Source organism: Prionailurus viverrinus, chromosome E3 (genome assembly GCF_022837055.1).
Source record: "Prionailurus viverrinus isolate Anna chromosome E3, UM_Priviv_1.0, whole genome shotgun sequence".
Taxonomy (NCBI): Eukaryota; Metazoa; Chordata; class Mammalia; order Carnivora; family Felidae; genus Prionailurus; species Prionailurus viverrinus.
The window spans coordinates 27732134-28308849 of NC_062576.1; the positions used below are offsets into that span (position 1 = coordinate 27732134).

At 46.9% G+C, this 576716-nt stretch overlaps 1 protein-coding gene across 2 annotated transcripts; it reads right to left on the bottom strand.

The window, feature by feature from the left end:
* Positions 1–100929: 100929 nt before the first annotated feature.
* Positions 100930–412133, bottom strand: XYLT1 (xylosyltransferase 1). Of its 2 annotated transcripts, none has more exons than XM_047837663.1 (12): positions 411737–412133; positions 322979–323017; positions 242568–243075; positions 185210–185382; positions 183988–184190; positions 148932–149012; positions 134019–134235; positions 130844–131020; positions 125765–126027; positions 118842–119037; positions 112658–112991; positions 100930–106430 (listed from the first exon to the last, which is right to left on the bottom strand). In XM_047837663.1, exons 1-12 carry the CDS (start codon positions 412079–412081, stop codon positions 106108–106110), a joined length of 2859 nt encoding a protein of 952 aa, XP_047693619.1. In that variant the 5' UTR covers positions 412082–412133; the 3' UTR covers positions 100930–106107. The 2 variants fall into 2 exon arrangements, with proteins under 2 accessions (XP_047693619.1, XP_047693620.1); XM_047837664.1 differs by lacking the exon at positions 411737–412133 and adding an exon at positions 327804–327845.
* Positions 412134–576716: the final 164583 nt, after the last annotated feature.

Here is a 576716-nt window from a genome sequence, read left to right on the forward strand (position 1 = left end):
AACAACTCTGTCCCCCATGATCTTCCCCACGGAAGGCTCCGCACCTACCCTTTTTCCTCTCCCTACACCAATCCCTCTCTCCCTGCCTTATCCCCTCTGCTTCATTCCTCTTTGAGGGAATGGAATGCTGATTGGATCCATCAGGGCTCGAGATCTTGTTTGCTGACACGGGGTTACTGTCATAGAGGCTCAGACCCAAACTAGGTCAGACCCAACTCTTTCTTGCAGCCCTGGGTGGGGGGGTATGGGGGCTCCAAGCCCCTGCTTTGAGCTCCAGCTCAGCTTTATCAGGACTTGGGTTGAGGTTATGAGTTCTGGCCATTGATAAAATGGTGCTTTTGCTCATCTGCCAACCTTCTATTTCTAGTCCCTCTGGAACATTCTGGAGGGTGAAGCTCCATGCTCAGATGGCCAAGATTAAAATCTCACTTTGATTTTTGTGTGTTCTGCATATTCTTACCACACTGCCTCCCTCTGCCTCCCCCCCCCCCCCTTCCCTTCTCTTATTGTCCCTTCCTCCTTGGGGTTGTTACTCTCTCTTCTGGTTGGGTGGAAATCCAATCTAGCCTTCAAGGTTCAGCCCATTTCTTCTTTTTTTGGTTCCCTCTATTAAAAAAAATTAGAAAGTCGCCCCCACTTTTTTTTAAGTAGGCTCCACGCTCAGCATGGAGCCCAATGTAGGGCTTGAACTCACAACCCTGAGATCAAGACCTGAGCTGAGATCAAGAGTCAGGTGCGTAACCGACCGAGCCACCCAGGCACCCCAGGAGGTCCTTTCTTATGTGTATGTTTTAATGGCACTCTCCTGTAGTTTTCTGTATTCCTTTTATCTCCTCTACTGGTCCATGGGTTTCTTGAGACTAGACTGTGTGTATGTGATTAACGTAAGTGTGTCCAGTGTTTATCGAACTACTGGATAGTAAGTGATTAGATAAATAAAAATCTGGGGGATGCCTCTTGTGTTCAGATGCTGTGTTAGATTCTGGGACTACATTGACAAGATTCCTAACCTAAGAAACGTACAGTCTAGTGGGCGAGGCGGACATAGGTGAAAGAATCACACAAATAAATCTAAACCAACAATGGAGGTACAGACGCTTTTAAGAGCATGTAAGAGGGGAGCTGATCTCCCTTGAAAGGTCAGTGAAGGTTCAGGATGGAGTGATGTTATAATTCTGAGGTCTGCAGGGAGAGTGGCCCTAATCAGGTGAACATTGCAAGGAGAGCGGCACTTAGTACAACCTGTTGGGGGGAGTGAAAAATAAAAGGTCACTGTTTCCAGAGCAGAGTTATTAGGGCCAGAGGGAGGCGGGGGAGGCTGACAGGTTGGTAGGGCATTGAATTTGTGGTCTCTCTAGCAGAGAGTTGGTCTTTATCTCATGATCATGTGCTAGACACAACCTAAGGGGCTCTCTGAGTAAACGTCCATAGATTCCTGAGCGAGGAGAGAATGGTCCTCCATGTAGGCAGACTGGTGCTTGTCGCCCTTACAGTGTGTGCGCTGGGGAAGAGGGCGGATTCCTTTTTGCACAAGTCAGGGGTCTCTCTGTGATGCTGAGGAAGATACGGTAAGGAGAGAAAGCTCAACAATGATGGTTTTTGGATTTTTTTTTTTTTTTTTAGCCTGCTTTGAGGGAGATAAAGGAAATGCTGTCTAGACCTCGATTATCTTTTAATTTCCATAAACAAATGGAAAGGAACTTAATTGGGCCAGGACATCTTTGCTGTGGTGCCCAATTTTAGGATAACACAGACTTTCTTGGCCAACTGGGTGCCTGCCCATGAGCACAGGGTGTTCTGTCTGGCAGAGAAGGGAACTCACATATGGAGCCTGTCTTGGGCCAAGCTCTGTAGCAAACTCTTCAAACTTCCCATCTGGATAGCGTAGGAAGAACTCTGAATCTCAATTCCAATCTAATATCTGTGGGGGAGAATGGGGCAAGAGGAGGCTGAAGAAAGAAGGGTAGAATCAAGAATGACTTCTTTGATTAGTGCTGGGTGATTTAGGTGAATGTTAATGTCACAAACGCAGGAGGGGACATTTTGGGGGAGAAGCTGACTGACTCCAGTTTTGGGTTGTTTGGTTTGAGAATCTGAAGGACATCTGGTTAAACACCTAGCAAGTAGCAGGAGATACAGCCTTAGCTTAAGAAAGGTGAAGACTCAGAATACCGAGGCATCACATCACCTTCTGGGCAGCCTTCTTCCTCTTCTTCTTCTTTCTTTCTTCTTCTTCATATATATGTTATTTTATTTTATCTTTTATTTTATTTTTTTTTCAACGTTTTTAATTTTTTTTTTATTTTTGGGACAGAGAGAGACAGAGCATGAACGGGGTAGGGGCAGAGAGAGAGGGAGACACAGAATCGGAAACAGGCTCCAGGCTCTGAGCCATCAGCCCAGAGCCCGACGCGGGGCTCGAACTCACGGACCGCGAGATTGTGACCTGGCTGAAGTCGGACGCTTAACCGACTGCGCCACCCAGGCGCCCCTATTTTATCTTTTAAAACTTACATCCAAGTTAGCATATAGTGCAACAATGATTTCAGGAGTAGATTCCTTAGTGCCCCTTACCCATTTAGCCCATCCCCCCTCCCACAACCCCTCCAGTAGCCCTGTTTGTTCTCCACATTTAAGAGTCTCTTATGTTTTGTCTCCCTCTATGTTTTTATATTATTTTTGCTTCCTTTCCCTTGTGTTCATCTGTTCTGTGTCTTTGAGTCTTCATATGAGTAAAGTCATATGATATTTGTCTTTCTCTGACTAATTTCGCTTAGCATAATACCTTCCAGTTCCATCCACGTAGTTGCCAATGACATGGGCAGCCTTCTTCTTTTGGAAATTGTGCCCTTTCCCCCTCTCCTCCAGCCTCTCCCAACTCCACCTGTCCAATGGCTTCAAGTCACATTTTTAAGCATTGTTTCCCTATCATCCTAAAGAAAAAGTAATCAAGCAGACCAGACAAAGGTAATCTTAGTTGTACCCGCACAACCTCTTCTGCCTTTCCAGGCTGTGTCATCACGCAAAGCATTGAATGATTTTTTTTCCCCCTGAAAGAGTTCTGGTCACCAATCAGGTGTGTGTGTGTGTGTGTGTGTGTGAGAGAGAGAGAGATTGATCCACACCAACAAAGAATTTGCAACAAAGAATTCACAGACACCAGCTGGATGTCCTACAATTCAGCTTAATTCTGACACTGTCTATATCAGATCCCACAGGGTAAGGGCTCAGTCCTACAAGACTGTCCTCCTCCGCCCCTTCTGCCCACTTCGGATGCCGGTTGCAAACCCAGGTTGTTACCTGTACTTCTAACCAACTGGCTATAGGTCAGAGGTTCCATTGACCGTCTTCTGGGGTTTGTTAAATTTGCTAGAGCAGCTCACAGAACTCAGAGAAACATTTTGCTTAGTAGATCGTAAGTTCATCGGAAAGGGATATGGCCAAATGGAAGAGATACATAGGGCAAGGTGTGGGGAAAGGGTGCAGAGCTTCCAAGTGCTCTCTGGGCACAAGTGCACATGTTCACCAACCCAGCTCTCCACACCTGTCCTTTTGAGGTTTTATGGAAGCTTCTTTACAGAGGCATGACTGATTAACTCTTTGATCTTTGGTGATTGAACTCAATCTTGAGCCCCTCTCCCTTTCCTGGATTGGGTTGGGGGGGTGTGGGAAGTGGGGACTGACAGTTTCAAACCTCTGATCACAGGGCTGGTCTACTGGCACCCAGCCCCCATCCTTAGACACACCCAACAACTACCTCGTTAACATAACAAAAGACACCCGATCACTCTTAACACTAAAAATTATAAAGGTATTAGGAGCTCTATGCCAGAAATGGGGACAAAGACCAAATATATATTTCCTATTATAAATCACGATATCACACTCCATGTATCATCATCCATTTCAATTTTCATAACTTCTTAAAAGTTTCTAATTGTTCACGGTTCATGAGGCCTCCAAATGTTTCATTTCCTCGTTCATTTAGTACTGTGTGCCAGTCACTGATAAACAGGGCACAGTCTCAACTGCCTTAGATCTTAGAGTTGAGTGGGAGAGAGGAACAGACATTAAACTCATAATAACCAAATAACCATTTTTTTTACTTAATTTTTTTTTAAAGTTTATATATTTGAGAGAGAGAGAAGGGGAGGATAGGAGGGAGGGAGGGGGAGGAGCAGAGAGAGAGGGAGACAAAGAACCTGAAGCAGGCTCCAGGCTCTGAGTTGTCAACACAGAGACTGACGCAGGGCTCAAAATCACAAACCGTGAGATTCTGACCTGAGCTGAAGTCAGACACCTAACCGACTGAGTCCCCCAGGTGCCCCCCAAATAACCATTTAAAATTGGATTTGTCATAAATAATGTAAGAAAGAGAGCACTGTGGGATGTAGTCTAGTCTGGTGTTGGTGCCTGGATGGAGGGTGGTGCCATGTTCTGAGATGAATCCCAAAAGGAGATTCAAGTTTGGGTGTGGCTTTCAGGGGTTAAATAAGACACAAATGCATATGGAGCTCACTGTCTACTAAGCGTCATTCTTGGACAGGTTACAATCATTCAGCAACCCAGGAGTGGAGCGAACGTCATGATGCTCACTTTCCGAATGGAGGCCTAAGGTACAGGGGTTAAGTGGCTTCCCAAGATCACACAGTTAGTAAGTGGCAGAGATGAGATTTCAAATCTAGACTGTCTGGTCCCAGAATCCACATGTTGCAGACTCTGTCATGAGGCCTGATTTAGATACATTCAGCTGAAGATTATTGTGGGGCATCTAAGTGACAATTTGATCAAATGATAATTTCTTATCATTCTTAGGGTATTCAAGAGTGATTTGCTTCTAATGGATCCTCAGTAAATGTTTGTGGAAAAAGAGACTGTGCCTCTTGACTTTTTTTTTTTTATCTAATAATTTATTTTTTTATAATTTGTATCCAAGTTAGCACATGGTGCAACGATTTCAGGAGTAGATTCCTTAAACCCCTTACCCATTTAGCTCATCACTCCTCCCACAATCCCTTCAGTAACACTCTTGGTTGTTCTCCATATTAAAGAGTCTTTTATGTTTTGTTCCCCCTCCCTGTTTTTATATTATTTTTTGTTTCCCATCCCTTATGTTCATCTGTTTTATCTCTTAAAGTCCTCATATGAGTGAAGTCATATGATATTTGTCTTTCTCTGACTGACTAATTTCACTTAGCATAATACCCTCCAGTTCCATCCACATAGTTGCAAATGGCAAGATTTCATTTTTTTTGATTGCCGAGTAATACTCCATTGTATATATATACCACATCTTTATCCACTTATCTATTAATGGACATTTGGGCTCTTTCCATACTTCGGCTATTATCAATAGCACTGCTATAAACATGGGGGTGCATGTGCCCCTTCAAAACAGCACACCTGTATCCCTTTGATAAATACCTAGTAGTGCTGGGTCATAGGGTAGTTCTATTTTTAATTTTTTGAGGAACCTCCATACTGTTTTCCAGAGTGGCTCCACCAGTTTGCATTCCCAGCTGCAGTGCAAAAGAGATCCTGTTTCTCTGCATCCTTGCCAACATCTGTTGTTGCGTGAGTTAATGTTAGCCATTCTGACAGGTGTAAGGTGGTATCTCATTGTTTTGATTTGTGTTTCCTGGATGATGAGTGATGTTGAGCATTTTTTCATGTGCCAGTTGGCCATCTGGATGTCTTCTTTGGAGAAATGTCTATTCATGTCTTTTGCCCATTTCTTCACTGGATTATTTGTTTTTTGGGTGTTGAGTTTGAAAAGTTCTCTATAGATTTTGGATACTAACCCATTCTGTTGGTTGCCTTTTAGTTTTGCTGAGTGTTTCCTTCACTGTGCAGAAGCTTTTTATTCTGATGAGGTCCCAATAGTTCATTTTTGCGTGTTGAATAAGAAGTTCCTGTGGCCAAGGTCAAAGAGGTTTTTGCCTGCTTTCTCCTCGAGGATTTTGATGGCTTCCTGTCTTACATTGAGGTTTTTCATCCATGTTGAGATTATTTTTGTGTGTGGTGTAAGAAAGTGGTCTGCATGTTGCTGCCCAGTTTTCCCAGCACCATTTGCTAAAGAGACTGTCTTTATTCCACTGGATATTCTTTTCTGCTTTGTCAAAGATTAGTTGGCCATACGTTTGTGGGTCCATTTCTGGGTTCTCTATTCTGTTCCATTGATCTGAATGTCTGTTTTTGTGCCAGTACCATACTGTCTTGATGATTATAGCTTTGTAATACATCTTGAAGTCTGAGATTGTGATCCCTCCTGCTTTTGGTTTACTTTTTCAAGATTGCTTTGGCTCTTCGGGGTTGTGTCTCTTGATCTTTGGGAAAAGTTTTGGTCCCATGAAACTCGAAAGGAGCTCCAAGGAACTGTATAAAATGGAAGGCTTTCATAAGCAAAAGGGGAAAGAAAAAAGGAAGTTTCTGGCAAAGAGTAGATTGCTTGAGGCAGTGTCACCTTCCTTTGGGGAAAGGCAGGTGTCAGGCAGATTACCTCACTCGTGCTGACCAGATAATTTTAATTTGACTGGTTAAAGGTTATATTCCTGGAGGAGGCTGAAACTGCATGTGGGTCACATGTTAAATCTTAGTTTGCTGATGTGGGGCTTAGCACAAGTGACTCCATTTTGCGACTGTCCTTTCCTTTAAAATGTCATTTAAACCAGTCTGAGTTGGGATGTGTGTCATTGCTGGCAAAAGCATTCTAACAGGTACAGATGTGAATGGGTGTTTGACATTGTAACATTCAGGAGAGAGAGCTGGGCTGGACAGTCGATCAGGGTGATAATTTAATGTTCCACTTTCTGCAATGCATCGCGGGCTCTCCCTCCACTCAGGGGTCTCTAATTCTTACAGAATTTTCATGGACTGTAGCATCGTTTGGGAGACCAAGACACGTAAGGGATGATTCTTCTTTTTACAGTTAAATCCAGAGAGAGTGTCTGCCTGCTTTGTGGGTAATACCACCTATTCCTGGTTTCTGCCTTCCTGTCCTTGCCTGTACACATACACACATGCCTCTAGACCCCCCGGAATGACTTTGTTATGTGTAAGCGGAGTTGGACATGGTGATGGATGTGAAAACTGGCAAGCTGGAACAGCAGAAAAAGCAAGTGGAGCGGAAACCGCTCTCAGCAACGGATGCAGGACTCTCAGGCTGCCTGTCTCGGGCTCTCACATCTCACTTGTCTCGTTGCAGAGCCTGTACCTCTACCTTGTTCGACATTGACTAAGACTGATGAAAATCCTTTAAATTGTTCTTGTTGACAAGATTTGCTATAGAGCATTTTAATGACTAAACAAAATTATGGTGCAGTTTCCCCTCATTAAAGACAAAACCAAGCCTGTGCGGTTTCCAGTGTGTATGTTAAGCAAGTGACTTAAGAACATCTTTAAGGAATTTGGTGCCTGGATTCTGCTGGAGAGAAGCAGGACAATGGGTGTGGTGGCGTTGTTCCTGGACTTCCTTCCCTTTTTACCAAGACCTCCTGCCTGGCTTTTGTTTTCTTTGTCCCCCACTTGCTCTGTCTGCTCTTTCCCGATTGTTTAGGTGGCTTGGAGGTGGCTATGAAAAACCAGATGCCATTTACAAGTAGTGTTCCCTTTCTAGGTGTTCTCTGGACTTCATTCTGTGTCAGACTTGTTACACCTGTTTGTCATTTCCCTGTTCACCTTCCCTCCATGGCTCCGGTCTGAAGCTCTCCCTTAATATCACAAACACAACCTGTTGATGAGAGAGAGAGGGGTGGACCGCCTGTGGCGGTAAGCAAAAGCACCCCGCCCTGCCAAATGGTGGCAGGGTCTCAGATGGAGCAGGGAAGGGAAGGTCAGAATTTAATGAGACTTGGAAGTTTAAGATGGGGTATTTCAAAGTGGGGGCTTGGTTAAGACTCGGTAAGGACAATAATGCAAGAGTTCAGGGTTGGTGCATATACTGAGGGGTGGATTTGAGGGAAGGGATTAAACGTGAGTATAAACTTGGTATTTCCCACTGAAGAGTTGATGAGTCTTTCTCTAGTTCTTATAATGGATATCAGATCATTTGCCCAGGCAGGAGCCTCCTGGCAGGGGCGGAGGGGTAGGGGAGGGGGTCAGCCATGCTAACGAAGTCAGAGGAGTAGCACAAATTCATGTTCAGGTAGACAGTAAAACGTAGTTTTGGTTCTCAGTGTCCAGGCTGAGGGCAGATGGTTTCTTTTCTCAGACCCCACGGATAAAGTTCAGGATGCTTAACGTGCTCAAAGCATCCTGTAAGACTTAGCCTTTGCCTACCTGTCCATCTCCATCACATCTCACTCAGACCTTGCCGTCTGCAATTCAGTGCCATTGGTCTGCTGTTAGCTCCTTCCCACCTCGGGGCCTTTGCACTTTATGCTCTGCCTGGATTGCCCCCTCTCCTTTCCATTTTTTTTTTTTTTTTTTTAGTCAGCTCATTTTTAGAGTACTCAAATGTTATGTCTGCAGGGAACCTCCACCGATTCTCAGTTGGGGTTGGGTCCTAAATCTAAGTTGGGTTACCCTTTCCAGCTATTTGGTATTCGTAGGGTTTGCAAGAGTGATTTGCTGCTAATGAATACTCAGTAAATATTTGTGGAAAAAGAGACTGTGTCTCTTGGTCTTTGGGAAGAACTTTGGTCCCATGAAACTAGAGTGTGTATGCAGTGCTGATGGAAACCTTCTGTGCTACATCTACTCCCGCGGTTATGGGATGATGTGTGACCCAGCTCCTCCACGTTCAAGTTCTACCCTCCTGCTTCTCTCTGTCCTAGCATGCACTTCTCTAAAGTGTAATTGGCTCCCGTCCAGCCCTGAGCTGTAGGACAGGTGGAACTCATGCACCTCTTCCTTCCTGGGACCTAGCACAGTGCCTGGCACTTAGTGGGTGTCCTGTATGTGTTTGTAAAACGAATGAATGGCTGAATTTAGGAACAAAACTGGGATTCTGGATCTTAGCAGCAGTTAAGTATTGCCTGGCAGGAATTCGTTAATTCATTTGTTAGTTATGTATTGTACCCATATTGTATACCAGGCCCGAATCTAATGCAGTGCACAAAGTAGATTAAAAACAGCCTCATCCTCAGGGAGCTTACATTGTGCTGGAGGTGGACACACAATAAGCAAGATAAATAAGTCAATGTATGTAATAGTGCCAGGACTAGGGTGAGACAAATGAGGCACATGCTTTGCAAAATTTAGGAGAGGATGGCAAAAAAATCAGTGATCGTGATAAATAATATTGCAATGCAGTATTTTTTAAAAGATAAAATGAATGCAAAAACATCAAGATGTTGAGTAAAGACCGGTGCTTATATAACCTCTTAGAGAAATGCTAATGACAAAAAATAAAATTGGGAATGAGGATAGGGAATTTTGTGTGGGGAGAAGTGTTGAAATTGTAGGTAGAATGGCCACAAAGAAAGTGATGCTTGGATGAAGACGTGAAGGAAGCAAGGAGCAGGCAAAAGCTCATATCTGGGGAAAAGCTGTCTAGGTAGTAGTAATAGCAAGTGCAAAGGCCCTGAGGCAGGAGCACATCTCTAAAGGAAATTGTGTGAGTGGAGGAGAGTGAGTAGAGAGGAGGAATTGGTGGGGGGCAGAAGGACAGGAGGTGGGGTTAGAGGGGTAATGGAGGCCAAGATGTAGAGGGAAAGGAAAGGGGCTGGATCCAGTGCTGCTAACTCATTTGAACGTCTCCTAGAGAGACCAGAAGTTAAAATTTAAAGCGGTAGTCCTTAATTTTGAAAGAGAGTCCACTCATTTGAAAAAATAAATGCTGCACAGGCTAAAACCTGTGGTTCATTACTAGGAGTGATTTTGCCTCCCAGGGGACCTTGGTGGCAATGTCCACCAAGGTATTTGTGGTTTCATATCTGGGCAGGGGGCTACTACCAGTAGACAGCACACAGGTGGAGACGGAGGCTAAGAATGAAGCTACAGTTCCACGATGTGCAGAACACCCCCCAACGACAGAGCGTGATCCAGCCCCAAATGTCACTAATTGCTGAGGTTGGGAAATCTGTGCTAAACAGAACATGCCCGTGGACGGAATCTGTTGGTGAGGTCAGCAAGTTTCTGAAAATGAGCAGATGGGCCAGAAGCTCAGGGATGGCCCTCTCCCGTCCAGACATCGAAAAGCGCCGACCTGTTTCCTTTATGCTTCTGCAGAAGTGATTTTCCACTGCATGCCCACCACTCTTCCTTATTAAGTAATCACCACCCACAGCCCCTCATTTCCATGTCTGTAACCACCCCAGGTACAAAGGATGCCCTGTTCACGAGAGGCAGATGGAGATCAGCCAATTACAAGCCTATTAGACTAGAGTGCGGGCGCCTGCCTTATCTCGTCTCTGTGGGCTGCGCGTTTGAGATTGGTAGCTTTGTGCCTGTTCGTTCCTTCAGTCCCATGACTGCCCAGCCTGGTTCTCTAATTCTTGCTGGTGGAGCACAGCTTCCTGTTCCAAACCAGAATCACCCCCTTAGTATATCCTAAGCAGCAGCAACATCCAGCCTTCTGCATACTGTATTCATAGCTGATTATATGACTCACGTTTCAGTAGTCTTCATTAAAATGAGGTGAAAGATCAACATTTTGGATAGACCTTTGTTATGCAGGAGTATGTCTAGAGCATCTGTTTTTGGTCAAAAAAACTAGAACAGTTGTTATGAAGTCAAAAATGCCTACAGAGGCCAGGCAGGTAATTGGAAGGCAGACAGCAGGCCATTTGAAGTATGGAGTCATGGGAACTGGGAGACACTGGGTGGGGGCTCACCCAGGCTGGAAATATCTGTCCCTCACGTCTAGCCAATGCTGCAGAATGGCATTTGGACCCAGTGTGAGTATGGCAAGACCTTTTGACATTTCAGTAGAAATCTGAAGTCTTAAATACATTCATTTATTTTAACATGCAGGATGTCTAAAACCATATATGTTCCCTCCATGTGGTCTGTGAGTCATCAGAGGGCGATCTCTACTTCGGTACTTGGGAGCCATCTGCTCTCTGCATATGAAAGTAAACTGGGCCAGAAGGTTAGAAATGGACCAGGTTAAGGAGGAGGGGGGATGAACTGAAGACCTGTCCAATTCAGGAGAAATGGCATTCCCACCCATCCCCAAAGCAAAGGCTCATCAACCCCATTGGCTCACAGGGGCCATTTGTGTGTTAGGCGTCCAACCAAGGTAAGGGCCTGAGCAAGGTTGCTTGTTTCCCACAGCACCCTGGGAAATGCTGCCTCCTTTTGTAGATGAGAAACCCAAGTGTCTCGGTAGTAGCTGCTCACTATCACGTGACAAATAATAATTGCTCACAATTCCATGGGAGGATTTGAGCCTGGAAGTGTACAAGCTTTTATCTGTACCTTTTTTTGACCAATAAATGTGGCTTGGGGCTGAGGATGAGTGTTTCTGAGCTTTAGAAAGGCTTTTTGTAGTTTTCGACCATATCCGTGTACGTGAAGTGGAACAAAGCCCATCGGATGGCCAAATGAGAATCCTAAATGCCTCAAGTGCATGAGGACAGCAGGGACAAAGTTAGCCCATGTGTCGTTTTCCTGAGCAGCTCGCATCCTGTGCCTGAGGGAAGTCGGCGGTAAATACAGCCACCCCCTACCGCTCCCCGCCACACCATTCCCTAGGGCTCCCCAGCGGGCCTGAACCTCAGTTGTCTGTAGGAGTATCTCACTCGATACCCTGAATTGGTGTCCTTGCCTCCATTCCCACTGCGTTCCCCTCTCACATCAACTATGCGTGTATGAATCCTTGTCTCGGGGGTCTGCTGCTGGGAGAACCCAAACCAAGACCCAAGGGAATCTCAGGTTCTTTGGTTATTGCCGAAACTGGATTATCTTTGCTTCTCTTGAAGCTAGTCAGGTCACCCAGCCTTAGCCATCTGCATTTATTATGCAAAGGCTTACGTTGTCCTAGGGGGTAGGTTATAACCGAATAGAACACCAGTCTTAACTCAGACTTACTAGGAGGACAGTTCAACAATCAGAAGAGGGGGATGATATAAATCAGAAGGATTTAGTTGGTCACAGAGGAGACACTTGATTGCTGTGACCCCTGCCACGTTCCCATGGGTTAAAGCACGACTGATTGTCCACAGTGCAGCCCTGCCAGGCGATAAGAGGTGACTTTCTTTCATCTTTTTGTTTAATTTCCTAACAACTCGAGAGAAGAACTCCCTGGCCCTGCAAATTACTTTGGATTGTAACAAAAAAGATCCAGAACCCTTTTTCTATTTCTTTTAATAGTCATTCAGGGACACGGTGTAATTGAATTAAGACACTTCCAAGAGGTGAATTATAGGATAATAATTCAGACCTTTCCATTTAATAGGAGCCAGCCTGTGGCCTTGGGTCCACTAGTTCTGAAGGGGTGAATTACTGCTCCATAACTCACAAGGTCCCATTTAAAGAGACCCTGGTTAAAGGGAATTAGCATCAACAACCAAGTCAGCAAAGGCGATCCAAGATCTAAGGGGGGACGCGGAAATGAATTTGGAATCTTGGCTCCCCACTTCAAAGAAGTCCGATGTGAGAGACTAATGTGTCAGCTCCTCAGTGAAGAATGAATGGCCTCTCAGCCAAGCAGGGCTCTGGGTGTTTTTCCCCAGCACCCCGACACGTGTGTGAAAGTCTTGGGCACTCCATCCTTTCAGATCTGGCAAAATAACTAATTAGGCTTTCACTTAGCCAGGACACAGGTGAGGTGTTCAGCAGGTTCCTGCATCCTGGAGGAAGAATGGACAGTGACATCCTAGGACCCCCCAGTGTCCTTCTTCCTGTCCTCCTCATGCACATTTTTCTCACGGATGCCTGAAATTGTAACATTTGCAATTCATTTAATTGGGTTCAACGTTAACATTCTTTCTATTTCTTCTTTTTAAAAAGCAGTCAACGTTATACATAAGTAACTGTATTGCCCTTAACTCCTAGACAGATATGAGTTCAAATCTAAACTCCACAATTGACAGTCTGTGAAATGGCTTACCTCCTTTGAGGTTCAAGTTTCTTGTCTGTGACGTGGGGATTATAATAATTAACTGCTTAGGGCTGTCATGAAGAGTAGAGAGAAGCATGGATTGAATACTTAGCAAAGTGCCAGGTAAGAGTAAGGCTTTGATAAAGAATAAATATTATTGTTGAAAACTGTCCTTCAGAGAGTGTTCCCTGTGCCAGGAATCCCATAGCTGTACTCTCTTTCAAATTCCAGAATGTGAATATCACTCCACGTAAGAAATAAAGGATGATTAATTCAATATAGTTCATAGATACCTTTCTCTAGTATGGCACCAATGGGTAGGTGGCCACCTCTGAGGTCAGTCTGACTATTTGAAATTTCTAGAAACCTAGAGAAAACTACCTCAACTCCAAAGGTTCCCATGCAGTTTTAGGAGCTCGGTAGCCAGCCTGTGGGACCTGCCCCATTTTCATTCCCTCTCAGAACTTCTGCCTGTCATCTGCCAACCTTCAGCTATCTGTCCCAAACTTTTACCCAGAGATAAAAGGAAAAAGCTTATAATTCATTACAGTTCATTAAAATGAAAATAAAATTTATTTTGCATCAAAATGAAGAAAATACATTTATTATTAGCATATAAATGGTATTTTTTAATGTCACTCTGCCTCAAAATCACTTACATTTTCAATGATCACAGCACACAAAATTAATTTTTGATAGCCTTTTGTGATTTGGCTGAAAATTCTTATTTCTTTTTGTGCTTTAAACAGCAAACTGTATCCAGTGCTATTCATAGCAAATTTTAGATAATGAAGCAATTAAAAATACATGGATTTAAGATCTTATCTCATTTTTCCTTTGGCCTATTTCTGCTTCATTATTCATGAAGGGATATGTTTAATTCAGAGTTAGTAATTGCAGATATATCTAGTATAAATTGTGCCTCATATTCTTTACCCATTTCAATTTATTTTAGCAAATAGATCTCTGTTTGAAAAAAGTAGTTGAGAGAAGGGAGAGTATGATAAAAATGCAGAAATCTGTGTGCATGCATGTGTGTATGTGTGTGCGTGTATGCGTGTGTTGATTGGCATATCCAAACAAGATCTCACAGATGTGAATAATTACCAAAAATTTACCAAGAGCTGGGCACCATGTTGAACAATTACACATGGCATTTCATTCAGTCCTAAGAGTAACAATCTTACACGGGAGGCACAATTACTACTATTTCTTTGCTATGAGACCGAAGCTCAGAGAGGTTACAAAACTACCTGGAAGTCACCCAGTTAGAAATGACAGAGAACTGAGATCAGAGCCTGGCTTGTCTGCCTCCAGGGCCTATATGTCCAGCCACCCATTACACTGTTCCTTGTGTCCCGGGGCTACGTGCATCTGAATCTTGAAGCGGTTGGTCAGAGGCCTTTGAGGTCACTCTGCTGCTTTGTCTCATAGTATCCCCGGTTCATAAAGTTGCTGGTCCAAGGAGCATGTCACTAAGTTGGTTTTCCCGTGAGCCCTAAATATATCTTAGAAGTTTATCCTAGGGAAGTAACGGAACAAGTCCATAAGTAATGCGACTTGTCACGGAGCATTATGTCCCAATAAAAAAGAGAAAAAGAGAAGAGAAAAAAGGGAAGAGAAGAAAAGGAAAAAAAAAATAGCCTCGAAAATTTCTGTTATAGGTGAAATAAATTCTGGGGTGCTGGCTCAGTGTTATACTTTGGAGCTGTTAACACTAACGATGAGACTCTAATTTTCCTGGCGTGTGGAAATGTTCCTGGTAAGTTGTTAAGTAATGACAGCAGGTGTGTAAAACAGTAGTGTAACGTGCTCTTATTTGAACAAACAACATATAGGCACACATATGTCTACGTAAGAGGAGCAAGAGAATCTAGAACAGTGCTGTCCAATAGAAACACAATACAAGTCACATACGTATTTAAAGTTTTCTAATAGTCGCGTTAAACAGTAAACCGAACAGGTGAAATTAATTTAATAACACATTTTATTTATCCTCAGATAGCCAACATATGATCGTTTCAACCTCCAGCCGATCTAAAATTATTAGTATTTTTACTTTGGTTTTTTTTGGCAGAAGTCTTTGGATTCTAGCCCAGATCATGAGTTCTTCTCCAGTGTAACATTGCCCATGGGTTGCTTTCTCTGTAATATCAAAATTTCACCCTAATTACTTAATTATACTTCGAGGTGATCATGTTGACACTGCTCCTGAAAAGAAAACTTTAATTAAATGGAAAGTGTCTTCGCTGATTGCTTTACTCCATCAACACGTTGCATTGGCCCCCCACTATGTGCTTCTCTGTTCTAGGTGCTGGGGATCCAGGAGACGATACAATAGGCAAAATCACCACCCTTATGGCACATGAGTTCTGCCAAGGGAGGCAGATAGAAAAAATGCAAGCAAAAAAAAAAAAAATACACAGTATGGCAGGTGTTGATGAGAGCTACAGAGGGAACAAGACCAAGGTGTGCTTATGAAGAATGATCAGGAAGGTGTCTCTGATACAGTGACATTGTACACAGACATGATGGAAGTAACAGAACAATCTTGAGGCTATTTGAGGGACCATCAACTGGCAAGTGCAAAGGCCCTGAGGCAGAAGTAAATTTGGCATGACTGAGGAACCATGAGGGGCCCCAGAGGCTGGAATAGAACTTATTCTGCCAGTTCTGGAAATAGGTAGAGCTTGAGTTAGGGGTCAAGTAGACTTGAGATATCTAATGGCCAATTTTTAAGGTGTTGGCATTACTGTGATAGAAACTCTCTTGGTCATTTCAAAGTGTTGACAGTGACGGACATATTAAAGAATGCCAGAAAAGGAAGCTGTGACTCTGTGGGTCCACACAGTGCAGAGAGGAGAGAACAGGCTTGAGAGATAAAATGTAAAAATGTTAAGTGACAAGGAGAGGAACAGGGGCGGCAGGGGGGCAGGGGAATCAGGAATTTATAGGCAGATGTAATCAAGAGGAATATAAACCCGGAGGATTCCACGGAAATCCTGGGATGTTAGACTCACAGGACTTGGGATGGCAGCTTAGGCCAAATCTATTTAAGACTCAAAGAAAGGGGTAACTCCAGCTTACGTCTGTCTGGGTCAGACTTACTTAGGACACCAAATATTTGGAGAGTCTTGTATCACTAAAATTTTTTTTTCTAAGTTTATCTCTTTATTTTTGAGAAAGAGACAGAGAGTGAGCAGGGGAGGGGCAGAGAGAGAGGAAGAGAGAGAATCCCAATCAGGCTTCTCACTGTTAACACAGAGCCTGGTGCAGACCTTAAAATCACGAACCGTAAGATCATGACCCGAGTCGAAACACAGTGTTGGACGCTTAACAGACTGAGCCATCCAGGTGCCCTGAGAGTCCTATCATTTTAATTTGGTTTATTCTTAGTGGATGTGGCCTGTGGTTTAAACCTGATTTTCCAGCTGTTTTTTTTTAAAGTTTATTTTATTTATTTATTTATTTTAAGAGAGACAGAGACAGCATGAGTGGGGGAGGGGAAGAGAGAGAGGGAGTCAGAGAATCCCAAGCAGGCCCTGTGCTGCCAGTACAGAGCCCGATGCAGGGATCAAACTCACGAAACCATGAGATCGTGATCTGAGCCAAAACCAAGAGTCGGATGCTTAACCGACTGAGCCACCCAGGCGTCCCTCAAACTGGTTTTTTAAAATCTACACTTAGTAACAGATTTGTGGGTGAAGAATGTGAATAGGCAAATAGGCTTTTTCAAATAGTGCATCTCCTTGGCATACATAAAGTGTCATTTGGTATGGAAGAGAGCCTGATTACGGAAATCCTCCCTGATCCCATAGAGACGCGGAATCAAGGGATGTGGGTTCTGCCGCCCCGGCATGCAAATGACCATGCCTGGCAATTGTTTACAGCACACGTTTCTCGACTGCAGAGAAGATGGTGTTCCAAAAAATAGGTGGGATTCAGTGTGCATGCCAGTTGTTCATCCTGCCAGGAAGCCAAGCCATCTAGATGTCCTCCTAATATGCGCTCACCTTCACCCCAAGTAAATCTCTGTCATCACGTATAAGTGCTGTAACATAATGTCTGTGTTCTGTCTTGGCTGGTCACTGACGGTCTTGGGAAGGTTACCATAAATCTCCCGAGCCTCAGTTTCCCCTCTTGGAAAGAAAGAATAATTATTAAAACGAGGAGGATAAATGTGTTTGTCCTGAGGATCAAAAAGGGAAAAATCTTAGCTGAAACTCTGGCCAGTGGCAAACTCTTCATGAAAGCTAGTAACACATAAATGAAAACATCTAGACCATCGGCAGAGAGCTACCTGAATTTTGTTTTATCTCTTTTCCTTTTTTTTCCCCCCAGAGAAAAATGACAGGGACTCACTTTCCAAGAAATTACACTATGTTCAATGACTTCCCATCAAGAGTAAGCAGTGTTCCGTATCCTGCCATTGGTAAGTATCAAATGGGCCCATGTCAGACAAGGCATGGCTTTTAATCTCCCTTTATTTGCCATGTCACCTGTCAGTGACCTTGACTGTTGCCGGCTGCCTCGTGTTCTGCAGTTTACTGATAAGTGTGTTTACGGCTTTTGAAGTCATGTCTGCCGGAAACCACATCTGGTTCACCACCGCCTCGACAGACACACAATGAAATACAAAGGCTAATTCTGTGGTGTGCACAATCCGTGTCTGTTTTCCCAGAGGATTCCAGATGGAGTGAGCTCAGCAGAGGCACTTCTGTGATGGCTGGCGATCCTGGGGGAGGAGTGAGCACCGGGTGTGTGACCTGAAGCCTTGGCCCCACCGATCGGGGTGCCGTGATCTCAGACAAGGGAGGGGAGGGCGAGCTCTCTTCCAGGGAGGGCTGCGGTGCTCTGCGGCACCCCCTCCCTCCCCGTTTAGTCCACCAGGAACTTCTGGGCAGAGCCAGGCTGAGATTTCTCAAATGGAATAACCTTTCCTGCCCTAGCCGTTTCACTCGGTGAACGTAACGTGGGCGTCAAGGTCGGGTGGGAGTTCAGGGCTGTAGGAGTAGTGGGAGAGGCATGTTGTGCTTTATTGGGGCACGGACGATGGTGTCTATATTTAGGAGGCCAATGAAAATATCAGCTGTCGTTTATGGAGTACGTCCTGCATGCCAGGTGCTAGTCTTGAGTGCTTTCCATGCCCGGACATGGTTCTGTGAGGCAACTCTAGGCGTTGTCACGTCCACTTGACAGATGTGGAGAGTAGAGCTCACAGAGGTCAAGCGACTGGCCCAAGGTCGGACCATCCTCAGAACTTGAATTAAAAATTTTTCTTTGACATTTTTATTTATTTTTGAGAGACAGAGCACAAGTGGGGGAGGGGCAGAGAGAGAATGAGACACAGAATCTGAAGCAGGCTCCAGGCTCTGAGCTGTCAGCACAGAGCCCGATGCAGGGCTTGAACTCACAAGCTGTGAGATCATGACCTGAGCTGAAGTCAGACGCTTAACCGACTGAGCCACCCAGGCGCTCCTCCCCTGCCTTAGAACTTGAGTTGTTGCAAATTTTTGACCGTTTGTGTAGCTCATTCATGTTGAGTGTATGTCTCACAGGTTAACTGCAGGGTCCTGGGCTGTACCCACATCATTGCTAGAACCTGCCAGTCCCTTTTCCAAAGTCATTTGATCAATTTAAGCAGCATGGACAGATTTGACGGGGAGTCTGGCTGATGCCTGCTCTGATGTTTTTTACTGCTGAAATACACCCCACCAAAGTGCCAGGTGTAAGTAGTGCAGACTTGCTGGGAAACCTTTGCTCCTGGCAAATAGAGGGTTTTGTTGTGGAGGTTGTTTTGTTTTGTAAACATTTTTTAGTGACATATAACACACATAAAGCGTGCATAAACCTCCAGTGAGCAGCTCATTGAAACTTACAAAGTGATTACTCCCACGAGACCACTTCCTGATCAAGGCACAGAACGTGACTAACACCCCTGACAGCTTTCTTCCGACTTTGTTCTTGTTCAAGATTATCTCTACTCTGTTGACCCTTCGCATTTGCATTTCCATATGTATTTTAGAATCATGTGGTCACTTTCTACACCGGAAAACCTGCTGGGATTTTGAATAAGATTGTTTTCAAGTGATACATTAATTTAAGAATTTTGTTAGATTGGTGGTTTTTTTTCTTCCTCACCTCAAAAGAATTCACTAATGAAGTCATTTGCGCTGGGTGTGTGTGTGTGTCTGTGTGTGTGTGTGTGTGGGCAGGAGGGATGGATTATGATTACAACTGTAGGTACAATTTCTTTATTAGCTAAAGGAGCATTCAGATTTTCTGATATTTCTTCTGTCAGTTTTGCTAAGTTGTTTTTAAAGAAATATTTGCATTTTATCTCCATTTTTCAAATCTGTTGGCTTTAGACTGTTTCAGAGTGCATGAAGGAATTACTTTATGTGATGGAAATACTTTGTGTCTTGATTGTGGTGGTATTTACATGGGGATGTGCACTGGTTGAGACTTCTTTAACTGTACACTTAAAATGGGTAGACTTTATTATTTCACCTATAATTTTGGAAAAAATTAAAACGTCCAATAAAATCAAATGTTGGTAGTAAAGTGGGAGACATTGCAGGAGAGGGTTTACATGGAAAACAATTTGGAAATATCTTTAAAAGTGGAAAATGTATATATGCTGGCACTTGGACATTCTTCCTGGAAGTGCACACTTTAGGGAAATTCTCCCATCCATGTGCCAGGAGATGGTATGACATTAGTACAGCAAGGTTTGTAAGAGAAGAAACATGAAAAAAGTGTCACCGTATCTAGAATATTAGTGGTGGTAAATCAGCATGGTAGACTGGTATTTCGCTCTTAAATATAGTGATTTAGAACTCCGCATTTCAACCTGGATAAAGCTTTCAAACAAGTTTTTTTTTTTTTTTTTAAGTTGCAAAAGGAACACCATAGTTGATGCCATGGATGTAACTTTTTAGAAAAAACCATTCTTCCATTTTGCCCCCATTGTGTTTTTTTTTTTTAAATTTTTTTTCAACGTTTTTTATTTATTTTTGGGACAGAGAGAGACAGAGCATGAATGGGGGAGGGGCAGAGAGAGAGGGAGACACAGAATCGGAGACAGGCTCCAGGCTCCGAGCCATCAGCCCAGAGCCTGACGCGGGGCTCGAACTCACGGACCGTGAGATCGTGACCTGGCTGAAGTCAGACGCTTAACCGACTGCGCCACCCAGGCGCCCCCATTTTGCCCCCATTGTAAGAACCATTTGAGTTGGGCACAGAGAATCCGGAAGGAAGGTGTCCTTGCAGGGAGCTGTGACCCTGTCTCTATACTTTCAGTGGGATATGAGCTCTACAATTTGGCAGCTTCCCAGAACCTTCCTTCAGGGTAGCTGGTCAGCTCTCAGCTCTCCTGTTCCCCTTCCTCTTCCTTGTCTTGGGATGGGCTTCCTGTATCTGGTTTCCTAGAGCCGCCGTAACAAAGTAGCATAAACTGGAGTGGCTTTAAACAACAGAAATGTATATTCCCTTATAGCTCTGGAGGCAGGAAGGCCTACCAGCAAGGCCATGCTCTCTTGTTGGCTCCAGGGGAGAATCTGTCTCATGCTTTCCCCCTAGCTTTGGGTGTTGCTGGCAACACCTTGGCATTCCTTGGCTTCTAGACACGTCATTCCAATATCTGCCTTTGTCTTCACATGACGTTCTTCCCTGTGTGTCTAAATCTGTGTCTCTCCTCTTCTCATGAGGACCCACGTTACTTCATCTTAACTCGATTACATTTAAACCCATTTCCAAATAAGGTCTCATTGATAGATACTGGGGGTTAGGATTTCAACACATCTTTTTGGTAGACACCCACAACACCTTCCTCTCTTCCTTCTTCTATTTCTTCTCTACCCCTTCTATACTTTCTGTTGACTGAAGTAAGGATGTGATAGCAGGGGCTGGAACAGCCATCTTGGACCAAGAAATAAATTTTAGAATGGAATCCATGCATGGAGGAGCTATAAGATAGGGAAGGAGGCTGGGTTCTTGATATCATAAAGAAGCCACATCAGGTCTGGACTCTCTATCAAGACTTTAATATGACAGGGAAATAAATATTTCTCTTTAAAGACCCCTCTTCCCTTTACTTCTGGGTTTACTTCAGGTTTGTGGCCAAACCTAATCTTAACACACACACACACACACACACACACAAAGTCATCTGTATAACTTTACGTTTCCCTATGTTCCATACGTATGTTTATGGAACCTAAGTGGTAACATATCAAATATATGAACACAGGAAGAAAGAGTAGAATGGGAAATGATAATCCATAGGACCCTAACTTCTATCATGTTTTATTTCTTCTCTTAACAGAAGATAAAGCAAACATAGCAAATGTTTAAATAGTTATGAATTCTAGAAGGTGGGAACGAGTGTCACAACCCATGATAACGTTAATTCTTGGAGTCTGAATTTTAAAAATGTATCCTCCTCAAAATTCCCTCAAAAATCGAGAGGACGCTATCCATACCTTTTACTTGAATCGCATGGATTGACCTGAAATTTCCAGAACCGACTGGCTATTTTCTTACCTCTGACCACACTGCTTCCCCTCACTGTCATGTCCTTCTGGCCTTTTTCACCACGTCTTCCGGATCTCAGCCCAGAGTCAAATAACGGGTGTTGGGGCCTCTGAGGAGCCATGTAGAGAACCCACAAAAGTGAGATTCCTACCTATCAGATTCCAGAATAAAAGCCTAGGTGGTGATACATTTTTCATAATAATTCAAGTGACAGAAGTTGTGCTTGTTCACTTTACAGCGTCCAGAGACCAGTGTTACAAAAGTATATAAAAGTAAAAATTGAAACCAGCCGTTGATCATCTCTACTGTATCCTAGAGGCAACTCATTTGAATAAAGATTTAAATATTTTAAAACCAAACTGTAAAGTGTTAGGTTAAATAACAAGAGAGTCTTTTTAAAATCGTGTGGTAAGGAAGGACTTTCTTACGTGGGACAAAGGCAGCAACTTTAAATAACCAGACTCATTTTTCTGTGAGAAAAACAGTTTTAAAACTGCTTTGTGAATGAAAAGCTGGGAAAATATTTGTAACATACACGATGGACCAGAATGACAATATTCTTCGTATGTAAAGAGATATTTCAAATTAATATAGAAAGAAAAGACACAGAAAGGAAACGTTTTTACATTGAAGCATTATTATGACATACGATATTAACAAATTGGCAATTTTGAAAGGCCAAACTAAGTGCAACTTACATATGTGACAATAAATCTGTAACAATATATGATAATACCTACCGATGGGGAGAATGTGGGAGAAATTGACATACTCGTGTTGCACTGATGGAATCGAAAATCAGCAAAACCTTCAGGAGAAAATCTGGCCCTGTGTATCAACGCCTTAAAAAGATATGTGATTTTAACTCCATGATTTCACTGCTAGGAATTCATTCTGACAAAATAAAGGAGGGTATGTGCAAGAAATCAGCTATGAACGTTTACCACACGGTTGTGTATGGCGGTGAGGAAAATTGTACACAACCCCAATGTCCACATTTAGAGTCTTCATTAAACAAATTATGTTGCATTCATTTAACAGAATAGTGTGAGTAGGATTTTAAGATGTTTTAATTTCTAATTAAGATGAAAATGATTTAATTTCACATGAAGTGAAAAATGAATGGATTAAAAATAGTGTGGATTGCAGGGGCGCCTGGGTAGCTCAGTACGTTGGGCGTCCAACTTCGGCTCGGGTCATGATCTCACCATCAGTGGGTTCGAGCCCTGCATCGGGCTCTGTGCTGATGGCTCAGTGCCTGGAGCCTGCTTCCGATTCTGTGTCTGCCTCTCTCTCTGCCCCTCCCCCGCTCAAGCTCTGTCTCTGTCTCTCTGAAAAATAAATAAATAGCAGACACCATTGTGTGGTTGTTCCTCACAAGGAGGTAACATCTTGGAGCAAAAGAGGCATGTCTTGCTCTGTCACTGTCATCTCATTTTGTGACTTAAAAAATGGCGAATGGTGAATTAAGAATATCCTCACTCAGTTTTTTAAGTCATGGTTTCATTGACCAGTTTCCCACTTCTTCGTTAACAATTTTTTTTAATTTTTATTTATTTTTGAGAGAGAGAGAGACAGAGCCCGAGAGGGGAAGGGGCAGAGAGAGAGGGAGACACAGAATGTGAAGCAGGCTCCAGGCTCCAAGCTGTCAGCACAGAGTCCGACACGGGGCTCGAACTCATGAACCGTGACATCATGACCTGAGCCAAAGTCGGACGCTCAACCGACTGAGCCACCCAGGCACCCCCCATTAACAATTTTTTTAAGTCGAAAATCGCAAATTACCTGAGCTGGAATGATTCATTTCTCCAAACCGGGGTTATGTAGCTAGACAGACTGAAGTCTAGAGAGATGAGGTGACTTGTGTCACATGGCAGGTTAGGGGCAGGCCAGGACCAGACCCAGGCTGACAACCGTCCTTCTGGGGCTTGCTCCCACACCAGTTTGCTTAGCAGCCCTTCAGATTTCCTTTTGTTGTCTGAAGAGATCTGACACAACAGTGAGTTTCCAAAGGGGATGAATGAAAGTTTCTGCATAGGCCGCCCTGGGGCAGTGAGAAAGGAAGAAATCTGGGTGTCCATGTGAAACAAGATTCAAAGCTAGATTTTTAGAATGTCCCATCCTTGTCTCCAAACGCTGACATTCAATGTGTGTGTGTGTGTGTGTGTGTGTGTGTGTGTGTGCGCGCGCGCGCGCACACGCGCGCGCGCACGTCTTTATTCTGTGGGAAAAAGATGGAAGAAAGCTTCACTGCAGGCAGCATGGCGGACTCAACCTCTCCAACCACCGTCCTCAGAAACAGGCCCCAAGCCTGTTGATTTCTTTTCTCTAGTGTGCCTTGATGCTTTCCTTCCTGGCTCTAGAATTTGCTGGGTCGTTGCGTCTCTATTTCCACCTCGCTTCATCTGAATAGCCACAGTGTCAATGAGTGAATTCAGGCTCCCAGCTGGGGGCCCCGGAGAGTTTATTTCTGAAAATGGACCTGTCTTCACCCTTAATGCAGTCTCTGTATACACAACCTCTGCGCAAACAGCTGGAAAGTGAGTTGAGTCAACCGGGCAGTTGGCCTGTATGTGGCTTTCTGTATTACACACTTTCTCATTTTAAATCCTCACAACTCTGTGAGGGCGTAGGAGCTACCATCCCCATTTTGTGGATGAGAACACTGAGTCTTGGGGAGGAAAAGTGACTTGCCTGGGGTTATAGAACAGCAAGGGCTCAGACTGGCCGGGAAGCCAAGTGTTCCAGTTATAAGAAAGTTAAATTTGCTTTCTCTTTTTTTGGTGGGAAATTAAATCTGCTTTCCCCTTTCTGACAGCTACCATTCACTGTGAACTTCAGGGTGGCTGTCTGAAAAAAGTGACCTCAGTGTTTCCATGACACTTAGGAATGAGTTACTAAAACTGACTTGGCTCTCAGCCTTAGCCCACAAGATTTAAAAATTTTTTTATAATGTTTATTTTTATAAATTTTTTTTTAACGTTTATTTATTTTTGGGACAGAGAGAGACAGAGCATGAACGGGGGAGGGGCAGAGAGAGAGGGAGACACAGAATCGGAAACAGGCTCCAGGCTCCGAGCCATCAGCCCAGAGCCTGACGCGGGGCTCGAACTCACAGACCACGAGATCGTGACCTGGCTGAAGTCAGACGCCCAACCGACTGCGCCACCCAGGCGCCCCTCTAATGTTTATTTTTGAGAGAGAGAGAGAACACTAGTATACAAGTGGGGGAGGGGCAGAGAGAGGGGCACAGAGGATCGAAAGCGAGCTCTTTGCTCACAGCAGAGAGCCTGATACTCTGTCATACTCTCACACTCAGGAACTGCGAGATCATCCCTTGAGCCGAAGTCAGATGCTGAACCTACAAAGCCACCCATGTGCTCCCAAATGTGCAAATCTTATAAGTGTACTGCTTATGCATAGGTGTATGCCTTGTATAGCCACCATCCAGATCTAGTGATGAACATGTTCATCATCTCAGAAAAATTCCTCCTGACCTTTTCTGGTTAGTACCCCCACCCTTGGATGTAGCCACTGCCTGACTTCAAGCACTGTAGATTAGCATTGTCTGTGTTTGTTGTTGACATAAACTCATATCCTACAGTGGATACTCTTCTGGGTCTGCCGCCTTTCTCTCAACATCATGTTTCTGAAAATCATCTGTGTGATGTTTTCCCATACTTCATTCTGTTTTATTGATGATTAGTATTACAGTGTATGAATATACCTCAGTTATCTGTTTTCCTATTCATAGACATATCTGCATTGTTTCTAGCTTGGGGTTAAGCTAGAGTGAATTAAGCTTCTGTGAACATTCTTGTACAAATCTTTTCGCGGACAAATGTCTTTGTTTCTCTTGAGTATCAGCCTAGGACTGGAACGGCAGGATCGTCGGGGTAGGGTAGGGGTATATTTAATTGTATTACAAACTGCCAGATTCTTTTCCAGAGTGAGTAAAGTGTTTTGCACTCCCACCGGCAGTGTGTGGGAGTTCCAGTGGCTCCACATTTTTGCCAAGACTTCTGTCATTCGTTTTTATCCGATCTCCATTTTATCCGATCTCCACTTACAGGAAAGCAGGACGCTTTTCATCTCTCCATGAGTTACCCCCAGGTTTAAAGTAATGATTTATCATTTCTATTCTGGATTTCTTCCAACTGTCAGCTCTCCCTCCTTGGGCTCTATCCCAAACCTTACTTACTTTAGGACTGCTTACAAAGGAATGTAAATCAAACAGCTATCTCCTGTGAAATCCAGAGTAAACTGTGTGGTTGAGAAGTAGGTACAAGAAGGGCTCAATTTGGGGGTAGTCCGGCTGCCTAGGATTCTGGACTCGGATGCTCCTGTCTTTTACTGACTATGTGGTCTGAGATCCTTTAATATCATAGCTTCGGATTCATTGACTATAATATACAGACGGTGAAGATTAAATCCATAAAGGATGTGAAAGGGAATTTCACGGACTGGAGACTTGTTGAATACGTTGCACATTTCTGTTTGTATCAGTCAGGATGGGCTGGGTTGTGCTGTGGTAACAGGCAGCCTCGAAATCTCCGTGGCTCAGCACAACATACATTCCTTCTTATCCCTGCTGTCTGTCTGGCACTGCTTGTTGGAGTCCTCTCATCAGTCACTCAGGAACATGGGCCAGCGGGGCTTCTGCCTGGACGCCTGGTTCCAAATGATAGCAGTGTATGCTCGCTGGGATAAATTTAGGATCTGAGTCATTTTGTCAACGTGTGAACAGAGGAGAGTATTCTGTGATAAACACTGGAGATACAGAAACCAAAGATACTGTGCCTGCTTTCAGGAGATGATAGCGTAATAATAATGACCCAACAACAATAAAAGTTAGCAGTAATAGTAAAAGCTACGGCCACTAAGAGTTATTAAGCCAGAGACGGTATTAACAGCTTATTTTATGCAGCAGGCATTTGCATGGTTAGAAAACTCAGATGGGTGAAAATGGAACTTTATTTTCCTGTAACTGAATTTAATTTCACTCTCAAACATCCACTTCCATCATGCGCTGCAGATTGCATTAGAGGAAATGAAGTCACTGCAGGCTTCAGATTCAGTCTCTTGGAAATTACTCAGTTGACCCAAGCTTCTCTGTCCCTCGCGTTCCCTTCTTTCCTTCTCAGCAGGTGTGCCTGGAGTTCCTGGTGTGAAGTGAAGCCTCAGTATTGGGACATGCCAGCCGGTGGGGAGACGGGTCACCATCTGTTGTCCCCACTCAGCGTGGCTTTGTGTCCCCTTTGCTTCCACTGCTGCTGGCTGTGGGTCTGCAGGCACTTCAGTGCGTCCACATCCTCAGCCTCCAACCATGTGGACAGCTTCGGTCTCCTGGTTCTCGTGGATGCTTGTCTGCCCTTCATGGGAGCTGAGAGCTTCCACCTGCTTTCTGCCACAGTCGGGAGCCAAAAGGTTCCCCTCACTCCCACCACAGGCCCCTTAGCCTCTGCTACTCTATGGCCTGGGCACCATGTTGGACAGAGAGCTGTTCTATAAATCATATGGCCTCCTGGGACACAAAGCAGTGACTCTTTCGGTCTGGGATAAACACATCTGTGGTTTCTTTCATCATCTTAGGCCATATTTATTTGGTTTATGTAGAGTCAGCATGTATAATCCTAATGGTTTCAAATGACCTTCAAAAAACAAAATCTGTCCTCAAAAGATAGGCCAATTGGTGTTCCAGATGAAGATGGAAAACAATCAATACTGCTTTGTAATATGGATAATAACTGTGCAAGTTCAGGCCTGAAATAGTAGCAGAGGCCCGAGGCTGGAATCAATATGAATTAGGATTCTGTGTCCATTCGTCATTAAGGCTAATCAGTTGTTGGCTTTGAACAGAAGACTCATACCTTGATTGGAGCTGTCAGTGGTAGGGAGAAAATTAAAATGTGTTTGTGTTCCACTAGTGTGTTTGAATTTTGAGGCACCTGAAATCCTGCTGTGGCCTACAGTGGAGATGTCCTCATGTATGTTAGGAGGGAGTTGGAATACATAGTTAAGTGTTAAGTTCCCCTCTAGCTATGAAGTATTCTCTTTGATAATAGGAAAGTAAACAGAATCTTAATTCATTCCTTTATGACTTAATTTTTTCTGCATCAGGGAGGAACAGCAGCCAGTGTTTGGTATTTAAGGAAAACATACATTTAGAATTCATCTATATGCAGTCATATATGTTATGAATGTGAGTCCAAAAGATACCTCCCTTAATAAGCAAGTGAGAATTTATGAGCCTGTTCTCACCCACCTCACTGCCATTATTTATCTTATATTAATGGCCTCTCTACCCAGTAGACTGCTCTAGGTCTATTAAATTTTTTTTTAATGGCATCTTTTGGATTTGGGGCAAGCCATTGGGCTCTCAGCTCATTTGCAATTTCTCCATTGTTTATGAATCACCTGATTTATGTCAAAGGGATGTAGTGGCTCATTTTGAGCCTACTTTTGGCTCCCAATTGGATTCAAAGCATTTGAGCATGTCTTATGGGCCGTTTCATCAGGCCTCTATTTGAATGAGTTGATTTCCACGGTGGGGATAGAGTTGTAAGGGGCAGTCGAGATGGTGGTTAACACATAAGGTACCTCAGGAGAACAACATAATCATAAAGACTGCTGGCTTTGAGGGTAGACATTCTTGGTCTCACTTCTTATCTCTATGGTCTTGGGCCAGTTACTTAAATTGGGGGGCTTTGTTTGTACATCTAAAAAGTAAGGGGACACCTGCGTGGCTCAGTTGGTTATGCGTATGACTTGATTTCAGCTCAGATCATGATCTCATGGTTCGTGGGATTGAGCCCCGCATGGAGCTTGTTGGGATTCTCTTTCTCTGTCTCTGTCTGTCCCTCCCCGACTCATGCTGTGCTCATGCGCTCAGTCTCTCTCTCTCCTTCAAAATAAATGCACTTAAAAAAATGAGAACAATTACTACCAACCTCCTGTGATTGTTTAGAGGGTTCAGTAGGGTTCAGCATGTGAGGGGCTCAGCATACAGCCCAGCACAGAGTAAGAGCTCAGTACACCTTGGCTGTGGTTGTCCTGTCTGCCCTTACCTGCCCAATGGACTTTTTTTCTGATCTTCCATCGTGGAGAGCTGTAGGAAGAAGGCAAAAGAGCTGTTCGCACAACGGACCATGTGAAATGTTAAGGTGGGTCCAAAGGTCCTGGATTTTACATTTGAAATCAAGAGCCAGGGAAATACGAATTCTCATCGGTCATGACCTCATTTTCCCTTGGGCTGATGAGGCTTAGGGGAAATCAGGGGGCATTTATATTTGTCTTTCCATACCTATACTTCGTCTTTTCCGTTTTTCATATTAACAGAGCCAAAAACTGGCTGGAATGTTACTTCATGGAAAACTATTTCTCTACTCGCAGAACACTCCTGACACCACGTGTGTGGGCGTTTTCCCCACACCAACAAATTGTCTAGCCCTCCAGATACCAACTGGGTACCCTATAATTAAGTTCTTTTGTTGTTGTTGTTTTGTTTTGAAAATAGGTCATACTTTCATTTATTTATTTATTTATTTTTAAGTAAGTTCTGTGCCCAACATGGGGCTTGAACTCATGACCCTGAGATCAAGATTCACATGCTCTACTGACTGAGCCAGGAAGGCACCCCTTCTACACTTCATTTCTTTAAAAAAAAATTTTTTTTTTAACATTTATTCATCTTTGAGAGACAGAGAGAGAGAGAGTGTGAGTGGGGGAGGAGCAGAGAGAGAGGGAGACACAGAATGCGAAGCAGGCTCCAGGCTCTGAGCTGTCAGCACAGAGCCCGACGCGGGGCTCAAACTCACGAACCGTGAGATCATGACCTGAGCCGAAGTCGGACGCTCGACCGACTGAGCCACCCAGGCGCCCCTACACTTCATTTCTGACACTAACCCAGAGTGAAAGCAGATTCCAAGGTTAAAGACTCAGTCCCACACACTGCCCACCCCCACCCTCGCTTGGATGCCAGTTGCTAGTCCCAGATTGTCATCTGTACTTCCGACCACTTGGCTATGGTTCAGAGGTTCCTCTAACCCTCTCCTTCATATAATAACTCACAGAGCTCAGGGGAATGCCAACGCTCTGCTTCTGTTTACTCGCTTATTCTCACGGATATTCTAAAGGATACAGATGGACAGTCAGATGAAGAGTTACATAGGATGAGGTCTGAAAAAGTCCCGAGCATAAGAGCTTCTGTCTCTGTAGAGGAGATGTGCTTCCCCCTCCTGGCTCATGGATGTGTTCGCCACCCAGAAGCTCTCCAAACCCGATCGGTTAGGCATTTTTGTGGAGGTCTTACCACACAGGCATGATCGATTATGAATTCAGTCTCTCTGGATGAGTGGGGGATGGGGTTGAAAGGTCCAAGCTTCGACTTTCCAAGCCTTCATCTAGGAGCCTGCTGAGAGTTACCTGATTAGCATGAAAGACGCCCCTGTCACCCAGGAAATCCTAAGGGATTTAGGAGCTCTATGTCAGGAACTGAAGGCAGAGACCAAATATCTGTTTCTCATTATATCACACACCCCTGCACACTCTTCGGGGAGAATAATAGCTAATATTTGTGAGCATTTACTGTATGTGAGGCACAGTGCCATGTGCTTTGACATGAATCTCATTGGATCGTCAAATAATGTTCGGAGAGAGGTTATCATTTTATAGGTGAAGGTATGCAGGTTCAGGGAAGTGAACTCATTACCTAAGGTCACACACCAATAAATGAGATATCGTGAGGACTCAAATCTTGCCTGCCCAGAGCACCCAAATGGAACCCCCCCTTTATCAACAACCCTGGAAGCCTGTAACTCTTCACCCAACTAGCTCTGTTTCTTCTATGAATTGAATCCCTACATGGTTGTTGTCTCCACAGAGACCGGGGGCTGCTTAGATCATTTGCACAAACACATCCAGCTAGAAAGTGCCAGAGAAACCATGACCTGCAGCTCTGTCCCTTCCCTTCCTTGACTCCACGTGAGCGAGGATTTGCAAATGATGTTCACGTACACCTGCTGACACCCCTCATTTTAAATCAAGACATCCTCTTCTGCCAACCAGCTTTGACGTTGCGCCTACGCAGACGACAACCCTTTTCTCTGTTAGCCAATTATCCTTCACTGAAGGTTCCAGTATCCTCAGAAAAGGTAGCTGGGGAAAGACACACTTCTCCCAGAGTGCAGACGGTGGTGGATTGCTGCCATGATGCTGTGTGCTCACCTATGCTGGGTGGATTTTCCTTTCCTGCTGGAAGAAGGGATCTCATTCTGCAAATGCACTAATGATGTGTAATTATCATCGCCACAAGCCTTCTACACATCTGGGCTAATGGCTCCAGCTTCCATGATGATTCTCATATTTTACCCAGTTCTGTCCTTGAATGGTTCTGTGCTGCCCCTGGTAGCAGTAACAGTTGGCTTCTAGGTAAATTTAAGTATCCTGGTTGATACACCTGGCTTATAACGTGGGATGATAATAGCAATCACCACACAGGCTTCAATCAAATCTTTACTCACAGGAGGGAGATACTCTTGGTTGAATATTTAATTCAGTTTTGTTAAAACTTGAAGTCCTCTTCAAACAGCCCTGCCTGACAGAAATACTAACGTCAAGAATTCATGAGCATTTGGACCCGGAGGTCAAGAAAAGGGAATGTGTGGTCCAAGTCAGCCTTATTTGTCACAGCAGAGTGAGGCTTCAGGAATTATTCAGCAGGCACCTCGAAAAGCAAAGGAGATCATGTTCTTTCTTTTTTTTCCAACATTTTTTTTTTAAATTTATTTTTGGGACAGAGAGAGACAGAGCATGAACGGGAGAGGGGCAGAGAGAGAGGGAGACACAGAATCGGAAACAGGCTCCAGGCTCTGAGCCATCAGCCCAGAGCCCGACGCGGGGCTCGAACTCACGCACGGCGAGATCGTGACCTGAGCTGAAGTCAGACGCTCAACCGACTGCGCCACCCAGGCGCCCCGAGATCATGTTCTTTCTATGCAAGAGATTTTTCTCAATGCAAAATGCTCTTTGGAGTCCATATGGGTAGTTTCCACTCATTTCTTAGGTGGGAGATAGGCATCTAAATCCTCTAAATCCCCAGGCTTAAGTGTGAAAGAAATACCACTCCTTATTTTCCTTACTTCCATTCAGCACTCCCCACCCCAAACCCTCAAACTGCTAGATTGGTGAACAAAACAAAACAAAACATCCTCGCCCCCCCACCCCCAAACTTTTCTGTCAATATTGAGTTTCCTCACCTCTTGAGTGTATTTACTATTTGTTGAGGTGCATATGTGTGGGGGACTCAGAGCTGGGATTCATGTGGTCTGTGGACCTTCTCCTCTTTTTCAAGCTTTAGGGCCGAGGGCCTCTGAGCCTGGGGCCCACCTTCCAGAGGTGTTTCTTATCCTTTGTCTTCCTGAGTTCGAATTTTCCTGCCTGCTTGTACTACGTAGGGACCCTCACCCTCCTTCCTGTGTCTGGAGGGACTTCCTCATTCTCTCTGCCAGTTTCTCCCTCCCCCGAATCTCGTGAATCCAGCCCTTTGCTTTCTCCAGGCGAAACTTGAACAGAATATGAAAAGATTCTGCAAAGCCTGCACCATTCTGCTTGGCAAAAAATCCTGAAATCTCTCCGGGATGGAAGTCCAAACGTACAGCAAAGAAATCACACATTAATAATTGCAAAAATTATTGCCATAGGTAGAAGAAGACAGAATCAAACCATTACTTCTTTTCCCCCTACACTTTCTCTTGCTGCGGTGAGTATATCACAGGGCTCGGAAACTGATAATTGGAGCAAGGATCACAGAGCTGCATTCCAGGTTTTAATTGGATCATTAGCACTTCTTCAACTATCTTATCTCATGGGTATGCACCCTGCCTTTTATGGTTGGGGTGGTTTTCTTCCCTCCTCTCCCCTCCTTCCCCCCCCCCCCATCTTAATTTCGCAAATAAGGACTGAGAAGTGGCATTAAGATCAGCCTCCTTATCACATGTCAGTTTGGTACTCTCTTCTCTCAACTCTTTATTACCAGAGTCTCTGATTCTTTAAGCTCGTTTGCATAATTCCTAACATCCTGGGTTTATCCGGAGGCCTTTTGATGAAGGAATGAAGATCCTCTCTCTACTAGAGGGCTCTTCTGTAAGACACAGTGTCACACACAGAGCACCTGGGAATGCAGACTCTGTAGCCCGCTGGACCACTTGGATTTGAGTTCTGATCAGCCACTTGCTGTGTGACCCTCAGAAAGTTGCTTAACTGCTCTGGGCCTTGCTTTCCCCACTTGTAAAAATGAAGGGTGTGTGGCAGGGGCAGCTACCTGATTGTGCGTATTTCCTGATTTGCCAACCTCATTTAATCCATGGAAAGCACTGAAAACACCAGTGCCTGGAACATACGCTTTGATCATGTGAACGTTTTATTGAAAAGTGACACATACAGAAGAGTGCCTGAATCGTTAAGGTAGAGCTCATTGAGTTTTCAAAATGTGATGCATATATGTAAGCACCACCCAGATCAGCAAAACCTTAGCAGGACTCCAGAAGCATTTTCGTGTTTACTTCTCACCACTAACCACTTTTCCCTTAAAGGCTAACCACTAACCTTCTAACAACCATAGGTTCATTTTTGCTTGTTTTTGAACTTTATGTAAATAGATGCATACCAAATGCACTATCTTTGTCCGATTTATTTTGCTTAATATTTGTGAGATTCACTCTCTGTTTTAGTGGGTAGAAATAATTCATTTTTTCATTGCCCTGTAGTGTTCCATTTGGGGAATATGCCACATCAGATCTGAGTTTCTATTTATGTATGTATGTATGTATGTTTATTTTTGAGAGAGACAGAGCATGAGCCAGGAAGGGGCAGAGAGAGAGAGAGAAACAGAACTTGAAACAGGCTCCAGGCTCTGAGCTGTCAGCCCAGAGCTTGATGTGGGGCTCGAACCCATGAACCGCGAGATCATGACCTGAGCCAAAGTTGGATGCTTAACCGACTGAGCTATCCAGGCACCCAAGTTTCCATTTTTTGGCTAGGAAGTATAGCCACGGCTATAGTACATTCTAGTGCACGTTTTTTTAAAGATGGACTTTCCATATCTGTGAGGTCTATCATTTAGCATGAAATTGATCCTAGCATGAGAAGATCTGCTCAACTTTAGCAGACGCTGCCAAGTAGTTTTGTGAAGTGACTGTGTAACAGTTTACACCCCTCCAGTAGTGGGGGTAAGTTCCAGCTGCTCCACATCCTTAACCACCTCTAGTATTATCTAGCTGTTTCATTGTTGCCAGTCTGGTGGAAGGATAGTCCTATCACATTGTATTTTATCCACCAGATACCTGATACTTTATTTTTCCAGCTTTTCATTCCGAAACAATTTCAAACTTACAAGTTGCAAGATTAGTACAAATTTTGTATACTATTCAACCATATTCACAGCTGGTTCCCCGCCCCACTGCCCCCCCCCCCCAGTTACATTGAGAATTAATCGACATACAACACTGTAAAAGTTGAAGGCCTACAACATGATGTTTTGGTTTACATAGATTGTGAAGTGGTTACCACAGTAGGTCCCACTGACATCCATCTTCTCATACAGATACAACAAAAAGAAAAGACAGAATAAAAGAAAAAAAAAAGTGTGTTTGCCTTGTGATAAGAGCTCTTACAATTTACTGTGAATGACTTTTCTATATGTCCTACAGCGTTATTAGCTCTACTCATCATGTTGGCCATCACAGCCCCGGTAGGTATTATAACTGGAAGTTGTACCTTTTGACCCCCCTTCCTGACCCCCTTCCTTCCCCCACCTTCGGTAACCACAAGTTTGATCTCTTAGGTTCTAAGAATTTGGTTTGTTTTTATTTTATTATTATTTATCTATTTTTTTAAAGTTTACTTATGTTTGAGAAAGAGAGTGTGAGCAGGGGGAAAGGGAGAGGGAGAGAGAGAGAGAGAGAGGAAATCCCGAGCAGGCTCCACACTGTCAGCACAGAGCCCAACGCAGGGCTGTAACTCACAAACCGTGAGATTGTGACCTGAGTCAAAACCAAGAGTTGGACACTTAAGTGACCAAGCCATCCAGGTGCCCCTATTTTTGTATTTTTTTAATTAGAGAGAGAGAGAGAGAACATGAACAAGGGAGAGGGGCAGAGGGAGAGAGAGAGAATCTTAAGCAGGCTCCATACTCTCCACAGAGCTGGATGCAGGGCTCGATCCCACGACCCTGGGATCATGGCCTGAGCCAAAATGAAGAGTTGGATGCTCAACTGACTGAGCCACCGAGGCGCCCCTGTTTTTGTTTCTGTTTTAGATTCCACATATAAATGAGATCATCCAGTATTTGTCTCACCAACTGTTCATACTTTCCCACATTTGCTTTAGTATTTTTTTAACAATAGGAGATAAATGTCACGATCATGCCCCATTTACCATGATGTGCTTCAGACTGTGTTTGCCAAGAGCCATCTCTTAAATAACCACAGTATAGTAAACAAAAATTCAACATTCATCAATATAATTATCTATAGATAATTTATTAAAAATTTTACAAATGTTGGGGTGCCTGGGTGGCTCAGTCGGTTGAGCACCCGACTTCGGCTCAGGTCATGATCTCGTGGTTTGTGAGTTCAAGCCCTGGGTCAGGCTCTGTGCTGACAGCTCAGATTCTGTGTCTCCCTCTGCCCCTCCCCCACTCACACTCTGTCTCTCTCTCCTTCAAAAATAAACATTAAAAAAATTTTTTTTTAAATAAAAAAAAATTTTTACAAATGTTGTGCAGCCCCTTGGTGGCTCAGTCAGTGAAACATCTAACTCTTGGTTTCAGCTCAGGTCATGATCTCACGGTGTGTGGGATCGAGCCCCGTTGTTGGGCTCTGTCTGCGTTGACAACACGAAGCCTGCCTGGGATTCCCTCTCTTCCTCTCTCTCTGCCTCTTGCCTGCTCATGCTCTCTCTCTCTCTCTCTCCCTCTCAAAATAGATAAAGATACATTTAAAAAATTTACAAATGTTCTAAGAACACCCTTTGGAGCATAGTTTTTAGGCTCAGGATCCAATACAGCATCATGCATTGGATTTGGTTTTCTTGGATCTACTCTTCTGGAGTGCTTCCTCAGTCTTTCAGGACATTGACATATTTGGAGAAGTGTAAGAAGGTCCATAAATTTTGGTTTATCGGATGCCTCCTGATTACATTCTGGTTTCATCACACTAGTGATGTTGTGTCCGTCTCCCTGATTATTCAGTACGTGTACCAGGTTGGTTTGTTCTATCACTTCGGGTGTTAACTTTGATCGCTTGATTAAAGTGATGTATGCCAGGGTTCTCCATTATAAAATTGCTTTCATGCCTTTGTAATTGATAAATAATTTTAGGGCGTACACTCAGAGGCGGTGCAAGTCTTCTGTACCTCATCAAACTTTCACCCTCTCCTTTGAGCATCTACTGATGTTTCGTGCCTGGGTCCGTTATCCCTATGATGGTTGCAGATGGTAATTTCCTAGTTCCATTATTCCTTCTTCATTAATTAGCTTGCATTCTACAGTAAATGCTTTCCTTTCCTCCCATTAATTAATGAATCATCACGATGGAGAAGTGAGGTCATTAGACTCGCAGGAGCAATACTGTGATATGTGCTGGAAGTATGGACTTGGCAAAGGGAGAGGCTTCCCCAAAGCAGCAATGTTTGAGACCTCAGAGTTGGCCAGACGAGGACCAGAGAGCAGGTGCAGAGGCTGGAGTTGAAAGAGAGCCTGAGAGGGCTTCAGTGTGGTTGGAGTGTGGCAGATGAGCAGGAGTGGGTTGAGAGGCTGGGAGATCGGCCTGGGGGAACCATTAGGATTGACTCATTTATTCAGTTGCATTTCCCTGTTTGGAAGGCCTTTCTCACCTATGTTAGGCCTGCCTGTATTCGAATTACCACCTGTTGATCTTATCTAGTGCTTTTAAACACATAATCTCCAACTTCAGCGGTTTAAGCCAGTGATCATTTACTATTTTTCGTGCCTCTGTGGGTTCAGAATTGGGCCGGGGCTCAGCACGGTGATTCTTTGGCGCCGTGTGGCATCGGCTGACGTCTCTCCCTCTGCTGCTTTCTCAAGGGCTGGGCGGGGATTGAAAGTTCAGGAAGCTTCCCTCACATTTCCGGGGCCTCAGTGCTCCTTTACATGACCTCTTTCCTTCCAGGTGATAGCTCGTTTTTCAGCAGTCTAGTCTGCCCATCTGTCCGTCAGGGCGGCTGCTTCTAAGAGCAAAAGTACAAGCTGCCGGGCCTCCTAAGGGCTCGTTCCAGAAGTGACACGGGATTGCTTCTGCTTTCGTTCTGTTGCTGAGTCAGCAGGCCAGCCTAGATGTCCCTGGGAGAAGAAGTGGATTCCATCCCTTGATGGGTGGGGCAGCACTTACATACAAGGAGGGAAGGAATTGGCGGTGGCCATCTTTGGAGACCATCATGCCACCTCTTCCAGGAAGTCTTTCCTGACTTCTTCAGACCGCTCGTCTACCAATAGACAACGACTATTGTTTTGGGCCTTACTGAGGCTCAGTTTACACAGTGCTTCATTCTATTTCCAAATCGTTCCAAGTGTCAATATTTGAGCTTCCCTCATCTCCAAAGTAGACCCCAGTTTTCTTGAGTATAGCCATTAATAAATTTGGGTAATAATAATGGCATACCAGTTATTGAGTGCTAATCATGTGCAGGCCTATGCTAGATACTTTACATCAATCATCTCATTATATCCATTGAGGAAGATATAACCATCTCTATTTCTTTTTTTTCCTCTCTGATGTATTTTTCTTAGTTTTTATTTCCATTCCAATCAGTTTACGTACAGCGTTATGTTAGTTTCAGGTGTACAATGTGGATTGGACACTCGGATGCAGCACCTGGTGCTCCTCACAGGTGCTCTCCTTAGTCTCCATCACCTGTTTCCCCCATCCTCCCACCCCCACCCCTCTGGTAACAACCATCAGTGTGTTCTCTGTAGGTAACAATCTTTCCTTTGGCTTGTCTCTCTCTTTGTCTTTTTTCCCCTTTGCTCATTTGTTTTGTTTCTTAGCTCCCACATATGAGTGAAATCACACAGTATTTGTCTTTCTCTGACCGACTTACTTCACTTCGCATAATACTCTCCAGATCCATCCATATCAGTTCAAATGGGAAGATTTTATTCTTTTTTAATGGCTGAATAAGATTGAATTATATATATGTGTGTGTGTGTGTATGTGTGTGTGTGTATGTGTATATATATATATATATATATATGTGTATATATATATGTATATACACCACATCTTCTGTATCCATTCATCAGTCGTTGGACACTGGGGCTGCTTCCCTATCTTGGCTATTGTAAATAGTGCTCCTATAAGCGTAGGGGTGCGTGTATCCCTTTGAATGAATGTTCTTGTGTCCTTTGGGTAATACCTAGTAGTGCGATTGCTGGATCATAAGGGAACTGTATTTTTAACTTTTTGAGGAACTTCAATACTGTTTTCCACAATGGCTGCAGCATTTCGCATTCCTACCAACAGTACCGGAGGGTTCCTTTTTCTCCACATCCTCGCCAACACCTGTTGTTTCTTGTGTTGTTGTTGATTTTAGCCATTCTGACAGTTTATTGTGGTTTTAATTTGCATTTCCCTGATGGTGAGTGATGTTGAGCTTTTTTTCATGTATGTGTTGGCCATCTGGATGTCGTCTTTGGACAGATGTCTGTTCATGTCTTCTGCCCATTTTTAATTGGATTATTTGGTTTTGGGTGTTGAATTTTATAAATTCTTTGTATATTTTGGTTACTCATCCTTTATCAGATGTATCGTTTGCAAATATCTTCTCCCATTCTGCAGGTTGCCTTTTGGTTTTGTTGACTGTTTCCTTCACTGTGCAGAAGCTTTTAATTTTGATGAGGTCCCAGTAGTTTATTTTTGCTCTTGTTTCTCTGGCCTCAGGAGACATATCCAGAAAAATGTTTCTATGGCCGATGTCAAAGGGGTTACTGCTTGTGTTCTCTTCTAGGATTTTTATGGTTTCAGGTCTCATTTTAGGACTTTAATCCATTTTGACCTTATTTTTGTGCATGGTGTAAGCAAATGGTGGTTTCATTCTTTTGCATGTTGCTCTCCAGTTTTGCCAACACTATTTGTTGAAGAGACTTTTTCTTATGGGATATTTTTTCCTGCTTTGTTGAGGATTAATTGACCATATAATTGTGGGTCCATTTCTGGGTTTTCTAGTTTGTTCTGTTGATCTATGTGTCTGTTTTTGTGCCAGTACCATATTGTTTTGACTACTACAGCTTTGTAATATAACTTGAAGCCCAGAATTGTGATGCTTCAGCTTTGCTTTTCTTTTTCAAGGTTGCTTTGGCTATTTGGGGGTCTCTTGTGGTTACATACAAATTTTAGGATTGTTTGTTCTAGTTCTGTGGAAAATGCTATTGGTATTTTGATAGGAATTGCATTAAATGTGTAGATTGTTTTGGGTCGTATCGACATTCTAAAAATATTTGTTCTTCCTATCTAGGAGCATGGAACGTCTTTCCATTTCTTTGTGTCATCTGCAATTTCTTGTGTCAGTGTTTAGAGTTTTCAGAGTACAGGTCTTTCATATGTTTGGTTGGGTTTATTCCTAGGTATCTTTTTTTGGTGCAATTGTAAATGGGATTGTTTTCTTAATTTTTGTTTCTGTTATTTCTGTATTGGTGTATAGAAATGCAATGGATTTCTGTACATTGATTTTGTATCCTGCAACTTTACTGAATTCATTCATCAGTTCTAGCAGTTACTTGATGGAGTCTTTTGGGTTTTCTCCATATAGTATCATGTCATCTGCAAATAGTGAAAGTTTTCCTTCTGCCTTAATGATTTGGATGCCTTCTGTTTCTTTTTGTTGTCTGACTGCTGTGGCTAGGACTTCCAGTACTATGTTGAATACAAGTGGGGAGAGTAGACATTCTTGTTTTGTTCCTGACCATAAAGGATGATGTTTACTGTGGGTTTTTCATATGTGGCCTTTATTGTGTTGAAGTATGTTCCCTCTAAACCTACTTTGTTGGGGGTTTTTATCACGAATGGATGTTGTGCTTTGTCACATGCTTTTTTCTGTGTCTATTGAAATGATCATGTGGTTTTCATCCTTTCTCTTATTGTTGTGATGTATCATATTGATTGATTTGCAAATATGGAACCACCTTTGCAAACAGGAAGAAATCCCACTTGATCAAGGTGAATGAATTTTTTAATGTATTGTTGGATTCAGTTTGCTAGTATTTTGTTAGTAGTTTTGCATCTATGTGCATCAGAGATATTGGCCTGTAGTTCTCTTTTTTAGTGTTGTCTTTATCTGCTTTTGGTGTCAGGTTGATGCTGGCCTCATATAATGAATTTGGAAGTTTTTCTTCCTTTCCTATTTTTTGGAGTAGTTTTAGAAGAATAGGTATTAATTCTTCTTTAGGTGTTTGATAAAATTTGCCTGGGAAGTCATCTGGCCTTGGACTTTGGCTTGTTGGGTGATATTTTATTACTTATTCAATTTCTTTGCTGGTTAACAGTCTATTCCAATTTTCTACTTCCTGTTTCCATTTTGATAGTTTATATGTTTCCAGGAACTTATGTATTTCTTCCAGGTTGTTCAGTTTGGCATAGTGTTTTTCACAATATTCTCTTATGATTGTGTGTATTTCTGTTGTATTGGTTGTTACTTCCCCTCTTTCATTTGTGAGTTTGAGTCCTTTCTCTTTTTCTTGATAAGTCTGGATCAAGGTTTATCAGTTTTGTTGATTTTTTTCAAAGAACCAGCTCCTGGTTTCATTAATCTGTTCTGGGGTGTGTGTGTGTGTGTGTGTGTGTGTGTGTGTGTGTGTGTGTGTGTGTGTTTTAGTTTCTATTTCATTTGTTTCTGCTTTAATCTTTATTATTTCTTTCTACTGGCTTGGGACTTTGTTCTTTTTCTGGCTCCTTTAGGTAGGTGTAAGACAAGGTTGTTTGAGATTTTTCTTCTTGAGGTAGTCCTGGATTGCTATAAACTTCCCTCTTAGGACCACTTTTGCTGCATGCCAAAGATTTTAGGCCGTCAAGTTTTCATTTTCTTTTGTTTCCATCTACTTTTGGCTCTCTTCTTTGATTTCTAGGTTGACCCATTCAATCTTCATTGGCATGCTATTTATTTATTTATTTATTTATTTATTTATATATTTTTTCAACTTTTTTTTAATTTATTTTTGGGACAGAGAGAGACAGAGCATGAATGGGGGAGGGGCAGAGAGAGAGGGAGACACAGAATCGGAAACAGGCTCCAGGCTCCGAGCCATCAGCCCAGAGCCTGACGCGGGGCTCTAACTCACGGACTGCGAGATCGTGACCTGGCTGAAGTCGGACGCCTAACCGACTGCGCCACCCAGGCGCCCCCGTTGGCATGTTATTTAACCTTCATGTGTTTGTGGTCTTTCCAGATTCTTTTCTTGTGGTTGACTTTTAGTTTTATGGGGTTGTGACTGTGTCTGTTTCTTAAGAGAGAAAGAAAACCAAGGTCCAGAAAAGAAATACAAATTGTGCAGCAAATTTGGGGCAGAGTCACCATCGACGCCAGTTTTTTTGTGTGATTCTAGAATTGTGTTGCAATCTCCCTACTTCTAAAATAGTAATGTCTTGAGCGCAAACTATGTGCTTATCCACTCTTAGTACTAGCGATCCAGAAATATGTATATCCTTGCCCTTAGTCTAATGGAGGAGGATAGGTAAACAAATAATAACACAGTGTTGGAAGGCACGACATGTTAAATGCTGGAGTAGAGGTCTGAGAGCCCAGAGCAGGGGCCATCAACTCTGCCAGAGAAAGTAGGGGGAGACTGGACAGTGACAGAGGCATTTGAACTGCAATTTGAAGGATAATTAGGGGGTTCTCTAGGTAGAGGGAGGTGGTTTGGGACACTGATGGGAGATGACACTGAGGAAGCAGGTTGGGTTCAGATTGTGAAGAAAGGGCAGGAAAGGAAATCAACACTGTTGAGCATCCATTATAAGCTACCACAAGCCTTTCCCCCATCGAATCCTAAAAACCTCTCTGAAAAGGTTATTTTCAGATGTCTGTTGTTATAGACAGGGAACCGAAGCTCAGGGAGATTGAGTCACACACCCAAGCACACATTAAATAGTTCGGACTTGATCTTGCCGGCATCAGGAAGTCAAGAGACATTTTCAGAGCCAGAGCGTGACCTGAGCTGATGGAGAAGTGAACACAGTGCCATATGGAAATGGCAGAGAGGGCAGAGGCTGGCGGTGGAGAGACCAGATTTAGGAAGCTGTTCCTAGAGCCAGGTGTGAATTGAGGAGGCCCTTGAATCCAAAGGCAACAAGGTGGGGAGGAGAGGCTGAAATTAGGTAGCGTTTGTGAGGTCCAGTTAAGGGGATTTGAAGGACTGATAGGGCCCGGAGGAAGGAGGAAGAAGAGTCTAGAACAATGAAGAGCTTATAGTTTGGAAGATTGTGTGATTGGTGTTTTCATCTATGGTGATTTGGAGGCATTGTAGTCCAGCAGTGAAATAAACTCAAGGGTTGTATCCTGACTCTGTCCTTTGCTTGCTTCCTGACCTCATCTCTCTGAATCTCACTTTTCCATCCGGGAAGATGGGGATAATAGCATTATCTACCTCATTAGCTGCATTAAATGAGCTGACACACGAACATTGCTTGGCACAGAGTCTGGCTCATGATCAGCATTTAATGAATATCAGCTCTTCCTCACTCATTCAATGAATATTTACTATTTATTGAATGTCTTCTGGGTTCTGGGGATAAAACTATGAGTAAGAGACAGTCACAATTCTTGCGCTCACAGAGATTACATTCTTGAGGGCAACATGACAACACGTAGTAACACGAAAATTAACTGCAGAGAATGCTAAGTGTGAGGGCTAAGAGATACAGCACAGCAGTTGGGAGAAATTTTGAATGGGAAATAGTTCTTAAGGGTAGGTGACTCACCCACTCCATCCCCTCCCCAGGGGACATTCAGCAGTGCCTTGAGACCCTGTTGGTGGTCACAACTTCAAGGGATGTGCTAAGGGCCTATGGTGGGCGGAGAGGCCAGGGATGCTGGCAAACATCCTGCCATGCACAGGACAGCTCCACCACAAAGAATGATCTGGCCTCAAATGTCAGTAGTCTGAGGTTGAGAAACTCTGAGATACAATCACGAGTGAAAACTTTTTCGAAGAAGAGTGTGTATTTGAGCTGAGAGCTCAGGGACGAGAAGAAACCAGTCCCGAGCCTGCCTGACCCCAAAGCATTGTGGGCGGAGGGAACAGCATCTGCAAAGCCCAGAGGAGGGAAAGGGCTTCATGCGCTGAAGGATCAGAAAAGAGACCTGGTGGAGGGAAGGCTATGAGGAGGGGAGATAATCCCTGCAGAAGCAGAGATTAGAGAGAAGTTAGCAGCCGGGTCACACAGATTTTAAATTGCCTTTTATTCTCAGGATCCTGGGAAACCATTGAACACATTGGGAGAAGGGGACACCTGTTCAGGTTCACACTTCATGTTTTAAGCAGCTCAGACTGGCTGTCGGGTGGATGGGAGAGGGGCAAGGAAAAGCAGCTGTATGTAGTACCTCATGCATGAGGTGGGGACACCTAGACTTTAAAAAAATTTTTTTAATGTTTTTTTTTTTTATATTTGAGAGAGAGGCAGAGTGTGAGCAGGGGAGAGACAGAGAGACAGAGACAAAATCTGAAGCAGGCTCCAGGTTCCAGGCTCTGAGCTGTCAGCACAGAGCCCGACTTGGGGCTCGAACTCACGAGCCGAGAGATCATGACCCGAGCTGAAGTTGGACTCTTACCTGGCTGAGCCACCCAGGCGCCCCAAGGGACAGACTTTTATCAGTAGGGGTGGGGCTAAAGGGATGATCAATGTTCCAGAAGCGGAGCAGGTGGCACTTCAGAGACCCCGGATTGGAGGGGCAAGGGAAAGACAGAAGTCAAGGATGACTGCTGGGTCTCTTGCTTGAGGCGTTGAGCAGGTGGTGGCTGTGCTCACTGAGTTGGAAAGACATCGGAAGGAACAGGTTGGGGTGGTGGGATTTGGGGGCTTGTTTTGGGATTTGGAGGTTTGAAATGCCGATTCTCTGTTCAAGTGGAGCTGCAGGTGCCCAGCTCCAGAGCTGAGCCCAGAGCTCGGGGCGGTGGTCAGGGCTGGATAAAATGTTTGCAACCATTATACGTTATGACCTATTTGCTGGTAAAATTCCTTCTTGCCCGTCTCCCTGTGTATCATCCTGCATGCAGATGCCTGACGTCTCGGGGAGGCATTTTCTCAGAATCATTGCCAAGCCCCACACTGTGGTATTTTAAAAGTGTCACATCCTCTCTGCCCCTCTTTGAGTCGAGTCACACTTTTAATTAAGTTTCCACTTACAACCTCAAGTAAAGGGGAAAAAATACCCTAAGGAATTGATCCCTGCCTGCACAGCACTGGAATTTTCAGTGGCTACCCTCACTCTGCTTCTCTCTCTCTCTGTGTCTTTCTTTTTTGGTCTCAGATCTGCCAGGAACATTTTCATTCTCAACTCCTGATTGGCTTTGGAAATGGGGGTCTTGTGGTTAGAGTACATTTGGGAAGCCCTCTTCTCGAGAAGTGGAGCCTTCGCAGACAGTAGAACCTGTCAGTCGAAATGCAGCAGAAGGCTCATCAGATTAGGGAACACATCCTAAGGGACTGATTCAGGATAGCCGTGTCCTCAGCTTGGTCTGACCACAGATTCACCGTGTGACCTTGGGCAGGCACTCAGCTTCCTGTTACTCTGTACAAACGGGAGGTGATAATCCCTGCCTCAGGTGAGTGTCCGTGAAAAGTGGACAGGACGATGCACGTCAGGTCTGGAGAGTGCTGTGCACATTTTACACCTGCTACCTACGTGAATACCACCCTGGCCGCAGCCCCCAGTGTATGTTACTCTCATTGTTGCGTGGCCTCCTGACTAAAATCCCTCCTCCTGCTCTTGCCCCCATGCAATCTGCTCTTTTTTTTAATAATTTTTTTAAAAATGTTGGTTTATTTTTGAGAGAGAGAGAGAGAGAGAGAGAGAGAGAGAGCACAAGCAGGGGAGGGGCACAGAGAGAGGGGGACAGAGGATCCAAAGCAGGTTCAGTACTGACAGCAGCGAGCCCTATGCGGGGCTCAAACTCACAACTACGAGATCATGACCTGAGCTGGAGTCGGACGCTCAAGTAACTGAGCCACCCAGGTGGCCCACCCATGCAATCTGTTAACAGCCAGAATGATGTTATAAAAATAAAAGTCACATCACATCACTTCTCTGCTCCAAACCCTCTTTACAGCTCCACATCCCACACATGGTGAAACCCAGAGCCTCCAATCTGCCACTTTCTGTCTTCCCTGTCTGATTTCATCTCCTGTTTACACCCTCTGCTCAATCCACTTCAGCCACACAGCCTTCCTGATATTCCTGGAACACGCCAGGCAGATTCCTGCCCCAGGCCCTTTGCACTTGCTGTTCTTGCTATCTGGAAAGCCCTTCTGTCAGATAGCCACATCCCTGGTGGATCTTTATTCAAATGCCTCCTTTCAGGGAGGTCTTTCTTAATCACCCAGACATGGATTGCCCCCCTGCCCCACATATTTCTTATCTCCCTTCCGTGCTTTCCTTTACAGGCTCCCACAGCAAACATTTTTCTTATTTTTTCTTGTGTACTGTCTGTCTTCATCCAGTGGAACGTAAGTTCAGTGAGATTGGAGATATTTGGGGGAGGGGGTCTGTTTTGCTCACTGTTGTATTCCTAGTACCTAGAATCAGGCTGGGCACTTGGGGCTCAATAGGTATTTGTTGGTAAAAGAATGGGCGGGTGAGGAAATGGAAATGCAGCACATTAAGAGAATTTGCCCCCAGTTACGGTTCTGTTGGTGGCAGAACAGAATTAGAAGCCAGGCTGTTTGTTCAACACAAGGGCGGACTGTGGCATCTAGACTCCTTTATTTTCTCAACTGAAAAATTTAGGTGATACTGTTGTCATCCAGGGGGTTGTGAGGAGGAAAAACCATATGCACACCTCTGAGTCCGCACAGGCTATTGTAACAAAACACCAGGGACTGGGGGCTCATCAAGGACGGACGCTTCTTCCTCCAAGTTCTGGAGGCTGGAAGTTAAAACTGTACCCTAGGTCACACTGCTGGCAACGAGGCTGTCCAGTGATGACCCACTTGCTTCCCAGATTGCCATCTTCGCAGTGTTGTCCTCACATGACAGAGGGGCGAGGGGGCTCTGTGGGGTCCCTGTCACCAGGACACCAGTCGCGTTCACGAGAGCTCCGCTCTTGTGACCTCACTTCCTCCCCAAAGCCTCACCCGCCACTGTCACATTGGGGGTGAGGTTTCAACATATGGGTTTTGAGGGCACGAGGATGCTCAGTCTGTGGCGGCCCCTCCCCCTCGGAAAGTGCAGCCTCCCGGTAGAGACCGTGTCTCCAAGGATCCGAAGAGGCTGAGTGAGAAGGGGCTGGTCACAGACGCTCTCGGCCTAGGGCTACCCCGTGTTGGCTCGCCTGCTGTCAGGAGCGGACAGCTGCTTGCAGGCCCGAGGTGTCTCTCTCTGCTTCTAGACCTGGGCTTGTCTCTGATCAGGTGGCTCAGCGCCTGCAGGGAAGTGACCCGACTTTGTGGGGAGGTCGTGTCCGGCACCTGCCCTCAACCAGTGGGCGTCGGTGGAGAAGTTGCCGGGTCCCATCCTTCCCGGGATGAATCCGAGGCACCGGCCGCAAGGTCCACGGAGTGGCTTCGCCGGGTTGCGCGCTGCTTGCTCGTCCTGACGACGGCTCCGTGGCCCGCTCGTGCCGGCCGGCCCTTCTCCATCTCTCTCTTTCCTCGTTCTCTTACTCCTGGCTCCTGAGTCGCGCCCAGACACATTCCCTGCGTGCGTGCCCATGTCTCAGGCTCCGCTCTCAGGGAAACCCGAACTGCAAGGCTGCCTGCACAGACGGGGGTGTGAAAGCGGACAGAACCGGGTTCTGCTGTTTGCCCCTGTGCCGCTGGCCTGGTCCTCACCTCGCAGCTCCCCAGCCAGCGGAGATACTCCTATGCGCCTGCCCCCTTGTCGGGCAGAGGAAGGCAGGGCTGCGTGCAGTTGCCCATCCTAGTGCCCGGAGCGTCGTAGGCTGTTACAAAGAGGAAGCTGATATTAAGATGTGGCCGAACATATTCTTATTACCCGTCTTTGGCATTCAAGGCAAGATAAGAGTGTGAGGAAGGGGCAGGGAGGAGGGGTGTCCTGGGGGAGGATGATGAGGGACCCCTGGACTCCTGCTCCTAAGCTGCCATGGTAGAGGGGAGTCCCCGTTTCTTGCTCTGGAGACTGCATTTCTCATGGATCCTTCAGTACCTGCACTTCTGATACACTCCATCAACCCCGTGTGTCATAGGTGTCCTGTTTATGACCAACACTCACACGGAGTTTCCAAGACGACAGAGACTGCTGTAAGTCCTTTACGCTGCTATAGGTTCTTGATCCCTGTTTCACAGATGACGAATGCGAAGCCCAGAGAGGTTGGCTAACCTTTCCAAGGTCACACAGCTGGGAAAGAACAAAGCTGGATTTGGACCTAGCTGGTTTGTTATATTGCCTCTTTGCACAAGCTCAGCAGAGCCTAAGACGCAATTGGCTGCTGTTCCAGCAGACTAGGGGAAAAGAGACATCACTGTTCCCTTAGGTGGTAACCTAATAAATGATGCATTTGTTGTAAAGCGGTGCCCCAGAACCCCCCGTCTTCTCTTCCCTCTGCGGATTCTCACAGCCTGGGTTGCCATTCCCCATTCCAGATCACCACCTCGGCTCAGATCCCGTGACTTCCAGCTTCTCCCCCCCCCCCCCCACCCCCACCAGCTGAATCTCCCTGGAAAGAATAAGACCAGGGTGCTGCTGTTGAGGAGAAGGCTGTGGTTTTATGAAGCTGAGTGGCAGGGAACCACAGAGCTTAAATTATGAGGCTGCGATGGCTCCTGCCTTCAGGCAGGTGGAGGGAGGATGCCAGACGGAAGAGGCCCACTGACAAAAGCTGTTCCCATCTCTTCTCCTTGTCAATGTGGATGCACGTGGTGGGTTTGAAGTGGAAAATGGGAATTCGAAAATTATAGACAAAGAATGGCAATTAGTTTAAAGCGAAAAGATGGGATTCAAAAAACCCAACATTTTGCTAAGTAAGTCAGTGCTGGGGAACAATTTTACCAGGAAGTAAAAATAAACTCTAGCTTGTATGCGTTATAGAGTACGTTATGTCTTTTTTCCTGCATGTTCATGGCTGTGTCAAGGTGAGTGCTGTGCCGGGCCCACTGGAGGCCCCGCGTGGGGATTAGGGATGCAGGATGTGGGGTCCAGCGGCCTGAGTTCAAATCCTGGCTCTTCCCGGCTGTGCAGTCTGGAGCAGGGTTTGAATCCTCTCGATTTCTGCATCTGATGATTAGCCTTTCCCACAGGATGATACTGAGGATTGATTAGATGAGGCGAACCACATATACTTAGCACAGCACTGGGCACGTGGTAAACACTCAGTGACAACCGAGTGACAGCTGTTATGATGATCAGTTAATAAAGCGGGCAAAATCTTATACCAGGTTTCAAAGATAGAGACACGCTGATGACACGAGGGGCACCTGGGTGGCTCAGTCGGTTAAGTGTCCAACTCTTGATTCAGCTCAGTTCATGGTCTCACAGGTTTGTGAGATCGAGCCCCGTAGGGGGCTCTGTGCTGACAGCACGGAGCCTGCTCGGGATTCTCTCTCTCCTTCTCTCTCTGCCCCTCCCCTTCTCTCTTTCTCTCAAAATAAATACATGGACATGAAAAGAAAAGCTGATGACATAACTTGTTTTTCCTGCCGAAGATTTCTGTCCACCGTAGCATAATTGTGAAGCACATCAGTCTTGAGGTCAGACAGACAAGGCTTTAAATTTTCATTCTGTTTACTGACCTAGGGCAGCCGCTTAATCTCTCTGCAACTTAGTTTTCTCATCTGCAAATTGGGGGTGGTAGTCCCAAACTCACGAGGTTGCTTGAGGATCATTTGAGGTGATGTAGTCAGAGCACTGCACACACCCATCACTAAACGTTAGTCGTGGTATCAGCCTGCATCTGTGCATGTGTTCATGAATGCTTAAAGCCTGTGAAAATGTTGCTTTTACCCAACAGGATCGATGTTTTTGCTGCTTTTGAATGTCTGGACGGCAGAAATCAATAAGCTAACTCGAGGTGATTGGCAGCAGGGAGAGGTTCTGAGCTCACGCTCAGGCTCAGTGGGAAAGGAGTGTGCCGATTGATGAGTGACGTCTGTTACTGGCACAGAAGTGGAGAATGGGGTTGTTTTAATCCCGTACTGGTTTTGTGGGCTCTAGATGGTGGCCCTTCTACTCATTTGCACTAAGGAAAATTGCACTGACTTTGAGGCTCTGATGCTGTTTTCTTTCAGCACCTCTCAGGAAGAATAAAACGATTCTTCCAACACCTACTGACTGCCAGCTCTGTGACAAAGCACATAGTAGGTGCCAGAGTTGCAGAATTGAGGAAGATACCACCCCGTGTCCTGAAGGAGCTCATGGTCCAATAGAGGAGACGTACAGGCAGGGAAGATCAGCGGACCCAGAGAGGAAGTGATAGGGGAATTGTAATGGTACATGCACCAGTTCGATCTACGAGGAGCCAATCGGGACAGGTGCTGGGATTGGGACCAGGAATGGGGAGCCGCCCCGGGGCAGGCAGGAAGGGCGGGCCGGGCTGTGGCATCATGCATGGAAGGCGTGGGGTGTGAGAGGGCAAGACGTGTTTGGGCAGGGCACCCGCTGGGTTGGGATGGTAGCCATTGCCAGAAATGAGGTGAAGACATCTTACAAAGTGAGCTAAGGTCCCAGCAAAGAGCCTTGCATTCTGGATCAGTGAGGCTTCTCCCTGTGTCCTTAAGTGATTGGCTTCAGACAGCCCAAGTAAGCAGGGCTGGTCCAACAAGGTCTCTTGGTGGTTTCCTTCTTCCTCTCCTTCTCTGTTGTTTCCTTTCTGACTCTGGTCTGTCTGCCGTCTGCCTCTGTCTCCATCTCCAGTCCTCCTCCCCTGTGACTACCTCTTCCTCCCTCCCCCAATGCCTGGCTCTCTCGTTCTCCCCTTCCGTCTCTTGGTCTCGCATGTGTGTGGTCTGGACCTCTTTCTCCCTTTGACAAGTTCTTCTTTGGCTCTGGGTTGTTTCCTGTCTCTTAGAAGGTAGGATTCTCTGGCATTTCTAAGTCTATTTTCATCACTTTGTAAGGCTTGATTTAAAGGAAAATCCGATTTTCACAGTTTGTGCTTTGGTGCCTCAGGGGACTCTTAGTTTGATTATGTCCTGGAAAGGTCATGACACAGCCCAGGCTCCGAGAGCCCTGAGAGGGTGGGCTGATGGGCTTTCAGCTGTTTCCTGCTGGATCACGGAGGGATCATAGGGGTCCGAGCATGTCTAGGCTCTTTATGTCATTGTAAAGTGCCATGCTTGTTATTTTTTCTTCTTCATATAACTCGGGGATCTTGTGAAAATGCAGAATCTGGTCCAGTAGCTCTGTGGTAGGACCTGATATTCTGCATTTCTGACAAGCTCCTAGGTGATGCCAGTGCTAGGGGTCCGGGGACCCTATGCTGAGTAGCCAGGATGCAGCACGTGTCACGTAAGGTACTCCTTCTGCCATAAAGTGCTCTCATTTCCACTTGGCAGATGGATGTGCTCCTCCTCTGTGCTCCCACAGAACTATAGTCTTCTGTAATATTTCTAATGGACTTCTTCCCATCATAGAGCCTTGTCGTTCTTCTATTAGCCTGAGCACCATTCAGGGAGAGTGAAAACACAAAAAAGAACATTCCGGGCCAGTTAAGTATAGTAAGCCTGTTGCGTGCCACCCACAATAACGGTCACCTTCCTCCGTTTAGCACCGCACGTTCATATAAGAAGCAGTGGCTGTTGCATCGACAGGCCCTACTCCTGGCCTTGCCTGGTAGGAATGTGCTGTCTGGGATCCTTTGAAGCCCTGGGCCAGCCCCCCACTGGCAGGAGATGTGGGATTTCCTCGCCAGACTTCAGATGCACACGGGATCTGTGTAACTTCCTCTGCTTTCTCCACTTTTTATCACCCATCCTGCTGTTCTCAAAGTTCCCACCCCCGGGATGGGCGTTGGCAGATACCTGGGACAGGAGTGCAAGAGATACTGGTTCTGCATCATTTTTTCAAGTGAACTCAGTCTTGGCAAAGAATCAGTCACCTGTCAAAGCCTTCTCTGTGTGGTTTATGTCCTCTGTCTGGAACCCTCTCCTCTACCTCCGGAAGGTGGTGTCTGTCTGGGCTCATAGAGAAGTTCAGATGTTTCAAAGCCAAGGAGAAGTGGTCTCTGTCCACGTGTTGTCCTCTGACCTTTTTGGCCTTCACCGTGGGAGCTCGGGTCTCATCTTGACCCTGAGTATTCTGTGCTGGTGTCCCTGCAGAGTGACCACTGTGCTGGTTAATTTTATGTGTCAACGTGACTGGGCGAAGGGAAGCCCAGACAGCTAGTGGAACATTATGTCTGGGTGTGTCTGTGAGGGTATTTCTGGAAGAGATTAGCATGTGAACTGGCACACACTGTGGAGAGGACCTTCCTCACCAGTGTGGTGGGACAGCATCCAATCTGTAGAGGACCTGAATAGACAGACAGAAAACTAGACCTCTCTGGAGAAATGAAACCAGTAGGGAGCTGTGTCCACAGATACAGATATATTTCCTATTTAGGATGTATACATAGGTTTTGTTTCCTTGGAGGACACAAATACGTGTGTATCTGTCTTTATCTAATATCTCTGTGTGTATCTATCTGTCTGTCTATCTGTCGAGAGGGGGACTATTGTCTCATGAAGGGTGCTGAGAGCTTATTCTTATTTGGGGAGTCAAAAGCTAGAAATGGCTCCCTTCTCTTTGTGCTTCTGCCGTAACTGCCCCAATCCTTCCCAAGGCAGGGGATGCTCTGGGTGAGGAGAGAGGGCACTCTTGTACTTCAGAACTGGTTGTAGTCACACCTGGGGCAGGGACCAGGTCAGAGCATCGGATCCCTTGCTATGACCTTTTCTGATCACTGCAGAGGATGCAAGAGAGGTTCAGCCTCTAGAAACTTTGATGGGATGTGAAACCCATCCAGATGGAACAAGCTTTTCTGAAGAGCCATCCTCGGTGGCAGGAAATGAGTTCTGTTCCAGAGTCTGAAGCCTGGGTCCTGAGAAACGGACCCAAAGCCACACGTTCCTGCAGGTGTGACCAAGCTGCTGTGGGCACTCCAGGGCAGTTCATTTCACCACGATGCATTGTAGGCTCCTGTTTCTAATTCTCGCTTCGTGGAAGCAGAGTCAGCAGGCTCCTCTCATGGCCTCTCAGTTCTCCAGCTGGAATTTCTGGAGGCCACTGGGAGGCCACTTCCATTTCCGCTGCCTTCCAACTGGTTGTCCACTCTGTTCATGGCTCATGAATGAACAAGCAGTGGCGTTTCCCTGCTGGCGTGGGCTCCCCGCTGCCACGGGGCACTCACCATGGGCAGAGGGGGGCAGGTGTTCTGAGAAGACTGGATGAGCTGTGGGTGGCAAGGTCGACGCTGGGCTTGGCTCTGGGAGCTCAGACTCCAAACACTGAGCTGAACCATCTGAGGCTCCTCCGGGAAACAGGTTGTGCAAATCTCCCTTCTCCCTCTCTGGGCTCATGCATATTCATCAGGAGAACAACTCCAGGCTGAAGATAATGATTCATGCAGGAAGCACCATTCTGAACATTATTATCTGGGAGTGACAAATGAATTTCTAATTTAACATGTGTATTGCACAAATAGATCACAAGAACTTTAAAGTCAAAAGCATCCTTTGGAGTCATGCAACTTCTGTTGTAATGTAGCGTAAAATGATAGAGGAAGAACGTCTCCCCACTGGTGGCTGCGCATAGCTGTTCCCTTCAAAGCAGAGGAGAAATGAAAGGGGGTGTGCTTTCAAAAGCTGCTTGAGTCTACAATAGAAGCCAATAACAATGGCCAAGAATGGAACAACAATGACAACAACAAAGAGCCAGCCACTGGCATGAGCAACATCATTGTTTCCAGTTATTACTTGGGGATGAGCAGAATGCTGGCCCCCATGACTCCCCCCCCCCCCCCCCCCCCCCCGCCACTGGCAGCAGGAACGAGTGACGGCCACTTGGGTTCATTGGCTGCTTGGTAAGAATCAGAGGGCAGCAACTTCAAGGCAAGACTGAGGAGGCAATGGTGGAATGGATTTGAGTTGCATTCCAATGCCAGTTTCGTGGTGAAATGTTAATTTATAGCATGATAATGTGATAGCTACACTGTCTGCCCTTCGGCAAAGATTGGCCGCTTCCAGCTTGTCAAAGCTGACAGTCGGGCATGAAATGGCTACTGTCAGGGAGTGGCAGCTCTTTGAAGACTAAGTCTTAAGCCATTTCTTTAGGTTCTGTATCCCTGTCATCGCTGCTGGCTCCTCGTCCCTTTTCCTTCTTAAACCGGCTTCCCATCCCTTCACCTACTGTAGCATTCCAGCAAAGCCCGAGGAAAACTTCTTCTTGGAACCTGGGTATCTGCTCTTGGGTTTTCTTTTCTGTGCTAATAATGACACGTTAGGATGTCCACGAGGTACAAGGTAGTGTGATATGGCACATCACCTTTATGATTTCAGTAAACTCTCACAACAATCACCGACAAAAATGTTAGTATCCCCAATGTACAGAGGAGGAAGCCGAGCTTCTGAGAGGTGAAGTCACATGCCCCAGTTCACATGAACAGCCTGTGACTGGCAGAGGCAGGAGTAGAGACTTGTCTGCTTGGCTTCAGACACCACCCTCTTTACTACTAAGCTCTAAGATGTGATGTCTTTTTAGGGATGATTGCACAAGTCTTGACCAGTGAAACCCTGGTGCAGGACCTCCCTTAGAGCTGGTCAGGTCCCCTGGCCTCCTGTATCTGCTTCCCACTCTGTGAGATGAAGTGCTGGTGGGGTCAAGGACATGTGCCCATCTGGGACCCATGTTCCCTCTCCACCGTCTCTGGGAGGACCAGGCTTTAGAACCTCACAGCTCAAGCTCCGCAGAAAAGCTTTTGCTTTTGTCTCGGTAGTCTCAGCTCTGATTGGGTCTCCTGGCCCAAATACAACCAGTCACTGAGGCCAGGGGGTCCGGTACTCTGATTGGCCAGGCCGAGTCACATGCTTACTGCTGGTGGTGTGGATGAAGCCCTTACCACCTGAATGGTGTAGTCTGAGAGGAAGAGAAAGGTGGTGGGGGTCCCTCTCCGCACGATCCAGGTGTTGTGGCTGGAAGAAGGGGAAAGAGGTGGCCACCAGACAAAACCAACAGGTATCCAGTCCTCTCGTCAGGCCTCTCTGCCTCCCAAATCCTCTGGGGTCTAAAGGTTCTAGGAGAGAGAGAGAGAGCAGTTTGAGGAGAGACACTGGAGGGAACAGAAAATAGGGAAAGATGGAAGGATCCTTTCAGAGAGGCTTGCTCAGAAGTGGAGGCACAGAATTCGCAAAGGACCAGAAAGATTTCCCTTCACCTCCTCAGGAGACACACAAGAGACAGAACACACAGGAGGAAATGCTTTGAGAGCCCAGCCTTGGCTGATTCCCGTTTCCCATACCGCATGGGCCAGTGATCTTTGGTTTTTGTTCTGCCGATACCTAAAGCTCTGGGACAGCTCCTCAGGCTCTTTTAGAGAGAATTGCGAAGTGGGGCTTGGAGGAAGCTCAGTGGGGGGAGCTCAGATACCCCCCACCCCCACCCGGCCAACGTTCTCATTTCTGTTGCTCTTTTCAGTGCGTTTCCACTTAAGACCTTGCTCGGGGCCGGCGGGGGGAGGCGGGGAAGGATTCCTCTGCTAGACATGGCTCTATACCAGGATAAGTTCAGGAAGAAAGTCCTTTTGCTTACCTCTGTCTCTCGGTGTTTAACCCAGTGCCCGGCACACAGTTCAGACTCACCAGCTGTCGAGCTGGGAGTGCTGAATTGACAACCGGCGGAAAGCAGTAGAGTAGAATTATGGCTGGAAAATCTTAAACCATGGAAAGGAAGCTGAGGGCTGTGGGGGCACCCGGAGAGCTGGCAATGCCCTTCATGATAGTGTGACCACAAAAGCTTGTGTACCAAGCCAGATGCCCATTTACTGCTCTCTTTTTGGCGATGACACAGCTCTAACTGAAGAGGTAAAATGTTTGCCTGCGATGGGCCACTGGTTAATAATGACATCGCTCTTCCCACATTTATCAAGAGCCAGGTTTTTGTGCATCATCTCATTTAATGCTCATAATGGCCCCACGAGGTGGATGCTGTAATTATTTTGCTCCCTTCACGGGCTGGAGAGATTAAGTAAGGCAGCCAAGGTCACGCCTCTGAGAGGGCAAGGCCAGGGTATAAATCCACCTATCTGATTGCGCGGTCGCAGTACTTAAGCACTCTGGTATTTGCTCACCACCTGAGGGTGCGTTTATGTTGGGCCCACAAAAACACCTATGGTTTAGAGTTCAGGCAACTAGCAAGAGGAGCACTGATGAGCTGAGGTACCTCAGCCGGCTAGGATGCCGGTGATGGATGAGCTGTTTAGGAACTGTGTCTTTATGGGGGAAAAAAGACCTTGGGGAATGAGCCTCCAGGTCCCTTGAGGGTCACTGGGAGGAGGCATTAGCTTTGTTTGGGGTAGTTTCAGGGGGAGAAGTAGAAACACCACATCTTCTTCAAGTAGACTTCTGTGCAGTACGAAGTACAAACTTTCTCGAATGGCGCTCCTTGGACGTTTGTGTGCACGAGAATCACTTTGAGAGCTTGGGAGAACACACATTCATGGGCCCCACACCCAGAGCTTTGATTCAGCAGGTCTGGGGTCGGTCCTGACCATTTGCATTTCTAATAAGCTCCTAGATGCTGCTCTTCCCCAGACCACATGTTGAGTAGTAATGCCCTCGACCAAGGGTCAGCAAACTTTCTCTGTAAAGGGCCGGAGAATGTATATTCTAGGCTTTGTGGGCCAGTCAAGGTCACAGCTATTCACCTCTGCCATTGCAGTGCAAGAGCAGTTATAGGTAAAATCTAAATAAATGAGCATGTGTTCCAGTAAAACTGTATTTACAAACACAGGCCAAGCCCTTGTGCATCAGTTAGCATCTGAGCTGACAGCAACAGAAATCGCTGTTTCGTTTAATGAGGCAAGGAGTTTATTACCTTCCCTTTGCAGGCTCCCACTGAGTGTATTGGTACCATGGGCCATTGCCTTGTCCAGTGTTACCGATGCTTTAAGAACAGCCCAAGTCTCCTTTCTGCCAAGTCGTCTCTGATGTCCGATCTGCATCTCTGATCTCAGCTGGAAGGAAACAAAAGGGATGTGTTCCATCTCTGCCTGTGTGGTGTCTGATGCACGTGAGCGGCCCTCCTCTGAAGCTGGAAGATGTCTACACACATGGAACTCCTAAGAGACCAAGAATGCTGGCAAGGCATTCACATCTGAGTGAGTGCCACCCTTCTGCATCACTCACATCAGCAATACCTGCCCTGTGCTAGGGTTGATAGATTCAGACAATACACAGAGCACCCGGGAGAGGTTCAGGCTCAGCCAGCCAAGTCAGCAAGTCTAGAACAAGGACCATATGATTCAGCCCAACTCAGGGCCAAACTCATGCTCCCCAGATGGCAGAAAATCCAGATCTCCAAGAAGTGAGACTTTGCCAAATTTGATGTAACTATTAGTTTGAGAGAACAGCGGCTGAGTGTCAAAAGTAATCCAAAATGTGGTCTCTTGGATGAGAGCTGGGACATGTTTCATGAGGGAACTGATGCACATTCTTTCTCCAAAGAATTCCTTGGGCCAACCTCCTTCTACTCCTAACCCCCAGTAAGCTCTATCAGACACACACAGGCATGCAGAAAGGTTTTGTTAAAGGATATTTCTCATGCACATTTCTGGAATCTCCAGAGAGCCTGACTGGAGGCCATGGAATCAGGAGCATCCCTGAAATTATACTGCAGCCTTGGGTGGGTGGAGTTGCCATGTTGGCTGCCCTGGGCCAGACACCGTGGTTTGACTGCAGGGCACGGGGCATGGGATGCTGTTGTTAAGAATCTCTGCCTTTCTTGCCTCTGAAAGCCGAGCATTCCTGTTGCCCCTCTCTTCAGAGTGGATTCCCGCAGCAACCAGCTCCCATTTCCAAGTCTTGCCCAGGCCCAGCTGATTGGTCGAGTTGACTTGTGTGCCATGTGCCTGTGCCCTTGCTGCAGAGGCTGCTGGGAAAGAGTCTGGAGGTTCTGTCCTAAAGTAGAGAAACCTCCCAACAAAGGAAGAATATGCAAAGGAGCAGAGTGGTCAAAAGGAATTTTAAAATGCCCACTGTACCTTCTAAGACAGCTTTTTGTGTGTCTAGGGCCCTGTCCACCATTTCTTCTCCTTTCCTCTCTTCGCAGATTAGTTTCAAGTGTTCACCCGCATTCTCTACATTCTTTAGCCCTCAAGTGCCACTCCTACATCTGGCTTTTCAGGAGCTTAGTTTCTCCTAAGAACAGAATTCAGATTACTAGTAGTGCAAAATCCGCCTTCCTGTTTCCTGAGGAGAAGGGAGACTTCAATTTCTAAAAACTCGTGGCAGGAAGCAAAAAAAAAAAGAAAGCGAGAATGTGAGTTGAGCAATTCATATTGTAACACAGGTTAACTTCAGCTCATCTAAAAATCAAAATTGAAAGCAAATTGGTTTAGATTGCAGCAAGACCGCTTTCTGGTTTTCAGGCTTGTGGCAACTTGGAATGTCTTTCCTGGAGGTCCTTCGGGAATTGGCTGGATCCACCAGGCTGGCCGGCATAATTATATGACCTAGTTGTGTGTGGAGATAAGAGGAGTAGATGAGATGGCTTTCGCGTGTCCCTGCTAGCCTTGCTGACGTACTGTTGCTGTGCACTACCAGCCTATGTGTGATGACAGTGCAAAGCGAGACATTCCAGTGAGCACAAGCACACAAGTGCATGCGTGTCCGGTGGGGGCGGCAGAGTCAGCTGGAGCCAGGAACAAAGGACCGATTCTCGGGATGGGTTAGCCACTGCCTGCTATCCCTTCTCCAACCCAAATAAGTTGGGTGATTGCTAAAGAAATGGAAATTGCCAAAGAGAAAAGTTGCAAGGGGCGGGGCGGGGGGGTGCTCTTAATATTTTCTCTGACTCTTACTTAAACATTGGCAACTTTCCTGAGACTATAAATACGATTGGGGCTCAGCCATTTCTCTCTTTGTAGTCTGTGAAAATTAACTCAGTCCACAGGCATTGCAATCACCGCCAAAAACCTCAAGTGTGGGCTCTTCCTCCACACTGACAAAAATAACAGTTAATTAGGCTGCAACACCCAAAGGAAAGTGAACTTACACCACCAATCGCAGGGCGGCATGCAGAATGTCGCCATGACAACCGGCATTTACAGCTCTTCAATTTTAATATATCAAAGGCTAGGGATAATTTCCCAGTGAGAATACACGAGGGTGGATTCCCCCCCCCCCCACTCATTCTTTCTGCCAGTCTTTTGCCAGCACAGGAGCTCTATTCCTGTGGCAACAGGTTTAAAAGGAAGAGAAGCCTTGTGAAAGCATCAAACACCTGGGGTGGTTCTGGAGATGCCATATGCCCCAGGAAGCCCAGGGAGGATGGGCACAGCATCCTTCCTAGAGTGTGGGCTGGGGGGAAAGAAGTCAGGCAAGTGAAGTGTGAGCTATGGACCTTCTCCCCCGATTCCAGGTGAACTTGCTGTTTTCATGAACTTCCTTCCCTCCTTCCCACACTGCCTGCCTTCCTTCCTTCCTTCCTCTCCCCTCCTTCCTTCCCACCCGTCTTGCTTTGTTGAGTGCTTACTCTGTTCCAGGCACCTGATGGGCATCACCTCAGTTATTCTAGATGACTACACTGTGACTTAAATATTCTTTTACACACAAGGGCACTGAGATTAAGAGAGGATGAATGCCCTAATCACACAGTCAGTTGCAGAACCTGAATTTGAACCAGGTCAGACCTCACAATTCAGAGCCCTTGTACTTTCAGTCTCCTCAGTATTATTAAAAGGAACTGTCTATAAAAAGAAGTGAATAAATTTGTTATTATCACCATTGCCCTCACTCACCATGTGTTAGTCAGCTGTTGCTGCATAACAAACACCTACAGAGTCTCGATGGCATACAATAAGAAGTGTCAATTTCATTTTGGTATAGAGTGGCTCTGATCCCCGTGTGTTTATTCTGGGGCCCAGGCTAAAGGGGAAGCCACTACCCAGGGACAGCTCTTCTTACAGTGATGATAGAGTCGTACAGGGGTATGCCTAACCACACGTGCACATTACACATTCCTCCTGTGTCATGTCTGCTGATAGTTCCATTGGCCAAAGCAGGTCACATGGTTGAGCCCAAAGTCAAAGAGTAGCAAAATACACCCTCCCTTTTGTGGGAGGAATTGCAGAGTTTCATAGCAAGAGTGTAGATACAGGGAAGGGAGAAGAACTGGGGCCCAGAAGATTGTTCTACACAGTTAGCCTCACCACTATCATCCTTCTCCTCATCAACTTCATTACCTTTGTGGGCCAGACTTATCTTTATCTTGATCTATGTTTAAGAAATAAGTGATTTCTTTACAAGCTCTTTAAGAATGTTAGTCATGACTGGAGCAACTAGTCATTCAATGAGATGAAGGCTTCCATAAACATTTTCTGAAGAACCTTATATATGGGTTTATCACAATTTTAAAAAGTATTGTGGTGATTGTGGTTCCATATACTGTTTCTTCTGAATACTATGTGTTTTGCTTTATGCATCTAAAAACCTGTGTTTTTATCTGAGATAGGGTCCACCAAACAGTTGAACATTTCCTTTGCACTAAACATTTAAGATCCCTTGGTCTTCATCATGTTTCCCCTGGCATGAGACCTCGACATGATTTGTGTTCACGGCCATGCACATTTATAGAAAGCTTTATAGTTTGCACAGCTTCCCCTGACCCAGATCTTTACATATCGTCTTCATTGCCATGGGGACCCACAGGTGTCATACCTACAGCTGAAGGTCAGGTTTCTAAAACCACTCCTAGTATTGAAAAGCTGTTCTGGTAAATGAGGCATTTGTCAGAAATTGTGATAACTGAAGCATCTGAGCCTGATAAGTGAGGAGCAGTCAATTTTACCTTGAGAATAGTCTGAAAGTATAAGAAAGTAGACTCTTCTCTTAAAGTTTATTTATTTATTTTGAGAGAGAGAGAGAATGAGCAGGGGAGGGGCAGAGAGAAGGGGAGAGAGAATCCCAAGCAGGCTCTGCACTGTCAGTGTGGAGCCCGATGTGGGGCTCAGTCTCACAACCGTGAGATCGTGAGCTGAGCCAATATCAAGAGTCAGATGCTTAACCAACTGAGCCACCCAGGCTCGGGTGCCCCATTAGACTCTTTTTTGTTGTTGTTGTTTTTTAAGAAATAAAAACTATTTAAATTTTGTATGCATCCTATAAATATCTACATTGTATTCTAAAAATACCTTACTTGTTCAGTAACAAATCTGAAAAAAAGCAAATCTTGACCTGTGTATATTGATATCTACGGAAAATGCAGGATGATTTCTTTTAAGTTCAAGCCGGTACACTAAGCTAACAGAAGTCTGCCTGCTAGAGATCTTTAAAGCACCCACTTTAATGCACAGGTCAAGATGGAGGCACTGAAATGGGCATATCCATTTTGTTGACAAGTGAACAATTACAAAGTACTCTCAGAAAGTTTGCTTAAACATCCCCTTGCAATTTGTGTACATATACCGTAACCTGGAGTAAAACATTTATTTGCCTTTTTTTTTTTGTAGTGTCTTATTCCCCACTGTATTCTCACATTTGGAGTGACACCTGCTACAGGTAGATGTTCAATAAATATTAGTTGCATGAATGAACGAGTGAATGGTTGGATGGATGGATGGATGGAAATGTTTGGAAGGGCACATCTCAGCTCTGGAATAGCCCAGATGGGTTCATTGGGTGTGAATCTGTGAGTCCCCCCTGTGTGTAGGTGGCTGGGCAGAGAGAGGAGGGTGGACCTGGAGTGAACAGAAAAGCAGATGAAAAGACCAGTCTTGCTGCAGAGACACACTGGCACCAAGCGATTATTTGTTTTCTCTAATACAATGTGAAGAGGGCTAATGGGATTAGCCTTTTGTGATGAATACTAATATGATATGAAAACAAATGCTAATATACAATGTGAGATTGCCAACAAAAGGAGAAAATTGCTAATAAAATTCAGTAGACCTCAGTGACAAATGCCTCGTACGTCCCTCTGGTCTGGCCGGGGCTGTCTCAGAGCCCAGGAGTGACAGACGGTAGGCTGGGGAGAAACCACAGCATGTGCTTTGCTCGGTGATGGGTGGGTTCCCGTGGCTTCCTCTGAGATTGCCTCTGCGTGGGTGGGGAGTTGAGAGAAGGCACACAGGATACACACCGGCATGTGCACACAGGCCCGTGGCACCTGGAGGACCCAGCTGGGAGGTCTCTGTAAGGAAGTTAGAATGTGCCCCCCTCTTGCACTTTTGTGACAGGTCTTTGAGCTTTTCCAGAGTTCTGTCCAGTCTGTTGTGCTGGTTGGCCTTACTCGTAACTGTATGCACTTGGTCAGGTAGCCATGCAAATGGAAATATAGACACCGAGAGAAGTGACTGCCTCTGGACATAGAAATAGCACCCTGGGGCAAGATTCTCCTTCTAGATTCTGCCATTTCTTCACCTCCACCTTCTCTTCCTCCACCTTTTCCTCCTCCGTCTCCTCCCTTTATCTCCTCTCCGTCTCTTTTCATTCTTCTGCAAAACTCATCTTCTATCCCTTTGCCTATGGCAGAAGATGGCTTAAATAGCTTAGCTTGGTTAACAAAAATTCGATCTGCACTATGCAGGAAGCAACTGGGTTCTAATCTCAGGTTCTGGGACCAACGATGGCCACACAGGGTGTTTTAACTCAGATGAACGATGCAGAGGACTCTTGCAAAGTGGAAACTAGATGCGGTTCTTCAAGTAAAGGAGCGATGGAGGGAACAGGAGGAAAAAGCGGAGAGAAGATGCTAAGATATTCTGATGACCATGATTCCCAGCACAATTGCCTTGACATGAGGGGAGTGGAGGGACCCCCCACATAGAAGTGGCCATGAGGAGCTCAGTACGGGAGAGGGGATCCACAGCAGGCAGAGGGGAGGATGGTGAGTTTTTGGCTGTCAAACCACCCCAGCAAATGTGTTCGAAAGGTAACGAGCATCACAGGAAAGAGGAAAAGAGAAATGCAGGGACTGCGGCCGTTTGGAAGGGGAAAGCATACTGGAGTGAAAGGAGAACAGGGACACAGAAACGACACTGAGGACAGGATAAAGTTGGCTGGCAATGGGAAAGCCAAAACAGGAGGGAGACGGCGAGAGAAGATTCCAGGAGAGAAAGGGACTGCCTTGAGCAGTTAGGAAGGAAGCAGGAGGAGGAGGCAGCAGAAGCAGTGGAAGGGGCGGAGCACAGTGAGTGCAGGACTTGGAGGGTTGTTACTGCACATCTCTGAACCTGCCAGAGAGGAGTGTGGCCCCGGAGCCAGAGTAAATACAGCCGCTGAGCTGGGAGAAGAGATACCTGCTGTCCCACCCACAGGATATCAGTGACAGTGGAAGGAAGACAGTTCAGCTGAGTCCTTGTCAATGGAATCTTCCACGTGGAAGAGGGGGAGGAGGATGAAGAGGGGGAGGAGGATGAAGAGGAGGAGGAGGGCCCTTCTGACACTCGTCTGAGCCCTGAGTGAAGAAGGAATGGGACGATGGACAGTGGCAGAATGGAAGCGTACCTCAGACTGGGGAGGGGGGGGCAGTGAGGAAGGGGAGGGGCGAGGGCACCCCTCAGACAGCCCTCTAACCCAAGAGGACTTGGTGCCGAGGCCTGAGCCTTGTCACCGCCTACGCACAGGAGCTGCTGCGGGGCCCCGGGTCACGCAGCTGCCCCAGAGGGAAGCGGGCAGGTGCAGGGTGACCAGAACCCAGAGGGAACAGACTCTGAAAGGGCTGGACGGGGAGGAGGAGAAGCGCTTATCGGTCTGGGCGCTGAGGGAGGCGGCCGCCCTGCTCGGCGCCCGGCACCCAACCTGGGCTCCGTGGGAGAGCGTCTAGTGCAGCGGCCCCGCGTGGTGAGGAGGACCGCGGTGCACGACCTCAGCGCGGGGGTGGGGGTGGGAGTGGGGCCGTTCCCTTCCGCGGAGGCCCCTCACGGCCCAGCTGAGGCACCGGGAGCACCTACCGCCGCTGGATCAAGCGCCGCAACCTGCGGGCGCCCAGCTTGCTGCCGAGCCAGCCAGCTGGAGTCCTCAAGGTGGGGGGGCTCTGGGTCGGCGCGTGTGTGCGGGCCCCCAGTGAAGCCGACACTCTGGTCACCGCGGTCTTGGGGTTCTGGGCCCCCGGCTGCTGCTTGGAGGCCAGAGTGCTCCACCCCCCTGGACAGGGCGTCGCGGGGAGGGTTGCTGCATCTCGGGCGGCTGCTGCCTCGGAAGCCACCCTTCCCTGGGAGGTTGGAAATATCTCAGGTCGACAAAGTGTTGAAGGAGCCGGGACCCCCAGGGAGAAAATCCGGCCCGGCTGTGATGACCTCCCCGCAGCCAAAAACCACGACGTTCATCAAGAGCCCCTGTACCAACCTCAGCGCTCAGACCCAGGCTTAACCTCATGAACGAGTTCACCATCTAATGTCTGGTGGAGGACCCCGGCTTGCCCGTGACCACCACGAACCAGGGGGCCTCAGCTGCGGGGCCCCCGGCTTCAGCCTCAAGCTCTGAGGTTCTGAGTGGACCCCGGAGCGACCCCAAGGAGCGATGGCTGTTGAGGTTCGGCCAGGACCAGGGGCCGCTGCTGCCTGTAGGAGCTGCCATGGATCATAAGGGTCAAGTCTTGGTCTGCTGGTCTCGTTTGTTTTTGTTTCCTTGTTTTATGTTGACTTGTAGAGTGAAATCAGATTTTCCTTCCTGTAGAAAAGCAACATCTGCCTTATTCACCTGCTCCCTTCCTTCTCTTTCTCTCTGTCCTCCTGTCTTTATCCCAACCCCCTGTCCCCCAGTCATCACATTCCCCTCCACAGTCTCCTCCACTTTCTACCCCTGTGCTACCCTTTCTACCCCGTACCTCCCCCTCCACCCCCCCCTCCTTCAAATGCTCATCCAAGGCTCATTTACACGAGTAAAAACTAACAATTATTATGAGAGCAGAATTTGGTGTGGGAACAGCCCATTTTGGAATCAAAATTAGAATGAAAACTTGGGTACTCAAATTCTTTGAAGATGGGTTACTTCTCTAAGCCTCAGTTTCCACCTCCATAAAATGGGTTTCCTTAATGGCAACTCTACACGTATATATCTCTGTGAACTATAATTGCAGCTATTCAAAAGTGGGCATGTGTGGGAAAGAAGGCTGAGAAGGGATATTGAGAAACTGAAAATGGCTTACTAGAGTGATTTTTTTTCTTTTTTCAAATAAAAAAATTTTTTTTCATTGTATTTCTGTGTTTCTCAGCCCTATCGGACCCATTGCCCTCTTTTTATAACTATTATTTTGTGACATACCCTTTAGTACCCAGAAATAAAAATCATAGATTCCATAGCTCTGTTGCACACCTAATTTCATAAAAACTCAATAAAATGACCTCGCTGTATTATAAAAGAGAATGGAAGGAAAGTAATTTACATAAAATAGTATGTATTTCAAAACGTAGCTGCTTGACTGTGAATACAGAAGACATACCAAAGTAGGCGGGTGCCTGCACTGATCTCTAGAATCGCCTCGAATGGGATGCCTACTGAAGCCATCTGATGCAGGCGTGCTTTGTTGAGGCCTCTGATACTTTGAGTGGCACTGCCACCAGTGCTGGGGGTTCCTGACACGGTGAACAATGGCTGGTAAACTTTTGGAATAAACAAAGTGAGATTTATCATTTAGTCCTGGATCTGGAAGCTTCAGTGTAAATTAAGACTGAAAAATACTTTTGTATTTATAGGGAAAATCGAGTTTATCAGTAAATCTTTTCATCAGCTTGAGGGTCCAGACAAGGAGACTTTGGGATGCCAGCTAGGATGTGGGGCAGTTCTGCGTGGGCTGAAGTTGTCCTTTCTATGGCATGGACCTGACCTCAGTATTCATAGTGCCCTTTCCCCACCATTGTGACAACCAAGAGCGATCCCACACATTTCCAAAATAGCTTGAGACCACCGCTGTATTTTAATTAAAAAATAAAAAGCAAACACTATGCTTTGGGAGGACTTTGACGACATCTGGGCTGGCATCACTGTCTCACTGAGGCTAAAAGCAAGTGAGGACAGTAGCACTGATCCCACATCCAGGAAATTGAAAGTGAATCAATTTTGTATCATCTAACCTGACAGGTTCGGCACGTCTCTCCTGTCACATTCCTGTCTGTCCTTGGAGTTGCTGTACAGAATCTGCACAGATCCGTGTTGTTGCTAATAGGATTTGTCTCACACTAAGCATTCAGTTTCCTGTTCTCTGAGACCAAGGTGTATGCTCTCCTCTCCTTCCTGAGAACAACGTTCATTGTATTTCAGCTAACAAAATAATTCCCTGCCAGATGGCTGGGGGGGGGGGGGGGGGTGGTGGAACATGGCCCCTGGGAGAGATGATGGTGCTGTCACCAAAGGCTGGACTGGTCAGTACCAGTTTGGATTAGAGCCAGGCATTGCTAAGGTGAGACTGTCAGTTGAGTTTGCAGCAGGCAGTCCCATGTGGGCAGAGCAGACTCTCCAGGACGCAGGAACTCCCCAGCAGCAAGCAGGCTTGAGTCCATGCATCGGGCCCACAGAAGCCTTTTTCTGACATCAGTGTTCTGTCTGCTTCAGAGTTGGGGGAACTTTAGTAGGGCTTGGGATTTCAGAAGGAAAAAGTGCCACTCACATTGCGAATTTAAAGTTCCTGATAGAAAGCTCTCTCTTCAGCCTTCTGATCCCAGCACGATCCTGGAGGCTGAATCCTTCGTTCCAGGCATCTTTCCTGAGCTGTATTACTATTAAAAACAAGGCAACAGGCCCCCAAAGAGTCACTAATGCTAACCGAGGCTTGATTACAATTTCAGCTCTCCCAGAAATGGAGTCTTAAGCTGGCCAATCAGAAATTGCCTGATCAGTACTAGCCAAGTCATCTGCCTGAGAGACCTGGCCATCCCCTAAAGGAAAGTGACCTTTCCACAACCAAACCACTTTTTTGGTCTAGTGTAACTTCTTTGTTCCCACTTCCTTCTGCCTACAAAAGTCTTTCATTTTCTATAGCTCCTCAGACTTCCTTTTTAGCTGCTAGATTGGATGCTGCCCAGTTCGTGAATCATTGAATAAAGCCAATAAGGTCTTTAAAATTTACTCGGTTGAGTTTTGTTTTCTAGCGTTATTTTTGGACTGTTGCCTGTTCTTTAGAATCTGAAAGAAAGGTACAGTCGTGGACACCCCCTTCCCTCAATTTCGTCCAAAGTATTGTCTTGTAACATTTTCCTATGATGAATTCCATCCGGTCGCTTAAATGTTCGCTAAAGGTAATCCATCATTTCAAAGCAAAGATCCTAGATCTGAGCAAAGTGGGGTTGGCATGTGTTTATGTGTGCTGACACACGCACACACACGCGCACACACACACACACACACACACACACACACACACAGTGGAAATTATGCCCTGTTTTCTCTAGGATTTGATGTCACATGAGCCCTGGTACATATCCTTGAACCTCAGCTTAGTCTCTTTAACAAATCATGTATCCTCTCCGAGGACTACTCCCTTTACTTGTGAAATAGAGGCAATTAGTGTAGTAGGGGAGGAAAATAATGTTGTGACAAGGGGTCTACCTCTAGAGATTCTACCCTTCTAGATTCTTGGCTGAGACCCCAACTCCCTGAAATAAAAGACAGACTAACAGGAGAAAGACAAATAGAAGTTTGATGACATATATACCTCCTGTACACATTGAGAGATACCAACGAAAACTACCCAAACTACCACCTCAGACACCCTCTTCAGCTAAAACCAGAAGATGTTGGGGTGGGTAGGGGGAGGCCAGTTATGGGAGTTTACCAGGAAAAGCAGGGTAAGGGTGTTGTGCAGATGCAAGTTGTTGCCTTATCCATTGGCAAGAGCTTCTAGAAATCTAGTCACCCACTTCCTAGGACAGAGGGGGAGACCCCCTTACAAATGGAGATTTCCCTTATAAGTGTAAATATCTCTTAGGAAAGGGTAATGCCTCTGTTTTCTGATATTTTCTCGTGTCTGCTGTCTCTCAAAAATAATCAGCCTAAAATAATCCTTGTGCCGCAGATGCAGATCTGGGGTGGCATATTGTGCTCCCCCGCTCAGTGTCTACCCTCTCAGGATTGTTGTGAGGATTCGGTGGGGTGCCGGTATGTAGTGCTTCCCACGGTGCCTGGCTCATAGCAATCCCTCACCAAATTGCTAGCGCTAGCTTTACATTTGGTCGGTGCCGGGAGTCTCCTCTCCACTCAGCACTTAGGCATCATGCTTCCCAGTCCAAAAGTCCCTCTCCTTAAAAAACTTGGGATTCTCCTCTTTCTGTCGTGTCCAGTATATGTAACACATTGGTAAGTCCTGTAAGCTTTACCTCGAAGACATGCCTGAGTCCATTCCCATTAATTTCTCTCTACTACCTCTCAGCCATGGCAGTAACGTCCTCGTTGAGCCTTCTTTTTGACTCGTAGCCTTTTAAAATCCATTCTCTATGTGGAAGCTGGAGCCATCTTTCAAAATTTTGACCCGCATCACCCCCTTGCTTAAAACTTGCAGTGGCTCCCCATGCCACTTGGAATGAAAGTTGAGATCCACACGCAGGTGTTCATGGTTCCATGTGATCTGACCCCTGTCCATCTCTGTGGTCTCATCTTGTACTTTCCCTTCTGCTCATCATGGCCCTGCTGCACTGACCTTCCCTCTATTCCAGTAAGATAAGCTCATGCTTGCCTACGGGCTTTGCACCTGTGGGTTTTTTCAGCCCAGGATGCCCTTGCTGGCATGACTTATTTTCACTGTTGGGGCCTTAGCAGAGTTGTCACCTCCTCAGAGAGGCCTTTCCTGACCACCTCGTCCAGTGTAGCCTATCACTGTATGGTCACTTATAAGGTGACCATATAATTTATTGCCCAGTCTAGACCACTTGCAGGGCTGAAAGGGGAATCTATACAAGGAAGCCAGGACAACAGGTTGAATCAAGATGGGTGATGAGCCCTCCCACTACTCACACCCTGTCTATATCATATACTGTGCTTTATTATCTTCACAGCCCTTGTCATTAACTGATGTCATTTGTTAACATATTGATTACCTCTCTGCTCTATTACAATGTAAACTCCGTGAGCGTGGAGATACCATCTTTCTGGTTCACTCTTAGAACCTCATCCCCTTGAATGCTGTCAAAAAAACAAAATTCAAGTGAGTAAATGACAACGATCTTATTGGCTTTATTAAATGATTCATGAATCAGGCAGCATCCAATTCAACGGATGGGAAGGAGCTCTAAGGAGGTGTACAAAATGATTTTTATAGCTATGTTAACCTTAACAATGAAAACTGCCAATTATTTTACCAGCGAAAATGGGTTTATTAGGGAATAGCAGAGAGTTGCAACCTGGGATAAGCAAGCTACCCCAAAATCAAAGGTAAGTCCGCAGAACAAGGGAGGAGGCTCTTTCGCACAAGAAAGGAGGAAGTGGGGAGGGGTGTTCTAAACAAGAAGCCCATTGGGCTAAACTGGGAACTTGAAGTATGGTGGCTTCTCATTGGCTGAGCCGTGACTGTCTCTTACTGGCTGGGCTGTTGCTGAGGCGGGAGGAAACCTTTCTTCCTGGGCTGGGAGAGTGAAGTAGTGTGTGCCCCTGCAAGGTGGTCTCTTCCTCTTGGATGTGCAAATGAGGTCGAGCGGTAGGGGATGAGAGCCTCTTCTGTTGATTCTCCCAACTCCATTTCGGTGAATTTCTCCCTTTATTTTCACAGGCCAGAGCGAGTGGGAACAGAAAGTTATACTTGGCCAAGAAGCAGGTTGGTTATTGCAAGGTCATTTTTCTTTAGGGGATGACGGGTCTGTCAGGCAGATTACCTGACTAGTGCTGATCAGACTATTTGATGGACCGGTTTAGGATTCCATTTCTGGGAATGCTAAAACTATAATTAAGTCTCAGTTTGGTGATGTGGGCTTCAGCAGAAGTGAGGCATTTTGAGCCTGTTGCTTTGTTTTTAACAATACGGTTTAGCACATAGTAGGTGCTCTGTAAGTATGTGGGGATTAAAATATGTTGACTGTAAGGCACCTTACAACGTCCATGGATTAGGTAGTTGGGTTACTTATGGGATTAGTTATGAGTTAGGTAGCTGGGATTATGGGTGAGTTATCCTGGCTCCACTTACCTTTTCATTTTGAACCGTGAATCAGAAAACCTGCCTTTCTGCGCTGATCAGGAACCATGTTTTTGTCCAAATCAGGAGCTGTAGCCAAAGCTGGCATGGATTGTACAGGGCTACCCAGAGGTTGCTTATTCTTAGTGGCCCCCTTTTTTGAATTAGGTTTGATAAGCACAGATCAGGACGTAGTTCCAGGAGTGAGAGGTACTTAGTCAACCTGATGAGAGAGTGCCATGGTTCTGCAACATCTGGAGCCATAAAATAAATGCTCTCCCTGCTTATTGATTGGAAGTGCCAGAAAAGCAATGCTGGAAATAACACACTGGGATCATTGAATTAATTAGTGTGGATACCGATTGTGTAAAATCCGGTTATTGTGTGGTGGGGATTGGATTGCCTGTTAATTAATATTTAAGTCCTTTGGAAGTGGCACGGAAGGAAGAACCCTCTCACCACCCTTTGGTTCCTCCACAGCCCATCCCCCATGAGATAGGATTTCTGGGGGCCCCACAGAAATCCCCTTATCACAGGCAGCACAGATTGCAGACAGGGCTTGGACTTGGATTATTTGCATTTCTATAAAGGAAGGGCCTGGTATTATGTAACGGCTCTGGGTTCCGAGGGCTTCTAATGGGCCTCCCTTTGTACAGTCTCTTAGCAACCAATTGAAGTTTGTAGCTGAAACAAAGAGACTCAAGACCATCATTCCTTGAGCACATTCGTCTGAGTCCCGCCTGCCTCGAAGAGAACTAACTTGGGGGCTACAAACCTTTTCTTCTTTGCCAAAGCTCAGCGATCCTTGTTCAATCACTGTTTCACCTGGGAAGGCAAAGGAATTGGGAGGTGGGGGAGACAGGTTAGAGACCAGCTGTGCTTTGTCTTTAGAACTTCCTGGGAAGCCAGGGAAAGTCTTGAAAGGAGTTGACTTGCATTCATTCTTTCTAAAGTGAGGTACTACTGAGTGACAATCAAGAGTGTCCTTTAGCGCCCGTGGGAACCTGGGCTCTGTCACTTGTTAGTTGTATGTCCTTGGATGACTTACATTTTGGGGCTTCAGTTGCTTCATCTGTCACACGAGAACAAAAATTGTGCCTTCCTCACTGGTTTGCTGAGAACATTACGGGACATCATAAATTTAATACATTGTTATCCAGGGTTAGGGTACCCTGTGTGTCAGGCACTTTGCTTGGTGCTGAAGGCACTGATGTAAATAGAACAGACAAAAATCCTTGCCCTCATGGAGATTACATATAATAGCAAGTGCGTGCACACGTGTGTGTGTGTGTGTGTGTGTGTGTGTATGTGTAGTATACAGAGATCATAAATATACACGTTAGCTATTTGTTCATTAACTTGTTAATTCAAGTTAGTCATTCATGTGTTCATTTATGCAGTGATTAATTCTTAATCACCTATCCGTCTGTCCATCCATCTGTCCGTCCGTCCATCTGACATTTGCTGAAGGAAGAGGACAAGAGTAACACGATCCTTATATTCAGTGTAACAAAAGCTATGGTAAAAGATGATATAGACAAGGTTTATGATAAAGTATCTTAACTTGGGTGCTACCGCTATTTTGGGCCATATAATCCTTTGTCGTGTGTGTGTGTGTGTGTGTGTGTGTGTGTGTGTGTGTGTGTGTGTGTGTATGTGTGTGTGTGGTGGGGGATGGGCTGTCATTTGAATTGTAGGCTATTGAACAACAACCCTGACTTCTACTCTCTAGATTTCTATAGCACCCTCATGTGACAACCACATGTCTCCAGGACATTGTCAAATGTCCCCTGGGGGGGAGGGCGGGGGAGGGGGGACAGAATTGCTCTCAGTTGAGAAACCCTGGTTTATAGGAACATTTGTCCTCAGGAAGGGAAATTAATCCATCACATTTCACCAGAAAGGAAATGAACCCAGGACTTTAATTTCTGCAGCAACGGTAGCATTTCCAGACATTTTGTTTCCTAGAGATCTGTTTTCTTGTGCTGAAAAGCAGGAGGTACTTGGGGAGTTTTTGAAATTAGAAATAGAATCTTACCCCACAGGAACCCTTTCCATCACCTCTGAGAAGTGTGGCTTATTTAAAAAACATCTCCAAGGCTTACTGAGGAAGTCATTCTGACAGAGAAGCCGTTGCTAACCTGGCATATGGGCTCAGGCTTAGTGCCTTTGGAATCTGTCCTGATTATATTGATGGCTCCATACTTACAAAGTTCAACCTGAGATTCCTCAGTGGGATAGGAGAGAGTGAGGCCTTCTCTCTAGGGAATTCTATTGAGTTCAGCCAAAGTGCTGGATCCCCCTGCTTGATGATAAGGAACATGCTTGATAGGGTATCAGGTTGAGACCAGAGCAAGCATTTTGGTCCACAAGCACCTTGCAAGGTCAGCTCCTGAATCCTAGCAAGGTGACTCACCTTGCCTCATTCCTCCCTGCCCTGGATGTGTCCATTCCCAGGGACATCTGAGTCACAGGAAGGTTGTCTGGGAAGCTTGTAGTGTCCTAAATAGCTCCTGAATCTTACGGTTTCTGTCCATTCCCCTGCATCCTCTCTGCTCCCCCCTTCCTGTTGAGGCTATCATCATATCCCATCCGGACTGTCACAGTAGCTTAGTAACTGTTGACCTCCCACCCGCTCTTCCTCCCTTCCACCTCTCCTCTGCACAGCAGAGACCAGAGTCTTCCCGGTGAACGTAGACCAGAATTCAACACTGGCCTGCAAAGCTGTGCATGATCTGCCCTCCTCCCCAACTTCATCACCAACCACTCTCCCTGTGCCCACTCTAGGCCCACTCCACCGGCCTTCCTAGCAGATCCACACCTCAATACACAAATATGATCATGTCACAGCCCCCCTTACAGGCCTCAGTTCCTACGGATCTTCTCTGGTCCCCATTGTTCTGAGGATAAGAATCCCAACAAGGCCCCCGAGTCTGCCATAGTCGGGCTTCTACCTGCCATTCTGACCTCTTGTCGCCTAACCCCCCATCTCTGTGGTCTGGCTGCCTCGTGCACGCCATGCATGTGGTCGTGCATGCAGAATTCCTTGTCACGGGCTTTGCTCCCCCTTGGCGGCTCTACCCTTCCCTTCCTTCGTGCCAGTTAAGCCTTCATCATACATCACATCTGAGCTCCAGCATCATCTTCTCACGAACAGCTCCTGCCCTCTTGTTATATGTGCTTATTCCATTATACACCCTCGCTCACTGCTTCCTAGTGGCCAGTTTTCATTTCTGTGCACACTTATTATATTAACAGCTGTCCTCCACAGCAGACCCTGAGCTCCAACGTGGCCATGTCTGTCTTATTACTGTTTTCACCCAGTGTTTTTGAATTGTGCCTGACTCATAGCACTCATAGGCGCTCAGTAAGTGTTAGCTGGAAGACTGAGTGAATAGTGCCTCAGTGACAAAGCCCCATGTTTGGGGGATTAGGGCCACATGAGCTTCTCTGTGGCCACGGCGGGGGGCGGGGGCAGGTTGAGGTTGGGGCTGACTAGGGAATTTGCAATCGGTGAGGCATGAGGGTCAGAGCAGCAGGAGGTTGTATCTTCTGACATTCTCTTACGCTTTCTGTGTGCACCTTCATCCTGTATTATCCTGTATCACAAGACCCTTGAAGGTAGGCGTAGAACTTGTTGTTTTTGTACCGTGAACACTTTGCCCAGGGCCTGGCATATAGGAGCTGCTCAAGAAAGCGGCCCTGAATGAGTAGATGTATGTGTTACTGATCCAGTGCAGATCTGATCATCTGAGCTGAGGTTTTTGTAGGGGTAACTGAGGGAAGGAATGGAAAGCGTGGGGTGTGACCGTCCAAGGCTTTTAATCAGTAGAACAGGGCGTGTTGGAGTTTTTAACACATGGTAGAAAGGGCCCGAGTGATTTCTTTTTCAGCTAAACCATTGATTTATTATTTATTATTTAAACATACTTTTATTTATTAAACAACATAACTTTTTGCCAGGCCCTGTGATAAATGCTTTATATGTATTACCTGGTTTAACACGAAGACGTTAATTTGCAGATGCTGCTTAGTTTGTAGATGGGTAAACTGAGGCTTGGAGACAGCTGATGAGCCTAAGATCATAGAGTAATTGGCAAAAGGCCAAATGAGTACTCAGATTTGGGTCTGACTCCAAAATTCACACGGCCAGTTTACTGCAAGGACTCCTTCACTAACTCTGGGTCCTTAAGAGAGGCGGCCAACACCTTTGCCTTCTTGTCCTCACCCATCGGATGGGAGATTCCATTCCTGCCCAGACCTCAAGGTTGAACAGGGGGATATGTGGGTGCAGACAGGCATCAGGAGTTATCTGGCCAGAAGGGGTGCCGTGACTCATTCATTGAGTTCCGGCTCCACGTAAGCATGAAAGGGCCTGTTAGTCTTACACAACCTCCCATTTCTCAATCCTCTGATGATGGTAAGACAGCCGTCTGCATGCAGGGTGACCCTGAACAACTACCTGCTTTCCAGTTCCCACTGGAGGGGCCCCTTAACATCTTAGCAGGCGAAGAAGCCAGAAGAGGTGTTTGAGTCTGGTTTCCAGTAATTCGCTCTGCTCTGTGAACTTCTGGGTTTGCTTGTCCAATTTCCTGAAAATTGGATTAATAAGTGTTAATTGGTGCTGACTCAACTGGTTTACAAGGGATGGGGTCAGATGGAAGAGGAGCACACTGGTGTGACGGAGGGATCCAAGGCCTCTGGGAATTCGTTTTCTGCATGGATGCCGATAGCATAGGCTACCTCTGGCACTTTCTTCCAAGCTGCTCTTACGGAAGACAGTATCATCCCCACAGACCTTTAAAAAGCAGAGGGACACTTCTTGCATTAGAGCAAGGAGAGGGTTTGCTTTGGATGCTGGTGAGGATTGGGTCAAGATGCTCATTCATTCATTCATTCATTTTATGTTATTATTTTATTTTTTAATATCATTTATTGACAAACTCGTTTCCATACAACACCCAGTGCTCATCCCAACAAGTGCCCTCCTCATTGTCCATCACCCACTTTCCCCTTTCCCCTTTCCCCTACCCCTCATCAACCGTCAGTTTGTTCTTAGTATCCAAGAGTCTCTTATGGTTTGCCTCCCTCCCTCTCTGTAACTTTTTTATTTTCCGCTGCCCCTCCCCCATGGTCTTCTGTTAAGTTTCTCAAGATCTACCTATCATTCATTTATTCATTGAATCTTTTTAAAGCACCTGCTATGTGTCAGGCCGTTCTGGGCTCTGGAGACCCAGTGATGAATAAAACAAAATTTCTGTCCTCACGAAGCTTACAGTCTATCTGAGGTAGGTAAACAATAACTGAATGAATACACGATAGTACTTCAGGTAGCATTTCTATCTCTCTTAAGTATGAGAAAAGATCATCTTAAAAAATTTTTTTTAATGTTTATTTAATTTTGAGAGAGAGAGACAGACAGACACAAGTGGAAGAGAGGCAGAGAGATAGGGAGACAGAATCCATAGCAGGCTCCAGGCTCTGAGCTGTCAGCACAGAGTCCGCCGCAGGGCTCGAACTCATGGACCATGAGATAATGACCTGAGCCAAAGTCAGGCGCTCAACTGACTGAGCCACCCAGGTGCACCCAGAAAAGATCATCTTTTTAAAAACTAGCTTTATTGAGATATAAGTCACATACTATAGAAATTAACCCCTGGAAATATACAGTTTGATGGGTTTTCGTATGTTCACACATATGTGCAGTCACCACCACAGACAATTTTACAACATTTCATCATCCCAGGGGTGCCTGAGTGGTGCAGTTGGTTGAGTGTCCGTCTTCAGTTCAGGCCATGATCTCATGGTTGGTGAGTTCGAGCCCCGCACTGGGCTCTCTGCTGTCAGCATGGAGCCCACTTTGGATCCTCTGTCCCCCTATCTCTCTGCCCCTCCCCTACTCCTGTGCATGTGCTCTGCTATCTCAAAAATAAATAAACATTAGGGGGGAAAAAAGAACATTTCATCACTCCAAAAAGAAACTATAAGCTTCAGCTAACACCATCCTATACCCCAACCTCCACCCCCAACCCTAGGCAAGCAGTAATCTACTTTATGTATGGATTTGACTGTCGTGGACAGAGAAACAGTCCTCTTGTGAGAGTGAGGGGCAAGGCAGGAGCCTTTATCATCCTCACCTCCCAAATGAGGCCTCTTGGACTCCATTTCCCTTGGAGCTGCCTCCAGGATCCAAATTTCCATTGCTTTACACGCTCGGTTTCTGGGGGTGCTGGCTGGTGTCCCGATACATAATCACTCCTTCGTGACCTTACCTTCTGCCTCTAACTAAGCCCTACCTCAGCTGCCATGCTTCCAGCCAGCAAACCCTGAGCATAAATGTGCATATGTGTGCACACAGAAGAGGCTCTGGTCCCCTGCTCAGGTGCATCTCCAAGCAGTAATCAGCACGTCCTGGTCACAGGAGCCTCACCTTAGGCCGAGCTGCTGTAATTCCCCACCTGGATGACGGCAGCAGCCTGCTCTCTGGTTTCCCCACCTCCCACCTTGCTTCCCTCCCAACCTGTTCTTCCTGCAATGTCAGGATAAACGCTATAAAGCATGAATCTGACTGCGTCACTCTTGCGCCGATGCGTGTCCCACATGGTCCTCAAGATAGCTGAGGCTCTGTCCATGGTGCACGAGGCCCTGCATAACCTGGCCCCTGCCGGCCACTCCAGCGTCCTCTAGCTCCGTCCCCCTCGGCCATATGAATCACCCGCAGTCCCTGCAGAGGTGCTGCCACTCCCTGGCAGGCCTTTGCACATGCTGCGGCCCTCTCTGGAACATTCTCCTGCCCATAGCACCTGACAAGCTCCTGCTCATCTTTCAGGCTTTGGCTTAGAGATTAATTAGAGATTATTTTGGGGGGCCTTCCCTGTCTCTTCAGAATGTGGTTAGGTGCCTATATTATTTCCCCATTGCTGCTTGACAAATTACCCCAATTTAGCATTCTCCGGGGGTGGCTAAGTTGGGTGGTTCTGGATCAAGATGTCATGACATTGGCCTGGGCTTCAGTCATCTAGGGCTTGACCAGGGCTGGGTGATCTCTTTTATTTTTTATTTATTTTTTAATGTTTATTTATTTATTTTTGAGAGAGAGAGGGAGACACAGAATCCAAAGCAGGCTCCAGGCTCTGAGCTGTCAGCACAGAGCCCAATGCGGGGCCCAAACCCACAGACCGTGAGATCACGACCTGAGTGGAAGTCAGATGCTTAACGACAGAGCCATGCAGGTACCCCAGGTGATCCCTTTTAAAATAGCTCAGCCACATAGCTGTTGGCAGGAGGCCTCAGTCCCTCACCCCATACAATATGGCAGCCAGCTTTCCCCAGACTGATGGGCTGAGAGAGAGCAGGGAGGAAGCTACGATGCCTTTTGCATGTTGGCAGTAGACTGTTTGTGTTCCCCTCCCCACTTTGTATGTTGAAATCCTATCCCCCAGTGTGACAGCATCAGGTGAGGCCTTCAGGAGGTGATTAGGTCCTAGAGGATGGAACCCTCATGAATGGGAGCCATGCTTTAAAAAAAAAAGGGGGGGGGGCCCGAGAGCTCTCTCTCCCTCATGTGGGGCTACAAGAGCATAATAGTCTACATTCTGGAAGAGGGTCCTCACCAGCCCCTGACTGTGCTGACACTCTGATCCTGGACTTTCAGGCTCTAGAACTGTGGGAGAAATAAGTTTTGTTGTTTATAGCCCCCCCCCCCCCCCCCCCGCCCAGTGGTATTCTGTTATAGCAGCCTGATAGGCTAAGATGATGTCCCAGGCCCTGAAGTCACATACTGTGGCTTCTATCATATTCTGTTGGTTACAAGTGACTCATTAAGTCCAGTACACCCTTAAGGGAAGGACAATTAAACTCTACCTCATGAAAGGAGTATCCAAGAATTTGTGGGAACATTTTAAACTACCATAGTGCACCTCGTCCACACCCCCACAGCATCCTGCACTTACCCCTGACTGAGCATTTGGCAGACTGCTGTCACTGTCTGTCCCCCACGGCTCCCCATGAGTGCCTTGAGGATCAGGGCTGCTTTCTGTTCCCAGTTAGATGCCTAGATTCTACCACAGTGCCTTGCACAGTGCTTGGTGACCAGTGAATGACTCAGTGACCTGTTCTGGACACATAAACAGTCTAGTACTCGTTAAACTTTGCATGCCTGCAAATCACCTGGGATTTTTTTTTTTTAAATGAGGATTCTGATTGAGTAGGTCTGGGGTGGAAGCCGAGATGCTGTTTTTTTTCCTAACAAGCTCCCAGGTGATGCTGATGCTGTGCTTCGTGGAGGTGGGTCTTAGAACACGTGATCCTATTCTCAGACAAGCCGAGTAACCTAGCTGGGAAGACACTGCAGCCGGTAGGACAGCCTGAGGCCCGCCACAGGCAGCGTTGGCCTAGTCCTGGGCTTACCTACTGTTGTGCTGGGCTCCCTCTCCCTTCATTGGCCCAGTATGATGGAGGAGATGCCAGGAAAAGACAGTCAAGAAGGCATCTGTGGGGTACACGAAGACTTCTAATCTCTTGTAAGTTCTCTTAGCTCTGGCTCTGGAATGTTGAGCCTGAGGTCCCTCATGTATAGGCAAAGGGGTTGTGTGGAATGAGGAATGGCCAGAGGGAAGCTGGCCAAGCTGCCTGGGGGGATCCAGCAGAAAGGTAGGGTTGGGTGGTTGTGGGTGATAGAGTCCCCATCCCCACCCCAGAGAACTCATGAAACCCAGCTGTGGCTGGAGGCCGGCCAATAGACTAGATGGTGTGTTTATACTGTTTTTCCCAGTTCTTGGGAGGATACACAATTCTAAGGGTCACATTTTCGGGAAAATTGAGTTGACATGGATCATTGAAATGCTTTCTCTTAATACCTTGGATCTTACTTTGATCCTGTGTCTCTGATTTTAGCAGCCTGGGGCACTGATGTATGTGTGTGACATCTCTGGTCTCAAGCCCGCTTTCTTCCTACCTGCTGGGGCTGATGAAAGTGCATAGGGCAATAATGAAAACCCCTCACATTTGGGGAAAGGTTTCACATCTACCTAATTCAGTGGTTCTCATCCTGGACCGCACATTAGAATCACCTGGGATCTTTAAAAATGATGCCTGGGTTTCGCCTCCAGAGATCTGACTTAATTGGTCTGGAGTGTGGTGTGGACACGAACACTTAAAAAACCTGCATTTAAGTGCATTGTGTGGCTGTGGTGGAGAGCCCCTGTTTTTATCTTGGGGGAACCCTTTACTAATAGGTAAGGTGGGTAAGACTCTCTCCTCCTTCTTGTGCTTTTAACACATGGAGACAGTGTATTACAAAGTTGAGTAGCTAGCTCAAAGTCACAAATCAGTAAATCAGAGGGTAGAACTTAAGCCCATGTTGGCTGGTTAGTTTTTTTTTCCATTTGCATCAGGATTGCCTCCATGTAGCTAGTATTATGCCAAAGGAAGGGAAACTGAGTCTGATGGTTAATTTTATTTGTACACTTGACTGTGCCCTGATAGTTGGTTTAGCAGTATTCTGGATATGTCTGTGAGGGTGTTTTGGAGTAAGCTTAATACTTGAATCCATAGACTGAGTAAAGCAGATTAACTTCCCTAATGTGGATGGGCCTGATCCAAACAGTTGAAGGTCTGAATAGACTAAAAATACTGACCCTCCTGCTGGCAAGGGGGAGTACCTCCTGCCTGACTGCCTTGACCTCGGTCTTTTCCTCTCTTCAGACGTGAAGTTAGACATTAGCTCTTCTTTGGGACTGGAACCACATCATTGGCTTTCCTGGTTTTCAGGCCTTTGGGCTTAGGCTCGAACTTCAGTCATCAAGTCTCCTGGGTCTCCAGCTGGCTGACTGAAGATTTTGAGCCTTGGCCTCCATAATCAGGGAAGCCATTCTTTATAACAATAAGTCTAATTTGTAATAACAACATGATAGTAATCTTATTTATGTTAATACATCTTATAAAGTTTATAATTTTCTGATTATGGATATATGTCTTGGATTGGTCTCTTTCTCCAGTAAATCCTGACTAATACACTGAGAGATGTAACAATTAGGTTTCTGTATAGAGGTCAGGCTTTTAAGTTAGGATACAGTTAGGGAGGGTTCTATGTCCTTTATTTCCTGTGATGTTCATTCTTTGTCCTGTTTCCAGTCTTGGAAGCTGAGTCTGGACCAGTACCTATCAGATGAGCAAATCCTAGATGTCTTGTGTTGGCCGATGCTCATTGTGAATAGGCAAGTTTGGAAAACAAAAGTTGTCAGGAAGGACTGTCCTAGAGCATGAGTGTTCTTTGTTTTGAATAGTTCTCCATTCTGGAGTTCATCCAAGTTCAAATTCGGACCCTTGCAACCTACCTGTCCACCATTCATCCCCAGTTAAATCACCAGATGCCCATGATGGAGGTTGGAGATGCCAAGATAATTCCTGTGGTGGTGTGGGAGACCCCAAAGGTTGTACAAAAAAAAAATAAAAGCATTATCCAAGGAATGAAGCCCAGTGCTTAGCCACCACTTAGCCAGGGAGTGTGTTCAATCAGAATAATTGGGGGCGGGTGGAGGGGAGCATTTTGTGGTAATTGTTACCTCAGCTGGCTCCAGAGCCCCTCTTAAGAGAGAAGGATAGAACTTAGGAAAGAACTTGCCTTTATAGTTTTCATTAGGTATGGAATGTGGGACCTGGAGGGACTGGTCTGCTCCCTCCCTTGGAGTAAGCTTAATACTTGAATCCATAGACTGAGTAAAGCAGATTAACTTTCCTAATGTGGATGGGCCTGATCCAAACAATTGAAGGTCTGAATAGACTAAAAAGACTAACCCTACTGCTGGTAAGGGGGAACTTGCAGCGGATGGCTGGACTGTGGAGGTGGAGGAGAGCAGGCAGAAGGAGAGAAAAGACTGGAAATGCAATGGGGAGCCTGAAGCATGCCTGGAATCTGGAGACTGCCCGAATGGTGGTGGAGGAGATATTTCTGGGGCTTTTGAGAACGGGGCTATCGAGTATTAAATTCCTGATTGTTGGAAATGCTGTCTTGCAGTCCCTTCTCTGAAAGCACTGGTCAAGTCTTTGGTTTGTGTATCTTGGCAGTAGTATGTTGGGGAGCGGTGGGTTTGGGTGCTTCTGGTGGGGGGGGGTGTGGTACAGAAAGGAGGAAGAACCCCTGAAGAATAGAAGGGTGACCTGTAAGATGAACCAGTTCAGTGGATGTGGAACCCAGGGCTGTAGCTGACCTTGAGTGTCTCCAAGAATCTCCAAAGAGATTGGGGGGGCAGTACTTTCTTTCCATCAGTTCAGGGTGTTGGAGAAAATCTCCCCTGGACATCAGAAGTTGAGGTGATAGTTGGCACCTTGTCATGAACAGGGGCTTAAGGAAGATACCAAGTTTCAAACAGAGAATGGTTGTGGAGACCAGATTAAATGGAGCACCCCCGAAGAAATGAGATTATGGACTCGTTCACTAAACACTGGCACACTGCCTTACGTGCCAAGCCTTTTAATCTGTGCTGAAAATTTAGACCTTAGCCCTGCCTTCCAGCTTTTTACCTCTGGGTGTGAAGGTGGTGGGGCAGACCTTTACTGACCTCCTCCCAATTGCAGACAGTGGGCTGTGTATTTCCTATGTGCTGTTCTTCTAAGATTCTCCCAGCACCTTTGTGAGGAACTATTATCCCCAACATACAGATGGGTAGGCTGAGGTCCTGAGAGGTTAAACTTGGCCCAAACCTGACTCAGCTGACCCATAATGAAACCAGTATTTGGCCACAGGATGATCTGACTCTGAAGTTGGAGGAGGTGCTGGAAAATTCATAGCAAAGGGTTCAGTCTTGGTAATTGTGATTTGAAAAAGTTCTTCCTATTCCTCCGGAGTCCCACCCAATCTGCAGTGACGGCTACCAGCCTATCTGCTGTCCATGCTTTCTAACCACGGGGCTCACCAGTGCTTTCCTCATCAGCTCTGTTTTTATTTATTTATTTATTTATTTATTTATTTATTTATTTATTTATTTATTTATTTTATTACGTTTATTTATTTTTGAGAGACAGGGCATGAGTGGGGGTGGGGCAGAAAGAGAAGAAGACAGAGAGTCTGAAGCAGGCTCCAGGCTCTGAGCTGTCAGCAAAGAGCCTGACTCGGGGCTCGAACCCATGAACCATGAGATCATGACCTGAAGAGCTCCGTTTTTAGATGCAAACACACGAACTCAGCAAGGCAAGGCCACCTCCTCACAGAGGAGTTTGCTGGCCAGAGGGCTCTGGGTGGTGCTGAGGGCACAGAGCAGCAGGAAGCTCTGAGGAGACTGGGATCCCAGGAGGAGGGTATCATGGAAACGTGGAAGATGCTGCTGCTGCAGGTGAGACTCATGCACCATAATTAGTGAAGGGCAGTTACAGGGACCTTTTTAATGAGCCCTGTGCCTAGTGACAAGGAGAAAAGGAGAAATCCATCATGTTGTCCCATGAGCACAAATACTCCACGAGTGAGAAAGTGAGGGTGAAATCAGCTGTGTTATCCATATGATATTTATTTCAAGTGATTTGCTGAAGACAGGTCCGGAACCCTTCTCCCTAAGGAATTATCTAGGAGCTGGGGGGAGGCAATTTGGGCACTTGAGGAGCAGAAATGAATCGGACTGGCAAGCCGAGAAGCCCCCTGAGCCTGGAGTTGGTGGTGGCAAGTGTATAGACATCTGTTGTTTTTGTCTCTTTCACATCATCCTCTCCCTTTGGGGAGCTGCTCCTCTTCCATTGGATCGTATGATGGAGATGGGGCTGCCAATCACAGCTTCTCACCCAATCCCCTGGCCACAGAGGTGGGCATATGACCCAGACTCAGCCAAATACAGCCCGTTGTGTGCCTGGCCCCTGTGATAGGTGGAGGGCTAGGCATGTGCTCCCAGCTTGCCTGTGAGATCCATTTCCTTGGCAATGAGGACCAAGGATGTTGATGTTTCTGTGTTAGAATTTGAAGGACAAAGCAGCTGGGACCTGTGGGGTCGTCTTTCTCTCACGTGGCATTTGCTGTCTGGTGGGGACCATAAAATCAAACCGGGGCCAGTGGAATTGGAGAAAAAGGGGACCATAAGTATGAAGTCTCCAGTTCTGGAGTCCCCGAGGGCACTGTCATTCTTGCGTCTTGTTTTTGTACTTGGTATCTAATGCACGTCTATGAACCAATAGATGGCTCTTCTGAATAAATGCCTTTGAGTTGGCCTACTATGGCTTTCCGGTGAGAACCCTGACTAACGCAGCTAGGATCGGTAAAAATTTATTTTGAGAGCAGCTTTTTGTAAACAGCTGGCACCTTACATGTTCTGTGCTGGGTGTTGAGTTGGAACTTGGGACTCTGTACCTACAATGTCTGAACTTGACCTCAGTGGTCAGTAAGGCTCTTTACCCATTTGGTGGGTGAGGAGACTGAGCTGACCCATGGGAAAGAGGCGCTGTGATCACGCTGCAAATTGGTGGCAGACCCAGGGCTGGAGAGCACCTGGGTCTTTTGGTTCTCATGCCAGCATTTGGCGTTGGAGGTCAGGTGACATGCAGCTTCCAGGCACAACAGTGGGGCACCCAACTAAATAGGAACACTCAGGGTCAAGAGTCTCCAAGCCTTCACCTCCAGCCAGTCGTACCTCCTTTTAGTCTCTGTTCTGTTTCTGCCTTCCAACTTTCAAGACCAGGTGAGGTGTGAATTACACTTGCTTGGATCTCATTCTCAGAGAGAATGGCCTAGAACTGGCCTACCTGGCCTAGAACTCAACTTTTGGCATCCTGGCAGCAAGGCCTTCAGCCAACCATGCAAAAGGCCTTGATGCCTCCTCCAGAGGCTTGGCTTTCAAAGGGACACATACCCTGGAGCCACTGCAGGGGTCACCTGGGGACTGGGAGTAGGGGCAGGGGCATTGCTAACACAGAGCTTCATTCCCATTTCAACTGGAGGAGCCTTCCCAACCCCCTTTTTTTTTTTGATAAAGGAGTTTGTATTTGTATTTTTAAAAATGTTTATTTATTTTCGAGAGTGATCTCGAATGGGAAAAGTACAGAGAAGGGGGGGACAGAGGATCCGAAGCAGCTCCAAGCTGACAGCAGTGGGATGCAGGTCTCGAACTGATGAATTGTGAGATCATGATGGGAGCCAAAGTTGGCCGCTCAACTGACTGAGACACCCACATCCCCAGTTTTTAATTCTCTTTTATATATTGGCGCTTAATGTGCAGTTCTGTTTGAAAAACGGTTCTGTTTAAAAGACAGGACAAAACCTCCTGAAAACCATTAATCCAATGAACTTGAACCAACCACTACTATTCTCTGAACAAAAGGTGACATGTGACAGGACAGATAAATCAAGAAAAACATTCCGGCCAACCTTTTCATGAAGAAGGCCCAGAAACGTCTTTAATGAAGGGAAAAAAGAATCAATGTTGACTTTACAGTGACCCATGTTTTGCAAAATTTTATTAAATATTGGCTCTCAAGACCGCATCTTGGACAAATGACCTCATCATGTCCATATATTAATTAAGACATACGGCCTCATTCTCTTGTTTATTCACTAAATACTCTGAGTACCCATGGCGTGGGCTTACTGTGTGAAGTGCTGCGAACACCATAGTGAGTAAGACTTCCATGATCCTTCCTCCTGTGGAGAGTGTAGAAGGTTTTCCTCCCCCTTGCAGGCAGACTCTCTTTTTGAGAATGTCTCTTTGGGCAAATGCAGATGGAAAAAGGGTTTTAGCAAATGGATCTGGACCATCCATCTTTCCAAAATCACTTATCTTCTCTAGCTGATTTCTATTTTTATTGAATTCCAGTATAATTAACGTGCAGTGTTATATCAGTTTCAGGTGTACAATGTAGTGACTTAACAGTTCTATACCTTACTCAGTGCTCATCATGATAAGTGCACTCTTAACCCCCTTCACCCTCCTCCCCTCTGGTAACCATCTATTTGTTCTCTGTAGTTAAGAATCGGGGTTTTTTTTTTTTTTTGGTTGTTTTCTTTTTGTCTCTTTTTTTCTTTGTTTTGTTTCTAAAATTCCATATAGGATTGAAATCATATGGTATTAGTCTTTCTCTGACTTAATTCACTTTGAATACCCTCCGGATTCATCCATGTTGTTGCGAATGGCAAGATTTCCCTTTTTAAGAAATTAATTTTTAGTTTTTAATGTTTTTAAGTAGGCTTCATGCACAGTGTGGAGCCCAATGTGGGGCTTGAAGTCATGACCCTGAGATCCAAGACCTGAGCTGAGATCAAGAGTTGAATGCTTAACCCATTAAACCACCCACATGCCCCAACATTTCATTTTTAATGACTGAGTAGTATTCCATTGTGTGTGTGTGTGTGTGTGTGTGTATGTGTGTATGTATGTATGTACATATACATATACACACCACATTTTCTTTCTCCATTCATTTATCATTGGATACGTGGGCTCCTTCCATATCTAGGCTATTGTAAATACTGCCACAATACACACAGAGGTGCATATATCCTTCTGAATTAATGCTTTTGTATTCTTTGGGTAAATACCCAATAGTATGATTACTGGATCATAGAGTAGTTCAATTTTTAATTTTCTGAGGAATCTCCTACTGTTTTTCACAGTGGTGGTGCCAGCTTGTATTCCCAATAGTAGTGCATGAGGGTTCCTCTTTCTCCACATCCTCACCAACATCTGTTGTTTCTTGTGTTTTTGACTTTAGCCATTCTGACAAGTGTGAAGTGACCTCTCATTGTAGTTTTGATTTTTCATTTCCCTGATTATGAGTATCTTTTCAAATGCCTGTTGGCTACCTGGATGTGTTCTCTGGAGAAATGTCTGTTCATGTCTTCCATACATTTTGGATTGCATTATTTGGGTTTTTGGGTGTTGTATAAGTTGTTCATATATTTTGAATACTAACCCTTTATTGGATATGTCATTTACAAATATCTTTTCCATTTTCTTTGCTGTGTAGAACTTTTTTTAATTTGATGTATTCCCAATAATTTTGCTTTTGTTTCCCTTGCTTCAGGAGACCTATCTAGAAAAATGTTCTTACAGCTAATGTCAGAGAAATTATTGCCTGTGCTCTCTTCTAGTATTTCTATGGTCTGTGGTCTCACATTTGGATTCTTAATTCATTGTGAGTTTGTGTCTGGTGTAAGAAAGTGGTCCAGTTTCATTCTTTTGCATGTAGCTGTCCAGTTTTCCCAACATCATTTGTTGAAGAGACCATCTTTTCCCTGTTGCATATTCTAGGTTCTCTTGTCGAGGATAAATTGACCATAACACTGTGGATTTATTTCTGGGATTTGTACTCTGTTCCGTTGACCTATGTGTCTGTTTTTATGCCAGTACCATACTATTTTGATTACTACAGCATGATAGGGTATCTTGCAATCGAGGATTGTGTTACTTCCAGATTTGTTCTTCATTTTCAAGATTACTTGGGCTACTTGGGGTCCTGTGTGGTTCTGGACAAATTTTAAGATTGGTGGCTCTAGATCTGTAAAAAATGCTATTGGAATTTTGATAGAGATTGCATTAAATCTGTAGATTGCTTTGGGTGGTGTAGACTTTTTAACAACAATTGTTCTTCCAAGGTATGGAGTGTCTTTCCCTTTCTTTGTGTCATTTTTTATTTTTTTCATTGGTGTTTTATAGCTTTCAGAGTACAGGTCTATCACCTCTTGGTTAAGTGTATTCCTACGTATCTGACAATTTGTTTTTTTTCAAGAGAACTCACATGTGCATGAGGGAGGAAGGAACAAAGGGAGAGAGGGAGAGAGAATCTTAAGCAGGCTCCATGCGCAGTGCTCCAAGTGCTCTAAGGGGCTCGATCTCATGACCGTGAGATCATGACCTGGGCCAAAATCAAAAGTTGTATGCTTAACCAACTGAACCACCCAGGTGCCCCGGTATCTTACTATTTTTGGTGCAACTGTAAATGGTAAAACTGTAATTTCTCTTTCTGCTGTTTCATTTTTAGTGTATAGAAATTCAGTGGATTTCTGCACTTTGATTTTATATCTTGTGGCCTTCCTGAATTCATTTATCAGCTGAAGTAGTTTTTTTGGTGGAGTCTTCAGGGTTTTCTGTATAGTATCATGTTATTTGCATGTAGTGAAAGTTTTACTTCTTCCTTACCAATTTGGATACCTTTTGTTAATTTTTTTTCTCTGATTTCTTTGGCTAGGACTTCCAGTACTGTGTTGAGTAAACGTGGTGAGAGTTGACATCCTTGTCTTATTTCTTACCTTAAGGGGTAGAGCTCTCAGTTTTCCCCATTATGGATGTTTGCTTGGGTTGTTTTGTATGTGGTCTTTATTATGTTGAGATATATTCTCTCTAAACTTACTTTGTTAAGGGTTTTTAGCATGAATAGTTGTTGTACTTTGTCAGATGCCTTTTTTGCATTTATTGAAATGATTATATGGTTTTTATACTTTGTTACTAATGTGATGTATCACATTGATTGATTTACAAATGTGGAACAACCCTTGAAAACCAGGAAGAAATCCCACCTGGTCAGGATGAATTATTTTTTTTTTTTCTGGGCTAAAGTTCAGTTTATTTTTATTTATTTATTCTTATTTAGTTTTTGATTTATATACAACTTAGCATATAGTGCTATAATGATTTCAGGAGTAGATTCCAGTGATTCATCCCCTGTGTATAATACCCAGTGCTCATCCCAACTGGGTATTCACTGGAGAATACCCAGTGTTCTCCCTAATGCCCCTTACCCATTTAGCCCATTCCCCCAACCACAACCCCTCCAGTAATCCTCAATTTGTTCTCTGTATTTAAGAGTCTCTTATGTTTTGTCCCCCTCCTTGTTTTTATATTATTTTTGCTTCCCTTCCCTTATGTTCATCTGTTTTGCATCTTAAAGTCCTCATATGAGGGAAGTCATATTTGTAGTTCTCTAATTTTGCTTAGCATAATACTCTCTAGTTCCATCCACATAGTTACATATGGCAAGATTTCATTCTTTTTGATTGCCGAGTAATACTCCATTGTATATATATACACCACATCTTTATCCATTCATCTGTTGATGGACATTTGGGCCCTTTCCATACCTTGGTTATTGTTGAAAGTGTCGCTATAAACATTGGGGTGCATGTGCCCCTTCGAAACAGCACACCCCTATCCCTTGGATAAATACCTAGTAGTGCAGTTACTGGGTCATAGCGAAGTTCTATTTTTAGTTTTTTGAGGAACCTCCATACTGTTTTCCAGAGGGGCTGCACCAGCTTGCATTCCTACCAGCAATGCAAAAGAGATCTCTTTCTCTGCATCCTCGCCAACATCTGTTGTTGCCTGAGTTGTTAATGTTAGCCATGCTGACAGGTGTGAGGTGGTATCTCATTGTGGTTTTGATTTGTATTTCCCTGATGATGAGTGATGTTGAGCATTTTTCATGTGTCAGTTGGCCATCTGGATGTTGTCTTTGGAGAAATGTCTATTCATGTCTTTTGTCCATTTCTTCATTGGATAATTCATTTTTTTGGGTGTTGAGTTTGATAAGTTCTTCATAGATTTTGGGTACTAACCCTTTATCTGATATGTCGTTTGCAAATATCTTCTCCCATTCTGTCGGTTGCCTTTTAGTTTTGCTGACCGTTTCCTTCACTGTGCAGAAGGCTTTTATCTTGGTAAGTTCCCAATAGTTGATTTTTCACTTTTGTTTCCCTTGCCTCCAGAGACATGTTGGGTAAAAAGTTGCCGAGGCCAAGATCAAACAGGTTTTTGCCTGCTTTCTCCTTGAGGATTTTGTAAGCTTCCTGTCTTATGTTTAGGTCTTTCATCCATTTTGAGTTTATTTTTGTGTCTGGTGTAAGAAAGTGGCCCAGGTTAATTTTTCTGCATGATGCTGTGCAGTTTTCCCAGCATCATTTGCTGAAGAGACTGTCTTTATTCTGTTGGATATTCTTTTTTCTTATGTCAAAGATTAGTTGGCCATACATTTGTGGGTCCATTTCTGGGTTCTCTATTCTGTTCCATTGGTCTGAGTGTCTGTTTTTATGCCTGTACCATACTGTCTTGATGATGACAGCTTTGTAATACATCCTGAAGTCCAGGATTGTGATGCTTCCAGCTTTGGCTATTCAGGGTCTTTTCTGGTTCCATACAAATTTTAAAATTGTTTGTTCTAGCTCTGGGAAGAATGCTGGTGTTATTTTGATAGGGATTGCATTGAATATGTAGATTGCTTTGGGTAGTATTGATATTTTAACAATATTTGTTCTTCCAATCCTGGAGTATGGAATATTTTTCCATTTTTTTTGTGTGTCTTCAATTTCTTTCATAAGCTTTCTATGGTTTTCTGTGTATAGATTCCTTACCTTTTTGTTAAGTTTATTCCTAGGTATTTTATAGTTTTTGGTGCAATTGTAAATGGGGTTGATTCCTTGATTTCTCTTTCTGTTGCTTCATTATTGGTGTATAAGAATGCAACCTATTTCTGTGCATTGATTTTATATCCTGCGACTTTGCTGAATTCACGGATCAGTTCTAGCAGTTTTTTGGTGGAATCTTTTGGGTTTTCCACATAGAGTATCATGTCATCTGTGAAGAGGAAAAGTTTGACTCCCTCCTTGCCAATTTGGATGCCTTTTATTCCTTTGGCTGTCTGACTGATGAGGCTAGGACTTCCGACACTGTTGAATAACAGTGGCGAGAGTGGACATCCCTGTTGTATTCCTGACCTTAGGGGGAAAGTTCTTAGTTTTTCCCCATTGAGGATGATATTAGCGGTGGGTCTTTTGTATATGGCTTTTACGATCTCGCAGTATGGTTCTTGAGGGTTTTTATCAAGAAAGGATGCTGTATTTTGTCACATGCTTCCTCTGAATCTATTGAGAGGATCATGTGGTTCTTGTCCTTTCTTTTATTGATTTGAAGTATCACATTGATTGTTTTGTGGATACTGAACCAGCCCTGCATCCCAGGTATAAATCCCACTTGGTTGGTGAATAATTCTTTTAGTGTTTTGTTGGATCCGGTTTGCTAGTAGTATCTTGTTGAGGGTTTTTGCATCCATGTTCATCAGGGACATTGGTCTGTAGTTCTCCTTTTTAGTGGGGTCTTTGTCTGGTTTTGGAATCAAGGTAATGCTGGCTTCATAGAATGAGTTTGGAAGTTTTATTTCCATTTCTATTTCTTGGAACAGCTTCAAAAGAATAGGTGTTAATTCTTCTTTAAATGTTTGATAGAATTCCCTTGGAAAGCCATCTGGCCCTGGACTCTTGTTTTCTGGGAGATTTTTGATTACTAATTCGATTTCTTTACTGGTTATGGATCTGTTCAAATTGTCTATTTCTTCGTGTTTCAGTTTTGGTAGTTCATATTTTCTAGGAATTTGTCCATTTCTTCTAGATTGCCCATTTTATTGGCATATAATTGCTCATAATACTATTGTTTTTATTTCTGCTGTGTTGGTTGTGATCTCTCCTCTTTCATTCTTGATTTTATTTATTTGGGTTCTTTTTCTTTTTATCAAACTGGCTAGAGGTTTATCAATTTTGTTAATTCTTTCAAAGGACCAGCTCCTGGTTTCATTGATCTGTTATATTGTGTGTGTGTGTGTGTGTGTGTGTGTGTGTGTGTGTGTGTGTGTTCCCCTGATAGCATTGATTTCTGCTTGAATCTTTATTATTTCCCATCTTCTGTTTTGTGGTTTTATTGGATGTTCTTTTTCCAGCTCTTTTAGGTGTAAGGTTAAGTTGTGTATCTCAGACCTTTCTTCCTTCTTTAGGAAGGCCTGGATTGCTATATACTTCCCTCTTAGGACTGCTTTTGCTGTGTCTCAGAGGTTTTGGACTGTGCTGTTACCATTTTCATTGGTTTTCATGTACTTTTTAATTTCCTTTTTAACTTCTTGGTTAGCCCATTCATTCTTAGTAGGGTATTCTTTAGTTTCCAAGTATTTGTTGTCTTTCCAAAATTTTTCTTGTGGTTGATTTGGAGTTTCATAGCATTGTGGTGTGAAAATATGCATGGTATGATCTCGATTGTTTTGTACTTGTTGAGGCCTGATTTGTGTGCCAGTATGTGATCTGTTCTGGAGATTATTCCATGTGCACTTGAGAAGAATGTGTATTCTGCTTTAGGATGAAATACTCTGAATCTATCTGCTAAATCCATCCGATCCAGTGTGTCATTCAAAGCCATTGTTTCCTTGTTGATTTTCTGTTTAGATGATCTGTCCCTTGCTGTACGTAGGTCGTGGAAGTCATCTATTATGGTGTTATTATCAATGAGCTTCTGTATGTTTGTGATTAATTTATTTATATATTTGGGTTCTTCCACTTTTGGAGCATAAGTGTTTACAATTGTTAGATTATCTTGGTGGATGGACCTCTTAATTAAGATACAATGCCCTTCTTCATCTCTTGTTACAGTCTTTATTTTGAAATCTAGATTGTCTGATGTTAAGTATCACTACTGTGGCTTTCTCTTGGAGACTACTTGCATAATAGTTGGTGCTCCATCCCCTTATTTTCGATCTGAAGGTGTCTTTAGGTCTAAAGTGGATCTCTTGTAAACAGTATACAGATAGATCTTGTTCTGTTATCCATTCTGTTACCCTATGTCTTTTTATTGGAGTGTTTAGTCCATTGACATTTAGAGTGAGTACTGAAAGATATGAATTTATTGCCATTATATTCCCTGTAGAGTTGGAGTTTCTGGTGGTGTTCTCTGGTTCTTTCTTTCTCCCCCCCCCCCCGTTTGTTTATTTTTGAAGGAGAGAGAGTATGAGTGGTGGAAGAGCAGAGAGGGAGACACAGAATCTGAAGCAGTCTCCAGGCTCTTGAGACAAAATTGGATGTTTAACTGACTCAGCCACCCAGGCTCCCCTGGTCCTTTCTAGTCTTTGTTGCTTTTGCTCTTTGTTTTTTGTTTTTGTCTTTTCTCCCCTCAGAGAGTCGCCCTTAAAATTTCTTTCAGGTCTGGTTTAGTGGTCATGAACTCCTTTAGTTTTAATTTATTTGGGAAAATTTTTCTCTCTCCTATTTTGAATGACCTCATTGCTGAATAAAGAATTCTTGGATGATGGGGTGCCTGGGTGGCGCAGTCGGTTAAGCGTCCGACTTCAGCCAGGTCATGATCTCGCGGTCCATGAGTTCGAGCCCCGCGTCAGGCTCTGGGCTGATGGCTCAGAGCCTGGAGCCTGTTTCCAATTCTGTGTCTCCCTCTCTCTCTGCCCCTCCCCTGTTCATGCTCTGTCTCTCTCTGTCCCAAAAATAAATAAACGTTGAAAAAAATTTTTTTAAATAAAAAAATTAAAAAAAAAAAAGAATTCTTGGATGCATATTTTCCCATTTCACCGCATTGAATATATCCTGCCACTCCTTTCTGGCATGCCAAGTTTCTGTGATTAGGTCTGCCTTGAACCTGATCTGTCTTCCCTTGTAGGTTAAGGATTTTTTTTTCCCTTGCTGCTTTAATGATTCTGTCCTTGCCTGAGTATTTTGTGAATTTGACTATGATATGCCTTGTCAATGGTCGGTTTTTGTTGAATCTAATGGGATTTTTTTGTGCTTCTTGGATTTTGATAGCTATGTCTTTCCCTAGGTTAGGAAAGTTTTCCACTATGATTTGCTCACCTAAACTTTCTACCCATTTTTCTCTCTGTTCATCTTATGGGACCCCTATAATTCAGATGTTATTCCTTTTTAATTAGTCACTGAGCTCTTTATTTCTTAAAGCGTGCTCTTTTGCCTTAGTTTCCCTCTTTTGTTTTTTCCTGCTTCATTATTCTCCATAAGTTTGTCCTCTGTATCACTGATTTGCTGCTCTGCTTCATCCATCCTTGCTGCGGTGGCATCCATTTAAGATTGCAGCTTAGGTATAGCATTTTTAATTTTGCCCTGACTGGATTTTACTTCTTTCATATCTATAGAAAGGGATTCTCTGCTTTTTTCAACTCCAGCTAGTATTCTTATTATCATGATTCTAAATTATGGTTCAGACATCTTGCTTCTATCTGTGTTAAGTCCCTGGTTGTCATTTCCTCCTGTTCTTTCTTTGGGGGTGAATTCCTTTGTTTTGTCATTTTGAGGGAAGAAAAAAAAATCAATAAAATAAATAAATAAAATAGAAACTAAAAAGTTAAAAACAACACAAACTTAATAAAGGATGCTAGCACCTACGTGTGTTTTTTTCTGGTTGTTGAAAGAAGCTTGATAGAGAAAAAAGGGAAGGAAAAGATAAGAAAAAGGAAAAAGAAAATGTTTGAAAAAACCCGAATAAGGTAGAATAAAATGAAATGATGAAAGTAAAATAGAATTTAAAAAACTTACAAAAATGTAAGAATTATAACAGAAAAAAATTCGTTCTTATAAAAACGGAAAATAAAAATAGTTTCTTCATTTTTTGTATTCAAGAATAAGAAAAGAAAAAAAATATTGAATAGATGGATCCGGGAACAGAATGAAATACGATTGAAATTCCATCCAGTTTCCCCTAGAAGTCAAGCCATGAAACATTTTATAGTCAGTAAACTAAGCAGGTGGAGAGATGTGTGGTGTTCCTCTAGAGCAAGTTGGTTCAGTTGGGTGGGGCTTGGTGTAGTGCCTTCATTCTCCACTATATGGTGTTACTTAGTTTACTAGGATGGATCATTGTGGTTCTAATGGCACGTGCGTGCATGTGTGGGAGGAAGAGGTGAGAATGGCATCACCCAGCTACCCTTTCTCTAGTATCAGAACTCTGTGCTCTTGCCTACCAGCAGTCAAACACCCCTCCTTTGTCTCCAGCTTCCATTCACTCCCCCATTCTACAATGTCCATGACCAAGCCATCGGCCTGCCAGGCAACACCTCCCTCCTGAATTTTATCTCAGATGGGTCTGTGTTTCCAAACACCCCCACCTCCTGGTATGTTCATGTGACTCTGCTGCTGCTGATGCCCAGAGACTGTGGCCAGGTGCCAGCTCACCCCAGAAAAAGTTGGTGCGATCATGTAGCAGCAGTGTTTCAGGGATTTTGGTAAATTAGAACACCTATCTGCACTAGGCTTCACCCTTAATGTCCTTGTTCCAACACCAGCAAATGTGTCTATTGTCTGGGGTCCCCTGGGACGTTTTTCTGTGTGGAGACCACACAGCCTCTGCCAGATGTTCTCTCAGGAGGGAACTGCCTCTCCCTGTGTGGCCTGAGGACCTTTTGGATCTTGCACTACTCATAGGGATTCACCCTTCCTACCAGAGCTTCACCAGGTATTGAGCTGCAGTTTAACTCTGTGCTCCACTGTTTATAGCATCTTAATAGAATTTAAACCCTCTTCTTTCTCCTTTCTCCCCCCTTTTTTTGTTCAGTCTCTTGGAGTCCCTTTCTCCCTTTTTTTGTTCAGTCCATTCTTTCTCTTTCTCTCCAGCTGCTTTCAGGCGGGTGGTGCTTTTCCCATACTCTCCCCCCTGTCTCTGTCCTCTCTTCATAAGCAGAAATAGCTCCCTACCCTCTGCAGCTTCTCTCTCCCCCACTTCACCTCTCTATGCTGTGTACCTGCTGAGTTCTGTGACTGAAGTTGTTTAGATTGTTGTGTTAATCATCAAATCAGTTTCCTAGGTGTGCAAGATGATTTGGTGTTGATCTAGCTGCATTTCAGTGATGAGAGAGAAAAAAAAAATCCCATACTGCTCCACCATCTTGGACCCACCTCAAATGATTTTTTTAATGTATTGTTGGATTTGGTTTGCTTATATTTTGTTGAGGATTTAAAAAAATATATATTTATTTTGGGCAGAGTGCAAATGGGGGAGGGGCAGAGAGAGATGGACAGAGGATCCTAAGTGGGCTCTACACTGACAGGCTGAGGCAGTGAGCCCGATGAGGGGCTCAGACTCATGAACTGCAAGATCATGACCTGAGCCTTGGTTGGATACTCAACCGACTGAGTCACCCAGTGCCCCAAGGATTTTTGCCTCTATGTTCATCAGAGAAATTGGCTTGTAGTTCTCTTTTTTAGTGGTATTGTTACTTGCTTTTGGTATCTGGATTATACTCACCTCATGGTATGAATTTGGCAGTTTTCCTTCTATATTTTTAGGAATTATTTGAGAAGGACTGGTATTAACTCTTCTTTAAATGTTTGATAGAATTCGCCTGTTGTGGACTTTTGTGTCTTGGCAGTTTTTGATAATTCATTCATTCTCCTTGCTGGTAACAGTCTCTTCAAATAGTCTATTTATTCCTCTTTCAGTTTTGGTAGGTTACATGTTTCTAGGAACTTATCCATTTTTTTCTAGATCGTCCAGTTTGTTGGCATATACTTTTTCATAATACTCTCTTACAGTTGTTTGTATTCTATTGTGTTGGTTGTTATTTCTCCTCTTTCATTTGTGATTGTTTGAGTCCTTTCTCTTGCTCTTTTTTTTTTCACTCCTTTTTTTCTTTTTCTTTTTCTTTTTTTTTATCTGGTTAGTGCATTATCACTTACATTGATCTTTTCAGAGAAGTAGCTCCTGGTTACATTGATCTGTTGTTTTTTAAAAATTTCTGTATTATTTATTTCTGCTCTAATCTTTATTTCCTTTCTTCTGGTGGTTTTGTATTTTGATTGTTCTTTTTTTTTAGCTCCTGTAGGTGTAAGGATATATGGTTTGAGATTTTTCTTCTTGAGCTAGGCCTGTATTGCTATAAACTTCCCTGTTAGAACTGCTTTTGCTATATCACAAAGGCTTTGTGTTTTTATTTTTGTTTCCATATACTTGTTGATTTCTTCTTTTGTTTCCTGGTTGACCCACTGATTGTTTAGTAATGTGTTATTTGACCTCCATGTATATGTTGTCTTCCCAGATTTTTTTTTCTTGATTGATTTCTAGTTTCATAATGTTGTGGTCAGAAAATATGCATGGTGTGATTGTGATTTTTTTGAATTTGTTGAGCTTTGTTTTGTGGTCTAAGTGTGATCTAGTCTGGATAATGTTCCGTGTGCACTTGAAAAGAATTTGTATTCTGTTTTAGAATGGAATGTTCTGAATATATCTGTTAAATCCATCTGGTTCAATTGGTTATTTAAAGCCACTGTTTCCTTGATTTTTTTTTTTGTTTGTTTGTTTGGATGATCTAGCCAGTGATATAAGTGGTGTGTTAAAATATGCTATTATTATTATGTTACTATTGATTAGTTGCTTTATTAACTGTTTTATGTATTTCGGTGCTTCAGTGTTGGGGACATAAATATGTAGAATTATTACATCTTTTTGTCAGATTGTCCCCTTTATGATTATATAGTTTCCTTTGTCTCTTCTTAGCTGCCTTGATTTTAAAGTCTCTTTTGTCCCATATAAATATTGTTACTCCAGCTTTGTTTGACATCCATTTGCATGATAAATATTTCTACATCCCTTCACTGTCAATCTGCAGTGTGTCTTTAGGTATGAAATGACTCTCTTCTAGGCTGCATGTAGATGAGTCTTGTTTATCTACTCTGACACTGTATGTCTTAATCAGTCACCACTATGTCTTTCAATTGGAGTGTTTAATCCACTTACATGCAAAGTAATTATTGATGTATACTTCTTGCTATTTTGTTAATTATTCTATGGTTTCTGTAGTTTTTCTCTGATCCTTTCTTCTCGTGTACTCTCCCATGGTTTGCTGGTTTTCTTTAGTGATCCACTTGAATATTTTTATCTTTATTATTTGGGTATGTATTATTGGCTTTTGATTTGTAGTTTCCGTTAGGTTTGTATATAACACCTGCGTACAGCAGTCTGTATTAAGTTGATGGTCACTTAAGTTTGAACCCATTCTTTACTCCTCTCCCCCCATGTTTAAAGTATATTGTGTTATACTTGACACCCGTTTGCGAATCCCTCAACTGATTTTTTTCTGTAGAAATACTTATCCTTTAATGCTTTTGTGTGTCTGTTTTTCATACTGTCACTTACAGTCTTTCCATTTGAGATTCCCCATTAATATTTCTTGCATGGCTGGTTTAGTTGTCATGAACTCCTTCAGTTTTTGTTAGAGAAACTTTCTCTTTCCTTCTATTCTGACTGACAGCCTTGTTTGATAGAGTATTCTTGGCTGTAGATTTTTCCCTTTTAGCACTTTTATTTATCATGTCACTCTTGTGGCCTGAAAGGTTTATGCTAAAAAATCTGCTGATAGCCTTATGGAGTTTCCCTTGTATGTAACTGTTTCTTTTCTCTTTCTGCTTTTAAAATGTTTCTGTATCATAATTTTTTGAGCCTTTTTCTTTTTTTTTCTTAATGTTTATTTTTGAGAGAGAGAGTGCACATGAGCATGCAAGTAGATGAGGGCAGAGAGAGAGGGAGACCCAAGAATCTCAAGAATATGCAATGACAGTGCAGAGCCTGAAATGGGGCACAAACTCACAAACCATGAGATTGTGACTTGAGCCAAATAAAGAGTCAGGGGCTTTAATCAACTGAGCCCCTTGCCATTTTCATTCTTGGTGTGGACCTCCTTTGGTTGATTTTGTTGGGGGAATCTCTGTGACTCTTGGACCCGAATCTGTTTCCTTTCCTAGATTTGGGGAGTTTTCAGCTATTATTTCTTCAAATAAATATTCTCCCATCGTTTCTGTCTCATCTTCTGGGATCCCTATAATGTGAATGTTATGCTTCATGGAGTTGCTGTGTTTCCTAAGCCTATTCTTGTTTTGCATAATTCTTTTTTCTCTTATTCAGCTTGAGTACTTTGCATTACTTTCTTCTAGTTCACTAATGCATTCCTCTGCTTCTTCCAGTCTGCTCTTGATCCATCAAGTGTATTTTTAATTTTATTTATTGTGTTGTTCATCTCTGAGGAGTTCCTTTTTACGTTTTTTCTTTGCTAAGGGTATCATTGATTTCCCCCTCTTAAGTCCAGTGAGTATTTTTATGATTACTTTAAATTCCCTATCAGGCATGTTACTTTGATCTTGTTCACTTAGGTCTCTTGCTGTGGTTTTGTTCTGTTCTTTCATTTGTGATGGATTTCTCTTTCTCCTCATTTTGCCTGACTCTCTGCTTCTCTGGGTTAGCAAAGTCAGCTACATCTCTTGCTGTTGAAAAGTTGTGGGTGGAAGTGCATTTTTAAATAGGTGGTGCTTGTCCTCCTCTACAGGGGATGTGCAGCCACCCTGGAGACCAGGTGTCTCACTGGTTCCTGAAGGTGGTTGTGTTTAGGATGAGAAGCAGGGGAGGTAAATAGGGCCTGCCAGCTTCTCTGTTCCTGGAGAAGTCCCTCAGGGAACTCTGTGATTAGTTAACCAACTATCCCTCCTGTAGGCCCCACGTGCCTTTCATGTTGCTGCTTCACTGCAGAGATAGCAGGCTATTTGTTGTGCTATCTCTCTAAGGGTGGGGACTAAGGTGCCTGTTGCCCTCTGGGCTCTCTCAGAGCAGAGCCAGCTGATTTTTGCTGTTTTTTTAGGTTTGTCTGGAAGCTTTATGTCCAGCTGGTTGTAAGAATTAAAAAAAAAAAAAATCGGCCCCTGTGATTTAAAGCCAAATGTTAGGGGATTTCTCTTTCTTTTGCAGGCTCCCTGTTGTGATAGACTGGTTCTCACCTGTGTCTGCTCCTATGGCTCCCTCTGGTAGTCAAATCCTTGGGGCTTAGGATCCTGCTGAGTCTTCACCCTTCCTCTTTGATGTGGCCTCTTGTCCACATTAGTTGTGGAGTTTGTTCAGCAAGTCTTTGGGTCCTTTTCTGGGTATTGGGTCCTATGTGAGTGTTACCTAGTTGTACCCATGGGATGAGATGAGTTTAGGGTTCTCTCACTCTTTCACCTTCCCTGAGAAGTCTCCCATCAAGCATCAAGTGTATTTTTAATTTCACTTACTGTATTCTTCATCTCTGATTGGTTCTTTTTTTTTTTTTTTATCTTTGTTAAGGGTCTCACTGAGGTCCCCCACTCTTTTCTCTAGTCCAGTGAGTATCTTTTTTTTTTCTTTCTTTAAAAAAAATTTTTTTTTTTAACGTTTATTTATTTTTGAGACAGGGAGAGACAGCATGAACGGGGGAGGGTCAGAGAGAGAGAGACAAGAATCTGAAACAGGCTCCAGGCTCTGAGCTGACAGCACAGAGCCTGATGCAGGGTTCGAACTCACAGACCGCGAGATCATGACCTGAGCAGAAGTCAGATGCTTAACCGACTGAGCCACCCAGGGGCCCCTCTAGTGAGTATCTTTATGAGCACTACTTTAAAGTCTTTATCAGGCAGATTACTTACCTCTGTTTCGTTTAGCTCTCTTGCTGTGATTTTTTTCTTTCATTTGGGACATCATCTTCTTTATCTTCATTTTGCCTAACTTTCTGTGTCTTTCTCTCTGTGTTAGCAAAGTCAGCTATGGACCTTGCTCTTGAAAGTGATGGCCTTAGGAAGAAGAGGTCCTGTCATGTGCTGCAGTGAGTCCAGTGTCCCCTGTTCATCAGAACCTGGTGTTTCAGGGGTATCTCCTGTGTGTGTTGCGAGTGCCCTGTAGTTGTGGCTAAGCCACATTTATTTGCCTTCAGTCCAGTCAGCTGCAGTGGCTTTTTGCCTGTTGTGGGCAGGGTTTGGTCCCTGTGGTGGCAGTGGGCCTGTCTGGGGCTGCCTTGGGCTTGAGTTGAGTCTGACCAGGCATTTGCCAGAGACTAAGTAGCACCTGAGAAGCTTCTGTTGGTGGATGGGACTATAGATAAGATTTCTTCCTCCTGCCCCCCTGTCTGGGTTAGTTGGACTGGTTTATGTGGTCATCTGTCCCTCTGCCTGGGGGAGGAGTCACCTTGGAGTGGTGGTGGCGGCCCCTGTTGGGGCTGCTTGCATACTGCCGGGCTTGTGGCCCCAGTTTGGATGGTCTGTGGCCAAGAGCATATGGCGGGGGGCAGACCCACCATGTGCAGGGGTGTGGGGGCAGATGGGTGGTGCTGGTTGCAAGGTTTGTGAGCAGCTGGTCCTCTGCAAGAGGGATTGAAGTGGGCCTGTGTGGAGGGGGCAGATCCACCAAAGCACAGCGCTGGGTGGTGGGGCATATGGTGCAGTCAAGTTAGGTGGTGGATGTTGGCACTGTGCTGGTTCTCACGGGTGGCCGTGTGTTTATGCTGGGGGCGGGGGTGGGAAATTGTGCCTCTGTTCCTGGAGGAGTCTTGCAGTGTTCTCTGTCCCTCTGGGACAAGCTCTTCGTAAATAACTCTTTTTGTATACCCCAAGCATTTTTTCAAACTGCTGCTTCTATTGACATATCTCCATGGGCTGTTTGTTGTTCCGTCTCTTTAAGGGTGGAGGCTCAGGTTCCTATCACCCTCCTGGCTCTCCCAGAGCTGAACCTGATTGTGAAAGTTAAGGATGTTAAGCCTGACTGATTATAAGACCTCTAGAAGTTGGGCCTCTGTGGTTTTCAAAGTCAAATGTTGGGATTCATCTTCCCAGTGCAGGTCCCCATGTCTTAGGTCTGACGTCTGCTCCTCTCTCTGTGCCTGTGGTGTCCCTGCCTCCTGCACACAGCCCCATGGATCAGTTTGCTCCCGACCATGTTTCCTGCCTTCCTATGGCCCCTTCTCTGCAATTAGCTCTGGAGAGTCTGTTCTGCCAGTGTTTGGGTTGTGCTCTGTTTGTTTTTTTTTTAAGTTTGTTTATTTGGAGAGAGAGTGTGAGAGCTTGTGTGCGAGTAGGGAAGGGCAGAGAGAGAGACGGTGAGAATCCCAAGTAGGCTCGGTGCTGCCCTCCAGAGCCCAACATGGGGCTCCATCTCACCAACCCGTGAGATTAGGACCTGAGCCGAAATCAAGAGTTGGATGTTCAGCTGACTGAGTCACCTAGGTGCTCCGTATTTTTGGGTTATTTATACTGAGCTGTTATCTAGGCTCCTCTTACTCTGCCATCTTCCCAGGAAGTTCCGAATGGGGCATCATTTAGTGTGGAGGTCAGTGCATGCCATCACCGTACCCCCCTACTTCCACCCTAAGGTCACGGTCTCTAGACTGTTTTATTCCAGCTGTGTAGTCCCATCTGGGTCTCAGTGGCACCCTCTGCCTTTAACGATCATGAAGGGCGAATGCACCACCTGGGTATTCTGTCTTTGTCCATGACCTTTGAGAACCACATACAGATGTGGTAGTGAGGTCAACCCAAGAAAACCAGTCCTCCTAATGACGTGAGGTCTCACTGGGACGACATAGGCAACCTTGGTTCTGGTTCTGACAATGATACTGGTATTGTGTATCTTGGTAGCTTCATGCAAATCACTTGACTCACTCGTGTTTCTATCCTTTACTTGTAGAATGAAGGGGCTGAAGGACTTTCCCAGATGATGTCAGTTGCCATTTCTCGATGAATTAGCAGTTAAGGTAAGGCTACCTGTGTATCACAGGTTCTCAGGGGTGTAACACATCACGTGTTGTGTTGTCATCACCAGTCAGAAACAGCTGGTCAGATGGCCTTCCATGTGATCATCAGGGGCCTAGCTCCTTACATATTCTAAGTCTGCCTGCCTTTAAACTGGGGGCTTTGTGAGGTTGCCAGGAATGAGCAGACTGACCAATGCATGCTCCAGATGTAGAAGATTCAAAATATGCCCCTTCCATCCACATTCCATTGGCCAGAATTTGGCCCCATGAGATCACACCTATGCACCAGGAAGTCTGCGACTTGTGGTCAAGCATGTGTGGTGAGGAAAGGGAAACGGCTTTGCTATACAACCAGCCATTTGGATAGAGAAGACCTCTGGCCACTTAAATGGCAGCTTCTCCTTAACAACATCTCCTGCAACCAGGGGACTCCTATACAGGAGGGCACTGTCCTAATCTTGTCAAGAGACAGAGCAGGATGATTAGGGAGTGTAGCCACACATCCAGGATTGCCCAGGAGGGGCCCAGCTCAGGCCTGTGGTCTTGGTAATTCCAGCCAGTTGGTACCCCTTTGGATAACTGATAGTATCACCCTCAGACTACAGGATGGACAGAGCAGAGGAGGGGAGAGAGGACCAGATTTGGCGAAGACCTGGGATATTGCTGAAGAGAAGCCATAAGCCGCTGTTCCGTAAAGACAGTATTTTTTTTTTAATTTTAAAATTCTGCATCTGAAAACACAGTATGACAGAAAGCATCTATGTACACCTGCAGTGTTTTTGGTATGATACAGTATTTAATACATCCACTGTTTTCTGCAAAAAATTTTGCTTTGTCAGACAGAAACAAACTCCCCTAGACAAAAAAATACAGCTAAGGCACAATTTCGTTGTTTTTCTGCTAAACGAAAAGACAGAAAAGGTGCAAAAATGGGCGGGTAGTGCAATCATTTCCAAGAATCACTGTCTACCTTGAGGAAAAGCATTCGTAGGATTGGAATTTTGATAACTCGTCAATTTCAGATAGTTCAATATCTCTTAAAATACTCCTTTAAATAAATAGCAAAATATCTACATCTTTCAGGTGTGTGCCATTGGAATTTTTTTAAACTTTATTTATAGATTTTTTTAAATCAATACATTACAAAATATTTCTGTACAGTTTTATGCATATCATGATCTATAACAAAATAGTTATTTTTAAAAACTATATCACCACATGTCTTTGAAAAAAATGAGGGGGACAGTAATAACTTATCGTGAGGCCTCTAAAAAAAAAAAATACCCAAACACACGCTATTGACAACATATTAGAAACAAAAAAAGACCGAGAACGGACTCGAAGGACGGTTGCGCTCAATTCCAGTAAATTTCCTATGAAACCCTAGGGTTGTCTTTGGCCTCCAACAGAGCCTGGAACAACAGAAGGCGCAAGTGTGATCCCTTTGAGAACACGACCCATCAGCTGGGAATATTTAATGCTCTCACTTTCCAGGCAGGAAGGAGGAAGAGAGAAACTGAGAAACTCTCCTGCTTTACCTTTGAACGAAGTACCTCCAAGTCACCACACCTGGGTGGGGGTGGGGGAAAGAGGGTACCTCGGCAGTGTGCGCGGAGGACGGGCTGACGTTCACGTGAGCACCCGAGCCTTCGTTTCACCCACAGGAACAACAGAAGAGTGCTTCTCTTAAAGACGGCGTTTAGAAGCCATGGGTATGGCATCTGCAAACTACAGACGGGCAGCCTCTCGCTTAGGAGGCTGCCGCGAAAGCTTCAGGTTGCTCCTTCTTCTCGGATGTTGGTGGAAGGTGGACGGAGAGGGCAGTCAGCTTTCCAAAAATAATTTTAAGGCCACATTTCAAAAAGGAGAAACCTAAGGCTTTTGGGGGTGAGGGAAGGAAAATGAAGGAGGAGATGGGAGAGGGGGATGGAGGTGCAAGGGGGCAGAACCTGCTTTTCCTGGGGACTCCGTGGGCAGAGGCAGTGGGGAGGCTTCCCAGCCGGAAGGAGGGGGGCTGCTTTCTCCCTGGGTGGGGCTTGGGGAGGACAGAACCAAAGACAACGTGAGGGGCAGACACAGGTGGCGCATGAAAGCCCTCAGTCTAGGGTCTATAAAGTATCTGATTTGCAATGTAAAAAAAAATACTTTTGAGAGACAGAGAAGGAAACAGAGGGAGAGAATTTGCATAGATTGTACATTCAGCTCGAGCAGATTTGGGACACCTAATTGTTTCTCCCCCAGGTAAACTTCTCAGCAGACACAATGAGGTAGCGCCTGTGGTAGACCCATGGGCAAAGTAAGGTAACTGAGGCAAAGAGGGCATCCCGCGAGCAAGCAGGGCTTCCGAAACGTGCGCCAGGACAGCTGCTCAAATGTAGGACTTGGAGAGAGCTGGGCTGCGACACAACCTCCCGGGCCCCCCAGCCAACCTGTCATCCATCACCTCTGCCTGGGCAGGCAGGAATTCTGGAAAGCGTGGGCCTCTTTAGGTTGAAGGGGCAGCAACTGAGGTCTCCAAATTCTTTTTTTTTTTTTAAGCACCATCTTGGGACCTAGGACAGCTGAACAAGCCATTCCTCCTGGGACCCTTCTCTGCAGGACGGTCTCTCCTGGTTGGAATGACTGGTAAGAGGTTTATGGTTTCTTCAGAGCGATTGGTGAGATTTCACCAAGGGTGGTGCTTTTCCTCCTCCACGTGGGCACTACCTACCTCATGGTAAACCACCTCTCCAGCCAGCAGGTGGGCCGGCAGTGCCCAGGACGAACTGTGGAATTTCCCTTTGCCCACTCTCTCCAACAAAACAAAGAAAAAGCCTTGCCGACACTTAAAAATCAGATTTCCAGTGACCATCTGGATCCCCTGGTCTCCCTGGCCCCACGGGAAGACTGCACTGTGCCTGCATACTCACGTGCAAAACCAGGCAGCAGCCACCATGCTGTCTTACCCCACGACGGAAGGGTCTGGGACCCCTGCCACACAGCGCAGCTCTGACCCGGCAGGTGTTGGCCAGCAGCCGTTGCCAGTACACCCTCCTACTCCATCCCCCCTTGGGTGCTGTAGGGGAGCTTGCGTCCTGAGTCCCCGGTAGACTGGGCTGTGTCAGGGGACAGGCTAAAGCCCTACACGTCTGTACTCTGCCCCTTCCTGGCAAAGAGATCAAGGTTCCAGCCGGTGTCCGTGCACCAGCCAGGGAACGATGAAGGCAGTGCATCCCCCTGCCCCCCGCCATCTGGGGTCTTGCTGGTTCTCTCTGAATGTGCTGGCCTTTTAAAAGTTAAACTGCCATGGGGAAATGAAGTCCAAATGATGCCTTGATCTGACTGGAAAGGTCTCTTTCCAAAGGGAGGAAAGGGCACCCTGTGACCCACGGGGTCTAGGCTATGCTTTCTGTCCTCCCTGGAGACCGTTTGGTGAGACTTGGGCAGGCTGGTGGGGAAATCGCACCGCATGCCCCAGCCTCTGGCATGAGTGACTTCAGACCTGGTCAGTGACTCAGTGCCCCAGGCACTGCCCTTCCAACTATGACAGGGTTTCCAGGGGCTTGTGATTCATCACTCTCAGATTAAAAGAGAGTTCAACTATTAGTGTGTCTCTTGTGCAAACATCTTTTCTCAAGTCATCCTAGGTTTTTGCTTATTTTATTCCCTGACCCAAAAGAAACACCTGGGCTGACTGCCTGGCATCTCGAATCCCTTGCAGGGAGGGGGCTGCGGATCGTGCCCAGAGTAAGCTGGCCCTTCCCCTCGTTCTGGGGGGAAAGCCAGCAATGGGGCTGAGCCCCACACAGGACGCTGTGGAAAACACACGCTCCTAGCCACTCTGCCAGGAGGGAGAAAAGGCAGGCTCCCTGGGTGGGCTGGGGTGGAAAGAGGTGGTGGCAGAGGCCTCTGAGCTCAAGTTCATGGACTAATGACCTGGGCTTGCAGAGCAAGACCCTCCACAGCCCCTGCAGCCCATTGACAGGGGCTAACTCCCAGCTCGGTCCGACGACTCCCCCTTTTTCTAAACTGGATCTTTCTTCTTCCCAGGCTTGCAAAGAGTCAGGTTCCCTCTGTCACCTGCTAAGGTCCCAGGCTCTGCCCTGGGTCCTCTCCCTCCACCTGAGTCGTTAGCCTGTTCAGTAGTGGAGGCCCAGCCCAAACTCCCACCCTGCCTGAGAAGGAGGAAGGCTTCATTGTCGTGAGGGGCACCCCACTATCAGCAGATGCTGAGGCACACACTCTCCTCATAGTGTCCAACACCCCTGCCTTTCTCTCAGGACGTGGAGAATACAGAGCAGACAGGAGACAGACAGACACTGGCCGCGGGGAGGGAGGGGAAGGGGGGGGGCCTTTCATGAATAAAGGCAGCTTCAGTTAGTAAGAGAACATAACTAACAAGCTGCAAACGCAGCACCTACTATTAGTCATGGACTAAAACATATAAATAATAAATACTGCAAGTGTCCCTCTTCCAGCCCCTCCCTGGCCCGCAGGACATCCGGCCCGGTGGGGCAGGGGCTTGGGGGTGAGAGGCATGGGCTCTGCTCCCTTCACACGCACACTGCACAGACACACAGGATAGACTCTGCAGCAGAACATGGTGCAGCCACGGGTGGGCCTGTGCCAAAGAAAGCCTGTCGTGGGGATGGGGTGGGGGCTGGAGGAGGAAGGGGCCTGGAGCCACGGCTCAGATGTCAGGTTTCTGCACCTCGAGCACTTGGAGTAACACTGCTGTTAAGGTAGTAACCAATCATATCCGCGAGCTTCCCCCTTTGACGTGGCACCTCACAGGAGGAAGGACATGGAGTTAGAAACCAAATCTGAAATGCTTTTGCAGGGATGTAGAAAGTCTGGTCCATTCCTACAGCACCAGGGATGGGGGTGGCAGGTATGATTCACAGAGGTCTGGAGTGCCCGGACCTCAGGGCGGAAGGGCTCACGCACGGGAGGGTATTGCTGTGCCGTCCAGCTCAGGAGTTGGCTCCCAACAATCTCTGAGTTTCATGGCCGTGGTCCCCAAAGTTCCCACTGGCCAGGATCCATGAGGTCATGGTCTCCTGGCCCACGAATGCCTAGGAGACTTGATGCTTATGAGCATCAGCCTGTCGGTGGCAGTCCGGAGGGAGGCTGGCCTGGAACCCTGGCCCTGTGGCAGTGACACCTTGGCCATGTTCCATCAAAAGGCTCTCCTGCTCATCTAGTGACTAAGGAGGACAACTCAACCCGACAAGGCTGGGGGAAGGCTCAGACAGTCTCCTTCTCCAGCCCAGGAGCAGGAAAATGAGCCCAAGCAGGGGGCTGGAGATCAATCAAGCCCACAGTCTGGGCCGTGCTTTTCCAGCTGGTTTTTGCAGAGCCTGTGGGTTCTGGACAGGTACCTTGGGAGGTGCCACTGACAAAGGGACGGCCTGGTGGGCTGTGCTTGGAGAAGAACCTTACACTCCCCAGCTTCAACCAGAGCAGCCTGGAGTTCAACTGCACCTTGAACTTCCCCCTTCCAACTGAGCTTAGTAAACTAAAGTCTGCTGCTCAAAATAAAAGTTTTGAGAATCACTTGTCGGGGGGACTGGGTCACTGGCAGGGACAACAAGGAACCTATAGGCGTTGAGGATCAACCAAAAGAGGTAAGACCACTGTGGCGCGGGGACCAAGCAGTCCTTGCCCCCAGTACCCAGCTTGTCAAATGCAGGTCGTCGGCAGAAACGGCTTTGACCTCTACACCTTCCTTCTCCATCATTCTGTAGCCATGAGAGCTCCTCTCACAAAAGACACCCCTCCCCATCCCCCCCCCCCCCGCGCCCCGGGGGTGGGAGGCCAGGGTCCAGGTGCCACCGGCCCCCCTGGCTGCTTTCCCTTTGAGATCTGCTGTGGCTCACGTGTGCCCAGTGCTACCTGAGCCGGCCGTCAGGTTTGACGGCCCCCAGCTCCGACTTGGGGTCGGGGCTGAAGGAGCTCCAGGCCGTCTGGCTGCAGGTCTGCATGACGGGGCAGGCAGTGGGGCCCGTGGTGCAGATGTCCATGGCGACCCACATCCCACCTACCAGCGAGTCCAGCCAGCGCTCGAGGCCCGCGCCAGCCGTGGCCGCGTTCCTGCGAGCCTGCTCCACCTGGGCAGGGTTGATGGGCAGGCTGAGGACGGGGTTCAGGCTCTGGAAGCTCTGTTCCATGTAGGCGCTGCGGAGGGGCCCGTTGTGCAGCCTCAGTGCCTCCTCTGAAACGCAAAGGGATTAGAGCGTCAGACGCACCACAGAGTGGGGGCCGGCTGCGGGCCTTGCACGGCGCGGGGCACCATCTGTCACCACGTCAGTCACGGGACAAGCTCGGGAAGTTGGTCAGTGGCCCCCACCGCACAGACGAGGAATCCGACCGCAGGGACGTTCCTTCCCCAGCCAGGGGCCTGCTTGGTGCAGGGCACTGTCCGCTCCTCCCTCCGGTCAGCACATGTTCCCAGAGCAGCGTCAGTTACTAGTCCACACATTCATGTGGCGCATTTAAAGCACCTCCTATGTGCAAGGCATTCACTCCTTCATTCATTCATTCATGTGATAAAGATATATTCAGTGCTGCCTGGATGGCTCTGCCAGTCGAGCACCCCACTCTTGGTTTCAGCTCCACTCCTGATCTCCCGGTTTGTGAGATGGAGTCCCACATCGGGCTCTGTGATGACAGGGCATAGCCTGCCTGTAACTCTCTCCTCCTCTCTCTCTCTGCTCCTCCCTGGCTTGCACACATACTCTCTCTCTTCAACATTAAATCTTTTTTCTTAAGTGCCAAGCTCCACTCAGTGGTGGAGTGAACCAGGTAGTCAAGAAGATTACGACCCAGGGGAGGAACACTGATGGCGATAAATAAGCAAGGTCGTTTCAATCAGCAATACGCAAAACGGGACTAAACTGGGTGTGGCGGTAGAGCAAGGGGTTGGCGAGCTACAGCCCTTGGGCCAAATCTGGCCCACCGTGTATTGTTGTAAATAAAGTTTCAGGGGAACACAGCTATGCCTGTGCGTACATCTTGTCTGCAGCTGCTTCTGTGCTACCACAGCACAGGTGAGTACAGACCGAGACCGTACGTGGCCCACAAGCTGAAAATATTTACTGTGTAGCCCTTTGCAGTTCAAGCTTGCAGCCCCGGGGTTAGAGAGTGACAAGCGTGTTTCTTTGGGATGAGAGGGGCGAGGCAGGCCTCTGTGAGGTGACAGCTGAGCTGAGTGCTGGTTAATGAGAAAGCAGCAGCCCCAGGTAGATGGCAGGAAAGAGCGTTCAGAGCAGAGGCAACAGTGAGCACAAAGCCTCATTAAGTGCCTTTCTGCAAATCACAGAGGTAACGAGAGGCGGAGCGGAGGTTTGAACCCACGTCTGTCGACCTCAGCTGTCTCTCAGGACAGCCCTGCTTTGCTGAACAGCAGCGCTTTATGCATGAGTGCGAAGACAGCAGTCAGGGTGTCTGGGTCTGAATCCCCACGGCCCACACGCTTGGGGTGTGGATTCTGATACCAGCACTGGGCACCTGGTTTCCTTGACCTAGTACCTTTTGTGATGGTTAGAAGGGTTGACTTCTTTTTAAGTGCTTAAAAAGGCACCTGGTGTTAGGATCCCAAATACAGAAAGAACTTGTACAACTCAACACCAAAAAACCCCCAAATAATCCAACTAGAAATCGGCAGAAGACATCCAGAGGGCCAACGGACACATGAAAAGATGCTCATCATCAGTCATTCTTGGAGAAATGCAAATCAAAACCACAATGAGGTATCACCTCACACCTGTCAGAATGAGGCCTATAACACACGCACGTGCTGCTGGGGACGTGGAGGAAAAGGAAGCCTCATGTGCTACTGGTGGGGATGCAAGCTAGTGCAGCCACTGTCACAAACAGTATGGAGGTTCCTCAAAAAGTTAAAAATAGAACTGTCCTCCAATCCAGCACTCACACTACTAGATATCTACCCAGAGAATATGAAAGCACTGACTTGAAAACACACATGCACCCCTATGTTTACTGCAGCATTATTTACAATAGCCACATTATGCAAGCAACCCAAGTACTGCTTTATCCATAAAGATAAAGAAGGTAACTTACGTACAGTGGTATTTATGCAGTGGAATATTAGTCACAGAGAAGAATGAAATCTTGCCATTGGCAACAACACGGATGGAATTAGAGGGTATAATGCTAACTGAAATAAGAGAAAGATAAACACCATACGATTTCCCTCCTGGGTGGAATTTAAGAGACAAGAAGGAAAAAAGAGAAACCAAAAAACCAGACTCAACTACAGAGAACATACTGGTGGTTACCAGAGGTGAGGTGGGTGGGGGATGGTAAACTAGGTGAGGATTAGGAGTTGCCTATCGAGATGAGCACTGGGTAATGTATAGATTTGTTGAATCACTACATGTGCACCTGAAACTATAGACTACCACATGTTAATTATAATGGACTTAAAATTAAACGAGACAAAATCTGGTGCACACACACACGCACACAAGCAATGCCAGGCCTGTACTAAGTGCTTGAAGAAGTTTAGCTAGGGTTACTGTGGCTGGTGTTTTTAGGACACAATCCTCCTGCACTCACACAGTCACAGGACGGGTGTTATCATCCCCATTTTACAGATGGGGACACAGGTGGCTATCGTGTGAGACAGATCAGGGGTTCAATCCAGGACTGGCTGGTTCCAAAGCTCGTCATCATGACACTCTATTTGCAGGCACATCCAACCAACTGGAAGCTTTAAGACTGGTTTTAAGTTTTTAAATTTTATTTTCATCTGGAAGCCAGTCTTTCAAAGACTTGGTTTCCCCATCTGTAAACTGGATACTCATTCCTGATACCAGATTGACCCCGAGGGCTGGCAAGAGGCTCAGGTAAAGGTTCATATGCTCTGTAAACAGTAAAGGAACACGCAGGAGGCTGTGTGGCTCCTTCCCAGGGTTTCAAGATGGGGGAAGCAGAAAGTGCACGTTTGGGCTGAAGGAAAGAAGCCAAGATACTTCTATTTTGGAGAGGTTCTCTCTTATTGCCTACTCTATTGCCAAATACAAGAACAGGTTTTTAAAACACATGGGCCAGTGATTCTGGTGAGTTGTGTTTTAGCAAATCAGCTCTTGCCCTGGCTGAGATAGCCAGGGTTCTAAGAAATGTCCTTATAGGACAGTGTGGCATTCAGAAAACGTTTTCTGTTCGCTTGGCAGTGGCTGTGACCCTCACTAGAAACCAGGAGAGCTCAGATAATCCACAGACTGTTTTCTAGTATGTGGTCCATGAGTGAGTTTCACAAAGGGGGAAGAAATACCATACACCTGCAAATAGTGGCATTCACAACATGCCTTGACTACAGACAAGAAAATCAATCCCTCCCTCCCTTCCCTCCATCCCCTCTCCGTCCCTCCCCTTTCCAGAAGCAGAGGGGCTGGGCTCCAAGGGTAACAGGTACAAGAAGGGGCATGAGCCTGCATGAACATATATCCCGGCTTGCTGTGATTTAGCTGACTTAGGTAGGACCTAACGTGTTTATAAATCTGGCAGACAGGGCGGGTAGCTCCTGAACCATCTGCCCAAGAACAAAACCTGTTCTCTCTCCAGCAGGTCCTGATCTGTCCACCAGAGCCTCTCCATGCCTCCACATCTGCAGAGCTGGTGGTGGGGAGATCCCTGAACTGACAAAAGGCAGGGCATGCAAAGTGAAAAGAGCAGCTAACAGACATCTGAACGCTGGGAACCCAGTATTATGGGTGATGCAGAAAACCCTGATGAAAAACGAGGTTAATGTGGGGAAATGCTATCACAGCATTAGCCCGTGATGCTTGCCTCTATAATTAAATTTTCCTCAATTCCACCTCATCAGATTTCTCGAGATTACCAGGGACGCATCAATAGCAAATTACTCCTGATGAATCATTTTACAAACTGCATTGCTCCCACCTTCGTGTTCCCTGCCACTGGAACACCATTAATAGACACAAATGCTGATGTGGGGGGGGGCAGCTCCCAGTGGGGTACAATGACCCCTGGCTATTCCTGGGCAGGGTTACAAGAGCCTTGCCATCCTCAGAAACTCTTAAGGAGGAAAAACTGGAAAAATCAGGACCCAGTTAAAGGCCCCAGGCTATTTTGCTGGGGTGAGGAGGTAGATTCAGGACCCCTCCTTTGTTATATCCGACAGGTGTATGTGGAGCAAAGAGGACAACGCTATTTCTACCCCTCTCTTCTGCATCTTTCTTTGGGAACTCTCAGGGTTGCTAAAGATGTGAACCTAATCAAGAGGGCACTTGAGGGCCCTCAGTGGGTGGGCTCTGGCCCAGCTAGTTCTGGATGTGTTCTTTTGCCTGCTTCCCAGGGGAGCTGGGAGGATCAGATTTCCTTCTCCAGAAAATACGAGGCCTGGATCTTTCTGCTTGCTCAGCACAGAAACTTAGCAGAGGCCCACACAAGTTCAACACCCCCTTGTTAGGATTCCAGGCAACCCCTCCCCATGTCTGTGTCCCCCTCTCCTTGTGTCACCAGCTAAATGGCACCCAGCCCAGAACTGAGAGTTTAGCTAACCAGAGGCTGGAGTGCGTTTTTGGCTTCTGGGTTTCTGATCTGTTAGATACAGCCCAACAATTTCAAATACAGAGAGATCCAGAAATCCTGTTTCTAAGAATCTATTTTATAGATATATCTGCATGGGCATAGACAATTTCAAGAATCTTTGCAGCATTACCTGTAACCCCACCACGACCGAAAGAAACTGTATGTCCACTCAGGGGATGAAAGATAGATTGTGGGTCTTTCTCCCAGTGGAATACGAGGCAGCTAGTAGCTTTATATATATTGACTCGTTAAGTCCAAAGACAAGTTTCACCCCAAAATGTATCACTCCATTTTAAAACACCAGCAGTGTGTGTGTGACTTATTTTGTGTGTTGATGCTTTAGAAGCCTTGAGAAACCTCTAGAAGGATGAACACCAAAGTGTTGGCAGTGGTTACTCTGGGAGGTAGGACTGAGCAGGGAGGAAGATGTTCCCAGTGATCAAAGGGGGAGGAGGAAAGGACAGAAAAATAAAAGTAAACTCTCTGGGTAAGAAAAGAAAAAGAAGGCGGCACGTTAAGAGTCTGACATCCCTCTCTGTGCTCAGCAGGAACCACTGTCCTGATTTCCTATTAACAACTCGTTTTCTCACAGCTTTTTATGGACAGAGAATCCTGAAATAACGTAGTGGTGGCTTGGCTTGCTTTTGAACTTTAAATGTATGCGCTCTAATTATGACTCTTCTGTGATATTTTCCTCTCAACATTATGTTGTAGAGACTCATCCAGATCAATGCATGGCACGGAGCTCCGCTGTCTGAACAGACCCCGCAGTGTTCATACATCTGAATGTGGGCATCTGGACTGCTTCCGGTTTGGTGCCATTATGAACAATTCTGCTCTACTTCTGCACACATCGGTAGGGCATACACCTTAGGCTGGGATTTCTGGGCAGTAGGAGGTGTGTGTTCAGCTTTGGTAGGAGATGCTATGCCATTTTCTAAACCCGTTTTATCACTTTGCCCCACCCCCCGCCCCATGCCAGCACTACATGGGAAGCCATTATTCTCCAACCCTCCATCATATGATATTGTCTAACCTTCGAACATTTCACAACATAGTGGCATGAAATCGGATCTCTTTTTGCTTTTAATTTGCATTGCTCTCATTATTCATGAGGCTGAGCATCTTTTCATATGTGTGTGGGCCATTTATGCCCTGTCCTTTTTTTTTTTTTCCCTTTCTTTCTCCTTTCTCCTTTGTAGCAAAGGCCAGCAATCCTTTTCTCTAAAGGGCCAGATAGTCGGTTGTTTTGGATTTGTGGGCCATGCAATCTATGTCAAAATTACTCAATGCTGCCACTGTAGTCCCAAGGAAACCATAAACAATATGTCAATAAATGGGTGTGGCTGTGTCCCAATAAAACTTTACTTAAAAAAGAGGGAGTGGGCCAGATTCGGCCCCTGGCTTGTAGTTTGATTTATGGGATTTCTTTATATATTGTGAATGTATTTTTTTTTATGTGTAGCAAATATTTTCTTACTAGTCTTTTCATCTAGTATATCATATTTTTGATGGAAAGAATTTCCTATTTTAATTACTATTTTTAAAACAGTAAGATTTGCCAAAACTCACTATCTGCCTGGGTTTATTTCCCATCTTGTTTTAAATATAATCAGGGCTCTCTGGAAGTCCAGTGGGAGAGCATCTAATAATTAGGTACCTAATACACAGAGGACATCATCTCAGTGTGCAGGTAGAAAATTAGAAGGCTCTCTTTGCAAACAAGCAGGGAAAAATGCTGAGCAGAGAGCACTGTTCTCTGAGGCAGCCCACATGCCCCCCACCTGCAATGCCTGAGGGAGAAGACCCGGGAGACGCCCAGGATGGGTTATTTCCACCCCCAGAGACACTAGGAGTACTCACCTGGTTTGATGGGCTGCCTATTTGAGAAGGTCAGAGGTGCAACGAGGAATTTGGTCTCTGCAACTGGCACCCAGTGGTGAAGAATTTTCACTGTCCAGACCCCAGGCCTCAGGGGCAAGTTCAAAGGGGGCTTGTAGTGAGTGAATTCGGCAGTGGATTCAATCAGGATGTCATAGGTGGCTGCGATGATGTTGACGGGATCCACCCAGATGACAGTCACGGTGACATTGGGGCCCTTCCCCCATTTCTGCATGCCTACCGGCTCATCCATGGGCCCCAGGAGCCCCCCAAAGTTGCGGAAGAGCCGCTCCTTGGCATCCCAGTCGGTGCCGACCTGAAAGAAGAGAACGAGTCTTGGAATCACTGAGCCGGATTTAGGATACAGGGTCCCAGAGAGGCCTACGGTCCTGCTTGTTGGGCTACATACACCCATTTTACAGATGAGGAAATGGAAGCTCTCAGGAGGTCACCTGCTCAAGACTGCAAAAGTGGTAGTAAGCAGAAGATTTGAGAATTGGACCCAGTCTGTGGTCTGTTCATTAAACCACTAGGCCTCCTGGGCCTCATAGAGCATTTGACACTTGGAAAGAAAACACACAACATGCACTGAATCAATCAATGCCTGCTGGCAGGCCATCCCGAGGACACATACCCCCACTGCTAGGCAGGTGCGGGCGGTTTCCACTTTGGTTCTCTGTCTTCTAGATCAGGCACCTCCACCTAGTATGACATTCTGAACATGAACGGAGCTCAGGTTTCTGAGCTGCTCTATCACAAGCTGGGAAAAAGGAGGGTCCCTCAGCCTCGCTTATTGCTGGCAGTTCACATGGCTCTCCTGGGAAGAGACCGCTGTGGCCTCCCTAACGCACTCAGAACTAGACCTTAGGGGTGGGAGGTGGCTGTGACACCCACCCTTCCTGCCAGCGAGCTGGTGTCTGTGTGGCTCTCACTGGCCAGGGGCCTGCTCTTGGCTTCCCTCCTAACACTTGAGTCACCTGCAGTTTGTTCTTCAGCCAGAGTGGCCAGAAAGAGCCTCTGAACTGTCCTCTCGCTGCTGCTCAGTGCCCCTGTGGCTTGCTTCACTGTGCCTTCCTGGTGCCTAGCACCATGCCTGGTGCACAGCAGGTGTGTCTGGTTAATATGTCACATCACTGAGTGAGTGACGTCACAAAGAAATGAATGGACTACACAGATCCCTGATACTGAGCTGTTACTATTTCAAACCAATTTAAACGAGGGGGTCTTCTGCTCCCCCAGGAGATTTAATGTCATGTTTTTGAGGATACAGCATGTGGGCAATGTTGTCAGCAGATAATGAGCACACTCTAAGGCTTGCCTGTTTCTGTGGTCTTTCCATGACCAGCATCTCCAAGGTGTGCGTGCGGGTTGGGGTACAGGTGCACGAGAAGGTGCACCAACACCCCGAGAAGATGCCTCATGTACAGGAGCTGGCTTACTTTCTTGTTCTTGCCACTGGTTGCTGCGTCTGGTCTGTCTCTCAGACCCAGAGCTCCGTGGCTCATGCTTCCCAAGAGCTTACCATGGGACTGGCTTAACGCTGAGCGCTCCAGTGCACCCACTTGTTTGACCCTCTCGGCTCTGTGAAGGGGAGACACCATCATTATCCTCGTTTTACAGATGAGAAAACCGAGGCTCAGGGCACTGGGGTCACTGGTTGTGGTCAGTGAGGGGCAGAGCCAACAAGGGGACCCGGGAAGTCCAACCCCAGAGGCTGTGTTCTAGTCCACTCTTGTGTTGCTGATCATTCATTCACTTGCTCGTTCACAAGTTCACTCACACAGACGTGCCAGACGCCTACTGTCTGCCAGGGATGCACGCTCCCACAGCTTGTTCCAGGTTTCCATGTTTACGCAAGAGCCTACGGACTGGGACCGAAGAGCTGTCCTAAGGGCAGTGGAGGTAGGGATGGCTGTGGCACTTCGGCAGGGGTGGCCGGCCCTCCCAGATCGATGATAATGTGGCATCCGTTGCCACCGTGTGGATCAGCTCCCCCTGAGGACCCTGGTGCTAGCACAGTGGCTGGAACACAGCAGGAAGCAAACAACTACCATTAACTGAAGAAATGAATGAATGAGCACGCAGGATTCCAGATAGCCTCCACGTCTCGGAGAGTTTTCTCAAGAAATGCAGTCCTGTTACGTCCCCTACATCCAACCCTTACTGGTCTCAAGTTCAGTCTCTCATCCCCATCCTGCGAGGTCTCGTCCCTTTCTGTCTGGCTTCATCTCCGCCCCCCCAGCCTCCCTCCCGCTCACCCCTGCTCCAGGACACCTGGATGTCTCGGCGCGTCTGTGAGGAGGGCTCTCTCTCGTCTCTGACCTTTTCTTTCTTCCTGGCCCTCCGGCTGGAACAGTCTTCCTTCCTTTCCCCACCGTCCTCCTGCCCAGACCGCACTCCCCACGGAGAGCTCAGCCAAGGCATCAGCTCTACTAAGAAGCCTTCCCAGTTAGAGGCACCACCCTGGTGCTTCTCTAGTCTCTTTTTAAAAAAGTGTTTATTTTTGAGAGAGAAAGAGCATGAGCAGAGGAAGGGGGAGGACACAGAGAGAGGGGATAGAGGATCTGAAGTGGGCTCTGTGCTGACAGGAGAGAGCTCAATGCAGCGCTTGAACTCAGGAGCCATGAGACCTTGACCTGAGGGGAAGTAGGATGCTTAACCAACTGAGCCACCCAGGCGCCCCGAGGTGGGTGCTTCTCTAAGTGTTTAGCCCCTCTCAGTTTTGGGGTTTTTTTTTTTTTTTTTGCACAGTTTTACAACTTTTAATTTATGTGTCTCCTTCCTGAGCTCCGGACTGCCAACTCCATGAGGAGAGTGGCTGTGTCTGGCCTGTTCACCAATGTATTGGTGAACAGTACTGCCTAAAGCAGTACTGAGCACATGGTGGTGGTCGTCTGACTTTCTCCATCCATCCATCCATCCATCCTCTATTCATGAATAATTAGGGGCCAAGCACACGGACATCCCTATGCACCAGGCCCTCCACACACTGGCTTTCCCACAGATACTAACAAATGGAGGATTGCTCACAAACTTATTGGGGTCCTACTTAAGGAAGGGCTTTGTGACCATTTAGGGCAGTGTGGGGACACTCCAGACCAGTGTCCTTGGATTCCCCAAAGAAAGGGGGATGACCAATTCTCTTAAGTCTGAGCTCTAAAACCAAGATAGTCCAGATAGAAGATCTGTGGAGCAGCTGTCAGTGGAGAAGTGGATCTCATTTCCAATCCTAGAAGAGTGGGCAGAAGCCTGGCTGCCTCCCCCAAGCACGAGCAGTCGCTGCCTGAGATGGAACCCTACTGCTGTCACAACCTCTGGGGCTTTAGGATCTTTTCACAGACTCACCGTGCAAGCCCATAAAGGCTTACTACACAGTGATTACTACTCAAATTTAAGTGCCTGTTCAAGTTCAACATATGGCTCCCCAACTTCAAACCCACTAAAAGCTTCTCACTGCATTTCAAATACAATCTGAGCTTTCCTTCCACAGCCTTCAAGCCCCCCTCATGATCTGTCCCATTCCCTCTGAGACCTCCCTTCTACCACTCTCCCTCTCACGGTGCTCTGGCCACACTGGCCTTGCTGCTCCTTGAGTGTGCCAAGCTCCTTCCTGGAGGCCCAGGGCCTTTGCACATGCTCTTCTCTCTGTTTGGAATGCTATAGGTCTCCCAGTGGATGGTTCTTTTTTACAGGATTCTGCTCTGCAGTAATCTCCTTAGAAAAGCTTTCCTGAATGAACCATCCCATTGGAAGTAGTCCCCATCAGCCTCTTCAGTCCTCAGCAAGGACAGGAATGAAGTTTTATGTTCTTTAGCTGAAATGTTTTTCTTCGTTTATTTGCTCACTCACAGGCTGCCTTACCACCTGACTATAATTCCATGACAAGAGCCTGTCTAGGTCACCGTGGTCTCTCGGCACCTAGTACACTGTAGCCACTTGGTGACTGTCTGTAAAGCAATGAGCATCTTTTCTGCCAGCCACCAGCATGGCACTCCCATGGGATGGAGAAGTCCCTCTGATGGCCCAACAATGGCCACCTGCTCTGAGCCAGGCCCTGCGCAGAGTCCTGGGGCTGTGCTGTCACAAGGTGGGGGGGGGGGCGGGGGGGGCATTCCCTACACTTCTTTCCTTTCTTTTTACCAATTTTATACTGTTTGCCTTATAAATTATTAGGAATTCAGAAAAAAATTCAAAATACAAAATCCAGGGCCCCCTGCATCACATGCTGTTGCTCTGCCAGAGGTCTTGGTGGTTCTCACATCAAAGTTACCAGCCCTATGGTAGGAAGCCTCACAAATCACTAGCCATTGAGTGGCCAACCTCATTTGTCACCGCCAGAAGTGCCCAGTTACCCACTGGCAGGCTGATAAAGAGGGGGAGCCCAGCCACCAGGCATCCGTCTCGTTAATGGGACGTTAATGTCTTTAGTTGGCCGCCTGGGGCCCCCAGCGCAGGATCCAACTGGGGCAGTGTCTAATGGCCCCCTGATGCTGGTAATTTATGGAGTCAACTTCCATGGCAGCTTGAATCCAGCCAATCCATTTGGATCCTTAATTGAGAATGGTGGCTTAACAAGAAACCCCATGCAGTAGGGCACAGCTCAGCCAGGTAGGCCACAGGCGGCTGGTGAGGGACCGGCAGGGACATATAAGCAGGTGGGATCCTTCCTGCCTATCCCCGCCCACTCCCAGCTTTTCAAGATACTCCCTGTTCTAAAACTAGACTCTTCGTAGTTAACCCAGCAGCCCAGCTCACTGGGACTGCTCAACTCCAGAGATGCATCACCTTCTCTGGCTCCTTGCTGATATGGGGAAGGCAGAAATTAGGTGCTGGAGTTTTGTGTGGGCGACCCTCACCACGCTGGATCATGCTTCCTTTTCTCTGGCATCCCCCACCCAAGTGGACATACTCCTTCATTCAGAAATCGTATTCAGCACCTACAGATGCTGAGGACAGGGAACACAGTCCCAGCTTTCTCGAGGATGATCAGCAAGTGATCAGAGAAACCAACAAGATGATGTTTAAATGGTAAGTGCTAAGAAAAGAAAACAATAAAATAGGTACATGTCAAGTGGAGAATTTGCTCTTGTGGCATATGTAGGTGGGAGGGAAGGCTTCTCTGATGGTTCACCATTGGGATGCAGATCAGAATGACCAAAAAAAAGCTATGTGAAAACCTGGGGGAAAGTATTCTAGGCCGGAAGATGAGAATCTGCCAAGCTGGAGGCAGGAACAAGCTTGGCATGTGTGACAACAACACAAGAAGTGTGAGTGGGGAGGAGAGTGGTAACAAATGAGGCTGGATACATAGAGGCCAGACTGGGTCTGCAGGTATGGCTGATGTCATAAGGGTGGTGCTGGGCAAAAACAACAACAACAACAAAATAAAAACTAAAAATGCATCCCATGGATTCATGTACCCACACACCTGTCTGTCTATCCAGTGGCCCACCTGCCCACCCATCCACCCACCCATCCATCCATCCACCCACTCACCCATCTATCCATCCATCCATCCATCCATCCATCCATGTATCAATTCATCTGTCCATCCATGTATCTATCCATGTATCCATCCATTCCTCCATCCATTCCTCCATCCATTCCTCCATCCATCCATCCATCCATCCACTCATTCAATGACTGATTTGAATAAAACCCTGTGCTAGGAATTGGGGAGACAGAAACACCATTAAGCATGAGATACGTAGGCAGAGCTACCTGGGCTCAGTTTGGAGCTCTACCACTTCCTAGCTAAGATCCAGAAAGTTCTTGGCCCTCCAGAGGCCTCAGTTTTCCAGTCTGTAAAAGGAGACTAATGCCATCACTTCATTACGATACTGGTTTGTTCCGTCTATTGCTAATACAGGTTTAGGAGGAGTCACTGGGTAGGATAAAAAATTAAGAGGATTCTACTGTTAAAAAAAACAGACCAAGGCTTCAGGTCAGTTTGGACCACTGAGAGCGGCCACACACTCTGTCTCTCTCCCTCCTCCCGTTTAAGATGCCAGTTCCCGTACACTGGAAGATCTGCAGGTATGGGGTTAGCTATCGTCTGGGCTCTCCAACTCCCCTTCTCTTCCATCTCCATCCTCAAATGTCAGACTGGGAAAGAGAAGCCGGCAGGGGGGCCACAAAATACGAAGAAGCACGAAAGGACTCCTACCTCAGAAAATTGGAGCCTCCCGAAGTCACTGGGGGGACTTGCAATCTTGAAGACTTTCTTTGGCATCACCCATGTCTCCAGGGTCTCAAGTTTGCTCACGGCCAGATTGGTAGCGTGATGCTTGATCAGAAAGCCCTGGAAGCGGTCCGCAAGGAAGTAGAGGTGGACGGATGCTGGGTGGCCCATCGGGTAGTACCTGTAACAGATGCAGTCTTACGTGGGCTCATGTGGTAGGGCCAGAGGTGTGTGGGCTCACAACGGAGCGTGCTACCCATCATACTGGGTCCGTTCCAAAAACAGGCCCCCTTTTACACAGTGCAGACGATGGTCCTTTGCACCCTCCTGAAAGCTGCTCCCTGTGTATCTCAGGTCCCAACAACTATAAATGACTTCTTGGCTGTTTATAAATGTAAAACGTGCTGACTGAACAAAAGCACAATAAAGAAAACAAACATTATTACTTTTGATGCTTCTTCCCATGGAGGATGTCAGTTCACAGTTATTTATTGATCCTCTGGTGCTAGGTACCAGAAAGTGACAACAGTATGCCAACGGTGCCATATTGATGTCTTTCCCTTCAGCCTTATTTTCTATGCATATATTTGCATATATCTTACATATTTGGGATCATAATATACCTTCTGCTTATATTCTGCTTTTGCTTCATAGTATTGCCCAAGCATTATCTCATGTCTTTGAAAAGTCTCTGAAAACATGATTTTTGTCTGAGTGTGTGCACACACACCACTCCACTGTAATGCCATAGGTCATAGAGCAAGTCCATCTTTGGATGTTTAATGTGTTTTTTGTGTGTGGGTTTTTTTTTTTTTTTTTTTTTTTTTGCAATTCTAAACAATGCTGCATTAAACATCTTTTAATAAAAAACCTTTTTTGGAACATCACTCTCTCTCATCTCCGAAAGGCTCTTTATGTCTGCTGTTCAACTTTATCAGAAAGGTTGTATGGATTTACATTCCCACTGTCCTTCTCACCCCACAGCATTGGTATTATCCTTAAAAACTATTGCCAATCCAAGAGATATACACACAAACAGGTAGCCCCTTAATACACATGCCTTTGATACTCAAGGTCTCTGGGCTGAAAGGGGCAGGGAAGCTAAGCAGAGGTACCCCAAGGAGGTGGGTGGGGGTGGGGGGGGAGGCACAGAGAGAGGGGAGTTGTGGACAGCTCAGCTCTTTGTCCTTCTTACGCATGAAATAAAAGCTGTCGGCCTCTGCAATGTGTTAATAGCATAGCACCCAGAAGGTGCTGGTGGCCCCTAGGAAACAGCATTCCACAAATCATTGCTCCAACCCTTGTCCTTCCTGCCCTCTGGCTCTAGTAAGGAGTTTAAGTCTTCATGTCCAATTATAATGGTCAGGGAAGCTGCCTTCCTGTGTTGACACATCTCCCGAAGTCACTGTCTTGTTGTTGGGATGCCTCCGGGGCTCTGAGAAAAAAAGCTTGTGCTGTCTTGGGATTGCCAGTCGAACATTCAGGGCTTATGCAAACCCGCTTTGGGTCTGGATGCTGGGAGCCACAAACCCCCCTCCCTGGACTGTGCTGCCAAACTTTCTGCCATGATGGGAATGCTTTTCCCCTCTGCTGTCCAGTACAGTAGCAACCAGCCACCTGTGACTCCTGAGCACTTGAAACGTGGCCAGTGTGCCTAAGGAGCTGACGTTTGAATTTTAGTTAATTTAAATGTGAATGCTCGCTTGTGGCTGGTAGCCACTGTGGAGAGCCTAGAGTTGTGGAGGGGTCTTGGGGCAGCCTGCATTCATGTCCCCAGTTCTTCACCTCTGCTGTCTCCACACTCTTTTCCATTTGACTCTGTACGTCTCCTTGCACCAATGAGACAGTCTAGTTCTCGGTCTTGAATCTGTTTTGGCTAGCAGAGTGTGGTACAAGGGGTGTCATGCCAGGTCTGAGCCAGAGCCTCCAGAGTCTTGTACATTTCTACTTGGCTCTTGCTCTTTTGTGCCTACCTTGAGAGCATGCCTGAGCTCGCCTGCCAGGGGAGGAGGCACGGAGAACAAGAACAGAGCCATCCTCACTGTCCCAGCCGAAGCCATCCTAGATCCGCTGACAAGTCTCAGCTACAGACAACAGAGCCCCACTTGTGACCTGCAGCTGGCTGTAGATGCGGAAGAGACACCAGCTGACACGAGGAAAACTGCTCAGCTGACCCACACACTTGAGCGCTGTGTCAATGGCGATCCTTTCAAAACACTGATTTGGGACTTGTTATGTGGCATCATTACAATAGATAGTCTGTCCACGTTTGTTCTGTAAGGTGGGTAGGGTCAGTGAGGGTGGACGAAACATAGGAGAGCCTGTCATGAGAGTCAAGAGAAAAAAGTGGTTCCAGAAGGGAGTGGTCAGTGGTACTAGGTGCTACTAAGGGATCAAGTAAATGAGCCATGGTCAAGCACTCTAGAAATCCAGGAGTTAGTCTTTGATTGCTTGCCTTCCCTCACCTTCTATCAAGAAATCCTGTTGTTCCCACCTGAATCCATCCTCTCTTCTCCTTATGCACTGCTAGCATCCTCATCCAAGCCACCATCACACCCTACCTGGCCCTTTCCAGGAGCTTCCTTGCTTGTCCCTTCCTACTTTGTCCACCGTAACCCATTGTTAGTAGCCATATCCACTGTCCACTGCTTACATACCATAAGTGGTTTGCATGATGTCTATGATAAAATCCAACCTCCCCATGTGGCCGACCAGGTCCTGCCTCTCCTTCTAGCCTCACTTTGTTTCCCTTTGTCCCAACCCCCTACCTTCTAGCCACATGGATTCTTTATTTTGGGTTGTTGAACATGCTAAGCTCATTTCTACCTTGGGACCTTTGCACAGGATAAACTTTTTGCTGGGGATGCTCTTCTCCTGTTATGTTGCATGTCTGGCTCTGTAGTCCCATTCTGCACAAATGTTACCACCTCAGAGAGATCTTGCTTGACCACTGAATCTTAAGTCACCAACTCATTGCTACCATGTGGCTTTTGTTAGGTATGCTGAGGTACTGTCTTTACACTAGAATGGAAAATCCTTGAATTCAGGGGCCTGGTTTGTCTGGGTCACAGCCGAGTGCCCAGTGCCTAACAGGGCCTGACACATGGGAGATGCTCAGTAAATGCATGTTGATTGAGTGAACATTCTAGAAGGGTTTTCTCTTGAACCTTTGGCTTCTAAGGTGCATCTAGGGTACATATAACCCTACATATAACTGAAAACAAAGTCCTGTGATACCTCCTCTTGACTGTATATGGTACTTGAGCAATTAAAACTAAAATGAGGGGTGTGCCTGGGTGGTTCAGTCCTTCAAGTGTCCAACCTCGGCTCAGGTCATGATCTCACGGCTTGTGAGTTCGAGCCCCGTGTAGGGTTCTTTGCTGACAGTTCAGAGCCTGGAGCCTGCATCAGATTCTGTCTCTGTCTCTCTGTGCCCCTCTCCCACTCACTCTCTCTCTTTCTCTCAAAAATAAACATCAAAAAATTTAAAAACAGTAAGACAGGTCGTTTTAATTAGGTGCAGTACAATATGCAAAATCCAACAGGATATGACCCAAAGGGTGCCACAGATGCATCCCATCTGGCCCAAAGGGGTTTTCCTTATTTAAAGAAGGTGGGCATAGGGGCGCCTGGGTGGCGCAGTCGGTTAAGCGTCCGACTTCAGCCAGGTCACGATCTCGCGGTCCGTGAGTTCGAGCCCCGCGTCGGGCTCTGGGCTGATGGCTCAGAGCCTGGAGCCTGTTTCCGATTCTGTGTCTCCCTCTCTCTCTGCCCCTCCCCCGTTCACGCTCTGTCTCTCTCTGTCCCAAAAATAAATAAACCTTGAAAAAAAAATTAAAAAAAAAAAAAGAAGGTGGGCATTGAAAAAACTTAGATTCACACAAAAATCTGGATTTCTAATTTCTCTTGAAAAATCAGGAGACTGGTTGGCAACTTCAAGTCTGCAATTCCCAGAAGGCAAGGATGTGCTGGAGCTCAGTACCAGGGCCCATGGGTACTCCACACTGGCATGGTCACCCCGCCCCGTGAGGACTGGCACTGGCTGACACCTGCTATTCTCTGGCCCTGGAGAGCATTTGGATTTAAGCGCCTGTATTAAAATACTGACATGGTTATCTCTGGATGGTGGCTCAAAAGCAAACTTGTATGTATGTATGTATTTGTTTATTTTGTATTCTCTCAATTTGCCATTTCAAAAATTTCTGCAATGAACATGTGTCATTTTATAATGAGAAAAAAATCAATAAACATTACTTTTATGAAAGGTTATACTATAGACTGGAAGGACAATTTGCATGAGACGCCCAGAGGAAATGAGACTCCTGAAATAAAGTTTTCACTTGCTATTTCCCCAGATACCCCACAGGCAGGAATTCACTCTCTTTTGCCTTTTGGGATAAGGGTCCTTTGTCCTGATTTATTTGCAGGCACATATCCATAAATATATCTGCTTTGCCCACAGCAAGGCACAATGGTTCTATTATAATAAAAAATGAGGCAGAAGCCAAAGGATTCTAGGCTTGAGGCAACTTGATGGCTTGTTTAATCCCCAAACAAATACCAGGAGAATATTTCAACAACCCTAAATAAATTGTGGGTGTCCTTTGGAATTTCGTATCAGTCATTTACCTTATCAATTCCATCAAGTCTTGGACTAAAACTATTCTTGAACAACATTTGCCTCCCCAGAGTCAGACACCGGGTTACCTACAGGCATGCATGTGGTGGCTCTGAAAGCCAGGATCCTGTCCCAAACTAGCAGGAGGGGAAAGACACTGGTGACGACCTTGACCCTGGGCACCGCACCTATCCGCAGTGGGCGTGTTGGAGGGAAGTCTGAGCTACTGGCCGCTTGGGAGAGGGAGGAGTGGAGCTCTTGGGGGAGCCCCAGATGAGCATCAGAGAGGCCTTGAAAGTGACCTTCAAAGACTGGGGAAGGGTGGGCCGCACAGGAAGCAGGGAGGCGCTGAGCACAGGGAAACAGCCAAGGAGGAAGCAGTTCATACCCGCTACGAAGCGTGCAGCTCCCACACCGGGCTCAGTGTTGACTGCTTTTGGCAGCTTCATGATAATGGCAACTGAGATACCAACAGTGACATGTGTCCTTACTGAGCACTTAGCGTGTAAAACACTTAAATGGGGATGATAATAGTAACAGTGATATGTAGCTCATGAGGCAGCGTTTGAAGATGATCTCCGTTAAAATTCACACCACCTTACTGACACTATGTGCATCTTATAGATGAGGAAGCTGAGGCAGAGAGATTAATGACTTGTCCAAGGTCAACAGGTATGGAGTGCAGTCCTGGGCTCCCAACCCAGGCTGGTCTCCCTTCAAACCCAATCAGAACTCGCACGGAGAGGAGAGGCGAAGTGTGAGGCCAGGAGGAGAGAACGGAAGTGTCTGCTGCAGCCCAGCTGGGTATGCACTAGGCACTGGGTGGATACTCCCATGTTTGCAGCTTGGAGGGAACAAGACAGTTCCTCTTTCTTCTCTTCTTCCACTCCCCAGATGAGGAAACAGAAGAGCAAGGAGGGACACCAGGGGAGGCCTCAGTGTGGACAGACCGTTGTTCCAAAAAAAAGAAGAAGAAGAAGAAGAAGAAGAAGAAGAAGAAGAAGAAGAAGAAGAAATGTTTTCTCTTTGTAGTTAAAGGAGGGAGGTGGGATGACGAAGAGAACGGAGACCAAGAAAGAGAGGGAGAGTGATTAGCACTTCTGGGAATGCATCCTAAGGAAATCATCAGAAAAGAGAAGGGGAAAAAAAAGAGGCTTTTTGCACAAAGATAGTCATCAGAACATTATTTACAATGGTCCATTACTGCCAAGGCAACGGGAAAGGGCAGAACCAGGCAAACTCTGGAATTTCTACTCAATGGAATCCTTGCAGGCATTAAAGAGGATCATTATCACTAGGGAGGCGGCAGAGCGGCATGGGGAAAAGGGGCGAATATTATAACGTCAAATGAAAAAAAAAAACAAAACCAGGGCTCCCAATTCTTGGTGCAATTATGTAAACATCTGCAATGCGCATTGCTGGTACGGAAGAAGAGGCAGGCAAAATAGACCAGGGCTGGAGGGCTTCGCGAAGAGGAAGGGGCCCAGGGTGAATGATCTTCTACCTTCCCCTCTTCTTTCCATATATTCTAGAACACTCTTTCTTCAAGTCTCAACTGGTACCTGCTAGTGGTGGGTGAGATGACGCTAAGCGGTACCTGAACATCTTAAATAACAGTTCTGCATGTTAATGACGCTTCTGGTTATATTTTTAGGTGTGTCAGTGACAGTATGGCTATGTATTAAAAAGGAGTCTTTATTTTCCAGAGATACATATTAAAATATGTATAGCTCAAATGAAAGGTCGCCTGGGATTTGCTGCAATCAAACTATCTGAGAGGAGGGTAAGTGGGCAAGGGCGAAGAGAGGAAATCGCCTTGGCCCTGAGCTAGAAAGAGATTGCTAGAACTGGGTGATGGGAGTGTGGGGTCGCACTCTGCTATTTCATATATACTTGAGATTTTCTGTAATAAAAAGTAAAAAAAAAATAAGTTCTGCATTTTCATGGTTACCTTCCACTTAAGACAAACACCACTATACAAATGGTGATCTAAAGCTTCCCTGTAAGATACACATACTTAGCATAAACATGAAAGCGCTGCGAGGGAATAAGTAGGTAAACAGTAGACTTGGTATTATGAAAAAGCGGAAGAGTGATCGTGGCTTAGAGTGGAAGAGTGCCGGCCCTTGGGACGGTTCAGATGCTTTTCAGGCCCTAGGAGACTGGGAGAGGTGAGGTGCGCGGCTACAGCCCCCAGAGAGGTGGAGGTCCCCACGCAGCGCCCCCTTTTGGTGCTGTGCCGCCCGCCCCTCCTGCACCCTGGGACGATTCTCCCCACCCAGGGGCTCACCGGCAGCTGTTCTCCCCCTCCACGTGCAGCGACGACTCAGCCCGTCGGAGGCCCAGGCGGGCAAAGGAGTGATACAAGGTGAGTGCCACGTCGCTCAGGCTGTGGGTGCCATCTGGCTCATCATACACGTTCTCCCAGTAGGAGCGGAGGCCCGGGGTGCCGGCGGGGTAGTTCCCGTACAGGTAATAGTCCAGCTGCCCGATGATTTCCTGATTCACCACGGCTTCGAATTTTCGGGCAAAGAAGGTGGGCCTGGCTGTCTGCTGTGCTCATGGGATAAAAAAAGCAGTGTCAGGGAGTGGGATGGGGGAGGGAGTGGGGGTTTGGGGAGCGGGGCTCGGCAAGCCACCCTGTTTGGATCCACATCCCAGCTCTGACACTTTCTAACCTCTCTGTCCTCAGTTTCCCTATCCGTAAAATGGAGATCCTCAGAAGTGTGTTAGGACTGAATGAGTTAATATTTGGAGAGCATTTAAAGCAATGATGGGCACAGAGTAAGCATCATTTAAATGTCTGTTAAATAAATGACGTCCTAGATGTTTATAGCTGAGATGGATCTCAGGAATCATTTAGCTGAAGGTCTGGGGCAAATATAGCCTACAGATATATTTTAGTCGTCCAGCAGAGTGTTTTAAAATTGAATTAGCTGGCAATATTTAAAAAGTACAAGAGTTCACAGAAACAACTTTTAGCTTTCCTTTAAACAGAAATACATCTGGCAACATCCAGGCCCCTGTTCCTACATGGGAATGACTGCTTAAAGCTGGAGAGCAAGGGGGTGCCTGGGGGGCCCAGTCAGTTAAGTGTCCGACTCTTGATTTCGGCTCAGGTCATGATCCCAGGGTCTTGGGATCGAGCCCTGCATCAGGCTGCACTGAGCGTGGAGCCTGCTTGGGATTCTCCCTCTCCCTCTGCCCCCTCTTCCCTGTGTGCCCACTCTAAAATAAAAAATAAAAAGGCTGAAAAGCAGCTGTCCCTTTAGATGGGCATATCCTCTTCAGCTCACTATAGTCTCCACTACTCCCTACTGCCTCCTGGGCACTGCAACTGATTTGCAGACTCACAAGGAACTCCGAGAGGTACTGATCAGAACAATCTGTGGGAGTGAGACTTAGGAATCTACATTCTTAACAGGTTTTTGGGGTGATACTTTTATAAGACTCCAGGGTAAGGTAAATGGTGCCTGACTGGGCTAAATACCACAGTCAATTGAACATTTTTTAAAAAATTCAGATTCTGGGGTCCATCCCCAGGCCTACAGACTCAACATCTCTGGAGATGAGGTTTAGGAATCTGGAGGCCAAGAAGCTTCCCAGGTGACCATGATGCAGTATTAAAAGACCACGTACGTAAACCAAGTTTTCAAGGAAACTGAGGTCCAGAGAGGGAAAGGGACTTATCTAAGGCCATACAGCAAGCTAATGGCAAAGCCAAGATGAAGATCCTGGGTTGAGGATAAAGAAGGAAAATTCTGAGCCCGCTGTGACCTACTGGGTCTTATACTAATATCTGGGCAGGGATCAACAAAGGGCCATAGTAACTATTTCCAGCTTTGCAACTACTCAACTCTTCTGTCATAGTGTGAAAGCAGCCACATAGTAAATGCAGCTGTGGTCAATGGGTGTGGCTGTTTTCCAAAAAAACTTTATTTACAAAAGCAGGCAGTGTGCTGGATTTAGCTCAGGGGGTGTAGTTTGGTGACCCCCGTCTAGGACTGTGGAAACAAAACCCAGCCCTCCCTTGGGGAGCTAATGGTCTAGTGTTATTACTGACCTTAAGCTGGGTCTAACACTGTTTTCACTGCAGTGGGTTAATAGCACCAATGACCATAAAAACCACCGAGCACATACTATATACACCGAATGCTGCGTTATATCACCACCTCGAATCCACAACTCTGCAAAGCAGGCATTATGAGTTTCATTTGACACAGAAGGAAACTGAGCTCATATACAAACTCACACGGCTGCAGGACTCTCAAGCCCAAGCTCTTTCCACTATGCCATCCTAGGACTGGGCTGCTGGGTAAGCTGGAAGCTCCCGAAAACAAACATCCTTGGTATTATCCTGAAGATCCCCTCACTTCTCGGCTTCATGAACCCTGTGGCGGTTCACGGACAGTATTTAATAGTATTCTCACTCTCCCTGGGGCGGGGGGGGGGGTTGGTGGTGGTGGGTGGGGAGTAAGTTCAGTTCAGTTACCTTACAGTAGTGCTGGAAGGAGACCACTTGGGGTCAAATCCTTACACTGCTACTTCCTAACTATGTCTTTAGGCAAATCACGCAGGGCTTTAGCTTTCTCATCCTTAAAATGGGTATAATAAAATATGTACTAAGCACAGAGTCTGGCACACGGTGTTAGCTATTGTTATGTGACTATTGTCACTACTCCCCAAAGCCTGCTACGAGGGGCTTCTAGACCTTCATGTTCTTGAGGCAGAGAATGGACTCAGAGGCCGGCAGCCTCCCTCATCTGCTTGTGATTCTTTATTCACAGCTGTATCTTCTAAAAGGGCACGTTTCTATATTTATCACTCTTCTTTGAACAAGAACTCTAAGTTCCTTACAGGCAGCAGTTTCTTAGACTCTAGATGTTGGGAGATATTCTTGATCTCTGTTTACTGTGAGAGGAATAGCTGTGAGCACGTGTGAGGTCTCTGTGTGAGCTCGTCTTTACCAGAGACCACGATGTTCCTGGGAGGCTGGGGCTGGAACGCAGATGCCGCCACCAGGGGCAGCGTCCCACCAACTGCCGTGGCCATTTGCTCTAAATGATGAAGGTCCTTGGCATTGAGGCAAACAGTTGGTGCTCTACAAAAGCGGGAATCTTTTTTTTTTTTCCTTTTGAATAGGTCAGCTATTTCCCCTGCAACCCTCTTTCTGCTCAGTAGATCCTTTCTCCATGGACAAAGGAGTTAAATGTCACCCAAGTTCATACCTAAATTAACATGGGTTTGAAGAGGTCCCTGGGTAGCTCTTAATCTGCCACCAAAAACAGGCCTAAAAGAATACTTATTGCAGCAACCGCTTACAGAGGTGCAAGATGTTAGGTGGGCACCTTGAGGAAATCCGAATAATGAGACGAAACCCTCTGTGTGTTCTGCACCCATGTGGACACAAAACCAGGGTGGCAGTGGGGTTTGATGGAAAAGAACCAGGTCTGCAGCTGGAGGCATCTGGGAGGGACCTCCAGCCCTGCCACTCCACTCTGTGTCCACGGACAAGGAAGTTAGCCCCTCTGTGCCTCAGTTTCCCCACGTGCACAATGGGGATGCTGCCTACCCCAGTGAGGCCAAGGCCCACAGAGGTCCTGGCACAGAGCCTGGTACGGGACAGATTCCGCCCCAGGCCAGCTGGAGCAGTGGAGACGGCAGCCTTCTAACAGCTCCCTGGTGATGTTTATGCCAGCTCCCTGGACCACACGCTGAGGAGCCTGCTAAGAGACTAGAAGCTCCACTCGGGTGGGGGTGGCCGTGTCCTCCCATGGATGGTTCTATTATGTGTCAGAGTGAGTCTGCGGGGGCGCCTCAGCTCGGGTTACCCACCTGCATTCCCTCTGTGTTAGTGGTTGGGGAAGAAGCATACCATCTCCACGTGGTGGCTCTGGTGACCTCAGAGTGATGTGTTTAACCACTCTGTAGCATTCTGCTTGCCCTCTCAGCAGCAGGTGCCAGGGCATGGTGAGGGGGGTGAGGCGGGAGCGGGATGGGCACTCACACAGGACAGAAGGAGGCTGCCATCCAGAAGAGGTCTGGGCGCCAAGCATCCTTGGGGCTCATGGAAGCAGATGGAGCATTTATGACCCCCTGCCTCTGCTCCCCCCAGGACCGTAAGTCGCTTGGCTGTGCCGAAACACTGTGACGGCAGTAACTTTTCTACCTCTTCTGACTTCTTCGGGTTCACAGAGCGCGGTGTTTTGCAAACCTGACTGCTCATCAGGATTCTCCAGAGTGTAACACATCAAAATAAAAATTCCTTGGGGCGCCTGGGTGGCGCAGTCGGTAAGCGTCCAACTTCAGCCAGGTCACGATCTTGCGGTCCGTGAGTTCGAGCCCCGCGTCAGGCTCTGGGCTGATGGCTCAGAGCCTGGAGCCTGTTTCCGATTTTGTGTCTCCCTCTCTCTGCCCCTCCCCCATTCATGCTCTGTCTCTCTCTGTCCCAAAAATAAATAAACGTTGAAAAAAATAAAATAAAATAAAATAAAAATTCCTGGACCTCAACAGAGATTAGAAATTCTCAAGTGGGGGTGAGTTTGCCCCCAGAGGACATTTGGCGATGTCCGAAGACATTTTTTTGTTTTCCTAACTGGACTGTGTGGCTAGATCTAGCGGCTAGAACCCAAGAATGCAGTCTCACAGCCAACAACGCACAGGACAGCGCCCCACAACAGAGAACTATCCAGCTACCATGTTCAGAGGGCTGAGGTTGAGAAACTCTGCCCTGGGTACACTCAACTTGGAACCCAGAAATGTATTTTTACTGAATATTTCAGGGGATTCTGACTGAAAAGCAGTAGAGAGAAACAGATTTGGAAACATACATAGCCCTGTGGGACCTCGAGTTTTTTTACCTTTCTATGCCTCACTTTCTCTATCTCTAAAATAGATTAATGATAATATTATCTTGGGATGCCTGGGTGGCTCAGTCAGTCAAGCGGCTGACTTCAGCTCAGGTCATGATCTTGCAGGTCATGGGTTTGAGTCCGCTGTCGGGCCAGAGCCTGGGGCCTGCTTCGGATTCTGGGTCTCCCTCTATCTCTCTCTCTGCCCCTCCCCTCCCCCCTCAAAAATAAACAAACATTAAATTTTTTTTTAAAAAACCAGTAATACACTCTCTATGTGTCACACAAGGTTGATGTGGGGTTCATGAGTCAATACAGGCCAAGTGGCTAAAACTGTTGTGGCCTGGGGGGTAAGTGATCAAAACCCGGTGGCCACAGTTGATGCTGTCACTGTTACTACAGACACCCAGGTCTGGAAATGGCAAGATGAGAAGACCCGCAGGCCCGGCCTCGGAGGCCTGTGGACGTGTGCCGGGAGGGCGTGGGCCAGGGGCTGGCAGGGGCCCCGGTGGGCTCACCTGGAAGCGGTGGAAATCCTGCGGCTTGAAATCGTTGGGGGAGCAGCCGCACCAGTCCACGATGTGCTTGTACTGGCACTTACAGCCCAGCTTGCGGTTCCAGTTGGTGATGCGCAGGTTGTTGTCCACCATGGTGTCGCAGTGGGGGCTGTTCTCCAGGACGGTGTGGAAGAAGGACTGCGGGGAGACAGGGACCAGCCTGAGACCTCCTCCAGCCTCCCTCGAGTGGGATGAGGTGGTGGTGGTGGGGCCTGCCTTCCTCCAGGACCACCTGACTGCGCAGGGACTCCCCTCTCCTGGACACTCATTGGGTCTCTGCAAATGGGGTCAGCTGCCAGCTTGGTCCAATTCAGGCTACACAGGATGTTTTGTCCAAGTGGCTTCATTCTGTTTGCAAGTCTAACGCTCTGAGTGTTGCTCTAAACTGTCTTTCCCCAGCAGTCTACAATCTGATTGCAAGACGTTTCCTATTGTTCACGACATCTCTGTCTGCCCGGCAGAGAGGAAAACTCCCTCAGGTTATGTCAACACATGGGTACCAGAGGAAACGTGGTGACAATTTTCCAGAAAACCTTGGGCCAAAAGGGCTCCTGCTTTGCAAATAGTCAGATCTGAAACCAAGGGGATTCCTGTCTGAAATATCTAGAGAACAAGGACTGATGGTCTAGAATTTCACCCCTTGGTAAAAGAAGCCAGATTCAGGGATGTTTCAGTCCCAGGCCCCCCTCCTCCTGCCTCAGCCACATGGGTGTGGCTACGACACAGGGAGGGGTGGGGCAGGGCTGCTCGCTGTCCATGGTGCTGAAACAGGCTCCATTAGTTTCTTGTAATCCAATAACTCTTGGCCAACCTCTCCTAGGTATCTGAGAAGGAAGCAATACTGAGAGTGAAGAAAGAGACCAGAGAGAGGAGAGAGAGGAGGGGGGAGGAAGGACAGGGAGGGAGAGAGAGAGACAGACAGACGGGCAGACTTCTGTTTGGACACTGTTTTATAACAACCCCAGATACCAGGCAGATACATTCTCCCTGCTCTCTGCTCCCTAGGGGGAAGATGTTGGGGTACACATATCTGCCTCTAATAAATTTATAGCTCAGCCTTTAGATTTACTCTAAACTGTTTTCCTAGAGGTGGTCTGGGAGAAGGGAGGGCAAGGTATGGATCCTGGAGTGTTAAGTGCCTGTGTGTGCTGGGGCGGGGTTGAGATAGACAGAGCCAGCATCATGAACGACATCTTGATTAAAACAACCAGAGCCTCCAAACAGTCCCTTCTCAAGCGGGGGATGAGCAAAATGAGGCTCCACCCACGAACTCCAGCTGCCCTGTGCTGCTAAATGACATATGCCCATGAACCTGGATTTTAAGCTTAAATTGTCTACAAGCCCACAGAGGCACATATTCTCCATCAAACAGTGGGGAGAAGTTCCCAATTACCAATTACCCTATGTCCTTTCATAATGATACAGAAATTCCCCGAAGATAATGGATGAGGAGGTTATCGACATTGAGAGAAAAGGTGATTTTCGCTGAAAAAGGATTAAAAACTGATTACCTAATGTGTGTGCAGAATAGTAAAACATGGCCCAGTGATGACAAGCCCATCATCCCTCTGGAGTGACGTGGGCAGTCAACCCTATCAGCTTGGCACTGCTCCAGATGTTGGTGAGGGATGTGGAAACCATCAAATGAGATACGTTGTCTTGTCTGACCTGGACACACAGCCTGAGCCTGAGGCACAGCCAGGAAGAAATGGTAGACCACTCACGAGAGGTGTCATGGGCTCAACAGAAGGGCAACCAGCTCTGGAGTTTCCTGAAGTCAGAAATTAGGAGGAAAGGGAACTGGAGGCCAGAGAGCTGGATCGAGAACCCCCCAGTCAGGTCTGATAAGAAGGCTGCTGGCAACATTTCAGAACTGTGTCCACGCCCACCCCCCCCCCCGCCCCCGCCATTTCCAGATGGAGCTGGTACTGTTTCAGAACAGGCTGCAATTGTACACAACCAGGCTTCTGAAATGGACTGCATGTTTGCGTCTCCTCCAAAATCCATAGGTTGAAATCCTAGCCCCACAATGTGATGGTGTTAGGAGGTAGGGGTCTTTGGGAGGTGATTAGGCCAGGAGGGTGGAGCCCTCATGAATGGTATTAGTGCCCTGATAAAAGGGACCCCAGAGAGCTCCCATGCCCCTTCTGGGATTGAGCACAATGAAAACTGTCAGTATGTAATCTGCAACCCAGAAGAGGGCCCTCGCTAGAACCTGACCATTTTGACACCCCAATCTCAGACTTCCAGCCTCCAGAACCGTGACAAGTACATTTTGTCGTTTAAAAGCCACCTAGTCTATTGTATTTTGTTATAGCAGTCTGAACGAAGACACCTTCCCCTCACTGAGGTCTGAAAAGTGGTGACAGGCTCCCTGGAGCTTTTCAAATGCTTCCGGAAGCCATCAGGAAATGTTGAGTCCCAATGGCTGTCAATGCAGGGGCTAGTACAGGTCCAGCAGAAGCCCTGGCTCTCTGTCTTTGAGATCACTGGAATTTCTATTGTGACCGATGAGGCCAACACTAATGTCTATCATGATACGATTAAAAAAAAAAAACCCTCAAAATTAGAAAAGGGATTCTTCATGTTGAAAAAGTGGTTATTACATGATTGATGACTGTAGAGGATCTGTCAAAAGTTGATGTGGGTGTGTCCTGAAAGAGCCGGCATACACAGTTGTGCGGGTTACACACTGCACAACCCTAGTGGGACACCATCAACACTGTAGGTCTGAGAGGTTTCAATTTTTTTTTTTTTTAAGTTTTCTGGAAAATGGCAGTGAAGGGTCTCGTTCTATCAAAATCAGTATATTGTGATGATTTTACGACCAATGGAAGCCAAGTGTCTTAAGGAAGAGCTGCCTTTTCTACTTTGCACACATATGCTGTGTGGACTGCTAGAGGCAGTGTTGTATGCCTGTCTATTCCATACCAGAGGCCGGCTATGACAGCACGGACCCTGGTGGCGGATGCAGTTCTCCAACTTCCTGGATGTTTGCAGTCCTGGATGTTTGCAGGACTATGTATTGGACCCAGCATTGCTTTGCAAAACCTTCGGCAAAAATTCAGCATCTGCTTTGTTCCAAAGGCTAGAGCTGGCTCTTACCTTGCTGAGGAACTTTTCCTTAGATACTCACCTCAGCAGGAAGCAGGGTATAGGAGTAAAATTGCTTCATTTTGGTCACCAGATCATCTGTGGAGAACGTCACATACTCCACAAACTTCCGGTTCAGCAAGAACCAATCCGAGCCTCCATCCACAGCAATGCCCTCTGGGATTCGCCGGTCCCCTAGGCGCCACATGTGGGCGTCACACTCCAGGAAGAGTCGGTCCAGACCCTGTTTTCGGATGAACCTGTGAAAGCCAAAGTAGCCCTTAGCCCAGAGGTGCACAGAATCCAAATGAAATAGCACAGTCATGTCAATAAAAGCATGTATTGACACTTACTGTGTGCCAAGTATTTTTTTTTTTTTGATGTTTATTTATTTGAGAGAGAGGGAGAGAACAAGTGGGGTAAGGGGCAGAGAGAGAGGGAGAGAGAGAATCTCAAGCAGGCTCCACGCTGTCAGTACAGAGCCTGATGTGGGGCTCGAACTCATGAACTGTGAGATCACAAACTGAGCTGAAACTAAGAGTCGGACACTTAACTGACCGAGCTACCCAGGCACTGCTACTGTGTGCCAAGTACTGAGCCAGGGGCTCTGTGTGTAGTTTGCCACTTTTTCTACACAAGTGAGACAGGTCCCTATGTCCCCATGAGGCAAGCACTGTCAATATGCCCATTTTATGGGTGAGGACGCTGATTAGAAGGTTTAGGGGGCTTGCCCAGTACAAGTAGATGGCAACAATCATCTGCTATATCCACTTCTTCCCTACGGAACTTTTGAAATCGCCTTTTCGTGCCATGAATGCTTTAGCACTTTGGTGAATACAGCCTATGGATGCTCATCTTTGAATAATGCTCTTAAAGGCATACCTCAAATATGTAGTATTAAAAAATATTACAAAAACCCCAGTTATGATGTAATTCATATGGTTTTAGATTCACACAAGAAAGACAGGATTACAAAATATTTTTCAAAACACCAAATTTGTGTGTGTTTCTTTTGTAACACATGAGATAGCAAGATGTTGTGGCAGGTCTAACAACTGGTGTAATTTTGCAGAAGAGGGGAGCAAAAATGATACTTAGAGGTATACGCATCAATCACAGTGATACGAAAATACGTGATTCCTTACAGTTACTGCGAATACTGTTGTGGTTTGTTACCTCCATTTAGCTGGATTTCAATTAGAGTTCAGTGAAAATAAAGATCGCTTTCTTCCCAGCCAAAGTTGTGGGCCCCTAGAATTCTATCGGAGAACCCCAGATTAAGAACTCCTGCTCTGGAGTGTATACATATTTGGGATTTGCAAGGTGGGCAGAGCAGAAATGGCCCTTCCTGTTTTGTAGATGCAGAAACCAAAGATCAAAGAGCTAGCAAAACGGATGCGTTGGGAAGGTGGGCCAAACTAGAACCAAGCCTTCTGACGTGAACCCTCAGTTCCTTTGCAGTAGGAGACCCACACCTGCTGTGTGCCAGGCACTGTGCTGGCCTGGTGCAGGGAAGGGAGAGGGAAGGATGTTGATGTTCCTCAGGGTGCTGTCTCACTAGGACCTATAATCTCCTAACTATAGTCTCCTAACCCAGGGGCTTTGCTGCTTCTCCAGCTCATACAACATAAAATCAACCATTTTAAAGCACGTAATTCAATGGCATTAATACATTGACCATGCTGTTCAATTGTCACCCACGTAGTCTCAAAATATTTAAGCACTCCCAAAGGACACCCTATACCCATAAGTAGTCACTCCACTGCCTTCCTTCTAACCCCTAGCAACTATCAGTCTGCTTTCTGTATCTATGGATTTACCAACTCTGGACATTTCATACACATTCACACATACAATATGTGGCCTCTTTGGGTCTGGCTTTCTCTACCAATAGTAATGTTTCCAAGGCTTCATCCTGTGTTTCTGTCTACCCAGCATCCACTCCTCATTCTTCTGAGCACCACACCTTGATTTTACTTTGGACAGCCACCTATCTTTAACTCTCACTTAACTTGGGTTTGCGCCCCACCCCCAGCACCAAGCGGTGGCGACACGACCCAGCCTGGTCAGAGTATTCCATCTGCCTGGCTGCCATAACTGATTCAGGGATGGGTGAGTAACTCAAGCTAACTCTGAGATTGGGCCCTGGATTTTTGCTGGATCTGCTGGGAAGGAGGGCTCTTCAAAGGCATTTTCAGCTGAGAGAATGTAAGCCTAGAGCAGCTGGCAGCCATCCTGTCACCATGAGTACAAAGGTTGTTTGAAAGTGGAGGTAACACAGAAAACAGAGAGAGGAAGGGAAAGAGAGAGGGGGAGAGGGGGAGGGAAGGAGGGAAAGAGAGAGGGAGGGACAGTCTTGATGACTATGCTTGAGACCCTGGATCCCACTGTGCCTGACTCACCCGGACTCCTCAGTAACGTGCTTAGGGCATTTTGAAATGGGATTCTGTCATTTGCCATTGAAAAAGTCCTATACATTCCTGAACAACTTAAACTTTTATCACTACCATGATGGATGTGAATCATCTCAGTCCCTAGAGAAAGCAGATAGCCATGGACGTGGCACATAAATACCTCTCTTCCACTATGCCAGTCTGCACCTCCATCATGTGTCTTAGAGGCCTTTGAACCTGCATGTCTTCAGATTAGAGTTACCAGTCCCCCACCAGGTAGATGCTATTATCATTAGAACTGACTCTGGATTCCTCCTTTCTCCTTTCCTCACAGTTCCTAGGACAGTGCAAGGCAGTGACTCGGGAAAGATCTACCGTGATCCCCAGACTTCAGGGTATAAAAGCTGTAGATAGTTCCATTGTGCTGGACATGCTGAATTCTACAAAGAATCCCTCCCAGTGTGTCCTTCCAAATCCACTAGCATCCACTGGAGGGAAGTGTGTGGAACCTCACTAATAAATCCATATCCCCAGTACTTTCCTCCTGCTTAAGGAGAGAACCTGCCCATAGATACTGGTCACTCACTGAGCATCATGATCAGTAATTCAGCATTCAGTAATCCACTGAATTCTTAGCAAAACTGATGACTGTATTAAAAATGTTGATGACTTCATTTTTTTAATATAATTTATTGCCAAGTTAGCTAACATACCATGTGTGCAATGTGCTCTTGGCCTAGGGTGTAGATTCCCATGATGCATCGTTTACATACAACACCCAGTGCTTGTCCCAACCAGTGCCCTCCACAATGCCCGTCACCCATTTCCCCCTCCCCCCCCCCCCCATCATCAACCCTCAGTTTGTTCTCTGTATTTAAGAGTCTCTTATGGTTTACCTCTGTCTCTGTTTGAAAGTATTTTTCCCCCCTTCTCTTCCCCCATGGTCTTCTGTTAAGTTTCTCAAATTCCACATATGAGCAAAAACATTATGATATCTGTCTTCTCTGACTTACTTCACTTAGCATAATACCCTCCAGTTCCATCCATGTTGTTGCAAATGGCAAGATTTAATTGTTTCTCATTGCTGAGTAGTACTCCATTGTATATATAAAGCACATCTTCTTATGTTGCTGACTTATTCTGGTGAAATGTGCTTTCCATCTACATGGTGGTGCAGCTCTACCGGTAACGAGTTGAGTGACTTTGGAAAGTGATGACCCTGAGTCTTAGTTTCCTTTTTGGTAACATGACTTTGGAAAGTGATGACCGGGGCGCCTGGGTGGCGCAGTCGGTTAAGCGTCCGACTTCAGCCAGGTCACGATCTCGCGGTCCGGGAGTTCGAGCCCCGCGTCAGGCTCTGGGCTGATGGCTCAGAGCCTGGAGCCTGTTTCCGATTCTGTGTCTCCCTCTCTCTCTGCCCCTCCCCGTTCATGCTCTGTCTCTCTCTGTCCCAAAAATAAATAAACGTTGAAAAAAAAAATTTTTAATGCCTACAGGAGTCAGACGGATAATGGAAGCATCTGAGGCAGGCTGGGTAGAAGACCACAGGGTTGGTGGAGTCAGCAAAGTAGAGAAGGCAGTTTTTGAAAAGTACTCAAATTCATTAAAAAAAAAAAAAAGGTGCTCTGATTAAATAAAACATATCCCTAGCCTTGAAGCCAGCACATGGGCCATCAGTCATAACAACCATGGGTTAGGTAATCGTAAGGTACTTCCCAGCTGTGACATTCTCTAAGTCACTCTGTTATATCCAGGAAGAGGGGGTGGGGCAGGCATTCCAGAGAGATACATGGGATCCCAGAGAAGGCTGACAAATTTTCCACAGACACACAGAGGATACAAGCCAACCAGAAGACCCAGGTATCCTTCCCAGGTATCCTTCCTAACATGTTTCCAAGTGCAAATCCACGCTGTCAGCAAAGCCACGTTCTCTCTGGGAGTCACTCGAAGGTTTTCCAATATACTTACCGTATCACTCCACTGACACAAAACTCAGCTCTAACTGGGTCCATTAAAGGAAGCCCCTGAGTTTAGGAAAATAAAATCCTACCTCAGCTCTGTCTGGTGCTAATTATATAATAATATTAAATTGCAGACACTTAACCCTGCTTAAACCTTTGAATTTTAGGTAACTTCTACGAGAACTTATGTGGTAGCCAAGACTAACTCACTCAGACAGAGAAAGAAACAAAATTCAGGTGTTGAGGACATGCAAAAGTTTTCTTTCCATAGGCCAGCCTTTTAATTTTGTGTTCCATTATGTGGGAGAATAGCATCGTCTTGCAATTTTAATGTGATGTCCCAGACCATAATATCCAAATACAATATTTATGCAGTAATCTCCAAAATGAAATATTCATGGGGTGGGAGATTGGTTGCTATATTTACTTGCATTTGAAAACTGATAAGCTGCAAATGCATGCTTTGGTTAATTATGAGTAAACAGAGACAAACAATCCCCCCAGGTCTCAGTTCCTGGGTTAAGAGGGGCGTCTGGACTGGGATAAAGCGGCAGAGGCCCAGAGTCTGGGTATTTAGCAGGGGAAAGGAATCAACTGCTTGGACAGTGATTTGCATTTTGTTTTCTACCCTATGCATTTGCCGTCTCTTGAACAAGGGAATGGCTGGAAATCAAGGTAAGTAGGCAAATACCTGGGTGTGCCTTTTCATAAATGTTGGTTCAGCAGTCAAGGGTGTGTGAATCTCTACCTGAGGGGTGGAGAGCAGATTTATTTAAGCACTGGGCCAAACACACAGAAGATGACCAAAGACACTCTCTTATATTTAGCTTCATTTCCAGATGATTTGATTATGTGAGGGCAACTGAGTCAACAGGTGGAATTCAGAGCAGACAAAAAAAGGATCTGGGTACTAATGATGACTCTGTCTTCGCAGATGGGGAGATATGGGGTTGGCTTGACTCTCTGGAATGCCAGTTTCCTCATCTGGAAGATGAGTTCCATGACACCTGTGCTGACACCCTCCTGAATCAGCTGTGAAAGGCTGACAGATGAGGTTTACAAAGGTCCTTGCTAAGTATTCAGTAAGCACTATTCATTCCAGCAATGGACTGAGCCAGTCATTACACAGTGAACCATTCTTACATAGCAATTATACCCTCCCAGAATCCCTCACATCTGTGACCACCATTTCATGCTTTATTTTTCTCCACAGAACTTAAAAATTTGTACTACTGTATACAAGGTATTTATTTAGTTTGCTGTCTCCTTACTAGATGTAAGTCCCAAGAAGGCAGAGAGTTTTTTGCCTGTTTTTGTTCAAAGCTGTATCCTTAGTGCCTAGACTAGTACCTAGCATACAGTTGGTGCTCAATAAGTATTTATTGAGCCAATGAATGAAGGGAGGAGTAAAAGCCATGAAATTGTTCAATAAGGAAGTAGCAGCCCTTAACCAGGTATCTGATTCTTCTAACAAACATTTGAGACACAAAGGAACTCAATCCAAGAAGGTTAAGGGCGTTCCCCAAAGTCACACAGCTAACAGTCCTGGACTCGAATCCAGGTCTGGATGAATCCATGCAAGCTCTTAACTGCTCTGTCCTGATTGCCAGGGTCCTTGTAAAAGGATCCAAAGGGAGGATCTGAGAATTTTCACTACCTCAAAAAGACACGGTGCTGAAATGAGAAAACTGACAGAAAAGGGCTCATTGTTGGTCTTGGAAGAGCTCCCTGCCAGACATCACAAAGACTTCTGTCTTCAGAACAGACTACCTGAGGGCAAACATGGAATCAACTGCATTTGGTTTTACCTCCTAGGATTTCAGGGAGGGGTGGTTTGCCTTCCAGGGACTTTCTCTACTGGCACAATATGGAACAAAGTCATAACTAAATAGGATTCTACTGAGATGTCATAGGGACCAAGTTCTACTCAGCTGAGCATCAAAGGAAATTGGATGGAAGGGGACAGGGGTCCTCATTCTCATCCGTGTGTGAAAAGGTCAGTTAAGAAACATTCTGTAGCCTTTGAACATGATCTCAAAAAAGGCAGACAATGAAGGTCTCTTAATTCAGTTAATTCCCTGGCTACAGTCTTGGCATATTCATTGAGTGTGGAATTATTCCAGAACTGTCTCGTCCTATAATGAGTTTGAAAAGGAAGAACTCTGCTCCTCAGATTTTACAGCGTGTCTGAGTAAGAAGGAATCTTAGCAATCAGTTAATATAATTAATTCTATAGATTGAAAAAAAAAAACCCAACACACTGAGAGGATTTATGATTCAAAGACATCCAAAGTCACATAGCCTAGGAAAAAAATCTCCCCTTCTTCTCTTTTCCTGTCCAGTGATCTGTCACTGAATCCAGATTACTCCTTTAGCCTAAGTACAACCTAAGCATTTTAGTTAAAAAATAAAGTCATGGAACAAAGCACGAAAGCCCGCAGTGTATGAAATCAGCCAGCTATGTGAATGTGCTGACACGTAACAGCCGTATAATGCAGGGGCCAAGCTTTGGACTACACAATTCACGTGCTGGGTAGGCCACCAACCTTGGACGACCTGAACACGTAACTTCACACGGAAAATGGTGATGATAATAACACTTACTTCAGAGGGCTAGTGCAAAAGTTTAAATGAGATTATACATAGAAACGGCTTAGAGTAGTGCTCAACACACTGTAAGTGCTCCATAAATATTCACCAAGATGCTTAATATTTTTCCTTCATCAAGCTACAAATTTAAAATTTCTATCTTTCCTCTTCTCTCTCCTGTGATTTGGTAGACAGGAATGGGCAGGACACCTCCAGAACTAATTACACACCTCTATGTCCAGAAAAAGCAATGATATTTCAGCACCAAGGACAGAAGCCCAGAGCACCACACAAACAGTGAACTTCATCTCCTGTGATTATTTTAATAAGCAATGCCCGTGGTTGTGGTAGTGGAGGTGACAAGGGTCATGGGCACCTTTCTAATTCTGTCCGAGCAGTATGAATACATCATCTTTTCATGCTACCAGTCAGCAAGGATTCAGCTCATTGGGACCTAGTCTGGCAGCTCCACAGGGACCCTACTGGCTGTTTCTTTCAGGCCCAGGCTGGATTGTCCCCTTTCCTGACCTAGGCTGGGGTCAACTGTTATGCCTCTACTCTGAAGTACCTGGAAGAACAGGGGGCTTGGAGCATTCACTCGTTCAGCAGCTCCAGATAGCATCTTCACTACCCCAGGTCTGTGTGCTGAGAATCTGGTTGTGAACAAGATGGACATCATCCCTACCCTTCTCCATCTTCCAGGGAGAGACATAAAAAATAGAATAACACCTACCATTTATTGAGCACCTGCTACTTTCCAGATCCCATTCCTCACACTAAATCCATATTCTCTCATTTAGTCTTTACTACAACCCTATGAAGGTTCATTTTACAAATGAAGGAACAGAGACACGGCTAAGTAATTTCCCCAGAGCCATACAGCTGGTTAGTGCCAAGGGTGCGATTCTAACCTTAGCCGTCAGGCTCTGGATCCCACACTTTTAGCCATTGAGCTATAATTCTGCGCTTAATAACTAAGTAAGTAGACACAAAGAGCCACAAAACACATTAATATGTAATTAGATGTTTGTGATAAGTGCTATATAGAAAAACTCAAGGGTGCAGTGACAGAAAATAAAGAGACAGAGACGTCATTCGTGAAGATTGTTGGGGAAGGGCTTCACTGACGAAGTGGCATTGAAGCTTCACGTCAAGGATGAGGAGGAATCAGTCATCTGAAGATCTGGGGGCAAGAGCTTTACTGGGGACCAAAACAGCATGTGCAAGAGCTCAAATGAATGGAAAGAAGTCAAGGTGGCTGGAGTGAGAGCCTTGCTGACACATCTGAGCAGGTCAACTGCGAGAGGGGCAGACCCTACTTGATTGGTGGGGGGAATGCATCATTTACCTGGATATGGCAGGAAGCCCCACAGTGAACATGCTGAGGGAATCAGCGTGATACAGAGGCTAGGAGTACAGACCCTGGGGCCAGATTTCCTGGGTTCTAGTCAGCCTCCCCACTTATAATCTGTGTGTTTAACTTAGCTAGCCTCTGGACTCCCATCTGAAAACTGAGCCTGATAGGACTGCATTTCCATCATGGGGTAGTTTTGAGACTTGCAAGAAGTAACCTCACTAAGGCATTTAGGACAGTCCCCGGCACACAGGAAACCCTTCACATGTGACTGTTACTACTGCCTTGTGCGAAGAAAGTGGACTTGTGTTTGATATCCAAGGGTGGGGGAAAAAAGAAGACTGAAAAGAGATGCCAAGTCAGGGGCCCAAATCCTGGGACCCAGAATCCCCTGACTTGGTAGCCATATGGTCTTCATGGTGCTTGGTGCCCAATCAGCTTCTACTTCCAAGAGGCTAAAGGTCCACTGAAGGCTAAGTGGTTTTCCACAATTTTTCACACATTTTAAAAAACAGTGTTTATTGCCTTTTGTTCTGTTTATAAATGTAATGCACATCCTTCACGGAAAACTTAGAACAGAAAGAGAAAGCAAAGAAAAAAAAATCAAAGTCCATCTCTCAGAGATGACACCCTGAACATACTTTTGTCCTAGTCTTTTGTCTAACTTTGATGTGTATTGTTTTGGAAAAAGAAAAGTTCCCAAGTTGACCTCAAAACGCATGTGGGGGCCAAGAAAGGAGATGCATACACAGCTTTGTGTGGGTGCTGGTGCAACGCAAAGCTTTATTTTGACATGCCTGCTATAATTGGATTAAATACAGTGAACATGCAAACAGTGATAAATGCACTGGTTGGGTTTAAGAAAAGCAAAGGGGAAATGCAATCTGCTTTCCCCATTGGAAATGAGATATTAATTATCTCCTCACATCAATCATGGTGCTATAAGACAGCTGGGGAGAGAGCCCATCTCTTGATAAGCAAGTTGGCACCAAAGGGCCTCCTGAGCACAGATTTGCTTGGAGGAGGTTCCTGGCCAGGCTCTCAATGGATTTGCCAACTATTGGCTAAACAGTTGCCTGTTTATACATCATGGGAGGTGTGGGTCTCAAGATGAGTTCAATGTCAGAGAGAAAGGGCTGCTGAAGCTGCTTGGCTGTCATTCTGGTGCCCAGTCGGGGGGAGTGCTGTTTAGAGCAGGTGGGGTCCAGACCTGACAGCTGGAAGAAACTTGCTGATGTCACTTCCAACCTCAGGGCTGGGACCCCTCCTGGTTTCCTACTGGTCTAGCCTTCTTACCCATCAAACGCTAGTTTCCATAAGAATTGGAGGAGTGCTTGCAAAATGTTAATCATATGTATGCCATTTTCAAGATTCTTCTCCATCATCACTGTCACTAAGTTGACACGCCCAACTAATTGTTCCAAGAGTTTATCCCTGTATGCTCCCATTGAATTCTTCTAACAACTCTGACACACAGGTGCTTGATGTTGATGTCACTCAGCCAAGGTCATACACCCAGAATCCAGAGTGTGGATTCCTACCTGCTGTGCCAAGTGCTTTATGTATAGCACTTACGGGAAAGCTCCCTTAATAATTTTCCCTAAATCAACTTTGAATAGCTTCAACGGTGTTTTTTTTTTTTTTTAAACTGAGTCTTACTCTCAGCATAACTTCTATGAAACCATGGGGCACACGGCTAATTCTATCAATTGTTGTTGATGTACTTGCGATCAGTACCTAGCTTTCCCAGCACTCCTGTCTGTGAAGTACCTGAATCCACCTCTCACGCTACAGGTGGATGGGGAACACTTTGGAAGACACCGACTCTAGAAAGGAGGGGCAGAACCTGATCTTTCCTCTCCTCATCATTTCAACAATACTTCTGCTTAAAGTTAGCAGGATTCTGCTCTTTCAGTTGTACGCCCCAAAGGCAAAACTGCAGGTCCTGTCAGATGTGGTCATGAATCACGGCGTGATAAAATCAGGCCTTAAAAGCCAGACCGAGCCATGTTCCAGTCCCAGCTCTGCGGTCTGCTCGCTGTGGAACCTTAAGCAAGTAAAATCAACTCTCTAAGCCTCAGCTGTACTCATCTCGAAGATCTCACTTGCCAAGTGAGCTGGGAATGAGACAACACACCAGAAAGTGCCTGGTTCAGGGCCTTCCCAGGGTCAGCAAGGACACTCCGTCCTCCTCCACAATGCCCATCTCCCTATTCACCTTTTATAAAGATGAGGAAACAGAGGCTTGGAGAGTCAAAGCCATCTCTTGAAGTCCTATGGCCATCACATGAGCAAGCCAGCATTTCAACACAGGTGCCAGGCCTCCAATGTTCATGTACCTGCCCCTGTACCACAATGTGTCCCTGGGCTCAGCGTGGGGGCCTGTGGACCTTGGATCAGCAAGAGAGCTCAGATGGACTGAGGCAGAGAAAGTGTCAGAGGAAACCCTATTCTGGCTGGTGGAAAGGATCTTCCCTTTCGAGCCCCTATCAGACCCCCCCCCCCCCCCCGCCGACCCCCGCAACAATCAGGTTGCAGACATTTGGGAAACTTCTCCAATGCTCCCTGAACAGAAGCCAGGAGTTCCAGGGTAACTGCAAGGACCTATTTAGTCTGCAAGGACATATTTAGTCCCTCAGTGAGCTTTAGGACACCTGCTTCTGCTCATCCTACAGAGGCTAACTGGGAAAACAGTAACTGTGCTGCGTGCCTTTCGTTGCATCGACTTTATTTTTGGAGGAAAGCAAGGAGAAATGGTGAACACAACACTCCCCTTCATTTAATTACAGGAACAGTCAGGACCAATTTGGCAACTATTAAAATATTAGTTTGCCTTTATGCCATCCCTGCAGAGCAGGAGCTGGGAATCCACACTGGCTGCCAAGGGCTGGAGATGGGGACAGAAGGTCAACACTGCTATTAGGAGCCACGTGGAACTAAAAACCGAGGCACCCTGTGGCCTATTTTGTATCTTACTGCTTGTTTTTGGTCCCTCCACATCGTTTGATCTTTTAAACTCTTTGCCTTTGTCACAATGTCTTTTACAAGGGCTGGTCCAGGAGCAGAGAGCATCAGAAGGAGAAGTGCCTTCGGAGACCATCTTATTCATCCACTTTTCTTTTTTCAAAGGGAGAAAGTGAAGCCCAGAGAAGCAGAGTCGCTGCCTGAAAGCCACCCAGCATCCTGGAGGAAAGCAGGCCCAGAATACAGACAGGCTGCATCATACAAGGGTTATGAGCTTGGGCTCTGGGGACACAGGCACCTGGGCCGGAGTCCTAGCACTGCTGTAATTATGTGGGCTTCACCAAATTACTTCACCTGAGTCTCAGTTTCCCCGTCTCTAAAACGAAGCTACTAAGTCACCATTGGAGCCAGAAAATCCAACCAACACAAAGGAAAATAGAACTAAACAAGGGAGTCAAAAAGTACACACTTCCAGGTGTGAAATAAATACGTGCTGGGGGGAGGTGATGTATAGCCAATAATACTGTACTGTGTATTTGGAAGTTGCTCAGAGAGTAGATCTTAGATGTTCTCATCAACAAGAAAAAAAAATGTAACCATGTGGGGTGACAGATGTCAACTAGACTTATTATGATCATTTTGCAATATATACAAATAACGAATCATTAGGTCATACACCTGAAACTAACATAATGTTGTATGTCAATTACATCTCAATTAAAAAAATAAAAAGATGCCCCTCAGTGAACTACTTGGCTATTTGATGTGTTTATTTTACTTTAACCCACTCCAGGAATAGTAAATAATTAAATGCCCTCCCCCCCAATAAAAAGGAAAAGAAAAGAACTAACGGAGTCTAGGTGTGATTAAAGCATTTGAACTGCTTGATTTAGCCATATCTGAAGTCAGAGATCAAGGTTTTCCTTCCATTAACTTCCTTTACCCACTTAGTCTAGTTTAAGCTGGGTTTCTGTCATCTGCCACCAAGGGTCCTTAATAACACATCACCCATGCAGGGTCTGCAGCCTAGCCATGCCCAGCTCTGTGCGATGGGGAGGGGACAACAGAAGACGCACAGTGGCTAGGGTTACTCATCAGCAGGTGAGGCCCCAGCTGACAGAGAGGAGAGGGTGGCAGGTAATGGCTCATTTTACTATGAAATTAATACTACATTACTGCCCTTCATTCATTCAAGTAAGAGAAAACCAGCCAAGGGCTCATTCCTGGGTAGTGGAATATGGGAGCTTTTCTGTTGGAGATCCTTGGGTTTTAGTTTTAGCAGGAAGTGCCAACAACATCTTAGCCGGAACCTTTATGTTGTTCTGTGTCATGTGGGTATTACCTGTCAGCTACTGATGCACATCCACCAGACAGGTATTCACACACCCAGCGGAGTAACTCTGGCCCAAACACCATCTATTTATTTCTCCCACCACAATATTTTCATCCTACACTTATCATAGCCATGACATCACCATCATCATCACCACCATCACATAGGGCATCTACTATATGGTGGATGCTTTATATGCAGCATCTCATTTAATCCTCTCAACCCCAAGAGTGTAGGTCTATTGTTATTTCCACTATAAAGGTAAGGGAACAGGCTCAGAGGGGTTAAGACACCTGTCCAATGCAACATAGCTAGGACATGGCAGAGCAGGACTCTGATCCAGGAAGTACAACCTCAAGGCCCACGCTTTTAACCTCTGTGCTACATACCCAGTCCCAAGCACTGGGCCTAGAAATAGTGGACAGAGAATAAATACCAACTAGGCAGGAATAATAATACCAGGGTGGATAATAATCCAGACACAAGTCTATCAAATTACAATGGGCTCCTTTCTGATGAAACAACTTTGCACAAAACACGTATTACTTGGTTACCTGGAGGTAACCTAAGGGCCTAGACACTAACATCTGGGCCAGTTTTGATAACTAACACCTGAATGGAATCTTGTTCAGCTCCACCTTGCTCCCATGGGCTTTGGGGTCAGAGAACTGGGTTCAAATTCTAACACTTACCAGTTGTGTAACCTTGGGAAAATCATTTAGACTCCCCAAAACCCCTTTCTTCTCCTGACAAATGGGGATAATGATTCTTATTTTGCATTGAGTGGCCCTAAGAATGAAATTGGATCCCACAGGGAAAAGGTCAGTGGAGCAAGGGCACTTATCAGGAACACATCACACAGTGGCTGTAATTCTTGATTTACCCAGGCCTCTCTCCCTTTAGCGGTGGGAACATGCTCACGCTAATCTGTAAATCATGCTGATTTACAGAGCATCCTCAAGTCTGGGGGCTCCTTCTAAATGTAAAAAATGCAGGCTGTCAGTAGGATGGGAACAAGCTATAAACAGCTGGATGAAATCAGAGTTAGAATTTAGGCAATGACACAACAAAGGATTCTGGGGTTACATCTGGAGAGCTCAGGAGATGGAGCTCAAGGCTACCTTCTGGTCCCCTCCCCCCCCCCCCTGCCGTAGGTAACTCGGTAAACTGAGTTACAGAGCCAGCCAGAGGGCAGGTCAGTCAGCAGTTGCACAGAACGCCTGAAGCAGACTACAAACTGAAACGCCAGTGGGGGCCAGGTAGGGAAGGGGCACAGGAGAGGACAGGAGAACACGGGCTTTGTCTATGACCCAGGTGATAGCCTCCAATGAGAAACCTGAGGCCCAGAGTCAGTGGACCTTTGGATCTTTTAAGATGAGCTGGATGTGCCTGGGAAACATTGCTATTTTTAAATGGGGCTATTCATTTTCAAATGGAGCACTTGAACTGAAACAAAACAAAACAAAACCAACACAAGAGCCAAACCAAACAAAACACATTAACGAGCTAAAATTATCCCATGTGCTGCCAGGTTATGGTCTGAGTTCAAAGCTAGAAAAAGCTGCCAGCATGTCAGTGATCTGGGCTGGTTTTTTTTTAATGGTGTTTGCCATCAGGACGGTGAGGCCTATCATGTGATCTCCCCTAAAGGGGGCGCTTGAGACTGAATCCCTCGTAGCTGATCTCTGGCCACAGAGATATTGACTCCGCTGAAAGTGGGACTGCAGCATGCTATTTGTGGATCCAGATTGGGCTTCTTGGTGCCTTGAATCCCTGCCAATGTCTTGGGCAGCAAGAGTGAGGCACTGGTGAGGGCAAAGGGTGGGAATCAGGATATATGAGCTCAACTCCATGCTGGAATGAGACTCTTTTTCACCAGGAAGTAAGTTCCATGAGAATGAGGATTTTGTCTTGTTCAGCTCTAGAAGGGTGCCTGGCACATGCTTGGCACTGGGTGAGTGTTTGCTGAATGGCTGACCCAATGAATGATCTGGAGCCATCACTTAAATTATGGGGCTCAGTCATCCCACCAATAAAGTGGGAATGAACAATGGCTGCCCTACTTACCTCAAAGGGTTGCCATAATGAGATAATGGACCCAGGAAAGTGCTCAGTGTGTGTTTGGGGGGGGGGGTGTGTAAAGGGCTATTACGAGAGGAGATGCATTTACTATTATCCCTATCCTTGGCTGACGGGAAAGACTGCTGCAGACCCGACATGGAAGGGGCAGGGGCCCACCCGAGCCATGCCTTCCTCCTGTCCTCTGCTTTCCTCTAGGCTAGCCTCAAAGGAAGCCCCAAAATGATCACTCCGGTTTTCATTTCCATTTTGCACATGGGTAGGGGGAGGATGTGCTTGCTACCTTGCATTGTCCCGGCCGTGTGACTTCAGGAAATTCATATCTCGGTATCGGGAGAGAAATGCCACCAGCTGGTCATTCGTCCTGTGGAAACAAACCAAGAGGAAGGTCAGGGTCCTCCAGAGACCATGGACACTTTCTGAGTCTTGGCTCCCTTCGTGGTCACAGAAATAAGGTCCATACAGGCTAATAAAGCATCTTCTTTCATGGGTCACCACTCTAGGCTTACCACACTACATTAAAAGGGGATATTAGCGTGTTTGTATCTTACCTATCCTATAGCCTGTACACTCTTTGAGTATAAGCATACTACCTTAGCTGTTCTGGAATCTCCAGTGCTCAGCACTGGGCGTGGCAAACAGTAAGTCATTAGTGTGTAGCTCAATGCGATACACAGCAATCTCAGGGTCTTTGCACGTGCTGTCCTTGGGAAATTCTGCCTTGTATCTTTCCAGGTCTGGCTTGCTGTTATCATCCAGGTCTCCTTTCAAATGTAACCTCTTCAGAGACGCCTTTTCTGGCCACCCAACCTAATGTGGCATCAGCCTCCCCCACCCCCATCTTTATCATATCCCTTTATTTCCATTACTATTTTATTGTCACCTGCAAGTGTTAAACTTGTTTACGTTATGATGTAAGCTCCATCAGGACAGAACCTAGTGGGACTTGCTCCTCACTAGCACATGGTAGGAGCTACATTAATGGTTGCTGGATGAATAAATACTAAGTCCTTGAATAACCAGTGGGCTACCAATTGAGAGAGCTTTAAAAAATATGAAGTGCGATTGAAACAGATGACGTCGTTCCCAGTATTGTTATCCCAAATTTATCGCCATCAATCTCGGTGCAGGCAGTGTAGTCACAGCTAATCAGCTTGTGCATACAGCTGTGACAGTATTTTAAAAGGCAGTCACACGGGTCTCCATCTGCCAGAAATGCAGTCGCCTCTTCTGCTGAATAAACCCAAACAGGTAAACGGTGCTGAAGTGACAGCTCCTTTATCATCTGCTCTGCTCAGGAATTTTTACTTAGAAGGAAAGGGTTAACCATTGTTTCAAAGTGGGAGACCAGATGGAGGCGGTGGAAAGGAAGGACACTCCTGGAACCGAATGGAGGCTCTCAGAACTTTGGGGGGCAGGTAGGTGCCTTAGAAAGCAATGCCTGGGCTCTAGAAGCAGAAGGGTCTAGAGGCAGATCCCAGCTCCACTCCTGACCCAAGGGTGAGTAATTTAACATCTGGGTGGTAGCCTTCTCTGAACCCCCCTGACTGCCCAGCAGACAGTAGGCTCTCAGTACGTATATAACGAATGGATAGCTGGAAATATTTAAAGGGCATATAGTAGGTGCGCAATAAATGCAAAGTGCTTTGCTCCTTCCACCTGCCACCATCTGGTCTAAGCAACCCCCACGCCTCACTCTTCATTTCCCTGCAACTCCCTGCAGCCGCACCACTGCAAGCCCCTATTCTGTGATTGGAAGATGCATGCTGACCAACTCATAATTCCAGCGGAGGGGGCACAAAGCAGTCAAGGGACGCTGCAGTGAAAACGAGCCCTGCCGGTGTCCCATCCTATTACTGAAATGAACACCAATACACAGCCGGCCATTCTGGCGGTAGCAGAGAGACCCCTGTCCACACTGAAGTAAATCCGATAGGAACACGCAAGCCAAGCCCTGCCGAGGCGCACAGAGGTAAATTCCAGGGATGCAGCCAAATGGCTAACCCCACGCATCTGCAAAACGGTGCATCTCGTGTGTGGACAATCCTGCCCACATGCTCCAAGGTAAAGCCCACGTGTGCCTCATACCAAGTTACAGACAGCCATGGGCAAAGGGCCTCCCGAAGTTGCGGGGAGAGGTGGGAACAAGATCAGCCCATAAAAAAAAAAAAAATGAAAGCAATCTCTCTTTCCAAACCCTCAAGAGGCCCATTCGATCTCTGTGTCTCAGCAGTTCCTGTTTACCAACCCCCTTGCCACTCTGGGACAGTTCATTATCGTCGTCCTGATGAATACGGGGACAAGTTAACCTCTGAATGGGTCCCTGGCAGCAGGAATAATAAATAGGGCCTCTCAGCGGCCTCAGAGGGAGGATTGAAGGGGCCGGGCCGGGGCTCCTGGGCCCCCGTGCGCGAAGCCTCAGGCCTCCCAGGGTCAGTGGCTGCAGCTCCATTTGGCAACCCCAGAAAGCGCCTTTCAGGGCCCTGAGCTGGGGCCATTTTCACATTTACCGCTTCACCGAGTCCCCATCTGACGGGGATGAATAGGCATTTAGCGAATTTACTTAGCGATGCTTCCACATGAAATCGTCTCAAAAGATGACATCTTGGGGGAGGGAGGGCGGCTGGGGAGGGGGCTGCGGATTCCAGGCCCAGAGCCCGGGGAGGGAGAATGCGGGGGTGGGGTGGGGGTGGGGTAAGGCTGCCTTTCAAAGCAAAGTGCTGTGTGCCTGGCTTGGCTGGACTGGCGGGGTCGAGGGGACCCCTAGCTCCCCCTCCCTGGGCTCCCTCCACCGGCCCCCTCACTCTCCCTCTCTCTCAGAGTAAAAAGCTTGCTCTGCACACTGAAACCAGTCTCCCAGCCCTTCTTCAAGGGGACACGCAATTCGGCTGGGGCCCAACTTTCCTATCACTGCTTTCCAACGTCTGTCTATAATTGCCTACATAATATTTAGTTCTCCTCAGATAATTAACAGCTTGCGATCTGTTGACATTTTACCCAGTTCCAGCCTCTCTCTCTCCCTCTTTCCCCACCACATACGTTTCTCACTCTTCCTCTTCTGGTGGAGTCATGTGCCAAGTGGCTCCCACCACTCATCACTTGTGCCTGTCCCTACCTCTTGTGAAAACCATTAGGAGACATGTTTCTTCGTCCACAGCCACTCCTCTATGACTGTGACTCTAGGCCCCTCACTGGCAGCCTTCGTGGCCACTGGGATGTCTTTGTGGAAATACGTAAATAAGTAAATGTTAAAATAAGTGATTTATTTTAATAAATAAGTCATTTATTTCAATTAATAAATTGGCTATAATATAAACAAACTTATTGGAACCATGTGAAAATCTTTGTTAAAATGAGGGAATAAGTGAATGATAAATAAGCTCCAAACATTAAAAAAAATTTAAAAAAAGGGGCTGCCTGGGTGGCTCAGTTGGGTAAGTGTCTGACTTTGGCTCAGGTCATGATCTCATGGCTCATGAGTTCGAGCCTCAGGTTGGGCTCTGTGCTGACAGCTCAAAGCTTGGAGCCTGCTTTGGATTCTGTGTCTCCCTCTCTCTCTGCCCCTCCTCTGCTCACGCTCTGTCTCTTTCTCTCAAATATAAACATTAAATTTTTTTTTGAAATAAGCTTTAAACCACGACCATTTATGAAATTGTCCACCATGCCCCAGACCCTGGAGCAGATGTTTGCCACATCTTATTGCATTTAATATTCACAAAAACTCTATAAAATGCGAGTTTCATTCCCAATTTACAGATGGGCAACTGAGACTCAAAAATTGCCGCTTAGTGAAGCACAGCGTCAGGATTAGAATCTGGATCCAGATGTCAGAGAGTGTCATGCCCTTTGCTACTAGACTGTTTGCATAAATGAATGAGTGAATGAATGAATGAAGCAAGGAAGGAATGAGTGAACAAATGAGTAAACGAATGAATAAATGAATGAACGAGTGAACGAATGAGTGAATGAATGAGTGAACAAATGAACAAGTGAATGAATGAGTTCCATGCCAGGTGTAGGTGCCCAAATGCCCCCCTATTCAGAGCCTGGTCTTTGGATGAATGCAGTAACTCAGGCTCCACCTCCGACCTACTGAGTCAAATTCTGCATTCTAACAGGATTCCCAGGGGATGCGTGTGCCCTTTAAAGTTTAAGAAGGGCTGCTTTAAGTGAAGCATGAATATGGTAGTTAATTCTCTTCCTCTTTTCCTTCTTCATCTTTTCCCTAAGGCCGGCTCCTGAAAGCCTGGACTTGCAGTGAGTTACTTTCGTCTCAGTAAGCCTCAGGTGTTGGGAGTATTAAATAAAATAATGCCTGAAGATCTGTGCTGTAGCACCGGGCATATAGTAAGCCCTTGATAAATGTTAGCTGTTATTTAATAGTATTATTATTGCCATCTTGAATATCAGAAGCTTAAGACATTTTGAACTGGAGACAGCAGTATAATGACCCAGCCAGATTTGAACTTGGAAAGCTTTCTGTGCTTAAGCCCCAGGGGATGCCCTGTGGAGCATGGTTTGGGAAATGCCCCATCGAACGGACCTGTCTCCTCTCCCGGCTGGTGTGAGAGTTAGGAGCTGGCTCCCGGGGGGCCACCTCGACACTGTGTGTGTCTAAGATGCATAATGGTTCTGGGCATGAGGACACACTCAGCTCTCAGGTCCCTCTAGTACCCGGGAGCCCAGTCACAGCCAAGCCTGCCTCCTGGCAGCCTGAGACATGGCGAGGAGGGAACGGGGACCTTCTCAGCCTCCACTTAGAAAGAGCACAACACTGAGCCAGCCCTCAACTGCTCTACGTTCCTCCTGCCTACCAGGCTGTGGCCCAGAACCCCCTTCTCTGATACAGGATGCTGAGAAGAATCTGCCAGAGGTACTCCCGACGACCGGCAAGGCAAAAGCTAAGCACAGAGTTTTTGTGAATGTCAGGACTCAAGACTTCCACCCGCTGATGCTGCCGGGTGTGTGCAGACCCCGGGGGCACCAGATCGAGGCCTCGTGGATGCGGCGGGTGGGCCATGTGAGGATCAGAAATGTGTGTGGGTGGCAGGGGGTGGAGGACCAGGGCACTGGGCAAGCTGATCGTGCTGAGGATGGAGGCACCTTCAATGTGAGCTCAGAATAAACACGCCGTATTTCCCCAGCTTCTTCCACTGCTCTATCATCTGCACGGTTCTTTCAGACGCATGTTCAATTTAACGTTCAATTCAATAGCGCTTCAGCTTTACCCTATGTGACAATATTTGCAGTATGTGATGTACTTTTTTTTTTTACAAATCTTAAATTCTGGTAAAATACACCTAACAGAAAATCTGCCATCGTAACCATTTTTACGTGTTAACAGTTCAGTCGTATTAAGTACCTTCGTACTGCTCTGCAACCATCAACCACCATACCTCTCCAGAACGCTTTCTATCTGGCAAAGCTGAAACCCTGTACCCATTAAAACAAGAACTCTCCATTTCCCCCTCCCCCAGCCGCTGGAAGCCCCTGTTCTGCTTCCTGTCTCCATGAACACATTCATAGAGGAGTCAAACTCCAGGAACCTCCTATAAGGGGGATCATACAGTAGTTGTCTTTTTGCGACTGGTTATTTTCCCCCTTAGCACAACGTTCTGAAGGTATATCCATGTCATAACGTGTATTTCTGTTTCGAGGCTGAGTAATTCCGATACACCATTTTTATGTCCCCCCGCCCCCCCCCCACCCCCCCCCCCCCCCGTTACACATGAAAAGCAATAATGACTACGTATCTGGGTACCTCCTAAAGCACCTGGGCCACCAGGGGCATATGGAGAGCAGTCAGCTGTCCCGGTTTGTCCAGCCCTGAGAGGGGATCCAGGACACAGATGTTTCAGTTTTAAAATCAGATGGTCCTGGGACACCTGAGTGGCTCAGTCACTTAAGCGTCCAATTATTGATTTCGTCTCAGGTCATGAACTCACGTTGGAGCCCTGCATTGGGCTCTGCGCTGGTCATGGAGCCTGCTTGGGACTCACTCACTCTCTCTCTCTCTCTCTCTCTCTCTCTCTCTTTCTTTGCCCCTTCCCTGCTCACGTGCCCATGCGCGCTCTCTCTCTCTCAAAAGATTAAATAAATAAATATCAGATGGTCCTGGCGAACCAACTTGAGCTGGTGGCATACACGTCTGCTGAAAGCCATGTGACCCCAGAAAAACGTCATACTCGTCCTTTTCTGAGGAGCCCAAGAGTGCAGAAAACCATGCTGGGGGAAGCACGTAACCCTTCCCTATGCTTCTGAAATTACCATCCTGCAGCTTAGCCCACAGCAAGACAGACCAATTAATGGCAAGAGCAACAGAAAGAACAGCATCTAACACTTGAGGGCCTGCAGTGGGGACCACTCTCCACAGCACTCTGCATCTGTTAACCCACTTAGTCCTCACGGCACCCCTATGAAGCAGGTGCTGGGACACTCACACCCCTTGTTATTACAAAAAGGGGAGCGTGTGTGTCCATGGCTTTTTTATGTAAGGATCTATCATGCTGATCTGTCTAATCGGCACATAAAGTAGACTTCATCCTTCTAAGGGTGACACAGAATCTCATGGAAGGGACACAGCCAGTCTCCTAGTGATGGACATTTATGTTGTTTGCTTCCCTTACAGATACCGCTCCTAGGAACCTCCTTGAGCGTTTCTCTTTCCCGTATGTGGGTCTGATAGCTTTCTGTAGGATTCAGTTCCCAGATGCGGCATTGTTCGTGCAAAGGGCACTTTTTAGTGTCTCTTTGCTTTTAGAAAGGCACACTACATAGACTGAGGCTACGCCCAGAGCCAGGACGGGGCTCACGCCACCACGCAGGAACCAAGCCAGTGGGCTCCCAGGAATATGGGGAGGGGGAAGGAAATGGCAAAGGTGATGAAAGGGGTGGGGGCGTTGTCCTGGGGAGGCTGGTGGGCTTCTTTGGCAGGCTAAGCAGGACTAGCAAGGGCCTTCTGGCTTCCCCATGGGACCAACAGCCAGTGGGACAGGAATGAGCCTCCGTCAGGCAGCGAGGTGTGTGTATGTGTGTGTGTGTGTGTGTGTGTGTGGTGTGGGGAGTGCAGAACTATTCAGTGCCCGGGGCAGCTGCTCCAGCTGGTGCCCATCTGTCTGTTAATAGCACAGGGATTTTCAACCAGGGCACCTTGGACAATACTTTTCAGGAGCCTGGCTATAGTTGTGAGATGGGTGGGCACTGGATCTAATTCCGGTCTGTTCTTCCTGGACTTGACACTAGATGTGCAACAAATAATTGCCGTCGTTCTTAATAAATGCCCCAGGGGAGCACTGGCGTGCAGGGCTCGTGGCCATCAAGGCAGAGAGCTCTGTCATTCACTTGTATGTATGTCCCTGCCTTTGACCACAATGTTTCCTCTACTGGACATGCTTTTCCCTGTGTCTTTGAACTGGAGGGGGGGAGGGGAACGTGAGGCAGTCAGAAAACACTTAGTAACGATTGCAGGAACCATGCCTGTGTTGCTGATTGTGTTAACTATGCCTCCCCCTTTCACCCACAATTCCCCCATCACACAGGAACTAGTTGATACATGAATAAAGTAGGACACAAAGAGATTTAATGACTTGGCTAAAGTCTTGCAGGAAGGTGGACTACAGACTTGGACCTTCGCACTCCAGGCCCAAAACATGACTCTTTGCAATCCTGATCTCCTCGTGCTGGATCAGCTTTAGGAGTGCCCTCCGTTTCTTTCCAAGGACAGCCAGGCAGGACACAGGCACCTGAAACTGCAGCCACCTTCTAAGGGGACCCATCGTCGAACACACACTGCATGTCAGAAGGTGACACAGATATGGCCTCCTAAGTGTGGGCCTTTCTGCTGCGCTGGTCTAAAATCAGAGCCCTAGCCACTGGGTTTCTCTTGCTGCATTCTGGCTCACAGATGGATTCAAACCCATTTTTCCATATGGCTTATTTCTTTTTGGGTGTTGGGGAGAGGGGGGAAGATCCTGTCGATGCTCTGTCCATGACCCTCCAGGCAGGTTTTGCTTGGACCTTACCAAGTCTTCTTGTCTACTAGCAAATCTCTCAGGAAGGCCAGAATTCCAGAACAACACAAAGAAAGGTCAAGTTCAGGGTTCTCCGCAGACGAGCCAAGAGCAAAAGCACTGGAGATAAGAGAAGGGCAATCACTGATTGATCTTATAGAGCCAAAACGAGGAGTGAGACCCACTTCTGCGAAGACACAGTGGGAAATGTATGGAAAGATCTAGGTACTGTATTTCTTCCTCGGCCCTGTGGGCGTACTTACAGCCACTGTTGGTACCCAAGGAAGAGTGAACTGGATAAAATGCTGCCCCAGCTTTCAGATTCCACTCTAATCCATCCTCCGGAAAGCAGCTGCAGGATTTTTCTAGAACCTAAGTCTGCTCGTATCCCCTCTCTACTTAATACCCTTCAGTGGTACTTTGTCCCCTGTAGGACAATGCTCTTAACTCCTTAGCAAGGTGTATAAAGTGGCTCGTGAGCTGGCCTGGCTGCTGAATCTCTGGCATTATTTGAAGTTTTCTAAATGTTCTGTGTTTCCTGTGACTTTGAAAACTCGCATAAAACTGTGCTCTCCTGGAAACATGATTTCTTACTCCCTGACAGGGCAGGTGCCAGATACCTGGAACAGCAGTAGATAAGGTGGTCATGGTCTCTGTCCTCCAGGAGCGCAGAGGACAGTGGAGAAGGCAGACAGACACGTAGATTCTTATGATATGGAGTGAACTGCCAGGTGAAATAAGGCACCGAGCATCCTGGAGACACCAGGGGAACAGCTCTTCCCCTCCACACAGGCGGGCAGCAAACTGGGGAGCCACCTGGCTAATAAAACTCAGTCACTTTTGATTGGATTTATCTTTCTGTTACCAGAGAAACCGATGCAGAATTAAAACATGCTCACTGCATTGGCAGGAACTGGCAAACCATTTCTCAAAGCCTCAACGCTTTCACAGAACACTTGTAAGACACACATTTTTCATTTTAAACATACATAAGCCATTCTAAGAGGCAGTTTATCTGACTTTCCATCAGTGGGAACTCTTAACATGTCAGCCCTTCCTGCAGACGGCTGTAATGGAAAGGTAACTGACAAGAATCAGCGCCCCGGAGGCCATGCCTGATCCTGGAACACTGCTGGAATCATGAATGCAGAACTAAATTGCCATTCAGCCTTGTGTGTGTGAGCGCGTGTGTGTGCATGTGAAGTCTGTTTGATTGTATTTTAATTTTCTGAAATCTGGTTGTCCTCATATGCCACGAGACATCTCAAATGAGCAGAACATTTGGTTAACCAAATTCTGCATCCCCTTACGATGACTGATTACAGCCAGTTACTTGATTTGCTTTTGGGCAAGAAGAGGCCTGCTTTGGAGGACACAGAAAGACTGAATCTTAAGAGTAAACGTGATCTACGGGAGACAACCAAAACTTGGCTACAACGGAAGCTGTGTCTGCAGAAATTTCTCCCTGATCTTTGCCACTTTGTTGCTATTTGATTTTGAGCAAATTCCTGAAGCTGGCTGAGCCTCAGTTTTCTAATCTGCAAAATGGGGATAAAAATGGTACCTGAGGCACCTGTGTGTTTTGGGTATGGCACCCATAGTCCCTGGCCCATGGCTGATGCTCAGTAAACAGAAACCCCCATATTCTTTGCTTCGAAATGCCAGAGGAAAGGCATGCCCACCACTTGCCAGACCTCCATCACGCTGTGTGACATTTCTAATCCTACCTGCCTGTGTGCCTAGCCCTAGAATAAATTACGTATGTTCAAGTCCCTTGACTGTAAGCTACCCGATGACAGGAACTTTCTCTGATTCATTTTTATTTTCTCAGTGTCCGGCATAGGCCTGAAACACACATTCTAGCAGCTTGATGTCTGTGAGGCCCCCTGCTCATTTCTGAGGGTCTCAGCCCGTCTGTACTGCATTCCAGAATGAGGACCTTTGTTCCCTATGCTGGGACCATCCTTCCCATATATTTGCCTGTTAACCCCCAACTGTCTTTCCAAGAACTGGCCCAGGGTCACATCAACGGGAACAGGCTGGAGTATAAATGAGAACTAAACTCAATGAAATTTTATTGATAAGCTCAACTCTCCATCTGCGTGTATGGCTGAGAACAGAGTTCTTTTCACCATTGCACATTCCCCTGGGTTTGCTCAAATGACAGCAGTGACCCATCATAATAATTTCTCTATTCCAGTTTCACCAGATGGACATCCCTAATGCACCAACAGTAAATATACTGATGTGTGGAGTGTTCACAATAATGAGCCTGAGACCAGAGAGATGTCGGTTCAAGTCCCGGTTCCACCACTTACCGGCTGCGTGTCCCTGGGCGTGTCATTTCTGCGATTTGAAGCTCAGTTCCCTCATCTTTAAAACTGAGGATGAGGATGTCTACCTCATAGGGTTGCTGTGACGATTAAGTCAAATACGACAATATTAACTGTTGCCTGCTACTGAAAGATCCAGGCTGATACAGATACACAGGCACTAGGAGTGCTGTAGGACAGGATACTGAATGGTGGGCAGGGGAAAGCCACAGACAGAGACTGGGTAACCTAGCCCGCAGAACGCTACAATGTAACTACTATTCTTAAGGCTGCTGTTACTCCTCTTACTTCTCCAGCACTAGGTTCTGTATTTTGCGGCTGACAGGATGTAACAAGCATCTCCATGCCCTGGAACTTCAGGGTCAGGTCAGTTCTGATTTCAGTCCCAGAGCAGGCCTGAGCTCAAAGGACAGCTGACTGTCATGGATCACCTTGGGCAGCCTGCCAGGTCCCCTAGCCTGTCCTTTCCGGAATAGGATCCGAATGCATTGGAACACAGAAGAGAAGCCACATACTCCTCCGTGGAAAAGCAAACGTCGTAGCCACCTCTGCAAACCTCAAGCGGACACAGATTCTTGGCTCAAGAGACTGATTCTAGGGAATGAGGGCATGCTGCATCCAGAATCTTCTTTCCTCGCAGATTCTAAGCCTGTTTATTTATTTTGGAGGGTTGATGAGAAGTTATACAAGAAATCAGGCTGTTTAAACAGAGGACACAGGCTCTGAGGTTGTAATTTGGCAGTTGCTAGAGGCAAAAGCTTCTGAAATGTTTTAAAAGAGAATTTATCACATAGATGAATGGTTCTCAAACTGCGTCTGGGACAGCGCTAGGTTCCACTTGGCCAGTGGGGCCTCAGGACAGCTCACTTGAGATTTCTCCAGAGAAATCTGTCACCTACTTTCCATACTGGGAGAAGTTTCAATTGGTAGTAAAAGATTTAGTAGAATAACAATGTAAGTTGAAACGTAATTAAAGAAGATGGCCAATTCAGATTCTAATTTGGGGGGGAGGGGAAGGGAGGGCAGAGTATAGTAGGTGACTAAGTCTGTGTAGCAGGACTGGCTGAACTCCACCCTCACTAGACTGTCTGACCTTGGGCGGGAACACTTTCCTGGAGCACGCTTGCATTCTGAGAAATGGGCATCATGATAGGACACATTTTGTATGGCTGTTTTGAAGATAAAGAGAATGATGCATGGAGGTTAAGCACTCACTTAGCATGGGTGCTTGGTATACAGCAAGCACTTAGTAGGTACTAAATGTGTTACTGTTGGGGCTGGGGAATAAATTTCTTTCTTCTGCCCTCCCTCCCTTCTTTCCTCCCCTCTCACACATTTTTGAGCATTGCCTAAGTGCCAAAAATTGTGTTGAGTTCTGATGTTAGATAGGAATTCAGCTTTTTAGACCACTGGTATCACTTTGAGTCGCACAGACCTATTTCAAGGAGGGGTAACTTTCCCAGGTTTTATTGGACTATGAACTCAGACTTCCTGCTCTTTGGGTAAAAGTCATTCATTTCCGGTTATTCCTGAGGTGTTTACTCAGAGGGAATACCTTACATCCACTCCCCTTGTGTTCCTGACTGATAGTGACTGACATAGTGTTTCTTAAAAAAATATTTAGGGGCGCCTGGGTGGCTCAGTCAGTTAAGTGTCCGACTTAGGCTCAGGTCATGATCTTGGGGTTCATGAGTTTGAGCCCCACATCCGGCTCTGTCCTGACAGCTCAGAGCCTGGAGCCCGCTTTGATTTCTAGGTCTCCCTCTCTCTGCCCCTCCCCTGCTCATGCTCTGTGTCTCTCACTCTAAAAACAAATAAACATTAAAAAATTTAAAAAAATATTTACTGTCATCTGGGACTATTCCGAAAACCTGTTCACATATAATAATGCTGAAAGGTGCTATTACAAGTTCATCGATCACTGATAAAATATTTTCTAGTGCTGGTCCTTGAATATTTAAATGGTTTGGATCATAAAAGAGGTTTATGTTGTAAACTGTAAAACACGATGTGTGCCAGATGGGAGCAGGTCTGTTTTGTTCATATCACTATATCCCACATTCATCCAGTCAGCAAACATTACCGTTACACCTACTACATTTCAAGATACTGTTCTGGATGTTGGAGTAACAGTGACGATTGAGACCCAGTCTCTGTGAGAATTGACCCCTAGTGTCTCGAGGCACCCACCGTATGCCTTGGATTAGCTTTTCTCCCATGTATTACAAACGGTACTAGTTATAGGCCATTCTTGCAAGAATCAAGAAAAGAGCCATTCTGATCATTTTCTGTGTTCTGAGGTTCCCATAAGGAACCCCCGTTAAGAAAGGTGCGGCTGGCACAATATAGTTGCTTAACACCTACAGGGACAAACGCTGAATGGAACCCCTAAGGCTCTGCCAGGTTCCTGAAATGGAATTCATAAACTCACATGGCATCCCTTTCATGCTAAGGCAGACAGATAAATGGGCAGGTGCAGCTGAGACGAGCCCCACTGAGTGACAGCCAGATGTGCCACTGGTCTGCAGGGACATTGCTCGGCATCAGGTGACCTGGTTCTAAAGCCTACTGTGTGAACTTGCAAGCTACTTTATCCTGAGTCTCAGTGTCCTGGCCTGAGGGGGGTAGAGAACTGAGGAGATCACGTGTGTGAAGGTTTATTGGCCTAGGGCCCAGCACACAGGAAGTGCCTGGTTATCCCAGAGCTGTTGTTACTCAGTCCCTCTGAGGGATGGACAAGGAGGCCTGGCTTCCCGAGGCACACCACACTGCAAGCTGCAGTCAGCAGGTGTTTCCCCGGGGAAGCCAAGCCCGTGAGGTGCTGACATGGCCCGAGAGCTTGAGAACAAAGCCGAGACTAATGTCTCTCTGCAGCTGGTGCCCTTGCTGCCCCCTAAAAGGCTGAGGTCGGCCAAAAAAGGAAACCCTCAGAAGCTGGAATCCCTTTTTTCCTACCTTATCTTCTTACTATTTCTTCCTTTTCTCTCCTAGGCAGTTGAACCACATACAGTAAAAAGTCACCATATACCCAGAAGAATTGAAAAGCCAGTGTTGAAACAAAAACTTCTATATAAATGTTCACAGCAGCACTGTGCACAACAGCAAAAGGCGGAAACGACTCAAACGTCCACGGAAGGGTGAACCGAGAAACCCAATGTGGTACATCCCTACAGCGGAGTATTATTCAGCCGTAAGACGGAATGAGGCACTGATATCTGCTACCACGTGGCTGGACTTTGCGAACATCATGCTAAATGACACCAGCCAGGCAAAAAGACCACATATCACTGGGTTCCATTTATATGAGGTATCCGGAATAGGTAAGCCCATGCACACTGGTGACTGCCGGGGCCCAGGGACAGGAAGGAACAAGGAGCAACCGCTTACTAACTTTTTGGGATGACTCAAATGTCCGGCACCGGGGTGATGGTGGTTGCACCACATCGTCAATGTACCACGTGTCACTCGTGGTGATTTCTATCGGCTGAACTCCAATATTCCAAAGCGAAAAAAACAAAGTTCATCATCACACAGCTCCGACGACAACCATGGTAGGCGTGTTGTAAACGTTTCGTGCACCCTACGTGTTTATCCTCACAACTCCCCTAGAAAGGAGGCAGCACTGGACTCCTTTCACAACGGACACACTGACTTCTCAAGCCGGCCTAGCTTCTCTAGTACCAGGGCTGTTGCGGCTAACTACGGGGGACAGAGGTCAAGTGCTCCAGGAACCGGGTCTGTGTCCACCCTCACTGTGCCTTCCCAAAGACCTCACGTGGTGGCTGCCATTATTATCACCCATTTTGCAGATGAGGAAGGACAAACAAGTTCCATGACCTCTTCTGGCTCAGACAGCCCATGTGTAACAGAAGCGGCCACCTGACCTCAGAGTCCCAGGGCTTTGGCACAGAGGCTTGGTCACGGAAACGGAGGGAAGGTGGACAGCACAGTGTCTACCTCCCAGCCCTGTTCGTGGAAGACGGGGACAGCTAGGTTCCCTGCCACACGACGTCAAGAGATCACTTGGGATCCGGACCCTCTCCCGGGCTGCAGGGAAGCCAGCAGTGTGATGTCCGCGGCCGGGCAAGTATGATGTGCCACCGTCCCCCCCTGCTGGGCTCCCACACGGGGCCCCCCTGGGTCTGTGCTGGCACCTCCAGTTAAGTGGAGAAGCAGCAGAGCCAACTTGAGGATTTATGAGAACCCATCACGGCTCATTGTTCTCCTGAAATCAAGTCTCTGGTGCGTTGGAATGTTTTCCATTTTCATGGTGGAAAAACCTGAAAATGCCTCTAGCTGAAAGAAATAAGTAAAGACAAAACCTTTCCACTGGTCTTCAATCCACGACGAAGCTCAGAGAAGCCATTTAATGGTTGTGGAAGCGAACAACATGGGACGAAGGATCAGCGAGTCTTCCTCCACGTAGGAATAAATGACAGCAGGGGCTGCCGCCTGCCGCCGTTGTAGGGGGTGGCCATCGACCGTCAGTCTGCTCCTACAGCCCTCGCTGAGCAGAGAACTCGCTGAGCTCCTGCGACATGCCAGGCACTGTGCCAGGCACTAGAGACACAGCCTCAGCAGAAGACCTGTCACTGCCATGCTTGTGGAACTGTCAACCTAGCGAACTGGCCCGTCTAGGTCACCCCACGGTCGTTGTGCATTGAGCACCTGCTCTGTGCCAGGCAAGGCCCTGCAAGTTCCACAGCTCCATCCCCACGGCGAAGGCTGCGGCGGGGCACTGTGACGCTGTCCATGTTACAGATGACAAAACTGAGGTGTGCCAAGGGTGAGCAACCTGCCCCAAGCTTTTGGGGCCAGTAAACGAGACGACTGGATTCAGACTCTGCGGACTCCCCACGCGCACACTTCTGATCCCTTTCCTACACTGCCCGAAGGCCCGAGCCCCAGAAAATTTCTGCCAAACAGAGAACGGAAAGAGGGTTTCTGGGTCCAGCTCCAGCTTATAGTATCTCCCCAGGAACCCCCCGGGGCACGGAGACGAAGAGCACTATGTGCCGCAGAGAGGCCCAAGAGAGAAGAAATAATAGCGGTGAAACAACAGGGGGGAATAGCCTGCTGGAAAGTAATTACCTGAGCTATCATGCACACATCCGCTCGCACAAAGTACCCGCTATCATATTTCCCCTTCTCTAGCAGCCTGGTAGACTTCTCTACTTTTTCTTCTTTCCTTCCTTTCCCCCCCCCACTGCCAAACAACTGAATAGGAGCTGAGGCAATCTCATCATGGCACGTTCCAACCTAAAACTTTCCCAAGATAACCTGCTGCTTTTAGGATAAACTCAGGCTCTCAGGGTCTCAGGCTGTCTGGGTCCCGCCTAACTCTCCAGCCTGGTTCTCTATGTGCTTATCCCTCTGCCCACACCAGCCGCTATTGACCTGATGCATGGCCCGTGTTGCCTCGTGTCTCAGGGCTTTGTAGACCGCTCTGCTTGGAACACTCATGCCCCATTGTTCACCCAGTTAATTCCTTCTGTCCTTTCAATTCTCAGCTCAGAGACACTTCTCCAGGGAAGCTCTGACTCCTGAGAAGAGAAACGGTTATATGCACAGTGGTTTCCTACGTTATATGCATGTAAACTTCCTTCCTGACAATGGCATAAAGATGTGATTATTTAATGGTCAAATCTGTGAAGGCAGAGATGTTAACTACCCTACTGGTAGCTATAACCCCAGATCCTAGCAAATGTCTGGCACGATGGATGTTTCTACAAGTGTGTATTGACTGACTGAATGTATGAATGAATCAATCAATCAATACTGAGGTCCTAAAGCTGATATTTCATTTGAATGCATTTCATGGTCATTGTCTTGGTTAAAAATTTCTCTCTCCATAAATCAACGTGGCAACCTATAGAGACTCGTGAGACAGATTACAGACAGGGACCCCAAACACATCTAGGTCGGGAACCGGACCCACAAGATCAACCAGAGATACAGAAGGTACAAGTACACGGGTCTGGTCACTCTGGGAACTCTTGGAGAATTAGCTGGCATCACGGCATTCATCAGCAACTTGCCAGGTCAGCCGAGGAAAGAGAAACGACTCTTGTGCTTTCAGGAGGAGCAGGAAGCTGGGTTAAGTGCTGAAATCAATGAGTCTTGGGATTCAACATCATTAACCTTTCTGATTCAGAATGAGGAAGGTGGCACAGGGTGAATTACAGTGCTAACGGGCACACGGTATTTCTGACGGGTTTGTACAGAGAAGGCTGGTGGGAACAACGTATGATCTTCTCTGGCTGAAGGATACTATGTGAGGCTGGACAGGCCTATAGTCATGGAGGACACTCTGTGAACAAACTCCCCATCCCCTCTCAGCTGGCATGGTCAGGAGACAGGGATGGGGGAGCTGTAGTTCACACACTGCTTTCCAGCTCGAGTTTAGGACTGGTAAGCGATGCAGGTTGGGGAAAATAAAGTAAAAGGAGACTATTGTTTAGTGTCAAGTTCGGCTACCCAGGGCTGAGTGGGAGTCCAGGCCAGGGTCTGGGGGAGGTTACCAGAAGCCCTTACCATTCTTCCTCTGTCCAGGGTCATAAAATCTGAAGCAAGGAGTGGATCGCACGCCGGTGCCTGGGTGGGCAGAACCATCTGTAAGGGCCACGCATGGGAAAATGGTGGGTGGGGAAGCGAATCTGCAGAGGCTGAAACCTGTGTGTTCTGGGCAAGGCCATGACCTGAAATGTGGGAGACCTGGCAGAATGGTATGGATCACGGGTCTGTGAACAATGGCCTGCCCTTGCTTTCGTAAATAAAGTTTGATGGGAACACAGCCTAGCCTGTCTGCTTATGTATGGTCTGCGGCTGCCTTATTGCTATAGCAGTAGAACTGTGTCATTGTGACCATCTGGCCCACAAAACTGATGTAATTACTATCTGGTCCTTTATAAAAAAAAAAGTTGATTGACCTCTGCCATTGTGCTTCTCTCTCTGTGACCCTTCACACACCTTCCTCTCAACTTGTTGCCTTAACCCCCTTTTTAAGTGTCTTCTTGGGCCCTCCCTCCTCCGTCCACACTGTATGTTCCCTTGGACACATTTCCACTGGATGTGCCATCCACCTGCTGATGTCTTGTCTCTTTCCCTCACCAGCATGGAAGAAGGCACGGCGGTAACATACTTTATTTACTGCTATACCCCAGCAGCCAGAAAACTTCCGGGCATATAGTAGGCACTCAATAAATACTTGTGGAATTGACTGAAGAGCCACTTACCCCTTGTATACTTGCTTTAACATTTTCTTATTTGGATCAACTGTATTTTTACTTTCTTAAGGTTATTTATTTTGGGAGAGAAAGAGAGCAAGTGTGGGGGAGGGGCAGAGAGAGGCAGAGGGAGAGAGAAAATCCCAAGTAGGCTCTGCTCTGTCAATGCAGAGCCCAACGTGGGGCTCGAACCAGAAATGTCAGACGGTAACCTGACCCAAAGTCAAGAGTCAGACACTTAACCAAACGAACTACCTGGTCGCCCCTCAACTGTATTTTTTTTTTTTTAATTTTTTTTTCAACGTTTATTTATTTTTGGGACAGAGAGAGACAGAGCATGAACGGGGGAGGGGCAGAGAGAGAGGGAGACACAGAATCGGAAACAGGCTCCAGGCTCTGAGCCATCAACCCAGAGCCCGACGCGGGGCTTGAACTCAGGGACCGCGAGATCGTGACCTGGCTGAAGTCGGACGCCTAACCGACTGCGCCACCCAGGCGCCCCTGTATTTTTAAATAAAATTTCAGCCTCAGAAATCTGGGGTATGTCAGGTCTTCCTCGTATGTGTTAATATAAATAAATATTGATGTTTTCAAAAATGTCTGCATACCACTTTAAATCATCTTGCACGCTGCAAGTGGCTTGTGAACTAGACTTGGGAAGCCCTGGCTTGTGGTTAAGGATGCGGGTGGGTTTAAGGCCGAGCTCCGTCTCACGGGAAGCGAGCAATGGTGGGCAAACTCATGTCCCTTCTCTCTAATGAGGATGCTGAAGGTCCCATCTCACCAGGCAGCTGACAGGTTAGGTGAGATTTGGGAAGCACTTGGCTCAGTCCCCCGCACATACTCAGGACTGGACGTACAGAGGTGGGGACGTTTGGCAGAGGGGTGTCTCCTGGTAAGTCAGTGTATGACCACGCAGCTGCTCTTGCCTCCCAGTCCTGCGGCCGTCGCTCCTAGTGAATGAAGCCGGGCAGAAGCCACCCCGGAGTGGACAAGGTTCCACCACATCCCTGGCAAAGCAATTTGGATTAATGGGACTATTTAGCTGTAGGTGCCTGGAGAATGCATTGTTTAAACTAACTTGTTAGAAACATCCCCAGGGCGGCAAACTTTTAAACAAAGATTGACTCTGTAATCAAAAACTGCTTGGCCTTAAACCACATTCAGCATCCCAAAGAGCGCAATTACGTTGAGAAAGGGGAGGTGATGTTTGCGCCTCTGGCTGGGTTTGCCAAGTAATATTGACTGATGGACACAATTAATTGCACGGGGGAGAATCCTCTGGAGGAGTAAAGGACACAGGAGGCAGGCGGTGACTCTGGGGGACACCATTTCCATTCTTCCTCCACAAGGGAGCACAACACTGATGTGGGATTCCACTGGGCCTCTCACCCTGGGAAAACTGGCCCGCACCACCAACTGACTTCCTCTTTCCCCAACCTCTACTTGATTATGTGGCATTATGGGCAATGGGCCAAGGCCAGAATCCGGGATCCAGATGATCCATCTGGACTGGGTGGGGCTTCTCACTTCAGAAGGACAGGGGCGATGGAGAAAGGCTTCTGTTTGTGACACTATCCCTCAGGCTGTGGACCCATCCAGATGTCTGAGCCACGTTCTGACCCTGCCCAGGGGCCTTGCAATGGCCACCGGGTTGGCCAGAGGCGTATCGCCTGAGCTTGGGGTGAGAGGTGGAGCGGCGAGGACGGTGAGTTGGTTTAGGAGAACTGTGAAGGCACATTCCACCTTGAAACCTGAAGGAGACTGTAGCAACATGGATTCAAGAGTAAGCCGAATGGACAAGGACAGTGGTGTTTCTGCCTACTGAGCTCAAGCAGGCTGATCGACAAGGAGGGTCTTTTCAAACAGCCTTACGGGGGGGGGGGGGGCAGGGAGGTGGGGGCCAGGGTTGCTCAACTACAGACACATCCCAACAGGGCTCCGCCCAAGACAATAGCCTTCAGGACTCCCTGTGACCACCGCATCTCCTCAAAGGTACGTGTGCGCGCTCTCTCTGGGTCTGCATTTCCATAGCAGTACAAGGATACAGAGAGATAAAATACAGGAAGGAATAAAGAAAACAACCACAAAAAAGGCCAGATCACACCTTTTTTTTTTTTTTTTTTTGTCTACAGTTAAGAACTGTGAAGGATTTTTAGCTTGCATGATAATAATAGGAGAACCACTTCGTGAGCGCCTGTAATAAACGCCCAGCTCTGGCTTAGGTCCTGTGTTTGAGTTTCTCCCAACGCCGTAATGCCACCCTAAGGAAATGGCTGTGGGGAAGGGGCTCTGGTTGGCTTTCTCATATTAGGGCCCCATCTGCTCATCTCCTTCCTAGACCCTCCCAAAAGGAGAAGGAACTGATGGTCCGATTATGCAGTGCCAGAGACATTTCTTGGACAGGGTCATCAGGGGCTGGGTTACCATCTGGTGAAAGCCCCCACCTGCACTCCACTACTTTTTCTCCCATTTCTTGCCTCAAACCTCGGCTGTGCCTGAGTCCTTGGGGCAAGGACCAGTCACACATTTCTCTTTTGCCTCTTCCTTTGTGCAACTGGGTAGATACAGTAGCGAAGGTCTCCCCGGCAGACCTGGCATCCCTCTCTCCTCTGTGCCTGTCAGCACGGCTGAGCATCCTGGTCCCGACATTCAGATGGCGGTAGGGATGAACATGAGCCCCCACGGAGGTGGGAGCCAGGCCTGAGCCATTGTGTTCTAACCCGTTTGTTTATCAGAGAGCTTGCGGAGCGGGACTTCAGGCAGGGCTCGGATCCCCACGTGGCTGCTGTTCCTCACGTGGCTTCCTGACAAGTAACATGATCACCTCCCTCTTCCAGGTGAGAAAACAGAAACCCAGGAAGCTTGGAGTCACCTGTCTCAAGATGATTCGGGCAGCAGGGGACAGATTCAAGCCCAGGTCAGGCCGACACACAGGGCCTCTCATGTGCCCTGGCGGAGCGAGGAATGGTGCAGAAAATGCCAGCGTCGGTTAGGTTTTGCTGGGGAACAACTGTGCATATCTGGAGGCACGGCAGCCATTCTTTCTGAATTAGCCTTGCTGGAGGCTAACATTTAAATGAGTGAGGGTTCCATCAGGCACCTCGGTCCAGCAGTTAGGGGAAGACTCTGAAGGGTGAAATCAGGAGGGGACAGGATTATAAAGGAACTTGAAAGCCAGGGCAGTCCCAGCTAATGCGGGACAGCTGGCTCCTCAGTCTATGCCTTGAGCAGGGACAACTGGTAGAGTCCCGATCTTTTACTGGCCAGAGAGGGAGAGCGCCCATCTGGAAATGGGGCCACTCTAGCCACGGCGGCCACGTGCTGGGGTTCAAGTTCTTGTCTGACTGGCTTCTTCCCTGGGGTCAAGGGCTTGTGCATCGCGCTGGCCGACCTCATGGAGCACAAAGCACACTGCACTTGGGAGTCACTGAGCCTTCGTGCCAATACCCGCTCGGCCACTGCCAAGCTGTGTAACCTTTGGCAGGTCATTCGGACTCACTAAGCCTCGTGCCCTTCTCTGCCCCACACCTCCTCCATCCAGCGGAGCTACAGCGGAAAGCGATGGGGGCTTGGCAGCTGTTGAACACGGACGACTCTGGGTTCAGGCTCCGGTGTGCACTGCTGCTCTCTTGGCTCCTGGACATGTCTGCCTCCTGGACTCTCATCCAGGTGGAGAGCACGTGGACTCACATGGGAGGACGCGTGGGAGAGCCGTGCTGCCCACTGGGTGCACGAGGACGTGCTGGTGAAGAACTCAGCTCTTGTCTCTCCTCCGGTGATAGAAGAAGTGTGGGTTCGGACTCTGGCTCTGATCCCCACCTGGGGTGAGACGTGGGGCAGATTCCTTAACTTTTCTTAGCCTCAGTTTCTTCATCTGCAAGATGGGATACTGCCACAGCACCTGCCTTCTGGGGTTGAGGACACACTGGCCGGGGATTCCCTGGATGGTTCAGTAGTGGCAAAATGCTAGCTGATGAGCATTACGATTAGCTACGGGAGTCTGGCAGATGCCTTTTCTTCTTTATTAAGTTTATTTATTTATTTTGAGAGACACAGAAAGTATAAGCAAGGGAGGGGTAGAGAGACAGAAGGAGAGAGAGAATCCCAAGCAGGCTCTGCACTGTCAGCGCAGAGCCCGATGTGGGGCTTGAACTCATGAACCAGGAGATCATGACCTGAGCCGAAACCAAGAGTCAGATGCTTCATCGGCTAGGCCACCCAGGCACCCCCAGAGTCTGGCAGACTCACCAGGCATCTACTTTGAAAGTCCACTACAGACCACTCTCTACAGTGGGCAATGACTCTGAGTGGCAGCAAGGGGGAGGGAGGAAATATATAAAAACAACAATAATAATAATACCACCACCACCCGCAAGTTTCCATCCCAATGGCTGGATCTTAACCCTGCCCCTTGGGCCCATCGCATGCAAACCTCTGCCATCATCAATAAAAAGGGAGCGGAAACATTCCTCCCTTATTCCACTTGACTTCTGAAGACATGCTGTCCCTCCAGACTGCCCTTGACACTAACCCCTACCGGCAGGGGGATGTGAGGGGGGAGGGTGTGGAAGAACAACGGGCTCTCCGGTGCAGATCACCCATGTTGTGGACCACCTGGGGCTCACAGCCAAACTCCCGGACTGTACTTGGATGCATCTGGAGCATCCCAGAATGCACACCACCCTGCTCTCGGCCACTGGCGGGCAAGCCACATAAATGAAGGCTTTGCTTTCCTGAGAAGCACACATGCAAAACGCACCAGGCAGGAAGATGCCCAGGGAGGGAAATGTCCCAACCCCAGGCACACAGACAGCCGCTGCCAAGGGGAAGCAGCACGCCCTGAGCTCTGGGGAGGGAAGAGTTAGGAAGAGCATACGCTGCGAAATTCAGTGGACAGTCACACCGGGATCCCACGAGACTGGCATCAGACTGGCACAGGACAGAGGCCACATGGGTTTCTGAACTGGCGGCATCCAGTCTCCCTTACCTTGTGGACAGGGTGCACTTCTCTCCAGCGGAAGTATTTCTGCCCCATGACACAAACGGAAGGGCCGTGAAGGCAGGAGTTTTTGGTTGCTTTTGTTCAGTACTCCACCTGATCACCTAGGCCTGTGCTGCTTGATATGCTATTGGTTTACATTCAAATTAAAACCAAATCACATTTAAAATTTAGCTCCTCAGCCCCACAGAGCACATTTCGAGCCCTTCTTCTTTTTGTTTTTAAGTTTCATTTCAAGCTCTTCATAGCCTCACGTGTCTAATGGCTGCTGCACAGTCATAGAACATTCTGATCACCGAAGTCCTATCGCACGGTGCTGCCTACAACACTTCCTGGTGTCCAGAAGGACCTTAGCATGTGTTGAATGAATGAATGAATGAATGACCAAAGTGCTCTACTTCTGCTGGCAAAGAATGGACATAGGGGGCAAGATCGAACCACCTTTCCCTGGGACTTGGAATTTTTTTTTTTTTTCCAGTAATGAAAGAATGGAAAAATGAACACAATGGTAAGCACAGAGACAATGTGGCTGGAACGTATTTAAGCCAAACAGCGGCATCCCTTGGGTGAAACAGTCGCATCATTCTGCCTTTCTTCCTGCAAACTTCTTATTCTTGCAAGAACATCCTTCCTTATCTGGTAGCCAAGACAGCGCTTTAAAGCGACATGACCGCCCGTGGCTTTCTCAAGAGCCTCAGTGCTTTTCCACCAAGTCCCATGAGAACTCCCCGAACCTGGGCTTCACTCCGCTTGTCCAGGGGATGCTCTGGGTCAGTCCTTGCCCTTCCCCCAGAGAGCCCGATGGGTTGTCCAACGGAAGATGCAGCTCAGGAAAGAAACCCAGACCAGCTGGCAAGAGGAAAGCCAACCACATTTCTGCTAAGGCAGGAGTGCGCTCTGTCAGGCTGAGAAATAACAGGGCTGAGCAAATGATTATTTTGCTACTAGATGCAAACAAAACTGCTAACGGCATAATTACCGGCATGTCTTTCCAGCTTCCTCATGAACAACAACAGCCTGAGAAGGTACACCCTTTCCAACTCGCACATTATCTGGGCGGAGTTTTCCTCAGAAGGCGTCACACCAGGGTCGGAGGGTCTCAGGAGAGAGGATGTGCAACTGTGAGCATCCGGAGAGTGAAAGTGGCTAAATGCCGAGAAAGTGGCCAACCAGAGATGGTCACACCTGCAGACCTGGGTGTTGGGCCCCCAAGTAGGACTTCCCACAAAGTACTAAGGCTACTACAGAATTTTCCATATAGCATTTACCTTACTGTTTATTACTGTAGTTAAGTGACCACGTCTTTCCGACATCTGTGGTTTTCAACTCTTGCTGTGTCTTCCAATCATGTGGGGAGCTTTAAAAAATACACAGATTCTTGCTTCTGGCAAGGAATTTATATTCAACTGGTCTGGGTGGAGTTGTGATGTTTTTAAAGAATCTGATATTTTAAAGGCATCTGTAGGAAAATGTCCAAACATCACGTGGAACCCTGACTTTCCCCTGTTGAGAACTATGTGACAGGAGACCGTACTCATTGTGAGGGGACCCTGTCTTGCTGCCTGCTGCACCCCCAGGACACGGTGCGTGGTAGGTAGATGCGTGGGGACATGGCTGTTGAATTTTGAGAGACACAGGGAGGGTCACACCGGGATCCCTTAAAAAGGAAGGAAATTCGGAAGTGGAAAATACCAGTTCCATCCCAACATGGCGCTGAGAGGAGGGAATCTACGTAAGAACTGCCTTCATAGTGGGGTCCAGATGCTGCTGGAGACCCAGGACAGCATCAGCCCATCTCACAGGGCAGCTGCCTCATGTGCTTGGCCCAGCAAGGGGTCACGGGAGGCCAAAGGGCATCCTTCCTCCCCAAATTTCCATCCACTTGGCACCTCAGAAGGTGACCTTATTTGCAAAGAGGGTCTCTGTAGATATAATTAGTTAAGATGAGGTCACAGTGGATTAAGGTGGGCCCTGAATCCAACCACTTATGTCCCCATAAGGTCATATGAAGATGGCGGCAAAGAATGGCATGATGCATCTACAAGGCAAGGAGCCCCAAGGGAGGCCTCTCCCCTAGAGCCTGCAGAGGGAGCACAGCCCTGCGACACCTTGATTTCAGACTCCCCGCCTCCAGAGCTGTAAGGTTCTGCAGGCTGTTTTGAGCCACCCAGTCAATGGGAATTTCTTTTAGCAGCCCCAAGACACTAGGACAGAGGCTAAGGGCAGGGAGAGAAAAGGTAAGTGGGCAGGAGAAGGAAGAGGGGCACAGGCCTGGTAAGTCTCCTTGTGTGTTTCTCCAGACTCTGCTTCTTTCCCTCCCCACTTCTGTTGCTCTGCTCCACCCTACTACTCTTCCCTCTCGTTCCTGAGCTCTGCTGGCTGTTCTCTGCCCCAGGGACTTTGCCTATGTTGTTCCCCTTTGCCTGACACCTCCACTCCTGTTTTTTCCATAGTGGGCCCCATTTCAGGACGTGGCTTAAACATACTCTTGACAGGCATTTTATCTACCTCGACCACTAAAGTAGGACCCCCTTTTATTCTCCATCACGGCACCCTGTCATTATTTAACTTCTACAATCTCCGTTTCTCCCAGAGATTGTAAGCTCTCGAGGTCTCGAAGCTCCAGCCCATTTTCAGGCTCTGGAGCACCTCCGTCCTCCTGGTGGACTCTGATGGCCCAGGTATGTGGCGAGGAGGGTCTGACGGGCCGAGATGGAGGGGATTGAGGGTGGGAATGTACATGAGAGAGATGGCTGGGGCGGAATTCTGCAGACCTGGATGGAGTGACGAGGTGGTGGGTGCACAGGTTTCCAGACACTGGTGAGCGGGTGGCCCTACTCAGCACAGTGTGAAATGAAGTGAACTGATGGAGGCTGGGAAGAAGTTCTAGAAGAATCATTTGAAAGCCGTGGCCTGTGGGGGAGACAGTTCCCTGCAGTTCTAGGGAGAGCTATGTCAGCTATTCAAAACTTCTAAGGGTGATAGGGCTCTCTGCTCCAGGAATCTATGCTCCTTAAAAAGATTAAGAAACACCTCACATCTATTAGTATGGCTACTATCAAAGAACCCAGAAATAAGAGATTTTGGCGAGGATGTAGAGAGACTGGAGCCTTGTGCTTGGCTGTGGAAAATGGTGTGCAATGGCTGTAAAAAAATAAAAAATAGATACATACAATCTAGTAATTCTACTTCTGGGTATATCCCCCAGAACGCCCTGAAAGCAGGGAGGTGAAGAAATATTTTTACAGCCATGTTCACAGCAGCATTATTGACGACAGAAAAGAGATGGAAACAACACAGATGTCCATCAGTGGGGGATGAATGGGTAAGCAGAGTGTGGTACAAATATAATGTGGTGAATTATTTCTCAGCCTTAAAGGGAAGGAAATTCGGACACCTGCTACAACACGGATGAACCTTGAGGATGTTATGCTACGTGAAACAAGCCAGTCACAGAAAGACAAACACTGTATGATCCCATTTACAGGATGGACCTAGAGGAGTCAAATTTGCAGAAACAGAAGACAGAGTGCTGGCTGCCAGGAGCCAGGGAGGGGACAATGTGAACCTGTCGTATCAGGAACACAGAGCTTCAGTTTTGCAAGATGAAAAGGGCTCTGTGGACTGGCTGCCTAGCAGTGTGAAGGAATGTACTCAACACTACCAAACTGGACACGTAAAAATGGCTAATATGGTAAATTTTATGCGACTGTACTTTGCCATAGTTAAAAACAAATGAACCAAGAGGGGTCTTGAGTCACATTCTTCCATGGTCCTCCCACTAATCACCAGGCTGTCCTGGCTGCCTCACGCTCAGTGCTGTCCTGACCGCTGGGCGTGCCGGCTTCTCTGCACCAGCCCCTGCTCTGTGAGTCTCCCCAGTGGGGCGGTTCCGTGCAAGGTGGGATCCTGGTCCCCAAAAGAAGGCGGCTGCCAGGCTCTGTGTGATGAGAAGACTAAATGGCTGTTTGCATTCAGGCAGCGCATGACGACTCCCAGGATGCCCACCTCCAGAGAGGACTGGCAAGCATCTGGGGGGTCTCTAGGCGTGCTTCTGGGGTCAGCAGAAGCAACCACCTCCTTCCCTGCTGGGCTCTCCACTCCCACCTGTGCTCCACGCCCCACCCCCCACCCCACCCCCCCACAACTGTCTGTCACAGCAGCCTAAGTGATCTCTTCATACTGTGAAGGTGACTTCCTCGTTAAGACCACACAGCTCATGGCTAAGAATTAAACCACCCACCAGGTGATCCAAAATCCCTGCAGGGACTGGCCTTGAGCTACCTCACTGGTAGAAAGGCACTCCCTTGCTCTTTGTGTTTCAGCCACATTAGCCTTCTTTCAGCTCTTCAAACAGGCCAAGGTCCCTCCTACCGCAGGGCCTTTGCTCATGCCACCCCTTTCTCAGAACACTCTCCCGGCACCCCTCCTGTGCACCCCAGGTAGTTCTCCTGGGGAACTACCACCCATCATGCCCATCTCAGCTCACACGCTGCCTCTTCAAAGGCTGTCCCAGGCCCCCAGCTCAGGGGAGCTACACTAGCTGGGTGCTTTTACACCCCTTCCTTCCCTTCAGAACACCTGCTTTACCTTGTAAGTGTAATTTACCATTGTCACATGGACAGCACTACTGTGTGCTAAGCACTTCACACACAGGAACTCATTTAACCATATGGGGTGGTGCTGTTATTATCCCCACTTTACAGATGAGGCGATTAAGGCACTGAGACATTAAGTGATTTTCTCAAGTCCAAATTCACCTGGCTAGTGAACAGAAGGGCTAGGATTTGAACCGAGGTGGTCTGGCTCGAGTCCACACCCTTGACTGACCTCTGATGAGGGCAGAGTCTAAAATGCTTCTCCTCACTGCTGAACACCTGCTGCCCAGCCCAGTGTCTGGCACACAGGAGCTCAGTACATATTTACTGAGGGACTGAGGAGGTCAGAAGGAGCCCCACCTCCTGAACTCATTGTGGGAGTAGAAGTCTGTTTTCAGCTGCCTTCAGAAGGGGTCTGGATGATGCAGGAAGTAAAGAGGCACGCTTAATGCTCAGATCCTAGGCCTTCATTTTTCTACCTTCAAACCCAAATCTGTTTCAGCCAACCAGAGACACTGAAAACTCAGTCAAGGAGGGCCAGGCTGGGTGGGAAAGGTCACTGGGCCTGTGTGGACAGGGATATGCCAGATCGTCATCGCCACCCAGCCCTGGCATCCCCATGACTCAGCCCTGAGTCCCTCAGTACCACGGCCGTGTATAGTCTCGGGCAATGGAGCCACAACTTCTTAAGCCAGACGAGGCCCTCCATTCATGGCACACAGCACAGTCCAAGCCAAGAGACAGGGCTTGTGGGCAGCCCTAAGAATTCTGGGTCCATCAACTGAGGAACAGATAGACTGTGATATATCCACATAGTTGAAGAGCAAAATCAGTCATAAAAAGGAACGAAGTACTGATACATGCTACGATGTGGATGAGCGAGAAAACACGCCAAATGAAAGAAGCCAATCGCAAAACGTCACACATCATATGATTCCACTCGTATGAAATATCCAGAAAAGGCAAATCCATAGAGGTAGATTAGTGGTTGATGGGAAATGGTTGGGGAAGGTGAATGGGGAGGGACTACTTAATAGACACAGGGTTTCCTCCTGGGATGATAAGAATGTTCTAGAAGCGGACAGCGGTGGTGAATGCACTCCGTGCCATGGGATCCAACTCCTCAAAATGGTTAATCACACGTTAAGTGAATTCTGCCCCCATTAAAAGAAAAAAAAAAAAAAAAAGGGAAGTTCTGCCACTTTACCGGCCGCATCCTCCTAGTCATATTTCTTAATTATCTTTGTGCCTCAGTTTTTTCATCTGAAAAATGGGGATACTGAAAGTGTGTACGTCATAGAGCTGCTGTCGGGACTATGTCAAACACTCAGAATTATGCCAGGGATATGCATTTGCTGTGGTTGCGATTTGCTATTAACAACAGTTCTTTGAGCACTGAAAGATCACTGAGCAACCAACGGGATGAAAAGCAGGGAAGCAATTGTACACAGATGCCTGGGCATCCGTACTGGTTAACGTAACTTCAAATCATAGGCTGACCAGGATCTGTGCTGTGAAGATTACCCAGGGTCTGACTTCCTGCAGAATTTACTCGAAGTTCTGTTTTATTACTAACCTCCTTAAATTTTCTTACACAGGAGAAGTTACATTTTGAGGAATGAGGATTGAGACAAAGTGTATGTTAAAAGCCTCAGCAGAGGGCCTAACACACAGTGGATGCACAGTAGGTATTTGTTGGATCTGGATGTGAGTTCGGCTCCATCGGTCCTATGTAAACATTGGTCTAGAACAGCAGAGAAGTCCCTGACACACCCAGTTCCTGTTGTCATGAGCTAGAGCTTCCTGCTGAGGCACCACAGATCTGCTCTTAATGCTCCTGGCCTGGGGCTCTGCTGTCTCATGACAGCAGTTTGGGTCTATGGTCAGGTGTAACTTCCGTGGCCACATGGTGGGCCCCACTGGGTTAGACCTTACTGCAGCGGATCCGCAAGAGGCAGAATTAGTAGATCCCAGATTTAGCTTGAAAAATTTCAGTACTGTTTCCCCTGCCACATACATGCATGCACACATGCACATCTCCTGCACGCCAGACAGAAAGTGAGCCCTGGGGGCGCCTGGGTGGCTCAGTTGGTTAAGCTTCTGACTCTTGGTTTCGCCTCAAGTGATGATCTCACGGTTTGTGAGTTCAAGCCCTGCATCATGTTCCGTGCCGTGGACGGTGCGGAGCCTGCTTGGCATTTTCTCTCTCTCCCTCTCTTTCTCTACCCCTCCTACTCTCTCTCTCAAAATAAATAAACTTAAAAAAAAAAAAAGAAAGAAAGCCTCAGAGGGGCCATGGACACACTCAACCCTCCTTCTGTTTGCATCTGCTTTGTCTGGGACACAGGGCCTAGTGTAGGATAGACAGTGTGGGGTCTCTCACGACTAGCTCAAACCAGCAACAGTGAGAAATATTTTTGGTTTTGTCTCTAAGGCCCATCTAACTAGAGGATACTAACTAGTGGAGCTTCCTGCCTTAGTAAGTTCAATATACTCAATAAAACCATCGTGTCCTTTGAAGACTCGACGCCTAGCAGGACCTCGGCGTTTGAAATATCTATTTTCATCCATGCCCTGCAGCCATAACCAACACCAACCAGAGCCTACACGGGCCAGGACGTCACGTCACATCACAGCACAGCAGGAGGGTCTGGATTCTTTAAACACACTTAGCTTGCATATTCCAAATACAGGGCTACAGTTCACGGCCACAAACAAGTTGGTTCTGTTCTGTTTTCTTTTTTTTTTTTTTTTTTTTTTTTTTTTTCAACGTTTATTTATTTTTGGGACAGAGAGAGACAGAGCATGAACGGGGGAGGGGCAGAGAGAGAGGGAGACACAGAATCAGAAACAGGCTCCAGGCTCTGAGCCATCAGCCCAGAGCCCGACGCGGGGCTCGAACTCACGGACCGCGAGATCGTGACCTGGCTGAAGTCGGACGCTCAACCGACTGCGCCACCCAGGCGCCCCTGTTCTGTTTTCTTGAGACATTTGGACTTCATTGTCTAACTTTGCTTTTCCCGCTTTTAAAAGAGATGGGAGTTCGAGTAATATTTTACCAGTCTTTTCTTCAGTAAAGGGAACAAAGGAAGCAACTCGGTTGATGATGAAGTCCCGCCTGTGAAGCCCTCATGATTCCACTGCTGGAATAAGAATAGCCTGTATTTATCCAGAACTTTCTAGTGTCAGGCACTGTGCTAAGCCCTTGATGTACTATTTCCTTGACCCCTCCTTACATTCCTATAAAATAGGTGCTAACATTGTGTCCCTTTCTTAGGTGGACAAACTGAGAAGCAAAAAGCAGAGGCAACGTGCACGGTCCCCAAGGCCAGGGCAGTGGCTCAGAATCTCCAACCAGGCTGTCTGTGTCCAGGGCCCAAACAAGGCTAGGAGCCCGTAAAGATCAGTGAGTCTTTATGACTTGAGAGGCCAAGAGTCTGGCCCTTCAGTTAGAGTTGGGCAGGGGACACAGGGAGGTGAGGTCAAATCACAGAATGGCTCAGACTAGCCATGTGGGGTGGACTCTGCCCTCGGAAATCCCCGAAGTTTTGAGAACCTCCTAGAAGCTTCTGACTTGGGCACTCGTGCCCCTTTGAGAAGGCTGCTAAGTGTGCTCACCCTTCCTGGGACGGGAGAAGTAGTGGTTTTGGAGGCTACAGATGGAGCGGCAGATGGGAAGTGAAAGCCTATCAGAGTTGCCCAGGATAAAACCATTCATCTGCAAAATTCATATGTTTTTGCGTGGGGCGACTTCCCAGAAACAATAGCAGGAGAAACTAGCAGTGCTTGATGCAGAAAGTACCTCTGACCATGAGGCTGGCAAAGTGAAGTGGGCAGAAGAAGGGGGTGGGGGTGGGGGGCGAAGGGTGCTGGAAATGACAACAGTGAGGGTAGAGGGGGAGAAAGACAGACTGACAGAGGCACAGAGAGACCTGGAGCATTAAAGCTAAAGCAGCTAAAAATACCAAGACTCCCTTCTCTGGAACCCAGAATAGGTTTGGCACATGGTCTAGCAAAGTATTTCTGGGCCCCTCAGAAATATAGGAGGTTCAGCCTTGGATTCAGGTCAAGAATTAACAGCTGACATTCACTGAGCCCTTTGTAAGTGCCCGACACTTTGTTAGGTTCTATTACCCTACCCTGATTTCACAAAGACCGAATTTACTTCCAGATGGTCACACAGCTAGTGAAGTTGGCGGAACATGGACTCAAACCCTAAGCCAAGTGATGGGACCCGGAGCACCCACCCTCGGGGATGTGTAAGTGCTAGAGATCCTGACACCCTGGCCCAGGTGACCTGGTTGTGTCTACGGTTGTGGCAAATCAACACTGGGCCCCTAGGGGGCAGCCTCGAGATCTGGCGGAAGTCTCCTGGGAAGGGCCCTGGGTGCAAGAATGCCCACTGGACCTAAAGAGGTCTCTGGCCGAGTGCCACAACTTCATCTAGGCTGAGATAACCTCAGCCTGCATTGGAGGTCCAGAGGAGGAATGATCAGACTCGGGACAAGAGGTGACCTTTCCACCTCCAAGGACCTTCTCTCAAGGCATTTCCCTGCAACCACTACCTTGCCCAGCTTGAGGGATGGGATTGTTTCCTGCTTTGTGGTCCAGGTAGCCTGGGTCCATCTTGCCACTCTGGGCCCGGCTGACTTCCCCAAGGAAGCAGAAAGAACACCAACCTTGGAATGGGACAGAACTGGTTCTCATTTCCAATCTACCATGTATTTCTCATATGACGTTGGGTCTCAGTTTGCCCTTGTGTAAAAGAGGTTTGCTTTGGGAGCTGAAGGAAGTGTTTACCTCATTAGACGTTATGCTCAACATATGAACTCAGTCCTTTCTTGGAAGACAGAGGGAGAAGGTCCTAACTCACCCCTGCCCAGTGCTTCTCTATACTCACATCTCCTCATTCTTTTATTATATTCCATCCATTTATAAATTTCTCAAATGCATCAAGTTCATCTCGGACCCATGTCTTGACCAGACTGTTTTCTCAAGAAGCATTTTCAACTGGAAGCATTTTTGCACCTTGGGGACATTGGGCAAAGTCTGGGGATATCGGTGGTTGTCCCAAATGAGTCGGGGGGGGGGGGGTGGGGAGGCAAGGCACTATTGGATCTAGTGGACTAAGGCCAGGGGCTGCTACTAAATGTCATGCTGTGCACAGAACAGTCCCCAAAACAAAGAGTCATCCAACTCAATATGTCATTAGTGCCCAGTCTAGAATGATCTAGGGCCTACTGTAGAATGATCTCTGTCTCATTTGCCTGACAATCTTTTAATCCTTCAGTTTTCAAGTTAAAACTGCAAGTTGAGATGTTCTGACCTCTGACCATGTCCACCCCCTAGTCATCCCCTTGCTTTCTAGCTCTTTCACACCTTGCATGGCGCCTCTAATTCCACCTTCACAGGCAGGGGACCTGCTCCACCAGGTAGGGCCTGGGGCGCTTTTGCTCACTAAATGCCCAATTAGTGCTTAGCATAGGAGTTGCTTAACGAACGTCTGTGGAATGGGCATCTGAACAAATGAGTAAGTAAATAAGTAAGAATCTGCCCGCCATGTTTCATAATCTGTTTGCCTTGCTATCCTATGAACAAAAGAAAATAGGTATGTTTCTAAGGATCATTTTTCTCAGGTGCAAGGGTGCCAGGTGAACCCTGCCTCAACTGGCCAAAGAGTGTGCCTTCCCTAGGTTCCCGCCAGGGCCCAGGGCTTCCCAGCCAACAATGAGATGCCACCAACCAAGGATGGAAGGAAGGCACCAGGAATCGCATCGTGAAGGAGATGGAGACCATTTCTAGCTTTAAATAGAGGACATCCCTCCACGCCTGTATCTTATTTGGTTCCTGATTAAAAACCCAAACTCCTGGGGATGTGTGCTTTCCATATTTGATGACATTAAGAATGATGGTTTAGGTGCAATCATCCTGTGGACGTTAGGTTAAAAGAACTTATCTTTCTGGGAGGTATATGAAAACACACACACAACTACATGGTGTCTCGGGAGTGCTTCAGTGGGGCCGCGGGAAGAGGGTGATAGCACAGACATGTCAGCACTGGCCACGACCTGATTCCAGCTGAAACCAGATGATGTGTACGTGAGGGTTCCCTATACTGTTCTCAGCACACATATGTGTGTTTGAAAACTGCCCTGATAACTTTTTTAAAAAAATTTTTCTAGGGGCACCTGGGTGGCGCAGTCGGTTAAGCATCCGACTTCAGCCAGGTCACGATCTCGCGGTCCGTGAGTTCGAGCCCCGCGTCAGGCTCTGGGCTGATGGCTCAGAGCCTGGAGTCTGTTTCCAATTCTGTGTCTCCCTCTCTCTCTGCCCCTCCCCCATTCATGCTCTGTCTCTCTCTGTCCCCAAAAATGAATAAAAAACGTTGAAAAAAATTTAAAAAAAAAATTTTTTTTTCTAATGTTTATTTTTGAGAAAGAGAGACAGAGACAGAACATGAGGAGGGCAGGGACAGAGAAAGGGAGATACAGCATCCGAAGCAGGTTCCAGGCTCTGAGCTGCCAGGACAGAGTCTGACACAGGGCTCAAACTCATCAGCCGCGAGATTATGACCGAGCCGAAGTCGGACGCTTAACCGACTGAACTACCCAGGTGCCCCAAAACGTTTCTTTTTCTTTTTTTAAAAGATGCCTTCATGTGGCTCTTGTGTGGAAAGTACTGTCCTCACCCAATACCCTCGCGCCACCAGAGGAAGTTAGGCCCCCGCCCTTCGCTCTCTGTCCTCTTCTCCTTTTTAGCCCCACCAATAAATCAGGCTGGAAGACACAACACAGCCAAGCAAAGAGCTGCCTTCCAGCAGGAAATACACTTCATTTTCTTGCCTTCTCTCCCCGTCCCCCCATCTAGAGGAGTTTCCTTTTTTACAGCCTATTTTATTTTTTTTTTTTTTTAATTTTTTTTTTCAATGTTTTTATTTATTTTTTGGGACAGAGAGAGACAGAGCATGAATGGGGGAGGGGCAGAGAGAGGGAGACACAGAATCGGAAACAGGCTCCAGGCTCTGAGCCATCAGCCCAGAGCCTGACGCGGGGCTCGAACTCACGGACCGCGAGATCATGACCTGGCTGAAGTCGGTCGCTTAACCGACTGCGCCACCCAGGTGCCCCTACAGCCTATTTTAAAGAGCAGATCAATGTTTGGGCCAAGGGACAGATGTTCCTGGTGGCATCTCAGTTTCTCAGTGCCTCAGGGCTGCTGGCCGCCCCACCAGCTCCACACAATCGTGGCTGGCAGCCTGCAGGCCCACAGCGCGCAGACATTGGAGAATAGCTTGCCATTTGATACTTTCATGTGAAACCTCCCAATTTTTAAATGTGCGCAAACCGTTGTTTTGTTAACAGTTGTTAGGGACCAAGCACAGAGACCTGTGGGCATCCAATAGCCCAAAAACACACGTCTGTGACTCTGCTGGGCCTATCACAACTGACCTCCCTTCCTCCACTCTGCTTCCCTTTCCAACACCTTATCCTGCCTCTAATCAAACATGCCAGTGACTCCCAGATTCTAGAACGAACATCATGTCACTGCAGGAATCTCTATGACCTCTTAGCACTCTATCCCTTGCATACTCTGTTCCAGCCGCACTGAGCCCCATTGTGCCCCCCCGCCCCCCCCCCCCCCCCCCCCCCCGAGTACACCAGGCGCATTCCCAGCAGCCGCAGTTCCCTCTGCATAGACCACTTTCCCAGTCAGAGCAACTCACCCCTCCTCCTGTTCTTCTCCATAAGGACTTCCCCAGCCACTCTCATTAAAATCACAACTCTCTCCTGCTGCTACGTTCTGCTTTGTTCTTCTCACATGCCACCGTACTATTTTGTTGTGGTCTCCCCCACCTGAATGGAAGATCCCCACAGGTAGGGGTTTTGTGGTCTCTTCTGTGTACCCTTGAATAGAGCTGGGGACACCGTGCCCTCAGTAAATAAACACTAGCTGAATGAGTGAACGAACGCACCAGTGATGCTCAGGTCCGTTGCGGATCCCAGGCCGGAAGACCCCAAGTGTAAGGTCTCCACGGCATCTCATGGAGGCACAATGCTTCTCCAGCCCAGCGGCCACGTGCCTCTGCCTCTGGTTTCACAGCTCGGACCAAGGAAAGCAAGAGGAAGCCAAGACCTTAGCACAGGCGGGCCTGGGGCCACAGGCCGCCTTACCTGATGGGGTAGTCGGCTGCGCTGAGGTTGATGAAGAAGTCCCAGGGCCAGTCGGTCATCTCCAGGAGGTCACGCATGCCCTGCAGGTATGTGGACAGGAGGCTGGCTCCTCCCCAGATGGTGGCCATCCGCCAGGGGGTGACGCGAACGTTGTCATACTGTCTGGCAAAGTGGAGCACTTGCCGATGTAGGTAATTAGAGCGCTTTTCCCAGGAGAGAAAAGGGGACAATTCAGCAGCCCAGAAAACACACAGACATGCCCCTTGGCTTCTCTCTGTCCCTTCCCTTCTAGTTGACAGGGCTTCTGAATATACTGGACTTTGCCAAGTAACTGGTTCAGGCCTGCAGGGTCTTTCTATGTGGCTGTGTGAAACTTTATTATTTTTAAAAACTTGTTTTAGGTACTTGAAATGCAGATTCCCTGGCCCCACCTCTAAGCTGATGGTTCACTCTGTGTGGGCTGGTGCCTGGGATGCTGCATTTTAATACAAGACCGAGGCATGTGGTCTGAGAATAATGAGCTAACAAGTACGACCGTGTCTAAACCTGGTGTGTATGTTGAGGGATGGAACTTCTCCATGACCTTCCCAAAGTCCTGCTGTGATCAAGCATCCCGTTTTTCCTCCTCGACTACTGACATAATCGTGTCAGGTCAGCAGACCAACAGAAACCTCTACCTCAGGCATAAGTCGGCTGCGGGGTTTTTATAAATAAAGTTTTATTGGAACACAGCCGCACATACTCATTTATACATTTCTTATGGCTGCTTTCACGCTACATTGCAGAGCGGAGTTGGTGCAGCAAAGAGTGTAGAGCCCACATAGCCTAAAATATTTACCATCTGGCCCTTTCTGGAACATGTGTGCCCACCCTGGGATAGCCCCGCTCACAAAGCGGCAGGCATTGTATCGGGCAGTGGAGCAGTGAGGAAAAAGAGGTAAGAAACACAACGTTTACAGATAAAGTCTAAAGTCACAACTGGGGACTTTGAAACACACACACACACATACATACACACACACACACACACACACACACACACACACACACACACACACACTCTGTGCCTCTCTTTTTCTCTCTCCCCCAGACCAAATGCTACAAGGAGAGGCAGCTGATTAGACTATCAGACTTGCCTGAGAGGCAGGGCAGCTTGGAGACGGGCAGACAGACGGGCCAAGAAAGGCAGCAAGGGGTGGCAAGCGGGGGAGGAGTTCCTCACCTTGTCCACGTGGATGTAGTAGAAATGGTCTTTGTGGTAAATGGCCTTGAACATGCGCTGCAGCTGCCGAGAGGCCCGGCCGTGGACCACCAGGACGAAGGCGATTCTGACTGGGTTGGCCAGCATGTACTCCACCGAATCCTCGTCCCACTGAACGTTCTTGTTGGCTTTGCCTGGGGACAACCCAAGAGACCACAGAGGTGGGTGAGGCCCAGAGGTTCTTTGGTGAGAGACAGGGAGTTTCTCTAATGCTTCAATTGGGGACTATTTGAAAGGCACGGTCATCACATCGGGCCCTGACACCTAATCCAGCTTAACTAAGCTTGTCGTGGACACTTACAACGTCCTGGTACAAATGTGGGGGACCATGAGGTCCACAAAGGCAGGGTTCCAAACCCCAAGAAGCTTTAAAAAAGCTGATGGAGACCTAAGCACATGTATTAACCTATAGAACAAGGCGGGAGGAAATGAGAGGTGTAAGAGCTGTGTCTCTGAGCTGCAGGGGAAGGAGGAGGTATTTCTGAGCTGGAAAACACAAGATACACGAGCTGGCTTTGCCTGTCCAGCACCCACTCTTCCTTCTCCTCCTAACAGCACCCTTTTTTTTGTAAAAATTGTGGTAAGAACAGAAAATATGGTATCTGCCCTCTTACACTTTTAAGATCACAGCTGAGTATTGTTGATTTTAAGCACAATGTCACACAGAACGTCTCTAGAACTAAGTCATCTCCCAAAATGAAAACTTTCTCATACAGGACGTTGGGGGGCATTGTCCCCCTCCTCCATCCTTAGTCTACATGGATGGGGAGGGTCTCCATTACCGATGACAGGGAAGGTCACAGAGCTTAAGGCCTGGCCAATCAGAACACTGTATCTCTCTGGCAATGAACAGTCCGTACGGTTCAGAGACGAATGTGTGACCCAAAGAAGCTAATTAGCCAAGAAGACAGTAGAATTCCAGACTTTTGTTGCAACAAGTAGATTAGAGAGGCTCCCCTTCTGCAATACATAGAACTGCAAGACTCTAAGAGCCCATTTATCCCCACCTGGACAAAGATTTTTTTCTGAGAGAAAAGCCAACACAGAGGAGGCACTGCTGAGTCATGGGATCCTAAAGAGCCCGCCTGAGTTAGCTCTATCAGTCCTGCTGGAGGTCCGCCACCATCATCTCTTGGTTTTCTTTGAAAGCCCAGATGCTAGACCAGAAGCACCTGCATCTACGTGGTTCCATATGTCTTTTACCCTAGAAGAGCCTTAAAGATTCCTTTTCTCCTCCTTTCCCTTGCAAACACTCCAAGGGCAGGGCTTCAAGGAGGAACACAGCCTGCTGGGTTAGTTCATTACAATTTTGACTAGAGATCTTCTGCCTGACTGCCTTTGGCTCAAATTTGATTTCTTCTGGCTTCTAGGTTTAGGAGACCCAGAACGTTGCAGGTGTCCCAGGATGTCAGCTTGGAAAACAGAGAACCAGGAGCGGTTAGTCTGGAGCTCTGGAGACTGGGAGCCTGCCGCTGTCACTGGAAAGCTGAGCGACTGCCAAATGAACACGGCTCCTTCTATGCTGTTCCAGAAGACAGGATGAAATTAACATGGATGATGTCCAGATCACGTGGCCCAGCCTTTACGGCCTACATGACCTACCTCCCGAGGCCCTCTGCGCCCTGCATGCCTTACCGTCTACCTTGCTACCTGGCCTTCTTTCTTTTCCTTGAGCCGTTTCATTTTTGCCTCAGGACCTTCTCACTGGCTATTCCTGTTACCTGGAACACCCTCTCCCTAGATCTTTGCATGGCTGTAGCTTGTCATTAGTTCACAGCTCAACAGAAGAACACCTGCCGCCACCAGCCACATCACTCTCTTTCACCTCACCGTATCTCAATTTCTGCATAGCGTTTAATACCATCTGAAATTGTTTATCTGTTTACTTATTAATTGTTTGAACACTCCACTAGGACATAAGCTCCAGGAGATGAGAGGCTATTTCGGTGTTGTTTATCAATGAACACTCAATGCTATAACAGGATCTGGCACACATCTGGTTCTCGCTGGAAAAAAAAAAGCGATAGGAGGATACATTTTGGTTTGGTCCATAATAATAACAATACGTTTCACTGAGCGCCGACCAGCCCTTGCCCTTCATTGTTTCACTCAATCCTCTTAACAACCCCTGCACGATAGTGCTATTATCCCCATTTTGCAAGTGAGGAAACCGTAGCTTAGAGAGGCCAAGGGATTTGTTTATTCAAGGTCACAATGCTTTAATTATTCAGCTGAGATTCAAACCTGGATCCATTTCCAGAGCCTATGTCCTTAAACACTAATATATACTACGGTACCACACCTAGACTTTGGAAAAGTTTATAACAATTCCGCTTGAGTTGAGGAGAGGACAGGAAACACCAGAGGGGCTCCTGGGTGGCTCAGTCGGGTAAGCGTCAAGCTTTTCATTTTGGCTCAGGTCACGATCCCAGGGTCATGGGATCAAGCCCTGTGTTAGGCTCTGTGCTGACCATGGAGGCTGCTTAAAATTCTCTCTCTCCCTCTGCACATTTTCCCTGTTCATGTACACTCTCTCTAAAAGAGAAAATAAAAAACAAAACAACCCCTACTCAATTCTGCTTTTTAATGAAATAGCCTGTAAATTAGTCATTGCAGCTAGGTAGACATGCATTCAAGGCCTATCATAGGCACTGCAGGAAGGATTCCTATGTTATGTGGGAGGCTGACTCTCGATGGCCAATAAGATCCCACCTTTTCATCCATCCATCCATCGAAATCCAACCACCCATCCAGCAAACCATTCGACAACCCATCCAGCACAGCACTCAACAGCTTATCATCCAGAAAACCAAGCATCCATTCATCCATGCACCCATCCATCCAGCATCCTCAAAGCAAATCACCCATGCCCCCACTCTTCCAACTATCAACTTGGTGATTCATGCCATATTAATTTAGCCTGTACCTCTTTGCCAAATACTGTGCTAGGTACCAGTAAAATAAAATTCAGGGAAAAAAATCCTTATCTTTGAGGGGCTCAGCCAGCTGGGGCAAACAGAAGACAACGGTCACTTGTTTTAGTATAGGAGTGTCTTCAGCTTGCCCTCGGAGTGGGGAAGGGGTGAGCAGTCTGCCTGCAGAGCTAGGGGGCACCTTAGGAAGTTCAGCTCAAAGCTTCTGAGCCCATCTTTTTAAGTACTCGTGGTGGATCCCAGCGTCTTTGGCTCCTTGGCTGTTCAGTCAGTAGCTGCGATCCTGGGGATAATTACCATCTTGGCTCTTGTTGCAGACAGACTGAGCAGCAACCAGAAAGGGTTATTCTAACCACCCTCTAATCTTCCCTCCAAACCAATCACAAATACTCTGGGCTTTCCCAGTGATTATATGAGAGGGGCATGCTTGGAGGAATCGTGTCCCTTTAGACACTCACGCAACTATCCATCCATCCACCCATCTACCCACCCAGCATCCTTAAACCCCCACATGCCAGCCCTGGACAACGCCTGAAGTGCTAAGACACGTAGGATGTGAGCCTGTTTTCACAAATGGATTATGAATGGACTAAGGAATGTGAGAATCCAAAGTAAAAAGATGATAACGTGTAAGAAAAGCTTATATTCTCCTTCCCATGACTGCAGCCTAAAGGCAACATACTGATTTTCACCATGCTAGTTGCGACCTGGTCTTTCCCTCCTTGGAGACTATTTAACAAACGGAGGAACGTTTAGAAACAACGGCTACCTGTGCCCCTTTTTACCACCTGGACTTCATCGGGTGGTTTTTCAAAGGCCTAAAGGTGGCCCACGACACCGTATTTTCTAGGAAGTTCACTCTGCAGGGGCTCCTGCTGGTCCTCAGGTAACACTGCTCATCCCTACCCCAAGGTGTCTGGGTAACACTGATCTGGAGCTCCCCACACCTGCAGCTTCCTGGGCCTCTAGGATCAGCCGGTGGTCTCTGGCCGTGGATATCTCTTGCCATGCTGCTGAATGGGTGAATGAATGAATGGAAGGAAGGAAGGAATGCATCTGGACACGAGCTGCTGCTCCGGTCCAGAGGAGCTGATGTCACTTGAGGGCCTGCTACCTATCAGCCTGTGCCGGACCGGGTTTGTGGGAGAGTTACTTGGCTCTGGGGGAATGCAGAGGCAGCCCTGTGAGGCTCAGAGAATCAGCATGTTTCCCCAGGGTCACACACAAGCCCAAATCCAGTCTGCTACCTTTACCTGCCTCCAGGGCATCAGAGGGTAGAGAGACAGAGAGGGTTGGCGTCAGACCCTGTGCAGATCTTTTTTAATTAAAAAAAATGTTTTTAGTGTTTATTTTTGAGAGAGAGAGAGAGAGAGAGAGAGAGAGAGAGAGAGAGGCAGAGAGAGAGGGAGACAGAATCCAAAGCAGGCTCCAGGCTGTGAGCTGTCAGCACAGAGCCTGATGTGGGGCTCGAACCCACAAACTGAAAGATCATGACCCGAGCCAAAGGTGGATGCTTAACTGACTGAACCACCCAGGAGCCCCCATGTGCTGGTCTTTAGAGAGATCTGTGCACTGATGTTCAAGAAAACCTTTTGTAACTTTCTTTAGGATTTTAGAAAGAAGAAGATTCACGGACAGACAGACACAGATGTGAATGCTTCCCTTCTGAAGAAAAGGAACTGAGCCCCAGGGAAATCAGGCACTATCACTCCAGCAACAGAGCAGCTATCACTCCAAAGCCATCCCCGGGTCAGACAGCTGGTGTAGGGAGCAACCAAGAGAAGAGGGAACAAAAAACCCCGGGTTCCTCTGGAGTCCGGCTATTTTGGGGATAGGGGTGGGCAGGAAAGAACTGAAATACCTGAAGAAAGGAGACACACACACACACAGGGGAGGATGAAGACAGGGCTGAGGGGCAGAGAGACAGACAGACAGAAATAGACAAAGACAGAGAGACAGAGGCAGAGAGGGAGCAGGGACACAGAGAGGCCACAATCCCATTGAGAGAAAAATGGAGGGAGAGCTGCAGGCAGAAAGACCGCCCCCTTCCTCCCACATATGGAGGGAGAAACACACACAGAAGCGCCGAGAAAGCCAGAGACCTACACAGGTATGAACGGAGACAAACCATGTAATCAGATACAGAGAGACAGGAAGAGACAAGGAAAGAGGGAGCCACGATGGAGAAGCCGGGTCCACCGAGCTTCCGCACCTATCGAGCATCCCTCAGAGCAAAGGCAAACGAACCCCCAGGACGTCAGAGTGCAAAAAGGCCCAGGTCTGGCCTGCTGCCCCCTCACCTGGTGGCTCTGCCTCTCTCAGGGGCCCGGTGAAGGAGGCAGGAGCTGAGGCCCAGAGCCCCACCCAAAGCGGCAGGATGGCTGGCTCTGGAAACACACCCATAATGGCCCCCCATTCCGGCACGTAGTAGGACCTCGATGAGTTTCACTGAATAACCAGAGAGAGCACGAGTGAGTTTTGTGCCCACAAGGCGGCCGGGGGGGGGGGGGGGGGTTCGGCTGAGGTTCACACGATGCCCTTTGCCAGCTGCCAGCCACCAGCTTCCCATTGTTGTCGCACGCCCCTGGCTCCTGTAATGACCTTTCCGGAAAGCAGCTCTGACACGGTGGGGGCTGGCGGGTGGGGGAGCTGGGGAGGACAAGAAGCCACACCGCAGACAGGGCGGAGACGGGCCCTGCGGTGGCTCCCTCCACACCTCGGCCACCACTGCGGGGGCCGCGGTCCTGAAAAGTCTTCTATGCAGTACGTCTTCAACGGACTGTGGTGACATTCCCGGCACGAGCCGGAAGTGGAGAAACCTTCTCTCCCATGCTGCTGGCGGGAGGTTGGGGGGCGGGGGATGGGAAGCTGCCACGGCTTGGCCAGCGCTGATGTGGCCGCAAGAATTATAATTTGAAACATAGCCCTTGACCCAGTAACTCCGCCCCCAGGAATCTATCTTAATTAAGGTTAGGAGAAGGCAAGCGTGTAAGTCTCTACATATAGAAGGTTCTTTTGTTCATTTATTCATTCACCTGGTGTCTTGAATGTGCCAGGCATAGTTCTTGTCATAGTAGTGGACGCAAGAGAGTCCTTCCCTGAATGCTGCTTAGTCTAGCAGGATGGAAAGCCAATAAAAAAAAGTAAGCAAATAGAAAATACAGTTGCAGATAGTGATAAAGGTTATGAAAAAGAGAACAAAGGCGTTGTTAAGGGAAGGGGTTTATTTAACCATGGTGGCCGGGGAAGGCTGATGTGGGGATATGCGAACAAACTCTGATTAAGATGAGGGAGTGAGCCATGTTATTATCAGGGATGAGGAGGATTGCTGGCAGCCAGTGTAGCAAGTGCAAAGGTCCTGGGGCCTTGACCTTAATAGTGTTTATAATGGTCCAAAACAGGAATCGCCTAAAAGGTCTTATTAATACATACTGATACAGACTGTTGTCTATAATTTATCAAGCAAAAGAGAAGTTCTAGCCTATAACCCCTAACGTTTTATAAGACATGCTCCCAAATATTAACAGAGGTTCATATGGTGACGTGACAGTTTTCCTCTCTTATTTATACTTTTCTGCATTACCTGCATTTGGTAAAATGGATTACATTTATCATGAAACATAACAAAGGTGAGGCCTAATCGATAATTCTAATACCAAACTGTTTATTGAGTGCTGCTACGTGTTAAGCAATTTCTATCCATGATTTTTTTTTTTCTTACTTCTACCCAAACCCCTATGAGGAGAGTCACTGTCCTTCCATTATATGACTGAGGAAGCTGGAGCTCAGACAAGTCCCACTTGGGACGTGGCTGTGCTGGGAATGAAGCAAGTCTGTGATGCCAGAGCCCTATCGTTGCCACTACGCTCGATCAAACTGTCGCCATTACAAAAAGAGGGAAGGCTGCTTCTAGAAGAAGCATGTCAGCTAGCTCTCAGCTGCAGGACAGATAATGACATGTGGCCGAAGCCGTGTGTGTCTCCACAGACTAAGACCCAAACACTGCCCGGCTCCTGAAAAAAAAAAAAAAAAATCAACAAAAAAACCCCCCGATGCATTTCACAATGTAATCAGGTTCCTGTGGCACAAGACAGGAAGTAAGTGGAAGGATCAGAGTGATTAGGGACAGCGGGAGAAGCTGACCTCAGACCAAAGTTAACAAGCCTTGTTTGCGGGGAAGAATATCAAACCTATTTTTGCGATGCAGGTGTGAAGGCCAAGCAAAGGGAATCACGGAGAGTCCTGCCGGTTTCTATCTGTGCTGCACTCGGCCTGTTGCCCAAACTCCGCGTTTCTCATCACGGTCATGGGTCAGACGAGGACTATGTGATGCTTAGGCTCCAGGGAGGTGGGGAAGATGAAGCGGCTTTTGCAAGGGTCGATGTGTTGGGCAAATATCGTGATGCTGGTAACAACCTTGCAGGAATACTGCCTGGGAGGAAGAAACAAGGTGCGGGGCCGAAGAGCATTGCCTCTGGTCAGGCAGACCTTGAACAAGTTACACAAGCTCTCCAAGCCCCAGCTTTCCCGTCTGTAAAACGGGCATGTGCTAATCACAGCATCTGCATCACGTGAATGTTCGCGTCCGGTACCCGGCACTGCGCCTGTTATACAGTAAATGCTCAGTAGACAAGAGCGTCCGCGTCGTCAGTGTGCACGTCATCATCTCTACTAGGGTGTTCATCCACAAGGATCAGCATCAAGCTTGGTTTAACTAATGGGCCCAGTTGCAGGCTCAACCCCGAAGCCTCTCAGGCTCCGAGAGCTGTGCACACGCAGCTTCCAAGCCAATGTCCACAGCTGGAGTCCTCTGCAGTGTGCACCTCACACCGCGATGAGTAAATGCGGCCAATGGGAGCGACTTATGGCCGCCATCCTTTCGCAGTGAATCCCACTACCAGGTAATGACAGTGTCCACCTGGAACGAATGCTATACGTTCACTCTATCTCCATTAAAAAAATAGTAAAAATAAATACAACTTCCAGGACACTGCTAAAATAAAAAAAAATCCCAAACCCAAACCAACCAAACAAAAACTAAATCCAAAAAAGCCACTTGATTAGAATAGTTGCTCCACCAACAAAGCCCTCAATGCTATTTATACTCTGAGAGGGCCTCTCGGGCCTGCGGCAAGAGAAGCAGCTTTCTGACTCGGTTCCAAATAAGAGGGTTGGTTGGGTCGGGAAGGGAGACACGCGGACACAAGGTTGTGCGCACGTGGCACTCGGGTCAGGAGGTTCCGAGATGGATCATGACCAGCTCCCTGCTGCCTGGGAGGCTGTGGGCTGCACTTCAGCACCGGTGGCCAGCTTTGTCACTTCCCGGTAGAGACTCTGGGAAGACAGAGTTCCTTTCTGATCCTCGGTTCTTCCTCTGTAAAATGGGTGGTTCCTCGTAGCTTTATTTTTTTATTTTTTGAGGAGCATCCGTACTGTTGTTCATTCCCATTGGGATGAACGTTGAGGGCATGACGCTCGGGGAAAGAAGCCCGTCGTGGAAAGGCAAATACGGCATGATTGCCCGTGTGTGAGGTGGTGAGAGTGGTCAACTGCAGAGAATCAGAGAGTGGGCTGGTGGCTGCCAGAGGCTGGGGTGGGGGGATTACTAGCAACGAGCACAAAGTTTCAGGCCAGCGAGACGAACAGGCTCTAGGGTCCAGCTGCATAACATTGTACCTTGAGTGACCAGTGCTGGGCACTTGAAGATGTGTTGACAGGATAGATCTCATGTTAAGTGTTCTTACCACAATAGGATAAAGCATGTACACGAAAAATAAAGAGGGATGAGCATTCTGTCCCCGACCCCACGGAGTTGTGCGGTGATTCGTGACTGCGGATGGGACACGGCTTCCAACTGGCAGCAGGCTCACCGCACAGAGGCAGGATTCACATCGCTCGGGGGACAGCCCCTGACGGTGGTAGATTCTTTGTCAGACCTGGGTGGGGGGTGCCTTTCCCCACTGGGAGACTTCAATGCGGAATTCTGGTGACCAGTACTTGGGAGATGCCCAGTGCCCAGAAAGAAGTCCTGCTCTCAGTGTGCCTAGAAAGCTGGCCAGGGTGTGAGGGCAAGTGCACCAAAGGCCTCAAGTCTGGGTCCCAATCCTGCTTCTGCTGTGATCCAGCCATGGGACCCTGGGCACGTCAATTCCCTTCCTTGACCTCTCTAACCCTTACAAAGCAGTAATGATATGTCTAGGTAGACTGACCACTTACTATGTCCTAAGCACTATCCACACATGGCGTCATTCTCCCAAGGTCTAAGGAAGCAGGTACCAAGGGGCGCCTGGGTGGCTCAGTCAGTTAAGCGTCTGACTTCGACTCAGGTCATAATCTATGGTTCGTGGGTTCGAGGCCCGCGTCGGGCTCTGTGCTGACAGCTCAGAGCCTGGAGCCTGCTTCGGATTCTGTGTCTGCCTCTCCCTCTCTGCCCCTCGTCTGCCTGTTCGTGCTTGGTCTCTCAAAAATAAACATTACAAAAAATTTTTTTTTAATTTTTGATAACCCCATCTTACCATGAAGGATTCTGAGGCCAAGGGGGCACTAACTGATGACAAGTCACCTTCTCTGTCGAGTGCCAGGACAAAGACAAACGCTCAGGCCTGCCGGGCTCCAAAACCTGTGTGTCAGTCTGCCAGATGAGGGAGACGAAATTTCCATAGTCTGGGATCCTACCCTTACGGAATTAGCACCAGTGCATAGAAAGCTTCCTTCTCTGAAAGTGGGGTTGGCTTCCCTGAGCTGACCTCCTGTCCCTTTCCTTCCTTTCTTCTTTCTTTCCTTTCCTTTCTCCTTCCCTCCCCTTCCCTTCCTTTTTCTCTCTTGCCCTCCCTCCTCTTGTCTCTCTTCAGCTTTATGGAGGTATAAGTGACATAAAATTTTGAAATACATAAAGTGTACATTGTAGTTCTTTGATATACACTGTAAATGGGTCCCCCATCCATCTAGTTAATTAACACATCCATCACCTCACATATTTATTATCTTCTGTGTGAATGTGTGTGTGTGTGTGTGTGTGTGTGTGTGTGTGTGTGTGAACATTTAAGGTCTACTCTCAGCAAATTTCAATTATACAATACGGTGTTATCAACTACAGCCACCATGTTTTACATCAGCCCCGCAGAGCTCATTCATCTTAAAACTCAGAGTTTTCACCCTTGTACCCACCTTTCCCTATTTCCCCCATTCCTCAGACCCTGCAGCCACTTTTCTACTATTTCTAGGAACTTGGCCTTTTCCTTTCCTTTCTTTTCCCTCCGTCCCTCCCTTCCTTCCTAGTTTCCACATGTCAGTGATACCAGGCAGTATCTGTCTTTCTCTGTCTAGCTTATCCCACTTGGCATGATGCCCTCGAGGTCCATCCATGCCATCCCCCACCGCAGGATTCCCTTCTCGGTCATGGTCGCATGACAGAACACTGCATAGAGACACCATGTCAGTTCGGTTTTTGATAGCTATCAGTTCCCCACGGGCCACGGCCAGGTTTCACCTTTCCTAGGACGCCATCACCACCCTTCTGCCCTGGCCCAGCACAGAGTGGAACCCAGCATGGAGTTCTCAGTGAATGAATGATTTCTGTCTGGTGGATTAAACCTGGCAGTTTCGCCCAGGTTTTGGGGCCGGGAGGCCGAAGTGGAGGATGCAGGCCTGTCTCCACTCATCGGGTGAACTGGCCGAGCGCTGGGTCTCCACTTTTCCTTGAGGCTTTTGGCAGTTTGGGGACCCTTGGTGAGCAACCAGGAAAATGCCCAGCTGCCCTCCAGCATGGGAGCTAATTCAATGCCATCAAATTACCACCAGTCGGACTTAGGGAGAATGAGGGGAGAGGGTCTCACAAGGGGACCATGGAGTCGGGAGTGGGGAGCTGGGAGAACGCCACTCCAAGGGTAAAGGTGGCCAGGCCAGCATCCTTCAGGGCTCAGGAGCAATGAACCTTTTTCGGCAAAGCCATCCTTGACCCTGCCCCTGTCCCTTCTTTTGAGTCCCCTAAAGGCCCTCCAAGCATCCTGAACTTCCTTTTGGGTCAAACTGTGCCCAAATGTGCATAACGTTTACCATCTTAACCATTCGTAAGCATACCATTCAGGAGTGTTAAGCCCATCCATTCTGTCGTGCAATTGTCACCAGCACTTTCCATCTTGCACATCTGGAATCCTCATTAAACCACAGCTCCTATTCCCTCTTCCCCCCAAGCCCCAGGCGACCACCACTCTCTCTCTCTCAATGAATGTGACCACTCCAGGAGATTTCGCCGAAGTGGAATCATAGAATAGGTGCTCTTTTGGGTCTGGTTTCTAGCCTAATGTGCCTAGAGGTCATACATGCTGTAGCGGATGGCAGGATTTCCTTTACTTCTCAAGTTGAGTCATCTTCCATTGTTAAGGACAGACCACATTCTGGTTTATCCTCTCATGGGCAGGTGAATAGCTGGTGTGCCTCCACCTTTTGGTTCTTGCGAGTAACGCTGCTGTGGAAATGGGTGTTGAGAGGCCTCTGAGACCTGCCTTCAGTTCTTTTGGGTCTACCCCCAGAAGCGGAATCGATGGATCACACGGACCGGCATCTTTGGCAAGCGAAGGGAGTACCGGACAGTGCTGAATGCCACTGAATGCCCTTGCGTGGTTCCTGCCTCTTTATGGCAAGCAATAGCAAGATTTCCACTTACGGCAGTGATGCAAAATTACTCTGAAAATAAAACTGACTTAAGTAAAAATGAGAGTGAGTCTCCTGCCATGAAAACATTATGAGAATAATAGGGCAGGTGGAATGTGGATATGGGAAAATGGTGAAGAGGGCTGAGGGGTGAAGGAAGCTTCAGGAATATTAATTAGGCTCCACAGGCCTGCTTCCCCACCTGGGACGTGCCGAGTTTGTTAAACAAATGAGGGGAGGTGAAGACCAGCTACAGGCTGATGCCCGAGCAGCCCCATCCATACTTCACAGAAGGACTCGCAGGTCCTTCCTACACTCCTGGCCTTCCCAGCCGGCTTCAGGGAACCAGGTTTTGTTCAGGACTTTTCTAGGGGAGGCTCTGAGGGACCATCTTCCCGCTAGGGAGACGGAGCCATGGCTGTGCTGACAAACACCATCCTTTCGATTTTCACTCCAATTTGTGGGGCACTTAACATTCATGAGGTTCTTTTACAGGCTTCTACCTCTCATAGAAATGCAGCGCATGGAAATTATCCCCATTCGTGGATAATTGTCCTGAGATCAGAGAGGAGAAGGAGCTTGCTCAAGGTCACAGAGCCAGGAGGTGGAAAAGAGATTAGGGTACAAGTGGATCTGACTTCAAATACCATGTTCCATGTGCAGACTTTGCCTGGCAAGAACCTCAGCATTCCCAGCTTTGCTCAGGATCCCACGGGGCCCAAAGGGGTTTCTCAACTTTGGCACAACTGACACTTGGGGCCAGATCCTCGGTTGTGGGAGGTGAGGGTCGTCCTGTGCACTGTAGGATGCACATCTTTGTCACATCTTTGGTCTGTACCCACTCGATGCCAGTAGCACCTTCCCCAAACATCTCCATTGATTGACAAATGTCCCCTGGGAAAATGGACACCATAGCTCTCCATGGAAAAGCACTGCTGTGGATCGGAAGGTCTTAAAATGTGGTCTTTGATCATCAGCATCAGCAATACCTGAGAACCTACTGGAAATGCAAATTTCAGTCCACCCAGAGCTTCCAACTCTGAAACTCTGGGCATGGGGCCCAGCACCTCTGCATTTTATTTGGCAAGCCTTCCAGGTGATTCTGGTGCAAGCTAACATTTGAAAAATCACTAGCCTAGGCTAGTGATTCTTTTTTTTTTTTTTTTGAGTCTGTCTATTTTGAGAGAGAGAGATTGCATGAGCGAGTGGGGGAGGGACAGAGAGAGGTAGAGAGAAAATCCCAAGCAGGCACAGTAGGCTAGTGATTTTTAACCCTGAGTGCACATTAGAATCACCTGAGCATCTTAAAAAACAAACCAAAACAAACTAAATCCATGCTTTGGCTCCACCCCAAGAAATTCTAATTTAATAACTTTGGTGGGTGACAGTGGTGGCAATTTTTTAAAGTTCCCGGGGGTCCGATGTGCAGTCAGGGTTGAGAACCACCTTTTGGATACCTTCTTTTCTTTTCAACCACCTTTACAAAACCACGTGTCTCAAGGTGTAGCTTTGCACCCAGATACATCTCCAGACTCCTCCTCAAATCCCCATGGCCTCCTGCTCCGCCAGAGACTGAAGCCTAGCTTACTGTTATTTTTCCTCCCACTCTGAGAAAATGCCTCCCTCCACCCCCGACCAAGCACTCAGGAAATGTTCCTGCTCACTGATTTTTTTTTCCCCTCCATTCAAGTCTGGAGTTATTAAACCACAGCCCATGGCTGAACCGTCTTATTGATTTTATTGTCGAGAGCCCAGGGATATTCTAATGATGTACTGCTCAATAAATGGAAACTGGTGGGATAGATATTGATGGCGTATGGTACATTTCGCCGCAATTCACTGGGTCCCAGTCACTTTGCCTGTTACACATCATCTGTGAAAATGCTGCTCTCGGTCCTGCAAGCTCGTGTCCATCCTGCTGATGTTACTTTTCCCTGGCATCCGGATGAAAGGGCCATTATGATAACAGCTACTGCTGTGTGCCAGGCCCCAGGCTGAGTGTTTCTCAACAGACATTATTTCATTTACTTCTTACAGCAGAACGTTGTGGGGAGATACCCTGCTTAGTCCTATTTTACGGATAAGGAAGTTGAGGCTCAGACCGGATGCTTGACCTGGCTAGCTCATAAGGTGCAAAACCAGCATTCAAATCTCTGTCAGCCACTAAAACGAGGACTTAAAATTTTTTTTTTTTTTTTTTTTTTATTTTTGAGACAGAGAGATAGAGAACAGGGGAGGGGCAGAGAGAGAGGGAGACACAGATCTGAAGCAGGCTCCAGGCTCTGAGCTGTCAGCACAAAACCCAACGCGGGGCTCTAACTCATGGACGGTGAGATCATGACCTGGGCTGAAGTCGGACACTTAACCGACTGAGCCATCCAGGCGCCCCTAAAATGAGGGTTTTTAACCTCTACTATGGTATCAAGGTTTGTGTCCCCAACTCCCAAACGCCTGTGTTGAAAACCTAATGCCCCAGGTGATGGTATTAGGAGGTGGGGCCTTTGGGAGGTGATTAGGTAAGTCATTAGGGCAGAGTCCTCACAAATGCGATGGGGCCTGTGCCCAAATAATAGAAATCTCAGGGGGCTCCCTCGCCCTTCTGCCAAGCGAGGACATAAAGGGAGGACAGCTGTGTAGGAAGTAGGTCCTCACCATATACCGGATCTACGGGCACCCTCTATCTTAGACTTCTCAGCCTCCAGAAGTATAAACAATGAATTTCTGTTCTTTTTTTTTTTCAACGTTTATTTATTTTTGGGACAGAGAGAGACAGAGCATGAACGGGGGAGGGGCAGAGAGAGAGGGAGACACAGAATCGGAAACAGGCTCCAGGCTCTGAGCCATCAGCCCAGAGCCTGACGCGGGGCTCGAACTCACGGACCGCAAGATCGTGACCTGGCTGAAGTCGGACGCTTAACCGACTGCGCCACCCAGGCGCCCCCAATTTCTGTTCTTTATAAGCCACTTACTCTGTGGTACTTTCTTAAAGCACAAAGGACCAAGACAACCCCTAAGCTAAACTGTACGAGGAAACTAACAGCTTCCAACTGTACTTGAGCAACCTTTCAGACGGTTTCAGTACCAATGAATAGGTCACCCATTCTCCCCTTCTTAAGTAGGGATTCTCAACAGAAACTACCGGCATTCGAGGAGAGACGACTTCTCCCTTGGGTAGGGTTGTCTCATGCACTCAAGGACATTTAACATCGTCCCACCCAATGCCCCGTCCCCTCAGCATTTCCCAACGTCCCATAGAGGGATCAGTATGACTGTGGCTTGAGAACCTCTCACCCCATGGGGAGGCAGGAGATTCTTGGCCACGATGGCCTACTTCCTTCTTGCCAACACGGACAGTCACTCTGGAAAGGCGGGATGGCCAAGTGGAAAGAAGTTTGGCTCTGAAATCCATGAGATCTGGGTTCAAACCTTAGCTCTTCACCCGCTGTGACTCTGTGAGGTTGGGCAAGTTCTATCACCTAACGCTCTAGCTCCTCATCAGTAAAACGAGTGGGGGAGTGCCTGGGTGGCTCAGTCGATTAAGCGTCTGACTTTGGCTCAGGTCATGATCTCACAGTTTGCGGGTTCAAGCCCCACATCAGGCTCTGTGCTGATAGCTTAGAGCCTGGAGCCCGCTTCAGATTCTGTGTCTCCCTCTCTCTCTGACCCTCTCCCGCTCACACTCTAGGTCTCTCTCTCAAAAAAAAAAAAAAAACATTAAAGAAAAAAAACAAAAACGAGGGCAAATACTGACTCCTGCCTTGTAGGGAGGAATCTCAGGAGTCACTCAGGGAAGTGCACACTACGGAGCAGGGGCTCTGAACCTGGGGCAATTTTGTCCCTCCAGTCACCTGTCTTCTTCTCTGTGCTTGCCTCAAATTCCTGATCTGCAGTCTCCATTGGAATAAAAAAGTGCAGTGTTCTACATGGGGTGGTTTGATACTCAGCAACCGTAACCAGGAGCAGTTATGGGAGCAGGTAACAGAGCGACGCCTGTGCCACAGAGAGCCTTGGCTCAGGAGCGGAAGACCCTCCCGAAGAGAAGACCGGCAATGAACACCTGAATATTCCCCAGACCGTTTCCACCACAGGAAGAAAACTGAATGGTGGCCCTATTACTATCACCTTAAATCATGACACTCAAGGGGCTGTATTCAAGTTCTTGCTTCTCCTTTCCAATTTTATTTCCCACCGTGCTCGCCCAGCGACCCTTTCCATGAGGCTGCAACCTAGTTGAATGTCATCGAACCCCTGCTTCTGCTCCTCACCGTGCTGGGCTGCCCTTCCCTTTTCCTCAGACACCAGCTCGCCATATGAACTGAATCGTGTCCCCAACCCAAATTCGTACGTCAAAGCCCTAACCCTCAGGTGACCGCATTGGAGATGGACGTTGAAGGGGGGGGTGGTGATTAAGTGGGGTCATTGGGGCAGAACCCTGGTCATACGGGATCAGAGCCCTTGTGAGAAGAGACAGGAAAGAGCTTGTATTCTGTCCGCCATGTGAAGATGCGGCAAGAACTAGTCATCTGCAAGTCAGGAACACGGCTCTCACCAGAACCCGACCAGCTGGCACCCCAGTCTTGGACTTCTGGCCTCCAGAAGCATGAGAAAATAACTTTCTGGTGTTGAAGGTGCCCAGAGCTGCTCAGTACACTACTCGAGGAGGGCAGGGGATGCATTTCTTGGGCTAAGATCTAAGATTTCCAGGTAGAGTGAGGAGTTAGTTAACTAAGTAAACAGGAAGGGGACAGTGTCCCCACGTAGAGGAATCAGCACGTGACAAGGCCTGTGAGGAAAGACAGTGCAGTAAATGACAGGACAGGGAGGAGGGCCAGGGTGGCTGCAACACCGAGGCCCAGCTAAAGCACGTGGTGAGACTGGCATGAAGAGACATCATCACACAGGGTCCTGGGCACCATCTTAGGGACTGCAGTGCAAGAGAGTGACAAGCCAGAGGCTTGTTATGGATGGCGGGGCGGTGGGGTGGGGGGTGGGGGGGCGGTGCGCACTGCAGGCAGGACCCATTTTGCGGTTCGCAGATGGGATGGTGCTCGGTGCACGGCTGCCTGATGCAGAGAGGAGGGGGAGTGGGGCCAAGACCCACGCGCTGCGGTCTGAGGTTTGGGGTGTCGAGAACGCTGCTTCATCCGTGCTCCCTGCCTTTTTGACCCTGAGGTTACCATTTCCCAAGTTCTCCTGTGAGCCTTCCTGTCGCTTGACATTTTCATCTCTGTCCTTCTCTCCTCTACTGAAGGCACTCGCGGGCTCAATAAATACTGCTGTGGAAAAACGCAGAGACTCATCTATTTTTATTACAAATGGAGCCACTGGAAGAGGGAACAGCTCTTATTTACTTCTCAGGGTAAGGGTTTTGACAACAGGTTTATTTTCTCTAACTCACCAAGGACTGGAAGAGTAACACTCTCAAGTAACAGTACATTAATTAATGCCGAATTGGTTGGAATTTTCCTAATAAAAATCCTCCTAGTAATCACATTATGGGCCATTAACGCTGTCTCCTGACCATAAACCATAAATATGTTCTGCAGGTGCCTTCTTTTTAAAATGGGACATTCCCCCAAATTGTTGCCCATTTGTCACGTTAATGCTGTCACATCACACAGTGCGGACAGGGGTAAACACACAGGCTCGTGTTGGTGCACGGGTCACTCGGCCAAGCTTGTTCATGGGTCGCTTCGTTTAGACCCTGCAGCGAACTTACAAGGGAAGCGCCACCACCACCCCCATTTTACAGATGGGGAAACTGAGGCACAGAGGGAGTGGGTCAACTGCTTGGGGCCAAACGGCTAGGGAGTTACGGGCCAGGATGTGGATACAGGCAGCCTGAATACAGAATACTCTGCCATCCTGCCTTCTTAGAAACAAGCACTGGGTGGATCCAGAAGCATAGCCAACCTCTTGGCCAACCAACCCACAGCTAATGGTTTCTCCTTTTCTTTTCTTTTCTTTTCTTTTTTCTTTCTTTCAACATTTATTTTCAGAGAGAGGGAGAGAGAGAATCCCAAGCAGGCTCTGTGTTGCCAACACAGAGCCCAGTGTGGGGCTTGAACTAACAAACCACAACATCATGACCTGGGGCGAAACCAAGAGTCGGACGCTCAACCGACTGAGCCACCCGGGCACCCCGCCAGTTCATTTCAACAGTAAGGCAAGCAACTGTCAACCCAGCACAGCATTAGGCTTTGCTCCTAGAAGGCAGGAATTACGCCTTCTTTACTTGTGCCTCTCCAAGGCCTAACCAGATGCCTGGGGACAAAGCCAGGAGCACCTGAGACACACTGAATACATTTCTGTTGAAAGAAGACATAACTAGTGAAACACACGGATCAGGGACGCCTGAGTGGCTCAGTCAGTGAAGCGTCCGATTCTTGATTTCAGTTCAGGTCACGATCTCATGATTTGAGAGTCTGAGCCACCACATAGGGCTCTGTGCTGACTGTAGAGCCTGCTTGGGATTCTCTGTCTCTCTCTCTCTCTCTGTCCTTTCCCTACTCATAACTCTCTCTCTCTCTCAAAAAAAAAATTACATACATACACACACACACACACAAATACACACACACACACACACATATGTATAATGGGGTTCCTGGGTGGCTCAGTTGGTTAAGCATCTGACTTTGGCTCAGGTCATGATCTCACGGTTCATGGGTTCGAGACCCACGTTGGGCTCTGTGCTGACAGCTTGGAGTCTGGAGCCTGCTTTGGACTCTTTCTCTCTCTCTGCCCCTCCTCTGCTCACGCTCTCTCTCTCTCAAAAATAAATACGAAAAGAATTTTAAAAAATTAAAAAAACCCACCACCATGTACTAGAGAGCTCATGGCAGTGGGGAACAGGGAGCCCCCCAAGTGCACTTGGGATCTCAATAGATCCATTTCCCTGCAAGGGTGAGTGACACCTGGGTGTGAGGCCATGCTCAGGAGCTGCACCTCGCTAGGGTTCGAGGAAGGAGCTCGTGTTTAACCCTGTCTAGAGTCATTCCTTTGCCTGGTCTGGGTGTTTCTTTGATTTCTTTGCAGATAATACATACTCACTGTTAGACAATTCAAGCATGCAGAGCAACATAAAGGGAGAAACCCCTCGCACATGAAAGCATCTAGAGATCACTACTGTTTACACGTTGGTGAAGATTTTCCAAGTATTTCTACGCACCCACACTACATATAATCATATACATCCTGCTCTGTCGTACACATTCTAGTTTCAATATACCCTTGACATCTCTTCTGTGTCAACGAATACAGATATTCTTCCATTCTTCCTTCCTTCCTTCCTTCCTTCCTTCCTTCCTCTACTTTCACAAATATTCAATGAATGTCTACTAGGATCAGTTACCCTGCCAGGTGCCAGGGATGCATAGAAGAACAAAACACATATTGAATTTATCTTCAAGGAGCTTATACTTAACTGGGGTGGGGGCGGGGGGGGGGGAGGGTGGAAAGGAGAGACAAACCTATTTTACAAAAGGTGTTGAATTCAATGAAGGAAATGCTTAATGCAAAGGAGGGAGGAGATGGGGCCAGGGGATCAAAGGCCAACCCGGTCTTTATACTTTTCTGAAGACGCAACAGTGAAGCCAACATCTTAAACATGAAGAAGAGGGAGCCAGGTAAAGAGGCTGTCATTCCAGGCAAAGGGAAGGCCATGTATCAAGGTCTTAAGAGGTAAAAAATATTACTATGAAGGATGAAAAAAACAGGGAGAAGGACTTCTGGGTTTTTTTGTTGTTGTTTGTCTTTTTACTTTACGTTTCCTTATTTTTCAAATTTCTCTAGTGGAATGACAAAAACATATTGAATACACGATGAAGGGCCATTCAGTTCTTTCTTGAATGCCTCCAAAGATGGGAACCTAAGTGCTTTAAGAAGCAGCCAGCCATACTTGTGGTCAGTGTTGATCAATAGCTGTTTTCTTTCAAAATACGCCCACCAGAAGGTTTTCTCTGTAGGTCGTAATTCTGCCTTTGAAGATTAGCACCACCGCTTCTGCTGTGGAGCAGCCTCTCCAGTATATGAAAATTGTTATTATACAATCACTCCACCCCATACCACCCTCCAAGCCCATGCCAAACGTGCTCCCCAGCTCATTTCGGTTTGCTCCTGCTACACTGAGGACACCTGTTCTGTTTGTCATTCTCCTTCCTGAGAGTGACTAAGAGCTATCAGCCTATGGTTAAACAGCGCTCTTGATTAGGACCCTGCACTAGCATACCCTACGATCACCATAGAAAAAAAGTTAAGCCTCCTGGGCATGCGACAGCACGGATTCATTCATTCGTTAAGTAATTGTGAGTGTCTGATGGCACTACACCCTGGGGGGAACAGCACTTAATAGAACAGATATACCACTTATTTGGGGAATAATTATCAAATACTTGCTGCTGGGGTGGCCGGCACTGGACCAGACGGACACACTTCCTCTCCCACCGAGTCTCTAACATGAGCATGGAATGGGATGAATGCTGTGTCTTGCCTTTCACCATATATAGCTTCGCGGTGGGGATAACCACCCTCTGCCATGGTATCTGTACGAATCAGGTCTCCCAACGTGCTGGTTTAGAGTTCTCGTTCCTGTGAACCTTCCGCCCCTCCTTGATTAGCCTGGAAGACCAAGGACACCTCGATTTCTCAACCATGGCTCAGAAGCTGCATCTAAGTTAGGGGGCTTCTGAGAATACCCTCTCCTAAACAAGAACTCCTATAAATGAAGTGGCATAAAAAACTCATCTTAAACATGCCCTAGACATCGGACAAGAGAGCTCCAGGGCAAAGGGCAGTCGGAGCTTTCGAGACAGGATGGGGTTAAGATAAGCCTTTGAGGAGAGGGGACCCACGCTATTACAGCTTTCGAAGGCCACCGACAGTGACAACAATTTAAATTAAATTAAATTCAGTCAGCTCCAAAAGGAAACACGTGTAATGTTAATTTCATGGGTGTACCAATGTGTAAACCTAACAGATGATACTTAAATGAGAGAGGCAGAGAAATGACATTTGGTTAAATAATGCATCAGTGGGTAGAATTTGTTGAAACTGCCATTTGGAAAAAAACAAAAAAAAAAAACAAAAAAACACAAGCGTAACTCAAAATTGAGCAAGCTGTCACCCGGGCCAGGTCACCCACGCGTACTTGGTGCACTGTGCTCGAGAGGAGAAGGGGCAGTAGGGCATGGACGAATTTAGGGGACTCGGGCCAGTGAGCCCTGCTGATTTTCGATGCCCTCCTGTGTGCCTGGGCAGACACGACCATCTGCTTGTCTTTCCGAACAAGTGAAACCTCACCCTGGGCAGGAAATGTGCCTGCTTGTTTATTTCCTTTTATTTCTTAAAAGCAACGGATGACTCAAGATTTAAGGCATGAGAAAATGGGCAAAGATGGCTTTCCTTTTTATTCCTGCGTCCTGGCACACAGTAGGCAGTCAGGCATTTAATGGGAACTACTTGAGGGGCCCCTGGGTGGCTCGGCTGGTTAAGCGTCCGACTTCCGCGCAGGTCATGATCTCACGGTTGGTGAGTTCGAGGCCCGCGTTGGGCTCACTGCTGTCAGAACAGATCCCACTTCAGATCCTCTCTCTCCCTCTCTCTCTGCTCCTCCCCTGCTCATGCTCGCTCTCAAAAACAAACATTAAAAAACGTGGGATTCACGAATAACATGGACATTCCTTCTGCAGTGTCTTCCATCATGACTCTAACGCTGTCGGCAACCATCACCTCCAATCCACATTCCTCTGACAGAGTGGTCTGGAGGTCCCTGTCCTTGTCCACTTGCTGTCATTCCTTTTCAATATCAACAGAAACTAGTCCTTTGGTCAATAAAGCTATGGGAACCCATCGATTGGAAAGAAATGGGACTTTGCTAAAGATGCTGATCCGAGAAACAATGTGTCTACTGAGCCTGGCAGAAACCTAACATTCATAAAGACTAACGTTTGGTTGAGCGCTTACGACATGCCAGGCACTGAGTCAAGTGTGTCTCTGGGTTTTTTTCTGTTGGTTCTGTTGCAGTGTTTTTCATTCCATTCTCATAAAACACGGGGAGGCAGGAGCCATCACCAACCTCATCTTACAGAGGAGACTGACAGAGGTCAGGCAAGATGATCGAGATCACACAGCTGGTGGCCAAGCTGGGCTGTGAACCGCGGCTCATGTGATTTCAGAGCTCCTACCCTGTTCTGCCTTAAACGCATCACGAGCCTGTATCAGATGACAGATGAAGAAGGGAAGGGAAGGTGACTGCTTCTCATGGGAAGCCTCAGCACCGGGACCTGTGTGACCCAGGGCCATGCAAGGCTCTGCAGCCCTAACATCTCCTTGTCACATTGCTGGCTGGTGCCAACGAGGGTTCATTTCTCCCTGTTGAGCTGCTGTCCTCTGACAGGTCACTTGAGGACCCAAGCTGTTTCTACTTCCCCCCCCACCAAGTCTTCTGACACCAAGCACACAGAGGAGAAGGGGACCTGTGTGAAGAATTCATACCCACGCGTAACTGCCTCAGCCAGGAAGTGAACCATCACTCCCAGTAATAGGGAGACCCGGTCACAGGACCTCGCCCAGAAGCGTAGGAGTGGATGACAGAGAAGGGAACATGGGTCCCTGAGGAACATTCAGTTTATGACACAGAAACATAGTGAGTAACGCTCTAATGAACCCAGAGGCAATTTGGGCCCCCAGGGAGCATTTAGCAACGTCTGAAGACGTTCTCGGTTATCACGACTGGGTGAGAAGGTGCTACTCATATGCAGGGGACAGAGGCCAGGGATGCTGCCTCACATCCCAGAGTGCGCAGGGCAGCCCCACCCCCAGCACGGGGTTCCTCTGATTCCCAATGTCAAGTGTCGGAGCGGAGGAACTGCTTGGAGCCAAGGATTCTCAAGAAGGTACCATTAAACACGCAGGTCCCTAGGGGGCGCCTGAGTGGCTCAGTCGGTTAAGCGTCTGACTCTTGGTTTCAGCTCAGGTCAGGATCTCACAGTTCCGTGAGTTCAAGCCCCGCGTGGGGCTCTGTGCTGACAGCGTGGAGCCTGCTTGGGACTCTTGCTCTCTGCCCCTCCCCTACTTGCTCTTTGTTTCTCTCAAAATAAATGCATTAGGAAAAAATGCAGCTCCCGGAGCTCCTGTGGTGATTGTGATGGCCACTATTTGCGGCCACACCCGGGGAAACCTCACGGGGCAGGAGAGGCAAGAATACCAAGGGGGGGGGGGGTGGGGGAGAGGCACCAATGGAATCGTGCTGAGACACTCTCGGAACGTGTCAGGGTCAGTGTGAGGCAGCTATGGGGGGGCGCGGGAAGCTGACATTTGTTAAGTGCCTCTCTCTTGCAAGCCTTGAATTGCGGGGAACATATTCTAAGACTAACCTGTCAGCCAATGACAACTAAATTACTAACCTTGCCTTCCCCCGTGCCCCATATCCCTGTCAGATACACAGCCACATTAACAGAGAAATGCTTCTTGGAGATGTGTTCCCTGCATCGTGGAAGGTGACCCTTTTATCAGAAAAGAGCCATGTGGTCACGTATGTGGTCACATGTCCTTCAAAAGGGCCAGCGGCCTCTGGGTCGCCTAGAAATAGCTGGAAAGTGAGGGAATCAAGACCAGAGCAGTAGAACAAGCAGACTGGTGGAGGCTCTCCATCAAACCCACTGCTGGTTTTCCCCTGGCATCCACTGGCACCTGCTTCCCAGCATCCTCTGCAGTTACATCTTGTCAAATGGCTGTGCTTTAGCTGAAAAAGCTAAGTATAAGTCACGAGCCTAAGTTCTAGGCTTAACCCGTGGATATTTCCCCCTCTCCCCCTCCGTGCTTTTTCTTCCTCCCCTGGGTGCCCAAGAGCATGGCCGCCTTGGGTGCCATGTGCTGGAGAAGGTGGAGCCACAAGATGGAAGGGGCCTGGGTCCGTCAATCACTACTTGGAGGGGGGCCAGTAAACCTCCTTCCTGTCTGACGCATTATACATTACTCTGCCTGTTTGGTCAATTAGCTAATGTTGCCCTAATACAGTGACTGTACATCTGGGCTGTGAAGGCAGAAAGGTCTGGGGCCAGTACCTGCTCGCTGCACGATCTGAAGAAGTTAGAAGAACCTCTGTGAGGTTCTAGTTTCCCTAAATGAAAAATGGAAATAAAATACGTGGGAGGATGAGCCCATATGCCCTACTTAGAGGGTGTGGCTGAAAGGAACCATCTCGTAGCTGTCAGCCATTCTAGATGTTCTCAGCCTTGCTCACATCCTGTTATCAGCCGGTCGGCAGGAGGGGAAGCAAGGCATGGAGGTTGGCAAAGGCACGATCGCCTAGTTACTGGACTCAACACTGTAGCTTTCTTGAATGAGCAAATGGGTGAACAAATCCCTTTAGCGGCACTGCCTTCCGCACAGAGCACGCACGCCCAAGTCTCATCTCCCCTGGAGGACAGGATCCACTTTTGACTTAGCTCGCTTCCCTCCTCAGTCTGAGCAGAGTGCCCTGGACCAAGGGTTGTACTGTGTGGCAACTCCTACTCAACCCCACCACTGAGTGACTGTACTGCTTGTGAGCTGATGCAGTGTAGAAAACACATACTTTATGTCACCAATTAACTAATTTTCTTATTTATTATACCTGGACAATTTATCCAATCTTACATCCCAAGCACCTAGCCCAGGGCACGCATAGCACATAGTGTAAACTGACTCGGGCTTTAGAGAATAAATTTATAGTATTTTTTTTTTTCGACACAAGTTGACTTCACCTAATATTCTATCTCACTCAAAAAACCATGATGTCAGATCCTGGAATAAGATTGACAAAAGGGAGAATGTACATATTTATTTTTTGAAGAGAGGAAAAGGATGCTGGGGGAAATGGGGAAATTGTCTGTCTGTATCAGCTCAAGAGATACAGGTGTCTGTCTGTATCAGCTCAAGAGAAAAAAAAAAAACAAAAAACCCAACCAGCAAGTACATTGTACTTTCAAGTCAGGCAGGCCTCTCTCTGTGGGCTGGCTGAGTCACTTACTGGCTCTGTGGCTGTGAGCAAGAGGTTTCATCTCCTGAAGCCTCCTCGGCCTCCAAATCTATAAAATGGGTGTAGCACACACAGCCTGTGATCCGTCAAAATCCATTCTCCCCTCTTGTGTATAGTTACAGGTGGCGAAGAGGCTGCCTGCCTGGGACCCCACTTCCTGGCCCCTCTTACAGAGAGGCACCCCCTAGGTGAAGACAGGAAGGAGTCAGCAAGCTTTTCTATAAGGGGCCAGATGGTAAACAGTTAGGGCTTTGCGGCCATACTGTTTTCTGTCATGACTACTACTCTGCCGTGCCATCGTCTGGGAGAACAGCCACAGACAACCCCTGCAGAGATGCACGTGGCTGCATTCCAATTAAACCTCACTTACAAAACCAGAGCGGGCTGGATTTAGTCTGTGTGCCACAGGCGACCAACTCCCGGTTTAAGAGCAGCTCAGCCTACCAAACGTGGTCACTAGCCTTCCAGAAAGGGCCGTCTGATCAGACAGTCTGCCCCGCATGACCTCACAAGGCACCGATTCTTATAACACGAACACACACGTATACGCATTTTTCTAATTTATAACCGGTCTGTGTCCTTGACGTTCTCACCATTTCCTTTTACACCAACTCTTGCCTGGTCTTCAGCCATACCCCCATGGGCTCTGTCACTTCCCTGGTCCTTCCCCTTTTGTAAGACTGCCCCCATAATTTGCATGGCCTAGTGCCAGAGAAAACGTGGGCAGCTTGTTCAAAAATTATTAAGAGTTTAAGCAGAACATTTTTTGTTACATTTTTTTTAATGTATGAAATTTATTGTCAAATTGGTTTCCATACAACACCCAGTGCTCATCCCAAAAGATGCCCTCTTCAATACCCATCACCTACCCTTCCCTCCCTCCCACCCCCACCAACCCTCAGTTGTTCTCAGTTTTTAAGAGTCTCTTATGCTTTGGCTCTCTCCCACTCTAACCTCATTTTCTTTCCTTCCCCTCCCCCATGGGTTTCTGTTAAGTTTCTCAGGATCCACATAAGAGTGAAAACATATGGTATCTGTCTTTCTCTGTATGGCTTATTTCACTTAGCATCACACTCTCCAGTTCCATCCACGTTGCTACAAAGGGCCATATTTCACTCTTTCTCATGAGTTTAAGCAGAACATTAAATCACACACAGGCCTTTCTGGGCATGGGCTCTCTGTGCATGTCTGTCCACAAATACTCATTTGTATTATCATCAGCCCGCCCAGAAAGTTTTCTAACTTTTTTGACAAGTCCAGGAACTTGCCACCTGCTTGCTGCCTGAAGGGTTGTGGGAATGGTTTTACACATCACAAGGAGGAGGAGGAGAAGGAGGAAAAAAAAAAGAAAGAAAGAAACCCAATTTTCTTTTAGTCTATTACTTGTCAGACAGTGAAATGGGATATAATTATGGTGTGACATTTCCAACAGCAAATATGTTCCAGTGTAAGCAATTAACACCGGTTCTTTTGGCAGGCTTAAGAAGATTACTCAGAGACTATGGTAACTTACAATGCCCCATGAATAATAAATAACATAGAATCATGGGTAAGTTGCATACGAGGACTAAAGTTCAACTTTCGTGATGACAATGGATAGGGTGCTGTTACCCCTCTGCCAATTTTATGTGGCTGAAGCAGATTCGGGTCACAGGCTCTTTGGATTTATCTAAATTACTTATTTACCTTGCTCCTGTGAGCATCTTCACCCCACCCTCTCCCCCCCACATCTGCATGTATTTATTTCAGCTGCTGGAAATCTGCATCAGGCAGTGGGTTTGGAGGTGACAGCTCAGGGACAGAGGGCTTGTGTTGAGACCTATCGTCTATGGGGGCCGTCACTGTCTAATGTCTTAACTGAATGAACCCCCAAGATTTAGGAAAAGGCACACCTGGATGTGTGTCTCCACTGGCTCGCCCAGTCTTGATGTAACCCAAGTAAGAGCAGCACCTCATGCCTGTATTTTTGCAGTTTGTGAGCCGCAGCAATCAAAATCAATAAAAACACTGAGAGTTTTAAGTTACACATCCTCGAGGGAGGCGTTCAAAGCCATGATTATGAGCAAAAGGCTTAGGGCAGGGTTTCTTACCCTTGCCACTATTGACATTGCTGCTGGATCATCTTCTGTTGGGAGTAGGGGGCTGCCCTGGGCATTGCATGATGTCCAGCAGAGTAAGTGAATTCCACCTCATCTGTGCTCCCACGTCAGGAGTACCCCCCACTCAGTGGTGACAACCCAAAACGTCTCCAAACATTGCCCTGGGAGAACACCAGTTGAGACAGACCTGGGTCCTCGGCTGTGTGGCCCTGAACAGATAAATGACTTCATCTCTCTGAGCCTCAGCTCCTCAAATAGAAAGTAGAAAAACCTATGCCTACCTTATAGCGACATTAAGAAGGAGCAGGAAGATTCATGCAGAGTGCCTCCATGTTGGGTACTACGTAAGTGTCCAGTAAAAATTGGATGCTGTTTAGTCAATCACTTATTTGATACAGAGGTACTGATCACAGCAAAGCCAAGATACGTGCTAGGGATGTTAACATGCATAGGCCACTCACTGTCCCTGCCCCTGGTGTGGGAGCGAAAAATACCAGTGGACAGGGCCCCTGGGTGGCTCAGCCGGATGAGCGTCCAAATTTGGCTCAGGTCATAATCTCGCAGTTCGTGGGTTCAAGCCCCACATTGGGCTCTGCTGTCAGCATGGAACCTGCTTTGGATCCTCTGTTCCTCTCTCTGCCCCTCACCCCCTACTCTCGGCATGTGTTCATGTGTTCTCTCTCTCTCTCGTGCATGCATGTGCAAAAATAAACATTAAAAAACAAACCAAAAAAAAATGGGGCACCTGGGTGGCTCAGTTGGTTAAGCATCTGACTTCAGCTCAGGTCATGATCTCACGGTCCGTGAGTTTGAGCCCTATGTCGAGCTCTGTACTGACAGCTCAGAGCCTGGAGCCTGCTTCACATTCTGTGTCTCCCTCTCTCTCTGCCCTTCCCCTGCTCGTGCTCTGTCTCTGTCATTCAAAACTAAATAAAAACATTAAAGAAACAAAAACAGTGGTCAGACATGTAAACCAACAGCTTCAGTGCAATGGGCGACTTGCTGCAACGGAGGCATAGGGCAATGGGGATTTAGAGAAAAATATCCAAATCTTGGAGATTCAGAGAGACGACACTTGAGAGGAGTGAGTTTTCCAGGAAGACATGTGTGATAAAGGGCATCCCAGGCAGAGGGAACTGTATGGACAAAGGCATGGTGGTAGGAGCCCCTCATAACTACCCAGAGCTCAGGACTGCTGGGGTGTGAGTTGCACAGTAAGGGCGGGGGAAGAGACGAGACAAGACAAGTAGGCAGAAGGCAGATGATGGAAAGCTCCGAGATATCAAAGCCAATGAATGCATGGCAAAGCTCAGTCCCAGTTATGCTCAGTAGGAAATGTACAGTGATTAATTAGCAATGTCTGCTTGAGCCCAGGGAGGAAGAAGAGACCCAACAGTGCAATGTATTTACTGGTTTTGTGATGGAAGGATTTTTATCGGGGGAGTGATAGGAAAAGGACATTTTTAAAAACTTACTCCAGAAATTGTTTTTTTTTTGTTGTTTTTTTTTTTAAAGGAGAGATTAAAGAGAGGCAGAAGTAGACGCAGGAGGAAGAGTAGGGGACTGGCTGCAATACCCTGAGAGATGATAAAGGCCTAACAGGGAGGACAGGATGGTTGGGGAGGAGGTGACGGACACAAGAGGTGTTGAGAAGTTAAAACTGAGAGTCACCTTATGGATTTAAGGGAGTAGCAGTAACATAGAGGTCCCTGGGTTTCTGGCTTGGGCAACTCGGAGGTTGGGGATGGTATTCCTTATGGAAAAATGTTGAGAATTTGGGGACAGAAAGATGGTGGGTGGGTTCTTTCTGGAACCCTGAGATGCCTGTGGGACCCCAGGGTAAAAATGTCCACTGACTGCTGGGTATGTGGAGCAGGAATTCAGATGAGTAACAAGGACCAGAGTCACTGGTTTACCCATGGCAGCTGGCACCACTGGCCAGTCAATCATCTGCAGCTACCTCCTTTCCCAAACCCCAGGGAGGCCCAGCTGTAAATGAGAAAGACAGCTACTACCAGTGGGGTTCTCTCCTAATCTAAAACTATTCCCGATTGGTAGGATTAGTGAAGGATGACAGAAGAAAGTCATTACTGAATAATCCCCTGCACATTTCATAGGCAACGTGGCATTCGTATGATCCTTGTAATCCAATTACACGATGCAGGAAGCTATATCTTAATTCCTGACTTCATTGTGACTTGCCAGGGCTGCAGGCAAGCTTGTTTAATAAGGTATCACCTAAACATTGGACGGTGCATACAAAATGAACACAGGACACGAGAGGATGTGGAGACTAAGGGACAGGTCACTGCTGCTTAGAAGACTTCCTGTTTCAAGCAGCCAATGGGAGACTCAGAACCTGGCCATCCTCCCTACTGAGGCTTATGATTGGGGGAGACTTTACCCTCCCCCCTCTCCATCCACCCTGTTCCTCCCTGGCCTGCGAACGCTGTGTGCCATCCGTCTGCTCGCTGGAAGTCATCTAACAATAGAATGGTAATCATTTTTACATGGTTGCAATTCCTGAGTGGCTATTTCATACCTGGCACCGTCTGAGGCCCTCCACATACATTATTTGTCACAAACACACAATCCTTGGGCTGAGTAGATGGTACCCTCATTCTAAGACCATACAACCAGTTAGGGCTGGAGCTAGGTTTCAAAGCCAGATCCCTGTGATTTTTGAAGGTGGTGTCCTTTCACCTTTGGCACCATGCCCTTACAGGGTGGGATTCCAGAACTGCCACAAAAAAACAATGGGGCAAAGGGCCTGAACTCTAGCCAGGCAAGGGAAACCCCAGGAGACCAGCCAGTCCTAGTACGGACTCCACAGGAGGGCCAACTTGGGAGGCCTACTTCTGTGAGCCCAGCTGAGGGCCAACTTGGGAGGCCTACTTCTGTGAGCCCAGCTGCGTGCTTTGACCTGGATGGTTGAATACAACAGTGGTTAAACCTAAGGTCAGAACACATCAGGGAGGGAGTGGCCTCTCTGATCTGCATCAGACCATCATGAACCTACAGAATGGTGGCCTGTGCTCCCAGGGCTGAGCTAGGCCCCAGGGAGGAAGGGCTTGTGATGGGTATCTCAAACTTCAGCCCAAACAAGGGCTGCCACGTAAGATCCACAAGAGAAACATGCTGGCCAGAGGCAGTAGCAAATCAGAGCCCACTCACCCTGCTAGACAGGAGAGATCACCTCTTAAGGGCTGGGTCTCTTAAGGGCTTCTTGCCATGGGGGATGCAGTCCAGTGTTGGTAAATCTTCTGGTTTTCCACAAGATTCCAGAAATGCTGAATCTTATGTTCAATATTCCAATTGTTAAAATGGTTACTAATTTACATTAAAAAAATCTGTATGGGGGCACCTGGGTGGCTCAGTCAGTTATGAGTGTCTGATTCTTGGTTTCAGCTCAGGCCGTGATCTCAGGTTTGTGAGACTTAACATGGAGCCTGTTTGGGATCCTCTCTCTCTCTCTGCCCCTCTACCTTGTCCCTAAAGAAAATATCATCTGTATGTGGGTGTACGGGTCACACAGGATCTCCCCAAAATTCACATCCCCTTGGAATCTCAGAATGTGACCTTGTTTGGGAATGGGGTCTCTGCAGATGTAATTAGGTAAATTAAGATGAGCTCATACTGTATTAGGGTGGTCCCTAAATCCAGTGACTGCTGTCCTCATAAGATCTCCACTTGAAGACACGGGGGGAAGAAGGCCAAGTGACAAGGGAGGCTAAGATTGGAACTGTGCATCTGTAGGCCAAGGATTGCCAGTAACTACCAGAAGGTAGGAGAGAGCCATGGATTCTCCTTCAGACACCCCAGAAGGAACCAGCATTGCCACCAACCTGGTTTCAGACTCTGACCTCTACAATGCTTATTCTCTAGAAAGAGAGAGTGAATTCATGGTGTTTAAAGCCACCAAGCTTGTGGTCATCTGTTATGGCAGCCCCAGGAAAGTGACACCCTGAGCCAAATGACATACATCCGTGAAAGGAAAGCGTCCACTGTCCTTCAGCTGGTCCTGGGATCATGGTCTCGATCCCTCCTCTGCTTCCTCCTCTCCTGGATCTTCATCAACTCACTCCCCCCTTGAAATGTTCCCTCTCCACCATGCCCTCCTTCCTTCTCTAGACCAAGTCAGATTTTCCTACCTTCACATTTCCTGCCATTGGCTTCTCTAGCCTCCCCCCCATGACCAGGGCGAGTCTTGTGTGCTGGCCCCTGGAGTCTGGCCGCTGCCTGTTAGTCATTTGGAGATGCTTGTTCAAGGGAAGCCAGTGGAAAAACCAGGGGCTAGTTTTCTCCAGGTGTCTTTCTTCTCCAAAGCTTTGGCACCTCTGGGGGCACACCTCCCCTTCCAGGGACCCCCTGCTCCTTTGGCAGCCCAAGTACTGCCTTTTCTAGATCATCCAAGCTCTTTTTACTACTTTCCTCAGCTCAGTAGTGGCCTTTTCTTCATCCTGCAGACCCTTAAATAGAAGAGTCTATCCTGTTATCTTTTCCATTTTAGCTCAAAATAAGCTAACCCAGGGGCCCTCAACTGGTAATGATTTTGTGTCCCAGAGGACACGGATCAACGTCTGGAGACTTTTTGGACTCTCATAACTGGGGCAGGGGTACTAGTGGCATCCACTGGGTTGGGGTTCAAGGACATTCAAAGTGCACAGGGTACCACTTGACAATGAAAAATGATTCAGTCCAAAATGTCAACAGTGCCACTATTAAGAAACCATGATGTAACTTAACCCCAAAATTTGATGCTCTTGACTATTTATCTCATGACCTGTTTCTCTCAAGGGACCAGAGCCTTGAATATGCTCAAAAAGAAAAGATTCCTGCACTGCTTCTTAGAGATTCCCAATGTGGGTTTATGCTTAAAAGGCTCTGACAATTTCTGCAGCCAAATAAAAACCTGTTTCACTTTGTTTAATCCTGTATTTCCTAAATGTATTTGAGTATAGAAACTCTTTGATTAGGCAACAGCCACTACATTCTTCTGAAAGAATCTAACACCTAACATTTACTGAGCATTTACTACATGCCAGCAGTGCCTTAAGCATTCACATGTACTGAAGCCTTTGTCCCCTACGGCACCGGCATATGGAGGCAGGGAAGGGCAGTGACTGAGTGCAGGCTCCGGAATCAGGCAGCTGGCTTTGAATCTGGGGCCACACTAATGATCAGTGTGACCTTGGTAAATCCCTGCATTTCTTGAAGCCTTGAGTTTCTCACCTCTAAATGAAATTCCATTTAGTATCCATGTTAAAGGGTTGTGAGGGTCAAATGAGATAGAACAAAGGTCTTTATCGTGATGTTGGCTAAAGATTCACTGATGACGACCATGGTGATGGTGGAGTTGATGGTGGCAATGACAGTGGTGGAGGTGGGGATAGAGGCAGTGATGATAAGGGTGGAGATGATGGTAATGGCAATGGAGACGATGGAGTAGTGATGGTGATGATACCAGTGGTTGGTGGGGTGATGGCGACGGTGGATGTGGTGGTGATGACGATAGTAATGGAGGTGATGACAGTCATATGGTGGTGATGGAGATAATGAGAGTTGTACGGTGGTGATGGCGATAGTGGTGGTTGATGATGTTGGATGGGGGTGGCACTGGTGATGGTGACAGCGTGCTCTCCATCTGGAATGACCTTCCTCTTCCCTCTCAGCTTGGTGAAATTATATCCACACCTAGCAATTTAGCTCAAGGACTACGACACTTTCACTGATTGCCTCCTCTGGGCAAAATTCTTCCTCATTTGTGTTTTGCAGCATTTTGTTAATGCCTCAACCATACTACCATCTGCCATATGCAATCAGGATTCCTGTACCTGTCTTGTCTCCTGTCCAGTACTCATCGCCCCTGCAGAGGGGCACTCCTCCCTCCTTCCCTGGCACAAGCAGACTGGCCATTTTATATACGCAGGCTGACATCGAATGGGGCGGATTACTGAGGCACCAGAACGTTCCAACTCGTCTCTCCCAATGAGAACAGAAACAATTCATGGGAGACTTCATCCCTGCCTTGAAACTGCCGAGGTTTCAAGGAAACCTCGGGGCAAGCTCTTCCCCAGCTTCAAATCACTGTGAGCACGGGGGGCAGCACCAGAAGACAAGCTTCATTACAGGGTGGGCCCTGACCATCCCGCTTGAAAGCAGCGAGCAAGGGGTGCCAGAACTGAGCACAGCAGAGAGGGGGCCTGGAAAAGCAGCCTGGCTCCCTGCCGTCAGCCTGTGCCAGAGACTTCTGACTGCACAAACAGGCAAGAGTCCTTCAAGCAGAAATCTATGTGGGAAGGTGCGGGGCAGAAGGCGTTCAGCACACCAAGCGGCCTGCTGAGACGCTGGCTTCAAAGTGGAGCCTGCGGGCTGCCAGCTCCTGGGCCTGCCTAGCCTCCAGACAGGTTTTGTTGGGCTTGCTCTCTGTTTTGCTTATTTGTTTTAAATACAGTTGTCAGTTAAACCAAAAGATTTCATACAAAAAATCAGATTTCTTACTTTTAAAAACAAGAGCCAGCCTGTGCCTGTCATTCACATGGCAAGATGGTTTGGGGCTTTCGACAGGACCCGTGTTATTCAGTCAGCCATGGCCCACACCTGCCTGCTCCAGGCTTTTGCGTCCTGGTGGCCCCTCAAGGTATTTCGTCCATGCATTGGACCCTTGCATTGAACGTCCATGTGTGAAAATTCCACCTTCATGCTGGTTAAGAGCATGTACTTGGGAGTAGACCTCAAGCAAGGTACCTCTCTTAAATCATAGCTTCAATATGGGTCAAACAAGGAGGTTGATGACAGTGGCTTCTCCCTGCTGAAGGACTCAAGACTATACACAGGACAGGCAGTATATCCTCATAACGGAATCTGTCTCAACAGTGGAGGAGAGTCCCGTGATCACCCCCACCTTGTAAAGGAGGCTCTTGGGATGAAAGAAAGAAAGTGATCTGCCTCTTAAGTGACAGAGTCTGGATTCAAATGCAAACGGCAGGGCTCCTGCATCCTTCTGGCCACTCCCCATTCCAGATGCTGCACTCCTGAGGCCAGTTGCACCCACTGGCAAAACCACGCCCCCACATTCGCTTTTTACAAATCTGTGCACACACCTCTCTCTGTGCATGTTGATAACGGTTTAGTTATGCCCTTGCCTCTCCTGCTAGACTGTGAGCAACTCGGGGTCTCGTGATACTGATCTCTCCATGGCTGGGGCTTGGCACACTGCCAGGCCCTATCACCTATTTGCCTAATGCATGATAAATAAATGCCCAATGAATAAATAAGCTTAATGAATAAATAAGCACACGAGAAATCAATCAACTCAGCTCTTGCGTATGGAGTAGATAAAAACAAAAAAAATTAGTAAACTCAGCTCATTGACTACTTTTTTGACATTTCTAAAATCTCTCCCGGATCATTATAGATTTCACAGCAGCCGACAGAGTGCCCTCCACTTGGGAGTGAAGCAGGCGAAGTCCTGCGATAAATGCAAAGAAAATAAACTGCTTTTCCCTCCTCCCCAACTCCAAGGCTCAATTCTACCGCGAGCAAAACGAACCGAGTGTTCTTTGGTGCAGATCCCCAGTAAATGATTACTTAGCCCACAGAGAAACGTCTGTCTGCAAGGCTGTGTTAGTTATTATCCTATCATAATAAAATAGATTATGCTACCATAATGAATATGACCATAATGGTTTGCTGGCAGTTTAATCAATGCATTTCTGAACTGCAATTGAGCAAAAATAGGTAACAGAGGATCATTTGATCTACATTTTTATTAATTTGGTACCATTTGTCTTCTGGTTATTTTAATGATCTTTCATTATGGGAAATGGGGAAACTCCCTGGGAAAAAAAAAAAAAAGGAGAGTCATCTTGCTCCATTTTCCTCCTTGCCTTGTTTGAGTGTGGAAAATAGCTCATTCCAACTCAATTTGGGAATGGAGATTCCTGACACCTAACTAAACGTAGTTCCGGATTCCAGAAAGAAAAACTCCCTTATCCCAGACAAATCTGACAACGCTATTCAAGTCACATATACTATTGAGTGTGTTGAAAGCAGCCTAGAGTTTGCAAAAGCAAATCCCCATCATAACTGTACTATGTGCTAAGCACAGCACTGAGTGCTTTGTAGACTTTTTTTCCCCCAGTACTCCCATTGACCCTGCAAAGGGAGGTACCAGTAGCTCATTTACAAATGGGGCTCTGAGAGCCCTCTGACCTGCTAGAAAGTGGTAGTAATGGGCTCTAAACTCTGAGGACCCCATCCCATTGCCTCTCAATACTCTTCACACACACAACAGGCATGATGCCTCACTTGTTCTCTGGTCCCCAAAGATGGACTGAATCACGGTAGAAATTGTGCATTCGGGATCCTGAGTGGGGAATTATGGCAAATGCTTTCTTCGGGGTTCCTTTATGCGTCTGTCTTGATCGTAGGGCTTTCAGGCTGAAAACATGTTTGCCTAGCGCATCCGTGTGTTTACAGAAAATCCAATGTGGCAGGGCACCCAGGTGGCTCAGTGGCGAGTGTCTGACTCTTGGTTTCAGCTCAGGTCATGATTTCACTGTTCCTGTGTTCGAGCCCAGTGTCGGGCTCTGTGCTGAGTGTGGAGCCTGCTTGGCATTCTCTCTCTCTGTCCCTATCCCTCCCTCCCTCCCTCCTCTCTCTCGCTCAAAATAAATAAATTAAAAAAAAAATCCACTGTGTCGGTAAAACTGCACCTTGAGTGTCCTCCAAGTAACAGTTTCTGTCCAAACCTAGTTCCTAGAGCCACCATCCCCGTATTTTTAACCATGTGCACCATTCTCCATCATTTTATGAGAGGTTATACTGATGGGGGGACTGAGGGGAAAGTCACGAAGGGAGGGGTGAGCTTCTGAGAAAAAAATGGCGGGCACGTTGGTTGATAGGGTGATTTCATTTCTCTTCATCCTGGAAATTCTGGAAGCTTGTCTCCACTTACCACTGAGCTGGAATTGGTTCCCTATCAACTTTTCAACTGCAGTAATCAGGGGTTGGAAACACCAAGATCACAGGGGCCAGGAGGTAACCTGACGAGTGAGGCGGGCACCAGCGAGAGACCTGATGGAGGAAGGAGAGGACCCGAATCCCATCAAAAGGAGGCTGCTTCTCTCAACGTCAGACAAACATTGCTACACGAGGCTCTGCCAGCTTGGGGTTGCCACATTTTCCCTTCATTTCCAAGAGAAGCCAGAAATCTGGAAGCTGAAATGAGGATCTCCAATCTTTAATCATTAGCAACGAATTCACCAAGTTTAAACCTCTAGCCCCAGCTTGCCCGTATGCCAGCTGTGGCCCTGAGAAGATGAGCCGAATCAGTGTGCAGGGCCCACACGCCTTGTTTTCATTTACTAGCCTAAATGGCTATCAAGAAGCAAAGGAGACACCAGGACTGTTCATTAGAACGACAGACTGGAGTGACCAGCTGAAACAGAGAAGACAAAAAGGCGGCTGGATTTGGTGGGGGGCAGACGGTTGCAAAGTCGATGTGGGTGTGGGACACTAGTGGGACATCTCTGAGTGGTGACGTCTGCTGTTAGTTTCCTGGAGCTGCTCCAACAATGGAGTGGCTTCAACACTAGAAATGTATTGTCTCATAGTTCTGGAGGTTGGAAGTCAAGATCAAAGTGTCAGGGAGGTTGATTCCCTCTGAGGGCTGTGAGAAAGAGTCTATTCCTTCACCCCTCTCAGCTTCCCATGGTGTCCTGGCTATTCCTGCTGTTCCTTGGCTTATGGACGCCTCACTCCCAACTCCATTTCACGTTCCATGACACGCTCCCTGTATGTGTCTATCTCTGTGCCCAAATCTGCCTTTAAAAAAATTTTTTTTTTAACGTTTATCTACCTTTGAGACAGAGAGAGAGGGAGAGAGAGAGCGAGCGAGCAAGCATGAGCAGGGGAGGGGCAGAGAGAGAGGGTGACGCAGAATCTGAAACAGGCTCCAGGCTCCAAGCTGTCAGCAGAGCCTGACGTGCGACTCGAACCCACGAACCATGGTTAACTGACTGAGCCACCCAGGCACCCTAAATTTGCTTTTTATAGGGACACCAGTCATGTTAGAATCGGAGCTCACCCTAATGACCTCAACTGAACTTCATCATCTGCAAAGACCATACACTTCCTAATGAGGTCACATTCACAGATACCGGGGGTTTGTACCACAACATCTTTTTGGGGAAACAGTGCAAGCCATAATATTTACCTAGCAATTGAGTTTAGGATTCTGAAACTCTGGGAAAAGACCTGATTTGAGACTCAGCAGGAGTTAAGTTACTGTTCAACACAGAACATAAAATAAAGAACCCCCTGGGGCACTTGGGTGGCTCAGAGGGTTGAATATCTGACTCTCGATTTCAGCTCAGGTCACAATCTCACGGATCACGCGACAGAGCCTCGTCTTAGGCTCTGTGCTGACAGCTTGGAGCCTGCTGGGGATTTTCTCTCTGCCCCTCCCCCTCTTGCTTGTGAGCATGCACACGCGTGCGCTTACTCTGTCTCAAAATAAATAAACTTAAAAAAAAAAAAAAAGGATGAGGAACCATATTCCAGTGAATGCAACTCTGGCATTTAAAAGATTATATACCCAAGCATTTGTAAAGATGCTGTTTGGTAATAAAGCTTGCTCCCTCTCAAAGCGTAATGTCCATCGGTGGAAATAATGTACTCAATAAATAATCACTTATTATTATTATTACTTAGATGGGCTCCACACTCAGATCTGTCTTTCAGTAGTTCTCCCCACCATTCTCAGTTGAGAAAGAAACTCAAATGTAGTAGAGAAAATATTCGTTTCTCCCCCCAGATGCAATGTTCTCACCCACAGCAGTTGGTGTGCCTTATAGCAGTTCCCGCCTCCCCTCCCCCTGGTCATGCACAGGGATGTGTCTTGGCTGAAGATGCCAGTGGAGTTTAAGGTTCAAGATCAATGCCCTTTGTCCTGACAGGCAGCGGATTAGTTTTTCAGGACCTTTGTCATGGCTTCAGGAAGTGCACATGTAATTAAACAGAGCCTGTGCTGGGTTTCACATTAGCTGTGAAGTGTGCCTATGGCAAAAAGGTCTCTTCCTTCCTGAGAGACGCAGAGGTGTAATTAGAAGCCGGAGACGGTAATCATCAGCATTTCTTACCAGCATTTAAAAATGATGATCCAATATTCACTTGGGCCCAGTTTCACTTCCTGTGAGACCACAGCAGTGTCAATGCTGTGTGCCGTGTGTTGGCAAAATTTGGGGGGGGCTCCTCTGGGGTCACTCAGGTGACAGTGAGTGTTTAGCCTGTTCTGAACAAGTTAGCTGATAGGTCCAATGAAAGGCAGCCATGAGCTGGAGAGGCTCTGTCCCGATTTCCAAGTCCGTGTTCTAACACTCCAGGTGGGAGGCCAGCTCCAAGCCCCTCTGAAGGTCACCGCTGATTCATCAGCCATTCAATAAACATTTTTTGCGCACCTGTTATAGGTCAGGCACCCCACCTTCACGCAGGTTCTCTCCAGGGAGTGTAGGCGCATCTAGGAACTAGGCTGGCGGGTTTTTATAATGATGTGAAATTGGAGAATTTTTCCTCTGACCTTTCCATCCAGCCAGCCCATCCCTGAAAGTCAACCAAAACCCCACTGAAACCAGTTTTAGTCATTCCTTGTTGTATCTGTAATTTATTCCCATTCATCAGTTTTGAAGGCAATGGAGAATTTCTCAAGTCTTGGAATCTACACTGGACATAGTAAGCCCAGGAGCTTTTGTCCCAGAACGGGGCTTGGCAAACTTTTTTCTGTAAAGGGACAGACTGTAAGTAGGTTAGGCTTTGGGTGCCACGTAGTCCACTGTGGTGTGACTACTCCACTCCACCCTTGAGCCTGGAAAACGGCACAGATGATACATACGTGAATGGGGGTGGCCATGGTCATATACGACGCCTGAGAAATCAGGTGACCCGTGTTGGAGAAATCAGGCATGCATTTTTGTGAGGCCATTGGACCCCACTAAAAAAAAAAAAAAAGAAAAGAAATTCCAAATTCCTTTTCATGGCCTACAACAGCCTGCATGACCAGATGCCTGCTGGTCTTCGTGGCCCATGGTGGCCCCCAAGGCTGACTGAGCTTCGGCCACCCCTTCCTCCCTTCTGTTCTTAGTGTGCGAGTGCTTGGCCACTTTGGGACGTGAGCACAGCGTTCTTCCGGTTTTAAAAGTTCCACCAGAACTGGGCTTTGATTCAGTTCACCAAGTAGGAAGTTTCTCTCACTTCCATCAGCTTTTGCAAAATAATAAATTATCTTATTTACCTTCACAGCACTGAGGTACAAACAGTCATCAGCTCCACTGTCCAGATGCAGTAAATTCTCCACTTCTACTGGTTATATCAACACCACTGAGTCTCTCTAACAAACAATCCAGGCATTTCCTTCAATTCCTCCCCAGCCTTCATCTCTACAGTCAACTGGCTGCCAAGTTCTGCCATATTTGCCTCCTGAATTATTCTCAAATCTCTCAATTGTTCTTCCTTAATTTCTCACCCAGATTATCCCAAAACCATGTTTCTTGGACTCTGCCTGCAGACTTCAACTTCTCTAGCCATCTCTCTGTCCATCCATCTGTCCATCTAATTGACTCATCTTTTCATCCATTTGTTCATCCATCCATCCATCCTGGGCATCTACCTTGTGCCAGGTGGGCTAAGTACTGAAAAATAAAAACATAACCTGCCTTCCTTGGAGATTTTAGTCTATTTAGGAAAAGAGATGCTAAACAAATAGCCACACAAAATTACTAACTAGAACAAATGCTATCAAAGACAACTTTCCCTTACGAAAGCATAACTGGATTTAAGCTCCCAAGAATGATATGAACTTGCCAGGAGAGACATGGGAACGAGGGTGTGGACAGGGAGACCAGAATGTGGGAAAGCCTCAGGCTGAAGCCTGCTTTCTCTAGGGGTGCAGGAGGCTGGGCGGCCCCGGCACAGTGAGCCATGGTGGCGAGAGGACCGTTGATAAAAACAGACAAGGCTGGAGAGAGAGGTGGGGCGGTTCCCACGAGATCCCAAAGGGAGTAGAGTCACCCTAGGTACAACGGGTAGACTTTGGTGGGCTTTTAGCAGATGACCAACACAGTTCAAAGTACATCTTAGGAAGAATGTCCTGGATGCACAGAGTCACTTGGCAGATGGCGTAGGGTGGGACAGAGGAGACGTGAGGAGATGAGCGAAGAACGTACTCTGCATCCCCACAAGAGATGTGGGCAACCTGGCCAGAGAGGCTGTGGAGGAGACGGAGAAAAAGGGACCAGTGAGTGACATTCTCACCGCTGGGTCAGATGCGAGAAGGGAGCAAAAAGAAGCCTGAGCCAGCCTCTGTCACCTAAGCTCCTCAGAAGGGAATACTAATCTGAATGATGGGGATAGTAAGAGATCACGGAACACTGAATGAGCACCCACTCTGTATGTACTAGGTACTTTGTTATGTCTTTTATATGCATCATCTCAAGACTTAGGAGACAGATACTATCACTAGTCCCATTTTACAGATGGGAAGAATGAGGCACAAAGAGGTTGAAACAGCACCCCTGAGGTTCCAGAGGTAGCACTTGGTAGCACCAGGATTCAACTCTAGAACCCCAAGGATTGGAACCCCATGTTAACTACCATTCTAGTGGTAGAATCTGTGATTCTCAATTTTACAAGTATCATCTGAGTCAGAAAATCCCAGTGTAGACACTCCCCCCCCCCACCTACCCAGAGAGGAACCTCACAGGATTCTAGCTGCATAAATAAAGTCTGGAGGCTGAGCTCCACTGATCTGTTGGAGTCTTTATTGCTCTACAAATGCATTATTAATCAGCCACTGGGGTCCTCCCCATAGAGCCTTTTAAATTACAGTCAAATTCCTTGATAATGTTCTGTGTACCTTAATAGTGCATTTCCTGTGTTCACAGCAATAAACAAGGGGAGGGCAGGAGGCCTGGATAACCAGGGTAAATTGCCCTTTGCGGTCTAGGCTGAGAAAGCAGTGGCAACAGCACCTCCAGATTCTCTGGGTCCCAGCTGCAATGCTAATAAAGTCTGGAAACAGACAACAGTGTCAAGCCAGCATCAGGAGCCCGGACCACGGCTCCTTCAAGCCTGGCCTGGCTGTGTGGTTTCTCTGGGCCTTCACGTCACCTTGTCAGGGGCCCCGTGCCTGGAGAGTTTTCAATACGAGTAGGGAGAGCAGAGGCTGCATGTAAGTTGGGACCCATAGGCCACCCAAGGGGGCTTGTTGCCTCCCGAGAGGCTCTTAGCAACTTCCGGGCTACTACACGGGGCAGGGGAAGGCAGGTATGTACCTTGCCTTCTGCAGTTCTCTTCCCAACCTACCACAGCTGAAAGGGCATAGCAGCCAGAGAGCTCACTCTGAAGCAGGGGTCAGCAAACTATGGCCCTCAGGTCAAATCCAGTCCGTGTGTAAATAATGTTGTATTAGAGCACAGCCATTCACATTTATCTACATATTATTTACACATCTAGCTGAGCAGTTAAGACAGAGACCTTAATATGCCCTGCAAAGCCCAAGATATTTACTATCTGGCCTTTTATGAAAAGGCTGCCAATCCCTACTGCAAACTATAAAACAGATCAAGCCACTGTTCCTGCTCAACAGCCATCACTGGCTCCCTACTACCCTACGATCAAGGCGAACTATCTTATCCAGGACTCAAGATCCTTTTCTGTGGGACCCTGCCTTAGGCACTGTCTCTGTGATTTGGTTATGTGTAGACATTGAACAAATCACCGAGCTACACTTTGATTTAGGATCCTCATCTGTAAAATGGGGCAAATGAAGAGCAACTCAGTGACTTAAGAGTGAGGTTCACATGATGTAATCCAGGTTTGTAGAAGAGCTAATTTTTTAAAAAATTGTAAAATATATAGAACATAAAATTTACCATCTTAACCATTCAAAAAAATTTTTTAATGCTTATTTTTGAAAGAGAGCGAGCGAGCACACAAGCAGGGGAGGGGCAGAGAGAGGGAGACACAGAATCGAAGCAGGCTCCATGTTTGTCAGCACAGAACCCGTGGCCGGGCTTGAACTCCTGAACCACGAGATCATGACCTGAGCCGAAGTCAGATGCTTCGCTGACTGAGCCACCCAGGCACCCCCCATCTTAACCATTTTAAGGATACAATTCGGTAGTGTTGAGGACATTCACACTGTGAGTTCAACCAACCTCTGTTTTTTTTTAATCGGAAAACTCAAACTGTATGCATTAAACAACAGCTCCCCATTCTCCCTTGTGCCTCTATGCATCTGACTATTCTAAGGACCTCATGTAAGTGGAATTATATGGTGTCTTTTTGCCACTGGCCTATTTCACTTAGCCTAATGTCCTCCAGGTTAATCCATATCATAGCATGTGCCAGAATTTCCTTTCTTTTTGGGGCGCCTGGATGGCTTAGCTGGCTAAGTTTCCACTCTTGATTTTGGCTCAGGTCATGATCTCACAGTTCGTGGGTTCAAGCCCTGTGTTGGCCTCCATGCTGACAGCACAGAGACTGCTTGGCATTCTCTCCACCCCCCCCAACTGCCCTCCCCTGCTTGTGTGTGTTCACGTTGTCTCTCTCTCCCTCTCTCAAAATCAACTTAAAAAACAATCTGCTTCCTTTTTAAGGCTGAATAATATTCCATTGTAATGTGGATGTACCACATTTGCTTATCTATTTTTCCATCAACAGACACTTGGCTTGCTTCTACTTTCTGGCTCTTGTGAATATGGCTGCTGTCAACATGGATACACAAACATCTTGAGATCTGCTTAGTCTTCTCCTGGATATTTACCCAGAACAGAAGGACTAACTTCCATCAAGGACCTCTACAGTACACCGCACACATGGTCATTCAGTCCTCACAAGAACCGTACAAAGGCAGAAGTGTGATTATCATGACAGTGCCCATAGAGTTAACTGCCCACACTGGGAGCTCCTACGAGGAAAAGCGGTGCTATTTGTAATTGTATCAGGGACCATAGAAATGGGGACATCCCGGGCAAAATGGGATGTCAATCATCAGAGGTAAAGTCACTTGCTCAGGTGGTGGTGAGTGGCCAGCCAAAATTCAAACCCAAGCGGACAGACTAAAACTGAGCACAATTCCACGTACATCACACACCACCCGGCAGCAGTCAGCGATCAGTAGGTGGTGTTTAATGGTTACTGACTCTTCAGGCTGGGAAAGGGGACTTTCAGGGGGTGAGGGATCAGCAGGGCTGAGAAAGACACGGCGGTAAGGTGGATGCGTTCCATGCCCAGGAATGAGACTGGGGATACGCACGTCCATGCTGAACAGGAACTGGCCACACAGAGGAGAAAAAAGCGCCCAAAGGAAAACACATGAGCCTGCCTCAGACACATCGCCCTGGCTCACAGGAGAGCAGGGTTTCTCAACCGAGACACTTACAGACATCCTGGACTGGAAAGTTCTTGCACGGCCCGTTCTATGCTTTGTGGGATGTTTGGCAGCATCCGTGGTCTGGACCCACTGGATGCCAGTAGCATCCCCTGCCGTTTATGATAACTTGTGTCTGCAGACATGACCCACTGTCCCCTGGGAAAGAGCACAATCACCCCCATTCAGAACCAATGACCTGGAGAAAGGGCAGAATTGGGAGGCACAGGGTATTCTCCAGGTCAGTGCTACTCAAGGTGTGGTTCTGGAGAAGCAACAGTTTTTAGACAGGCAACTTCCTGGGGCCCCCGTACACCCGGATTGGCGTCTCTGGGGGAGGGCCAGGGCATCTGTGTTTTAAGGAGCTCCACTCTGTGAGCCAGTATCCATGGTTGTGGAAATGACTTGCTGGGGTCTCAGAGGCTGAGGAAGTAGAGTTGTTACTAATCTGAAGTCTGACAAAAGCTCCTGGGAAGGAAGCCGACCCCTCTAGGAGGATGAAGATGTTCTGGAAACTCCTAACATTCTGTTCGTGACTAATACAGCATAGAACATCCTGCTGTAGCTGGTACAGCATTTGTGCAAAACTGTTTGGGGTACTTACCAAAATTTCAAGCAGACAAGCCTTCTAACCTACCAATTGCGTTTCTCAGGATGATTCTAACAGCCAGTCTCAACTCGAGGTGCCCAAGAGAATTGAAATTAAGCTCTAATGTCCTGGAGGCAGCCATCATAAGCAGCAAATTAACTTTTTTCCAATGCGTCTAGAATGGTACTAATTATGCACCATTTGGGGGAAAAACGAAAAAAGACCCATTCGGTATAGCAAAAATGTGGCAACAACGTATATGTCCACCGTGAGGGAATTGGCTAGTTCAACTAAGGCGTGGCTACACTCCAGAGTAACCACCAGCCATTACAAAGAATTATACAGACAGTAAGAGACAGGGGGAAAATAAACATTATATTTGGGGGGGGGCGGGAGGAATTACATAGGCCTCTATCTCCTGACAGGGATACAGGTCTCAGAACAAGACACTTGTCTAAATTAAAAAAACCAGCTCCAGAACTATGTATCCATTTCATATAGTTTCTGAGTTTTCCCGGCCCAAACCAGATTCTCTATTTTTGCAAGTTCCAGATCTCCACCTTCGTTCCTTACCACTGATACCCTCTTCTCAGCACAGAACAAACTCTACTTTTGCATCTGTTGAACTTAAAGATCTCAACGAACACAACGTGCTTGCACTCCCTTCTCAGAGGGGCCTGGTCAAGCTCAATTTTCCCTCGATCTGCCGTGCTGTTTTTTGAAATAATGAGAACATATATTCTCCCACTTGAGTAATTCAAGAAATTGCAACAAGCACGCTTTCTGTATTATTTGAGCAAGCTTTAAAAATTAAAAAAAAAAAAATCTGCTTTCCCTCTCATTGCCATGTCTTCTGACCATCTTTCTCTCCGGCTGCTGGAAACACCCCTAGGGACAGGCTCCTGGCAGCCTCCTGCTTACTCAGACAGGCTTCTTGCTCTCACCGCACCACGCTCGGAGGTGAGCTATTAATCTGCACTTTGTGGCTTATCCTTGCTTCTGATTTAGGGCAACATAAACCCTCCTTAAAATTTCGAGGAATAAATTAGTTTACTAATTTCACCATTAAGAGTTTATCAAAGCGAGCACCGTTCCCTAATCCATCACCATTTTCCATGTTTATCTCCTATCCAATTTTTACCACAGGGTTCTATACACATCAATTTGCCTGATGCTTTTCCTACATATGTTTTAAATTACTTTATCATTGTATAAATTTCACAGCCATTAAAAGGCTCTAATACCAGAATGGCTGACATGGTGTTAAAAATTGGATTCAATTCCACGGGGTAATAAATTGTGACCTAAATCCAATCTCTCATGGGTGACTGAAGGATACAATGAAAAATTATTGCTTTGTCATTTTTACACTAACACAAATATACCACGGCCACTAGAAGCCAGTCGAGAAATAGCAAGCAACCTCGGCTGGCTATTTTTCACCCCGGAAAGCTTTGCGGGCAAATCCTGCGGGTCTTGGATGGAATCAGCCACCACCAGAACCAGGTGAATTGCCCGACTGCATGGATCTCTTTGCAACAGACAGGTTGCAGCTCGGGGACGAAGTTAAACCGCACGAGGCTCCCTTCTAAGGGCAGGTGCTTAGACCAGCAGCGCAGCAGGGTGGTTACGCCTTTGCCTCTGGAGCTGAAGTCTCTGAGCTCAGAGACTGGCTCCGCCACTGAGGAGATGGTATGATTTTAAACAGATTTCCTCCCTCTCTGTGTGTCAATTTCCTGGACTACAGAGCTGTTCCAAGAACAAATGATTCAATATGGCTAAAATGGCTTTGGATAGTCCCTGGCATTTAGCAATCCCTAGGTAAAGGTTAGGCATCATTATTTAAGAACAGATTCTTGTACAGAGACCTCAGTGCCCTGTTCCTTTTGGCTGCAGAGAAGGAGAGTAATGAACAGCGAGAGAAAGGTGTTAACATTTCCTCTGCCTCTCCCTTTATCTCTGGAGGAATTGGATTAGTCATTCGACATATTCCAAATGCACATGTACTAAAGGTACCACATAGCAGAGAAGCTAAAACACGGGTTTTGAAGTCAGGCAGAATGGAGTTTGAACCCAGTGTTTGCCACTTGCAAGTGTCACACTGGGCAAGCCAGCTGACCTCACCAAGCCTCAGTTTCCCCAGGTATAAAAAGGGGAGAGGGAACGCACTCTTCTCCAGGGCTGTGGGGAAGGCTCTATGAGATGCATGGAAAGTGTTTTCCTGTGTGCCTGGCACTTAGCAAGTGGCTAGTTTGTTGGTTTTTTTTAAATTTTTTTTTAAGTTTATTTATTTTTCACAGAGAGAGATAGAGAGACAGAGCATGGGTGGGGGAGGGGCAGAGAGAGAGAGAGGGAGACACAGAATCGGAAGCAGGCTCCAGGCTCTGAGCTGTCAGCACAGAGCCCGATGCGGGGCTCGAACTCACGGATCATGAGATCATGACCTGAGCCGAAGTCGGACACTCCACCGACTGAGCCACCCAGGCGCTCCGTCAAGTGGCTAATTTTTTTTTTAAGTTTATTTATTTTGAGAGAGAGTGTGCAAGCAGAGTAGGGGCAGAGAGAGAGAGGAGAGAAAGAATCCCAAGCAAGGCTCTACACTGCCAGCACAGAGCCCAACATGGGGCTCGAACTCACGAACTGCGAGATCATGGCCTGAGCTGAAATCAAGAGTTGGGTGCTTAACTGACTGAGCCACCCAAGAGCTCCAATGGCACTCAGCAAGTGCCTAAGACATAAGCACTCACACATCCCAGGCTCTGCAAGGGCTGGCAACCCAACAGGACACACACACAGATGAGATTTGGCCTTCAGCTAAGTGAGGACCACAGAAGATTCCAGCGTAACATGTGTTCCAGTGGGGACCAGAAACATGATTGGGGGAACACAGTCTGGGCACCTCATGGAAACTTGGGGAGGGAATCACAGGAGACTTCCAGAAGAGAGCGATATTTGAAGGAACTCCTTACCCTTACCTGCCAAAAACTTTGAGAGAAGAGCAAAATCAACCTACTTGTGTTGGTTTGTGTAAAAGGGCGGGACCAGCTTGGATACAACTTTCATCCACAGGCATGGGCTCTCTCTTTCTGCACTAGGTCAGTGCTTTCTGGGCCCCAGCTGGCTGACACACAGCCAACTTCACCCAAGGGAAGAAACGGCGCAGAAGGCCAGAATGCTGCCCTCTCAACTGCTATTCTCTGGCTCATCCCGGGGCGGTTTCAGAGCAAGATACTCCCAGAAGCTGAGAAAAGGATCATAAACTGCCTTGCTGTGGAAGCAGGTCCACCCTGCCCACCCTGGAGGCTTCCAGAACACTCACCATCCGCTGCTGATTTCTAATGGGTGCTTGGTAAGCATCTGCTGGCTGAAGAGAGGGAACAACTAACCTGAAAGACAATACCTCATTCAGCAATCCAAGGAGGTGGTGGGGGCGGGGGGCATCTAACAACCCACCACATAGGTAAGGAGTGAGGCTTACGGAAGACAGATGTGCTGTCAGAGGCGGTTACCGCTGAGGCAGTGGGCGCAGGGGCCGCCTTTCAAATCTTTAAGGTCAGTCTGGTTCAGATCCTTTCCGTAACTGTGCCTTAGCTGCTGAGATCGAAGCAGCCCAGGGCACAGGGCCCGCGTGAATCTGTGTCCCATGCTGGGACGCTACTGCAGGGAGAAGTTCCCTCTGTGCCTTGCGTGTCATGAGAAACAATGGTGCCACAGGAGGTGAGGTCCCCCAGGAGCGGGCAGCCTGAGTCCAGGGCTAAGAGTGTGGGTCAGTCCCCAAAGGCAGAAGGAACACAGTTCTCTGGAGAGAGGATGCGGCACCTGTCCTCCGTCTCATCTTCCAGAACCTTGCCTGTCTTTGGGGCTGATCTTCCCCTGGCTGTTGCACGACTTCACTTTGCCCCTCAGAGACACGTTTCCGTTTCATTCTTCTTCACTTAAGGTAAAGACGGGAATCATCTAACCCAGACGTTTTGGGAATTAACACCTGGCTAGGAAGATGACAGACTGACCCTCCTGCTCAAACTCAGAGCTCCCTGGGGAGCAGCACTGTTAGTTCCTCAACCTCCCTACAGCCTCCTCCTGCCTCAGGGCCTTTGCACACAAGGCACCCTAGGCCCGGAATGTTCCCCCGCCCACCTTTCCCCTAGGTAACTCCTCCCACCCTTCAACTCTCAGCCCAACTGACCTGCCACCACATGACTCTGCAGAAATGATGGTCCCTGTTGCAATTCTTTATTCTTGTGATCTGATTCATGGATGTACCCTCCCACCTTTCACAGGCTACAAGCTCCATGAAGACAGGGATTCTGTCTCTTTTCCCTCCAAGTGAATCCCCCCAAATCTAGTGCCCAGCACAGTGGACGCTTGATGAACAGCTGTTGAATGAAAGGCCTCAGTATATCCCAAAACTAGAAAATTCCTTTTGGGGTTTGCTCCTAATCTCAGCATGTTCTTCCACAATGAGACCAAACCCATGTCTGACCACCTTTTGTCCACTGCTTTCTGGAAGTCATTCAGGGACAGCCTCTCTGGCTTCCTGGCTCTTTTCCCTCTCTCCACGCATATGGCAGTTTGCCGTTACCCTGTGTCTCTCCATTCCTTGTCTGCCCACCACCCCCACCCGAGGACTGTGAGCTCCGTAAGTTGGGATCTCCTCTCGTTTACTGCATCCCAGTACTTAGCACCATGCTGGGTGTGGGGTAGCTTCTTGAAACGAATTCGTTCACTAAGTGGACCAAAAGAAATATATTTAAGAATGCTAAGGGGAAGAACGCGGATTATCTTCAGGACTAATTTCCAAGGACATCTCTGGGGTTCTCCTAAATTCTCACTGAGCTACAAGAAAGCAAGAGGATGGAGTATCAGGGATTCATTCGCTCATCGAGCAGCAGGTAATTCCTGTATGTCCAGCATGGTGTCAGGTGCTAGGAGACTCCATGATTCTGCTCCAACATATCAAAAGGGGAACATGCCAAGTGTGGAACCTGAATTATTAGCAATCCCAAGTGGCCTGCAACATTCCTGGTAACAGAGACTGGCCCACCAGTGTCTCCACGTGCTATGTGCGGGAGGGAGGGGCAGTGCTAACAGGAGGGTGGTCTGAGGCATAGGCATCTCTGATCTCCATCCAGGGCTGGGCCAACATCCAGAAACTCAGGACAGTCACTGCGTTCCCAGCCTCCCTCTAGCCTCAAATGAAAGGGAAGCCGATTAGCTCTCCACCAAGCTGCTCCAAGCAGTGGTCCACAAATGTGGGTTATAAACACGCATCCAATACCGTCTATAGGTGTCATTGTGTGCACACAAGAATGGGGAAAAAAATATCCATCGAACCCTGATCCTCTGGTCTCAAATATGGTCTTTCCGAGGCTGCGGTTTGCAGCTTCTCTCTGCACCTAAACCTTCCAGCTTGGCTTTCAGGCATGGCAGTTAGGGAACAAACACACCCTAATGACAAGTTTTAAAGTGAGTGGCAAAACTGTACAGCTGGCAGAATGTTCCTGGGGGAAGAAGAGGAGGTGGGCGGGAGGTGAAGGGGCCATTTATGATATTTCCCGTAACTACATATTTAGCTTTCTAAAAAGCCTTGTGGGTGGCAGCTGGCTTTCTTTATGATTCCAAGACTGGGACAGTGGTGGGGAATTAACACCACAGTGCTTGAGAAGGACAAGGCATTGCGGGATTGGCCTATTGGAACTCACCTCCCAATGTGGGGGGTGGGGTGGGTCTTGAGGGACTGTGGGCCACCACTGCCTGGCACACAGTAGGAGTTCAATAAATTTCTTTGCTGAAAGATCAGGCTTGAGTGGTCATTGTGTTTTGAGGCCAGAGCACCAACTGACAGTCACCCCCAGCTGGTCCACTGGCCAATCCCAATAGCTCCTGCCTGCTAGCAAATCCTCTACTGACCCCAGGAAGAACCTCTCCACAACTGCTCTGTTTTGACTCCTTCCTTAAAAGAGAATCAGATCAGAAGTGAGATTACTTGCCAACTGGTGCAGCCACTCTACAGTATGGAGGCCCCTCAAACAGTTAAAAATAGAACTACCCTATGACCCAGCTGTTACACTACTAGGTATTTATCCAAAGGATACAAAAATTCTGATTCAAAGGGACACACGCACCTCTGTGTTTATAGCATCACTATTGACAATAGCCAAAGTATGGGAAGAGCCCAAATGTCCATCCACTGATGAATGGATAAAGAAGATACGGTATACATATATGTATATACATACATTATATATATATATATAATAATATATATATATATATATATAATGAAGTATTACTTGGCAATGAAAAAGAATGTAATCTTGCCATTTGCAACTACCTGGATGGAATTAGAGGACATTATGCTAATCGAAATAAGTCCATCAGAGAAAGACAAACACCTTATGACTTCACTCATATGTGGAATTTAAGAAACAGCACAGATGAACACAGGGGAAGGGAAGGAAAAAAAAGATAAAAACAGAGAGGAAGGAAAATTGTAAGAGACTCAAATACAGAGAACAAATTGAAGGTTGGTGGAGGGGAGGTGGGTGGGAGATGGGCATCACGGAGGACACTTGGTGGAATGAGCACTGGGCATTATACGTAAGTGACGAATCACTAAGATCTACTCCTGAAACCAATACTACACTCTATGTTAACATGAATTTAAATTTTTAAAAAAAGAAGTGACATTACTGAATCATAGGGTAGTTCTCTTTTTTTTAAGTTTATTTATTTTGAGAGACGCAGAGAGTAAGAGTGGGGGAGGGGCAGAGAGAACCCCAAGCCGGCTCTGCACTGTCATCGCAGGGCCCAGTGAGGGGCTCGAACTCATGAACCGCGAGATCATGATGTGAGCCAAAATCCAGAGTTGGATGCTTAACCGTCTATTTTAATTTCTTGAAAACCTCCATAGTACCTCCCATAGTGCCTGCACCATGTTGCATTGCCGCCAACAGTACACAAAGGTTCCAATTTCTCCACATCCTCGCCAACACTTAGTGTCTTCTGTTTTGTTTTGTTTTTGGTAATGGCCCTCCAAATGTGTGGAGGTGATATCTTACTGGGCGTTTATTCAGAGTTGAAATCAGGGTCTCAAAGAGATATGGGCGTGCCCACGTTCATTGCAGCAATATTCCCAACAGCCGGGATGCGGAAATAAACGAATGTCCACTGACGGAGGAAGGGATTAAAAACTGTGGCATATACTTAACAATGGAATACTGTTCAGCCTTCAAAAGGAAGGAAAAATCCTGCCATGTCCAACAGCACGGATGCACCCAGAGGCCACTATGCTGAGCAAACTATGCCAGTCACAGAAAACAAACATGGAACGATGGCACTTAAATGAGGCATCTAAAATAGTCAAACTCATAGAAACAGTGTAGAATGGAGGTCACCAGTGCTTGGGAGGGCAGGGAAGGGGCTTCAGTGGGTGTAAAGTTTCAGTTGAGTAAGATTAGGTCTAAGATCTTTCGTACAACATGGCACCCACGTGTACCGATATTGCATTGTACCCTTAATTTGTGAAGAGTGTGGATCTCACGTTAAGTATTCTTATCATGATCAAATAAAACAAAGTCCTTTAATAGCATAAAAATGGGGCGTCTGGGTGGCTCAGTTGGTTAAGCGTCCGATTTTGGCCCAGGTCATGATCTCGCATTTCATGGGTTCAAGTCCTGCGTGGGGTTTTGTGCTGACAGTTCAGAGCCTGGAGCCTGGTTGGGATTCTCTGTCTCCCTCTCTCTCTCTGCCCCTCCCCTGCTTGTGCTCTCTCAAAAATAAACAAACATTAAAAAAAAATTTAAGTAGCATAAAGTTAAAAAAAAAAAAAAAGTGAAGATCATGTTAGAACTGTTCAGTTCCACCATCGGCTCCCATGTCACTAAAAACGACATGTGAAAACTCCCTGCCATGGCCTGTCCTACCCCTGGGACCAACCCCTTGCCCCTCTGCCCTTGCCATCTGCCCTGCCTAGCCACACTGACCTGGCTGCTCCTACAGGCCAGGCCGTCTGCCAGGACTGTTCCTCTCCCCTGTGGCACTGCCCTCACTTGCTGCTCAGAGAGGCCTCTGTGATCAACTAACTCAAGTGTCCCCATCCTGTCCTCTCTGCATTGTCTTCACGGCTTCATTACACCAGACGGCAGGCCCTAGACCCACTGGCTCACTTGCCACCTATGGCCTCTCCTTTTAGGGTAGAAGCTCCGCAAAGGGGGTGCTATTGCCTGGCACACCTCTCAGAGTCACTGTCCATCTTAGGTCAGGGGACTCGGTGGCGCGAGCTGTGCCAGTCGAGACCCCGCAGGAACAACGCCTTCTCTGCATTTCCTCACCGCTGTGGGTCAGGTCCTGGAACAAAGGTCGGCTGACTACAGCCCCTGGCTGCCTATTTCGGTACAGCCTTCGAGCTAACAAGACTTTTTGGTACATTTTTAAATGGTTGAAAGATAATCAAAAGAATAACATTTTATGACACATGAAAATTTTATGAAATTCACATTTTGATGACCATCAGCGAAATTTTATTGGAATGCAGCCAGCTGGTCATTTATTGATCTATTGACTCTTCCACACAGAATCGAGTGGTTGTGACAGAGACCATATGGCCTGCAAAGCCTCATATTTACAATCTGGCCCTCAATAAACAACACTTGCAGAGGACTGGCTTTCAACACTGCCTACTGGGTGCCCCGTAAGTGAGTGCTGATGATGTTCTCTGGACTCTGCACGGTCTCTTTTCCTCCATGAGAAGCCCAAGAAGCACCTCTGGGACCCGTTTTTTCTGATCCCAGGGAACCACCCCTGAAATACCTCCTCTCTCCTGGGCTTTGTGCCTTCTTCAACAGGAGCCCCGGAAGGGTCTGACTGGGGCCTCTGCAAATCTGGCCTTTTGGAAACCAAATCAGCCCTGGCCACTTAGGCAGACTGCAGGAGGATCTATGCAGTCCTGGGATATGTGGTGCCTTTTAACCTTCCGCAGCTGTTCTCTCATTTCCTCATCATGACGGATACCGCAAAAATCCTGGGTGGGGGTGGGGGGGGGTGTCAGGGTCTCTGGCTGACAGGTGGGGAAACTGAGGCATGGGCCCCAGGGCACTCAGACTGGCCAAACTGACATCCACATCTCCGTCTTCCTCCCGTGCCAGTCTGCCAACCATGCTTTCTAGAAGCCAGCTATGCGTGCTGTGTAGTCATCCCACTGCCCCCGGGATGCAGAGAGATGGACAGCAGACAGCCCTCCCACAGCTGGCTATGCCATCTGCCACTCTCTGAAGCAGGCAGCCGGCTACCGCCGTCCAGAAGCCCATGCGTCCAGAGCCTCTGGCCTCCCGTAAAGGCTGATGGGTAAAGACCGTTGTCAGTTCCCTGAACGGTTGCCTTTCTATCAGAAACCCCCTTTCTGTCCATCTCTAGCCCTCACACTCGAGCCAGCTTCCCCCGTCAGGTGCAAATGCTCGCAGCCCTGCGGCTGGTCAGCTGACTGCAAAGGACTAGCCCACTGACTGTCACTCACCAGGGAACTGCCCTGTCACCCAGGGGCTCAGGCCCAAGTTCCTGGTCCGGTGGCAGCCCACTCTACCTCCCAGCTGAGAGCTTTCTCTGGAAACGTCTCACATCTTCCCCAGCTTATTCTCCACCCAAACGTGCAGGCTGCAGAAGGCAAAGGCCTTTGGAAGCACGGCTCCACTGGCTTTACCTAGCACTGCAGAGACTGCATGTGGGACAGACCTGGGTGACCGGGTGGGGGATGGCGGTCCTTCCTCGGGGCATTTTAACTCCAGATGGAGGGAGGCTAGAGGCCTATGAGGCCTTTGGAGGGGGCTTCCTGGTATTTAATTGTTCCAATTGTAATGAGGCATTAAAATCTGCATTACCTAGCACCTGGCACCAGAGTGCCAGCTACGGGTTGAAGAGTCTTTATCAAGGAAGCCATTTATTAGAAAAACTACCTCTGCCCTTCCCCAGGGTCAGTGTCTCTCCTGTGGTCAGGGCTTCCCGGGGAGATGTGGTCCAGGAAGACTTCCCTGAGGAGGTGGCATTTGGGCTGAGATCTGGATGTGGGGGGAGGGGTGGTAGCTAGACAAGGTGGGGTACCACAGGAAGTCAGCATTGAGGAGGCCTATTCGCTCCATTTCTCAATGCTCCCTTCATTTATACCACTGCCAACAGCCTATCCCCTGTCCGCACCAAGCATTTTACACGCATGCTCCCACTGCAGCCGGCAATCCTTATGAGGATAGGGTAGGAGTCTTTGTGCCCATCTTACAGATGAGGAAGTTGAGGCACCAAGAGGTTAGGGTCTCACACACCTAGTAAAGGCACAACCGCAATTCAAAACCCTGTGGCTGGAGAAAACCTCTTTTTCCAGCCCAGGACACCCTTGGCCTTCCATCTGACATGGTTTCATCTCCATGAAACAGTAGGAGGTCCAGCTGAAGGGACAGGGAGCCCAGCCAATCGTGGGGGCTGCCTGGCTGCAGAAGGGGTTCAGGCGGGTGGCCTGGCGGCTGCAGTGAGAGACCACCACGGGATGATCTCCCACCATCCATGCATCCCCCTCTTGGAGGCTGTGAGCGGACAGACCTCTCGGTGGCTGTGAGCAGATGGCATAGGGATCCCTCCTCTCCATGGGGACATGCGCTGCCATGCCAGGTGCTGCCTCCAGGAGGCGGAGCCAAGTGGTTAAGTCACAACGGCAAGGAACGGCCCCAAAGGTAGCAGACCCACTCCTGGGGTTCTAGACTCTTCCTTTTCCTTGAGTGCTGCTGGAGTCAAAGGGCCGGGATGGGGGCAGGGGGCGCGAGGAGCAGAAGCCATTTACAAAGTTGACATTCAAACCCCATTTCCTTTCCTCTGGGTTTTTCAGACTCCCCCCGCCAAAGAACTGCTTCCTTAATTATACCCAAATTCCGGCAGCATATCGGCTGAAGTCTGGGTGATGTGGAGTTCGGCAACATGACAAACCCCGTGCATACATCCGTGTGTGCGCATATGTGTATTTACACACATATTACATCTCCCTCCCCTCCCGCCTCCGTTTCCTCATGTAGCAGGAAATAAAAGGGCCATAGGCTGAAGCTCAAATCCCTCCTAAGCAGAGGGAAATCCGGGTGTCATGGTTTCCAGAAAGGGAATACGATCTCCGTATGGGGTGTAATTACATCTTAGCTTTCTGCAGAAGAATAGTTTATGGCTTAAATGCTATTAATTGTAAGCCGTTTTGTTCCACGGGAAGTTGTTCATTGATAACTACCCAATTAGGGTTATTTTGCAATTAGTCTATTCACAGTAAATTTATTGCAAAAGGGGAGGCTGTGGTGCAGCAAATTAATGCATTGCCGGGCTGGGTGTGCAATGGCTCTTAAATGCCAATCTTATTAACCAGCTCAGAGGTCCTGGGAGGGTGTGCCATGTTGGCTGACGCAGTGGAGTCCACGGGAAACCCCCGGCAAACACGCTGTCCAACCACCCTGGGGGTGTCTCAGCACAGGGTGGGAGCCCCTGGCCTCCACTGGCCACTTCGGCTCTCTTGTTTCCCCATTACCGCCCTCCCTTCTCCTTGTAAGGGCTACTGAGCATCAAGAAATACCGCCTCCAGGCTGCAGGCATCCTGAAGGTCCGACGGTGTGAGCTAAAGTGAAACCTTCTGCCTCCTGACGAGGGAAAGGCCCTTGGACCCGAGTTCCAATCCCAGCTCGACTAGCCACACACCTCTCACCACGTTCTAAACATCTTTCAGGAGCAATTTCCTCATCGATACAAAGGGCTGATAGCAGACCTGCCTCCCAGGGCTGTTGTGAGGAATCAATGACATAAGGCACAAACCAGGTGGAAAATACTACTATGTGAGATTAGGATCTAGCAGGGGTACGCATACTATGGCCCACAGGCCAAAGCCTGCCCACCGCCTGCTTTTGTACACGGAGTCTTCTTGGAACATAACTAAGTGCTCTGTGCACGTATCGCTCACGGCTCCTTTTGCGCCATAACAACAGAGTCGGGTAGTTGGCACAGAGACTGTATGGCCCACAAAGCCTCAACTGTTTTCTCTCTGGCCCTTTGCAGAAACAGAGGGTTGGCCCCTGGTAGAAGGAGTACCCGGTATTATTTTCACCGAAGGGCATTCAACTCAGGCCTCCGACACTTCTCTGCTGAGTCACGTGCCGGTAAACAAAAGATTCTGGAAACTTCTTCCTCCACTCATTCATCCCTACACCCTATCAGCCAAGTGCCATCAAGAATATAAATGCACACTGCATGGACAGCTCAGACTAGGGTTGAAATGCAAGGGAGAGATGAACCTTTTTTTTTACTTCTTTCCATTTAAAAGAGAGTAGAGTCCAGATACACGTTCACAACTGAAAACTCAAAAAAATACAGATAAAACATTGAGGACTAATCCAAGGTTGTCTGCACCCTGCACAAAGGGGAACCAACACTTAAGGGGTTTGCTGCATATCCCTTCACACCTCTTACACACATCGCTCCTGTCTATCTCACCTAAATCCTAAAAAGTGGAAAAAAAAATTAGGCTCACAACAGTGCTAACGTCACAGGATGGTAGATGAGATGAGCTAACATCAGCTAACAGAATGCTAAGTGCCTCGGGCAGTGCCTGGCACATAACGAGCACTCCCTAACTGCCTGTCCCTTGCAGGCACTGGAGGAAGTAATACACACCAAGAAACACATGAGATCCGGTCAAGGGCACGAGGTCAGGTGCAGAAATACAATGAGTAACACTTCACACCTTCTGAACCATCCCCCACACCCTGCTGTGCTTATGAACACCTGTTATAGCCCCAACCTCTCCCTGTATCACAGCAAGACATCTGATTTGTCACTGGCCATCAGCACATAGAAGAGTCCCCAGTACAGGGCGGGAAGTGGGGAGAGACAGATGGTGGGAAGGAGAGAGGAAGGAATTTTAGATAGAGAAAACAGGAAGGTTGTTTTTGCAGAGCTTCCAAAGTCAATGTAACCAATTAGAAACCTTTCAAATCATATTCAATTACAGTAATATTTGTGTCAATCTTAATCCCAATAGTCTGTGGAGAGAGAAAACGAACCTTATGAATGTGATCACCTCGGATTCCACATCAGCCCTGATTTTGTGTCTTTTACCCATTGCCATAATGACGATTGGCTAAAGCTATAACCAAAGGTAACTTGATTTTTCCAAAGCTTTTCTTATACAAAACTTCAGAATTCAGACACTCCCAGAAGAAAAAATCTTTTGTGTTGATCAGGGGTTTGGAAAATAGGGTGGTCCCGGGGAGCCAGGGAGGCTCAGTCGGTTAAGCATCCGACTTCAGTTCAGGTCATGATCTCGCGGTTTATGGGTTCAAGCCCCACATCAGACTCTGTGCTGTGACAGCTCAGAGTCTGGAGCCTGCTTCCGGTTCTGTGTCTCCCTCTCTTTCTGACCCTCCCCCACTCACGCTCTGTTTCCGTCTCTCTCTCAAAACTAAACAAACGTTAAAAAAAATTAAGAAACACAGGGCAAAATAGGGCACTCCTTCCCAGAAGGTCTGAGAAATGGGAGCAGAACGGCACTGAGCAGGAGGAGGAGTCGGAGCCAGGGCTCGAGCTTACCTTCCAGGGGGCAGAACCGAGTCACCTTCTTGGGCATCAGCAGCCCGAGCTTGTGGCGGCAGTAGGTTTCCCCGATCTCCTGGCGGCAGTGCTTGGACTTGGCACGGGACAGGGCAGAGATGGCCTCCTTGCCCGAGATGTCACACTTGGGGGGCTGGTCATACTTGATCTCAGGGGAGCTGCCCCCGCTTTTCCTGCTGTGGGGCTGTCTTGGGACATCCTTCCCACGGCTCCCGTTCACGGCGGCTTTCTCACCAGGAGGCAGCACCTCGTTGGTGCCCTTGCCCGGGAACGGATGCCCCTTCCCCTTCTCCTCCTCCAGCTTCCTCTTCAAGAGCTCCTTCTGTCTACTCGGGGCCTTCTTTGCCAGCTCAGGCTGGTGCTTTTGCTTTTGAGTCCTAGGTGCAAAGTTGCTGTTGTCCACATTCTCAAAATCTTTGGGGACGGAATTCTCATTGTTGCTGTCTGTTCGCACTTTCTCTTTCGGCCGGTGAGAAAAGTAGCCGTCCTGGAGAAGACGGGAGGAAACACAGAGGAGAAATGTCACTGAGCGGTCGTGCCAAGTAGGTTGGCCCCTGGAGAGTGGGGCACATAGGTTTGGAGGTCTGGGCCCCAGTTTCGTGTGATACCTTCGCTATGGGCTTAACTTAAGGTAGACTTTGCTCTCCGGACCTCATTTTCCTCATCTGGAAATAGAAGGATGTTCCAACTAGGGACCAAGACTCTGAAAAATCTAAATGCTATGTCCATGGACCCCAATGCTTTGTAACTAACCGCGCCTCCCTTTCAAGTAAGTTTCCTTAATTGTTTCTGCCCCTGGATCCTGGATATTCTGTTCTAGTTTCCTGTTTACATTCTAGCAGAGAGTGCTGTGATGGTTTATTTGAGGGCTGGGAATGTCATTAGAAAGTTATAAGGGGAGAAAATATAGGCAGGATATTATATATAATCTACTGCCTTTGGACATACTCAGAGGTCTACACCCATACGAGAAATGAGGTGGAGCCAGAGTGAACTCTGAGGGAGAGACGTCCTGGCTGTTTTGGAGGAGAAGCACCTGTTGCATTATGATCTTTACAATGAATCCCGGGCGGGGAGGCAAACCTGTAACACTCTTGTGTTTGGGCTCGACTCCTGATGTTTGTACCTGGAGCAGAACTGATTAAGTCACCCGGGTGTCAGGAGAAAGGCCAAGAGTCCTTCTGGAGACCATGCCTGCTAGGGATCTTTCCAGAAAGGCCCCCAACTCAGCTTCTCCGTGCCTAGGCGGGCCCTGGCCGTTTTGAGCTCATAGCAAATGTACCATTCAACAAACACCCTGCATCATTTCCAAAACAAGTTGCTTCTGGGTAGAGCCCATTACCGAGGCCTTAACCTGAAAAGAGTACCCACTGTTCCAAAGCTAGACCCAGAGGGGACCTCTAGAGCCAGAGACGACACTAGTTGGCTCCATAAATCTACCCCCGTTGCTATAGAAACACAATGGCCATCAGTAGCAATTCTGAGGGAAGAATCCCCTTCGGTTTTCCTAAATGTGCCTGTTAACAATTGCCGGGGAAGAAGACGGTCGAACGAAACGGCAGAGGCGGGGCTGGGGCCTGTGAGTGGGCTGAAGTGCTCCAAGCAGCATCTAGTCTAGCAGGTGGGCAAACTGTGGCCCCCGGGGGCCTAATCCTGAGTGCCATCCACTTCTGTAAATAAAGTTTTATTGAAAAACAGCCACCACTGTTGGCTTATGTACTGTCTATGACTGCTTTCCCGCTCCAACACCAGAAGTGATGGTTGCAATACGATCCCTTTGGCCTGCCTAAATATTTCTATCTGGCCTTTTAAGAAAAAGTAGGCAGACACCAGCTCTCCAGGAGTATGGGCTCAGGAGGTTCCTCTTCCCCTGGGCTTGGTTTACATCCCTGTGCCCACTGTCCCCACGTGGCCTAGTAATGGTCTGGAAAAGAAGTCACATATGGCTGCCTCCTTGTTGCCTTTGCCCCATCTCTCCAGGATCCAGCACCAATTTCTCCCGGACATCACTAGTCTTCTCATTTTGCATGTGAGGGAACTAACCGTTCGTGAGCTTGCCCAACATACCCCAGCTGGTTGGTGGTGAAGCTGGGATTCGGCTGCCAGGCCCCATGGCCTCGGTTATCAATTCCCCTACCCACTTGCAAGAAGCTATAGAGCCCCGTGGACCCTCATCACTCTGGCTCCTTGGGCACTGCAGGCTGGCCTCCGACCAGAGTCCCTTCCCATCCACTCCAGCCCAGCTATGTGGATCTGGAATAGGCATGCCACCTCCAAGGAGCCATCTCAAGTCTGGCCAGTGGCTCGTCAGGATGCAAGCAGTCACACAGAAAGAGGGACGGTAAGTAGGGCCACAAGGCAGCAAGAGCCAGGAGGTAAAGGCGTAGGAAGGAGGAAGCAGCCAGCAAGAAGGGAGAGTGGAGTCTGTACTGGGTCCCAGCACAGCTGCTGGTGATACACAAGTCTTCTATCCTGGTCCGTGAAGTGCAAAGCGTCAGCTCTGACCCCTGCTTCCAGCCTTTCTTCCCTCCCCACACTTCTTCCAAGAAATCACCCTTGCTGAGACGCCAGACCTCTGTTCTTATAACCTAAGTGAACCCCCCTGAGTTCGTCTTTTCCCTTCTTCCTGTCCAGAGGCCCTCACAGAAACCCAAGCAGCCTCTCAGCCACCTTCTTGAGCACTTTCCACAAGTCACGCACCACAGACTCAGTGGCTCACAGGTATCACTTCCTGGATGCAGTCACCCCATAAGGGTTACCGTCCTTGCCACTTGACACAAAGAGAAGCCGAGGCCTGTCGGTCTAACCTTCCTGAGCACATACCAGGTGCCAGGCACCAAACTAAGTCCTGACATGTGGGGTGCCACTCAACCTTTAAAAACAACTTCCAAGGCAGGTACTGCGCTTCTCCCATCTTACAAAAGATGGGGGGGAGAGCTCAAGGATGCTCAGTGGCCTGCCCAAAGTCATCTGGGGGAGGAAGCGAGATCGCACAGGTCTGCTTCTACAACTTGCTACGGCGCACCACCCCTTCCGTTTGGCTGGGAGGTAAACTGAGGAGGAGTGAGCTCCCCCTTGTCTACTGCGGGGAGTGGAGGGGCGGTTTCCCTCTTTGTTCATCTTAGCCCAGGCTGGAATGGAAATGGGTCTTAGGAGGCTGGTTTTCCAATAAGGCTCTTGACAAACACTTCAGTTCTTTTTCGTCTCAGCACGGTAGGGCTGTACTTCCCATACCCTGCAAATCAGGCACAGCCGAGCAACATGCTGCGGCCAAGACAAGCGGAAGGAACCAGGGCACGGTTTGCCACATTCCCCTTTCCTCCATAGCATCCCACCACACTCCTGATGGTGAAGGTCCGGCATCCCCGAGTGAGCCTAGTGTGGAGCGGGGACCAACTCTCATACCTCTTGCACTTTCTCCCTCACTGACTCGCGGGGATCTTTGTTACGGCAGCAGAGTAACTCATCCTGACTGATACAGGAGCCAAGCTGGGCTGCTTTCTTCCTCCGAGCAGTCCTCAGATTCAGGAGTCAGTTTTGGGGTGCCTTTTTTCGTTTGGTTTTGCCTCTGACAGAAAATCAGTTCAATGACTACTGCTGTCTGAAAACATGAATTTCAGTTCTGACCCCAAGCTCCTTTTCTAGGAGTTAACAAGAAGGTGGGAGTAAGTGGAAGAGTCTCTGTCTTTGCAGCAATGTGTATCCTCTCTCATCACACACAGCCGGAGTGTTATTCTGGGGTTGCTCCCTTTCCTCATTAAGGGAGGATCACAAGTCTGAGCAGAAAACCTCCATAAGCCACCGATTTCAAAAGCTCTCATTCTCTCTCACTTTCTGGAAGAACTTCTCCAGACAAAACCAGACACAGGAAACACTGCAATCAATGAAGCTAATCTGACCATCGGAGAACGTCTGATTCCTCCAGTTAATTTGTGATATCAGGGCCAGGCGCCACCATCAATTCTAATATAACTCCTGATTAATGCGTCATCTACTCAGAGAGGCCCCCACAATGGGAACGGTTGGCTCTGTGTCTCCCTGTGGCCTTCCGCCTGGCCCCAGACGCTCCACAGCTGCCAAAGGAAATCAAAAGATTCCAGGGGAAGAGGGAAGGGAACGATTTGTCTTCTGGAATGAAGAGTTCAAAGATACTAGACAGCTTCCAGAAAGGTCAGTGAGGGGCACATTCAATGACAACCAGGCGTCATTCAGAGGTCTGAGATCTCCTGGCTCATGGAGTCAACTCTGCTTTCTACAGTAGCTGATGAATTCTCCCTCGGCTTGTACCCACTCTGTTCTTTTTAAAATTTTATTGTGGTATCAATACTTAACATAGGATCTACTCTCTTAACCCATTTTTTTTTTTTTTTTTTTAAATTTTTTTTTCAACGTTTATTTATTTTTTGGGACAGAGAGAGACAGAGCATGAATGGGGGAGGGGCAGAAAGAGAGGGAGACACAGAATCGGAAACAGGCTCCAGGCTCTGAGGCATCAGCCCAGAGCCTGACGCGGGGCTTGAACTCACGGACCGCGAGATCGTGACCTGGCTGAAGTCGGACGCTTAACCGACTGCGCCACCCAGGCGCCCCTCTTAACCCATTTTTAAGCGCATGATGCTATATTGCTACCTATAGGTGTGATGTTGTACAGAACATCTCTAGAATGTATTCATCGTGCGTAATTGAGACTTTATGCCACTTGATTAGCAATTCCCCACTTCTGGCTCCCCCAGCTCCTGTCAACCACCATTTTATGGATTCGCTGAGTGTGACTATTTTAGCTGTCTCACCTAAGTGGGCTCATGCAGTATTTGTATTTCTGTGACTAGCTTTATTTCATCTTGCATTGTCTTCCAGGTCCATCCATGGTATTGCATATGGCAGGATTTCCTTCTCTTTAAAAAAAAAAAAATGAGAGGGGGAGGGGACATGCATGAGCGGGGGAGGGGCAGAGAGAGAGGGACAGAGAGAATCCTAAGCAGGCTTTGCACTGTCAGCGCAGATCCTGATGTGGGGCTCGATCCCAGGGACCATGAGATTGTGACCTGAGCTGAAATCAAGAGTTGGATGCTTAACCGACTGAGCCCTCCCAGGCACCCCAGGATTTCCTTCTTTCTTAAGGCCAAATAATATTCCACTGAATGTACACACCACATTTTCTCTATCCATCCCTCGATGGACGTGAGATACTGCCTGACCTTCCCAGTAACTCTTCACCTGCGCACCAAGGGTCAACAGCTCTCTGCTCTTCTCTTCTTTCCCCAGAGAATCAAGACCCAGACAACCAAATCCAGGTCCCCTTCCCTATGAAAACCAACAGTGGGAGGTTTCTAGGCAGATACAAGCAAGATAACCATCCTGTCCTCAGCACTCACATCCCCTTCTACCGTGGCCCTTCAAACACCTTGTGTCCGGAATCCTCTCAAATACCCACGGAAGCAGGCAGGCGTAGTCCTAATTGAGGAAAGGACATGAAGGCAGAGGGAGGTTAAACAACCTGACCAAGGTCATGCTGCTAGAAATGAGGTGACTCAAACTCCCTGTGCCTTAGTCACCTCATCTTGAAAACGGGAATGATGACAGTACTTACCTCATGGGAATTTTAGTGAGGATGAATGTATGTAAAACTTCCAGAATGTGCCTGCCACCCAAAGCAGGAAGAAGAATAACCACTGAATCCAGATTAGGTTTGCTACCAATGAGCACTGGGCCTCAACCATCTCACCCCTGACGATCTCTGCCTGCAGGACAGATTGGTTATTATTTTCTCATTAGGATCAACTAGCTGTGTCCCTTTTATTCTTAACCAGTTCAACACTCTCACCTTGAGTTATTTATGCAAATGCAACCCTTTGACTTATTTTATTTTAATGTACTTATTACAATGATTGTACATTCAAATGTTTGCTTGAGAGCTCCAAAACTCTAATTGCTCTGCTGATGCCTTACATCTAGGCTGCCGCTAGAATCCATTTTTATTCTAGAGAAATAATTAAATGCAATAATGTCCTCTATTCTTATTCAACCTTGGGCACGTGTGGAGCCAATTTCAATCAGGGAGAAATATGCTAAACCCAGTATGGCTCCGAGAGGCAGGCTATGTGACCCGGGCTGCTGTTCGGAGGTGAATTAAGGATCCATGTCTGTTTCTCCTTGGTTTTCCCATGTTCCGATTTCAGAGTGGGTCTCTCCTCACCCCATTGACTGAACCTGGGCCCCTTGTTTCTGCTTTAAGGAGGTGGAGGGGGGTGGCTGTGTTTGTTTTACAACTACCCGCTCACTGATACACCGTCGCTCTTATTTTTTGTATAGAAAGAACACTGGACAGGGCGGGAGAAGACCCGGGTGGCTGTCTTGCTTTGGAGATGGTCCAATTTTCTCATCTGTCAAATGACAGGTCCTGTATACGTGTTCCTCAGCGTTCTCTGAATCAGCCACTAATCAACACCACTGACTCACAAAGTTCTGCCATTCCAGCTCAATGAGAAGTCATTCGTGGACTGTATGAGATCAGGGACTGAGAAAGAGATGGATACTCCCAAGGGCATCATGTCTCCTTCCTGACTCATTCTTGATTATTGTGTCCAGGGGCCCTTGGACCTGGGAGACATCATTTCACCTCTCTGTGCCTCAGTTCCCTCATCCGACCCGGGGGGCTGAGGCTGGCACTGTCCTCCCAGGAACCAAATTGATGAAACATAGAACACAGGGCTCGACACATGCCAGGTGCCGAGGAAACATGCCATCTATTAGAAAATACACATATGGCACTTACATGTCCGAAGCTCTATCCCAAGCCCCTCTGCATGTACCAGTTCCCATAATCCTCGTGATGACCCTATCAAGAAGATGCTCCATTTCTCTCCCTGTGTTTCGGATGGGAGCACTAAGGTTCAGGGATGTTACGTGTCTGAATCTAGATCTAGGAAGGGGAAGAGCCAGGATTTGAACCCAGGTAGTCGGGGTCCAGTGGTCATGCCCGCCAAAACCACACTGCCTCTCAGCAGCTATTAGGAGTAGAGATGATGTCAAAGGGACAAGCTGTCCCACCCGCTTGCTCATCACGACCAGTTTATGGCTTCCTTTTGTGCCATGTAGACGCAGAGCCAGATGACTGGTGGTTTGCTGTTGAACCCAGTGTCTGAGGCTTCATTCACATCACCAGGGTGACCGAGGCCACTGGGAGGGCCACTGGGAGGGCCACTGGGGGAGAAGCCCACACCTGCTTCCAAAAGGACCTCAATGCCAGGGTAGATGAATGGTGGAGGGGCAGTGTGCGTGGTCGTACCCAATTCGAATATGCAATTACCCAGGCTGCCAATGCAAATAGACCTAACCCAGGCCTCTTGCCCAAGCTCATTGGCATGCACTGCACATGGCTTGGCTGGCCAGTACTGAGAAGCCCGTGGGCCATGATGGGCATGGGCAGGCCCTTCTTTAACAGAACCCTAAATAATAAGCCTGGTGCGAATTCAGTTCAGCGAATTGAGTTATGTTAACAGGAAACGCAGCATGGGATAAGGAAGGAGGGCACTGGATGGATGGAGCTGGCTTGGAATCCAGTCCTCACCCCTTAACCCCAGGAGAGGCCAAGATTTACCCCTCAGAGCCTTAATTTTCTGATTTACAAAAAAGGGGGTAAGAGGACCTACTTTGCAACGGTGAGACAGAGAATAAGTAATATGGCACACTGATATTTAATTCTATTTAACAAAAGAGTATTTAGCATGGTGCTTGATATATATTCAGCACTTAGTAAGTTGCAGCAGGAGGACATTTTTAGCTGGTACCTCGTTGTCATTTAATGAGCAAGCCCTAAGTCTTGGGTAAAGACAGGGACGTGAGGCATAGTGCATTCAGATTTGTTCAGCGGGTGGCTCTGGGCACAACACCATGTGACCTTTACTTTCCCTGCCTGTAAAATGGACCTAACTAGCACCTCCCTCATGCAGGCCTCTCTGAGAGTTAAGAGAGTTAATATACGTCATGCATTTAGCAGTAAGGCCAAGAGCTTAAGAAGTGTTACCTATAATTCGTTACAATGGAGTCAATGCTTACAATGGTGGTCTAACGTGGTAGTTCTCAAAGTGTGGTCTGGGGATTCCTGCGGGTCCCTGAGACCCTTCTGAGTCATCTCCAGGTCCTTATTTCCATCAAAATACAAAGACATCCTGTTCCCTTTTTCTCTCATTCTCTCACAAGCACCTAGTGGAATTTTCCAGAGGCCACACGAGGTGTGAAATCACAGCAGATTGAAAGCTGGAGCAAATGTGAGAATCCAGCAGACATCACAGAGATTTGCAAAAATGCAAAACAATGCCCCTTTTCACAAAATGTGTTTTTGTTGTGGAAAACATACCTATTTTTCAGACTTGTGCAGTCTGTATGTTTACTTGTGCAGACATGTTATGGGGGATCATTGGCATTTTAAGTAAACATTTTAAGAGTGCCTTAGTTTAAATTTCAATATACAGGGAATAATTGATAATCTATAAAATCTATGTAAACCAAAGCTCTCTGAGAGTCTACAACGTTTTCAAAATATATGGGGGTCCTCAGACCAACAAGTTTGAGAATGCTGGCGTAATACATACTTGCGATTCCAAATATCCTCTCATGACTGAAATTAAAGGTGTAGGACTTTTTTCAGTTCCGTTGTTTCCCTATATGCCAAGCCTTTGGATTTATACTTTACTTACACACACGATAAATACACATAAGACAGAAATCTAGGTCAAGTGGAAACAGGGTGCTGTTAAATACTTTTAGAGGGAGAGAGGCAGCAGGAATCCAGATCCCTGAAGCCCCAGAACTATCTTCTGGGAAGGAAAGCGACCTGCTGAGAAAGATTTCTCCTTGACCAAATTCTAGTCGGCTTCCTGTGAGCCCCTTCTCAACTAGGCCTCAACCTTGGCTTATAAAGCCTGGAACCAGCAGTGACACAGTTTCTGACAGCTCAAGGCCACATTCTGAGGATGATACCCTCTCCCTCCCCCTTTGTCGTGCCTACCTGAGAAAACTCAGGGCTGCCAGAAGCATTTAGTTGGTTCTAGCCAACCCCTGAAGACAGGGTTCCTGTGTCCTGGCCTCCTTGGGAGGGTAGGAGCAAACCTGGACACATGCCAGTTAGCAAACCCAGGTGGGTTTCATATAGACTGATTCCCTCTTCCTGCTCTTCGCCGTTTTTCTGTTCCCTGACTTCACTGAGCCCCTCCCCCCACCCCACCCCTGGCCGTGAACCCTCCCCCCTAGCATTCCTTCATTCTCCCCTTAAATTTTTTATAATGTTTATTTACTTTTGCGAAATAGAGAGAGAGAGAGCGCGCACCTGTGAGTGGCAGATGGGCTGAGAGAGAGGGAGACCAGAATCCAAAGCAGGGTCCAGGATCTGAGCTGTCAGCACAGAACCCAACGCAGGGCTCAAAATCACGAACTGTGACATAGTGACCTGAGCTGAAGTCAGATGCTTAAAAGACTGAGCCACCCAGGCTCCCCACATTCTCCTTTTAAAATGCCCAGTCACCTCTGTAGCATTCGAGGTGCAGTCCGGTTCACGCTCGACTCCTTACCCTACTGTCACAGTATTATTACCAATTAAAATCTGTCCTCATGGCTTTGTCTACCGCGGATACTGCCCAAGCCACACGGCCTGGACCTCAACCCTGTACGCAATACCTCATCCAGCGAGGACCGGACTCTCGTACGCGAGTCCAGCAGAAGCGTGCTCAGAGCCCAACACAAGCTGGGCCCACAAGCTTCTTCCAGTTCCACCAGGCATCGGAACGGGGCAGCGGTGGCTGGGGAAGATCTGAACCTACCTCTTCTGGCTGTTTGTGTGTCGGACAGTACGAGACCCAGACGTGTAGGCAGAAAGATGGAGGGGTAGGAAATGATGGCAGAGGTGGGGCAGAGGAAGAGGGAGGCAGTGCAGCAAACAGGGGAAGGCTAACAGGGACCACCTGTGATGACACACCAGGCACCTCGCTACGCACTCCCCTTGGGACGGCCTATCCCTTCCTCCAAACAGGCCCAGCAAGCATGTCAGGGGTCAGCCCCCTACAACGCACCGCCATCTCGGTCTCTGAAGCTCTACTGGGACCCAGCCACACCCACCAGAGGCAGAATGGCCCGCAAAAGCTGAAATCCAGCCTTTGTAGACAAAGTGGGCACTGCTTCAAATAAGGAAACCGAGGCCAGCCCAAGCTTGCTCACGGTAATTTGGAGACGCAGGGCGGGGCTGGATGCCAGAGATAAGGTGAGGGTAGCAAATCAGCTGCAAGGACAGAGGGGAAGGTGAGAAGAGCTTTCTAGGAATGACTACTACCACCACTAGTTTGAAACAAAACGCCCAACACACAGCAGGGGTCTCTGCAGGGAGGCCTCATACCTGTGAAAGCAAAGAAATGGTCTCTAAGGTTGGCCCCTTCCGGAATGTCATTTGAACCTGAGTTTGCCTGCAATTACAACTTTCCATCAATTCATACTGAAGGCCACAATACCCAAAGGTGGAAAGGCAAAGAAGGAAAGAAGATACGACAGAGAGAGAGAGAGAGAAGGAGAATGAGAGAGGGAAGGAGCAACCCAGTCTTGTGTCAATGATCAAGCCTTCTGGGCACCTCTACGACGGTTTCCCAGCGATGACAGTGCTGCCATGTGGGCCGGCTGACACTGCTGTGGGGGCGATCTTGTGCACCGTAGGATATTTAGCAGCAGCTGTGACCTACCCATTAGGTGCCACTGAGACCCCTTGTGAAAACCAAAAATGTCTCTAGACTTTGGCAAATGTCCCCCGGGAGGCAAAATCACCCCCTGTGGAAAAGCCCGGCTCTGGGGGCATGTTCTGTGGCAGCTGATGCTAGTGGGCCTCAGCTGCTCACACCCTGTCCCCGTCCAGGAACAGCAGCACCTCGTGACGAGACAGGTTGTCCGAACAGGAGAGCTAAGCCAGGAGGAAAGGGCCTGAGTTAACCAGGCAAAGGCACTCAAGGTCGGGGGGCGGGGGTGGGGGTGGGGGGCGGTGTGACAACCAGGCGGGAGGTGGTCAGGAGAAGTAACAGGTGCATGGCAGAGACTGGGATGAGGGTTAGGGTCCCCAGCTGGGCAAGGGATAGCCTTGAGGAGGGGAGGGGCAGTCATTCAGAGTGTGGATAGTCCCTGAGTGATGGCACATGCCTTCATTTAAGCCAGAGGTCACTACAGGGTGCCCACAGGTTCCATTAAATGCATAGATGCTTGGTTTGCTCTGTAAGGTCTTCATCAGTTTGGCTTTTAATGCCCACTAAAATTTCAAAATTTTTAAAATGTTTATTCATTTTTGAGAAAGAGAGGGAGAGAGAGAGAAAGAATATGTGTGTGAGCAGAGGAGGGGCATAGAGAGCAGGACACGCAGAATCGGAAGAAGGCTCCAGGCTGTGAGCTGTCAGCGCAGAGTCTGACGTGGGGCTCGAACTCACAAACTGCGAGATCATGACCTAAGCTGAAGTCAGACGCTTAATAGACTGAGTCACCCAAGTGCCCTCAGTCAACATTTCAAATGCTGGAGACTTCATCTACAAATCTGGACTTCCAACCTCTCTTGGAAACATCAGGGGAGCTGACATCACTGGACTTGGATTTCTATCTGTGACAGCTGTTGGAGGCTGAGCACTGGCCCAGTGGCACCAAGAAGGGACATCTATACTAAAGAGTATCAGTCTCCATCCACCCCAGCCCATGTCCCCTTAGTCCCTTGCATGCTGCAAGCCTATGAGGCATGACTGGTTAAAACCAAGGACCCAGGATCTTTAGATAACTATCTAGACTGAGCCTTGCCTCAAAGATCTTAGAACACTTAACCAAACCTGTTATTCCGGGGTCTTCAATGGAAATCAAACTGTCCCTCATGGAATGTTCTGAAAACATATGGTGGCATTTCTGGTTGCCACAATGACCGGGGGACGCTCCTGATAGTAGATAGATAGGCAGACACCGGACCCCTAGGAATGGATGGGGACACGCATTGCCAAGCAATAAAAAAATGTCCCACATCTTGTAGGACATCTGAATGTCTCTAAGATGTCCGGTAGGTCAACAACTCATTTTAAATCATTGGAGCCAGGAACCCAACTCAAATTTACATATGACACAGAGTAGGTTGGAATGATTTTAACCTAACTGAATTTTCCAGGAAAGTAAATACCATTTAATTCAAGGGGACATTTTACACCATTCATAGTTGGACCATAATTTTAAGAAAATAACATCATCCATACAAATGCAAGCTGTGGCCAGGCATCACCAACAAACACACCTGAATTTGTAACCATTGAATTCTCAGTGATTCCACATATGGCACCTGACCTCATCATGGGACTTCTAGCCCCCTGTCATTCAAAGTGCGGCCCCTCGGCTGGCAATGGCAGAAAGCTCTGGAAGGTTGTTAGAAAGGCAGGAACTCAGCTCCTGCCTGGGGCCAACAAGAATCAGAATCCGCATTTTAACAAGTGCACCTCGGTGACCCACCTGTACATGAAAGTTTGAGAAGTCCTAGTCCAGTGTTGTTGTGTGCCCCTGATCCTTTCTGGAATGAAATCTCTATTATTTTTTATTATAAATTACCTTTATATATCCTTGATATTATTACACGGGCAGGATATTGATCTGATTTAGAGCTGTTGAGTGTAAGTAGGTGATAAGTAATGGATTTCACTTCAAGACAGATAAAAGGAATATTCCAGAAGATGTGTTGCATTAAGAGAGTCTGGGTCTAACAGGGTTGAAAATCACTGGTTTATTCATTCTATGAACTTTAATTGGGTGCCTATTCCCTGCCAGGCAAGGCAGAGGCAAAGGAGAAGAAGGCGAATTAAGATGTGCTTCCTGCTGTCAGTGGAGTTCAGGCACAGAATCGGGAAGTGGCTGTGCACGTAAATTATTTCACCACAGGACAGGGAGTGAAGGGCAGTGGGGATGGACGTGTGCCATGGGTGGGTTTCGTCAAGGACTAGGTTCCAAGGAGAGGAGAGGAGGCTTTCACAGAGAAAGCACTTTCCAGCCCCAATCTAGAGAAGAAAGAGCATATGCTCATGAGGCAGACAAAGAAATCAATGGCAGGAGAGACCAGCAAACCGCAAACTTATTAATAATAACCATCGTTGCTGACATTTATTCCAAAGCCTGTGCTAAACACTCAACACAGATTATCTTTTAAAAATCCCAGAATGACGCGTTAACCAACTCCAATGGGGGGTGGGGGTGGTGGATACTTTCACAATGTACACTTAAATCATCACATTGTATACTTTAACCATCTCAAGTATGATTTTATTTCTCAATTAGACTTCAGTAAAGCTGGCGGGGGAATCCCAGAGAGCTATTTGGTAGGCGCCATTAAGTAACAAGGCCCACATCCCCACATCACCCAGTATGGTTTTAAAATCCACTCACTACTCCCAAGCGCCATTAACAGCTGGCCCTTAGACGAGTGCCCCACGATTTCCAAAATGACCCCTAGGGGGCGATATCACTCTCACCAAAGACCCTGGAAGAAAGCCATCAATCCCTATGTGGGCTGAAATCTCTGAGGAGGAGAGGGTCAGCAGGGAGACAGAGGGTTGCTTGAATAGTTTAGGTCCTTGGGTTCAAGTCCTTCTGCCTCACTGCTTCCATCTCCATGACTTGAGATGAACCCCAGCTCTGTACCCCCAAACCCTGACACGCTCTTTCCTTCTCCCATACACCTTCTTTACTTCTCTTGCCTTGACTCCCCAGAAGCCTTCCTGCTTCCAGCTGCCACCCTCTTAACATTCTCCGACCCAGGTCCTCTAGGAAAGGGGCACTTAAGGAGACAAATGGGCCTCCTGTTGATGAAAGACATCCAGCTTTCAAACCCATCCTTTGCATCTGCCGGGCCCCCTTTCCCCTCCCAAAACCCTGCCACAAGTGGGTAATGAATGACACACTTGTAAGCTCATTACTGCAGAATCTCTGAAGAAATGTAAATGCTCGCACAGCCAGCGATATAAATAAAGACGCCTGTACATAAATATATATGTGCAAACGTGCGCGCGCGCACACACACACACACACACACACACACACACACACACACAGCCAATTAATTTATTTCATCTGAAAGCCCTGAGCCATTTGGGGTGGGGAGAGAGAAGGGGAAAGGTACCTGATATCGCCATCCATGTGATTTCAGAACTGAGCTTCCCAGACGGCTGCCAATAAATTATTTTTACTATGCAGAGGTACAAATGAATATGCTGCTGCCACCCCCTAAATCTCCTTTATGAGCCTGTGTTTGCTTTGGCCCACCCTGCCAGGGACAGGGGCTTCCAACCAAGTTTTCGTTGACCATGTTCCTTAAGAAGGCTGCTGCCCCGCGGCCTTCCTCCCTGCAAAATGCAAGCGCCGTCCCCCTCCACACTTCCTGTTTACAGGTGGGCTTGGCGTGCCATAGCCAACGGCACCCCTACAGGAGGGCAATGGGGATTCAGTGACAGCAACGTCCATCCCTGAGCTGTTGAAAAATGATTGCCAGGGTGCCTGGGTGGCTCAGTCAGTTCAGCATCTGACTTGGGCTTATGTCATGATCTCGCAGTTTGGGGGTTCCAGCCCTGCTGTGCTGACAGCTCAGAGCCTGGAGCCTGCTTTGGATTCTCTGTCCCCACCTCCCTCTACCCCTCCCCCGCCCACACTCTGTCTTCTCTCTCAAAATAATAAATACATTGAAAGAATAAAAATGCTCACACTCTCTCTCTCAAAATAATAAAACATTAAAAGAATAAAAACAAAGTGATAGCTGCACTCTGGACTGAGGGTTGCTGTGGCCCATGGGAGGGGAGGCACCATTCTTGACCACACAATTCACGAGACCCTGCCCGAGTCTCTACCACGCTTCAGGGGGAGATGCAAAGCTTCATCACAACCAACTTTCGCAGGTACTGACACGCCTCCAAAGGAAAGATCTGGTCACCTTGTTCAGACGAAACGTGTCTGACGTCCATCTCTCCAATGGTGCTGAGCATTGACGTGCCAGTGGGCAACCACAGCCACTGTGACGCGCCGGAGGGCCCCCTGCAATGGCGTGCATACCAAGGGCATGCTGTGGAGTTGCTCTTCCAGATTAGAAACCTGGCTCGGCCACTTCCTACTGGTGTGACCTTGGGGAAGTTAACCTCTCTGAGCCTTGGTTCCTTCCTAGGGAACATGGGTATAATAATATCCAAACCTCCTAGGGCTGATGAAAAGCTATGTTGACTTAACCAGTGCACAAGCACAGCTCAGGGCCCAGACGAACAGTCGATAGGAGGTAGCTGTTATCATTCCATCCAAAATTCTATCTGCGGGTAACCTTTTGTGCCTGAATTCGTGCCTATTTACTGAGCACCAAGTGTGTGCAAGTCCCTGTTCTAAGCAGCAGGAACGTGTCTAAGAGTAAGACAGATGTCTGCTCTCAGGGCACTTGCATTTTAGTACCAGGGATACAGAAAACCAGCTCACCAACTCCATAAAAAGATAAAAACAGACTATAGAATGTGTTATGGATGCAATGCTGAGCATCGGTTACACGTCTTTATCCACCCATTTTAAATTTATTCTTTTATTTTTTTAAAGTCAGTGCAGAGCCAGATTGGGGCTCGAACAAACCGTGAGATCCTGAGCTCAGACAAAACCAAGAATTGGACGCTTAATGGACTGAGCCAGCCAGGTGGCCCTATCCACCTGTTTTAAAGACGAGGGGACCAAGGCAGGAAGAGCTTATCTCAGCCAGTTCAGGAACCAGGCCTACCCTGTCTCAGAGTTGAGAAAATGAGGAAAAGACGTGGAGAGGCCGGGTGCCTGGGCTACAGATCAAAGGGTTGTTTCTGCCTCCTCTTGCCCCTGTTCTGAGAAGTGACATGTGCCACCCCCATCAAGGCAGAAGATCTGCTGGCTCTTCTTTTTTTTTTTTTGTCTTTTAATGTTTATTAACCTTTGAGAGAGAGAGAGAGAGAGAGAGAGAAAGAGAGAGAGAGAGAGAGAGAGAGAGAGAGAGAGAGAGCGCGCGCGCAGGAGATGGGCAGAGAGAGAGAGGGAAACACAGTATCCGAAGCAGGCTCTAGGCTCTGTGCTGTTGGCAACAGCACAGAGCCTGATGCAGGACTTGAACCCACCAACCATGAGACCATGACCTGAACTGAAGTCGGACACCAAACCTACTGAGCCACCCAGGCACCAGTGGACAAGCTCCTTACTCAAGGGGCTGAGCAGGTGCACCTTTCCCAGCACCACCAGCCCTGCCTTGACTTTGCTCCCCTTTATCCTCAAACAGCTCACGGAACAAAGCCAGCAGATGGTGGTTCTGGGAAACCCGATGGACCGCAGCTGTTCAGACCACTAGATGGCTCTTTCTGTGAACTTTACAGTGGCGCAAGCTGCTTGCTGTAAGGCAGAGGCTGCTCTGTCTCTGTCCCTCTGTCTTTCTCTCTCGACAGGACCTATTTCTGAGTTCTTCTGAGTCCTCAGCTTCTGGGGGCCTTCCAGGATCTCACCCTGACTCCTGGCGAGCTTCCTGCCCCAGGGTAGGTCACCTTTTCCCTTAAGGCAGTATTCCCCTTAGGACTTCTCACTTAAGAGGTGAGTCAGCACCACGGGACTCCCAAGCTGACTTCAAAATACAGGCCAGACGTCCAAGTCCCCACAGGCTCCCCCAACATATGAGCGCTGCCTATTTTTTGAGCTTCGTGATCCTTTCCATCACCTGGAACTCTGAGCGTCTTCTCCACGCCATCCCATCAGCCCCAAGTTACACGGGAGAGCACCTACTGTTTACTCCCTCGGTTAACCCTCGCATTTATCATGGGGAATGTTATTATCCTCACTTGATGTAAGAGGAAGTGGAGCCTCAGAGAGGAGGTTATGTGTCACACAGGTGGGAAGGGGCAGGGCTAGGAACAAGGCCAGGTCTGATTCCAAAGCTTGTGTTCTCAACTTCCCAGCCTCATCTCTCAGGGGAGGTTTGGCAGTGTCTGAACTCGGAACCAGGGGTTTCTGAGAGTGGTGGGGGGCAGGCCATGAAATCTCCCCTCCTGGTTGGCCTTAGGAAGTAGACAGAAATTCATCTGTCATATCCACACACTTAACGTCAAGACCCGGAGAATCCTAGTAGACACCAGGTGTTCAGGATTTTTTTTTAAAAAACTTTTTAAATATTTGAGAGAGAACGAGAGGGAGAGAGAGAGAGAGAGCATAAACAGGGGAAGGACAGGGAGGGGGAGACACAGAATCTGAAGCAGGCTCTAGCTTCTGAGCTGTCAGCACAGAGCCCGATGTGGGGCTCGAACTCATGAACCACAAGATCATGACTCTTAACTCACTCAGCCACCCCCAGGATTTTATGATACAGTCCCCTGCTCCCTAACACACCTTTCAAACCGTTGTGATATATTCTCCTACTTGACTCTCCTAACAGCCCTACGAAGAAGCAGTGTGGACCAGTGGTCAGAGGAATGGGCACTGAAACGGGCTAACCCGTGTCCTTTTAAAAGGTGCCTTTTAAAAGCTCTGTGACCTCCCAGCTATAACCAACTCATAGGATTGATAAGAGAAGCTAATCAGTCATTGCTGGCGGAGCACTTAGGACAGTGTCTGGAACACAAATCAGACCCGTTGACAGTATTCCTGTTAGTAGTGGGCTATCTTTTCTGACAGATGAGTAAACTGAGGCTCAGAGAGCTAAAGACACCTGCTCAAGGCCAGGGAGAATGGGGGTTTAAACCACAGCGTGTGACTCTGGAGCTCAAATTCATACCCACTTCCCAAACAAAACAGCTCCCTCAAATCCAAGACTAACAATGAGCTGCCTCTGGTTAGGGGTGAAACACCCAACAAGGGGGCTTGCAGTTTCTCTGAGGGCATAAAAGCCTCCAATTTCAGATCCTGTGCAGAGGGGGGTCCAGCTTCCTGACGGTGTCTGTCGGGTTTCATCCACCTCCAGGCCACTCAGAGTGTTCGTAGGAGCGCCAAAGAAGATCTTGAGGGTCAGGCGGGGCCTCCCCCACTTCTCCCGTCCTAGATTATCACTTGAGGCCAAGGTCTGCGTGTCCGTGGCGGCACTTACTAGACACTAAAGCCCTGCAAGGCCTGAAAGAAGTCGTGCAGATGGCACCCCACCTGTGCTGGGCAGAGCCATCCCTATTGTTGAAGGCTTTGGCTTCATTCAGACCCCAGGGGTCAGCGTGTCTCCACCCCTGGGTCTCTGTCCTCCCGCTGTCCCCCTGGGTCTTGCCTCCCTCTCACCCCACGGTCCTGCATCGTTCGGCGATCAAAAGGCTGCCCGTGGCCTAGGACATTTACAAAAGTTGTTACGTTTCTCAAGAACAGAGGTGGTAAATTTTAGTGGTTTTTCTTCTCTTGTTTTCTAAAATGGATCGAAATATATTCCTAATATAAATGCTAATCAAACAAGTATAAAAACTAATATCCTCTTGACTTAGGACACTTCAAAACCTACCAAAAATAAAGAAAAATGATATAACACCACTAGAGACCAATTCTGCCACGCTTTATTCAATGCTCTAAAGAAATAAACCTTTATAGGTAGGGTTGACATAGTCTCCACTGCTCAGCTCCCATTTCTCAACAACCCAGAGGTCACTTCTGTCCTTCACAGCTATGCGTTTATATCTCTAGTAAATAGGTATGTGTCCACAGACAATATATAGTATTGCTTTGTGTGTTTATAAGGTTGACAAAATGGCACCATGCCGTAAATATCCCCTTTGCAACATGCTGGTTTCGTTCAATATTTTATTAGCATTTCTGCTCCTCCTCCTCTCCCCTTAGCTCTGCTCGATGCTTCTTTCCACAGATGGCACGATGCAGTGAGAATGGGCAGCATTTAGTCCACCGGGTTCCCAACTTTGCCGGCCCAACTAGAATCACCTGGAGGCTTTAAAAATGCTGATGCCCGGCTGCAACCAGGGAGGTACTAGTGGGCTGGGGCGCGGGAATTGGGACTTGTGCAGCTCCCCAGGTGATTCCCAGGTGTAGCCAGAGATGCAAGCTGCCAGTGCTCTTACAGTCTCAGGTTGTGCTGTGACCCAGGGTCAGCTGGGCCCAGACAGCGCAGGAAAGGAAGGCGGGACAGTGAACATGAGGGTAGAACAGGAGGAGGGCATGGGGGCTGAAGCTTCTGGAACTGCACCCTAGCAGTGACTCTGCTATACCTCCGTGGCACTCCCTCGACCCTGTTCAAGCATTCGCAAACCAGTCGTGCGGGGGTGGGACAACATTTTATAACGCTTTTGCCATATTGCCCCTCGTAATTTTAATTGGCCACCATGTAAATGTACTTATAATGCGAAAAGAAAAGTTGCTGGCCGTGGGTTCTAAAACGTTGAACCCAAGGAACAAGAGGTGGTATTATTCCACCCCAGCTAGATCAAACTGCCGTCCTAAGGCTCTAAGCCCAGGGCACACTGCTTGTGTTACAAAGGGAGATGTGTAAGTGTCAGGTGTGAAAGACACACGAGCACCAAGCTGAGACAGTCTCCCCGGTATAATCGAAGACAGTGAGGAAGGTGAGAAGGCATGAATGTTCTCCCTGGATCGTTCAAGGTTATTTAATATGCAGGGAGCACCCCTAAATCCTGTTGGGACGCCACAGTGGGCCACACAGTGCTCTTGCAGAAACACAGGACTAGTCCGGCCCTCTGGTTCCCTGTCACTTGGGTGCTCTAGGATCCCACAAGTCTGTGGGCCATGCCTGAGATTACGGAGCAAGAAAGGGAAGTGAAACCCCTACCCCTCCTCCCAGTCTCCCAAGACAGGGGTGACCAAGACAGGGAGACCCAGGACTGGCTATGCTGACTCCTCCCCCCCGTCAGGCTGCCTTCACACCCAGAGCCCTCTGTGTGACTTCACCTGCCACTTCCCCACACTGCGTACCAGGAACTGTCCTAAGCACCGTGCATGGGTTAACTCACTCAAACCTCATGGCAAGCCCATGGAGACACACACTGCCAACACTCCCATGTGAAAGGTGGGGAAACTGAGGCACAAGGAGGTACAGAGACTTGCCTAAGGCCCGCACCCCAACCGTGCACCCCAGCCAGTAAGCACCCAATGACCACTGCACCGCAGCCCGATCTCCAACGGCCAGCGGCTGCCAGCTGCCCTGTCCTAACAGCTCCACAGAGGTGGCTGCTTCGGGGAGCAAGGGGGGGAGGGCAGACAAAGAGGGAAAACGCTTTCAGAAATTATTTCCGACAGGCTACCAGATACTAAAATAACAACATTTGGTTTGTCTTGCTAGCTGGAGGCAAAAATCAGCTCAGGTGGGAGGAGGAGGCTGCCGGCGAAACGCACAAGCAGCCGGCCGGCCCTGAGCTGGCCCAATTCTGTGACCCCAGCGGGAAATGATGTGCTGGGAGCTGCTCGCTTGGTCCTCGCCAAGGTCGGCGGTGCGGGAGAAGGGGCTGCATCTTTGAGGTGCGAATTGGTAACTTCCACAAGGCTGGAAGACCCCGCTGCCTGCGGTGTCCAATGAGAATTTCAAATCCAGGGCGCAAGGCTCTAGAAAACCGGATGAGTAACACACACCAGGTGGGGGTGGTGGTGAGTATTTCTGCGGAAAGCCACAATTACTATCTGGTGCACATGTACATTATATACGCCACTGTTGCGAGAGATGTACCTGCATTCTCACATTTCTAACGCTCACACTGATCCTTAGATGCAGTTACTGCCATTGCTAACCCCATTTACCAGACCAGCATGCTGAGGCACGGAAATGCTCAGCCACCCACCCAACGCCACACAGTCAGTCAGGAGCCAAGCCAGAGTGTGAGCTCCAGAGCCCATCACCTCCCGACTTCCTGCATTTCACACATTTCTCTGCATTTCCACAACACCTAAGAAGTGCCGGTCTTGCATGAGTGGCTCGAAATGGACGGGCACATCCTGTCCTCGCTTGGAAGGAAGGAGAAGCTGGCCCTGGAAAATTGACAGGCTGGCACGTCTGGAGGCAAAGCCAAGCCAACGGGAGCAGATGGAGACCAGGCAGCAGATGTTAATGCAGTTTGCTTTTTCCATATGCTTTTCTGTTTAGCTGTAATAAGTGAATTGTTCTTTAATATCTGTCAGGAGCTTAAACTCTGTTGAAGGCCGGTGGCAGTCACAGCCACTCACAAAGACACAAAGCGAAAATGGCCGGGCCGTCCCATCGCATCACGGAAGAAGTGCGCAGAGTGTCAAGAAAGATGCCAAGTACAGCACGGTCCAGGATAAATGTATGTGTGCACACATGCGCACACGCACGCCCATTCTCTCTCTCCTGGCTTGCCTGGACAGCCAGATTCTCACTTGACATTCTAGAGCCTTTGAAAGCCCATGTCTGCATTCTTCCTACTCCATAAGTAGTAAGTGGAGTTTTACATTTGGCCTTTGGGGGAAAAAAAAGCTCCAGTTTGAAAATATACAAATGGCTCAAACTTTTTTGCTACTCGCAAAGAAACCATAGCTCAACTTCTTGATGAAATGCACCAAGAGCACTCTGGAATCCCGTCATCGGCCCGTTTCTGGATCCTTCACGTGTCTTGGGCTGGCAAAGAATCCCACCGCCGTCACTGCATAGGGTGATGGTGCTCTCTGTCGACAGCATCTTTTCCATCAGTATTGCCATTTAAAAATATTTTTTTTAACGTTTATTTTTGAGGCAGAGTGTGAGCAGGGAAGGGCAGAGAGAGAGGGAGACAGAGAATCTGAAGCAGGCTCCAGGCTCCGAGCTGTCGGCACAGAGCCCGACACAAGCCTCGAACTCACAAACCGCAAGATGATGACCTGAGCCCGAGTCGGATGCTCAACTGACTGAGCCACTCAGGTGCCCCCATCAATATTTCCATTTGACAATGACTATGACTCTCAGGGTCTCACCAACTTCCCCTTCTTCCTCAGGACCCAGCTGTGACCTGTGGACAGAAGTAAGGCCTTCCTGTGACAGTAAGTCAGGCAGGGAGCAGAGAGAGAATGGCCCCTTGTCCTCACTGTTCCACCTGAACACAGAGGACACGTAAGAGCTGAACTCAGTCACAGAATTACCTTTTACTAGCTGGGTGGCCTTGGGCAAGTTACTCCTAGCATTTGTGAGCCTCAGGCTCCTCTTCTGTAAAATGGGACGAACTAGCACCTGCCTCAATAGGCTTGTTGTGAAGATCACACGAGAAAAAGTAGGGCAGGTGCTCGGCACAGTGACAGGCACCCAGCAGGAACTCAGACAGCAGGAGCGATTATTTTTCATCATCACTACTGTTCTACTTTGAGTACTTCTTATCATTCACTCATCTCATCAATATTCAAGCACCTTCTAGGCAACATCCAATGTTCTAGATGCAAGGTAGTAAACTAAGTAAGCTCACGGAACTTATACCGTACAAGCAAAAACAGAGCCACAAATGGTCGTAAATTATGACATCGTGTGGGGCCGAGTCCTTTAAAGAAGCCATGGGAGGCTTTCTGAGCCAGGAGCGCGCCACGATCAGACTTAGGCTTCAGAAAGGTCCCTGGGGCTGGGGCATGGAGGTGGCCTCACGCTCACCACTTGCAGGGGCAGGGAGAGAGAGGAGGGGCGGGGGGACAGAGGTGCAGGCAGCCCTCACCAAGCCCAGGAGGATGAGAACCCCTTTCCCAGGTACTGCTCTGGCCTCTTCCCCTGAAGCATTGCCCAGGATGGGCTGGGGACCGGCGCAAGTGAAACAGGAAGTGACAGGAAATTTATTTAATAGTCTTTGGCTGCAAGCTTGGGTGACCATAATCACCCAGCACCCCATTGTGATCTCACACCAGTAAATGGGCCTAAATCACAATTCTAATGAGTCTCAAGTACCGGGTAGAGCTGATTAATTTGAAGCGCCCCAGAAGCCTTAGGTACCTGTGCTGGAGGGGCTGCTTCTAATCTGCTCTCAGGAGGTCCCTGGCCGCATCCTTCGGTTGACTCAGTGCCAGAATTAATGACCTTGGCATTTCCCACCAGATCTGGGGCTCCGATCCTTTCTGATGTGGGGCAGCTGCTGTCACACGACAGTCTCAGAGTGGGAGGCCCCTGCCGGAATGGGAGCTGGGTGTCCGTGCCCAGAACTGAGAAGCAGCATTCAGGCCTGGCTGCGAATTTCACGTGAGTGGCTGCAAGTTCAGATTTCTGCTGTGGCCTCGGCCTTGAAGCTGTTCACCTGCAAGCCAGCATTCATGTGGCTCTTGCCTTCTGCCTCCTTCTGTCTTACAGCTGTGTTCCTAGAGAAGTCTGTTCCTCCCCTTGCTACAGAACTTTCCACACTGTGCTCAGCTCACTGGGTAGCACGGTATAACCTCCACCCAAACATGCCCCTCTGAAAACCCATTCAGGTTTATGACCCCCAAGGGTCTAGCCCCAAACCTGGTGTGTGTGTGTGTGTGTGCATGCCTGTGCAAATCTGGACCCATACGTGGGTTATGCCAACACCACCACCACCAGCAGCAGCTAATGGTGTGGCGCTGAACCAGCATCCCCCCCCCCCCCCACCGACGTGTGCTAAACACCTAACCTGCATCATCTGCCGTAAACCTCACAATAAGGCTGTGACACGGGCTCTCTTAGTATTCCCATTTTACAGATGAAGAAACCGAGGCTTCAAGTGGCTAAGAAATTGGTAGGGCTGGGGATCTGAGCCAGAAATGTTTCAACCCCTAAGTCACACCCCTTCACCACAACACATCCTTGAACGGTTACAGGTGGGCAGCAGTGGGTGGGAGGTAGGTACGTATTGGCCAGACCATCAGGGAAGAGGATGGCAGACACGGAGTTAGAGGAAATGAGTAAAGGCAGAGAATCTCCTCAGGGTCTTGGTCAAGCAGTGCAAATGCCCATCAGCTCGATACAAGCTGCTTTTCCTTGGCATCCCAGACCACCCACCCTCGAGGATCCATGGGTGCTTATTCATGGCAGATTCTCTAACCCAGATGGACTGGCCAGCCACTTGGATCCCTGGTCATCACAGCTCTAGAACTGGCTGACATAAAGGCTAATATTAAGTGGTATCTAAATCAGCACCTTATATGCATTAACTCATTTAATCCTCACAATGACTCTACGGGGAGGTGTCGTCATCGCCGTCATTATCCCTGGGTTTAATGATGAATAAACTGAGGCAGAGAGAGTTTAAGTAAGTTGTCCAAGGTTTTACAGCTAGGAATTGGCCGAGTGGGATTTGAACCCAGGCCATCTGCCGTCCTAACCACTAGGCGTGACCATTTATTAGACCTTTATACTACTCTAAGCATTTCACAGATATCTTATGTTACAAACTTATGACTCTGGTGCTATCTTTGTCTCTGTCTTATAGATGAGACAACTGAGGTTCACAGAGGTTGAATTCTCCCAATGCCACCCACCCAGTAATGCTCACGCTGTGAAAATTAAAAAAAAGAATTGACCCTTACTCTGGGCAATTTCAGTCCTGAGTTTAAGTGCATGTCTTGATAATTAGGGTACAAGTTGAGTTTTAGTCCTTGCTTACTCCTTCGTGCAGTGCACATCCCGGATAACCATACACAGAAGCATTATTCCCAGCTGATAAATGGCAGAAATGAGATCCCAATCCAGGTCTGATGTGGATCTGGTTTTAAATTTTTACAGATGTCCCATCACCCACCTCAGGTACCATTTCCCTCTTTTTTGACTCAGTTCTAGATTCAACTGCATCCAAGGCTGCTCAGAAAATGCCCCATCCGATATCCCTGAGGGGGCAACAGCTCTGTCAAGTGTGGTGGCCGGGAGCAGATCCTTCCAGAACAGAATGGACCTCTTCCATCCCCAGGAACCGTGACCACTTCATCACAGCCTCAGAAAGACTCTGCGCTCACAGAAAGCAACTCTCCACTGTGACACAGATGTCCAATCCTTACAGCAGGTACCGTGGGGGCTCAGTCTCCCCGCCCCAATCAGGCAGGCACTTTGCACAGTGACCCTTCCTGATCTACACTGTCAGGCTGCAATTTAGCCATTCTGAGGATTCTGCTCGAGGCTTCTGCAGCCAAGAGCTTGCTGCTGGGGACGCTCCCAGGGCCCTAGATGCCGAGCCGATGTAGCTTTGTCTTAAAGGCCCACTGCGCTGGACTCCAGGATCTCTGCTAAATGTTCCCAAGAGAGAAGTCAAATAAGGAAGAGGGGAAGGGTAATGGGGAGAGAGAGAAAGAGGGAGAGAGGGAAAGAGAGAGGGAAGCATGGAGGGAAGGAGAAAAGAGAAGAGGGGAGAGAAAGAGACTGGGTGCCTGCAGGAAAAAACCAGGGACACGAACTGCAAGTCTGTCTGGAATGGAGACACTGGTCCTGCTCACTGGCAAGGAAAACACTAAGAGTTTACTTTTACCGATCACTTAGTTACAAAGACTAAGAGTGAGGGAGGGTAATGTGTGCCAGGTTCTATATTACGCACACTTCTTCAGCAGGGAACCTGTAACAGTTACCGGTCCTTCCCAGGTACAGCAATAGCGCCCGGCCCAAGCAGGAAGGCCACGAGATGATCGCCGGCTGAACCCTGGGAGCACAGCCTCACTCATACAGCAGCGGGGATTTCTTCTGTGCCTCCTCCATGTCAAGTACTGGGCATGATTCTTTGTTCCTACTGGAGCTTGGCTTATTAGGAGTATAGGAGACTGACTTCCTGAAGGCCCCAAGCAATGGTCTGTCATATCCATTCCCTTCACAATGTGACTTGGCATCTCCTCCCATCAAGAGATGAAGTGTGTTCCCCCACACCTGGAACATGGCCGGCCCAGGGGGAACTCGCCTTGGCCCAAAGAATATGACCACGCTTCCGTCTAAGTTTGGCTTCAAGACGCCTTGCACACTTCCCCTCTGTCCCTCTATTGCTGTCCTTCTTGGAACCCTGTTACTGCCACGTGGACAAGTCTGGGCTCATCTACTGGGGGTGGACAGAACATGTGGAGGGAAGTCCACACGTCCCAGTCGAGACAATTCTAGAGCAGCCCAGAGGAGTCATGTCAACCCCAGCCAGGAGAGCCAGCCAAGATCAGAGGAGCTACCACTGAGACCCCTGAAGAACCTCCAGCTGACCCAAAGACCTGGAAGCAACAATGAAGATCAAAACCGCTTACAGTTTTATACCACTAGGTTCTGGGGTGATTCGTTTAATCACCCGAGTGATACAATGAGCATCATCCAGATAAACAGTTGCAGAGACATGAAGTTACTATCTAAGGTCACTTAGCTAGTAAGTGGCAGAGCAGGGTTTCTGTACCATTAATAGGGATTTATCCATGATAATCCACAGCAGGGGACAAAAAACAAACTAAAATAAACAAACCAAAACAAAACAAACCAACAACAAAAGCTGGCCTGTAAAGGACCAGCTAATAAATATTTTGGGCTTTGTAGGTCCTGTACTCTTTGTTGTAACCACTCAATTCTGCCATTGCAGAGTGAAAACAGTCATAAACTGCATATAAACAAGTGGGGGGGTGGCTGTGTTCCAATAAAACTTTGTTTACAAAAATAAGAGGAGGGCCAGATTTGGCCCGTGAGCTACAAACTGCCACATCCTGCTCTAGACCACTTCCCTACACCGTTACCCGTCTTTCTTTCCTTGCTGTCTCATTTTTTTCCTTTCTCTAGGATTTCCATGTAAAACCCCTCAATTATCTTCTGCCATTTTTCTACTCTACTCCACGACATGTGACAACTAACTCTACACCCAGCGGCTTTGTTTCCCCAGTGTGTGTGTGACTCGACTCCCTAATTTTGCAAATCTCTGTCATTTCCAAAAATCAGTTTGACTGATGTGTTTTCCCAATGTTAGGTTGATAGCTCTCTAGATTCCCTAGGTATGGGAACTGTAAAAAGTTATGATTGTATTCTAAATCTAAGACCCAACATCATCACTCTGACAGTTGGCAGTGCAAATTACTCCTGTTCAGAACAATTTTTTCAAAGTTTCAGTTCTGTTGCTACAGATTATTTGACTCGCTCTATAAAACTTTATCCCCCCCTCCCCCAAAAAAAGATCCAGGGTGATGCAGAAGTAACTCGGATAGCTATTTTATCACCCCACACACCCAGTCCCTGGGGCACCCTCTCTCTAAGAAGCAGGAAAGGCACGTGGTGACTTCTCGCAGAGAATAAAACTTAGGCTTGGAGCAAATGAAATCCCAGAGGTTTTCAGGGTTAAGGAAACTTATCCACCTCATCCCCAAAATAAAGCGTTACAGAAGATTTCACTTTCTCCACCTCTTACTTGCCCTTTCCACTTCTCTGTTGCCCTACTTAGAATACAGAACCTTGCTGGCAATCAAAGTAGACTCTGAGCTCTGTTATTTTTCTCCCAACTGAAAAAAAGAAAAAAAAAAAAAAGATCTGGGAGTTTAGCAAAGGAACTCATCCAATTTAGAGGCTGAGAGCCACGTCTTGAAAATTTCATCCAAGGTAAGTCAGGGATCGTGTCAAACTTTCCGTAATTTCAACAACCTCCTAAGTGAAAATAAAAATGTCTATCTGGACTGACTTTAGGTTTTAAAGTTCCAAATCTAGGAAGGTAGAGGGAGGCCCATCTCGTTTTTCATTATGGTTAAATTCCATTTCCAAGAAGGGCCGGCCTCAGTCTCGGCATCTGGCATTGAGTGAACTGTGTCTGGAGGTCGCCATTACCACCAAGGCCAAGAACAAAGCGAAAAGAGATGCCTTATAGAACAGGGTCCCTTGATTGCACGGAGGTACGAGTGCATTCCACGTCCAGAATGCACTTCCCTGGGGTGCCCCAGACAGTCCAACCCAGCCAAGTAAGAGCCCAAAGCGTGCCGCAGAACGTGCATTGGTCAACCTCCTCGAATGACACACACTCGCTCTGTGCCAGAGGTGGTGTTAATCACTTCTAACATCATTACCTCCATGATACAAAGAAACGAAGACCAAGGTCAAAGGTCCAAATGAGTGAAGGCAGAGCTGAAGTTCACAGCCCCTTCATCTGAGTTCAGAGGCTTCTCTTAAGACAAAATAACTGACTTAGTGAATGATCCTATTTGCGGGATCATCTATGACCAGGTACAGATAAGTTCCTGGTGTCGGTCAACACCCCCAGCTCTGTCACCATAACCCAATCACCCTCAGGCCTTCTGAAAAACTTGTTTTAAGAGGACTTTCATTTGATGAGTAGCATCAGCTAAGATATGGGGCCTTTGAGGTCGGCAGGCAGGGGATTATTATTTCCCATTACACAGATGTGGAGACTGGGGCCCAGGGAAAGTAAACAGCCTGCCCACCAGCCTATCAGTGGCACAGCCAAGAATGGACCATGGGTCCTGGCCTCCAGCCCGGAGCCAACAAAGGGGTGAGGATTAGGCTGGGGTGGAACACGCTCAGCTTGATTTTGCAGTCTTTACACGTTCCAGGGCCAGGAACCCCGTGAGCCCGTTGAGCTGCGTCTTCCTAAGGCTACCAAGGCCAAAATATACCTCACATTTGGAGTATGCTGAAATGATGGGATGTAGGGGTGAAAGACGCTTAAGTAAAAGACATATACAAACACAGATACAGCTGGAAATTGCGCTTTTATCTCCACAGATATGCATCCTTGTCTTATAAAAAGTCTTAAGCAAAACACACAGTTCCACTGACCCAAAACTAAAGAGACAAAACACAGCAGGTTGGGGGGCGGGGAGTAAGGAAGGGAATCAGGAGACAAGCTCCAATACAGTATTTAATTTGCTACCAGGAGCATGGGAAGCATGCAGAAAATTACCATACGTACTAGGCACTTGTGAGAAGCAGAACTCTATCTCGGAGCTCCCTGGCAGGCAATGCAAAGAGGGAAACACAATTAGCTTTGTGATTCTGTGTCACAGATGGGATTCCTCACTTTACTGTAAAGACTCTTTATCACCCTTCATTTTTCAGTACCATTAACTGTGTTCCGTTTCCCAGGTATTAGTTCTGTCTCTGTATCTGCTGAGCTGATCTGAAATGACCTGCAGCAAAGTCTCTGCAGAAAAGCTTCTGGAATCAGAAGAGCTGGCTGCTGTCTTGCCTCCCTGCGATTGCCAAGTGTTTATTTACCGAGCATCGCCTGCACAGACTGCCGATGAAGAAGTTTAAAACGGCTCCGGTAGGAGACTGAACCGTCAGAATAGCAATTGGAAACAAAGCAGAGACAGCTCTTTCAAGTGGAAGTAAATGATGAAACGCACATTTGGGTTCATGTCCTCTCCGTGGGGCCACAGTTTTTCTGAAGCCCTTTCCTGTACGAAGCGAGGCATGCGGGAGTAAGGTGACCCCTCCCCACTTCTCTCTCTGCCCTACCTAGTCCTGCTGGCAAAGGATGGCAGGCGGAGCCAGGGGACCTCAGCCCCAAGCACTGAATGGCCCGCGTGACTAATGGGTGGGGAAGGAGACTCAGGCCCTGGCTGCAGAGTAGGCTTTGTGCAACAGGGCTGTAAACTGAGTCAGGCTCCCTGAAGACATGCAAGTCTTCCATGGCCCAACTTCAGCCCCTCGACCTCTACCCCCACCCCCACCATCCTCAAGCTCTGGGCTCCAGAGCAGACTTTTACCAGAACCATGTGCTCGGGGCATCAGGAATATGATTCCCCATCTGCTACTCTAGCTGATGTGCAGAGACCCTAGAAAACCAGGAGGGAAGAGGGGTGATCAGCAGGACAGGATATCCTGCCATCCCTGAGTTTAATACCATTGGACAACCCCAGAAACCTTTGTTTAACACCCAGCAACTAGTATTTCAGCTTTCATTTCACTGACCTGCAACCATCTCCCTAATGCAACCACCACTTAGTAGAGCCACTGTAGCTCCCTTAGGATAGTTGTACCAATTAAATAATGTGACACTTCCGAGGTGTAAAGCCATGTATTTACTCCCAAACCAGACGCTTGAGGGTTCTTAAAGATTTTAAGCAGGGGGAAAAAAATCTCCCTCTTTGGAGTCAACGTGAGCGAACATTGTCGCTGTTCAGAAAGGCCAGTCACAAAGCAGCTGGAGGTATGAAACCTTGGAAACGTATGAAAACGCATCCAGGTTGCTGTGAAGGGCAGAGAGCAGGTGGGATGGGGCTGTGCTCCTAGTGCAGACTCAGACAGAAACGGGGTTAGATCCAGCTTACACGCTGTGGGATTTTGAGCGAGTTACTTGACCTCTCTGCACCCCATTATCCTAATCTGCAAAATGGGGCAAAGCCAGCTATTACCTGGCGGAGGAGACTAAAAGAGATAAAGTGTTCAGGCCAGAATAATTAGGAGTCCCCAGGGCACCCCTGCCATTGAATGCAGAGCAGCTACCCAGAATCCGAGGCTGTGCTCTCTGCAGGGGATCTTCTGCTCAGCACAGCCTCCGAATCCATTCTTCAGGGGTTTCTAACACAGGTTGGGGAGGGAAGGAAAGGTTTCTGGAAAACCCGGTTGCTGGGGCTGGGCTCAACTTGGCTGGTGTCACAGCTAAAGACGCCTGTCTGAGGACAGGGAACCTCAGAGGCTGTCTTGAGGCTGCTCCATGCAAGGTGGCGCTGGGGGTGGGGGGGATGAGGGGCTTGCTGGCCAGCCTGACACGTCTGAAGACGTGTTACTGCTCCAAAGTACAAAATAAGCAGAGTGCGGGTAACTCAACACTATTTTTATCACTGCTCTGACACTCCCAGACCACAGGCAAAAGCTATTGCTGGAGGGAGGGTGGCAGGGCACTGTTTATTCAGAGCAAGGGGTGGCCTGAATACCAATGGGGCCAGCGGGAGACTGAGCTGCTAGGGCTTCCAGGGGACAGGGCCCAAGAGAGGCGGGGAGGGGCACAGCTATGCGGGGACCCAGAGCAGGGCTGACCTGATGGAGAGAAATGTCCTTCGCCAAACTCAGCGCTGTGACCGGCTGCCCCGGGGCAGCGCCCTGTCTCATCTCCATCCTGCCCAGGAATCTCCAAGTTCCTTTTCCCCCTGAGAGGGGGACAAAACTTGTCCTCCAGGTATAAGCAGCTCAGATCTCAATTGTGACAGCTCTGAGCTCCTTCAGGGCAGAAACCTGATCTGCCACGTTCACCATTATATTCCCAGTGACCAGACAATGCCTGGCACATACAGAGAGCAGGCACTGGATAAACACATCCCCAAAGCAGTGTTATCCAAGGGCTTGGGGGGGCATTCGTGATCAGGGCAGAGAAAACGCTTGCCCTTTTGTCTACTACAGAGAGATAATAAATAATAATACACACAAATAACGTGCATAGTAGGGTACAAGAGAGCAAGAAGGGGGTTAGGAAGCTCGGAGGGAAGGGTGCAATCTTTCAAAGTGAGAGGAGAGGGTGTGATGTGAACAAAGACCTGATGTGGGGGAGTGAACAGGTTGTGTGGATATCTGGGGGAAGAGCTTTTCAGGAAGTGGGAAGGGCAGTGCAAAGGCCATGAGGTGACAGCATGCCCTGTGGGGTTCCCCTCACCAGTGGGGAGGAGCAAGGAAGCAGGAATGGAAAAAGTAAAAGGATGAAAAGGAGGAGATTAGGTCAGAGAAGGAACGGGGCCCAGATCATATAAAGCCTTCTAGAACCGTGGTTCTCAATGGGAATCATTTTATCCTCCATGGGACATCCTTGCATGTCTGGAGACATTTTTGGTCATCCCAATCGGGGATGGAGGACGCTGGTATGGATGGGTAGAGGCCAGGGGTGCTGCTAAATGTCAATGATGCACGGGACATCCCCACAAAGCATTACCTGGCCCGAGATATCCCCTGGTGCAAGTCTAGACCATCGTAAGGACCTTTTGGCTCTTGCCCTGAGTGAGTGGAGATTACGTTCTGAATGAATGAACAGTAATACAAATGGTAAGTCAGGAGGTGTTTCATCTTCTTCCGAACCCTTTGTCCTATTAATAGAGTTGGGAAAAAGAGAAGAATAGGAAAACAGAGAAAAGAGGCCTTTCTTCCTGCCAAAAGCACACAGTCAAACTCCGGGTTTTGAAACGTCCTACTTTATGTGCAACCTAAAAGGATGCCAACTGCCGTCTGGCCTGGTGACAACGGAAGAAACTTCTTGGAAAGCTGGCTGCGGTAACAAGGGGGTGGCCAGGATCCGCCCAAGGGGAAAACCCTGAAATCAACAGGAAAAACCAGGTTTATCGGGCACTGGGATATAACAGGGCCTCAGAGGAGGTCAGCTCAACATCCTTTTCTCCCCAGGTGAAGACAGGAGGGCAGGGTGATGGCCATGTTGGTGGCTGCTTGAGAGCTTTCTCTCCCAGTCGCCAGGTCCTGGCCTAGCTACTCCTAGACACCTATGGCCCTGCCTCATTTCATGTGGGTGATTAAAGCAAGGAGGACTTCATTCGCTGTTCCTGCCTCTGAGTTTGTGAATAATCAAAGGCTAATTAGCCAAGGCCCCATGGGAGGAGGACTTAGCCATGCAAGACATCTACGAAGCTCCGAAAATAAACTGAGAGGCGGATCTGACTTGAGCGCCCACAGGGATCACTGGGGATGAGGTCAGCTGGGGCCCAAGAGGGGAAGATTTCTCCAGGGCCAAGCTGACCCTTAGGCTCAAAGACACAGAAGGACGAGTCGCTGAGGATCTGGCTTTCCTCAGCCAGCTCACAGATCAATCAAATCAAAGCATCAAAAATCCAGAGCGAGATTCGAGACTGGGAAGGGCAGAGGAAGGCTCTCCTGGCCGGAGTCAAACCATCAGGGTTCGGTCCCTGGCTCCTTCCCTTCCTGGCTGTTTTAAAACATCTAAGCCCTTTGAGTCCCAGTTTCTTCATCTGTGAAATGGAATCAAATGCCAATATCAGGAATAGCCCTGGGAAAGGATTTGGAGGGGTGGGTGGGAAGGCATACCGAAGACAGCAGAAGTCCTATTTACTGATTCTTGCGCCCTAGACACTGTGCTAAATGTATAGACTTATTAGCTCACTCAATTCTCAAACCCCAAGGTGGCACTGGGTACCCCGCTCTAACAGAAGGATGCTGTGATTCAGAGGCATCACGCCACTTGCTTGGGCCAAGGAGTGGGACCCTCCTTTCTCCAAGTTGTATCAGTCATACCGCCACGCACAGAACACTTTGAACTTCGCACACGTACTGTCGGGCTGGGTCCTTATAACACGCAGGAAAGCCAGCTATCAAAGTCATCACTGCTCCGTTTTTGCGGGAGAGAAAACCAAAGCATGTCCCTCCGTGTCCCACCGCCAGAAATCTCTACTGGGCAAACACAGCCTCCTCCCCCCCCCAAAAGAGTCCCTACCCCTAAAAATGTGGTTTGGGTCAGGTGACAACCTCGTGAGGAAGGAGAGGTGGCACATCCGCGGTTGGGAAGCGAGCATGTGCCATGCTCTTCAGCGCTCAGAAGCCTGGGCCCCCAGCAGCTGCACACCACGCAGAGCGCCCACGTGTTCTGCATCCATCCTCACAGAGCCTCCGGGTCACTGCTCTAGGTGCTCCCATTTTACAGTTGATGGTCAAGCTCAGGACAGCAAAATAACTTCAGCCACACGGCTGGCAAACAGAGGTACTGGGACTTGAACCAGATTGGTTGACACGTTACCAGCCACTGTGGGGCCCCTCAAAGTCTTTGTTAACTATGACAATGGGAGTCAGGAATCTGAAAAACTGTTTCACAAGCACCCACGGGACCCTGGGATACTTAGTTTCCCCATCTCTGGCCTTAATCTTTTTCTTACAGGGAAGGGGGCTCAGTGAGATATCCCTCAGCTCTGACCTCACGTGTTGCTCTACGTTGATCTTAAACCAGTGTTTCCCAAGGGAAATGTTGTAACCTACCTCAGGACCTTTGCACTTTCTATGTCTGAAAAAGATCACCCCGACTTATCTTCATGGTTCACTCCTCAGCCAACTGTTCAGAAGACACTCTGAGAGCCACCCCTCACCCCTCAAATAGGCATTCCCTAACCCTCTTACTAGGGCTGTTTCCCGTGTCACTTGTAACTAGGACATGCTATATTTACTTATCATGTGTATCCTCCAACTAGAATGTAAGCTACTTTGTTCCATCCCTTATGCACCCGTAAACCCCAGCTACTACATGACAGAAATCAGGTAAATATTTGTTGAGCAGATGTGTGAATACATTAAATCCATTTCAGTGCCCCTACTATTTTCCAGGCAGAAAGCCTGGGTAACCCCACCACCGTGATGGAACCTAGCCACGTGCAATTATCAACCTGGCTGCCATGTTTAATAAGCAAACCTGAGTTGGACGAAACAGCTTACAGGATGGGAGTAAACTTCATAACCAGACAAAGTAGGCTGGCCGATTCCACTTGCAGAAAATACCTCTCAGCCCTCTCCATCCCGTTAACCTGCTTTTCTTTCCTCAAGGAGATTACAAAACAAACCATCACCCATTACCATTGGGTTTAATTACTCAGATGATTTTAACAGTGCAGCAGGCTTTAATTACAGGCATGTCTGCTGCCAAGGGACTAAAGGTACCCACCACGAGTGTCCATGGTTTTCTAGGAGGGGTCATAGAGTATGGGGGCTGATTTAGTGTTGGCTCAGCCATAGAGATTCTGCCAGGAGAGTTGCTTTTAATTTAACCCCTGCAGATACTGAACCGGGACCACTCATGCTGGATTTCCTCGATTGCCAAAGGACAGCCATCCTTCATAAGTGAATGCCAGAAGGAACGTCTGCAGAATGAGATCCTGCTCTTTGAGGAAGCTTCAAAAAGACTAGCGACACGGGAAGGATTTTTCTCCCCGCACCGCCCTCCCAAACCTGGTGGGTGTCAAGCCCTGGGAGAAGCCTCACCACTGCTTTATTCCAGACCCATTTCAAAGCACGCACCCAGGCAGCACACCGAAATGAAAGCCGGCTGCCTAGGCTTTCATTTAATGAGATGAGAATTGAGGTTCAAAAATAAACTGTGCAAAGCCTCGTAGGGAAATACCAGATGACAGAAGAAGAACTGGGCGACCGAGTGCATAAAAGGTGGCAGTGTGGGGAGCCCATGTCTAAGTCAATAACCGGGTCAGGCGGAATCTGGGGGTCAAAACAGTAGCTTAGTTGTTAATCAAGTGGTAGAACTGACCTTGGATGGCTGGGTAAGAGTTGCAGCTCTATGGAGATGCTTCCAAGCTCCCAACAAACGTTGCCTTTTAGCAAGCACACAGTGATGCCATTTCTAGGAATTTAACCTTCAAGGTTGCTTGTGCTTAAGTCAAACAACACGCAGGCAAGGGAGGATTGCTCCCGCAGAGTTTTTAGATGCGAACGACTGGAATCCACCCCAGCCTTCCTTGGTTGGGGCCCCAGTTAAATAACTGATGCTCTGTTGATACAAATGGAAAACGATGCGGTAATTAAAAAGAACAAGGGAACTCTATATGCACTGAGACAGAACAATCAACAGGGTATGTGGATAAGCAAACAAAAACAAAAACAAAACCCCACGATTTGTGACAGGGGACGTGGCCCGTCCCTATGAGTTAAAAAGAGCAGCACAAAAGCACAGTCCAAAGCCAGACCACCTTAAGATAGGATTCCAACTCCCAGTCACTAGTTAATGGGACTTCGGGCAAGTTACTTTGTCTCTATGGACCTCAGTTTCTTCATCCATCCAATGAGCTATTAAGAAGAGTTAATGTATCTGAACATACATTCTCAACAAGGCTTATGTGTCTCCCGCCTGAAAGGGCAAACATTAGCTCACACCAAGAGGTGGTGAAAAGAATCTTAAGCTATTACAGTGGTCTGGGATCTTCCAAAGCTTGACCCTACCAGATCAATCTTAACCCTTAGTGTTTAATTTTAAACGATGTTTTTCTTCTTAGGAGAGTGATCTTGAAAAAAAGGTTGACAGACACTGGTCTGAAGTCCTCAAAAGCTGCAGAGAGCAGATGGGGATGACACTGACCTGTGACACTGCTGTCAGGCTGAAATGAGAGGCCACGAGGCCCCATCTCTTTATCCACCCCACCCCCCAACGCCCCACCATGCCAGGCCGTGAACTTGAGTAACAAGCCTCATTTCTCAGATGAGGAGCCTGAGGTCCAAAGAAGCCAAGGGATTAGCACAGCCAGGCTTTTCACCTGGTCTCCACGACTGGGCGCCCCCACTCGACACACTAACGGTGCTTCAAGACCACATGCTTCATGGAGCTGCCCTACAATCCATTCCGGGTCGTGATAGGTCAACCCAAATACGCCCTCATCCATTTGAGCGCCAGTACAGGATGGCAAGTCTAGCCCAGAGACTGCTATAGCACACGGCCTGGAGCTCCCGTCAGGTCCACTTGAGCCACTGGTCCTTTGCTCTGACAGTGTCTTTTTGGGAGGCTCCCCAGAGACATGTCCAAAGCCCTGAGCACTAAGAACAACCCTACCTGCTGTGAACAATGGTCTCTGTCACTTATGTGGACACAGGGTGATGGAAGGCAGTGAACCTGTTTTTCCTGCTGGCTGCCAGAAAGCTGTGAGCTCAGTCTCTGGTTCCCCCATCACGAGGCCTTCGTATTATCAATCCTGACTCTAAGTTAAGGCCCCACCACTGTGTTTCCTTCCTTTGGCCTCATTTTCACTTACGCCATCTTGTTTTGTAGACTGTGATACAACCGTCCTAGAATAGGACGTAAATAGGAGGAGTGTAAAGAAATATTTCAAGACAAACTCAAGGAACTAACTCCAAGAGGTTCCAGAAAAAGCCACCACTGACAGAACTCATTGGGCTAGATCACCCAATTTCCCGGGCGCTTTTGAGGGAAGCTGGGAGGGCAGACACTGGTGTTTGGGCTGGAAAATATAAGATGGAGAGGTCTCATAAGGTAGGGAAGTACGTATATGGAGGCGGAAAAGAGCAAGCAGGGGCTTAGTCATGAGGGTCTTAGCAGGCACATCAAGTGATTCCCTGGTTCCTTCACTCAGTCAGTCAGTCAGTCAGTCGGGACCTGCCACTTACAGAGCACCGGGCTCCATGCAAAACTAAGTGGTGGTGACAGAGGCCAAAGGGTCCACACGGCTTCAGATATTTACCGTCAGACCCTTTACAGCAAGTCTGTCAACCCCACATTTTATTTGTCAGTATACAAACATTTTTTAAACCAACAGAAAAATTCTGACACCCTCTTGAGACCCCGGGTTTCTCATCTATTACATGTGGCACGATAAGTGTGCTAGTGTGAAGATTAAATGACAGAAGGCACAGGAGGCTTTGAGAAGGAAGCCTAGGCACAGACACTGCCATGCTTTTTTATGCCCATTACTACTGATCTCCCAACGGCTGGGAGGACAGGGAAGGAAGATCGCCAATGTGTCTTTACAACACGGGCAGCCTTTTTCATTCCAGTTCTAGGAAGGGGTACAATTATGATTGGAGTAATCCAGGCCCTTTACAGGCTATTTTCCTATGCTCTCTAGATGTTCAGATGAGTACGGGTTTTTTCACAACTTCAACAGTTCTGAAATGGAGGCTTATTGTAGCGTCAATGTGGACACCTGACTTGTTCATTCATATTTGCTGAGAACCAACTATGTGGCAGGCACTGAAGATCTGTGAAAATATGGGAGCACTAAGTGTGTGTGTGTGTGTGTGTGTGTGTGTGTGTGTGTGTGTGTGTGTGTAGAGTTCACAAGACAAAGCTACGCTCACTCTGAGTTCATGCTGGAACAAGGGAGGCACACGGTAACTGTATATTGGCTGTCGGCTGGTAATAACAGGTATGAGGAAAAACAAATCCGCACAGATGGGACAGACAACAGTGATAGTTTACCATTTTAAGAGTGGTGGTCAGGAAGGCCTCTCCAGAGGAGGAGCTTTGAACCAGGACCCGAGACAGGTGAGGGAGAAAGCGTGCTGCCATTTGGAAGCACAGGGCTCTAAGCAGAGGGAAGCAAAGGTGTGAGATCGGGGGCAAAGACACGCATCTTTGGCAGTAGTCTCCCCCCATCCCCCACCTTTCCCCTCTCGATGCCAGAGCTGTTCCTATTGCAATGCTACCCACGGATTACAGAAATGCTATATTTGCACAGTACTGGCGTGGCGTGAAATAATGGCGCAGGGATTTGGACGGGGAAGGGGAGAGCGGTGACTATAACATTTTATTTCAGCTTACTCAAGCTCAGCTCCTTTGAAATAGCTGACGTGTTTTCTTGGCCATAAACCTGAGGTAAGCCTATGTACAAAAGCCTCACCTGTCAACAACCTAGTAAATCCACAGGTAAGATTTTTTTCTCCCTTCCAAAAAGTCATGGGAACGGAATGGGTTGTAATCAAAGTTGTAGGACCAGTTAAGGCAGCCCTGCTTCCTGCTTTGCACTTGATGAGTAAAGCTGAATGAGAAGGTGTCTATTTCTGCAGAATGTTAGCATAGCATTCAAGATAAAAAAACGTATTTGTGCATACATCCCCAAACTTTGCAAAGACAGAGAAGACAACGGGATAATGAGGTAGTGGCTGTGACATTTCTCTGCCAGGGTTGTCACAAACTCACCAAGAACAAAGCCATATTCTGAGACAAGAAAGGGCACCTGCTTCTGGGTAACAAAGAAGACCTGACCCTTAAAGCCACATGCACACTTCCAGCTATGCTCACTGCTGCATCCGAGTGCCTCCTGTGGCCACTAACAACTTGATGTGAGCCTACACATTGTCCCTATCGTATGAGGAGGGGGGAGGTCAGGGATGTGCGGACTCTGAAGCACATCCCAATCCCCATGGCAGGGTGCCACGAGGCTTCACTACCTGGGACAGGAGAGGAGTCATTCCGAGACTTGGGTTCAAGTTCACGTGTCCAACCTGAGTATAAGTCTACAGTCACTGATCTAACTACCTTCTCTGATTTCCAAAAATATGCCCTTCTGGATTCTAGCGGATGGCAGATTAGAATGTGTATGTGCATTGGAGTGAGAGACAGGAAAGGAAGGGTCTGAGACAGGAGACAGGAGGGTACACTTTGAAACCTCCTTCGGGTATCACAAACTCACAGCACAACACCTAATCCCTGATCATGGTGATGGTGCCGTGGGCATCATTTTGTTCTCCAGATCCTGTTTACAAGGCACCGAAGGGGTCACACATCTTCAGGAAGACAGGTTAACCAAACTGTGCAGGGGGCACTTTCAGGGTCAGGTTCAGTTATGTGTAACATTCACGTGTAATACAGAATACCTTCTTTCTTAACAAGACCCAAGAGACCAAGTGTTAGTCTATTAAGCATTAAGAACTCTTGAGGCCCCAGAGACCCCACACTCTGGCTTCATGAGGATTTTTGTTTGTTTAGTGTTTATTTTTCAGAGAGTGAAAGAGAAAGAGAGAGTGCGCACGAGCGAGTGGGGGAGGGGCAGAGAGAGAGGGAGACACAGAACCCGGAGCAGGCTCCAGGCTCTGAGCTGTCAGCACAGAGCCCGATGTGGGGCTCAAACTCAGAAACCACAAGATCATGACCTGAGCCAGAGTGGAAAGGTGAACCGACCATGCCACCCAGGTGCGCCGGGAGAACTTTTATTTCCAGATGAAAAGAGCTGGGTCTCAAGCCCACATGTGTGAGAAACCGTCAGTCCCGTGTGCTGAACCACTTCCCCAGGTGAGCTGGCAGCCACGGGGGGCCTGGTGGGGGTGTGACTCCCCACTATTCTTATGGCCTCAGGCCAAGGCTAGCCAGGGAGACAGGGTGCCCTCTCTGGCTGAGAACTGCGGTTCTGTCCCTTCCCCAACACACACGGACACAAATACACCTGACACGGGGAAACAACTATACAGTCAACCTGGAGAGCCTGTGAGTAACCAGGGGACAGCTGAAGACTTTACTCTCCCTTGGCACACGGGAGTCATTTTCAGGGTAAGTAACCAAGTGCGTTCTTGTATTAGGAGATTAGCTGCAGAGGTGTTATGGACCAAATGTTTGTGTCTCCCAAGAATTCCTGTTGAGACCCTAACCCCTGATGTGATGGTGTTAGGAGGTGGGGTTTCAGGAGGTTGACCAGATCACAAGGGTGGATTCATCATGAACAGAATCAGCCAGCGCCCTGGCCCTCTTTCTGCCCTGTGAAGACGCCACAAGAGGTGGGCGACCAGCGCCTAGGAAGGAAGAGGACCAAGCCGGCAGCAGACTCGGGAACTCTGAGCAATCAAGGTCTGTTATCTCTAAGCCACTGCTCTACAGGGCTTGGTCACAGCAGCCAGAGCAAAGTCAGAGAGGTGGACGCACACCACGTGGGTACTCAAGGAGAATTCAAGTGCAGGTGGTTGGGAGGGCAAAAGTGAGCGAACTGGAGACAATATACAAGAGAGAACAACAACAGACGACACAGGATTTTTGCCCTTTCAAAACTCAACTCCAGATAAGATGCAATGTCTCTGTACACGGAGGTTTCACTTTAGAGTAGACAGACTTCAGAAAAATTGGATACGAACAGGAATTTTTTAAAAATCCTTTTTGGGGGCGCCTGGGCGGCTCAGTCCGTTGAGCGTCTGACTTTGGCTCAGGTAACGATCTGGCAGTTTGTGAGTTCGAGCCCCGCACCAGGCTCTGTGCTGACAGCTCAGAGCCTGGAGCCAGCCTCAGATTCTGTGTCTCCCTCTCTCTCTCTGCCCCTCCCCGACTTGTAGACTCGCTCACTCTCAAAAATAAACATTAGTAAAAAAAGTATCCTTTGGCAAGTTTGAGTTTCCAAGTGTTCTGAACGTCCCTCTACTCATGAAGCCAAACCTGTATGATAGGGGTGTATTCCGGCCCCCCTCCTTAGAGGAAGGGTCTGAGGCCCAAAAGGCCAAGTGACTGACCTAAGGTCACACAGCTGGAGTCAGAGCTGAGCCTTGAACTGGAGGGTCTGCTCTTCTTGGCAGTAGAAGCTCTAGCAGTTACTCGTTTGGGACGCTTGAAACAAGTGGGCCAGAGCCTGGGGCCCAGGAATCTGTTAGTCTTATGAGCCTGTAGTTTTAATGCCCTATTTTTCTGGAAGTCCAAACTACACCACCAGGGTGTTTCTCTTATTCATTATGGAGTCCTCTTGATTTTATTTATATTTTGCAGCAAAATGATTTAAAGCCAATGTGCTCGGGCACAGAGGAAATCTGACCTGAAAGACTGTCTTTGTGGCAAAAGGAGAACCAGCAGATACTTATTTCCTGCCTTTGCGAGGCCAGTAACATCCTGGTACAAGGAGATCCATCAATACATCTTTCATAAGGGCTTCTCTGCACAGTGAGGTGGAAAATCTTTCCAATGACTCCGGCCCATTTGTAACTCTGCCCTGAATAAAAGAAGGGATTGATCGGGGCTTGGACTGCTTCCATGCCCAGGGGCCGTCCTGCGCCCTAGGAGACGCGGTCTACGATGGGATAAAATTCAATGGGGCAATTGCTCTTGGAGAGAGAGCCCAGTAGGGGTCAGCTCGGCCCCTGAAGGGTGAGCAGTGAGGGGTTAAACATGCTCTGCCTTGCTCTGCTTGGGGCCGGGGGGGGGGCGTCTCTAGAGGGAGGGACGCCTGCAAGTCTCCAAAATTCAGAGGCTTAAAAGGAAACAGAGGGAAGGCTTGCCACTGGCTGCTTAGGAACCGCACCTCAGTTTCCCCTCCTCGTGATCCCCAATCCACAGTTGGCATGACATAGCCTCAGTGCGTCCATCAGCCAGTGGGGTGGCATTTCTTAAGCATCTTCAATGGACTGCCACAGTGGGGTTACTCAGAGGCTTCCTAACAGGGCAGAGGGACCTGGGGGCTTGAAAAGGATGGATGCCCCACGGCTCTGGACACATCCCACGACCCCAATATCCCTGAGTGGTGGCCGATGCCCAGAGTTCTATGCTGGCTAGGAGGCTAGGACTCCTGAGCCCAGTTTTAGATGCTGCCACTTGGGCAGCTGACTTCTCCCTCTAGACTGTACTTGACTCTTCTGTAAAAGTGGGGTGAGGCTGCTTACCTTAGGGCAGCAATTCTCAATTTGGGAGTGGATATTTTGCCCCTCCCCCCAGAGAACATTTGGAAATTTCTGGAGACATTTTTGACTGTCACACTGGGAGACAGGGAGTAGGATGGGGTGCTACTGGCATCTCGTATGCAGAAGCCAGGGACACTGCTCAACATCCTACGGGGCACAAGACAGCATCCTCCCCCACACACAAGAAAAAATGATCCAGACCAAAATGTCAGTAAGAGTGCCAAAGTCAACCAAGTGCAGAGAAAACTCTTTTGGCATCCTCACAAGATGGTTCAGTTCTCTGGTTCAAGGCTGAGACACGGGCCCACACTCTTGCTCATCTACCCAAGATCTCATCCCAAACTCGACCTTCTCTCCCATTTCCTAGGCGTATGAACACGAACAAGATTCTTCTCTCATCCAAGCATCAGCTTCAAGGTTGAGATCAGGGGGTATATACAAGCTGCTCTAAGCCAGAGTCACCATCCATGAAGATTCTAACTCAGTATCATTCCCGGCAACTGGCACACAGCAAGTGGTCAATAAATGGGATGTGTTATTTTATGTGAGGAAAATAACGTCTCTCTCCTGTCACGGGCATAATAAAACGTGAAGTCTGGTTAGCACGGTGCCTCGTGTCCTTGATGATAACGAGTACATCTTGGTTGATGAAGGCAAAGGATCGATACGTGGGCACAAACATAAGTGACAAGAACAAATGAAGGTTTGCGGAAAAGCAAACATCCAGGGGCACCTGCATGGCTCAGGTCATAATCACACACCGTTCATGCGATCAAGCCCCGTTTTGGGAGCCTGCTTGGGATTCTCTCTCTTTCCAAATAAACTCAAAAAAAAAAGAAAAAGAAAAAGGCCAATGTCTAGCCTGGAGCTTAACGTGCACAGAGTGGCCAAAAGGTATCTGCTCTGGGGCACCTAGGTGGGTCAGGGATCAGTCGGTTAAGCGTCCGACTTCAGCTTAGGTCATGATCTCATGGTTTGTGAGTTCAAGCCCTGCATTGGGCTCTATTGACAGCTTGGAGCCTGGAGCCTGCTCCAGATTCTACCTCTCTCTCTGCCCCTCCCCTGCTCTCACACACACACTCTCTCTCTCAAAAACAAAAACAAAAAAATGTTATCTGCTCCATGGAGAGGAGGTGACTCAGGGAAGTATGAGGGGCTTACAGCAGAGTTTCTCAGCCTCAGGATTACAAATCTCGGGGCCCGAGGATTCTGTGCTGTGGGAGCTGTTCCCCACAATGCGTAATGTTAGCAGCATCCCTTTACCATCCCTCCCTCCCCATCCCAGCTGTGACAACCAAAAAAGGTCTCTGGCCACTACCAAGTATTCCCGGGGGGGGGGGGGGGCACAAAGGCCTCTGAGAACCCCTGGTCTGAAACTGACACACGCCAGGCTTTCACTCAGCAAACATGCTGGAAGGAAGGAGGGACAGAGGAGTGACGGAACCAGGCTGACCCGCAGGGCACCAGGCCTTGGCTGCCTCTCCTGACTCTCACTCCTGACAGACGACACGGAGAGAGGCTGTCCGCCAGCAGCTCGGTTTCTCTCAAACAGGTGGCTCTTGCTCAAGCCCACTGTTTGCGCTTTGCCTTAAGCGGGCAACTTCCCTGAGAATCCATTTTTCTGGTCCTGAAGATGATCACTCAACCTGCCTCTCATCACTCTCCCTTCAAAGGGATTCTCTGGAAGTACTTGTAGTCCCGAATGGTTTAATGTTCCTGTTGTGTGGCCGAGCCATTGTAGTCAGGAAGAGTAAGAGGTATGGAGTTACCCTGGGTTTGCGGTTGGAGGCTTAGAGGTGGAAAACCCTGGCCTCTCTAGCTCCTGAACCTAACCCCTTGGCAGATGGTGAGGGAGCTATGGAGGGAGGAAGAGAAATCACAGGTCAGGTGCACAGCTGGGGAGGGGGGCAAGGGAGAGAGGTCACCTGAGAGCTCAAAGGCTGGGGGTAGGACCACCAGCGGATGCGAACTTCTAGGACCCACCTTAAGGAAGGAGCTCCAACGGAGCAGACTCACTGGACGCTTCCTTAATACCCCCTCTCCCTCACATCCCAGCTCCAATCTCGGCCAGGTCCTCTGTCTTCCTCGCATGTGGCTACTTCTCTGCAGCTCCGCTGGCCAGCAGCTAGATGTGAGCAGCAGATGCGGACTGACCCCCTTGTGCTTTACCTGGCCCACGCAGGCAGCCCTCCTATACCCAGCAGCCAGAGCAACCCTCTGAAAAGACCAATCAGATGGTACTCCTTTGCTTAAAACCCTTGCACAGCTACTATTGCTGAGGATCCACACGGAATTCTGACTGCAGCCCGCAAGGCCAGGCTCCTGCCCAGCCCCCACCTGCCCCCTTCTCCACTCTCTGTTTTGCTTCTTAGCATTCTCTCCAGTCATTACCAGGTTCCCACTTAGACCAGGACCTTTGCACATGCTGCTTCCTCTTCCTCCTCAACTAATCCTTACCCGACTACACTTCTTCATTTCAGGTTAAATGTCACTTCCCTAGGGACATTCTGCTGACCTTTCCTGGCCAAGTCCACAGTGAAACAGTCTCAGGACACTGGGACTTTCATCCCGTTGCACTTCAGTCTGGCTCAACAATTGGCATCTGTCCCCACCAGATGACGAAGCTGCCTGAGGGCAGGGTGTCTATTTTGTCCACTGATGTGTCTTTGTTCCTATTCAGTTAACATTTGTGGAATAAACAACCTCACAAATGGGGATAAGGAAGAGAGAAGCTTGCTCCAAGCTTAGACAGAGCGTCCCTTTCAGGGGTCATACCATGGCTCCATTCCCAGACACCTCCCAAGAGAATTAAAAAGGGAGCTGAGGGGAGTGTGGTGTCTGCTCCGCCCTCACCTCTTTCCTCTCCCTTGCAAGCTTCCCTGTTCTGGCCCCAGATAGATGAAGACCGGTCCTCCCCACCCTGCACCCCCTTCCAGGACACTGAGCCCCAGCAAAACCACCCACTGGTTTGACAACAAAGTGCCAAACTCCTACTGGAAGCGAGATGTGGACCTTGATCTTCAGGAGGCCCGCAGCAGCAACACCAACTGGGGGGTTGGTTGGAAATGCAGAATCCCAGGCCCCATCCCAGATGGGCAGGGTCAGAACCTGCATGTGAACAGATCCCAGGTGATGGGTATTGGCGCTGGGCTAGAGAGCGCTGGACAGAACCATCTGGAGGCCCCTGGACCCCACCTACCTCACCCCCACTTTCTGATCCAGTGTTTGCAGCACGGCAGGACTCAGGTTCAAGATGATGGGGTTGGTCCTGGATCAAGCTTTGAGAACCACTACTTGACAGCTTTATGGAGGTCCAGGAAGGAAGTCCTCAGAGAGGCCCAGAAAGGCGTTCTCAAAGAAGCAAGGTGTGAGCTGGGAGGATGAGTAAGAGCTTGCCACACAACAGGTTAGAGGGGCAATGTGGACAGAGGACACCACGCAGAACAAACTAAGAAGCATGACGCACGCTGGGTCATTCATTATCGGTGCCTGGATTCCAGACAGGGCAGGAAGATCAGGGAGGGGAGCGGAGGGGAGGTGAGGGAAGGGAGCCCCAAGGTCACAGAAGCCCTGCTTCCTCTTCACCCCACACAGCACTGCCAAGGAGGAAATAAAACATCCTCAGATGCCACGATCATATAGCTAATGCTCCTGGGACGCTTACCATACATCTAGCCTCATGCCAAGGCCTTACTTCCATTAACGTAGTTTTCTTTCTTTTCCAACTGTTTGAAAGAAGGAATTATAGACTCACAGGCAGTTGCCAAGATAGTACAGAGTTCCATGTTCCTTCACCCAGCTTCCCCCAATGGTGACATCTTATTTAACTGCGTTGCAATATTAAAGCCAGACGATTCACATCACTATACTATTAACTAAGACCACAGTTATTTCATTTTCACATTTTCTATGCACACATTTGTGTGTATGTGTGTGTGTGGGGGGGGGGGTGTGTTACTGAGTCCTCACAACAACCCTGTTATTATCCCATTTTGCAGATGAGGAAACCAAAGCAAAGAGAATAACTTGCAGGAGCAGAAGGGGGAAAAAACTGAATTCTGGAAGTCTTGCTTCTCTGACAAGTTCTGATATTTATGCAAACTCACGGATCAGGGAGATTTCCAAGGGGGATGCATATCTGCAAAAAGAGGCCCATCCCGAAGGACCCTGTTGTCTGGGAAAAAGCCTCACTGGCGGGAGCCGAGCAGAGAAGCTGGCCCCTGGGCAGCCTTGCTCCCAGCTCAAAGGCGCCCCTGTCCACTGGATCTGCCCCCAGGTACCTGGTCGGGTGATGTTCGCAGAGCTGGCCTGGGCTGTCTGCCAACATCAGGACCAGACAGAAATCTGCTGTTCCACATCCCAGCTCCTGCCCTGGCGCCTGGCAACCCCACAGAGGCCTGTTTGTGAAGGCAGGAAGGAGGCTGGGCTGTTCAGCCTTCCCGTCAGACAAGCTCTGAGCCCCCAGCGGCTGGGCTGGGCTGGGCTGGGCTAGGGGAGGATAGGGTAGGGAGAGAAGACACACAGCAAGGCCTTACACCACCAAACAAGGCCTCCCTCATGATCAGGGCCTCCAGCCACCGCCTTCGTGGCCAGCGACTACCAGACATAGGCCTCCTTTTGCTGCTTTTATGGCTTGTTGGGCTTCTTAGAAGGGAATGTTCTCTGTGATTACAAACATGTAAAGATGATCTATGCACGTGGACAGGGTCTGCTCAGACCCACACACACCGTTGGATTCGTAGCCAGATTGGTGGGGCCATGGGTGAATTCTTCCCTTTGTCAACGTGGCACTCTGTTAGTTACTATAACGCTTTTTGTGTAGTTAGGCAAAAAGGTTTTCTTTCATTGTGGGGGGGGGGGCGAATTTTAGAAAAGGACACTATGGCACGGGGAATGATTTTGCTTAAATGTGAAACAACTGTTACAGTCTGGTAAGTAGCCTCATGTCTAAACTTCTCCAAGCCTCAGTTCCCTTGACTGGAAAGCATAGGTGTGGCTACAAGGATCCATCCCCAACTGTTAAGCTACAGAGACCTGTATGGGAGGGGGCAAAGTTAAAGCAAGTCATTTACTTCTGTTTTGTCCAGAGACTCAAAATGCAGCCTTGGGCAGGCCCCACCAATCCGTCATGGTCGTTAGTTTTAAGTCCATCCACTCTGGGAGGGTTGGGAAACACAATGAAACCCGACTGTTTTAAAACATTCTGCAGGTCAAACCAAGCTGGCTGATTGCCTTAGGTGCTCATTTGACTTCTGAAGCCCACTCGTGCCCAGAAGCATTTCGGGATCTCTGGGACATCTTCGATCTTTGGATCGGAAGATTCTAGGGGGAAAGCTCTGAATCGACGGGCCCGCAGGTAATGAAATGTGGTCCTGGAGTGTCCATGCAGCTGCCCAGTCTCTGGCCAGAGGCCTCCCAGGTCAATTCCTCACCTGCACAGGAACTCCCTTGGGTGCCACAGAGAAGGAGGCTGCGTGCAGCTAACTCAATATTTTTAGAGCCTCCCAGAAACCACTAGATTCTTGAAACCAGAATATGTGTTACCAGTTGCCCTCAAATGGCCAGAAGTTCTCCCCACTCATTCCCACGAGTTACTGTTCCTTAAGGGACATCAATACATCTACTCTCCAAATGAACCCATAATAGAAGGGGAAACGGACACACAATTAACTGAGGACATCACGTGAAACCAAATTACCATTTATACCCTCTCATTCCAGAAAGGGAAGGCTGCAATGAAAGACCCAGAAGCCAGAAAAACCGTATACAGACAGAAAATCAATAACCACAGTGAAGGAATGGAAACTTTACAAACGGCAGCTAACAGAATGATTCCAACTGACATCAGATGAGGCTCTGAGCTTCCTGGTGGCCAAAGCAAAAAAAGAACGTACATTATATAGCTCATAATCTAACACCTGGAAGCTTAGCCACAGAAAAAAGAAAAGCTAGCTCCTGGAACAATGTGCCTGGCAGGTGTGAGCAAGGAGGCAGGAGGTAAGGAGGTCCAGAGGTCAGTGGCAGCCAGGCCAAGATCAGGCCTTTGGCTTATACTCCAAGCGGCATGAGGAGTCAGGGGTGGGCTTTAAGCAGAGGCCTGACCTCATCTCACTCATGACTTAAAAGAATAATTCTGACATGTTCTGAGAATAGCCTGCTGGGGTACAACGGGAGAAGCGGGGAGGCCTATCCGGAGGCTACAGCAAAATGCCACCCAAGAGACAGTGCAAGCCCTTAGAATGAAACCCAGCCTACTTCCCATCACCCACAAGGCTTCACATGCTCTAGACCCTCCTCTCTGTTCAGCTCAATCCCATGCCACTTTCTCTCCCTCCCACCACTGCGATCTGTCCACTTCTGGTCCCGTCTATTAGTCACGTTGGGTATCTGCCCGCTATGTTCTTCCTTGACTTCTGCATGGCACTATAACTGTCAGCCCGGGAGAGCTCTTTCCCAAGCCCCTGTGACATGTAGGACCTCCCTCAATCCCAGACTCTCCTGCTTCTTTCTTAGCACCCAATCACAGCCCATCATTATTTTTTTTTTCAACGTTTATTTATTTTTTGGGGGACAGAGAGAGACAGAGCATGAACGGGGGAGGGGCAAAGAGAGAGGGAGACACAGAATCGGAAACAGGCTCCAGGCTCTGAGCCATCAGCCCAGAGCCTGACGCGGGGCTCAAACTCATGGACCGCGAGATCGTGACCTGGCTGAAGTCGGACGCTTAACCGACTGTGCCACTGCGCCGATGAGGCGCCCCTCATCATTATTGTGGTCTGGTTTACTTCTTGGTTGATTGTGGCCCATCTCTCCACCAGGAGGTCTAGTATTCCGCTAAGACAAAGATGTGTCTCCCATGGCATCTCCTCCTCCATCATAGCCCAGGGACTGACACATAACAGGTGCTTAATAAATTCTGGTGAAAATGCAGAGCCACTAGGTTAGGAAAGGAGAGCTCAGAGATGTCAGGCTACCTGCTGGTGGATGCCAGGTCTGACTCTCAGGTCAGGGCCTCTGATCCAATCGCTCAGGAGTCAAATCACAAGATCTTGCCCTGACCTTACTCCCTAAGACCCCTACCAATGGATTGCATCAAGATCTTTGCGCCTTGCTATGGAGCCAACAAGAAATGTGATGACGATCAGAAGAGGGTCAGGAAGTTGCAACTGGAGTCCGGCTCCATGTAGGAGAGCAAAGGGGGATGAGGCAAGACCCTACCTGGCTGGCTGGCCTTATGGCCACCATGTTCCACAGCTCGCAACACAAACTGTCCTCCCCCAAGTACACAGCCTTTATCTCATCAATTTTCTAGGCTACGCCAACCAAACAGTGGAATCCACAGGAAATTAAGCTTATTGACTCAGTCTTTGGTACCACATGGAGAAGATATATTTACACATGTCATCTGAGCCTGGGGGACTAGCGGTTATTGGCACCAAGTATTTACTGAGTTTTGAATGACAGCTGGAACAGGAATGGGGTGGAGGGACAGATACCCTGTTTCTTCACTGCATGCAGATTTCTGAGCCGGGGGTGGCGGGGTGGGCCTTCTCCTGAGCCCGTGTTTTCCCACCATGTGGCTGGCTTGGACAGTGGAAGCATTTTGGGTAAAGCTAATATTCTGCAGAAACTGGTATCAGAGAGAACGGACTTTTAAACTTCAGGCCGACTTAACGGGGCTCTCGTTGTTGGCAGCAGCGAATTGTGATGTGATCCCATCTCTAGGTGTTTGCCTCATGCCACCTCTTCATGGTTCTTGGAGCTGTAACTTCTCCTTGGGTCATTTACGACCAGAGGGGAAAAGCAATCTTTGAGATTCATGATGGAAACAGGAGGGGCCTGGGGAATAAATGCCCAAATAAAAAATAACCATAAATAAATCATGACATCAATGGCTAATAATTAGGGACCCAGCACAAGTGCGAGGGACTGTAAAGATATTTACATGCAGTATTTCACTAACCTCATATGTTCTTTTATAAGAACAACAAAATCCAAGCTCCTTATGACCTTATGAGGCCCTATGCGATCAGGAGATTGTCAACTTCTGTAAGCTCCTCCCACCCCTACTCATCAGTGGGTTTCAACCACCAGAAGCAAACTCATTCCTGCTTCAGGACATCTGCACACGCTACCCCTCTGCCTGGTGTACTTTTCCCCACGTCCTTGAATATCTGTCTGGTTTATTCCCATCACTTGAAGCTGGGCTCAAATATCACCTATGACCCCTGGAGCCACTACCCATATCATTGCCCTGTTTAATCTTTCCCATAGCACCTTTCCACTTCTTTCAAGTTTTCATATTTATGTGTCTGCTTAGGCATTTATAGTCTGTTTCTTCTCGCTAAGCTCCATGAAATCAGAGACCTTGGACTCCCAAGAAACCCAGTGCCTGGAGACATGCCAGCACATGCAGAGGCCAAGTAATGACTCCAGGAGAGAATGAAAGGGGAACAGGAGTCACTGTTCCAGTTGATGTCACTCCAAAGCCTAGGTTCCTAACCACTGGGTGACATGGCCTCAGCACAGGACACTGAGTCAGCTGGACTTCCAAAGATAACACCGGCATGTTGCTTCTGGGGGGAGGGGTAAATTTCACCACAAGGCTGAGGTTTTATCCGGTTTTGTAAACCACTTCCTAAGAAGCACCTAGGCTCCTATGCCAACACTTGATGAGGTGGAGGGTATGGTGTCCTGACGTGATTCTCTAGCCACAGATTTGTTCTCTGAATGCAGGGATCACATTGGTGCCTCAGCAAAATGCAACAGCATGAGTACAGGCGTCGGTTATGCAGACCCAAAGCATTACTGCAATTCAGAACCCGAATCCACGAATTCATTCACTGATTCTACACAGGCAAAGAATGAACTTTTGGGCGCTTTGGACAATGTCAAGATGAAGTAGTAGAGACCCAGCAGGGGGAAAGTGTGAGCTGTGTTGATAGCAGCTGGAGGTTCCCCCTGGGGAACTTGCTGGGGGAGTCTCAAAGAGCGGTCCCCACTTTCTAGGCCTCCGTTTTCACATAGGGAAAATGGGGATAATGACTGTCCACCTGTTGTCAAGGGCATACTTTCAATGCTGCAGCAAGAAATACATGAAAAAAGTCAGTCACAGCAACTGGCACGTTACGGATGTGGTCATAAGAGACTTATTAAATGCCCACTATGTTCAAGGGGCAGTGGGGAGCCTGCCTCAGTTTTCTCTACCTCTCAAATCCTTAGAATCATGGCAGGATGGGCCCTGTCTTACTTCCATCTCCCAAACCCTACATCACAACATGCCAGCAAAACAAGGGCCATTCTAGAACATCTCACGTCAGGGCCACACCGTCTAGATCTGAATTCAAGCTGTGCGACCTTGAGAAAATGAAGCATCTTCACCCAATTTCTGGGCCTTCTTCCTCAATCATTAGATGGGATAGTGGCTGGTCTCTGGTCCTTTCCCACCCCTTAACTTTACATTCTAATCCCTCCCGCACTGGACTTCCTGTCTTCAGCCGTTCTAAGCAATCCGAGCCTCAGAGAATTTGCATATGCTATTCCCTCTGCCTGGAACGTCTTCCTCCCTCCAGTGATGAGCTCCTTCTGCACCTCTCACCCTTTCCTGGCTGCCCTGTATAACGTAGCCCACCCCATTATATTTGATAGCAGCTCCTTATTCATTTTCCTATTACCACCAATCACCACGTGTAGCTCTATAGTAAACGTGTGCCGTTCTCCCGTTTCTTCCACAGAGTAGGAGACTGTAGGCCTCCTTAAGGCAAAGGGACCATTTCTGACCTGGTCGGCCATGTATCTCCAGAGCCTAGCAGAACGCCTGGAACACAGCAGGTGCTCAATAAAGGCTTGACAAGTGAGCAGATGAAGGCATGGCGTTCCTGCCAGTCTGCACACATCAAGGCCTTCATCTAGCTCACTCTGCAGAATCTTAAAGCACACTGTTCCCAATGCCCGTGTCCAGTTCTTTCCCCACTCTGTCCCCTGGGGCCGTGGGGCATGGGTGACCTGAGCTCCACTCCTGGTTCCACTACTTTCAGCTGTGTGATCTGGGAAAAACTTCTTAACCACTCTGTGCCTCTGTTTCCTTACCATTAGAATGGTTTGAACGGTAATAGTACCTATCTCAAAGAACTGCTTTCAACATGAAATGAGTTAACATATGTGAAGGGCGAGGAATAGTGCCTTGTATGTAAGTGACATCTGGTAGTGGTAGTAATAATTCTTGTCCCCACCCCTCCACGGCACATCAACATTAGGTCTACCTTGGTACCTGACCTTTCACACAGGTGGTTGGGCTCCTCAACTGGACAGCGGTTCTGTCCCCTGGGGGTCCATTAGCATCACAAGGGGAGCTTTAGGTTACCCTGACCCCCAGGGGACCCCCAGACCAATGACACAGGCCTCTCCAGGGAGGGCTCAAGCCAGTTTCTCAGTCTCCCTAGGTGACTCCCATGCGGAGCAGAAAATGAGAACCTCAGTAAAGTCCTTTATGCTCAAAAACCCTCAACACTATCTGCTGTCTACTCTCCTCTTCAACAGCCTTTTACTATTTTTATTCTAAGCCCCTATTCTGGATCACTCCCAAACTACCAACTTAGATCAGTGGTTATCGGCTACCACCCCCCCACCTTGGCAATGTGTGGCAGTATCTGGAGACATTCCAGGTATCACGGCTTGGAGGAAAGGGTACTCACTGGCGTCCGGTGAGTAGAGGCCAGGGACGCCGCTGACCATCCTACAAAGCACAGGGCAGCTCCCATGGCAAAGAATGCCATACCCCAAAATGTCAACAGCCCCAGTCAGGGTGGGAAAGTGTGCTACAGAGTCATCCCTTCTGTGGGGGTGGGGAGGACAACAGAGGCAGGCTGACAGTGGGAAGACAGAAAAAGGGAAGGGAACTTATCACTAGTGAGTATCAACCTCCAGCCCCGTGCCAGGCAGATGTTTCGTGAATAACAAGAATCGCTACTATTCTCTGAGCACCTACCAGGGGGTGACGTATCTTACTTAACCACAAGGCAATTCGGAGTTAGAGGCTCCTGTCCCCACTTCACGCTCGAGAAAGCAGGATCAGCAAGGTTGGGTAAGTAGGCCAAGGTCACCATGCTTGCACACAGTCCATCTCAATTTTAGTCCCTTTTGTTTAGATTCCAAAGTCAGGGCTGCCCCAGATCATACTTCCTGAGCCTTATCACATGTCAGACAATGCTTAATTGTCTGAATGCTTACCATCTGGCCTAATTCATCCCCCCCAACAACTCTGTGAAGTAGATACTACTGTCGTTATCCTCATCATGATCACCAACCCATTTTACATCTGGGAACACTGAGGCAGAGTGGTGTGAAGCCGCTTGAAGACTTTCACACAGTTGGTAAGTAGCAGGGATGGGATTTGAACCTGATGAGATGTATCCAGAATCTGGTTCCTTCCTACCACACTCTACTGCTTCTGAGAACGACGGAAGGAAGAATCCACCTCCCCTCTGCCTCAGGACCTTTGCACAAGCCATTTCCTCTTCTTTAAACACCCTTCCTTTGGCCCCTCTGTCCAGCTATTTCTCATCCGTTGGACCTCAGATTATAATTCATTTTGCTAGGACACCCTCTTTGCCCTTTTCCTAACCAGTTGATTTATTGTTGTTAAACTCTCTCTCAGCGCCACACCCCACACCTTCATAGCATTTCACAATTTACAAGGAACCCTGCACTTGTCCAAGTGTTTGACCGACAGCAATTTCTTCCTCTAGACTATAGGCTTGGTGAGGACAGGGACTGTGCCTACTTTGATCAGCCCTGCATCCCCAGGCCCCTGGCATGACGCCTGGCTCAATAAAAGCTTGTGGTTGAATGCATGAAGCAGACGATCTGAAGCCAAAAGCACAGCTGGTGCCAGCCCAGTCCATCTCCCATCCCCAGAGAGGGATGCAGCCATCCAGTGGGGCCCTGTCCAGGCGCCTCCGTGACACATCAGAACCCGCGGAGCTCTTCGGGCGAGCTGGTTGCAGAGGCCATAAACCCTTCTTCATGGTGGCTGGTCTTTATCATTTTCCAATCAACACTGGTTGAGTTCTAATTGATTTTCTATGATATCCCTCTCCAGAAGGGAGAAAGGCTCTGTTTACTGGGGCAGCGCATAGAGGACAGGCCTTTTCTTCCTGCTGTATTTAATGCTGCTGCTAATCACGGAGATTAGACTAAAACAATTACAACAGCTAATTAAAGAACAATGCGGTTTTTGGCATCTTCGCACAGACGGCACCATTGGGAATTCCTAACTCGGGCAAAGCAGGGATAATTAAAATCCTGTTCCACTCTCCCCACTCCAGCAGCTGGATCACGCTGATTAAACTGCAAATAAAACACATGAAACCAACACTTTGTAGTCTATCCAATTTCACTTAAAAGGGCTTTTAACTGATTCATAAACAGAGAAGCCGTAAACAGCAAATTATTTAACCAAAGCCAGTTATTTCGTCATTGCCTTTCACTTCATTCCCGACACCGGACTTGCGCATGTCGCCCAGGGGACGTCAGGCTGACGGAGCCCGAGGAAGCACTGCAAAGCCCGAGGCTGCCTGCTCCTGCTCACGGCAACAGAGCGTCACCAACATGCCGCTGCTTCCACTGGGCGCGGGATCCCGCTACGGAACAAGATCGGGTACTACGCATGTCCCCAAAACGCCCGGGTTTATCTGCAGGCGCATCTGGACTCCACGTCAAGGCTAGAGGGCACGGACAGAGAAGGTGCCAAGTATAACTAACATTAAAAAACGCTCAGCTTTAGGGGCGCCTGGGTGGCTCAGTTGGCTGAGCATCTGACTCATGGTTTCGGCTCAGTTCATCTCACAGCTCATGGGTTCGAGCCCTGAGTCAGGCTCTGTGCTGACAGTGAGAAGCCTGCTTGGGATTCTCTCTCTCCCTCGCTCTCTGCCACTCCCCTGCCTGTGCACGCTCTCACTCTCTCTCTCTCTCTCTCTCTCCCAAAATAAGCTTAAAAAAAATGCTTATCCTTAGAACGTCATTAAGTTATTCAGAGCCAGCTGACTTCACATTTAAAATGCAACCAACATCTACTAAGTGAGAAAAAGCCTCATTCTCAAGCTACAGGAAGATGTGTCATGACAGCTGGATACAAAAGCCTATTTGCTTTAGACAGAGACACTCTCTGAGACCCAATTTATTCTAGCAAGCAGGGTAATGTGGTTTGCTACCACTACCGAGAGATGGGAGTGGGAAAAATGAGAGAGAAAGATCAAGGGAGGTAGAAAAAGAGCATCTAAGAGGACAAGAGAAAACAAGAGACATGCTCAGTGAAAGCAGCAAACAGGGACAATAAAGTGAAACACCACAAGACAGCAATCACAGGGATTTTAGAAGCCCCGCCCAGCACGAGTGCCTAGGATGTGAGGTGAGCAGGTGTCCTGCCCTGTGCCCCAGCTCTATATGCTGGCTTACCTCCAGGGCTCAATCCAGCTGTGGGGAGATTCCTCCCCTCCCCATCACAGATTGGTAGTTTTATAAAATACAACAAAAAAGGAAGCATCAAAATAAATAAATTAATAAATAGATAGATAGATAGATAGATAGCAGGCTGATATGCTTGGGTCCATGTTCAATTATTATAGAAGTTTCCAAAACCATGCCCTCCATTTCTGAAAGGGTCTCAGAGCAGGCAGTGACTGGCTCTTTGAGCTTGGCATTGATCCACGGACCACACTTTGAGGGGCTCTTTTCTAAAAGATGCCCCAGAGTCACTGGAAATGCCCTTCATCAGATTTATAATATTCCATTTAGTGCTTCACACATGTCGGTGGGTGACAAAAAAAAAGAAAAAAAAAAGTAAGTTTTCAAATGCATGTAAATCTAGGAAACAAAGACCAGAAAGAAATGCACCAAAGATGCTATTTCAGGATGATGACTTTTCTCTTTCCTTCTCTTTTCAAGCTTTTTAAAAAAACATCAACTTTTTTTTAAACATAAAGAACCGTGAAAGTAATGTTTAAAAGAATATTCCATCTATGAAGGCAGAGAAATAAGAAGCTTTATCATAACGTGACTTACAGTTGTTCACATGTATTTATATAGGTTTTAAGTATATTAATTATTATATAAAATATAATTATCACATGGTCTAATAAAAATTACCTAACTATATACAACCACATGCTGGAATTTTATACAATCCAATAAATACAACGTTTACAAAGAGTATTCTATGATTTAAGGAGATGTTTTAGCAATCTGGTTGCACAACATCAAATTGCTGATATTCAACCTTTTTTTTTTTTTACCTATAAAAAACAGCTATTTCATATGGTTTACCCTAGTACAATGTTAAATGGAACATAAAAGTTCACATGAATAGATTGAGATTGATGGTATATAAAATGCACATCGTGGAAAAGACAGGAAAAAATATACAAAAAACGGTAGCATGGTGATTTTTTTTTTCTTCTTGGTCATTTTCCAAATTTCCAACCATGAGAATGTATTACTTTTGTAAGCAGGGAAAAAAGTGCCTTTCAAATATTTAACTCAAGAAAATGACCAGCATTTTTGAGAGTTCCGTCCCAATTTTTATGCCATTAATGAGAACTCCATTATAGTCAACAGCCATTTTTGAATAGTGCACACAAAACTGGTTACTTACTCTGCATGTTGGGGAAATGGGGATGAGTGGCAAATTTAAATTCCTAAGTATTAACTGCTTAGTTTACTATTAAATTAGCTCCTCATTTGCAAGAATGAACTGAGCAGGAAGCACTGTCTCTGTGTAAGAGAAAGAGCCTGTGATCTTGAGGGACCTCAAAATTGGACTTTTCCCCTTGTCTGAATCTGCCCTTCATTGTCCTGTGACCTTCACCAAGTCACTTTCATTTTTCTTGTGGCCTGTCTCCACGTTTAAGTTGAAGGGCTTTGAAAGGTTCATCTGTAAGCTCCTTCCAATTTTGATATTCCATGGTCCTATTCCATGATGGCCAAGAACACCTATTTAAGTTGCACGGCCCAATGCAAAATGAACACACAGGGCATCTAATTTTTTAAAAAATTAAGAATTTCAAGACAGTGACAATAGAGCATTCAACCAAGTGCAGGGCCCTACTGAGCATGAAGCCCTGTGTGACTGCCCAGGGTACCCGCCCATGAAGCTGGCTCTGTTGACAGAAGGCAAAAGATAAAGCACCACTGACCAAAACAAAAGGGGATTTAAAACAGTTTGGCAGACCAAGCATGTAGATTTCACTAAGAATGACTCACAAGGTAGATAACATACCTGTCAACAAAAATACTCTCGGGTCGAATGATTAAAAACTAACGACAACTGCCTTTTCATACTTGATTACAATCAGTTTCTTTTTTAAAAAACATGTCTCTGGACATAAAATTGTGCTTGGATTTCGCAGGCAAGTCTGCATTTCCCAGGTCTTAAATTCCACTGCAGTGAGCCAAACTCAGTGAACCTTTCCTCTGTTAACATCTGTGATCAAGATTAAAGTAACTCACAGTCAGCTCTGGCTATTGAAGCTCAAACCTGAGGATAAGACCTGGTATTTTGCAAAGTGTGAGGAGCCAGCCACGCTCACCATCTGCTTCTAAGGTTTGCTGTTTTCTCGGTTATTATCAATCTGAACCCGGGGACAACAGGGCCATGATGGAGAGGGAAACGGTCTTTGGACTGCAGGAGGAAGCCAGACACACAGTGAAACCCTGCTTCCAGGGAACTCAGCTCTCCTGAGAAGCTGCGAATGAGAGAGACACAGGTGTCCCCGGCTGTTGATCACAACCTGTTTACTCTGTGTAGGACTGTAATGAGTTTGATGATTTCTAAAGGTGAGAAGCAAAGCCAGCTGATGGTCACAATCAGTCAAGTTGAAAGCACTGCGAAGTAACAGCGTGCAAGAAAGACAAAAGCAGAAAAACTGATCAAAAGGCAGACAAAAATAAAAAGGACTGTGGGCCCATTGAGGGAAAAAGTGAAAGCCTTCCTGATGCCCTCAGGGGTCATTAGCACTTTCAGCAGAATCCAAAACCTGGTGCTTGAAATGCAGGCAAGATTTCTTCAAGGAAAGTTTAACACTTGCCCAGCACACACTCTGTTTCAGAAGGCAGGGAAACAGGTGATATAATTTAGAAAGATTCCCCCTTGTAAGACTTAATTTTCTTGAGAAAATCAAGATGGTCTCCTCTCCCAAGGCTCCAGATGGCTGAAGTTTTGCCGTACACAGGCATATATATGATGTATGTGAATGCTTACATTCTGTAGCATTTCCTTTTACCTAAAAATTTTTTAATGTTTATTCATTTTTGAGAGACAGTGCATGAGCAGGGGAGGGGCAGAGAATGAGCGACACACACACACACACACACACACACACACACACACACACACACACCCACAATCTGAAGCAGGCTCCAGGCTCTGAGCTATCAGCACAGAGCCCGAGGCAAGGCGTGAACCCATAAGCCGTAAGATCATGACTTGGGCAAAAGTCGGTTGCTTAACCGACTGAGTCACCCAGGCGCCCCCCCCCCCTTTTTTTTTTCACCCATTTAAGAAATGTTTGAGGTGCCTGGGTGGCTCAGTGAGCTAAGCGTCGGGACTCTTGATTTCAGCTCAGGCCATGATTGAGCCCTGCATCAGGTTTGTGAGTTCTAGCCCTGCATCAGGCTCCTTGCACTGACAGTGTGTAGCCTACCTGGGATTCTCTTATCTCCCTCTCTGTTTGCCCCTTTCCCTCTCTTGTGCTCTCTCTCAAAATAAACTTGAAGAAAATAAAAGAAAAAAATTTAAAAAATGTTCTCATCACAGACCTTATAGTCTAGAACAAAGATTTGCAAGCTTTTTCAGTAAAGGCTCAGACAGTCAAGACTTTGTTTTGCAGGCCATATAGTCTCTGTCACAAGGGCTCAGCTTTCACCTTGTAGATCAAAGCAGCGATAGACAGTATGTGATGAATGGGTGTGTCTGTGTTCCTAATAAAAACTCCACTTAGAAAACCAGACAGCCAGCTGAATTTGGCCCATGAGCAAGAGTTTACCAACCCTTGGTCTAGAACAAAGAACGTGAGCTCTGACAGACCGACCCAGACTCGGATTCGAACCATGATTCTACCATTTGGCTACTCTGAGACTCAGTTTCCCTCTTCTATAATATGGGAGATAAAAATACCCACTTTGCTGGATTATTAGGAACAAAGAGAAAACAGAGGAGAATGATTAAAAATTAACTGCCCCACCCAGTAGTTATTCTTTTCATCTGTGTGGTTCTTTCCTTGGTTATGCACCCATATGGTTCTGTTCAGTCAACAATGACCATTCTGGACTATTACCACCCGGCTTCTCATAACCTCCCCCTGCTCATCTTCCACAAGGTGAGGAGACAGAGGTTGCCAGCTGCTTTACTGGTAAGAAAACAAAAACTCACGAAAGTAGATTTTGTAACCAGAGGAGTAAGGTACGCTCTCCAAACCAGCAACCGCCAGCTTTGTGTCTGCACCTTGTACAGACACACATCAATCTGCACACATGCCGGTTGAGAAATCTACCTGGCTCAAGTTCCAGCTTGGAACATCCACTGACTGGGTGTATAACCCCAGGGAAGGCACTTGACCACTCAGATTTGGGTGCTTCCTGTGTGAAATAGAGTTAATGGTAGGAGAAGTTCTAGAAGGCTCAACCTTAGAACGTGCAACACTCAGCATAATGCCTAGTACATAGTCGGTGTTCCAGCAATATAGGTTGAAAGAGCCAGGTGGTTTTGAGGATTAAATGAGAAAAATATCCTTAGCTCCAGTGTCTGATGTACACAGAGTGCTCAATAAATGCTCATTGCTCTGTTAATGACACTCTACACAAAACTAAATATATATGCAAATACTCTTATGTAAACACACACACACACACACACACACACACACACACACACACCGCACATGGACTGTGAGCTCCATGACAGCAGGAACTACATGTGACACAAAGCATATGCTCATGACGCACCTGTCCATTTACGAACATGCCAAGCACTCGCACATACAAACAGATCACGGCGAACAGCTAACAGATAAGCTGGGCGACCCAAAGTTCTTGCAATTCTCCATCCACGTTCATTCACCCCCTGGAAGGAACTGACCAACAGGGTGCTCCAGGCTTGGGATTATGCAATTTTGTTGGTCATTTGCCAGATTCCAGAATGTCACCACCCACACTGCTCAGAGCACCACTGCAGTTCAGTCCCCTGCAACATTCAGCATAGCAGGGACCCTACGGCCCCATGAGGAGACCAGGGCTGGGGTCTCCACAAAGAACATCCCCACCAAGGTGGGCAGTGAGCAAGGGGCAGTAAAACCCCCAACCCACCTATCAGATGGCGTCTGAGCACCGTGGAGACTGGAGGGCTGTCCCTAGAGCGGCTGGGATGACCTTCTGTCTTCGAACAAAGACAGTGTGTCTATCTGGAAGGAAAGAGCCAACAGATGCCCCATTCTCCTGCACGAAGGGTGTGTTATACTCAATCAGGTCCCGGCCAGGCCGCCTGTCAGCCAAGAAGGCGACAGCTTGCCTACTCGGCGGGGCGACCCAAGCGACCGCATACAAGGCCCTCCGGGGGCTGCCGTGCTCTGTGGCATGCCTCGCTCCCACGCAGCTGCCTTCCCTCTGCCAAGGTAAAGCCCCTGGAACATGGACGTCCATGTCTGGACTAGGGCGGAGGCTCTGTCCACTTAGCATTACACAAACTAACAGCCTGGCTCCTCGGCCCTGAGACAGAATGAGCCAATGTCTGCCTCTGGCGATGCAAAACTCAATTCAGTCAGTGGAAATAGTACATGGAGGGCCAGATGTAGCCTTTGGCTTCAAGAACTCAGTTGGCTCAACTCACACATCTGTTTTTTATTAAATGCTGCTTGTGATTTGATCGTGGATGTGTTGTTGTCTGAAGGCAGGGAGTGTGGGGGGGAGAGGGGAGAGGAACAGGGATTAAATCACTGTTCTAGAAAAGAGAAATAGGTGTATGTGGTATTCGATCTGCCGATAGACAAAAATACACACACCCACGTGCATGCACACACGGTGGGTGTTCACATCCCCATTTTACTGATGGGCAGGCACACTGAGGACCCATGAGGTGAACTGCTAATAAGCAGCACATCCAAGAGTCAAACCCAGATAGGATGATCCCACCACCTAGTTTCCCCTCCCCCCCCCCACCCCACTGTGGTGTTAGGGCTACAATCAGTATTATGTGCTGCCTCAACATCTGGGGAAAATCAGGAAGGCCTCCAACAGCCTAAATCTCAGTTCCTGTGCCCCCTTCTCTCCACTGGGTGAGGTCCCCTGGCCCGGCAACCCTCCCCATCACAGAGACCAGGCAGCTCCTGCTCGTCCCTGAGCAGCAGGCTTCGCCCCTCAGGATTATTCAAACAAGACAATCTCACCCAGCTGTGGGAAGCTGTAGTCACCTCGCCCACCCTCCTGATACTACCAAGACTGGCCCTGGAGACGCCCACACCCTGGAATCGTGGAGAGCAACTGGCCCTCGCACTCTCCCCTCCACCATATGACCCTGCCTGGCATGTGACATCCTCCCTCAGGCTCAGTGTACATGAGTAACTCCTTCCCATCTCCTCATCTCATCGGTCCAGTGCTGGATGCTGGGTGTGTGGCCAACCCCCCCCAAAGGCCAGGAATCACTCCCTCACAGGCCACGGTGCTTCCCGAGAAACCGAGGCCTGGTGAGACATCCACAGGATGGACTGTTGTCGCAAATCGGAAGCCTCCCCCTTCCTTCCACGTGGAATCCAGGGCGGGGGGTGCAGAGGGGGGTGGGGTGGGGGCAGTGGCCTAAGCCCAAGAAAGCAGCGAGCGCTCACGCACCTGGGGGGAGGCGAAACCCTGATTAACTGAACTCAACGGACCAGAACCATCGATTAACAGAGATCACCTTTTGCTTCCTCTCAAGAGACTCCGAGCTCAGAAAAGGGAGAAATGCACAGTTGAAAAAGAAAAACTGTTTTCTTAGCTTTTCCCAGGTTCAGCTTTGATCCAGACCACTTTCCTTCATCATCGGGAGAACATGACTCATTGGAAATTTTCTAGAGTCATGTTAAAAAAAAAAGAAAAAGAAAACAAAGAAACGGGACAGATGGGTTTGAATAATCTTGTCAACCCAGTATGTTCAACATAATCTCATTTTGTCATATGACCAATATGAACAAGTATCAAGGCAGTATTTTACATGGTGTGGCTCATACTATCTACACCTAAGCACAGCTCACAGGACTCACTGCCCTTCAAGAGCTCTCTGGCCACCACGCTGGACAGCACAGGCTTGGAACGAAGTCTGAAGGGACTGTTGAGAACGCCGATTCTGGGCAATTGTAACAAACGGGTCATCGGTCAATGACTGCTACTGTCTTCTCCCAACTGGTTCATCACGATTAACAAGCACATCCTGGGCTGATTAACGAGCCATGAGGATCTGTGGTAGGGGGCAACCAAGACCTTTCTCCACAGCCAGGGTCTTTCCTAGCAGAAAGGTGGCCTCGACCCCATCACCTGCCTCCTTCTCAGCGTTGAGATAAGTGGGTGGTCTCTCCACCTCCTAAGGGAACTCACACTTTACAGCCAATAAATAGTTCTTTGGAAAGGCCTTTTTAACTGCTAACCACCTAGAAACAGGCAGAGTTCGATGGTGCCCACAAAGGCACCCCCAAAGACGAGAGCAGCCAGGGAGGGGCAGTGACAAATCCCACACAAAAAAAATCAACCATCGATGGAGCTGATACAGCTCAGAGGCCACTGCCTGCAAGGAAGGAGGGCTAACCCTCACACGAGGCAGAGATCATCATGAGGAGAGAACGGAGGTCAGAAAAATGAATGAATTGACCCAACCTGCTGCAGTGGGAAATCCAGAAGCAGGAGGACAACAAGGAACACAGTCACCCTTCTCAAATATTAGTCCTTCACCTGCTAACCTTTCTGATTTTGTCCTATCCATGGAGCATCTGCAGTTTTCTTTATTTACCAAAGCTCTTTCAATCAGCTCAGCTCTATTTTTCTTTAATGAACTAATTGAAAAAGGAAACATTACCCATAAACTTAAAAAAAATATATAATTTGCCACAGGTAGAATGTCACTAGGGAAAGAAAACAATAACTATTCAATTCTTTAAAGTCTGTTCATGCACTGCTTGAAATTATCTTGGGCGCCTCTGGTTCATATTGGACACACCTGAGCTCTGCCTGGTGAGCTGGGAAGATCCGTGTAGGAGAAGAGGTGGGGAAGACGTCCCAGGTGAGGTACACCGCAGGCACAAAGGTGCAGGAGTAGACGTGCATGGAGCAGGAAAGGCAGGGAGGGAGCTGACATTCAGGTACGTGCAATGGATTGGACACATTGAGAACACGGACGGACTCCCTTTGCAAGTATTTGACAAGCAAGGACTTCAACAACAGTGTTCTCATAACTCCCAGTTAACCCTGTAACAATTAACCGGAGCCCCCCACCCCCAGCCTCTTATCCTCCTGGTTCCCAACACTGTCCTCTGATCGCATTTTTCTGGTGGTGGGTGGTTGGGGGGGGGGAGTGGGGGTTGGGGAAGGAATCCAATTTCCAGGATGGTGATGTAATTCTACATGCAGATGTCCAAGGTCAGGGTGAGGGGGGGTGGGAAGGGAGACAAGGTGTGTAGTCAAAGGCCAAGGAGAGGATGTTGACACTGGAAGCCCATGCCCCACTGGACAGTGTGTGATTTCTCCCAGGGCCATCCAGGTCTCCAGACAGACACACATGCCTTGTGAAAGGTCCACTTCTAAATTGGTCAGGCAATCTAGCCAGCCTCAATGCCACAAGGGGAAGAGCCGGTCTGATCTCTGATCTCACAGAGGGGACATCTGCCCAAACACGGAGGCTTTTGCCAGTGTGTCAGACCAGCCCCCGTGTCTCTGCCGGGGGCTGCCTCCTCCGAGCCTGAAAACCTTGACAGTGAGGATCAGTCCCAGCGAAGACACTCGCCCGCATTCTCAGACAGAGTGCAGTGAGGCCTCCCTGCTGACGCAAGCCAGAGACAGTGCCTTAAAAAGCCCTTGGAAAAAAAAAGTCATATATTCTGCAATACGATATTCATTAGACACTATCATGGCATTTTATAAGGTCGTATATAACGCCAGCTGTAGCTGTAAAAAAATTTATTATTCAGATCCAGGAAGGCATATAAATCCCTGCAAAGTGCAGGTTTTTCTTTTTAAAAAGTGGTTTAACTCTTCCTACCTTTTGTTTCTATTCATTCCTGGGAGACTGAACTTGAAAATCTGCCCAAGCTCCTGGGTGCAAGATTCCATATTGCTCGGTCCAAGGACGACCCCCACCCCCATCCCCCACAGCACTATCAGGGCTCCATCTTCTGGGAAAGCAGAGTGAGGGGCTCCAGAAGGTCTCCTGCACTCCACCTGTTCCTTGACAACCTCACTAGGTACTGCACCCCTTCCCATGCCCAGGGAGTACTTCGTCTTCCCACTGAACTTGTCCTTTCCTCACACATTCCTCTCCTAACTTCTTCTGTGCCCTACTCTCACTTGCCCAAATCCTACCCTGCCCAGTCTTTTTAATGGCCCCTCAAATACATCCCCTACTCTCCCTTCTGTCACTGCTCCAGTTCAGGCCTTCTTCTTGGCTCTTCTGGATTAAAGGTCCCCTCTCTGGTCCCCTGCCTCCCAGTCTGTTCCCCATGCGGCAGCCAGAGCGATCTTCCCAAGCTGACCTCAGACTCTCCCGCCCCAAACCCTTCAGTGCTGCCCCCCTGCCCATTAGGTCGATCTCAAGCTCCCTGATGCTATCCAGGTCTGTGCCCACTTCAACAGTCTCTTGCCGTTCTCTGCTCCTCCATCTGTGTTCCCTTCATACTGTGTGATGTTATTTGAGAAAGAGACTCAGAGCATACACGGGCACGCCCAAGTAGAGGAGGGGCAGAGACAGACAGAATCTTCAGCAGGCTCCGTGCTCAGTGCAGAACCAGACGCCGTGACCCTGGGATCATGACCTGAGCTGAAATCAAAAGTCAGAGGCTCAACCAACTGAGCCACCCAGATAGATGTCCCTGGTGATTTCTTGATAGGACCCGTTATTTCAGCTGTTTTCTCTGGGAATGTTCTGTCTGTCATCCCAGCCTCTCCTGGTCTGGTCTCACTCACCCTTGAGGACATGGTGTGGCCAACAGCTCCAACGAGAAGCCTTGTGGGATTCCTCCAGGTTGTCCTGTTTCCTCCTATATCATCATGGATCCGATACCACCCCACAAGAAAGAAACAGCAAAAGTCCATTTCTCTTACAACAGTTCAACTACAAATGATCAGGTGGAGGGAAAAAAAAAAAAAGACAGGGCCACACATCACTTACATAACGTGGGTGACCCTGTTCACCATTTCATTCAGCAGGTATACGCCATTTTGCAATGGTTTTTCTGTCAAGTGCAGGGATGTCCGTGGACTCGGCGAGGGGGGAGGGGGTGGAGTGAACGGTCGGTAGAGAGAATTCTGGGGGTCTTAGATTCATACATATTCCTTTTCGTAATTATTTTCACTAACTCTAACTCAATTTTGCTGTGTCCTTTAGCTATGAATGCAGGCACCAGACTGCAGGGGTATTACCAAGACCTGAGACTGACATGAGTGGAAATTACAGATATTTTCCGATCACACTGCTTTGGTAGCAGATGCCGAAAATATTACTTATACTTGTCACTACCTCAAAATTATGATACTTACTAGACCTGCAGCCAAATCTAGTTACTTAATGTGTTAGTAAAGATGCAAATGCATTAATTGCTCCACACATATTTTATGTTTATATCTATTTTGCTAGCTGTATTTCGACACAACTGCTTTCTTTTGTAATCCTTTGCAGCTAGGTTTTTTTTTTTGTTTTTGTTTTTGTTTTTTTGCATTTCAATGTTATTTTGGGGCACCTGGGTGGCTCAGTCAGTTAAGCATCCGAATTGGGCTCTGGTCATGATCTCCAGGTTTTTGAGTTCCAGCCCCACATTGGGCTCTGTGCTGACAGCTCAAAGCCTATGGAATTCCTTCTCTTACCTCCCTCTCTCTCTGCTCTTTCCCCCTCTTGTGTGCGCTCACTCCCCTCTCTCGCTCTCTCTCAAAAATAAACATTTAAAATATTTTTTAAAAAAGAGTAGAAAATGAAAAAATTAAAAATGTGTATTATTCAGAGAAGGGACCACAGATTTCTCAGGATGCCAAAGGGGGCCGTGACACAGGAGAGGTTCAAACACGATGCTCTAGATGGGAGTTCCCCGAGCACAGCGCCCTGGGTCCTTCATGTCCCAATGCCCGGTACCTGGAGAAGTGGCCAGTATATAGCAGGGATATTTTCTTAAAATAGGAACTGAGATATTATATTATCCATCTTCCTTCCTTCTTCCCGTTTACCTGTTGTCTTCGATCTTGTTCTCCATCTGTGTGATCCAATGCACAGTTCTAACTACTGATAGCTCCGTATGTAACTGGCCCCTAGATCCACTTCGGCCGTGCAGCTGGGGACTTGGTCAGAGGGCAGTGCGATTTAGTATGAAAAAGGTGACACGGTCTCCTTGCATGGCACATGCCTGCCACGTGCCTAGCGCTCAGCTCTGTCTCCAGCGCTCACAGCACAGGCTGGGGCCTCAAGCCCAGGTCCCACCACATGCCAGAGTCTCGTCCACCTGCTTTCCAAAGCCCAGAGACACTGTGGCTTTTGTTTTCCAAATATCAGGGTGGTTAAGCCTTAAAGGAGAGTCACGGCTATTACCAAATACGCTGAGCTACGCGGCATGGTGGTTAAGAGTTCTTTTTAGGTCCCAATACCAGCTCCCTACTTCCTCTCCACATGATGCGTGACCTTGGGCAACACTGACCTCACCCCTCTCCATACCTCCATTTCATTGTCTGGGAGGGAGAATGCGAACCATACCTCCTTATGCAGGGCTCATGGCAACATCAAGTGAGTTAACCCACGTCGAGTCCTTAGCACAATAGCTGGCTTGGCCAGTCTTAAGAATCATGTCTCTTAGGAGGCATCTTTTGGAACCCAGGAAAATGCAGCTAAGAAGTTAATCAACAGATACCACTCTTAAAATATGCTCCACCCCACTCACACATCAAATGCAAATCATACCAGCAAGACAGTGTTTTTACCCATTAGTTTGACACAGATGAGAAAGACTGATGATTACCAGTACTTTTGAGAGTGGAAACAGGAAATCACTTTGATAGACGATTTGAAGAAACCTCCCTAAGGTCAATTCAGCTACGACTGTCAAAATGGAAAACGCACATACCCTTTGACTCACAGTCCCAAATCTACTTCACCCTACAGATCTAGCCACCCAGCTGTGAGAAAGCGTGTGTACGAGAACGACAGTGTTAAGATGGGGGGTGGGGGTGGGGGGAGAAGAAACTTACCTAAACGTCCACCAATGGGGAATCAGTTACATACACGAGAAAATAATTCGTTCAACTTGTACTTACTGAACAGTTCCTACACATTAACGCCATGCCGAGTGCTGGATAGAGAGCTGGACGACACAGAAAGCAGTTAAAAATTGTAAGGAAGAGCAGTGTGTGCAGATACGATACCAATGGGGGTAAGATACAAAGAAACCATGTGTGATTAGAAAATATGTTTCATTAGATTCCAGTTCAAGGAAACAAAATCCCTGCCTACGCGCACATGCACACACTCACACACACCCCACACGTGTTAATATGCCAAGGAAGGTCTAGGAGAGGAAACGAGAAAAAGGTTAATGGTTGCTGCCTCTGAAGACTGGAGAAAAGAGTATGCGAGATTGACTTCTCACTGAATACTCTTTGTATTACTTGATTTGATTATTTTTTTTTTTTTACTTTCTATCATGTGCTTGTATTGCTTTACATCCTTTTAATCCACAATAAATTCCCTGGCTCTGCCCTCACAAGTATCCAGAAGGAAACCACTTCTCTGCGTCTCCACAGTTAGCACCCTGGTGCAAACCACCACTACAATGCCCTGGCTATTTTGACAGCCTCTGCCCTTGCTCAACTCCCTATTCTTGCTCTTGACCAACAATAGTGCACTTTCAGTACAGCGGCCACCGAACCAAGTCAGGTCACGTCAGTCTTCTGCTCAAAATCATCCAAAGGCTTACCTTTCTCAGTTGAACAAGATGCTAATGATCTGCCTGCACCTTCACCCCCCTTTTCCCTTGCTCACTCCTGCTTCTAAGGTGCAATGACCGTTCCAAGCACATCCCACCCCAGGGCCTTTGCACTGGCTGCTCTCTCCAGGGCTTGCCCACTCATACTCTTGAGGTCTCTGCCTGAATGTTGCCTGATCTCCATGCTCTCCTTGGTTCCACCAAAGTTGAAGGGTAACCCCTCCCCTGCCTAGCTTTCCTCCTCAACACTTGTCAATATCTGATATAAACATAAACACACATCTCTTATTTGTAATCTATCTACAATGAGAGCTCATGAGGGCAGGGACTTCTATCTTGCTCACTGCTGTATCTCTGACTCCTAAAACACTATCTGGCACATAGAAAGCATTCAAAAAAGGTTCAACGAGTGAACTAGATCAATAACATAATAACGAAATAATACAAAGTACTATTGATAAACACTATGAAAAATAAACCCAAAGAAGACCTCAACCGCCTCCCAAATTTATTAATAAATAATAAAAATCAAAACCAAACACATTCCAGCCACAGCCGTCCTCGGAGAACAGGGTGGGGGAACACCCAAGGACAAACTAACAGGTAAACACCTAATAGCCAGCACACCACACAGCAGCCTGGTTGTTTTAGGCTGGCACTTGACACACAGGCCTCTTTCATGGAGTCGAGAGAGTAAAGACCAGCCTGTATGCATGCAGTACAGTGACAGTCCAGTAAGTAGGAGTAAAGACCAGCCAGTTTGAACCCATCACAGCGTCAGCTCCAAAGCCACAGACTATTTCCGGGTGTCAGGCGAGCCCACACCCTCCTCAGACAGCCACACTGTGGCAAATCTGCTAGCCCCATGCCTGTGTCTTCAAGGGGATGGGGTTCAAGAGCCAGGCCTGGAATTCAGCCTTCGCGCTGCCGTGATTCAAAGCTGCGGCTTGTGGGGCGCCTGGGTGGCGCAGTCGGTTGAGCGTCCGACTTCAGCCAGGGCACGATCTCGCCGTCTGTGAGTTCGAGCCCCGCGTCGGGCTCTGGGCTGATGGCTCAGAGCCTGGAGCCTGTTTCCGATTCTGTGTCTCCCTCTCTCTCTGCCCCTCCCACGTTCATACTCTGTCTCTCTCTGTCCCCAAAATAAATAAAAACGTTGAAAAAAAAATTTTTAAAAAAAAGCTGCGGCTTGAGAGGTCATTCCCCAGGAGCACACCAAGGCCTCTCACCCTCCTGTGCTTCAGGGTTTGCTGGGTGTCAAAAGGAAGAAGAAGGGTGCCTGGGTGGCTCAGTCCATCAAGTGTCTGACTTCAGCTCAGGTCACCTGACAGTCCAGGGTCCCTCCTGCCAGCACAGAGCTCACTTCGGATCCCCTGTCCTCCTCTCTCTCTGCCCTTCCCCCACTTGCACTCTGTTTCTCAAAATAAACATTAAAAAATTTGTTTTAAAGGATCGAAGAAGAAACATTTTAACTTTCCTCCATATCTCATCTCACCCACCCTGAGAGGCTTGGCAGGTGCTAATTTATTTATAAGCCAGCCAATAGGAAGCCACTTGAGAGAAAAAAAACCTTAAATTCCAGTGACATTTATATGGAGGTGTTCAGCCAGTGGACTTCACCTAACCCTCATGAGCAATCCTTTCAGACAGTCAACAGACTTTCACACAATCCCTACAAACTCTACTTAGGTCAGTGGTTCTCAGCTGGGGTGGATTGTGCCACCAGGAGACTGGTGACCACGTCTGGAGACATTTTTGCTTCTTACAACTGGGGTGGGGTAGCAGGCAGAGGCCAGGGGTGCTGCTAAATATCTTACAGTACCCAGGACAGCCCCCCACAATGAAAAATGATCCAGTCCAAAATATCTGGGGTGTTTTGGCTGAACAACTCTGCACAAAGGAGGCTGCCCTGGGGAAAGGAGACCCTTCAAAGACATACTGGCTGGAGACAGAAGAACAGGATTGAGAACACCTGGCCCACCCTCTACCTTCAGGCAGCTAAGATGGTTCTGGCAGCCAACTTTCCAAGAAAGCTGCTGGAAATTCTTAACCCTGGGCCCCTTCCTTACCACTAGCTGACTTCTAGAGGCCCCTTTACTTTCCAATTTCTCAGAACTCCTCCAACCCCCTTTCCCCCTGCTTAAAAAAAAAGAAAGAAAAAAATCCCAGAACAATGACAGGCCAGTGGGAGATACCCATCAGCAGGCTCGTATATCACTTTGGATCTTGGGCCACATAATAAAAAGCCACCCCCCACTCCCCCATAACCAATGTCAGACTGTAATTGGGGCAGCGAGGCCTCTCTTAACGGCTGGAGTTTCTTCCTGCATCGAGCTGGCTGGGGTTTTCCTTCTTGGGACAGTAAAACAGCACCACTGTCCTTGGCCCCACCCATCTGGCACCTGCACCAGAGCTAACTTCAGTTTTCCATCCTTCCTTTCCTCTCTTCCTTGCAGTGGAAAAACAGAGCTACAGTTGCCAGAAGAAAATTAGAAGGGCTTATCATTATTAATAAGATGTTCCTTTTCAGGAAGGCAATTGAACACAAGCGGGATGGTTGTGCTGAGCTGGAGCTGGGGCCAGCTAACCACCTCATCCTGCTGGGAGAGGACACACCAGCTTCCCAGACAGGACCAGTTGGGCTGGAGAAATGGCAACAGAAGGCACAGGGAGGAGCAGGAGCACTTCTGAGAAAACAGATTCAAAGGCTAGAAAGGCGGTATTTCCTGGGGGTGTGACAGTGAACAAGGAGAGTTTGCCAAGGCCGTGCTGGCTGGCAGAAACAATCTGTCTTCTGTCCATCTGTCTGCTGTGGGCTACAGGGAGGAGCCAATGGCCTGCCCTCCCCACCCCTGCTGTGCTGTTACTGTCAACCTGAGTCCCCTCCCCAGGTGAGACAGCCCTTCCCAGCCTTGTAGTCACGACAGACAGAATGCATGTGAGTGACTGTTGAGACTCAGAGCATGGTGTCCCCTGCCTGGGACATCTCTTCTCACATACATGGGTCCCAGGATGATTTACTAGCACAGTGGTGTGTAGAATGTTCGTGTCTGTGTTTGGGGGGAGTTGTCACCAACAGAATGACAGCTACGATGCCCTGCCCAGAAAAATACTCACGCCATTGACAAGTGGGCATTTAGTTTCAACAGCTTCCCCATTCCCTCGCAACCACTGTGAGGCCTTTCTTTGGCGTGAAAATAGACCCCCACTCCTACTTTACCAAAACACGGCATGAAATGACAGTCGCTCACTCCGGCAATGCTGTGTTAGCAAAGGGCTGGGGGCAGGCTTCATGTCCAAGGCAGGGTTCCCAAAGGAAACATATACTACTCTCCTAGGGAATAAGCAAACAGTTGTTTCCGTAGAGAGAGTGTGTGCACATATGTGTACCAGTGAAAGAAAGAGGCAGACCAAAAAAGAATCTTAAGCAGACTACATGGTCAGCATGGAGCCCAACCCAGGGCTCTATCCCATGACCCTGGGCTAATGAACAGAACCAAAATTAACAGTTGGACGCTCAACCGACTGACCCACTCAGGTGCCCCCGTAACAAGACCCTTTCTAAGGGAAACAAAGCAGGGCTGGCCACAATGGGGAGCTGGCACCACTCTGGAGAGTGGTGTTACCAGATCCTGAAGAATATAGCTATCATAGCAGCTCTCTGGGAGCTGTGGCCCTCACAGGGAGACACATGGAAAATGACCCCCAACCCACTGTCATCCCACCTTCCCATCTCCTGCCAGTGCCTCCCCCCAGTGGAAGCAATAAGAAGTCACACTGATGAAATCCATCAAGGTCAAGCCTCTGAGGGCCCAGAGACAGGAAAAGAAAGGTTGACAGCGGATCTGCTGGGGCGAGGGGAGAGGAGACACCCCCAACACACTTCATGTCAGTATGTCAGGAGCACGATGGTCTTGGACCAATTATTTAACGTCTTGACGCCTCTGGGTCTGCACCTGCTAAGGAGGGGGCCCAGAGTCCCCTCCCTGGGCACGGCTGTCAGGATGAGAGAAGATCACCTCCAAGAGGTACTTAACCAAGTACTACATGCAAATAATGTATAGCAAGGAACATCGGAGGCCCTCTTCTGTGATATTCTGCAAGTCTGGGCCCTGGACGTTGAGTTTTACATGCCTCATACACCTGGACTTCCATCAGGCTGCCGTTTCATGTGAAAAGCGATTTTCCTGACTGAGTTATCTTGATAACTAGAACCTCAAAACCCAGCCTGAACATTCCAGCACTGGACCCTGCTCTTTTGAAGCTCGCTGGTTTGCACAGCCCTGCCCAAAAACGCCCGTGGAGAAGACAGACTGAGCTTCAAACATGCTGGTACGTTTGATATTTCCACCAAACAGCAGCACTGCCTCCTCACCCAGGCTTTGGCTTGCAACTCCATGCAAATCTGGTGACACTGCCTTGTTGCTCAGCGGGCAGCACAGCAGGCTCCTGACTCTGTGCTTGAAGTGGGGGTGTGAGGAGTCTCTCTAAGAAGATGCGCCTGCCAGAAAGGAAATGTGAGTGTCCACTCCCCCGTGGGCCGCCACTTTGCTTCCCCTCTGCAGGGCGAACCTTCCCACAGCCTGGGGGTTTGGTTCCTCACCTGCACGCCACTCTGCACGGACATGTGTTTCCAGACCCATCTGCCTGGGGTTGCCAAGTGAGCATTCTCCATCACTCGTATGTGCTTCTACTGATAACTGCATCTCTAGCTGTAGCTACACCTGCATCTAAACCATCTTTACCTCTGTATCATACATTATAGTGTATACATGATACATGCATGCAGCATCATATGTATATACATTAGAAATGCTACAAATTGAAGATACATAGATTAGCTATATGGTCATATTTTGGTAATCTATATTACATCTGATTTAGGATATACATATTACAATGTGTGCATTGTACATGACACATATTGTATATAATTAAGTCACAGGTCTACAACCATGTTTGTATCTGCATACCTACCTCTTATCTCTACATCCAATCTGTACATTTCATGTGTATCCTCAGCAACCAAGTAGTAAAAGAGATCATGTTTCTAATTCAGCCTCTACCACTTACTAACCGAATTACCTTTAAAAGAACAATTGGGGGCAAGTGGGTGGCTCAGGTGGTTCAGGGTCCAGCTCTTGATTTTGGCTCAGGTCATTATCCTACAGTTTGCAGGATGGAGCCCTATGCCGGGCTCTGTGCTGGCAACGTGAAGCGTGTTTGGGAGCCTCTCTCTCTCTCACCCTGCCCAGCTCACATGTGCACACTCGCCCACTCTCTCAAAAATAAACATTTAAAAAATAATAAATAAAAGGAAACTTGGTCTCCGTGGCCTTCCAGTCGGCTCATCTGGAAGATGGGCTAAGATTAGTACCTGTCTCATGGGGTTGTGGTACCTGACAAATGAAAGCTAGATGGCCAGTTTCAAATCCTAGCTGCTCTCCCCATTAGCTCCTGGACAAGCACCTTAACCTCTGCGCCCCTGTTTGTCTGTCAAGTGGAGATGATGTTGATACACCTCCCATTGGGGATACTTGTGAAATCTGCATGAGTGAACCTATACCAAGAGGTTGCTCAGAAACATGCCCAGAACCCACTCGAAGTGCTTAATGAAGGTTAGCTAACAACGGTAAGTTTACAAATCCACTTATGTTGCACACTTCGCGGCTCATGATACCCTATATTCAACGGGCACCTGGCTGGGTCAGCTAGAAGAGCATGTAACTATCTCACAGTCACGAGTTCGAGCCCAACATTGTGTATATCGACTAGTTAAAAAATCTTAAAACACAGAAACATATTCAAGGTACGTTAGTCACTGTGGACAAGAGTCATGATTTTGAAGTGTTCTCAGTCAACGGCCAAACTCAAACCTTCAACATCTTGGGCAAAGTCAGCTCCCACCAAGAAGGGATGAATAGTGATCTCAACACGATCTATTTTTCACAACAGTACATGTAGCTGGGCTTTGGGGGAACTTGTCGGCTATTTGTGGAATGTTGCATCACATGGTTCACCCTGAGTCACACAGACCATTAAGGCGCCCAGGACCAAGGACCGCAAACCCTCCCTGAGAATGTTTCCGTTCTCAGGAAACAGGCTCCCTGCCTGTCTCTGCCCAAGCAGTGGTCCAGCTGGTCACCTCCCTGCTCCACTCCCCACCAGGGCTGATTAAAGACCCAGCAAACCAGAGCCAGAAGCAAAGATCATAGGAGAGGGACTCGGCCTGTCCCAAAACCAGCCTTGTCTGCTCCAGAGAGGTTCTGTTCCCCCAAGGAGGCTGGCGGGAGGAAAGCAGATGGGCTGAGAAGCAATTTGGTCTCCCTGTCCTCTCAACAGATGCTGGGCACCATAAGAATTAATGGGCTGGAGACTCAGGTAAGAGCCATTCAAAAGCTCCCTGATTGCTCCAAAAACCGCTCTCCACGGAGGAAAAGGTTAATCGAAGCCCAGAGCTGGAAGAGAGGCGAGGAGACAGCAATTGCTTTAATCCTGCAAGTCGGCAAAGAGCTTCCACAGAGAGAAGTTTGCACGGAGGAGGCTGTGGTCTGCCTCAGAAAAAGGAACCAGGCCTCCAAATCGAGTTATTTGCAAAGCCTGCTCCATCAGGCCACAAGCCTTGGCCAGTCCCTCTCTGAATCCAAGCCAAGTAGCTCCATTTTCTTTTTTTTCTTCTTCTTTTTTTTTTTTTTTTTTTTTTTTTTTTTTACACACTGCACACACCCTGCACTGTTGAGCCATAAACCTCTCAGGAAACCATCTCCGAAAGGTGTTCTCCCTTTTACCTACGCCATGCACATGCTCACACGCGTGAGTCATTACTCGACAGTGACTAGGCACGCAAACACAGACCCAGAGACTCTGGGTGATGAGTATGTCATGGCTGGAGATGGGACAAGTCTGATATTAACCAGAGAGGGTGACGTTTGGACATAAACGAGGCAACACCTAGGAAGGAACGAATTACACTTTTCTACATGGTTATGATTCCATGGCCAGGGTCATCTTTTTCCACAGAGCAAAGAGGGGTGTACCAAGGTATCTCACCCTTGGCACTGCTGATATTTGGGAGATCATTCTTCCTCAGGTGTCTGCAGGGTATTTAGCACCTCTGACCTCTACTCACTGGAGGCCAGTAGCACTGCCCCACCCCCAAGTCGTAACAAAAATGTCTCAAGACATTGTCAAATGTCCCCTGGGCGGGGTTGGGGAGGTAAATTCACAACCAGTTGTGAACCGCTGGTTTCGTGGGAGGCTTTAGTTCAGCAGAACTTAAGCCAGCGAATTAGCTAATGCTAAGTATAAGCCAGATTTCTTACCTAAGTCCCCAGTATCTGCACAGTACCGTAGGAGCTATTAAGTTCCTTTGACCCTGGCAAGATGCACTGGACATCAGTTTGACAGGCTGGTTCCAAATGTGACCACCTTTTCTCCCCCCACCTCCCTTACCAGTCCTTTCCCTTCACCCTTGCCTGATAAGGTAATTCCTTATTCATCTTGACGTTCTAGTGACACAAAGGCATTGAAGGAGCTCGAAGGAGCTAACACTTTAATTGATTGTAAGGAAAAGTGGCATTATTTTTATAGGAATCCAGATATAATATGCAAAATGTTCAGAATGCTCTCACTGTGGTCTCTTTGCCTGTAACTCTTTCTCCACTGTAAGCTCTCAGCTCAAACCTCCGTTCCTGAGCTTGCAACTCGAGTCCAAAGAGAACGCTCCCTGGACAAGTTTCTCTACAGCGCCCAGCCACTCCTACTTACAGACCTGCCTGTATTTCTGTTCACTAATTACTACCAGAAATTATGGGCACATTTTTTTTTATTCAGAAATTCACTGGTTGACTCCCCCAACCAGAGCAGGTGCTCTATGGGCAGGGAGCTTTCTGTCTTGTTCACTGCTGTATCTTTAGCATCTAGCACAAGGCCTGGCCTCTTCCTGGCCCCAGAACTATGTAAGCAAATGGATGAATGAATTTGCATAGCTGTAGCTTTGGAGTATTAATTTCTTACCACCCACTTCTCTGTCTGCCTGAGCTCTGTTCACAATCCTCATGGCCCCAGCATCATCTTTTAATTCAGTGAATGTAGTTAACTCAGTCCTCTTATACTCCCAGTTACTGAGCAGATCAAAGACATTCAAGTACCTGGTTGGTTGATGAACACTCAGCAATCAGGAGTTTTTCCTCCTAATGCCCTTGATATTCAGGTCCTGCGAGAATTCTCAACGCAAACGAAGGTTTGTTTCCCTTCTAAGTACAGCCAACTTCACAAATACCCAGATGGACAAATCTTTGTTCTAACTAAGAGTTCCTTTATTACAACTCCCAGGGTATCTCAGGATTTGAGTAGAGGACATTAACTAATGGACAGTGAAGCCGTTTGTGGGGGCAGGAGGTGGGGGGGGCGGGTAGAGGGGATAAGGCAGGCAGAGAAGCTAAAATTAAATGACAAGAGCCTTGCCAAATTGGAGAGGGTTCAGTAATAAGCCATCTTGGGGATCAATGAGAAACAATCAAATAATGAGCATTTAAATTGGTCAGAAACACTACTGATGTACAGGGAGCGATTTCATTTTTGTTTTAAAATAAATTTTCTATGGGCTCCATTGCTCAAACCATTTTATCCACAAGCCTTGTGGCAATCTATCTGTCAAAGAATTACTCACTGTGCAAAGCATTATATCTATTTATCTACATACCTACTCACCTGTCACCCATCTATCTCTCTTCCTATTTATCTAAGTACATTGGGGATACTTTTGCAAAGTGTTGCCTTTATCTAGACCTTGGGTTGTATACATCAAGCCCATTCCTCCAGTTCTGCCTGAGCCATTTCACATCTACCAGTCAAGGCAACTTGTTTTTCTGGAACACTAAGATACAAGTTGAGAAGATAGATTGTGGTATCCTGTGGCCCCCAGTCTGACACTCACTGATGCTATGTGCTCCTAGCATCATCTTGAGCATGTTTGTTAACCTCTCTGACCCTTAAGTTCCTCATCTGGAAAATGGGTATCATGAGAACACCTACATAATGAGGTGAAGATATAGTGGGAGAAGCCAGTTCTCGGCAAATGGTCAATGTCAGTGTGAGCAGAGGTCGTGGTAATGCCAGTAACCAAATTCACACGGCTTTCACACTGGCTTTCTCCTCATTACTACATCCTCTGGTTCCTGGGTAACCACCATCTGGAGACTAGGGAAGCATCCACCATGGCAAGTCAGGGCTTCCTTGGTGCACCCCAGGAGCAGCCTGCTGAGGGAAAGCTGACACCAGGGATTTCAACCTCGCTAGGCTCCCTCATTCTATTAATGTGGCCATCAGGCAGAGTGAGGCATGCTGATGCCAGCAGATGCAGAGCTCGGTGCTGCCACAGGCCAAGCGCATTACAGGGGCTCCAGAAGCCCATCTGTCTATGGTCGCCAACTCAGAACAGGGGCTTGAGGGTGGATTCACCAAGTTCTGGGGGAGGACCCAACGAACACCCTGGGTGGCCCAGTGTTCCTACACAGGTCGAGCACTAAGTAAGCTGAGCCACAGGTATGTCATGTACAAACACAGCTCACAATGAATCTGAAAGGCAAGCCCTACCTGTGACACCTGTGCTCCAGGCTGGACCAGGTAACGCCTGTCTGAGGAGCAAAGGGAGCTGAGGCAAAGAAGCAGGAACTAAGCCAGACTTGGGACACCTGTCCCTTACCACTGCATGGTTGGTTTTCCAAGCTCAGCCTCATCTGCTGTCTCGCTGCTGCCACATGGGTAATATTTGGGACACTACTTTCTGCCAGAAAACCCATCCATGTCCCTCTTGTCTGACCTGCCTGCAGGCAGCTGAACAGGATCCCATCATGAGTCCCAGGATGGACTGGGGCCCAGCACAGCATACGATCTGGCCACGGACTTGTGCCAACAGTTACAGAAAAACATTAGTACTTTGGTTGGGTTCCAGAGTCTCTTTAACATAGGAACTTAGAACATCCTACGGTCCCCCAAGAGCCGGCTGGGGCTCTTGGTACTGGAGCCCAGGTGAGTCATCTCCCTGATAGCATGGCATCAACATAGAAAGCCTGTCTTGTGCTGTGGCTGGCTTGGCATCAGGTTCGGGTCTAGGAGAGGTCACTGTGTAGGGGCGAGCTGTCACCCTCACCATAGCCATCAGCAAGTGACTGTTCTTTCCCATGGAGGTTCTTAATTGCTGACTGGATGGTTTCTACAGTAAAGGGCACAAGACAGCCAAGGACAGAACTACCTGGGGCACATCTACTCCTCCCTGGGAAATAAGATTTGGCTCCTAGAATTCGGGACACAGACCATCTGCCCAGGGGCTCTCCTGAGTCAAGTTTTCCTCTGGGGAAGGACTGATCAAGGGAAGGGCCATCATTTAAACACACCCTGGGATGCCTGGGTGGCTCAGTCAGTTAAGCATCCAACTTTGGCTCAGGTCATGATCTCTTGGTTTGTGAGTTTGAGCCCCACATCAGGCTCTGTGCTGACAGGGCGGAGCCTGGAGCCTGCTTCGGATTCTGTGTCTCCCTCTCTCTCTCTGCCCCTCTCCCACTTGTGCTCTGTCTCTCACAAATAAACATTAAAAAAATCATTAAAAAGTAACAAAAAATGAAAACATACTGTGGAAGTTCTCTGGTAATCCACTCAGTAGACTGGGGAGAGCCTTGTTTTCCAAAACACAGCATATAAACAAATGCTCTGAGAGTATAGTAGATGATTTTGGAGGGAACTCAAAAGGAACCTTTAAATTGTATTTTAGTATTTTAAGTTTTATGTTTTTAATTTTATATTTATATTCAATAGTTTAATATTTAACTAATCATATTTAACCAATAGCTTAACATTTTAATATAGTTTAATAGTTTAATATTTAAAATTTATAGATTTTTATTTATTTTTATTTAATCGTTTAATATTTAATCATTAACTATTGAATAATAGCTTAATTCTTAATGTTTTGCGGAAAAAAAAAAAATCTAACCAGCATGTGATTCCTTGCTTGTGATTTCACCAATATTATCCCACGGGATAGCGTTTCTCATCATCATCATTACTGACCTTTTATACCAGCTCGTTCTCTGTGTGGGGGAGCGGGGGGGGGGGGGGGGGGGGGGGGGCTGGCCCGAGCACTGCCCGAAGTTTAACAGCATCCCTGGAGTCTACCTCCCCACCTGCTACCCTGGTGTAGTCACCTCCCCACCCCAAGGTGAGAAAATCAAAAATTGTCTTCAGACATTGTCGTACGTCCTCGGGAGGTCAAAGATCGCCTTGACTGAGCACAATTAGCTTACAGTAAGTCCACTTCTGAAAGTACATTAGGTTGATTTAAGGCCAATGTACTTCTATGGGACTTGGAACAGATGTGATTCACATGGGGCAAACACAGCTAAGGTGACAGGTCACTGGCAGAACTTTCAGAGGAACCAGACCAGAGGATGGCCCAAAAGGGCCAGAGAACGGGGTCCTTATCCTCCAAGTCACATGCTCTTTCCCACCTGCTCTGTTGTGTCATTCCTGAAGTCGACAGAACTCAACATACGTGTAGGAAAGAGAAGGCAGAGGACTCCACTTTGCCCATCATGTGTGGCCCTCCTGATCTGGTAAGGAGAAGCTGGGTGGGGTGGGGGGGGGGAAGGTGGGGGAGGACCTTCATTCCCCTAGGGGAGACTGAGGCAGAGACACTGGTGAGAACAGGGACCCCTGGAGGAGGCTGGAGAGGGAGACAGGCAGGTGGGTCTTTCCAGACAACTCCAGAAACAGCCACAACGCTGCTGCACAGCCTTGCAATGTTCCAGCAGGCTTGCCTGTCTTGGGCAGACAGGGCTCTGGATGCAGTCCATCTGGTCTCCTCTCTGTGTGACCAACCCTCAGAGCCCAGGAAACGATCAATCCAAAGATAGCTCCCCTTAAAGCCCAGCAGGAAAGGCAACAGTCTATTGGTTTCAAAAGCTACCTCACCGGTATTTAATACATACTGGTGACTTCACGGACACCATTTTCTGCTGTGCTCACAACGCCGCAAGGTAGGCACTGCCACCATGGGAATATTCCAGATGGCAGGAGGGAGACTGACAGGCGACGTCACTTTTCAGGCCCTGAAGATGAGTACGCGGATACAAGGGTACACGCGTGCGTGCACACACAATCGGCTGGCACGTGTCCCCACCTGCGTGTGCTTGCACACATCCCAATGGGCAAGAGGATGGTCTGATGTGCCTGCCCAGCTTTTCTGAGCCAAGAGGGTGCACCAAGCCCCCTGAAGAGCTGGCACAGGTAAGTGAGAAAAATCAGGGGAAGGTACTGACCTGTGTCTCCAGGGTGATCGGTGGACTTGGATGAGGGTCCTGCAGGGAGAGAGGAGAAAACACAGGTAAGTGATGGGGGGAAACTGAGCCTACTAAGCCAGTTCGCATTTTCCAACAAAGCTACATCTCTTCAGTGCCTAACAAGCCCACAGGGAGGGCTGCCCAAATGCCTTCCCCATTCCACAACTCATGAGAAGAGCTTGACCCAATCCCCAATCTCCCCCTAACTTCTTCCCACACCCAGATGACTAAGGGGGTTCAAGTTTCTCACTGACAGGTTAAGGGGACACCCGCCACGGAGATCATGCAAATGTGCAAGTGTAAGGAAATAGGAAAGAAAGCACGCTTGCTGCTTCTCTCAAAGTGTGTTCAAATCCTCTATATGGAGAGAATGGACCCCTGACAACATTAGAAACACACCTCAAGGAACAGAGTCCAGATGAGGGGGGCAAGGCCACCAATTTGTGCCTGGTCTTACAAAAAAATGAGGGAAGGAACAGACAGAAAAAGAAGAGCTTAATTCCTCGTTTTCACAGCACATTCCAATGGGCTGGGGAAGAGTCTTTTCAGGATAGCGAAGGCCAGAGAAAAGTCCTATTCATTCACTCTCTACAAAAGCCAATTGACTGGAAAGGCTTGGTGGTCATGTCGCGGGTCATTAAACATGAACTCTTTGGGTGGGGGGCAGGGTGGGTCGAGAGGTGGGAGGGATGGGTGAGGAGGAGGCAGGGTTTTTCAGCAAGTGGTTTCCAAGGAAAACAGGAAACCCAGCACATAAAGACTACTTTTGTCTGCACTGTGTCGGCTCTGAACTTAACCACCCTGGATTCAGGATTCTGGGAAAGCAACCTCAAGCTGCCTGTTACAGAGAATGGGCTTGATTTTAGGGCCCCGAGGGACAAACTCAGTTTGGAAGCGTTGCTTTAGGCAAGAGATTTTCCAGCACTGGCTTCTAGGAAGCCATGCAATTGAGCACCCCCCGGTCCTAGTCGGTGAATAAGAAGGAAGTATAGGGATTATGCTGTATTTGTCCTTCTGTGGTCTGACTTGGTTCACTCTATGTAACATCCTTAAGGTTCATCCTTGTTGTCACATAAGGCTGAGTAACAGTGCATTATACGCATTCACCACATCTTGATCCATTCATCCATCAACAGATGTTTACCCTTTTTTCCTATCTTGGCTGTTGTATGGCTTCAACGAGCATGGGCACCCAAGTGTCATGATTCCACTCCCATGAGGCATCTCCAATAGTCAAATTCACAGAAACAGAGAGGGGAAGGGTGGGTGTCAGGTGGGCTGGAGGCAAGGAATGGGAAGTTGCTATTGAACAGGTGTCAAGTTTCATTCATGCAAGATGTAGAAACCCTGGCATTCAGCTGTATGACATTGTGGTTACAGTGAACAAAATTTTTAGGTGTATACTGCAGTGTTAACAGAGTACAACTCCTGTTGTGTTCTTACCACAATTAGAAAAGAAAAAACTGCGGCAAAATTTTCAACCCCTACCCTAGGGGAATGGTCAGTCGCTTTCTTAATGATTCCGCTGTGGTATCTTTATAACGATGCCAAAGTAACCCTGAGCTCTGGTCTGTTCTGAGTTTTCTTTCAAGATGAAGGGTTCCTTTCCCCACCCACCCCACCCCCACCCCAGATCCTAGCTCTGAATCCAGTCCCCAGCATTTCTCCAAGGCTACAGCTCCAAGTTGACCACCAGGCAAACAGCTCACTCCAATTTTCACATTCTACCCAGGCACAGAATATTCCTCAGACCCAGGAAGATACAGAGGGGAATACTCCTCCCCCTCTCTGGACACTGCAGCCTTGTCCTTCAAGCCTTGCAAGAATTTTAGAGGCTCTCTCTTTAAACCCTTATCTAGCTCCCTCCCAAGGGTGAGGAGGGGGCCACCATATGGGTGAGAACCTTGGCTGAGGCATTTTTGAGTGAGCAGCCTCCGTGTTTTAGCCATTCCTCACGGGGCTCCCCCTGACCAGCCTCTTCATCCTCACACACAGGGAGTGGCAACCCTGTTCTTCCATTTTCCCTGTGTCAGGCACACTGGACAGGACCCACTTTTGTCTTTGGGAGACAAGGCTCTCCTCCTGGTCTATGACAGGGTGGGACTCCAGCCTCAGGCATGCTGCTTTGTGGGTGAGGGCATGCCACATTACTCTTCAACTCCAAGTCAGCCTGTGTGTCTCTCCCAAAGTTCAGTTTCTGCCATCTCGATTTGGCCAGAAGATAAGAAGCTGCCTCTCAGACTCCAACATGAGCCTCATTCTCAAAGCCAGGTCACAGTGAAGAACCACACTGGGGTGTTGGGTGTGCGCCCAGATTAATTAAGTTGTACTTCTCAGCCCATTTGGCTATTGTTTGGGGCTTATGCTTCACTGCTCAGAATCCTGAAGGGGTGGAGAGGGGAGAATGCCATCCTGAACCCCTAAGAACAACTTCCCTGAAAGCGATCGTCCTTGGCAAACCACAGAAAACTCTGTCAACTTGTCAACTGTACTGACAAAACCCAAAGCTGATCCTTAGATTCTGGTAGAGCACCGGCTCTTTACTTGGCATTCCAAGATCAGAAACCCTCCCAGCACATGGTCAGGGGTCCAGTATTATCTACTTAGCATGTTAATGACCTAGCCAGGAAGCAGACAGAGTACTCCCCAGCGGCCATGTTATTAACACTTAGGATTCACTTGCCAACAAAAATTCAATCTCCTCCCTCTGTGCACACTCAAAACCTAAGCTTCTCCCTACAGAAGCTCCATCCAGAAGATTCCAGGTATGGCAATATATCTGTGAGGTCTCCCTTTCAGCAACATCCTCCTTAATTGGAAAGGCTAACGAAGTGGAACTGGGTCAATGATGCTGTCTGCCTAATCCATCGTGTCTGTCTAAACTGGGACTCTTTGGTTTACAGTAGAGTAAATTCCTGTCTGTCAGGGGAAAGGCTCCTGGAGACCAAAGGGGAATTTGCAACATGCTCGGATGCTACAGTGGAGTGCTTTTAGAATCTTAATGTGGATACTGGGGCTACGGAACTGCCTGAAGCAAGGGAAGCCCTTTCATATCATCTATTGCAATGACTAAATTGGGGAAGTCAAATAGGGAACCAGGCAGACAGATTTAGTGGCCCACATTCTTCACCACTCCCTGTATCCACGCCCTCTAGTCACATGACTTTCCATTTCTTTGCTGAGTGTTCTGCCCCATCCCTTGACCTTGGGCTTGCCATTTTGATGTGTTTCATCCAAGGGGAGATTAACAAACAGGACCTAAGCAGAAGCTTGAAATATGCTTGTGTGATTGAACATGATCTCTTGTGCTTTTGCTATCCCCACAAGAACATGCCCCAGGTAGCCTGCTGGTGCAAGGAGGAGGACACACACAGGGAACAAACCTATATGCAACCTGCAGCTTGAAGCCCACCCCAGCCTTGAACAGCCAACCTTCAGACACATATAGAATACATGCTTGTTGTTGCAAGCCACACAGTTCAGGGTGCTTTGTTATACAGCCATCATTGTGGTAGTAACTAACTGATACACTTTCTGAAGATTGATCTTAACAAAAACATAATGGACAGTCCAGCCTTGGAAGCAAAATGCTATGTACTCTCCCCAAGTATGCAAACAAACCTCAGGAACCTGAACTAACTACCATTTATAGCTATGATTTAGGACCTACTATGTGCCACACTCCCCATGAGCTGTAGGTTATGCCAAGCAAAGGACATTCTCAACCACCAAGACCTCATACTACATAGGAGGTCACTTTCATCTCTTTGCCAAATGGACCAGTACCTCTGAATTTACTCCAATGCCAAGACAAACAATGGTAACAGGATTTCTCAGAATCCTCTTGCCCTGAGGTAATTACCATTTTCATTTCTCCAGTTTATTTTAAACTTTAACCCATGGGCCTATTAGTTGACTGTTTCCAACAATCATCAATACTAGTAAGAACTAGTAAGTGATAACTAATACCTGGAGTTCTTACCACGTTTCAGACACTGGCTTACCTTCTAGACATCTATCATTCCACTGACCCCTTGTAACAACCCTAGGAGATAGAGACTTCCATGATGCTCATTACAGAAATGAGCCAACTGATGACCAGAGAAATTGAGCGACGTGACCAAGGTTACACAGACAGTACTGAAGCCTGGACTGGACACCAGGGCCCTGTACTTGAGAAACCTGTGCTCCATTATTTTATATTAGCTCCACTGGAGAACACACTCCCCCATCAGAAAAAATCATCTTGCAACCCTGGATGAGGTCTACTAAAAGAAAGAACACACACAGCAAATGGGGAACACACACAGTAGTGAAATGGGCAAATTTAGCCATCTCCTTTTCTGTGTTTATTCTGTGCCAAGTACATGAAATCCTTGCCACTCTGCCAAGGCAGGTATCATGCTCCCCCTTTTACAGATCAGATTAACTGAAACTCAGGGAGGATCGTTTGGCCAGAAACACAGGCCTGATAAGGGTTGGAGCCAGGACTGATGCTTAGGTTTGCAAGCGGCCTGAAACCGGCACCTTCACCAATATCCTGGTGCTTTACAAAACCATGAACTTAGTGAATCGGGATCTCTGGGCCAGGAGCCCAAGAACCTGCGTTTTCATTGAACAGTCCTGGGTGAGTCTTATGCGTACTGAAGCTTGACAAGACCTGCACTGTAGCATGGGTAATTCAAGACTGGAAGCATCCGAAGTGACACAGATAGCCAGTGCGAGACCAAGAATAGGACCCCTCCCCTCTGATCCCCAGTCAGTCACCAAGGCTCTGAGGTGTTCATGCAACTCTGATGCTCACGTTCTGCATCCACTAGACATTTCCATGATGGGTATGTGTCTGTTTGAGGGCTCTAACTGACCAGACTGGGTGACTTAGAAACAGAATTATATTTCTCATAGTCTTGGAGGCAGAGAGGTCCAAGATCAAGGTGCTGGTGCATTCAGGGTCTGGCAGAACTTACTAGTTCATGGACAGCTTTCTTCTTGCTGTGCCTTCACCTAGACGAATGGCTGAGGGAGCGTTCCAGTGTCTTCATTTATAATGGCACTCCTTCCGTTTTTGAGAGCTTTGCCCTCAGCAGCCCCCACCACACTGCAGGTCAGGATTTCAACAAATTAATTTAGGGGGACAAACCATTCCATCCACAGTGGGGTACAAGGTGTTTTCTGCTCCTTCCTTTTTCTCCACTTACATGGTGATGACCTCCTTGCCCCGGAAACCCTGACCATCACCTTCATCTTTCCAGCTTTCTTTCCCCAGGGATAAGTGGCTCCTTTGGACTCCTCAGGATTTGTTCACAGCCATGAAGGTGCTCACACAATGGGACTTTGTCTGCCAGGTGTCCCTCTGGGATGTCACAAGGAGCTTATCTCATGTGTCCGTGGCTCCTGGGATGAAGGCTGGGGACATGCATGGCGGGTGACACTGGTCGATGAGGGAGGGATTCCAACAGCACACAAGTCCCCTTGTTCTCTCAGAAAGGCTACATTGGGAATACAGACGCCGGCTAGAATCACACAGCCCTCACCTTGTTGGAAAATGCAAACTCATCTCGAAGAAAGACTGAGAAAACAGAAACCTCACAGAGATGTCAAGGACACTGGCAGTGCTTTAGAGAGACGGTGGTGCAGAGTTGGGCCCTTTCAACTGGGTGCAATTTCCTTACTCTGTCCTGTCTTTGTGGTCTTCCAAGTTTTAAGAATTTACAGGTCTCTTTACCACTTGGCCTTCCTTCCACAGATTGTAACCCACACCCCGGAACAGAGCCACAGGACCTCAAAATGAAGTTCGGGCCCTTGGAGTTAGTGAATCACCTTGGAAGCTACAAAAGACCACAGATGCATGGAAACTCTGGAAGGACTTCAATGGTTCTCCAGGTGGGTGTGAACACCTGTGAGAATAAACAGTTATCCAGTATCTAAACCACACACTTGGTTCTGTGTGTGCCTTAAGAGGTTTTGTAATTCTTTGCAAACCACATGGAATTAGAATTCTTTGAACAACAAGGTTTTGAACACACCTACCTAAAAGAGGAGAGGCTTGTGGTAGGAAGTGTTAACATGGGATGGCCAATTGGTGGCCTCTAGATGATTCGTGCTAGGTGGTATTTTTTGGCCTGTAATATCGATGACATATTTTTCCTTGTTGCCCATGTTCTAAAACCAGGATAGGTCACATGCAAATCCAGATTTCTCATTTCCCTTTTAAAAAATGAGAGATTTGGGGGGGTCTGGGTGGTTCAGTTTGCTAAGCGTCTGACTTCAGCTCAGGTCATGATCTCATAGTTCATGAGTTCGAGCCCCGTGTCAGACTCTGTGCTGCCAGCTCAGAGCCTGGAGCCTGCTTCAGATTCTGTGTCTCCCTCTCTCTCTGCCCCTCCCCCACTCATGCGGGCACACTCTCTCAAATATAAACAAACATTAAAAAATAACTTAAAATGAGAGATTTACCAACACTGCACATGTCCTTGCAAGACAGCAAAGCTTCTGGCTGGATTGCTACCTGGTCACTGCCAACAACTGTATCGGTCACCTCCATTCACTAAGGCAATTCGCCTAAGGTCACATGGCTGGTATCAACAATTATTAGAAGAGCAGTTAACATTGGCTCATAGTGAAAACAAAGCGTTGTCCTAAGTGGGTAGTAAGAACCATCTAATTTAAACCTCTTAACAATGTAGGTATTAACAGACCCATTTTACAGACGATGTATTCGAAGCTCAGAGGAGAAAGGAATTCGCTCAAGGTCACTTGTTAGTAAGTGGTAACCTTCCCATCTCCTCGTGTGTGTCTTCAGGCCAGTGACTTGTCACAATGGCAACCATCCTAACAACAACCTTCTCAGAGGGACAAAGTGAAGACCAACTCAGATGGTGGAGCAGAGCCTTGCTCAGTCCTGGTGCACAGTGGGCAAGCCACAAGTGTCAGTTCCTCTGGAGGACAATTACCACCACTCTGTCGTGTTCAGCTTTTCATAGCTCAGACCAGAAACAAGACAGGCCACGTGCCAGAAGAAACCTGAGAAACGCAGCCTCCACCCACCACTGCTGGGCAAAAGGTGCTGGTAGCGGTCTCCAGGACTCCATGTCCTCCTGAAGCTGGCCACCTGAGCTCCACGTGGACACAAGCCACATCTCAAGCTCAGCGTGATAATTAGCTTTCTCCCCAGGCACATGCCGTGGCACCTACCAATTTTGCACTCACTTGCTGTGGTCACCAAAATGGCAGACGGCCCACGGGAGCCAATGCCACTGAGTGTCCTGCAGATACTGTCGCGAGCTCCAGAGAGACTATGCTTTGCTCTATAGCTTCTGGCACTAGTGAGTGGGCCTTCTGTCCCACGGGCAAACAGTTCAGGTTTAAGACCCAGAATCCAAGACTGAGTACCAGGAGACTTAGAGGTGGAGGATAGGTGTTCAGTGCTTCCCTGCAAGGTGCCCAAGGTGGCTATTACTAAGCAATTACTCAGCCTCGAAGTTTCAATACGGCCCTCTGGGCAGACATTACTAACAGATTCGGATTTTCCTAGGAGATGCAAACTTATTTCTGTCCCTGACTTGAATCAAACTCTTCATTTTCTGGTAAGGAAAAGAAGATTCAAGATGGGAAGTGAATGTCCTAAGGGCCACATGCACTTTCTATCAAAACCTGGTCTAGAATCCAAGGTTCTTAATGCCAAATCCTGGGTTCATCCCTTTTTGCCAAAGTCAATTTCTATGCTTGTCCCTTCTGCCTTTTCTTCATTTTCTCTTCTTCGGCTCCCACACAAGAGCCTCTAACCAGGACATTTTCTGTTCAAAGGATAGCATATCCCAGCTCTGGGAAAACCAATTCAGCAGTGTTTCAGGTCTGGAGTGTTTCCAGGATGCCACACACAGACCTGCTGTTTCAAGCCATGGGGGAAAACTGATCCCAGGATGCTGGGCACAGGGTGATGAAGGGGAGAACTTCACAGTGCTTGCAGAGGGGACACTCCCAACTCCAGGCTGTGCCTCAGAACAGGGGAGCCTCCTTCCTGGGCTGGAAAAGAGATGGCTGGTCGTCGAACATGCAGGGGACAGAGGGTTCCTATGTTCAGAGTCAGGGTCAAAGTCAGGTGGTTTCAGAGCAAAGAGACTCAGGGTCTCCTTCCTGCCTCCTGGCCTTCTCCCAGGTTTCTTAATGTTATCAACGGTGGGGATGACAGTGACAGCACCAATGACGGTGGCCACTAGGACAGCTATTTTCAAAGTCCTCATGAAGCAACACATTTAGCAGTTCATGCGCATTATTTCAATAAATCCTCATTCCATCCTCAAGGGCTGGCTACCACAGGATGGCCATCAAGTCTGGAAACAGATGGTTTTATATCATGCTTTTAGCATCGTGAGAGGCCCCTAATGGGCATGCACATTCACCTCTGTTGCCAGAGTACGGACACCCTGTGGTACTGTTGCCAACTTACAGAGGAGAAAACAGAGGCTCAGAGAGGTTACATGAGTTGCCCAGAAGCCACAGAGATTGGCCCACTGAACCTTCTAATCTTCATAGACGTTAGGAAAAAAAAAAAAAAAGTAACCAGAACCCTCAGATGTGGTGTGGTTTGACTTAAACGATACACAGCGCTTTTTACATTTTTTTTTTCTACTAGTTGCCAACTCCCAAAGATTGGGTGATTTCAGAACATCCAGATTTATGGCTTTTCTTAGAATGTCCAAAGATCTGGCCAAGTGGGCATGCTGGTTGGCATGGCTGAACTGGAGGAAGTTGCTACTTCTTTAAGGTAGGTACACACCCTCCTCTCAGCTACGGCCCTGCCCCACCCACCTGGGCAAGCCCAAGTTGGTGACGACCCCCCCCCCCCCATCTCTTTGCCACCAGGGTTTATCGCTGTACCATTCTACCCACTCAATGGCTGATTCATCAGGACCCCACCCTCACTTCCAGTCCCAAAGAAGCAACGTTAGGGGTGCCTTAACCTAAAAAGGATCAAAGTTCTACTAATCCACAGTAAGTTCAACACTGTGGTTTATTCATTTACAAGCCTCTACCTAGAGCTCAATAGCTTTGATTTTTCCTGGGGTGGTGGGATCACACAGGGAGGTGGTGATGGGGACGCTTCAGTGCGGAGCACAGAACAGGAAGAGGTTATTAGCACCACTGTTTTCTGGCTTCCTGCGTAGCCACCGCACGCAGCTGCCTCTGAACTGGCTGTTTGTTCCTAGCTGTCCCGGAAGGAAGCGCGCTCATCACCCACGACAACAGAATTGGCCCTAGGAGCCGAGAACGTGCGTAGGGGCTCCGAGTCCCAGCTCTCCTTCTGTACGGAGCAACCCCAGAGCTGCCCAGACAGGAAAATGGGAAGAAAGCACAGCCTGGGATACAGCATCCTGTAGCCCACTGACAAAGCCCCAGCTGGGGGACAGGGAAAAGGAGGAGGAGGCCAGAGGAAGGGGGTTCAGCAGGGCACATGGATTGTGTACAATGAGCTCCTTTCATCAGTGAATAGAGGACTCTCCTCAACTCAGTCTCAATGGCTTTGTTTCTTAAACAACCCATTCTACACCCAGAAAGCCAAATTTGCCAGACCCTGTGCCAAGGTCAAGGCAAGAGCCTGAGACCCCCAAGCAAGCTGCTAATCAGCACCCAGGAGACAACCACAGTGCCCAGTACCATTTGGCTGACCTGAAGTCTACAAAGATCCCCTTTTATTTTTATGCTTTTCTGCAGTGGGGTTGGGCACTCGGGGTTGGGAGGGGGGCTCACTCACACGCGTGACATGTTTGGCATAACTGCAGGATCTCTTCAGGGTAGTAAGTGTTTCCTTCCCACAAACTTCATTGAGACATCTGCACAGAGAGGGCAGGGCAGGACGAGAAAGGACTGGAGAAGAGGCCAGTTCAAGTCTGCAGTCTCAAGATGACCCGATTCACGATGTGGGAACAGTCACTGCTGATGACCAAGTAGGAGCCCCTGTGTTGCAGGCACATTGAGAGCCTCATCTTCAGAGATTTATTGCACAGGTAGCAAAGAGCCAACTGGGGACCTATGGACCAGGATTCAGTTCAGACATGTTTTGTTTACCCTGTACAATATTTTCAAAAGCAAACCGTTAAATACCATGCCAACAATATTTGGGAGGTCCCACGTAAAATTGCAAAGTCCTGGCATTTCTTAGAAAACCCTAAGACTTGGAAACACAAATCCATCACCTCCCTAAGGTACCAGTAGTATGGATCTGGGAAGCAGCTGTCTCCCTTAGAAGGGGCATGTGCCCTCCAGGCTACCCAGCCTGCAGACAGGCTTCCCTTACGAAGGAGGCCTGGTGGCTGCTATGGGCCCTCAACTCCACGATCTGATTTATTAAGTCTCGACACTCTCAACGGAGGCCCTGGGATGAGAGATAAATACAGAATACGTATCATAGACTGGTCTTAAGGCCAACTTGGCTACAAAATCCAAGGACAGTTTGACCTAAGCAGCACAGATGAACACACATCCGAGACACTGTGTCTGCAGCTGAGTCCCCTCATCCGGTAGAGGTGAGGGTCCCCTTCCCAGCCAACTACTATTTTAACAACTTGCCCTGCTTTCCCAAGACCCTGGACTATCTTCTTTGTACACATATCTGAAGCCCTGTGGCTATCAACCTAGACAGCACTCTCATTTTCACTGAGCCCACATTAACTGAACCTGAAGCCACACAGGGTTGGGATTTAAAAGATGAATCCTCAGAACCCGGCCAAATTAGGAGTTGCAGGAGGTTTTCCTGAGGTCAAGTGCCTGCTGCAAAGATGAGCCTTGGGCATCAAAGACTGAGCAGAAAGCAGATGAACTCAACCGACTGGCCACCATGTGAGATGAACAAACAGAGAGGTTCCTCCATGTGGCATATGTAGCTTATCTGGCAAGCTGTGGTTTCCTGGTAAGTTATTACCTACACCGACATCATAAAATGCAAGCAAGTTCCCAATTTAGCCAAGGCTACAAAAGCTCAACACAAACAGGGCAGGCCCCTCAGTGGTGGCAGGTACAGCGTATTTTATTACAGCTTTTCTAGGTCCAAGAAGGTGGGTTGACCTTTACTGCATCTGCTTCTGTCCTATGTAGCCAAGACCGTTATTCTTCAAGCTCTGTATATGACTGTGAGTCTGTGTGTGTTCGTGCATACATGCGTACACGCAAACATCTGTGAGCATTCACTTGCATGAACACGTTGTCTCTTCCGCTTGAAGCCTTCCAAAAAGCTGCTGTGAGATTTCTAAGTTTTGTTTGCCTGCTACCCCTAATTTTGGGGAATTGCCTCTAAGTCACCCCACTCCTAGTACTAATTTCCAATGGCCACTGTGCGAAGGGAGGGAGGGCCATGGCAGCAGAGATCCCACTCCGCAGACTTCTTTCTGAGCTGTGAGGTGAGGAAGAGGGAAAGCATGCAGTATTTTATTTCTGCACTTTGCATTTAGTTATAATTATTCATGCAGGAGCATCGTTAAACACCAAAACGGGGAAATATTACAGTTGCTGATTTCACACGCTAACTGTATTTACATGCTAACAGCATTTCTCAGGGACAATTATCTTATTACTAGTGCACTAATCTTTTCAATCTTTCCAACACAGTTTACAGCTGTAGACTTCAAAAATTAAGGCTAATTAAGACTCTGTGTTTCAGCAGGTATAGTGAACCACTTAGACATTTTAACTGAGTCCAAGACCATCAGTATCAGGACAGAGTTTGAAGGGGGCAGGGATGGGGGGGGGACATACAGTGTCACAGGCAGAGAGAAGAGGCTGTGTACCTTCCATTAATTGGAGGGCTGCAACTCTCCCAATGGATTCTAGAACCCAGTAGACAAATTCAATCAATCGACAGACCTGGAGGTATCAGGACCAAGGACAGCTGGCTTGGCCCATTCAAGGGTCAAGTGAGTATTTTGCATTTGATTACCTATTTCCATTCTTCAGTGGCTGAGAAGATGGACTCCTGTACCAGCGCACCTGTATTCAAATGCTGGGTTGGCTGCTTACTCTGCTTATCCTTCAACAAGCTACTTAACCTGTTGATGCCTTTGTTTCCCCATATGAAACCAGAGTATTACTAACACCCACCACTGAAGCCTGTGCTCAGGACTGACTGAATACACGTTTGTAAAACACTTGGAATCATGTCTGGTTCATAATCATCATCAAGTAAGTATTCTTTCCAAAAGTGCGGGCTATAAGAACTAATCACTGGAGGCTGTAACATACCTCAACAACATCTGTTTTCTAACATATTCTTGACCTCATGCAATCTCACTGCATTATGAGCCATTTGAGAACTGCTAATATATAATCATCGCTGTATTTATTGTATCTGTGAGCAATGCATTCTCCAATTACTTGTCCTGGTATCTCATTAGCTGCCATATAAAACCAGCACCTTGGATCATCCGTGGTATTTTTTTGTTTTGTTTTAAATCACAGAGAAGCAGACCTCTCCCTGAAAGGCTGTCATGGGAACCCAGATTTGCGGCCCAACTCCTCAGACCCCAAGCACAGTTCCAGCCATCTAATTACTGCATATGAGGAGCTGCTGATCCGTTTCTCACTGTACTGGGACTGCTGAGTTTCCTCAAGCACCTGCTGTGTGCTTCGACCTGGGCTTGGCCATCTACAACCCCATCTTTTAAGCTCTCACACCAATCCTCCAAGTAGGCACTATGGAATGGAGAATGTGGAGAAGGTAACGCTGCCCCCATTTGACAGATGAGGAGACGGAGGCTTCAAACAACTCGTCTCTGATCGCTCAAGTTGCTAACCAAACCAAGTTGTGACGTGCCTCTCACAATTAACCTTCTCTCCTTCCCCGTTTTCTTAAGCTGGCTGGGTCCATCTGTCAAGGTGATTATTGCCACTAATGAATGGTAACAACCACCACCAGCACCAACACATGCTACCTGCCAGGCACTATTCTAAGCCACTGACTATCCTATAAAGGCACAGACTATGATTAGCCTCTATTTCACAGACGAGGAAACTGGACTCAAAGGGGTTCTAGGAGATGCCCAAAGCCACACAGCTACAAAGTGCTGGAGCCAGAATTTGATCAAATTCAGGCTCCAGAGGCCCTGCCCCTCAACACTCTGAAATACAGCCTCTCATAAAGCCTGTGGAATTCAACAACTGTCGCCCTTTCAATAAACACCTAGGGTGCAACAAGCTGGATGGAATAGGGGTGAATGGATTCAGTCACCATCTATCAAACAAGGATGACAAAATTCATGACTTAGTTCCGTTTGTGAGAAATGCCATCCAAGAGGATGTGGGGAGGACATCAAACATAGGAACTTCAACCAAGTCGGGCAATGAAGACGATTCTTTTAGGGAGTGACAATTAAAATGGGCTTCAGGGGCTCCTCGGTAACTCAGTGGTTTAAATCTCTAACCCTTGATTTTGGCTCAGATCATGATCTCACAGTTCATGAGTGCAAACCCCCCATCAGACCCTGCACTTACAGTGCAGAACCTGCTTGGGATTCTCTCCCCCTTCTCTCTCTGCCCCTCCCCCACTCACATACACTCTCCCTCTCACAATAAATGAAAGTAAAATAAAGTAAAAGAGAATGGGCTTCAAAGAATAAACAAGGGTCAACTCACTTGAGATGGGAAAGCCCATAACCATTTTAGGCAGGAAGTATAGCATTAGCAACGTTTTTAAGCAACAAAGAGAGGCAGCCCAATCCTAGCATATGGAGGGATGAGGGGCATAAGGGGACACAGGAGGACCTGGTCAAAGGGCCGGGCCGGGCCAGGCATTCCCTGTGGGTTCCAAGGAATTTGGATTTCATGCCAAGAGCAGCAGAGAATGATGGAGAAGGTTCATGCGGGGAGTGACGGGACTCGTCCCTAGAAGCCAGCTTTCCCTCCCACGTCCTAGATCATTGTTAAATTGCTTCATGCAATCAGATGTAAAGATACCTCAGAAAAACCTGTTCAGTGGACCAACACGGTTAAAGTTTTCAAGATGAACTTCAAGTGGTTTCTACTTCACATTTTTAGGGATCATAACACATCCCACACTGTCTAAGCCATAGGTTGCTACTACCTACCAAGCTTTACAAGTGATTTAATCCTCATTGTTATAGACCATGGGGGGGGGGGGGAGTCAAGAAACGGCATGTTGCAGCATATTCAAGTCTGAAGTATCTTCTGTCTAAAAAAAAAAAAAAAAAAAAAAATCAAAGACAAAAAAAATCAATCTCAGACAAACGTCAATTTGCAGCTCTGAAATTCTATGGCTTATGAAAATGCCAGGGGCATTTGTATATTGAAAAAGATGAATGGCCACATGCACACACGCACACACTCAAACTATATCCTATGTCCTGTCAGTTCCCTTTTACTGACTGCTATGTGTTCTTGTGTTTATTTCAACTTGATAGCTCATGTGACCCCCATTCAGTTCGCCTCAAACTGAGGACATGGGTGTCCAATACTAAAATCAGGATGTCCCAAACGAGGGACAAATAGGTCTCTCTAGCCACAACAACCACAGGTATTATAAAGAAAACATGGGCTCCAAGAAGTCAAGTTATTATCATCACATGGTACCTAAGGACTGGGGACCAAGGTTTAATTCTGTGGGCAAAGACAGCCAGCCTTCTACCTGCCCTGGAGAAGGACTTTGAAAACCACTTGGTTGGCTCATTGTCCCCCTCCTCCAAGCCTCTCAAGACCTCAACCTTACATGCTGATGGGGAAGGTCTTTGTGGGAAGAAAGCTGTGATCCCATTCCAGGGGTTCATCCTTTCCATAGCCCTCTGTTCCAAAGATAACCACAATACTCAGGGGCCCCCCCAAGACCCAGACACCCTAACCCTAACCCCTAACCCTAAACCCTACTTTCTGTTTCTGGCTTCACCATGTGATGCCTGCGAATTTTGAGCATTTGAGCACTTCAACTCACCCTAGGACGATCTCACCTAGAAGTGCCGGCCAGACAAACAGCTCTGAATCAGAGCCGAGTCAGGTGCAGGGCATGCAAAAGAAATTCCTGGCCTCGGCTGAGTTCTAGAACCGAAGAGCTACAAAGAACCTGGAGACCGTCACACCCAGAAAACACCAGGGCTCAAAAGAACAGAATAGTTGCATCGTGCTTTTTCTCCTTTGCCATTTTCTCGTAGTTGAAGGAAAATAGTCAAACACGGACACTCACAGGTGAGGGTTTTTTACCTCCCTAGGCATGCCAGACAGCTGACACTCAATAGATTTTCAGTGAATGGATGGCATCAGCAAGCATTTGCCAGGCACAGCATGAGAGGGACAGTGTGTGGGGGGAGAGGGGCAGGGACACTGTGGTTCCCACACCAAATGGGTGCTCGCTTGTTGCAAAATACATTTTTTTTAAACAAAGATAACCATTTTAATATAATCACCTCTGTAATTTTGATTAGATCTACTGGGTTTGCTTAAGAGTCCAAGCCCTTAAGGGGAAATCCACTTAAGGTTTTCTTCTGCCAGATCACCAGAAAGAAGCTGTTTTCCAAAAGGTAGCCCTTCGGTGAAGCTGCCCACATAACTGAACCTAAAATCCCAGTCCATATTTCAGGAAAAAGCCTCCTTCTAAGGAGGTCATTTCTGGGAATCTTTCCATTCCTTCAAATAAGGCAACAATGGCTGCCAATGATTAATCATCGATTACGGGCCAGGTACTTCCTTGGCTCTAACTCATTGAAACTCTCATTCTTACCTTTAGGACAACACTGTGAGGCAGAGAGCCCCAGTTCACAGCTGACAAAAGTGAGGCTAACAGTTCAATGACTGCTCCAGTGACACAGAGCTAGTGGGAGGCAGAGCTGAGATTTGAACTGGGTCTTACTTCAAAGTCTAAGCTCTTTAATGTTTATTTGAGAGACAGAGAGAGAGAGAGAGAAAGAGAGAGAGAGGGCAAAGGGGACAGAGCATCCGAAGCAAGCTCTATGCTGACAGCAGCAAGCCCGATGTGGGGCTCGCACCCACGAAGCCGTGAGCTCATGACCTGAACTGAAATGGGACGCTCAACCGTCTGAACCACTCAGGCGCCCCAAAAGTATAAGCTCTTTCCTACGATGTCCTACTAACCTCTGATTAAAGCCGACCACCCCTTTCTTATTACATTTTTCCATGCACAGAACTCTCCAAGGAGCTCAATTTTTACAAGCAATACAAAACAAGGAATCAGGAAACCTCTGTCCGCTCTCAGCTTTATCACAACCAATGCACCATTCTAAGTGCGCTGCAAAGTGACTAAGTCTTCACTGCTTCATCCGTTCAGTGGGTACAGCTCCCAACCACTTCTGCAAACTGTTGCCAGAAACCAAACGGAATGCAGCCAAAAGCGTACCTTCTAGAGCTAGAACTGTCAGAGGCCGGTGGCTCTTCCCGAGGGAGATCTGTCTTAACGATCTTGCAAACGCTCCCCTGGGCAGGCAGCCCGACACACTACGTTCTGCCCCGAGGAGTTACCTCCTAAAATAAACCCTACTGACTTTAGTTAGCTCACCATGGACTATATATAGAAGAAAATACTCAAAAGGTTCCATCTGGCAGCAGCTTCGCCCAGGCTCAGCCCAAACGGCTAATTTCTAACACAACCTGCAACACCTGACAGGCAGCTTTAACTCAGGTCAGTCGAGAGATGGGAAACCCCTGTGGGGTTAGCGCAGTCTGTCAGGGCATCGAGGCCCCGGGGCTTCTGAGCAAACTATTACCACAGGAAAATGTGAGCTCATCCCAAGGAGGGTGCCGCAGAGAAATCAGACAGGGGGCAGTGGGGAGGGGTCACCAGCCATCCAATTGTGCATTTTGAATATGTGCAATTTATCACGAGTCAACCATTCCCCAATAAAGCTGGACAGCAAAGGTTTGGGAAAACTAATGCCATTCAGCTTTAAGAGAGAATGAGGGGCCTCCGGGTGGCTGAGGCAATTAAGGATCTGACTCTTGGTTTCGGCTCAGGTCATGATCTCGCGGTTTGTGAGTTTGAGCCCCTAGTCTGGGCTCTGTGCTGGTGGGGCGGAACCTGCTTGGGAGTCTCTCTCGCCCTCTCTCTGCCCCTCCCCCACTCACACTGTCTCTGTCTCTCTCAAATAAATAAAATAAAACTTTAAAAAAGAGAATTAGTAAAAGGCAATACCAAAATAAAATAGAGATCTGGGTTAGAAAATTGCTAACCTTTTGGCTCTGGCAGTCCATGAAACTACCGTTCTAAGTCCAGGCCAACACTATAGAAGGAAGATCAAAGACTTCTAGGAATTAATCTATTTACTCAACTAATAATGACTGCAGCTGTCATTTCCTGAGCTCTCGCAGCATGCCAGGCACGAGGCATGGTTCACCATAACCATTATCTCATACTTCCCCACAGCCAGCCTGTGAAGCAGTCACTGGTATTCTTCCCATTGGACGGATGAGGAAACTGAGGCACAATGAGGTCATCTCTCCAGAATTCGGACCAGGTCATTTCAGAATTCGTGCTCCTACTCACTGTGCCAAGCCCCTCCCCTCGATTATTACTGAGCACCTAATATGTGCTAGGCACTCTCTCAGTCTGGATTTGTAGCGACAGGGGTCACTTTGAAAAAAAATTTTTTTAATGTTTATTTATTTTTGAGAGAGAGAGAGAGAGAGAGAGCGCGTGCACAAGAGGAGGAAAGGGCAGAGACAGAGAGGGAGACGCAGAACCTGAAGCAGGCTCCAGGCTCCGAGCTGTCAGCACAGAGCCTGACGCGGGGCTCAAACCCACAAGCCGTGAGATCATGACCTGAGCTGAAGTTAGACGCTTAACCGACTGAGCCAGCCAGACGCCCCAACCATGAGGTCCCAGGAAGGGGCAGATAAAAATGTGGGTCCTGGCACACTGTCTCCTCTGGGGTGTGCAGACACACACAGAGCTCCCCCAAGGGCTCACTTCAGCAAGAGGTGTTTTAAGGTCCTAGAGACTGTCGAAGCCAAGATGGCCCCAGAGAATTTTCTATGATGGTAGAAATGTTCTGTATCTGTGCTGCCCACTAGCCACATGTGGCTGCTGATTGATTGAGATGTGGCGGGTGCCACTGTGGAACTGAATTTCTAACTCTTGTTGGTTTTAATCAACTTAGGTGTAGACAGCCATACACGTCTGGTGGATACAGTGCTGGGCAGTGTGCACCTAAGGGACCTCACAGTCTCACCATGTCAGCAAAGCACGGCCGGGAGTAGGCCCAGGGGGAAGGCCGGCAGAGAGTCAGCACAGCCCGTGGGAGATGAGCTCAGTAGCCCCAAGCTCTGTGTACCACTGATCCAACGGCTTCTCAAGCCACTGTGAGCCATCCAAAAGGCTGAGAGCTGTGTGGACACCCACCGACAGGTGCCGGGGAGGATAGTCTCTCACGACGTGCACTAATTAAACAGTAAGTCCTATGCAAGGTGCTTTAGTGTATTACCTCCTGGGGAACCCCAAGGGGGTTACTCTCGTGCCAGGTAAGGAAACGGAAGCTCAGGGAGGTGAAGCCATCGGCAGAGCCGGGATTTGAACCCAGGGAGGTCTGATTCCAGGGGACAGATTCCAAACCACTACATAACCCTGTGTCCCAAGACAAAAGCACACCTCACTGCCTGCTCTGAGATGCGTCCACTCACTCCCAACCATCTAGGGGCAGAGGCTTCTGTTCTGGTGGAAGGAGAAGGGCTGGGTCTTCTGAGAAAGACACAGGCAGATAGCAGGGAGTGGGACAGTCCTGTAGGGCAGTCCCTCCAGGCAAACCCAGAGGAAATGCGGCTGCTTGCTTTTGCCCGGGGCCATTCCTTTGCCCAGGAAGGCCTTCTCCCTCCGGCCCACCTGCAGAATTCTTATTTATCCTTCCCAATTCAATTCAGATATTTTTTTTCTTTGAATCCTTTCCTGATCTCTCAAAGATAAGTTGACCATCCCTGCATTCCTGGCTCACTCCCACCGCCATACCAACTCCAAGTACCTTGTGACTACTTCCTCCTTGGCACTGATCACCCTCAGGATTGGTGATGGGCAGGGCCTGCATCTCACCCACCCCTGTTCTCCCAGAGGCGAAGAGGGTGCCTGACATGCGAGGTCCCTGCACAGCAAATGTTGACTTTGAATGGCAGCGATAAGAGGAATGGCTTAAACAAAAGGAACATTGACATTTTAAGAGATGAATTAAGAACTGCCTTATGTCAAAGACAGAGTCGTGAGTATCTTTCAACATCTCAGGCCCTGGAGACAGGCCAGGGTGACTTTTCCAACTCAGCTAGACTCTAGCTGTGTGACCCGAAGCAAAGGGTCTTACCCTCTCAGAGCCCCATAATTCTTATCTAGAAGGTGGGAGAGCATGGGGTTCTACCTGCAGGCTTTAGCATGAGGGTCACCTGAGCTAATAAGGTATGGGAAGCATTTGGCATGGAGCCCTGGCTCAGAGCCTTTGGTAAACACTCACAATCATTGGCAAAGCTGCTCAACAAATGGCTTAGGCGTCGAAGCTGGTCTCGGGAAGATCTTAAGAACTGGTCGGCTCTGGGCCCAGCTTATCCCAACAAGAGCAGATCAGAGGGAAGGAGGAGGCATTGTCCCACCAACCTCGAGTAAACAGGTGGTTTACCCATGTCCTCTCCTCTGCTTCCCACCACGCTGCACCCATTTGGTCTTTCCCTGGCCAGGCCTGGTCCTCAGGGGCCCTCAGACAAGAGGCTGACGACCAGTCAGCCAGCAGTTGACTATGACTCTCACGCAGATTTTGGTTTTAGCCTACAAAGTATTTTATTCATTTATTTATTTATTTTAACGTTTATTCATTTATTTTTGAGAGCGAGAGAGCACACAAGCAAGGGAGGGGCAGAGAGAGAGGGAGACACAGAATCCGAAGCGGGCTCCAGGCTGCGAGCTGTCAGCTCAGAGCCAGATGTGGGGCTCAAACCCATGAACCGTGAGATCACGACCCGAGCCCAAGTCAGACGCTCAACCGGCTTGAGCCACCCAGGCGCCACAGTCTGCAAAGCATTTTAAACATTTTCAACTAAGTTGCCGAAGTCGAAAATTCAGGAAGACTGTATGTTCAAACTCTGAATGTCCAGCCTTCCTTGGAAAATGAGATCTGGCCTCACTGGGTCCCCACCTGCAGTCAGCTGGAGCTGGGACGCCTGAGCAGGCCCCATGTGGCCACCACACTTGCTTTCACTACCTGCCCTGCTCAGAAGGCATCTAACTTTCCAGGTCCTTCTCAAGGAGAAGGGATCTGGCCAGAAACAGGTACCTGCCACTGTTTTACTTAGGAAAGCAGTTTGCTAGGGTTAGAGAGCAGCTCTGGGTTTGAGTCAAAATCCATAGACTCCAAACCCACCTGATTTCCCTTTGACATCACCAGCAGGTGAAGATACAGATGAGGGGTGCCTGGGTGGCCCAGTCAGTTAAGCATCTGACTTGGGCTTAGGTCATGATCTCACAGTTCATGAGTTCAAGCCCCACGTTGGGCTCTCTGCTGTCAGCACAGAGCTTGCTTTGGATCCTCTGTCTCCTCCTCTCTCTCTGCCCCTCCCCCACTCATGTTTTTTTTCTCTCTCTCTCAAATAAATAAATAAATGAATAAAAACATTAAAAAAGACACAGATGAAGAAATGGTTCTGTTTGATAATAACCTAACCATGCCTTTGCTGCCTCTCTCATGTAGAAAGCTAAAAATAAATCACTCGAGGTGCAGCTTATCAATCTACAGCTGATAAAGGGGTATCAGGTGGTGCTATAACCTTTCCATCGGACGAGGCCTGGACGAGCTCCTGATTCCAGCTTAGAGCACGGTCCTTAGGAGACGCAGATGCTGCAGAAAGGCTTGGCCCTCAAAGTTCTCCGCATTCGCTCACGGTGCAAAGAGGGAACGATGCGGAAAGAAATACAGCCAGATGCAGAGACAAAGATTTAAGAGGCTCACGTCACTGTTGTGCTTCCTCTGCCGTGTGGCGACCTCTTTCGAGAGGTGACAACGATTGCCCTAGTAAAAGTGGGCCCCCACTCTTCCCCCCACACGCTCACACACACATGCTCACACTCCACTGGCTGCTTCCACCCCAGAACTTCCCACCTGAGTTATTTGTTCTACGCCCTCCCTCCCGCTAGACTGAACACTCCACGAAAGCAGGGTCCTTCTCTGGGTTGGTCTGCTTCCGTACAGTTCTCTGGTTCTCGCACTTCAGCTGGCACTTGGCAGCAAAAATCAGGCCCCTACTGAAAATTTGCTCAGGGCATCACTGATACAATACAAGGTGCCCTGCACTGTTTCCAGACCACCAGCACCTACACAACAGTTTCGGGATTCTTGCCTATTTCTCTAGCACACGTACAACTCGGTATTTTCTCCAGGCAACTCTCGTTTGTTGAACTAGGTCTATTAAAAATATCAGACTTTATGGAAAGATATCTAGGCAATCGAGGGGCACTTGTGATCGATGTGCTTTGGAACTGACCATCACTTATTAGCCGTGTGACCTTGTAAAAGTGGGTTCACCTCTTTGTGCCTCAGTTTCCCCACCTGTAACACAGTAATGAGTGCAACCTCCAAATGGTAGGGGCAAATGAGCTAAAACATGTAAAGTTAATTAATAGCAAGTGCTTAGAAAAGTGTACGGGACAAATTGTGTATGTGTGTAGATACGTATATAATGGAATATTACTCAGCCATCAAAAGGAATGAAATCTTATCATTTGCAACAACGTGGATGGAGCTAGAGTGTACTGTGCTAAGCAAAATAAGTCAGAGAAAGACAAATATCCTATGATTTCACTCATATGTGGAATTCAAGAAACAAAACAGATGAACATAGGGGAGGGGAAAGAAAAAAGAGAGGGAAACTAACCATAAGAGACCCTTAATGATAGAGAACAAGCTAAGAGTTGATGGAGAGAGGTAGGTAAGGGGATGGGCTAAATAAATGAGTGATGAGCATTAAGGAGGGCACTTGCTGGGATGAGCACTGGTTATTATATCTAAGTGCTAGATCACTAAATTCCTCTCCTGAAACCTAAATAAAATACATAAATATATAAATGACAATTTTTAAAAATGTCATTCACATAACAGCTAAAAACCACTTTTGGAGACACAGGCTTTGCCTCTACTTTGCCACAACCTAGATGTGTAAAGGCTTCCCTCTCCCTGTGCCCCCATTCTCCCATTATACATTTATTTATTTATTTATTTATTTATTTAAGAGTTTATTTATTCATTTTGAGAGAAACAGTGCAAGTGGGGGAGGGGCAGAAAGGGGAGAGAGAGAGAATCCCAAGCAGGCTCCCCACTGTCAGTGCAGAGCCTGACATGGGGCTTGAACTCATGAACTGTGAGACCTTAACCAGAGCTGAAATCCAGAGTGGGACACCCAGTGGACTGAGCCAGCCAGATGTCCCCTCCCATGACTTAAATGAGGTTGTTGGGCCAGACACTCTTAAGACTCAGTCCTTCACCCACCTCTGATTCTCAGATTTTCAATTTGTGGATGACCCTACCTTAAAAGAAAAAAAAGGGGGGGGGGGTAAAACCTGAATCTACACCATCTACACAATGGAAGCCCAAGAGAGGAGCTAGGAGACCATGGGGGAGGTTATTCACATTCCAAACAGATTTGCTCTCACAAAAGGATTAACAGCAGAGTTGCTTTAAATAGCAGTTTAAGCCTTGTTTATGGATTACTAAATACTTGATGGGGAGGTGCAGGGCCCAGGAACTTGTGGCAAAAGCATGATTAAATTAGGTCCAACCAGAAATTTAACAAGTGAGTATGTTTCCCTTAAAATTATGAGTGTCGGCAAGAGAAACTACCCCATTTCAAAGAAATCTATTCCTACCCAATGTTTTAGTTGTCCATCAATTGCTGTAAAGAAGGCACGCCTGCATCCACGAGCCAGTTTAGAGCAATAATCCAGCCTGTTTGTTTTTAAGCCCCTGCTATAACAACACTGATAATTTATTAAATGCCGTAACTGCTTGTAATGCACCAGCACTGTTGAGCATGTGACCCGCATCATTTCATCTAATCATCAGAACAACCCAGTGAGGTAGGCATGATTGTAACCATCATTTTAGGGATGAAGAAGCTGAGGCTGAGAGAGGGGACATGGCTCATCCAGAAGGAGTGGATGGCAGAGGGAGAATTCAAGCCCAAGTATGATGGGAACCGTGCCCTGAGGTTGTATTATAAAAGGCAGAATCCTTGCCTCAAGGAGGAGACAAAAGATCAGCTAAAGAGGTCAAAGGATAGATAATAAGGATGATAAATGCCTTGAAAGAGACTTTTGTGAGGACAAAGAGGAGAGCAAGGACTCGGGGTGTGCCCACAGCCTGGTGTGCCCAAAGTCAGATGGGAGCTCAATCCAGCCCTCAGTTGTTAGCCCACACTCCAATGTCTGGATTCTCTCCTCCATCCTTAATGCTGGGGATACTCTCATCAGAACGACTCTGAGCACAAACCAGTCCGTCCTGGGGGACCATGCTCCCCAAAGGTGGGCTGCGGCCTTGGGAGATGAAGAGAGAGAGGAAGTCTGTTGCCAACCCCCTCCCGGTGCCTTACCGGGCTACCTGAGAGCTTCTCGCTGCCTCATTTTCCTCCCTTGAAAAATGGGGATATTAGCTACCCCCTATGTCCCTCAGCAGGGAAGCGCTGGTGATTAATTAGGTAACATCTGTGAAGCACTCCGAGCTTTCTGGAGAAGGGCACCTTGGGAGAGGAGCTATAAAAACACGGAGGAACAAGCTATTATCAGCACGATCATTATTATTATTATCATTTCTGTCATGACATTCTCCCGCCTAAAGACCTGCAGTGGCTCCCCACTGCCCCGAGAAGAAGATGCAGTTAGGAGCCTGGTGGGCAAGGCCACCAATTTGCTGCTGCTCTTTCCTTCATCCCTCTTGCTCGTCCCCACACATCACACCCAGTGACTCCCAGGGAGAGCCCTGCCCCCTGGTCTACATCACCTCACCCAGCTGTCCCCACTCCCCCAGCCAAGTACCCGTTCCCCTAACATCCAAGTTGGGAGCTCACTGCCCCACCGGCTTGTTTCTGTTGCTGAGCCCACCACTTGTCCTCTCTGGGGGGCCTGTTAGCACCTGTACACAGGTGCACATGAAATCTGGATCCTGCGGGAGCTTCTTGCCAGACTTTTGAAACACAAGATGCCAGGACTCAGTATCTTATACCCCAACTAGATAATAAGCACACTGAGGACCAGCCGGAGTTCAGATAAAGTCCAAAATTCATAAATAGGGCCTTGGTAACTACTGAACCATACAGGCAAAGAATCCGGGTTCAGAGAGAACACAGCTCCCCATTCCGCCTCGGACCACATCCCTGGGTGCCAACTTCCTCCTTCGCAAACTAGAGATCATCACAACAGGTGTGGTCACAGAGAAAAACAAGTCTGGACTCGTCAGGAGACGATGTGAAATGATCGCTGCAAAAGGGAGAACACAAGTGCTGCAATAATGGGCCAGGTCTCCTGCGCTGGAGAGCACGCTCTCACCACAGGATCCGCAAGCCTCTTGAAGTTCCAGAGTTTTCTTTTCTAGGGAGGAGTGAACAAGACAGAACTATGGGGACGCAAGATGAAAAGGTGGCGGGGAGGTGCAGGGATCCAAGAGATGAGAGGATGTTTCAGCCTGAAACCAGCCCATTCCCCAGATGGGCTGGCTCAGGCTGAGGGTGGACCCAAGCACAGGGACCCTGTAAGAAGGAAGAGAAGCTTCGCCAAAGTTTGTCTGGTTAACAAGCATTTTGTTCTGACTGGCGGGAGCAAGCATCACGGTGAGTCATTTCGGAGGCAAAGAATGGGAATTTGGAGGGTGTGTGTCTGGTCATCACAGGTAAGCAAGGGGGCATCCGTGCATCATAACGGAGTCATATGGAGAAGGGTGGTCTTTGGAGTAAGTGCTTTGCAGAACACACAAGAGTGGGAGGTTCCTTTGCTCTTTTCCAGGAGCACAGGGCTCACTCAGGTCAAATTTAACACTGTCAATACTCAAGAAGGTTGTTGTATGGACTCGATGTGAAAGTGCTTAAAGTAAACTCAGCACTAGCTGCTTTTAGTTTCCGCTAATCACTGTTTACTTCCAGGATAATCTAGAAGACTGTCTATTAGAGCTCGAAGGTAAAGAACATTCTGGAACTGTGCTGCAGGTAAATATGTAGCCTGGGACTGCATGCCTGTTTAGCCACTTAGGCACATGATGCTACTGATTCCCACTGAAATTGCTCTCTCTGCAGTCCCAGGATGTTGTCACATCATCTTCTCTTAGGCCAGACACATCTTATGCCTAAAGTACCATCAACCTAGCCCCCGGCCACTGACAGGTTAAAAGAAAAAAAAGGAAATGAAATATACAACCCACCTTCCCAACTCCCCCCAAGAATCAAAACAGACAGCAGACAGGATGGAGAACCAGGAGTTAAAGAAAATGAGTGGCGGAGAGTTCTCTACTAACTTTTTATCCTCGCTATCGTCGGTGGCATGCAGGCCTGTTTTAAATTTACCGGCAGCTTTTTAAGCTGCCACCTAGCTCTTGAGGTATTTTTAGTCAAGTAGAAATTCATTTGGAGCCTCAAGTCAGGAAATGGAATCACGTCAGGTGTTGCTCTTACAGAATTCTGGTCCTGCCCTTTGTCTGCTGTATTTGCCACTTCTCATTTGCACACAATTAAATAATCACTTCACCCCCCACTTTTCCCGCATCTTTAGCATCTCCCCGCAGAGGGAAAAATGCCAGGGAAGTCAGCACTAGGTTTAAGAGATCTATTCTTAATCCAAACGTCATTTCCATCAGCAGGAACAGACTGGGGCGGGGCGGGGGGGGGGGGGGGGAGGGGAGGGTTTACAAGGAAAATAGGGCCCTGAACCAGAATGAAAGGGAACAAGTTCCGCTTTCCTCACTCAAAACAGACGTCTCCAATGAGGCCGTGGCTATATATACATCTGTCAGCTGCCAAAAGGCACTCGCAGACACAGGAGGAAGGAAATTAAAACAATACTGCTGGCCTGGAAGCAATGTGGAGGTACCTAAGTCAATGGGCGAACCACTCACCCTACAGCTTAAGCCAAATACGCAGGAGTCACTCCTGACTCCTCTCTTGATGGCCCGCAGCCAACCCACCTCCAATTCACGGCCAAGTCCAACAGAATCTACCCACATCCGAAAAGTGTCCATAGCTGACCACTTCTGATCTGGACCACCAAGTCCCAGCACATTCTGTGGCCCTGTGTCCACCCGGCAGCCGGAGGCACCTTTAAAAACGTCATAACCCAAATAACACACAAAAGAGCAAATAGTACACATTCCCATCTCACCCCGGACAAAATCTCAACTTCTCCTTCTGGATGGAAAAGCCCTCCAGGATCTTACTCCTGTTTCTCGAGCTCATGTCACTTCCCCGTTTCCCTCTTCCTCTACTACCGACAGCCTTCTGTTTCTAGAACATTCCATGCTCTCTGATGCCCCAAGGCCTTTTCCCTCTGCCTGGGATGCTTTGTCTCCAGGTTTTCACATGGCTTCTCTGGTCATTCAGGTCTCATGTCAAATGTCACCTCCCCAGAATCCCCTCTGGTGACCACCCTCCTCTCCACTGCAACATCCTGCTTTAATTTCACGTACAATACTTATCATCTTAATATTTCCATTTTTTGTCTGTCTGATTGTTGCACCTTGTTCACAGCTGCATAGTCAGCATGCACACCAGTATCTGTCCACAGCTGTGCCCAAGACCTGTGTGTTGAATGAATGAATGAAAGAATGACCGTAGGAAGGGAACAGGGCTGAGGCACATTAAGGGTTCAGGTGAATCCAGAGGGTGTTATGTGTCTCTTACATTACAGCACATCTCAGTTTAGACTCTCAAGTTTTCCGTATTTAGAGTTCACAAAAATATCAAGTGAAAAAAATAAATTCGCAGACTCAACTTGGTCCAAACATATTTAGAAGCTTTCCAATAACTGTATCCCATTTTAAATTAAAATTAATACAAAACAAAATTAAAAACTCAATTTCTCATCCCACCAGCAATAGCCACAGTGGCTGGTGGCCATGATGCTGGGCGGCCCAGGTGTGGCCCACGCCATCCACCACACCGGGGGTGGAAATCATCCCAGCAGGGAGGCCAGTGACTGGGAGAACTGCCCTGGAGGAAGAACCAACAGATCTGGTCCTCACTGACCTCTGGTGTGACGTTGGCCAGCACGTGCGATGCTCCAGAGCTTCCGTGTCAGAGCACGGAGGAGGACACCACTTCTGGAAGCATATCAGAGGGAGCCCCGTGCAGGGCGGTCAAGAGCTCGGGCCCGGGGGCTGGGCTGTCTGAGTTCAAGTCCTCACAGTGCTACTCACTGGCTGTGTGTCTTTTGGCACACTACTTAGCTTCTCTGTGCCTCAGTTTACACATAGGCAAAAAGGGGGCACCTACCCCACAGAGGAGTCGAAGGGTCAAATGACACTGTGTACAGAAAGCATCTGGCACAGGGCCTGGCACACAGCAAGGTCCCAGTGTAATCACCGTAATCGTTATCGTTACTCATTATGACCCGTGAAATTCGGACATATGTACAGAATGATACAGGTGCCCCAGTTAAACAGAAGCCAGGCTTCTACAGCAAAGAACGAACCAGATCATGCACAGTACAGAGGATTCCCATCGGAGACTTCTTTAAATAGAGTGAAATCTCTGAAGGGCTTTTCAAATAAGAATCAATTTACCATATTGACATGGAATTCTTCAGAGACCTTTCTGGGAGGGACCCAGACCCAGTGTGTCCTCTATGTCACTCTCATCTGTTTGCTGATGAAGGACAGACTCCGCTCGAGTTTCTCCATCAGCAGCGGGAGGCTGTGATGGCTCACGAAGCGCTGGGACAGAGAGACCGGTAGTGGTGCGGGTCTGTCAGATTTTAGGGCCACTAAGAGGACCAGGTGTTCAAACTGGCCCCATGCAAGCCCCATGCAAGCCCAAACCACCTCCGGTAGTCAGCTGCCAGATTCTTGGTGCAAGAGAAACAGGAAAAGTCTGGCGGCATGTCCCCGCAGCAGACGGACTGTCACAGTCTATTTGGAAATGGCTACAAATTGGTATTTTTATCCCTCTCCTGGACAGGTCTGCAAAGGCTGAAACAATGCCTGTCACTCACTCAGTGATTTGTGAGTACAGCCTTCAAGCCGGTCCCCATGCTAGATACCAAAGAGACACCAAGTCCACGGGGTGAGCCAGAGAAGTGGAGTTTACTTTACTGGCAGTCTGAAAGCTCAGCTCTGTTGATCAGCTGGGTGGCCTTGGGCAAGTTGATTAACCTGTCCGAGACTCTATCCCCTTACCTGTGAAACTGGGATAGCAGCAGGACCTTCCACATAAACTTGCCGTGAGAATTGAGTTCAGACACATGAAGGGCTTAGAATAGCTCCTGAGGCACAGCAAGTGCTCAATTAATGTTTTTATCTTTAGTTGTAGTAGTAGACTAGTTGTAAGGGACTAAGTTCTGGATGTTAGGACAGCACATAAAAGCAGCATCTAGCTCAGGGGTCAGTAAACTACCATAGTCCACAGGCCGAATCCAGCTGGTGACCTGTTTTTGTAAATAAAGTTTAATTGGAACTCAGCCACAACCATCATTTACATTATTATCTCTAGCTGCTTTGGCACTGCACAGAGTTGAGTAGCTGCCAACGAGACTGAATGGCCCTCAACGTCTAAAACATTTATTGTCTGGTCCTTTAAGAAAAGGATTGCCAACATCTGATTTAATCCAGATTGGCAGGGAAGAGATCAGGGAAGGCTTCCTGGAGAAGGTGACAACCTTGGCCAGTATTAATTCTTGCTTTTCAGAGTTCTCAAAGAGTATGTTTAGACCCACAGGTTTGAGTAACAGAAAGGAGGCCACCAACCCTTATCTATATCATATTCTATACTGGAAGTCACTAAATGGTGGCTCTTGGGGCCAGAAATAGTCCATAAACCTGTTTTGTATGACCCTCATGGTGCTTAAAAACGCCCAAGACACAATGGAAGACATATCATGATCATCTGCCTTTTGGCTTCTATTAAAAATTCTGAATATCTAGAACACCGTCGACCCACACTCCCACTGAACCCTCTTTCGATGGGGGCCTACTCTCTAGCTTACCATGATCCTCACCAAACCCACATCCTTCCCCTGTCTTATAAGGATCTTGTCTGTGGCCTTCGCTCTATTGCCACAAAGGCCTGTCTCACATATTCTCTGGTACCCTGCCAACCCATGAGGTAGACAAGTCAATCACTGCCACCTTACGATGGGAAAACCAAAGTTCAGAGAGGCTAAATGACGTCCTTAAGGATACCCAGCTGGGAAATGATAATGTCTGACGGGAACCAGGGCCTCTGCCTCTAATTCACTGCCCTCTTCAGACATTCGAACAGAAGGATCAGTCATCACTACGGTTTTTCTAGGGCACTTTACAGTTTGCTGAGCTCTTCCACACACACGAGGCTTTATTATGGAATACGCAAGATCTCGGATCTCTGTGGGATGCATACAGATTAAAGAGCAGATGTTCACCAAAGGAAGAGTGAGCCAAGGGTTGTAAAAACTCCAGAAAAATAAGGACAAGAAGTGGGCAGGTCTCAGAGGTCAACATCGACAAACCTAACGAACCAAACAAGCACTGATTAAAAACCTAGTGGAAGCAGGTCACAGAGAGACGTCTGGTTCCCTTTCTGAGGTCACAGTCTCATGGGGAGGCTGGTACCTGTGAAACAACAACACAAGGCAGACTGTGTACCTGGCGAGCACAAAGGGCAGTTACTAGTGGAATCAAGGGCCTACTCAGGGCACGGGGTGGGCGGATCTATAGATTTGAGGGGATGGGAGTGGTTCTTTATTCAGGGTGGGCAGATGGTGGGTCAGCTGAGGCTCTTAGATGGTGTATTAATTTCTTACCACTCCTATACCAAAGTACCACAGGCAGCGTGGTGTAAAGGATGGAGATTTATTGTCTCTGGGAGCTTCAAGTCTGAGATCCAGGTGTCGGTAGCTTTGGTTCCTTCTGAGGCTGGCAGGGAAGGTCTGTCCCATGCCACCCTCCTGGCGTCTGGTGGTCTCCTGGCCATCTACGGCATTCCTCAGCTTGTAGAAGCATCGCCCCGATATCTACCTTCATCCTCATGTGGTGTCCACCCTGGAGGGGTGTCTGTATCTGAATTTCCCCTTTTTACAGGGACCCCAGTCATACTGGATTAGGGGCCTACCTTATCCCAGGATGACCTCACCTTTGCTAGTTACATGAGCAGTGACCCTCCTTCCAAATAAGGCCACATTCTAAGGTGTGAGGGTTAGGACTTGGACACATGTATTCTTGGGGACACAACTCGGCCCCTAACAGACAATATCTTCAAGGTGTCAGGAAAGCATGGAGCCAGGAGCTGAGCCTCTCAAAACCCTTTCTGAGACTCTTCCCTATGAAGACTAAAGACCCGGGTCCCCCCACCCCCCTGTCTTTCTAAGCACAACGAGAGTCTCAGGAGTTTCTGATGCTTCCAGAAGGATCCTGGGAGTCGAGGAGGGTGGGGGTGGGGCACTGAAAGCAGGGAGGAGAAGCCCTTCTCCCTTTTCATTACGCTGTGGAAAACAGAAAACTCAATTTATTTGAGAACAAACAGGCTTTAACCTGAAGTTCATTCTCCCACTCTGTGACTTCACAGCATAGACATGCGAGAGCGGCAGCCGGTATCGTGCCCTGGCCACACACTCCGAGGGACCTAGATTAGGAAAATAATGGCATTTTCTCAACAAATTATCTCCCAGCTGAAGTAATAACTTGTTTGTAGATATGCCAATTCAGATTTTCCTCCCCTTAACCTGGCTCTAAAAGAAACGTAGTGTCGTCCACATAACAAAATGGCAGCAGTGTCCCTGTCCCCCACCCCCTGCTGAGCCTTTATTAATTTTAAGCCATTGACAGAGTCTCTTTGGAAACTGTGTTCACATCTCCGGTCAACAATATCCTCCTGCTCAGTTCCAATAAAATACACACTGTCAGAGAATAAAGCAAACATTTCTCTGCAAAGGAAAAAACAGAACCACTGTGCTTTAAATATGAACACCAAGGACACAGCCAACAGATTTACCCAATGGCTGCCATCGAGTTAACGGGTCCTCGCTCAGATTCACATCCATTCTGTAACAGGGGGACCACAGCCTCCGACTCTCCTGGCTCCCACAGCCTGCCCAGTCTGCGGCCATGTTGGCTGGAAGGACAGGCATGGGCGCCATGTTAGGTGACAGGTGCCTTGGTGAATGACACCATTGTGGCGTCTTCTGTCCTCCCCCAATTACACTCTAGTAGGGGAGACACACATTCAACCAACCAAACAAGCACCCAGTCTGTAAAGCCAGCTCGTAGTAAGAGCTACATGTGAAAGAAATAAGGTATGGAGTAAGGACGGCCAGTGGCATTTGATCTGAGATGTGAAGAAGGAGGGCAAACCCACACTGGCAGAGGGAAGAGGGCTCATCCAGAGCTGGCCAGCCATCCAGTGCCAAGAGGTATAGAACTTCTGAATGCAGAACACAGAGCGAGCCAGCTAGGCTTAACCAGAGAGACGGCGGGGGGGGGGGGGGGGAACGTGTAGACGACCGCGAAGCTGAACAGTGGGAAGAGTCAGGAGGGGCAAGCAGAGGAGCGGGGATTTTATTCCAGACGCAGCACAAAGCCACGACAAGGTTTCAAGTGGGGGGATGCTGTAATCCAGTCCTCCCTTTCAGCCAATCTGTCTCTCTCTCTCTCTCTCTCTCTCTCTCTCTCACACACACGTTTCTACAACATATTATTCAGAGCCAATTCTTGGACATCAGTCCTTGACCAAATGCAACTCTCTCTGGAATGAACTCCATATTCAACTCAACCTCAGGATGGATGAGCTGTTTCGGAGAACAGCTGGGAACGCTGGAAGGGAGATGGTATATGAAGACCCTGGAGTGGAGGAAGGTCGCAGAGGAAGAGGCACAGGAAGCAAGGGGAAGAGGGCTTCAGATCAACCGCTCAAACCACCCCTCACTCCACCTGGCGGGTGCCAAGAACAGTGCAGTGCAGGGCGGGGCCAGTCTTCGTGAAAGTCAGAAGGGACTTCCGGCAAGTTCAATTACTGCCTAGATTTATATGCGGAGATATACTTATGGATCCATATTTAGCATTTCCAAACTAATGTGGCGGGAGTGGTTATGATTTTCCCCAAGACCTGGCCAGGACAACTTGGAGCTTGCTGATGTAATTACTTGTAACGTTCTACAACCCAGGGAATGGGTGGCTTCCTGTAACATTCTTCTCTATGTCTCTGGGCAGGTCACTTAACTTCTCTTTTGCCTCAGTTCCTGCCTCTGTAAAATGGGAATAATAACATCTCCCTCTCAAGGAGCTGAGGGGACAAAATAGAAGAATCCATGTTAAGCACTCAGGAGAAGGCCCGGCTTAACTGTTCAACGAAGGGGGTAGCAGCTGTGGTTGTTACTACCACATCAGCCTCCACAACATTTGGGAGCACCTGGCATTTGTGGAGTATTTGTTGGCCTGTTGTATCCTGCTTGAAAATTTAGTACGGAAATACTTGGGGGGAGAAAAAAAAGCCGTATGTTCAAAACTACTTACAAGGTTATTTATTTAAAATAACAACAAGAATATCTAAACACTGAACAATAAGGGAACGGGAGCATTCACAAAGGCACATCAGCTCAATGGAAAACCACACGCTAAATCGAATGATTAATATGGAGACTACAAAATGCTTCCACGATGTTCACAAAATGGTGTTGAGTGGATCTGAAAAAGACAAACTGTGCACTGCTGGGAAGTCAGATGGAAGAGGCTGTGGAGACATGAAAACGGCTCTCGGGGTCGCCTGGGCGGTTCAGTCCGTTAAGCGTCCGACTTCAGCTCAGGTCATGATCTCAGAGCTCGTGAGTTCGAGCCCCGCATTGGGCTCTGTGCTGCCAGCTCTACTTGGGATTCTGGGCCTCCCTCTCTCTCTGCCCCTCTCCCACTCGCACCGTTTCTCAAAAATAAACAAACATTTAAAAAAACCGTTTCTGGTTGCAAAGGTGGATCACAGATAAAGTTTTTAAAAGATGGTTAACACATGGAAATACAAAATCAACTGCAACAAAAAATGAGAGTGAAACTCGCGAGGGCGTTATTTGGGGGATTTGGAACATGGAATCCCTTGTAAAGCAATGGTTTCTTCCACGGGGCGGCAAACACCTCCAAGGAAGGTGAAATTGTCCATGGCTAAGCTCTTCCGACATCAGGCTCGTCGTATCCTATGTACCTGGGTGTCTGTTTTCCCTATCTTACTTTTTTAATAAATGGGTAATGGAATACGTCACCAAACACTTACTGGTGGCCTACTGCGTGAACGACTGGTACAAAATGGCCACCGGCACAGCCCCCGAGAGGAAAGGCCTCACTCACGAAGGAGATAAATGAAGACAAGACAAGACGGATGAGTCACAGAGGACAAGCCAACAGCGGCCAACACAACTGCCTGCAGGCCAGGCATTGTTCTGAGGGTTTCATGGGAAGAACCCCCTTTGGTCCTCATAGCGAACCTCCAACCTCAAGGCAGCTGCAGCCATTTGACAGATGAGAAACCCGATGCTCAGAAAGAGCAAATGACGTGCCCAAGGTCACACCGTCAGTGGTGGAGCAAGGATCTGGACCTAAGACTCTTCCCCAGGGCTCCTCCTCTCACCGCTCTGTCTCCGACCAAGAGCCACAGAGGGTGTTCATACAGGAGGAGGTGAAAGTCCCTCTCCCAGATGCCCACCCAGGAACGGCTCACACTCATGTCTATGTGAGACACAAGGGCTCTGTTGAGTCCTGGCCTCCCTGAGCTCACTCCCAGCCTGAAACCCTGGGCTTGCCTTCGGGAGCCAGGAGCTAGATGAGGAAAGTCCACGGTATGGATTAGGGACAAAGAGATTCTGCAGTTCAGACTGGAGAATGTTAAAAAAAATTTTTTTTTTATGTTTATTTATTTTTGAGAGACACAGCACGAGCAGGGGAGGGGCAGAGAGAGAGGGAGACAAAGAATCCGAAGCGGGCTCCAGACCTGGAGCCATCAATGCAGAGCCCGACGCGAGGCTCAAACCCACAAACCGTGAGATCGTGACCTGAGCCGAAGTTGGACATTTAACCCACTGAGCCACCCAGGTGCCCAGACTGGAGAATTTTTTAAGGCCCTTCTGGGAAACTGTACTGGCCTCAGAAAGATGGTGTGTGGGGGGCGGGGGAGGGGGAGAGCTCAAGGGGAGGGTGCCAGCATGCGTGAGCAGAAGGTGCCAGGCACTGAGAGGGACGGACACCTCTCCCCTGCCCAGATGGGAGACTGAACTGGCTGTGCAGCCCCAGAGAGACCAGAAGAGGTTCTGATGCTGTCACTTCCCACCTCAAAGCGCTAGATCTTTTGCTCAGAAATCAAGAGAAAAAACGGACACAATTCCTGTCAAAGCTGACAACATGAAGTAGGGCACACGGAAGCGTGTGCACGCACACACGTGTGCACAGTTGAAAGAGCACAGCTGTTTTGTTGCAGCAGCAACAGACTTGCCAGCCACTTACTTGGGGCCAGGCGCTGCCGCATTTCCCCTTCCTAATTATCCTGTGAAGTGGGAACTGTTCTCAGCCCCATCATACAGGTGAGAAAACCAAGGCTTACTGGGTTCAGTGGCTCTGTCAGGGTCACATGGTCATGATTTGAATCCAGGCAGCCTCTCTCTCTCAGGAACACACTGATGCACGGTATTTTAGAGCTGTGGCCACACACATAGGACACAGGCTTACCCAGAGAGACAGACGTGGCGCAGATGACAAGAGACAGCACAGATAGGCACGCGGAGGGCTGCAACAATGAACATACGCATCCCTGTCTCCACGCAAGGGTCGGCTCCTGGCACACCTCCAGGGGGCACCGTTCACACAGGATACAAAGCAGATACCGGCACCCAGCTTTCTGGAGGGGGAACTCGGCTTAGAAAATCGGTATTTAAAGTTCCCTTGGACAAACGAATGGCCTCACTCGCTCCCCCCGGCACCTCTCTACGCCGCTGATGCCACTGGTCCTCACCGCGGCTGTGCAGAGCGGGGGTCTGGTGCCATGGAGGGAGGAAACCCAGGCCTAGGAATGAATGTGCCGCTTGTCGGCTCTGCTACCCGCGGCAGCACAACACGGCGCCCTGTTTCTCCTGGAATCGGAGCCCTGAGTCCGTTCCAGCCCTCGTTTTCACGTCTTTCTTCCCAACAGACACAAGGCCTGCTCAGTTCTAGAGAGTTGGTGTGGCTGCCAAAGCCCAGCGGAGGGGAGAAGGCCTTGAAAAGTCACTTTATGAAACATCCCGGCTCGCGGAGGCCAAGCCACGAGGCCCGAGCGGCTGACTTTCCATTCACCACACACCCCACCCAGAGACGAGGGGCTCAGTTACAGCCAGCCCTTGTTCTCACCCGCTGGGAGCCCCGGGGAGTCGGAATTCACGGGGATGGCATCAGAAAACCCTTGGCAGGAAACTCTGCTTCTGGCATCTTCCTCGGGGGCCACAGCTTGCTGTGGTCAGCCGAGACGGCATGATGCAAGAACTGAGAGACGGCTGTCCACCGTGGGCCCTTCTTGAGCCCGGAGACCCAGGGCTGAGACTGAGGCAGGCAAGCTTTCCGTTACATGCAGTGCCTGAGACGGTCTCAATACTTCACCAATTCACGTATTCTCTACATTCAACAAAAGTGTCGTAGGCACCTACTATGTGCCACGTGTTACTGTTTTAGGCACACACAGTGGTGAACAGAACAGTCTCCTCCCTCACGCAGCTTCTTCTCGAAACTGTCACGCTCTCCCCAGCCCTCCTCCAATTAACAGCTGTGTGACCTGGGGCACACCATGTCCCCTCTCCGTGCATCAGTGAGGTCTCTCCTAGGGTTCTTGTGAACCAGCATCTGGGAGCCACCAAATTCCCTCTTGGGGCCTGAACTAGACCGGGTTGGTTTCCATCACTCGCAGCCAAGAGATGTGCCCAGGAGATTAGGAAAGAGAGCAGAGAAGACAAAAAGCGGGTTTGAGAGAGCTGTGGGGAGCTGATGAGTCATTTGCGCATCTGGAAAGCAGATGGGAAGACACGTGGAGCGAAGGCGGCCTCAGGGAAGAGAGGCTGCGTTCGCTCCAACTTCTCCAACAGCCCTTGGACGCTCAGGGTCAAAAGAGATCACAAGGCCCCTAGGACAAAGAGGGAGATGCTGAAAAGCCAAATGGTCAATGCAACAGTAATGCGTTCAGTGTTCATTAAAAAATTATTTGGTGTGCTTCGAACAGGCTAGGTACTGGGGCCCGGTGTGCAGATGCAACAGAAGATAAACCGAAGAGCAGGGAGTGTCTCTTCCTGCAAGGGTCATACAGTCTTTCACAAGTCACCCTCTTGCCTGGAACCTCGTGGCCTCACTCATTCATTCATTCATCCATTTCCTTGCCTGCTCACCAGCCATGTGCAGGCCTCTGGCTAAAACCAGCACCGTACAGAGTCCACTGTGGCAGCCAGCCTTGCCGATCAGGCCGGTCTGCATTCGAAGCCAGGCCTCAGCTACCGGCTCTGTAAAATGGAAGTAATGCAGATTTCTTTGTAAGGAAGGAACAGAATCAGGCTTTTTAAAGCCCCTCCTGGGCCCAGTGACGCGCACTGGCTAAGAGCTCACTCAATGGTTCAGGTGAACATCCTGTACCTTCTCAGGAAGTCTTCTGAGCCAGAACCTCCGGGACGTCACGGAGACCTTGTGGCTCAAGGAGCTTCCTTGTGGCTCACGGAGCTTCCTTGTGGCTCATGCTCAGTCCTGAGTTTCGTACCTGGATGCTCACAGTTGCACACTCAGAATTTTCCTAACCAGGTACCTGATTTTCAGCCTCAAACTGGAAACATTCCCCTAGTTTATTCGAGACTCGCTGGAGGGGACCACAACATCCTTGGTTGACACGTGGTTAGCTTCTAGAGGAATAAGAAATGTTAAATTTAGGGAGGAAGAGACACCAGGAGGCCCTTGTGTGACATTTTGAGGCTTGTTCTGAGTTCAGAGGCCATATTTAGATAGTACTCAGGGCCCAGACTGAGTTCTAGAAACCGGGCCAAAGGATCTGCCCATAATGACACATGTCAAAACTGGAGAAAGCCTTGGTCATGGGGAAAAAGGATGAAAATTACAAAGCCCTTCTTCCGAACCACCTTCTAAAAGTGAACAGAAAGAGCAGGAAGCTGCCCAAAGTGTGCCCCAACCTCCCTCTTCAGAGCTAGAAAGAGTAACAGGTCCATTTCCAACTTGCAATTTAATTCTATTTTGGAGTTTACTGGAAAGCAGAAAATAAGAAAGGGATCTGAAAGAGGCCAGCAGTTTGAAGGCAAGGACAAAACTGAAACACACACATTAGACCAAAGAATTCAAAGGGCCTGGCAGCTTGGGTCCCCCAATATCTTCACGGCCCCTCAAGCCCCCTCATGCCTAAGCAAATTAGCAACGATGTGTGTGCTCTTGACTTTGAGAATCACAGTTACCTTCCTACCTCCTCATGCTGGGAGTCAAGAAGGGATGGTCACACGTTGAGAAAGAATGTCCTCTGGAAGTACTCAATAGTTTCTGGCGCATTGATATCCGAAGGGCATGGGTAAGATAGGGTTTTAGCTGCAGACGAGACTCAAAAGGAACACTGAATACTACCAGGTGACCGACAGGGTCTCTGAGATAGCCAGAGTCAAGCTCAGGGGTTCCTCTGCTGTAGGAGACAATGACCCAACCACAATGGGAATGGCCAGCACAGACCCCCTTGCCTTTGCTGCTATTGGGTTTACACTACCTGTGTCGGGCACAGAACCGAAACCTTGACCTCTGCTGATGCCCAAAGCCAATACCTCAATGGCTCCCCTTCGGGCCAGCGTGCTTGGCTGCCTCCCTCATTTCACTTGCTTCTTCATGAAATCCAAAAATGCACATGAGAAAGGTGCATCAGAGGAGTCCTCAGTGAGTAGAGAAAGTGCCTGGACGTTCCTGGGCCACCAGGTACACTACACTTTGATGCTGTTGCCTGCCATCATTGTCACCGCATGAGATTTCTTGCATATTCCATAGACTGCTGTAAACACTGTAATGAAGAGGTTGGGCTGCCCACTCAGCAGCAAAGAAACGGGGCCCCAGAACCTCACCGCCTGGGTCTGCACCTTGCAACTCAGCCCGTATGGCCTGGAGATCTTGGGACAACTCAGTCATCTACACCATAGAACATGAATCACAGTCACGTGTGTTTCGCAGCCCATTTGTAGGGCTTATACAAGCTCATGCAGGCCAAGCATTCAACACAGCGCCTGTAACATACATTTGTACAAATTTTGTCAGTTGTAGTTGCTGCTATTGATGTTGATAATAAAAAATAAAATAGTAACATGATAACCCCCTTCGTGGTGCTCGTTTCCAGATAGGGTGCAACATTAAAGCCAAGAGCTATCTGCTTAATGCAATTTGCTTCCCAATTAATTAATTATATTATATCCAAATTGAATTATATTGTCTCACTCTCCAAGGAACTGGTAGTTTCACCTTGGGCTGCTAAAAATGTCCTGCCACCAAAAATTGCTTATAAGGCATCCCTGTCACTTCACTCGACGAAAGTTAAGTTGATTATTTTTTGAAGAAGTCTTTTGGCCATCAGGCCTTGTGACACTGAATGGAGAAAAATCACTTCTAAGAGCGGCTGAAAACACTCCTTGGCTGGCTCTGAGTTTGGGGGTCACTGCTCAAGAGGGTGACTTTTCTGAGACCTCCCATCTCTGATAGCTCTGGGTCAGACAGCGGAACTATGAAATGTCCCGCTTCAGCTCTGTTCTGTGCAAATGACAAAATACTCACCTGGCTTCAAAAGGAGCCAAAAGGCTCTAGAAAAAAAACCTAGTGCTGGCCAAGGTCTCTGTCTGATGAACAGGAGGCCTATCTTACTGACTGTTAGGTATACGGGCGGTCCAGCTGTTAAATCATGACATCCACTGCTGACTCTCAGCCGGGCTCTCAACAGTAGGTGGCAAGGCGGCTGAGTGAGAAAAGGATGTTTTCTTTCTACTGGCCCATTATTTTTCGAAAGCCCATTCAGATTTCTTGGTAGACAAAGCAGGGGGAACGTGATCTTCCCGCGCTGTAAGAGATGATGTTTTTAATGGGCAGGCGCCCAGTTGCTCACCCCACACCAGCTTGGCTTGAAGGTTATGTGTGAACAGTACATGCATGGTTGCTTCTTTGGGTCCCCAAATCTCTCCCCCTTCCAGTGTTATCCACAGACCCTGCAGCTGAAGATCTATATCCTGATGAGGCAGAGTTTACGTTCTCATGGCTACAGTTCAGCCCAAGTCTAAGCAATCATTCACACGAACAATATGTGAGTAGCACCCAGGAAAGCATGGAGATGTAGAGGCGTGGACGGCAAAATGCATCCATGTGAGGTGGCCCGAGTACACACACACACCCCAAGGATTCCAGGACTCCAGGCTTAACTCTGCTTGGACTCAAGCACATTGCCCCCCGTGTAGTTAGAGACCAGAATAAAACCCATGTAAACAGATTAAATGCCATGACAACCACATTCCAATCTTACAAATACCAAGGATTGGAGTGGGGGAAGGACTCACTTGGAGATTAGCATTTCTTGGGCAGAGCAGAGAAGGGAGAAGGCAGAGAGGCTCTCAAAGTAATCAAAGTTCTTTCCGACTCTGATGGAAATTCCTCTCATGTTTAGGTTCTCCCTGTCAACCACCATCCACCATCTTGGAAGGTGGCCCAACTGATGGAGCTCCAAGGGGTCTAATGACATTTGCTTTCCCAACCAAGGAACACCTTAACAGGGGGATCTCTCCAGCTGCACTCTCACTTTCCTGATGGTCCTACTGTTGGGAAAAAGGAAGAAGGGATATATAACCTCTCGAATCCTACACCTGATTTGCAATCCAGCCCATGTTCACTATATCCGTATCTGTTCAGTAGCTCACTGCAGTGACTAATATGGGCTGAGTGTGACTGGAAGGTGAATAGGGACAGGGATACTCCGCACTTTTTCCCTGAAACTCATTGTCACTCAAGCTTAGATACACCACGAGGAAAAGTACACCCCGAGAAATTCAACCTTACAAGATGCCAGATGTGAACCCCCAAAAGGAGGTATCAGTCCCAGTTCTCCGCACAGAGGTGTTCACAGGTCCTTCAACACTGGGAGAAAAATGCATTCCATGGTTGCTAAATCCTGTTTTCCCCTTTTCTAGCCCACACCAAGCATTCTCAAAACACCCTTCCAAACTCAGCTACAATGCCAGTTCTGTAGGAAGGCCCCCCTGGTGCCTCAGACTGGTTCAGGCCCCCCTTGCACACTCTCATTAACCTCAGTCTCCTCCACTAAATTAAAAACTCCAGGAGGCCAGAGGATGTGCCTGCATGCTCACCATTATCCCCCCCAAAGCCTAGCCCAGAGCCTGACACACCGTAGATGCTCACGGCATACAGCCCACAGGGACACATGGCAACAGTTGGCCTGTGTATGCCCCTGATGCTCTACTCAGAAAAGAGGTGGCATTTCTGATGACAAGATACATATATGTATCACCACTGCACTCCCCTGTACTTTGGGGGCCCTGGGCTAGCTCCACACTCTCTCACAACTTCCCAAGAGACATTCTCAGTGTCCGCACGTGAGCAAAGAGCGGGGCTGTTCTCACTGTGTTCTCTTAGATTCTGTCTTTGTCCAGCCGGCATCCATGCATCACAGGGCAGATTATATTAACTGTATATTTTCATATTTTCTGTATTCTTGATGCTCTGGCATTGGGGTGCCTCCCAGAGCTGGACAATTCTCCAGTTCTTACACACAGCAAAAGGTCAGCCAGGGGCACCCCTTTCATATACAAACCAACTGATTCCTAGTCTAAACCCGCCTCCCTCCCAACCACCACTTGATCCAGCACAAGCAGAAGCCACAAGAAGGCTTTACTGACTTACTCCTCATTTATCCTCACAATAGCCTCAGGTGGTAACAACTGAAGCTAGGAGGGATGAGGAATTGTGGCCTGCAGCATCCAGCTAGAAAGCCTTATCTCCTACCACATTCCCCCTCACTCACTCAGCTCTAGCGACACCAGTCTTCTTGTGGCCCTGCCCCAGGATATTTGCACAGATTGTTTCTTGTGCCTGGATTACTCTCTCCTCCCTTCTTCACCTGGTTAACTGCACTCAACCTTCACATCCCATCTTATTCATCCCCCAAGAAGCCTTCTCTGGCCCTTCTCCAGACCAAACCACCCTATTAAAAGCTCTCTTATCATCAGAGCTTCTTTTTCTCTGTCACTTGTAAAAGTTACATTTTCACAGAAGAGCCATTGTTGCTGGCTCCCCACTGTATGCATCTGTCTGCCAGATTCAAGATGTCCACAAAATCTTTGACGTTCCGGTCATGGAGAGGTGGGGTCTTCTTCCCCCTTAAAACCGGGCTAGCCTTAGTGACTTGTTTGACCAACAGAATGGGGCAGAAGGGGTGTTCTGGGAGCTCAGAGCCTAGGTGATAAGAAAGCTCCTGCTGGGACTCTTGGAACATTCACTCTTGTGAAGCGTCCTTTTGGAACCCGGCCATCATTCCGCGAGAAGCCCAAGCCACATGTGCTCTAGTCGACAGCTCCAGATGAGCTCCCAGCCAGCCGTCAGCGCCAGCTGCCAGCTGCATGAATGAGACACGTTGAGCATCCAGCCCAGCCAAACCTTAAAATGACTGACTGCAGCCCTGGCCCTTATCTGACTGCAACACACACAAAAAATCCAAGGGACAACCGTCCAGCTAAGCCCAGTCAGCCCACGAAACTTTAAGAGCTAATAAGTAACTGTTTAAGCCACTAAGTTTGTGAGCAATTTGTTCCACGGCAATAGATAAGCAGGACGCCCTAGGATCCGCTACAATAAGTAGGTGTTCACGCCTTAGGGATACATATTTGAGGCAGCAGCGACGACTAGATACTCAGTAAGTACATAACCAGTTGACTAAATGAAGAACGGAATGTGTCAACTAATGACAGAGGTGGGATTCGAACCAAATTACATAAATTCAAATCTCCCTTCCCTTTTCTTTTTAACCGTAACCTAATGTTCCCTTAAAAAGGAAAACATTAAAAAAAAATAAGATAAAATAATCAAATAAAATGAAACAAATGAAAACAAAACAAAACATGATCTTCCTGCCTGTCATATTTGCTATAGGTTCTGGAGGAAAAGTGGAATTCTCAAACGGAGTCTTGTCGCGAGATGGTAGCCTCTGTAGCTTTCTAGCCCAGGGGAGGTTCAGAGTGAAAAAGCCAGTTTGCTTCTGTGTTGTCAGGCCCTCACTATGGTATTGCATGGAGGCCAACAAACGTTTCCTGTAAAGGGTCACATAATAAATATGTTCAGCTTTGCAGGCCATGAGGTCTCTGTTCCAACTACTCAACTCTGCCTTAGGGTCAAAGCATGCACCATAGACAATATGGAAATGAATGGGTATGGCTGTGTTCCAATAAAACTTTATTTACACAAACACAAACAGAGGGCCAGATCTGCCCCTCCCTGGTACACTGCATATTCCAGCCGTCCTTAAATTTAGGAGTGATCATGTTGTTTGCAGACCCAATGAAACAGGCAATGCTTCCAAAGGAAATAACTTTCAGTACACTGAATAGTGCACTGAATAGTGCACTGCAGACAGCATTTTTCACTGTATGTTAGCATGGGCAGGCAGGTTCAGATGCAAAAGATATAAGAAGAGGATACAGTAAAAAAAAAAAAATTAATATAGAAAAAAATCTGATCCACCGACCTTTTCTCCCGTAAAGTAGGGGAGGGGAAGCCTGCTCCCTTTGATTTGAGTCTGAGATGCCTATCACCAGCTCATAAGAGCAACGTTCAATGAGAGTGGTGTTTGGAAACCATTGAGGCAGCTCTTGGCAAAGAGAAATGCCCCCTTGTAGGCCCTCAATGAACTATTTGTTAATAAATAACTGAATCTATGTCTATTAGAATAAGAGGAAGCCACTCGTTTCTATTGGCCCATTCAATATTAGGGCTTAGTTACTGGGTGAAGTTTATTCAAAGCAGCAAAACATTGTAAGTAATGGCTTCCTTACTCACTTGTCTTTGTAGGATCAAGCCTTTAATTTCAGAAAGTACCACCTAGGTTAGCCGAAATTGAACTTAGGTATACATAAGGCAGTGCTCCAACCATAGCTTGTACCTAGATATCAGAGTTATACAGTTAACTTTTTTTAAACTTTGTGTTTTAAAATAATTACGGACTCCATACATTTAATTTTTAAATGGCTAATGTTAATTCTCAGACAACAGAAATTTGCCATGCTATTATTAGCAGTGACAGCTCAATGCATGAAGAATTTCCGAACTCACAAAGCACTTTTTAAAAACAGTGCGGTATCATTTTATTCTTAAACCAATTCCAGGATCAAATAGGTGTAACCATTTTCATTCTATAGGCGAAGAAAGTGAGGTTCACAGTAAGTACCAGTGACCTGCCCATGGACACAGCTTATAAGGGGCAGAAATGAGGCTGTAAACCACACCTTCTAGTTTTAGGGCCCTTGCATGGGAACACCTCAAAAGAACAGGGTAACTCCTCTCCAGTTATAATTGATATGCAACATCTATTTCCACTGTGCTTTGCAAAGTTTAGCACTATCCAAAAAAAATGTTAGCTTGGCTAATTATTCAGATTTTTTTTAGCAAGGGTCCAAAATGTTCAGTTGAGTGGGTGTGCGTGTTATTTGTTACACCATATTTTTAAAAGGAGGCGAATGTCCAATAGTGACCCAAGGGCTTGGCTTGGAAGCAAATTTCAATCAAAAACATCAATTTACTGCCTGAATTTGCCTCCGTTTCAATAACTGAATCTTTCTTGATTGACTCAATAAAACCCACTTCAGATTTAAACACCAGGGTGGGAGGTGAGCTGGTCCAAGCCAGATGGCCTTTTCTTTGGGATCTCACCAAACAGAAGCCAGCTGCTTTCCTGACCGTGCCCTGACACCACCACGGTCCCTCCCCCATACAATGTCCCTCCCCCAGGAGCTGTGCCCACCCTGGGGCTATTTTCACTTTGTGAGTTGGTTTACCCTATTAGAGCAAGCTTGCTTGCTTGCTTGCTTGCTTGCTTTTTCTTTAATTTATTTTTGAGACACACACACACACACACACACACACACACACACACACAGAGTGTGAGCGGGGGAGGGGCACAGAGAGAGGGAGACACAGAATCCGAAGCAGGCTCCAGGCTCTGAACTGTCAGCACAGAGCCCGACATGGGGCTCGAACCCATGAACGGTGAGATCATGACCTGAGCTGAAGTCAGACACTTAACTGACTGAGCCACCCAAGTGCCCCAGAGCAACCTTTCAGATCAAATATTAGGGTCCCATGAAGAGTCTGCAGTGAATTAAGAACTGCACATATATTTTTATCTTAAAACAATACACCCGTACCTTGCCTCTCACTGTTCTTTAGATGGGAGGCAAAGGGGAGCTCAAACCAGAAAATTCCTTGTGGGGCTCCTGAAAAATCTGCCCACGAAGGTGGGCTCCTTCACCTAAATCTGCTCCACCCCCAGCCATGAAGGTGTGGCTGGCTGTATTCTCCAGAGAGCACTGCAACGACATCACCCACCCCACATGTTCTTCTGCATCGTGACTTTGCCACACACACCCGTCCCCCTCATCCCAATGAGGGATGGGGTCTCTTTTTCCAGTCCCTGGAATCTGGGCGGGCCCTGTGACCGCTTTGAGCAACAGCACACGGCAGGAGTGATGCCGTGCCAGTTCCAGTCGGAGCCCTCCACTTCCTGCCTCCTGGAGGCCAGCTGCCACATTGGAAGTGTTGCTGCCCTGAGACCATCCTGCCATGAGAAAATCAAGTCACAGCCAAAGGCTCTGAAGACAAGATGCCACATGGAGAGAGAAGGAGCTCAAGAAGGAACAAGAGGGCAAACATATGGATGAAGAAATCATTCTAGAAACATCGCCCAGCCCCAGCTGCTGCCGCTCGGAGCAAAAACAAACCGCCCGGCAGAGCTCTTCCTGAAATCCTGACCCTGACAAAACCAGCAACCAAATAAAATGGCGGTTTCAAGCCATCAGGTTTTGAGACAGTTTGTTTTACAATAATAAAGAACTGGTATGTGTATTTTTTGTTTTTATTGAAACATAAGGTAGCTGTCATTTGAGGCCCTGTCGATGGCTCCATGGTCTGTGGACTGCAAAGTAGGGGCCCAATCCAGCCAGTGGCCCTCACGTCTTGCCCGGGTAGGCCGGCACTTCCCCACAGGGATGCTTTCTCTAGTCTTCCTCTAAGGGGGGCGGGGGGGGGGGACTTTATCATACCCACAAGGTTCCATATAGACTAGCAGTGACCCCAAGCTCAGTTACCCAGCTGTGAGACCTCAATGCTGGAAAGCTAAGACTTTCAAGGAAAATGGGATCGCCACAGCCAACCACAACCATCTTCCCTGCTGGTGATCTGGCTGGGCTTGCCAGGTCTTCCTGGTCCCCCCTTCTTCCGTCCCCAAGCTCCACCCCCCAACTGCAGGCTGACGTCCTCCTGCCCATCAGGGCTGCTTACTCAGGGGTGGTGCCTGTTGACGGACACCCCACAGAACCGCCCACCTCAGGACAGAAGGCCATCCCTGAGGTAGCTCAAGGGCAGCGGAGTCTGCTCGCTGTGGCCTTTCCCCAGTGGCTGGCAGCTGGGCTAATTCAGAACCCATTACGATGATTTTTTCCTCCAAGGCCCTTCCGTGAGGACTGAATACTAATGAATCTCCACTACAGAGAAGGGGTCTCCTGCTGCCCTGGCTGCTGGGCAGTGGGGACAGTCACTTGCCTGGGCTTTCGTGTGGGAGTCCACACTGATTACGGTTATTTCACGGAATGACGAAGGGCTCTCCGTGCCATGCGGCGGAGCCCCAGGAACAATCCTCACAGTGTGAGCGAGTCTGACGCCCACATCCACGGGACTCTACATGTCGGTGGCTGAAGCTGTCTTTGCCTCCCGAGAAGGGGCAGGAAGTCTGACTGGCCTCAGTCTTACCATTTATGCCTGTCCCGAGAACCTTTAAATCCATCCGTCCAATCCAGGGGATGTCTGGACATCATTCTCTCTTTCTGTCCTCTGAGAAGTGGGTGCATATCGCTTGGGACTTTAGAGCCAGAAAGATCTGTGTTCAAATCCAGACTCTGCTGGTTCTTAGCCGCGTGACTTTGGGTGAGATGCTAAATTTCTCTGGGTCTCTGTTTCCTCGCCTACAAAACAGAGGCAACAACACCTTCTAGCAAACCCACAAGTACTGAAGAGGATAAGGCCGAAGGCACTAGAAACGACAGCACACAGGTTCTCCCGTGTGGTTCGTGAATAAACCTTTCTGAAAAAACTTTCACGGTTATTTATTTTTTTATTTTTTTTAATGTTTATTTTTGAAACAATGCGAGAGACAGAGTGCAAGCAGCGGAGGGGCAGACAGAGGGAGACACAGAATCTGAGGCGGGCTCCAGGCTCTGAGCTGTCAGCCCAGAGCCTGACGCGGGGCTCAAACTCATGAACTGAGAGATCGTGACCTGAGCCAAAGCCGGATGCTCAACCAACTGAGCCACTCAGGCGCCCCTAACAGTTATTTATTTACTTTGATATATTTAAGAAGAAAATGGGCTTCATTCATACTATGACATTATGGATAGCAGAGCTTAAGGCTGAGCCCGAGTAAATAGTGAGCACATTTAAAGAAAAATGTTGGGGCGCCTGGGTGGCTCAGTCGGTTGAGTGTCTGACCTCAGCTCAGGTCATGATCTCACAGCTCATGAGCGAGTCCCGCATTGAGCTTTCTGCTGTCATTATGAAGTCTGCTTTGGATCGATCCTCTGTCTACCTCTCTCTCTGCACCTCCCCCACTCACACGCTCTCTCTCTTTTTTTTTTTTTTTCAACGTTTATTTTATTTTTGGGACAGAGAGAGACAGAGCATGAACGGGGGAGGGGCAGAGAGAGAGGGAGACACAGAATCGGAAACAGGCTCCAGGCTCTGAGCCATCAGCCCAGAGCCTGACGCGGGGCTCGAACTCCCGGACCGCGAGATCGTGACCTGGCTGAAGTCGGACGCTTAACCGACTGTGCCACCCAGGCGCCCCCACACGCTCTCTCTTAAAAATAAAAATAAACATTAAAAAACATAAAGAATAGTAAGTAACTATTGGCAGGAAGAGTGTAACGTGGATGTTACAGAATCCACCATGTGCACACGTAGTATGTGTGCACCCCATCAGCACCCCAGGGTCTGTTAGGTGCTGACGATGGTCTGCTTCCTTCTGCTGTGGCTCGCCTGTCACAGCAGCCCCAAGGCTTGTGACAGCATCAGCCTCTACCCTTGAACTTAGCTCTGGCCTCATTAGGGCTTGGCCAAGGCTTAGAAGTTGGAGGCAGAGTCCCCGAAGTCTCAGGCATTCTTCCCCTCTCCAGGGTGACGAGCAAGAACAGTCTTTGGCTTTGCAAATCACAAATTCCCTTTAAGCGCCTCGTCAACAGCAGGGCTGGCCCACCTCAATAAAATTTTATTCGGGGCTTGCAATTCCCCACTCTTCCATGCCATCTGCTGCCCTTTCTCTGTGTGCTTAACTCCCTGCTGTCAACCGATGGGTTTTAGGTGTACACACAAGGGCAGGGTGACAGCCAGGGAAGGCCGCTCATGAGCATCGTCTGTATATTTTGAGAGCCAAGACCTACCAATTACATAGGATGTCGGGTAGCTCGCCTGCAAATGTCGGCCAACTCTAGATGACTGGGGCCAGGTCAACTGAGAAGCCAGATCCATGGACTACGAATTTTTAAGCTTCTGGAGCAATAGAACCTCTGAGTTCACAAAAACCAAAGCCCACATTTAAATGCAGGGCCCAATTCCATATTTTAGAGAAAGACCTTTGTCAATTGTTCACAAGAACTCATCCAACCGGACTCTCAACTTACACCTGTTGCTGTTCATCTGACCTGCAGTGACATCTGGACTGGTTTTACTCAGCAGTCCCGAATGGCTTTTCCTTCCCGCGGCACACAACCACACAGGTGCCTGCCACCATGCCGTTGCTCAGGCTGTTCCTGTGCATGAATGCTCTTCCAGGCTGCCTCTCTACCCAGAGAGCCTAAATGTCCCCTTCACGCTCGGCTCAGACACTGCTTGCTCCAAGAAGCCACCGCTGACCACCTAAGAGTTAATACCCCACTAAGGAGAGCCACTTATCCATCCCATCTGGCCCATCACGTCGAACCATAACCTGCTCCCATGAGCATCTACGTATTTGTCTGTGAGCTCCGTTTCCAATGTTCCATATGAGGCTAGGGGCAGAGTAAGTGAGCCATACATGTCTGGAGAATAAACGAATGCAGGAATCCCACAGTGACAGTATCCATCCATTGAACAAACATTTGCTGAGTGCGCACTGTGTGCGAGGCACTAAGGATACCAACTAAACAGGAAGGAAGGGTACATTCCTGCCTTCGTTGGGTTTACGTTGTAGATACAAAGAGACAAAATTATATACAAATAAACAAGATGATTTCACATAGTGATAAATGTTATGACAACAATTCTTAAAAAGGTAGTAGAGTAGAGCAGGGATCAGCCAACTACAGCCTGTGTGGGTCAAATCCAGCTGGCCATCTGTTTTTGTAAGTAGAGTGTTAGCAAAATAATACCCCCATTTATTTACATGTTGCCTGTGAAAGCTTTTGCACAACAATGACAGAGTTGAGTAGTTGCCACAGAGACCATATGGTCCTCAAGCCTAAGATACTTACTATCTGGTCTTTGACAGAAAAAGATTTGCATAGAAAGAGATGCAGGGAGAGGGAGACTTTAGTAGGTGAACAGGAAAGCCCCCCTGAGAAGACAGATGTTAGAATGAAGACCAGAATGAGAAGAAGGCATCTGCCAAGCAAATACCGGGGCAGGGGGGAGTCCGAGGCAGCAAGAACAGCAAGTGCAAAGGCCCTGAGGTAAGACTGGGCTTGGTGTATTCCAGAGACAGAAGGCTAGTGAGGCGCAATCAGCTATCGACTGGTACAAGACAACCCCACGGTAGGCAGAGGTGATGAGAAACCCCACAGGCTGGGGTAAGGGCTTCTTGCTAAGACTTGTGAACAATTCTGAAAGTCAGCGAGAGTGTCTGGAGTTTTGGCAACAAGTGACAAGACGGTGACTATGAAAGAGGAGGGGACAGCACCATCACGGTGAACGATGGAACCCAAAATGCTGACAACTTGGCCCACGACTTCTTTCCCACTGAGAACAAAGTCTCCTTGTCAGGGAAACCAGTTCCGTGTCAACCCCCCGCCCCCCAACATTCAGGGCTGTTCCAACTGCTTAGGCAAGATGTTTCCAGAATAGTGGAACCAGCGGGCCAAACAAGCATCTCACCCACACTGCTATTTTTATTTAAAAGACTCACGGTTTCTTTTCTTAATTTGTGTTGTGAGAGTGAACTTTTAGTTCACTCTAAAACCACAGGTTTTATATAGCAGTTATATGTATTTCCTTTAAATACAAGAAATACACATAAAAAAAATGTTCGCCTGTCTACCACCTGCCTCCCAGTTACACTTTGGGAACCCACGGCTTGGGCATAGACCTGCCAGAACTTCACTGATGCTCCAGCTCCCCACATCACAACATAGGGCGGTGGCTTCAGAGGGGACCGTGCAATCAGGGGCAGTGCAGGGGACACGGCCCAAGTCCTGGAGCCACACACAGCTCAAACACGACCCTGCCCCTTACCAGCCGTATGCTCTTGGCCAGGTCAAACCTTGAGAGCCTCAGACTTCTCATCTGTAGAATGGAGCCGGGCCACACAGTTGTTGTAGGAATTAGGAGATGTGCACGGTGTGGCCTAAAACCTGACACCTAGTAGATGCTCTCAATAAATGACCACAGCTATGACAACAGATACAGAATGATTTATGGTTACAATTATGATCATCCAACGGCCTTTCTGTTCTCGCGAAGTGCGAACAACCCCTCTGGTCACCGATGTGTCTGAGCTTCTGAGACATCTGCGGCCCCCCGCCTGCCCACCGCCCATTTGCTGTAGACAGAGCGGTAGTTTGGGGGACCTGTAGACAGAGCAGTAGTTTTCCACTGGGTTTGCCAAAGTAGGTCTCCTTTTTCTTGCTTTCCTTTTATTTTTTGTTTCCAAAAGACTCCTGATTAACAATCGTTCAGAGGGGAGGAGGAAAGAAATTACTGCAATGTTCCTTGTTCTGGTCCCTGCTGGGTTGGGAGGCTGCTATTTCAGACTCAATCAGCTACCTGCAGGGTCACTGGATGAAATTCCTCCCCACAGGGATCAGGAGGAAGTGGCCCCATTGGGACGCTTCCACTGGTGACCCGTGGCCTGAAAACCCCAACCGCTCAGAAGTCCCCAGGGACCTCAACCTCAGCCAGGACGGGAGCCCAATTTCTTTAAGAAACCCTCTCGTTGAAAAGCGGGGTCTCACACTGTCTCTGCAGGAAAAAGTGCTGCCTCCGTCCTTAGAAAGCAATTACATTCAAGTTGTGAGCATCAAACACGTCCTTAACTGGAGGTAATCCGAACTTGGCTTTGAACCCCCTCTGCACGAGCAGGCTTACGGTCTCTACTGCTTAATTCAGAAAATCACTGAAACTGGTCTTTCTTCCCTTGGCACAAAGCGAGGGGAGAGGAAGCTAGCTCGTCAGCAATGCAGCCGCTGGGTCAGGAGAGCTCAGCCGCTGGCGGACAGGACGCCGCACACGCTGCTCTCCTCCTCCATGCAAGGCTTGTCGCGTGGGTCCTCTGAGCCTGTCGCTGGCTTCCAGGGCCAGGCCACTTTGGTGCAAAACAAAGATGGGGGTGCCTGGTTTAAAAGCGGTGAAGAACTTGAAGACAGTGATGCCAGAGCATGAAAGCCAATCTTGCCGGCTTTCTCCCTTTCTGGGGTGCCTCCCGTGACCACTTTCCCTAGGTTTTCCCAGCGGGACCAGATCCTGGGATTCCACAAAGGGTTGTTTTTTTTTCTTCTTCTTCTAATTTGTGACTGTCTACGCAAAGTCCTTACAAAGGAATAATATGGCCTTCCAGTTTCATCGACAGTGAATCCTCTTGCTTACAAAGAACAGGATGACATGAAACAGAGCTCACCCAGAACAATCTTCATACCAGCACGATGGTATCTGAGAAATCAGGGAGCCTCAGAGCTTTCCAGCCCGTGGACCAGAAACCCAAAGCCTAAGTTTGTTCTGGTTTCTGTCACTTCATCCTACCAAGGCAGGATGCAAAGAAAGGCTGGGGATGAATGGCACTCGTAACTTACTTTTTTAAAAGAAGTATATAGGGGCGCCTGGGTGGCTTAGTTAGTTAAGCATCCGACTTCGGCTCAGGTCATGATCTCACGGTCCGTGAGTTCAAGCCCCACATCGGGCTCTGTGCTGACAGCTCAGAGCCTGGAGCCCGTTTCAGATTCTGTGTCTCCCTCTCTCTCTGCCCCTCCCCTGTTCATGCTCTGTCTCTCTCTGTCTCAAAAGTAAATAAACGTTAAAAAAAATTAAAAAAAAAAAGAAGTATATAATACTGTACTGTATATTTGGAAGTTGCTAAGAGAGTAGACCTTAAAAGTTCTCAGAACAACTTCTTTTTTTTTTTTTTTTGATAACGATGTGTAGTGATAGATGTTAACCAGATTTACTGGGAACACTCTGCAATCTATAAACATACTGAATCATTACGCTGTATGACTGTAAGTAATATAATGCTTTGTGTCAATTACATCTCAATTAAAAAAAAGATGTAGCATGGCCCAAAGTGTATAAATAAGGTAAAATGAAAAAAGTGCAATAAGAAAAAGCTAGCAAAACTTTAAAAAATACGAATAATAAGTAAATAATAATGCCAGTAATTAATAAATATAATAAGTAAATAAAAATAAAGTAAAATTAAAGCCTTCTGCAGAGCAGGGGTCAGCAAACTTTTTTCTGTAAAGGCCCAGGAAGTAAACATTTTCGGCTCTGCAACCCATAAGGTCTCCGTCAGTCTCCTCAACTCCACAGTCTGTGCCAAGTAGCCACAGACAGATAGTACAGAATGAATGGATGTGGCAGTGTTCTAATAGAACTTTTTTTTTTTTTTTTTAAAGAAAAACTTGCAGCTGGCCAGATTCAGTCCAAGGGCCTTATTTTGGCTGACTCCAGACTCAGGGCAGCACTTTTGTCCCTCCCTCTCTCTTTTTTAAAGTTTGCTTGTTTTGTGTGAGAGAGAGAGAGGGCATGTGCACGCACATGAGCAGGGGAGGGGCAGAGAGAGAGGGAGAGAGAGAATCCCAAGCAGGCTCCACCAACGGCAGCACGGAGCCCGACATGGGGCTCCATCCCACGACCTTGGGATCACGACCTGAGCCAAAACCAAGAGTTGGGTGCCTCACTTACGGACCCACCCAGGTGCCCCGTGGCAGTGCATCTGAAACTTCGATGCACATATATGTCACCCGGCAATCTTGTTAAAATGAAATTCTGACTCTAGAAGTTTGGGATGAGGTCTGAGACTCCCTCCACATTTCCAACATGCTCCCAGGGGATACTGAGGCTGCTGACCCGAGGACCACGCTTTGAGTAGCAAGGAGAGAGTACCCAAAAGAGAAAAGAAGGAGCACTTACCAAAGAACCCAAATTTTGAGAAGTGCTTAGCAGAACGCGGTACAGAAAAGCAATTCATTTTCTCGTGACCAAGGAACAGAGTTCTGCGATTTAAGTCCACCTTCAAGAGGAGAATACCATGTCATTGGAGATCAAGGATGGAGTGAACAATCATTATCAGAAAGCAGAATGCTACACAGTTTTTAAGCACCGCTGTGCATTTTCTGGCAGCAGTTAACAGCGACATATACCAATCAATGCAGGTAAATGAATCCATTCGAAGGCAGGCCACGGATGGTAAATCACATTGTCCACTAAAGTTGCTAAATTAGCAACAGCGCGACAGAGAACATTTTTTTTTTTTTTTTTTTTAATAAAAGCGAATCCTCTCTGGAATGAGATGGACTGCAGGGGAGCGTGGCCAGCAAGGCTGGAGTGGGGGAGGGGAGAGGGGGCTAGTGACAGAGCTTCTGGGCCGGGAGCTCTGCCCCACGCTGAGGAAGCTTATGTGGAAACTGGGATCAAGGCTCTTCTAGAATGTTGTCAAGATCCCAGTGAGGGCCAGGTTCCCACAGGCAGGTAGCAATTTTCGGATTTTTACATGCAGTGGTTTCTGACCCACGTCACCATCCAGCTCAGAGCAAGACCGAGAATGAACGGATCCACTCACTCACTGCTGGTAGGAGTGCGGAACAACAAAGTCTCTGTGGAGAACAATCTGGCCACTTTCTTAAACAGCTAAATACGAATTTACCATATGACCCAGAAATCCCACTCCTGGGACGACACCCAAGAAAAATGCAAACATACGTCCACGCGCAGACTTGTACGTGAATGCTTACGGCGGCGTTATTCACAAGAGTCAGAAGGGGAAACCGCTCAAGTGTCCGTTAGCCGATGCATGAATGAGCTACGGTATATCCATGCCGCGGAATATTATTTGGCAGGGCGCCACAGTATGTACAGACCTCCAGGACAGTATGCTAAGTGGAAGAAGCCAGATACGAAAGAGCTCAGACCGCAAGAGTCCATTTCTACAACATGTCCGCAATCCATAAACCTATTGCCCCTACAGGAGCGGGAAGGAGATGAGCAGTTAGTTGCCTGGGAGTGATGCGAGTGTGCATGAGGAATCTAACGAGTGTGATAAAAATGTTTTAGAACTAGATTATGGTGATGGTTGCACAGCTTGGCGAATTTACTAAAAAAAAAATCACTGGACAGTACCCTTAAAACGTGTGACTTCTGGGGCATATAAATCATACCTCAATAAAGTTTTTTAAGAATTAAAGGTTTCCATTATGTCCTTTTCTGTTTCACATTTCGCCTCCCTAGTTCTTAAAATACTCAGGAATCCTATAAACTGCAACAGACCCAAAGACCTGTTGTTTATTCCAGATGAGGCTTCAGCAAGGCCTCCGGCCCAGACAAATACCCCAGAGATTGGCACATCAGCTGACTCGTCAGAGGATGAAAATAAACACGCAGGAACTGGGGCCTTGATATTTTTACAGCAAGAGCCGAATTCATCTGTGGTCAGAGCATCATCTGGGCACGGCAGGGCAACACCTGTGAAGACGCCCCTTAAGATCCACAGCCATGACCTCCAACCCAACCCAGAGACCTGACCTGCAGAGGCCTCAGCCCCAGGGGAGTCAGGAGTGAGGCCAGTTATGGCAACAGCCTCGTCCATTGGCTAGCAGTACTGCAGAAAAGGCCAGGAAAATCTACCACGCTGAGAGCCAAATTCACTAGTCCCCCCAATACACCAACACCCACAAACTCACACCTTCATCCGAGATGACATGGTTCTTTTTTGACACATGCTGTCATCCTGAAAGTGACTCTTTGGGATACCGTTCTGATGTCAGGAGCAACTCTCGTGTTCTCAGAAGAAAACGAAAACTCCGACTCACGGTACAGCTTTGGCTTTCCTCCCAATGGTACGGGAAAAATCTCACAAAATTAGGCACTATCGTGACACCTCTTCCTTTGGATAAACAGGACAATCCAAGTCACTTGCAGGAGAGGATATAGTCCCAGCTGATTATGCAAATCATAAAGAATAAGAGGGCGGGTCAGGGGGAGCTGTCTAGAAGGATCCTGTCGGTCCCTGCCACAGCTTGCTCCCCTAATTCACTTCATCGCCCATGAACACGCTTGGTGGCAGCAGCTGGCACCAAGTCAAAGCCAGAACTTGGGGCTCGGACGTGGGACTCGAGCTGAGCCACGTGAGAGTCTGGCCGTGACCTTGGTCTTCTGGATGCGACATACAGGTAGCTGAGCCTACCAGGTGCAGAAGAAACCCTTCTGGGGAGGTTTTAGGACTGAAAGAATGGAATTTGGGCCCCAGCTAGTGATTTAGTACCATTCCCTTTGTAGCCCAGAAGGTATTTGGATAAGGAACACTAGCTTCACAACCAGAGGACTGATAATCTCTTTCTCCCTTTTCACTGAAAAAGAAAATATCTAAGATACTGGAGAATACAGTAAAATCCTTAACTCCATTTTTTCTTTCTTCCTTCCTTTCTTTCTTTTTTTTTCCCCCTCTTCTTTCCTAGTGGCAAAGCTGGATAAGCTTATCAAGTGCAGGCAAACTACATCTTAGCTCTGATCCTTTTGAGAAATCCATTTGGCGCCTTTAACATTTCATTTGGCAGATTGAATTTCGGACATGTATTTATGGGGCTGGGTTTGCCCTTAACGGAGTATTGCATAAATCCCATTACAGTATCCACTTTAGCGTGTTTGGGGTTTTCTAAGCCAGGGCTTTATTTAAGTGGACAGCCCCAGAATGACCTGTTCTGGCTTAGAAACTCTCTCCTCTCCCCGTGGAACCAAACCTTTACAGATTGCCTCCATCATTATCAATGTCAAGTGATGTTTTAGGAAAAGTCCTTCTGGCAAGCCCAGAACGAGGCTTCGGAGAGATCGGTGACAGCGTGTCATTATCCTCCAGTGAGCTATGGGGTTCCCCTCCAGGAATCACCTCACCCCTCACTCCTCTTTTTTTTTCTGGCAATAGCCAGGGAAGCTTTGTTAGCAATACAATACTTTTCTGCATTTCTTAAGTTTCTAACCGGGAAAGTGTACATACTTTCTGGGGGGGGGGGGGATTATATAAAGAATAGTCACCTACAGGACAAAATGAGGAAGCCAAAGACCTGCTTTAGGAATCCTAAGTAAGTCTGCTCCCCTCTTGGCCATCAGGTTAACCACTGAACAAAACAAAATGCGCAACTCTGACGTGCGTGTGGTCAGGGGCACGAAAGGAGGGACGTGGGAAGGCGGTGCCTTGCACGTAGGGGCTCAGGGGTGCTCAGTCTTGGTTATTGGTCCCTCGGCCTCTCCTGGTGGGGCAGGACGGGCCACTGACGCTGGAGGCAGCAAGGTGCGGACGCCTGTCAGATGCCTTGTGCAGGAGCAGTGCTGGGGGCCAGCCCAGCCACGGCACACGGGCGAGGCGGGGGGCTGCCGCAGGCTGACGCGGCAGGAGGTTCGGGACAGTTTCCATCCTCCAAGGACTGTCCTGGAAGTGTACACAGAGCTCTCCAGTCGCCGACTTTTCACCCAACCGGCTCAAGAGCAGAAACACAAGGAAGGTGGCTGGTAGTGAGTCACCCCCAGAAACCCAGGTGAAGTTGAAGTGGTGTCACCTGGCCTTCCGGGGCCCTCTCCTTCCCGAGCGCCCCTGGAACTTGGCAATTCGGGGTCAAGTCACTTTGTTCTGTCACACAAGCAGGTTTTTTTTTTAAAACAGGAGACAGCTGCTGCGGTATACGAAGAAGAGCACACGGCGAGAGGTTCTGGGGGCTATTTCAGGCTCCAGATCGGTCTGGAGGCGGCAGCGGCTTCGGTTACATCTAAGTTTGGCCTCCGGGCTTGCGGAGGTAAACTGTTGATGAGAAAAAAAATCTGGGGAGGCTTCACTGATTCATTCAGCCAAGATTTACAAAGTCTGTGCTATGTGCCGAGCTTCACGCTAGGTGCTGGAATCCACAGGTGAGCTGCACAGCGCAGGCCTTGCCCGCAGATGATAGTCTGGGATGGATACAGAGAGCAAGTGGGGGGCCAGGGGAGAAGATGGGGGTCCAACGCCCAATGGCATAGTTGAGAAAGCATGGCCCCTGGTGTACAAAGGGAATCCGGAGTTCCAAAACCCCAGGGCCCTCTCTCCAGGGCTTAATCTTCTAAAGATTCTCTCATTGGCTTTATTTTCTTCCTGTCCCGTGTGCCTGTGAGCATCTGGGGACAGAAGCCGTGCCCAACAATTACACGATTTTTATGTACCACAGGAGGCATGAAATATGCATGACCCCATGTACTTCCAATTAAAGGTGGGCGGGTATTAACGTCCCCCTTGTAGAAAGAAGGACATAGAGGCTCCGAGAGGCGAAGGGACTTGCCCAGGGTCACACCCACAGGAAGAGGGGGAGGGACTGAACCGAGGCTATTTGGCTCCAGGGTCCACACTAGCAACCAAGACGCCACCCGTGCCTTTCAAGGAAGCTTGCCGTGGCTCTGATGTTGACACCACCAGCCTTTAAAAATGGTGGCTGGCGCACAGTAGGGGATCAATCAGTGTCTGCTAAATTGAATTTGATCATCTTATTTAAAGCTACCGCAATCACACTCAGCTTTAAGCTCTGGGCTGGGAACAAGGTCATTCTATAAAAATGGAAAGCAGAAATTTACTCTGAGGAATTTCTTAGGACTTAGAGGTAGGAAACGAGAAAGGATTCTATGCAAATGACCACGGGACCAAGACATGGCCTTGATACATGATGATTACATGAGATGCACTGAAGAATTATGTAACAGCTCGGAAACACAGGTTCAGCCTCCGCTGGCACGCTACCTTTTGTAAAATTTCTAAGTTCATGATATAGAAGGGTAGGGTTTTACATAACTGCTTGGGTCACACAGGGAAACGAAGACATATTCCACTCACTTTCTAACATTTGTGCTCCCCACAGAGAACAGTCTGGAAGACCATCTATCCAAGGTGACTGATAATAACACGGCAATAATAGTAACTGACTTCTTGTGTACTTTCTGGGTGCCAGGCCCATGCTTAATGGTATTCCTGTGCTATCTCATTGAATCCTCACAAGACCCTTCTGTGGCAAGCCAATACCCTGGGTTCTAAATTTTGCAGAGAGGAAAATGCAGCAAAGCCAGACTCTGAACGCGGGCACGTAACTGAGAGCCCCTAGTCCTTCCATCTTATTTGTTAGACTTTGCTGCAAAGAACACTGAAGATTATGTGAAGGGGAAAAAAAAATGCTTGCCCAAATCCTGACATCTCAGATAGGAAGGCAAGAAGCGTGGGACCATCTGGGCCCACGTCGGGTACATGCTGCTTCCTTCCCACTTTAATGGCATTCCCTTGGGCGAAACTCCCGCATGTGGCCACAGAGATGTGATTTTCAAACTCAGCGTCCTCTGCCTCCAATCATATTTGGCTCTGGCTGAAATAAAAAAGGCATCTGGGGACAAGTGATCTTTATCTGTACCAAATGTTTGTTGGGGCCACTCCAGGAAATGGTCTCACATTAAGCCTATGCACACAATGTTTCCCCACAACTGCTTGGCATGTGCTTGTGTCCAGACTGCAACACTAGGAATTACATCTTTCTTGGAGCGACACGTGGGACAAAATCACCAGGTCTGATGAGACTGACAACATACTTTTTGTGGAACAGTTATTTAGATAGAGAGGAGAGGGAGAAAGGAATCAGATCCCCCCTTTAAAGTATCTCTCTCCGTGCACGACTTACAGAAAATTGTTCTTGGGAGTGGGGGGAACCTTTTAGAATGTGCAGGAACATAAATCTGGCCAGGTTTTACCATACAGTGAAATTCACCATCCTGGACTCCAGCATCACTTCCCTGGGGCCAAATACCACTTTAAAGTCATCACGGCAAGGAGGCTGGATACTGGTTGCTGGTTGGGCAAATCCTTGCCCCTTGAAGGTGAGCGAGACTTAGTGAGTCCCATCTAGCAAAGAGAATGCAGCAGGAGTGATGGTATTTCAGGTTCAAGGTTTGGTTATGAAAAGACTACAGCTCCCATCTGAAGTGCTTCCTTCCCCAAGCTCTCTATTCTTCTGATCACTGGCTCTGGGGGAATCCACCTGCCATGCTGTGAGCTGCCCTATGGTGATGAACTAACAGAGACCTCCAGCTAACTGCCAGCAAGGAACTGAGGCCCTCAGTGTGATGGCCTGTGAGAAATTGAGGCTTGCTAACAACCACGTGAGTGGGCTTAGAAGCAGATCTTGCCCTGGTCGAGCCTTCAGATGAGACTACAGCTCTGGCCATCAATCACAGGCAGAATGAGCTGATAAGTTTTATCTTTCCTGATTAAAGTAACACATGTTCATGGAGAAAAATTTAGAAAATCAAGTTCAAGAGGGGCCTTGAACCAGAACGCTCAGCTAAGCTTTTCCTAGGTCCTTAACCCATAGAAACTGTGAGAGAACTATCTATTATTTCAAGCCCCCAAGTTCTGTCATTTGTTATGAAGCAATAGGCAGTTAATACAGACCCGCCTACAATCAGTTTGAATAATGTTAAAAACAAACATCCCATGTTGTGGGAAACACGAGCCTAAAAGTATGGAGGGTACGTTTCTTTGTACTTCATTAAGACCAAGACAAGTGAGAAGACAAGTGGAAATTCTAGAGCCAAAGCTAGGTCAACAATCTGAAGGCACTGGATGACCCTGAGCTTAACTTTGCGAAGACGGAAATAAACAGACACTGTTACCGGGCCAGCTAATACAAAGAGGCAAAGAACAAAAACCTTACTGAGAACAATTTTCAACAGGGAAACACAAACAGCCATCAAATGTCTATTTTATCACCTTGTGGACATGTGCTCACTCACACAACTCAGCAATAAATTGTAAATATCTGAAAGACTGTCTTGGCGAGGATGCACATCCACTTCGAGGTGTCGGCACAACCGTATTCTGTGTCGGCTCCTCCCCATTCTTTGATCTTAATTCTGTGGACAAGGAGCCAGACGACAGGCCGCAGAGACGCGGGACCTGCATTCCAGTCCCACCTCTGCCCCTCGCTAGCGCTGTGAGCTTAGGGAAGCACAGACAGAACCTGATCTCCTCATCACCTGCAGATCCTGGATGAGAAGATCCACCTCAATGTGTAAATGGAAAGGTTCCAGGCATCTACGTTCGAAACTGCTTAGCACGGTCCATGGCACACGGCTGCCCAATAAAATACACGCTTTCTTGTATCACCTGCTTGGCGCTCTGCCTTGATCTGTGAGAAGCCAGGCTGGACATCCCCAGGGGGGGTGGGCCTCACACTTGAGGGCCACAAGAGTCAGCGTCACATAGAACCTTAAAGCAAAGGCTACTGATTGAGAAGAGCCAAGTTCCCACACCTACTAAAGGTGTGGGTGTGCGCACCTTACCCTCATCTGTAAAATGGGGAGAACACCACGCCTGCCTCTGTTCCGACAACTAAATGAGATAATGTAGCCAGAGACCCAGAATAGTGCCAGGCACACGGTAAACATTTTATATACATATATACATACATACGTCCATATATATATTTTATATATATATTTACACACACACACACACACACACATATACGTAAACATTTACTTATTATTGAGAGACAGAGAAATACACAGTGTGAGCAGGGAATGGATAGAGAGAGGGGGAGACCCAGAATCCGAAGCAGGCTCCAGGCTCTGAGCTGTCAGCACAGAGCCCGACACGGGGCTCGAACTCACCAACTGCGAGATCATGACCCTAGCTGAAGTCGGTCACTTAACCAACTGAGCCCCCCAGTGCCCCACAGTAAACATTATATTAAAGGTAGATGCTTTATTAAATTATTTATTATGATCAGTCTGTCATTATTTAACTCATAGCCAATTACATAAAGGTCTATGGCAGAAATCTAGCCGAAAGAAACACTGTGTTTGGTTCACACTGGGTATTATTTTTAAAAAATAATAAATTTGAATTAGTTGCCAATATGTATTCCAGATGACCCTGAGAAATTCAAGCTTCTGGATTCTTTTAAAACCTGGAAAAGCAGATAAGCCTGGGCCTGATTGTCTCATAGCCACAGGCAGCTGAAGTCAAGGAGTCACTGTCCACTTAAGGCAGAGCATTTATTCTTCCATTAGCCACAGTCCACACTACTCCCTATTGCTCTACACCTGTCTTACAAACCTGCCTGGCTTTAACGGCATTTGAGTTTTTGACACTTGCTTTAGTTTCTTAAACACTTGCCTCCATTTGAAATTCTAAGACTTTTTTTTTAAATATCATGTACTCTAAGTAGCAAAGGCAAAAATAGATAATGAAGAAGATTAAGTCTTCCCTAAGGAAATCCACAGCAAGAGTAAGTGGCAGATAATGGCTGAGGATAAAGATAGAGTCAGATCAAAAGGAGGATAAAGATCGAGCTCTCTGCAATAACCCTCCACACATGACTCAAAAGTGAGTTGCCAGAGCCCAAATATCAAAACTGTTGCCCTCCCCCTACTTCTGTGACAGTTAATTTTAAATAAACTGGGCCACGGGGTGTCCATTCACACCGTTGCCCCATTCACATTGGAATTGGCAGACTGAGTAAAGCAAACTGCCCCCACCCCTACTGTGGTGGGCCTCACCCAATCAGTTGAAGTCTGACTAAAACAAACAGGCTGACCCTCCTGCAAGGAAAGGGGAATATTCCTCCAGCCTGACAATCTTCAAACTGGGACACTGGCTTTTTCCAAACTGACACATTGGCTGTTCCTGGTTCTTGGGACTGCTGGCCTTTGAACTGGAACTTAAACCATCCGTTCTCCTGATTCGAACTTGGACTGGAACTACACTGTCAGCTCTCCTGGGTCTCCCGCTTGCTGACTGCAGATCTCGGGACGTCTCAGCCTCCGTAACAGCACAAGCAAATTCCTCACAGTAAATCGCTTTCTCTGTCTCTATGCATCCCATCGTTTCCGTTTCCCTGGAGAAACCCAATATGCACCCCTCTCCCCATCCCCAAAAGGCTGTTATCAAATTGATGGCACAGAACTTACAACTGATGGCAGATTGGCATCAAAGAACCACACAAAGCCCCATCTCTTTGGGCAAGATGCTGTGTAAGCTGACGAGGGTCAACTACTTGGAGGTTCATCAGCTGTGACAGGCTGCCTGGAGTGTCCTTTTTTTAGATCCCGAACGTCCCATACCTCTGGATTTTTAGTGAGCTTGGTCGATTTTCCTGCCTTGAGGAAGCGGCAGAGGCCACATCAGGGAATGCTGGGAAGACGCAGAAGCGTCCTCCCATAAGCCTTTGCAGCTCTCTTCCCGCTTCCCCAGGGAATGCTGGGAAGACGCGGAAGCGTCCTCCCATGAGCCTTTGCAGCGCTCTTCCCGCTTCCCCTGGGAATGCTGGGAAGAAGCAGAAGCATCCTTCCGTAAGATGAGAGCCTTTGCAGCTCTCTTCCCAAGTCCCCCATGTACCCCAAGCCCAGCGGTCTGCGTCCATATTCTCTCCAAGGAGATAAGAGACCGCCTCATTCCTGTGAAAACAGCAATTTCATGGGTCCCCACCCTCTTCCAGAAGTAAACTGTGAGCGGACTTATGGGAGATTTGCATTTTCTTCACACGTTCATCTTTGTTTTCTAAATTTTTCTTAATGAACATGTGTTGCTTTAATCAGCAAAGATAATTAAAGTTACCCATTCATTCCACATCCATTCTATGGCAGGCAGTATAGCTTAGTATTTAGAGACTTGGGCCACCAAAGCCAGACTGCCTGGGTGCAAATCCTGACTCTGCTCTGCGACCTTGAGCAAAGACCTTAAACCCTTTCATAAAATGGGTATGAAAATTGTAGTCACCTTGTATAGAGTTGCAAGGATTAAAATTCAAGCTAAGGGCTTAAAATCTTTTTGGTAAATGGCAAATGCTAATTAAGTGCATACTGCCAAGATCAGTGTTGTTTTGCAATACTTCTATATTTACTACATTTATGTATGGTATTATATTGACATAACATAAATACATATTTTGTACTATTTATTAAGTGCCTGTTGTATGACAGACATTCAAAATATGGTGATCAGTAAAATCAACCCCCTGATCCCATGGGTGTTACCCTAAGTGGGGGGTAAGGCATTATACACACACAAACACACACACTCTCACTCACTCACTCCAAGTCATTACCAAAGGTGATGGTGGTAATTTCCACAAAAGCAGGTGTAAATAAGAGGCCATCTTGGCTGGGAATGGATGTGATTACTAACTTTGATCTGCGGCATGGGCTTCAACACCTAGAAGGTGCTCAAAAAATAGCAGCTGATTTGGAGCTGAGTGGAATGGCTTCAGTCAGGGGCAGAAAGATCTTCCAGAGCTGGGGCTGCAGACCTGTCACTCAACTAAGGAGGACCCCCTTTCCCAGGCCCATATCATCACCGTGATTCCCTGCCATCGTCCCTCATCCGGTTGACCCCAGAAGACCCTCATTGGTCTCTGTGACTCTACTCTCACCTTCTTTCAATGCTCCCCCTAGCACCTATTCCCCAGACAGATCTTTACGAGAAAACTTTATTCTGAAATCACTTTCGACTTGCAGGAAAGTTGCAAAGATGGTCCAGAAGGTTGCTGCCTACCCCTCGTCCAGCTTCCCCCAACGTGCACACCTTGCCTAACCAAGGCTCATCTGGCAGAACTAAGATGTCAACATCGGTGCAACACCATTCGCTCACTCAACTGCAGACGTTATTGGATTTCACCCGGTTTTCCACTAATGAGCTTTGCTGTCCCAGGATCCAATCCAGAAAACCACACTGCATTTGTCATCAGGTGTAGACCTGAGGGATTGTTTTAACAGCTCAAAGCGGATCGTTCTCCCCACCCTAACCTCTGCAATGATTTCCCATATGTTTTGGATGAAATCTGAACTCCGTGCCCTGGTTTCCAAGCTCCACACAAGTGAACCCCTCCAACCCTTTCCCTCTGTCCCATCTCAGGCAAGCTCCCTTCCCTCAGTGCTCCCTGGCAGATGGGTCTTTTGTCACCTCTATGAATCCCAAATTTGGTCCAGTCTCTGCCCTTGCTGCACCCCCTGCCTGGAAAGCTATCTCCTCAGCTGGTTCCTCCTCAAGTTCAGGTGTGTGCACACGCCCACCTCATCAGAGACGCCTCCTCCATCATCCCAGCTAAGCCTGCGCCCCCTCCATCACATATGTCTTTTTCACTTTCATGAGCACGCTTCCCAAACGGATCCTATTTATATATTTGTGATTGATGGCCTAGCCTCCGCTGCTAGACTATGTAGGGACCTTGTCCATCTTGTTCATTATTTTTCTTCAAGTACCTAGGACAGTGCCTGGCACGTAGCAGGTGGTCAGAAAATATTTCTGGGACTATGAGTTCAAGGAATGAATAGATGAAGGAAGTTATCGGTTTGTAAATGTCCACAGGCGTATCCCAAGAACCTGGAACAGAGCCTGCATATAGTATGTACTCAATAAATACCTCTTGAACTTAGTACTGATCAGCGACTTAACGCAAGAACCTAGCACAGTGCTTCCTGGCACAGAGCAGGTGCTCGATAAATATTTGTTGGATGAAGGGTATTTGAATGCACGTTGTCCATTTTCAAAGCAAGAGGGCGGCCACACAAAGGGAGTCAGGTGGAGGCCGCTTTTCTACCCAAGGATCCCTGTCAAGAGGTTGCCGGCGAGGAAAGCTGGGAGCCTTCCCAACAGCTGCATGGACATCTGTTTGCAAAGTGCACCAGGCCCACACGGAGCTGTGTGGAGGTGGCGCCTGCCACTGGGCCTGCCCAGGACTCTGTCGAGAGGCTCCCCCTGCTCGTTCAGGAAGTCGCACCCAGCATGGAGGCTCCTCAGCGGCCCCGCGATGCAAAGTTGCCGCAGAAAAGGCAACTGATTAATACCCTCCGAGGGTCTATTGTCTGAATCCTGTCACCAGAGGAGAAACAGCTGTTTACAGTTTGTTTATTCCTCTCCCTTTGGAGCCTTTGCGAGGAAACACAAACGCTTGTTCTCCAGGGCACAATTCAGCAGCTGAAGGGAGCGAAGAAAACGGTGTTTATTTTTAACAGGATAAAGAGGGGGGACTCTTAGGAAGTTTGGACACTAGCGGGAAGACAGCAATCTGGGGGGTGCCAGACCTCATGGTGATGTCGTGCACAATGTCAGCCTCTGGAGGGATGCTTGAGAGTCTGATCCAACTCCCGAATGAAAATGTAGGCAGGTGAGCACCCACAGATAGGAGAAACCTGGAATAGCCCTTTAGGCTTGGAAGTGAGAGAGCAAAGCGACCACCTGTTATTGAATACAGGTTGATGTCCTATACAAGGCCACCATGTACAGTTGTGCAGGTTGGGCACTGCACAGTGTTCCCAGTGAGGGAGAAATCTAGCCATGCCCCACAGTCCAGCACTGCACTGTTCGGAAGAAGGAACACCTCTCTTACGCACAAACATTGTTTTCTGGCCAAGCCAGGCCTCTACCTAGGGTAGGCACTTTTCTCTAATACATAAAGGCACGATGTAGCAGCCTAAAACAGAGAGGTCCACCAGACCAGGCTGAAAACCCACAAGAAGTATCAGGGCCTCCCTACCTTCTCCACCCTGGACTCCTCCTGGTTCATTCCATCTTTTCTCCTTCTTTCACCAGATTCATCCATCCTCACCTTCCTGACAAAAAGGCTGAGAAGCACCAATTCTCCATCTTTAAACCAGTGGTGTGGCCTTTGGAACCACACCGCATCTCTTCTGCCTGTATCACCTCATCTGCCCATCCGTTCTCATCCTGCCTTCCTCACAGGGCTGTAAGGGGGCCAGATAAGGTAACAGCTGGAGCTTTATTTTATATAGGCATATATTTATTTTTATGTTTAAGAGCAAACCTATTTAATTGTTACCCTTCTGAAGTAGGGACCACTGGCATCCCCATTTTACAGATGGAACACTGAGGCAGAGAGAGAGAATACGACTGGTCCAAGCTCATACAAACAGCAAGGGCTTCCAGGATCCAAGCCCTCAGTTTCTAATGACTAGGCAATGTTGCCTCTTCTAGAAACGAGGTGGGCTACAAAGGCCCCAAAATGTGATGCTCAGAAAGCACAGTGCTCCCGCTGCATGTGCTCTGGGTTCTACAGCTGCTTAGGCAGGAGGGGGGTGGGAGGAGGGCCCTGAAGTCTGCATCTCCATGGAACCCTTCTAAAGACCCAGGGATCGCTCTGAGTTTGAGACACCTGGAAGGCAGGCTCAAGCGACCCTCAGCGGGGAACAGCGCAAGGAGAAGGGAGGCCAGGCCTCCCCGCCCACCGCACAGGTGGCCCCTCCCCAGGGCTCGGGCCGCCAGCACCGCCTCCTGGTCCAAGGGCCATGGCCGAGCTCCCTGGGCAGATGAGAAGGAGCCTCAGAATGTCCCCGGGCCTCGAAGGACAAGGGAGCCCTCGTGCCTGTGTACTCCCTCCCTCGGCGAGCCTGCAGATTGGAATCTCTGAAAATGGTTTTCACAACTCAGTTAGCGGCAATCAATTATTCACGACCTCGCTTCCCACAAACTCATAGACTGTCACTGTTAGCAAGATAATTTCTGGACTCTGCCCAACAGCCTTGCTCCAAGCTGCCAGGCAGCCCGCTGTTTACCTCCTCCTGTCGCCAAAGACCCCCAAAGCCCACTACCCACCTCTGCCCTGGGCGGTGCCCTGACATCAGGGGCTGCATGACTCACTGTGGGCTTTGGGGCAGTATATCTGACCTCAGTTTAATCCAAGTGGAAAACAGGGCTCAAGAATTCCAGACCCTGTGCCAGGCTCTGGGATGAATCCACATTATTTTACAAAGTGCTTCGGGCTCTGAAAACATTGTGTTCAGACTCGTGAGGGTCTCTCAGACATGCTGTCACCCTGCCAAGTTCATGGTCAAGGACATTTGCTACTTGGCAGCGGCTTATGAACCATTAAGACCACCATTAGCATTTTTCCCCCAAGAAAACTTGAGTCTGTCTTCAGGACCACATTCTCACGTCCGGGGAAGAGGAGGGACGTTACCCGACACCCTGGAAGAGACTTTCAGGTTCTGCCGCTTAAACAAGCGTGATTCCATGCAAGCCACCTTTGCTCTGAGCCTCAGCTTCCATGTCTGTAAAACGGGAGAGTAACAGTACTTAGCCCTCAGGGCTATGGTCAGGATGACATAAAACAGTGCATGCAAAAACCCTCATGCCTTGCTTCATACATCACAGACACCGTGGCCTCTTTACTTAATCCTAAGACCCTGTGCGCTTGCCAGAGGCATCGTGGATTTCCTACCAGTTTGGGGGACACTGGGGTGTGTTAGGAACCATTAAAGAAGCGTGCACACCAACTGGTAAAATTCATCCTGGTTATAATCACTGCCTTGAATTTAGGTGAGAAAGCAGGTACGAGGAGGTTATGTGACTAGATCAAGGCTACACGGCCACTCACAGCTGAGCTGGGAACAGGATCCCGTCCCTACCACTCTGAAGGTTGGACGGACAAGCCGACAGCCTTGCCTCCCGGTTCCTCATCCTCGTCCTTGTCCTCCTCTTCCCACAAAGACTAGAGGGAACAACACTAGCAAGCACTTTATGGTGGTTATTATGTGCCCAGGCCCCGTGCTAAGTGAGCTACCTGTATCGGCTCCTCGATTTCTCCCAAAGAGCCTCCATGATGGTAGATACCGTTACCCCTTTGTTTTACAGACGAAACAAACTGAGGCACAGAGACTCGGCCTAACTTGCCTAAACTTACACAGCTGCTTAGTGACAGAGCCTGGATGGGAACCCGCAGCAGAATCCACCTGCTTGCCTAGTTAGTCCCTTGTACCACGCCCCACCCCCACCCCCAAGTCAGACAGGGATGTGCGGGGGAGGGGGAGCAGAGTGCCATACAAATGTCACACCGTGTCCCCGCTCACACACACACACACACACACACACACACACACAGAGAAAATGGTTCCTCTGAGCCCGGAGAGCACACCCCCTTCTCCCTAGGGCGAGGCCACGTTCCTGCCTCTCTTCTGTGCTCTCCTGATGCGTCCGTGTGGGGCCAGCTGAGCTGTCCAAGGCGGGGAGGGGACAAGTGTGCAGCCCCAGCCTGGGTAAAGGCTCCGATCCGAGCAGTCAGCCTCTCACCTGCCCCGTCTGTGGACTTGGGAGAACGGGAGAGCCTGAAGAGGGCAGGAGACTGGAAACCTGCCAGGCCTGGACCGCCGAGGCCTCCCCCACCCGCAGGAGGGTAGGGGCAGGGCCAGAAGATGGGAGAGGAGACCCCCCCACCCCGTGCCACCTTGTCCCAGCCAATCTGCAATCACATCAAGAGGATGGAGCATTAGGTCACTTGGTGGTTAAGGGTGTGGGCTCTGGGCCAGCCTGCCTGGGTTACAATGCAGCTCTGCCTCTCACCAGCTGTGCAGCCTTGGGGAAGCCACTTCCCCTCTCTGGGTCCCACTTCCTCTCTCCACAAAACAGTAACCAACAATGCTCACATCACAGGCAAACATTAAAAGTAAAATGCTTAACACGTGGGGAGTGGTTAATAAATGGCACCTGCTATTAATTGCTGTTATTATTATTTAATTATTATCGCCCTGCAGCAGCAGCAGCAACATCAACCACAGACCTCTGTATCAGCTACTAACGACACATGGTGAACCTTAAGGTGCTGTCGGGATGGTTGAGGGGCTGAGAAGAAACCACAGAACAACACATGATTCTAAGTTCTAGAGGAATCTTTGGCCTTTGGATCTTAAAATCTCTTTAAAGCAGGGTTCCACAGCTCTGGGTTTCAGAGTATCTCATCATCTGATCTTTCATGCAGTTTCTGAAGGAAGCGAAAATGTTTACTGAGCAACGACTATGTGCCATTCACTGTTCTAGCCCTTGGGGGGTCCCCTGACGGAGTTAGTGGGCCAGAGAACAACTCTGAAGGTAATGGGGAATGGCAGTAAGGTCTTAAGAGACTGGAGTTTATCGTCAGGCAGAAGGGGGTAGATTCTGGGGGGAATGAGGCCCTTTTCTGCACACAACCACACGAGAACAGCCACCTGTACACATGGTAGGTAAGGCTCCTAGTAAGTCCCTCTGTGGGGTGAAGGTCACGGCTGGAACGAGGGAAGAGGTGGTAACTTGGGCAGAGAAAACCATAAAAGACCTAAAACTGGGGAGTGTAAGGGACCCAGAAATCCCTTAGACCATTAAAAAAATTTTTTTTAGTGTTTATATATTTTTGAGAGAGAGAGAGACCCCAAGCGTGAGCAGGGAAGGGGCAGAGAGAGAGGGAGACAGAGAATCTGAAGCAGGCTCCAGGCTCCAAGCTGTCAGCACAGAGCCCTACACGGGGCTCGAACCCATGACCTGTGAGATTATGATCTGAGCTGAAGTTGGACGCTTAACTGACTGAGCCATCCAGGCACCCCTCCCTTAGTCCATTTTAAAGATGGGGACAGAATGGCCCTGAGAGGCTACCCAAAACCCCACAAAGTGAGACACAGAGTGGGGCTGGTCCCCAGGTGTCCTGACTCCTGGAAGTCCAGATCTGCTTTGTAAAGTGTGTAAGTGATCCCCACACAGCACAGCCCCCACGACGTGTAGACACTGCCACCAGGCCCAGGGCCAGCTGTCCTTTCTCTCTGCCATCGATCTGGGTTAATGCCATCAGGCTGGGGTGCGTGCAGGATGCCACTATCAAATGGCTCAAGAATGCAGCACAGTGGGAGACCTGGACAGCAACATGCAGAAGGGTGAAACTAGACCACTTTCTTACACCATTCACAAAAACAAACTCAAAATGGATAAAGGACCTGAATGTGAGACAGGAAACCATCAAAGCCCTAGAGGAGAAAGCAGGGAAAAAGCTCTCTGACCTCAGCCGCAGCAATTTCTTACTTGACACATCCCCAAGGGCAATGGAATTAAAAGCAAAAATGAACTATTGGGACCTCATGAAGATAAAAAGCTTCTGCACAGCAAAGGAAACAATCAACAAGACTAAAAGGCAACCGATGGAATGGGAGAAGATATTTGCAAATGACATAGCGGACAAAGGGCTAGTATCCAAAATCTATAAAGAGCTCACCAAACTCCACACCCGAAAGACAAATAATCCAGCGAAGAAATGGGCAGAAAACATGAATAGACACTTCTCTAAAGAAGACATCCAGATGGCCAACAGGCACATGAAAAGATGCTCAACGTCTCTCCTCATCAGGGAAATACAAATCAAAACCACACTCAGATACCACCTCACGCCAGTCAGAGTGGCCAAAATGAACAAATCAGGAGACTATAGATGCTGGAGAGGATGTGGAGAAACGGGAACCCTCTTGCACTGTTGGTGGGAATGCAAACTGGTGCAGTCACTCTGGAAAACAGTGTGGAGGTTCCTCAGAAAATTAAAAATAGATCTACCCTATGACCCAGGAATAGCACTGCTAGGAATTTACCCAGGGGATACAGGAGTGCTGATGCATAGGGGCACTTGTACCCCAATGTTTATAGCAGCACTTTCTTTTTTTTTTTTTTTAATTTTTTTTTCAACGTTTATTTATTTTTGGGACAGAGAGAGAGAGAGCATGAACGGGGGAGGGGCAGAGAGAGAGGGAGACACAGAATCGGAAACAGGCTCCAGGCTCCGAGCCATCAGCCCAGAGCCTGATGCGGGGCTCGAACTCACGGACCGTGAGATCGTGACCTGGCTGAAGTCAGACGCTTAACCGACTGCGCCACCCAGGCGCCCCTATAGCAGCACTTTCAACACAGCCAAATTACGGAAAGAGACTAAATGTCCGTCAGCTGACAAATGGATAAAGAAGACGTGGTTTATATATACAACGGAATACTACTTGGCAATGAGAAAGAATGAAATTTGGCCATTTGTAGCAACATGGATGGAACTGGAGGGTATTATGCTAAGTGGAACAAGTCAGGCAGAGAAAGACAGATACCATATGTTTTCACTCACATGTGGATCCTGAGAAACTTAACAGAAGACCATGGGGGAGGGGAAGAGGGAAAAAAAAGTTACAGACAGGGAAGGAGGCAAACCATAAGAGACTCTTAAAAAAACTGAGAACAAACTGAGGGTTGATGGGGGTGGGAGGGAGGGGAAAGTGGGTGATGGGCACTGAGGAGGGCACCTGTTGGGATGAGCACTGGGTGTTGTATGGAAACCAATTTGACAATAAATTTCATAAAAAAAAAAAAAGAAGAAGAATGCAGCACAGGACAGGGGAGTTCTGATGTGGAGGTGGAGGGAGAGAAAAGGGACATCGTTCTGAAGGGGCAGGCGGCAATCGGAAAAGCCCCTGCAAAGGCAGGAGTGTTTCTGTTGGACAGAGAGTGGCAGTCACGGCAGAAAAGCTCTGGAAAGATCACTGGAGCCAGAATGGTTTTGTACAATTGACAGTCAACTTTTTTCATCTGCTGGGTTCCACCTCCAAATCACATAATGTCTAAACCAGTCGATGTTTTTAGGTTTTAGGGCAACAGGGAGGATGAGTCCGCTAACAGAGCTGCGGGGAGCACTGGTCAGAGACCACTTTATAGTGGCCGGGAGTTTCCTGCAGCCCCTGGCTTTGTCCGTACCCAGATGACGTGTATGCCCTTGCTCACAAAGGTCACATTCTGTCCCCCTCTCCCTTCCTCTGATCCACGTGTGACCGCCTTCTATTTGTGTCTTCATAAATGTCACCTCCTTGGACAAGCCTGTCCAGGTGACCCCTTCCTTTACTGATCGGTCCCCTCCACCGGGACATGAGCTACTGGCAGGCAGGGACCCTGTTTTATTCAGTGCTTCTAGCATAGTGCCTGGCACACAACAGGTCCTCGGTGACATCTGCTGAATGAAACAGCACGGGTGAACGCCCGGGGCAAATCTATACAGCCACGTACTCGTGTCAAAGTTCTAGAACACGATACCTGAGAGAGCGCCAGCGGATGTTGCTGGGAATATGCCGAAGTCAACCCCCTGCTCACCAGGCCGGCATCCCCTTTCTGCTTCATGGAGCCAGCTCTGTGCTTAATGGGAAAGATGCCTCTTAGCCATCTGCCCAGGGACCACTCTCCAGTCCCCACCCAACCCTGGCAGGCAGTGAACACCAGGACAAGGAGCACGCTGGCGTTTACAAGACCCAGGCAGGCCCAGCCAGCCTTCTTATTCAGGAGGAAGGAGGCCAGTAGGAGAAAAAGGACACAAGGTTTGCTCTGCCTCGATGTGGGCAGGTTCCGAGACAACATCGCACCCACTGGCCCAGGTAACTTCGAATTGCACGGGCTCCCCTTGTTCCTCACTGCTTCCTTCGTCCAACAGCCTCAACACAAGCACTGAGCACCCACTTAGGAACAAGGAACCCGCAGCCTATTCACAGACTCCACAACTGCAGAGGAGGAACCAGGTTCCGGGAGGTTCTGGGAGGAACCAGACCAACACTCTGTGCTTCAGAGTCCTGAGGGGATCTCAGTGCAATGCCTGTATGCTTGCATGCTGTTTCATGAAGTGTTTTTATTTTCATTTATGGCCCTTTCCTACTTTCTATTTATTCTCAATGATTAAAAAAATAAACTAAAATAAAAAGTGGACTCGTGTGCTAATCATTTTAATCTTCCACATTTCACGTCAAAAACTAAAGTGCCTTTGAAATAGGCTATAAATTTTCCTCTGGGCCCAGGGCTAGCCTCATCCCATGGGTTTTGAAATGAGCTGTTCTTATTTGCATTAATCACCCCATGATCAGAAATTCCACGTTGGTTTCTTCTCTGATTTGACAGTTATTTAGAAGAGGTTTCTTTCTTTCTTTCTTCTTCTTTTTTTTTTAATGTTTATTTTTGAGAGAGAGAAACAGAGAGAGAGTGGCAAAGGGGCAGAGACAGAGAAGAAGACACAAAATCTGAAGCAGGCTCCAGGCTCCAAGGTGTCAGCACAGAGCCAGACATGGGGCTCGAACTCACAAACCGTGAGATCATGACCTGAGCAGAAGTCAGATGCCCAACTGACTGAGCCACGCAGGCGCCCCTCTTTGTTTGAATTTCTCAGTGACTGCCTCTGAGAGGCTAGTTTTAAATGTATCTTATTAGGGGCACTTGGGTGGCTCACTCTGTTGAGCATCTGACTTCAGCTCAGGTCACGATCTCGCGGTCCGTGAGTTCGAGCCCCGCATCGGGCTCTGTGCTGACAGCTCAAAGCCCGGAGCCTGCTTCAGATTCTGTATCTCTCTCTCTCTCTGCCCCTCCCCTGCTCGCACTCTGTCTCTCAAAAATGAATAAATGTTAAAAAAAAATTTTTAATAAAATAAATGTATCTTATTGTTTTATGAGTGTGGCCTGACAGATTTCTACTTTTGAAATCTACTAGATTTCTCGAGACAAATGAATTTCAAATTTTAATTACAGTATCTTAACACATCTAGACAATAGCCTTTAAAAAGAAAAGGCTGGGGTGCCTGGGTGGCTCAGTAGTTTAAGCGTTAAACTCTCGATTTCAGCTCACGTCATGATCTCACGGTTAGTGAGATCGAGCCCCACATCGGGCTCTGTGCGGACAGTGTGGAGCCTGCTTGGGATTCTCTCTCTCTCCATCTTTCTCTGTCCTTCCCCTGTTCTCTCTCTCATAATAAATAAATAAAAACTTAAAAATAAATAAAAAGGAAAGGCCATCCCCTAGAATAAACATAGCTTCAGACAGACAGACAAACAGACACACACACACACACACACACACACACACACCTTTATAAAAGAGGTATACAAACCATTAACTTGGTGGGGGGCCCAGAACTACACTTAAGGATTAAGGGTGTCTGATCTAGGAATCCCACAGTCAGGAATCACACCCACAATGGCACTGATGTTGTGTAGCCCCATTTATTTTATTATTATTATTATTTTTAATGACAAGCTAACTTAATTTTTTTTAATGTTTATTTATTTTCGACAGAGAGAGAAAGAGCATGAGTGGGGGAGGGTCAGAGAGAGGGAGACACAGCATCTGAAGCAGCCTCTAGGCTCCGAGCCGTCAGCACAGAGCCCGACGCGGGGCTCGAACTCACAGACCGAGAGATCATGACCTGAGCCAAAGTCGGACACTCAACCGACTGAGCCACCCAGGTGCCCCTGTAGCCCCATTTTAAAGACTAAAACTGAGGCTGCCAGAGAGGGAGTCAGGTATATCAGTAAATGATAGCTGAGACCATGTGTCAATTCCACTAACCCCTTCACCACGGAATCCAACTTTCTTCTCAAAGGAGTACTGACACAGCAGCAGGTCTCTGGCGAGCTTCCTAAAGTGGGTTCATTGTGCCAGGGCACAGCCAGCAGCCAGGCTCCTATAGGCAAGCAGGACTTTACGCCTGGGAAAAGTGGGCTGGCTAGAAAAGGAAGCTGACGCGGCTCTTTCGACAAGCCCCAGAAAGAATATTAAGTCATTTTTCAGGCAGTGCCGAGGAACCCTGAGAGAGGGGTGGATCCCAGGGAATCCTGACGTTGTCCTCCCCACCCTGGGAGTGTCTCTGCCAGAAAAAGTGGGGCGTCATTCGGAAGAGGGCGAGCGGGCAGGAACAGACACAGGACCCACGCCTGCTCCATGACACTGACAAGGCAGCTCCTCGGGGGTGGGGGTGAGGGGTCTCAGCTCCAAGGCTGAGGCCACGCACAACGTAGGCAGTCCCCGAAGGCACATTTCAGCACAGTGTTTCAATGAGAAATGACACAGGCTACCCTGGGCTTGAGATCTGATTGGGGACGTCGAGCCGTACTCCTCTGCTTCCCAGCAAGGAAAGCAGAGCAACAAGAGATAAACAGAAGTCAATCAGAGCAGAAAGTGACATCGGAAAAACTTGCCTAATTCTGCCAGACCTGTTTTGCCGCATAAAGATAAGAGTCATTTGGACGATGCGGCTTCAGCAGAAGAAATTAAATGGTGGCACCATTCCCAAAAACGGCTAAAGCAGTTAATGTCAGGCATGTTCCCAACATCCTTGAAGGTAGTGAGCTGGAAGGACGGCAGTCCATTAAAGAATGGTGGTTCTACGGACCCTCCATTTTGCAAGGCTAATTACTCTGCTGGAAAGTAAGCCTTGTTCCGGAGTCTCAACACACAGAAGTTATCACCGAGCAGGAAAACTAAGACTCTCGAATTAAAATACACTTGTGAAAAGCAAGCCATGAAAAACAAAAGCGATGCTTAAACCAACTCCTCTCCTAGGTATATACCTAACATAAATGTTGACATAACATATATATATATATGTATATGTTATATATATATATATGTTTTATATATATATATATATATATATATATTTTTTTTTTTTTTTGGAAAACACCTGCATGAAAATGCTCACAGCAGCACTCTGCCCGAAACTGGGAACTTCCCAAAGGCCCATACACGGAATGGATATGTAAACTGTGTTATATTCCACAATGACATGCCATACAACAACGTGAACGAGCAGCTACAAGTACAGGAAACAGGTCAGCAAAAGGTTTTGTAGACGGCCAGACAGTAAAGACCTTGGGCTCTGTGGGCCATGTGGTCTGGGTCCAGACTACTCAACTCTGCCATCACAGGGCAAAACCGCCACAGCCAGGATGTAAATGAATTGGATGTGGCTGTGTTCCAATAAAGCTTTATGTATGCACCCTGAAATTTAGATTTCACATACTTTTCACATGTCCCAAGATGTTATTCTTTATTTTATTTTTTTTCCCCCAACCACTCACAAATGTGAAATGCATTCTTAGCCCACAGGCTGTGTGAAAAAACAGACAACCCAGATCTGGCTCGGGGGGCTGCAGTCTGCCATGTTCTGAGAGAATCTCACACACTCGCATCTCACATAATGTTAAGCAAAACAAACCAGGCACAGAGTTGAACAGACAGCATGATTCTGTTTCTACAAAGAAGCGGGAGTAACCTACGGGGTCAGATCACGATCAAGATTTCCCCCTGGAGACGCAGGTACTGGAAGCGGGAAGGAGAAGGATTTCTTCGCGGGGCGCGGAAGGGCGGTGAGCTGTCACGCTCTCTGCTCTGGATCCGGGTCCCGATTACTCGAGCATGGCCACTGGTGGAGCTGGTTTATGATTTGTGCCTTTTCGCTAGGTGTGTTCTATTTCAAGAGAAACTTAGCAAAGTTGTTAAAATCAAGGCAAGCCCATTTGATCCGCTTTGAAAACACAAGCGTAAAGAGATTCCCAGCCATCCAGTGAAATTAGCTACGAATCCTGTGCTAGTCAGGTGCCCGTCGGTGCTGGAGTGTTTAATACGGGGTAGATTCGAATCCCTGTTCCTCCAGCTGTTACCCTACTTCCTTCTAGGGTGAGGTGCGCTTCCTGGTTTAAGGGAAGGCACTACCATCAGATTCCAGGCAGGCTGCTTCCCCTGGTGTTTGTAGGGAAAGACGGTGTTCGCCGAAGTTCTGTTCCTCCTCGCATGGCAATCTGCCATCACTCGCGTTACCAGAGACAGCACCTGGCAAAACACGTGGCCTTCGGCCCCGCACCGAAACCTGTGCTGGACCCACACAAAGGAGAAAGGCCAAGCCTGGCTTCCGTGTGACTGAGAGAATATGCAGTTAATTATTTTTTCTCACAGCCAGAAGCCGAGTCTCCCTGAAACCCATGCTTGTAATGATTGCTGTAATTATTTTAATACAAATCAGCAACTTATCAAAATATTACCCCCAGATGCTGCCTCTCTGCTCTGAGTCGATAGACAAAGGGTACAGGCCGTCCCCCCTGCCCTGTTCTGTGTGCCAGGATGACGGGAGCTTTGGTGACAGTACTTCCTACCACGGCCAGACGCCAACCTCCCCAGTGCCCAGGTCCAAGTCGTTTCCATGCCTGTCCTTGCTTTAGAGGGGCATGTTCTGCACTTTCTCTCACAGTCTGACGCTGGGTGACCCACTCGCTGCTGGGCCTTGATATTTCTATCCATGCAATGGGCAAACAAACAGTGCCAACCCTCCCGCAGAGCTGTTCTGAAGAATTCCTAACCAGAGCTGCTCTGTTAAAACGTTGTGCGTCACACGCACGGCATCTGATGCACAGGCCCTCTGATCACACTGCCTGGGTTCAAACGCCAAGGGTACTGCTCTGCAACTTTGGACAATTCTTCACCCTCTCCATGCCTCAGTTTCCTCATCTGTGAATGGGGACAGCGTCATAAAGTGGTTGTAAGGATTCGGGGAGATCGCCCAGGAGATGCCGTGTAGTATGGTGTCAGGAACCCAGCGAGCGTTTAATCTACCAGAGCAATGACCCTCACCGGCCTCTTCCTCCTCTTCAGCCTGATTCTGACAGTCATACACTCAAATCCTAACTGCAGTCTTCCAGGTAACACCATTAAGCAAAGCAGACAGGCAGGTTGGAGACGGGCAAACTGGAGAGTGGGGCCCTACGTAGGGAGGGGCAGCCCTATCTCCCTTTCCTCAAATGTATACTTCTATGGGAAGGAAGGCCAGAACTTCACATTTTTAAACAGGAACCCCAAATTCGATGTTTGCTTGAAATCCCTGATTCTTAAAGGTTGGCCAGTGATTTAAGATTTTTCAGTGAAAAGAAGAAGAAGAAGGAGAAAGAGAATTCAGTGCTGCCTTTATTCCATCTGTGGCCCAAAGGGATTTTCTAGAAAGTGTCCACTCTTGTTGGGGGTTCATACAGCCTGCTGTCCTTCCGACAGAGGGTTTGTTTGCTCCACATGATTTGTTTTTTTTTAATTTTTTTTACCCTAAAAGAGAGTCAAAACAGCAGTCAGCCTCTTGACCTCAGAAGAGTGAATCCAGGCCAGGCCGAATTGCAAACCCGGCCATTTTCCGTGAATGCGCCCCACCTCTGCGTTACCTTCTCTAACCCGTTCACTGTCATCACCTTGTCTTCTAAACAAGAGAGAATCAGATGCAACAATTCAAAAACTATCCCTCAATGGGGCTACGGGGGTGGGGGGGGAAGCAGGTAATGAGAGTATTTTACATCAGGGATGGAATCTTCTGTAACCACCTGATGACAAGTAAATGGGGTTCTCTGTTTGTGTCTTTTACAACGGCTGCCCCTTCGGAGCTGGGGATAAAAGAGAGAGAGAAAGAGAGACAATGAATAGGCTTTTATTTCAAAGAGAACATCTGCAAAGCATGGTCCTACATTAAAAAATAAACAGAAAACAGCCACTAGTCTGGGGGAAAAGAAAAAAAGATTTCCCATTACATCTCTAATTAATAAAGCTCCATTTCACAAGGAAAGAAGAAAAACAGAAAGAGAGCAACTTTCCCACATCTCCAAAGAGAAGATGCTTAATGAGGGAACCACTCTGTTACTTGACCCATCTAATCTGGTTTTAATATTATCCTTAAATAATGTACACATTAGCTCTCCGTGACCAAAAACATTTGTTTATTTTATTAACATGAGCCTGGTTGAGTGCTGAGACTTTGTGAAACTATCAGGCCATCCTTGGGCTCTCTTTTCATTGCTTGTCTCCTTGCTCATTATGAACTGATTAGCTGTCTCTGCTGCCCTTTTGAATTGCTACTCAGGCTGTATTGGGTTTCTGCTACCCTGGTTCTGGACAGGAGAGTCTTGATTCGGGGTTAAGTTAACGGAGTCATTACAGGCCCATCTGGGAACGCATTCATCATGGTTAAGTCCATGTGTGACAACACATGGGGGGCTGACATACACAGTCAACATGAGGCCAGCGTGCAGCGTGAATCTAAGAGCTGCAGATGAAGAACCCAGACCCAAGTCCCCAAGACGGGCCGGAGGAGCCCCGTTCCTGCAGGAGCGACACAGGCAGCAAATGAGAACATCAGGGAGATTCCGCTCAGACCCAGTGCACAGTTCCTAATGTGTGACTTAAATCCTCTCCACTCAAACGTCAGAACAAAATGGCACTGCTGTTTACCAAAGGAACAAAGTGTCTTCACCCGGGTTAACCGACATTTACCAAACTTTGGTCATTCGAGCACTTCCTTGTCATTAACCACCAAAACGGATGCCATCATTAGGATACAATTAAGGTTTGGTGCTCTCACTTACGCATTTTCATTGTGGTAACCAACCTTTTGTACTTAAACGCTGCTTTACTCACATGCTAAGCAGTAAGAGCCCTGAAGCTGTCATTTTGATTGAACGGTTATATTTGTATGTTTTCCCTAATACACGTTTAAAGAAACATACAGCATTACAAGTTTTAAAAACATTCACCCAAGCAGCAGGGGCAGTGTGCATGGGGGCTGTGGCGGATGGTCTGATGTGTGGGTTACTCGGGTGTGTTCAGTTTGTGAAAACCCACTGAGGTGTGCATTTAGAATAATGTGCAGTTTTGTTTATGCAGTACATTTCAGTTAAAAAAAAACACTTAAAAGAATATACCTCAAATTTCAGAACTGAATAAATTTTGCAGAGTTATGGACAGAAACTCTATTAAAAGCTGCTTTAAGGGGCAGAGGGGTGGCTCAGTCAGTGAAGCGTCCCACTCCTGATTTGGGCTCAGGTCATGATCCCACATCGGGCTCTCCACTGACCCTACATAGCCCGCTTGGGATTCTGTCTCTCTGTCTCTCTCAAAATAAACAAATAAACTTAAAACAATTATTAAAAAAAAGAAAAAGCTGCTTTAATCACTGGCAGATCAGACCTGGGGTGCAAACCACACTTGGGATTCCTGGGACCAGTCTGGAGCTACTCTGGCAAAAGGTGTCCATCAACCAAAACTAAATAAAATTAATCCACCTCACCCTCCAAAAATCCTCACTGGCTGCCTCTTGTTTTCTCTCAGTTCCCCAACTTCTTCCATTGCTACGCCTGTAACAATTTGATTTTTTTTTATTTAAAAAAATTGGTAATTTTTTTTTTTTTTTTTTTTTTTTTTTTTTGAGAGAGAGAGAGACAGGGCTCAAGCAGGGAAGAGGCAGAGAGAGAAGCAGACACAGAATCTGAAGCAGGCTTCAGGCTGCTGTCGGCACAGAGCCCGACGCGGTTCCCGAACTCGGGAACTGTGAGATCATGACAAAAGTCATGATCAGAACAGGTCAGAGCCAAAGTCGGACGCTTAATCAACTGAGCCACCCAGGTGCCCCTGTAACAATTTGATTTTTAAATTTGTTCTGGTTTCTATTTATCTAGGGGTCACCCTGCCCCACAACCATCAAGTCCATGAAGGGTGGAGGCCCGTCTGTCTTCCCCACGTGCTCTGCACAGTGCCCTGCACACGGCAGCTCAAGTGACCTGGTGAATCAACGTGCACACTGATGGGTAGGTGGGAAGTCTCTAGTGATTTCCCTCATTCACTGGTTCCTGGTTCCCTAGGGATTACCAAGCACATTCTCATCTATTCATCGAATTAGGTCCTCTCAACCCAAGGTGGGCAGTGGGCTTAATCATCTGACAGAAGAGCCAAAAAGGCACACGAAAAAAGACGGAAGTAACAGTTGGTCCCTGACAGTGTTGGAATCCAAGCCAAGGTGCTCCAGTAGAATGTTCCACTCTTCCACCTGCCGTGCCCAGCTCTCAGGAAACCCTCAACACCTCGATATATGCTATTGTGGGGCGAGGCTGTGCGGGGAAGGCAGGCCATTCAAAACGGCACGTTGTCTGCATGCTGGTTTACCAGACTTGTAGAATGTTGAGGACTGCTGCCTTCACAATGGCCTAATCCTTGTAAGAATTTGCATCTTCTGAGTATTCACCCACTGCAAGAAAGGGAAGAGAACCTCCATCATGCCCAAGGCAAGCAAAAGCAGTCAGGTAAATAAGTGCTGTGAATAAACTGCATGGGGATAATTGACAGGTGACCACAGGCACTTATTTTTAACAGGGACATCTTCCAGAGAGAGGTTGCAAATTCAACAGCCTAAAGGGGCCAGTCAGATACAAGAGGGGAAAGAAAAGATCTTGGGGGGGGAGTGGTCTCAGGAATCTGGAGGGTCTCAGAAACAGTCCCTCCACAGCCCGGCCAGTTGAAAAACAAGCAAGAATGTGGGCCCCGCACTGCCAGATCTTGTGACTTTTTAAAGGAATTCCAATAATCCGTATCGTTTTATAGCATATCTTAATCCTCAAACTTCAGTGCCTTTTTATTTTAATATACTGTGTGGCCAAACAAAACCTACCCAAAGGGCACAAATCAGGAAGGAAAACGGGAGCACTGATCACGGGCCAGAGTTGTGCCTCATCACCAGGCCCTCCCAGGTAGGTGCCTTCATGGTTCATGCACTGCACACGAGAAAACTGGGCCCCTGAGAGCTGAAGTAACACATCTGAGTCCCACAGATATGAATGGCAGAGTTCAGATGCTATGAACTCCAAATGTCAGAGCACTCCCTCCGGGCCCGCAAACATCACAGGACACGCCTCCCAGGCCCCACAGCCTCTGACCACCTGCTCCCCTTGCAACCTTCAGGCAGCTCACTGCTAATCTCCAGGCTCCTTATTAAGCAATATGAAGAGCTTGAGCCCCATGAGTGGAGCAGTCCAGACCTCATGCTAGGCAGTTTGGGGCATTGGTGGGAGACTTGAGGGCTTCCAGGCCCCTGAATCACACCATTCCTGACCCCCAACCTGTCCAGACGAAACCTTCTTCTTGTGTCCAAGAGGCCACTCTGGGGAAGTGAAACCATCAGTGAATCAGGCTAGGATTCGAAAGGAACCTCTCTGTTGATAGCCTGAGTATCGGCAACGGCACCACCCTTCACCTGATGGAAGCTCACTGCAGTGATCCTCCCAAGGGCAGGGAGTACGTCGGTCCTGTTCATAAAGGTCGTGGCAGTGCTGGGCAGAGTGCCTGCCATGCTCTCACTGTTGGAGTGGAGGATGGATGGATGGATGGATGGATGGAGGATAGACAGATGGATACATAAATGCATAGATGGATGGATGGATGGATGGATGGATGAATGCATGCACAGATGGATGTAAGCACAGGTGCACTTGCGAATCAACAGATGTGAGAGGAGAGAGGGAGGGACAAGGGACTTACTCAACTGGGGACAGAGATTAAGAACACAGTATGTGAAGTCACCACCAACCTTCAATTCCTATAACTGGCCACTTCTTAGCTGTTCAACTTCCATCCAACTTCTTGCCTTAGTTGTTATTATTTGTAATCAGTAAAACAGAGGAGACTGAGCTGCGGCACCTTGTAGGAATTCATGAGATCACGTCTTCCTCGTACTTCTACAGGGTCTGGTGTAAGGTAAACTTTCAACGAAGAGAGATCCTGCTCACCTTCCTCACTGTTATGATCACAGTTACAGTGGCCACACCCCTTGGGGAAAGGACCCCTGCATCAACCTCTCCACCCCATCAGCTTGACTCCTTTGGGCTTAACCAGTGTTTCTCCTGGCCAAGGATTACAGCAAAGGATTCCCTGGGAGGAGAAACGCTCATCATTAGAATCCACAGACACATTAGCCTGGATTAGATACCCAGATAAGCCAGCAGTCATCTGCGACAAACCGGGCCAGAGACAGAACAAACCCATTTCACTGCCTAAAGAGGGCCCAGAAAGGGGAGATCTTCCTCCCAAAGAGACTTCGGAAATGCCCTTAGTTGCCCTCCTTCCCCACCTGGCTGGCTGTCTGGGCTCCTAGGCCCTGATACTAATAATACCAGTCTCCCTGCTCACTCCAGTGTTGAGCGGGTCAAGGTGACACCCATCCACCCTCCCTATCTCCCTCTTCTCAACATCTCTGGCTTCCAGTAGGGGGAGGAGGCAACCCTAACCACAAATATCAGAGGGGCACAACCTGATGAGTATCTGCGGGCAAACGGGTAGTTTCTGTTGCAGGCGGAAGGAAGTGCCATGAGACAATCGACCTGCATGTTCTTAGAGATACCTCCTTGCCTCGCCCAGGCTCTCAGGGGCAAGTCATGGGCTCCTCCGGAAAGAACCACAGAGCAGTTTAACCGGGCGGGGGCAGAAGCAGGAAGCCCGTTGATGATGAATGAAGGGCTATTTCCACTGGGCAAGGAACCCTGTGTTGCACCCTCCTTCCTTCCTTTCCTGGCTAGAGAGAGCGGACTTCAAAACTCCTTCCTCTGGGCCAACTTAGCAGTTCAAGTTCAACCCTTGTATGGACGCTGCATGTTTCACTCTAGGGTGTTAACCTACCATTCTAGGACCATAAAAACCCCGTGCTTGGGGCTGGGCATTGTGACCGAATCAACTACTTCTGTGCCTCCTTGAAGCATTGTGATTCTAAGGTTGGGGACCTTCTCAACATGCTTAGAAGAGGGAGGGTGTGGAACAGAGGAGTTAAGAGCCCAGATTGCCTGGGTTTAAATCCTGCCTCTGCCATTTTTAACTGTGAACCTTGGAAAAGTCGCTGAAACTCCCTGTGCCTCAGTTTCCTCTGCAGCGTGAGGTTGAAATGAGTTAATGTTTGTAAAACACCCAGAACAGGGCCTAGTTACATTAAGCACCATGACTGTTGTCACAACTGTCACAACTGTAACACAATTCGCTGAAGGAATAAATGAGTTAATACAGAAGAAGCACTTAAAACAGTGCCTGGTACCTTATAACTGCTTTCTGGAGAGTCATTATCATTATTATTCGTATTCCCTATTTGTGTCATTGTTTAGGGGTCTGATTCAATGCAAGCTGCAGCCCTCCTCCTCCTCTAGGGTCAGCACAGTTTTTGGAAACTTGCGGTGAGAAGTGAGAAAAGTGGTCTCAAGATTTTCAAGAACAGTTTAGCCGCATGGAGAGTTTCTCAAAGAACCACACACACTAGGTGCTCAGAAACCTGTAGGTCAATCGGAAGAAGGCGGACCCGGATTTGGATCCCAGGTCTGGGACTCTCCAGCACAGGGCTCTTAGTGAGAAGGTGCTTCACCTCTCTGAGCCGGTTTCCTCATCTGTGAAATGGGAACAGAAACAGTCCTATCCCACAGAGCTGGCTGGGAAGACTGGCTGAGACAGTAAGGTAATATTTGCAAAGAATTTTGTGTAAATTGAATCGTGCCTCCTTCCATCGTGGTTTTTTTTTTTTTTTTTTTGCATGTGTGTGTGTGAGCATTTAATAACATAATTTATGCAAACCATCTCAAGGATGCTTGGCATACAGCTGGCACTCAATAAATATTAGTGCTCCTCCCTGTAGCACATTCTATCCTTCTCCAAGTCTGGCCCACACAGCAGTGTTGGACGCACTCTACTGCCTTGGATTTCATTCAAACCCCACTTTCCATGGGAAAATGAATAATTGCGAAAAATTGCTTATTTTCAAACATACTAAGACTTTCTTTTTAAGAACAACAGCTCACATTTGAGCATTTTCGTGTGCCAGGCCCCAATCAGTTCACATGTATGAATACACTTCATCCTCACATGACCCTATGAGGCAGCCCAGCTTTTCAGAGGAGCAGAGCAGAATGATTTGCTCAAGGTCATGGAGATGGCCAAGAGCAGAGCCAGATTTGAACCCAGGTGTCTCAGACCCAAGGACACTTCAGAGAGGTCTCTTTCATGTGTGCTATGACTTTTTTTCCTGCTCCCACGCCTTTTCCTTTGAACTTGGAGTTTGTTGGGATTGAGGTTATGTTTTATGTTTCATTTTCTCCAAAGGATCTTCTTGGTTCTGAAAGATGGGGACCAGAGTCAACAGAAATGGGGAAATGCAAAGGGAAAAAGAAAAAGAAGGGAGCGTTCTCCTAAGTGACAAGTCTTAGGGCAAGATTAACCAAAAGACAGGAGGTCAGCCCTTACACAGTGCACCTTGTGCCTGCCGTCCGATTATATTGGCAATGTGCACCTTTCGTCTTTCTGCAGGCAGATTTATGGCCCCACTGACCATAAATAGCTCTGGGTGAGAGGGCAGCCCCTGACTACGGAGATATACTTAAGAATATTTTGTTTTCTGGGAAACACACACACACACACACACACACACACACACACACACACAGGATGTCAGGTGTCTGCTGTAACTCAAAACACCATATTTCCTTTCCTATAAAGACCATGGATCAAAGTTGGATGATTCCCCAGGAAACAGAGACTTACACCTTGGCTTCTTATTTGCAGATGAGCAAGTATCTTGTCATGCAAACTTTCAGAATATTAAAAAAAAAAAAGAACTAGGGACGCCCGGAGTGGCTCAGTCAGTTAAGCTTTGGCTCAGGTCATTATCTCACGGTTTGCACGTTTGAGCCCCACGTTAGGCTCTGTGCTAACAGCACAGAGCTTGGAGCCTGCTTTAGATTCTGTGTCTCCCTCTTTCTCTGACTCCTCCCCCATTCGTGCTCTCTCTCTTTCTCTCTCTCTCAAAAAAAAAAAAAAACTAATCAACTAATAAACTAGAGAGAATATCTAAAGTGTGAGGAGACTGGAAGGAAAGCAAACATATATACACAATTACATACATACACCTACATGTCTAATAATTTCTGCTTTTATTTATCTACTCTATTTAATATTTTCCAGTATATGATTAAGCAGATGGCAACATTTGCAGTAAGATAAATATTGTTCAATGATGCGTATTTCTGTATACAAAGTGTAATGTATTGCTCAAGCAAAATAAAACCCCATTGAGAGTGTGAAAAAAAAAAACAACCAAACCATCAATAAAATATCCTCTGTTCTCTCTGGTCTCAAAACATTTGGATAGAAACAGAAGCCACACCTCTCAGGCTGTTAAAAGCAGAGGTGATCTGGATACTGCAAACCAATTTTTCAAAGTCATTGCCAAGGTCTGAAAAAGTCCCGAGTTATCTGAGCAATGTGGAATATGAGGAATTTCTGCCGAAAAATCAACATTTCAAAGGGGTCAGCCGACACAGAAACGCCATCCTAAGCATGAATGTGTGTGAGGGCAATTAAAAATTCGGTTCCTTAAATGAAACTTACTGAGTAGCAGTTTATCTAAGGGCACAAGCAATAAATGTGGGGACCTCCAGAGGCCTCGCTGGAGGCCAAGGGAAAGAAAAGAAACTCTCCTGACATTGACACACACAGCTCTCTTTCCCTTCTCCCCAGTCTATTCAGAAACTGGAGTGTGAGCTTTCTGACACTCTCCCCAGTGTTTTTCCTCCCTCGATAAGTGAGCCCATCTGTTTCATAAATTCTGAGGTGACAGACAAATCCACAGCTTACTGGAGACCCAGGAAAGGAATCGGCGTCTCGGCCACAACTCTGCAGCAAGCCACCTGATAATTCTAATATTTAAGAGCTTTGGAAGAGGCTGAGGGGGACACGGGAGCTTGGAAATCTTTTCTAGATATGCTCATCTTGTGGCCATCCTTATGCTGTCTCTGACTCTGTCTGCTGGAGAAACAGCGTGTTTCTTCTTGGCTTCTTAAGATGCACCAAAAATACAATCATGTCCTTCCACTGGGGCGCAGCTCCCCAGACACAGAAGGTGCAAGTGCGGAAGTTCTGGGGCCATGGGCACAAGGAAGCAGCAAGGTCTTGTTTCAGAAAACGCTCTAGAGGCAATGCTTGCCTGACACTCTTTGGGACACAACCACCAGCGCCACCAAGGGGGGGGGGGGCGGAGGGACAGATTCCCTCTGCCTTCGAGAACCCCCCCTGCCCAGCCCGCCCGAGCCCCACCCTCCACAGAGCGCAGAGATGAAGTATCATGTCCCAAGCATGCGTCTCACCAGCTCTTTAAGTGAGCCACCTGGAAAATCACAGGGAATTTTTTTTTCATGTCCCACTCCTGAATCCACACCCCAAAGCATCCCGCCAGCAGCTCCGGCAGGGTCTGCAGAGAAACCACATGTTGCAAGGGCCTTAGGGGCTCTGGAAAAGGTCTGGTCCTCTCCTAGACTGCAACCCAAGCTCAGGCGACATCGGACTTTGGGAACAGCCTGCCCTCTTCTGGTCTCCTTGAGCCCCATGGAAGGGCAGGGGCTGGGTGGGCATAGCCAGGGGAGGGCCGACCCCTGGCTCCATCCAGCGTGTCTGCGCTGTGATTTCAGGAGCTAGCAGGGTGAGGGGGGTAGACGTGGGGCAGGGGAAAGAGACGAGACAGACAAGCCGATAAAATAAAATACAAATCCAGGAGAGGTAACAGTTAACCACAGAATGGTAGACAGCCAGAGAGAAGAGAGGAGGACATTAAACACACACACACACACACACACACACACACACACACACACACACGGAGTGTGGACAGAGTACGCAAAATGTCAAGGACCCAGGAAGAAATCAGCCATCCAGGCCTCCTTCCTTCCCTCCACTTTTTTCAACATGTGGTCTCTGCACCCAAAGATACCTCCTGGTGCCTGTGTGAACCCCAGATGCAAAGGATATAGGAAGCCCCATGCCCCCATGTTCAGCCTACACGTTCCCATTCCGGGCCAATGGTGCACATCCCGAACCCTCTTCCACCCCACTCTCCGGGAGGGCTCCAAATCCAGAAAGAACCTCTCGCTGAGTTTCTGCCCAAACATATCCCAAGTCACCCCAGGAGTTTCAAAGACAGCGTCTGGGAGTACTCTTCTCTGTAAATAAACGGCCACAGGACATTGGGAATGTTCTGGTTCTCCATCGGGAATCTCACTCCAGTCTCCCCCCACCTCTACAAATGAGGGAAAGACATCTACCTGCTACCCACGCAAACAAGCTAGTGAAATGCCGTCACATCACGTCCTGGGGTTGCTCTGCCCACAAAAAGCCGTGCTCTGGCAAAGAGGGTCGCCGCCGATTCCAAAGAAGTTTAACAGATCAAAAAGCATCACGCTGTGCCTGAAGACAATCTTCAGTGAGGGCTCCCACAGCGACAAACGACACAGATATGCATTCAGTCAGTGGCTAAGAATCCTAAAACTAACCCCTGGCATCTGATGTCCCCCAAGGACTAGGAGAATCCCTGTAGGCAGATGGCATGAGGAAGATACAGACAGACACCCTGCACGTTGTTATTCCTTAAGACAGTCACTCACACCCACAGGACAGTGACAGCCTGGCCCAGAGCTGGGGACTCTGACCTCCTGTCCTAGCTCAGTGGGCTCTCAGCAAGACAGCCCAGAGAAGGTGTGAAAGACATCCCTGGAGAAAGGGGGCGGGGGGTACAGAACAGGAAGACACCCAGATGGCCCCAGAAGATCTGCAGAAAAAAACAGTTTCAGAGCTCAGACTGTTCACACCCAAGGAAAAGCAAAGAAAACCCACGAGAGCCGAAGTCGTGATGATGTGGTCAGACACAGCTGTGGTGAGGGCAATCGGCTACACAGGAGACTCGGGGAGCAGAACCATCATCCAGGAGAAGGGGGCATGCCCCATCACTGGAGAGCAGGGTGAGGAAAGTCAGAGAGGGCACAGGGGAGAGGACAAGGTTAGAGACGGAGAAGGTAGAGACAGGAGTCTCAGACAGCCAGAGATGGCAGACGGGAGCCCGAGAAGTAAGACCAGGCGCCCAAGGCTGAATCCTGATTCAGGGAGTCGGCTGGGGCTGTGGGATACCGATCCCAGACCCCAGCTGAGGCCAGGACAAGACCAGGAGACCCCAAGCAGGGACCTGAGTTCTCTGCACTCAGCTCAGCAAAATCCCGAAGAGATGCTGTGAGCACCGCCCATGAGCAGCGGCTGAGGCGCCCGGGCACGATCCGCGCACTCAGAGAGCGAGGCACCAACACCCACATGCACAGTGCAAGTCGGGGCGCCCAGCAAGAGTGACGGGGAACGGGAACCCGGCCAGGCTCCGAAAACCCCCGAAGCGCCTCCTCTGGAGATAACTTCCCCAGACCCCAAGGGGGCAGTCCTCAGACTCGGGATGGGGCAGCCCACGGCCCCCGAACCTCCGCAGGGACCCCGCCCCGGCTTCCAGGGAAAGGGACGAGGAGCCAGCAGGCTTGGGAAGTCCCAGTCTGCCGCCCTGGGTTCAAGGGCTGGCGGGGGCCTGGGGGGCCTGGGGGGCGTGGGGTCGGGGCTGCCTCCCTCTCACACACACACACCCCCCTCCCTCCGGGACTCGAGCCGAAAGGGCATCTTACCAGCGCCCGCGCGGGCAGTGCCCCCCGGCTGGCCGGCTGCTGCGCCCGGGGTTCTCCGGGGCCGCCTCCCCGCGCCCGCGCCGGGGGCCCCCGTCCTCCTCCGCCGCCGCCGCCGCCGCCGCCTCGGGCTGCGGCCGGCCCGGCGGGCAGGTCCCGACGCTCCCGGCGCGGGGCCGCCTGCTCCGCGCCGCCGGCCGCTGCGCCCCCGCGGCGCTCCCCGGCCCCGGAGTCGAGGCTGCTGAAATTCCACACGACCAGCGTCTGCAGCAGCAGCACGGTGAGCGCCGCGAGCAGCGCCGAGTGCGAGCGCCGGGCCAGCCTCCGGGCGCACGGCGCCGCCACCATCTTCGGAGCGCGGCGGGCGAGCGGGGCGCGGGGACCCCGGGCGCTCCGGGCCGCCCCCGCGCTCCCCGCGGCTCCCGCGGCCGCCGGCTGCCGCTCGGGCTCGCGCTCGGGCCGCCGCCGCCGCCGCCGCCTCGGCTCGCCGCTGCTCCTCCTCCTCCGCCGCCGCCGCCGCCGCCTCCACCGCCGCGGCGCGGAGTTTTCAGACGGGCAGGGACCCGGACGTCACCAGGAGGAGGGGAAGGCGGGGGGAGGCGGGGAGCGGGAGGCCGCGGAGGGGGCCGCCGGGCGCGCGCGCTCGGGGAGGGGGCGCGCAGGGCGGGCGGGGGCCTGGCCCGCGGGGCTCCCCCCCCCCCCGCGCCCGCACAGCCCTCGGCTGGCGGAGGGGGTGGTGGCGGGCCGGGGGCCCGGGGGCCCGAGGGGGGGGCGGTGGGGGGGGGAACGCGGGCCGGGGTGGCGAGGGGCGGGGCCTGGGGGCGGAGCGAGGGAGGAAAGAGGAGGAGGGAAAGGAAGGGGGTGGGGGCGAGCAGAGAGGTCAGACACCCTCCACGGCAAGAGTCGCGGCGGGGTGGGCGAGAAGGGGACAGTTTCCACGACACAGGGAGAGAGGGGAGGGCAGAAGATCAGGGGAAGCTTTGGGTGAGGGTGGGCCCGCTCAGAATCCAGGGGAGGTCAGGGAGATCTGGGGGTCCTGAGACCCTGCCTCCCACGAGGGAAGCAAGCACGAGGCCGCTGAGCGGAGCGGGCTCCCCGCCCAGGAGTTTGCAGTCCAGGTGTCTTCCACGGGCACACAGACGGCTGGGCAGGTGGAGACGTGAGAAACGCATCAGGAGTGTCAGAGCCGCGGGAGGGTCTCACGCGGCGGATCCCTGGATCCCTGGCTTGAAGGGGCAGGGAGGAGGCTATGAATGAGTTTCTGTGAGTGGCTCCTGAGTCACACCCCACCCTCCAGAGCCAACGATGTACTAAGTGCTTCCCTGAGTCACTTCTCTGGTCCCTAAGGACAAACAAGCCAAGAGACTCCAAACCCAGTTGGCGAGCGAGGGCTTTGGTTGGGAAGGGAGCACCCACTGGAGCAGTGTCTCAACCTTGAAAGGCTGCAAGCTTCCAGGTCTGGCCGCTGAGCCTTCCGCCAGTCTTTCTTCCCATCCCTCCCGAAGCCTACCTTCCTGTCTGTGCGGGGTTCAGCTTCTGGGGGCACGGGTCTTGCCTTGTAAAGTGGAGTTCCTTCCCATCCCGGCTGGACTGTCCCAGTGACCTTGAGCGAGGAGGACTCCTCCCAGGGCCCGAGCTTCCCTGTCTGTCAATGAGATTTTAGACTGATGAGCCCAACGGACTCAAGTTTCATCCCCAGCCTTCTCTGACTCAGTCTTTCCACTCTTTCCCTCCCTTGTCCTCTCGCCCAGGGCTTTATACACGGCAGCCCTGAATCCATGGTGAGCAGAGAGAGGGAGTGGGTGTCCCGGACAGGCCTTAGCACTATGAGAAGACAGTAGCAGAGCAAATCCCCGGTTTGTAAATCGGGGACGCAGGGGCGAATGCTTTGCATCTTGTCTGCGGTGCTTTGAAACCTCATCCTAATTTTTAAAGAGAAGAAAGTACAGGAATAAACAGGATCCATCAGAGAGGGAGGCAGAGAGGGGAAAGACATGGTTTCATCCACTGGTCAAGAATCCGTGAACATCAGACTTGTGTCACACACGGGGCCAGGTGCAGGGATCCAAAGGTAAGGCTTAGTCTCCCCTTCAGCAAGCTTGGAGTCCAAAGGGGATCCCGATGTAGGTGTTGGTCATTAAAAAGCAGTGAGGTCAGTGTGATTTGAGAGAGATGCACAAAGTGCTATTGGTTCCTGAGGGTGGGGTGGGAGTGACCTCCTAGAAAATGCTTTCTGGACCCATATAACAAGCCAACCCACTTCCCCGAACCGAGAGTGTAAACGACCAGCTAGCGGGGATTCTAAACTGCAGATTAGACTCAGCCTTCGGAATATCTGCAGCCTGGCCAGGCCTGTGGAAAGGCACAGAGGCAGACCCTTTGGGTTCAGCCCACCTAACCAGGAGCGAGATAGAAGAGGCAAGCTCTTTGGCCTTCTGTCATCTATTTATCACTTGGGAGTATTTTGGTTATCATTAATAAAAATCTCTGTTCTAACTGTCTTAAAAATAGAGTGGACTGGATCATGTAACTGATTATTTTAGAGTAAAGACATCAGGCATCAGGTGAGGTTTGATCCAGCAACTCAGAATGATGACCTAGAATTCCTTTTCTTTCCCATCTCTGCTCTCTGCCTTTCATGGGGTCTGTTTCATCCTGAGGCTCTGTCTTCATGTCTCAACATCAGTTGCTGAGACTACTTGTATCCTTTGTTCATCTGTAGCCCAGAGGAAGGAGGGTCACTGTTTCCCAGCATTCTCCTCAAAGGTGCAGAGATGCTCTCTGATTGAACTAGTATTAGGTCACAGGTCACCCCTAACCAAGCAAGGTAGCCAGGAGCATGGAATGTGCTGATCAGCTGGGCCGAGGTCCCATACACCATGGTGGGCACTGGGGAGAAGCTAGCTTCCCTGCAACCACCCGGATGTTCTACAGGGATGATGGTCTTATGGGCAAGAGGGCAGTGGTACAGGAGAGGCAGGCACCGTCGTCTATCCCATGTGGCCACGATGTTGCATGACTTTGGGCAGGTCACTCCCCTCCAAATAATTTGGTGTCTTCAATGCCAAATGATGGATTGGATGAGATAGATGGGCCCCAGCATCATCATGTCATGTCCCCAGAACTCTTCCTTGGTGTCGAAACAGAGCTTTCCAATCCCATCAGAGGCTGCCCTGGGGACTCTTGGCATCGGCTCCCTCCAGCCTGTCTCTGCTTCAAGGTCTATGCTGCATTTTCCTCTAAACAGCAACGATGTTATCTGCTTCCTGCACGTGACACGTTTAACCATGGTCTTCTGGGGCCCATGCTTTGGTTCAGCTCCCCTGGGGGCCATAGGCTGAAAGAGTGAGGTTAAAGATCCAGGCCTCCCAGTCCCTGGAGAGAGAGAGAGTTGTTTGTTTATCTCAACTCATAAAAAGCCATGCAAGAAAGAGGTTTAAAAGCTCTGGGCAGGTTATGGATGCCATAAACAGCTTATGTGAGGTTTTCAGGATGAAAAATCACCTGAGATAGGAGGGCAGGAAGGCGAGCCACTAGGGTCGCCGAGATTATCTTCCTGCCCCAAGACAGACAGACAGCACCTGGAGCATCTACACAGAGCTTGATGTAGAAGACGGGGCTGAAATACTCCAGCAGCAGCAGCCGTGACAACAGCAGCAAGTCTCTTTAGAATTTTTAAAGCTCATTCAGTCATTCAACACAGATATATTGGACCCTATTATGCGCCAGGAACCACGCTGGGCAAGAGAAAAATAGATATTAAGAAGATTCCCTAAGGAATTTTTTCTTTTTAAATATGGTTCTTATTCTCATGTTAACTGAGAGCCAGAGCTCTAAGGAAGTTCCGACTGATTTGTGGGATTCCCTCCACAACCCCACACCCATTTCTTGTTTGATCATCACTTTCAAATGAGGGGAGAGAAGATCGGTCAGCAATTAGTTCTGAGCTGTTGGGTGTGCCCAGCACTGCTGGAGACTAGGAGGGAAATCAGGGAAGAGGGGTCTTCACCCTCAAGGTGCCCAGGTCTGCTGCTTTTTAACTGAGACTTCTGGCATCCATTGTTTACCTTCTCTATGCCTCAGTTTCCTCATCTGTAAAATGGGGGGTATGAATAGGGCCTTTCTCATAGATTTCTCAGAAGGACTAGATGAGATAACGCATATACAGGGTTTTTGTATAGAGACCAGAACATAATAAGTGCTCAGTAAATGTTAGGTATTTTTCATTTCGTTAACAAACAGTAGGAAAGTGTCAATTATGAGTTTCCATAGGTATCGGGGGGGGGGGAGGGGGAGGTAGTCTGGGAAGGCTGCCTGGAGGAAGCAGCACTAAATCTAGTCCTCCATTTTGACAAAAGACTCTAAGTCCCCCCAAGGGCAAGGACCTCTTCTCTCTCTGGCATTTTGCATAGTGCAGGGCACAGAGTAAACTCCAGGCATAGAATAAACACCAGCTGGTGGATTAGAGCCTGGTGCTTACGAGTGCTTCGCAGAACCCATAACTATCTGAGCAACTTTTTAGCTGTGTGATTTTACGCAAGTTGCTTAACATTACCGAATCTCATTATTCCAGTCCATAAAAGATGAAGAAAAATAATATTTCTGTCCTAAGGCTGTTGGGGGTAGGGATCAGGGTAGAGTATAAAACAGAGTGTCCTTTATTTCATATAAAATATTGGCACTAGCCAGTGGCAGCACTCAAGGAACGTTAGCCTGCTCATGTTGGCAGGCTGGTCTGTAAAGAAATGCTCTCCCCTTCTCTACTCACAGAAGGTACCAGAGAGCTAGGGCATGACATGCCTTCTGAATTTAGATAAACTTCAGCCTAAGAGTCAAATGTAGTCAAATACATGGGTTTTTTTTTTTATCTTAATTTGTCTTAATCTTAATGTGTCTGTTTCTTTTTGGTTTATTAGAGCCTGTTTTGACCCAGGCTCTGTTGTGACCCTGACTTTGCTCTTAAAAAATTTAACACCTCTCCCTTGGTTTCACTTCAACATCACACAGACATCATAAACATGGGTCACCTGTTTGGCAGTGTTAGTGGGAGGATGCACAGAACGTGGTCGCATCCTAGGCATCTCTGATTCTCTCAGACAAGCACATGCAAAGCACCGTGGTCCCTGGGCACATGGAGGTCAGAGGAGCCAGGATGCCGAAAGCCACCCCTGGCCCGCCGAAGCATGTGAGGTCACAAGCACGCCTCACCTGTACTCCCCCTCCCCCCCCCCCAACTCCACCCAAGAAAAGGAAATAGTCTCTGGTCAGACCACAGACACAGGCAGGCAGCATGTCCTGCCAGACAGACACCCAGCTGTGCTTCTGACACAGGCTGCTTTTCCAGGGAATCGTCCACCCGGTGTATCAGCAGAGGGAGCTGTAGGTAGCAAATAACTTTCCTCTGGCCGCAGACTTTCCCACAGAAAAGATCTGAAGACAGCAAGGAAAAGGAGGGGTCCCTAAACGGAGCTGGCATCCATTCTGTGCAGAAGGAACCCCCAGCCGTTGGCAAGGGTAGCAGGTGTGGGGCGGGGCTGGGGGGTGATGGAGGAGAGGAGGAGACACCTGCTTGAAGAAAGGACGCATGAAAAACCAGAAACCACCGTACTGTCTGCAGGATTATCTGACCTTGCACGGCACCAGCCCTCCAACCCCTGAGCTCTCACAGCCTGAACCCTACCCTGCAACACTGTGATGTTTGAAAGAAGGACCCACTCCAGGTCCATCGTGGCAGGCATCTTTTCTTTTTCTTTAAAGTAACTGTTTAGGGTCCCCTGCTTGGCTCAGTCGGTTAAGCGTCTGACTCCTGATTTCAGCTCAGGTCATGATCTCACGGTTCATGAGACTGAACCCTGCGTCAGGCTCTGTGCTGACAGCATGGAGCCTGTTTGGGATTCTCTCTCTCCCTCTCGCTCTCTGCCACTCCCCCCCTCTCAAAATAAATACATAAACTTTAAAAAATAAAATAAAAAATGGTGGTGGTGATGATAATGGAGATAGAGCTAATATTCATTGAGCACTTACTATGTGCCAAGTCCTATATTCAGGACTACACCAAATATTTACTGAGAACCTACCCGATGCCCAGGACAGTGCTCATGCTGAGGATACAGCAGTGAAGGGGGGCACAGCTGGGCCTGTCCTCATGGGACTTACATTCTCGTGGGCAGGCAGGGCTGAGACCAGTTACTTATGTGCACAAGGAACACCAGAGAGCCATGAGCCCTCTGCTAGTGACAACAATGGGCCGGTAAGGGCTGGTCCCTCCCTCATGGACGGAAGGCCACTGGAGTGTTTCATATGCTGTCTCACAAATCACGACTTTTAGAGGGCTGAGATTCTTTCCACACACCAAGCATCATCTGTTGGGCGAATAAATAACGGGAGCTCTATGTTTTCGTATATATGCCATTGGGATGTATAAGTGAAAAATGCCGCTTAATTCATAGCAGGCGTTCTGTCATTTTGGATTTTCTCAAACCCTGGTTAACAAAGACTCATCTTACTGGTGGTGTAGTATACGGAATGGGTCAGGAAAAATTCCATAAAAAAAGAGAAAAAATTAAAAAGATACCATCTTACCAAAAAAAAAAAAAAAAAAAGCTTGGGAGGAGCTGCTGCATTAAATCACAAGTATCGTTTGTCCAAATATCCTTTTATTTTATTAATCTACCCTCAGCCCTCTAGAAGGCTTTCCACGTGACTGAAGTTTCCACCTAGCCCTGTATCCCTGCAGTGGCAGGTTCAGCCTCGTCCTCACAAACTCATCGTCCCCATCTTGTTTGCAGACTCTGTTCTGCACCATCTCAACCCATATTTCAGCTACTGGGATTACTCAGTGTCTTGTCTTCCGAATATCTTTTTGCTTGTAGACCTCAGGAATCCACTCCAAAAAGACTTAAGGGAAAAGGTAGTTTATTGACAGCATAATCAAATATGCTGGAGTCTGCAGACTGCCTATGAAATATCCATTGTTCCCTTCTTCCTTGACCAAGAATCTTGATTTATTTAGGGTGACGGTGTGCCCAAACAAAGCAATGGTTCCCAGCTTTCCTAGTCGTTAAGGATGATCTAAGAAAGAGCAGTAAACATCATTGTGAAGCTTCCAAGAAATCCTTTGGGAGAGGGTGCTAAATTGGGTGGGATGAGTGCCCTTTCTGTCTGGAATGCAGGAAGGATAGCTGGAACTCCAGCAGCCAGCTTGTATCCATGAGGATAGAAGCCAGTGCTAGAGACGATGCGCTAGCAAGACAGAAACAGCCTAGGTCCCTGATACTTTCTGATCTGCTGTATGTGGCCTACCCTTGAACTGCTTTTCAAACCTGAGAGTGAACCTCCCACTGATCGAAGCCACTCAGGGTGGGTTTCTGTTTCCATATCCGGTATGCTGAGGTGTGTGGTGACATTGAACCATTTACCTGAACGAAGGCCAGGGATGGAGATAAGCCTTGGGAAGAGCTGGACCCAGAGACCCCAACATGCAAGCCAGGTGCTTCAGCCCCTGCCTCTGCTTCTCTCCGAGCGCTTGAGTGATTCTCATGGCAGAGCAACGCTCTCCACGTATAAGAAACGCAGTTGCCAGAGCTCCTGAGGGTCACATGCCACAGCCACCACAAAGGGACAGAATCGCCCTCCACGACCGTGGGCCTCAAGCAGACCTCGATACTGCCCTACCACCATCTGCTAGTCCACACACCCTCCCGGGCCTTAGGCCACATGTTCGGACGCCCTCCGCTTCCTGGGCCTCCTCTCCTTTTCGCCCTTGCCTGGGCCTCATCTCCCTACTCCTCTGCTTGGGGTGCTGAGTGAGTGCTGATGGACAAACCACCCTGGCTCCTGCCGGAGGGCCCCTCCTGCACTTGCCCGGGGGCCGCACCCCATGTACGGATGGCTCCAACTCCATCCAACTCGTTGTTCCCTCCACCATCCAAACTTACTGCTACTTCTCTGGTTAAAAACAAACACAAATAGGGGTGCCTGGGTGGCTCAGTCGGTTGAGCGTCTGACTTTGGCTCCCATCATGATCTCACGGTCTGTGAGGTTGAGCCCCACCTCGGACTCTGTGCTGACAGCTCAGAGCCTGGAGCCTGCTTCGGACTCTGTGTCTCCCTCTCTCTCTGCCCCTCCCCTACTCTCTCTCTCTCACAAAAATAAATAAACATTAAAACAAACAAATAAACAAACACAAATAGCCCTCTCTTGGCCCCACTTCCCTCTCCAGCATCCTCCCCAAGTTTCTGTTCCCTTCCCAGCATGGCTGCAAAACAATTAACTTAGGGTCTCCCGTTTGCCCTAAATCAGGCCTGTGCTCCCTGCCCACCAGATTCACATACTCTGAAGCTGCTCGGAAGCTCTGCATACCTCTCACCTCCTGAGCTACTCCCCTGCCCCTGACTCCCTTCTGGTCTGGGACACACCAGGCAGGCCCACGTCACTGCAATGCCCTGGCTCTTCCTTCTGTCTGCAGGGCTCTTCCCCCGGGGTACCTGCATGCCTCACCCTGCCCCGACCTTGGCCAAGCTTCTGCACAAAGGACCCCTTCTCAGCTAAGCCTTTCCTGACCATCCCAATCAAACTGCACTGCCCGAGCCAGCACCCCTGATTGCCCGGTGCTTGGTGCTGTTGTTTTCTGTGGCACTTGTTACCTTTCATAAATAAATCACTGATCATAGTTTTAGGTTTGATGTCTGTCTCCCTCCCCACCCCCTGACTAGATCACACGCTCCCTGAGGGTAGGTTTTGTCTGTTTTGTTCACTGCCCTATCCCCAGCACTAAGTACCTGGCACATAGTAGGTGTTTAATTAAATTCTGCTGGATCAGTGAATGAATCATTTTCTTAGTCATAGTCCAGAAACATCTCAGCAAAGGGTGATCATTATCCTGGCTTGAGTCTGGCCCTCCCATGGGAGCCACTGATTGTAGCTCCAGAAAGAGAGTCCCTAAGAAGAGAGGGAACCCACACTAGCCATGCAATGGGGGGCCATTTGCAGGAGAGGAAATTCGGTCATGCCCTATGTGTCAGACGCAGGGTGACAGTTGAGAACGAGCCTCTGGATACAAAGCACCGGTTTGAATCTACTTCTTAACTCTGGGGATTTGGCAAATTTTTTCCCATCCCTGCTCCTTCTGGGAGGACATCTCACCCTTCTCCTAGGATGGTCATAATGCTCAAACCAATGATTTCATGGTACCAAGCACTTGGAGCAGGGCGCTTGGGTGGCTCAGCCAGTTAAGCGTCTGACTCAAAAAAAAAATTTTTGGGGGGGCGCCTGGGTGCTGTCGGTTAAGTGTCCGACTTCAGCCAGGTCACGATCTCGCGGTCTGTGAGTTCGAGCCCCACGTCAGGCTCTGGGCTGATGGCTCAGAGCCTGGAGCCTGTTTCTGATTCTGTGTCTCCCTCTCTCTCTGCCCCTCCCCCGTTCACGCTCTGTCTCTCTCTGTCCCGAAAATAAATAAACATTGAAAAAAAAAATTAAAAAAAAAATTAAAAAAATTTTTTTTTAACTTTTATTTTATTTTTTGAGAGACAGAGAGAGACAGAGCATGAGCAGGGAAGGGGCATAGAGAATCCGAAGCAGGCTCTAGGCTCCGAGCTGTCAGCACAGAGCCCGACGCAGGGCTGGAACCCATGAACGTGAGATCATGACCTGAGCCAAATGGGATGCTCAATCCACCGAGCTAGCCAGGCGCCCCAAGCATCCAACTCTTGATCTCAGCTCAGGTCTTGATCCCAGGGTGGTGAGTTCAAGCCCTTCACTGGGCTCCACACTGGGTGTGAACCCTACTTCAACAAACAAACTAACAAAAACACTTAGAGCAATGCCAAGCATTCAGTACAAAACCGAACACCATTAGAAAAACAATAGGAACTTGAGAAAATAAATACATATATATCTGAAGAAATCAATACACTTGTTTTCCCTAGCAAGCAGATAAATAGAAGTAAGAATAAGTAAAGGCATGGAGAAATTGTATTGTGTAACCTACAAACTCAATTTAGTAGATATATACAGAAACATGCTTACCTTAACAGAAAATAAATATATTTTCTAAAATCCATGGAATCTGCCATACACAATGGACATAAGAAAACCTCAACAAATAAAAGAGATTTTTCTCAAGCCAAATTCTCTCCGATAATAATCTGATAATGTTAGAAATACCTATTTTTCTAACTTAAAAATTGAGAAACATAATTCTAGACAACAAAAATTCAATCTTTTTTACAGCAATAAATAAGAGAACACGTTGTAATAGAATCCATGGAATATAACAAAAGCTGTAGTCAGAGGAAAATTAATAGACTTCAGTGCCTTCATTATAAAGAATGACTAATAAAACAACAAGGGAAATGGTTATAAACCCCAGGAGGTTAGAATGAGAACAAAATAAACTAAAAGAAATTCTGAATAGAAAACTAATAATGATAGAAGCTGGAAGTAATGGAATAGAAAGCATATGTAGCAGAGAGGAAAATAAACTCAAAAGCTCATTTTTAAAAACACCAGATTGGGGGCGCCTGGGTGACTCAGTCCGTTAAGCGTCCAACTCCTGGTGTCGGCTCAAGTCATGATCTCGCACTTTCGTGGGTCCGAGCCCCGTGTCAGGCTCTGTGCTGGCAGTGGAGCCTGCTTGGGATTCTCTGTCTCCCTCTCTCTCTCTCTCTGCCCCTCCCCCATCGTGCTGTCTCTGTCTCTTGTCTCTCTCAAAATAAATAAATAAACTTAAAAAAAAAACAGACTGGGTGAAGGGGGTCAAAGGTACAAACTTCCAGTTATAAAATAAGTAAGTCATGGGGATGTGATGGATAGCACGGTGACTATAGTTAATAATACTGTATTGTATATATGACACTTGCTTTAAAAAATAGATCTTACAAGTTCTCATCACAAGGAAACAAAATTTTGCAACTATGTATGGGGACAGGTGTTAACTAGACTAATTGTGATCATTTTGTAATGTACACAAACATTGAGTCACTCTGTTGATTAACCCCCTGGCCATGTCTAATTAAAGAAAATAGAAAATACGGTTCTATCAAAAAGAGGACTTGGGCCCCCGGGTGGCTAAGTCAGCTAAGTGTCCGATTCTCGATTTTGGCTCAGGTCATGCTCTCATGGTTTGTGAGATCGAGCCCCTCAATGGGCTCTGCACTAATAGCACAGAGCCTGCTCAGGATTCTCTCCCTCCCTGTCTCTGCCCCTCACCTGTTTGCAGGCACACAGGCATTCTCTCTCTCTCACTCTCTCTCAAAATAAATAAATAAACTTTATTTTTAAAAAAGGGGGGGGGCACCTGGGGGGCTCAGTTGGTTAAGCATCCGACTTCAGCTCAGGTCATGATCTCACAGCTTGTGGGTTTGAGCCCCGCATCGGGCTCTGTGCCGACAGCTCAGAGCCTGGAGCCTGCTTCAGATTCTGTGTCTTTCTCTCTCTCTGCCCCTCCCCTGCTCACACTCTTTTCCTCTCTCTCTGCCCCTCCCCTGCTCATGTCTCTCTCTGTCTCTCAAAAATGAATAAATATTAAACAAATTTTTTAAAAAAACACTTAACCAAAGTTACAGATGAGAAGAGAAATGGAAGACAATATCATATGCAATTCTATGACAACACATTTGATAACTGAGATAAAATGGCTTATTGAAAAAATATTTAAAATGATACAAGAGAAGTTGACAAATTTGAAGAAACCAGTTACCAAAGATATGGAAGATACAGCATTAAAAAGACCCCCAGATCAGAGAGTATCATTGCTGAGTTCTATATTAATCTTATGTTAAAAAAAAAAAAAACTAGATTGCTCTAATGTTATTTAAACAATTCCTAATCATACACACTGGTTTTCAGACTTGACTGAATGACAAAATCACCAGGTAGTTTTTTTTTAAACTAATGCTGTCCAAGCCTTACCCCCAGATATTCCTGTCCAATTTGTCTGTGTTGTGCCAGGTATAAATATCCAGCTGGTTCTCAAGTGTAGCCAGGGTAGGTAACCTCTTCCATAGAATGTAATGAGAAGCTTTTCAATTCTTTTAAAACACAGTTGATAAAGATAGTACCAGCCAAGAAAACTATAAGTAAATATTACTTATGAATAAAGACAAATCCTTTGAATAAGGTACTAGCATCAAAGGAGTAAAGTGTTATGACCAGGAAGAGTTTATTCCAGGAATTCAAGGCAGGTTGGAACCAGGGAAGGTATCAACATAATCCATTAATCACATCAATATATTAAAGGTGAAGCTGATGGGGCGCCTGTGTGGCTCAGTCGGTTGAGCGACCGACTTCAGCTCAGGTCATGATCTCACGGTTTGTGAGTTCGAGCCCTGTGTCAGGCTCTGTGCAGACAGCTCAGAGCCTGGAGCCTGCTTCTGATTCTGTGTCTCCCTCTCTCTCTGCCCTTCCCCCACTCATGCTCTGTCTCTCTCTGTCTCAGAAATAAATAAACATAAAAAAAAATTAAAGGTGAAGCTGAGAAGCTATTTGATTAAATTTGGCAGTCATTCCTGATAAGTCACCATCTTATTAAAACATTAAAAGGAAGAAGTTACCTAAATATAATGAAGGCCATTGGAAAAATATATATATACTTTAAAATGGCAACAATTAAGGGGCGCCTGGGTGGCGCAGTCGGTTAAGCGTCCGACTTCAGCCAGGTCACGATCTCGGGGTCTGTGAGTTCGAGCCCCACGTCGGGCTCTGGGCTAATGGCTCAGAGCCTGGAGCCTGTTTCCGATTCTGTGTCTCCCTCTCTCTCTGCCCCTCCCCCGTTCATGCTCTGTCTCTCTCTGTCCCCAAAATAAATAAACGTTGAAAAAAAAATTTTTTTTTAATAAAAAATAAAAAAATAAAATGGCAACAATTAAAATGTTTAAATAATTTCAGAAGTTCTGAAAATGTATCTAGACAAGAAAATAAAATAACCAGGTAAGTATTGGAAAAGAAGAGCCTGCACTCTTCTTCCTGATGGCTTGCTCTATGCACTAAGAAAAACTAACTGACTCTAGTGAAAAATAAAAGAGCAAAACAATCATCCTGGTAGAATCAAGGAGAGCATTTGTGAAGTGACTGGAAACAATAAAATTATACAATCTTAGTAGCTTTTCTACATACTAACAATAATGACTCTGAAACAGATACGAGGAGAACTTGGATGGATAAAATATCCCAGTCACAACAGCACCAACTATGAAATAACTTAGAAAACCACTTAAGAAGAAAAGATTCAGGACTTATATGAAGAAAACCATTTTTAAAATGATCTTCAAAATGTGACTGATTTCATAAAACAAGATCTATAAAAGTGAAAATAAATACTATGTTCTTGAGTGAGAACCATGTAAACAACTTATTTAAATAAGTTTATTATAAATTTATTCATTTAAATAAATGAAACACAAGCCTTCCCCAAATTAATAAATAAAATTAACTAAAATCCCCAGTATCGATTAGAATATCAACAATTTGCTATCAGTGCTAAGGGAAGGGAAAGGAGAAGACTGGATTGAACAAACAGAAAAGGAAATGCTCTAAAATAGCCAATAAATAAATGGCAGGGACATACTTGCCTTCACTGATATTTTGGGTTTTTTTGTTTTGTTTTTTTTTTTTATTTTTTTTCAACTTTTATTTATTTTTGGGACAGAGAGAGACAGAGCATGAGCAGGGGAGGGGCAGAGAGAGAGGGAGACACAGAATCGGAAACAGGCTCCAGGCTCCGAGCCATCAGCCCAGAGCCTGACGCGGGGCTTGAACTCACGGACCGCGAGATCGTGACCTGGCTGAAGTTGGACGCTTAACCGACTGCGCCACCCAGGCGCCCCCCTTCACTGATATTTTGAATATACCATGAAGTCCAATACCATATAAATGTGGTATTTCTGGCTTAGGAATAGAAAAAAATAGCTCACCTAGACCTCTTACAGAGAACTCAAATATATAACAAAGGTGATATTTGAATCCAATAGGGTAATGTGGTTTAACTAAATTTCCGTTGGAAGAAAATAATGTTGAGCTCTTATCTTAGATCAAGTACAAGGAAATTCCAGATGGGATAGGGTCCTGAATATAAATAAAACAAAACCCTGAAAATTTCAGAGGAGACAGAGAAATGAACTAGAATGAAGTAGAACAGGAAGAGAAGATTAGCAGCGCTTGACTTGAGAAAGGGGAAGCCAGTTTTGAACACACTGAGTCTTATAAAATGGGAAGGAATGAGAGAGAAAGGTGTCTAGGATGGTGAAAACATTCGTGGCATATTGAACAGCTATTTCGCAAGATAAAGGAATTAAGTACTGATTTATGCTATCACATTGATGAGTCCCAAAAACACGCTCAAGAAAGAAACCATACACAAAAGGCCATATACTGTGTGATTTCATTTATATGAAATGTCCAGAATAAGCCAATCTATTGAGACAGAAAGACACTTAGTGATTTCCAGAGGCTGGGGGCAGAGGGATATGGGAAGTAATGGCTAATGGGTTACATAATTTCTTTTGGGGATGATGGAAATCCTCTAAAATTAGATTGTGGTAATAGTTGCAGAAGTGTAAACATACAAAAATAGGTGAATTTTTATAGTATGTAAGTTATATCTCAATAAATCCATTAAAAATATTCAGGCCACTAAGCCCGCATTTGTTTATTAACTGCAGAACATAGGGTATCCTACTTCATCAAGGGTATAAAGTACAGATTCCTTGTTTCTAGAATTGGGATATGTCGCTTCACATAGGTCAACTGTCAGAAAGCTGAATGGGAGATCAGTACTCTGCCATCACTCACGATTTTGAGCATGCGTTCCCTTAGCTGAGGCACAGCACAGTGATTAAACATGGCAGCTCTGGGGCACCTGAGTGGCTCAGTCGGTTAAGTGTCCGACTTCGGCTCAGGTCATGATCTCATGGTTTGTGGTTCGAGCCCCATGTCAGGCTCTGTGCTGACAGCTCACAAATCATGACCTGAGCTGAAGTCAGATGCTTAACTGATTGAGGCATCCCATAGTTAAAATTTTAAAAAACCTTCAGGACATAAAGGTTTGTATATAACATTTGTGTGTAATACACAAGCATAATTATGCTTAAATATGTGTTGAAATATGACAAGATGGAAATACCCCATATTTTATTTTTTTTAAGTATATTTATTTAGGAAGCAGGGGAAGAGAGAGAGACAGAATCCCAAGCAGACTTTATGGTGTCACTCTAGAGCCCAATGTGGGCCTCGATCCCATGAACCATGAGATCATGACCTGAGCAGAAATCAGGAGTTCCACGCTCAACCCACTGAGCCACCCATGCGCCCCGGAAATACCCCAGATTTTAATACTGGCTATCTTTGAGTGGTGAATCTACAGATGAATTTGTTTTCCTCTTTCAGATTTTTTTGCATTTATAATAAATGTGTTTAATTTTCATAATTATACAAATATAGTGAATACTTTTACATTTTTAATAGAAAAAAGCAAACATCGGACCATGAATCAGTCTTGCAGTGACTATAATAGCATGGGATGTTTGGAATTGCAGACTTGATGTCCGATGCTGGTCTTTTTGTTTTAAAAGAGCCATCACTCCTATGGCTAAAACCAATTTCCTAAGGAGATCGCCATCAGCTTCCGCGTTACAGCTCAGTCACAGCCTCCTGACATACAGTTTTGAGATGTGCCTCCTGGTCAGAAAATAGTTGACTGTGTTCTACCAATTAAGGATTTCTCCTTCGTTGCCAGAATAGCTCTTCAGATAACTTAGACTTCTGGGAAGTTTCTGTGCAGCCAGCGCTGGACAGAAATGCTATAACAGGGAGATTTAATCTCCCAAGATAAGATCATACCAATATATAGATCTTCCGAGGATGTTCCTTTGGGACTATAATTATGAGTATTCCAGGTATTCTCCAAAACTTTCTGTCACTAAGGAAAGATGCACAATATAGGCGGGGGAACTCTGAGTAATTTGGTCTTGATCTCTGAGCAGGATTGCTAGTAAGGACATAGGCGATTGCAGTATTAAATAATCTCCTTGCATTTATTTACTCTTAGCTGTCCACTTATTAAGTATTTAGTGAGTTCCAGAATTTGTGCTAAACTCCATTATTTTTAAGCTGACACTGGAAGTTGGCAAATAACTTTCATCTTGATGCCAAATTTGATCAGTTGGTAGTAGTGGCATAGAGTGCTCTGCTGGAAAAGATTCTGGGACTGTATCCAAACTCAAATGAAAAGAGCGATGATCGATTAGTAATGTCTGGTATTGTTGCAGAAGGGGGAATGGTGGTGTATGTGCCATGCATTTGCCATGTATGCTGGATTATTTCTGCCAGTTTAGGGAGGGTCACTTAAGCTCTGGCACATGCTCTATTTCCTACAGGTTGAAGGAACCAAATCCCTATCCAAGTTAGCATCACTGGAGAAGCATTAACAGAGGAGTTCAAAAAAAAAAAAAAGAAGAAGAAGAAGAGTGAATGCTGCCCACCTGCTACAAGCTAGACCTTGTCCAGTTCTCTTTACATAAAATGAGTCATATAATCTCCAAGATATCCTTCTGAGGCAAGCATTGCTATTTCCTTCTTACAGATGAGGATCTAGGCTAAGGCAAGGAAAATGACTTCTAAAGTCTACAATCAATCACAGCAAGATTGCTTATCTATCCGATGAGCAACCCTGGCTTAACATGGAATCAAATAAAATGTGATCATGTCTGCTTCTTTTTAGAAGGTCGTAAAACTAATTCTACTAATTTTTGATAATCACTTTAGTTAAATGGGTCCCTCTGGAGAAGTATTCAATCCAGTTTGTTCATCAAGACACAATAAGGCATCATCTGTTCCACTTTCTGCTCAACCCCAGAGTGGCCAGTGTCATTTGGTGACGTGGTACTCATGTTACCCAAGCAACAAGGCCAAAGCTTTATGATCTTGGCTACAGAGGCAACACTCTATGAATAAGCCTCAGGAAATCCAACCAATCCTTTTTTTTTTTCAGGTTCAAATGTCTGTGATTATTTAATGGACCAGTCATCACCCCATAAAATCACATATAATTACATCTTATTACACAGTTACTACGTGCCAATTCCTCTGTGAAGAGCTCCAGCTGCACTACTGCATGACAACCCCACAGTGTCCCTATCACATAGACACTATGGTTACCCTGACTTGACAGATGAGACATAGGAGACTTTAGGACCAAGGAACTTAGGCAGAGTCACATAAGTAGCAAGTAAGGTAGGGCTCAGACTCTAACCCAGGAAATCAGACTCCAAGGTCACTGCTTAACTTCAATTTAAATTGTTTAATCAACTCTTAGTTCTTAATAATTTCCAATACATCCTCTCCAGTGTGTTACCCTAAAAGTAGACCCCGAGACAAAGATGTAAGTGGAAGTAATAATATATTTCATTGGGGACCCCAGAAAACACCAGAAGGAAAGAGTAGGAAATTGAGGCAGGAGGGGGGAAGTAAAAGAAGCCTATAAAATGATCTCTTCAAGCAAGTGACCAATATGAGAAACTGGAGTTCAATCCCACTTGGAGAACTTTGGGAGATGCCATGTAAGATGTGCCCACAAGGCAAGAGAGCTGGGGTATTTGTACTCCAAGTCCTAGCAGTTAGTGGTCAAGGGCTGTTCTCAAGGGACATGAGTTCCCTGGCACCCGCAGTCTGCCACACATGTGGGCACAGTGGGCTCTGATGGCCAGAGAAAGCCTCAGGCAAGGAGTTCTAGGATTGGAGGTGGAGTCAGTGAGCCTGTATGAAAACTAAAAGTCTTGGGAATGTGAGCAAGACACAACCGCCACAGTGTCTACCTCACTTTCTTCTTCTTTTTTTTTTTTTTTCATCAACAACTCTATGGAGGTATAAATTTTCCACCATAACATTTACCCATTGTAACAATGTTTAGCAAATTTATCAGGTTGTGTGACCATCAACATAGTCTACTTTTAGCATATTTTTGTCACCCCAATGATATTATCCCACGTGCCCATTTATAGTTAATCCCTGTTCTCACTTCTAGCTCCTGGCAACCATGAATCTACGTTTTATCTCTAAGGAGTTACCTTTCCTGGACGTTTTACATAAACAAATCATACAATGTGTGGTTGTCTGTGTAAATGAGATAGTGCCTCTCTAAATGGCTTAAGTTGCAGAAAGGAAGTAAGAGCAAGATGGGCAAATAAATTTTCCATGCAGAAGGTGGGGACATTCTGGATGAAGTCAATGGTTACGCTACCAGTGGCAATTAAGAGGCACCCCATGCTTACACTAGAGTCTCATCTTCCCCAGGATACATTCATTCATATGAATTTTTGAGTTGATGTATTTTAAAGATACCTTTTTGGGGCACCTGGGTGGCTTAGTTGGCTAAGCATCTGACTCTTGATTTCAGTTCAGGTCATGATCTCACGGTTCCTGAGTTCAAGTCCCACGTCAGGCTCTGCTCTGACAGTGTGGAGCCTGCTTGGAATTCTCTCTCTCCCTCTCTCTCTGCCCCTTCCCCACTCATGCACTCTCTATCTCTCTCAAAATAAATAAATAAACTTAAAAAAATAAAGATATCTTTTCAACACAAAGGACTGGCAGGCAGCAAGAAATCTTGAATCCCATGAACCCTAGCCTTGGCATTGGAAGGAATGGGGCTATCTCAAAAACCCCTGTTGTTAAACAGATCTAATGGTTTCTGATGATCTTGGGAACTGAAGAGGTTAGTGTTGGGAAGTGACTGATGTACAGGGATCTTGGTTTCTTACCTGGCCTGCCAAACCACTCACCGTTTCTTCCCTCTCTTTGTAGAAATTAATAAAATAGGAAAAAAAACTTGATGGAGAACAATAAAAGCAGAACAGCCGGCCAACTGGTCAACCATAGTATGCATCACACAGAGTGCCATCCTCTCTGTCTATGGGGTAAACTGGTTACAATTCCCTGTGCACAGAGGCGTAATTCACCCATGACTAACTGCCTGCGGTAACAACCACTGATAAACGCAAATGAGTTAGGATGTGGGATGTGGTATACACCCAAAGCAGACACTGACCTTGCTGCTGAAGGTCATCTGAACTGCTCCTGTTCCTTGATCTGGATGAACCCACAGAGAAGTTTGGCTGTTGTTCCTTTTGAGATCTCTATCAGGTGCTATTTAGAAATACCACCTTTTTCCCTTTGCATTATGAACAAATTGAGAAGTAGGCACAGAAATAAATTGCTGGCTAACATATTAGCTTTATTATTGGTAACAATGGGCTGGGAGGTATGGCTTGGACCTACGACCACAATGTGGTTCCCTGGTCTCTGCTCCTGAGCCTGGATCCTTGGATCCACTAAAGAGGAGCACTGGCTGCAAGAGAACAGTCCTGGGCCCCAGGCGTAGAGACAGAGAGAGGTGGACGTCTGCTCCTGTCTCCACAGGCCAGCTCCGAGCCCTGACCCAGGCACACCGATTCTACATAAGTCACTGTTGGCCGGGGAAAAGGCCAGTGCCCCAAAAGAAAGCCCAACGGGATGAGCTAACTCACCTTCAGGTCCTATCTTCCCAATCTTGCCAAGCAGATACGATTATTTCTCCATTCTAGGAGAGGAGGGATGGATCAGGTGAAGGGAAGAATAGACACTTCCTTTTTAATAATTCCAGGGGTGATGGTGGGGGGGGAATTTCTATTTTCAGACTAATAAAAATGTTGTATCAGAAGAGAAGAGGTTTGCTATACAGCCCTTGTCAATATAACTTTCTTACCTCTCTGCAAATGTCTCTCTCTCCCTCTTCTCCCCCTCCCCTTTCCTCTACCCACCTCTCTCTTACACACTTACACACACACACACACACACACACACACACACACACAAATACACCAGGAGTTAAAGGGCTTGGATATTAGTCCTTTGAATAAAATAATTAATTTCTTTAAATCTTGGTTTCCCCATGTGTAAAGTGAGGGACTGGTTCAGCCCCACTTTCCCATGACTCCAGAATCTATAGGAACTTTATTTTAGTCAGAAATGAACTTTATTAAGAAAGAATTCATCAGTTAAAGATTGTGCTGTTAAAAAAATACCCTCTCTCCCTCTCCTGGCCCTTACAGCAAACATGTAACATAGAACTTGAAAACTCATGCCTACAGAGGTCAAGCAGGTACCAGGAGTGAGTTACAGGGCCTGATGTAACACAAAAGGGAGTAGTGGGGACTGTGGGTGGGTCAAAGTGCACAGGATACCCAATATGCATCAACTGCTGTCATCTGGGAAGGGGGTTCTTGTTGCATTTCCTAATGCTTCAAGAGAAGGAAGACATTGACATCGTGTGTGTGTGTGTGTGTGTGTGTGTGTGTGTGCATGCATGCATGTGTGTGTGCAAAGTCCCTAGATTTATAAAACCTGGCTCAGTTTTTAAAAACATTGCTTGGGCTAAATAAAATGTATCTTCCAACCCCGTTTTACTCATGGTCAGCTACTTGCAATTCTGGCTTACAATGGCCACAATGATGGTGACTTTCTTATGCCTAGGGCCAGCCATATTAGGAAAAGTAGATGGCTCAGTACTCCCCGAGTCTCCTCTCTACTGCCTGTAGTGGTGTCTCACATTCCACTACTAGAAACATATCCCCTTGGATCTTCAGGAATTACCCATGTCCAGAGACCCCAGCAGACTGCATCTGTCCCTAGGAGGGGCTGGACACACAAAACTGTGCAACCAGCTTCTGGGAGCTGTTCTTGTTCTCACCTAGTGCCCACCTTGGAAACAGCACAGTAACATATACGTCCAACCCATATGCCCTTAAAAGCACTGATGAGTGACAGATTTAGCGCAATTGTCTTGGGAGAGAGAGGAGAAGCTGACACTACCTTCTGCATGTCAAACTTACTACTAATCCTCTCCTAATATTCCTTTCTTCTTGCTGACCACCACCTTCAAAAAATATTCCCCAATAGCTTCTCCAGCCAAATTGGTCCTGTCAACCTTCACATACCTTCAGGAAAGCAAATACCTGCTAAGCATAATACTGACAGCCAACATCTGTGGAGCACTTATTTATTTATGTATTTATTTATTATTTATTTATTTATTTATTTACTATAATTTATTGTCAAATTGACTTACATACAACAGCCAGTGGAGCACTTATTTAGACGGGCCCCATTACTAGCACTTTACAAGTATATATCTAAGACTATGCTATTTTTATTCCCAGTACACAGAAGAGGAGACTGAGGCACAGAGAGCTTAAGTAACTTGCTCAAATCACACAACCAGTAGGTAGAGGAGTGGGGAATGAAAACCAGAGAGCTTGACTATAGAGTCCATGCCTTTAAAAATGGTTTTGGCAAAGTTTCTCTGTAAAGGACCAGATAGTAAATATTTATGGGCCATACCATCCCTGTACTAATACTCAATGCTGCCATTGTAGCAGGAAAGCAGATACAGACAATTTGTAAGCGAATGGCTGTGTTCCAATAAGCCTTATTCACAAAAATAGGAATCAGGCTGAAGTTTGCCAATCCCTACTCTAGAAAATAGCATGTTGCTCAGCAGAACTAACCTCAGGCTGACCCAAAAAAGTGAGCTCCTATTCTTCCTTCTAGCATCCCCTTCTCCACCACCAATAATAACATCAGTGGTAGCAGCAACATTCGTACAATGTTAGCTTGAGATGGGAACACATGATAATCCTATGTCAGGGTAAGGTCAGAGTCCCATGATTTACCCCACCACCCTAGTTAGCAGGTGGGGTGGTTAATCTTATTTGTCAACTTGGAGGGTGCTTTTGTATGAGATTAACATTTAAATTGGTGAACTTTGAGTAAACAGCTTACCCTCATAGTGTGGGTGGGCCTCATCCAATCAGTTGAATGCCCGAATAGAACAAAATGTTGGGCCTCCAGCAGACTGCCTTTGGACTAGAACTGGACCACACACTTTCCTGGGACTCCAGCAAGCTATCCCACACTGGACTCACCAGCCTCCATAATCATGGAAGCCAATTCCCTATAGTAAATCTCCTTCCAGATATATAGGCATATCCCATTGGTTCTGTTTCTTCAGAGTACACTGACTTACACAGCAGGCAATATCTTAGCTAGATGGTTGAGAATATGAACTTGCCTGGGAGTAAGGAAAAGAGCTAGAAGTGCCCAGAACAGGGAGATGAGTACAGGCAGAGAAGGTGGGAAGAGCCCAGCTGTCCTCTCCCTAGTTTTGCTGAACTCTGGCTCCGATCACGACAGCTATCTCCTGAGAGAGAATTCTGTCACTCCAGAGCACCACTGGGCCAGTGTGGACCCAGGATAGCATTTGGTGTCTGGTGGGCACTTGGTCAATGGTTTGGTCTAAAGAGATATGGAAAACAAGGCAGTATAAATGCCTTCTGTTGATAATGCTCCCCACCCCCCATCGCCATTTTAAAGTAGGGTTTCTCAAAATAGTTTGCCAATAATAGCAACATTCCATTATTCCACACCTAGGGCCACAATAATAGAGATAGGATGAACAAGGGATTGGAGGCAGGAGGGAAGAATGAGAACAAACCAGCCAGTCTTGCTTCAACAATGCCTTCTGGATGCCCTTGGGGCATGAACACCTGCACTATTGACATTTGGGACCAGATACTTTTTTGTTGTGGGGTGCCAGCCTGGCTTTGTAAGATGTTTGGAAGACATCCAATGTTTGGGTGGTCTCCACCCACTCGATGTCAGTAGTATTCACACCCTGCCCCCAAATTGTGACCAAAAATGTCTCCAGACTTTGCTAAAAGTTCCCTGTGGGCAAAATCACTCTTTGTTGAGAAGCATTAAGTTAAAGGGAATCTCTACATGCCTCTCAAAGCTCAGACTGTTTATATTCAGGGGAATGAGGGCTCATGGCAGAGGATACTTTCTTGGAGCACTAATTGTCCTTGATAGTAATTTAAAGCATTAGTCTTACATTAAAACTAACATGGATATATTACAGAGTCGTATCCCAAACTTAAGGCTGGGAAGAATTTTCATCTGAGATGGGGTGATTTTGGCTACACTCCCAGAACACTTGGCAAGTACACATTTACATTTCTCTGCCTTGGGGGAAGCTAATAATAGGTATCGTTTATTGAGTGCTTACTTGGTGCCAGAAGTTTATGGTACAGGTGATTTCCCGCTTGACTGTCACCACCAGCTATGGTTAGTCCCATTTTGGAGATGAGAAGACTGAGATCCACGGAGGTCATGAAAGCTGTCTGGAGACTAGCGACTGCTCAATGATGAAGCTGACATTGGAACCCACCCGTCTCATTAAGCTCCTTCCCCATGTGCTTCTGGGAAAATCTGTGAAAAGGTGAGTAGCAATGAACCACCAGAGGCAGCATCCTGGAGCTGTCTGGTGGGATGGTTTAAGAAAAAGCAAGGTTTTGTTGTAGCTGATAAGCTCTTAGCCCCTTTTGGGAGAAGAAAGAGTGAGGTTCTGAAGCCGAACACTGAAAAGGAGGAATTGCCAAGGTAGGACCCACTCCTGGAGAAGGTCAGCTTGGTGACATTGGCTCAAGACTATAGAGTCTCAGCCCCAGACCCCTGAGTTGCCCCTACCAGCCCCAGCTGGGACATTACTTCAGGGATTTTTTTTCTTCCAGGCTTTGATTTATGGACTTTCTCTGTGTTTCAGCAATGCCTGTGGCTACAGTAGGGACAAGCGGCTTTCTACCATTAGTCATTATAGGAACTCTTAGAAAGACTGTCATCTCCATGAACCACTCTTATTCTAATCTGCTCACTACTTTTGTTTCTTTAAATGGACTCAATCTTAAAGAATGTCTGAAAAAACAAGACCCATCTATATGCAGCCTACAAGAGACTCACTTTAGACCTAAAGACATCTGCAGATGGGAAGTGAGGGGATAGAGAAACATCTATCATGCAAATGGATGTCAAAAGAAACCCAGAGTAGTAATATTTGTATCAGACAAAGTAGACTTTAAAACAAAGACTCTAACAGCAGACAAAGAAAAACAATATGTAATAATAAAGGAGACAATCCAACAAGAAGACATAACAATTGTAAATACTTATGCCCCCAACATAGAAGACCCAAATACACAAAACAGTTAGCAACAAACACAAAGGAACTAATTGATAATAATACAATAATAGTAGGGGACTTTAACACCCTACACACTTCAATAGACAGATCATCTAAACAGAACATCAACAAGGACACAATGACTTTGAATGACACACTGGAACAGATGGATTTAATAGTTATATTTTGATCAATCCATTCTAACACAGCAGAATACATATTCTTTTCAAGTGCACACAGAAAATTCTCCAGAACAGATCACATAATAGCCTACAAAATAAACCTCAACAAATTCAAGAAGATCAAAATCACCATGTCTATTTTCTGACCACAACTCTATGAAACTAGAAGTTAACCACAAGAAAAAGTCTGAAAAGAGCAGAAATACATGGAGATTAAATAACATGCTATTAAACAATAAACTGGTCAACCAGTAAATAGAAGAAATAAAAAAATATATGGAAACAAACACAATGGTCCAAAGCTTCTGGGATGCAGCAAAAGTGGTTCTAAAAGGGAACTTTATAGCAGTACAGGCTTATCTCAAGAAGCAAGGAAAATTTTAAACAACCTAACCTTGTACCTAAAGGATCTAGAAAAAGAACAACCAAAACCTAAAACCAACAGAAGTAAAGAAATAATAAAGATAGGCCAAAAATAAATGACATAGAAACTAAACAAAACAAAAGCAACAACAACAGAAAAGATTGATGAAACCAGGAGCTGGTTCTTTGAAAAAAATCAATAAAATTGACAAACTTTTCTCCAGACTTATCAAGAAAAAAGAGAGAGGACTCAAATAAAATCACAAACAAGAAAGAAGAAATGACAACCAACACAACAGAAATACAAACATAAGAGAATATTATTAAAAACTATATCCCAACAAATTGGACAATCTAGAAGAAATGGATAAATTCCTAGAAACACATAAACTACCAAAACTGAAACAGGAAGAAATAGAACATTTGAACAGACCGATGACCAGCAAAGAAATTGAGTCAGTTATCAAACAATTCCCGACAAATAAAAGTCCAGGACCAGATGGTTTTACAGGCAAATTCTATCAAACATTTAAAGAGGAATTGAGACCTATTCTTCTTAAACTATTCTATTAAAAAATAGAAAAGGAGGGAAAACTTCCAAATTCATTCTATGAAGCCAGCATTACCCTGATACCAAAACCAAGTAAAGACACCATTAAAAAAAAAGAGAAGTATAGGTCAATATCCCTGATGAAAATACGTGCAAAAATTCTCACCGAAATACTAGCAAACCAGATTCAACAATCCATTTAAAAAATCATTTACCATAATCAAGTGGGATTTAGTCCTGGGCTGCAAGGGTGGTTCAATACTCTCAAATCAATCAGCATGAACATCACATCAATAGGAGAAAAGATGAAAACCATATGATCATTTCAATAGATGAATAAAAAGCATCTGACAAAGTATAACATCCATTCATGACAAAAACTTCAACAAAGTAGGTTTACAGGGAACACACCTCAACATAATAAAGCCATATATGAAAGACTAATAGCTAACATCATCCATAATGGTGAAAAACTGAGAGCTTTCCCCCTAAGATCAGGAACACAACAAGGATGTCCACTCTCACCACTTTTATTCAACATAGTGCTGCAAGTTCCTAGCCACAGCAATCAGACAACAAAAAGAAATAAAAGGCATTCATATTGGTAAGGTAGAAGTAAAACTTTTACTATTTGAAGATGACACAGAACTATATACATAAAACCCCAAGGACTCCACCCAAACATTTGCTAGAACTGATAAACAAATGCAATAAAGTCACAAGATACAAATCCAATGTACAGAAATAGCTGCATTTCTTTTTTTTTATTTAAAAAATTTTTAATGTTTATTTTTGAGAGAGATAGAGACACAGAGTGCAAGCTGGGGAGGGGTAGAAAGAGTGGGAGACACAGAATCCGAAGCAAGCTCCAGGCTCTGAGCTGTCAGCACAGAGCCTGACATGGCACTTGAACTCACAGACCACGAGATCATGACCTGAGCCGAAGTCGGACGCTTAACTGAGCCACCCAGGTGCCCCTGTTTGCATTTCTATACACCAACAATGAAACAGCAGAAAGAGAAGTTAAGAAAAAAAATCCTATTTGCAAATGCACCAAAAATAATAAGATACCTAGGAACAAACTTAACCAAAGAGGTGAAAGAACTGTACTCTGAAAACTATAAGGCACTGATGAAAAAAATTGGAGATGACACAAACAAATGGAAAGATATCCCATGTTCATGGACCGGAAGAACAAATATCGTTAAAAGGTCTGTACTACCAAAAGTAATCACATATTTAATGCAATCCCTATCAAAATACCAATGGCAGTTTTCAAAGAACTAGAACAAACAATCCTAAAATTTGTATGGAACCACGAAAGACCCTGAATATCCAAAATATCCTTGAAAAAGAAAAGCAAAGCTGGAGGCATCACAATTCCAGACTTCAAATTATATTACAGAGCTTTAATGATCAAGACAGTATGGTACTGGCACACAAAAAAATAGACACATAGATCAATGGAACAGAATAGAAAATCCAGAAATAAACCCACAATTATATGATTTATTAGTCTTTGACAAAGCAGGAAAGAATATCCAATGGGAAAAAAACAGTTTCTTCAACAAATGATGTTGGGAAAACGGGACAGTTCCATGCAAAAGAACGAAACTGGACCAGATTCTTACACCATACACAAAAACAAATTCAAAATGGATTAAAGACCTAAATGTGAAATCTGAAACCATAAAACTCCTAGAAGATAACACAGGCAATAACTTCTTTGACATTGGCCGTAGTAGCCTCTTTCTAGATAGGTCTTCTAAGGCAAGGGAAGCAAATGTAAAAATAAACTGTTGGGACTGCATTAAAATAAAAGCTTCTGCACAGCAAAAGAAACTATTAACAAAACTAAAAGGCAACCTGTTGAATGAGAGCTCTCTGTAAATGACCTGATAAAGGGTTAATATCCCAAATATATGACACACTTATAAAACTCAGTACCCGAAAAACAAATAATGCAATTAAAAAATGGGCAGAAGACATGAATAGACATTACTCCAAACAAGACACACAGATGGCCAACAGACACATGGAAAGATGCTCAACATCTCGTATCATCAGGGAAATGCAAATCAAAACTACAATGAGATACCACCTTACACCCGTCAGAATGGCTAAACTAAACAACACAAGAAACAACAGGTGTTGGTAATGATGTGGAGAAAGGAGAACCCTCTTACACTGCTGATGGGAATGCAAACTGCTGCAGCCACTGTACAAAATAGTATGGAGGTTCTTCAGAAAATTAAAAATAAAACAACCATATGATCCAGCCATTGCAATACTATGTATTTACCCAAACAATACAAGGACACTAATTCAAAGGGATACATGCACCTGTGTGTTTATAGCAGCATTATTTACAATTTCCAAGATACGGAAGCAGCCCAAGTGTCCACGGCTAGTTGAATGGATAAAGAAGATGTGGTATACATATATTTTAACTTAAAGATACACACACACACACACACACACACACACACAATGGGATATTATTCAGCCATAACAGAAGAAAATCTTTCCATCTGCAACGACATGGATGGAGCTAGAGGATAATGCTAAGTGAAATAAGTCTCAGAAAGACAAATACCATATGATTTCACTCATATGTGGAATTTAAGAAACAAAACAAGAAAAGGGAAAACATACTAGAGAGAGAAAGGGAGAGAGAGAGAGAGAGAGAGAGAGAAAGACGAAGGAACAGACTCTTAACTCTAAAGAACAAACTGACGGTTACTGGAGGGGAGAAGGGTGGGGGGTGGGTGAAGGGGATTAAGAGTTCATTCACTCTTGTGATGAACTCTGAGTGATGAGCACTGAGTCATGTATAGAATTGTTGAATCACTATACCATACAACTGAAACTAACATAACACTGCATGTTAACTAGCCAGAATTAAAATAAAAACTTTAAAAAAATAAAATAAATGGACTCACTCTTTTTCAAATGGTACATTTACCTGAGAAGGAAACTTGACATCAGCACCCTAGAAGGGAAGGCTGGTTTTCCCTGCCCTGACTAGAAAATCACTGGAGAAGTAAGTACAGGGAAAATAAGCAAGGCTGTTCTCATTCTACTTAGTTAGAGAGCAGTCTTTGCTCAAATGAGAGACCTGCAAGGTTTGGAGAAGTGTTAAGGTCATTAGCACCTGGCTAAGACTTCCTCCCTGGTGCAGAGTAACAAAATAATTGCTTCCCTAAGCACAATTTGCTGAGGTTAGTATTCAGGCCATACCAGAAACCATGCTGCTTCAACAATGCTATGGGTTTTATACCTGAAGACACACAGGCAGAGGAGTTGTTATGAGCTCAGTTGTGTCTCTCAAAAAGTCATATATACAAATCCTAACCCCCAGTATCTCAGTAGGTGACTGCATTTGGATTAGGGTCTTTAAAGGGATAATTACGTTAAAGTGACCTCATTATGGTGGACCCTCATCCAATCTGACCAGTGTCCTTATAAGAGGAAGCGTGGACACAGGCATGTACAGAGGGAAAACTGCCTGAAGACATAGGGAAAAGTTGGACACCTGCAAGACAAGAAGAGACCAGCCCTGCCCTGCTGACACCTTGACCTTGGACATCCACCCTCCAGAATGATGAGAAAATAAATTTGTTTTTTAAGCCACTCAGCCTGGAGTACTTTGTCATGGGGGTTCTAGCAAACTAATACAGGATTACTAGCCATGGAACCTTGAGCAAGTTACTCTGCCTCTTGAAGCCTGGGTTTTCTTATCTCTCCAAGATACAGTCTACATTAAGGAATTGTGAAGAGAATAAGAAATATGTCCAACAAGGTTAGTCACCAAAGTTCCTGGCACAGAATGGGACTCAAAACAGCAACAAAAGCAAAAAGAAAAATAAACAAGAACCCCAAACCACCCCAAATTATTACTATCAATGTAGTCGGAACACTTTGTGGACCTTAGAGGACTTGAAGATGTTTGTGATCTTTATCGCCAAAGAGATAATCAGGACATAGGAGTCTGGTGCTAAGCACTAAGAGTTCCATCTTCAATATGAACCAACCGGAGGGGTGTCAGCAGGGGTGAAGGAAACAACTGGTCATTCCTCTTGCCTCTTCCCCAAAGTTATCCAGATGTTTTAAAACCACCCAGTTACAGGGTCCACCTCCCTCTTCCCCCATGCAACTCCTTCATTGGGATGGCCATTTCCCGTGCCCTCCCCCCACCCCCGTGCCATCTTTCGGTGTGTTTTGGGACCCCTTACACACCCATCCCTACAGACCCCCTAAGCCCTTACCCGGGCCTCACCGTTTGTAAACTGTAGATCCAGGCTTTGACCCCAGGCTTACATAATCCTTGACATGTCCCAGGAGTCACAGACCAACTAGAAGAGGACTTTGGCTTGCCAAATATAATAATGACCCGCCCATTACTCATAATTTCTAATAATTAATTAAAGTGATGAATGATTAAGTATAATGTGGAGTTCTTGCGGACACAGTAATGGTGGTTATGGTGTCTGTTTCCTGAGCACTTGTCATGTGCCTGCACCGCACACACACATATGAGCCTTCTGATTCCTCTGAACAGCATGTCCACGTCGATGGTTTTATTGCACCCATTTCATGCACAAGGGCACTGGATTGTGGGGAGCCCCGTGTTAGAGCCCACACATCCACTGTTTGATCGATTCTGACAAAGACCAGGGGGCAGGGAATGAAAAGGTGAAGGTGATATTGGAGAGGAGAGAAAAGGCACAGGGAAGCCTTTTTCTTACCTCCTCATGCATCCCCCGCACAACAGCAGGACTGTATCTTCCAAATTTCTCTGCTTCCTAACACTCGGCAAACCCTTCACCCTGGAACTGGGGCAATCCATAACAATCCTCTAGCCAGTGTTCCCCTGATCTATCCCAGCTGGATTAGTTTGCCAGAGCTGCCTTAACAAAGGGCCACAACCTGAGCAGCTTAAACAAAGGCATCACCTCCAGATACCATCACATGGCGGGGGGGTGGGGGGGGTGGGGGGGTAGGGCTTCAACATATTTGGAGGTAAGACATAACAGACAATGTATATATGGGTCTCTGCCCCTGGTTCTTAGCACAGAGCTCCTAAAACCCTTGTAATTTCTTAAGTGGTAAGAGCACTAGGACATCCTCTGTTCTATTGAGGTGATTCGGGTGGACTCCTGGATGGGGGCTGGTCACCAGAAAGATCAAGGCACTGGGGCACCTGCGTGTGAAGCATCCGACTTCGGCTCAGGTCATGATCTCACGGTTTGTGAGTTCAAGTGGTGACAGCTCAGAGCCTGGAGCCTGCTTCAGATTCTGTGTCTCCCTCTCTCTCTGCCCCTCCTTCACTTCTGCTCTGTCTCTCTCTTTCTCTCTCTCTCTCTCTCTCTCTCTCTCTCAAAAATAAATACGTGTAAAAAATTTTTTTTAATAATAAAAAAAAAGACCAAAGCATGAGTAGAAGCTTGGAATTTCCAGAGAGGGGAGAAGAGCAGAAACATAGTAATTGATCATGCCTACTTGATCAACCAACCAGTATGGGTTTTAGGAGTTTCCAGATTAGGGAGCATATCCATGTACCGAGAGAGTGACACACCCCAATTCCAGTGGGACAGAAACTCCTGTGCTTGGGACCCTCCCAGATCTCACCTGATAGATCTATTCATCTGACTGTCTGTGTACTTTATCAGACCCTTTAACGAACTGGTTGATGTGTTTCCCTATGTTCTGTGAGTTGTTCTGGAAAATAATGGAATCTAAGTAGGGGGAGGTCATAGGAACCTCTGATTTATAGCCAAGTGGGACAGAAGTTGTGGGTAATCTGGGGACCTACTACTTGTGATTGGTTTCTCAAGTGGGGAGGGGAGGCAGTCTTGTGGGACTTAGCCCTTAACTTGTGGGATGTGACGCTACCTCCAGGTCCACAGTATCAGCATTGGGTTAAGTTGCAGGACACCCAGCTGGTGTTGCAGAATTGCTTGGTGTGGGAAGAGTCCCCACACATCTGGTGTCAGAAGTGTTATGCGGTAGTTGTGTGAGAGCAAAGGAGACACACAGGAGGAGGACTGGGGCTTTCCTTTGTGGGATGGAGGGATTCCAGGGCGGGGGGGGGGGGGGCAGACACCAACATTCAGCCCATATAATGATGGCCTCTCCTTCCTGTGTCTTTCCACATCTTCTTTGCTCTGTGTGTCCGTGTCCAAAAAACTTCACTTTTGTAAAGACACCAGTCCTAAGGGGGGACACCTGGGTGGCTCCATCGGTTGAGCGTCCAAGGTAGGATTAGGTCATCATCTCATGGCTTGTGAGTTCGAGCCCCACATCAGTCTTGCTGCTGTCAGCGTAGAGCCCATTTTAGATCCTCTGTCCCACTCTCTCCCTGCCCCTCCCCTGCTCATTCTTGCTGTCTCTCTGCCTCTCTCTAAAAAATAAATACAACATTAAAAAAAAAAGACACCAGTCATAAGGGATTAGGGCCCATTCTAATAACCACACTTCAACCTCTGTAATGACTCTCTTTCCAAATAAGGTCACATTCTGAAATGCTGGCATTAGGACTTCAACATATAAACTCTGGGGCAACACCATTCAACCCATAACACCAGCCTCGTGGATGTGTGTCTTAGGCTATGGACTTTTCTTGACAGTCCAGACCCACTAGGGTTCAACATCCTTCTCCAATTGGAGAATATCCTTCAATCCGACCCAAACCTTCTCCTCTCACAGTTTAAGGTAATTGCCTTTCAATCTCCTAAAATAACAATATTCTCTCCTTTCTGTTTTGAGCCTTGAGTTTTGGACTCTTTTTGTAGCTGAACAACCACCCCCCCCTCCCACCTCCTGCCAATTAAAGGACACAAAGAAAGGGAACTGAGAAGAGACACTGGGGGCAGGGTATTCAAATCATTGTCTTTAGTTCAAAATGTGAGCCAGATGCTATCAAGGACTGGATAAGGAAGGGTAGGTTCATGGTTGTGGTTCAGAAGCCTGAGAGCTTTGGTTTAAAAATAGGCGAACTGAAATAAACACTGACAGCTACTCAGATGGCACCGAAATAGAGTGGTAATTGATCTAATGCAACTTTTGCCTCGGATAACATCATTATTTGTGAAATTATGTCAGTGTTGCTGCTGCCAAGCCAGCAAGCACTTACAGGACGCGTCTTCTAATTTAGGAATTGGACTATTTGTGGCTCATCTTCCAAGACAGCAGGAACTCAGTGGACACCGGTGGTCAGACTTCTGAAAGCGCACAGGTTTGAGCTTGACATCTGTAACACTGGTACCCAGAGGAGGCGTCCTGTCCAAGTGCCCCTTTAAGGAGGGACTTGCTACCCAGCTTTAGGGAGGGTGGCTGGAAAACCGCCTCCAGCTGTCAGTTCCTTCAAGGTCGGCTTTGGCTGCAGAGATCCAGGCTGCAGGTGAGCCCGCACCCTGTGACTTGGTGAAAAGGGGATTGAGCCAAGGACCCACTTGGGTCACTCTGGTGTGACCCAGTACTTGCTCCAGAGCTAAGACCTGCCTGCCTTGCAATTCCATTTTTTACTGCATCTCCAACCTGCTTCTTGCCCCTTCCTTTTCCAGGTGTAGATTCCTAACAAACACTTCATACCCTAGCCTCCAACTCAACATCTGCTTCTAGAAGACCCGACCGAGAGCTTCAGCAATGGCCAAAGTTGACCTTTTCCAGGTGTAGATTCCTAACAAACACTTCATACCCTAGCCTCCAACTCAATATCTGCTTCTAGAAGACCCAGCTGGGAGCTTCAGCAATTGCCAAAGTTGACCTTTTCCAGGTGTAGATTCCTAACAAACACTTCATACCCTAGCTTCCAACTCAATATCTGCTTCTAGAAGACCCGACTGGGAGCTTCAGCAATTGCTAAAGTTGACCTTTTCCAGGTGTAGATTCCTAACAAACACTTCATACCCTAGCCTCCAACTCAACATCTGCTTCTAGAAGACCCGACCGGGAGCCTCGGCAATTCCCAAAGTTGACATGCGTTTCCATCTGTACCTGTGGCACTCCCAAATAAGAGGCTGGAACTATCCCTTCGAGCCCCCGTGGAGCCAGCGGTGGGATTCTCTGGTGGAATTTCACGTCGAAGAATCTTTCAAATTGTTTAGGAATAAAATACCAGGTTTTCATTTATTTGGCTTACACAAAATAAACACACATACAAGTTATTATTAGAAATGACAGCCATTCCCTTATCCACATTCCCTTAAGCCACATTCCCTTATCCACATGGATATCCACATCCATATCCCTTCTCCACAACTGCAGTGATCTGGCTGCTGTTTTAGGTACTGTGACCACCATGGTCAATGAGACAGACACGGGTTCTCAAGCTCAGGTTCCATGGGAAGAGAGCAACAACATACAAATAAATAGTCACGTTAATTAGGAAGTTTAGGTCTTTAAAGCCCATGAAGAAAATAAAACGGGGGATGGTACTGGTGACTGGGGCATGAAAACATTCTTTTGAGAAGGTGGCTGAGGAGGGCCTCTGGAAAGGGTGGCATTAGTGTTGAGGTGTGAAAGACACAGGCAATCCCAGCTTATGCAGATGAAACTTCGGCTCTTGGAATGGAAATTACCCACAAGTCCCCACCCAAAGCTGAATTTAACCGACAGCATCATTGAAAGGATGCAAGGGACCACTCTGCCTATGTGAGACGGTCAGTTGGACCACTGACCATCCCCGGGGCCTCCATGGAGACTGAATGAAGAGTTGGATGGACACAGAGAGTTGGCCCAGATTGCAAACAGTCCATCAAAGGGATTCTTAATTCTCACATTCGATTTTTATGTAGAAACAGTGAGGAAAGTGGTGCACCTACTCCCCTGGTTTATGTTATAGGTCAGAGATGACAGGGTTCCCAATTAGCAGGCATTTAAACAATCCCTTATGATCTTTGCTGGACTTTCTTGCTTGATTTTTTTTTTTTTTACTTTGTCCGATTCTTGGCAACTCGATTTTAAAGATCGTTATATTAACTGCAAAGATGAATCAAGGGGTGAGGTCACGTTTCATCCAGGGAAACCCTTTCGTCTTGTGTTCTGTCATTTCCATGCCCCATAGATGCAGATCTGGGTTTTAAAAAGATCATTCTATTTCAACATAGTATTCTTCAGGGGGAAAAAGACTGCCTTTCCTTCCAAAACCCAGCTTTGCCTTCTCATCAAAGGAAGCTTTTGTATCGTGTTTGTCTTACTTGTATCTGGGAGAGCAGCTGGGCTCACAGTCCTACTCCAGCTGAAGAGAGCCATGGACTTTATTGTAATCGCTTTGTTGAAATATTTGGAATTGTATAGCAAGAGACTGCTTCTATGTTGCCATAATTTATGACGAAGACCTGAATAAATCCCCAGACATGGATTTTCTATAAAACCCATCCTTGTGAAACTTTGTTGCACTGCAAAATGAAAAAAAAAAAAAAAAAGAAAAAAGAAAAGAAGAGAGGGAAAGGGGGAAAAGCCCACAAGATGTGCATAAATCCCTGAGAAGGCCATATCCATTCGTCACATTTACTGGGAAGACATGGATTTTATTTGGATGGAAAAAGAATGAATCATAGTGGTTTTAGCATGTAACGTGGAGATGGCTTGTGGCATTTCCCTCCGATCTTTCTGCTTCCTCAAGATCAACGGAATATGCAAGGAAGAAGCTTGCAAAGAAAACTTTCTATCAAGCATAGAATGTTCTGTGTTAGGACGGGCCTCGGGGGATGGAGTGAAATCTCCCTTCTCTGCCCTTTACCAGGACAGTCATTAGTTTGTGAATGTTTAAGAATACCTCATAGTTGCAGCAAGAAGTATATTTTAGTTATTCAAATTCTATTATGTGAGGTGGGTACTGGGGAGAGCGAGAGAGCGAGAGACAGAGAGAGAGAGTGCAGAGGGATGGGAAGAGAGAGAGGGAGTGAAGAAAGAGAAGGAGGCCAAGGCAAAGGAGGGAGAATCTTTTAAATCATATAGATTATCTCAATTCTCATCCCACTCATAGCCTGAGAAAGCAGGAAAACCTGAGGTTACAGTTCCCTCCTTTTGTCCTTTTGGCTCTTAAAAGTATGAGAGTCTCCCCATGCTCAGTGCCAGGCTGCTGTTTTTAGTCACCATGATCCCCTTAAACACCACTCAACCCCGTCATCAGTTGCTCAGCCTAAGACACAGCGGCCTTTTCAAGATGGAGGGAAAATGCACTGTGTTGGACACCCTGAGAAACTACCCACTTCCTCATGGGTAATCTAAGAGGGATTTTAAATGAAATTATGACTCTCTGTGATTGTTTCTTCATATGATGACTTTGGAATCTAACTCTAAGATCCTTTTAAGATTCTTCTCTACTTCTCTACTGGTGAGCAGATAGGGATGAGGGCAGGGTCACATTTTTTTTCATTAATTATTTGCCAAATGCTTACTGAGAATCTCCTCTGTGCCAGACTCTGTGTTGAGCTTGGAGGATATTACATGATGACGCAGAGAGAACTTTCTCTCTGGTCTTATCATGCAAGCACAGAGTTTAAAAGCTGAAAACACCCTTGGAGAATATAATCTATCAAGAACAATGTTGAGCAACCTTTTGCACACAGGACTGCTTTGGAGAAAATAAACATGTTTTCCAGCCACATGCTTCTGGTTCATTCAAAGTGAATTCAAAGTGAAAATAGGGAGGGGTGGGGGATGGGCTAAATGGGTAAGGGGCATTAAGGAATCTACTCCTGAAATCATTGTTGCACTATACAATAACTAACTTGAATGTAAATTAAAAAACAAATACATACATTTTCAAAAAAGTAAATAAACATTACAAAAATGTTTAAATAAAACGAAACAAAGCAAAATAAAATAACACAAAGTGAAAATAGTTTTACTGAGTTCCTTGCCAGGAAGGGGGGCATTCTCAAACTGAGCTTACTTGGTTCAGTAGAAGGCCATCAATAAATGATTTGACATTGCTTTTTGGCCACCCAAAGGCTAATATTTGGGTATATTTGAGAAGTAGGCCCATGGAGTTGGCTTTCAAATGGTTCAGTTTGAAATTAGATCAGGGACTTCATCCCTGATAAAGGTCATCCCTTAGGCAGGTCACACGTGGCCCAGAGACTGGTTACTTATCCTGGCGGGTAGTGAGTGGGATGCTGCCGTCGATTCCCCTTTTCATCCTCCCCAGCACATTGTACAATAACTGGGTCCCTCTCCTGGCTTACAGATCTGTGTTACATAGAACTCTTTTGATTGCAAGAGACCAAAAGAAAAATTATGGAAACAGAAGGCGGGATGTAAAATTTCACATTAATTCAAAAGCCCAGGTGTTAGTATCAGGCATGACAGAAGTCAGATGTTCAAGTAATTTAATCGGCACTTGACTTTTCCCTTTTCTCAACTCTGCTCTCCTCTCTGGTGGCTTCACTCCTAGGCACACTCTCTCTGTGTGTCCCCACAGCCCACTAAGCAGACTCAGGCTTACAGCGTCCCAAATCCAAGGCCGGTAGGAGAGAGTTGCCTCTCTCTAGGTCACGCCTGCCCCAGTTCTAGAATTAGAGCTGATGGGCTCTAGTCTCAGAGGTCTCATTGGCCAGGATGGGTCAGAGTCACATAAACCATATGGACAGACAGCGAGGACAGTGATTCTCTAAGGAATACTGGACTGTTATTACTGGATGAAGTGGGGCGGGGGTGGGGGGGACGGGGGGATGTGATCCTGGAAACGCAAAGATTCTGTACCATCCTTTCCAACTCATCTGGCTGTTCATCCCTCCACCCACCCATCCACCCATTCACCCACCCACATATCGATCCATCCACTCAGCCACCCAGTCACCCACATAACTAGCTAGCTAGTGACTGGTCTTCCCTTTATTGTAGAAAGCAATTCAACTTTCAGTGCATGGCATATCAGGGGTTTCAAGACTGTTTTTTTGAAAATAAATGCATACATGAATTTCATCTTATTCTCATTTTGTACACCATAAAAAGGCATATCACAATGGTTAATGCATAGCTGGGATCTGTACCCGTCTCTTCGACTATATTTCTCTCAGGCAGATGTTGCCTTGTCTTCTGGGGACCAGTAGAGTCCCAATAAGGCAGGCGTATTTGAATTATTGCCTAAGCACAACAACATCATACAAGGGTATACTTATCTGTGGTTTTATTAACCAGCGTTCACTTTTATCCCAGAATCATATCCATCTTTTCAAAAGAAAAGTTTACCCTCATTATAATGCCACATCACAGCAAAAAAGCCCCAACTGTAAATAACAATTTTAATGTCAAAAGCTAGGTACATTCTGTTATTGTGCTTAGCTTTAATCCCTGAAGCTACTAACCAACCTACTGAAGTATGCCTCAAAATATATGTGTCTTAATAAGGCTTTAGAGATGACCATGATATTGATGGAGAGAATTAGAATAGAGGGCACCTGGAATAATTCCATGAGAAATGCCTGAGTATGGACTCAACATATTTAAAGTTAAAGAGAATGAGAGGTGGGGGGGGGGGTGGTCAAATACGTTTTCACCATCATCTTTAAGATTTTTTCGCAAATCTCTCTCCCTCCCTCTTTATCTTTCCATATCTATCTATCTATCTATCTATCTATCATCTATCTATATCTTTTTTTTGCCAAATTTAAGTGCCTTATAAGCCCAGGCTATTTGCTACATGTTTTATCATGACTGTAGCTGTGTTATAGTGTTTTGTGCCCAAGGATCCCAAGGTGTGAGTTTAGCATGGAATTAACGACTGACTGTTGATTTCTTTACACTGTTTAAAGGAAAGAGAAAAAAAGTGACTGGGAGTTAGGACTCTTTGGTTCATTCATTTGCTCAACAAATATTAATTGAGCACCTACTCAGTGCCAGGCACTGTTCTGGTATACAACAGGGAATGAAGCAAACAGACATAAATCCTTTCTTTTATGGAATTTAGACACCTCAGTGCCAGTTTCTGTCATTAAGGAGTGACTTACATTTTGCTACAACAATTGCCCTCTGTGGGCATCTGCTTTTCAGTTTGTCATATAAGACAAACTCTCAACATCGAGCAAGAGAGAGCAACAGCTTAAAGAACTAGGCTTGGGAAAGGGAACACCCAGAGGACAGGGTACCTATGTCCAAACACTGAGAAAGGTGTCCTGTTTATGGGCGAGGATACTGGATCTGTGTGGCTCCCTAGGTAGAATGAGGAGCAGTGGAGACAGAGCATAACCACATAGAAATAGCTCATGAGGTAGTGAGCTCTCTCTTACTAAAAGTGTGCGACAAGAGGTTGGAAATGAACTTGGCAAGAATGCCAGAAAAGGGTAGGTATCAGGCTTCTAAGCACCCTTCCAAGTATGAGTGTATAAGCATGGTTAACACTACTCTCCACCATCTTGGTTCTGCGCCATTTGGCTCATGGGACTTCCACGTTTGCCACAAGAGGAGAAGAGAGGGAAGGATGGGGCCTCTTAACTACCTCTGCCAGGAGGTAACACTGATCGTTTCTGCCACAAGAGCAGAAGAGAAGGAAGGAGGATGCCTCTCAACTACCTCTGCCAGGAGGTAACACGATTGTTTCTGCTCAAAGCCCATCTGTCAGCATGAGTCACGTGGCCCAGAACTAATACCAAGGGAGGCGAGGAAACATAGGGAAGAACACGAATATATGGAGAGCGCCTTCTCTGTCAAGTAAGATTTTGTAAAAATGGAGACAATTACGATCACGGCTATTCCAGAGTTACTTTTAGAATTACATGGGCTAAAATGGATTAGCTTATTTAACCATGTATCATCCAGTGACTGACATTTAAAAAAATAGTGAGCCCTTTTTTTTGTTCTCTTCCTCTCTTCCTCACCTTCAAAGAGCACCCTGTTACCTGGAAGGACCAGTGGAGAAGGTATTCTGTGGAGACCCTGGAAGGAGCCCCTGGAAGGGGCCGGGCTTACATGGTCACATCCCCACACCTTGACTCGATGCCTTAAATTCCAGCAGCAGAGCCAGCATCTCTGGGTCGGGTGTAGCCAGGGGATGTGAGATCAGGAGCTGACACGGAAAGGCCAGGTGGGAAGTTGCCAGTGACAATTTTAACTGGGCTGGCCCCGGGGGGGATGGCTTCCTATGGTATACATAGTCAGAAAGGCTGTTTCCCCTCCGTGGAGCATCCTAGGTCCAGGCTGCCCATCTGAATTTGAAATGAATTCAATTCAGCCTTCTGTAATTGCTTATTTGATTCCTGACTATGACATGCAGTTAGGAGGGAAATTGACATTCTGTCATTTCTGTTCCAATGAACTGAACTCCGACAAGTTCCCTCCTAGGTACTTTGTGACAGCAGGGTCACCTGCTCCTCTTACATGGAGAAATTAGCGAGCCTGGGGATCTGGGATGTGGAATCCTAAGTTTGGTGCTTTTGAGAGAGTTGGGAGTGGATGAATGAGACAGGCAGTCAGGGGTATGGCGGAACCTCCCTTTCCCCAGCAAATACAATAGACCTCCTTTCGGAGAGTACTCGGGATGGCTTTCTGCTATAGAAATATGAATTCTCTTACTTGTTATCCAGAGATCATTTCTGTCCAAGGTCATTTTTTTTTTTTTTACAATTTCAAACAGTTTAAGAGTCTAGAGTCATCTTTAGTAAATCATAAAAGGCCTGAGACTTCCCAACACAGCAAACTCTTTGTCATGTCACGGCTACCCAATGCCCTCTTTGTCCAAGCCTTTCAATGACCACCGCATAATGAATTAAGCCCCCAAAGGTGTGAGAAAGATGAGCCCACTTGAGTTAAGGAGAGGCCCATCAGGCAAATGGGATGGGGCTGGACAAGATTCTCAGAACGTGGCTAAAGGGTCAGCAAGAGCTTTGCGTCTTATCAGTGAAAGAAGAAAATCCACGGGAGCTTAAATGGAAGGCCCTAATGTCAATATCCATGGAAACGGAGGCTTCCATGTGTCTTTGACAGATGTAATTTAGATGATAGTCCCATGAAATGGTGAGAAAAAAAATGTGAGCATGAAACTATAGAGCAGTGCTTCTCACTGGTGACAACTGCGCCCTCTCCTTTCAGAGAACACCTGGCAATACAAAAACGTTTATGGTTGTCACACCCAGAGGGGCGTTAGCGGCATCGAGTGAACATCGTACACTGCCAGAACAACTGCCTACAAGACAGAATTAACTGGTCCACAGCGTGGACAGAGCGTGGAAAGACGACGCCACCGAGCATGGGGCCAGGCAGGGGGTGGCATCCACTTGGGAGAAGAAGGGTCTCTTGATTTTGGAAAGACGGTGTCTGCTGCCCTTGGGAAAGCTTCACGGTGAATCAAGAAAGGTGAAATCCTCTTGCTTTGGATCAAAAACCTAATCACACTCCTCAGTTTAAAATCTTCAACTGATGTCCTATTATTTTTAGGAAAAAAGTCCAAGATGCCTAACGCAGCCCCCAGGGTCCTGTGTAAATATTCTCATTTTCTGCAGCAGGCAGGAGAAAGCCAGAATGCAGGAAAGGAACACTGATCAGGTTACCCTCCTCTTCAGGGTCATGTTAGTAGAAAAGGTCAGAAAAGAAAAATTAAAAATGATCTGTCAATGGTATACCCACAGACAAAGGGAGGGGTGCTGACAAATGAATCTCATATGTAGACCCCATGAGGGTTACCGATTGATTGACTCTCAAAAAGCAACAAATATCCAATTTGTTTTAAGACACTTGGAGGGGGGGCACCTGTGTTGCTCAGTCGGTTAAGTGTCGGACTTTGGCTCAGGTCATGATCTTACAGTTCATGAGTTCGAGCCCCATGTCAGGCTCTGTGCTGACAGCTCAGAACCTGGAGCCTGCTTTGGATTCTGTGTGTGTGTGTGTGTCTTTCCCCACCCCTCAAAAATAAATAAATATTAAAAAAAGATACCTAGGGGTAACTAAAGCAAAAACAAGAGAGGGGAATCATTCAGACACCCTTCCTCACTCAACCACCCCCTTTAAAGACACTGTTTTCTACATAGCAGCTCTTGGGACTCTGGAAAAAGATGGCTGGTGGAGAATTTCAGCAAGTTTGGCTGGGGGCTCCTGACTTCAGTGTGGCTAGGTGTTCTTCAGGAAAGACACAGATCATTCCTCCCGGATTTTCTTGGGCTTCGATTTGTCTTTCTTCACCACAGGACATTCTGAGATTGAACCGAAGGCAGCCTGCTTTGATGGGGGTTCCCTCCTGCTCCACTGTTTGCTCACTGCTCTCCTGTCACCTATCCCACTGGACTTCGCTCAGGACCCGGAGCATCTCGCTTTCTCTTCCTAGGAGTTCTGCCCTCAGTTTGGGCTCCAGGCTGTGCCCCTACTTCTTCTCTTACACACACACACACACACACACACACACACACACACACAAATCCACATATACACACATATATTCATACCCAATGATCCACAAACACACACATACACACACTCACACATCAACACATACACACCCATATATCCACACACACAAACCCACATATCTACACATCCACACATCTATCCACATATAATATATACACCCACACATACACACACACCCATTTACACACACATGCCTACAAATTCCCAAATATCCACACAGACATCCATCTATACACACACATCCATCTACACACATCCATACCCATACAACACACACACACACACACACACACACACATCCACACACACGTTCATACACACACAACATACCCACACACCTCCACACATCCATATATCTGCACACACATATCCATCCACATACAGCATACACCCATGCAAACACATCCATATACCCACAAATCCACACACACACAATCCCAACATCTACACGTCCATATCCACACACATCTATCCACACATCCATACACCCCCCACATATATCCACACCAGCATACACACCCATTCATGCACACACACATGCACAGATTCACACACACACATACAAACCCCACATTCTTTATCCTTGCTCATCTTTCTTATATCAAGTTATTTTTGGAATGATCTTCCTCACTCTCCCTAACCTGGATCCTTTTTTTATATAGTCCTATGGCTCCCCTGTCACACTTACATTAATGGTGTATTCAGTAGACTCATGTATTTTTCCTCCTTTTGACAAGCAGCTCCATGAGGATGAGGGTCAGGGCTGCGCTGCACCTCATGTAATGCACAAAGCCCACGGGGTTCCTGCGGGCTGAGAGTCACCCTCTCTTCTGCTGGCCTGGTTGGCCATGGCTCTCTGCTTGCTGAGAGTCCCCAGCACCCAGTACAGTGCCTGGCACAGACCCACGGCCCGGAAATGGGGATCAGTGGATGCCGTCTGGCTGAGCCCCAGCACCGTCCATCATTGGGGAGGGGGGAAGAGCCCTCGCAGGCAGAGTGGCCTCCAAGGCCTACACGGCAAGCAGCACCTCCTTCTCAGCATGTGGTTCCCACGGTTCAGCCATCAGCCAAGCTGCAATCTCAGTAAGTCGGGGGGCTGGGCCACCACTTCCCGGGGGCCTGCAGGGTCCAGCTGGGAGCCCAACGAGGCTGAGAAGCCTGTGGCCAATGGTCGAGCACTCTCCAAAGCAATCGGTGACAAACACCCATGGATTGTGAAAGAAATCATCCCTTCTTCCTTCCTCTGTGGGGAGAGGTTGAAAGTCACATCAGGTTTCTAAGGCTCTGTCTCCTGTGCCCCCGGATACATAAGATCACCTCCCGAAGCCCTCGCTATTCATCTGTAAAATGGGTGTGACAGTAGTAGTCCCAACCACCCAGTGTAGACATGGCAACGTGTTTAATGCTGGAACACAGCACACTGTCTGTCCGTATGTATTCAACGAATTCTCATAATGACCCAAGACTGAGCCACAGAAGGAGACAGTGAGACGGCGATCTCCATCTGGGCTGTCTGGATGGCCTAACTCACACTCCCCTGGCCAGGCTTGTCAACTCCCACGAGATTATCTAAGTTCCGGACACACCACCAGAAGAGTGTCACTGACGACAGAAGAAGGAAAGAAGGGATGTTTGTATGCCACCTTTAGGAGACATGGGCACTCCTTGTTCTCATCAATACAGGTGTTCCCAGAGCTGCTGGAGAGGCCCGGAGCTTACTGGAGAGATGCCACAAGGAGGGGCCACACAGACAGGACCCACGCCCCCGGCCACAGGCATTTTCCATTTCACCTGTTTCCTACACTGGCATTCAGCCCAGCTCTTGTTTGGGGTAAAAGACAGCTCTTCTGCTAATGAATAAAAGCATACGAGTGAGATGGATGTTGACTGCTACATGCTAGAATAAGACTCTGTGAGCAGAAAACCATAGGGGCTGCTGTAGGTGCAGAGATAGCCAGAGAGAGACCCAGTTGTACTGGGTGCCACTTAGAGCCGGGAAACACCATTCAGAAAAATCTCCCCTTGAAAATCGTGCATTTTACATCAAGCGTTTGGGATTTACAAGAGTTCAAATGTGCTCACCCATCCATCTGTCCCTCTTACAACTATTCCCCGGGGCCTCTATGTGCTCAGCACTGTGCTAGGCTCCACAGAAAATACAGAATAAGAAGATGGAATCATTTCCTAGAGATGGCTAAATCCTAGTGGAAAAGAAAAAATAAAACTATTAATGACAGTATAACTTCTGCATTCAACTGATATCACTGAGCACCACTTACATGCCAGGAATTATTCTAGGCACGAGGGACACAGTCCTAGACAAAGCATAAAAGTGCTTCCTCTCATGGACCTTTTGTTCTAGTTGGGGGGTGGGGGGTGGGGCAAGGCACAGTAAAAACAACAACAACAACAACAACAACAACAACAACAGCTAATCACTGTGCATTTTACACTGGCTAATGATAAGAACTTTTAATAAGAAAGCCGAGTAAAGGGATGGGGCTGCTATTTTCAACTGGGTGGTCAGGAAAGGTTTTTTGTTTTTGCTTTCGTTTTTGGAAAAATGATGGTATTTGGGCAAAGAACTGAAGGTCGATCAAGTGAGATGGTGGACCTTTTCAGGTTCAAGGGAAATGACTTCCACGCAGGAGGGAATGAACGAGCACACGCCCTGAAGCTCGTGTACCTCGAGTACCTGGAATGTTCCAGAAGCAGCAGAGAGATCAGTGGAGCTGGAGCCAAGGGGGTGAGGGGGATACGGCAGGGGGCGGGAGATGAGGCCAGTTCCTGAAACGCAACCTACATTGCTTAACAGCCTTGAGTAGGAAGCAGGCAGCAACAACAGAGGGCAAGTTAACTCTGTGAAACAAAAACCCTCAAACCCAGCTGCCACAACCATGAAATTGGGCAAGCAGCACCTGCGGTTGCCCATCCCCTCGTGTAAGACGTTTACGCACCACTCGCCCGGCAGGACGGTTCTAGGGCTGCTTATACTGGGGGAACGCCGACCCCCGCTATTTCCGATCAGCGGGAGGAATCAGGGAACAGGATTCAGGTCCACCCGACTAGCCACCTCTGGAGGACACCCCCCCTCTCTGTTTGGCTTCCCAGCACCTTCCTATGTCTGAGGCGCCACCTTTCCCAGCCTCCCTTGCAGCTGAGCGAAACCATGTGACCTAGTTTCCACCAATCAGATTGCTTGGTGACGGCTTCGCCTTGAAAGCTGACCCTGCCTGCGATGGCGGGGGCTTTCGTCCAGCTTCCTGGAACGGCGGGGTCCCAGGTTCACTAAAGCATCCCGGAGCTGGCATCGTAAGGTCCGTGGGGCCCACCATGGGGAGAGTGATGCCTCTGCTGCACCACTTCTGTCTCCAGTGCGAGTTTAGAGATTGTCCTTGGTGTCCTTGTCCTCAAATCCTGTCCTCGCCAGGTTGTAACAAATGACCACAAATTTGGTGTCTCAGAACACGAGAAATGTGCCCGCTCACAGTTCTGGACGCTAGAAGTTCAAAATCTAGGTGTGGGCAGGGCTGCATTCGCTCAGGAGGCTCTAGGGGAGAATCGGTCCTGTGCTTGTTCAAGCTCCTGGTGGCTGTTGGCATTCCCTGAGTTATGGCCATGCCACTCCAGCCTCTGCTCCTGTGGTCACCTTTCTTCTTTTCTCTGTGTCTCCTCTGAGGGTGTCAACTCTTCTCAGCTTCATTTTATAAGGACACCAGTCACTGGATTTAGGGCCCACCTGGATAATCTAGAATGATCTTGTCCCCTCAAGATCATTCCATCTGCAAAGACCCTTTTTCCAAATAAGGTCACATTCATGGATTTTGGGGATTAGAATAGGGACATACCTTTTAGCGGGCCACCATTCAATCCACTACATCACCTCCTGGAGATCCTGTGAGCTAAATAATACTTTTTAATACATTTCCCTTTCAGCTTAAGTCAGCCTGGGTTGGCTCTGTTTGCAAACCAGAAGCCTGCATCAACATCACCGTACCTCTCTTTCCATTCCATGTCCCCAGATAGGACAGGGTGTCTGGAATGAAGCCCCTGCTTAGGAAGCCGGGCCTGAGAGTCTGGCCTTCCTGTCTGCTCACCTTGACTCCTGCCTCTGTCTGTGTAGAGGAACGAAATGCTGTGTCGGCAGCTCTGTGGTTGAGACATTTTCTTTTCCGCGGAAAGATGTCTCCCGGCCCTACGAGGCTGGGATGCAGACCCCGCCACAGAGAGGCCGGCTAGGTGGTCAGCCTTACCGCATCAACTATTTATGGTTTTGTTAAAAAAGAAAAACCAGATCGAGCTCGCCCACGGAAACCTGCGGAATAAGCATAAGCCCTTGGAAGCTTCTGGAGAGACAGCGGTGTCTCCTCACCTCTCTGCACCTCTGCTGTGACTTCTCAACCAGCACCCGTGCCTGACAGCTGGTGGGGTGAGTGGAGTCTCTCCAAGGGAAACTGGCCATTCGTATCAGGAGCCCACTTTAAGGAAGGAAACAACCTGACAAACGAGAGGCAGTGCTGCATGGTGTCGACACACTTGGGCTCAGGAGCCAGAGGGATTTGGGTGAATCTGGAAGCCAGTACCATTGCTTCCTAGCTGTGTGACCTTTGGGACCTAATGCACCTCTCTGAGCCTCAGTTTTCTCATCCCTGAAGGATGTTAATACCTACTCTGCTTGGTTGGGTTTTTTGCTTTTGTTTTTGTGTATGTGGACTAAATGGATTCAGTAAATCCCTTAGCTTACTTAGTGTTGCCACGTGTGACCACGGGAAGACATCTTACATTCCTCTGCCTCTGTCGAGATCCCTCTCATCCAACAGCATCACCGTGAATTCGGTTCTCTGTGCATGTGCTGCCTCTTCTCCGGTGGGGTGCACTGTGCCCCATGCTGCCTGGCACATGATACTGTGTTATGTGAAGTTTGGGTGAAAAAACCTCTGTTGTTTTAACTGGTGTGTGCTCTGTGTTTAATGGGTCATCAGGTGACAAAACTTGCTGGATCATCCTGGACACCTATCCTAGAACCGTGTACTTCTGGCTCCGTCCCCAGAAAATGGCATTCATCCCCACCTCCGCCTAAAGCTCACCACTACCAGCGATGTTGCCATTTCTGGGAGTCTCTGGGGGAACCTCTCACCTATTCTTGTAAGTCCAGTTTGCTTGGCTGGCAAGTGAAACCTGCCCTTTTCTTTCTGTTTTGCATGATGCCCGTGGGTAAGGAGGCGAGGACGCCATCAGGGCCAGCGGTGATGAGGTGGCGTCGGAACCACCAGGCCACGTCAAAAGTCCCCGTCGAAACAAATGTCGCTGAGCCACCAGTAGCCAGTGGGTGCTCAGGGTCCCCAGAAATTTCATCAACCAACCATTTTGGTTTTAAGTCCCTCTTTTTCTGGAGACTGCTTTTTCGTATTCACGCATGAGTCCCTGCTGCTCATGAGGGACTGACCTGAGATCAGGACCCGTGTTGTGCTGCTTTCTACCTGGCATTTCCTTCCAGCTTTGGATCCAGGGATCTTTGTGGTTAAGAGCCCAGGCTTTGCGTGTGTGTCTATGTGTGTGTCATGCGACATGGCCTTGAACATTGGCTCTGTCATATACTAGCTCAGTGACCCTGGCTACGTCACATAATCTTTTTAAGCCTGAGCTTCATTATCTGAAAAAAAGGAGGAAATACGTGTATGTTCCTGTGAGGGAGATTTAAGGATCAAATGAAATAGTGACTGCGGAGGGGACAGCCCGGCATACGTCAAGTACTAAATAAATGCTAACTACTATTTTTATGACCTTCCGTGAACTATTTCCCTGGTGGTCCCACTGTCCCACATGCAAAGAATGCCTTGTGGTTGATCTGCCATATCTACCAAATATTTGGGACAGAGGGAGAATGACAGAGTGGCAGAGGGGTTGGGGGAAGAGCCTTTCTAATATCTCATAGGAAGAAAATAGGGACAGAAATATGATAAAACTATAAAGATCCACTGCAGGGCCAACTGTTTGGATTGTGAAACTCTGCATCAGGGCAGATGCAGTGGAATTGTTGAATGCCAGACTCTGGAGCTCAGGAGCTGAACATTTACTCCGGTCCTGTCATTTTCTAGATGTTCCTGGGAGCATTCCTTAATCTTCTGTGCCTCAGTTTTTTTCATCTGTAAATTGGGCTGATAGTTAACAGGATTGCTATGAGAATGAAGTAAGTCCATTCATGTCAAGCACACAAAGCAGTGATGTGGCACACTGTGATTAATGGATAAACGTGAACTATTATTATTAATCGCACAACAAATTAATCCAGAAGAGAAAATTTTTAAAAAGGAAACCCCTAAGTGCCACTCTGTGGATAGATCTGTCCCTACAATGTCTAAATGCCCTATGGCTCTTCAAATGTTTCAGTCAACTACATGACCGTATGTGCAGAAATTCTAGGGGAAACCATCTAGAAGGATTGCTGTTTGTATATATCTATGCACAAAGGGCTGCCATGTTCACCTGGGTTTTTTCTTCCTGCAATACTCACTTGTTAGCTGCTGAGAACTTTCTACTTTAAAAGGTTCAGGGAAGTGGAAGACTCCACGGACCATCTGTGAAATCTTATCCTGTCCACTAACCAGATGGAAGAAGTCCAACAATGTAATGGTACCTGTCTTGGCATTTCTCCATGGTCAAGGAGAGGAAGGAGTTTCTCATGGGGTGTGGGGTTGCAAGCCAAGGAAAGGGACTCAAATCGATCTAAGCTTGATGGCAAGTGTTCAAGACTATCTCCTAGAACACGGCTGGGCTCCAAGGGTCTAGAACCTGGGACCTGATATATCAGGGTCTAAGGCAACTCTGGTCTCTCTCCTTCTCATTCTGAAGCCGTGTTCTCGCTCCTCTCTGTGGCACTCTGCTAATCTGTTTGCTTTCCTCTTTTGCAGAGGAGCGTTGTTCCCTCTCTTGCCCATGACCCCAGTGTGGCCACCCCACTTCTCTTCATGGTCTTTCCATTTAAGTGCCCACAAGAACAACTAAATCCAAATGTAAATTCCCAGAAGAGGATCCGATTGGCCCATTTTGTACCTTCTAGTCCAATCATCTAAGCCTAAGGTGAGGTCAAAGTCACATATCACAAACATAGCTGCAGCAGCTCACCCCTTGGGGTGGGGTAGATATCAGCTCACAGGGGTGTGCACTGGGTACAGGTGCTAGGAAGCATCTGCCCCCAAGACTAAGCAGGAAAAGAGGCCAAAAACATGCAGTGATTGGCAATGACAGGCTTTGAAAGGACCACTTGACAAGGATCCATGGCAGAAACCTCTGGGGTATTAAGCTTGCCATTGGCCAGTTCAGGTCAGTCCCCTATTTTCTGCTTCCTGGTGTCTAAGACTCAGGAAAAGATTGAGCATCTTTGCTGGATCACTGTGCCCTGTACCGCCATCTCTGCACTCCTCCAAAAGGCCAGCCTCCGCCCCGTGCCAGAGTCTTCACCCATATCCTACCCTTCCCTCTGCCTTGAACACTTTGTCCTTGAACGTTTTTGCAAAGCTCGTTTATCATCCTTCAGTGTTCACCTTAAATTCACCTACAGTTTCAACCCTCTCCACCTTCATACATATCCTATATGTTCCCTTCATAGGATTATCAAAATCTGAATTACATGTTTATAATAATTGTAGCTAACACCCACATGATGTGTCCTATGTGCTGGATATTTCCACAAGAGCTTTATACATGTGATTTCCTTTAATTCATCCATAAACCTATCAGATAGGCCATCTAATTACCCCTCATTTCACAAATGAGAAAACAGAAGCAGTTAGGTTAGCTTGCCCAAGAGATAATCCAGCGAGGAGTTAACTCCAAAGTCTGCCCCCTCAGCCCCTACCTACTTCCTCTTGACCACAGCATTCCTCTGCTGAAGGGTTGGATTACTTAATTATTTCCCTACTCAATTATATGCTCTATGTAGTCAGGGGCTGTACTGATTGTGCCTATTATAGATTTTTACCACTCATCAGCATGCCTGGCCCTAAGAAACCATTTACAAAATGAATAAATGAATAAACATATAAAAATAAGAATACATTAATTTCTTTTAAAAAGAGAGACTTAAGATGCATGTCTGCATGAGAACAGGTTACCAGGCAAGATCAGTCTTCCACGACTTTTAAGAGGGTAGAGGTGGGGGGAGTCCTACCAAAAACAGCACCAGATCAGAACTAGGAGAAGAGATTCTTCTCATGTAGAAGCTTCTTTCTTTCTGCTGCTGGCATCTTTATCCTGTGCTTCCTTCATGCCCAGCCTCAGATTGCCAATCTGAGCTTAGAAGAATTGCTTCCACACCATCAGAGGTGGGAGCAGCTGGCATTAATAACTGGGAGCTAGCCAACAGAGCAGTGAGTGGAGGGACATGAGATGTCCTGAGCTTAGGCATGGGACACTGATGGTGGCTTCCTCTTTTTGCCAATTGTTTGAGCCAGGAATCGCACAGTGCTGGGGGTGGGGGAGATGGACAGGGGTCTGGGGAAGGGGTTCTATTTCAAAATATCTCCAGTATCCTATTTCTTCTCGACATCTCCACCACTGCCAACTGGGCCCCAGCCACCATCGCCGCCCTCCCTCCCCCCGTCCCAAACCTGGATTACTGCAACGGCTTCCTAACTGATCTCCCCGCTTCCAGCCACCCCTGTCCAGTATCTTTTCAACCCAGCAGTTGGAGCCACCCTGTTAGAATCTACCTTTGGTCACATCCCTTCTCAGAACCCTCTGGTGGAAACTGTGGCACTCACAGCAAAAGCCAAAGGCCCACCATGATCTGACCCCCCATCAACCCTGTGACCACGTCCCCTGCTCCTCTCCTCTCATTCACCCAGCCCCCGCTCCCTGACGTCCTTGGTGTTCATTAAACATACCAGCCATGGCCCTACTTCCAGGTCTTTGCTCCCTTCTGCTGTTCCCTCTGCTTGCAATGGTCTTCCCCCAGAAATCCGCTTCCGCAAACCCCTCACCTATTTCAAGTCTTTCTTCTCAATGAGGTCTCCTCACCCATCAACAGTACTTAATGCCACAGCCTGGTACCCCAGTGTCCCCGTCCTGACCCTCCTTCTCTATCGGTTAGTTATCCACAGCACTTACCACTTTCTAACGTGCTCTATCACTTACTCATCTGCTTATTATATTCATTCATTTCGTTCTGGCTCTCGTGCTCTGATCAGGCTTGCATGCCGGGTGCACTAGTGAGTCCCAAGCATCCAGGGCAGTACCTAGCACACAGCAGGCCCTCCATAAGTCTTTGGTCACTGAATGGATGAGGAGTTTCTGGCATCCATTCATCTGCTGAAGGCTTGCTATGCACCTGCCATGGTGCTAAGCAGCTTTCCATGGATTATCACATTTAACCTTCACAACTGAACAGAATTGAAACCCCCTTCCCTGGTCTATGAGGTCCTTATCTGGTCCACCAACCTCTCTGCCTCACTTCCGCCATCCTCCGCCATGCTCACCTGCTCCAGTCATGCTATGAGGGCCTCCTCTGCTCTGCTTTCCCCCACCCCGCCCCAGTGGAACACAGCCTGGCCACAGGGACTTTGTTTCTGCCATCTCTTCCATTGGACCCACGCTTTCTTGGAACTTCAGGTGACCTGTTTGTCCCTCACTTTATTTAGGTCTCTGCTCAAATATCACTTCATCAGTTAGGTCTCTGCTGACCACTGCATTTAAAATAGCACCCCCATCACTCAGACTCTTCTCTCTGCCTTATTATTTTGTTTCATAGCACTTATTATATTAACATTAAGTTATATATTGATTTGTTGGTTTCCTTTCTTTCTTCCCCCACTAGAAAATAAAGCCTATGGATGATTCACTCATTGCTGATTTCTGGAAGAGTGTCTGGCATGGAGGAGGTGCTCAATAGATCCTGCTGATTAAACGGCCCAAAGGGTAGGCTCTGTAATCATGCTCAGTTTTAGCTGACGATCTGGAGGCTGAGAGGTTGCATCACCTCCCTAAGTCATTGAGCTAATAGAGAGATAGGAAGAACTAAGGTCCTGGCGATATTCTTAAGCACTACTCTATGGCGTTTCTTCTAAAGCATCCTAAAAACCCACTAAGCTTTTGCATATGAGGGGTGATTGTTAAGTTAATAAATAAATTCTTGAAAAGCAGAGCGTCATGAGCAATCTTTGTATTTTAAGTCTGGACACCACCTAGGATACCCTAAGACTGTAAGCTCTTGGAGGGCAGTGAGAGTTCCGGGTTGCTCATCTCTAGTAACAGTGATGTAAGGATGAAATGAGTGGTTGCATGTAATGTGTTTAGCACAGTTTCTGGTGTTGTAGGGTTTATTTTATAATTATGACTTGTATTCATATTCTTCCTATGATACAGTAGCACCTAGGACAGAGCAGATGCTCCAGAAATACTTGCTGTGGGTCAAGTCTTTGAAAACTACACACAAGTTTCTCCTTCCCCCTCTCTATCCAAGTCTCCAACTCCAGAGGATCATACCTCTTTGACTTTTGGCATCAGGCTTGGCCACTGAGCTTGTTTTAGTCAGTGAAATTTGAGCAGAAATGATTAGGGCTCTTCTCTTCTATGAAGAAGGCTTAGAAACCATTATGTGGCTCACTCTGATCTTGTTTTGCCTTTGACATGAGACCAGCAACATCCCAGATATAAGCTGCTCCAGAGACTAACCCTGGATGCCAGAGTTGAAGACAACTTGAAATGTGAGCAAGAAATAAACCTTTGTTGTTCTGAGGCATGGCGATTTAGGGGTCATTTGTTACTGCAGCATATCCATTCCTATCCTGACTGATGCACACTGTATTATGTGATTGGAGTAGTAGCAGTATCACCTCCGGATTTTACATGTTTTTGAACAAAATGAATGTGCATGAAAACAACCCTGTAGATGGAGCAGAATTGTGGAGAGCAATGGAAGGAAGTGTATTCTAGCCTGGGCAGGAGAATCACAGACAGACCAATGTGGCCACAGGTGGAGTATCAGTGGTGCTGCGGGTGGTGGTGGGGATGTGACTAATGAGGCTGAAGGTGAGTAAATTAAGTAATTTCTTTCCTTGTCCCCAAACCACTAACTTCCATTGTTATTTCTAACCTGGTAGACACAATGTCATTTATTTCCTTTTCACCAAGAAAGAGTCCAACTGGAGAAAATATATAAAGAAGATAAATATATAAAGAAATTATGGAAACCCCAAGCCTACTATGCTCACTTCCTCCTAGGAGATGATCACCAGTGTTGCTTGCCATAGATCCTTTGTGCATTTACACACATAGATAGCTCCTGCAGCATAAATACACAGAATTATACTATATGTATTGTTTGTGATTTGCTTTTTTATTTTAACTTAGCGTTTTTCTTGGAGATCTTTCCATGACACTCAGTAGAGGTCTATCTCATTTTTATAATGGCTTCATATTACTCCGTGATGTGGATGAAGTGTAATTTCACTTTCTCACTATTAATGGACATTTATATCCATTTGAATTTTTACCTCTTTCTGTGATTCATGGGCTCCAATAGCTCCACTAATGTCAGGCTTTACAACGTGGCAGTATAAATGACCACATTTTTCTCTCACGAAATTTGTAAACGTCTTATCAACAGCAGCACGGGGGTGGATGTGTGTTTTGGCTGCGAATGCTCCATGACCAGGCCATGGCAGTTCCTTCTGGAGGCGGATGCTGTGTTCATCTGCACTGTCTCAGAGGGGAGGGGAAAGCTCCCAGAAGAGCACCCATCCCCATCTCTGATCCCCACTTCTTCTCTCCCCTCTCTTAGGCACAGGAACTGTCCACAGTTCCTCAAAAGGTTCCAGGTCAAAGTGCTTCCTGTCCTTTGGCCCAAGAACCATATCCACTTACAAGTGGAATCTTGACTAATTTTCCCCTTGGGCTTGGGGCACTTCCCTAAACTCTTTCGAAAGCTTACTATTCATTTATTTATTTTTGTTTCTTGCTCTCTCCATCTGTGTCTGTCTCTGCCATTCCCTGTTTCTGTTGGGCTGTCTGTCTCCTTCTTTACTCTTCCACCCCAAGATACAAAATTCCATCCTTGGTAGATAACAAATATATCCTTAGTAATGATCATAAATAGCATTGTGCAGCGTGAGGGAACAGGATGCAGCAACTCTGTGGAGATGAGACAAGAATTCATTACTTGGGGCTTTCCGGGTGCCACACCCAAGACCTTGTGCCCACTAGAGCACTCAATGCCACCCTGTTGATTCTAAGATGCTGCCCTTACCATGTTGACATTTCCAAAGCCAGCATGTGTTCTATGATACAAGTTTACTTTTAATGTAGCACTTTAAAAATAACCAATGGCATTTTATAATTGGAGTAAATTCCTGTAAGAGTGATTCAGTCACCCCTGCTATTAGGAGCAGAGTAGAGGATGACTGTAAATGAAATGGTGAAGGGCACCCACAAGGGCATGGCTCTCTTCCCTCTAGTCCTGTCCCTACCATGCTTACCATGCCTAAAATATCCACTATTCACGTTCTTTCTTCAGAGCTTTAAGGAGCCTTGGGCTCCAGGGGTGGTCCCCTAACTTGGAAAACCAAAGCATTAGCATATCCTGGCTAGAGTGAATGGTTCAGGGACAGGCATACCAAACAAGTTGGGCCACTGGGATTTCTTCTTGGAAAGGTCACAGAATCATCAGGAAAGAGGTCTTCTTGACTGGTAATAAGCTAATGGGATATACAGGTCCAGAGTTGGAGGGGGCCATCAAACCCAATGGAGATGAAGCTATCCCAAGAACTCAGAGTCCAAAGATGGAGAGATGGAATTCCTAATGCCATTATAGAGCACCTGAATCTAGGTGTGCCTGAGGCTAGGTAATTAAGCCCTGTTGAACTGGGCTCCTGTCATATGCACCACCTCTGTCCAGATGACGCGGCTGCAAATGTGTGCTGCCACAAAGCAGGTCCAGGTCCTCAAAGAGGAGAAGGGGATGGGAAAGCTTGGAGCATGGGGGAAGGGGGCAAGGATACAGTGAGATGGGAGAGGGGAAACATACTGGGGCACTGAGAGGGGCCATGTGGTGACAAGGAGACCATGAATGAGCATGCCTCCAGGGGCCTCCTAGTTGGGCCCGTCCCTCTTTCCCCTCCTAGGACAGCTCTATCCCCTTTGCCTCCTGCACCTTTACCCTTGGACCACCTTTCAGATATTCCACACATTCTATGGACCTCTTCCTCAAGGTATTTTCACATTTTGTCTTTTGTTTCTGGACTGTTCATGCCCCATTGTCAGCTAACACCTCCATGAGCCCTGAGCTCAAAGATCTTCTAGGGAGGCCGACCCGACACCCAAACCAGGCAGATCCCCCTGCCAGTCACCCTTAGGGCACCGTGTGTCTCTTCTCCTAGTACCCTTAGAGCACTGAGCGTCATTCCTAGTACTGTCCCCATTTGCAAGGATACATGTACACATATGTCTGTATGTGATAATCTGGTTAATGTCCTTGTTTTCCCTTAGACTGTAGGTTCCCTGGGGTGAAATCTCTGTCTCTATTCACAATCCGATCCCCAGTGCTTCATGCATACCCAGCACTTCATAGGTGCTCAACAGACATTTGCTGGATGACAGAATCAGGGTCTCAGTTGGGTGAAAGTTCCCCAGGGCACAAAACTGCTGAGTTCAGGCTCTGCAGTCAGAATCGGGATCACTGGCTGTGATCTTGAGAAGGTCACTTACACTTGTAAGCCTCCGTTTCCTCATCTGTGAAACGGGGATAACAGTGGCGCCCACTTCCCAGGGAAGTGCAAGGATCACATGAGCTATTACCTGTAAAGCACTGAGAACAGGGCTAGGCCCACGGTCAGCATAGAATAAAGGTGAGCTGCGTTTAGTCTGCCAGGGCCCCTTCAGCTGCTGCTGCTGACAGGGACAGAACCAATCTTGTGTTGCTATAGAACTGATGTTCCACTGTGGGGTGTGGATTTTTCAGGAGGATGTGTCCTGTCCCCAAGCCAAATTGAAACAAGCATGAGAATAACTATGAAAACCCTGGCAGAATGACTTGGTCTTCCCTAGCTTTTGCAGCCCACTGCTGCTTACGGATCCATGGACCAGCCCTGTTCACAGAAGCATCATCAGGTATCTAACGGGTCCTCACATGGGGTGTTTCTCATGCTTTAACGCACTCAAGAATCACCCGGGAGGCATCTTTCGAAAGTGGGGATTCTGATTCAGCAGGTCTGGGCTGGGGCCCGAGATCCTGCATTTCTAACCAGCTCCCAGGTGGTGCCGGTGGGCAGACCATGCCTTGAGCGGCCAGGCAGAGGCACTTGGGGAAGTAGTCACCAGCGTTCCCAGGAATCTCACCGGCTCTGGCGCCCTGCACTGTTGAGAGGGTGAGTGATTGAGAAGAAAAGAAAACAACCTGAAATGGAAATAAATACTCTGCACCACAATCTCATTAATGTCTAAAATTAGAGTAACATAATTAAAAATTTAAAAGCTAGATTAAAGCGTGTCGGTCTGAAATCGAGTGCTGAACGATGCTGTGGCTCTCTTTGCTTTTTCCTTAACGGTTGGTGCTAACGGGTATTTCAAAGACTACTGGGTTACATGTTGTTCTTTGTGATTTTTAATTATCACCAAATACCTCCAAACTGGCCCTGTTTTCAATATGACTTTTCCAGGACATGGCTGCCGTGGCTCTCTGAAAATGTTCAAGCATGCGGAGTCCTTGGCCCCGTCCTCCCACTGGCATCGAGGTCCACTGGGATGGAAAGAGAGACTTGCTCACTCTACAAAGTGGAGGTGAGCACCGAATATGTGTCAGGCCAGTCATGGTGACTAGCATAGATATTACTGAGATTCCCATTTTCTAAGTGAAGAAATAGAGGTTCAGAGAGGTAAAGTTAGTGGTGTGGGGTCACAAAGCTAATTAGTGGAGGGTCTCTGGGATGCTAACACAGATCTGTCTGACTTTCAAATATCCATATTCTTTTTATGGCATCTCTGAAGAACAAACCATCGTGGGACTCCACTAAGTGTGTGTGTGTGTGTGTGTGTGTGTGTGCACGGGGACACACACGTGTGTAGGCAGAGGAGGGAGGAGGTGCAGACAGAAAGCGAGACAGAACAAACATCCAGTCGTAAAATGTCTGTCTCTTTGTTTTTGCTTCAGTTGCCATACTGGACCCATTACCAACTGATATAATTTACTACGTGTTTTAACAGAATTGGACCAAGGGATCTGTTGCCTCAGCAGAGTCACAAAGCACTTAGTTGCTCAGGCTCTAATTCTGGTCCTGGAGTCATAAGTCTGTTCTCATCCAACAGGAGATTAAGATCCCAAGGGTGAATATTATCTTGGTGCCATTCCTGACTGCCGTGACTTTAACCCTGGAGCAGAGAAGGTTGTCCTCCCTCTCCGCCCGGCTAGGTGGACAGTGAAGGCAAAGTGGGGTGGGGAGGGGTCCGTGCGGTGAGGCATGGGTCACGGTGGCCACTCTTTAGTGGCATGCATCTTCTGTTTCTGCCAAGCTTCTCTCCTGAGTCCTCTGAGACCTGCAGTTTTCCCGAAACATCTTCCTATAAACCTGATTTCCTTCAGTGAAGTGCGCTATTCTCAAAGAGTCCTGGGAGAGAATTTTGTCTATCCTGGAGTTAGATCGGAAGGACATGGATGTAGGGAAAAGATGGGACAGTAGCTTTCCACTGAAGATACCATTTTCACCCAGGTAGATAAGCCTCAGAGGCGCAGTCTGCCATGTTTATTCATTTCAGAAGAAAACAAAGACCTATTCACGTGCCAGCCAGTCTTCTGGACGCTGAGCCTACCACGGTGAACAAAGCTTGGATTCTAGAGGATACAATATTAAAAATGCAGCTAAATCATAAAATGGTCCAGCCTCTATGGACAATGACTGGGTCCTTCAGCAAGTCAAACATAGAATTACCCTATAACCCAGCAATTGCCCTCCCAAAAGGATTGAAAACAGAAACAAATGTCCATAGCAGCACTATCCACAGTATCTCAAAAGGTGGAAACAACTCAGATGTCCATCAAAATGTGGTATAAACATACAATGGAATATTATTTGGCCATAAAAGGAATAAAGTTCTGATATGTGCCACAACATGGATGGACTTCAAAAACATGGTCACATATTGTATGATTCCATTTACAAGAAATATCCAGAATAGGTAAATCCATAGCAACAGAAAGCAGATTCGTGGTTAGCAGGTTAGAGAAATGGGAGGGGCTGCTTACGGGGAAAGATGTTTCCTCTAAGGGCGATGAAAGTGCTTTGGAACTAGGAGGAGGTGACAGTTGCCTGACACTGTGAATGTGCTAAGTACCACTGAATTATATGCTTAAAATTATACACTTATAATTATACATTATACACTTAAAATGGCTAGTTTTATGTTAACTTAATTTCACCTGACTTTCCACCTCGATGGGCAACTGGGAGGAAAAGTGAGACCTTAACGTCATCAGTCAACTAAAAACAGGTTTAACGATTCTCCAGAATTTCCCCAGTGTGGGGCTGAAGAACAAAGAGAAGAGATGGGAGAGCAGGTGAAAGACATCAGTTAGGTGGCCCGGTGTGGATGCCTGAGGACCACTGGCCAGAGAAGACTCTCCAGTGAACTTTACTAAACCATCTGGCTTAATGCTCTGTAAAAAGATAAGGAAACTGAGTCCCAGGGCAGCAAAACATTCACAAATGACAATAAATGGCAAAGCCAAAAATCAAGCATACTTTTCTCTTGCTGTGGAATGTTTTCAAAAGTGTCTTTGAAGAGAAAAATCAATACTGAAGCTGGACTCCCTGCAAGTTTACACTCACATAAATGGAAGAGAGGACATGCATCCATCCACCCACCCATGCAATTTTCCATACTTCCTTCCATCCATCCATTCATCCACCCACCCAATTTCCCTTCCTTCCTTCCTTCCTTCCATCCATCCATCCATCCATCCACCCACACAATTTCCCTTCCTTCCTTCCATCCATCTATCCACCCACCCACCCATCCATCCATCCACCCACCCAATTTCCCTTCCTTCCTTCCTTCCTTCCTTCCTTCTTTCCTTTCTTCCTTCCATCCATCTATCCATCCACCCATCCATCCATCCATCCACCCGCCCATCCATCCATCCACCCACCCAATTTCCCTTCCTTCTTTCCTTCCTTCCTTCCATCCATCTATCCATCCACCCATCCACCCATCCATCCATCCATCCATCTATCCATCCATCCATCCATCCATCCACCCACCTATCCATCATCATCCACCCACCTATCTCATATCCGTCCATCCATGTCATCATTCAGCAAGTATTTATAGTACATATACTATATAAGCTGAGGTTAGGGTTGTCAGAGGTGGTCCTGCAGGACCTTAATGGTCAAGGAATTTGAATTTTATTCTAAGAGTAATTGGGACCCATGCAAAGGTTTTAAGCTGGGGTGACCTAATACTATTTAGATTAAAATTATTGGTTTGTGGATGATAGGCTGTAGGAGACAAAAGTAGGAGCAGAGAGATGTAGTCTCTAAACGACACAGCCCAACAATCCTATTGCCTTTTGTAACCTGGACTTCCTGAATTGCTGCTGTGTACCGGGCCCAGGCACTCTGGTACAAAAATGATCAGGGAGTATTTCCTACCCTCCTGGAGTTGACACTGCAGTGGGACAGACATAAGGAAGCCAGCAATTGTGACTAGGGATAGGATATCAGGACACCCAGATACTGATAGCACAGGTAGGAGCTCCCAAAAAAGCTTAATGAGGCAGAGGCACCAGGGAAGTCTTCTTGGAGGAATTGGCATTTAAGCTGAGGATCTAAAGATGACTGGAACTCAGGTGGGGAAGGCATTTTTGGCAAAGAAAACAGCATGAGCAGAGGCACTGAGGCACAGCACAGCCATGTGGAAAGCCACATAAGATTCCTTCAGGAATGAGGCAGAATATTTACCACATCGATATGTGGAGGTGATGTGTGTGTATGTGTGTGTGCGTGCATGCATGTGTGTGTGTGCACGCGCATGTGTGTAAGGTACAAGTGATCAGTATGGGTGGGAAAGGAGGGTGGCTATGTTTCCAGAGCCTGGGTCATGTCAGACCTTATATGGACATTCTTTTTTTTTAAGTTTTTTTAAGTTTATTTATTTATTTTGAGAGGCCGGGGTGGGGAGGTTTGGCAGGCAGGGGCTGAGAGAGAATCCCAAGCAGGCTCTGCACTGTCAAACTCATGAACTGCGAGATCATGACCTGAGCTGAAGTCAGATGCTTAACTGACTGAGTCACCCCGGCACCCCAAGAACTTGTATGTGATATTCGGATGGTAGTGGGGAGCCAATGATTATAAAAGGGAGAGAGCATAAGTCCTTTCTCTCTTCAGCACCTCTCTCAATAGAGCCATAGACTGAGAGAGGGGCTATTTTAAGGCTTATGATCTTAGGAAGCAAATTTTATATGCTGTTTTTTGATATAAGGTGTATGTTTGGGGAGCCTAGTTCCGGGAGCAATTATTTCTCTTGTAAAAAAAATAAACTTTCTCCCTATTATACTAATAATCTGTTTGTTCTGAAAATTTAGAAAATACGGACTAGAAACATGAGCAAAAACTTAAACCTGTGGTCTCACCACCTGGCGGTGCCTCCGTTAGCATGGTATCGGGCATCCTTCCTGTCATTTACGATTACATAATTGTGACTTTTATACAGATGAGCTCATACTCTGCACACTAATCAGTTGCTTTTCCACTTATCAGTATTATTTCCTAGAGCTGCCAAAACAACCCTGGGTGGCTTAAAACAACAGAAGTGTATTGTTTCAGTCTGGAGGCTAATGTCCAAAGTCAAGGCACCCACAGGGCCCCGATGCTTCCGAAATCTGTGGGGGAATCCTTCCATGCCTCTCCCAGCTTCTGGTGGCTGCTGGAAATCCATGAGGTTGCTTAGCCTGCAGTGGCCTTACTCCAATCTCTGCCTTTATCATACGTGACATCCTCCTGTGTGTCTCTGTCTTCACATGTCCATCTTCTTATAAGGACCTTGGTCCAATTGGATTAGGGGCTTCTGACTCCAGTATGACCTCCTCTTAACTAATTACATCTGCAATGATCCTATTTCCAAATAAGGACATAGTCTGAGATACTGAGAATTATGACTTCAACATGTCTTTTTATTCTTTCTTTTTGCGGGGCAGGGGTGGAGGACATAGTCTATAATAGCTTCTCCTGCCATTGAATGTTGCTTTACAATATGATTTTTTAATGGCTATAAAATATTCTATTTCGTGGACCTACAAATGTTCAGGGATCGGTCTCTGTTCACTCTGAATATGCAACCTGTGACCTATCTTTGTCCAGCCCTGTGCAGTGACAGTAGCCATCACCTTGACAACAATGAAGCTCTGAATTCACCAAAGTTTCCCCTCCCCACCTAGTTCCTACTGACAAGGAAGGATGGTGGACTTAAGTTCTCTTTTTAAAAAATCCTCTTAAATACAAGGGCAAGAACAAAAAGGGGAGACTTCGAACCAGAGCAGTCAATTGATCAGAATTTCCTTCCGCACATTTCCAGTTAATCCAGATGTGACCACATTTTGGAACGCACCCAGTTCTAAGCAGTGATTCATCAGCTACTCAGCTGAGTCCAACAAACGTTTTATTCAACCTGCTTTATGAGTGTAGGCGAAAATTTTCCAGCCCCAGTTTCTTAGGATGCCACCAATTATCTCAAAGGATGTTGCAACAGACTAAAAAGAAAGTTTATTTATTGGTTGGTTTGTTTTAAATCATAGAACGTCCCTTTTCCGAGCGGGGGAGCTTCAGAAGCACGTCTTAGAAAACACTCAGAGCAACAGTAATTTAATTGCCTGTTGTGCTTGTAAAGGGTTTTTCATATATATTCTTGCGTTCGATTCTCCAGCCAACCCAGCCTGATGCAGAAGGAACGTTGTTATGTGAGGCTCCAAAGTGCCTTGACTTCCCAAATCCTCTTAGCTTATAACCACCACCACTGTGGGGAGCTTAGCACTGGAGACACAGTCTTACTTAATTTTCCCCCAAACACAGGGGAAAACTGCCATACCCTTCCCCCTTCTAGAGCAAACTAAATCTTAGAAAGCATGCTGTCGTGCCTGAGCTCACCCAACTAGTGACCACAGAAGATGGGTCCTGAAGCCAGGCTGCCTGGCTCCCTGGGGTCACATTTGTGACCTCTAAACTGCACTATGAAGGGCGCAGACCGGCTTCTGATGTCCTTGCGGTTCCTGACTCTTTTAGCCCCATGACCACATTTAGGTCAACAGTAGCAGTGTATCTCCATTTGAAAGTGGACGAGATAATACACACCTCTGGGAGCACTGGACCTTGTTCTATTACTTATGACAGGCAGGCAAGGACTCCTGGTGACCGGTCATGCTGGGTGGCACTTAGCACCGACAATGGCAGAATTATTTAAAGATTTTCCAGATAGAGGGAGTTAGTGCCCTGTCACTTGATAGGAGAGAATCTACTGGGGTTCCCATGGCCCCCAGACTGTGCATGGATAGTCTTTAGGGGATATATGGATGAATCTCTCTAGTATACGCGTTTTCCTGGAAGTTAGTCCGCATTCCTCCTCATGAGAATTTGTAAGGTCCTTGTGACCCAGAAATAAGCCCAAACCAAAACCAGTGTATATTGTCTCATATTCATATGGCAGGCTTTATGGGAACCACTGTGGTTTTCTACTGAGAAAAGCCTATTGCTTTGGAGTATTGGTATCACAGTAGACACAGTGCTCAAAGGGAACTCCAACCCACGTACACAGCGGCTGCTTAAGAAATGCTGGGTGGGGAAGAAGAGGCTTTGTAGAGAGAAGCTCTGTCCACTGGTCTGAGGAAAAAAGGCAGTGATGCGTCCAGAGCCCTGGGATGATCATCACCCAAACACGTGGCAGCCGGGGCTCTATCTCCATACAACTGCTGGGTCCCTGCCCTCCTCATCTCTGCTGTGAGCACCTTGGTCCAAGCCACCAGGAGCCAAGTGTGGTCACTGGTCTCTCTACATGCACTCTTGTTCTCCTCTCTCCATTGGTCTCACAATGATCCTGCCTTCTTCTTCCACAAAGCCCTCCAGGGTGTCCCGCTGCCCTCAGAATGCATCTAAGCTCGGGGCGATGGCTGCGAAGCTGAAATGACCTCCATCAATCCATTCTGGCAACGCTGCCTTATACCCTAGAGAACCTGGAGCTTGCTGCTCCGCCAGGCCTCTGCGTTTGCTGGAACCTTCTGCCCCTGGATCTTTGCAGGGCCACGTCTTTCTCATCAGTCAGGTCTCTGGGGACGCGGCTTCTCGGGAGAAGTCATCGTTCTAAGGTAATACGATGTTGGCTTTTCTTCGCGGCCCTTATAACCATCGAGATTGGTCTCCTTTAGTCAGTTACTTATCACCTAGCTCACCCTGCGGGACATAAGCTCCACTGGGTAGTGTCTGAAACGCAGATCCTTAATCACTATTTGTTGAGAAGGAAGGGATGGATAGGTGGGCACGTGGGTGACGCTCTCCTTCAACCTGTTCCTACAGGGACACCTGGAGTAGACAAGTGTTGGAACGTTACCCAGGAATGACCGCTTCCTCCAAAGCACAGGAGGCTCATCGTCACCCCACTTAGTAGTGAATTATGTTACCTGCTGGTGAGGGCGATGCCACAAGGCCTGTAATTAGTTCCCTGATTATTCACAATTGAAGCGATCACGGCTAACGGATGGTGTTCGCCACGAAAACCTGCAGGAGAGCCAGGCCGTTTGGCAGCTACCACGTTCCCAAGAAGGCAGATCAATTTCCGTTTGATTTGTTTAAAAATAACAAACAAACAAGGTGGAACCGCTTGCAAGGTTTGGGTTCCTCCTTTTCTGAAATTTGGGGAGAGGAGGCAGCTTGAAATTGCCAGTTAGGAGACAGGCAGAGCCCATTCACTGCTCAATCGGATTCCCCTATAATCATAGCTAATAACTGTATTTTTCTACTACTAAACAATTCCGTTCCTTTACAGCTTCTAGTTAGCGAGCTAGCTGAACGATACTCGGGGGCTAGCCATGGAGAAGACGCCTCTGAATGCAACACCAAAGCCCGTTTTTTCCCACTTTGTTCTAATTTTATCACAGGCCAACAGGCAAGCCGTTGACACTCTCCGGGAGAGACACTGGGCAGTCGGGTTTTTTAAGAAGCTCAGAAATGCACACCTTTCCCTCAAATATAAAAGTGACCAGGGTTTCCATGAGTTAAAAAGGCTTCTCTACTTGAGCTCACTCTTAATCTGGTTTCTTCCCTGACCTATACTACTCCCTGAACATCTAAATAGGTCCCTTTCCCAGCTAAACCCTTCTGTGGCTTCCCACTGCCACCACGATACGCCAGTCAGGTGACCTGTTCGTCTCTGCTGGCCTCTCCCCCGCCTACGGGTCCCCTACCCTCTCACTCCCCCACGACACTCTCCCCGCTCTGTTGCCTTCAGGCCCCAACAGAGTGGATTATCGTCTACATGCAGAAGGGTCGTCAAAGTTAGGGACTCTGGAAGCCAGGATGCCTGGTTCTAATTCCAGCTCCACTACCTTTGAGCTGTGTGACCTGGGGCAAGCCATTTGACCTCTCGGGGCCACAGGTGCAACATCTATAACATGGGGATAATGGAAGCATTTGCCTCACAAAGTAGCTGTGAGTATTAAGCCCATTGATGGGTGCTCTGTGCCTCGGTTACTTGTGAGTCCTGCTCCTCCAAGGGGCTTTTCTTCCTCTTTGTACATGCTGTTTCCTTTGTACAAAGTAAACATTCCTTTTTCAAAAAAATTTTAAATACGTTTTTATTTATTTTTGAGAGAGAGAGAGAGAGAGAGAGAGCATGTGGTGGGGCGGGGGGAGGGGGGGAGCGGGCAGAAAGAAAGGGAGACACAGAATCCCAAGCAGGCTCTGGGCTCTGATCTGTCAGCACAGAGCCTGATGCGGGGCCTGAACCCGTGAACCGCAAGAACATGACTTGAGCCCAATTTGGCTGCTTAACCGACTGAGCCACCCAGGTGCTCCCAAAGTAAACATTCTTTACGCACCCCAAACTTACTGCCTTGTTTGACTCATCTTTCTGTTTCCAGCTTAGATATTACCTCTTCTAGAACTCCCGAGACCCCAGACCCGTGGATGAGGTCCCTTTCTCTGGATCCAACAGCACCCTCACATCTTCCATCGCACATGTCACCCCCGGTGTATTTTAATCACCTGCTTATATGTCTGTCTTGCCAACTGGGCCAGGGTTTCTCAGCCTCAGGACTAGTGACATTTTGGGCCAGATCGTTCTGTGTTGCAGGGGGCTCTCTTGTGCACTGTAGGACATGTAGCAGTATCCCTAGCCTTGACCCACTAGATGCTAGTGGCATCCCTCTCCTTCTGTCCCAGTTGTGGCAACTAGAAGTGTCTCTAGACATTCACAAGTGTCCCCGGTGGAGAGGAGGGGAACGAAATCATCCCTGGTTGAAACCGCCTCACTTGACCATAAGCTCTGGGAGGACAGGAACCGTGACTGTCCTTCTCATCCTCACCCCTCCTCCCCCAGCACCTAGAATAGCACCAAGTGCTTATTAATAAGCACTTAATAAGCAAGGGTCTGCTGAATGGAGGTGCTGAGCCCCAGTAGCAAAGCACGCCTCAGGCTACAGTCAGCCGAGCTGAGTTGTCACCCAGAATGTGCAAGTCACTGGCTCTGTGATGTGAAGCAATCACTCCTCGGTGGTTCTGAGCGGTTCTCTGAACATGACATGGATGAGCGTGCTGGGTCCAAGTCCGGTTCTGGAAGGCGGGATCAGCATCACCCAGCAGTTTGTTAGAAATGCAAATTCTGTTGTTCCAACCCAGACTCACTGAATTGGCATCTCTGGGGGGTGGGGGTGGGGTGGAGCTTTGAAATGTGTGTTTTAACAAGCTCTCCAGGGGATTCTGATTCATGCGCCAGCGGTTCTTACCTCTGGCTGATCTCAGAATTCACCTGGAACGCTTTTCTTTTGAACGACAGGATGCCTGGGCTGCTAGATAACCCCAAACCCAGCGGCAGGAGCAGCTCTGGCGTTGGGGCTCACGGTCGGCATTTTTCACCCGCCTCAGGTGAGTCCAGGCCACAGCCAGCACTGAGCCTCAACGCAGAGGAGTTCTGACGCCCTGTGCTTCCCATGTTAAACCTTTCGGAAATTGCATTAACTCTTTTAGTCCACCAGAGGGCCGTTTGCCGTGCTGAGAAGGGACAGGGTCATCATTCTTGGGCGTGGGGCACAGGGAGTCAGGGACCACAGATACACAGACTGAAGCGCGTGTCCGAGAACTTCCTCCCAAGCTCTATTTGGCAAAATATCCAAGTCAGGGTGAGTGACTCTGTAAGGCTTTACTCCGGCTCCTTGCCGTGACTCCAGGACAGCCCAGAGGGATGGGCAGGCCCTCACCAGGATTCTCGATTTGACGCACTGGCTTTAAAATCGACGTTGAGAAAGCTGCTGCAGTTTAGTGTACAGAGGGATGGATGTGAAGTCAGCCACACCTGTGTGCTTCTGAGGACGCCACTTCCCTCTTCTGGACCTGGGATCTCAAATGCGGGTAAGGAAACTTCCTGGCTGAATGGCAGTGAGGATCAGTCCAGGCACAAGAGCAGCTGCTCGAAAACTCAGCGGCTCTCAGAGTGTGGCCCCAGACCAGCAGCATCACCTGGAGACCTGTTAGAGATGCAAATTCTCAGGTCCCACCCCAGACATAGTGAATCAGAAACTCTGGGGGCGGGACAAATGACTTCCCCTTTCTGAGTTCCATTTTCTCATTTGTGAAATTAGAAATAATAGCAGTACCTAGATCTCAGAGACCCGCTGCCAGGATTAAATGAGATATGCAGGTAAACTACTTAGCACAGTGTCTGGCATATAGTAAGAGCTCGATAAAGCCCCTGTTGCTATCACAGTTGTTACCACCTTCAAAGACCCCTGCCCCCTGCAAACCTCGAAAAGAAGTTTTGTGAGAACTCTGCACAAATAACTCTCGCTGGACTTCGCAAAATGCCGTATTTTGGCTCAGGAGGTCCCCCGTGGAACACAACACACTGAAAAGAAGTTAGAGTGTACAAACGTGCCATGCTAATACGTTAGCCAGCTTTATAACTCATTCTGAGAGAGGCCATCGCTCAGAGCAGTACAGCTATTTATTGTAGGGTCCCATTATGGGTTGTGATCTATTTCGGTCTATCCAGCTGTCAGAAAGATTGGCTTTCCTACCACCAATCAGGAACAAGGAGTTAGGCTTGAGGCAGGGAAAAACAAACAAACAAACCAGCCAACAGGACTTGAAAAATATTCCACTCATGGCTGAGGAAACGTAAAAGATGCTGAAGGAAGGAAACAGGGTCAGCTCTGAGGGCCTTGCAGCAGCAACACAGAAATTTCCAGAGGAACCAAGCGAGGCAAAGGATTGACTGAGGGTTTGTGGGCATGCTGGTGGGGGGCTGGCAAGTGAGTGAGCTGAATTTTTAAGGCAGGGGAAGAGAGGGTGGAATTGAAATCTTCATGCATTGCAGGTTTCAATAATCAGGGTGAGAAGTGCAGAATCACTCAGCTGGAGACGGTTCACCTTCAGTAAAACGGGACTTTACTTCCTTTTTGTCTCTTACAAGGGGCTCTCTGCCCAGCCCTCCTCAATCTACTCCACTGGCCCCAACCACCTGAAGGCCCATCTTTCCCTGAGGGTTAACTGGTCATCAGCTGAAAAGAAATCACAAGGCAGTGTTCTATCTGTAGTTAGCAAGGTTTGAGAACACAGATTCATCAACTCGATAGTAAAAACAAAACAAAACAAAAACAGAAAAAACGCCAAATAACTCAATTAAAAATAGAGAAAAGGCCTGAACTGACATTTTCCCAAAGAAGATATTCAAGTGGCCAACAGACACAAGAAAAGATGCTCGACGTCAGTCATCATCAGGGAAATGCAAATCGAAACGACAATGAGAAATGACCTCACACAGGTCAGGATGACAATGACCAAAGGACAAGAGACAACAAGTGTCGGTGAGGATGCAGAGGAAAGGGAGCCCGTGTGCACTGCTGGTGGGAATGCAAGCTGGTGCAGCCACTGTGGAAACCAGTATGGAGGCTCCGCACAAAATTAAAACTGGAGCTGTTGCCCCATCCGGCAACTTCGCTTCTGGGTAAATAACCAAAGGAGAAGAAGTCACTACCTCAGAGAGATACCTGCACCTGCACCTCACTGTGGCATTATTCAAAACAGCCAAGCCATGGAAACAACCTAAGTGTCCATGGATATATGAATCCATAATGGAGATGTGGTATATATATACAATGGAGTATAACTCAACCATAAAATAGCAGGAAATTATGTTATTTGTGACAACATGGACAAATCTTCAGGGCAGTATGCTAAATGGAACAAGTCAGACAGGGAAAGACAAATACTGTATGATCTCACCTCCAGGTGGAATCTAAAATAACTGGGGGCACCTGGGTGGCTCAGTCCGTTAAGCGTCCGACTTCCGCTCAGGTCATGATCTCGCGGTTTCAGAGTTGGAGCCCTGCGTTGGGCTCTGTGCTGACAGCTCAGAGCCTGGAGCTTGCTTCGGGTTCTGTGTCTCCCTCTCTCTCACTGCCCCTCCCCCGCTCCTGCTCGCTCTCTCTCTCTCGCTCTCACTCTCTCTCTCTCTCTCTCTCTCAAAAATAAGATAAACATTAAAAAATAAAAAATAAATAAAATAACTGAACACAAAGAAACAGAAAGATTGCCGGTTGCCAGAGGTAGTGGGTGGGGAAATGGGGGAGTGGGGTTAAAAGACAGAGTCTTCCAGTTATAAATAAATGAGTCCTTGTATAATGTACAGCATGGTGACCATAGTTAATAATGGTATCATAGGGGTGCCTGAGTCAGTTAAGTGTCCGACTTTGGCTCAGGTCATGATCTCCCGGTTTGTGAGTTCGAGCCCCGCGTCGGGCTTTGTGCTGACAGCTCAGAGCCTGGAGCCTGCTTCGGATTCTGTGTCTCCCTCCCCTCACCTCCTCTCCTGTTCACACTCTGTCTCTCTCTCAAAATAAATAAAGATTAAAAAAATTTTTTTTTAAATCATACTATATACAGTAAAACCTTGGATTGTGAGTAACTTGTTCTGCAAGATGAGCAAACATTTCTGATAAACTTTAACTTGATAAACAAGCAATGTCTTGCAATGTAAGTAGCATGTGACACCTAACATCACATGATCACCACTAAGCCAATGGCCCTTCTCTCTCTTTGTCACTGCAGGATTCTGGGTGATCTTCCCCCATGCTCAGATGCTTGTTCTCAGGCTGTGGTGTTTGGCAGATATCGGTGAGTTTTCAGAACGTGGGAAGGCGCCCACAATTGGCACTAGTGTATCTTTTGTCCCTTCAAAGCCCCTATGGACCGTCCTTTGCTTTTCCAGACAAGAGTAAGCTTAGGAACGCTTTGCTTGGTTCTAGGTCAGGCTGCCTGCAGATATAGACCCTTTCCTGTGCTGCCTTATTGCCAGTTACATTAAATACAGTCTATGACAAGAGTTTATTAGTACTGTACTGTAGTCAACACCCGTGCGAGCGTATACAATGGCTCCCGTTGCAGATAAAGGTTGAAAAGAAAGGCAGTAAGAAGAAGGAGATGATTGCAGTGCAAGTTAAGAAAGAAATCATCTAGAAGTACGAACGACGTATGAGAGTGGCCGAAATTGTAAGATTTCGTAAGAAGTCTACATCTGCATCCTGTCTGCAGAGGAGGAGGAGAAAAAGGAGGAGGAATCCCTCACTTCAAATGAGATTAGGGAGATGTGCAAAATTTTGTAGAAAAGCCCCACCTGAATAAGGCTGTAGCAGTGTGAGCGATATCCGTTCAACAACATTGCAATGCCAATTTCCGCAAAATCCTCAAAAGGAGACAAAAGCAAGCATCATTGGATAGGTTCCCTGTTAAAACTGCCGAAGAATAAAAGATGCCATTGGGCCAATAGACAGCAGTGATTCTGTTAGTGATAGTGAAAGTCGTCTTACACAATAACCCTCCTCTCTCTTATCTCCCCCACATCAGCCACGAAGGTTTCAAAGGTAAGTGCAGGTTAATTTGTTTATTTTTGTTTATATTTTGTATTTTCTTTATTATTTTGTATGACATTACAGTGTTGTAATCATTTTCATGTGAATATTTTTGGGTTGTGCAATGAATCATCTGAGTTTCCATTATTTCTTATGGGGAAATTCGCTTTGATATACAAGTGCTTTGGATTACAAACACGCTTCCAGAATAAATTATACCTGCAAACCAAGGCTTTACTGTGTGAGGTGATGGGTGCACTTAATGTGGCAATTATTCCACAATATCTACACATGTCAAACCATTGCATTGTATACCTTAAACTTATTTTTAATTCTTTTTAATATTTCTTTTTTCTGAGAGAGAGAGAGAGAGCAAGTGAGCATGAGCGGTGGAGAAGCAGAGAGAGGGAGACACAGAATCCAAAGCAGGCTCCAGGCTCTGAGCTGTCAGCACAGAGCCTGACGTGGGGCTCGAACTCATAAACTGCAAGATCATGACCTGAGCCGAAGTCGGACGCTCAACGGACTGAGCCACCTGGGTGCCCCTACACCTTAAACTTATATAGTGTTATATGTCAATTATATCTCAAGAAAGCTGGGGAGAAACAAACAGAATTCTAGGAGAGTAGGTTACTCTTAGAAGATGCATGCTTTGGGGGTAAACATAAAACCCGCAATTTACTTTCAGATAGTTTAGAAAACTGTGTGTATATGTGTGTGAGAGAGTGTGTGTATGTGCATGTGGACAGAGAGAGAAAGGGCAGAAATTGCCAAGTGGCAATGACTTTGAATCTAAGGGGGAGGAGGTGAAGGTGGTCACTATTCTTCGAGCTCTTGTTTGGAGCCAGTCTTTTGGGGCTTAAATCTCCACTCTCCTGCTTACTAGCTGCACAATGACATTGGGCGAGTTCCGTAAACACTTGACGCCTCTATATCACCATCTTAAAGTGGGAATTATTATAGTACTTACCTCACGGGATTTTTGTGAGTCTGCAATTAAGTTAATGTGCTTGGAAGTGTTCCTTGAATGAGGAAAATGTTAGTCCTATTTGGCTGTTTGTGATAGAAAGGTGGATGAATGGATGGAATAACAGATCAATAGATCGACTGATAGATCGATAGACAGATACACACATGGACAGATAGGTGGCTGGATGGATACACATGCATACTTGGATAAAAGCTACCAAAATAAATACACACATTATATAATGCCCACACCTGGAGTCCAGCATGCAAACACGGGTGTTAACTCTGCTTTTCCGTCAGAAGTGTGCCTTGCCCCTCGTGGGAACAGAAGTGTGGCACATCAGCCACTGAGACCCAGAGCAACCTCCTGGCACCCACAGTAGAGGTGCCCTCTGCCCCCCTTCCGTCTGCTCCTTTCTCATGCACAGAGGCCACCTCCCTCCAAAGTCAATGTCGGTACCATCTCACCGTAAGTGTTGCCCTTGTCGATACGGGAGTCTGTCCGGCCGAGGATGGAGGCGCCCTCATGGTACCATATGCAGAATAGGGCCCAGCACCTGGAGGGCATTTTAAACACATCCCGTACCTTCAGGCTGTGTTCATCACTCAGCGGATTGACCAAAGAGGCACAGAGTCATGCCGGCCCCGAGCCAAGCTCAGCTGGTCCATCCGGCCTGGGCATCCTGCCACGAACCTCCAGCTGAGGAGTGGTCACTCTTAGGTCACCACGCACCAGTGGGGTGACCCAGTGAAGAGAAATCAGCCAGGGGTCCACAGCGGGCCCTCTGTGAATCCAGATTCGAGAGCCAAGCCACCAGGGACCTTCTAGCCAAGCTCCTTGGGAGGAGATTTTGTTTGCAGTAAGAAGAAGCCCTTTCCTTTAAACAGTCTCTCTCTCTCTACCTTGCTCAAACACTGCAGCCACACCGAACTGACCTTCATTCTGTTTCTCTAACACACCTGGAACTTTCTTTACTGAGGAACTCTACTCGTGCAAATCCTCTCTGGAACATTCTTTCCTCCACGAGTCTTAACTCACGTCTCCTCAGAGAAGCCATCCTGGATCACGCAATGTCAAAGGTTGCCTTTCGATTATCCTTTACCTTGAGACTGTCTTTCCCTTTCTCCGTGCCTTATCTTCCCCATTGGTAAATAAGGACAACAGTGTGGTGGGTAGTTTCTGCTCGCCTTTTCCACACTCCTAGAGGCTCCATTGGGCTGATGGGTGGTGCTCTCGTGTCCTCTGGTTGGATTCAGTCAATGAGAGGCAGGCAGAGAGGAGATCAGGCTATTTAGTCACCCGGCTCACTGCCCGGTGGGTGATGGCTCCAGCCCCCTCCCTCGGGTCCTGATTAGGATCTCAGAGTCCTTACTTCACGGAATTGCTTCCCACTGCCCACGTGGTGCTGCTTCAGCGCCCATGGTAGTTGTTGGCCTCTGGGGCCTCGGGTCCCCTGCCCGTAGCCCCGCCTACACCTTGTAAATATCCCCTTTCCTGACCTCCCTGCAGTTACTCCCCGAGGGTGCCACCGGCTTCCTGCCCGGATTCTGACCTGTGCAGTAAGAGTATCCATCTCCCTGGGTTGTTGTGAGAATGAGCTTCAGGGAAGGACACCCAGGAAGTGCTCAGATGATTCTTGGCTCATCTTATTAGTTGTTCTTTTCCTTTCTGTCACCACATTTTGCACTTGCTTGTGTGCTAAGGGTCCACTACCTGTGTCTGTAGGTTCGGTACAGTTTGCATAAAGATGCAGAGTCCGTGTCTGTGTCTATTTCAGTCTCTGATGACCTGCTGCCTGGTGTGCAGCACACCCCAAAAATGTCTGAAATAAATGTCTGATGAACGAATGAACACACGAATGAGTGAAAGAGGCCTGTTTTCCACTTTTGAGGCACTTTTATATATTACACTGAATTGTGTGATAGGGCTGGTATTAGAGTGTTTCTGTCTTATGAGGACAGAAATTTCCAAAAGTATTACCTATTACCTTATCCCCTTTGATCCTGGGTGGTTAGCAAGCTGGGTCACCACTTTTTAAAAAGTTTTTTTTTTTAATATTTACTTGTTTATTTTGAGAGAGAGGGAGATCAGGAGCTGGGGAGGAGCAGAGAGACAGGGAGAGAGAGAATCCCAAGTAGGCTCCACACTGTCAGCAGAGAGCCAGACATGGGGTTCGATCCCATGACTGTGAGATCATGACTTGAGCCGAAATCAAGAGTCAGATGCTTAACCGACTGAGCCCCCCAGGCACCCCGAATCACCATTTTATAGACAGCCATACGGAAAAACAAAGGGAAAGGGAGGGTGATACCACTGACTGTAAAACCTATTGTGCCCGGCCTCCGTCAGGCATTGATTTGACGGGCACAATTTCACATGAATTTCACAATGCTTCTCATAACAACATCATCAATGCAGATGGAGAACCAGGGGAGGGAGGGTAGAGGACCCACCGCCCCTGCTCATGCCGGCTGGTACGTGGCCGAACTAGGATCCGGTCCTGGTGGGTGTGGCTCTAAATTGTGTGCTTTGCCTGCGCAGCGATTCTCCACCTATACCCTCTGGAGAATCTGTATATGTGTGCACAGCGAAAGGTATGCAAAAATATCAGGCTGGAACAGTAAAAACAAATGGTAATGATGCCAAATGTGTCTCAGTGGCAGAGAGGATAAATAAACCAGAACGTTTAAGTGCTGCAATGGCACGAGGCAGTGAAACTGAATCGACTACAAGTATACATATCACCTGTAATGTGGAAGAAAACAACAAACTGAATGAAAAAAAATAAACTGTCAAAGAATGCGTTAGTAAAACACCATCTTATACCAAGTTTCAGACATCCACTAAACATTATCATGCATTGTTTAAGGATACAAATATGTACTAGAAAGGCTCCAATTCAAGGGATTAGAAGCACGGAATTCAAAATTGTAGTCAAAGGCATGGGGATGATATTGTAGGAGAGGTTCCCATGATGTGGTCCGCAGGCTGGGCGGACGTTTGATGTCTGTTCTATTATTTTATACGTTATTTTTCTAGAGGAAATACTTCATTTAGAAACAAGTGGTGCCTGGCCTAAGGTCACCCAGCCAGTCGAGGACAGACTGCACAAGGATCTATGCCTCCTGACTCCTAGACCAGTGCTCTCTCCCCTGCAGCAAGCTGTGCACAAAGCCGGTAATTATCCCCACTGTGCAATGTGGGCAAGAGGTGAGAGGCAGTGTTGAGTCACACTTATCTTTACTTCCCTCCCTCCCTGATTACTGCTTTACTGTCACCTTTGGCACCTTCTTTCAAGGGGTCCAGATCGCTCCATAGCCTGGATGATTTGGTTTCTGTATGGCTTCAGTGCAAGAAAGAGGAACTTCTTTTCACAATCAGAAAGTCTCAAAAAAAGACGGGGGAAAAGTAAACATCCCATCAAGAAGCTGTCATGGAAGGCACTCTTGTTTGGCTGCTCAGTGGCCCTTCTGTGCTAGCAGAGAAGCAGGCCATGGTGACTACTCACTTTCCCAGCCTCCCTATGGCACAGCCAGCGACCTAATCTCCATAGAGAGAAAATATGCAGAGAGGTTTCTGGGAGATATACCCCCTGTTGGTAAAAAGGGGGAAGCTACAAGGAGAAGGCTTTCTTCTCTCTTTCTGCTTTGTATATTGGTGGGTGATGATGTGATATTTGGAGGTGTGGCAGCCAAACTGTGACCGTAAGGAAAGGGCCAAGAGACTCTAGAGATGCTATTGAGTTGAGCTGGTGAGTGAGCTCTGGGATCACCTACCTCTGGATTGCCTCTTAAGCACAGCAAACAAGCAAAAGCACTATTCAATATTGTTAATATACTTTTACTCCAGAGTTCTATTACTAGCAAATACATGTACATCATGATTGTCTGGGGAGAGGGGGGATGTAGGCCTTTTATCCAGGTACAAATCATCTGGACCCATGAACTCAAAAGTCACCTGTTAAAATACATAAAGAGAAGCTTGCCACTCCTCTACATGGACCCTGCAATGGTTCCTTCTTGCTCTTTGGATAAGAATCAAATTTGTAAGCCGTCCCTCCTGGCCCGGCCTCACCCCTGCCTGTTCCCAGGCATGCCTTGGGTTACTCTCTCCATATGACTTACAATGTGCCAGTCACAGTAGTGATGTTGTTGTTTTCTTCTGTGTCATTTACTTTTTCCAGTTGGCCGATCCTTTCTTAACTCAGGGAGCTTGCACGGGCTTGTCCTCTGCCTGAACCGCTCTTTTCTTCTCCCTCTGCCTGGCTGATGACAAAGTGTCATTATTTGATCTCATACTACCCTGATTCCTTCCTTCCTTGCTCCATACTTCCTTAGTTTTCTATGCATTTATGTCTTTTCCACCCCTGTCTCCACCAACAGAATCTGGGCTCCACGGGAGCAGATGTCGTGTTGGACTTCAGTGCCTCTCTAGCCAACGCACAATATAGGCCTCTTCCCCCAAAGCGAAGATCTGAGCACATCACCCCCATCCTTGAAACTACCGAAGATAATGGATGCTAGCCAGTGTTATGAGCGTGCCTTCTCACTGCCTGTGGTTAAATCTCATGTCCTTATCCTGGCACTCAAGATCGTCTTTCATGCATCCTTTTTCTCATTCATTCAAAATATATGTACGGGGCACCTGCTACATTCCAGGCACTGTTCTAGGAAAAAGCACCTTTCCTCCTGTGTCTTCTCCCCACTGGACACCAAGTCACCGGCTGTCCAAAACCTTCTCCGTTCTCACCACCTGAGCTCTCAAAACCACAGTGGGATACCATTCTTTCCATGATCTTGCTCAAACTCTTGCTTTTGCCTCCAACACCTTCCCATTCTTTGTCCACTCGGTAACTCCTTAACCAGCGTGTAAATCCTACCCTCTGTCTTGTATTCAAAAACGTGTGTTAGGCCCCTTCTGGGTATCTCCCTGTCTCCTGCGTCCCCGGATGGAGACACCACGGGGACATCGATCGTGTGTGACTGTTCATTACCTCTATTTGATGCCCTACATAGCCAGCCCGCAGGATCGGCTCAATTATGGGATGGAAAAGGGAGCCTGAACAGAAATTTACAGCCTTTTTTTTTTTTTTTTTTTTTAACCTCCAAAGGCTTACAACCTCTGAGCCAAGAGTCTCCAAATACTTTTGATCAAGGACGCCCCCTTCAAAAAAAAAGTGAACGAACACCCGGTTAGGTGACTAATTACCTATAAATTCTATGTTGAACTGTATACCTTCCAAATGACAATGCACATGCAAAAAAGAGCCACTGAAAAGCACCAGATAACAATGTAAAATGAGCAGAAATTCTAATGTTTTCACCCAGCATCCCACCGGATCGTGTAACCTTTCCCTGTTTTAGACTGTTTTGGCCTAACCTCAGAGGATCAGAGGATAACTGTTTCTAGTTCACGCAGAATGGGTATGAGCATCTTCTGGGGAAAGGCAAGGAATCGCGGCTAGAATGACAGAGAGGTATTTTTCTCGAGGCTTCTACGTCTGTCACTCCCCATGATCCTGGCATGTCTTTTATCTGACTCCCTCGAATCTTGTTCCAGCCAGAGCAGGGGCCCGGCAAGCTAAAGGTTTACTTATTTTTTTTTCCCCTCCCCCTCCTGGCCTCACCCATTACCTGGGATTAAACAAGACTGAAGCGCTGGTCTGAATTCAAGAGCGGGATTTGAAGGTGCCTGGCCCTTATGTTGCTGGGGTTTCTTGTTGTACTTGGAAGAGCAACTTTTACTTCTCAAGGTGGGTGGGGGATTTCTGCGAATGTCTCATGCTTTGGAAAAAGCAAGGCTGCCAGGAGACGTGTCCAGATACTGTTTCCTTTGGTGTCACAACAGTTTTCAAAGAGCCACGCCATCTCCTCCCCCATCCCACTCAACTCCAGCCAAATGAGATCCAGCTGCGTCCCAGGCCTCCCCGTACCCTCACCCCAACCCCCCCCCCCCCCACCATCCACCAGCTCTGCAGTGAGCCGCCCCTGTGGAAACTTCCCAGCCTGTGTCTCTGAGCTGACACCCGGAACCTGGCTGTGCTCATTATCCAGACCCGGGGTCTCAGCAAACTCTCTGCCAGGTGCCTCCCTTGGAGCAGCCAGGGGCTTGGGAATAAGGCCACCAGATGCCCCTCTAAGTTAACCCGCTTTCTTCCTGGGCTTGGCCCTGCGTGCCAGTTTGGGTGACCAGACAGGTTGCATAGGCCTGTCCTAGTTTTAGCCCCAAACCCCCTCACTCCAAGAGCAACCAACTCAGAAATTCGAAGGACACGATGCAAAATGAAAAGTGCAGGAATTGCTGGAAACCTTAGTAAGAATTTCAAGACTGCGATACCAGAGCATTAAGCCACATGCGGTGTCCTGATCATGGGGCCCTTGTGTGACTGTACCTGCTGCTCACGGAGCCAGCCCTGCTCCCAGGCAAACCACGACTGCTACCCTACTCCAAATACATAGATCTAGTAAAAAAAAAAAAAAAAAAAAAAAGTGTGGTTACGTCCACAAGGTTGTTAGTTTCTCAAAGCAACACATATCGCCGAGGCAACAGAGCTTGCCTGCCATCCTTCCATCCATGCCCTGGCCTAGGCCGGACCTTCCTGAAACACACAACCACTCCACTCCCCCGCTCAGAGCCCTTCAACGCCCTCCTGGCTGTCCAGAGTATTCGCAGATGGGAGTGACAACAAGGACACAAAAGCTGCAAGGTGCGAGTAGTGACTTATCTTTGCTATACTGTTGCTTAACTATGTCCCAACATAAAACTCAGCATCAACGCCCCGTGTGCTCGTAGCTCTTATCCAATGGCGAAACCAAATTTATAAATTAAAACAAAAAAAGTCAGACTACAGAAGCAGGAAACTTCAGATTAACAACATCAATTCGGTGGGTTGCTTTGCCAAAACTACAGGGCCTGTGGCGGAGGGAGTAGGGTACCACGTTGGCTGCTGCGATGTGGGCCCTTTGTCACTGTGTGCTGGTCCCAGGATGGCTCAGGTCTCTGGTCCCTTTCCTGAGTTTGAACAAGGTAGGATAACTTTGTTCAAATGATGCACTCTGACACTATTAGAAACTCACTTGCAACAAAGCCACCCTTTAAGGATCAGTTCCATGTCTGCTCTTTTCCCAATAACCCATGACAGTGAAGGACATGCTAATTAGCGCTGCTGAGATCATAAATATTAATGCGGACATGGACACTGTCATTCCATTGCAACTGTAAGTGCATTCCATTGCAGGTTATAAGTGGGCCACCCAAATGATCTAAAAAATACCTATGCTAATTTTAAAATTATGGGTGAACTAGGACTAGCAATCATCAGCATTTATTGAGCAACTCCTATGTGCCAAGCACTGTTGTAAGTTCTTGCCAAATTATCATTTCCTTAATGCTCACAACTCTATAGGGTAGACAGTATTATTAATGCCATATTATCAATGACAAGACCAAGGCTCAAAGTGGTGACCTCAACTTATCCTGAGTCATCTCACCAGAAGGTTTCTAAGAAAATCCTCAAAGTGAACTCCCGGACCGCTGATCAGGCATAAAGGACCTTGAGAGGTTCTTGGCTCTCGTCTGGCATCCCTGGCCCACAGAACGAAGTTCAAACTTCTCTGTTTGCCAGTAAAAGACTTCTCTGTCTTGCTTGTCGACCTCCCCATCTTATCACACATCTTTAGTGCTGCTAAGGAAACTCCAAGAGGGGCATCAAGCTCTTTCACATTTCTCTGTTCTTTATGCTTAAAAGTCTTCTCTCGGCCTGGGATGTTCTTGTCCTTTCCCACCTGCAAACCTCTGTGTTCTGCAAGATGCTCAGTGTCACTTCTCTGGGATGCTGTTTCCAAATAAGGCAAGGCTGATGATTCTCCTTTGTGTTCCCACAGTGCCAAGGTCTCAGCTTTTTTTCCCGAAGACATCATTAGCCTCTCACGGCCCCAGCACTGGAAGCCCTCAGCGCTAAGCCAGCCAGACCCTCCTCTTCTGGAGATTTTAAACTAGATGACCCAGAGCCTGGGAATGTGGAGTCAGAGGCTGTGCTATACTAACACCTGGCACGTATTTGTTCAGTGCTCACTTTGCACTGGGCCCTGTTCTAAGGCCTGTGCATATTTCACCTTATTTCAAGCCCACAGCAATCCTACAAGGTGGGTACCACTGTCTCCCTATGTTACAGGCAAGGAAGCTGGCGGGCAGTGAGAATGACGACTCCCCCACCATCGTACCAACAATGGCAGCACCAGCATGTGAACCTGGAGTCCCTGCTTTGAGCCTTGGGGCCACGCTGCCTCTTCTACTTCAGGAGAGCCAAGACTGGGGCGGCTGCTGTCATGGCAAAAGCCCAGGCAAGCTGGGAGTGCACCAGAGACTTGATGGAAGAAAAAAAAAAAAAAGGGGAGATGCTGTTTCATCGTGAGTAGACAGGAGCAACGGCAGGACAGAACCCAAGCCCACAGAGAGAGGCAGAGAGATTTGTTTGTCCCCAACCACTGAGGCCTCAGCCACTGTTCCTAAGGACTTGCTGGACATCTTGTCTTGGAGTCAAGGGCTCCCCTCACACCTTTTCCATTGATGTGTTTTTAAAACCCGACTTAGACGGGGTGAGTTTCTTTTCTTTGCACCAGTACTAAAAAAAAACAAAAACACTGGAAATCCACCAGACCTATGAACACTACGGCCCTGAGAACCAATGTGCGTTTTTGCTGCGCCTGAAAGGAAGCTTGCCTGTTGGCTCAGTAGGCAAGATTTGGATCATACTTACACAAACTTTTTTCGCATAAGTATATCCCATGCAGTGACATTTAGAACATACTGACACTAAGAATTCATTTGTTGTTTCTCTGAAGTTCAAATTTCACTGGGTGCTCTGTATTTTATCTGGCACCCCTAATCGGGGATCGTGTGGGAATGCAGAATCCCAGGCCTCCCGAGACCCCCGAAACCAGAATCTGCATTTTAACAGTCGATTAGCATGCATATTAAAGTTTGAGAGGTCCAGCTAAAAGATGAATCAGAAGATAAATACTTAAGACAGTATAGCAGCTCCTTGGTCATCAGAAACCCAAACTCTTCCTATCTTTTTCTCTCCAACGTTCCTATCTCATGGTTTCCATCCTCTGGGCCACTTCATGGTCCAAGAGAGCTTCTTGGGGGTTCTCTCTACAAGTCTGGCCTCCAAATGGAAGCAAAGGGGTAAGATCAAGAGCGATTGCCCAATGACTCCACCCAAAGGCCTCCCCTCACGTCTCACTAGCTGCTGCTATCTGCAAGGGAAGCTGGGACATGTAGTTTTCCGTTGGGCCCAGGTACCTCTATGACTTAGGTGTGCATATGTGTGTTTGGGGGGTGGGGTTGCTATTGACCAAGTTGTCCAGGTTGACCAGGCAGCCCTGACCATGGCAAAGGAGCAGGGAAGGGCAACCAGACCCCTAAAATAAGATGACTTCAAAGAAAGGGGTAAGTCCAAGCTGTGTTAATTACAGTGCTCAGTTCAACAATAGGGTCCCTGAGTCTCTTCACAGAGGAGACATATTTGGGTGTGGTTTTGGCTGATGCAGGAAGCTCCCAGAGACCCAGAGACCTTAACACGATGCTTGCACTCCTGAGAACAATGGCTGATCCTAAGAGGTGTGGTTACAAAACGAGCACGAAACACTGTTGGCTGTGCCGAACCCCAAGGAAGCGGATTGTGGACTCTCACAGAACCACTGCAGCCTCTGTTGGGATTTAGGTTTTACCAAGTGGAGCGTCCGTGAGCGGGGCAGAACCGGTCTTCCACAGCGACACCATGTGGCTGCGAGAAGCAATGGCAGCGGTGGGCTGAGCAGACTCCTGGCCTCTGCTCACTGCTGAGGATGCCTGATCCCCTCCAGCCTGGATAAGCCCTGGAGGAGTAGGACCGCGGCGGAAGGTTCTAAGTGGAGTACTTAGCGTCTCACTGGTAAAGACGTGCAAGTGTTTAGATGGAAACACAAACGAGACGTCAACACGTTTGCACTCTGAGAGTGATGAGTGGAGAGAATCAACGTGGTAGTGGGGGTGATGGTGAAGGAGGTATTTTTGGTGAGGACAACTTTTCGTTGCCCATCAAATCTCACCCCTTAAGTTGGAGTAGGCCAAACCCATAGCTACTCTGGGATCTTTTCAAGCCGGGTTTCTCTCATGTAATGCCAAACTGGATTGAATCAGGGTTTCTTGATGTTTGTTATACGCACCATGCCAAATACACTTCCAAAGCAAGAAGGATTTCTCTTCAAATAGCAGTTGAGCACAGCAGGCAAGTCGTGACTGGAATTAGCCTGTTCCGTGCTGCCTTATTAACAAACTGCCTCGTTTTTAAGTGGCATTCCTTTTGAGGCAATTTGCAGAAAAGTGATAAAAATGCCCTCTGCCAAATCATAACTCCTTCTAGAGGAGTACACAATGACCCCACTTACTCTATTCTTTATGGGTGCTCCTGCAGAGACAGGCCTGGAGGGGTGAGAGACAGGTGAGATGTCTGCCTCCCGGCAAGGGAAGGAGCCTACGGAATAAGAAGCCACAGACGGCTGAGTCTGCGGGACATACTAAGAGCTATCAATGAGAAGAGGGAGGGAGGGCTCCAGTCTTTGCAGGCAAAGTGCCTGGTTAGCCAACAAACAAACAAACAAACAAACCTACCCCAAATCCCCAAACAACCAAAAACCCTTTTGTCTCTGCATATAAGGAGAATATTTAGAAGAGGGAGAAAAAGAGGGAAAAACATCAGGAAAAGAAGGGAAGGGGGAAGAGAGACTGGAATGTAAAGAGCTGAAATATTAAGTGGATTGTGTAAAACCCACCCGATGGTTTCAGTGCCTGTGATTCATCGGTTACAAGTGGCTTCAATTTCCTTTGAAATCCAGATGTGTTAGAAAAGACGACGGAACGAGGGTAGGATAAAAGGGAGCCTGGGTCTGATAGTTTCCCTGAAAACAGAGATTTGGATATTTTTGGTCACCCCCTCTGGTTTCTCAGTGCTGGCTGGATTCAACAGATGGTGGAGGACAAGTCCACTCTCTGGAGAGAAAGGAGTTTCAAAGGCTGGAACACGGAGCTCAGAGCCTCCAGTGTGAAGAGAGATTGCAACCAGGCCATGTGGGAATTAAATCAGGACCTCAGCTTATTGCCACAGCTTGCCAGTGTTACTACAGCCCACGGTTGGCTCTGAGCATCTTTCTAAAACATACCAGCAACTGTGGCTTCATTTTGTGGATGCAGCTCCAGACGTTGTTTTGAAGAATGCCAGCTTTGTTCCTGACCTCCCACAGCTCACTCTTTGCAGAATTCAGATCGAATCAATGTCTTGAGGATGATCTCCATCCCCTCTCTGACCAAATCTCCCCATACATTCACTCTGCTCCAGCCACACAGGCCTCTTCAGAATCCCTTGGCCATGGCAGGCAGACAAGCACCTACCTCAGGGCCTTTGAACGCGCTGTTTTCTCTGTGTAAAACTCTTATTTCTCAAGACATCTGCTTGCCCCTCAGGTCTTCAGGTCTCACCTCAAACACCACCTTCCCTGATGGCTCTCCTTAAAAGTTCTAAATGGCCCATTGCTTCCTAACTCCCGTGTCTACTTCACCAATTTTTTTTCTCCTAAGCACTTATTCCTATCTAATATGGTACATAATTTACTGGTTTAATGTATGCTTTGTGTCTCTCCCAACTAGATTGAATGCTCCATGAGGACAGGCTGTTGGTTTGTTCTGTTCACTGCTCAATCCCCAGTACCAAGGACAAAACCTCCAACATGGTAGGCCCTTAATATACGTTTGTTAAATGAACTAATAAATAGATAAGAATGGGTGTTTAGGGGGGCACCCGGGTGGCTCAGTTCGTTAAGCATCTGACTTCGGCTCAGGTCATGATCTCATGGCTCGTGAGTTTAAGCCCATGCCGGGCTCTGTGCTGACAGCTCAGGGCCTGGAGCCCACTTCAGATTCTGTGTCTCCTCTCTCTGCCCCTCACCAGCTCATGATGTCTCTCTCTCTCAAAAAAAAAATTATATATATAGGCATTTAGGCAATTCAAAAAGATGAGAGCATAGCAGAGCCTGGAGTTAAGCAGTCAGTGGAATGCTCGGCTCACAGTGACTTACACAAGAAACTCAACTATATACCTGTTAGAATATGCCCACGTTGGTCTGTGAGGAAGACCCAGGGACCATGGCCAATGCTAGGACCACCCTGGGGATGGCAGAGATGCCCTTCATTGTGCCACACCTTAGCCAGAGCCCCTGATGGCTCCCCCAGGGTCATTTGCCTTGACCTTTGCATTCAAGGCCCTCCCCAGCCTAGTACCAATCAGCCTTACTTTCTGTATCTCTAATACTTTCCCATACGATGTCCATTCACACAACCAAATGTCTCATGTTTATCTTAAAAATCCATCCCAAGTTTGCATTCAACTCCATTATATAGTTTTGCTTGGTAGAATATTAAAAGAACAGTTTTGTTGACAGACTCTTAAGTTTAGCTCAACTCTGTCACTTTTACTCATTGAAATGGGGTGTCAGGACATTCCACAGATTCAGGGTTTCTGTTTTCCTTCTCAGGGAGTTTCTCAGTATCTCGGGCCCTTGAATATACTAAGAACGACTGGCTTTTCTTTGGTGGCATTTGTTTAGCAACATACAAAGTGTAATCCTGGAGCTCAGCCCCATGCAACGTCTACCATGCTGTTCAACCCACAGCGCACATTGCCATATACGCCATATAATCACATTGACACACACACAAACATAAATACACAGACATGCTGCATCAGACACACACAAGACACAAACATGAAGATGTACACACGAGTGTAGACACATATGAGGCAAGCATCCATAAAGACATGAAATTTCTTGGTCTAAGTTCAGCTAAGCTCTCAATGCTCTGTGTAGACAATCCTGGAAGATAACATGGAAAGACACTAACAGGATCATGCTTAATGAGAAGAGGCATGGATTCTTCATCCTCGTAGGTGGCCCATTTCCTTTTTCTCTACCTAGGATTGACTGTCTTGACCCACTCAAACTTTTGGCTTGGTTTTGTACTGAAGTGACCATAGCCCAACCTTATGCTGGGTGGTTCTGATATGCCCTGACTTCGCCAAACCATTAAGTAAGTCACTCTACAGGCATTATCTTAAGACAAAGTATTTGCATTGGGGAGGTGCTACAGATAACAGTAGGAAGGGCTGTGCTTCGAGAAGCAATAAGGAATTGTAGGCAGGGAAAAGTCAAAATAGGAACACACTTACAACTCTTAATTTTTTTTTTTTTGATCCTTCAAACTGAGGTAAGTGTTCTGAGGGTGGAACCTGTGACAATATGAAGTCACCGTAATGGATGTGACAAAGGAAGCTATTTCAGGGGAGTCAGGCAGGAGTGAGGAATCTCTTTGCCCTCTTGCCCTTCCAAGCCTCTTTGTATCTTCCCCCTCTTTTAGCTATTTTGGAAACAATCTCAAAAGGCTTTCTGTATTAGGTATGGAACTATTCATCCCATATCACAAGTCTGGGATATAAGGCACACATATGCACACATGTTCACACATGTGTACACACACACATCCACAGGGCTAAAAGTTTTCAGGAAAGTTTCTTTCTTTCTTTTTTTCTTTCTTTCTTTCTTTCTTTCTTTCTTTTTAACGAAAAGCAATGTGGCAATTGATAAGCACCATATCAATCTGGCCACGAAGTGAGAACTTTTTAAGGAAAGGAAGAATTGTTCTCATTAAGCCCTAAAACAGTATTGTTTTCCATTGACCATCTAAACCAATTTTCTCTATGTACAATTGCTGTGTTAAAAAAAAATTAGCTGTTGATACCATTCAATACCAATTAGATGGATTTTCCCCTCAACATAAGGTGCACTTGTAGTTTTTCTCAGTCTCATAATTAAAAAAAAGGTGATAAGCTATGTGTTCTGAATCAATTCACTTAGATTCCACTGGGGCAAAATGGAATGTATGCTGCTGAAATAAACAACAAAATCTCACTGCTCAGGACGCCTAAGGTGGTAGCAACAACGACGTGTTTTTGTTCTTCACCTGAGATCCACTGACCCAAGATATCTGTGGCTAGAATTCCGGAGTCTGTGAATTGGGTGAGAACAATTTGCTTATCGGTTGTCACAAAGTTCCACCTAACACTGAGCATGTCAGTCAATGATGAATATAAAGAAAAATGACTATAATATTAGTAACATCTGTGACTTTTCACTTACAGAAATCATAGCTAAGATCAAACTACAGGCTTCTTTTGTAATGCAATGTAGTGTACTTTATGCATTTAAAAACATCATTGTAAGAAGGAGCCCATAGGTGACCTCAGGCTGCAGATGGGGTCCTTAGCACATTAAGGGTTAAAACCCCTGTTCTAGGAAACCTGGGTCAGGAGGAAGCATCAGCGTCTGGCACAGCTGGTGGTGGTACCCGAAATCCCATCAGGAAACGCCTTTGGGCCCCGAAGCCTTCCCCACTACCCAGCAAAATGCATGTCCAAATGCCCCGGGATGAAATTTTTGCTACTGTATTTAAGGTTCTCTGGAGTGGCACCGGAGGTGAGGAGGAGGAATAAAAAGATCTCCCCCATCCCTCTGCATATTTAAAAAATGGTATCTTATTCTGCATCAGTAGACTGTAAACTTTTGGCCCCTTCATATTCTGATAGAAAAAAACTTAAAAAATTTATTTTTAATAAACCTTCTTTTTGTTTTAAATTTTCTTTTTTTTGAACGTTTATTTATTTTTGGGACAGAGAGAGACAGAGCATGAACGGGGGAGGGGCAGAGAGAGAGCGAGACACAGAATCGGAAACAGGCTCCAGGCTCTGAGCCATCAGCCCAGAGCCCGACGCGGGGCTCGAACTCACGGACCGCGAGATCGTGACCTGGCTGAGGTCGGACGCTTAACCGACTGCGCCACCCAGGCGCCCCTAAACCTTCTTTTTTAGAACAGTTGTTAGGCCGTGTTTTTTTTTCTGATAGTGAGCCTGGATCTGAGTGCAGACTGCTCCCCACACCTCGCCTGTGTTCCCTCATTTGTTGTCACCACCCCTGTTTGCGGAGACACTGTCACGAATCCGAATCCTCGTCAGTGTTGTAATACGCCTGCTGCACCACTCCTGGAATTGGATGGTGAGAGGGAAGTCCACTCCCAACAAGGCGCCATTTCTTCAGATAAGGCTAAGAAACAAAGGAAGCACCAGCATTAGCCATTTCTCTTCTACTGAGTTGTAATTAGGCCGCGACTTTAGGCTGTGGCTCAAATACCTGACCTTTTTTAAAAAAATTCCAATAGGCTCAGGTTCAGGGCACCCGCCCACCTAAACTTCCTTCCTGGGAATGGTCATCTGCCACCTGGTGGCTGAATGGGGAATTGCACCCTTCCCTTGGCCCAGGGAGGCGATCACCCTGGAAGGGCCAGGCTGGACAAGGCTGAACCCCCATTGCCCTGACAAAGCAGGACATCAGGGAAAATCTGAGGCTGAGGCTCTGCACCTAGCATCTGGGTGAGATGTCGATATCCTCAGTCTACACTGTGGACACATCTGGATGCCTTATGGAATGGTTTCCACAGTACCTCTGGCCGGGTAGATGTAATCATAGCCTCCATCAGAAGGTCATGTTAAGAGTTTTTCTGAAAAAAACTAACTTCCTCGGGAAAACATACTCAAACAGAACATAATTACAACTTGTTACATCTAAATGATCCTGATAAGTGAGTTGCTCTTGTTATTGAGACTTTGTTTGATGCTAGGCACTGTGTTGTGCTTTGCATACAACATCTCATCTGCTTTTTTCTTTTTTAACAGCTCTGAGAGCTAGAGAGTAAATAATCTGGTGATGAAACCGAAACTCAGTGAAGCTAAAATACTGTCCAGGTTCCCAAGGATGGTATACGACAGAACCAGCAGTTTGGTGCAGATCTTTCTGACACCAAAGCCCCTAGCTGACTGCTATGCTATGCTGCTTCACGTACACACACACACACACACACACACACACACAACACACACTTAAGGATGTAAAAGATCAGTATTTTACTAAACTACCCTCTATACAGGAAACATATCATCAAAGTACAAATCTAGTGCTAGTACTAGGGAGACAAGTTAGTTACAGGCAGACAGGAGAGAATGGACTACTGTTCATTACATTATGGTTGCAATGGAATTGTCAAGTGTTTGCCTTTTATTAAAAATACTGTTTTAATCGCTCCTCATCAGGGAAATACAAATCAAAACCACACTCAGATATCACCTCACGCCAGTGAGAGTGGCCAAAATGAACAAATCAGGAGACTATAGATGCTGGAGAGGATGTGGAGAAATGGGAACCCTCTTGCACTGTTGGTGGGAATGCAAACTGGTGCAGCCACTCTGGAAAACAGTGTGGAGGTTCCTCAAAAAATTAAAAATAGACCTACCCTATGACCCAGCAATAGCACTGCTAGGAATTTACCCAAGGGATACAGGAGTCCTAATGCATAGGGGGACTTGTACCCCAATGTTTATAGCAGCACTCTCAACAATAGCCAAATTATGGAAAGAGCCTACATGTCCATCAAATGATGAATGGATAAAGAAATTGTGGTTTATATACACAATGGAGTACTATGTGGCAATGAGAAAGAATGAAATATGGCCCTTTGTAGCAACGTGGATGGAACTGGAGAGTGTGATGCTAAGTGAAATAAGCCATACAGAGAAAGACAGATACCATATGGTTTCACTCTTATGTGGATCCTGAGAACCTTAACAGAAACCCATGGGGGAGGGGAAGGAAGGAAAAAAAAAGAGGTTAGCGTGGGAGAGAGCCAAAGCATAAGAGACTCTTAAAAACTGAGAACAAACTGAGGGTTGATGCGGGGTGGGAGGGAGGTGAGGGTAGGTGATGGGTATTGAAGAGGGCATCTTTTCGGATGAGCACTGGGTGCTGTATGGAAATCAATTTGACAATAAATTTCATATATCAAAAAAAAATAAAGAAAATAATAAGAAAGAGAAAAAATACTGTTTTAAATCCATAAATGCTAGCAAATAGAACTCAACAGCATATTATTGAGGATTTTATGCCATGGCCAAGTGGGATTTATCCCAGGAATGCAACGGTGATTCAACATAAGAAAATGAATCAGTGTAATACATGAGATTAGTAGAATGAAAAAAAATATATAATCATCTCAAATGATGTTGACAAAATGCCAACACACTTTAATGATAAAATATCTCAGAGAACAAAGGACAGAAAGGAACTTCCTTGACACAATAAAGGGCATTTGTGAAAAATACACAGTTAGCATTACACTCAGTGGTGAAAGTCTGAATGCTTTTCCCCTAAAACTAGGAACAAAACAAGGATGCCTGCTTTCCTGCCTAGTATTTAACACTGCACCAGAAGATCCGGCCAGAGCAATTAGACAAGAAAAAGAATTGAGGGACATCCAAACTGGAAAAGAAGGAAAATTATCTCCGTTCATGGATGACATGATATAGAAAATCTCAAAGACTCTAAAAGAAAGCTAGTAGAACTAAAGAACAAATTCAGCCAAGTTGCAGGGGACAAGATGAACACATGGTGTATCCATATCCCTGCAATGAATAATCCCAAAAGGACATTAAGAAAGCAATCCCAGTTACAATAGCATCTAAAAGAATGAAATACCTGGAAACAAATTTAACAAAGGAGGCAAGAAGGATTGTTCACTGAAAACTAAAAAATATTGTTGAAAGAAATTAAAGAAGGCCTAAATAAACGGCAACGCATCCTGTGTTCAAAGACTGGAAGATTTATATTGGTAAGATGCTGACATACACAAAGTGATCTATAGATTCAGTGGCCTATCAAATCTTTTCTAATGGCCTATCGGATCTTAATCGCCCTTTTTTGCAGAATTGAAAAAGTTAGTACTTAGATTCATATGGATTTGCAAGGGGCCCTGAACAGCCAAAACAATCCTGAAAAAGAACAATGTTGGGAGTACTCATATCTCCCCATCAAAACTTACTGCAAAGCTATAGTAATTAAAACAGTGTGGTGCTGGCATAAAGATAGACATATAAACCAGTGGAACAGAATTGAGAGTCCAGAAATAAACCCATATAGCTATGGCCAGCTGATTTTGGACAAGGATGCTACGTCCATTCAGTGGGGATAGAATAGTCTCTTTGACAACTGGTTCTGGGACAAATGGATTTCCACATGGCCGTAGTTTGACTCCCTGACCTCACACCTTAGGTAAAAATTAACTCAGAATAGATCAATCATCTAAATTTAAGAGCCAAAAACATTGAACTCTTGGCAGAAAACACAAGGGTACGTTTTCATGATCTTGGATTTAGCAAAATTCTTATATATGATACCAAAGCACTAGCAAAAAATTAAATACTGTGTGTGTTCGCATATCTCCAGAATTATGGGAGCACAAAAAAATAAGAATAAGAGCTTTTTAGAGCACCTTCACCCAGGAACTGAATCATAGTTCCGATGTGAGAAAATGCCAGGAAAAGCTATAGTGACACACTAACAATATTAAATCCTCCAATCCATGGGCATAGGATCTTTTCCAATTTATTAGGATTCTGAAACACAGAGAGAATAAGTGATTTACTCAAGATCATATAATTCACATAAGGAAAAATGACAATTGGAACCTGGTTGAGTTCTCTCTTCCAGGGAGCATGAGGCTAGGACTATTTATTTGTAATTTGTGATAATACTGGCAAGGGCTGGTCTCTAGTTCCCTCCACCCTTTGGAAAAACTTCCCCATAAGCAGTGTGAATATGTGGGGGAAAGTTTGCAAAAAGAATGCTGTGACTACTGATAATCAAATTGCTTTTAAGCACACTTCAGCACTTTAGAAGCATCCATTTATATATTAAGAATGAGTATGCTAATTGCGAGCCATTCTTAGGTATCCTTGAGGGATCTCTACCGGGCAAGCCTCATTTGAATTATTCTCTTCCTTCAACAAACATCCAGTGCTTGAGACTTAGGGATTTTTGGCACTGAGTCTGAAGTACATGATTTTTTTTTTTTTTTGTAAAGATGAAATGATTAAGGGGAGGTAAGAATGGAACTAACTAGCATTTACTGACCCTAGCATGTGCCAGGCAAGGGAGCCATTTGTTCTCAGCTCATGCCTAGAAGGAGTAGGGTTCAGCTTTTGTGCAGATTAGCCCCTCCTGAAAACAAATAGATCCAACCTCCCCCCACCCCCGCCCCGCCCCCAGACCCAGTGCAGTAATAAGAAAAGGACGTTTAACTGGAATCCCATGGGTAGTAAAGGGAAAGCGATTTTACAATCAGACACCACATACAGGATGAAAATCTCCCTCAACCACCTATTTTTTTCCAACCAAATCTTCTCTCCTTGCCAGTTCCCTCATTTTTCTCCTTTTCCCCTAAAGCATCACAAAAGAAATGCCTTCCATTGTCCTGAGGAATTCAGCTGCTACTCTAGATCGTAAACATCACTCAGGAGGACAAAAGCCAGGTTGTTAACTGAACAGTGACAATCACAACCATTTTTGCACCAGCCTACATACATGCATGTATGCACATGTGGGGGGTGGAGGGAAGGGCGATTCTCACTTCATCTGAAATCACTTACATTATCTCCTTTGCTCTTTAAAAGACCCCTAAGAGATTAGTTCATCCCATTTTATAGGAGAAAGACAGAAAACAATTTGGTAACTTGTCCCAAGCTGCACAGCTTGTGAGTGGGGCAAGCCACGGTGGAAGACAGACTTGATTCCAAGGCTCAAGATGTGAAAGGCTGGTCTCAGACATGGAAGGCTATGAAGACGGCTTTCTTGATTTCCACATCACTTGGTGAATTCTTGCCTCCTCATATTGGACTTTCTCCAACAGACCCTGAATGGTGGCCAGCCGTGTATTAGGGTTCCCCAAGGAGCTTAGAATTTAAGCAGACTGCAGCAAATTACAGCCACCGGGCCAGATCCAGCCTACGGCAGGTAGGCAATTTTACCGGCACACACGAGGTCATTCATTTACATATTGTCTATGACTGTTTCTGCACTACAACAGCAGAATTGAGTAGCTGGGACAAAGAATGAATGGTCTGCAAATATTCACTCTCTGGCCCTCTGCAGAAAAAAAAAAGTGTGCCGATTTCTGGTCTAGAGAGGCAACTCTCCAGACCAAAGAGACAGTCTAGAAACAGTCTAGAGTGTGAGGGTGAAGGGAAGTGGTAGGGGAGCACAGTGAGCTGGGACTTCCTATGAGCTGACCCTGGTTGTTAAACCTTAACAAGCCGTCAGAAGCCCTCTGTGTCCTCATTCTCTACAATGTTCTTAGGACCTTGAAAATAACCGATTGATGAATTAAGCCGATGGAGTAAGTACTTGCTGTGTGTCAAGTTCTGTCATAGGTCTTGTGGATACAGCTGTGAGCAAAACAGGCCAAAATATGAGTAGGGTATGTGGCAAGGCCAAAGGCCAAAGTGACTGGGGCCGAGTGAGAGCTCAGGGCAAGGTCCTAGGTCTGCTGGGAGGGAGGCAGAGCCAGGTCATGGATGCTCTTGTGGGGTCTTATTCCAAACACAGGGGGAAGCCCCTGAGAATGTTAAGCAAAGTGGATGTGATTATTTGATATAAAATGATCGCTCTGTGGACAGCAGGTTATTGGAGGGCAGAGGTGGGAACAGGGAGAATGAGTGCTTTGTATCAACTCGGGCATCAAGTAGTGGCAGCTTGACGAGGCTGGTTGGTGTTGGGGGAGGTGGAGAGAACCGGATGGTTTAGGGAAATACTTGGAACCAGGGCTAAGAGGGCTCGAGGGTAGTTGGGGATGTAGAGTGGATCCTAACAAAGAAGCCCAACCCTTGCCAAAGGCTTCTCAGAGAAGCAGGGGATCGTGTGGCAAGTCGTGAAGGGATTTATTAGGATTCTCACCTCCTGCCGGCACAGGCAGGGTAAGCAGCAGGCAGTACCCGGGCTCCTGACGGACTCCTCTGGTGCCTGCTCGCCGTCCGCAGACACAGGCAGACAGAGCAGCAAAATGGACGGATCGCCGCGTGCCGGGCAGCCGGCCCCCTCGCAAGAGGATGGATTGGACTGGTTAGAGAGAGCTCGACACTTGTGTTGCAGATCCATTAATGTCAGCCACAGGTTAATTCTGAGCAATTTCCAGGTGATCCAATAATTCATTAAACTGACGAAAACAAATCTTTGGAAAATCGAGCTGGTGACAGATAAAAAGCCAATGATTTATTGTCTGGAGAGGACTAAGTGTCTCCAGTTCCATTCTTCAGTCTGTTGAGTGAATCGAAGTGTACAGGAACAGCAGGGAAGGTGTGAGTTCTCCTTAATGGGCATTGTTCAGGCCCAGGGTGGCGTGCCCTTCGTAACACTTTTCCATGAAGCATTAAGGTAGAAGGAAGCACTAGGTAGCAGGAAGTCATGGATAGTGAGGTCGGGCAAAACTCAAGTTTGAATTCCTGCTCTGCCAATTATTAGCATCTGTGAACTTGGGCAAGTTGCTTCACATTTCTGAGTCTCCACTGGTTCCTCTCTTCAACTGGGGTAATAATATATTTTCCTCTGTACTCAAGAGTAGATACAATAAATGAAAATTATGAATGGAGCCTAGAACATCATAGGGGACTCAATAAATAGCCGACATTATAGTTATTGATGATAACATATAAGACAGGTGAGGTTTTTTCTTCTAAGGCCATGCATGCATGCTCAATGTGAGCATTCAGAGTGCTGCTTTAACAATATTATGAAAGGCTTGCTTAGACATCCAAGGACAGCAAAGTTTTCCAAGGTAAATGCATTGGGGAGAAGTGGGAGATCCGATAACTAGGAAGATGGGTGATGGCATTTGGAGTGGGTATTGCTGAACGGGAAGAAAAGGGTCCTAGGTCTAAGTAGAAGCATTAATGAAGGACAGTTTGAAAGCTTCCTTCCAAGTGGTGGTGGAGGGGGAGAGCAGTATGATTGGATCATACTTAGAAAAAGATGTTGAAATCGGTTTGAAGTCTGGATGGAGAAGGTGGTTTCTGAAAGTAGATCAGTAACATTTTAGATGTGAAAGCAACCTCAGAAACCAGTGGAAGAACTGATGTTTCTTACACACTTGGGAGTTCTGGCTAGCTGTCATATTTTCCATCTGGTGACAGCATTTCTGTATCCCCCAGGAGCCTATCCCTCCCCACGTGCACGCATATCCTATATTCTGTGTATGTCCTTCCATCTTGTATCAATGGGAGGTCTATCATAGCCATAGCAATTTTAGAAAGGAATCGTGACCTCCCTCAGCTAAAAGTACCTAGAAGTCACAAAGATGCCTGAAAGGGATGTTTCACCATGGATTACTGTTCTCATAAATGGATTCCTGCTCTGACAAAGAGGGATTGATAAGTTATCTGTTAGAAATCTGTTAGACAAACCTTGTTGGAGTCCACAGACCCTAAGAATACTTAAGAGGAACTTTGAGCTTTGGACCCCTCATATTGTGTATAAGGAGCCTTTGATCGGTGCAGTATACAAAAGCAATACACAGAAATCTGCTGCATTTCTATACACTAATAATGAAGTAGCATAAAGAGAAATTAAGAAAACAATTCCATTTACAATTGCACCAAAAATAATAACACACCTGGGAATAAATTTAACCAAAGAGGGAGAAGATTTATACTCTGAAAACTATAAAACACAATGATGAAAGAAATTGAAGAAGACACAATCAAATGGAATGATATCCCTTGTTCCTGGTTTGGGAGGATAAATATTGTTAAAATGTCCACACTACCCAGAGCAATGTACAGATTTAGTGAAACCCCTACCAAAATACCACAGGCCGTTTTATAGAACTAGAACAAATAATCCTACAGTTTGTATGGAACCATGAAAGACCCCCAAATAGCCAAAGAAATCTTGAAAAAGAAGAATAAAACTGGAGGTACCACAATTCCAGACTTCAAATTATATTACAAGGCTGTAATGATCCAAACAGCACAGTACTGGCACAAAAACAGACACACAGCTCAATGGAACAGAATAGAAAACCCAGAAATGAACCCACAATCATATGATCAATTAATCTACAACAAAGGAGGTAGGAATATGCAATGGGAAAAAGTCTCTTCAACAAATGGTGCTGGAAAACTGGACAGCTACCTGTAAAAGAATGAAACTGGACAACTTTCTTACACCATACAAGAAAATAAGCTCAGAATGAAATTAAAGACCTAACTGTGAGACCTGAAACCTTAAAATTCCTAAAAGAAAACATAGGCAGTAATCTCTTTGTTGGTAGAAACATTTTTTCTATATATGTTTATGCAAGGGAAACAAAAGCAAATGTAAACTACTGGATTACACCAAAACAAAAAGCCTCTGTGCAGAGGGGGAAAAAATCAAAAAAACAAAAAGACAACCCACCGGATGGGAGGAGATGTTTGCACATGATACGTCTGATAAGGGGTTGATATCCAAAATATATAAAGAACTTATGCAACGCAGTACCAAACAACAAATAATGCAATTAAAAAATGGGCAGGAGACATGAACAGTCATTTCTCCAAAGAAGACATCCAGAAGGCCAATGGACACATGAAAAGATGCTCAACATCACGCATCATCAGGGAGATGCAAATCAAAACCACAAGAAGATATTACCTCACACCTGTCAGAATGGCTAAAATCAAAAACACAAAGTGTTTTTATTAGCAAGGATGAAAGTGTTAGCAAGGATGTGAAGAAAAAGGAACACTCTTCCTCTGTTGGGGGCAATGCAAACTGGGGCAGCCAGTGTAGAAAACACTGAGGAGGTTCCTCCAAAAATTAAAAATAGAACGACCCTATGATCCAGTAATTCCACTATTGGGTATTTACCCAAAGAATATGAAAACACTGATTTGAAAAGACATATGCTCTCCTATGTGAACTGCAGCATTGTTTACAATTGCCAAGACATGGAAGCAACCCAAGTGGCCATCGATAGATGAATGGATAAAGAAGATGCAGCATATATACATACAGTGGAATATTACTCAGCCATAAAAAGAATGAGATCTTGCCATTTGCATCAACATGGATGGATCTACAGAGTATAACGCTGAGTGAAATAAGTCAGAGAAAGACAAATACCATATGATTTCACTCATATGTGGAATTTAAGAAAACAAAATGAACAAGGAAAAAAGAGACAAACTAAGAAACAGACTCTTATTTATAGGGAACAAACTGGTGGTTGCCAGAGGAGAGGCCAGTGGAGGAAGGGTGAAATGGGTGAAGGGGTTTAAGGATACACTTATCATGATGAGCACAGAGTAACATATGAAATTGTTGAATCATGAAGCTTGTACATGTGAAACTAATATAACATGGTATGTTAATTATACTGGAATTTTAAAAATAAATTAATGATTTTTTAGTTTGTTTTTTTTTAATTTTTTTTTCAACGTTTTTTATTTATTTTTGGGACAGAGAGAGACAGAGCATGAACGGGGGAGGGGCAGAGAGAGAGGGAGACACAGAATCGGAAACAGGCTCCAGGCTCTGAGCCATCAGCCCAGAGCCTGACGCGGGGCTCGAACTCACGGACCGCGAGATCGTGACCTGGCTGAAGTCGGACGCTTAACCGACTGCACCACCCAGGCGCCCCATGATTTTTTAGTTTTAAAAAGCCTTTGACTTAGTCTGCCTTCTAAAAATTGAAAATTAGTTTAAAATCAGAGAAGGCCTGGGAATGCTTAGAGCATAATCTATCACTTCCCCCAATTTGGGAGTATACTTCCAAGTATTCAATCATTCTGTCAGAGGGTTATACTCTGCTGACCCACTGATGTTAGGTTCATCCACGGGACTCGCTTTGGCCAGTGGCAGACCTGTAGGTATAAGGCCAACCATGTTCAAGCATAAGTTTAAGATGGTGTGTTCCCGTCAGCTCTCTTGCTCTTTCCCTTTGCCCCATGACTATCACTGAGCTTTGATAGGGACTGTTCCTGCAACCTGGGTCCTAGAAAGAGAAGGCATGTGGAACAGAGTTGCAGCTGACCTGTGATTACCAGCAGATAAGGAGATGGTAAAAACCAAATTGTTGTAAGCCACTGAGATTTTGGGGCTTCTTGTTACACAGCATAACCCGGTGAAAGCTAACTGACACAGGAGATGAGAAAAGTGGGGGGGGGGGTGGTCATTAGCCAAAGCGCTGATCATTCAGCATTATAACAGAGGCCAGAGATTTGCTCCTTATGCTAAGCTCCTCAAATGTAATCCTATGGAATACTACATTGGCTCTTTCCACGGATTCGGGAGTGTGGTGGCCCAGGCGATTCGATTTTGCAGTCTGACTATGTGTGCATGTGAAGCATGTGTGTGATAAAGCTTCCCACTCTGAGCTCAAGTTGGAAGGATACATCTTGCTACTTAAAGCCAGCATGGACTCAGCCTTTTGGAGCTGCGCTTCCCAAAGCAATAGTATGTAGTCAGACACTCATTATTCAGGGGCTGATTATTCCACCTCTTCCTTCCCTTAGTGTGGACTTAAACCATCTTGTGTATATTAACACCGTTCTTCAACAGTGACAGCCAGAAGCTAAGGGAAAATTTCAAAGCCAAGTATTCGCCTGTTGGCTAACCACTTTGGCAGAAGGGCACTATTTGTACCTGCCCAGCACTGTGTAGGTGCTGAATAGGTACGGTCTAATTTAATCTTTATGGCCATCCTTGAGATCAGTGTTCCTATCCCCATTTTACAGATGAGAGGAAACTGAGGCTGAGACGTTAAGCCACGTGTCCAGGATCACACAAGTTGTAGGAAGACTTGGAATACAGACTCAGATATTTGTCTATGCTTTTCATGACTTCTGTCAGCACCAAACAAAACGAAGCCAAATAAAACAAAACTCCAAAATGCTCCAAACAAACAAACGAACAAACAAAAAACTAAATAAGCAAACAAACGAAAACCTACACTGATTTAAGTGGGGGATGATGTCAGATAATAAGAAAATAGCATCTACGTACCACGTAGAAGCAGGGGGCTGGAGAGCTGCTACGGAATAATGTGATGTGAGAGCCTGAACTCGGCAGCTAACAAACTCTCACTTGGAGAGGGAAGAGGAGAAGCCAACATTGAGGACCAGTTCCTTTGTCCACCGCCTGGAAACTGGCTCCTTGGGAAGATCTCACGGAAGGTGGCAGGAATAGAGGGTGAGAAGGCTCCGTGTCCATTCTGGGGGACATTCTCCCTTTCCTTCAAAGCGAGGAAGCAACAGCTTTTGTTTAACCCGCTAAACAAACTGTTTACTCATACCTCTCGCGACGTGAAGCTGAGAAATGGGCGGCCGTGCTCTGTGAATGGTAATATTGTCCTCAGCTGGTGCTATTAGTGATGCGACGGAGGTATTTAATTAATTACCACTGACATATGTTTGTGCTAATTTATAAGACTGGTTAGCTTGCACATTGCATCTGAACTCTTGCCTGCCTAGGGAGCTTCTTGAATGTAAAGCAATTTTCTGACTTGCAGCTAAGGAAATGCCAGAATATTGTACGTGTGGCAAGTCCTGATGGGTTACTTCCCAGGGGTTCTCAACCAGGGGAGATTTTGCCTCCAAACAAGGGATGTTTGGAAACGTCTGGAGACGTTTGTCATTATTACAGTCGAGTAGGGTGTTGGGGAAGCATCTAGCAGGCAGAGGCCAGGGAAGCTGGCAAATGTCATACCCTGCACAGGACAGCCTCCACCACAAAGAGTAATCTGGTCCCAAGGTCGGAAGTGCTAAAGTTGAGAAGTTCTGACCTGGCTTTATGCTCCTACTTTAATAACCTACAACCAGAGAGGGAAAGTGGCTTCCTCAAGGTCACACAGCAAGTTAGAGGCAGAACCTGGCAGCACGATGATCTGTAGCTGTTGGAGGCACAGGCTCTGGAGTCTGAATGCTTGGCTCCCACTCTTGGATGTGACTGTTAATAACTGAGGAACTCTGAGCGCGATCCTTAGCTGTGCTTCAGCTATCTCATCCAGAAAACAGGAAGAAGAATGGTGTCCACTAACAGGCTTCTGAGAACAACCCAATGACACAAAGCATGTATAAACTTGGCATGCTTATGTTCCATTTACTGTTAGAATTCTGCACCTTCTGATCAGCAGGACTCAGGGTAAGGTAAGACACATTATTATAATGATCACTAACACAGGGTGAAAAACTTCCATTAAACCTTGTCAGCCCTTCTGGGTCCAATGGTGGGGAGGTCCCTGGATCCCTGAGAACCACTTGAGTGGTGCCTTTGGTGCCATCCAAGGAGGCAGCACTGGCCCTGAAGGCAGGGTGTATACAGCAGCATGTAAACGTTGTCCTTCTTTAGTTTGACGGCCTTCACAGCCCCCTTCTCCTTTATAAGGTGACAGAGGGTGTGGTGGGCTGATTAATGCCCCTCCACACCGCCCTAAGATATCCAAGTCCTAGTCCCTGGATCTAGGAGGCTCCCTAGTATGGCAAGGGGGGTCTCTGCAGCTGTGATCAAGTTGAGGATCTTCAGATGGGGAGATCATCCTGGGTTACCTGGGTGCCCCTTAAATGTCATCACAAGGGTACTTACAAAAGGAAGGCAAGGAGGTCAGGGGAGGGACAAGGCGAGATGACTATGGAAGCAGAGAGAGAGAGAGAGAGAGGGAGAGAGAGAGAGAGAGAGAGAAGAGGCCACGTGATGCAGGACCATGAGCCAAGGGATAAGGACAGCCTCTAGAAGGTGCAGAAGGCAAGGAAACAATTCTCCCTTCAAGGCTCCAGAAGGAACAAACTCTGCCAACACCAGGCCTTGAACTCTGGAAGACTCATTTTGGATTTCTGACTTCCAGAATGGCAAGAGAATAAATATGTTTGAAGCCACAAAGCGTGAGGTCGTTTGTTATAGCATTGATAGGAAATGAATTTGGAGGGTTATTGATGGGGGACAGGTTAGAGTTGCATAGGGGGCAGAGACTGGGGAAAAAAGGATTGAAGTGCTGGTCCTTTCACCTTTGAGGATCAAGGTTATATCTCTGCTGATCCATGTGGCTCTGACTGTGGTCAGCTAGCAGCATAAACCATGGGGGACACCAGCAGAGGATGCACCCCAAGGCATGGGGAGAAGCTAGACTGGGGAAAGAGGCTGAGACCAGGCTGAAGTTGTCATGGGGGGGAGGGGCGGTGGGCAGTTTGGTCCTGGGAGAGTATGAGGCCACAGCTGAGATCTTTCCAGAACCTGATGCCCTCATACTGAAGATATTAGTTAGGTGCCATGGCCTCTGTCATGAAAAACCTGGAACAGGTATTGTCCCTACATGGGGTGCAATGGCCATAAGTGGCAGACCCAAGACACTTGGGGTCAGCGGGCAGTGGAAATGCAGGGTGGGGCTGTGATGGGGTTTGCACAGCATCGCCATGGGGGCACAAGTTGCAGTAAGAGAGGGAGAAAATGAACCACACGTGATTTCCAGCAAGTTATCAGGCTAAGGTGAGGCCGATGGCATCCTCTCTTGCTACAAACATACAGGGAGGCAAGGTGACACAGAGCAAAGACATAAAAATACCAACCCAAACTTAAAAGAGAAGAAACTCACCAGGGGCCGGAAATGAAGACAGAGACGAAAGTCAGGCCTGTAAGGGCTGAGCCTGGGGGTTTGAGATCTGCCTAAGGCCTATAAGGACTGGAGTGTGGGACATCTGTATCATTTCAGTTGGTCCTCATGATTTGCAGATTCTGTGTTTGTGAATTCACCTTCCCACTAAAATTTATTTGTAATCCCCAATTCAATACATGTGGTGTGTTGGCAGTCATTCGCAGCCGTGAGAAGAGCTGCGAGCAATTTGAGCCTCTCAGTGTACACATTTCCAGCTCTGGTCGAGCAAGCCTTGCTGCACTTCTCATGTTGTAAACAAGGGTCCTTCCCCAGTCTGTTTAGTGCTAAAGAGTTTTGGGTTTTTTTTTCATTTTTGTACTTTTTATTCGTTATTTCTCTGTTCAAAATGGTCCCCCAAGCATAGTGCTCAAGTGCCGTCTAGAGTTTCAAAGTGCAAGGAGGTGATGGGCTTGCAAGAGAAAGCAGGTGCATCAGATAGGCTGGATAACAGGCAGGAGTTACAGTGTTGCTGGCTGAGTGGGTTTAAGGCTGAAAATTCGGACAATAATACTAGATAAGCTGTCTTTAAATAGAAACACACATAGCCAAGGCTTGTGTTGACCGCCAGATGAAAATGTTGTGACCAAAGGCTCGCAGGAACCTAAACTGCTGTTCTTGCAACTTTATGGTACCTCACTCTGACACGTGATGTGAATCAACTGTAGACACACACACACACACACACACACACACACACACACACACACACACGTCCCTCTTCTGGTCTCACTTTATGGTCCCTTAACCTGTAAGGTTAAGTATGCTTATGCCCACTTGACAGATGAAAATATTGAGGTTCCAAGAGGCTAAGCTAGCTTCCCCATCGTCACACAGAACTTAGAATCTAACTTGGCTCTGTCAGAATTAATCATCCATGCTCTTTCTACACAATTTTGCTGATTCTAGAATTTGCTGATTGGATTGAATCATGTTGAATGCTTAAAAGGACATAGCTGCTGTGGGGTGATCAGTCAGGCAAAAGACATCTCCAAGGACTGTTCTTTAAAGCTCACTTAGTGCACCCCAAACCAAAGTTTAGCCTAGGTGGGGGAAGCAAATAAAAGTTTAAGATTCACTGTGAATCTTAAATCAGTACAACCAGTCTATTTGTGCCTTTCTCACTTCTTTGTTTCAGCCAACAAGAAACCTTTCTTTTTGGAAGGCTTAGCTAGGCTGTTTTATAATTTTTTAGGTTGAGATTTTTATGCCTTTGTTTTGTTTTGAGAACCTAATGACTACTTTCACTGTCTTTTATGTCTAATCTTCCCCAAACAATCATAAGGATGGTCTATAAACCTAGTTCCTCCAGTGATCCATGCATCACTGCATGAAGTGTTACAAAGGAGAGGGTCACGTGGCTCACAAGTCAGCTGAGAACACCCAGCCTTATTCTCTTACAGGTGACTCAAGCCCTCCATTCCGCACTGGGCTGGAAATTTTAATCTCTGCTCCAAGATTTCGGCGGATTCCAGAGTCTTATATTCTTACCATGACCTCTGGTTCTAATTTCCTGTTAATTTCACTCTGGGGATGCCAGTGCGGATGTGGATGCCAGAAACCTTTCTTTGATTTTCTGAGTCCAAAATTTACAAAAGACATTTATTTGGGTGTGTAACAGTCTTAAAGGGAAGTTCGAGGTGATGGATGACTTCTACCCAGCAAGTAACTTGAAAATTGATTTTTAGGCACATGTGATCTAGAAAATCCTTCAGCTATTCCCTACTGATGATTTTTTTTAATGCCATTCCTGGCCCTTTTGCCAGATGTTTTTCTGTAACTTTTTGCCTTTTCCTATCTCTTAGTTCTCCCAACGAAAATTTCTGGGGGTCTAGACCTGGTCATCTGTCTCTTTGTTTTACTGTCCTTCCATATTTAAAGCTTATTATCAAGATGTTTTTCTGAAAAAGAATTCCCTAAAGAGTATTTTCATGCCAACTATAAAAATAACATTTAACTCCTGTTTTAATGGAGTGGGAGCTCCAGAGAAGGGAGGATTTGGGTGAGTTTACAAAGGATTTAAAGAATCAAGACTATGGAGGGGAGTCTGAAAATACCACCACATGACAACAGTTGGATTTTGTGTCTTTGTCTCTGTTTGACACTGTGCCCGTGGCAGTTTTCACACTGACTGTTCACTTTTCTGGGAAGAAAGCAGGTCCCACTCCAGTCTCAAATCTGCCATTTTCAAAGAAACACAGCCAAATTCACTCTAAAAACAATGGAAGTGAATTGATGAGCTCACTGTTGTCTTGTGTTTTCTCACTATTTCCCAGACGACTGGGGCTGATTCTCGTGGAGAAGACCTGCTCCTTCATCTAAGATGACAATATTAATGTTAATAATCGCTGATACTTGGGTAGTATTTATGGTACGAATGTTTCCCGTTATTTAATTACACTATTATACTCGTTTTAATCTTCACTGAGGACCAATGAGGCAGGCACTGTTTTCATTCCCATCTTACAGATGAAGAAACTGCGACAGAGAAGTCACCTGAGGTGGTTACCAACCATGGCAATTTGGTCCCAGAATCCACGTTCTTAACTGCCACGCCATTCCCACCTCACTGTGATTTCGTGAATAGCGATGCCAGGGAACTGCTCAGTCCAGGGGCCCAAAACACAATGATTAGAACACCAAGGTCATGGGTTAAATCCAGCCAGATCCTTCGAGTGTCGGCCTAGATGCCACTTCCACGGAGAGCCTTCCCAGGCTCCCACACACTGGGATAGTTTCTGCTACTGCACGCTCTGACTCCGCCATGTGACCTACCCCTGGGTGATTTGAGCTAGAATTGCTCCGTGATTATTAGTGCAAATGACTCTCTCTCCTTTCCTAAAGTACAATCTCCACGAGAATGGGGATCACGTCCTTCTTGGTCACACTGTATTTCTAACACTAGCCGAGTGCTTGACACATACTGGGACTTCAATATGTGACTCAACACTCTAGACCCCTCCTAGAGAAGGGTTTCTCAAAATTTGACACTAATGCCATTTCTGTCCAGATACTTCTTTGTTGCAGCGGGATGTTGTGGACAGGACATAGTAGGACGTTTGCCAGTGTCCTTGGCCTCTACCCACTGGATGCCAGTAGGACCCCCACCCCATCAAGACAACTCAAATTGCCCCCAAAGATGCATGATGGACTGCGTGAGAGGATACACAGATGAACACAATGCTGATTCTTGCTGTAAGGAAACAAAGAAAAGAACATTTTCGGGGCACCTGCATGGCTCAGTTGGTTAAGTGTCCGACTACAGCTCAGGTCATGATCTCATGGTTTGCGGGTTCAAGCCCCACTTCTGTCTCTTTGCTGAGAGCTCATAGCCTGGAGTCTGCTTTGGGTTTTGTGTGTCTCCCTCCCTGCCCCTCCCCTGCTGGTGCTCTCATTCTCTCTCTCTCTCTCTCAAAAATAAGTAAACATTAAAAAAAATTTTAATAAAAAAAGAACATTTTCTAGTGACTGAACTTCAGTAATAACACTGGCTTATTATAAAAGCGCACTTTTGCAGGGTAACTTCTCTGGGAACAAATACAGCGGGTAGTTTTATTTAACAACAGCAGCTATCACTGGGAAGTACATATTATGAGCAAGAGCTATGATGCTAAGTGTTCCACCCCATTAAGTCACCTGCCTCCTACAACTCTGTGGGTGACAGAGGCCCAGAGAACTTAGTGACTTGACCAAGGTGACATGACTGGTGGGTGGGATTTTGAACCCTGGCAGGTCTAGCTGATGGCAAAGGCCTCACTCTCCTTCACCAACTTATAAGCACCCTGTAGTGTCCCCGACGCCTTATGTTCGCAAAGATTTCTCCAAATGGTCCGACACCCATTTATATGCATGGGAGGTCATCCAGAAGACAAAGCCCTGTGTTTCAGTGCCCAAGAACAGTGCCTGGCACTTAAAAATACTTGTTGAGAAGACGAATGGTTAGAAAGGCCTCTCCCACCTCGAGGTTATTAAAAACAAGTTTCCATAATGTATTAAAGGGCGTGTCTGTTTCTCACCGAATTCTTGTCTGTTGCTAGACCAAGTGGTTTAGCCAAGTCTTTAATCAACATGAGTTTCTGCCGGCTCAGGCCTTCCACACTTGCCCTGTGAACGCTTTCCCACTTGCCAAGGTTTTTCCTGAGAAGAGATCACCCACTCTCAGCCAAAGTGAATCCATAATGAAATCCCCACCTCTCATATATGCATTCTTTCATTTACTAGGGGTTAGTTCCCTTATTTTACCCATGGGAGAAAAAAAAATAAAGCTGGTCCAGAATGTTTCTTAAAGCTTAATAATACATGTTTTGCGGTAAACTCTTCTCTGTATTTTCTTTTACAAACTATGGAAATGAGATATGAAGACTTTCCCTGGCAATACAGGCAGGATGATGCTTTCTGACTTCTGGTTTCCTTTTGGGATACAGCTGATGCTCTGAAATGCACTACCCCACTGACTACTGCCTTGAGGCAGTGGGAGTGAGCCAAGAAAATCTATTCAGCCATTTGTTACATCCCAAAACGGCATCCTTGCGATAGAAGGCCTCAAGCAGCAGGGCCCCAAATGCAGATCTGAACATTCGGGTGCTTCTATTTTCAGAGGTGCAGAGGGAAAAATGGCACCCACGAGTTTTTGGATGGAAAATCTGCAAAAGAACAATCAAAATAGCTCTCACTGGGGGTCCCCTCCCCCTATGCCTGACTCCAGCCTGGGCCAGGAAAGGGAGGTAAGTGAGCCAGGAGAAAACAGAGGATGCTGCTAGAAGAAAGGAACTTAACCTCTGTGAGTGGCCTTTCAATGCATGATGTGTTCTTTGAGGGATGCATCCCTCCTGTGATGGAATCGATGCAGACAGAACATGATCTCTAAGGAGATCTCCCTGCACCGAATGCTTCGCCAAGAAAGCAAGCCACAGAAGAATACAACGAGAGTGTCAATTCTCTGCTCCCCAGCTCTAGAATCCTGTACGTGAATGCTTTGCAAGGGTCGTCCTGGGAATGTGCATGGTGTGGCTGAGCGTCTTTTTTTGTAGGTTGCAAGAATGTCTGATGAGTATAACATGTCTCTAAATACTGGCTCCCTGGGGCGCCTGGGTGGCTCGGTTGGTTAAGCGCCCAACTTGATTTCAGCTCAGGTCATGATCTCATGGTTGGTGGGATCGAGCCCTGCTGTCAGCACAGAGCCTGCGGGATTCTCTCTCTCTCTCTCTCTCTCTCTCTCTCTCTCTCTCTCTCCCTCCCTCTGCTCACATGCACTCTCACTATCACAATAAATAAATAAACATTTAAAAACAGAAAAATAAATAAATGCTTGTCCACCTCCTGGAAAACAGGGTCACTGGGCGAAGAGGCTCTGGCTTACTCATATAGAATCCAAGTGGCACTGAGTGGAGGGCCAGCCAAACAGGACTTTGGTCATCAGGAAGAGAGGCTGGAGACAGGGAGAGAGACCAGCTTTGTAAACCAGCCGGGGTGGGGGGGGGGGGGTCTGGCTCAACTCCACTTCCTTTGTTGATCCTTAGACCTTGAAACCAGAGGTCTGAAACTTTCTTTGGGGGTGGGAAGAGCAGCTTAGAACCCTCAGGCAGACAGATGAAGCTTACAGAGACCTTGTCAGAATAACGATTTTTTTAAAAATCCATAAAAGTACATTGCAATTCAAAAAAACTAATTACCTTGAAAGAGTTATCAAAATATTTAATAAAAAGATTGTGTGAAATGGTAATATGTGGCCTTATTTATTAACACATTAAAAAAGAGATCCAGTGGTGGGTCTAAAGACTCCTGGATTTTGAAACAGTGATACATGTAAATGATATTTTGAAATACCTGCATCACTTCTAATGATAACTGGCTGGGATTCCTGTTGGCCACATGCTCACGGCTACACTAACATTACTGTGGTTTATTCCCTCATTCATAATTGAGGGACATATCAAATTTCAGTTAGGAATGAGTGAAAATGAAGTCACATTTTATTTGTCCCCTCTGAGTTCATTTCGTCTACATTCATTCCTTCTGGCATATTTTCTGGTCCTGTGGGTTTAATGTCTTTGTTTATTTGTTGATGATTCTCAGGGCTCTACCTCCAGACCTGGGTCTCTCCACAGAAGCTCCTTTTTCAGAGCTCAGCATGGGTGTCTCGTTGGCATCTCAAACCAAATGTGTCTAAATGGGCTCCCGGTCTTCCCGTCCACACCCGTCCAACCCACCTGTCTTGCCCATCTCACTAAATGGGGCTCCATGCTTCTGGTGGTCGGGGCCAAAGAACCTGGGGTCTCCCTGTCTCCTCTCTTTCTCTTTGCACATCCAACCAGCCAGCAAGTCCTGTCAGCCACACTTGAAAACATATCCCTGCCTCACCTTGCCCCCTACCACCTCCAGGGCTAAGCCCTGGGCTCAGGCCACCTCATCTCTCACCCAGATTACTGCAGTAGCTTCTTAGTTCCCTTTCTTCCCCCTTCCCTCCCAAGGTTGCCCCTGGCATGGCGTCCAGGGTAATCTTTTAAAACCAAGAGTGATGCGATCTGTATTACTCCCCTGTTCAAAACCCTCCAAAATCCTTTCCATTTAGCCAAGAATAAAATTCACATTTCGACCATGGACTACAGGATTCGTACACCTCCATTATCTCTCTGACAGCAATCACTCGATTAGCTTGAGTAGCTTCTGTCTCCTGATCTTCAAATTCACTAAGTCAATAACCTACCCCAGGGCCTCTGCCCTTGCTGATTCTCTGCCAGAATGTTCTTCCTACTGTCCACGTGATTCCTCACTCCTCCAGGTTCTGCAAAGTCTCCTCTCACCACCTGTTAGGGACTGAACCGTGTACCCTCTAAAAATCTGCATGTTGAAGGACCCCCCCTAGTACATCAGAATGGGAAGATGTGCATTTGGAGGTGGGGGTCTTTAAAGAGGCAATGAAGGTAACATGAGGCTGTTAGGGTGGGCCCTAAGCCAATGTGAAGGACCTTACAAGAAGAGGAGATTAGGGGACCAGAGTGTACACGCACAGAGTGACAACCATGTGAAGAGGCAGCTGGGGGATGGGGCACCATCTGAAAACCGAGGAGAGAGGCCTCAGGAGAGACCAATCCTGCCAGCACAATGACCTTGGATTGTGAGCCTCCTGAGCTGTGATAAAATACATTTCTGATATTTAAGCCACCCTGCCTGTAGTATTTTGTTATCACCACCCTAGTAAATAAATACACCACATAAAATAATAGTTCCACCTCCACCCCGGGACTCCTCACCCCCTCCTTATCTTGCTTGACCTTCCTCTGCAGGCGCTCAACACTATCAGATACGCTAAATGATTACAGAACATAAACGGTTTTATTTGCTCATGGTCCATCTTCCTTACTGGAATATATGTGTGATGACAGCATGGGTTCTGTCTAGACTTTGCAGAGTGATCAGCACCAGACTAGAACATGGCACTCAATGAGTATTTGTTGGCTGACTGACTGACTGAATGAATGAATGAAATAGTTCTAGTAAAACTGCTTGCCTCCTTCATAAAGGTCTCAGAAGCCACTGTTATTATTAACATCGGGCCACCACTTTGGAATTCAATGGATCATCCCCGATTCGTGCATGAATTAATAAGGGCCATCTCTAAACGCTCTTGAACCAGCCAAGGAAGTGACAATGGCAACAAAGGGGACTTAAGCTGGCCTTTTTACCCTCACCCCTAAGGCATGTTCTTCCTCCTCTGCGTATGTAGGTAAGGAGTATTTTTAATTGCCAATAATACTATTTCTCACTTTGTTTGTGTGTGCTTTCAGGTTTACATAGTTCTTATCTATGCGTTAGATTTAATCCTCTCTCCTACTGACTCAGAAAAAAAATGTTTATTAACTCAATATTTGCATATGATTTTATTCATACTGTGAACACAGCATTTTCAGATAGTTATGTGTTTATCTATCTCTTCTGCCGGACTGTGAATTTCTACAAGGAAAGAACGTTTGTATGCTCAGGGCTGAGTGGAGTACCCGGTAGATTGTAGATGCTGATTGAAAGTTTGTTGGTGGCATTATTATCCAATATTTGTTGAGTCATTCCAATTTCCTCACACTACAATGGGGATATTATCAGCATCACCTCTCAAGGTGGCTGTGTTAATATGAGTCAACCACTGAGAACACGTCTGGTCCACGGCAACCACTCAAAACAGGAAGCACTGACTGAGTCTGGGTCAGAGGAAACCACTACAATGCGGATGCATGGCTTGGGCTGCAGGCTTACGGCAGTCTGCACAGACCTCACTCCTGTGGGGGCTGGAGAAGAAGCTGAGAAGCATCGTCCAGGGCAAACAGACATTGGAGAATTAAATGATCTCTTGCATTTGCTCTCAACCATATGACTTAATTACTGGGAAATACCACATGCACTTTTCTGTTGGGACAGATGTGTGGAAAGAAAGGGAGGCAGGCTTAATATTTTCTTTTCTTCTGGTTTATGAGTTTCATCGATTTTTCTAGAAGGAAAAGGCTTCTCTTTGACCTTGCTCCTGTGAGTGGAGAGTTGCTTCCAAGGAAGGTTGTTGGGAGGCAGCCAGGCAGGAGGGTGAGAGCAGAGAGAGTCCAGGGGGTCTGAAACTGTCATATCCAACCTGTCCCAAGTCCTGTCACTTTCATTCCCAAAGCTCCCCCCAATCTGCTCATTCCTCTCAGCTCCTCTGCCATCTCCCTGACCCAACCCAAGCTGCCATCTTTTCTGGAAACAGACTCCTGACTTCACCCTCAAGCTCCACTCTTGTTTCCTCCAAGTATCTTCTCAGCTGAGCCAACGAGTGACCATCTTACAACATAAAGTACATCCTTGTCCCTTCATCTCCTCAAAAACCCTTCAGCTGCTTCCGATTGCACGGGGACAAACAGCAAAAATCCTTCGCCTGTGGAGACAGTCTACGTGCCCGTCCACGCGTGGGTGGATAAAGGACATGTGGTAGAGACATACAACAGGATCGTGTTCAGCCTTAGAAAAAAGAAGGAAATTCTGCTCTTTGCAATAACAGGAGCAAACCTGGAGGACATGACGCTGAGTGAAATGTGCCAGTCACAGGAAGACAAATGCTGCATGATGTCGCTTGGTTGAGGAACCTAACGTAAGCAAATTCACAGAAATCTAGAAATGGATGTATGGTTTCCAGGGACTGCAGGGAAGGAGGAAGGCAGAGCTGCTAATCACAACACTAGGGTTTTTGTTGTTGTTGTTTGTTTGTCTTTTTAAGAATGAAACCAAGTTTCACCACTGATCATTATTTTAAAACTGAAATCGGATGAAAGACCAACGTGTTCTGTGTCACAGTTCATGTAAAAAGTAGGCACCCACTCTTCTAGGCCAGCAAGCAGACAGGCTGAATGGATGTTATTAAGAGATGCTGGAAAGGTATTACTGATTTGATAAATTTGATCATCAGTGTTTCCTATATATTGGGATCATGTGACTACATGTATTTAAAATGTACACAATGTGTGGCACAACTGGACAGTTTTAACATGGAAAAAGAAAATATTTTTATATTAAAACAAACAAACAAACAAATCCTTTGCGGGTCTTCCAAGGCTTATGTGGTCCCGCCCTGCTGACATCATCTCCTACCTCTCACTCCCTTCCCTCTGTGCTATGACCACGGTGACTCATCCAGCTCTTTGAAAAAACTCAATTTCTTCCATTTTGTGGCTGTGAAGGTTTCAGCATACATGAGTGGGTTCCTCAAAGTGCCCCAGTCTGAGCCCTTGCCCACTGTCTAGATGAAATCCTCATGGCACTTCTGAATTCTCCCTTCAAGGGGGGCAGCCATCCCCACACATCCCAAGCTCCTATGTGTCTGTGAATCTTTGTTTTACTGAAGCCTCTCCAACTGGAGTTTGTAGACCATGAGGGTAGAGACCATGCTGTCTTGTTCACCACTTTATCTCCTGCTCCTAGGAGGCTGATTTATTCCATGAATGTTTACGGAGTTCTTAGAAGGCGCCAGACCCTTGGCTAGGCGCTGGGGATACAGAAAGAGTATGATGTGGTGTCTGACCACGCGATGGCTGGACAGACAGATCTGTCCCAAAATACATGCAGCCAAAATTGGAAGGGATCAGCCCTGATGCTTTCTGGCACATAGAGTGTTTGAGGAAGGATGGAGACAGGACGGAACTCTGAAATACATATGGAAATAGAATTATATATGTGAACAGAGAAGGCAACAGTAGGTTTTGTCTGGAAAAGTGGGAAGGATTCTCAGAGGAGGTGCTGACTGATCTTGACCCTAAAGGATCCTAACGAAGGAACAGGGGTTTGTCAGATACACAAATCTGGGGAGAGCATTATATCACCCAGGCAACCATGTGGGAGATGGTCTGGGTGAGCCGGGAGGCACGGAGACTGGTTAAAAGGCTGTAGCAAAAGTTCAGATAAAAGATGAGCAGGGCTGAACTGGGCAGCAGAGGAGAGGTTGGCGAGGGGGAGGTGGCTTCCAGAGACATGACAGAGGGGCTAAATTTGGGGTGGCTGTGAGGTAGGATTATGTTCAGCCAAACATAAGTCACTGAATTCTAATTAACATTTCTTGCCTCACTAATAAGAAGACTGGAGCCAGACACCAAGGTGGGTTCAGCAACTCGTTTGCATCATTAAAGATCCACATCCAGGGTGCCTGAGTGGCTCAGTTGGTTAGGCATCTCACTCTTGATTGCAGTTAAGGTCATGACCCATGATTTGTGGGATTGAGCCCTGTGTCGGGCTCTGCACTGATGATGCGGAGGCTGCTTGGGTTTTCTCTCTCTCTCTCTGCCTCTTCCCTGCTCGCGTGCTCCCCCCACCTAAAACAAAAAACAAAAAACACCACCACCACCAGCAACAACAACAACAAAAAAACTTTAAAGATCCACATCCATTTCAGTATGGACTCCAGTCTTTAACATAGTGGCTTTTTATACTCATGTGCGTTGACTCGTGGTTGAAAGATGGCTGCCACAGCTCCAGGCATCATGGCTACATTCAAGGACAGGAAGGAGAAGGTGAAGAAGGGAGAGCCAGGCCATGAAGTGAAGACCCTTTTGAAACTTTCTTCTTTTCTTACAGAGGAAACATTTTCCAGAGTGTCCCAGCAGATAGCTGTTAATGTCTCATTGGCCAGGATGGCCCAAATGGCCGCTCCCAGCTGCAAGGTGAGCTGGGAAATAAGCTATCCAGCAAAGGAAAACAGATGCCTGAATGGCTTAGACCGGTCATGACTCATGCTCTGGACCTTCCATGTTGCCTCCCTCCCCTCTCCCCTCTAGACATAATCAAAACCAGCTGCTAACAGTGTCGGCTGTAGGGTGGAAGTGGGGTGGCTTTGGTTTTATTCAAACGGTCTTCCCCTGCATGTGAAGGATGGCAGGCAGCCCCCTCTCGGCTTCAGTGCTGTGGAAACCCCTGCTTGTTCCAGCTGAGCCCGCTGTTCTTTGCTCATACATTCCCAAGAAGATGATTATGCAGAACAGCGAGAGCTTTCCTGTTTCCCCAAATATTCTCGAGAAATAAGGCTGCATTAATAATTTGTTTTCTTGGTATGGGCCATTCGCTTGCAAAACGATATTCCAGGCATAGCACGATACTTCCCTTCCTCATTTACATTCACCGTTGGTTTAATTATGCTTTTCAGTCAGAATACTTATTAATTTTATAGACCTACCTGAAAATTAAATTGGATAAATTCCTTTTGCTTCGTACCTTGAAAAATGTGTTTTTCCAAGCTGCTGCTGGAGCCCACTCTGGCCCTGTGCAATTTTGTTCCTCTTAAAGTTCATTTGCAAATAACACTGTGTTGGTTTAAAGGGTATTCATCATGTCTGAGCAGGAGAAACACTGCAAAATGCAGCCCAATCCAAAAGAAAATAGGAGGACAATGGAGAAAATTGTCAAATATTTTATTTTCTCATTAGGGGGGGCAGCCATTTGAGTGAGGCATAAAATTTCCCTTTGGATTCAATGAATCTGCCTTGCTTGTGGGGAGAAGTCTATGTTGCACTGATGAGTCAGTAAGCCACAGGTGTGAAGAAGGACACGGGGTAGGGCCTTCCCCACAGACCGGGGTTGAGGGGGCAAAACACGAGGACAGCAGGTGGTGCGTTCATTCGCGAAACATTTACCAAACGCACTGTGTCTCAGGCACCAGGGTACCAGAAACAGAATCACGCCATGTTCCGTACTTTTCACAGGCTAGGCAGGTAATTATACAGTGACAACAAAGCACAGTAAGTGTTATGAGAGACGGAAGCACAGGACACTGGAAGAGGCCAGAGCAGGGCCGCACACCCCACAACGAAAGCACTGTGAGGGCATGAAACCTATCTATGCTTTGTGTGCCCTAACTCCACTGCCCAGCCCCGTGTGCCTGGCACATACGTGCTCGGGAGTTAGTTACTCAGGGCACTTGGATTACAATGAATGGGACTTCATGCCGCGTAATAATCAAGGTAATACAAGCTGTTCTAACAAACAAACACCCAAATCTCAACGGCTGTAACACAATAGGGGTGTGTGTGTGTGTGTGTGTGTGTGTGTGTGTGAGATCTCCAGTTTGCCAACTGTTGCAGATCTTTGGGCTTCTCAGCCTCCATAATTGCACGAGCAATTCCTTAAAATAAATGCCTTTTTTTATAATACCCTGTTGATTTTGCTTCTCTGAAGACAGTAAGCAACAGGGATGAAGTGAACAAGTGAAGTGACTTTGGTTAGTGACTAATCACAAAATGACAGGGTTATCCTGATCGCACACACAGAAATTCTATATCTGGGCGAGGAAAACAAGAGCCAATGATGAAACTTTCATATAAAGACCAAAGCAGAAGAACGTAACTGGCCCTGTAACTTAATTTTCACCCAAGCCCCCAAAACCCCGAAGACGGTGTTCAAGTCTATGAAGTTGGAATTCTGAAGGATGAGTAAGTTCTTGAGGTCTCATGTACAGCGTTGTGACTACAGTTAACCACACCGTATTGTAAACTTGACATTGCTAATAGGGCATATCTTAATTGTTCTCACAGACACAAAAACCAAAACCAACATGAAACTAGGTGAGGTGATGAAGGACATGTTCATTAGCGTGACCGCAGAAACCACTTCACAATGTGTATCAAATCACCTCATTGTGTGCCTTTAACATATACAATCTTTATTTGTCAATTATATGCCGATAAAGCCAGGAAAAGGAATACTTCTGTAAAAAGCAATCCAAGGTGCCAATACCCAAGGTTCTAATCCTAGCTGACCTCTGTATCGCGGAGTGACCCTGTGGAAGCCCGAAATGCTGGCAAGACCTCAATTTCCTCAGTCGTAAAATTAGGGAATGGAATCACATGGTCTCGCCGTGACTGAAAAATCCATGACTCTTGAGGGGTTCGTGAATTTTCACGAAGTTTCCTGAAGCTGTGTGGGTGGGCCCCTGCTACAGGAGAAAGGGAAAGAGGTGAATTCTTGGTGGTGGTACTTCAGAGACCAAGGTTCCCAGCCTGGCTCCACCAGTACATAGCAATGACTATGCAGCTCGCACGATCTCCCTGTGCCTCAGTTTCCTCACCCATAAAATAACAGCACCAGTCAGAGAGCAATAGCTCCTACCTCTTCAAGTGGGTTGTAAAAATTAAATGAGACCGGTGACTATGACCCTGCAACTTCTTGTGAGTTCAAAAACTATTTCAAAATTAAAAGTTAAAAAAAATTACATTAGCAGCAGTGAAATAAGATCTATTTCGTTGTTTTTTACGAGATACAATGGAAAGCAGATGCCTGACTTTTCCAGTAGCTTCGATCACAGAGTCAGAACAGGATGGGCCACAGGATAGGATGGAAAGAAAACCAGCCACCTTAGGTTATCACCAAAGAGGGACTGACTTTTGCAGCCACCAAAGTGGCCGGGACACCAAAGTCAGCCTGGTGCTGCCATAAAGGAGGGACAGTTGAGTGTGAACAGCTCTGTGGGTCTCCCCTGGGATGCAGCACAGGGTCATGCTGGAGGGGCCGGGGGGCAATTCGGAATGGGATCAGAAGAGGGAGCCAGGAGGAGAGGCATCAGATTTTATGTGAGATCGGAGGCCAGTGTGTGAATCTCCCTCTAACCCCCGACCAGGCCGTGGGCACCTCCAGTCCCTGCTGACCGCCTTCCCTACAGGCCCGCCTCTCTAAGGGGCTGGTTTTAGACCGGGATCCTGAGGGGTGAACCTCTGTAGAGGTGGGGACGAGGGCAAGGCTGAGAAACGGTGCGTGTGTGCCTGGCATGGGTTCTGAGCCCCTTAGGTCTGCTGACTCTTTCAATCCTCACGACCCAGCCTCTAAGGGAGGCACAGCAACAGTTACCCCTCTCTAAAAGTAAGGCAACTGAGGCTCAGAGAGGCAAAACAAATGGCCCAAGGCCACACAGCTTACAGCTGAGACTGTTGAGTTCACTCTGCTTGAGCCCAAACCTCTTCTTCCTTGCATACAAGTGCTGGCGAGGCAGAGGGACCACCATGAGGTCAAGCCTGCATAGAAACCTTAATGGTTATCTCTCTGCTTCTTAGTCTTTTTTTTTTTCTTTTTTGGTCCTGCTCCCCCCCACCCCAACTATTTTGTACATTCCTTAAAAGAAAAGAGAGTGCCATGGTATGCGGTGGAGAGTACAATTTAATAAAAATGCAATATAATAATATTAGTGTAATTATATTACTCTATATGTTAATATTATAATGTAAAAGTAGGTTTAAGGATACTTTGAAAGTAAGTAGACATCATTGGAAAAACAGGCATCACCAAAAACTAGAAGAGAAAATAACAGCAAAGCTACCACTGATAGAATAATCTAAAAATGTCAATAGAGTGGATCAGGGGCTGCCTGCCAGGGGTGTGGGCTGAGGGGAGGGTATGTGAATTCACAGTATCATACTGGCATCAATGTTCTGGGAGAAGAAGGGGAATCTCACCGCTAACTCTTTGTCACCCCAGGCACACAAACTAGGTTGGGGGGGCCAAGCCATATCCCATAAGCACTGGTTGAAAATTAAAGCAGCAGCAGCAACAACAACGGAAGCCAAAAGCAACGTTAGGTCCACCCACAAAAAAAGTTACTGAAAAACAGTATTGACTTTTCAAAAATGAAAAAAAATAATAGCAACCCAGCCTTTTTGCCGACGTTCATAAAAATTCCAATGTGCGTGGAGACTGAGAGGAGTTTCAATTTATAAATGAGACGTTAAAAGGCAGACAGGGCCCCCGAAGCTCGCTCACACCACGGTGTGGCATTGTGGTGGAGGGAAGGAAAACTGTCTGCCTGATCACGGTGCATTTCTAATTGAAGAGTTTGAGGATGCAAATGAAAATGAATCAACGCCAACAGGGATGCCTAAAAGACATAAGTGAGAATTACGGCAATTAAGAATGTTGTCTCAAAGGAAATTAGACTGGTCCATTAATTACAATGCCTTAAAGGGAAAGAGGTCCCAGTGAAATGCAATAAATTAAAATATCAAAAAGGAAATTAGTAAGAAGAGAAGGTGGAACTGCCAACAAGAAGCTAATTTCAGAGGTGGTGATGGGGGACAGAGAAGGAAGAAAAAATAGAGAGTGTGAATACAGACAATGCATAGCCAGTCTGCTGGGGATCAATCCTCTTACGCCTTGCTCTCCTTCCTTCCTCCGTTCGTTCTCCCCTCCCTTCCTTCCTTCCTCTCCCTCCCTCCCCCACTTCCTTCCTTCTCTCCTCCCTTCCTTCTCTCTTCCCCTCCATAACACCCCACCCCTCCTTCTCTATTACCTCCTTCCCTCTTTTCCTGCCATCCTTCTCTCCTTCTGACTCTCCCTCCTTACTCCCTTTGCTCTCTCCTTCCTGCCTTCCCTGCCCTCATTCCCATAGGTCTTCCAAATGCTACCTCAGAAGGAGCAGTGACAAACTAGGGGCCATCACCATCCCCCGGGGTAGAAAATGAGCATCCACCGAAGGATGACTTCACAGGCCTGTGGCTGTGGGGCCTCCTCGCCTCCCCTACCTTTGCCCTTTGGATCAGCTGCCATGCCCATTAAGGTGAGCACTCACCAGGCTGTCCCAGGTGACCATGTTCCTGATCCAATGACACACTAATGTCCTTAACTTCTCAAATTACTCATATTTCCTTGTCTCTTCAGTTTGGTAAGGAAAAGCTTGAGCTTCTCTTTTGGGTATTGGTGCTAATTGATACGGATGTTTCGGATGTTGATTCAGACTCTCTGGGCATGGTGTCCCCTCTTATGCTGGGCATGCTCACTCTAATCCCACACTGTGCCTATCATCTAGACCTTCCTCTCCACTTGCCAGAAGCCCCCTTTGCCTCAGGCGGCAAGTGTGAGTCCTAGTAACGTCCAAATTCCCCAATCCCTACCTAGATCCCTATAAAACACTCGTCACCCCATGACAGGGACAGGTGCTTTCTATAATGAAAGTCATTCATGCTTTTGTTCTCAATACATATCACCCGCATGATTTACTTGCTATGTCTCTTAAAAATTGCATTATTTTTAAATACTTTAGCCTCATCTGAAGCAGTAATATCTGAAATTAGGGCTTTGCTATCCTAGTTTTATGTATGTTTCTTGTACATATTAACATTAATGCACAAGTACACAAATTAAAATGTCCACCCAGGTGCCTCCTAAATGGGCTTGCTTCTCTTTGGGAAATACTCCACAGGGAGAAAGCATGGACTTTAGATTTATTACAATCTGATGTGGCTTCACCACTTGCTGTGGGAACTGGGGCAAATGTATTAATTCCCAGAGCTTCAGTTTTTCCATCTGCACAGTGGCTGCAACTATATCTATTCTTCCGAAGGGTTGCTTTGAAGACCCTATACATGTATTAGGACACATGCTTGTTTCCTTTTTCCATGATGGCCAACCCTGTGTGCTCAACTCTTGACAAGCCCTGGATACATTTTAACACATTTTTAATTGTGATTACTGATCAGATATCTATCGTCACACACGTTCACGTAAATGTTGGTGTAAAAAGAGGTGAGGGCATCTGACTTTCTTCCAAAGCAGAACATAAGCTCCTTGATAAATGCACAATATTTCGTAATTTCTTAGCATCACCACGATGTGTGCCTGATGCCAAGCATATGGTGGTGTCCCACCAATACCTGCTGACCTGCTGTTGACTGATCTCTCATCCGGGCCAGAAACCTGAGCATTGCCAAGGTGGGACTCTGCTGGAGGCGTGGCGGTGAGGCTGGTCGGCTCACCTGTTCCATGGAACAGTCCTGGCTTTAAGACAGGGCCATCAGTAGGTCCCCAGCTCTCTCTCAGGCTTGCCAACCCATCCACCATTTCCCATCTGCGTTTCTATTTTTCCTGTGAGAGTAGCTTTATTGATCTCATTAATTCTCTTTTCCATCTTTGGCTTGGCAAGGTGATATTATCCACGCTTTAATGCCTCCTGTGTTTTGCAAATTACAGGATTATTATGGATAGAATGACAAGAAACACCATTTTCACCAAATCAAGTCCCAGAGGCCATGAACTGTCCTTCATTTAAATGGCAGGGGGTAATCTGTCCTGGGGGTCTGCTCACCCAGGCGTGAGGGCTGAAAACACAGATGCAGAATTTCATCTCAGCCAAGATATTTCCATGTGAAGCAAAGCAAAGATTCCTTCACTTGACTGTTTTTATTTTTGAATTCCTGAAGGCAGCTACAGATTTCCTAATAAGGGGATTTTTTTTTCTTTTGCAGCAATTACATTTGACTATGTTTTCTTCTTTTGATTGGAAATTAGTTTGAGGAAGTCTTAAAAGGAATTATCTGAGGGATGCTGGAACTCAGGATTTAGAGTTCAATAAGTACTATATATATATATATATATATATATATATATATATATATATATATATATCTCAAACCTCTCTGATGCTCTGCTGTAAAGAGCTCTCTTATGCAAGTTCTTGTAGTTCGATAACTAATTAAAATCACAGCCACCACCAACAGAAAAGTTTCCCCTGATCTTATCTGATACTTAGAACTCTTTGCAAGAGAAAAATAAAGAAAAGGAAAATAAATGGCCTCTCCGGAGACTTGAATCCCCCAGAATAGGGCTTCTGCATCTATAAGGGTGTCCCAAGCACTCAGGGTATCTGGGACAGAGTAGGCACCTAATAAATAGTGACTATGGAACAGAATGAATCAACACTTTTGGCCTTTAAAAATTTATTTTTCTAGTATAATAATGCACACACCCAAAGGAACATACATCGTGAGGGTACAATCAGACAAATTTTTAAATCCACTGTTATAACTAGGACCCAGATTAAAAAAAAAAAAAAAAGGACAATACTATAACCCCAGCATTCTCCCTCCTGTCACTCTCCAGTTGTTACCCCTCACATATAACCACCCTACTGACTCCAATAGCACAGACTAATTTTGCCTTCTTTGAACTTCGTATCAATGGGATCATACAGCGTGTCTTTTTTGTGACTGTCTTCTTTTGTACAATGTTACAGTTCTGAAATCCATTGACACTGATGCATGTAGCTGAAAGCTGTTTGTTCTAATTGCTATATACTATCCTATCATACGTGCTGTGCTCTGAATGTCTGTGGACTATCTCTCTCCCCTCCATATGCTGAAGCTCTAATCCCCATTGGCAGTAGGACTTGGGAGAAGTAATTACAGTTACAGTAGGTAATGAGGGCGGGGCCTTCAAGAGGGGATTAATGTCTTATAAAAAGAGGAAGAGACAGGAGATTTCTCTCCCCCCCGCCCTCTCTCTCTTTCATGCTTGCACAAGGAAAGGCCATATGAAAACATAAGAAGACAGCCATCTGTAAACCAAGCAGAGGGCCCTTACTAGACACTAAATCTACTGACACCTTGATCTTGGACTTCTCAGCCTCCAGAACTGTGGGAGAGAAATGCCTTTTGTTTAAATCACCCAATTTATGGTAATTTGTTCTAAGAGCCCAAATGGTCTGAGACAACGGATATATGTCACAAATGATTCATCCATCATACTGTTGGTGGTCATTTGACAGCTTCCAGTGTAGAGTTATCATGAAACGTGCTGCTTCAGATCATCTCATACTTGTGTTTTTCTGTTGTAAGAATGGAAATGCTGGATGGTAAGGTGTGTATGTTTTCAGCCTTGGAAGAAGCTGTTAACCTTTTTTTCAAAGTGTCTGTACCAATCAACACTCCCAGCAATAGCGTACATGAGTCCTGGTTGCTCCGTATCTCTGCCGATGCTAGATGTGGTCAGCCTTTTTAATTTTAGCCATTCAGGTGGATGTATAGTGGGATCTCACTGTGTAAATGTGTGTGTAGGTGTGTATGTGTGTTCCTTTTTATTTTGAGATAGTGAAAGATTCACAGGCAGGGATAAGAAAGACACAAAGAGATCCCATATGCCCTTCACTCAGTTTTCTCCAATCATAACATCTTGCATAACGATAGGGCAATACCACAACTAGGAAACTGACATTAATACAACCCACCACCCTTGGTCAGATGTCACTGGTTTCATGTGCATGCATTTGTGTGTGTGTGTGTGTGTGTGTGTGTGTTTCCCACCTGAGTAGACCCAGTGACCACCACCAGTCAGGAAACAGTCTTATCAGAAGAGCCTCTCCTGCTACCTTTTATATCCACTGCTCCCTCCTGCTCCTCTCTGCACCAGTGATCGGGTCTCCATCCCTATTGTTTCATTTCAAGAGTGCTCTATACTTGGAATCATACAGTATGTAACATTTCTTTTGACTCAGCATAATTCTCTTGAGATCCATCCAAGCTGTTACACATATCAGAGCCATCCATTTTAACTGTTGAGTAGCATTCCACAAAGGAGCTTTGAAAAGAGAATAAGCCCCCATTCTCAAACACTCATTTATAGCAGTTTAATTGATTTCTTTCTTACTCGAGGGATGATAAAATAGATTTTCATGTGTCCTTTCAGTGGTTCAGTAATGCAACCAACATTTATTAAGTACCAAGTGCATGCAAAGTATTGTGCTAGATCCTGGGCATAAAGGAGACATAAGAGGGCTCTGTCTTATAGGGATGTTCCTAGAGTCTACACTGGGAGACAGACTTACAAATTTAAGAAGACTCTATAGCATCACAGATGCCAAGACAGTTATATATACATTTCAGTCAGGAATAAAGAAGAAAATGTCTGGCTTTTTGAGGACAGAGTATGGAAGTTGAGTCCAAGAGATACTTTGGAGGGGCAGGTGCATAAGCCAGTCTTGGAAGATGAATGGGGTTGCCTGATGGTTGTGAATAAGAAAGGAAGCAGGAGAAAAGAACTTTCAGAGCAGAAAGAACAGCTTGGGAGAAGTAACTCAGTGCAGAACCAAGTGGGTAGGGCCATGGAAGAGATAGAGTTCGGGAATAGCGCCATCTTTCAGGAGCATGTGTTCTTATGGCAGATGCAGTCACAAGCTGCAAAGCAGATGCCATCAGCAGAATCCTACTAAAATACTCCAAGTCTTGTGGACTCCAGCCACCCTGACTTTGCAGTTCCCCAAGGGCCCCTGCATTAGACATGGCCAAGGACAATCACTTGAGGCACACACATTTTACACCTGTTTCAGGAATGTTTACCTCCCAGCTGTGCCTAACAACATGGAACACACACACACACACACACACACACACACACATACATCCATCCATCCTTTTTGATGTTCAGCGTAAGCTTCCTTCTTGCCCTTGGGTCTGAAATGTGTATGAAGGTATTTCTCTAAGTAATAATAATAATAATAATAATAATAATAATAATAATATCATCAGTATTTGTGTCTCCTCTGTGCTTCCATAAAGCCCCTCCTCACAACAGCACCCAATGCTAAGGCAGACACTACTATTGCACCCAACTGTTAGACAAGGAAACTAAGACACATTGAGATTAAGTGACTTGCCAAGGTTACAGAGCTTACAAGCAGAGGGTCCAGGTTTTAATTGCATGATGAGTCTCCAGAGCCCATGCACTAGTGTTTGGCGGACTCAGAGAGAGGAGGAGGGTGGGAGCTTTTCGTGAGACCTGAGAGGTCTCTAGAACACTGGCTTCAGCCAAGGTGTAGGCAACCCACATGATAGGAGGTCCAGAGGTCATGTTCCTACTGCAACAAGGCAAGCTCAGTCCTCCTTTTATGAGGTTAATAGAGTGAAATCAGGGTTCCCAACAGTCTCTTTGGCATCTAAACCCACACAGTCAAACCAAGCCTTATGCTATGATGACAGTTTTCATCCATCAACAGTCCCTAATTGAATCACCTAAATAGAGTCCCATTATTTGGTATACAGAGGTGAGGCAAAACCAAAACCAAGGGGTATTTTCTCTGGTGATGATGCTCCCTTCCATTTCTGGATACTGGCACATGAGCACATACTGTTCTCCCTACCTGGATTGTTCTATGTCCTCTTCTTTGTCCTCAACCGGTTACACCCCGACCTCTTTAGGATTGCAGCCCAAGGGTCAATGCCCCAGGGTATCTATCCTTGATTCCCCCACACCAGTTAAAGCTTCTGGGTACAAGTTTGCAGAGTACCTTGTAGTTTTCACTCTGAGTTCTTTAACAGTTTGTCATTATATATTTATGTGATTATTCACTTAGTAAACATCATCTCTACTAAAATTTAAGAATAACAGAATTGAGACAATGTCTATTTTTTGCTTAGCATTTTATATTCATGGTGCAATACCTAATACATAGTAGGTATTCAATAAGTGCTCACTGAGTAGATGAATGAATGAGTATTTGGATTAATAAAACCTGAGGGAGTGAGGGGTGCCTGGGTAGCCAGTCGGTTAAGCATCCGACTGGATCTTGGCTCAGATCGTGGTCTCACAGTTCGTGGTGGGCTCTGTACTAACAGTGTAGAGACTGCTTGGCAATCTCTCTCACTCTCTCTTTCTGCCCTTACCCCGCTCATGTTCTGTCTCTCTCTCTCAAAATAAATAAGCTTTTTAAAAACTTGAGGGAATGAATGAATGAATGAATGAACCAAAACTTCAACAAAAAAGATTTGGTGTCCTGTAACAACATCAATTCTCTGCAGTATCTTGGCTACTCGTGATGCTACAGCCTTCTTGGACACCCAAGGCACAATATTTCCAGTGAACTCATGAAGCTCCCAGGCTTCTGCAAGCCCAGCCAAGCCCAACTCAGCTTGCCTGGCAAGTCTGCATTTCAGTTCTTTGATTCCCATCATCATCCACTACAAATGGAAGTTGTTGATTTTCTTTAATTAAGACTGGAAAGATGGCTTCCTGAGTGGGTAATATATTTCTAGAGTTCAGCATTTCATCTGCATGGCCTACATTTCACTCAGAAATGGGACAGATTCATGAAAAGAATGGCCAGACGGCTTCCTCTTTGGTTGCTTGTTTGCCTACATATAATGAATGAATAAATAACATGCCTATTCATTACCAACTTTTGAGTGGAAATAATTGCTGAGCTCCCTCGTTTGCTTGGAATAATGTTCTTTGCATTTGGAGCGCCTTCTGCCTCGGTCACTGCAGTATTTCCCAATCAGTGGGCCAGAGGCATCCTCCAGGGGCTGATATTCACCTCTGGCTCACCTTGGAGAGAAGCAATCATTCTTCTGGTCCTCCAGGGCCTCATTCAGTGCGCTGAGAATGCTCATTTGTGGAAGGAGACCCTGGGACCCTAAGAAGTAAATGAGACTGGTAGGCCCATTAATTCCCTGAGTACACCCTAGGGGCACCTGGGGCATTATAGTGTAATTACTACTAAGAAAGTCTAAATTCCTATGTACTTTGCCAAAAAGCATTTTACAGACAAGGAAGTACTCAGTTGTGCCCTGTCGGTGAACATGTGCTGAACTCTGGCCACAGGAAGCCTGGAGGGGCACCATGGTGACTCTTGGTTGGTAAAAGGAACAAGTGACCCTGGAGACTTTCTTATTCATCTCTCTATCATGAACACATGCTGGGCATATATTAAAGATTACTGGATCCCTCATCTCCATCCTGGATAGGTACAATTGCTGCTCAAAAGGTCTCCCAATCTCTTTCATCACTTAGCCAGTTACATTCATTCCATGGGTGCACAGCGGTCTTTTGAGAACAAATAGCATCATAACACTCCCGTGCCAAGAATCCAAGGATTTCCCGTTGAGTAGAGGACTCAGTACAAAGTCTTTTGCATGACCCACAGGGCCTTCCATGGGCAATCTGTCCTTTGCCCACTTCTGCTTCATTTCTACCTATGCTTTGTCCCATGCAATCATCTGCCTGCCACATGAAACTACATGCAGTTCCCTGAATACATTACATGTTCCCCACCTCTGGGCTTCTGCCTACACATTTTTCCCACCTCTTCCCTGTGACCACTGTATGTTCTTTGAGATGCTAAATCAGAGAATACCAATGCAAATCCCTAGAGAGAACAGCCAAGTTATGTAACTTTATGATGGGGGCCAAAAATGGTGTAATAGGAAATAGTGGGCTCGAGTGCATGCCCTCTCCAAAAAGAGCAGCCACCACTCAGCAACATCGCCACAAGAGGATGTGAACCCAGATCCATTATTTTTATTTTTTTATTGGGGGGAGGGGCGGATAGGGAGAGAGAGAATCCCAAGCAGTCTCCACACTGTCAGCACAGACTTTGACATGGGGTTTGATCTCATGAACCTTGAGATCATGACCTGAGATGAAATCAAGGGTCAGACACTCAACCCACTAAGCCATCCAGGCACCCTGAGATCCACTACTTTTATTTAAAAAAAAATTTTTTTTAACATTTATTCATTTTTGAGAGACAGAGACAGAGCATGAGTGGGGAAGGCACAGAGAGAGAGGGAGACACAGGATCCGAAGCATGCTCCAGGCTCCGAGCTGTCAGCACAGAGCCCAAAAGGGGGCTTGAACTCACGGACTGTGAGATCATGACCTGAGGCGAAGTCGGACGCTCAACCGACTGAGCCATCCAGGCACCCCTAGATCCACTACTTTTAAAGAGAAGTTGGAAATCTGGATTTTTATTTGAAATCTTCCAATTTTTAAATGTGGTAAACACATTCTTTTTAATTTACTTTTTTAAATGTTGGGGCCAACCCAAGTGGGTCTGGGCTCTTAGGGCAGTTGACAGCTACTAATTCTTGACTCCTACCCAAAATGGCCTCTTCCTTGTCCTGGAAAGGTTGGTAACATGACACCTTCTCAGTGAAGTCAGTCCTCCTTTATGTGTGCATTACAGTCTGTAGCTGGACTGAGAGCTTCAGGGACCAATCTTTGTGTCTCCGTAAGTTTAGCACAGAACGTGGCACGTAGTGAATACTCAGTAAATGTGGGGTGGAAAAACACATACGAGCAGTTGAATGGACAAATGAATAAAGACAGAATTTTCTTCCATCTGTAAGCTTATGAACACACCCACGTCAGAAAGAATGAGTGATGTTGTCAGAGCTCTTTTTTTTTTTTAAGTGTATTTACTTATTTTGAGAGAGAGACAGAAAAAGAGAGTGAGAGAGTGACCATAATTGGAGGAGGGGCAGAGAGAGAGGGAGAAAGAGAATCCCAACTAGGCTCATAGCTTTTTTTTTTTTTTTAAATAGTCAGGTAAAGAAGAGTTTTATTTGCCCAGACTTCAACCCTGGTCATAAGAGGAGCTGTTGGCACTCACCTGTGAAAAGCATCTAGAGAGAGGAACACTCAGTCCCATTGCCTAAAAATATCCACCATTCCACTGGATCTGAAATTCCCACCATTACCACTTTTAGTGGATCGCATCACAGAATATTACCTTTGGAGGCCTCCTCGGGGAACCAGCTCTTTCTTCCCTAGCAGGAAATGTAAAGAGTACTGTCTGCTCTGGGATAGTTAATATAAGAATATCCTGGGTTCCGTTCTCATTTATGCTATCAACTTGCTGTGTGCCCTTAGTCTAGTTACTTCCCTTCTCAGGACCCCAGAGGTCTCCATCATTCTTGACACTTGCTGTGAAATGAAATTAGATAGAACTGCTATCTTTGACCAGGTCAGAAACTCAAGTAAATATGGCCCGGGTATGGAATTTGGCAAACTGGAAGCCCTCGCCCATCTGAAGAGGACGGCTGCTGAGCATCACCAGCACACTATTGCCTGGTGGGGATATCAGCCCAGAGTTAACCAATCAGTGGATCTCTTAAAAGAGAAGCCATGATTTTACATCAAATATACCAATTGTTTAGATGTTGGCAACTAAATGGCTCAAATAAGCCAACAAACCCAAATGGTGTTGGCAAAACAAAACACTCACATTGACTCTTACTGGATCCACCTCTGAACCAGCCCCTTCGAGAAGGGGAACAAAAGCTGACCAGCAAAGCCTCCATTACATGCGCCCCTCTCTTGAGATGATTCCCTTCCATCACATTCAGGAAAACAATTAGACAAAAGCTAGAGCTATCTGCTCTAAGACACAAACTGAAAAGATAACTATCACCTGGGCTCTCCCACTGTTTTTTTTTTTTTTTTTCTAATGCCATGCATTGTTTAGCTTGAAATTGCTTGATCTGGAAACACACACACACACACACACACACACACACACACACACACACACAAAACCATATACCTGTTATAAGCAGATCTCCCCTTAACCATAAAGGATTTCTGAGGCCTTTTCCCAAGAAGGAGGCAGCCCTTAATGACCCATGTATTCCCACCTCCAGGTCTTGGCATCCACAGAGCAATTCTGCACAAGGCGACCCTGGTTCACTTCTCAGTAATTCTGACTTCTCAGGGACTGACTTTTGTTTATTTTCTTCTGTCCAAAGCATACATATTTCATTCCAGCAGCTTTTCCACATCAGCAAAATCTGTGGTACCAACACCAGATTCTTCTTCGTGCACTGGCTCCTTCCTGATTAACTCTATTTAGGTAATTTATTTTGGTTGCCTGTTTGCCATTTGGGAGATCAATACAAATTTAAATGAGAAGCAAGAGTATTTGCAGGCACTTCAAGTGTTGATCAAACACAGAGCCGGGCTGCTGAGGTTCTCTGCCTTGGAGATGAGCTCTCTAGGGATCACCGGGATCTCATCTTCCCAAAAAAGATGAGAGGATGAGAGATAGAAAAGGAGGGAGGGAGGAAGAGAGGAAGGAAGGGAAGCAGAGGAGACAAGAAAAATAACAAAAACGAAAAGAAAAAGGGGCCAAACCAGTTTCCCAGCTTTCTAGTTGGGTTGGCAAAGGTCAGTTGCCTCTAGCCTTTGGCTAAACTTTTACAGATATGTGCGTGCTGAAACTTGCCCCACGTTCTTGCTTATACAGGCTCCCAGGTAAAGCAGAGAGACACTGCCTGCTCACCTGCACACAGGTTTGTAGCTGTCAGTGCATATTTCAAAGAGCAGGCAGGAACTGACTGCATAATGCAAACTCGTTCAGGGTGCTGGTGCCCTTCCCACCAGGTTCCTGTGGAGTCCAGAATACGATCTGATTTCACAGATGCTCTCCTTACGAGTGCCTGCTGGGCTTGAGCCTTCCTGAACCAGACCAAATTCTGTGCATTTGGGGGTAATGTGGAGGTGGGGCACCCTTTGGTCTAGACTCAGTGGCCTCCTTTCCATTAGTTCCCTAGACATTGCCTACTTTCTTTAGAGAGCAGATGGTTGGGGAAGGAATTTTCCAAGGAGACCCTGGGCCAGATCTTGCCAAACATGTGGCCAATCAGAGGAGGGAGGGCTTAGGAGTCATGGCCGGGCTCTGCCTTTCTGAGGTTCCAGCTCTGGGATTCTGTACTCACTCCTGGCTGTAGCATCTTAGACACGGGGAAGGTTGCATTTCATTTAACCAACAGAACTGTATATTTGGCTCTCCGTCTGGAGAAAATACAGATTCACACATCAAATCAGATATAGAAGTCAATTCTAGATAGACTGAATATGTAAATGTTAAAAAGAAATGAGGAGAGACACTGTATGTATAACTCAGAATGGGGGAGACCTTCCTAAGCTAGACAGGAAGTCCAGAAGCTACAAAGTCAATGATTGAGAAGCTGATTATTAAAAATATTGTTTTTTAAACCTGTTCAACCAAAGACCACATATAAACAAAAGGCAATGATAACTGGGATCGAACCTTTACAGTACACACGATTGACAAAGGATTAGTATTCCTATTAGTGAACTGATAAGAATGAGGATAAATGAGTTTAAAATTGGGCAAAACACACAAAGAGGAACAGGTAATTTTTGAGCAGGAGGCCATTAAACATATGAACACTGCTCAACTTCACTGACAATAAGGAAAATGTAAATGTTGACAATCGTGTGACAACATTCTTCCTCCGTCTCTGGCAAAACATTAGAAAGACAGACAGCCTCTGGCGCTGGGAAGGGTCTGGAGAAATGGGAAAGGCATGTGAGGCTGGCTGGAACTGCATACACTTTTCTACAATGTAATTCTAGCACTATTTATTAAGATTCAAAATATCCTTATCATTAGGGCCAGCAATTCCCTTTTTCTGAAGTACATATTCCAGAAACAAAAGCTGTACAGAGACTTATCTGTACAAGGACACATAACCACATTATAGCACTATTTGTAGTGTCCCCCTACAAGGAAAAGAAAAGAAAAATGCAAAAAGGAGATGGGGCAGAGTGGGGGGGGGGCAGGGAGAGAGAGGGAGGGGGTAAATGGGGAACATTCTGAATGTCTACAGAAGGAAAAAGGGTTAATGAAATATTGTAAACCTTGCTAGATAATATGAGGTAGTCATTTAAAGGGATGAATCAGATATTTAACAGAAAGTGCAGGTAACAGATTGATCTAGCTTAGTTCATGATACTGAAGGCGGGGGTTTGGAGCCAGGCCACTTGGGTTTGATTCAGCATTTATGGGCTTGAAAGGTAACTAACTTCACTGTGTCAGTTTCCTCATCTGTCGGCTGGGAAAACCAGTGGGGAGATTAAAAGAGTTCATTATGTAAACTGCTTAGACCGTCCCTGGTAACTAACAAGCTTTAACAACTGTTGGCTATTACAATTCATAATGTGGGATTCCACTCTGGGTGACACAAGTAAAATAAAACAAAACAAAACGAAACAAAACAAAACAGAACAAAAAACTGCCCATAGATGTAGATGTTCCTAGCGTTTGAATGAGAAAACAACCTGCAGGGGAGAGGGGCATGTAACAGAGGAAGGAGAGGTGGGACGTGAAGGGGGAGATTGGGCATTTCATCATTATATTCTTACCACTGAAATGTTACAACTAATATGGCTGATATTCAGCAGTTAGGCAAGCTCATGGCTACAGCAGCTGTTAAAATACTAAAATATTATTATACCAGTTGGTAAAGTATGTCCCCTACTATCCTAACCATCCTAGGCCCTTTCCTGGAGCCTACCCTGCCCTCCAGGCCTCCCCATGACCCAGCAGGTACAGAGTTAATGCCTTGGTTGCCCAGGGGGTCAACAGGGGTCCCCAGATCCTTGCTCCAGCCTAAGCTTAGATCACTTGTCTCACATAGTTGTATATTCTAAATATCACCCCTACAGACAGCAATATATTACCTGTATAATTTTATTTTAAAAATCAGTAAACTGTAACATGGAATAGAGTGTAGAAAGCCTACATTTCTGCATCTTGGTGGTAGTCACCAAAGCCAAGACTGACTTGTGTGATTTGCAAACTGCTACCTTCCCCTCCGCCCGTTTCTTACCAACAGTGATATTCAAATTACTCTCTACCTGAAGCTAGCATGGTAAATAATTGAACCTCTGAACGAATATTAAAGACTTAAAAAAAAACCACCTTAAATAGTACCTGCACAGGCTTTTACTGCAACCTACAGGGTGTCTTCCTCAAATTCACTGCTCAGAATCTCTTGAGCCCCAGAAGTCTTTTAGAATAATACCAGGAAATGAATACCTACCTGGTAATGCATTATAATTTCTAGGTCTGGTTGTGGATGGAAGCCAAGCCCAGGTTTGTACAAGTTGGAAAAGAATAAAATGTCCCTGGCTGCAAATAAATAGCAGTGCCAATAACAGATTATAATGTACTACATCCCCAGAAGTCGGGGAGGAGAGAATTGAGCAAAAAAAATTAGATAATCAGCCTAAAAGGGCAAAGCAAGTCCCTGTAAGCTGGCTCTATTATAGTAGGGACAGTGGGACACAGTGAGGAAGCTTCTGTTTAAAAGCAAGAGCAGTATCAATGGCAGACACTGTTTCAGCACTGAAAATATGTCCTAGGACTTCAGGGGATACTGTGATGGGACCCATTTTACAGATGTGGAGGCTGAGGTGCAGGGAAGTTAACTCTCTCGCCCACAGGTCTCAGACTCTGGTGAGCTGCCTGTGAAAGCAGGTGCCTCCATCCCTGAAATCCATTCTAGTCCCCTGAGCGAGGCATTTGTCTCCAGGAGATGCAGAGGCACAGAAATGATGAGAGAAGCAGGTCTCTAAGATGCTCTAGAATCAGGTTCATTTGCCAAAGCCCAAGTGAAAGACCAGCCTGTTTCCAGGTAAAGTGATTTCTAGCTCACGTCAAGTCTCAGTTAATTTGGGCTAATTCACGTGTGGATCTGGCAAGACTTAGTCCTTCCCCCAGGAGCACACACACCACTGCCTTGCTGGGGCCACATTCACGCGCTCTCCACCACTGCCTGTGCAGTGAATTTAGATGTGAAGATGCTGCGGGGGCGTCTGGGTGGCTCAGTGGGTTAAACATCCGACTGGATTTTGGCTCAGGTTGTGATCTCACGGTTCGGTTCTTTCGATCCCCAGCTAGGCTCTGCACTGACAGTGTGGAGTCTGCTTGGGATTATCTCTCACTCCCTCCGTCTCTGCCCCTCCCCCGCTCACACGCACTCTCTCTCAAAATAAATAAATGAACTTAAAAAAAAAAAGTAAAAATGCTGTGTTGATGGTAGGAGTCCCCATGGTGCTCCTCCGTATTAGACCGACTGAAATAAAAGGGAGGGAAGGAAGATCTAAGGGGCAGCTGGAGCCCAGAAGAGATGCGCCCCAATTATATTTACACAGGGTCGTCGTTCTTCACCTTCTGAAAAGGAGGGCAATGGTTGGGGAAAATCTTATTGATATGCTCCAATTTTCTGGGAGAGGCTTTTTTGGTTTTTTTCCTGGGGACAGAGTTCTCCAAATTCTCAGAGGGATCTGTAGCCCAAAGGAGGTGAAAAACCCACCATCATGGGGTCTCTGAATCAAATGTTAGGGCATTCATCTCCAGTCCTTTTAATCCACGCATATTTGTTGAGATCCCATTACTGGCAAGTTTCGCTCAGACACAAAGACTGCTGATGTTCCCTCTCTAGCGAAGCTTGTATGTGAGTTAGGGAGACAGACACTTAATGATTCATCTGGTGGCTCATTAATACGATGGTGGTAAGAGCTTCAGAAAACAAGGGCAGAGTGTAGTGAGGATATATTTCTTGGACTAGTCTGACTAGGGATAGATTCCCTGAGGCAGTGGAATTTAAGCTGAGCTCCAAAGCATGAACAGTTGGGAGGTAGGATAGAGTAAAGAGTGTTCTAAATTCTAGCCGCTCAGAGTATGGTCTTAGAGTATCAGCATCACCTGAGACCTTGCTGGAAATGCAAAGTCTCAAGCCCCACCTGGGATCTAGCAAAACAAGAATCCGAACTTTTTAACAAGATCCCCAGTTGATTTGTATTTGCATTGAGGGTTGAGAAGTGCTGCCCTGAAGAGAAGAAATAGCATCTGAGGAACTAGAAGGGCATCAGGTGTTCCTGGGACTTAGGGAGAAAGAGGTGGCAGTGACGGTGGGAGAACTGACGCTGGAGAGAGGGGCAGACCACCTGGGATTCTTGTAGCCATGTTAAGCAAAAAAATAAAATAAGAAAAATAATTGAGGGCAAATAAATGATTATGCTTTGGGCAAGATCTTCTAAAACCCTAATTTGGCAGCTTGAGCTACAGGGTCGTAAAAATACAACCAGTGCTGAAAATAGCTAATGCTCGTAGTTACCCATCTCCCCGACAACACAGACTGTACGTCACCTCTGTTTCCTCATCTGTAAGATGGGGACAACAAATCCTCCACCGCAGGGTCACTGGGGTAGTTTAATGGAGCACTGCCTATAATTCTCATATATCAAATCTGATGCACAGGAAGTATTTAATAGATGAGTTTACTTCTCACTGATCCGACAAATGTTTGTCCTGGCCCTTCAGTCTAAGCCGATACAGGAACTGAAGATGTCACAATGAACAAGAAGTGATCTATAGCCTCAGGGAGCTCAAAATCACTTTGGGGAAGCCGGGACTCCAACAGGTGATTTTGACAGATTGATGAGCAATATGACAGGGGAAGCAGGGGGCTGTGGGAGTGTACATGAGACAGATAACAGAGAATCCAGGAAGCTCAGGCAGGAAGGGATGTCCAGGGTGATGCTGAAGAATGAGTTGGAGTCAGCTAGCCCAGGAAGAGGGAGGTGAACATGAGAGACACTGAGAGGCATTTACAACATCCAGAACCAAAAAAGGTTTAGTATTTAGAATACACAAGGAGCCCCTGTAAATTACAAAGAAAAGATAGGAAACCCAAGGGAAAGATCAAACAAACCAAAAAAAACTCATGAACAGATGATTCAGATATGGAGAAACCTGAGTAACTCTATGATATTGGAAGAGATGCTGCCACTCTTCAATAACTAGAGAAATGCAAATGAAAACAAGGTGCTCAACTACCCATCAGAATGGCAAAACATTAGACAGGTGGCCATTTCCAGGAAGCACGGAGCCAGGAACTCTCCTTTCTTCCTGGTGGGAGAGTGAACTGGCAAAACCATTTGGAAAAGCTAGCTGGCAAGACTTGGTGAACTTAGGTTAGTGTCTGCCCTGTTACCTATCAATCTGTCTCACCTATGTATACATCCCAGGGGAGTTGCCACATCGATTCATGAAGTTGCAGTTTTTTTCTAACACCAAGAAGGCAACCCAGGTGTCCATCCTTAGGCCAGAACTGAATAACTAAAATGTGATAAATGAATGTGATTAAAGAAAATCATACAGCATGAGGAAGTCACAAGCTAAATATACAGAAAGAAATACAGACAGACCTTAAAACAGTGTTGAGTGAGGAAAGCCTCAGGATGAGATTTATAACATAACTCTGTTTATGTTAATTAAAAATACACTCACAATCAAAATAACTGTGTACTTTACAATGTTTACAAACATATATCAAACACGTGAACGAAGGGAATGATATTGGGAATGAGGTGTATAGGGAAAGAAAGAAATGAATAATAAAATAAAACAAGGGCCATCCCTTGACCAAATAGGATGATATTTCCTGAGCTACAGAATGTGATTAACTCAGGTCTAGGCTTCTAACAGTGTTTCAGGCAAAGGTAATAAGAATATGATTCCTAGAGGCAAAAGAAGATATGCTGCCTCCTGGACACAGAGAGAATACAGCAGAGCTGGAATAAGGAATGTAAGTCAGGGAGTTCCGGGGTAGGGAGAGGCCAGATCATGGAGGGTCCCCAAAACCATACTAAATAATCACAATTTGCTCTTAGGATTACAGGGAGTCATTGAAGGATTACAAGTGACATGATTTTGTTTCTAATCTTGTTCTAAACTCCAGTAATGAGGGGAAAAGGCATTTATTTGTATTCATGTGGTTTATTTATCAAGTGTTAACGAAACAGGCTTTGGGCATCTTAGCATCCAAATCATGGGCTTATAGTTTTCCCACTTTTTAAAATAAGTTTATTTTTTTAAATGTTTATTTATTTTGAGAGAGAGAGAATTCCGCACATGTGTGGGAGAGGCAGAGACAGGAGAAAGAGAATCCCAAGCAGGCTCCATGCTGAATCCCAAGCTGGCTCACGTGACCTGAGAGATAGTGAGATCGCGACCTGAGCCTAAATCAAGAGTCAGATGCTTAACCAACTGAGCCACCCAGGCGCCCCTCATTTTTTTAAAGTTGTTTTTATTTAAGTAATCTCTAGACCCAACATAGAGCTCAAACTCAAACCCCTGAGATCAAGAGTTGCACGCTCTTCCAACTGAGCCAGTCAGGCGCACTGATTTGTCTCACTTTTAAACCAATTATGACGGTCATTGACACCTTCACCAGGAGCAACCCACAGGAGGCAATGTAGAGTCACACGATATGACCTTGAGGAAGGTCACCTAAACTCTGAACACGAAGTTTTTAGTTTCCTTATTATTAACAACAACAATAAAACAACACAAACACTTCCCACATTCAGTCACTACTGGAATTAAATAGGAATTAATTTTAAACCTTCACAATAACTTCATGAGATAGATATTAGTTACGTTTTCTTTGGAGAAGAAACCAAAATGAAGACAGATGTTAAGCAACTTGCCCAAGGCCATTAACAGTTAAAAGATGCACAAGCTAAGGTTGAAACAGGCAATTCTGTTCATAGGCTGTTTAAGAGTCTATTCTGTGAACCATACCTCATTGCACTACAGTGCACACTTCAAAGTTTGCAGTTTTGGACGAGCTACTACATATAGCTTATTAGTATGTTGGAACCTAGAAATCTAAATCAAATGTTCTCTGGGCTATCCTGGATCTATACATGCATTTTGTTTGACGTGAATAGTTAAAAAAATTATTTTTTTGTAGTAATAGTCTGTATTTTGCAATCTAAAGATCTTATATAAAAATCAATAATTCTGGTTTCTTCAAAAGCAAAAGTAAACTATTGGGGACTTCATCAAAATAAAAAAACTTCTGCACAGTGAAGGAAATAACAAAACTAAAAGGCAACCTGTGGAATGGGAGAAGATATTTGCAAATGGCATACATGATAAGGGGTTAGCATCCAAAATCTATAAGGAACTTATCAAACTCAACACCCAAAAAACAAATAATTCAGTTGATAAATGGGCAGAAGACATGAATACACATTTTTCCAAAGAAGACATACAGATGGCCAACACACACATGAAAAGATGCTCAACATCACTCATCATCAGGGAAATGCAGAACAAAACACCTCATACCAGTCAGAGTGGCTAAAATTAACAACACAGGAAACAAAAGATGTTGACGAGGATGCAGACAACGGGAAACCCTCTTGCACTGTTGGTGGGGATGCAAATTGGTGCGGCCACTGTGGAAAACAGTATGGGGGCAGTGGTTCCTCAGAAAGTTAAAAATAGAACTATCCTATGATCTAGCAATTAAACTACTTGCTATTTACCCAAAGGATACAAAACTTGGTATTTACCCAAAGGATACAAAAATACTGATTCAAAGGGATACATGCACCCTAATGTTTATAGCAGTATTATCAATAACAGCCAAATTTCATGAAAAGAGCCAAAATGCCCATTGACCTATGAATGGATAAAGAAGATGTGATACGTACACACAGTGGAATATTACTCAGCCATAAAAAAGAATGTAATCTTGCCATTTGCAAAAATGTGGATGGAGCGAGCTAGAGTGTATTATGCTAAGTGAAATAAGTCAATCGAAGACAAATACCATTTGATTTCACTCATATGTGTAATTTAAGGAACAAAACAAATAAACATAGTGGGGGGAAAAAGAAAAACAAACCGAGAAACAGACTCTTAACTACAGAGAACAAACTGATGGTTACCAGACGGTGGGGGAATGGGTGAAATCAGTGATGGGGAATAAGGAGGGTACTTGTGATGAGCCCTGGGTGTGATATGTAAGTGAGGAATCACTAAATTCTACACCTGAAACTAATATTGCTCTGTAAGTTAACTAATTTAATAAATTTAAATAAAATAAATACATTTAAATAAAAACTTGGGAAAAAAAGAATTCTGGTTTCTTGTGAAAAGCTGGAAAATTTGGCAAGACTGGTCTCCCACACTCTTCTAAAAAAAATCAGTGGGAGCTGAGGAGCAGTTACCCATTTAGAGAAGGCAAGTGCTTTGCAATTTTCCACAGTCCCCACCCCTCCCTAATATACCATAATGCACCAGCATCACTTATTTCATTTGCTTTAAATGCCTAGCCCTAACAGACTTGGATGTTACGACCCCAGTTATGGGCAATATAAATGGCCTAATCACTGACAGCTCAGGGAAGTTCAGGATTTTAAAAATCCAAAGACGGACCTATCTCAAGAAGTGATTCCATATTAAACTCTTCCTGGAGATTTGCCTCCCAGATCTCCACTCTCTTTGGTTGTTTCCCCTTTGGCCTTAATTTCCTCTTTTATGTAATTGCCAAATGACTACAACAGCAGACACCATCAAGACGTGTGCCCTGGAATTGTTCCTTAAGAAGCTGAACACTAGGCTGAGCTTTTCCAATAACTCCCTATTCATTCAAATCTAATTACAAAATGATTTTTAATCATTGTAAAATAAATTCACTCTTCACGTCTGGAAATGTTAAAGCCCTAATTTAACAGCAGCAACAACAACGACAAAATACCTTCTAATGGATTTGCACTAAGAAACGGAATGTGGCCTGTGCTGTCAGATGTTCAATAATTTAACTGCAAATGAAGTGTGCAAAATACAATATTTGTGTCATAAACTACCCGGCTTGTCACATAATAGATTTTTGAAGAGTCACGTTTCACGACACTGAGCAATGTTATGTTGGAACAGTGGAGTAGCCAAATTGAGGTTTATAGGTTCCGTTTGCTTATGTAGAAAGGGATTGAATCTCACTCACCCAGGGGCAAGGAGCACAGATATACAATATTTCTCTGGATCCTGCCATTTGAAAGCAGTGGCTGGAATTCACCCATCCAACTGGATAATGTATAATTATACATATACATAAACATTATACATAATGTTCAAACTTCCCTATGTCATGAGATGTGGTTTGGACTAACTTTACATGTCTAAAGGGATTTTGCAATTCTCTTGGTATCACTGACCATAGTAGGCAGAATAACCAAGCCCCCCAAAGACACCCAGGTTTTAATCTTCTGGGATCTGTGAATATATAAGGCGAGGTGACCAAGGGGAATCAGGGTTGCAGAGAGAATTAAGTTGCTAGTCTGCTGACTTTAAGGCAGAGAGATTAGCCCAGATTCTCCAGATGGGCCCAATGTAATCACAAGGATCCTTAAAAGTAGAAGAGGGAGGCAGAGGGGGAAGTGATTATGGAAGACAGGGAAGGACTTAATCTTCCATTGCTGGCTTTCCAGATGCAGAATGGGGACCATGAGCCACGGAATACAAGTAGACACTAGAAGCTGGAGAAGGGCTGGGAAACAGACTCCTCCCCCAAAGTCTCAAGAAGAAAAACAGCCCTGTAGACACCTTGACTTTGGCCCAGTGAAATCTCCCTCGGACTTCTCACCTGCAGAACTGTACGATAATAAATATGCATTGTTTAAGTCACATGACTGAAGGCAATCTGTTACAACAGCAAGAGAAAACTAATATGCCGAGGCTAACACCACCTCCGTAGGAAGAATAATGGCAGCAGGACAGGCACACAGGCTGCTTTTACTCAAAATTAGTAGTCTGGGACACAAACAAAGAACGTCACCATTATTTCCCCAATTTTGTGAGGCACATTTGTTTTTTAAATTTTAACATTTCTCAAATCAGGGTGTGCCTCACAATTGAAACATAGTTAATAGTGTTTCCCACCCCCCCCCCAACAAAATTGAAAGCTGTTATTAAAAAGATTGTATGTTTTACGATCTCCGGCACCTTAAAATCCTATAAAAAGTAGTCATTTCAAGAAGCGAGCGGGTGGAAAGCAATCCCACGAGCATGATGGAGTACATTGTCAGTGTGAAACATGTTGCGAGGCACTGAGGTGGGCTGGACAGGGAGAGAGAGCCGCTCCTCTCTCCAAGATTCTCACAGATAAACAGAACAACGACCAGTGTGTGATAAATCACACTAAAATACTGGTGTTATGATTAAAGCTCCAAATACATAACGCTACAAAGTCAGGCACACACCTGGCTAGTTCACCTCCAAGTTCCCTGTATCTAGCCCAGGGCCTGGCACAGAGAAGGCTCTCTTCTGATTGACTATATAAGTATTTTACATGCTTTCCCTCATGTTTCTACCAGATGGATTATATCATCTCACTATCTTATTGCTGAGGAAACTGAGGCTTACAGAGAATACTTAATTTGCCCAAAGTCACAGAGCTAACAGCTCGGGCCAGGTTTTCTCAGCCTCAGCACTAGTGACACTTTGGGCTGAGTAATTCTTTGTTGTGAGGGACTGCCCTGGGCATTGCACAGTGTTCAGCAGCATCCTTGGCCTCTAGCACCGCAAGTCAGTAGACCACTCCCCTCCACATGTGACAGCCAAAAACATCTCCAGATGTTGACGAATGTCCCCCAGGGGGAGAGGAGCAAAAATTATCTGCAGCTGAAAACTACTAGCTTCGGGAAAGGGACATCAACATTAAATGATGTGTGGACTTGAAATATGCCCACAAAGTCTTTGATACTCTTCCTTTAAAATTTTTTTAAATGTTTATTTATTATTGAGAGAGAGAGACAGAGCATGAGCATGGGAGGGGCAGAGAGAAGAGGAGACACAGAATCCGAAGCAGGCTCCAGGCTCTGAGCTGTCAGCACAGAGCCTGATGTGGGGCCTGAACCCACAAACTGTGAGATCATCACCCTAAGCCGAAGTTGGACACTCAACCAAGTGAGCCACCCAGGCGCCCCTTTAAGTTTATTTTTATTTATTTTGAGAGAGAGAGAGAGAAAGAGAGAGAGAGAGAGAGAGAGAGAGTGAGCAGGGGAGGGGCAGAGATAAGAGGAGACACAGAATGTGAAGCAGGCTCCAGGCTCTGAGCTGTCAGCACAGAGCCTGACGTGGGGCTTGAACTCACAAATCTAGAGATCATGACCTGAGCTGAAGTCAGACGCTTGACCGACTGAGCCACCCAGGCGCCCTGATACTCTTTCTTTAAAGAGTTGAAGCATAATTCCTATTTTCTTGAGAATGAGAAGAACTTAGCGACTTGTTTCTAATAAGCAGAATACGGTAGATACAATTGGGATGTGTAAGATTAGGTCACAGAAGGTATTTTGGCCTCTTCTTTGTTTTCTCTCTTGAATTGTTTTTTTCAGGGGAAGTCACAAGAACACAAAAGCAGCCCTGTGGAGAAGTCTACAGGGTGAGGACTGAGGCTTCCTGCCTGCAGCCAGTAATGAGCTGAGGCATCTTAGTCAACTGCTATGGAGTACGCCATCTTGGAATCAGCTCCTCCAGCCCCAGTCAAGCCTTCAGATGACTGATGCCCCAGCTGACATCTTAACTACCATTTCATGAAAGACTCTGAGCCAGACCCACCGAGCTAAGGCACTCCTGGATTCCTGACCTCGGAAACCAGTTGAGATATTTTAAATGTTTTTTTTTAAGCTGTTAACTGTTTGTTCCACAGCAATAGATAACCAACACAAACTGACTGACATGTTGAGGGAAGGAGTAAATGTTCTACCACCGGAGATGCATGGCAGAGGGGAGGAGAGACTGGAAATGTCAAGTTGGAAAGGTCCTTGAAGTGCACGCTCAGAAATCTGACCTTCATTCTGATGAGACTTGCTTGGGCCACCACAGGGCAGTAAGACTTGTGCATTTTTCACATCTAATAACACAAAAGTGGCATTCTTCTGTTTAGGTCTCTCAGTGGTCTCTCATTGCTTTGAGCAGAAAGGACAAATGCTAAGTAAAGCAGAGAGGGCCTTCAGTTTTCTTTCTCTTCCCTTCTTTCCTCTTTTTCTTTCAGCCTGATCTTTTGCCACTCTGTTGTGGCACTGTCCGCATCCCAATGCACACACATACAGTGCAAATACTCCTTCTACCCCAAATACTTTGGTTTCTTAGAGATACTATGTTCTCTTAAGCTTTTACAGGCTTGCCCTTGTCCTGGGCACTATCCCTCATCTCTGCCTTTTGGACTACCTGGACTAACTATCCCTTTTTTTTGGAAGCCTTTCTTTTCCTCCCCAGTTTGGGAAGGTGCCTCCCATTTACTCCCACCCTCTCACAGGTTAGTATGGGCAGATGTCATTGCATTCACAGGATTTTTCTGGTCTAAATGGACTCTTCTCATTTGTCCATTTCAGCAACTCTTTCCCCACCTAGACTTGAGCTCCACAAGAATTCACTGGTTGCACTTGCTTATTTTTTAATCTCTGAAGACAGCAGGTGTCTAATAAATGTTTGAACAAATGAACGAATACATGATTGAGTTGTTGCTGACTGCTACACCTGCAGACGTCCAGACTTCTCTGTAGTTTGGTAGCTGGGTGATTTGTCTTGGAAGGGTTCTGAAGAAAAATAAGTCCAGCATTAAGGGGTCTTATCTTGCCCCATGGATGGATGTACCTCGTGTTTGAGCTGGACATAAACACGGATATAGTAATAGTGGGTCTCGCTCTCCTCCACAAATCACTGGACCTGTTCCCCTCAGAGCGGACCAAGAGGCATTACCCTCACTTTGAAACATGACCTAATTTCACTGACTCATGGGCAGAAACCCTGAGATGCTGGTCCCTTTTGACCAATGTCCCCAATCTTTTCTCATATGACAGGGTAAAAAAAAAAAGTATCCATAACCCTGATCATTTTCAAACAAGTGTGTTCCTGTTAACTGTTTGGAGCCCATTAACTATGTGAGGACTGACTGTTTTAGGGGGGATTGGGTTTGGCTTGGACACACACTGGGGCAGAGCTGAGAATGTGAAGTGCCTCAGGTATATCAGTGCAAAATGGTGAGGCGGAAATTTGAGAATTATGTGGGACAGAGGTCAGCAAACTACAGTCCACAAGCCAAATCCAGCTCTATTTTTTATGGCCCCTGAGCCAGGAATGGTTGTTACAGTTTTTAATGGTTATATTTTAAATGGTTAGATAAGTGCCTATGTGATACCTTTGATTTTGCCTCTTGGCTTGCAAAGCCTAAAATGTTTATTATACATGGCCATTTAAGAAAAAGTTTACTGATCCCTGGTGTATAATAAGAGAGAAAGACTTTCTCAGAGATGGAATCTGGTGAACAGACATGTCTACTTGGAGTTTTAAGCTGCTTACAGTGGGATGTGCCATGTAATTCCCTTCTTCTGTATCCCCTAGGGAATCCGTCTTACCTCTAGATTGGCCATTAAAACTTACTAGTCACCTGTCCTTTGGTGGGCAGGAAACACAGAGGGGACTCAATGTATGCATCTGACAACAGGGAGAGGGCATGCAGAAGCAGAGGCTGGGGTCCCAGAGAGAAGCCATCGACCGGTCACTTAGGGCCTCCCTGTTACTGTTTTTAGGGTCTCAGGTCAGGTGTGAGAGTAACGGTACAACCCCATCCCCCTTCTTCTCTTCCTACTGCCTAAACCAGCTCCAGCCTGCTGGGTCTAACTGGTGCTGTCCTCTGTGAGGGCACATCCCCCCCTTTACTTAATCACGGGGTCCCCTCCTCTCCCAGCAGCCCATCAGCCAGAGTGCCTGGCCACTTCTCAAAGAGAGCCCTCTTACCCATCAGGGGACGATAATGCCCAGCAATCATTTTGGCTTTTCCAGACTTAATGTTCTCTCTCCTCAGGTCCTTCCTGCCCCAATGGGAAGCGTAAGGATGCTATTTTAAGACATCCTTTTGTACCAAAATACCACTTTGAGACACTCATGTCTTTCCTTCCAATAATCTCTTTTGTTTAAAGCATAAAGAACTTGTCAGGCGGGGCAAGTCGTAGCTTCCTATGGGAAAGGAGCCAAAGGGCAGTGTGGAGGTTGTCACAGTATTCCTGCTGCCCCAGGGCATCAGTGCTTTCTAACTCATAATGCTGAGGGCAGTGGACGCCCTTTGTCTTCTCCAGTGTCTCATTCTCATCTTCACAGACTGGAAACCACAGGGAGAGGTCACCAGGGACCCAGGCTCCATGTGAGGAGCACCAGGGTGAGAAAGGACAGGCTAATGATGGCCAAGTCGGCACTCAGCCTGGCCACAGGGAAAGAGCTGGAGAACATGAAGGGAAGAGAGAAGAAAAGGCAGTGGAAAGAGTTTTTCCCACCATGGCAAAAATAATTGGGACTACATCTGAGGTGGGTGTCTGCTGACATCATACAAATGAACAGATATTTGGGAGAATGAATTATTTCCCCCCCTGAAAGCCCCTAAGGTTTTAGGTCTGATTTCTATCACTGTATTCTGCTTTTCTCATGATAGCTAATATTTACTGAATGCTAACTATGCATCCTGTACAATGCTAATCAATTTACAAGATTCAGCTCATTTACTGCAGATGACAATCCTGCAGTGTAGTAAGTACTGACTGTCACTCCATATTTACAGAAGAGGAAACTAAAGCTCAGAGAAGTTAAGCCACTTGCCCACAATCACACAGCTCATGAGTGGCAGAGCTGGGACACAGCCAGGCCTGACCCCAGAACCTGAGCTTATCATAACCTCTCCCTTAGATCAGCTCTCCCACGGACCTTGCCTCCAGGATCTTTTCTCCCATGCCAGCCGGGCACCAGCATATGGTTTGGAGAAGCCAACTCCCGTAGACAGCTGTCTAGATGGTGTTGATGTTATAAATGGTATTATAAAAAATAAGGATAAGGCTTATAAATCAGGCAAAGGGAAGTTATGATTCTTGTGGACACTCTAATCTATCTTCCTATAATTGCCTGTATATGAAATGCCTGCATGAGGTTATCGGAGTATTCCCCGAATCGCCTGTGAAGGGAAGATTGCAATTTTAGCAACCCTTGTTACACAAACCAAAGCAATCTGTTCTACTTTGACACTCTGACACCCATGGCTGGCAAAAGGGATGGAGGTAGGGACGGACAGGAGTTTGTGTACATTCCTGTACCAATGGGAAGTATAAAGGGTTAACCATGAAACATCATCCGTGCAGATGATGCTCTGGCCTCTCAACAGGCTAAGGAAGCAATCTTTGGGATACTTATGGAGAAAACCACAGCTTCCCTTCTTTAAACCATCTTTAACCTTTAGTTCTAGAAACCCTAATTAAAAATCAATTCTGTTTTTTGTAGTAAATCTGACAGTAATTCTATCTCTAATGGCAGTGGCAAGATAAATAGTATGTCAGGTAAACTCAGCGGGAGAATGACATTTTCATTAGCAATTTACTGGGTGTGAAATTTCTACCATGATAAGGCATCCCTGAATAATACAGGGTAACTGTCCCCTTAGGATGACCCATTATACTAATTAATGGGGGACACTAGTGGGATTCAAGTCTCCTACCCAAATAATTTTAGTGCTCACAGCAGAGTTATTTTGTATGCACCTTGCACTGAGAAAATAAGTCAGGACCCAAAACAATAAACAAGCTGACATAACAAGATGATTGCAGCCTATTGCAGTCCAGAAAAATCTAATCTGGTCTCCTAACAGCATCACAATCTTTATTGTGACTGTATGGGTCCCAATTCATCAGCCCATTTCAGCAAGCCATCCCCGCCAGTAATCATTCACTTTCAGGGTAGCCTCTGAACAGGTATCGACTTTAGAGACTGGCAATTCATCCCCGGTTCTGCAGCCCCTCCATCCAGATTCTTTGGCAGTCTCTGAAGCAGCAGGTTGGGAGAGAAAATTTTGGCCCATACATGCAGGACCTCCAGAGAGACTGTGAAGGAAGGAGAGAAGGCAGGCAAGCAAAATTCTCCAGCTCGAAGCAAAGAGAGAATATGATACTGGCATCATATCCTGTCCCTGCTCTCATCCCAACAACATTCCCAGTGACCTAGGTGGGATCATGAAATATTACGACTGAAAGGTATAGACAGAAGATGCCTACAGTTATTGAGGTCCTACCCTATGCCCGCTCTAGAGACTTTGGGCGTCCAAGGACTATTATATGGAGGATTCCTCGGAAAATCTGTTATCAGGGATTCTGTAACTGCCCCATAATATTTTTTCCTTTTCAAGGAAACAGATAAGACCATTAGACTGGGAAATGTTCTTAACCAGAGATTGGACAAGGTCTCTGCACCCTGCTGAACAGGGGCCTGCACACCTCCGCCACAGATGAGGGATACAGGTATGGAATGGTCAAGGTACCATGTTTTGGAATCCAGCTTGGTTCCTGTGTTTGGTATGCACATCTCCAAAGACAGATGGAACTTTGGGTCTTGGATATGGCAAAAGGAAGCTGTAATTGGAGTTTATCTGGGACTCATAATAAAATGTCAGGATACAGCCCTCCCCTTTGCTGGAGGGATCACTTGATATTTCAAGCAGTAGGCTCTGGTGTTGGAGGTGGTGCAATTCTGAATGCTTTCCATCTGTACTTACTATTGGGGTCAATCATGTAGCTGGCACGCTAATCACTTTGCATGCTGTACCCCCACCCCCAATCTTTTGGTGGGTTCCCACAGAGCCTGCGGAGAGGATAATGAGCCCGTGGTTGTGCTCCCTGACCACAGGTTGGGCCAAGGATAGAAATGAAGTCTAAGCCTAGATAAGCTTTAGAGATTGAGAATGTGGCTCAGGCACTCTATGTGGCTGCTAATGGGCACTGCACTGAAGAGCCACACAATTCTGAGACATGCATGGCTCAAAAAAGGCATCACTGATATGCAGAGAGAGAAAAAAGATGGGGCAGATAAACCCTCAGACACATAGAGGGGACACACGTGTCCCCCTATCTAGCCATGCCCCTAAGGTAGAGCTATACACCAGGTCTCTTAGATTCCAGGTCCCTGGGAGACATGGCTGAAATCCCTGCCCTTGCATTCTGAATGACGTTCCATTGTTTTACTCAGTGTCCTTTAGTGGCAAGTCCCAGAGACAAGGGGGTGTACTGGCTTATAGTGCTGCCAGTACGGAGACAGATGACTGCAAGTGTTCAATGTCAACAGGGCTCTCCTTCTTTGTCTTCTGTTTCTGCCTTCCTCTCAGCTGGCTTCCTCTCAGATGGGCTCACCAAATGCTCTCAGAAGTTCTGGCTTTGCAACCACAATGGAGAAAGTGCCCTCTCATTTCCAGTAGGTTTAGAAAAATTGGGAGACTGATGCTCATCGAATAGTTTAGGTCACAACCACCAAGGAGCTAAGCCACGGAGTGGAACATGTTGACCAATCAGTCCGTCCTTAGAAGTCACTGTGAAGAGGCATCAGCCCCACCCAAATCATGAGCACAAAGGGATAGAAAGCAAAGGGACACACCCAAAGGCACACTGGGGTGTTGTTCCCAGAAGATGGATGTTGGGCAGGTAACAAGAAAGAATGTCTGCTATACCCTTGTCTCCCTTCAAAGAAACTCTTGTTTTAAGTTAGTCTGAGAAGATTCTGTTTCTCGTCACCAAATAGTCCTTAACTAAACATCTAGAAAAATGTGCAGGAAATGAAGATGAATAAGACAGATTTCAGCTGTCAAAGACCTTACCTTTTTATAAGGAAGATAAACCCAATGTACATAAATTGTACATCACAAGTAAAAGCTTGTTTCAAAGGTACAAAGAATCCCAGAATTTCAAAGGCAATGACACTAAGGTAAGCAAGAAGTTTCTTTTCGATTTTTGTTTGGCTGGGGATGTAGGGAAAGAATGGCTAGGGTTTCAAATAGACAGGGAGAGTATTTCCAGTTAAAGAAAATGGTGTAGAGGTGCCTGGGTGGCTCAGTCGGTTAAGCACCCGACTTCAGCTCAGGTCATGATCTCACGGTTTGTAAGTTTGAGCCCTCGGTCGGGCTCTGTGCTGACAGCTCAGAGCCTGGAGCCTGCTTTGGATTCTGCGTTTCTCTCTCTGGCCCTCTCCCGCTCCCACTCTATCTCTCTCTCTCAAAAATAAACGTTTAAAAAAAAAGAGAGAGAAAGAAAGAAAATGGTGTCATCAAATACCTAGAGGCTGAAAAGTACAAGAATAAGTTAAAAGCGTCAAGCTTACCCCAAGTATCTCCTCCAAGTAGCTCTCCCACCCAATGCCCCAGTGTCAGGCCTCGCCCAGACTCAGGACATCCACTTTTACCCCATTCCAATCGTTTTCCACTTGCCAACTAGAATGAACTTTTTCAAATGCAAATCTGGTGATAATGATACCCTCTTGCCTTTCCATGTTTCCCACTGCTCTGATGATCTAGATTAAAATTCTTACCTACTTTCCTTTCTTTGCACTCCAGCACAGTGGATGTTCTCTAAGTTATATGAATTTTCCAAAGCCTCAGATATGCTGGGGAGGCCACCTGAAATGCCCCCTGCCCCATCTCAACCCCTTCATGTAGTGATTAATTTATACCCTTCCTTCAGATATCTACTTCAGGAAGTACAGTGTCACCAGGCTAGTTGAGATCTCCCTGTGATTCTCACACATTGTCACCCCATTTTTAGCTTTATTTGCCTCATTTCAGTTAGTAAATTAAACTTTATTTGGATGATTATTTCACCAATGACTCTTCCTTCAAGAGTAGGTTTTCTCAGCCTTGGCTTTATTAACATTTTTGTCCAGATGATTCTTTGTTGTGTGGGGGACAGGGCTGTCCTGTGCATTAAAGGATATTTAGGGGCTCCTGGGTAGCTTAGTCAGCGGACATCTGACTGGCTCAGGGCATGATCTCACGGTGTGTGAGTCTGAGCCCCGCCTCGGAGCCGGCTTCATATCCTCTGTACCCTCCCCTGCTTGCACTCTCTCTCTCAAAAATAAATAAAACATTAAAAATAAATAAAGAAGGGGCGCCTGGGTGGCTCAGCTGGTTGAGCGTCCGAATTCGGCTCAGGTCACAATCTCGTGGTTCGTGAGCTAGAGCCCCGCGTCGGGCTCTGGTGCTGACAGCTCTGAGCCTGGAGCCTGCTTCAGATTCTGTGTCCCCCTTTCTCTTCACCCCACCCCTGCTGGTGCTCTGTCTCTCTCTTTCAAAAATGAATAAACATTAAAAAAATTTTTTTAAATACATAGGGGCGCCTGGGTGGCGCAGTCGGTTAAGCGTCCGACTTCAGCCAGGTCACGATCTCGCGGTCCGTGAGTTCGAGCCCCGCGTCGGGCTCTGGGCTGATGGCTCAGAGCCTGGAGCCTGTTTCCGATTCTGTGTCTCCCTCTCTCTCTGCCCCTCCCCCGTTCATGCTCTGTCTCTCTCTGTCCCAAAAATAAATAAATGTCGAAAAAAAAAATTTTTTTAAATAAATAAAGGATATTTAGCAGCACCCCTGACCTCTACCCACTAGATGCCAGAAGCACCCCTCCCTGAGTTGTGACAACCAAACATGTCTTCATACTGCCCAAAGGTCTCCTGTGTGGATGGGTGGGAAGCAAAAGTGTCCCCATTAAAAACCACTCCACAGCCTACTGCACTGGAAACTCCATGAGGAAAGAAACCAATCCAGTATGCCTGGTAAATGTAGATACATGGTTCTCAATTTCAAGTGAACTTCAGAATCACTTAGGAAGCTTTAAAAAAAAATTATGATGCACGATCTAACCCCATGCTAAGTAAACAGGACTCTCTGAAGGGAAGCGGGGGGGAACTGAGGTCCAGGCATCCATAAAAAGTTAAATCTCTTGTGCAGCTGGGGTTAGTAATCACCAAAGTAGATGTCCATTGCTAAACTCTTTACTTGATGAATGTAGGGGAGGAATGGAGATGGTAAGGGAGAAAGAGAAGGCAGGGAAGGGAGACAGGGAGGAAGTACAAGGAAGAGAAGCAAAGGAAGGAAAGAAGAAGGAAAGGAAGAAAGAAAACCAAAGTCTCTTGCTGGACTGTGACTCATAAGAGAAATCTGGCTATTAAGGCTGGAAACCTAGGCTGGGACCATAGTTGAAGAGTTACGAATATTATGTTGTGATACTTGGGGTAGACAAAAGGAAGTCAATGAACACTGCAGAGCAAGGATGTTCAAGTTCAGTGTTTTAAGAAGGTAAATGGGTCGTCCAGCTCACACAAGGAATTGGAGTGAAGAGATCCAGAAATGAAATGCATTCTATGAAAAGGTTTGGATAATGAGAAATAGAAAGGAAACAACAAATACCAAAGATTCTCTATGGGAAGAAAAGACAGGTGATTACAGGTGATAAGTACAGGGCTGCCTTTGGGAATACAAGAGCCGCGTATCATTCTGCAGTTTAGTAAGGACGACAGATGTGGAAAAACAGGGACTAACGTGGCGTTACAAAAGACGAAGCCCAGGGTGCCGCTGGAGCATAAAGCAGGTGCGTAACCTGGCCTCAAGGGTCTGACAATGCTTCTCAGAGGAAAAGACCTTTCCACTGGGACTTCTGGGGTGAAGGGGTGGGGTCAAAGAGGGAGAAGGAAGGGAACTAGGAAAATACAATTGGGTTAGGGCATGGCAAGAGCAAAGCAAAACAATGACAGCTGGACAGCTGAGGCAAGAAAAGTCCTGGCTGATCGTGGAGGTCTTTGTAAGCCTCACTCAGGCTCTTAGACTTTATTCGAAAGTCAGGATAAGCCATGGTGAGAAGGGTTTTAAGCAAAGTAGCAATACCACGCAGATTTGTAGTTTTTTTTAGGTCCTATTTTGGCTATGGGGTGCAAAGGAGAAATGTGGAGAAAGAAAAAAGCCAGCAAAATGTTTCCAGGGCTTTAAACCCACTTCAGTGGGAGAAAGAATGGCCATATTAGCAGCAATGGGGAGAAGAAGCCAGTGACCAGAATTATGGGATAATAGGTATTCAAACATTTTCTTCCATTATTTCATAAAACCTTTAGGTTCCTTGCACAGAGTTCCCGTGTTGAGAAGAGTAAGGAAGAGCTTCCATTGTTAAAGGTCCCGCAGACTGTGCTGGATCCTTCTTCCCCTATAGTGTTCAAATTTCAGTAAGAAGAAGTGCTTTAAATGAACCAAGACTCCTAACGCTGAGAAGCGATGAATCTCTCCCAGGCAGTATTTCTATATCCCTGAAGAATCTCAACAAACAAAGAACATGGCCTGTGGAACAGACCAACCCAATTTCCAAACCGTGCCCTTTAGCTGACCAGCTGGACAATTTCCTTAACTCGTCTGAGCCTCAGTTTCCTCACCTGCAAATTAGGAAGACCAATACTTCCCTGTGTGGATGTGAAAATCAAATGACAGATAACATTTGGACAGTGCCCCGAAAAGTGGTTGGCAGTAGATAAAGGTTGATTTTATCTCCATTCAGAGAGGCATCCAGACTAGGTGGATTCATTGGCAACTTAAGCTATTCACTGCCATGAACTATTATATCATGAACAGCCATTTCCACAATGTAGCATTAATTCAAAATAGTACAGGCATCAATGTGATACATCGCATCAATAAGAGAAAGGATAAAAACCACATGATCATTTCAAAAGATACAGAAAAGGCATTTGACAAAAGTACAACATCCATCCATGGTAAAAATCCTCAACAAAGGGTTTGCAGGGAACATACCGCCACATAATAAAGGCTTTACATGAAAAACCCACAGCTAACATCACACACAATGGGGAAAAACTGAGAGCTGTCCCCCTAAGGTCAGGAACAAGACAACGGTGTCTACTCTTACCACTTTTATTCAACATAGTACGGCAAGTCCTAGCCATAGCAATCAGACAACAAACAAATAAAAGGCATCCAAATCATTAAGAAGCAAAACTTTCATGGGGCGCCTGGGTGGCGCAGTCGGTTAAGCGTCCGACTTCAGCCAGGTCACGATCTCGCGGTCCGTGAGTTCGAGTCCCGCGTCGGGCTCTGTGCTGACAGCTCAGAGCCTGGAGCCTGTTTCAGATTCTGTGTCTCCCTCTCTCTGACCCTCCCCCGTTCATCTCTGTCTCTCTCTGTCTCAAAAATAAATAAACGTTAAAAAAAAAATTTTTTTTTAAATAAAAAAAAAAGAAGCAAAACTTTCACTATTTGCAGGTGACACGATACTACATATAGAAAACCCAAAAGACTCCACCAAAAAACTACTAGAACAGATCAATTAATTCAGTAAAGTCACAGGATATACAATCAATATACAGAAATCTGTTTCATTTCTATATACCAATAATGAAGCAGCAGAAAGAGAAACTAAGAAAACAATCCCATTTACAATTGCACCTAAAATAATAACATACCTAGGAGTAAACTTAAACAAAGAGTTGTAAAAGCCTATATCTGAAAACTCTGAAACACTGATGAAAGAAATTGAAGATGACACAGAGACATGGAAAGATATCCCATGCTCATGGATTGGAAGGACAAATATTGTTAAAGTGTCTATACTACCCAAAGCAATCTACACGTTTAATACAATCTCTATCAAAATACCAATAGCAGTTTTCACAGAACTAGAACAAACAATCCAATTGAAAATGAGAAGATATGAACAGACATTTCTCTAAAGAAGACATCCAGATGGCCAATAGACACATGAAAAGATGCTCAACATCACTCATCATCAGGGAAATGGAAATCAAAATCACAATGAGGTATCACCTTATACCTGTCAGAATGGGTAAAATCAAAAATTCAAGCAATAGCAACTGCTGGCAAGGATGTGGAGAAAAAGGAACACTCATGCACTGTTGGTGGGAATGCAAACTGGTGCAGCCACTCCAGAAGACAGTATGGAGAGATTCCTCAAAAAATTAAAAATAAAACTACCCTACGATCAGGAATCACACTACCCAAAGAATATGAAAACACTAATTCAAAGGGATACATGCACTCCTATGTTTATAGCAGCATTATTTATGATAGCCAAACTACGGAAGCAGCTCAAGTGTCCATGGATAGATGGATCGATAAAGAAGGTGTGGTTATACATACAATGGAATATTATTCAGCCATAAAAAAGAATGAAATCCTGCCATTTGCAACAACATGGATGGATCTGGAGAGTATAATGCTAAGCAAAATAAGCCAGTCAGAGAAAGACAAATACCACATGATTTCACTCATATGTGGAATTTAAGAAACAAAACAAACAAGGAAAGAAAAGAAAGAGGGAGAGACAAACTAAAAAGCAGAAAACAAACAGATGGTTACCAGAAGGGAGGTGGGTGGCAGGATGGGTGAAACAGGTGAAGGGGATTAAGAGTACACTTATCCTGATGAGCACTAAGTAATGGACGGAAGTGATGAATCACTATACTGCACACCTGAAACTAATATAACACTGTTTGTTAACTACACTGGAATTACAAAAAAACAAGAAACAAAAACAAACAAACAAACAAACAAACCATAGTACAGGCAGAGGAGGCTTACTTGAAAGATTCTTCCCTTCACTTAGGAGCTACAGATGAGTGTTCACAGAGTGGAGAAAAAAAAAAAATTCAGGACTCCAGGCAATAGAAATATTTGAATAACGGCAGAGCCAGAACATTTGTAGCAAGTCAATAGACCACTATTCTCTTACCAGTAAATTCTCTATCTTGAGCTTCTATAATATTGGCATCTTTGTTACGAAGCAACTTCTGATCTATTACTCTTATAAAGGCATACCGGATGCACTGGAAGGAGAATGTTGCTTTATTGCAAAGCCAGGGCCTTGTGTTTATGATTTACAGCATAGCGGTGTGTGCCTGCCCGAGATCCTCCACACTGGCGACAAATCATGCAAAGGAAATGAACTTATCTTGATGTCTGGCCTGTGTGTTCAGCCAGCACTCTTCAGATTGCGAAGGGCAGACACACAACTCAAAATGGCTTAAGGGAAAGTGGAATCGTAAGGATGTTGAGGAATCTCAGGAAACAATGGGACAACCAAGCCAAGGTAAAGGCAGGAATTCGGGGGAGCTCTTAGGAACTGTAAAACCAAGGATTCAAGACATACTGTGATTCTTTTCTTATTTCCTGTAGACATTTGTCTACGTATTTCCTTATTCTTCTCTCCCACTACCAATGGGTTTTCCAAAACAAAACAACAACAAAAAAAACATTGGCCTCTGAGAACTCCTGAGTTTTCTACTTATGATGTCAGTCCTCCAAGGGATACCGAGCTCTTTCCTTTTAGGGATGGTCCAAATGTCCTCATGAATGAACCCAATGTCTTAGCTTGGGTCAGGTGCCCATTCTAGGGCCAATGAGCTGATTCCAGTACAGAGTAGTGTACTGTGATTGGTCCATTCTGGATCACATGCCTACATGGGGACCAATTAACAGTGGCTGGAGATGCAGGGAACATGGTCCCTCAAAAGGAAACCAAACAGAATTTGTAGGTGGAGGGGCAGTTTCCAGAAAAAGAGCAAGGCTGGACAGACAAAACCATGGGTGAACTCTACATTTCTCTCCTAGTGCTAAACACAGTGAGGGCATTTTGCCTCAAGTTTCAATTATTTGTTTATTCATCTCTTCATCCTTCATGCATTCATTTGTTCAGACACCAAACATTTATTAGAGCCTTATCTGTCAGATCATGGCCATTTTCTGGGTTTCACAAGGAGCGAAGTGCCCCCCCCCCACCCCGTGCTGCTGAGACATTTCTAAAACACAAAGACTTTCACTCATACTCTTTAGTGCCTCTGCAAGAGAGGCACTCAGCCCCATTCAACTATGTACGGGAGCTTGCAGACCGCTTCATGCCAGTGATTCCTCCTGTTGAGAAATCCATTCTCTTTGAAAAATCCAGCAATGGACAAATATAACACAGATCATCCTAGTCTCTCAACAGTCAAACACACACTCCAGGATGCCCCACTTGACATTGAGCAATCATCAGATTTTCCTCTAGGGAATAAAACATTTTGCTGGCCATGTTCACTCTACTGTATTGACTTCCCTCCTACAAGGAAACCTGTTGTGTAAAGAAACTTGAACTCAACTCTGGTACAAATTCATGTGTTTCTTTGTATAAGAGTTACCTCCTCTTTATCCTTGAGTTTTCTTATTTGAAAAGTAAAAGGTTTAAATATGAGATAAATCCTTGCAACCAGTTTTGGGAGAGGAAAACCAGGTCCTAAATTTTAAAAACCTAGTTATCATGAAGGAATCTTTCCCTAAAATTCTAGGCTGTGCTGAAGGCCAACTTATTTCTCTCTCTCTTTTTTCTTCCATCATAGTTCTGTGGTACAATCATTTTTTACTTCTCTGTGTTTCCTGATACCTTATAACTTATAGAAAACAGAGACTAGCCCTTAGTCACTGTATTCTAAATGCTCGGCACAAAACTTGGCATGTAACAGACACTCCATAAAAGTAAATGGATATATCAATGGATAGACGGATGGATGAAAGACACGTTGCATTGGCCAACCTCACTTGTCCACAGAGATCACAGTCTGCTTTGAGCAAAAGGGTGACTATGTTGACTTCGGCATTGGAAGCCTGCAGATTAGAGAACTCAGGCTGTCAGGTCACACAAAAGCTGGCAGAATTCACATCTCCTCAGATGTTCTCCTGAGCTAGATTCACAGACAATCATGGTCTAGCAAGTACAGCAGAGACCTGAGGACAGGACACTCAACCCAGCATTAATTAGAGTGATTTGGCCTGCTCAGATGTTTTTTAAAAACAAATCTTAATAACATTTGCCAATCCCTGAGCCCTTATAGCTTGTCAGGCACCATCTAAGAGCTTTGAAAACATGATCTAAACCAATGGTCCTCCATCAGGGTGACTTTGCCCCCTGTGACATTTGGCAACGGCTGGACACAATTTTGACTGTCACTGAGGAAAGGGTCTGCTTCTGGAGCTAGTGGGTAGAGCCTAGGTGTTCAACTAAACATCCCTTGAAACACAGGATAGGTCCCCACAACAACAGAGAATGGTTTAGACCCACATGTCAATAATGCCAAGGTTAAGAAATGCCAAGGTTGGGGCTCCTGGGTGGCTCAGTTGGTTAAGCATTCGACTTCAACTCAGGTCATGATCTCAGTTTGTGAGTTCAAGCCCCGCGATGGGCTCTGTGCTGACGGCTCAGAGCCTGGAGTCTGCTTCCGATTCTGTACCACCCCCCCCCATCTGTCTCTCTCTCTCTCTCCCTCCCTCCCTCAAAAATAAATAGACATTAAAACAACAACAACAACAACAACAATAATAATAAAAAGAATACCAAGGTTAAGAAATCCTGATCTACAGCAATCCCTTCTACAACTCATTATTATTTTTAGAATCATTGTTATTATTTTCCTAATTTTACAGGAGAGGAAAATGAGGAATATGGAATACTATAGGTGCTTTGTGCCAGCAGCAGAGCTGGGATTTGAACCTCCTTCTCTGGGGTCTAAATCCTATGTTCTTACCATCTACCCTATAACTCTTGGCACGTCTTATCTACAAGGTTGGACTAAGCAGGGAAATTTACGCTGCCAATCCTGTACCTACTTAATATGCTGGGACTTGACATTCTTCCTGCTGCTGCGACATCCGATTTTTACCTAGTTTCACATGAGAAACTAAAGATGTTACTTTGGCCAGAGCTGGGAGTATCTTTAAATTGAATCCGGTTCCTCCTATTGAAACATAATAACTTTTAAAGTAATCTAGTCTCTTCATTACCAGTGCTACATGCAGTTGTTGAAATCTCTTTTGAGTTGGTAGTTAAAAGGCCCAGCCATACATTTGTAACGTTATTGTTGCCGGCTAAAATGCTTAGCAACAACACAAACATCACTCAGAATCAAATTATCAGATGTACCGACAAGATGCTCCTCGATTTAATAGTGTGGTAAATGATGGCTTGGAGATGTTCTTTGAAGCTGAGGAAGCAAATGTGAAAGCTAATTCAATTCTCAAATGAATAAAAGTGAGAAACTGTTCTTATAAACCTGATATTACCAGAGATAGGGCCAGAGTATGCTGCTGCCTTGTATGGGGGAGGAGAGAAGAGCAGGATTTATTTTATTTCAGATCATAAAGAGCTGGGCTCTCTGTGACCACACAGGTTTGACCTTGGGGGTGTGCGGGGAGAACCTGAGTAGGAGCAAGGGCTCATTTCCAACTCAGTCAAGAGGCTGCTTACTTCCCCATCGGTTCCCCTTGCAGCTGCTTGAGACAGGAAGGGGCCACTGGCCTTCAGGGAAATCAGATCTGTGTTGATGAGACTTTGAGAGCACAGAACAGCACTGCCTCAGAGAAAACAGGATCCCAGATCACCTAGGCCAGTGGCCTTTCAATTACTTAAGTAGGACCCTAGGTTTTCACAAAGGTATTTCAGGGGTAAGAGGAAGGAGGATTTGGAAGTGGTTCATGGTCTGAAATTTGCTTTAATTTATCACATGAATGTGTATCTTTTATCATAAAGGATACAAATGAAGAGCCAGATATAGAGATTTATAAGGTGACAAGATTCCAAAGGGTCCTGTGTGCAGGGGCTTCTGTCCCTGTAAAGGCTAGGGTGCACTACCCTGCCTGTACCTGTAAATGTTCACCAACCAGGAAGCTGTCTTCTGGGTCTCCCTGTCCAGAGTTTTTGCCAAGGCTCCATTATCTGGACACGAGTGATGAAATCGTTGGTCACTAGGTTGAATTCAGTCTCCAGCTGTTTTTTCTTCCAGGAGGCCTGAGCAAGCCTGAGACTGAAGGGTCTAACCCTTTAAATCATGTGACTAGAGGGGCGACTGGGTAGCTCAGTCGCTTAAGTGTTCAACTTTGGCTCAGGTCAGAATCCCACGGTTTCTGAGTTCAAGCCCTGTGTCGGGCTCTGTGCTGACAGCTCAGAGCCTGGAGCCTGCCTCAGATTCTGTCTCCTTCTCCCTGACCCTGCTCCACTCCTTCTCTGTCTCTCAAAAATAAAATAAACACTAAAAAAAATTGAAATCACAGGACTGGAAAGCACCTGGGGTCCAGCAAGAGTCACCTCATTACCATAAACTGTGGTGTGGTCAAAAGAGGCTCCTCTTAAGAATAACAGAGACACCCCATCACTCAGGAAATTCCCAAGGTTTTGAAAGCTCTATGCCAGGACCTAGGGACAAAGGTCAGATTTCTCCTTTTGAAAATCATACCTTAGGGGCTGAGGTTGACCCCACAGCCCCTGCCTCTATCACCCCAGCTGGCTGGGTGTCATCTGGGTGGTGAAATGGCAGAATATAGAGTCAGAGCAGAGGAGAACTAGCGACTGGTTACTTCACCACAGTAAAATGAGACTCCGATGATAGGGACCCCAAGTACTTGGTGATTCAGCTGATCTGGAAGCTTGGTCTCTAACCCTGAACTCTCTGAGTATTCTCTGGAGGGTTCCATGTTTCTTTCCTAGGGGTCCTATGACCAGTTATCACAAATGTGGCAGCTTAAAACAGCACACACGGGTTATTATCTTTCCCACCTGAAGGTCAGAAGTCTGAAATGGGTCTTGCAAGGGCTGTGTTCCTTCTGGAGGGAGAATCTGTTTCCTCGCCCTTTCCAGCTGCCAAGAGATCACCTACACCTTTTCATCATGACCCCGTTCCTTCATTTTCAAAGCCAACAAGGTAGCATCTTCAAGTCTTTCCTTCTCTTTCCCTCTGATTCCTTCATTGCAGGGCCTCCTGCCTCACTCTTAGAAAGCCCGTGTGATTTCATCAGCCCCACCAGGGGCATCCAGGATGATTTCCCCCTCAAGATCCTTAACTCGATCATATCTGCAAAATCCCATGTGCCTGAAGGGAACCCATTCACAGGTCCAGGGATCTGAACATGGACATCTTTGGGAGGTCATTCCTCAGTCGGCCACAGCCCCCTCCTTCCTTCATTGCTGGTGTCAATCTGCTGCCCTCAGCCCATGCCCTGCACCACACCCTCCTCGTGACTTCTGTTTGGAGGAGGGGCCCATATCTCCCTTTCTCACAGCTCATTTCTCCAATGGCCCTTCCCAGTCTTGTTCAGGGACGAGAAACTGTCTTCTGACCATTCGGGGCCATGTTTACTCGAGGGGAGAGAACTCCTTGGAGGCTGATTGACCCCTGTGTGCACCTCTGTTGGGTCGGAGTGCTCTGTGCCTGCTGGGTCTGTGATGCATTCCTGGCCACCCTACCCTGGGGGTGGGACTGGATGTTCATAAATATTGTTCAGTCATTCTGCGTCCCCCAGCGCAGCCCTTAGGAGAGAGCCCTGAGAGGCCAAGTCTGTATTTTTCCAGGGAAATACGCCAGCACTTTATTTACTACTGGGACAGTGTTTGGCCATCCTAAAGAGGTGGTTGCAAACCTACCTGTCCTCTCCCATTGCCCTCTGGTTTGTTGTATGACGTCAAGGAATTTGCTTCCTTCTCCTCCTTTTCTAAGAAAAAGCTACAGCGGCTGGAATGAGAAATGTCTTTATTCCCATGTTGCTGTTTAAGTCAGTAATTTTCAGCCCCCAGGGGGTTTTGCACCCCAGGGGACATCTGCACCCTGACCCTTGCCCAGGGGACGTTTAGCAGTGTTTGGAGGCATCTGGTTTTAACAACTTGGGAAGGGGGCTGCTACTGGTATCTAATGGGTAGAGGCCAAGGACAGAGCTAAGCCTCCTCCGGTGCCCAGGCCCCTCCCTCCCAACAAAGAATTCTCTGGCTCAGAATGTCAACAGTGCTACAGTAAAGAAACCCTGACTTAGCCCCAAAGGAGAGGGAAGAGATACCAATAACTGGAGTGGCTTTTTCTCTCTCTGTACAGATTTACTTGGTCCTCTCCACGGGATGGGGAGTGAGTAGTCCTATTTTTCAGAACATGGGACAGTTACTGAGGCTCATGAATACGCAGGCAGGGTCTTCATGCTTCCAGAGCCTCAAAACCAAAAACCAGGGGCGCCTGGGTGGCGCAGTCGGTTAAGCGTCCGACTTCAGCCAGGTCACGATCTCGCGGTCCGTGAGTTCGAGCCCCACGTCAGGCTCTGGGCTGATGGCTCAGAGCCTGGAGCCTGTTTCCGATTCTGTGTCTCCCTCTCTCTCTGCCCCTCCCCCGTTCATGCTCTGTCTCTCTCTGTCCCAAATAAATAAATAAACGTTGAAAAAAAAATTAAAAAAAAACAAAAAACAAAAATCAGCCTATTTCCTCTGGTGTCGTCTCCCTCAGACACAGCACGTCTCCCTCCCGCCTTGGTGCCAACTCCTGCAGCAAAAATAACAAGCAGGACACCTCTGCCGGGGGCAGGAGGAAGGCAGTGACACAGCCTCTCGTGGATTACTGAGGCCTGTCCCTAAAGCATGTGGGAGTGTGGACTCCCAACCGGGTCTGAATGTTCTGCATGTTTTCATAGACCAGAGACGCGTCCTTTTCAAGGTTGCCATTTGGGGTGGGAGGCCCTAATACAGTTTCACCTGATGATGAGGATTTGGTGGTGATGGGGGGAGGGGGGGGAGGGGGGGGGAAAGGGTGCCAATCATACATAAAGCTCAAGGTCCCAGTTCTTTGTGTAAATCTCAGGCAGCCAGGGCAGAGGGGGTGGGTGGGGAAGAAGAGCCTTTTAACTTTGAATACTTCACATTTGGCTGCCTTGGTGACTGGGTATGAGGCGTAGATAACCAGGATAAACCCTCAAGGCTATTCCTTGGTTTTTACTACCCAGGCCATACAGAGGGCAAGGCTCTGGGCAGAGCCAGGGGAAGCTCTCTTCCAAACAGGTTTTCTTGAGGTTTTGTTTTTTGTTTGCTTGTTTGTTTGTTTGTTTCCCCTCAAGTAAGGCTGTCAACCACAGGGCCTTGGGTCAACCAGCAGATTCTGGTGAGCAAGACTCCTCTGGACTTTATGTCTGCTTAAACTGAGCGACTGCTATGTGGGGAAGCCAGGTCCTCGGCCGGCAGGGAAACAAATGGCCACAAGGAATTTTTACATTATACTGAGGCAGAAAAATCCTTCTTCCTAAGACAGAAAAAAATAGGCCACTGTTTCCCGTTGAGCAGATAAGTTATGTTGTTATATAAGTTATGTGGTTGTAGAGGATTTTAATTCTTCTTTAAATGCAAAGAAAAACAGTAATTTTTGAGATGGCTTCATTGATCAAAAAATAACTACTGGCTGCAAACATTTATTCACACCACAAAAGGCATAAGCCTTCTTTATCTTAACAAGAATATTATCTTGTTACAGTTAATAGTTATTGAACTGCCTATTATGCTCCAGGCACTGTTTATGGGCACTGCCAATATATTATCTAATTTAATCTTCACCCTAATCCTCAGCCACAGGTCCTGTTACTGCCTTGACTTCATAGATAAAGAAAATGAGGGTCAGGGGGGGTAACGTAACTTGCCCAAGGTCACACAATTGATCAAGTATCACAGAAGGAATTTTGAGCCTGAATATGGGACCAAGCTTTTCCTCTTAACCACTGTCCCATAGGATTTTTACCCAGATGGATCCTCCATATTTTCACATCCAGACCCTGTCTTGGGAGTGACCAGAACCTCCTTTTCTTGCAATGTCTTTGGTGAGTTTTGGTAGCAGAATAATCTTAGACCCATACAATGAATTTGGCAGTGCTCCTTTCTCTTCAAAAAAAATTTTTTTGGAAGAGTTTGTGCAGAACTGGTGTCATTTCTTTCTAAAATGTGTGGGAGAGTTCACTAGGATACCACCTGAACCTAGAGTCTTCTCTGTCGGAAATTTTTTAAACTTTTTTTTAATGTTTATTTGTTCATTTTCAGAGAGAGAGACAGAGAGAGGGGAAGAGACAGAATCCCAAGCAGGCTCTGCACCATCAGCACAGACCCCACGTGGGACTTGATCCCATGAACCGTGAGATCACGACCTGAGCTGAAACCAAGAGGCAGACACTTAGCTGACTGAGCCCCCTGGGGTACCCCCTTTGTGGGAAATATTGAAGCTACAATTTCATTTTAATTGATACAGCACTGTTAGAGCTATCTGTTCCACTGCAAATGAGCTTTGGTGGTTTGTGTCTTTCAGGGGACCAGGATGTTGAATTTGCAGACACAAAGTTGTTCCCAATATTCACTTTATCATCCTTTAAATACCTGTAGAATCTGTAACGAGATCACCTTTCTCATTCCTGATACTGGTATTTGTGTCTTCTTTTTCTTGTCAGTCTGATGAGATGTTTACCAATTGGATTGATGACATTCTCAAAGAATCACCTTTTAGTTTTACTGGTTTTCTTGCTTTTCTCTGTTTTCTACTTCATTTGTTTATTCTCTGATGTTTCTTACGGTATTTCTTCTGCTTACTTTGAGTCTAACTTCTCCTTATGTTCTATTTCAAGGTGCAAACTGAGATCATTCATTTCAGACCATCCTTTTTCTCTAATATAGGCATTTAAGACTACAAATATCTGCCTAATTACTGCTTTCACAATACTCCAGATCTTCCCATGTACAGTGTTTTCATTTTCATTCAGTTCAAAATACTCTGCAATTCCCCTTGACCCATGGTTTACTTAGAAATATGCTGTTAAGTGTCCACAAAATTCAGAGTTTCCCAGAGATCTCTTATTCATTTCTAATTTAAGTACAGGGGAACTTGTGTTTTGGTCTCGGATATGGTCTATATGCTCAGTGTTCTGTGTGGACATTCAGGGCACGGCAGAAGGAACGCGTGATTCTGCTGTTGTTGGGTGCAGAGTGTTCTGTGAATGTTAATTCAGTGCAGTTGGTTCAGGGTGTTGAAGTCTTTCTGTATCCTTGCTGATTTTCCATTCATTCGTTCTACCAGTTACTGAGAGAGGAGCTGGGACTTTCTAACTGTAATTGTGGAACTCTTTCTCTGCATTTCTCTAAATGTTTGCTTCATGTCTTTCCAGAATCTGTCACTGGGTGCACAAATGTCCTCTAGAGTAATTGCCCCCTTGTATTATAAAGTAACCTTTATTCTTTGCTGTGAAATCTATTTTCTCTGATACTAATATAACAGCTCCAACCCTTCATAAAAATAGTGTTAGCATGGGATATCTTTTCCTATCTTTTTAGGTTTAACCTATTTCTGTATCTGTATTTAAAGAGCATTTCTTATATTTCCAACATATAGTTAGGTCCTGATTTTCTTTAAAATGCAAACTGACCTTCTTGTCTTTCATGAAAATCTATTTAAATGCCATTTAAATTTAATATGATTATTAAATACAGTTAGATTCATGTTGATCACCTTCAATTTGTTTTTCTTTTTTAATTAGGTCCATCTGTGTGTTTCCTTTCTGTTTCTTCCTTATGTTGGATTCAGTATATTTTACAATTTCTTTTTTTCCTAACGGTTTTATTGAGATATGATTCACGTACCATGAAATTCAGCCTTTTAAGTGTATGACTCAGTGGGTTTTAGTAAACTCAGAGTTATTCATCGCTACTATCTGACTCCAGAATGTTTTCATCAACCCAAAAAGAAAGTCATCCCCACTAGGCAATCTCTACACACCCTTACTCTTCCCAGTCCTTGGCAACCACATTCTACTTTCTGTCTCTATGGATCTGTTTGTTCAGGACATTTCATATAAATGGAACCATGAAATATGTGATCTTTTGTGATGGGTTCTCTCACTCAGCATAATGTTTTCAAGGTCCATCTATGGTAGAGCATGTGATCCCTTCCTTTCTATAACTGAATAATATTACAGGGACAGATACACCACATTTGACTCTCCCATTCATGAGCTGATGGATACTTGGGTTGTTTCAATTTGGGGGCTAATGTATGTAGAGCTTCTGTCAACATTTATGAACACACTTTTTTATATCTTCAAATCTCTCGGATACATACCTCGGAGTATCACTGCTGTCATACAGTAGCCATGTTTAAGCTTTTGATAAATTACCAATCTTTTTCCAAAGTGCCTGCACCATTTTACAGTCCCACTGATAACACACTAAAGTTCTAATTTCTCCACATCCTTGCTAACCCTTATTATCTGTCTTTTTTATTAGAAACATTTTAGTAAGTGTGCAGTTGTATCTCATTGTGGTTTTCTCTTGCATTTCTCTAATGACTGATAATATTAATGTGCTTATTGGGCCATTTATCTTCTTTGGAGAAATGTCTATGAAAATCTTTTCCCCATTTTTAAATTGAGTTTCTTTTTATTACTGAGTTGTAAAAGTTCTTTATATACTATGGATCCAAGGTCCTCATCTGATATATGATTTGCGAATGTTATTTTTTATTATGGGGGCTGCCTTTTAACTTTTTTCATGTTGTCCTTACAAGGTACAAAAGTTTTAAATTTTGATGAAGTTCAGTTTGTATCTTTTTTCTTGTCATTGTCATTTTGTTTTAAAGTCACAACAAACAGGCTTTGTCTAACAGAAGCTTACAGAGATATATTCTTGTTTTTTTTTCCCTAGGAGTTTTATAGTTTCAACTCTTACATTTAGTTTGATGAGACATTTCGAGTTAATTTTTGATGTGAGGTAGGGATCTAGTTTCATTCTTGTGAATATATAGTTGTCTAACATCGTTTGTTGAAAAGACTGTTCTTTTCCCCATTGAATTGTCTTAGCACCTTTGTCAAAAATCAATGGACCATAAAAGTAAAGGTATATTTCTGGACTCTGAATTCTATTTCATTGATCTATAGGTCTAGCTGTAATACCAGTACCACACTGTCTTGATTATTGTAGCCTTGGAGAAAGTTTTGACATTGAGAACTGCAAGCCCAACTTTGTTCTTTTTAAGATTGTTTTGGATATTCTAGCTCATATAGGTTTTCAGGTCAGCCTTTCAGTTTTTTCGGAAAAAAGTCTGGCCATGATAGTCGATTAAAGACTGAACTAAATCTGTAGACCATTTTAGGGAGTGTGGTAAGTATAGGGATAACCCCCAAGAAGACATCCTTGTCCTAATCTCCATAACCTGTGAATATGTTACCTTACACTGCAAAAGGGTTACTGTAGATATAATTGAGGAAGTTAAGGTGATTCTGGATGATCCTGATGGATCCAATGTCTGTCATAAGACGAGGAAAGGAGTGCCACAGTCAGGAAAAGAGATGTGATGGGAGAAGTGGGTTGTGGAGTAATGTGGCCATAAGCCAAGGTCTGTGGACGCCAGACACTAAAGTCAGACTAAAAAAATCTTAAATGGAACTTGAAATGGAGGATATGAAGATAAGCAAAAACAACACGGTGGTCTCTGCTCTTGTGGAGCTTACAGACCTTAATCAAATAAACTTACCTAGAGAAAGTGCTACAGAGACATGAGAGCTTGTAACAGCGGTCTTGGGTTGAATATCTGGGGAGGCAGGAGGAGGTGACACTGAAATTGGTCTTCCAGCCGAAATAGGAAAGAAAGAGGAGGCGTTCATTCAGCGAAACAGGTGAGGTGAACACTGTGGGCAGAGGAAACGAGGACACAAAAGCCAGGAGCCCAAAGCAGACCAAAGTCCTGGATCTAGAGTTTGGGCTCAGGGCACGCTGGGAACCTGGAGCCCAGGCTCCTCCCTCGGCCTGTCTCTCACCATCACCATGGAGCCCTTGGCATGATGCTGGAGTCAAGCTGGGAGCTCCTCTGCCTGCTTTTGGAAGACAAATGTCTCCCGCTATCCTTTTGTGACCCCCATCCCCACCATAGAACACTGTCGGCCACTCAGCAGGTCTCACAACTGCCTGGCTTCCAACATGCTGTTCCCTGGGCCCCAAAGTGTGAACTGACCAGGCTCCAGGGCACAATGGTTCTCCCCTAATTAGCTAGCACACCTGTACCACCGTGGCTTCTCCTGAGCCTATGAGGCCACCAGAGGTAGCATTAACAGGCCTGGTATCATAAGTCACTGCCAGGCAAGCTGAAGGTAATTAATTCTAACGCTAGGAACTGCTCAAGACTAATTCCACTAAAACTATATTGTGAAACCAGAACACACACACAAAGTCATACTATCACTTAGCAACTTTCTACACCTGGTGCTTTTTATTACATGACCCCATTTACTCCTCGCGACTGGCCTATCCATTAGGTACCATCGCTCTTCCCAATTTACAAGTGTCTAAGGAAGGGAGAGAGGGCTACAGAGTCACATGACTTCAGTGCAGGAGCCGGGATTGGTTCTCATGTCCAAGCTATAACTGAGCCCATGTGCCTTCTGGTATCCTCCCTGAGCTACGCTTGTGGTACTCTGAACTATATGGTACTTATGCGAATAACTTAAATAAAAATAAAAAGAACCCTTCTTTTTATCAGAGATTTGATGCAGCGAGCTTTTATAGCTGTGGGGTTTTTTTTTAATTTGTTTTTTTTTAAATTTTTTTTTCAACGTTTATTTATTTTTGGGACAGAGAGAGACAGAGCATGAACGGGGGAGGGGCAGAGAGAGAGGGAGACACAGAATCGGAAACAGGCTCCAGGCTCTGAGCCATCAGCCCAGAGCCTGACGTGGGGCTCGAACTCACGGACCGCGAGATCGTGACCTGGCTGAAGTCAGACGCTTAACCGACTGCGCCACCCAGGCGCCCCTTTTGTTTGTTTTTTAATTGCATGGTCTCTTGTCTAAATAAAGTCCTGTGGTACTTAATGCATGTCCTGGCATTACTGATTCTCTGGTCTAAGGGCAGGACTGGGAGTGTCTGTCCAGAGCCATCTGCCTCCCAGAAGACCTCATAGGAAAAAAAGGTACAGACAGTAACTTGCTGATCCTAATTGCTTTGCCCGCTATACATGTCTCAGATCAAATACTATTTTGTCCTCTTTTTCCCCTTTAGGGGGGAATTAATTAAGCTCTAATTACACCGACAGAAAAAATAGAAGCTACAATAAAATTATTTTAAAAAAAAAGCTATTAACAAGGTCTGAGCACAGAGCTTGTTATAACCCGGGGAATGAGCCTCATTTGAATTTTATGGCCTTTCCATTTACATTTTTTTATTAAACCTTTTCTTACAATCCTCAATATGTCTCCTTTCCATGGTATAATCATCCTCGGGAATTTTCAGGTGTTAAATTAGATACTTGGGGGCTCCCTAACTCTTCCTGCATTTAGTAGGAGCATGGTGTGTATTCCATGAGGCAGATTAATAATAATTTTTTAAACTGATTTGAAAGTTCACACCAAGTTTTTTCCATCTGGAAGGAAGTCAGACTTGCGGAGCCCCTCTGGTCCAGGCAAATTACATGGGAGCAAAAGTTACTCTTGTTAGAAATTTTAAAAGTGTATTGCGATCGGGATGTCTCGCTGCAAAAGGCAAAGCCGATTCTTTCTCCTGTCAAATGGAAAGGCCACGCAGACAGGGCTGGGCTGAGGGGAAGCTGGAAAGGATCTTCCTATGAGGAGGAGCAGGAGAGGTCTCCTTACCCTGCACTGCCACCCATCGCTGCCCTGTCAGAGCTTGAGAGGATGTCAGGAGACGTGAGGTGCCAAGGCACATGGTGAGTGGCAGACCTCTATGTCACTCAGACCCTGGACCTGTTCTACCACACATGGCTGGGTCACCTGGGTAGGGCCTTCAGAATTCTGATTCTCAATCCCTAGGCTCGATCTCCTGAATCAGAATATCTAAGGGTTGGGAACTTGGAATCCTATTTTTCAACTGCCTCCAGGGAGATTCTGACGACTAGCCAGGCATGGGAGTCCGATTAAAATGTCAAGACCAGATGAAAAATACACATTTTCAGGGAAGAGAAATGCACTAGGTGTCCCAAATAGCAGAGAAGAATGAAACATGCTCCCAAGAGGTTGGAACTTACAGCCTGGGTGGTTCCCACAGGGGAATTTCTTTGAGATCTTCTCATTTATCCTAAAAATGATGTAATTGTGGATTCCACTTAATAATAACGGTGTGTGTGTGTGTGTGTGTGTGTGTGTGTGTGTGTACATACCCCAGATATTAGTTGATCCCAGAATATCTGTTCATTTCCTACAACAGCCCATGCTCTAGCCAGTGGACTTACATAAACTGCCCAGGATTTCGGAAAAACCTGGTGGGGTAGGAGTGAGTGCTCATATCCTTAGGTTCACCTCTGGGCCTTAAATTGTTTCTCCCACCACACTTGTCTCAGGATCCTTTGATCATCCCGTGGATATCATCTCTACATTTTGATGCACATACAGTGATCGATACTTGATTGCCACTAAAATCCACTCCCATAGGCACACGCTAATGGTGATCATTTGGGGACAACAAGGGACGAATGCATGCAGGAGGGGCAGTGATGTGCTGGCCCTGTCTCACACAGCCTGGCGAGATCCAGCTATTAAAGTTTCAGGGGTTTTGCAATCTGGTGGTTAAACACAGCCGTTATTAAATATTAAGTAATACAAACACAATTAAATAAACCATATGATTAATAAAGGTAATAAATATTAAAAACATTACTTACTACTATTTCACTACGTTTTATTATCTGTGCTGTTGGAGTTATTTGCCTACTATATTTGTGTGGCAGAAATACCATAAAAATGGGTTGGTAGTGCATTTCTTCCCAATTCTGTGTTTACTGATTTCACACTGATAAAATGAATTGGCTGTGAGAGGAGTATTTATACCACCTAAAGCAGCAAAGGCTACAAATCAAGGCTTGATTTATTGTTTTGTTAATTATCTGGACTTTAAACATAATGGAAAATATGTTAATAATGCCAATTAAATTTCAGGGTGTCATATCTGTGACGAACACAAAAAGTTGAAGAAATTTTTTTTCAGTGTTTGAAAATCGCTACCCAGTTCAGCAAAACAGTCCCTCACATCACTGACAAATGAAGTTCTGACTTGCGTGTCTCCCTTGTTTCTCTTCCATCTTATTCAACAACATAAATGAAAATATCAGCCAACATTCATGTCAGAACTACACTCGTAATCAACTATTTATTTAGAGCCCGATTTTGTCAAATCATGGTTGAATTGCAAGCACAGATCAGCTATAGATACAGAAATTCTGCAAAATTCAAGGAAGCATTTTGTGGGAATCAATCAGCTATATGGGAAAGAATAGTGTATACTTTGCTATCATTGTAAATTGTATGCTACATATTCTTCTGTATCAGTAAAATTTAAAATATACTTATATATGGTTCCCAGAGACCTAGTTGTTAATCACCAGCCTACCACTAAGAAGGGGTTTATATATGGGCGCCTGGGTGGCTCAGTCAGGTGAGAGTCCAGCTCTTGGTCTCGGCTCAGATCATGATCTCACGGTTGTGGGATCAAGCCCCA

Bases quoted from the DNA above. Each gene is read 5' to 3' on its own strand.
- XYLT1 (XM_047837663.1), bottom strand. From the start codon at position 412,081: ATGGTGGCGGCGCCGTGCGCCCGGAGGCTGGCCCGGCGCTCGCACTCG. The intron at 149,013-183,987 runs GTAAGGCGGCCT...TTGTTTCCACAG, and splicing joins GCAGCCGACTACCCCATCAG to GACGAATGACCAGCTGGTGG. The intron at 106,431-112,657 runs GTGAGTACTCCT...TTTGCGTTTCAG, and splicing joins TAGGCAGCCCATCAAACCAG to AGGAGGCACTGAGGCTGCAC.